The following is a 576,716-nucleotide window of genomic DNA, read 5'->3' as shown; positions in this document are numbered from 1 at the left end:
AGCTGAGCTGACACATCCCACTGTCAGCTCGCACTCCAGTTGTTTTTGGGCGGGAGCAGGAACCGAACAGCCAATCTTGAAACATTGGACGACCTGCTATACCATTGCCACCAGTGGTAAAGCCACTGATTTTTGATTGTTAAAAATCACAGTATGGTTGATTTATAAACTGCAAAGCAATCCATGAAATTGTTTTGTGCTGATGTTACATGTAGTTTTATGGATGAGGCTTCGTAAATATTGGATAACATCGGTTTTGACTATAGCATGAGTTATGTAGAGTTAAATTAAAGAACACAATGAGTGTAATTGACACAATGAATGAGAGTTCATCCCAGGGCTTTGAACCAGAATTTTTTGCGAATAGGTTCGTTCCAAACTGAATTTTTTTTTTGACGTTTCTGGTTTTACGTTCCAACGGTTTCATTTTCGTTCCTGGCAAAATACCAAAAGTCTCTGGTTTTCATTTTCGTTCCATGAATCAGTTCAAAGCCTTGGTTCATCCTTTTAGACTTGATCTAATCACTCAATTTTGCTAATGTGAGTGTGCATGTAATTTTTATTCTGAATGTTCAATCTAAATTATTTGTTTGCATGAAAACAAAAACTCAGGAAATTCTAGGTCAACTCACTGATCCTGAATCTCCTGCGAAATGTTCATAAATCAGTTTGGAGATTGGAATAGATATAAAGAAGGCAAAACAGATTTTCTTTTAAAAATGCTTCAAATCCACTGAAATATTAGTTCTTTAAGTCAAATCAAACCCAGACACCACTCATAGCTTTTAAGGGTACAGACCTGAATAATTACACCGAATGAGAATGCAAATGACTTCCAATATCAGTTCAGTCAAGAATACTAATTACAGGTTGTTCTCAAGATGCAACCGTACACCGTAGTGCCCATTTTTGCCGCAACCTACGCCAGGCAGCACCATAGCAACAATAACTTCTCCTTCCTCATCCTCCTCCTTTGCTCTACTGGTAAATTACATTATGGTAACACAGTATTTCACTTATGTGTTATTTTTATTTCCTGCTGTAAGTTTTAGGGAATAGTGCTTTATTATTTAGAGTAGTAATGGAATTTAAATGACCTCAAATGGCCAATATACAGTAGATTCATCCATCCATCTATTTTCTCCTGCTTCTACTGCTTTTTGGGGGTCACGTGTGTTCCAGCGGAGTACGGGTAAAAGGTGCAGGGTTGTTCCCAATGCATCCCCGGTGCACAAAGACAAAAAACCTTTTGTGTACACAACATACTCCTATTGGCAATTTTGAAATAATAAATCCACCTAACCTGCATGATTTTGGCGGTGGGAGGAGGCCAGATAGAACCCATGCAGACACGGGGAGAACATACAAACTACACACAGAAAGAAACCATTATCTTTTTGCTGTCACTTGACAGTGCTACCCACTGTCAAGTGCCATTCGCAATTAGCTTACTGTGAATTATTAGCAGGTGAAAATGCATCAAATTACAGTGTTCTTCTGAAGTGTGTCTTCATGTTTGGGTAAGTCGCAAGTATGTTTGCCCAGAAGCACCTCTATAGTGGTCACACCACTGGAGAACAGATCAGCGGCCTCAGCCTCAGACAGCAAGGGAATGACCATGACTTTTGGCTGTTCTTACGTTCACATGTTGTTCGGTCCTGACAGTCCTTCACAATACTCACACATCCTCAGTCTTATAGTTCAGTCATTATGGTCTGGAGCCATTAAATGAGTTACCAGCTATTCTCATCAGCCAATCATCTAACCAGTAGCACACAAACATGCCTTCTTTGCTGACCTATGATCTTGTTTATGTCTTTTTTAATGACTATTTCCTTTCCTCCACTCCTTTCCATGCTGCTGTTATGCAATCCCCCCATAGCTACTCAGTCTTCACAGATTCACAAATTTTTCATTTGTTAGCTTTGTCAGGGTCATCAATCACCAACACCATCACATATCCGGAATTCAAGGAGGGATCTAAGGATTGTGTTCTGCCGAAAGGTTAACAAGCACACTGAAGTCTTACTTGCTGCTTACAGCTCTTCAGTATGTGGGGATCTTTGATCCGTGCTTATTGGACATTTATTGCAGCCGTTGTACAGCAGAAGGATCGATATGCCTGCCTCTGCACACAGAGAGGTGCTTCGCATTGTTCCAAAGAAAATGGGCAGAATTACCATTAAAATTCATGATTACTTTTGAAACAACGGCCTATCCATCGAATAAAAAGCAATTGTCCTTTGGCTGGTTACAATCAGTTTTGCAGCTGAAATGAATATAGCCAACATGACATATTACAGCACATATTACAACTGACCTTTCAGTATTTAACTTAAGCCATTGTAGAGTGAGAAGTGTATAAATAAATCGACCTATTTTTATTGCAATAAATAGATTTTGTTAAAGTACAAACACAATACATTTAGGAGGCCCCAAGCAGAATCAACATCCTCACCATGTAATGAATCACAAAGGAGACACTACTACGACAATACTGAAAAAAAGATATTGTTCTTAAATTGCAATATAAAGTTATTGCACAGTAAATTGTTATATAGAGATCATATATGTGTAGCGAATTCCAAAAAGAGCCAGGCGCGAGAGTCAAGGTGTCAATTAATCAAAACCTTTAATCAGTTCGTAGTCCAAATTCCAAGCGGGGCTCAAAACCAGAAAATCAGAGAAAAGACGGTACAAAAGAGGCAGGCAAAATCGTAATGCAACAGACAGGCAAAAGGTCATACACGGGGCATCAAAAGACAAAAATCGTGGTCAACAGGCAAAGGTCAGAATCCAGAAAAAACGCAGACAAGGCAAGGCAAAACTTGTGGTCATACGGAAGCGGTCTAGGAACAACAATAACGATCAGGCATACAAGAATCTCTGCTCAAAAGGAAACTGTGTTACACTGCGACAGACCTGAACTGAAGTGAAGTGTCTTAAATAGATAGACCAGGGTGCTATGTTAGTTGCAGGTAGAACTAATGATCATCTAATTGACTGGGGGAAGAACTAAACACGGATTGGTTAACGAACAAACGAAACAATCAGGGGAAACAACCCAGGTGCAGTGAATCATGAATGTAGTGGTAACAGAAAACCAGAAAAGTACATGAACTGAAAACCAATAAACAAAAGTCAGAAACAAATGAATATGACAGAACAGAACACAGTAGAGGCAGATCATTACAATATGGTCATCATATTCTTGTTCCAAGGTTAGGGGGGACTTGTTACAAAAAGTGGGCTTCAAGGATGATCGAGGCCTAACTAATAGAGGAATTTTGTTCTCTTTTTTTTCTGTACTGGCTGCAGACATTAGAGAAATTCCCTGTTCCTTTAAAGAACTGAACAGCCCCAGCAGCATAGAGCAGGAAGAAGTTGATGTGAACAGTGAATGGAAATTAGCACTTGTCATCAAGTATTATAATAGGTGACCTTAGATTTATTTGCACAATAAATCTTGTTTCGTTAAACTTTTATTTGAATACCATTTGTGGTTTGAAATTCACCTGCTGAATAGAATATTACGTGCATTCAATAATTAATTGTAAATGTGTAAAAATAACTGAGACATTTGAATCAGCAAGTCTCTCATGCTATTACTATATTTTCTATCGAGTGCAGTTGAAACTGCACTCATAATATTAAAAGACATCCCCTCAATTCAAATTATAATAACAATGACACAAAAATAATCAGAACTTACATATGCGAGGCTCTTCCTGGAATGATTTGTCAGAGCTTTTAATGTAACATGCTATTTTATTTCAATAGAAAATGTGTTTCAGCCTTTGAGAATAGAGTAAATACCTGACGGCAGACAAATTAAATCCCACACAGCAAATGCATAAGACACAAAGTAAATTAAACACAACCAGATGTTTAAATCTGAACATTAAGTGAGGTAAAAACACAACATCAGTGACCCTTTTGCTGTCATTTTTGTCTCTTGACTGTTTGTTCTCTCCAGCTGGTTTTGTTTTCTGTATTCAGTTAGTCACAAATTTCATTAAACATTAGTAAATTACTCCTACGCTCAGATAAGTTGATCAATCTGCCAGTTTGTTTGTTTGTTTTTTTTTTGCTGATTTACCAGCGCTAATACTTTATACAATTTATTGATATACCTAAAATGTAAAAAAACAAAATTGGCTCCTTAATGTAATCACATAATAAATCGTTTGATATTCAAAATAACTACACTCACTCACACACACACACACACACACACACACACACACACACACACACACACACACACACACACACACACACACACACACACACACAAACACCAGACTAATCGGCTCCATTTAACATTATGCCTGTTTTTGGATTATTGAAGCTCCTTATTTTATATATAACAGCTTCCTTTCCAACACTGGTGGTTCACATAATAAGCTGTGATTTAACCATTTGCAACATGAATACGATTTCTTACCATGATGCTGCAGGATTTTGTTTCTTTGTGTCACTTCTGCTCCACAACATTATGATCCTCTGAAGAGCCTCATTTGTTGATTTCCTGACATCAAGCTTCACTGTGATTGGCTAAGATGGCTAAGGCACTATCAAATAATCACCCTCTGATCTAAAGTCCAATTCATAGAATCCTTGTGTTCTGTGCTGCTAAGGACTGGGAAAATAGTTAAAGGTCCCATATTGTGCTTTTTTAAATTCATGTCATTCAGCTGCCAATGAATTTTACAATCCCAATTGAGGAACTGTAAAACTAAACACTTCTCATATTTGCGAAAAGGTATTAGTTCAAGAATATACAGTGCGCCCTCGCACATTTGCGCATCAACACCCGCAACTTCACCTCATCGCAGATTTTTGGTTGGCAGTCATGTGATACCGTACCCACATTCTATTGGCTGACGGCTTCCGGAAGTGCTCTACATTCCCTGAGTCTCGGACTTCACAAAAGTGCCTTAAACAGTCGATAAGAGTGTGGGAAAAGTTAATACAGATAGAAGGTGGCTAAATATAAGTATGGGGAGGGTTCATAAACATTTAATTACCGTAAATAGTAAGTTTAATAATTCGTCACTACACCGCAGAATTCATTATTTGCATCTGGTTCCTGGAACGCATTAACTACGAGTAACGAGGGCGTACTCTATTCAAAATGCGCATCGATGAATGAGTAAAGTTAGAATAATAAGAACACACAATAAAACAGAAACCCTACTGTAGAAGATTTATATTACCTACTTTTTGACACTACTTTCTAATTTTCAGGAAATAATTGCTTCTTTAGGTTCAATTATCCGGCTACAAGTGATAACCAGTATAATCCACAAGCACCTGTAATCTCTTAAACATTCATTCATCTTCTTGAAGATGGAGACAATCTTCAATTGTCTCCTCTTCATCCGCTTATATCAAATCCAGATCACGGGTTTACATTGGAGCCTATCACAGCTGACATTGGGCGGGAGTCATGGTATACCATGGTTAAGTCGTCAGTTTATCGGAGGTGCTCTTATACACAACAACATACCTAATTTCATGTGTAAACAAATAGAAATGTAAATACAGCAGTTCTATAAAGAGAAAGCACAAGACTTTGTTTACAAATTCAAATGAAAATAGATGATTTTCTTTAGTAAACCACTCATCATTGTCTAAAGTAAAACCCAATCCACAAAGCCAAAGAATGAGGAGCAGTTTTTAAAAAAGAGTGTATTTGATTGAATTCTCTTTCTTTTTATATCATTTACTTGAGCAAGCACGTACAGTACACAACTGCGCATCAGTGCTTCGGAGACATCTCTCCTTGGAGCTGCAGCCCACTGTCATGTTTGATGACACATTTATTTTTCCACCTAAAATACTGAACACTAAATGGAAGAGGACACACACGACTGTAACACCACACATCACTACACTGATTCATTACAACCTGACGCAAACAGGCTCTGGCAAATTTGAGTGTTTTATGGAAACCCATAGAGAATGAACAGGTTAGTTACTGTACATCTTAATAAGGTCAGCACACACAGACAGGATGGGAAAGAAAAGAAATACAAGGGCAACACAATGACAATAAGGAGGGAGACATAATACCTGGTTCTGGTTTCCAAAATTTTGTTTTGTGCTCAGTCAGAACACTCAAGCAAGTAATATCAAGAAGTAACGTTTGTATAACATCCATCTGTTATTAATGCTGCTTTGCTTTAACATCTACCGTCTTTTGCTTCCTTTTCAAACAACAGGCTTTATGTGTGTGTGTGTGTGTGTGTGTGTGTGTGTGTGTGTGTGTGTGTGTGTGTGTGTGTGTGTGTGTGTGTGTGTGTGTGTGTGTTTCATGCTCTCCTCTTCTCACTTCATCTCTCTATATCAAGTCAATCCTGTCCTTTTCTCCTTTTATTCAGGCACAATTCTGGATGTTTTCTGTCTGCTGGCTGCCACTGCAACGTGCTGATGTTGGATGTTGAAGACGTGGCTGGAAAACTTAATTATAAACAGCTAAAAATATAGAAATTCATTCAATGACTTATTTATGGCAGTATATCGATTGAATGAGTGCATTAATAAATAACTACTGTATTTTAAGAAGTTTATCTTTCTATACCGATAGGTAATTACAAATTCTGTGTGAACGATTTCTAAGTGAGAAAATCAATGTGCAGTGAGGTGCACATATCTTCATTTGATGAGCTAAGTCTAGAAAAATATATTGATCTTCTAATCATTCCAACTGCCATAAAGAATCACTGAGGTCTTGGTGTCAGAGTCAAATTATATTGCTAGCGAGCTATTGTGATTTCTTTGTTCAGACACACTTATACACATAACCGTGTAATAGCCTTTTAGATCACATAGGTTTAGCACATGTAGTTTTTCATCATGAATTAGAAATAATGGAGGATTCATGAGTTCAATTTCAGGTGAATAGCAAAGAAAACTGTCTAGCTAAATAGTCTTTCCATTCTAAGTAGCTATCAGAGACATTCCTGTCTCAAGAAATGCAACTGTGAGTTGTGCACGTGTATAGAGTTTTCACTGTTTTACCAGACTCAAGAAGCAACAAGAATGAATTATATTTTAATGTTGTTGCACACAAAAATGCAATATGCGTTCTGTGGAGCATCCATGTTGTTTACTCATTGTGACTTATTACGAATAAAAAGACAGGAACACGACCTCTGAACCCAGGAGAAGGGTACCAACTAATTGGTATCTTCTACACATTCTATAGGTTCATTGTCATGAGTATTCATAAAATGTATTCGGGTGTTTCCCTAATATGAGGTCTGTTCCATTTAGATTACTGTCCTATTTGTGTTCTTATCACCACTGCCTCCTCTCACCTACTGCCTTGCCTGTTCCTTTCAATACCTGCTCTTTTCTGTTTTTCAAATATTTTCCTTCCCGTTATCTCCTGATCACAGTAATTCTGCAAACTCTCACTTATTTTCCTCCATGTAAACTGAGGCAAATGACTACCTGCAAGTCTGAATGCTGCTGCACATCTGGTTTGCTGAGTTTCAAGCTTGCTGTGACTAATTTAAGTAATTTTAATTCTGATTTATTTACTGTTTTAAGCTATACTGTACATGCTTTTTGTAGTGTAATTAGTCTAAGACATTTGCATAGTTATTGTATGGGTGGATCTCAGTTGAAAAAGAAACACTCCCCGGCTAGTAGGTCCAAACTGCTATTTTATTGCAGTACTCATGAGAATCACTGCAAACAGATTTGAGCCAGACGGAGCCCAAATACGACAAGCTCGCAGTTGGGGATAGAAAGCAGAAGCAAAATCCAGGACATGGACAAAACAGGTACTAGGAGACAATCAGGGTCAATTTCTGGAAGGCAAACACAAAAAACTGGAGAGTCATACTTAAGAAGCAATAAAGACTCCAGCAGAGACTGCATGGTGGAGAGCAGTAGGGTAGGAGGGTAGATGGATGACCAGAGGCAGCAGGTGAGTGGAGTAATTGGCAACCAGGTGAGGAGGGAAGAAAGCAGGCAGAAAGGTGCTGAGATGACATGAGTATTGCAAACTGTGACCAAAGAAACCTCTTACTGCTACGGATCAGACAGTCCTGAGTGGTTTTATGTTCCTTCACTTAGATATTTATATAAGTAACAGCTTGTTTTCTATCCTCTTGTTTCTTGCTTATCCTCTAATTTCTGACTTGGTGCCTCTCCACTGTGATTGTTTGCCCCACCCTGATTGATAGAGCTGTGTGTTGCTTATGACATTTGTTCGCATTTAGTCTTTGTTTCTCTGCCATTTTGTGTTGCTTCACTGATGAATCTTCTTTCTCTAGTATATTTGTGCACATTGTGCTGATAATAGCACAATGGACTATTATTGGACTTTACCTCTGCCTGTTGATTTTGGACCATTTTCTTTGGATTTGCGATTGTGACCAAAACTTTTGCACACCTGTTCTGAGTCTTTTTCAGCCTTGTTTTTGTGTCCTAATCTCTGAGCGGCTAAAGGCAGATGGGCAAGCTGTGTGAACCACTGCCTCATTCAACACAACTGCAGCCCTGCCGGTTGAACCAAACACTCTTTTTAGTACCAACAATTGATGGTGGTATTTACAAGCGGTATGTGGTCCAGGTTTGCTTCAGATGGTTGATTGGCACCTTTTATTTGTTCATTCTTTTTGGTTAGATGGTGCACTTTGAATCACATAATGGATTGGGTGGATATTAAATAAAAACCTGCATTGTCCAGGCTCCACTGGGGAGTCCCAAAAATGAAAGGGGGTAAGAAACCTGTACTGTCTTCTTTTTTTTTTTTTTGGCTAAATGCTCGGTAGCTTAATTAGAGACAGGGAAAATAATGGGTATAATCATAAAGGTGAAAAGACAGCAAAGGTAGGAAATTAAAGCAAATATAAGAAAAGAGAAGACAACAAAATTTTAAGCAGGACTACAGAATAATAAAGATCTTATGAACTTGGTGTGTATATTGGCTCCATATTAATCTTTCTCTTTAAAATGTGATATACTACCTCAGATCAAAGATACCTCCAAAATAGGTATTTACTCTATTTGCTCTCTAACCAGGCATTGTGGTGCACTGGTGTCGTGCCCGGAGTGTATTCCTCATGCGCCAAGTCCGCCGGGATAGGCTCCCCATGACCCACGACAGCAGAAGAAAAGAAGCGGTACTGAAGATTCATGTATGTATGTATGTATGTATATGCATGCTTTGTAATAATTAAAGTGACTATTTGGGGTTCTCTGTTGAAGCTGCTACCCCCGTGACCCAACTCCTGATGAACGGATGAAGATGGATGGATACATGGATGTTTTATACAAACACAGCACTGTGAGGTTTTTGACATAGAGATCTTTTTTTATTGAAGAGACTAAAAGCAGGTAAAATAACAGCTCCAGCGTAATGATGCATATAAATATTCATTAAGTGCTGAACATCTTTTGAAAGCTCATTAACAGTTAACAGAAAAGACACTCAAAACAAAGCTTTGAGACCATTCACTCCTTTGAAAAACTCAAGATTATTTACTGTATGATATGCATATCAAGATGTGCTGTAAAATCTGTGCATTCATCTTGTGCATTATTTTCTGTTACGCCCCCCTCCCAGCAAGAAGAAAACAATTTGCGCCCCACCCCTCTCTGCTGCAACTATGAATATCAACTGTCTATAAAATTGTTATAAGTGCACCTCTGCATAACATTGTATCCTTATTAACATTACAGTAAAAAAAATAAGAAAGAAAAAAGCAAGTTAGTTCAATTTATAACAAAGAATAATTTTATTAACATTATTTTTGTGTCTGTAACAGAAAAGTTTTAGGTGCATTAATTTGCCTGAAATAATAAAAAAAAACCTTGTTTAAACTGTAAACATTTTTGAGCAACTTATTGCACCATTTCTTACTGATCAATAATATAAAATAAAATCAATATATAATAAAAAATAATCAAATTCAGTTCAGTAACATTAACGAGGAGCACAATATATAAAACACTTACAAAACAAAAATTTGTAAAGCAATTTGTGCTGATTATTTTCTTTATTTTAATCAAAATGAGGAAGTCAGGATTAATGGCTACAATGAGCACTTTTAGGCAGTACACCTGTTCAAAGCGAGGTTTGAAACATTATACTGCACTGAACTCTCAGCTCCTTCAATTTTTCAGCTCCTCTGCTATTGTTTGGGGGGGTTTTTTGCACTGAGCAGTTTGGCACGCCACCTTATATGATGCTGACAAAAAACTCCAGTGGCTTATCAGCGCTGGAGTCAGGCCTTTGCTCCTCTACAAATGGAGGAAGCTCATCTACTCTTATTTACTGGACCAACCAGGCTAGTTTTCTGGGTCTCAAGTGCTTTGGAAAGATCGAAAGAAGTAAAGAAGTTATCAGTGGTGATATTTCCCCCCTCAACACAAGTTACCTGTGTTGAATGGGGAAAATTATCAGTGTTTGTGAGCCATAAGCAGAACAACTTGGCGTTGTAACAGCAGTGTCAGCTGGCTGGAAGAAAACTATTTAAAAAATGCTGCCATCATAGCATTTTGAAATGTTCATAATAGTTAATAATTTACATGGTTAAGGTCTAATGATGATATCAATCTATTTTGAAGCAGGAAACAATTGTTTTAATTTCACAGAGATACTTTTTTTTTTATTTCAAAGTTTGAGTATGGATGTGTAATTGCAGAGAAGCTACTATGTTGTATCAATTACAGGTACATAAATAAAAGACTCAATCATTATAATTTTAATTTAGTTTCCTGATATGTTTACTTATTCCACCAGTTTATTCTTGGATATTTTAATGAAAATCCAAATTATATACAAATAAAGTCTGAGCAGTCAAAATGACTGCCTATGAGAGTTCTATTAGTTACAGAATTCTGGGAGACCGTGTGTTAACGTGTCTTTCAATATAAAACCATGTGATGGTTACTTGTGCTTCTTTCTTGCAAATCAGCCCAGTGCCTTGAGAAAGTCTTCTTTCATAGTCCTCATGTGATCTCCATGAAACTCGTCTTTCTGCAGACCCCAGGGGATTGCAGGAATGCAGAACGATGGTTTCCCTACATGCCTGCTGAATATTTGGTCGGGAGGGTATGTGTGGGCAGGCTGCAAAAAGAACGTCTGTCTCCTGTTCATGGGCAGTTCATCTCCAGTTAGTCATTCAGAAAATCCATTTCACTTTTCTTCGGCTGTGGTGAAGTATGAAACTACATTGTACTCAGTGTAATAGGGTTAAGTGAGCACACCATTATCTAGCTCTGCATCTACATCTGCTCGAATAATCTGTACTGAATGAATGCCTTTTTTTTTTGTGTGCTTTTTTTGTTATTCTTTCATTTGTTTTTCCATCCATTTTCCATTTTCTTGAAGATGTGACGATTTTCTCATCTACAGCTACGTATCCACCTTGCAGGTTACGGGTCTGCTCGAGCTTATTCTAGCTTGCTTGTAAAGCCGGGACACACCATGGATATGCAAGCTCATCCCAGGGCCATATGAAAGACAAACAACCAATCAAACACACTCTCACATCTGATAATGATTTAGAGCAGGGGCATTCAATTAAAAGTCACGGAGGTCCGGTTAGAAAAATGTCCTCTCAGTAAAAGGTCCGAAACCCAAGTCCAGTTTGTGTCTTATAGCCGGCCACGTATATCCACATTATCATTTATTATCAATTTTTAATGCAGGATATGTTTAAGTGAGTGCACAGCTAGCTCTTTTACCTCACCATGAATAAAAGTAGAACCTGGCAAATAAGTTTTAAACCTTTATGTTAGATTGAATAGCACACAAACCTCAGGATTAAAAAATAAAGTGCAAAACGAGCTGAATAATCCTTTTTCTCATAAATTAAAGACATCCTAGCCTAAAGAACTGAAGGCCTAACACTTCAAATAAAAAAACATTAACATGTTCAGAAAGCATGAATAAAAACTGAAGAACAGAACATTTTTCATTAGAGAAAGGGGTATGTGGCCTGCCAGTAATTTACACAAGTAACCTTGTACACAAGGTGTACCTGTGCACACCTTGTGGTGGTCTCTGTAATATTGGTGAAAGAGACCACTGGACTTGATCAGCATCTCTTTTTTTGCTGCATGTACTGTATGTCCTCTCCCCTTGTGTGTGTTTCATAGTGGTGTTACACTCAGCAAAGAGCCCCTTATCTTTGTGAAGGAACCTGACACACACACACACACACACACACACACACACACACACACACACACACACACACACACACACACACACACACACACACACACAAACTACAGCTCATCAATGTCCACAGATATGCATGGTGCTCTCTGAATAGCTGCATCAAGATGTTAATATTTCTGATTTTCTGGTTGCTGTTGAAGCTGACATTGGGAGTTTTTCCCACACTTCTCATCTTTCTGTTTTCCCCCAAACAAAATGTAAACAACAGCTTTTAAGCACTGATTCAGAACTGTCCCATCACTAAAAGATGTTTTATGTTGCCCCAAACTTCACCATGCCTTTAGTGAACATTCGTTTGTATTTTTCTTGGTGATTTTGCCCTCATCTCGGACTTCAGGGGATAATTCTGCGCAAAAGATCTGTGCTTTGTTTCATAGTGGCGCTTCATGTTACCACTTTTAATTCATGCTACGTGTTCAGACCATATGAGGTAAAATGGTTTTGTACTGCCTGACGGAGGAATAAACATAAATTTTCGTCCACTCATTGTTAACCAGCGGTTTTCCTCATTAACCTCCCTTCGTTTGGAGCTATGCTGTCTCCCTTATTCTGTGCTCCGCTGTAGCGGTAAACTCACAGCGGTAGCGAGCTCTCTCACTTCCTGGTACGCTGACATTGCAGTGTAGACAAACAATCTGATTGGCTGAACTGAGTGGCGCTATTACCGTGTTAACTGGAGGAGCAGCGCCCACCGTCTGTAGCTGCGAACTGCAAGTAAAAGTGCGCCAAGGAAAACTACTCTCGTGAATTTATCATGGAGTGGTCACGGGTCCAGACAAAACCATCACGTGGTCCAGATCCGGACCGCGGTCCGCCATTTGGTGACCCCTGATTTAGAGTGACCAATGCACCTCAGGTTTTGGAGGTGTGAGAAAGACTAAGAACCCAGAGCCCTACTCAGACACAGGGAGAACATACTAACACCACTAAGAAAGGATTGGAACCCAGAACCTTCTTGCTGTGAGGTGACAGCGCTAACCACATTGCCACCCAATTTAATTAGTATATTTATTTAAATTTGTATGCGTGCATCAAAGTGAAAATAACTATGAATGAAGATTATCATTGCATTTGCATGCAGATAAGTTGTATAAATATATCATCATAGCATCATGAAACATGTTCCCATGCAGCATCATTGGTATTTGTCCAATTGTGTGAGAATGCACAATGACACACTGTGAACCTCACCAATATGCTACAACATTATGACCCTTGACAAATGTGATCTATTGGAATATGTTTGTTGGTCTCAGATGTTCAAACCCTCAGACAAAAGTGTCAGGCCAGCATTTCTGACAACACTTAAATAAGAGACAGAAGTAATAAAGGCACCAATGAAAGGGGGATTTTTACTCTTGCTTTTCTATTTTCAGTGAACTGTTATTGTGAAGCTGGTTGATGTAGTTAAGTAGACAAAGTTGATCTTCATGAATCAACATAGTTTAATATTCTTAGCAAAAGCACATTGCTGGTGGAGGTGCTGATGTAGGAAGGGGGAAAGCAAAGTCACTATAGCAGTATGACCAAAGAGTTCAAAGTCAGCTTTATTGTCGGTTCTGTTACATGTGTGCACATTCCAAGAACTGATATTGCATGTCTCTCGAGCCCTATCAACATAAAGTTAAAAACAAAAAACTTTACATAGAATCAAACATGAGAGAAAAACAAAATAAGAACAACACCCCTAATCTACAAAGTTCACAAAGGAGGCTATTGTTTTGGAACGTGAGTTTTGTACAAGAGAACAAATGGTTTTTGGAGTACCGTATACATCAATTGGTGTGGTGTCAGACAGTCCGTGTGCTGATTTGGTCCAGGGAGGGGATAGAGTTCAGCTTCCTGACAGCCTCGTGGAAGAAGCTGTTACACACTCGGCTGTTCCTGGTCTTCAGACTCTTTGGTCTTCTTCCTGATAGCAGCAGGCTGAGAGGGTTGTGGGTCGGGTGTGTGTGGTCACCCACAATGCTTAGTGCTTTGTGAGTAAGGTGGTGTTACGACCCAGCTAGAGGACTGGATAGATAACATAATACGGATTTCAAAAAGGGGGAACATAAAACATTTATTCAAAATTCTCGCAAACAAGTACAAAGGTTTAACTAAGGTTCTCAGCCAATAGGCGCATTTCAAAGATCAAACTTTCACTAACAAAATTACTTAAATTAAACAAGATTTAACCAAGGGTCTGATACAAATTCAACATATAAGCAAGGTCACAAGTTCGTAATTCGTCAGAGGTCAAAGGCGTGCTGCCACAGTCAGACAGGCGCTCTGACTAGCTGGCTTGCAGAGCCTTTTAAAGTGTCCCCGCCAGGTGACGTGGCAGGGCTTGGGCCAGGCAGGAGGACAGCACACCAATCAGGAGCTGGTCTGGTGACGAGGTGCAGTCAGGAGTCCCAGAACCACCACACCTGGCACTGACGGAGGGCGGAGCATCAGGGAGCAGAGCAGGGCAGGGCCAGCAGCTCAAAGGCAGGGCCGCAGAGGGACACACAATCACAAACGGATGAGCTACGGCCGTAACACTCCCCCCCTTAAAAATGGAACCCCACTGGGTTACATATCAAATTACCCATCTAAACTAAAAGCATACTTACTACAAAAATTGTTCAAATCTCCCCAAATACAAACACCATACTTACTGTCTGGACAGAGCATCAGCCAACACATTCTCAGACCCCTTTTTATGTTGTATGTTCAGGTTGTAGTCCTGAACGACCAGTGCCCACCGCATGAGACGCTGGTTGTGATTATACATGCGGGATAGAAAGGTGAGAGGGTTATGATCTGTAAAAACTGTAACTGGCAAAGGACTGGACCCGAGGTAAACTTCGAAGTGCTGGAGTGCCAACAACAAAGCTAAGGTTTCTTGCTCAATGGTGGAGTAGTTGACCTGGTACTTGTTGAATTTTCGTGAAAAGAATGCGATTGGGTGATCTACTCCATCCCCATCCTCCTGCAGCAGAACAGCACCGGCTCCCACCCCACTGGCATCAACCTCTAGTTTAAAGGGTCGAGAGAGGTCAGGCGCAGCGAGAACGGGAGAGTGGCACAGAAGTGATTTTATACTCTCAAAAGCAGTCTGACAATCTGGGGACCACACAAATTCTACTTTTGGGCTAAGGAGGTTGGTTAGTGGTCGCACCACGGTGGAAAAATTTCTACAGAAGCTGCGGTAGTAACCAGCCATGCCCAGAAAGCGGCGCAGGGCTCTCCTGGTGGATGGCACAATGAACTCTGAGATGGCACAAATCTTAGCCTCTACAGGTCGCACCTGTCCCTGGCCCACCTGTCTCCCCAAGTAGGTGACAGTGGCCTTACCGAATTCACACTTGGCCAAATTTATGGTGAGGGATGCGTTGGCGAGGCGTGCGAACACCTGTTCCAAGATCTGGATGTGCTCCTCCCACGTGGAGGTGTACACAATAAGATCGTCCAGATAAGCACTACAATGTGATAAACCGGCCAGCACGGAGTTAATGAGACGCTGAAAGGTGGCCGGTGCGTTACACATACCGAAGGCCATGACGGTGTATTCCAAGAAGTAGTCGGGGGTTACAAAAGCGGAAATCAAAGATGCACGCTTGGTTAGCGGCACCTGCCAGTAACCTTTGAGCAAATCTAACTTGCTCACGAACTTTGCTGAACCCACATTATCCACACAATCTTCCATCCTCGGTAACGGATAGGAGTCAGGTACAGTAACGGCGTTGACTTTTCGGTAGTCCGTAATAAAACGATGTGAACCGTCGGGCTTAGTGTCCAGAAGACACGGAGAACTCCAGGGACTGGAGCTGTGGATGGCTAAACCATTTTCTAATAAATACTCAGCCTCTCTTTTCATTATGGCGCGCTTAGAGGCGTTTACACGGTAATGGTGTTGTTTGATCGGCCGAGCATCACCCACGTCAATGTCATGTAGTGTGACAGCAGTCCGGGATGGAACGTCACCAAACAGACAAGAGTATCGGTTTGTTAACTCCGTTATGTCAACCTGTTGCTCAGGTGACAGGTGGGATAAGTGACCTGTCAATACCATTAACATTTCCGAGTTGGACAGACGGGGGCTTTGATGGGTGGAGGCGCGCACAGCTACGTCATTGGTCTGGTCGGGTGACTCCGCCATTATTAGTGCGCAGCTTCGGGGAGTCACAGGTGGCTGTGTAGGCTCGGACAGCTTCTCGGTATTTTCTGGACTCTCTCTGGAGTAATACCGCTTCAGCATATTTATGTGACATACACGGGTTTTGCGTTTTCTCTCGGGTGTACAAATGACATAGTCCGTCTCACTGGGGCACTCACGGACTTCATACGGGCCGCAAAACTTGGCCGAGAGCGCGGGTCCCGGGATAGGCAGTAACGCCAAAACTTTGTCACCGGGGTGAAACCGTCGTGGAACAGCAGAACGATCAAACCGACGTTTCATTTCATTTTGAGAGGAGGATAAAGAGTCTTTTGCAAACGACCGAGCATGGTGCAATCGCTCGCGAAATTTACTGACGTAATCTAACACGTTACTCTGAGGAGAAGCGGCGGATGACAGGAATGTCTCCTGAAGAAACTTCAACGGACCGCGGGGCGTGTGTCCAAAAACAAGATCAGCGGGGCTGAATCCGAGGGATTCTTGTACAGCTTCACGAGCCGCAAACACAACAAAGGGGACTCCTTCATCCCAACAGTTTGTAGTCTCCAAACAATATTTACGAAGCATCGACTTTAACGTCTGGTGCCAGCGTTCTAACGCGCCCTGAGATTCGGGATGGTACGGGCTGGAGACTACATGCTGCACCTTTAGAGTGGACAGCACCTGCTTGAACAGGTTGGATTTAAAGTTGGTGCCTTGGTCTGTCTGAATAACACGCGGAAGGCCGAATGTGGAAAAGAACCGTGTCAAGGCTTTGACTACGGATCTGGCTGTGATATTTCGCAGCGGGATGGCCTCGGGGAAACGAGTGGCGGCGCACATAACGGTCAGTAAAAACTGGTTTCCACCTTTTGTTCTGGGTAAAGGTCCGACACAATCTACTATTATTCGTTCGAATGGTTCTCCTATGGCGGGTATGGGGTGCAATGGAGCGGGAGGAATGGGTTGGTTTGGTTTTCCTGAAATTTGGCAGATGTGACAGGAGCGGCAGTATTTGGCGACATCAGATTTCAACCCAGGCCAAAAGAAATGTTTCATAATTTGTTGGTATGTTTTAGTCACACCCAAATGTCCCGACCACTGACTGTCATGTGCCACAGATAGCACATGTGAACGGTACACTGAAGGGACAACTATCTGAAATATATCACTCCATTCTGCATCAGAGAGGGAAGGGGACCATTTACGCATTACAATTTCACCATCGAGTAAATAAGCCACCTTTTTACCCTTTGCTTTGTCAGCACTCACCACACCTGAGAAGCATTTCTGTAGCGTCGGGTCCGCCCTTTGCGCAGCACACAGGCGGTCACGAGACACCGGAAGAGACGAGCTGTCAGGAGAGGTTGGAGCGGCCTTTACGCACGGAGGCTCCGGGGCGCATTCTGCCTCCGTCTCTGGCTCAGCCTCTCCTGAGAAGGCCGGCATCAGAAAACTGTCGGATAGAGACACATTATCACCTTTTCGAGCTTGTGCTCGAGTTAAAACACAAGATGGAAAGGCTTCAGAAGACGACCGAGGTTTATATGTCTGTGCGCACTGAGGGATATCCAACACTTCTAACGCGGGGGTAACTTTACCACCAGCTATATCGTTACCCATTAAAAATGATACACCTTTAATAGGCAGCGCAGGACAGATAGCAACTGGGAAGAATCCTGTTACTAGTTTTGACTGGACGTGGAGACGGTGCACAGGACGCGGAACATAACCCATCTCAATACCACGTAAAACAGCACTGAAACCACAAGCAGACGTCTCAGAAAACGGCAACACATTAGCCAGGATCACAGATTGTGAACACGCAGTGTCACGCAACATACGCACTGGGCACTGGTCATCGGGTTCACCTGATAGGGAGACTAAACAGTCTGATACAAACGGGTTAAAACAGGGATCAGGCGGCTCACCAGTGGAGTCCGTGCTGACGCGTGACTCGGCTCTAATTATTCCGACACCTTTTGGCTGTGATGAGCTCAAAGACTTGTTTTTCAGGGCTAAGCAGTTGGCGATGAGATGTCCAGACCTATGGCAGTAAAAACACTCCCTGTTCTCTTTCTTAGGGCTACCAGAGGGGAGAGAGTTTTGCCGAGCAGGAGGCGAACGAGGCTTTTCCTCGGCACCAGAGGAAAAAACTGTTTTGTGCGTTAAAACAAACTCATCCGCTAACACAGCAGCAGAGGACAAGCTGGACACCTTTTGTTCATTTATATACACCACAATGCGTTCTGGAAGACACTTTTTAAAATCCTCCATCAAAATGAGCTCTTTCAAAGAGTCAAAGTCGTTAGCCTTACAAGCAGTACACCATTTATCAAAAAGAGTATTTTTCTCCCTGGCAAACTCTACATGAGTCTGGGATGAGGCCTTTTTATGATTTCGGAGTTTCTGTCTATAGGCCTCAGGTACAAGTTCATAGGCGCGAAGGATAGCAGCTTTAACAGAGTCATAAATTAAACTATCCTCAACCGGAAGACCTGCGACAGCTTCCTGAGCTTTCCCCTGAATTTTGCATTGTAGCAAAAGGGCCCACACATCAGGTGGCCACTGTAAAGCTTTAGCTATACGCTCAAATGCACCAAAATAGGAGTCCACTTCAGTCTCTCGAAAGGTAGGAACCAAAACAATGTTCTTACCAATGTCAAAGGCCGCTGGCAGGGAAGTGGTGGAAGAGTGGGTTCTGGTATCAGAACCAGTAGACACACTGGGCTTCTGAGTCAACCTCAGAGCCTCAATCTCCAGCTCACGCAGCCGTACAGCTTTCTCCATCTCCATTCTCTGTACCTCCAGCTGATACTGCAGCTCAGCCTGTCTGGTTTCCGCCTTCACCTGGGCTTCCATTTTCAGGCGAGCGATGCGCACCTTCAAACGGGCTGCGTCCTTGGACCCGGAACTGCTGAGGGAAGGGGAACGGGAGCCCTCGTCTGAGGCTCCATCATCATCCCCACCCTTTGAAGAGTCACCCTTAAGTGGTAGGCTACCAGCCTCTCCACCCAGGGGGACCTCTTCAACCTTGGCTGACCCTGTTGGCATTGGAGCCTCAATCAGTCCCACTTCCACCAACTTACCTGTAACCAGAGCCTTGAGCTCCCTTTTCAAAATTGGTTTTGGCACCGAGAGACTGAAATGACTGGCTATATTTAATAAGTCATCTTTTCTACAGATATTTATTACCGTTAGCGAGGGGGAAGCTAAGAAAGTGTCTAAGTCAAACTGGGACATGACAGCTGCACAAAATCAACGATCTCAATTAACACACGAGTGAGAGGTCAATTACCCAACAGGTGCAAGAGGTCAATTACCCAACTAGTGTGAGAGGACAATAAACCAACTAGTGCGAGAGGTCCCGTGTTCAATTCCCGGACGAGCCCCCACTTATGTTACGACCCAGCTAGAGGACTGGATAGATAACATAATACGGATTTCAAAAAGGGGGAACATAAAACATTTATTCAAAATTCTCGCAAACAAGTACAAAGGTTTAACTAAGGTTCTCAGCCAATAGGCGCATTTCAAAGATCAAACTTTCACTAACAAAATTACTTAAATTAAACAAGATTTAACCAAGGGTCTGATACAAATTCAACATATAAGCAAGGTCACAAGTTCGTAATTCGTCAGAGGTCAAAGGCGTGCTGCCACAGTCAGACAGGCGCTCTGACTAGCTGGCTTGCAGAGCCTTTTAAAGTGTCCCCGCCAGGTGACGTGGCAGGGCTTGGGCCAGGCAGGAGGACAGCACACCAATCAGGAGCTGGTCTGGTGACGAGGTGCAGTCAGGAGTCCCAGAACCACCACACCTGGCACTGACGGAGGGCGGAGCATCAGGGAGCAGAGCAGGGCAGGGCCAGCAGCTCACAGGCAGGGCCGCAGAGGGACACACAATCACAAACGGATGAGCTACGGCCGTAACAGGTGGGTATAATCCACTTTTCTATAAAGTATATCTATAATACTTAGGTTTTAGCTCTGTTCTAGCAATGATGTGTGGATGTGCAATTGTAGCTACTAAGTGTGGTTCCTCCATTTTGTTGATGACTGAATCAGCATTTTTATAATATACCAGCAGTTCACCTTCCTGTATGGTGTTTCTTCTTACTCATGTACTGTTTGTGCTAATATTGTTGTAATTGCTACAGTTTTCATAATTGAAAAGTTGCTTTGTAATTTTCTTTGTTGTTCTTACTTCATTTTAATTTCTCATTTTACCAACTCATTTTACTTTTACTGTTACGACCGCGGGCAGCACGGTGGTGCAGTGGTTAGCGCTGCTGCCTCACAACACGGAGGACCTGGGTTTGAGTCCCGCTCTGTGCGGAGTTCGCATGCTCTCCCCGTGTCTGCGTGGGTTCTCTCCGGGTTCTCCGGCTTCCTCCCACCTCCAAAAGCATGCGCTTCAGGTTTATCCGGTCAAAATTGCCCGTAGGAATGAGTGTGTGTGTGCATGTGTTAGGGTTAGGGTTATGTCTTTGTGTGTGGCTCCATGGTGCACTGGCATCGTGCCTCACGCCCTATGCCGCTGAGATAGGCTCCGGCTCCCCGTGACCCGCTGCGGCGGATATAGCAGTGGTAATCTGAAGATGACTGACTGACTGTTACGACCACATTTTGTGTTTGTGTACATCTTTGTTTTCTGTTTCCCTGCCTACAGGTGATTTGGGTTTGAGTCACAGGAGGCAGGCTGGCAGCTGATGAGAAACACCTGTGTTGAGTCTGTCATCATCCTCCCTGTATCAAACGGGTCATTCCTCCCCTTCTCTGCCAGAGATCTCTGTTATGTTTGTGAACCTGGTCATCTTGCAGCTGCTTGCTCCTTTTCCTCGTTTGTGCATTTTTCATTTTGCTCTGTAACCTTTTGGTTTTTATTTGCTCATATGTGTTTTCAGCCTGTTGATTTTTTTCATTGTTTCCAAATCTGCTTTTTGGAACAGTAAAGCTTAACAAGTATTCTCATTTTGTTGCACACAGTGTCACTTTTCTTTTCTTTTTGCTGATGTTAGTCCATGTTTTGGAAACTTTTTCTGGAACTTATTTTGTTAGATCTCTGTTTGCTTTCAGTCTTTTCTTCCATGATAGGCATTTTTGTCTGGATTTCATCACACATTGTAGCACCCTTTTGATTCAATTTTGTAATATAAACTCCAGTTGCCTTTAGCTTTGGTGGCACATGATGGGCACCAGTAGAAGTCAGTCCTTGAGAGTTTAATGCTATGTGGTCATTTCAATACACTTGCAAAAGTACATGTTCAAGCGATCATTGCTTACCAATTTGTCATCATCACTGACGAAAATCTTGCTGCTACCCTCACAAACCCAGCTATCTAGAAGGAGTTTCTGCTTGTTAGCATTTTTTTTTCCAGAACTCGTAATGGCACAAACAAAACATCACTGGCATCAATTTGCAATGTTATGCACTAACTATACCCTCGGTTTGGAACAGGGATATCATTGGCCTGAGACCTACTACGAGATAACTCATCATCATCTTCATCCGCATTATCTGGAGTCAGGTCACAGGAGCAGCAGCTTCAACAGGGAACCCCAAACTTCCTTTTCCCCGGCCGCATCCACCAGCTCTGACTGGGGGATCCCAAGGCGTTCCCAGGCCAGTGTTGAGATATAATCCCTCCATTTAATCCTGGGTCTGCTCCAAAGTCTCCTCCCAGCTGGATGTGCCAGGAACACCTCCCTAGAGAAGTGCCCCGGAGGCATCCGCACCAGATGCCCAAACTGCCTCAGCTGACTCCTTTCCACGTGGAGGACCAGCGACTCTACTCCAACACCCTTGCGAATAGCAGTGTTTTTCACCATATTTCTAAGGGAGACACCAGCTATCCACCTGAGAAAACCCTTTTCCGCCACTTTATCTGCAATCTCGTTCTTTCGGTCATAACCTATCATGACCATAGGTGATGGTAAGAACGTAGATTGAATGGTAGATAAGGAGCTTTGCCTCTCGGTTAAGTTCCCTTGGCTTTACAACAGGACGGTAAAGTGACTGCAAAACCGCTCCTGCTGCACCAATTCTCTGTCGAATCTCACCTTCCATTGTTCCCTAACTCATGAACAAGACCCCAAGATACTTAAACTCCTTCACTTGTGGAAGGACCTCTTTCCCCACTCGGAGAAGGCAGTCCACCAGCTTCCTGCTAAGGACTATGGCCTCCTCAGATTTGGAGTTGCTGATTCTCATCCTCGCCCAACAGCTCGGCTGCAAACGGACAAGTGAGCGCTGCAGGTCACAGGTTGATGATGCAAACGACCACATCATCTGCAAAAAGCAGCAATGCAATCCTCAGCCCATTAAACTGTAAATCCTCCTCACCACGACTATGCCTCGATATCCTGTCCATGAAAATCACAAACAGGATTGGTGACAAAGCGCAGCCCTGTCGAAGGCCAACAGCCACTCGGAACAAGTGCCTCTCTTTCGGCACTGTCCCAGACTTCCACGCAATGTTAAAGAGGCGTGCTATTCGTGACAGCCCCTCAACGCCCAGAGCCTTCAGCATTTCAGGGTGAATCTCATCAACACCTGGGGCTATGCCACTGAGAAGTTGTTTACCTACCTCGGTGACTTCGCCCAGATTGACTTGAATCCCCCATCATCCTCCAGCTCTGCCTCTGCAACAGAGGACAGGTCAGTTGGATTCAGGAGTTCCTCAAAGTGTTCCTTCCACCGACCAACAACCTCCTCAGTCGAGGTCAACAGTGTCCCATCCTTGCCGTATACAGCTGCGATGGTTCCGTTTCCCCTCCTGAGGTGTCGGACAGTCCTCCAGAACAACTTTGGTGGCGTCCCAAAGTCCTTCTCCATGGCCTCTCCGAACTCCTCCCACACCCTCTGTTTTGCCTCCATCACAGCCGAGGCTGCAGTCCTTATGGCCTGTCAGTACCCTGCAACTGCTTCAGGAGTCCCCAGAGACAACATGCCCCTGAAGGCCTCCTTCTTCAGTCTGACGGCTTCCCCGACCACCGAGATCCTCCCCGGTGTTCGAGGAGTACCGCCCCTTCGGGCACCCAAGACCTTGGGACTACAGCTCTCAGATGCAGCTTCAGCAATGGAAGCTTTGAACATCGACCATTCAGGTTCAATGTCCCCAGCCTCCACAGGGATGTAAGAGAAGCTCCTTCGAAGGTGTGAATTGAAGGCCTCGCAGACAGAGTCCGCCTCCAGACGTTCCCAGTTCACCCGCAATACTCATCTGGGCTTACCAGGTCTATCCAAAGGTTTCCTCTGCCAACGGACCTAACTCACCACCAGCTGGTGATCAGTTGACAGCTCTGCCCCTCTCTTCACCTGAGTGTCCAAAACACACGGTTGAAGGTCGGATGATACAATCACAAGATCGATCATTGACCTCCGACCCAGGGTGCTCTGGTACCAGGTACACTTATGAGCATCCTTGTGTTGGAACATGGTGTTAGTTATGAACAATCCGTGACTGGCACAGAAGGCCAACAACATAACACCGCTCAGGTTTAGATCAGGGAGGCCATTCTTCCCAATCATGCCCTTCCAGGTGTCTCCATCATTGCCAACATGTGCATTGAAGTCCCCCAGGAGAACAATGGTGTCGCCTACAGGGATCCCGTCAAGGATCCCATTTAGGGGCCCAAAGAAGGCGCATACTCTGAGCTGCCATTCGGCGCATATGCACAAACAACAGTCAGTTTTCCCTCCCACAGCCTTAAGGGGTAGGGAGGCGGCCCTCTTGTCCACTTGGGTAAACTCCAACACGGCGGCGCACAGCCAGGGTCTTGTGAATATCCCCATACCCGCCCTGCGCCTCACGCCTGATGCAACTCCAGGGTAAAACAAGGTTCATTCCATACCCAGGATTTTGGATCCAGAACCGAGGCTATGCGTGAAAGTAAACCCCACCAGATCCAACTGGTAACGCTCCACCTCCAACACAAGCTTCGGCTCCTTCTCCGCCAGTGAGGTGACATTCCATGTCCCAAAAATAGCTATTGCCGTCTCACCCCTTAAACGTGAAAATATCTTTATAGTGTGACAAGACGCATCCCTCCAACTTTGCAGTCTGCCAGGGGGTAAGCATCATGCAGTTCTTGCAGCTCAATAAGTTCCACTTCCTTGCCTGGTGATGTTTTGAGATAGTATGCTCTATAGTGCTCAATATACCATCCATTGAGCTTCTTTACAACGAAGACCAACTTGTCTTGCAGTATCACCATTTGGACATGTGGTAACTGGGGAGTCTGGCTACCTCCCTTTGAGTCCGACAACGCCACCTCCTGAGACTGGGCAGGAGGACCCACAAAACTTTTCCAAGTGTGACGTGGCTGACACTATATCTGCCCCGCTGAGGGACAATTGTTAAGAGTCAGGTATATATAGCTGTATTCAAAATTTATTGCTGCCCCTCAGACATAGCATAAAAACAGTTAAAAACATTTCCCTTAAAACATTGTTATAAAAGGCTGGCGGATTCTCCTCGGTCTAGGAAGGCCGGTCCCGCAGATGCAAGACCCCTGCTACGGAGGCCCCTGGTGAGACAAAGGTAAAAACACAGGCCCAATACCAACACAAGCATGCAATAATAAAAACTCCACACTTAAAATCTAATAAAATATATAAAATATCACACTGTGTTAAAATTGTTAAAAGTACACACCGAGGTTGTGTCTCACCAGTACAATCCCCCTATAAGGTGCAGGCCTTGTACAAACGAGTATCCTACGTCAAAGACATAGTTAAAGAGGAGAACCACCAGCACCCCTTAAAAAACTATAAAATTCAGGAGGGCAACACAGAAAAAGAAATTAAAAGTACAAATTTTCCTATAAAACAGTGGCTGGCCCGGTCCCTTTAAGAAAAGAACAACCATGTTAGATGTCAGCCTCATTAAAACAATTCAACACAAGCAACTGTGAACGTAACTAAAAGGTGTGGGCCTACTTTTTGGTCTCCTCAGCTGTCCCACCGCATATTTGGACAGGAAAAATTGTGGTTCACGTTCTGTCAACCAAACAAACCAGCAATTTGACCAACATATCCCAATGCCTATACATAAAATATTCAATAAAAATGTGTATTTTTAGTCATTTACCCTTACAGCCTGGCAGCTCAGGTTTCAGTGAAGTAAATCATTGAGAGGTTTCATTGCTGAAATCTGTGTCCTCCAAGCAATGACAATTATCCTGGTAAAATGAAATGGATAGGCATTTAGAAGATAAAATGGCAGTGAGTAACATTCTACCATGAAGTACCTGCAGACAAGTGAGCGCAGCTCCCACAACCAGCGAACCGAAAACCTAAAGGAGAGTCATCCTCCCGTCAAACACTTATCACCTCCTAATTGGACCCAAAACATGTGACCTGGCCGTTGAGTGGATGTGATGCAGCTGTGTTGTCAGTCTGCCTGTGTAGGTTCCCACAGACAATTTCACAAAACTCTGGCAGTCCTCCCAGTGATCCGTGGATCAAAATCATCCCACTTCTATAGTTTAACCCATTATAAGCCACACTTTTGGTAAGGCACACTTTTCTATATTTAGACCTCTGTCTCAGAGCATCTAAGATTTCCTTGTTCAGAAGATTGATGTGAATGATGGAAACATTTGTAACTTCCACTGGATGTCTAGTAAAGCTACTTGCATGCAAATGATGTGCAACCTGGTACTGAGGTCTTTCTGAAAGTGAAAACAGGACATTTTTGAAGCACCTGATGTTCCTCGCAACTCTTAAAAAAGCTATGTTTTACTTCAAAATGCATCGTCCATAGGGCAACTAGTGGACCAAACTGACAGATCAAGTGTGGGTAATGTTCCAAAAAATGGTGTTTTGGTTTAAGTTCACAGTCTGGGAAAACCTCTTTGAATCTAATTCTGTGCTCTGAAATCTTAAAGTCAAGATATGCAGTGGAGTACTCAGTATGAATGGGAGAAACAACAAGGTAAACAATGTCCTTCAGGTCTGTTAAAATATGCCAAGCTGGCTCCTCAAAAGGAATTCTACGCCCAATCATCAAAGTCAAAAATCTGATTAGACTCCAGTTCTCATGAGCGTTTCCACCAACAGTTTTCTTGGATCCAAAACTGAGAGCCACAGGATGAGGTCAATTGGTTTTGTCAGTCCACTTAAAGTTGGAGGATGATATATTATTTCATTCAATGTACATAATGTGAAATACTTTTTTTATGAATACACTGAGGCAGAGTGCAAGTTCAAATGGAACAATTCCTTCAAAATGATTGTGAACAATGTCTGGAGGAAATGCAGTGGTAACTTAATATGAAATATGAGAGGTGCTTTGACAAAGTACAGTTTGATTTCACACCATAATAACTGGAAAGTTTGTTTTCCTCAAGAATTCCTAGATGATTTGCATAAATGTCTTGGTTCTCAAAGTAAATACTCCACTTCTGACTTCTTTAGAAAGAAACTCTGATCTTTCTGCAGTGCAGAATCTACATACATATGACCCTGTGAAATTTTCTAAAAATCCAGCAATACTATGTTCACCAAGATTGCCAGCAACGACACACTGAACTGTGCCTCTTACCATTCTGCCCAATTTTGTGACAAATATCCCACTCTGTTCCAAAATTACAAGTTCATCAATTACAGGTTTTAATACTTTCTCATACCCATAGCACTTCAAATCATTACTTTTGATTAAAGCAACCAAATAGATGGAGGACAAAGTAGAGTTAGAGGATTGTGGCAAATTACCCAGAATCTAATAATAACCACAATTTTTATGCTTCCTCCTGGATGTACCAAGGGGTTTGCATAGTTCAAATTTATCAATGTACATTATCAATGAAATGCTTTCCTGCTTTGACAATAGTTCATTTTCTTTGAAAGACACACCATCAAAGAAAGATTTGTATATGTGTGCTGTTCTCTGTGGCTCTTTATCTACATTATTCAAATTACCAGCCTGATCCAAGATTGTCCGGCAGTCAAGATCTTGTTGCAAAGACTTTAAAATTGAAATAAATTGAAACGACTTACGGTTTTCGTGGTCAAGTATATATTCAGCTGGTTCCATTACACAAAGTGTGTCTTATAATAAGTCTTTCGCCTCCAGGCACTGGAAAGTGGACCCTTGTCTTCTATTGCTTTTTTGACAGGGTTTCACTCACAAAGTGCACTGGCTAGCTTTTCAACAACTGACTGATCAAACTGACATCCATTATTTTCCAGTACTTGACTAATAGTCTTTTGAGCAATTGGCTGAGAAAGAGAGCCAATCAAAAAGTTTAACTCCTTCAAAAGCTCATCTACAGCAGCATTAGACACAAGAAAGATGTTTTCTAACTTAAGGAAGACCAAAGCAATTTTAAGTTCAATATCTTTTTCCAAGTCCTCACAATTCACACTGTCAAAAACCGAATATATATTTGCATCATAAACTAAACAGAAACATCATAAACTTCCCTTTCCCCGGCCACATCCACCAGCTCTGACTGGGGGATCCCAAGGCGTTCCCAGGCCAGTGTTGAGATATAATCCCTCCACCTGGTCCTGGTTCTGCCCCAAGGTCTCCTCCCACCTGGACGTGCCAGAAACACTTCCCTAGGGAGGCGCCCTGGAGGCATCCGCACCAAAGAGATGGTGTGGATGCCGAAACCAGATGCCCAAACCACCTCAACTGACTCCTTTCCACACGAAGGAGCAGCAGCTCTACTCTGAGCCCCTTGCGAACAGCAGTGTTTCTCACTCTATCTTTAAGGGAGATACCAGCTGTCCACCTGAGAAAGCCCATTTCTGCCACTTGTATCCGCAATCTTGTTCTTTCAGTCATGACCCAAAACAAGAAGTTGACCTTGCCAATGTCCTCCACAGGAATATAATGACCATATTAACCTTCCTCAGCAGACAGACACATTTCATTATATTGTCAGGAGATATCATCATGTTCTGTAGAGTCTGAAACTTAACATTATACCCCCAAGCAGAAATACACGTTTTTTTGTTCATTAATCCATGTTTCTGATATTGATGATGTTGATGGTTTTTAAACTGTTCAATGGAATCCTTGACATGTCCAAAATTGATGTAGAGGCTCCCACTATTGAAGAGATTCCATTGCAGTAATTACATGCGGGTCAGACAGGGCATAATCCACAAAGTGATCGGTCGTCGACTCCAAACTATCTTGCTCAGCAGTTCTCTGTACTAGATCTTTCTTGTTCTTCAGACTGTGCAGAGATGGCTAGTCTCTGCTGTTTTGAAATTACAGAGTTTGTAAACCTTTTAGCTGAAACTCTTATATCACACATCACACCTGACACTTCTTGCCACCCGTACCATCATGCCTGTACACGCTTCTTCACCTCTTTTCCACATTCTCCATTGCTCTGGACTGTTGACCCTAAGTACTTAAAATCCTCCACCTTCTTGATCTCTTCTGCCTGTAACCTCACTCTTCCACTTGGGTCCCTCTCAAATGTACTCTGTCTTACTTCCCAACTCTAGCATTACAATCTCCAAGAAGGATTAGCTTATCTTCTTTGGGGACTTTGGATAGAATTGTATCTAGTCAGCATAGAAGGCCTCCTTCACATCTGTGAAGGAGGCCACTGTGCATCAAGTGTTGGGGCGTAAGTGCTAGTAACAGTGGCCATCTGTCTATTTGCAAGCTTCAGGCTTACAGTCATTAGTGCGCTCGATGATGCCAACAGGAAGTTATTGGAGCTAGTTGAAGAGTTTATTTTTAATGGCAAAACCTACAAGTATATTTTAATACAAAAGTGTTTTAAACAGTCTATATTAGTGCAGGAAAAGGTAACACAGATACAAGATGGTTTAATATTAGTATGGTGAGGGTTCATAAACATTTAAATTACTGGAAATAATAAAATAGTTTGTCACTATATTGCAGAATTTCATTTTTCACGGGTGGTCCTGGAAGGTATTAATTGCGAGTGACAAGGGATTATTGTAAATCCTATTTTTCCTCCATCAGCTGCCCTTCATCATCCAAGCTGGTTTCAGCGAGAACTGTGATGTCAATTTGGAGTCTATTTAGTTCCCTGGAGATGATGGCTGTTCCTCTTGCTTGGTTGTCCATGAGGGTTCGCACATTCCAGGTTCCAAAATCAAATTCATGTTTCTGACCATATGGCGGTGACCCCTCTCGATGCAGTGGTCCAGACAAGGAAAAAAAAAGAGGCAGGCTATATTTAGGGTACCTTTTCTCACCCACTCCTCTACTGGGGAGAGCAGAGTGAATCCTTAAAAGAGCTGCTCAGTCACGGGTGCAGCTACCGAAAAGCTCTTTCTGCTTCATTCAAGAGCTTAGCGATCATCTTGCACCTGCCACCTGTGTGCCTGGTTGTGGCTAGGGACTGCCAGACTTCCTTTCTATGTGTGAAGTGGGATGAGTTCCCTGTGACACCTTTTAACGTGTGGAGACAGATGCGCCTGCAGCCAGCACACAATACTTGGCAGAGAGGGACCTGTATCCAACAGCATGGGGTCCACAACAACTGGAGGTAGCCCTCTGTTGCAGCCTTCATCGATTTCTCTGCCATTGTGGCATGTCTTGGTTACCATCTACCGCTTGGTCCGATGTTGAGGTCTTTGCCAATTGTGCATAGCTGGGACAGGGGTTGACAGGCAGCAGGACCCGCATGCGTGTGTCTGGGGCCCCCTACTACTCCGAGATCTCGTACAGCATTGCCTGGAAACACAAGGGATCAGTTAACGTGTGTGGCCACAAGGAAGCATATAGGAGTCTTGGCAATGGAGAGGCTATGTACTAGCAGAGGAGACTTACACACTTGCCTCTTGTTTTCTTGATGGAATTTGATGGCTTCTTGCTGGGGGACAAGGCATACACATGCCAACCACAGTTGCAGACTCCTTACCCTGTCTCTGAACCAGAGGCATGCTGATAGCAGTTTCCAGTGCTTAAGTCACCACATGATACACCTGAAAGGGCCTGAGATATAATCTTGGCATGTGCTGTTCTTCATAATATTACCACTATTAGAGGGGATCCAACAGTCTGCGCCACAAATTGACGACCCCAATGATGATCCCATCCACCTCCCTGCTATCCAGGATGGCAGAGCAATGCGCAACACCATCTGCTGGAATTATTTTACAGATTAGGTCACCATCAACACCAGCATTGCAGAAAATAAAAACACAAGTCACATTTCATTTGATTTTCTGTATTTCCTAGAAATACAAATGCATAGTTAGTTTTGTATCTTGTCAAAAGTTGACACGATTCACCTGTGGCCTTACATCCGCCTCTAACTGGTGCTGCAGTAATTCCATTTCCACTTCTTTTTTGTGTTTTGTTTTTCAGCAGGTAAAAGTAGCTGTGCATACATGAAGTCAATGAAAGATATACATACAAATGAATTCCACAGAATGAACCACTGGTGTTTACTGGGCATTTATGTAGTATATACAAATGGGAGGCAGACTGACAGCCAGTTCCTTCTTGGTGTGCCCCGAATGAGAAACTTGTAGGGGGGTGCCCTGCTCAAGGGCACCTTGGCAGCATTGAGGAGGTTAACTGACACCTCCTACTGCCAGCTCACACTCAAAATGTTTTGGCCCACCTGGGTCTTCAACCAGTAAGTTCCGCTCCCCAGTCAAGCACTGAGTGAACTGAGCTACTGACGCTCCGGCAATCTGTACTCCCTGCCAGAAAGATGTAGGTGGCATCTTGGCTGGTGCTACTGGGCCCGCATAATACCAACAATCATACAATTAAAAGCCACAAAAAAGAAAACAATTGAATATGCTTACTTGATCATGTACAAAGTACAGATGAAAAAGAAACAGTGCAACTCCAAACACAGAGATAGCAAACATTCAAATGTCTGCCTCACTGGATCTTCCAACACCACGCACTCACACTCACATCCACCGGAAATTGGAGGGGGATGGAGAGGAGAGGAGGGCAGCTCTGATTAAACCATCAGAGCCAGAGTTGTCCATGGTCAATAAGAAAACTGTTCAACAACACAGCTTGGTTTGTTCATTCCTTAACTACCAAAGGAGTAGTCAACATGCACTGTGAGAGAAGAGAAGAGAAGAGAAGAGAAGAGAAGAGAAGAGAAGAGAAGAGAAGAGAAGGGAAGAACTTTTTTAAAATAAAAACAGAGACAGTTGTCACTGGTACAGACTTCAATGGACATGTTGGTGCAAGAAACAGATGTGATAAGGAGGTGATGGGCAAGTTTGGTATACAGGAGAGGAATGCAGAAGGATAGATGGGGGTTGACTTTGAAAAAAGGATGAAAACGGCTATAGTGAATACTTTCTTCCAGAAGAGGCAGGAAAGTAGGGTGAACTATAAGAGTGGAGGTAGGAGCACACAGATAGACTTCATCTTGTGTACTGTAGACGGTTTGATCTGAAGGAGATCAGTGACTGCAAAGTAGTGGTAGGCGCGACTGTAGCCAAACAGCATAGGATGGTGGTGTGTAGGATGACTCTGGTGGTGAGGAAGATTAAGAGGGCAAAGACAGAGCAGAGGACGAAATGGTGGAAGCTGAAAAAGGAAGAATGTTGCATGACTTTTAGGAAGGAGTTAAGACAGGCTTTGGGTGGTCAGGAGGTGCTTTTTCAAGATGGCACTGCACTAGTGGCAACTGATTACAGCAGCTCTCCCACCACCGGTATTTGTTTTTCTTTTTTTTTAAATGTTCAATCTTCTTTTTACTTCTTTTCTCATTTATTTTTAAGTAAGAAGTGTGCCATGGAGACCAAACTTGCTGTACTCGCACTGGTCTTCAGGTTGTTTTTTACATTGGTCACGACCGTGTCTGTAGATCCTGTACGCAGCCGGGCCCCTATTGTTTACAGTAGGGATCAACTGTTGGTTCTCCATAGGAACGCGTTGCTGCCCCAGGAGAAACCCGACATCCCCCGGGAGCTGAGGAGGAGGAAGCGGGAGAAATGTGCCAGAGCTGCTCACCGGGCCAGGAGGAGGAAATTCAGACCCGTCCTCCCGTCCATCATCATAGGAAACGTACGTTCTCTCCTGAATAAGATGGATGAGCTGGCGGCGGTGACCCGGCATCAGAGGGACTTCCGTGAGTGCAGCATCATGGTGTTTACAGAGAAATGGCTGAGCGCGACGACTCCAGACACGGCCGTTCATCTGGATGGATTCCATCTGGTGTGGGCAGACTGGACGAGAGAGAGTGGGAAGGGGAAAGGAGGAGGGCTGGCAGTGTTTGTGAATGATAAGTGGTGTAACCCTTGGCACATCACTGTTAAGGAGCAGCACTGCTGTCGGGACATTGAAATGTTGGTGTGCGGCCATATTACCTGTTGCGGGAATTCTCAAACACCATTGTGGTAGCTACGTATGCCACCCCCTCTGCCGACGCGGGTGCAGCCTGCAACATCCTCCACTCTTTAATGAGCAGGCTGCAGACACAGCACCCACAGCCCCTATCCTCATCTCTGGGGACTTCAAACACACCTCTCCGTCCTCCACTCTGCCCACCTTCCCCCAGAATGTTACATGTTTCACCAGGCAGTAAAATACTGGACCTGTGTTATCCCAACACTAGGGAGGCATACATATCGTCACCCCCCCCCCCGGGAAGATCAGACCACAACCTGGTTCATCTCCTGCCCGTCCACAAGCCTTTTGTGGAAAGGCAACCAAGTGTGTTCCACACTGATAGGAGGTGGTCTGACAAGGCTGAAGACGCCTTGAAGGACTGTTTCCACAGAACTGAGTGGGATGTATTCTGTGATTCTCTTGGGGAGGACATTGACGGTCTCACAAACACTGTCACAGACTACTTTTTTTTTTGTCTTGTCTGCATGTATTCTCATAGTTTAACCCTATAAAAGGGGGTTAACAATTTATGAGATCAATGCTTATTTTAGTCTTGCAGCAAAATATTTTATACATTTTAATGTGTGCATGTGACCATCACCAGTCCTCTCTGGGAACTGAATTGTCAGTCTTTATTAGAATTTCCTAGTGTGAGCCAGACAGGTAAGTGCTGCACCTCTGTGCTTTAAGGGGGAAAGCAAAAGGAGACAGGGAGAGAGAACACAAACAAAGTAGTGGATAGACAGGCAGTGCTGTTGGAATGAAAACAATTTAGGCTGTTTTATCATATCTGAGAACTGATACCTTAATACTAATGTTATAAAACACCAGATTAGTGGAGATCCTGACAATATACTGTAGAATAGACCACCAGAGAAAACCAGTGTAGGAGGAAGATAGAGGGCATAAGACTGTGATGTCTGAAGAGAGACTCATCACATTCTGACGGGACCCAATGGTTCTCAATAATTGGACTCGACAGTAGCAGGCAAGCCCTGAGCCAACATGTATGTGTGATGGAAACCAACACCCAGATAGGCTACTAGAACCCAACAGGGCCATACTAGCTGAGTACCCCCAACTCCGTCAGCCAGGATCACCCAGAAGCCATCACCCGAAGAGCCAATGGGGGCACCGAGAACCATGTAGACCCAGAGACCCAGAGGAGGCTGTGGCCGCCACCCCCAGGGTGCATGGGGCAGGCCCAAGGGGCACAGGACAAGGAGAAATTCCAGGTGAGAAACCAGCTCCGGAGGATGAAGATGAGGAAGGCTGCAGGTCCAGATGGCATCAGCTCCAGGCTCCTGAAATCCTCCGCAGACCAGCTGTGTGGGATTGTTGTACACATGTTCAACATGAGCCAGAATGTGGGAAGGGTTCCACAGCTGTGGAAAATGTCCTGTTTACTTCCCGTACCAAAGACGCCGCACCCCAAGGACCTAAACAGCTAGAGGCCGGTGGCGCTAACATCCCACCTTATGAAGAGTGTCTGGTCCTTTGCTATCTCCGCCCCCTGGTGAGCCCATCACTAGATCCACTCCAGTTAGCTTACCAGCCTGCCATCGGGGTGGATGACGCTGTCATTTTCCTCCAACATTGAGCTCTGTCTCACCTGGAGAAGTCTGGGAGCACTGTGAGGATCATGTTTTTTGATTTCTGCAGTGCCTTCAACACAATACAACCGGCACTGCTAAGGGACAAACTGGAGATGACCGGGTTGGACCACCACCTCACGGACTGGATATTGGACTTCTTGACCAATCGCCTACAGTTCGTTAGGACCTGAGACTGTGTGTCGAACACGGTTGTCTGCAGCATGGGGGCACCACAGGGAACGATTCTAGCTCCGTTCCTACTCACCCTCTACACTGCAGACTTCTCCTACAACTCCCCCACTTGTCACCTGCAGAAGTTCTCTGACGACTCTGCAACCGTCGGCCTCATCACTGATGGGGACGACAGAGAGTATAGAGAACTGACCCGGGACTTTGTGGACTGGTGCCAGCAGAACCACTTCCAGATCAACGTGGGTAAAACCAAGGAACTGGTGGTGGATTTCCGCAGGAGAGGACTCTGCCCAGTTACACCGATGAAGATCCAGGGTAAGGACATCGAGGTGGTGTCCTCTTACAAGTACCTGGGTGTTCACCTCAACAATAACACTCACTGCCTTTATAAAAAGGGTCAGAGCAAACTCTATCTGCTCAGGAGGCTGAGGTCTTTTGGAGTGCGGGGGCCACTCCTGAAGACCTTGTATGACACGGTAGTAGTCTCAGCTATTTTTCATGGGGTGGTCTGCTGGGGGAGCAGCATCACAGCAGCCGACAGGAGAAGACTGGACAGGCTTAGGAAGGCAGGCTCTGTCCTAGGATGCTCCCTGGACCCAGTGGAGGTAGTGTTGGAGAGGAGGATGACAGCCAAGCTGTCCTCGATGATGAAGAACCACTCCTACCCCCTGCAGGGCACACTTATCACTGGAGAGCTCCTTCAGTAATAGGTTGCTTCACCCAAGATGACTGAAGGAACGCTGTCGCAGGTCCTTCCTGTCAGACTCTACAACCAGCAATCCTCCCTGTAGACCATTCAGCGAACACCACATTCAAGATGACCAATGTAATCTGCAGTTTTGTAGTTGTAGTTGTAGTTAAGTTGTTGATAATATGATATACCGTATGTTAATATGTTTACCATATATGAATATGTATATTTCATATGTTACATATGTTAATATTTATGTGCATTATTTAAGTATGTATGACCCCCCACACACACACACACTGCCACGATCGCACAAATTTCCCCACTGTAGGACAATAAAGGATTATTATCTTATCTTATCTTCCAGATGACTATACAACTACAGCTAAAACAATCAGGGAGACCGGTAAGAGAGTACTTGGTGTGTCATCTGGAAGAAAAGTAGATAAGGAGACTTGGTGATGGAATGAGGAGGTACAGGAGTGTATACAGAGAAAGAGGTTAGCTAAGAAGAAGTGGGACACTGAGAGGACTGAGGAGAGTAGACAGGAGTACAGACAGATGCAGCTTAAAGTGAAAGTAGAGGTAGCAAAGGCCAAACAAGGGGCTTATGATGACTTGTATGCTAGGTTGGACATTAAGGGGGGAGACTGATCTATACAGGTTGGAAAGACAGACATGGGAAGGACGTACATTAGGTTATGATGATTAAGGATAGGGATGGAAGTCTTTTGACAGGTGCCAGTAATGTGATGGAAAGATGGAAAGAGTACTTTGAAGAGTTGATGAACATGGAAAATGAGAGAGAACAAAGACTAGAAGTAAGATGTAAAAGACTAGAAGTGAGACCAGCGATGTTGTTTGGTCTAGAGACAGTGTCACTGAGGAAAAGACAGGAGACAGAGCTGGAGGTAGAAGAGATGCTGAGGCTCTCTTTGGGAGTGACCAGGGTGGATAGGATCAGGAATGAGTACATCAGAGCGACAGCACATGTTAGAGGTTTTGAGATAAAGTCAGAGAGGCCAGACTGAGATGGTTTGGACATGTCCAGAGGAGAGATAGTGAATATATTGGTAGAAGGATGCTGAGTTTTGAACTGCCAGGCAGGAGGGCTAGAGGAAGACCAAAGAGGAGGTTAATAATAGTTGTCTGAAAAGTGCTTGAATTCAAGTGATGTGTGTAATACTGGTCTGTTGTTTAAATCCATTTTTCCTACTGTATGTAATGGCTGTTAAAAGATGCATCTCCCCACCTATACATTTGAATAAGCTCACTTGAAAACCTCGCACTGTCACGCTTTTACTCCACCCACTACCTGCCCAACCAATCATGCACATCTGCCAGAAGGAATCACGTGAACAATATGACGCCTTTCGTTCACACAACAACGTAGATATCCGGGACCAAAACGCTAGCCAAAGTGAAGTTTTTTGTATGCGTTGACGTGTGGGCGCTGTAACCGAAACTTTTTCTTTCCAGGGGGAGTCTCCCTGCGACAAAAACCACTGTGACGTTAGAGTGTGTGATATGTACACACAGAATGGACAGAGTTAAAACTGGCTATTTTCTGACATAACAGCTCCACGTTGAAGACGCGTTGATAAACTTGCTTGACGGTTGGATATTTGTTTGTCTGTTTCTTCCTTTATGAGCCATAAAGTTTATATAGTGGACAAAAAAGTTGTTTATGAATAACAACCAATGATATGACCCAAGCATAGTCACTGGCTATACCTCAAAGTCACAAAACCACAATCATTGTCAACACCGCAACCCCAACCACACCGCACTCCCTTCACTGTACGTCTTTACTGTATTTTCTGCCTTAAAGCAGTTATAAGCAGCACAATGCCCCAGCTATTGATATGCAGTCCTAAACAATTTTGGCTATTATCAAGGAAATCAGTGGAAATGGCTAGATATCAGCTTTTAATCACAGTTCTTATATAATATAGGTATATGCATTAGTATGGCTGTTCTCTTTGTGAACTGTTTTTCTAATTTGATGTGGTTGACAGCACATTTATGTGTATGAAAATAGCATTATGTTGGCCGTAAAACAACTGCACAGTCGAACACCACTTAATATGTACTGTACAATGTCAAACAATCAAAATGAGGAGGTACCCCCATGAGATGATGGAGAACTCCAACCTGTTTGAACAATGTTTTTATCCTTCTCAGCTGCTCACATGTGTGAGTCTCCCTTGCAGCATTGCACCTAAATAAAAGAAAGTAATAGACTACCATCAATCCATTTCCCCCCTTAATTTTATCATAATCACAAAGCACTACATTTAAACTTAAAAGCATTGAAGCGAGCAGCAATCTTTTTCGCGACTACCTCCCTCTACTTTGCAACTGCAGTGCTTTTGCTCTTTCTTCTAAAAATGTATTCAAAAACACCACATGCCTGCATTAAAACTTCTACTTCAACCGTCGTGAAATATGTGCACCACGTCTTTCCTGTTGTCATGGCAATTCCTTGAAACACAGTTTCATTGATGGCTTTTTAGGGCTGTGTTGCACGCACTTGAGTGAACATACATTGAGTCTCCGGAAACTGACTTTCAAAGCTCAGAGTAGGTCAGCACAGAGTTAAGTCAGAGTTGTTAACCCTGCTTTGTGAAATGGACCTTTGGATCACATTTTGTGATTCCTTTAGTTAGCAGACCGTTTCTTCTTCCACCCATAGTTAATTTGCTTATTTTTACATTTTAGGCACATTTCAACCATGGCACTGTCTATGTAATTCCTCAATTATTTACCTACAATAGAGGTTGTACTCTCTCCATATCAGCACAATTAGTTGTTTTTTTTTCAGTAGTAACAGCATCTGTTACTGTCGTTTTTCTTGTTTATCAGCTTAGTCATCAACTCATCTTTCTTCAGAGGCATCATCTGCTCCCAACCAGCCATCAAGGGCTTTCAGAAATGTTGCCTGGCCATTATCAGATTGTTCACATTTAATGCATAGTCATGCCAGAAATATACATTCTATATACATAAAGCAGGCATACTGGTTTTCTCTTTGGTAAATTGACCAACCATTACGTCAAACAGAGGGTTGTTTTTTTAATCTCTTCAAACAGAAATCCTTCCCTTGGACAGAGAGCCACTCAGTCTTGACCTTGGGATGCAGCTTTTATATTGAACTGAGTCACTGAACGACTGCATTCTCTATGAAATTTCAGATTGAGCTCATGCTGGACATTTACTTTATGTCTAACATATTTGAATGTCTTTAAATACCCAGCAGTGCTTCAACAATCTGTTTCATGTACATTTTATGATCTTACATAAAATAGTTTTCTCATTTTATATAAATATGAAGCACTATGATTAACTTTTTGTTGTAGGAAAGGGCCACACAAACAGATTTTGAAAGGAAGTGAAATGCCTAAAAAAAGAGAGGGGTGTGGTAGGGGGGTCGTGATATTTGACAAATGTTGTTTAGCAATCAAAATTCCCTCAAATAATTAAGGATTTAATTTGCACAACCAAGAGAAAACAGTGATCCTGAGCATCCTTTCTTTCATTTCAAAATGACAATACCAGGCATATTTGAGCACGAGGTCTTGTATTCTAGAATAAAAATCTATTCCCAAATTTAAGCAGACCTTAAATTACAATATACAACTGAAATGTTAAGTTTATTTAGACATTTATTCTGACATTTATTTATTCTTACTTTAGGTAAACCTGTCCTGATAGAAGCAAGTTAAACTTTAAAACTTCTAACTGGAAGATATACTTTTATAATAAACAAGACATTATCATTAGTCTGATTCTATTAAAATGTGTATGCGGTACGGAACCACAAACTGTTCTGATAGATCTTGATCTGACTTTCTGATCAACATGTGTGGCTCAGTAGTGGTACTATTCACTAGCTAGTAAAACGTATAAATGAATAATAATTTGATGGATAATGTACTTGTTTACCACAGACATTTGAGGTTTATCAGGAAAATGTCAAACGTTTGCTGTTTCCACCTGTGAAATATGAGCATTTTGACCTTTCCCAATAATTTCAAAGTAAATATCTTCTTTGGACTGCCGATTGAGAGAAAATAAGATATTTTAAAACACAACAGTAGTGTAATAGAGCTCATGGTGTTTTTCACTATTCCTTGACATTTTAGAATTACTTAATTAACCCCAAAACTGACAGTTGTTTTCTGCAAGACCTGAGAACGTACATGTTCTGTTTGGACATGAAAACCCCCATTGTTCTTGTGTCTGTGATGCAGCCTTTCAGCTTACCAGGACTCAGCGCGGCAGAAAATTTGCCTTTTCCTCGATCATGCGTTAAACTGATAGTGAGTGAGGAATCTGAAAGGACACAAAGCCTTTTCTCACTCTTCCTTTTAAGTTGGGCAAGAATTCACATTGATAGCGCCTGTTTCCCGCCTTGAATGTGGACGGGTTATAACACCAGCTAATACTGTACTCAAATAATAGAAGCACCTGGCCCTTTCATATCAGTGTTCATGACTCATTAGGAGGGAAAATTCCCTGAATGACTTCGCGAATGGAACGACTGCATCTGCTGCTCGGAGAATGTGATGATTCGAGACAAAAGCTACAGAGGAATAGCAGAAATTACACTGGCAGCTGACTTTTTCCAGCTGACATCTTTGGCTCTCAGACAATGATTTACATCCAATTTGCCCCTCTCTTCCTGGGCTCATGTCTATCCCAACAGCTCTACACTTCAAAGGGGGAGATAAAGAGGGTCCAATGGTCATTCTTCAGGGGGAATTGGCTTAGTGAAGCTCTGTTTAAACTAGTAGGAATACACAAAGAAAAGCTGTTTTTGGTGTGCGGCAGAGTATGAAGGCCAGACCAGCTGTACAGCATGATGGCCATTCCTCTGCCCTCCAACGTCTAAGCTTTATAACACAGGCACGACATACAGCACACACCCCATAGTGGATTGTTGTGCTGGTTTAGACAGGTGTGTGCATTAGGCAGAAATAATCATTTCATTTTGAATTGAAATGACTTTGATGAATCGCCTTTTAACCAATAAATTTATTTATTTATTTATTCAGTTTATTTTCTTCTTTCCAGACATGTTATTACAACAGATTTTACTTTCGTCAGTGGTGAGACATCAACAACAACATCCGAAAAGAAAAAAAGGGTTGACGGGTAGAGGCCATTGGCATGTAAGGTTCCCGCCCCCAAAATCTCTCTCATTGCAGCACATTGTCAACCAATTCATACATTGCATGTCATAATCAATTTCAATTATTTTATTCTGGTACATTGTTGTTTTAATCCATCCATTTAGTCCAATAGGCGTGCATCTTTGCACACCTCTTTGTCAGTTCTTGAGAAGAGTCCAAATTTTGTTAATGTTCATTTTGTTATTCCTTTCAAGGGTTGTTCCTGGTCAAATTTATGATTTAAGCGCCGTTGTAATGTCTTGCTTTGTGTGGCTGAGTTGATGTTGCTTTCGGTGCCTTCCACACTCCTAATCACTGGCGTCAGCATCACGGTTTCTGGCCTTCACATCCAAACATTTTCCCCATTTCTCCAGCTTTTGGGTGATATCCTCCTTGAGCCGAGCCTTGGACTCCTCATGCCGGTCACTTATCCTGGCTATGGCATCAGTCAGCATGATAGCCATAGCCTCCTTATACACCGTGGCCGTTGCCTCTGCTGCTCGGTCGGAATCCTCTTGTGCTTTGGTCTGTTGTAATCCCATTTTTCTCAGCTTGCAGTGTAGCATGAAAACACCAAACCCTAGTGCTGTTATCCCGATTGTCATGGTGGTGAAGATGCACACATCCTCGACGTCTTCCACATCCAGTCGGGCCAGACACATAGTTTTGAAAGTATCCCAGCTGTCTAGCATGTAGCCAGCCAAAAAAGTCCCATCTGGACAGTGGCGCTCGCCATTTCCGACAGGTCTGGTGGAATCGCGTCTGTCGATCGCGTTAAGTGACCAGCTCGGCAGATTCATCTTGGTTAGCAGACTTTGTATGATGATATAAAATAAGGGGGAAGATCTGTGGCCGATTACGCACCATTGCATTAGAGGGCAATTGAAATCCTGCTTCCATCTTTGATGCCTCTTACCATGGTCTTTCCGACTGTATAAAAGATGAACTTGCGACGCGAGATCTTGATTCTCTTGTGGTACTGGCTATCTGGATAGATGGCCGCCTTCGGGAGCGTAGAAGTGAGAGACTGCGCTTCCCCGATTGACTCTGGGGCTGACACCAGCTTGCTTGACTGGTCCCTGGCTACTAATTTAGGGATTGGCATAAAGTACCTAGCCGAGCCCTTCCATGCCACCACCCTGGATGGTCGACTTCTCTGCCGGGTCACTCATCAAACTGTTCCTCTGTCCATGTGTGTGTCAGGTACTCATGGGGAGTCTCTCATCTTCCATCTCATTGACGCTCCCCAACAACCAGTAATCTTGGGGTATCCTTGGTTGAAGAAGCACAATCCTCATATAGACTGGGCATCTGGAACTGTGCTTCAATGGGGTGCTTATTGTCACAAGTTCTGTTTAAAGTCTGTTCGTCAAACCTCGATTCCTGTTGTTCAGGTGGACTGTCTGACTTAGCCGAGGTTCCAGAGAAGCACACGGAACCCCAGGGGGTGCTTGGTTCTACTTCCCCTAGGGGCAGACTGTATTTCTTTTCAGCTCCCTGGCCCGCATCTGTCTCTGCGCCCCAGCCCGGCCCTGCTTCTGCACCCGGACCCCGGCCCTTCTCTGTGCCCGAACCCCGGGCTTCTCTGCACCCGGACCCCACCCACTCTCTGCACCTGGACCCCGGCCCTTCTCTGCGCCCGGACCCTGCCTTCTCCTGAGTCGGTTACAGAGTCTCTCCTGGAACCCAGTCCTGGCTCTCCCCTGGTACTGTTTTGGGACGTCAGGGGACGTCCGTAGAGGGCGGGGTTCTGTCACGTCTCTGTACTATTTTATCCTGTTTTCCTGTCACCAACATGTTAAGTAATTTCGGATCCGGTCCAACCAGCAATCAGTTCATTCCCTGCACCTGCCTTCCCTTCGCTCACCTGCAAGCAATACCTAGCCACCACTCTTCGTATACCAGCTCAGCCCTCGGTTCTCTGCCAGACTGTTTTGTTCGTTCTGACCTCCCAGCCATCGAATCCTGTCGTACCTTTTGACCTTGTTTAGACCCTGCTAGTTTCTTGGACCCTTCCTGTCATAACCCCTCTTCGGATTTGTCTGCCCGGTTTGTCGGATTTCCTTTGTGTATGAACTGCTTGATTATTGGACTCTGCCTGTTTGCTTGCTGTCTGCCTGATTCGTCTGCTGTTTGGACTGATTCCTCGGGACCAGATTCCTGCCTTTCTTATTAATCCTGTTTTGAGACCTGACCCACCTGCTTCACTGTCGTGCTTTTGGGTTCTCACCACCAGTCTTGTTTGAGCCTAGACAAGGTTTCCAATTTAGCCTCTCATCAATGATCACTCCTAGCATTTGGAATTCAGCAACCTGCTCAATATTTACTTCATTTACCTTGATATTAATTTTGTGTTTGCAGCTTCTCCTCCCAAATAGCATATATGTAGTTTTTTGTTAGGTTCAAGGATAATTTGTTTATTTTCAAACCATAATTGCAGCTTGGCTACTTCCTAATTTACTGTTTGGGCTAATTTATTTGTAATTTCCTTTGCAAAGGATGGTTGTATTATCCGCGAAAAGTATCATTTTATGGACATTTGAAACCTTACATAAATCATTTATGTGAAGTATAAACAATTTTGGACCCAAAACACTGACCCCTGTGGTACCCCACACACAATGTAATGTTTTTGATGTCCTCCCACCCAGAGTGACATATTGTGACTTCTCATGTAAATCTTTATCCAATTTAGTACTGTACCCCTAAATCCAAATCATGCCAGTCTCTCAATTAGAATTTCATGATCAATTGTGGCAAAAGCTTTTTTGAGGTCAATAAAGATTCTTATGGAGTACATCTTTTGATCAACAGTATCAGTAATGAGTTCTATTATTTCTGTCAACGCTGACGCAGTCGAATGATCCTTCCTGAAGCCGTACTGACTATAGTCAAGGAGATTGTGCTTTGTTATGAATTTATCCAGTCTGTTATTGAACAACTTCTCTATGATTTTTGATAACAGGGGTAGTATTGAAGCAGGTCTATAGTTTGTAAATTCACAAGCATCACCATATTTATATGTTGGGACCACTTTTGCAATCTTCATTTTGTTAGGAAACACCCCGGTTTGAAATGACAAGTTACATATGTAAGAGGTTGCAGAATTCCATCCAGTATGTCCTTGATTAGCTTCATATCAAATCCATTCACATAAGAAGTTTTTGCTACGCATTGGCTGACCAGGTGTCTTATCTCTGTGTCCTTCACTGGCGCCAGAAACATTGATTTTTGGTTCCTTCCTCATATGTTGTCAAAATAATCCCAGTGCAAGTATGAGACAGGATTGTTTTCTGCCAGCTCAGGCCCGACACCCTTAAAGAATTCATTAAATTTATTAGCTACCTCATCCATGTCCTGTAATTTTGTATTTTTAATATTAAAATATTCTGGATATGATGATTGGGCCTTACTTAGTTTAACAACATTGTTGACTATGTCCCATAGTTTTCTGTTGTAATTCTTATTTTCTCCTAGCAGATTACAATAGTATGCTTCCTTACATGTTCTTATAACATTTATTTTTATATATTTTTTGTATTTAACTTCTGCTTGCTCTGTTCTTTGCTTAATAAACCTTTTATATAATGTATTCTTTTTTCAACAGGCATTTAGCAGTGACGTAGTCATCCACGGATTCTTCACTCATTTTTTTTAAAGATAAATTTTCTTCACTGGACAATGCAAATTGTACAATTTTTCAATTTCATCAATGAGATAGTCATATGCAGTATTAACATCCTCAGCAGTGTAGACATCAGATCAGTTTTGAGCTAATATATTATTTCTTAGTGCATTCATTCTTCCTTCAGTCTTGACTCTCTTGTAGAATGTTTGGACATGTTCCCGACACACAGTTTGTTTCCAGTCATAGCTGGTATATATTGGGAGGTGATCACTTATGCCATTGATCAGCAGACCGCTCATAGTCTCATTGAGCATAACACTGGTGAAAATATTATCAAAGTGGCATTTGTAGCGATTCTACTTGGTCGAGTGATTAATGGCTGTAAACCAAATGTGTACATAGTATTAATGAAGCTTTCAGTTTGTGCATTTTTGTTGGGGTTTAACATATCAATGTTGATATCACCACATAAAAACACGTTTGTAATTAATTTTCGAGAGTACATTTCCCACAAATTATAAATTATTATGAGTATATAACAAAAATTAAAGGAACACTTTTTTAATTGGGCCTGGCATGAAATCAACTAAACCTGTCTGATAATGTTCTGGTTGGTTAAGCGGCTGAGGGCATTGTTAATCACTGTCAGCTGTATTGGTGTTCATGGAATTAACAACAAGTGCACTACACTGGCAAAAATTAGAAAACACTCAAAACAGGACTGGTTTCACATGTGGAGGTCATCTCAGGTTTCTCCCTCTTGATCTTTTTTGGCTGGTTTTCCACTCGTGCTGGTTTTGGCTTGAGGTAATTATCTTTACTGGCAGCATGAGGCGATTCCTCAAGTTGCACAGGTTGTCCAACTTCTCCAAGATGGTACATCCACACGTGCCGCAGCAAGAAGGTTTAATGCGTCTCCCAGCACAATCTCCAGAACATGGAGGAGATTTCAGGAGACTGTTGGTTATTCTCGGAGAGTTGGACAGGGCCGTAGAAGGTCCTCAACCCATCAGCAAGACTGATACCTGCTCCTTTGTGTAAGGTGGAACAGGCTGAGCACTGCTCGTGCGTTACAGAATGACCTCCAAGAGGGCCACTGGTGTGAATGTCTCTACCCAAACAATCAGGAGCAGACTTCATGAAGGTGACCTGAAGGCCTGACGTCCTCTAGTGGGCCCTGTGCTCACTGCCCAGCACCGTGGAGCTCGACTGGCATTTGCTCAAGAACACCAGAATTGGCAAATCCACCACTGGAACCCTATACTTTTCACAGACGAGAGCAGGTTCACCCTGAGCACCTGTGATAGACGTGAAAGAGTCTGGAGAAGAAAAGGGTAACGTTATGCAGCCTGCAACGTCGTTCAACATGACAGGTTTGGTGGGGGGTCAGTGATGGTCTGGGGAGGCATATCCATGGAGGGACGCACAGACCTCTACTGCCTAGGAAAGGGTCCTCTGACTGCCACAAGCTATCGAGATGAAATCCTTGAACCCATTGTCAGGCCCTACGCTGGTGCAGTAGGTCCTGGTTTCCTCCTAATGCACGACAATGCCCGGCCTCATGTGGCAAGAGTATGCAGCCAGTACCTGGAGGATGAAGGAATTGAAACAATTGAATGGCCTTCACGATCCCCTGACTTAAACCCAATAGAACATCTGTGGGACATTATGCTTAAGTCCATTAGGCGCCGCCAGGTTGCTCCTCAGACTGTACAACAGGTCAGGGATGCCCTCACACAGATCTGGGAGGAAATGCCACAAGACACCATCCGTCGTCTCATTAGGAGCATGCCGCGATGTTGTCAAGCATGCATACAAGCTCATGGGGGCCACACAAGATACAGAAAAGCAGTTTGAGTTGCAGAAATTAAGTTTTTGAAAAATGGACTAGCCTGTCACATCTTCATTTCACTCTGATTTTAGGTTTCTATACAAATGAGCCCTCTAGGCTGAAAACCTTTATTTCCATTAAAAGACTTGGCATCCTTTTGTTCCTAAGACATTGCCCTGTCTTTATTTGTATAGATATCTAACTTCATATTGAGATCTGATGTATCTAATGTTTTTCCTTTAAGTCCTCATTTAATTTTTGTGAGCAGTTTATTATAATAAAATCACTGAAATTTGTCTGCACATGTTCAATATCATATCTTGTGTTGGTCAGAACCAGCTAAAGTACATTTTTCTGTTTCTGAAGATTGAAATATTTAAATATTCAAATTGATCAAGAATTTGCAAGGCAACATTAAAAACTTGCACATGATCACACATCAGGAGTCATTGTTGGAAAATGCAATATAATACTTAGTGGCAGACTGTAGTCTATAATCTTACCATGCTTCAAAGGTTGTTTTGGGTAAACTGTAATGTTTCATTTGGCTTAACTATTCTACTGTATGTGGTTTACTAACTACAAGACAAGTAAGCCATGTTCTATTGGAAAAAGGTGGCGAAGGTGCGTACCATACCACCGTACACTGTTGTCTAACTCTTTGTCTCCATTCACAGGACCCATCACCATTGCCAGACCCTGTCTAGAGCATTGAAGTTGGTTTGCCAAGTACAGTAAGCTGATTTGGCTTGCAAAACGGTTCAATGTTTCATGGAACAGCAGAATCTTCCCTTACTTTAGTTTGGGCTAAATGGTCGAATCTCTTTCAAGCATGGTCCAAAAGTCTGTTTTTACTTCATTAAATTTTGTAAACTGCTAAAAAAAAACCAAAAATGTCACTGCTATTGTCATTTAAGAGCCTTAAAAAGATGTTAAATGAGATGGTAAAATCAGGACTTTGGTTCCCCCATCATCACTGCTGGCTGTGGTAACTTCTGTTCATGACATTGACAGCATTGCCAGAGTACAGCAGCTCAATGAGATACAAGTATTATTATAATTAAAATGTTTGAGGAGATCCGATGCTGTCAGCTGGACTCACTTTTTTGATTTTTTTTGTTTGCTTTTTACAAATGCCTGTTCCGCAAGATTAATCCAGTTAGGTTAACAGAAAACACTGAAATACATTTGTCACTGAATTGAGAAGAAGCATTAAAAAGCAGCACCAGCTCCAAAGCTATGTTGGAAACAACTAGATTTGCATAAAAATTATAAATTAAATTCAAAATTTTGATACCCTAACCTTAAATATAAATAATAAAACATTTATATGCTGAAAATCAGTGATATTTTATTTGCCCTTGGCTATGAGATACAACCACAAAGACACTGTGCAAAGAAAGCAAAGATTAAGTTACACTTATGGAGAGTGAGCAAGCACAAATTACACAAAGAAAAATGTTGTACATAGTATATTGACAATTAAGTCCATGCTAAAAACAAACAAATCAATAAAATAAAGGCTCAATAACTAACGTAGGAACACAAACACCTCAATCTAAATGGAAATCAAAACATTTTCACTCAAAATTGATTTGTAATTTCATAACACTGTGTTTTGTGTAATATTTGCAAGTCTATTGATTCTTTCAGCAAAACTCCAGCCGAGACTTGGTTCTTTAAAGTTGGTTTAGGACCACTTGGTGCAACATGCTTCCAGATCCTTTAAAAACTACATACACTTGTGACAGTAGATGGTGATTCACTCAACAGGACAATTAATCTGATGCTTAAAATTAAATACTGTTCTGAGACCAATTCACAGTCAAAATAACCCAAACACTCCTTAATGGTTGAAAAATTAAAATGTATTTGTTCTGATTTAAAAGCATTAGAAGAAAGCATTTAATGAAATGTGGATCTACAAGAATGATGTGCCCTCTACATTATGCTGGGTTACAAAACAGATTGAAAAAGCAGTTGGAATTCAATTCATTTTCAAATCAGGCCAAGCAGACATTTTGTTGTGCAAGTGGTAAGATACATAAAAACTCAACACTCATAATTGTGTTTACTCATAGTTTTTCATTCTGAGTTTTCCAATGACAATGGCAACCAATTTCTGCTAATAAGGGCTCTTTTATTTCTAGTAAACACAGGCAAAAACTTTTCATTTTTAGCCAGTGTTGATGTAGTGAAATGACAAGTTTTGTTTCCAGATTTTTTGCTAGTCAGACAATTAACCTAATGTTAGCTTCTTCAACCCTTCATTGAAAAATATTCCAGGTAATTTGTAAGCATGCACTCACACATGTGGACACACGCTAAACCCACATCACCAGCAAAAAGGTTAGACCCCTCATCAGTGAAGATCCAAGCACACATCATGGACTGACGATCACTATTAGTCCTGATATAGAAAGTACCACAACTTAAGTGTGACATTCACACTGTAATAATTTTTCGGTTTGACTGCCAAACAGTCCTCCCATTTTCAATTGCATGTCTTTTTTTTGAAAAATGAGAGCTCAGAAAAAGGAATAACCAGTGCGTTGAGCAAAATGCACATCTGGGGTGTAGAGTTCTCCATATCCACAGGAGGTCAAAGTCACTACCATTAGCCAAAAGTCCACCCTGAATTCCATGGAAAGATACTATAGAACTGCATGCTATAGTTCTGAAAAATATTTGATTAATAAATCCAATCACCCTATACTAATGACTGAAGTTTGATTACAATAATTTTATGTTGACTGTGTTTGATAATATTCTACATTAACTGATGATAACATTTTTAAAAAAGTTTTTTGTTTTTTTTTACTGTGGAATCAATGGATCAAACATTAATCTAGTCAAGTAATTGCTGGTTACATATGATGGGACAATCACTGTTTGGGGGAGGAATTTAACATGTTCTGACTTTTGGCACTCCACAAGATAAAGCAATGAATATACAAAAAAATTTAAAACTTGATTGCCTTTTTTTTAAGTAGCTTCTTTTTCCCTCTTTCCCATTTTTTTTTTATTTAAATTTTGTATATTTTCTTTTCTGAAAGTGCAAGCAAGTAAGTACAAATAGAGCAAAAGCATGTATAGCATGGCCAAACTTTTTTTTTCAATACAGGATTTAAACCTTAAAGCACAAAGTCAAAAAATATACTACAAAATTGTTTTTAAAACAGGAATATAAGCAGATTGGTATTGCTGTAGCTTATTGGTTATTAGTAATATATTTTGAGATGCACGCAGACGGACAGTGAAGTGAAATTTTAAAAAAAATACACAAACAACAGCAATGGAGGATTCTGTCCTTTTCTCTATGTGTTATAAACAATATCTTCTTGTCCTTAGTCGTCACTCTTGTCTGACTGATCCTGCAGACAGAGAAAAAGAGAATTAGGAATGAGGAGATGAGGCTGTGTGATGAAGATTTATTGTCAGGAGAGATAAGAGGTGACACTGACTAGTACAAGCTGAATACAAGAACCAATGCAGTCACAGACTTCAACATACCGCGACACCCTGGATTCAAAATTTTACCCTGACCTACTTGCATAGGTCAAAGATCAAAGCTAGTGCTCTAACCTACTGTCACTGATCAAAGCACTGGCTTTGATCTATGGTCTTACTCACACTGGCCCTCTCCCTCGTCTTTCTATCTTATTTGGTTCCTGAGTGTACACAAGTTGAAATTTGACCATGACCTACTTTTCTCAAGGTCAAGGTCATCATCTCATTTTCATCCTCTTTGCCGCCCGAGTAAATTGCTTTTTGTTTGATCTATGTGCAATGGTTGTGAAGATATTTGGTGTAATAATCATTACTGTATATTGAATGAAAAAAAAATGGAGATCTCTAGAGGAATGGAGGTCTGAAGGTGAAGCCTGAGTCTTAGTCTCACACCCCGTCATGATTCAGATGGAAGACACAAAGGGCCCTTTGGAAAGTCAGAAGAATCAATTTGCTTTTTAGCCTGTGGTTACCTGGTGAATGGGGCAAATGTATTGACTTGAACCTACTGCCCGTGTTCATTTAATGAACACAGGTAGACTTTAACAAGACAAAATTTTTGTCACCTACAGAGAGTACTGTGAAAATTGGGAATGGGAATGTATGAGGTAGCTCATACTTCTCTGATATAGCCTTCTACCCCACAAATCTCTCACACCCCATACACTGGATGTAACCTCAGACCGTGATTTTTCCACCACCAAAATTTTTTGGGTGAATCTGGAATCTATACGGTCTCCAGTAGGGCTCCTGCGATATATGTGGTGGTTGTGATAATAATAATAATAATAACTAATAATGGATTAGACTCATATAGCGCTTTTCTGGACACTCAAAGTCACTTTTACATTGAATCCATTATTCATTCACTCCTCACTCATACTTTATGATGGTAAGCTACGGATGTAGTCACAGCTGCTCTGGGGCAGACTGACGGAGGTGTGGCTACCAATCTGTGCTTACGGCCCGGCCCCTCCGACCACCACCAGAACAATCACACACATTCACACACCAGCGAGTGCCTCACTGGAGGCAAAGAGGGTTGAGTGTCTTGCCTACGGACACAAAGACAAATGACTTGGCGGGAGCGGGAATCGAACCACCGATCTTGAACCATTGGACGACCTGCTCTACCACTGAGCCACTGCCGCTCATGTGATGTCACTAAAAATTTATTTGAGAAATCCACCTTTAATCACTTTTCCAGTATCTATCCTTTTAGCATTTTGTGGGCCTTGGCAATTGCCATGTTTTTTTTTAATTGCCTTTTGTTCAGTGTTTGTTTCTGGGGAATAATTTTACCATGAAGGCCATTTGGGGACAGAATTCTACAAACTGTCCCGTTGGACGTGGGGACTTGAGGTGACCAGGCCTGGTGGAGCTCTGCGGCAGTGGAAATCACAATGAGTTCCTCTTTGAAGAATTGACCTGAAACACTCTTTTTTCTCTGTTTAAAAGTTGTAATGATAAAATGTTATTACAGAAAAAGGGCATACTGTTCCTTAAGAACCCATAGCAATGGTGCGCAGGCAGAAAAACTGTCAATACGTACATTTTACATTTATTTTTCTTTCTGATCTATCTTAGGGTACATCATGAAGTATCAGTGCCAGAATGTTAGAGGCGTTTGATTAAAGAGGTTTGTTTGGTAATCCTCAAGCCTCTATGTTTTCTATTTGAATAAATGTAGCAAGGTTTGTTGCTCACAAACAAGGTGCTTGTTTACATCATAAAACTACATCAGCAGAGGTTTTGATTACCCATTAAGCTACTTATACGGGATGTGGTTAGGAAATTAGATCATGATGTCCTGTTTGTTCATGACAAGAGAAAAGCAAGAAACTAAAGATAATGCGTACGGCTTCATGGTGGAACAGTTAATAATCTTTTTTTTTTTTTTCTTGTCTGCAGGTCAACCTTTTATGAGATCAATGCTTATTTTAGTCTTGCAGCAAAATCTTTTATACATTTTAATGCGTGCATGATCATATTATTTAAAGTTAAACCCTTTTCCACTTACGCACAGCCAGCTGTTTCTGCGTCATACTGTTCTATGTGGAGCTTTTATTTACTCCATTGGTTGTCCATCTTTACTGTGATTAAAAAAAATCAACATCTCCATTTCTTATGAAGGTACTTTGTGACTTCCTCCAGATTTTACCCTCATACATCAATTTGTTTCCATATCTGTTTCCATATCTGTACTCGGAATGGGTGGGACTTAAACCGGAAGTGGAAATGGGTGGGGCTTAAATTGGTACATTATTTTCAGTCTGAAATTGATATGGATTGATCAGAAGTTGTTAATGTATATTTATTGTTTATTTTAAAACTATTCACATAACAGCCTCAATACGAGATTCAAACCAATCTTTTTGATCACAAAAGTAAGAGAAATATTTACAGAACAAGTTTTTTTGATCTCAGAACATGAATATTCTTAAGGGTATGAATGAATATTTACAGAACAGCCTCTGAATTGGGATTCAATGCTTTTGTCCACAATAGTGCATTAATGAATACAACGCATGCAGTAGGAAACAAAAACCAATGCAGTCACAGACTGCAAAACCGCCGACACCCCTGAATTCAAAATTTTACCCTGATTTACTTGCATTGGTCAAATTTAAGTAATTTTGGTTATTATCAAGAAAACCATGGAAAATGAAAAGTTCTTAGTTCTTGAATTAAACTCTCATGAGCTATTTTTGTTGTTGTCATTATAATTGTCCAAACAAATGTACCTTTAGTTGAGCAAGGCATTAAAATTAACAAGAAATTGAAGAAAACAAGTGGTGGTCTAATAATTTTTTCCATGACTGTATCTATACAGTATATAAATTATCAATTTGAACTGAAGTGAAAAAGTCTCAAACTGAGAGCAGAGATTCTTTGTCACATCCGTCTATGTCAGTGGCCCCAACCACCAGGTCGTGACCCGGGACATTAGGTACCGTAAGGCACAGAACGTTTGACTTTTTCTTATTTTATTGATTATCAGTCTAAAGATGTTTTATTTTGAAGAGTGACGTCTGTGCAGAATGACACACAGACAAATCCGTGCGTCTGTCCTGCTTAACAGGTCTCGGTCATGTGACAGGTTACCAGCCGTTACCCTAAATTAAGCATCCACAACTGCGCCAGTGTTCTGGATTAAAGTCGTGGCAGATTATCCTGAGATCGCCCAAAAAGTATCGAAAACCCTGCTTCCATTTCCAACCTGTCTTTGTGAAGCGGGATTTTCTGCAGTGAGCATAAAGAACACCAAACTGCAGAGTCAACCGGACGTCTGGAACATACTTCATATGTCCTTGTCTCCCGTTACCCCTAGATCAGCAGATCAGCGGTCCCCAACCACTAATTCTCATTATTGTAATTATTATTATTTGATTGACTTGTTCACCCTTTTATTGGAAACGATCAGTATTTCTCCAGCGTTGAATTCACTGATTGTAAGTCCCTATATTTCAAAATAAACCTCATTAGTGCAGTCACTTGAATCGAGTTTTTAATCTAATTATTTCTCACAATAATTTAGTTAACAGAGGTGTTGATTATCAATTTATGAAAAAAAGGGTGTTCATTGTATGCTGATGTCTGCATTTTACATAAAACCACTGCGGATGATTTATTATTAGACTACAGCTGTCCTGGCATCGATAATGATTATCGAGCAAATGAAGGCCGGTCCGTGAAAATATTGCCTGAGATGAAACCGGTCCGTGGCGCAAAAAAGGTTGGGGACCGCTGGTTATGAGGATTTTCGTTCAGCACGAGCACAAGAATTAAAGAGTTTTACTCAGATAGTGCTCGTACTCTTCAAAAATGCTCTATCCGTACTGGACACTCGTCTGAAACGAGTACCCTAATGATCATTCATTCATCTTCTAAACCCGCTTCATCTGCTGTCGCAGGTTGCAGGGTGCTGGATCCTATCCCTGCCAGCCGGGGGCGAGGGGTCGAAATTATCAATAACCTAAAAACAATTTTGGTTTGGAATTTTTAACTTTCCATTAGGCCCTTAAAAATCACGATGGGCTGTTTCTACAATCCTGATTTGTGATAAGAATGTAACTGGACAAAATGTTTAATGTAGAGTCAATTTTTAGGACCATTCAGTTGTAAATTAAATTATAATTAGCTTCAAGCCCACTTGCACTAATGTGACAGTCATCTGTTTCAGTAAATATGGTCTCCCAAAGTTAAAAAAAAAAAGAATGTTTAAGAGAAAAACTGGGTTTAAATTTACACGCTACAAATCTCATGTCATTAAACTGTAAGGTAAGTTCTCTACAAACAGAATTAAAATGAACATGAACTCTAAGTAACATCTGGGATGACCCAGAGCACAGATGCGTCAAGTTTTTTTTTTTTCACCTAGTAACTAATATCAAAACTTATTTTTGTCTCCAGCTGCTGAGCATCAGCTCCCTGTTCTTTACCGCGTTTCTCTATTTTTCTATACTTCTATAGGGTTGTCGGCACAGGAATGGGAGATGAAGGCGTGGGTAATTTAACTGGACTAAGCAGTCTCTACAGACATTATAACAAACAGGAAAAGACAGAATATCACTGACAGAGCAAGCTCAGAATAAGTAGGGAGATTTTGGGATCATTTTGCTGGACAGCACAAAACATTGTCCTGAATAAACAGCTGGTTTTGCCTTAATGTTTCATTTTAGAAGAAGGACCTACATTGTCGTCCTGGTCTTCATCACTGTCATCGTCACTGACTACCGGCTTGGCCTTTCCTCGGCTTTGTCTCTTCTTGCCTTTGTCATGGGTGCGCGCTTCCTTGCTCAGCTTGATCTTAACCCGTACTGACTTGGCTGAATAAAGCACAAGAAGAAAACAGGAGTGATTTAAGGTCCCACCAAGCCTTATATAAAGGCTTGGATGATGACAAGTAAAAATCACCTTCCAATGTACAACAAACATCAACTAGTGAAAAAAGTGCGGTACAAAGTTGGTCAGAAGACAGAAAGAAACAGCCCTCAACCTATATTGATCTGTGTTACTGATTTTACTCTAGAGCCTCACGTGTACTTTTATTATTTTTAGTCTAATCATTAGTGTGAATGCTCACAGTGACATTACTGTATATTGGTGTATGAAGGACAGCTGTACACCTGATTAGAGCTGACTGAGGCTACACAATCATTTACCAGTCTGCTCTTATGTCTATCCAACCGTATGAAGACAACAGCAGTGCATACTGCTCCTAGTGGAATGGTGGCAAGGTCAATTAAAAACCACAGCACTTAGTGACAAACTGAAATGAGATGACACAAGTGTAAGTGTGTGTGTGTTTGCATAAATGTTCTAGAAATGATGGTATGCCCCTCACCCTCTGTCTCCGACTCATCCTCATCATCTTCGTCCTCTTCACTGTCTTCTTCAGAGTCTTCATCCTTGACAATCTTCTGTCTTGCACTCTTAAATACAGACTGAAGGACGATGGAGTCCTCGTAAATCTGTATGGAGGAACAAGGAAGGATAAACAATTCTGTGAATGGCATGATTGATGTGTTTTACAGGGAATATGAGAAACAGGAGCCTGCTAAACATAAAAGTGGCTGCAGAGAGGGATGGGAAAGGATCTGGAGCATGAGACAACTAAAGTCACCTGAGCAGAGGAAAGGTATGATTTCAAATAAGACAACTGCATTGTATATTGAATTTTAACCAGACTATATTTTTATATCTACATGACTTGGTTATAACCAATGAAGAAAGCTTGATCAAAAACGTGATAACATAAAATTCACATATGTGTGCTGTAAATTGAAGAATGGCAAACCAAGGAAGAAATATCTTTATTATATGGCAGATTATACTGGCAGGGCCAAAGATTTCCAAAACATAAACTGAGAGCGTGAATTCATTGGACGAAAACATGATTCTCATAAGCATACAAATTTCTTTTAAATAAAAGCATTAGAAGAAAGTGATGTGCCATCAGTCATTGTGACAGACACAGGGAAGGAGAGAAAGGTCTCCCTACCTAGACGAGCAATGAAAAGTTTGAAGAAAAAATAGAGCATGTCAGCAATTTCAACACAAGAGAAGGGCAAAAGTACAAAGAATATGCCCAAATTCTGTAACCAAGTTAGAGCAGAAACTAAGAAAGCCAAGTGGCTGCTTGAAAATACAAAACAAAACCATTGCTCAGAAAGGTAAAGGCAATACACAATGTTTTTGGAGGTATGCAACATCTAAATCAAAAATTATCGATCTTTACATTTGACTTGCATTACATACACAGTTCTTCAGTCCATAATAAGAGATAACATCATCAGTCATAAGAAATCTGAAAAGTTTCAGGAGACTTCATGGGGACATGAGAGGTGTGAAGGATGCTTTATAAATATGATGATGAAGTAGATTCTCTTCTGGATACATCAGTTGATTCAGCTATAACATAGCTATAAGCTTGCCAAAAAGTTCACCAGACGACAAATTAGACAGCAATCTTTCAAGAACCAAGTTATAAATCTATGGAGCAGTCTGCCGGAGGAAGTGATGACAGCACCAACACTGAATACAATCAAAGTATCGGCTGAATAAATACTGGAAGGACCAACCGATGAAGTAAAACTGGCAAGCAGAAGAAAAACTTGGGCCATCATACAGCACATCGAAGTAGATCTGGGCAGTGAGGCTTCGGACCTGCACCCAGAATCCACTTAAGGTTGAGGTAAGGTGACACCATCACGTCTTTTTTTCTCCAATTGTGGCAAACCCCAGGATAATTTATATATATTAGGTTAGGTTCAATAAACAATCAATTAAACGTAGTGGACTGCTGAAGCATAAATGATTAGCATACTGTCAAACCTCAATATTTCTGTAATTGAAATAGATGCTGACAATCCTTAACTTGAGTGTGACAAACAAGATGTGAGGCTCCCCATTACAAACATACATAATCATCAGTTCAATGTGGAAAATATTCTGACCTGGGATCCCTCCAAGTTGAAGGTCTGGGCGTTATGGCAAAGAAGCATGACATCCTTTTCCAGGTCTCCAACACTCCTGTATTTATGGTTTCTCACACGATCCTGTTGACAAAAAAATATATATGTATGTCAGCATGGAGATAATAGCTAGACTGTTAAAAAATAATAAATTAAGTTATTACGCCTAGTGTATTATGAGCATTGTTAGCCAATTACTGGCCAATGTTGATGCAGATCTGGCTAGATTTTGGTTCACATCCTTAATCACTCCTACATTTCTAGATTAGGCCTATTTTGGATGTCCTGCCAATAAGATGAAGAATTATATCACAAAATATAAAGACCCAGGCACTGACAAGTCACACTGTCATACCGCTGTGCAACTGGAACTACCAAAAAAAAGGGGCCATAAGTACTTTTGTGTCAGCAGTACAGCCGTGCCCCTTCAATATTGTCTATTTATTGGTTAAATAGAAAAACAAAATTCCTCAATCATCATCATTTACTGGATCCTTACTGTTGACATACCTTGATTTTTTTGAAGTCCACTGGTTTTCTAATCAGCTCATAATATTCTGGGAGCTCCTTCCTGGATGGTAACTGGACGAACACTTCACTTAGCTGTCTTCCTGAACTGTGTCACAAAGAATGTTTTTATATTAAAAACTTAACAGTTTTAAAGCAGATAAGCACAAAAATAAAGTTTTGCCTCCAGTTTTTAGTGCTTTGTGTTGAAAATTAATATTGATACAATATTAAAATTCCGTTTATAGATGTGAACATTATTTTCATGTGAAGCTATAACATGAGAAAATATTCAAACTCCATGCTACAATAAGTGCTAAGGGCCAAAGTCAATACAATGATTATTTTTGAAAACACTTATCTTCTTTCTTGATGAAAAAGTCATTCCACCAACATCTTTTCTCCGTAGAATTGTGTCTTTTTAAGGAGGCCCTCTGAGCACTTCAATTTGGAAATATCTACACTTTTCAGAAAGGTGCAGAAATCTGTTCTGAGTTGGTCCATGAGAGCCTTGCGAAAGAGTACCTCTATTATCCTCCCAGTCCAAGAGACTGGACTGACAATCTCCTGGCCAACAAGCATCCAAATCTAACCTTTAGAAAAGCTGTGGCTCATTTACTGTCATGGCAACACGACGTGGAAGACGTGGAAGCTCTTTCTCCATCTTTCTTTTTCTTTCATTGTTAGCTTAATTGGGTCAAGAGAAAAAGCTTAGCTGGATATTGAATTTTGGGTGTGGGCGTTAAATTAACTGCCAAACTAATGTCATTCAAAACATCCATAGCTGCACACCAGCTATAGCGCAATGTGGACACAAGAATTGATAAAATCATGAAGGGTAAATTGACTATATGTGACTAAAGATGTGATTTCAGTTCCTTCATTCATAAATCTTGAAAATTTAAATACTGACTTTATATAGAAAGAAATACGAGACTTGCACAAATATATAAAATCTAGCCAGAATCTAAACACCATCCATCTTCCACTGCTTATCCGTATACGGGTCGCGGGGGCAGCAGCTTCAACCCCAAACTTCCCTTTCCCCGGCCACATCCACCAGCAACACTTCTTTTCTTAATTGTAATTTTGCAGTGGGCATCTTCAGATATCATCTCTCAAGGAGAACCCATAAAGTAGGGGTCTCAAATTCATGGCGTGCGGACCAATATTTTAGTGTTAGTATGACCCCTGCGTTTCCTCACACACACTGATTAGCTGAGTCGTTGCGTGAGTCATTGCGAAAGACATTGCACTGTGTGTTTTATATCTTTTTATCACTTATGGGCTACCTTAGCTTAGTCCCGTGTTTGCTGACAAGTTAACCAAATCTAGTCAGTGTCATGTTGTCACCTATAACCCATCATGTCTTTTTCAAATCCTACCGTAAAGAGAGAAGTTGGTGATGAGCACAGGCAATTTCGCAAAAAATGGGAAATGGAATGTTTTTTTCGGTGTAGAATGAATGCAAGATCAGACGTCACTACTCAACAAGAGTATGCAAAATACCAGGGAGATGGGAGAGAGGACTAGGTCACCACTCTTAAAACATTTTACTGAGGTAACAAGGTGAGAAAGCCACGCGGCCAAGTTAATCAAAAAGTGCATGTTAGATGCTACAAGTACAGGTAGTTCCCAACTTATATGAACAAATGTGCGCCGCCATATCCCACTACTGTACTGCAGTTCCCCTGCCGAGCAGTAATACTGCATTCGCACAACTCCAACACATTACTCCTCCTGCTGTTACATTCCGCCTCAAAGCGGTGATGTATTGTAATTGTCAGTGTTCATGTGTTCGTCCGTCCGTTAGTTAGTCCACCAAATATCTTCGTAATCGTTGCAGATAGAAAGATGAAACAAAAAGCACATTCCTTGGATGGCAAAGGTGACGAAAAGGAGATGATGACCTTGACCTTAAGAAAACTGGGTCAAGGTCAAATTTCAACTTTTGTACGCTCAGGAACCGGATAAGATAGAAAGACGAGGGAGAAGGACAGTGCGGGTAAAACCGTAGATCAAAGCTAGTACTTTGATTAATGACAGTAGGTCAGAGCACTAGCTTACCCCTATGCAAGAAGGTCAGGGTAAAATTTTGAATTCAGGGGTGTCGCGGGAAGTTGCAGTCTGTGACTGCCATGCTTTTATTTGTTGTTGCCCCTGTGAGCACCTGTGTTTCCGGCTTCGTACCTTGGATATTTTACTGTTTATCATGGATGACAAAGCAAAGGCAAGTGAGTTGTCAGCTCTCTGAAAGACAATGACTCCTCCCTCCTCCTATTCCGTCACGCTCAAGACAGACTATGTGCTAAATGCTATAACACCAACAGCTAACTCTGGCTGTCGGTGTTGGACAGCTTAAAAACTGGTCAAGTGTTCCTTGAACTTTCTCATCAGGAGCGAAATATTACCATAAACTGATCTGAATTCCAATCAACTGCATGAAGTACGAGTGACGCTTAACGGTAGATATACATACCTATTTTAATATGATTATATATTTTTATTCTTATAGAGAAACATGGTGTTCTGTGTTTTTAAAGGTTTTCTAGAGCTTTTAAAAGTCAAATATTTGTGGTGGACAAACGTTAAGTGCAGTGCAATGATGTAAACTTGATCACCATCTTAGAATTGAGAACAATTTAACCTATCTGTATTTTACTTTAGTATGTGTTGTTTTTTGCTGGCAGGTTGTCCCCCTGGAGGAGCTAAATATTTTCAGGTTGACGTCTGCCTGGATATATCAACTGATGCCAACGCCGAACGCAATGTCTTGCTATTTGATGTTAAATATTGGCCAAGTTAACTAGCAAACTTAATGGAAGTAAAACAGACTTATCAAGCACTAAGTGGCATGTCAGACTTGATTACCCTGAAGTGCATCAGTGCATCCTTCATATGAGTGTGGTGGAATACCACAGTGGCTTAAAGTTTCACTTCGCCTCTACAACACGGAAGATAAAATTAATTCAACAGAAGTAGAGATGTATAAGTCATGTTTCGGCACTATACAATATTTTATTTTGTTTATCTGTTGTTTTTATGTCCTGTTAATGTTTCTGGTAAGTTTTAGGGAATAGTACTTCTGTATGTAGAGTAGTAATGACATTAAATGACCTCAAATGACAATTACAGATTGAGATTTAATAAATATTGACTTATGAACAATTAAACTTACATACAACCCCTCTGAACCAATCATGTTCATATGTTGAGGACTATCTGTGTATTCTGTCTGGAAAATCAAGCTCAGAGGGCATTTCTGATCTGTCTGGTTACATACAATAAAACTCAGCATACTCAGTCAGTCTTGATGAGGGCACAGACATCACCAAAGATGCACAGCTTGAAGTATAGTCTTTGGCATCATGAAATTTGAAATACAGGTCCAAACTTAATAATGAGCATCTTCAAGCCATACTGAGGGTCTCAGCTGTTTCCTCCCTCAAGCCCAATGTGCCTCATCTGTGTAAGAGGAAGCAGTGTCAAATCTTTGGTATCAGCAGGTAGGTGAGAGGAGCCCATGTTCTGTAGAACTCTTCATGTTCTTAACAGTTATTCTGTTATTAATAAAAATGGACAAGATTGAATCTCAAGGTTTTTTTTAATACTTAAACCCAATTTTTTTGCGGAATACTTGATGTGGCCCCAGCCTGACCCAGACTCCACTTCCAGCCACCCCCAAGTAAGTTGAGTTTGAGACCCCTGCCATAATGCTTAATAAAGAGGTGGCCATGCTTTAGGTCAAGTTGATGTGACTCCCTTTAGCCGCAATGCCACCTCACAAATATGTCAGAGTTTAGGAAATGGGATTTTTTCCTGCTGGAAAAAAGTAAGGTCATACCTAGAAGAATGCTGTGTCTGAAAACCATGAGCAAATGTTGGCAGTGTGAAAAAAACAGTAATTTAATAGGATAAACATTTAGGATAAACAACAAATAATATTTAATTGAAATTAATAGTTTATCAAAACTAATTTTCCATTTTTTAAGATTGCTCATTTTCAATTTTTTTTGTTCGAACAATTTCTTTTTTTTGATGGAAAGAAAACGCCGGTCAGCTCAGCAATTCCTTGTGCGGTAGTGGAAACAAAAACATATATCATTTTTCAAATGAGATATTTCAATATTTTTTATTAGATTTGACCTGTTTTGTTGTATTCAATTGTTAACTCTTGAATTTGTCAGGAAAAGCAACCTCCCAAATATTACCTTTAAGTATAAAATACCACCCAAAAGTTAAACGTGAAGCAGCAGAGCAATTCAGCCTGATTTCAAGGCAGCAGACTACATATGGCTTAGATTTTGTACAATTATTCCACAGCTATGCCTCTACCTTCCAAACATGCTGTGAGTCTTGATCCACTGTAGAAACTGCACTCAAATGAAAAAAAGTAGATGGATATGTAGAAAATAGGCTTTAAGTCTTTGATGTCTCTCAACTCAGTGATATGGCAGCAGGGACTCTGGGACAGACAAAGCTTTCAACATAGGTAAAAGACACTGGTATAATTGGAAGAGTGATCATGCTTTGAATGAGAGGGGATGTCTTTCAGACAGTGGCAGTGAGTTGTTTTGCTCTTTGGAGATATCTACAAAGTTTCACCTTGATATGGACAGACTGCTGCCTCATTCCCATGAACGGTAAACTCGTAAAGGTGAGGGAAGCGCCAGATAGCTATGATTGAAATGTTTCGGGATGAAAAGCCAACCGACAAAGGACTTAATGTGTCTTCTGGAGAGGTGGGTTGTAGCTTACTGGAAAAGCTCTGGTATAGTACTCAGCATTCTTTAGTAACAGAAACACAAACGCACAATCTTTCATTCTCAGGTGAACATCACAGACCACATAACATTTTGCAGATGGGTAAGAAACAAGACATTACTTCAAGCCAGAAGGGTGTCTGTGTTTTAGAAAATCAAAACCCAGTCAATCCATAAGAGGTACAGTTATTTTCAAAATAATAGCAGTGTCTTTAAGAAGGTGAGTAAATGTCAAAATTCTGTACTTTAATGAACACAAATGCATTAGGGTCACTGCACATTCTACAGTATTTCAAAGCAAGAAATTTGGAGAAAGTAATTAAATTGTCTACTATTTCACAGAAAGTGAAGAAATGTAATGTTAAAAAAATAGCAGTGTCTAATCTGTCTTTGGAAACTAAAAAATTACAGTACAAACAAAGAAATTCTTGAAAAATCAACTTTGCTGAATATCCTAAACTAATATTTTGTTGCATAACCATGCTTTCTGATAACACCTTCACATCTGTGGTGCATGGAGTCGACTGACTTCTGGCACCGGTTAACAGGTATTGCAGCCCAGGACAGTTGTGCAATCTTCCACAATTCCTCTGAATTTCTTGGTTTTGCATCATGAACAGCATTCTCCATTAGCTGGATGCGGTTTGTCTGGAAACATGATTTTGTTCATTTGCGGGTGTGTTTAGGCTCATTGCATACAGGAACATGACTACTTCCAGTATTCTGATGGACTCAAATTGATCCATGATCCCTGGTATTCAATGAACAGGACCAACACTATAATATGAGAAACATCCCTATGTCATGATGCTAACACCATCATGTTTCACCGTCTTCAGTGTGTGCTGTGGATTGTTGAGATTGAGATTAAGTAGGTGACAGCACTCATCAATCACTACCAAAACCCAACAAATACAACTGAAATCCCTTTTAGTCTCATGTTTTCTGCAATTGACAATCGTTTTTTTTGCCTTTGGGCGTATATACCACTACTATTTGATTGGTAGCAAAGTTTAAGTGAACACATTGACAGAGAGTGAAAGCAGAGACGTGGAAGTTAGTCTTTAGTCTCAAAGTAGCGATCTGTAGCTGAAATGTACAATACATACTTAAACCTTGGGAAGATAGTTAAACCTTGCAGGACTAAGTCACACAGAAGCAGATGGTTTAAATTCTCCATCTCCATGATTTCATAAATAAATTAATCAATTAGATGAGAGTTCACTGTAAATCAATTTCATAAATGACACTGCAATAATGAGATTTTGATTAGGAAACATGGAGCAAACTGACTGATTGGTAGTCATTCCTGTTCTTTACTATAGTGGCACGTTGCTTAGTGAGTAAACATGAGGATGTAATGGACATTAGGGAAATTAAAATAAATTTCATGGCCCAAAGAACTTCCAATGGTCTGAAATGGAAATATACACAAGCCATGTAGTCAAGTGAGACATTTCACTACATCAGTATCAGCACATGCTACTGTATGTCTGAGCAGTCAGGAGAATAGAATAAAAGTCTCACAGTTCAGTGCACAATCAAGCCTGTGTTGCCATTATTGACAGCTTAACTGATAAAACCCAAATGAATTCTTCTCTAGGTTTTAGACACGAAAAAAAGAAAACCTTTTTCAAAAATCAACAACACAGGTCACAATACTGATGTTCTGTCCTCCCTCAATATAAACTCACAGAAGATCGCTAACAGGGAAAACAGGGAGAATAACTAAAGTATTGGAAAATTCTGCTAATAAAAAATAAACCTACAATTTTATAGAAAATATCTATGATTTATTGCTAGCTATTTGCAAAAACTTGACTTAAATTTGGATGGACTGTATAACAGCTGACTAACATTAGAACTCCCGTAAGGCAAAGCTAAACATATTAAATTGTACAATTAAGAATTTATCATTTTTTAAATTATATTTATCATTACTAAAATCACTGCAGTTCACTTCTGAATTACAAAACTTCTAAATGGACATGATCACACAAGAGCACTCATTTGAACTCTCACTGGAGATCGCGATGCTCAGTGTTCAGTATGCAGACAGACATTTGTTATCAGACTCTGTCGAAACGTGTTGGGGAGAAAAATTCGAACAGCAGAAAAGGCTCCACTTGAGTAGTATTTTTGTGAAACTGTGGACTGCGTATGCCTCAAGCAACCAACCAACAAGACTTAATGTTGAACCCTGCAATACTGCACTGGCATTACAACCAGCTCAAGGGTAGAGTATCTGCCATCATCATAATGTGCTTATCATGCGTTAAACGCTAAATGCTTTTTAGTTTACTTTGTTTTGACAATGGCCTGCAGAGTACCTTTATGGTACAGTCTTTTTTTTTTTTAATTTATTGGATTCTATTGGATTGATTGATCCACAAAAACAGCTTTTAAAACACTAAAATATTAGTGTTGCTACACATAAAACATTCATTTTTCTATTGATTGACCAATGGCATGCAAGACATAAATCCCCTTAAAATCTTACAGACTGAATGATGCAGTGGGTTAGATCGTACATAAATCAAAGCCCTACCCATCTCTGTAGTTGATGACTGTATCGATGATGGTGTTCATCTGCTTGGTGAGTTTTGGGGGGTTTGGGGAGAGTTTCTCCGCTGGTGGACGACCACGTCTTTTCTTGGCCTTGGAGCCCCCGTCATCTCTGCTCAAGGAGTCCTTGTCCAGACGTCTCTTACGTTTGCGCTTTTTCAGACGAATCTCTTCTTCCATTTCTTCCAGGTTTCCATCCTCAATAGCCTGGAGTTGAAACATCCATAGCAAAAATATTTGTCAAGTCTCAGTCAAAATATAATTTATTGTTGGCTATTTTGGGATTTTTAAATTAATTTAAATTCTTCCTAAACCATTTTTGTCATGAGGGAATCTCCAATATATATGACCTGGAGCGTACCATTATTATCATGAAATATGTAGAGATGTCACACATCTCTACATAAATGGAGCAGTTTGTGTTTTCCCTAAAGTGTCATTAAAAGCAGTAAATCAACCACTTTAACAGTATGCAGCGGTTAATTTGTCTGGTCACAGACTTGTCTGTGAATTGCAGTTGGAATGTGAAACATAACCTAGTCTCCAAGTTTATTTTTGTTCTTGTCTTGTTCCCTGAAACACCTGAGCCAGAGTCGATAAAATCAATCTTTTTCAGTCTATCAGGCCTGACATAGCTCTCCAGGGAGTGTGTCCCAGTGGATTTAGGATGGGTGACTAAATTCCACTTTCATCAAGCTTATCTTAACTTTGTCATTAATGTCAGTCACGGCTGAGGCCTGATCTACTTTTGACATATGACATTCCTGTTTAAATATTACTAAACCTTTTTTTTTTAAAGGACCTATCAGTTACTTACAGTATGTATGCATTCACTAGGACTAAAGACGCTTTAGGCTGAGAGCCACAGAGGAGGAAAGCTGGAAAGTATTTCGAAGCGCATTGTTGCGACTGAAGAAAATAAAATGAAAAATATCCATGTGTAAAAATCAGTAATTTGCCAGAAGACCACCCAGTTACCTCTTTTGTCAAATCCAAAAGAAAATGTTTAAAAATGAAGTCGAACTGCATCTTAAGGGCAGTTTTCTATAATTAATCACAGTAAGTTCAGTCAGTGTAATAAAACAGACTCCCTCCGTTTTGCAGTTATTGTTAATGAGTCATGTTTGCTTTTTCATCACTACTGTCAAAATCTAATATTTTATCTTCCGTTTACATGTGTGCCCAGATTTTACCCGTAGCCACTGCTTCTCAGTCAGGGCATCACTGTAGTCCACATCCCGGCGACAGCGCGATCCTCTTCCAAACATCTTCTCCTCTTCCTCTTCATAGGTGAGTCGTTCTACCTCTGCATCATCTTTGATGATCCAAGAAGGCAACTCATCTTCCTCCATTAGACGAGGTTTACGTTTTGGGTTCCTGGCGTGCTCCCGGCGTCGGTCCATGTCCATACGCTGCAGAGCAGAAAAGTAGGATATCATAATGTGTCAAACATTAGATGGGAAAATTTGAATTATATGATACTGATTTCATAATCCATATTGGATTATCCTGCTGATATCACCAAAACATTTTCAAGTAAGGGTATAAAAGGCGACCAAATCATTATACTTGAGTCACTGTAAATTCCAAACATCTCTGAATTAGTGTTACATCCTTCCATGTGCAGCACAAGATGATGAAGAAACGTGATTAGTAATGTCTGAAGGTCCTTGAATAAGTGAAGACGTTTAAAAAAAACAATGGTATTGTTATGAAGGACAGCCTACAGTAATTCCAGTGGTAAAATTAACAGCCAGCCAGCCATAAATAACATTTATTTAAATTTTCCAATCTGCAATTTCTGCCTCACTTAACATAAATGTGTGCTTCTCTTACCATGTACATTTCAAATTCATCTTCATTGCGGGCTATCATTTGGTTAAGGGTTTCATCATCAGGCACTTCATCTTCTTCCTGGAGTTACATTTGGGGGGGGGGAATACAAATCAAAAACTTTGAAGACAATATCAAGACTCATTTTAACTGTGCAGAAGAGAAAGCCCACTTTCTCAGTTCAAAGCAGATCAATCATATCCAGCATTGAGATTTCATCGTATGCCAACAGCATACCTGAAATTACATCATTTAACCATGTAACTTCATAGGTGAAGGATAACTACATTTAATGAGCTGTCATTAATATCATATATAAAACATGATCAAGCCTAAATAATACACCTCATTTCTGAGACCTTTTTCTGTACAAGAAGAGTGACTCCAAAGTATAAAGGGAAACAAGCTGTAAATGTAGACCTTACCTCATTCTGCTCCTCATGCTCTAAAATGGCCTGGAGGAAGACTCGGCGCTCGTGACTTGAAGACTTCTGATCAAACATGCCTGCCTGGATGACCTTCTGATCCACGTTGAGTTTATATTTGGCAGCTGCCAAGATTTTCTCCTCCACACTGTTGACGGTGCAGAGACGAAGCACGCGTACCTCATTCAGCTGACCAATGCGATGAGCCCGGTCCTGAGCTTGAAGATCCTGTAATCAGCAGTTGAAAGAGAAATATAAGATCATTTCATTGCCTAGAAGGAGAAATTAGTCAATGAAATTTAGAGCCAATTGCTGACTGATTATCTATTGATTCTTTTAACAATAACTGATAAGCCAAAACGGCACGGTGGTGCGGTGGATAGCGCTGTCGCCACACAGCAAGGCGGTTCAAGGTTCACTTCCCACTCTGTGCGGAGTTGGCATGTTCTCCCTGTGTCTGCATGGGATCTCTTCGGGTTTTCCGGCTTCCTCCCACCTCCAAAAATATGTGCTTCAGGTTAATTGGCCATTCCCAAATTGCCCGTAGGTGTGAATGTGTGTGTGCATATTTGTCTCTGTGTGGCTCTGCGGTGCACTGGTGTCGCGCCTGTAGTTTCCCCCACCCTACGCCCTCAGTGAGCTGGGATAGTCTCCAGCACTCCGTGACCCACCACAGCGGATGAAGCGGTTGACGATGACTGGATGAATGATGATAACACAAATCGCATTGACAGACACCTGCTGTTAATCTATGTTCTGCACTGACGTGTGAAGAAACACCAAATCAGCAGTTTCTGTTCCAAATATGTCATAAAAAACAGTAAATCAACCACTTTAACAGTATGCAGCGGTTAATTTGTCTGGTCATCTCCTGAAATATTACTGTTGGCACAATAATTTTTACTCTTCTGCACTTTGGACTGCATAGATGTAGGTTTATATGTGGAAATGTGGACACAAAAATAAAAACAGAAAACACGCAAAATGGGAAAATTACTGATTCAATAGACAATGCTATCTCTGACAGTTCATTATTTGCGAGTGGCTTAATAACCACTTACATATACTTGACAACATTCAACTGACGGCCAATTACCCGCTTGTCATGACAGGATGCTTTTGCTGCTACTTTTATTTCATTGATTTTCTGTATTCCAGCTTCCTTTGTTAACTTTGTTGAAACCTGGCTTGATTACAAACTCAAATTAAAATCTTAAAAAACTGTTGTGGCCTGTTTTTTTCTCTTGCTAAACTTTTGAGCCTCATAATAATAATACGTTTTACCTATGGCATTCTTTTAAAATACCCAAGATCACATTATAATACAAAAGAAAAAAAGTCCTAAATAATAAAAACATATAATATACAAATATTGTGAAATTGGTCGCAGGGAGTATGCATGTTTATGCAAGATTGTTTTCAATCTGGATACGAAGACTGTAAGTCACTGTAAAAGAGGTCAGGGGGAATTCCAGAGCTAAGGAGCAGAGCGAATAGAAGCTCCAGGCAGATGGGACGGTGAGGTAGACTGACGAACAGGAACTGGGAGTGCAGACAGGTGTGACAGGATGTTAAGGACGTATGGAGGGGCAAGGTGATGGATGACTTTGTAGATGAGCGGTTAATACAAGAAGCATTCTTACAGTTCATTAATATAAAATCTGCTGAGAGACAAACCTGGTGTGGGTTCCAGTCACTATCAAAGATGACAACGGTGTCAGCAGCCTGAAGATTTAGGCCGAGTCCACCAGCTCTGGTACTGAGCAGAAATATGAAGTACTGAGATCCTTCTTCATTGAATTTCTTCAGCAGTGCTGCTCGATCCTCAGCCTTAGTGGTTCCTGAAATGCCACAAATAAATGTCTTGAAAAATGAGTAAGACCGAAAGTCCATTGTCATCAGAAAACTACATCAGCGACCTGAGTAGTGCACCTCATCTCTAGCAGATGTTTCATGTGTCTAGAAAGACGATTCAGTGAGTCTCCCCAGTTCACTCAATTTGCAGAACATATTAAAAAATGACTCCCTTTTCACCTAAACTGAGGTGGTTATATTTCATTGGCATCTTTCTGCTGTTAAAAAGCCGCTTGAGATGATTTCATGAACCGCGATCAGAGGGTTGGGTATGTAGAAGAAAGGAACTCAGTGAAGTGATCTGGATGAATGTGTGGATTAATGATCCCTCTCCTGAGGACAAACACGACAGATTTTCATGATATTGGAATATTTACTTAGATTTCATTTTTATTGGACCATAGAAGAAGAAATAAATTCTGCTGAGTGCTTTTTCAGATTACAGTGGTCATACTATTGTCTAACATATCTTCTATGTTCCGCTACCAATTTTACAGCTGTAGGAACCTCTGACCCATCAGTTACACACACACACACACACACACACACACACACACACACACACACACACACACACACACACACACACACACACACACACACACACACACACACACACACACACACACACACACACACACACACACGTTAAAAAAAACCAGAGAAACTAATTGTGACATATTTGATCAGATTTATTTTAATAAAGGCTGATAATATCAAATAATTAATATTGCCTTACTGATCCTGGGACTTGGATGTTGGCTCTACTGATTATATAATCAATATGATCTTTAATGTGAGATACTGAGCGTGTGCTTTATGAATTGTATATGTGATGCAAATTTTCTTGACACCTCAGTGTTCCTGTAGTCTGGCATTAGAAATGAAATTAATGGCATGACATTAAGTTATCTTTTAATACACAAAATACATACAGTAGAGGGATAAAGGGATTTTAACAAAATGGGCTTATCTCAGATTATGATCATGTGTCTTGGAGCAGAGACTAGTTAAAACACAATGGATTTCTTTACATGACTCCTCTTCTTGGTGAACAAAACGCCCTGTGTGTTCATGCATTATGACAATGCGTTTACTTTTACACAGCACATGGACAATGCAGGAGACGTGACAAACCTGCATGGATAGATTTTACCCCCGCTAAATGCAAGCAATAAACTGCTAAAGGGTGTCCCCGTTTAGAAAATAAAGGACAAAGAAAATGGAAGTCTGAATCTATTAGACCTAAAGGTGCTACAGTATCCTATTTTCATTAAATTCACACTGCTTCCAGATGTCCAACTGCACTGTATTTGAAAAGTACTGCCCCAAACCGGTCTGTGGACCTTAATCTTGTAATTAAAATTGCTGAAATGAAACTCTCTTGCTTGTCTGGGCTGGCCATTAAATGTTAATGAGTTCCCGCTGTCAACAACTGCTACACACCCCCGTTGATGTGGTGCACATATGCCATGTGCACACGAGTGTGCGCAAATGTAATGTTCTGCAGCAACCCACACCAAGCAGCACGGCTCCATACGTGCATTTCCAACAATTATCTCCCTTGTCTCGACTTCACCCAATTCATAATCAACTGTGAAGAAGATAGAAATGTGCAGTTTGTGCATGCTTGCTATGAAGCTGATAATACACTGTACACGGACACCAGCGTGCACATACATACATACGCAGGCTACACATACATAGACCAAAATCAGAGCTAACTAGTTAGCCAAATACAAGCTGACTTCAACAACAACTGAGAAACTTTGGGTGTCTAGATCTGAGTCAGGTCATTGCCACATATGGTTATCGTACCCTGAACATGAACTTCACTCTGGGGATGAACATGCCCTTATCTGGGGGAGAGAGGGGTGCTCTTGGGTTAGGGAGGACCACTATGCATATGTAGAGAGCTGAAAAAAACATGTGTTTCGTAATACCCCTAAATAATCCATATATTCCACATATTGCTGGCCCAGATACCTGTCTGAGTTCTTAAATACTGGGTACCTGTAATTTCAAGTTCTATTGATACTTACAATTAGATAGATAGATAGATAGATAGATAGATAGATAGATAGATAGATAGATAGATAGATACTTTATTAATCCCGCATAATACCCAAATATTTCAGATTTATGAACTGCTTTTAACAAGATTTATTTATCTGGAACATTTAACACAGCAGTAGGCAACTTCATCTGCATATTTGTAATTCTACAGCCTTAAAGTATTGATATAAGATTCAATTAAAAGTGAGTTACAGCCAATTCACAACTTTCACTATTGCTCAACTATGTGCAATAAAGAAAGGACTGGCTTTTTATTACTTCAACACATATGTCTGTATTGAAGGGTGATACCAATGTGATACTAATCCTCAGAATCCCACATGGACATCGCCAATATTTGTATTTTCTGTGTTGTAGAGAAAGACACACATTAAATTGTACTACAAATGAGCAGAGGATGTAGCTTACCATCAAGACGCAAATAATTGAAGTTGCGGTAGCTGAAGTAATCTTCCATAATTGTCATGAGAGTAGTCATTTGGCAGAACAGCAGTACTCTGTGGTTGGTGGCCTGTAGCTTTGGAAGGATGCGATCTAGAAGCTCAAACTTGCCAGAAGCTCTGTACAGATCATGCCTAGATTACGTTTTTGAGACAAAACACAGAACGTCAGTCATCATTACCACATGAACATAGCCTTCAAAATCAAATTAACTGTTTTTATAAAGCAGTTTTCATGCTAAAACATGCACTACAAAGTGCTTTACAGAATTAAAAATAATAAACACAATTAAAGCAAGAAAAACAATTACAAAGAAAGCCTCTCCCTCCCACCATATAAGTCATACCCATCTGTGTGTAATGCAATTTTGCAGCTGTTAATAGCCTTAACTGCAAAACAATGGCCCAACATCATGCTGTGAAACCAAACACTGGAGACAGAATTGCCCAAAAACATCACAGGGTACTTGCAATTAAGTGATTTTTTTTATGTTAAAAAAAAAATCCTAAAAAAATCCCAGTAATAGTTTTTGACAAGTCATAACTTGTCCTGCTAATGCCAGATGGCTTTCCTTTCCTCCAATATCACAAATAGATCACAAAATAGATGTGAGCAGACACAATGACTTATTGCTAGGGTTTGGAAGCAACTATGACAACTTCTGTGGGTACCGACAGAAGTGGCGTTAAAACAAGTTAAAAATTCTTAAGTTTTATTCGTAATATTAGTATTAATATTATTATTATCATTAGTAGTAGTAGTAGTAGTAGATCGGCGGTTCGATTCCCACTCCCGCCCAGCCACCTCGGAATGTGAGCTGACATTGGGAGGTGTCAGTTTACATCCGGAGTACTGCCGAGGCACCCCTGAGCAAGGCTCCATTCCCCTTTACAAGTTACTCACTAGCGTGCACGACGGGGCTGCCCGCCACTCTACCTCATCTCCATTGCATGCTTACAGACGCTTGTGTGTGTGTGTGTGTTACAGGACCTGTACACACTAGTATATATGCATGTAATTGACTAACTAGAGTGTGTTACTACCATATTGGCCGGAATATAAGACGACCCTGATTATAAGACGAGCCCCTCTTTTTCATGACTCAAGTTTGAAAAAGACTTTTTGAACAATAAAAATTTTATTTTATACAGAAAATAATTATAGTACATCTCCGTACATTACACTCTGTGACACCATATTTCACAGCTGCTTGCAATTGTTTGAAGAGTGCCTCATTTATTACCATCATCTTGAAATTTGCCTCATAACTTCTCTTCAGCTGCCGGTTAACCTGGCCGATCTTCGACGCACTTTTCTCCAGATTGTCGCTACGTTTCTCCATTTTCTGTTTATCTCTTCTCTTATTTTCTTCTGTTTTCTTTCTTACTGCTATTTTTTATATTTCTTCTTCGAGCTACCGCTACTTTTATTTTTCTTCGTGACAGGGGTTCTCTTTTGCCTGGGGAGTTAAGTTCAGCATTCGCTTTAAAGATATCTGGCGCCATCTAGCATTGTGAATGGGTATAATGTCTAGACCCCAAAATGTAAGACGACCCCCACTTTTTCAGTCTTATTTCAATGCAAAAAACACCGTCTTATATTCGGGCCAATATGGTGCTTTCCCTTCGAGGTTTACTTAAGTATATAAAATAAAAACAAATTTAATATTATTTCTTCATAGAAGATGTAATATTCAACCTCAAATACTAACAATAACTGGTTAGAAGAAATGTAAATCATCCAAATATAGAACATTCCATGGGACAGAAGACCTATTTGGTACAACTTACCCACTGATAATGCCATTTGGATAGCCCAAGTGCTCAGCAAAAGATTCCTGTAACAGAAATACTCCTGTCTGAACAAAGCTGGAATCATCAAACATGTAACAATGCTATCTATGAACTAGTTGTACCTTAAAAATCTTCACTCAACATAAATTATAAAACAGAGACAACACCCAAGACATTACAAAAAATAATTTTTACAAATGAAAAAAACTGCGGGGTCATATGGAAATCAGTGACATACTTTTTCAGTGTCAGAAGTCAATAATTTTTTAACAGTTAAAAGCAGATATCTTGAGCTAAAAGGATTCACCTCAATGTGCTGGAACATGTATGGATGGTTGCAGATCTTCTTCAGCTGCATGATGGTGTTCATCAGTGTCTTTGCTCCACCTTTGCCCTAAAAACAATTATGTATAGAAGAAATTAAATTCAGGCAAACATTTATGGTCATTTTCACTGTGCACGTTATACAGCTCAGTTTATCAGACTGACACTTTAATATAACAAAGATCAAACCTTGCAGCAGTTTTGTGTATTTACCTTCTTATCTTTCTCTGAGCCATCAGTTAGAAGGATTCCTTTCTGCATGTGACGATACAGAACCTTCTGTATGGCAGACATGTCACATTTTATGACATACTCCACCTAAGTGATTGAAAGAAAGAGAATGCAGAAAGTACATCAGGGCAACAGTGTTTTCTTTCAAATGCAAGGCTGCTTGATCTGAAAATGTTTCAATTGTTGTCCCCTAATTATTTTTCATAATTTTTGGGGATTTGAAGTTTTTTCACAAGGCTGGAACAGATTTAAATGATTTTTGTTATTTTAAATGGGGAAATGTTGTTTTGAGTTATGAGCTCAGTCACAGGGATTGAACTTGCATCTTGAGGTACTATTGGATATAAAAAAAATAATCTACCGGTATATACTATACTTTAGTATGCATGCAAGTTATTACTGAACAAGTTATTTCAATAAATTTCTACAAATGATCTTATTTTTCAACCTGTTTTCCTGAAAAGTGTACTCTCCCAGTTGTCAACAGCTTGCAGCCATTGGAGACAAAGAAAACTAAACAGTTGTAGTTTTTGGTACCTTGCCTCTGCAAATGTAAGATCTTTTTTGAAAGCATCTAAAGTTCTAATCCTGGAGGGAAACATGACTAAAGTTCGGAACATTTGTAAAAATTGGTTTAGAATCATCTTGATGGTCCCGGGAAACAGATGGTCACGGATTTCTCATTCATTAAAGTAGGATGTCGAGCTCTGTATCAGCATGATCAGCTTACCATAAAAACACATATGTCCTGTTATACATAACCAAACAGTAAGAAAAGCAAGATACCAAAGTCCTTACTCTTTTGAAAAATATCAAAAGATTACTGGACACTTGTCAAGCAAAGAAAATTATAATACACACAATTACTGTAAAGTGAACACATTTCATTTCAATCTAACCTTTTCCGGTAGCTGTGACTCCACCTCTTTCTTCAGTCTGCGCAGCAGAAAGGGGCGGAGCACTTTATGCAAACGCCGAATAATCAGGATGGTCTCCTCCTCATTCAGGTCAACCTAAAGTAGTCAGTCAATAAACATGAAAACATATAAAACATAGCTGTATTCCCACAATAAAATACAAGTATAAATGGCAGCACAATGAAAGGCTGACCTGCTGACAAATTACAACACAGGATTCTCCTTCCTGACTCCTAATGCTTGAAAGATTTCAACGAGCCATCGTGTTTGTTTTGTTTTTGCTCCATTTATCATTAGCTGTGGTCAGTAATGAGTCTATGTATTACAATAAGTCCTTCTAAGCTTTTCAGTTTCATTTTATTTATATTCTTCACAAAAATACAACATTTCTCCCACTTTGTACGAGTTGAACTAAAAGACCAGAGGATTTGACTGTTCACAAATTTGTATAAATCTGTTCAATGAGCATTTGTCCTTGATCAAAATGATCCAATAAATCTGACAGATACATCATATACAGATGCTGATTGAACATCATTACTGCACAGGTGTACGTTGGGATGGCCTCAATAAAAAGGAACACAACACAAATGCCCAGGTGTCTCAAATTGTATAGTACATTATGTCCCCACCCATCTTCAACACAAAGCACCACCCTTGATCTAGTTGAGAGCTGTGGTTGATCAAGGAGCTGATTAAAGCATATCATTATTGCACAGGTGCGCATTGAACTGCTTACAATAAAATAGACACTTTTCTACAGTACTAAGTGAGTCCCAGCCTCATTGAATACACCGCTTCATGCCTTGTTTTAAAGCTAAATTACTATAGTTATCGCATGCCACATTAACAAAGCATTTAGATGGTTTGCCCTTTCAAGGTACCCCTATGTAATTAGTACCTGCTATACGCCAAAAACAGGACTTTTAGGTAAAAGCTACCATAGAAGATGTTGACTTTGAAGATTTTGACAATTAATGTTAACTTTAAAAAGCAATTTTTATCTTAAGTATTTTTTTATGACAACTATCATTTATCCATCCATTTTCTTATCACCGCTTTATCCTCGTCACGCACGAGGTGATGTGTACCTAAAAAGGTATAAAATTGAAAATTTGACCTTATCCTAGTTTTTTAAGGTCAAGTTAGTGATATATTTTTCATTTCCTTGCCTCCCTTTTGTTTAGTCTTTCTATTTTATCTGGTTCCTGAGATATGTGCAAAAAAATGTACAAAAGTTGACCTTTGACCTTGACCTACTTTTATCAAGGTCAATGTAATCCTCTCATTTTCATCCCCTTTGCGGCCCAAGTAATGTGCTTTTTGCTTAATCTTCCTATTTGTAAAGGTTGTGAAGATATTTGGTGGACGGACAGACAAACACACAAACACTGACAATCACAAAAGTTTACATCACTGCTTCGCAGGATGTAACTAATAGGCTCCATCTTCTGTCACATACCCTTTCTCCTGTCATGGCGAATGGAGCATTAAACCACTGCTCAAAGGTGCTACAACTCTTAAAGATAGTTGGCAGGAGGAAGTTGAGAAGGGCCCACAGTTCCGGCAGCTTGTTCTGTAGTGGTGTCCCAGTGAGGAGGAGGCGACGGGGAGCCACATAGTGCGTGTTCAACACCTGGGTCAGCTTACAGTGGTGGTTTTTCATTCGGTGACCCTCATCCACAATCATGTATTTCCAACGAATCTGTGTGTGGAAGTAAAGTTATCAGATCTTTTGGAACGGTGAAAACAAAAATAATTTGCCTGATTTTTTATTTTCAACCAAGGGTCAAGAGTGGCTGCACAGACGAGTATATTTTATTTTCTATGAAATGACCTCTGATTGCCCAAAGGTTACACAACACCACTGCATATAAATGATAACCTCCCTTCACTTCGTATGGCAATAATAACTGCTTGTGCATGGTATGTAAAAACAACAGTTTTCAGCTTTGAGAATCATTTCAGTCTTTTTTCACCAAATGTTGGCCTTCACTGCTCATGCCATGGATTGAAAAAGGTGTGTTCATGGAGGTCCTGGTCCATGTTTACAAAAAAAATGATATAGTTTCTGTAGAGTCTTCAACCATGCATTCACGCTATAATTTGTCTGTTTAAATTACTTTCAGGGGGATTCAAAGTTCCAAAAACATGACATTTCCACCTCTGGACAGCCACTTAATTGAAATTTCATTTAATTCTGTCCAGCAATTTTTGAGGATATGTAAGTTGACCGCACTCCAATACATACAAATTACAGGCATGGGTCACCCCCAAAATCCCTGCCTGGTCAGAGTGAAGAACAAAAACATGTGTCATATAGGTGAATTGTAAAAATGGGCAGAGGTGCAACAGGCAAATAAGTTTTAGAGAGTAATGCTTGTTCTCATTTACCTTTGCTAGTATTTGCTTGTCCTTGATGATGTATTCATAGGTGGTCAGTAAAACATTGAATTTCCCGCTGCGGAGTTGAGGCACAAATCCACGACGCAAAGCAGGGGTGCCCTTCCACAGCGAAGACAAATACTTTGTCATAAGCCAGTAAAAAAAAAAAAACAACATAATATCTTAGATATAAAGGCAAAACATTTTTGTTACCTTGTAAGCAATTTTGACCACAGAGGGTGCCCACTTGTCAAGTTCATAGACCCAATTTGACAAAGTTCTGAAAAAGAGTAAAACACAACTGTTGAATAATCACAACTTATGAATGTTACACGTACGGAATGGTCTGAGTATAGATCAATTCTAGACGCGTTCATAATTAAACTTGGCTAATATGTAATGAAAAGTTAATGATGTGACTTGAGGAATCATCATGGAGAGATGTTCTCCTGCTCTTCACACGTAACAGCTGAAGTACTCACTTAGTGTTTCTGCATTTGTTCCGCAGCTTGAATCAGCTGCTTGAATCACACTAATGTCCAAATGCACAAAATGTTTTAACATTGTAATCATGTCTGCATTGAGTGTAAACCTCCTAAATTCTCCTCATCCTCCGTGGTGGATTAGAAATAAAATCAATGAATAAAAAAATCAAACATTATTGCTTTATGTTTCTCTGGAGATGACCAGAATTGAAATGTGATGTGTGGTAAAAATCGACTGTCATTTGAGTAACAGCTAAATAGTTGCATTATAGAAGAAAATGACAGGACTCATTAGACTTAATAGCAAGGGAATTCACATTTTTTACAATAAAAATTAAACTAAAATGAAAACTCTCATATTTTGATTATAAGTCTTTTTTAAGCTAACAAAAGATTCGACATAATGGCATCAAATGGAATGCTGTCAGGACCATTTTAACAATTTAGACCAGCGGTTCTTAACATGGGTCTGAGTCGGTCTAAGGGGTTCGGCGGAGATGGGGTCAAAACAAAACACCCGACACGATGTCGGGTGTTTTCACCGAACATACACGAATCACTGTGTACATTTGACACATCGTGTCAATTTGTGATGACACGCCCCCCCTAGCCATCACTGGCTGCGGGTGATCACGCTACATCGATTAGCCTACCTGTGCTACAGGGGATTTTGCGCACTCAGTAGTTGATTTATGCCTGTCATGATGGTATGTCATCTGATTACTTCCTAAAATTTTTTAATTCATAGTAACTATGTTGAGCAAAAACAAAGTGGTCGGACGAATATGTGCAATGTGAATTTACATGTACTGTATAACGGAACGCGAAGTCAGTGTTCTACATGATTTTAATGTCAAGTTGAGCAACTCTAGTCTCACACTGGCAAAAATAAAGGAAAACTTCCTTAAGCTGCATGGAAAACAAAAAAAACAGACTTTGCTGTGAAAATGACATAAGAATAGCACTTGCCAAGGTGAAGCCACGCATATCTGAACTGGTGTCTCAATAACAACAGCAGAAGTCACACTGATTTGCAGGTAGGTAATTTCTGTGAGTTCATGCACTGTCTTGGTTTTGTGACATTAATGCACAATTCATTAAATACACCAGTAAAACATATACCGTATTTTCCGCAGTATAAGGCGCACCTAAAAGCCTAAAATTTTCTCATAAACACGTAGCGCGCCTTATAATCCGGTGCGTCTTATATATGGATAATTATTCATATTAATATTGGTTAAAAACATGATCGCTGAAAAAAGCCGGCAGTCTGGCCGCCAGTCATGCTGCAGAGGAGCACTTTCACAAGGCACTGGGGCTTACGTCCCCTAACAACGGTGGTCAAGGGGCGTCACCGAAGTCCCGGCTCTGACTGATCTGCTCTCAGACAGTAGAACAGACTGTAGGAGCCACAGTGATTACGTAGCAAAACATAAGGAACTTTCAACAATTCTATTAATAAAGTTTGAATGACTGTCTGATCTCAGTATTTCCTAACTATTTGGCATTGGAAACAACCCACTTTAAACTCAATTGGTCTTAAAAATGCCACTGTGCTGGAATCTAGTGACGGTCCATTCTATTAGTCTGTGGAAACACACGGAGAAACTGGCATAAAGGTGAATGAAAGACCCTCAAACCTGAACTTCCAGCCTTTTCTGAAATTTCAAGAGCAGAGTCACTGCTAGACAAAGGTGTGCTGCAATTGATTTACAAATGTAGTTGATCGCTCTGGGCGGGCGGCGGAGGGGCAAATTCAGGCTTGTGTATTCTGTCTGGCTAGGACATGCTGTGAGATTCACGGCGGTGAGACGTTAAAGTCAGTTCTAGGAGTAAAACAGGGTCATATTTGCCAGTAAATTAGCAGCCTGACATTAAAAACCAGTTAAAAAATTGTTTAGACACACAGCAGCAAATAACTGCACCTCACCTCCGACTGGACTACCGATCGATCGAAACAATATTTAATTAATAAACGAAGATGAACGTCGGAGCTTAAATATCTGCTTCGAACTTCAGATCAGGAAATAATCCACTCTGTTCACACTGACTGCACTCGTAATGAATTTAACCAGTTTTTAATATCAGGTTTTTTAATATGCGTGTTGACTTCTTTCTAAGATGGCAAAGTGATCAAGTGATCAGGTTTCCTTGATGAGGCTCAGAATGGCTTATTGACATAACAATAGGGGCCATTCAAAGGTACTAGGCAGCCATGAATGCAATCATTACTGCCTGAGCAGCGCAGCTCTATCTAGTGGATGGATTGCGCAACTACAGCCGCTGCAGTTTATCAAATAAATTTTATTTATTTTTTAATGTGTACGTCTTATAATCCGGTGCGCCTTATATATGAAATAAATTATAAAGCAAACAAATTATTGAGGGTGCGCATATAAAATACTGTACTTACGTCTTAAATTTGAAAAAAAAAATCTTTTTACTAAAGAAGGGTTCGGTGAGTGAGTATATGAAACCGACAGGGTTCGGTAACTCCAACAAGGTTAAGAACCACTGATTTAGACCCGACATAAATTTTGTGATTTGTGCAATTTCATCTGTGTTTGACGGCAGACATATAACTCAGTGCCATTCTAGAGACAGTTTGTGTTTGGTTTTAACAGTGAATCAATACTCCCTTGTATAATGATGTTCTCACACAGCTGAAGGCTGAAATACATTCTAAAGGATATCACTAAACTGCATTTTAAAGTATAAGAAGGATAAAAATACTGACGAAAGAGGAACGATGATGAGGAAGGGACCATTTATCCTCTTGTGCTCCATCAGGTAGGTTATAAGAGCAATAGTTTGTATGGTTTTGCCAAGTCCCATTTCATCAGCGAGGATGCCATTGAGATTGTTGTTGTACAGGGAAACCATCCACTCCAATCCCTGGATCTGCATAAAAGAGGAATAACAACATGCTGAGAAGAAACAATATTTTTGTTTGTGGTGCATTAGAGACAAGTATGAAGATATGCAGTGATATGGGCAGTCATGTTATTGTAAGTTATATGTTGCATTTGACTAAATCTGGTCATGTTTGAAAGGTTAGGCACAACAATCTTAATAAAATGGTACAAGACAAATAAATGGCTTTTATGCATAATGTGCAACCAAAATAACCATCACATATCCAGGTCTTCAAACTCGCTTTATGCTGGAGTCGTCCAATGGACAAAAACTTCAAGAAAACAGTGATGCAACTCAGATTTGTGTATGATTATTATAGATCCAATACCTATGTTCCCTTAATTGTTTGATATACCATCAGAAAATAATTGAAAAATCATGGTGGCTACTGCAAATCCATTTTGATCTTGCTGCTACTTTGACATTCATAAACCAAGAGATTCAGGCATGGTAGCAAAATATCAACTGAGTTACTAACTCTGTAGCTTGGCTGCCTGAGGAAACAAATACAGAATGGAAAAAACTAAAATGGGTAGCATGGGTATCGGCAGCATTACAGGACACTGTGAATTCCCACTTGCATCCTACTTATCACAACACAGCAAAAAAACTCGAGAACACGATGCACTAAAAATTATACTTATTGGTAGTTTCTGTAAATTCTTGTCAGCAGTGCTGGCTTGTGGAACAGAGAATTTATCTAATTTCCCAGGAGGCTGCCACCATATTTCTTTTAAATCATGGCAGACCATTAATCAGCTTCAAACTACATGTTTCATATCTCTTCCAATTTTTTACCCAATTTTTTTACAGCAGACTAGAAACAGAAGTGTCACACTAAAAGGTTTAATAACTTTGAGGAAGACTAACAAGGTTCATATACAGTACATACATATACAGTATGAAGTATGCACACCCAAACATGTCCTGATGGCACCTCTGTACACACCTGGGGGGTGTGCACAAACTCACACTGGTAAAATAAATTTTTTGATTCAATATTTCCTAGCAGGCAACAAAACATTGTTACTGTCTTAACAAAAAAACTGTCCTCACCGTAACCAGATACAACCACTTTTTTCTCAACTAAGTATTTCTGCTGCCTTCTGACAAGCATAATCTGTTTGAGCCACACAAATTTCCAAATGCACATAATGTTTAAACATCATAATCATGTCTGCATCGACTGTAAAGCCCCTGCGTTCTCATAATCTGTAGTGGAGAGGAAATAAAATCAATGAATAAACAAATTAAATGCTATTTATTTATTTCTTTGGCAATGACAAGATGTGATAAGAAATGTGATGTGTGGTAAATATCTGCTGTCACTCAGCCTGGTGAAGGAAGTATAGGCAGCTGCTATTTTTCCAGAAGCTACAGCTGACAGTTGGCTGTTTCTATAGATGGAACAGCAGAATCTCAATTGACAACAAATATTGATGGTGTATGCGACATTATTGAATTCTGTAGGTCTGCCAAATGACGGAAGGGTCTGTACAGGATCCTGAATGACAGATGGGTGGAAGTTCTATAGTTATGGTTCAATGTAAAACTGAATGGTAGATTTTCTCTTTGCTTATCTCCTAAGACTTAAGTTTCATCTTAATGTTGTTGGGCTTTAAATTGCATAAAATGAGGAGTGTGGACTACCAGATGATGATAGGCAATCTTCACGACTGTTATAGAAAGGAAGAACATCTTCAGACACCAACAAGACTTAACAAGTACTAAATCACTGCCTGTTGAAAGTGTGCCTGACCATTATGAACAGGATGGGCCCACACTGCACCAAATCCAGCAATGTACTGTATTTTCCAGACTATAAGCCGCTACTTTTTCTTAGGTTTTGAACTATGCGGCTCATACAAAGGTGCGACTAATCTGTAGTTTTTTTTCCGATAGGGTTGCTCTAACCGGAATTAGAATTAAAGTAGACGAAAGGTCAATGCAAAGAAGAATAGCCTACACTACTTTTTCTTTAACATATAGAACACGCACGACCTTTTCTTTAGCAGATAGAACACGCACAACAAATTACTAACTGGTAATTAATTTCAAATCCTCGCCCTTCAACATGGAAACTACATGAAGAAGTTCGTATGATGCAAGTTTTAAGTTGAAGGCCATCAAACTTGCTATACAGGAGGAAACCGCGCTGCTGCACACAAGCTTAGCGTCAATGAATGTATGCTGAGACCATGGAGGCGGCAGCGGGAAGAGCTCACGCACTGCCAAAAATCGCAAAAAGCTTTCAGAGGCCATAAAAGCAGGTGGCCTGAATATGAAAATGTCCTGGAGGACTGGGTGAACACACAGAGAGCAGGTGGCCGAGGTGTATCCACTGTACAGATCAGACTGAAAGCAAAAACAATCGCACGCGAAATGAATACTGAAGATTTCAAAGCTGGCCCATCATGGTTTTTCAGATTGAGGAGACGTAAAAACTTGTCCATCAGGGCACAGACCACTGTCTGTCAGCAACTCCCCCCTGACAATCAGGAAAAAATTGAAAACTTCCACAAATTCGTTGAAACAAAGATAGAAAGAAACTCCATCGGACCAGAGGACATCATAAATATAGATGAAGTCCCTTTTACGTTTGATCTGCCTCTGACCAGGACTGTTAACAAGACAGGTGCATCATCTGTGTTGTTGAAAATAACAGGCCACAAAAGGACGCACTTCAACTGAGTTCTGGCATGCACAGCCTCTGGACAAAAACTTCCACCAATGATAATTTTTAAACACATAACTATACCAAAAGAACAACTCCCGAAAGGCATAGTGGTCAAAGTTAACACCAAAGGGTTGATGATGGAAGGCCTAGTGAAGGAATGGTTAACGGAGTGCTACAGCAAGCGCCCGGGAGGATTTTTTCACCGGAAAAAAGTACTGCTTGTTTTGGATAGCATGAGGGATGACAAGGAGTGAGAAGTCTTTCACAAGAACTGGCCGCATGCGAAAAGCTTCCTTTTCTGTGTCTGTCAGTGGATCCTAACAACGTGGAGTGCTGTGAAAGAATCCACCATCACCAACAGGTTCTGAAAGGCTGGACTGCTACGCGAAGACAGCGGCGCACCTTCAGAGCCAACTTCACCGGAGGACGACAGTGACACGGAGAGCGAAACTGATGGAGACAGATGTGACGAAGCACTTTTAAGGCTGTTCAACTCCGACACTGAAGAAGAGGACTTCATGGGTTTCAGCGAAGATAATTGAAGTGACTTGTGATTTAAAACACAGGAGAAATTAAGGTAAATAAATGCTGGTTATTTTCTTCTGGTTCTGTTCCGTTTTAGTCAACAAAGTTGCTGCATGTTAAATGGCACTGTTCGGAAGGGATCTGTTCAGGAACATGTACATTTACAGTACAAAATCGTTCTGCACATTCAGTAAATATCTAATTTTTCAACATAGATATCTGCGGCTTAAAGTCCAGTGCGGCTTGTATATCTTTTTTTAATTTAAAAAAAAAAAATAAAGCAGGTGCAGCTCATATACAAGTGCGGTACATTATTAAGCCACCAACAACAACCTGGCCAGGTCTGAGGCGGATCAGATAAATGGCTCTTGAGATGTTCAAAAGACAGTCAGAGATTTTAATTTTCCACTTTGACAACTACAATTAAATTTATTATGAAAGTAGCAATAAGCAGCCAATCTGTGCCTGTGCAGTGGTACATCTTCAAAGATTACCTGCTGTTTCTTAAAGCCTAAATGATAGGAAAAAATCGTCATAATCAAACAATTTTGGATATGGCTTCTCAAAGACAAGAGCTCAATGTTCCGTGCTGTGTCTATTCATTTCACTATTTTAATTACATTGGGTGTGAAATATAATTCACATGGAAATTCTCCTTTTTTTAGCTAAATTCAGCTGCTGAGGACAAGTGATCATCCAATAATTGTGAAGCGATGACAAGTGCACAAAATGCTTTTCTGCACTGATGACTCATGTTAATGAAAACAAAACAACAGAAAACAAAACAACAGAAAACCAAAGCAACAAAAAGTAATATTTTTCAAAGATCTGGTTTTGTTTATTTACAGTAAAAACATACCAAAGTAGTGAAACATTGAATATGAAAGTCATTTAAAACTGAGCAATCATCAAAAAAAAAAGTTCTTTAGAAGACAGCAATCAAAAAATGGATAATGCTGTCAGAGCTTCAATAGCAAGAGACAATGTATAACGTGTGTGTGTGTGTGTGTGTGTGTGTGCGTGCGTCCGTGCCTGTGTGTGTGTGTACCTGGTAATGTTTGAGGGTGCCATTGATCAGCAGTGTTGACTGTTTCTCCACTCTCTCAATGACAGCATGGGCCACACCATAATAAGACTGGGAGCTGGTCTGTCCAGTCGGAACACTGTACTCATCATCCACATCCTGCTTTGCAGACCTGATTGTGTTGAAAAAATGAAAATGGAGTATATTTGAGAACCTCTAAGTCACACTGAGCTTTGCTTTCTAAAATGCAACTTAATCACGAGTGCAAGATTCTGTGTCTAGCACTTGGACCCATGCTGGAGTGCATCGAGTGCTCCTAAGTGCACTACTGTAAAAATCTGCATTCGGTACATAATAGCTCTTGTTTATGTTTTTCTACTGTTTTCTGTCATCTAGATTTTTGACATATTTTGACAGTTGAATTTAATTATCTTTACAAATAGCACTTGGTGAAAAAGTTTTTACATCCCACTTCAAAGCGGTGATGTATTGTGATTGTCAGTGTTCATCCAATTGTTCATCCGCCTGTCTGTTAGTTAGTCCACCAAGTATCTTTGCAACCCTTGCTGATAGAAAGATGAAACAAAAAGCACATTACTCGGGGAGCAAAAGAGATGAAAATAAAATGATGACCTTGAGAAAACTAAGTCAAGGTCAAATTTCAACTTTTGTACACTTAGGAACCGGATGAGATAGAAATATGAGGGAGAAGCATGTGTGAGTAAGACCGTAGATCAAAGCTAGTGTTTTGATCTATGACAGTAGGTCAGGGTAAAATTTTGAATTCAGGGGTGTCGCAAAAAGTCTCTTGACTGTCTTGGTTCTAGTTATCTTTGTTCCTAACTGATCCAAACTTAGATGAACAAGTGTCATTTCAAGGAAATCAGAAGAGAGTAATAGTAGGAAGTAATACAGTACTCGATGATGTGTTTGGAAGCCGCTTCACCCTTGACGTTTCCATTTGAATCGACTGTCTTCTCCTCTGTTTCTGCCTTAGCCACCTCCTCTTCCTCCTTAATAACAACATTAATAACATGCAAATGAGGTAATAGATAAAAAAAGAGAGCGAGACAACACATAAAACAATATCAATGATATAACAGAAGTAGCTGTGATTAGGATAAAACAAAGTCATCACAAATAGCAATGCTGAAGAGCGCACTCCTAGAGCCCCCTGGTGGATTTTGAACAGCACATTAAAGTGTTTCGTGTTATGACATCTGCATAATAAAGAAAAATACTAGAGGAATGCTGACCTTAGGTCAGAGGATATAATTTTATTTGCTGCGTTAGAGTTAGAGTTTGTTACTGACCTCCTCTTCAAATTCTGAACCACTCTCCTCGCTGTCTGAACGTGGGGCAACTTCATACCTGGTTTTAAAAAAAAAAGAGTAAGCATACTTTACTGATCCCTGCATGGAAATTGTTTTTTTCTAGACTGACAGACAGACAGGCAGACAGACAGACAGGGACAGGTCCAAACACACACAAGGACCTGTAGGCATGTAAATACAGAGGAGGATGAAAGAGTGACAGGTAGCTACATCTTCATCAATGAGCAACTTGTAGGGGGATGGCGTCTTGCTCAAGGGCATCTTGGCAGTGCTCAAGAGGTGAACTGGCACCTCTACAACTCTATTTCGCACTCCATTAATTTTTGGTCCACGTGGGTTTTGAACCAGCCACCCTCTGGTCCCCAGCCCAAGAACCAGTGGACCGAGCTACTGCCGCCCCAAATGACAGTAGCTGCCAAGATGCCCTTGAGCAAGACACCATCACCTTACAAGTTGCTCATTGATGAACATGTAGCTATCTGTCACTCTTCCATCCTCCTCTGTATTTGTATGCCTCCAGGTCCTTGAGTGTGTTTGGATTTGTAGGCATGCAGAAAGGGGAAACAAGGGGAATTAGTGTTAACTGTAGTTAATATATGTTTTATACTTTGCAGTTATTTATTGCCTGTACACAAGTAAAATGGACAAAATGTCATTGTGTGAAAAAAAGTTCTGACTGACACTCACACCTATGGACAATTTTGAGTGATCAATTCGTCTAAGCTGCATGTCTTTGGAGGTGGGAAGAAGCTTGAGAACCCATGCAGACACAGGGAGAACATGCAAACTCTGCACAGAAAGGAATCAAAACCAGAAACGTCTTGCTATGAGGCAACAGCGCTACCCACTGCCTCACCGTGCCACACACCATGATTAGATTATTGAGGCAATATATTATTTGTCAAAAAATGACTGGGTTATTATTTTAGGAAGGTGATGTATCTCATTAATTCCACTTGTATTTGTGGTGTCAAATATTTAGAGGGCCTGCAGTTTCATTTAGGTCGGGGAGAACTACAGATTAAGATTTTGACATCCAAATGCAAAACAGTAATACACACATACAAAACATGCAACTGTTTAATAAAATGTGTCACAACTTTCAGTAAGTTGAATCTTTATCCAACTACCCATCAGCAATTAAACACGCTGTTTACTGAAAGTACATTTGTTTTCCTTATGTCTTAAGATTATAGTGCTAGTCTGTTCGCTATTACAACCGGCAAATCATCCCACATGCTCCTGTGCCTCTCTCTCCTGGAGGTGATCATTTTATATGTAATTAGACAGTTTTGGTTCATGCATAAAAAAGGCATAATTAGAAGAAAGTGCCACCTGCAGACACTAACTTATAAAACATGCCAAAAAAAATAGTGACACTTTTACTTCAGAGGAATGTCAAAGGCTGGTAAGAGTCCCATGCAGTATTGTGCTTCCTTACCCAGGGTTCATTTCCAGCCAGGCCTCCAGCTGGCTGGATTTGGGAGCATCGGTCCCCTGTAAAACTTTCCCAGTCTCTGTCTGAATCACTTTGACTGGCAGCTCACTCATTTGGCTGCTCTCATCCATTGGCTGCAGATAAAGTGAGCACATAATTTGTAAAATTTACTCATCCGTGTTAATGTTTGCAGCTAATCTCAGCTGACTAATTACTATTTGCACCACTTGAGTGACATATACTGTGTTTTATTGGAGCCAAATTACATAGATGAGGGGAGTTCCAGATTCGGGTCATAATTTTCTTGCCAGTTGAGCTTCTAGCCTCAGTCTATGAGCATCACCCACACTTTAATACTACATTCTCATTTGACACACTGCAGTTTAACCTGAAAGTCTATGCCCAAAAGCAGACAACCCACTCTAATAAAAGATCAACAAGTGCAGAAACAGATTCATCATAACCTCATAGCAAACTGACATAAAAATCAGAAAAGTTCAAACATGCATCACAAGGACATAAGAAACTCTATGTGCTCCACTACTACCCCACTATTCAGGTAGAATTGGCAGCTTACTTCTCCATCTGGTCCGATAGCACTGGTTCCTTCTCCATCTCCATCCACCTTCTGCAAATCAGAGAAATAAACCCATTTCACTGACAAACCATTATTAATAGCAGAGCATATTAAAAGTGCAGCTAACACAAGGTTTGTGCATTTTCTACATAAATGTGGCTCTATAACGGTTAAGAGTACTTTTATTTCCATCCATCAACGCATTAGGACAAAGTCACTTGACCTTTGTGGTCTGAAGGGAGAGGTCTAACAGGATTACCACAGATCATATACCGGTACTTCACAGCAAAATGAAACAAACAAAATTTAGATAACCTTTCACACACCATTAATAAACATATTTAACAACATTGAAACCTTGTAAACAGCACTTTGAACAATGACATCAGTTTTGTTGATCTTTGACAATAACCACCTTGTCATTCTTGTGAACTCTTGAAGTGAACACGATATTGCACTGAGCAGTTTAGGTGACGAAATTGCCCTCGCGTTCATAAGAACTAGTCATAATAAATGTGTCTGCTCTGCCACAAGGATGTAGGTCTGCTACACAGAACATTCCATGAATAAGCACCACTTGTCCATTTCTCGTTTTACCTTCTTTTTTTTCTTCCTCCTCTTCTTCTCCTTGGCAGCTTGGGCAGCTTTGTGCTCATACACAAGGGTGGTCAGGTTAGCCACATATTCATCTGTCTGCTGCAGCAAATAAGCCAAGCGCTTGTCTTTCTTTTGGTCAATTAGTTTTCGATAGCCCTCTTCATCTTCCGCCTGAGTGGGGGATGATGACAGGAGGTTAATCAGAGGATGATCAGATTATTTTGAAGATCACAAAAAAAATAATCGTTATGTGCAATTTGATCTGTGTTAACCAAAGCCACGGTACACGTGTGGTCATCGCAGTTCTACTTTTCTAATGTATCAATCTAACAAACCAGATCAGTAATGCAAAGCTAGATAATTACATTGTCTCCACCAGACACCTGAACTCTGGACATCTATTGTAATCAGAGTCATGAAACTGGCCTTACACAGACAAGGAGTCCAGTCTGCTATATGAATTGACAAAAATGTATTTTGGAAGAGAATAAGTCTCAGCTGATTTTACCCAACATGTCAGAGCTAGGTGAGAAAATCTAGAGTTGTACATCATTATTTCACTGCTGAACAATACGAACTGTCCAAGGTTTTGCTTTACTTGTAATTCAATACATCACTGGAAGAAATATCATTACTAATGCTCACCATGAGTCTTCTCATCCTCTCTTTCTCAATTCTCTCAGTCTCCTTCTTCTGTTCCCTCTCAGTGTTTGTGTGCCAGTTGGCGACAGCTCTAGTCAGTTTCTGGATTTTACCAGAGATTGAGCGGTGATATTCTTTGAAGTCTTTTGCATGCTGAAGGATACTGTTGAGATATTCCTGAATAAAGAAAAAAACTTGTTTAAGTTTAAGTACAGGTACGATTTTGACATGATGGCACAGTTAGTATAAATAAAACAGTACTCTGTCACCAGGTTCAACTTTTTTTGTAGGTTGTGTCATCCACATTAGATGGACTTATTTTGACATAAAGGCACTTTTAATAATGCAAGCCTTCGGCTGTCTAACTTTGTTCAATTTTGTACCTACTGTAGATGTTCACTGTCAAAACAAAGACATAACATCTTTTTAAACATATAGTAATCCCTCGCTTATTCGCACCTCAAGATGCATGGCTTCACTATATATCACGGATTTTTAGTAGTCACATGATACCATACGCCTATTCTATTTGCTGAAAGCATGTGGAAGTGCACTGCCTTCCAAGACTCATGGAACGCAACGCACTACCATGAGACAAAAAAGTTCTTTAAACAGTCCATAGGTTGTGGGATAAGGTAATAAAGATATAAGTGGTTTAATATCAGTACGGGGGGGCTTCATAAACATATAAATCATCATAAATAATAAATTAAATGGTTCGTCATTAAATCACGGGAATTTCGTTTTCTGTGCGGGTGGTACAGAAACGCATTAACTGCAAGTAATGAGGGATTATCTACTTAATACTTCATTCTAATGCTTTCACAATGTGCAAAAAACGTTTGAGGGGCACTGAAGTTCACTAAAAACATTAATAATGGTTAATTTGTATTTTCTCTTAATATGTCATGACATTATCATTACAAAGACAGCAATTGTTTCAACAGCATTAATGGCAAATTTATAAAACCACCACAACAACACATGATGAAAAACAGTGGTGCCATTTAATGGCTGGGTGCTGAAACCACCCGGACCTCTCTGACATCAGCCCTGGGAGAGCAGTTTTCTCAATTTCATTTGAAACAGTCAAGCACAGATCACCTGGTGTTTCTGCCTGCGCTTCTTCTCTTGCTCAAGCTTTTGCTGCTTTTCCAGCTTCTCTGTCATGCGTGCCTCCCTCAGCGTCTGCCGCTTGCTTCGCCTGTAGGCCTTCGAGTTGAGGGCCGTCTCCAGTGTCGTGTCTCGCCTCATACAAGCCACCACATCCTGCCTCAGCTAGATGTATGCACAGGTGACACATCAAGTTTCTGCATACCGTATATTATATTAACAAACGAAACAAAACTTGATAGTTAGCTTAGATATTTAGACTAATGTGGGCTTTATGATTGTGATCATCCTTATAGTGTTTTTCAGGAACAGTTAACTGGAAAAAGACAACAATAAATCATCAAATGGCCGAACTAGTTACAGCAACTACTTTGTCTTGATATCCACTGAGTTTAAATTGGAGTTAAAATCAATTATTACACAAAAATATTTTAAAAATTTATAGTTTTACGTCCGTCTTAACCATTTGACATTTGAGAAAATTCATTTACAAGAGTAAGTAGTCAGAAATCAATACCTCTTGTAGTGGATTTATTCAGCATGACTGAATTACCAATGTAGCCTGACAGTGTGTTATTGATTTAACTCCCACATCGACAAGTCAATCCGGTGAATTAACAATCAGAACATGTACGTGAAACACAGCAACTACTGCATACCTGACGCTGGAAGTTGAGTAGACGCAGTGCCTTGAGCTCCACTGTGGCTTTAGTCCTCAGGTCAGGAGGAAGGGAGCCTGGTAGACTTTCCAGCTCCTGGATTCGATGAGCAATCCGAGCCTGCAATCTAAGGATTATCACGAAGATGGAAATTTAAAGTTTCCAACTGGGCAAAAACCGGTCTTCAGAAATTTAAAAAAAAACAAAACTAAAACACAACTACCCGAATCAAATAAAGATCCTTTAAAAAGGAAAGGATTGGTATGTAAGCAAACATTTGTATTCAATTACCCAAGAAAAAGAAGAATTACATTGTTCTGTGCTTAATTAATGAGGTAAATCTTTCTGACAAAGTGTAAATGATTATAAGTAGCAGTACAAGTTTAGTCAGAACAACTTTATTTGTTTATTATTTGTGCTATTATAAAACACAGCTTTGATCTACTACTTTATGCAAACTGAATGTAGCTGTAACTTTGTGAGTTGTTTTAATTATTGCAATTCAACCTCTGCTGTTTCTTTGTCATCTACAGTAATTTAGGAAAGCAAATCTGACATAATCTATACAGAGACACACAATTACAAACACTGTACTTTTTACTGTTCACAAATAGCTTACCTCATCCTAGATAAACCCAAAAGGGAACAGTGCTTAATAATTTAGAAGCAAGACTAAATCGATCATAAGCCTTCAACAGGTCTAACAAAATGACACAGCTTGCAGGCTACTCTGACAAACAATGGGTGAGTTGGAATTCTGCATGCACAGTGCCTTCACTAAACCATAGAAGGTTCTTTACATTAATAAATTTAAAAGCAAGACTTTTACACTGAGCCCCTCTCAGGATCAGACTGGATATTTCTACGACACATCAAAACACAAACAAAACACATCCTGCAAAAATCAAGTTTCAAACTTTAAAAGGTTAGTAAATTAATATTTGATGACTAACTGTAACTGACTGTAGGTTATGCTGGTTGTAAAAATAACACTTCTACATATGCAGTATGCTTTTTTGTAAAATAAGACCAGTGTTTAATGGTTATTGAAAATAAATACCTGTACTCTCTCTCTTGAAGAATGCCCACTGGGTCCAGACCCTGGGGCTTCTGAACTGGAGTGATGCGATTTTGCTTCTGTTGCATCTGGAGCATAGGGGAACCCTGCTGCCCCGGAGGCTGAGGCGTCACTGAGCCACCAGGTATGGGCCCAGCTGGCACAGAGGAGGCCAGAGGAGGTGCTGGGGACGGGCGTCCACTAGCAGCGGGGGTGAGGTGCTTCTGAGCATTGGCTTGATTTTCAACACCCTGACCTGGAGAGCAGTTACAACAGTTTTCAAGACATCACGTTGATACAGACATGATCCCAGCAATAAGAAGCCATTCCAAAATTATATACTGTACATATGTGATTTGTGTACATACAAATACCTGTCCAGTTCTAAAAAGACAGAAGAGATTCCAGCTACAGGTGAAAGAGTCGAAAACTTAAAACATTCATTAAAATAAGATTTACTGCATGCTTAGTTTTAATTTTGGTTATGAATCAAAAGCATCTGTGATTGCATGAACAGCACAGAACTATATCATATGGAATATTACTATATTATTTTCTCTCCGTCAGTGAATATTACCTCTCGTGTCACTTCAATAAGCAAAAACTATGAATAGAAGCTTTCCAATAAGAAAAATATTCTTTTATATAGCTACATCATATAACTTGCGATTGTTTGGAAGTCCTGAAAAAAAAATAGTTTTGCTGCTGCCTATGTGGGTTAGTACTGCTGTTCAAAACATTGAGCGGAAATGACTACTGGGATGCTCTCCAAAGAATAAAATATTTCAGATGTTAAAATCTTATGATGTTGATGACATCTTCCACCAAAGAAATAAGGAAACAAAAAATGTCTTGAAAATTACAGATTACACTTAATTCCACAACAGACAGTAGAGACAAGAATTGGATATCTTTTAAACCAGCAGGAGATTAAGACTCATTGTGCGTAGAACTCATCTCACTATGAGACTCATTAAACAATATTTTGGTTAGACCCACATGAAATTAGTCAGTCCTGTCACTAAATGTATCTCTGAGGTAGAATTTGTTCCTTGTTCATTGAAACCACCTGGCTTCTCATTTCTTTCTAGCTTTAAAACAGAATACCTGTTGGCCAGATGAGGAAACTGAAATGACCATAGACAAAGAAATTGTGTTTCTATGTCATTTTTTGCAGGACAAAACAACACGGTATCTTCAAAGCCAGCTCTGCACTCAATTTAAATGGACATCAGATTGCAGTACCTTTCTTGAGTAATTCAAAGTTCAAAAAAGCCACTTCCGTTACCTTTCAAAGCGACTCTGATGTCTGGCTGAACATCAAATACAGGCGATGTGGCCTGGTCGGTCTCAAATTCTCCCCTTCAAGTTACACACTGAATTCTGACATGTGAAATCAAAAGCTGCATGTTGCGTGAAAAATAATTGAAGTCATTATGTCTTTTGTTCATACATATTTACTATCACTATTGCTGACAGTGGCAAGGCCAGCCACAATGGACAGATTAGAGACAGTGCCGCTAAAAAGAAGACAGGAAGCTGAGCTGGAGGAAATTAAGATGTTGAGGTTCTCTCTAGGATTGACCAGGTTGGACTGGTTTAGAAATTAGTTCATCAGAGGAACAGGCAAGGTGAAATGTTTTAGAGACAAAGTTAGAGAGAGCAGATTTCAATGGTTTGTACTGAGAGGGGATCAAGAGTACCGTATTTTCCGCACTATAAGGCGCACCTAAAAGCCAATAATTTTCTCATAAACCTGTAGTGCGCCTTATAATCCGGTCATTTTATATATGGATTAATATTCATATTAATATTGGTTAAAAAAATGATCGTTGAAAAAAAGCCGGCAGTCTGGCCGCCAGTCATGCCGCACTCAGCCACCAGAGGAGCACCCTAACAAGGAACTGGGGCCTACGCCCCCTAACAACGGTAGTGAAGGGGCGTCACCGAAGTCCCGGCTCTGACTGAGCTTCTCTCAGACGGGAGAGCTGACTGTAGAACCACCGGTGATTATGTAGCAAAACATAAGGAACTTTCAACAATTCTATTAATAAAGTTTGACTGACTGACTGATCTCAGTATTTCCTAACTATTTGGCATCGGAAATAACCCACTTTAAACGTAATTGGTCTAAAAAATGCCATTGTGCTGTCATCTGGAATCTAGTGACGGTCCATTCTATTAGTCTGTGGAAACACACGGAGAAACTGGCATAAAGGTGAATGAGAGACCCTCATAGCTGAACTTCGGGCCTTTTCTGAAATTTCAAGAGCAGTCACTGCTAGACAAAGGTGCCAATGGGTGTGATGCAATTGATTTACAAATGTAGTTGATAGCTCTGGGCGGGCGGCGGAGGGGCGCATTCAGGCTTGTGTATTCTGTCTGCAGCGACGTGCTGTGAGATTCACGGCGGTGAGACACCGATGTTAAAGTCAGTTCTAGGAGTAAAACAGGGTCACATTTGCCAGTAAATTATCAGCCTGACATTAAAAACAGGTTAAAAAATTGTTTAGGACACACAGCAGCAAATAGCTACACCTCACCTCCGACTGGACTACCGATCGATTGAAACAATATTTAATTAATAAACGAAGACGAATGTCGGAGCTTAAATATCTGCTTCGAACTTCAGATCAGGAAATAATCCGCTCTGTTCGCACTGACTGCACTTGTAATGAATTTAACCAGTTTTAATGTTCATGCGTGTTGACTTCTTTCTAAGATGGCAAAGTGATCAAGTGATCAGGTTTCCTTGAAGAGGCTCGGACTGGCTTATTGATGTAACAATAGGGGCCATTCAAAGGTAGTCAGGAAGTCATGAATGCAATCATGACTGTCTGAGCAGCGTGGCTCTATCTAGTGGACGGATTGCGCAACTACAGCCGCTGCAGTTTATCAAATAATTTTTTTTTTTATTGTGTGCGCCTTATAATCTGGTGCGCCTTATATATGAAATAAATTATAAAACAAATTATTGAGTGTGAGCCTTATACTCCAATGCGCCTTATAGTGCGGAAAATACTGTATATTGATAAAAGGGTACTGAGGCATCTCTACCAAGTCTCCATCATGCATTACAACAAACGCATATAGTAATAAAGAGCAAAGCATTTATTTTCAAAAAATTCCCTAATTCATTAATTGATTCATCGTCAAATACCCGCTTCATCCGCTGTGGTGGGTTGCTGGAAACTATCCCAGCTGACTGGGGGCGTGAGGCAGGGTACACTCCATGCCAGTGCACCTCGGAGCCACACGTAAACAGACAACCACTCACGCACACACTCAAACCAACAGGCAATTTGGTATCATCAGTTCGCCTAACCAGCATGTTTGTGGAGGTGGGAGGAAGCCGGAGAACCCGGAGAGAAACCACGCAGACACGAGGAGAACCTGCAAACTGCACAGAGCGGGACTGGAACCGGGAACCGCCTTGCTGTGCGGCGACAGCGCTAACCACTACACCACCGTGCCACTTACTTTCAGAAAATGCAAAACATTTGTTTTTCTATTACCCAATCAGACTACTGCATGAAGAACATTCCTTGCTGGAACCGGATTCTACTTGACAGAGACTGAGAAAAACTCAGTATAAAGCCCTGAAACAAAGCATTAGTATCCTTTACCATATGCTTCATTGGTGTTTGGGACATAAAACATACGGGATCTAGATATTGTTACTGGATTACTTGTGAAGTTCTCACCATCTGACCAAGGCTTGGGTCCTGTGCTTTGAGTGTGTCCTTGCATGGCTGGGGTCGGGCAGGGACTTGACTGGGGTACACCCATAGGTGCCATTGGCATACCTGTTCAACAAAAAAGATTCATATTTTTAAAATTAATCTGATGATTTTCAATTTGTATGATATGCATTATGACTGAGCTAAGCATTCTTCATAATAAATCTTGTTTCAAATGGACATAACTTTGATTGCCCTGGTCCTCAAAATGTTAGAGTTTGCTGTTCACTTCTGTATGTAACTGCAAATGGGATCAATTTCAGGTTTTGGACTGTTTGTCAGACAATACAAGTATTTCGTCAATGTGAATTCTCCAAAACTTTTTGATATTTTTTAACCATTATAATTGAATATAATGTTTGAGTATTTGAAAATAATCAGTGATGAAACAGCTGTTAGTTGTAGACTAATGTATTTTGAATTGATACTCCTCAACAATCTGCAACAATTTTTAGTGTGTGCCAAAGGACTCATTTTTATCAGTGGACAAACCACTATCAGATCATGTGCCACAAAATGCCTCCATTAAAACGATGCAAATCCGTATCAAGTTCAGATAAGAATCATCTATGGATTTTAGTTGCATTAGACAACCACCGAAATAGTGATCACGTGCATAGTAAAAAAATAAAATACCAGCAGGTCTGTTGTAAGGACTTGCACTGGGTGCCTGTTGCTGCTGCTGTTGTTGTTGTTGTTGTTGTTGCTGCTGCTGCTGCTGCTGCTGTTGTTGCTGCTGCTGTTGTTGCTGCTGCATTGTGGGTAGGTTCCTCTTACCCTGGACAGCCAGTTGGAGGTTTTCAGGTAAGGGTTGCCCTCGGCCTAAGATCTTGTAGGCCAGGATCTGTGCTCTGAGTTGCTGCAGCTGGACCGGACTGAAAGCAGAAGGTCCCCGCCCCTGCTGGCCCATGTTGGACATAGCCCCCTGGGGATCCATGGGCATCATAGGGCCTGATTGTAAGGGAGGCATGTGGGGTGGTGTGGGTCCCCCACCACCTCCACCTCCTGACATGGGACTAGAGGCATGCTCATGTACACCCATGGGGGATGGATGGGGAGATATGTATCCTGCAGTAGAAAGGATAAAGCTTTAATTATTTGATATACTAAAGATCTCATTAGTTATCATTAATTACACAAAGAGTTGGAAACTACCTCGTGGGTCATAAAAAAATTAAAAGGAGACATGGACATTATCCGTGAAAACCAGAAACTGTACTTCTGTCAAACCAGGCAGCATAATTCTTTCAAAATTTCCTTTTTTTTGTGCTTTTTTTTCTTGTTAATGGCTGCACGACTTAACCTCTAAGGCTTTATAAAGAACATGAAAATAAGATGAAACAAGAACCAAGGCAGTCAGAGACTGCAACATCTAACGAAGGGTAGGTCAGGGTACCCTGAAAGTAGTACCTGACAAGTGCGTAGCTTTAACCTTTCAAGGTAGGTCAAAGATTTTTGTTTCGTCTTTCTATCTGCAATGGTTGCAAAAATATTTGGTGGACATATGAACGAATGGACAAACGAACAGATGAACACACCAACACTGACAATCACAATACATCACCGCTTTGAAGTGGGATGTAAATATATACTCAACATCTTGATTTTAGCTGTAGACAACAACTGAAGCATGAGAAAACACCGTTTAGAGCAACAATCCAACTCAAATCAAATTCCTCATCTTATGAGCTTTTTAATTTGAAAATAACCTTGGCTATGCTGGTCCATGGGACTCTGTGGAGGCCCCATACCACTATGCAAAGATCTCATTCCCACACTTTTCATATGGCCAAAGTGCATCGCATCTGCCATCGGCTTGTCATTCATTCCTTCAATGTTCTGAAAATTGGGGGAAAAAGATTCATGATTAAAATTACAGTACAGTATACAACAAAAATTGGAATGTTAAATGCAACTTGGAAACAAACTATATAACCATACATAATTACAAAAATGATATAGTTGAAGATGAAGACTCTGAGAATTTATTTTAAAATAAAAAGCACACATATATTTCCAGATTGATGTACTTGGTTAATCCCCAGTGGGGAATTTCTTTTACATCTGATATATATTTTAAACCCCCATACACACTGGCGTGCACACACATACTGTACACACAAAGGGCCTGCAGACATGAAATAACAGAGAGAGATGGTGAGTGACGGACAGTTGTGTGGCGGTGCCTTGGAAGTGGATTTTTGAGCTTGGTGTCTTGCTCAACGGCACTTTTGCAATGCTCAGGAGATGAACTGTCACCTCTCCTGCAACAAGTTCACATTCTAGACTTAAATCCACATTGGACTGAAACTGGACACTCTCCAAACCCTAAGCAAAAACCTTGTGGACTGAGCTAATGCTCAGTCAGAATCGCTAGATCAGTTCTGTATCCAAGGTCAAAACTGTCAAAAACCTTATTACAGAAAAATTACAAGTACAAATCTTTATTTAGTAGTGATATAAAACAACACTTTACAGACTCAAAAGATTGCAGCAGACTCACTGTACCTTGTGCATAGGATACATGCTGTCCTGGGAGAAATCACTTTGTCCTTGGCTCTGCATGTTGTGAGGTGCATTAGGTGTTCCAGGCCCAGGACTGGGTCCCATCATACTGTGAACTGAGCCTGGTGAAGGGTCAGGTCCAGGGCTCGGGCCCAGGATGGGCCCTGGGGATAGACCTGCTCCCGGAGAAGGGCCAGGATGGGACATACCACCAGAGGTGTCTGAGGGGGTGGACATCTACCGACTTTCAGGGAAGATGCCACGCAGCTTCAGAAAAGTAAGGCAAGAGAATTTGATTTACTTGCAAATAATTGTGGTTCAAATGCTAGGAACATTTTGCATTTTAATATTTCAATAGTTAAAACTCTCTCTTCTCATGTTTAATTAACTGAAAGGAGAATATTAAAATGTTAAATGCTTTACTGATTCACACAACCGTCTCAAGGAATTGATATAATTCATCTGTGACCGTGAAATAACTAAACACGATAAATATGATAAAGGGGCGTCCTTTATTCTATTTTAGCAGCAGTATTTTAATGAAGTTTCGTTTTAAGCACTATCGAAAAAAAATACCTGTTTTGAGTGGCATTGGGGTATTGAGGGCGCTGGAAATACAAATACAGTATATTAAAAATAGGCCATATTTGCCACCTTAAATGTTGAGATTTATTAATTACAAATAACTCATTCGCGTTGTCATTATCGTAAAAAGAAGGTGATCGTTGGCATTTGTTACAATTTACACAGCATGACAGTAGCGTTAGCTTCGTGACTACCACTTCGTGGAGCCAACTCTGATTGGATCATGGCTTCCCCAAAACTGGTGGCCATCACGGAAATGCAGACAAAATCAAACTTTAGAGGATAGTCAGGTTCGTGACATGACCTTGGAGATATTCTTACAGGCGAAAATAAACTTCAATATTAAATATAAATGTACATAATTTAAAGACCATCTATTACATTAAATGCTATCTGCATCGCTCGATCGTGGAGGTACTTAGCTAACAGCTAGGTGACGCTAGCTAGCTTAGCATATAGCCTGGTAGCTAGTCCGGGTGACGCTCGCTCTTCTGGTTAGACAACCTTCCATGTCAGAAAGTTTGGACAGGTAGCAGTAGAATACGTAGTTCGATGTCGGGGTTTATCAAAAAAAGAAACTGCGTTAATCAATTTACCTTTCGGCTGAATTGTTACTGCACACAAATAGGTGTAAATGTTATGTTTCTTCAAAATATGACTGCTGCCTGTAAGTTCACTCCCCCTCGATGTTGTTTTGCTGACACATTAAACTTTTTCTTGTGTTACCATTACTGATTTGTCACTATTACCGGAAATCCCGCCTACATCTACTATGATTAGCTTGACATGATGTCAATCATGTAACGTTACGCTCGGGCGTTTATTTTCGCCGTAACCATCGCACTAACTTTGTTGGAGTGGCCATTACTGAAAACAATACGAAAGTCGATTTAACTGTGTCTGCAAGAGTCGTTTTTGTTGCCTTAACACAGTGCTTCTCAGTTATTTTCTGTAACGACCCCTAGCGAGAAGAAAACAGTTCGCGCCACCCACTCTGTGCCGCGACTATTAATATCAACTGTCTATAAAATTGTTATAAGGACACCCCTGCATAACATTGTATCCTTATGAACATTAAAGAAAACAAAAAAAGAAAATTGATTCAATGTATAACAGAGAATAATTTCTTTACATTTTTTTAGTCTATAAGAGAAAAGTTTTAAGTGCATCAATTTGACTAAAATAAAAATAAAAAACTTTGTTTAAACAGCGTTTCTCACTGCTTGACAAACGCTGCCATAACAGCTTAACTCTAAGAGCAGGAGAGCTGTACATGTACTGAGTACAATTTGCTTTTCATGGCGCTGCAGTGTGAACAATACAAAATCTACGAATTGTAGGTGTTACTTAGTTTTGCTTTGTAGTTGTAATATTCTCAATTAAAAGCAAACTGTACTTCCACTTTTGTTTGGAAAACCCTGAATGGAAGCATTGGCTTCAACTTGAAAACAGGCAATAATAATGAATCACTTTTTTATTACAATTGGAACAGTTTTTCCTGGAAAAATGTAATAAAGAATGTGACTACTAAATTTATATTCATACCTTATGCTAAAGAAAAACATTAAGGTCAGAAATAAAATGCTAATATCAAATATAGATGTTTGTGTTTCTAAGCAAAATACACTGTGTGGTCAGCAAAATAGTTTGTCACTTCAAACCTCCCGAGGACAGTCCTTATATAGAACACAGGATGGCAGCAATGACCAGAAGATGCCTCCTAAGTCCTACTAAACTGTGTGTGTGAACATTGAAGCACCTGACAGAATTACTGCAGCATCTGAGCTCTGAATAGTCATGCCAAGGCCCATGTGAGTGAGGGTTGTCACTCATTTACATGCACTAACTTAGTCAATCTGATGATAACATCAAGTTTCAAAGGCAAGCCATGCAAATAATGCAAAGGTTTTGTCAAGCTAAATTTGCATCCTTATTTCAAATACTATGTTTTGTTTTCATTGTAAAAAAATAGAACTGTTGCATTTGTTTGTTCAAATGCCATTGAGTTTCTTTTTAGCAGAGTGTGTCAATTGGTTTTTATTTGTACAATCTTGTGTTTGTTATTATAAATATAAATATAAATATTAATATTGTTTCTATCTGTCTGTCTGTATGCCTGTGTGTCTGCTTATCTGTCTAATCTTGTGATGATATACTGCTGACCTTGTAAGACATTCAAAACCTTCCTGTCAGCCCATCATTTGAATACCTTATATGTCAACAAAGCCACATTTAAACTTTGATCTTAACTTCCCCTCCTTAACAATTCTGCCCTTTCTTATACTGTATGTCTGCATAAAGGCTGTGCACAGGGTTCCTGAATGTAAATTTTACCCAAATAAATAAACCTAATTAACTTTGTGGTTCAAACCACCCCCACCTTTAAATTCACCAGGCCAGGAAAAGACCCGGCCACAGCCATTTGGCAGTGAAAGGAGTAGTGGTTGTGGCTTCCATTCACCTTGAAACCCTCCGTAAAAAGCTCCGGTGAGTCAATGGCGTGACACTTTATTCAAAGTCTACAGGTAGTTAAAAGGCTGGGCAGAACAATTGAACATGCATCTACAAATGCAAAGAAGCTCTCTTGAATTCATCCATCTTACGTTGATGAAGACCTTTTATGCCTTATTTTTCTTATGAAATGCAAAAAGACATAAATTTGGCCTCTGGAAAAAATAACTCAAAATGTTATGTGCATATTTAAGAACATCATGAAGACTGATTATTCAGTTCACATCTAAATAAATATCTGTAAAGCTACAATAAATCATTTACTGTGAGCCTACGTTTACATTTTTTTTAGTATTTTTTTATAATATGAACATTGTTGAAAATTAGAGAATTTATTTGACATAGGTTCTAAATAATAAATAATAATAAGTAGTTACAAAGGCTGCCTGGACAGAAAGAAAGAGAGTCAAATAAAATGTTATGAAATATATAACATTAATATGCAGGAAATAGCAGATACAATAAATAATTTATAACATATAGTAATTATCTACACAGTAATTGCCTGTGCGATGAAAGCAAAAGCATTGTAATTAGTGAATGAAATAAGTAAGAGGATAGTACATAAATTAAATTCGAAGGAACATGATGTTGTCATCTTTTTCCAAATACTGTAACTTACTGTCTTCTCTGAAATTTAAGTAAGTCATCAATTGCTTTGAAACATAAAAATGAATGCTTTGAAATTATGTCACAAAAATATTTTTGAAATATTTTTTGAGTTGTCTTTATGAAAGAATAGAGAAAATATACTGCTACATCTCCAAAATGAAGACATTTCCCAAATGAAGACATCTTTGGCAGTGGTTCCTTGAGATAGTATCTAATAATAGCAAGCTTTTCTGCTTCCGGTTTTAAGTATTTGCTCATCATTATGCAATAAATCAAAAATGTGATTCACGATTTCTTCTGTATGATATTTCATTTAGAAAAACAGATATCTCATCTGCCTTTCCTTTGGATTTAGTGTTGCTGTCAGGTATCAGACACTTGTGTGTGTCCAAGAGTGTCCACACACCATTCACAAGCATGGGTAAACAAAGTCATTATAATTAGTTTTACATGAGTCACTTTTGGAATGAGCTGTTTGCTTTTACTGTGTGTTATCTGAGAGTTCCATTTGCATAACCAATGCTTACATTGTGGTGCACTTGTTTTATTTCTGAGGCAGATGCTGGATGTTGTGTTCAAACAGAGAAGACAGCCAACATTGAACAAATGAAAAAGATGACCTAATTGCTTTGAAATAGTTTTTGACACAATACTGCACACAAATTATGATTGTAATTTTTATTACTGTATTACTATTTTTATGGCTTTGAATTCTTTTCACTTCTCACTCTATTATTGAGCTCCTTCCCTTCATTATCTACATTTAAATGTTTACATTCTTTAGTCTGCTAGTTTTTCAATGTTCTTGCTCTCACTCTTGTCATACAAAAGACAGGTGCAAAAATAAAAATACATCCACACATCTCAAGCTGCGATCAGCATCAGCTAATCACTATCACTATAGTGGTCTATGTAGCAGCTGATGGTAACAATCAGTGGTTCTTTTTATTCATCTGACAGTTTAATTACACCATACTTTTTAAGGGTTACCATTACAGTTTTAGCATCAACACCGGTAATCATTTGTGGCATTTTGACTCTCCAGAGTAATACCAATTAAAAGTAAATCACCTCACCCCAATGAATTCAGACATTGGTGGTGATGGCTGATGAGTAGGCTGAGCCTTATGAGGCTGAGGAGACTGACAAAATTATGAGATTGGTGATTCTGTAAAGACTGGGCAGTGATGGGAGGTGGAGGGTGTGAGCTGAACAGCAGGATGAAGGAACTGAGGGAAGGACAGAGCAAGATAATCCTCATTCAGACAGATTGGTAAAATGTATTTATTATCTGCACACTTTCTAATTTGGACATGGTTGTTCCATCTCAATGAAGGATTCCCTAAACATCATCAGTTAACTAACTGGTCTCTCTGCTTTATCCCCTGGCCCTCTGAACCATGTTGGCTATTTCTCTCTTCAAGAGCTTAAAAGGGAAACTTCATCAGGATTTATGGGCAGGTGTACTCTGCCATCCTCCATCACTCCAGCCCTCAATAATTGCCTGCCAGTAATCATTTTGAGAGAGCTGCTTTTGAGATGTCTCCAGGGACTGGTGTCTGAACCAGAACAACTGCACTGAGATCTTTTTCCAAGATGGTGCTGGGGTCATGTAGGAGGCTGAGAAGAGAGGAAATACTGTCAGAGGAAGTTTCTTTGTAGTTGCCTTTGTTGCAGGTGTCCTGCCATTCATTGTTAAAGCACTCTCTTTAATATTACAACCTGCCTGACATCTGCTGGCTCAACCTGGACCAAAGCAGCAGCATGATGGGCAGCAATGACCATGCCTGATAGTATTTGATGAGAAATTACTTGCTAGCACCAGATGTTGTATATAAGAAAATGGTGAGTCAGCATTCTGCATGCACTGTTTAGTATTCTCACATAAAATCTTTTTCTTAGCTGCACAAATATTTTTATATAACTTTGCAAGGTTTATGTATAAAAAAGAACAAATTTTTAAGGCTTATTCTTCATTGTGATTAAACTAAACTTGACTGGAAATAACAAAATGAGAAGGGAAACACCTCAATGTGAGGCTAACATCAAAAACGTCACGATTTGATTCCATCGGGCACGAGTAATGGAGGAATGTTTAGCATCTGCAGAGATGATTTATGCTGGTTTTTTTTCTCAAGAGGACTGTCTTCATAGGTTCTGCATTTGCTGTACAATATTTCTGCATTCTTCTGAGACTTCCTGATAACTAACAAATATGATTTCCTACATGATTTTGGAAGAAAAAAATGTGTGGTAATTGATAGCAAAATAAAAAAATTTCCAGTTGAATTGTGCCATGAGTTGCTGTAAAAATCATAAGGGTTATGTGAAATCTCTACGTGAGCTATTATTCTATTCTGTTATTATACTGTACACTTCCTCATTGCTGATATTGGAAGTGGAATATTGGAATCTAAAGAGGTCAAAAACACTATATGATTAGTAGTTCAGGGACGTGAAAGGAGACCTGCATTGAACAGACAAGAAATCTTTACAGTACTTCTCAATCATCATTATGAGCAATAGTATTCAAAGCGACTACGGAATACGTAAATGCAAAAAATGGATCAGTAAAATAGACAACATATAGTGCCAGCTCTACAAATTTTCAGTCTCTGAACTTGTAAGAAACTGCATAATTTAAACCAACAACAAAAACAAGAGCAACTGTGTTTGTCCATTAATGTAACTTGGTTGTGTACTATTACTGTGGTTTAGACTTGAAACAGGGCAGAAGGGTTACTTTGGCTTTTTTTTTTTACCAGAATGTATTTCAAGCCCTTTCAACATGTAACACAGCTTTGGTAATGCCAGCATGTGTTTTGAACTTGTTACAGTGAAATGCTGCAGCTCTGGGGAGATGAAGTCAACCCTAAATACCTGCCCACCATCAGTGCATGGTGTCCATCTGTGAGCTGTTAAGACATAGCCACATCGACAGGAGTTGGAGAGTGGTGTTAAAATGTAATGAAGGGTCAGTATGTCTATCTGCCTTGGTAAAGGAATGTGTGAGTATCCAGTTAGAGAAGTTTATGAATTTGTTTTTCCTTGTTTCTGTGAACTGGTGAGGAAAGACCAGAGGTGATGTAATATGGAATGTGTGCCATGCTCTGACTAATTGCTTCTTCCCAACCATTAAGTTAAGCAGTTAATTATTTACCAGTAGACTTTTGCTACTCTGGAATAGTCCTTTTCCATCCTCAAGTCCATTAAAATGTCATTACCAAATGAAATTGAAATTAAAAATAATTAGTCTTCAAAAGGATAAATGAAAATAGCCAGCTGCTTTTGTTATATGAAAATATGGGTTCTTGTGAGATCAAAAAGTTTTCCCAGTCTTTGACCTGCATTGGTGTCAAAGTCAGGTGTCAGAAGCCAAAGATCACCATGGGTAAATCGGTCATATCTATGGATTCATCTTTCTCACCATCCTATCTCCCCTTGCATTACTACAACCATTATGTATTTTGCTTTTTATTTGAAGTTTGTAAGTAAGCAAAAGGAAGCTGTCATTAATGTACATTACTATCCACTAGCGAGTGTTGGGTGAAAGAAAAACAGTGTTGACAATTTACCAGAGAAAAACACAAGGCCAATACAGGAAAATAAGGTGCAACATGAAGACGCCTGAACAAATGCGTCAGAGGACGTTTTAGTCACATGATTCACAAATCTCATGAATAATTTGCTCAGGTTATTCGTTCACAAATATACAGTTTGTTTGCTTTAATGAAATTCCACATGTAAAAACCTTAAGTAACTCCAAATAAATAAGGTTTTTTTTGTACAGATGGTGCAAAAAAGATGTATCAGTTAAGTTTTAAAGAAGCTGTAGGTAAAATATTTCACTGTGGAAACAATCCTCAATTGCAGTCTCCCTATTTTCCAGCCTGTGTGCTAAGCTAAGCTAGCCAGCAGCAGGCTCCAGCTGAGTGTCGGGCCATCTCAGCCATCCGTCTTCTCATCCACGTCTTTGTAAGACAAACAAAAGAAAAAAAACGGTTTGTCATGATGGTGGTCAAAAAACAGAATAAAGAGGGTGGAACATTAAAGTTGAGGAGTAGCTTTGTAAGTTGAGCAGGTTACTGAGAATGTGTTTTACAACCTCATCCTAAATATTATTTGTTAAGATTTAGATTTTTTTTTAAATCTGGTTATGCTCTAGTTTGTGATCTTGACAGATCTCTATAGAAGACGTTTTAGAATTAGTTAAAATTTTGGTTTATCGTTAATTTTTTCTCACTTTTCCTACTTTAAAACCTTCAAAATTGATGTATTCTAAACTTGAATCTGTAATTGTGCAAATCTGATAATAAATGTTTTTGTTGTTCAGTTGCAGTTGCTTTGCTGCAATATAATACTTGATTGTATCAGCCTTTTGAAATAATTTTGTGCTGTCTTTATTTCATTTTATTAATTTTTGCACACTTAATTTTCCATTTATCTTATAGAGCAGACTGCCACTTGGATGATTCTTAAACTTACACACTTAGATTGTATTGTGAAAATGGAATTTTAACAGGTTATCACTTGCTGTAATGCAAGCCATTCTTATCAGCATTAAGTGTGTGAGAGGATGATGTATGTTTTGTCAACCCCATGCTATTTGACAGGTTTTCAGGCTCAACCCATGACTGAGGTAACGATAGATATGTTTTTGACAAACAGAATCAGGCACTGCCTTCAGATACATCAGCCTTCAGAGAGTCAGTGCCTACTTTAAGGGAACAATACCTGAGATAAGTATTTAGTTGTTGAATCAAAGCCTTTGGTATTTCACCTGGGACTGCAGATGAAAGCCCATTGACAGAGATGGCAGCAACCCTCTACTGCAATTAATATGCGATTCCTCCTCTCACAAAGAGCCTGTCAAAGTGCCCCACCCCTCTCTTATGAGGCCTTTCACAATACAAATCCCCCTGCCATTCTATTTGCTGCAGTTAAAGGCCTCCGCCATGCATTCAAAAGCCACTTTCTATCTTTCCCCTCAAGGCAGATGTGTATGTAACTTTTTCACCCTGTGCTGGAATCTTATGCTGACTTGCTGTCATTCACAAGCAGACTGACCTGTCATATTTGTTTTGTTATGGGATTAAGAAAGGACAGCTTTCACATGAGTCAGTTATGTTTAGTGATTGCTTCTATCCAAACACCTTCTGTCTTACCTGTCCAAGTGTGAATTGATGCATTTAGCTTCAACTGCCAGAAGGCAGAAGGTGGAGCGCTACTTTAAACGTTTACAGCATGTCATTGTGGAATATTATTGTTTGCATATCCTTACATTAGTTGAAAATTTGAGCATATGTATTTACTTTACAGTAATTGCTTTAGTATAAATTAAAGACTCAGCACACCCATACAAAGGGTTTCAGGATGGAGTTGCATTTTTCATGAAACTGGGATGTGTCATGGCAGGATACAACATCAAAGGCACCAAACTAATGAAATAATGCTTTACATAATATGCAAATATAGTGTACATGTGGAGGGATTTGACATGATAAAATAGAGGTTGTGCAGACCTTACTGCTGCGAAACACCATCAGATGAACTCAAAGCACAAAACAAAAAAGTAAAATCAGTGCTTTATTTATTTTCCAAAAACTCACCCTGTGATTTAATCAGTAGCTGACTGAGTAACGCTCTTTGCAGCACTCAGTGATTCTAGTGGGTCTATGCAAGTGCATGTTGTGAGTTGTATCTGTTTGTCGGCAAAGTACACAGTCTCTTAGCTGCAGTAGAATAGCAGCAGAATCTCTCACTCCATTGTATAAGCTAATTTATATGGTATTTAAAACATTTATTTTCCCATCAAAGGAAATTGGACCGTCTAAAATTAATCAGAATTCTCTAGAATAAACCTTCCAGAGGGATAATCTGCCATTCTAATTACTGAAATATGAATATGATTTAGAGAAAGTGAAAACAAGACACATTTTCTGATTTATTGCATAAAATTGAAAACTCAAATTAATTGGATGAAGAATATTTTTATGTGGTGACAAAATCTGTATCTTTATACAGATTTCCACTTCTTTCTAGGAGGTACCCACATTCCATCAGTCACAGAGAAACCCGTGAAGAGCCTCGGAAAAACCTTCGACTGCTCCCTAAAGGATGCCGCTTCCATCGGGGCAACCAATGAACAGCTGGAGAGATGGCTGACCGTGGGTATACCAGCATGGCATCCTGCCAAGGATTCTGTGGCCACTGCTAGTGTATGAGTTTCCTATCTCCACTGTGGAAGGGTTTGAGAGGAGGGTCAGCAGCCGCCTGCGATGTTGGCTGGGTCTGCCTAGAAGCCTAAGCAGCATCGCCCTTTATGGCAACAAGAACAAGCTGACGCTCCCCATCAACAGCCTTACTGAGGAGTTCATGGTTGCCAGAGCGAGGGAGGTTCTCCAGTACAGGGAATCCAAGGATCCAAAGGTTTCCCAAGCAGGAATTGAGGTGAGGACCAGCAGAAAGTGGAGGGCGAAGGAAGCCGTGGACCTGGCAGAGTCAGGTCTGTGCCACAAAGAACTTGTGGGAGTGGTGGCTATCGGCCGTGCAGGACTGGGAACCATTCCAACGACCCAGTACAACAAGCTCAAGGGCAACGAGAGGCGGAACCAGATCTAGCTCGAGGTGAGGGCCGGAATCGAAGAGCAGCGTGCAAGCCAGTGGGTGGGATTGAGGCAACAGGGCGCGTGGACCAGATGGGAGGAAGCCACGGACAGAAAGATCTCGTGGAACGAGCTGTGGAGGGCCGAACCACTCCACATTAAATTCCTCATTCAGTCGGTCTATGATGTTCTGCCCAGCCCATCAAACCTCTTCTGTTGGGGCAAGGTTGAAACTCCAGCATGTCCCTTGTGCCAAGGAAGAGGAACCCTGGAGCACATTCTCAGTAGCTATCCTAAAGCACTCGGTGATGGCCGCTATCGCTGGCACCATGACTGCGTGCTGAAGGCGGTTGCTGAGTCCATCCACACTGCCATCGACCAGAGCAAGCGCTTACAACCATCAAGGCGTGAAATCTCCTTTGTCAGAGCCGGAGAACAACCACCTCCCCAACCCAAAGCCCAATCTGGACTACTGGGAACAGCGAAGGACTGGGAGCTAAGGGTGGACCTGGGAAAACAGCTGAAATTTCCTGAAAACATCGTGGAGACCAGACTCAGGCCAGACATCGTCTCGGTCTCGGAGACATCCAAGCAGGTCATCATGATGGAGCTAACAGTGCCCTGGGAGTGGAGAATGGAAGAAGCGAGAGAGAGAAAGAGGGAGAAATATGCAGAGCTGGTGGAGGAGTGCCGCAATCGGGGGTGGCGTGCTCAATGCCTACCGATCGAGGTGAGGGGAAGAGGCTTTGCAGGGAAGTCACTCTGCAAGGCCTACAATCTCCGGGGTATCACAGGGGTACGTAAGAGGAGAGCCATCACTGCTGCATCTGAGGCTGCAGAGAGAGCCTCGCGATGGCTGTGGATCCAGAGGGATAAGCAGTGGTTGAGTGCTTCTTGGACACGGGCCGGGAACTCATCACCCCGGCCGGGTCGCCTGGGTGAGGGGGTCTGAAGTAGAAAGATCCGAAACCCCCGGTGAGCCCAGGTACTGTCACTGATGATGGGTCCAAGAAACAGCATCACTAGATGTATGTAAGACCTATAATTAAAAAAAAAGCTCATGGCTGTTTTGTGATAATGTATTTTTTCATTTTCACAGAAAGTGATTCCTGTTTGCCCAAAACACCATATCTCACAGCAGCCTGACTCTGTTGACATGAGTCCTGACTTTATCAGTAGTGATATACATTTGGTTGTCAGCACAGTCCTGAAAGCTCACATCATGAAGTTAGTATTAGCACTGATATTTTAACATCAACTGATTCAAGAAAGAATATTATTGGTGGGCTTTGCTATCTGAGCATTTCTGAAAAAGAGAACATAAATGAGCCCTCAACCTGCCTCAAGTAGTGAGGATAACCAACACACGTCAATAAACATCACAGTTCTTATATCTCTGCAACCTCAGTATGTCACATTTACAAGGTGGCACATATTGGCTGCTGTATATGCAGTTTTTTTAATGATACAAATGATGTGCAGCTACACCACAACCTCTTGAAGCACATCTATAAATGAACCATAAAGTAAGTCACACAACCCTGTTCAGATAAAACATCCTGAGATTACAGCACACTTACATCTCACCTGTTCTTGTCTTTTTCCTACACTACAGTTAGCTCCGATACCTACTAAGGATTATTTCCTAAAAGACACACCATGCTCACACTATCCATCCATCCATCCATCTATCTATATGATTACGTCAATAATGGTATAAAGTTATAATTTGAACTTCATATGTAATGATCTGGACTGTTAAATACTGTCCATCAAGGCATTGGACATGTTTTTATAACTATATATTGAGAGAGCCACGACATCAAACATTCAAAAATCCTTCAAAAGCAGAAACATCTGTTCAGTCTTATGGAAAAGTTATTTATGACGTTGTCATATGTAATACATTCAAAGCCTGTATTACCCTGCTATTCATCTCCTGACAGGTTTCTACTGAACTCAGTGTTACTCGTCTGAAAAGAAAAAGCTCACATATGAACTGAATGCCATCTTTGAGAGGTGTGCTGACATGAGTCAGTTTGATTCTATTTTTATTCTGACTCGAATAACATAAGTTACAGGAAGGAACATCTCTAAAAATCCATTTGAAAAGCCAAACATGCCTGAAATTGTCACAGTGATGCGTTTTCCAGAGGTTGAGCTGTACAGCTGGGATAAGTTTGTTCAGGCAAATTGCTGTGTGAGTCCATCAGTGAACTGTAGACAGGGTTGGCTCTGAGCCAGAGAATAGCAGGCCCACTGCAGTCATCAAAAGGAATTCACATCACAGTCAGAGCAGTGAGGAGGGAATAATTACGAGACCAGTAAAAACCTGTTGATGAAAGAACATGAAATGTGTGAACACTCTGAGTAAATGTGTCCTCCAGTGTGTGAAACAGACAAATGGCTTACCTGAATATATTTAACATATTCTTTAATGTTAGATCAATAATTTAATTTGTCTTTTTCCTTGTGGATAAAGAGATGAAGAACTCTCTCAGAACAAGTGTTTCAAGCTTAGGTTAGAAAATAATAAAATAATCAAATGGTAATTTGTCAAAATGTTCAGCATCTTAAAGAAAAATGGATGATGAATTTATTCAGTTGATAAGACCTTTGTATAGAATATATTAAATGTGGTGCTATAAATTTTTAGCAATCCATTAGTTGTTGGATTTGATGAAGGATTCTAAAAATTCAACAAGGTGATGCTGAATAAAAGAGATTCTGACATTGAAGCACTCAAAGAAGGTTTGCCACAAGCACAAACCTGAAAGTTCAAAATTTCTATTTCAAATTGGACGTAAAGCACAAATGTAGCCGCAAGAGGGCACAAGCCAGTGTCTTGTTGTGCCGGTTCCAAGCCCAGATAAATACAGAGGGCTGTGTCAGGAACGGCATCCGATGGAAAACTTTTGCCAAATCAAACATGCAAATCAAATCTATGACTTCTGGATTGGTCGAGGCCCGAGTTAACAAAGACCGCCATCGGTGCTGTTTACCTACAGGGTGCTGGTGGAAACTGGACTACTGTTAGTCAAAGAAGGAGAGGTGGAAAGTGTGTTCGTGGAAGACAGAGAAAGGTAACGCCAAGAGTATAGGACTGAGAGTAGGGACGTTGAATGTTGAAACTATGACAGGAAAAAGGAAAGAGTTGGTTGAAATGATGCAAAAGAGGAAGGTAGACATACTGTGTGTACAGGAGACCAAGTGGAAAGGTAGCAAGGTTAGAAGTTTAGGAGCAGGGTTCAAGTTGTTCTATCATGGTGTAGACAGGAAGAGAAATGGATTAGGAGTTATCTTGAAGGAGGAGTTTGTTAGGAATGTCCTGAAGGTAAAAAGGGTATCGGATACAGTGATGAGTCTGAGGCTAGAAATCGAAGGTATGACGTTAAAATCAGTGGGTATCCTCCACAGGTAGGATGTGAGCTGGAGGAGAAGGAGAAATTCTGGTTGGACTCTGATAAAGTCATGCAGAGCATACCTACAAGTGAGAGAGTTGTCAGTGGTGCAGACTTCAATGGACATGTTAGTGCAGGAAACAGAGGTGGTGAGAAGGTGATGGGCAGTTGTGGTATCCAGGAGACGAACGCAGAAGGACAGATGCTGGTTGACTTTGCGAAAAGACTGGAAGCAGCTATAGTGAGTACTTTCTTCCAGAAGAGGCAGGAACATTGGGTGACCTACAGGAGTGGATGTAGAAGCACAAAGGTAGACTAAATCTTGAGTAGACGGTGTCATCTGAGGGAGATCAGTGACTGCAAAGCAGTGGCAGGCGAGAGTGAAGCCAAACAGCATAGGTTAGACAGGAATCTCTACGGACTATGATGTAGCAGATGAAATTGTGATCTGTAGTGAGAGCAGGAAACAGGTGGAGGAGAACCTACAGAGGTGGAGCTTTGAAGAGTTTCAGCTAGAATGAAAAGAAAGGTGTACAAAACTGGTGAGACCAGCGATGTTGTTTGGTCTAGAGACAGTGTCACTGAGGAAAAGACAGGAGACAGAGCTGGCGGTAGCAGAGATGAAGATGCTGAGGTTCTCTCTGGGAGTGACCAGGATGGATAGGATCAGGAATGAGTACATCAGAGGGACAGCACATGTTAGAGGTTTTGGAGATAAAGTCAGAGAGGCCAGACTGAGATGGTTTGGACATGTCCAGAGGAGAGATAGTGAATATATTGGTAGAAGGATGCTGAGTTTTGAACTACCAGGCAGGAGGCCTAGAGGAAGACCAAAGAGGAGGTTTATGGATGTAGTGAAAGAGGACATGAAGGTAGTTGGTGTGAGAGAATAGAATGCAGAACACAGGGTTAGATGGAGGCAACTGATGGCGACCCCTGAAGGGAAAAGCCAAAAGGAGAAGAAGAAGATTTGGACGTAAAGCACAACAAAAATTACTTTTTTTAATTACCATTTTTCGTTTCGTGCCAACATAGCAGATCAAGCTACTTGGTTTGTGGGAGCAACAATGACATACAAAGTATCTCACAATTTACAACAACATAAAAAGGATTTCTTTTTATACAAAGTTATTACCATTTTTTCACAATCTGGTGAACTAATAACATCTGACTGGTTTTGGGTCATGTATTCAAAACACGATGAAATCTTTTTTTTTCTTTAGACACCAATATGTGAAAATTCCTTGACATCATGAGTGCAAGTTGCATTCAAGTGAATATTTCAAAACAAAATACGACCCTGTAACTTCAGTGAAGTAGGGCAGACTAGTTGCCACTGTATTTCTTCTCCTGTGTTCATACATTTGAACAATTCTTGTTGTTTTTTAGATGCTTTTGAAAGAAGACCTTTGCTTTTCTCTCTGTTTAATCCTAACTAAGAGGAAACAATATACAGTAGCTTTATGTGAGCAGGTGAACAATGTTTTCAGTTTTTCAAACTTGAACCAACTTTGAAAAGTTTTCATTTACTGCAGGAACATGAAATGTACTGACGACACTTTATCAAAGCACTGAAAATGTTCATCCTCTTCTTTGGTTTACATTTGCAGTCTGTGCAGCCGCTTTCATTTATCATTGGAATCAAAAGCCACTAATGTGTTAAATTTAGTTACATAACAGAAAGATTGTGTCAGATGAGGTCTAACATAGCATGTATGATAACCAAAGGAGTGGGAGCTTGATATTTTCATGTCTTTTTAATGAAAGCTTTAACCAGTAGACGATTAGAGCAGACATGCTGACAGCTTTGCTTTTGCATTTCTTCACTTTGCATCTAAAATATTCTGTTAGCAGTAACATGGCTTGACTTAACGGGCAACAGGTGGACCTCTTTAAGCGGTAGAAAAATAGCAAAAGCATAACAAGGCCCCTGTGGTTTCCTAAGTGTGCCCTCATTTACCATATATACCTGCATATATCAGGGTTATAATCATTAACAACCAGTTCAACAGGAGTTCAGTTTGCACCCCGAGCCTGTTGAAGCCTGTTCTGAATGGGATATTTTGGGGGTTTTTCGAAGCCACACGAGAGAGACTGACCAAATGTTATGGTTTTCTTGTTTCACAGAGCTCAATGGGAACTATTTCCTTTCACTGCGGAAAAAAATCAAACAGGATTGTGTTGCAAATAATGGCTCGGTGTTGAAAAGTTTGCTCAATTGCAGACGATTTAACGTGCAAAACACATTTTTGAGTTTTAATGGGGAAAAAAGCTACTCAATCTGACAAATACCCTTATCGGCGCCGTTCTACTACTTTGCCCCAAAATAACGATTAAGGTTTCGATCAAATATCAGCAGGATCTAAAGTGGCTCTGCGGTGTCATATTGTCCTCTGGACGCCTTCCGTCAATGAAGAAACATGATCACGCCACGCTAAGCGCCACTGGGGCAAAAAAGCACATGTGTACATGCAACTATTGAACACTTTTGGAAGGTAACCATTAGACATTTGAAAACATACGGCAACCTTTCCATGGAGAACTTCTCTTATATCCCTCTTTTGTGCTCTGGAGCAAGATGACTCTAAACCTCAAAGGGCCACAAACTCCAATCCACAAAAAAATGACACCACTTACAGAAAAAAAATCATACCTAAACAAACACTCTTAAAAGTTAAGTGCTCTCGGCTTCTGATGCCTTAGGAGTTCCCCCCCAACCCGCCCACTCGCAACAATTACCCCTTTTAGGATTGGCTAATCCTGAAATGTGGGCCTGTGACTAATGGTGGAATTTAGCAAGAAATCAGCTCCAGTTTCACCAGGCTTTATTGACTCTAATGCATGATGCAGATACCTTCAGCTATGATGAATGAGCATGGGTATACTGTCAGGTCCACCCCCCCTCCTCCTCCACGATCCTCCTCATCCCCCCCCCTCTTTGGTTGTTGCTTTTGTGTAGGTGATAATGAAAAGTGTCAGAGAAACATGTAACAGCTTTCACAAGCTTTCCCTAAAAATAAGCAGTCATCCCATTTTTAATGGGGAGAGGTACCTGCAGGGATGTTTTTATCTCCATTTTCATCATAATGTATGTTATTTTTGATAATGTGTAAGCCTGCTGGCTACAGCGGTATTGAACCCACCGCTGCATGAGAAAGGCATAACTATGTTTTTCTTAATGCTTTTATTTTGACATTGGCTCATATTGTGCTGAATAATTCAGAGATTGCTCAATCAACAACCTCTCACCTGCCGTCATGAAAAAAGGAAAAATGGAAGAAATGAATTAAATGGTTATATTTATCCAGTGATGTGTATAATAAAGTTATTTTCCATTTAACATCACCAATTTTAGGTTATTTTTACTCAAAATTGCTGAATTTTCACATTTACCGCTGGATTACTGAGAAGAGACCTGCGGTGAGGCCAGCCGAGCCTCACCATGGATTGCACAATCGCCCGGCTATCTGTGCTGGCATGCTATACAGTGAGATCGTAATGCTATCTCTCTGTGCATCGCTATTAAAATGTTCAAACACGCTTACTCTATTAACTGAATTTCCATAATTTAGCTAATGTATATAATGTACAGTGGTTTTTTTGTTAATAACTGTATGTGTGTAACGTCTTTCATGAGTTGAGCGGTCCTGAAACGGTTGGGAAGAGGCACGCCATTCTCCAGCCTCATGGTAGGGGGCGCTGGTGATCCCAGGGATTCGGCCGAGGATTCCTCTTCCTCAGCCGTAGAAGAAGTGACAGTAAACTACAACTTATAGTCAGCGTGTCAAGTTCAGCCATTCATTTGTTTTCCACTCGCCTTTCCTTACTATAAAAGTGGAGGATTACATATCTCAACTCAAAATTTTTTCAATGCTTTTGTTCAGAAGGAGCAAACTTCATTTATAGGTAAACATAACATTTAAAAAAAAACATGCAGGTAACAACATAGCTACTTTTTTTAATCACATGTGCTTTTATGTGTAAATAATTCTGCTATGAGACTAAAAATTACCCACTTACTGTTGCCTATTAAATGGTGAATAAGCTACACTGTAGGTGCATATGTTTGTAAAAATCTTCATCTGATTATGATGAAGTCTGTGCCTCACCAGCCTTGAAGCTCACCACACGGCACTGGTTTACGGTCAAATTTGCTCAATATAATATATCTAAATGAACCCAAGATAAGAATTTACTTGACCCCTACAAGCGTTTAGGTTTCTCCAATGATGTACATTTTATTGCTAGTTCTGTGATGGAGTTCTTTGATACAGGTCTTTTGCTTGAGAAAAAATCTCTTCAAGCTGACATCTATATTTTTGTTTTTTTTAATTGTTATTATTAATTTTAAAATACAAATTTTTTTCATTATCTAGATAATGACATACTTGTACCAAGAAGGTTGTCTTACTTGGTACATAACAACAGGTTTGTTTGTTTTTAAGTTATTGAGGCTTTGTGTTTCCTCCAAAAGAACTGAAATCTTACTCACACATAATTCCTAGAAAGCCTGGATACATATTTACATAACACACATGGACAGCGTTTGACTGCAACAGCCGCCTCTGCTTCTTGTTTGATGTCAAATAGGATTTTCTGATGAAAGAAATGGTAGCCTTTATAATAAAAAAAAAATCTGTTGTATAAATACAAGTTAAACCTGCAGTCTGTGGATTGTATTTTGTAACTAAACAAGTGTATATATAAGTTAAACAAAAGAAGTAGAAGAGAAAGTACACGAATTATTGAGACAACAATGATAAGGAACTGACCTTACTACAGATATTAGATATACTGCATGTTTGGAGTTCGTGGCAAATACTTGTGGACACTTAATAATAAACTGTGCATGCGGCCCTGTCAAAGAGTGTTCCTTTAATTTCCTACTGAATGTTTCCTTGTTTTGTCTCTTGCAGCCATCTTAGATGCAAAGTGGAGTGAGTGAGAGAGATTATATCTTGGCAGTTGCAGAAGCCAACCGGCTGTCTGTCTGTGACAAATAACAACAGTCAAGAGACAACAGCAATAAGTCATGCTGATGAGCCCAGAAGGCAAATGTGATCAGGTGTTATTCTTAGAGCAATGCAAATCAAGCCAAAACGATACATGTTGAAAGGTTGACACTTTGACGCTGTGTCTTTACTGTGATTGGGAGGTTGGGCGTCACACTAATAGTACCAACATTGCAAATCTATTGTTTTCACATGGAAATCCTCTTTAAGGTAAAAAGCAAACTTGAGTCTGGGAGGGGGTGTAGCTGCCAAACTGTGTGTAATATATATTGGATTAACCCCTTGTGAATCAAGTCTGTCAGCATGCCTCCTATTCTCCGAAACAGTTAAGAATCAGCAGTGCCGTTTATTGACACTGGATCCTCCTTTATTGGTGATGTTAAGTACCAATATGAAGTCAAAAGCACAGTAATGACCCCCTGGGGAAGGAAGCAGTTTGGTGAATGGGGGAGATCATAAACTCCTGAGTATGAAAGTGGTCCAGCAGCTGCAGCACTCCGTTGACAAATGCTCCTTGGGTGCTTCCTGACCTGCCGTCCTCCTTCATGGAAAACTGCCTTCAAAATGTATAGCAAGGAGATTCCTTTCCTGATATTTGGGGTTTATTTTATTAAAAGGCCAATGATAGCACCTTTTCTATGTCCATGGAGAACATAAGAAGCACATGTGATTTGGTCCACAAACATCTGGCCAAAATAGATCAATTTCACATTTTCATGCTTTGTGTTTTGCAAAGAAAACTGACAAAATCTGTCACTGATAAGAGACGCTCCCTTTGGAGAGATCCAGGCCAGTTGTTCCTTGTCATCATTTTTTGTGCTAAGCATTGTGTAACTGGCTGCTCAAAGGCATTTGCAGGGTATCAGTCTCCTCCACAAAAATCAAATATGTTTAAAATATGATGGAAATGACATTTTCCAGTGTCACACAATGTGTTATATACTGTATCAACATCAGTATACTGTACTTACTGATATATTACTATACCATCAGTTTTGATGAAAAGGAAGATACATATTTGCATCTATTTGATTTGAACACCTAGAAATGTGGCCTTCTTGTGTTAAAACACTAATGTGTTTAGGACAGCCTGTGTTTTCAATAATAATATATGGTGAGTTTGACTCATCTCATCCACTGATATTTATTACCATCCAGCCAGAATAATGTTTTCTCATCATAGCCTGTGTCTCATAAGTGTCGCTTTTTTCCCACGGGCTTGTTGGTCATTTATCCTGCAGGCAGGCCTTGGTAGTATATCAGATCTCATGTTGATGGACAGGCAATGGAGCATGGCCAAACAACATGGCGCAGGTGTTGTTGCTGTACATCTGAGATTTGGGGATCCATCTCGCTGAGGTCATGATCAAAGCTCAAACCTTGGCCAGGGCATTTTTTTCCACCTGCAAATCAACGAGCCAGTTTATTGTTCATGCTAAAATTGATAGGATGATGGCCTTTTGATAGTTTGCAAACTAGATATAGATCATGGTTATCCATCAAAATGTTAACACGCTTCTGCTCATGAAGGTGTGCAAAATAAAGTGTTGCATTTCCTAAAAATGGCTGGATCTCTGCTATCTCACCAATCAGAGCAGGGCCTTTTGTGCTACACCGTTATCAGCCTCAATCACAGCCAACAGGCCTTCTTGTTACCCCAATCATAACTATCTTGGTGATGGTTTATAGCGATTGTTTAGTTCATATAATCCAAATACCTGCATCCCTGTCGTAGATAGTACAGTAACACAGTATTTTCCCTAAAAGGAAAAAGGTGAAGACAAAGACGTCACCCGAAAACAATTCCTGCAGAGAAGGGAAAAAAAGAAGGAGAGTGATGTTTATTAATACAGAAATACATTTTTTTTTACCAGATTAATTTTAAATGTAGATCCACTAAACAATTTTTAAAAGATGAGACTGTATTTTGATGTTAGCACATCCAATTAAAAGCTGAGAATAGTTCCCATACTATCACACTTTTACTTAATTTGAAATTAGTGGGTTCATATTTTAAATATAATTTTTTAAACTGTTTTTGAAAATTATCTCTTTAGTCAGACTAAATAGCTTTGAGGATTAAGTGCCGTTTTTATTATTAAGCTTATGTGATTTTTCATGGTATTTTCAAATAGCATCCGAAATATTCTATGTCTCCAGCCTTATCGGTTATTGACAGTTCAAAGGGCATTTACTTCAAATAATTTGCCTTTATGATTAATACATTATCAATCTATTTAGAAGAAGAAGAAGTACACTTCATTAATCCTCGCAGGGAAATTACATAGTCACTCAGGTATATTTTTACATGTTCTTTGTGTTAGTTTTATGACAATCAGTTTTATGACAATCAGTGTATACACAGGCCCCGTGAAACACAGCACACAGGGGGGGCTGTAAGCATGCCGTTAGCAGTTAGTACACACATCAAACAACACACATAGGGAGGCAGAGTGACGGGCAGCGGCTTCAGGAACGCGCCCCAATTGAGCAGCATGTAGGGGGGACGGCGCCTTGCTCAAGGGCACCTCGGCAGCGGCTGGGAGGTGAGCAGACACCTCCCACTGTCAGCTCACACTCCCTCCGAGGATGTCCTGGCGGGAGCAGGATTTGATCCGCCGATGGTTGGGGCGATCTGTCTACAGGACATCTGCTCTACCGCTGAGCCACTGCCGCCCCATTTATCTATCTATCTATCTATCTATCTGTCTGTCTGTCTGTCTGTCTGTCTGTCTGTCTGTCTGTCTGTCTGTCTGTCTGTCTGTCTGTCTGTCTGTCTGTCTGTCTGTCTGTCTGTCTGTCTGTCTGTCTGTCTGTCTGTCTGTCTGTCTGTCTGTCTGTCTGTCTGTCTGTCTGTCCGTCCCTCTATCTATCTATCCATCCATCCATCCATCCATCCATCCATCCATCCATCCACCCATCCATCCATCCATCTATTTATCTATTCATCCATCCATCCATTTAATTATGTCTACACTGATTATGTCTGAAACCACAGACAGTTTTGCCGCAGCTTGAAATCTGTTATTATTTGATGAACTGTTACCAGATTAAACATATTTAATTTGTTCTGAAACATATGAAAGGAAAGATAACTTCTGCTTTTCACATCATGTAAAATTACTGTTTTAAAAAACACTTGTCTCAGACAAAACAGAGAGACCTTTTGGCTGTGAAATGAATATATGGTTGAATTTCACCATAGTTTATGTCCCGTTGTGCTGAATAAACAGATGAATTCCCTAAATAGGACAGATTACCTCATGCATGTAATGTATATCAATGTAAAATGTAATAAATTACATAAATAAATAAAAAATTGATCCTTCAGTAATCCCCATAGGGGAATTACTTTTCTTCCACTCCACTCTGGAGGTGAGCTGGCTCCTCTCACTGCCAGTTGACACTCCAAATGTTTTGAACCGGTGATCCTGTGGTCCCCAGCCCATACATATTAAAGTATCCTCATAGTTGTTCATGAATTACAACAGATTACATGTGACTATTGCCTATCTGCATATTCAAGATTTTTACAACTAACAACGTTTAAGATATTAAGTGGTCAGTTCTAGTTTTGTTTTGTTTTGTTGTTGTTTATGGTCTAGAAAGATTCTCATTAAGTTTTGAGTATAGGTATGGCTCTTTGGCCAAGGATAACAACGAAATGACAACAATAATAAAACTATCAAAGTGAAAATGCAGAGGAATTGACAAAGTGATCTCTCACCACTCAGTCTGATGACAGATTGAAACATATCTCTGAAACCTGCTGTACGCCGTATGATGAAGGTCAGATTATTTTGCCTCTTTATATAAAAAATCTTTTGTCAATAAGAAAAAATGCACCTATGAGGACACCAATATATCTGATACCCTCTGATCATTATGTCACTGCTTACTAATAAAGATTGCTGCTTAAAATGAGATTCATTTTCTGCAAAAACAACAGTACCATAAGAGAGTTAGAGACAAGGTGGCACACATTTTGAATGCATATCTTTTGAGAGGATGTGAGTCAAGGAGTCCGTGGACTTGGCCCCACTACCTGCTGTGTGATTGATAGTTTGGTATTTCTACATGTGAAAGACATACACTTTATTGATGTGTTTAGCCTTTTCGTAACTTCTCTGCTGATGGGAGACTCTGCCATGTGTACATTTGCTCACGTCTTGCCCTCCATATGGCCACCCAAGAAAAGCTTATTTTTTTAATCACTATAAAATATCAAATCCATCCTGCTTTGTGGAGGAAAAATAGGGAAATTAAAGTTTTTTTAAAGTGCTGGAAAAGTATTTTAAATAATATTGTATTATCTCCTTAAATTTAATATGCTGACTCACACTTAACACTCTCCACTTTGTTCTAGAATTATTGTACTTGTTAACTTATCAGCCAGCTGTTATAGCCAGTTTTTAAAGCAAAACTTTAAGGCTGTTGAGACATTTTATCCCTATGAAACGTATTAATATCAACAACTGTCTAAACTCAGAAGTGATGAAAATATACAAACTTCATAAACAATTAATACAAACAAATATCACAAACTTGTGAGAAAATGCAAAATACTGACAGACAATTGTGATACAGAACTTTTCAGCTTCAAATTCTCTCCTGTTTCCTTTCTCATTAGTTTCTTCCTGACTAATGCGGTGTTTCAAGTAAAATATCTGATTTTTCAATGAGATAACATGAAATCAGGGAAACTGAATTTTGATGCTATTTCCTTTACTGCGCAGATGTCATTAAAGTGAATTTGCAACTATAGTCCTCTTGATTCTATAAAATATAGTATTTTTTCAAAGCTTTATGTTCTTCTTACTCCTCTTTTTACAAAGTACATGATGTTAGTATTTTTAGCACTTTTTTTATTTTGTTTAATTTATTAAGTTAAAGTATCCCACATTTCAGAATGTGCGTGTGTGTGTGTGTGTGTGTGTGTGTGTGTGTGTGTGTGTGTGTGTGTGTGTGTGTGTGTGTGTGTGTGTGTGTGTGTGTGTGTGTGTGTGTGTGTGTGTGTGTGTGTGTGTGTGTGTGTTGTACTGGAAAAGGATAACTGACTAAGGGCAAAGGTCACGTAAAGGCTGGCTTGAATATGCCTGAAGTGTTTTTAGTGTTTGTTTTTTGCATAAATGATCACGGCAGATGAAGATAAGCCTCTGTGTTTCTGACACAATGATAAGAAACCATATACGTTATTTAATCATTGCTTTCAAGCTTTTAAGAGAAACTTCGAAGCAAACTGGTATTGTTTGGAATGTACCTCTTGCTGTTGTGCTGCTGCCTTTAAAAAAATATATAATTTACTTTGTTCATTCATAAACAAACTGCTGTCTTCACATGTTTCATGCAACTTGTTTATAAGACACCTTTCAAGATTATAAACATCACAGATTACTGCATAGAGCTCACATTAGTATAAATATAGGAAGAACCTAATACGTCAGAGATAAATTCAAATAATATATAATAAAAACAGATGGAAGAATACATAAACAGAAGTCTAGCCAACTACTTCTTATTTGAAAGAGACCACCAATTTAAAATGTTGGCAATACCCTGGATTACAACGTACTGATTAGATCAATGAAAGTTTAAAGTTTTGGATAAATCTTTTATGTGTTGATACAAAGGTTACATCTGTGCATTTTCATTTCTTAAAACTCACATCTAAAATGCAATAAATGTATTTTTGTGTACAGTGAAAGGCAACAGCTGGAGGAGGTTCTTTCAACTTGTGGATACAGCAGAAGGTAAAAATGTCCACATCCAATATGTCAGGGCTAAATTCCTCTTTCCCACAGCTGTAAATTCTTATTTCAGCAAAGCTACATGCTGACATGCTACTGTTTTTCTAGCATTTTAAATTACATGCAAATTACACATCATAATACTGTATATCCACATGATATAAATTGCAGGAAAAAATGTCTGCAGTTAAGAGGAACTAAACCATTTACTTCTATCTTCTGGAATCCATACATAGAAGAAAATCTTTGTCTAATACATGCCAATAATAATTAAGTTACTTGAGAAAATAACAAAATAGTATTCAACACTGCATTTAAAACCTATGGAAGTCCAAAAATATCAAAAGACACTTAAATTTCATAAATATAATACCATTTGACAATTAGATTATGTCATGCCCATGTGTGTTCTAGATTTTGCATTTCTAATCACAACTGCAAAATAAAGCTGTAAAAACAAATGTAGGAGAAATTACAATACTGTCTCTAAAATCTAAAGTGAAAGCCGTGAAATAACATAACAAAGAAATACATAACTAAACATTTTCAGATCTGTGTTTAGGTACAGCAGTAGAAGAAATGTAGTTCCATCCAACCAGCTGAAATCACACCAAACATGAATGTTTTGCTATTAGTCTTTCAAACACCAGCCCTCCTAACAATTGGTCGTAATTATCTCCACCAGAGAAGAAAAACATATGGGTATAATAAATCTGATATTTCCAGAACCTCCCACCACTGTGTGCTAACCTGGCTCTGTGGCCAGCTCTATTCTGTTTCACTGGTGTGAGAGGTTGAGCAGGAGCAAAGCAGGGCTCCCCCACATGAACCTATGAAGTGTTTCCTCTAGTTTAAAGAGGTCATTTTAAAGGCTAGTGCCTCATTCTCCAATGTGTCAATGTATATCTCCTTGCCCTATTGAACTACTCGACGTAGTGATGAGAAAAGATGAGTGGTAGAAGGGGAAGAAAACACCTGCCTCCCCCCTCTGTTGAACAAAGAGGTTATGTTCCAGTGAAAAGGCACCGTAAACCTGGACATGGGCATGGAAACCCCCAATTGAACTAATCCAGAGGTGTCCCGTCTGCTCTGAAGTCACTGCCAAAAAAACAAAACTCCACACCTCCTTCATATTCCTCACTCCCCTGCTGAGCTCAGGCCTGCTGGTGTCTCAACACATCATCTTCAGGGGTCAAAAAACAAAGTGCACAAAAAGTGAGGTGATTCAGTATGCTGCCAGATTTTCAGCCCTTGCATGTTTGCAGATAATATGAGATTCCTCTGGACAAGGTCTCCTCTTACCAAATTTAAATGACATGATGGGAGGCTGTCAAGTGCAAACCAGCAGGCGTCTCTGTTGGAGGAATAAAGATTGTAGCTTCTCGAATGGAAAGAAGAGCAACACTCTCCGGGGAACAATTTGTCTTGTACTGGAGCTCTTGTGAAGTGCTTTTTAGTATCAGGTGCATCATCTTGAGAACACATCTAACATTCCAGGCTGAATTAGTCTGAATTTCTCACATAAAAAAAAAAAGATAGCAGAGCCAGGTGGCTGACTGTTATGGGCACATGCTGAGTAGAACTAAAAGGTTTTGCATGTTTCTGTTGGAGGAATGTTTGGGCAGTTTTTAAAGCAAGCTCATTTTTTACTCACTGCCATAGATACATACTTTTAACTGGGGCTGTCAGCAGTGGTGCAATTTTTCAGAGACCTGCTTGCTGTCACAAGACAAATACTTCATCAAAGTAGCAACAGGAGAATGTTTTTACATACATTTTCAGGAAATGTTTGAGATAACATCTTTTTGGAGTTTGATATCTAACTCATAACATTTAAAGATAGAAAATGAGATAAAATTGGATATAGTGTTAATTATTCTGAATGTTAATTTTGGATTTGTTCATAAATTTCTTGCTCAAAAAAGAAAAGGCCTGATGGTGCACAAGTTTATTTTGACAAACTGGTCAGGGTGTCACTTTAGACACCTATTTGAAAGTTTTTCAATGAGGAACAAACATCATGTCTACTGTAGAATTTTTGTTGTTTATTTCACAAACCTAACATTAGTGGACTTTTACAAATCAACAGTGTGTGGATTCCTAAACCTGAAAAGTTTTGTACAGTACAATTTATGTTATTCACAACAAGTTAGAATAGAGCAGATCTACTGTCATACATTTGGAAATAATGACCACTGTTACACCTTTATTGTTATTATACAAACACAGCTGTGTGATGAATGAGTACTGACTGACATAACATAATGGTGATACTCATCCAGGCAGTAATCAAGTTTCCATCATGAATGTATTTGCTATTGAAATTAGCTGTATGTAAAAATACACTTAAGTTCTAGCCGAATGTGACACGATCGTAATGCCAGTGACTCCACACAGCAGTATGTGCGACCATCTAAACAGGTCTTTGTTTTATTTAAACTATATAGTTTGCATTCCATAATTAGCTTACCATGCTAAATACCTGTACCTTACTGTTTATATATATTTCACTAATGTATAAACACCTGAATACATATGGATAGTTCATAATATGATGGTAGTCTATTATGTAAGTAATAATTTAACATTTTAAAATTGATTCTCCAAAGCAGAATATCTGAAAATGACAAGTCAACAAATATTTACCCTCTAATCCTGGTCAGCCAGTCTAAACAGAGAACTTAAATGTACCAATAGTTATTTTAAAATACAAATGAGATTCCATCATTGCCCCCCCAAAAAAACAAAAAACACAACACTAAAAACAACACATAATGTAAATGTGAAAAGTATGTAAACAAACAATTACATTTAATTTAAAGCAAAGTAAAGATAAATGAAACTAATTCACTAATGATGGGTTGATAGGTGATTGCTGTTTCATCACTTAGCTCTCTGTCTGCTTTTTGTTTTCCATCTCTAGGATGATAATTGTCCACATGTTGTTCTCTAAGGTATTTCAGCATGACTTATGGCTGGATCCTGAGATGGAACTTCTCCGCTGAGCCCCCAGCCCCCCACACCCCACACCCTTCCTTGTGTCCATATGGTTTGACTTGGTTACAGCGTGAGTGTGGTAAGATACTTGTTAAAATGTGGTATGTGGCGGCTGCACTTGCTTGAATTCTCCATGAGCTGTCTGATGTTTTTTTTTTTCTTCACTCCACGGGGATACGATGCCTTCATCATGAAAGGTTTCACTACAGTAAGGCTGTAACGTGAAAAATGAGCCAGCTATGTGAAGGCCAGATATTTATATATGAATTGTTTAATGTGGGCACAAATTGTGTGAAAATTATAGTACTGTACTTTATTCGCTAGAATAGAAGTGACTGTGTACAGCCTTTCCACCTGTTTATAACAGAAAGAAAATGGGTAATAAGTGTCCAGACATGAAAATTATAAATGTAGAATGAAGCAGATGAACTTACTAAGCTAAGAGCATAGCTCAATTTCAGAAGCTCACTGAAATGCAGACAGGATGCTGGCTCACCAAGGACAAAATATGAAATTAATTTTTTTTTTTAAAAAGATATACCAATTATTTTTTTCTAATCTACTGTTTATACAAAAAAGTTTATATGTTTGAATTCTACTCATATTTCAATCATACTTTATGGGGTAGCCGTGGTTTAGGTGGTCAGAGCTTCACCCAGGTATCAGATGGTCAGTGTTTCAAGCCTCAGTTTTTGTGGTCTACATGTTGAGCTACGCTCGAGCAAGGTAGTTAACCATAAGGCCTGCCCACTGCTCCTTAGGGACGTGTCAAATGCATTGAACAAAGTTACTTGCTAATTATTGGCACAATTTATGTAAAATTTTGTTTTGTCTAATTACGTAAAGGTTGTAAAATCTGCAGCCTCATTTACAAATCCTGTTCAAGGTAAGACTGGTGCTCTTTCATTCCCCAAAGTAATTTTGATCCATGCTACATACATGCATTATGTAGCATGCTTTGTATTGTAAGTGAGGCCCACAACCTGATGTTTAAAAATACAGCATTCAGGGGCCACATCGTTCAAAACTTTTATGAAGCCTGAATGTCTGAATAAAGCCTGTGCTGTGTCCCAGTAGCACAAGGCCTGTCCCGTTTCTATGACTCCTTAAAATGCAGCCCATAGGGAGAGTATTCTCTGATGCCACGATCCATGAATTCACTCACCCTGCCAAGACTCAGAGTGCATCATAGATTTTTATCCCCCAAAAGAAAGTGCATCAACATTATGTAACCCCTTCAGCAGCTTGGTGCTGAAGGCTAAACTTCTGTTTTTAGTACTCCATCTTCCACTGTTACAACTGTTGTATTTACAAATTTTATTACGACTGTTAATATTATATTTTCTATTCCAATTTATATATTGTACAACAAAGAGAGGTCAAATGTCGATGAGAAATGACAAAACAGCAAGTGAGATTACAAATGAGATTACAGCAAAGGGCAGAGCTAAACCCATGGCTACCAATAGAGGACTGTAGCCTCAGTATCTGAAGCACACTCCACTAGCTGAACTTAACACATTGCATTGCTACAAGTACTTCTAACACAGCTTTTGTTATTAATATAAAGACAATATTAGGTGATGACTGTCCTCTTGCAGCTACATTACTTTAGCTGATGGCACGCATCATCAGCTAAAGTTGTAGATGTTCCCTGCATGTAGATGCATGCAGGGAGCATTGTGACGGAAGGCTAATCACAGGTCAACAACCTCTCATTTGTTGACCACAAATGGGGGATATGCTTTTGTAGACTAGGTCCTTTGAAAGAGATCACCTCTGATTGGGACAGAGTTTCTCTGTGATTGACCTATGGCTGTTTACGACTGGTCCACATCCCTCTGCTGCTGCAGGCATGGCTAGAGTTTAAACTGTTAGACATGACTACATATCTAATAGTTAGTGAGAGAACTAATCAGTTAACTTATTACATTTCATTTAGCTACAAGATTTATAGCAGTTAGCGCAAGGATATGTTGCTACCATGTGGATCTTATCTACAGTTTCATAGAGTTTTGATTGCAGATCCATCAGCATCCTTTCCCAGCAGGCTTTTTAGTACAAACGTTTGTGTCAGCAGCAACAGAAACCATCACCGGACTTGCCTTTGAAAAACACTACATCTGATTTATTAAATGAATCTACATGGACCTTTAATTTTTATTTATCTTTTGGTGTGTGGGGGGATGTTTGTCGCTCAAGATCAATAAGTTTTACTTGCATGAAAAATGATGAAAGATTTCCAGTAAGACAATGTTTTGAGACAAAGTCGGACAATGCCTAACTTATTTAAATTTTTAGTAACAGCCCAATGTACATAATCTTTACAAAAGAAGACTATTCCTGCACTGCTTTCATGGCTTCTCAGAAGGCTTTCTATATAGATCTTTGCAGAAAGAAATGCATACACATTTGAACCAGATCCACAAATGAGTCAATCTGACCTGTCATTTGCTCTGAGTTGAACATTACTCATTTCCGCAGGATTTTGGCACTAAACAACGTATTGGTCTGTAGAGACTAATTGTTTGGGCCCAACGGTCCTCCTCCTTCTCACTTAAAACATCATCTGGATCAGAATCAGCCTGAGACAACTTACTGGCTCTGCTCGCTCCGATTAATTCAGAGGAGCTGACACCCAGATCAAATCACATTTATGATCCATTTCCAGTGTTTTCTCTTTCCTTTCTTTCTTCCCCTTTCTTACTTACACATCAAGTTAAAATATCCTAACAAAGTCATACTGTAATGGTGATGTTTCTCATGACTCATATAAAGTGTCTCCGCAGTGAGAGAGAGGTAGGAACCGTGAAGGCCAATCCCGAGGAGAGTTTGTTAGAAACTGACACACTCATCAAGCTCATTCATCTTGTCAGATATAAGTGCAGCGGATGCCAAGAAGAAAACATTTTACACTCACTCATTTTCCTGAACACAGTCATATCAGATAACAGGTTTCATAAGAGTTTAAAGTAATTTTTTGTTCTCAACGTCTGGACCAATTAAAAACATGGTTAAGCTTTTGTTACCAGACTATCTACTACAGATCAAAGAGTAGTAGGTGATACCTCAGTAAAAAAAATGTGCCAAAACATGTCAACATGTCTAGATGACGAACAAAGTTACCTGCTATATATTAGCTGTAGATTCAGATAACAGAACAAAGGCAAGTTTATTAATTGAGAGGATCTTCTTCTTCCCCTTTTGGCTTTTCCCTTCAGGGGTCGCCATAGTAAGTCAGTTGCCTCCATCTAACCCTGTCTTCTGCATCCTCTTCTCTCACACCAACTACTTTCATGTCCTCTTTCACTACATCCATAAACTTCCTCTTTGGCCGTGCTCTGGGCCTCCTGCCTGGCATCTCAAAACTCAGCATCCTTCTACCAATATATTCACTATCTCTCCTCTGGACATGTCCAAACCATCTCAGTCTAGCCTCTCTGACTTTATCTCCAAAACCTCTAACATGTGCTGTCCCTCTGATGTACTCATTCCTGATCCTATCCTTCCTGGTCACTCCCAAAGAGAACCTCAGCATCTTCATCTCTGCTACCTCCAGCTCTGTCTCCTGTCTTTTCCTCAGTGACACTGTCTCTAGAACAAACAACATCGCTGGTCTCACCACAGTTTTGTACACCTTTCCTTTCATTTTAGCTGAAACTCTTCTATCACACATCACACCTGACATGTTCCTCCACCCATTCCATCCTGCCTGTACACGCTTCTTCACCTCTTTTCCACACTCTCCATTGCTCTGGGCTGTTGACCCTAAGTACTTACAATCTTCCACCTTCTTGATCTCCTCTCCATCACTCTTCTACTTGGGTCCCTCTCATTCACACACATGTACTCTGTCTTACTGCGGCTAACCTTCATTCCTCTCCTTTCCAGGACAAACCTCCACCTCTCTAGCTTCTCCTCCACCTGTTCCCTGCTCTCACTACAGATCACAATGTCATCTGCAAACATCGTTGTCCATGGAGATTCCTGTCTAACCTCGTCTGTCAACCTGTCCATCACCATAGCAAACAAGAAGGGGCTCAGAGCTGATCCTTGATGCAGTCCCACCTCCACCTTGAACTCCTCTGTCACACCTACAGAACACCTCACCACTGTCTTACAGTCCTCATGCATGTCCTGCACCGTTCTCACGTACTCACTCTCTCCAGACTTCCTCATACAATACCACAGTTCCTCTCTGGGCACCCTGTCATGAGCTTTCTCCAGATCTACAAAAACACAATGCAGCTCCCTCTGGCCTTCTCTGTACTTCTCTATCAACATCCTCAAAGCAAATACTGCATCTGTAGTACTCTTTTTGGCATAAAAACATACTGCTGCTCACAAATGCTCACTTCTGTCCTTAGTCTAGCATCAACCACTCTTTCCCATAACTTCATTGTATGGCTCATCAACTTTATTCCTCTGTAGTTGCCACAACTCTGCACATCAATTTATATTTTAATGAATTTATCCTGCATTGACACATTACAAAATAATGTTGTTTTTTTATATCTGGCCATTTTCATAGTTATTACTCATTGGTTACTTCAGTGTTTCCCTACCAACTGGTAACAGCACACTAAATCAACCTCATTCAAAGCCAACACTTTCACCCAATCCAAACTTTAAAAGAGAACAAAGACAAAACAATATCAAACAATAGAAAAATAGCAAGACGTGCAATGAAACACAGACCTCTGCCAAGAGTCACTTATGATTACATCTAATCAAATTCATAATCCAACAGGATATGGTCCATCAAAATGACTGGTCTTGGGATTCTATTGAAGTAAGTAAAAAACATTGATGGATCCACTTTATCTGGATGTTCTTCAGCATTTAAATTTTTGATTATTGCTCTTTTGTTTACCAAATGTTTATGTGTGATATAAGAAAAACTAACTATATAATCCCGACCATTGCTTTGTCCAAACCTACCAAACCATTTTCATTTTTTCCATTGCACATGTTTCACCCATCCTCCCAGTTTCATGGGAAACCATAAAAAAGGTCAAGCACTTTAAGAAGCACAAAAATATATCCTGACTCATACCTTCATGCACAAACCTCATCAATGTCTGTCTAGAAGATTGTGAAAATTACATGGAAGGTGTGAAGAAATATCTCAAAATTAAAAATGCTAAAGTGCTTGACCCACCTCTTTAATCTCTGAAATTTAAGGTGTTTGTCTTAGTTACATGTGTTGCTCTCCCAATGCAGTTCAACATTTTCTTTGCTTAAAGTCATTCAGCCAAACAACAAAGTTCAAGCTAAAATTTGATTTGAAAATAATTTTTTTTAAAAAGTAACCCGAAAATATCTTGCTGAAAATGGAAAATGGCCATGAAATGAAAAAATTACCTATTTATGTTTTTACATTTAAACTAATTAATTTCTTTCCAATCCAAATTAATAATTTACCATCATTTATAGATGTGTGATATGTATGTTTAAATTTAATAACAACAAATCAAAATAAGACCCAGGGTCATTGTTTTTCATCCCACAATGATAACACCTATGGCCCGCCTTACTTTGCCTTATGATTTATTGAATTGGAAACAAGATGTTTGTCACACGTTCAAAACTCTGTCAGCAGGGGCTACATAAGCAATCGTCATTCTGAGACAAACAGGGCAGACAAGTGTAATGGCATCACCATAGTAGATTCATAATTTTTTTTGGCATAGGTATGTGCTCTCCAAGTGACCTCTGGTTTTGTAACAATGTCCAACAATGACAGAAGCACTACATGAGTGCAAATGCTTCAGAAATACTAGAAGGTACTTTAAAAATGCATATTCCATCCAAGCAAGTAACTCATGTGGCCCTCACTGACATATCTGACTGCTTGAGAAACATCACTGTCATACAAAGCCCATCGGAGTCAGAGTCAGGTGTGTCATTACGTCACTGTCCATACCAGATCAAAACCATTGAGAATCAAATCATTTGTCATCTACATGGCTCATGTCAAAAAGAAAAACGTCTTTGAGAAGAGGTGAGAACATCCAAACAAACAACTTCCTGCAGTTCTTACTGGTGGAAATGATAATATGACAATTAACTGCTTGACACTTCTAAACACTTCATTATAAAAATTAGCAGTGCAGAGTGGCTAACTGAGAGCTGCAATGTTTGTTTCTTTAATATTTTGGGTAGGAAATTGATCATGAAACTAACCTTGCCCTGATCTGCTTTTATCTTTGCAGCTCATCGTATATCACCACCAGTCAAGAAAACATCAGCTTGTTTCAAATATTCCTGCGTAGTCTCAAAGTTAATTTCTAAAAGGAAGAATTCTAAAATACTGGGAACAGCCATGGAAATAAGCGGAATAATATCAATCCATGGGCATAAATAATTTAATTTTTTTTAAAAAGCGTAACGTGTGAAATACAGGATTGTCTACGTGTTTTCTGGCAGCACAGTCGGCCTTGGCCAGCCCATGATTTGGGATTCACAAAACTTTATAGAACTAAAAATGTAAAAGGGTGAGTTTTATGACGTAGTTGTAGCATGAGTATTTCCAGTGATATGTCAGTGGGTGATGACGGAAAAATTTCTAAATTAAGGAGCCAAAATCTTTCACACAATCCTTTTTAGAAAGGTCAGAAAAACTGGTCTAAATGCAACACAGGTGGTTCAGAGTCTTTCTCCATGGTGTGTGCTGGTCCTCTACCCTGTTGTCTCCTGGGGCTCGTTGTAGCAGTCCATCTTTTTCATGGATTAGCAAATCAATCCGCTGCTGTCATTTTGAGGATTCCATAGCAGAAGGACCGGGCAGTGTGAAACGACACCTTGAGTTGAGGGGAAAAAACACCATAGCTTGGTCTCTGATGTGTTTCACCTCCCTCACAGCAGTTGTTCAGACACTCAAACACACATACACATGCTGTCCCTCCTCCCATGACCACATCATGACCTCATTCCAGTCACCTGCTGCTGAGACCGTGGCTAACCTGCCCTCCTAACCGGAAAATCAGCCGCCTTTTTACAAATGCTCTCAGAAGCCACACAGGTCAAAATGCAACTTGGAAGGATACACACCTTAACGTTTTGAAAAGTTTCTGCACAAAAACAGTGGGCGTGAATTGTTTTGTCATGAAAAAGAAAGATGTTTTAATGAATGCAAGTCTGAGTAAAACACTTAACTTAGATTTGGGACTGAGTGAACTGTGGATTTCTTGAAGCTCAGGATTGAATGAAAACCAGCTTGCAAAGTTACATCCTGTACAAGGAACAAAGAACGAAACTGAACGAGCCCCACGGGATTCCTTGGCCACTCTTAACCATTTGGAACATTTATGCTGCTTTAAATTTCTTCTTTCTTTTTTTAAAGAAACATCTTCCCCTTGATATTTGGCCTGTCAAATGAATTTTGTTTGCCAGAACAATTCTGGTCTCTATTGTGTATACCTTTTAAGTACATATGGGGATTTTGTGGTTACAGGATTATGTTTCTAGATGCAATTTATTACAGACTCAAAGAGGATGCATGAAATAGGTCAGTCACTTCAGTGTAGGAATGACTTGTGTTCACGCTGTTAAAGCTTTTTAAGGGAGCAGAGTGTAAATGTTATGTGCTGATTAAATGTGTTGCACTGAAAAAGGAACAAGGAGTGGTGGTTTCAGCACGATGATGAAAATTTTAAATTCCTGCACACCTCTAAATTCCACAAACTCCAACTTTTAAATTATCTTTTGTAACTATAAGAGGAAATCCAAATTTCCATTGTGCTCTCGGTCTATATTAACTACTAATAGCAGTGCCGGGCAGCTTAGGCCATTGTGGCAATTCCCATGAAATCTCCCGATATTTCTTTCATTTGTTCTCCGTCCACAATTAGTTGTGGTCAGACTGATCAAAGGCAGCAGTCGGGCAGTTGCATGTGAACCGGCGTCCACTTGCAATGACATCCACAAACCAGAATGAAATATGAAATATCAAGTTTCTGCGGATATATGGACTTGTAAAAAAGAATCTGAGGAATAGGAGGGTTTTCACACTGGGTAATGTGAAACATTTGGTGCAGATTGTACGCCTCAGTAGAGGGAAGAGGAGAGCCAAAATCCGTCTGGCAGTAAAACCAGAAGCAGGCAGAAGTTAAAACAACTGCGGTTGCTCAGTGCTGTTGATTTAGACGTCATTAGGCTTCTAGGTGCAAAATATAACATGCTGCTTTTGTGTGCTTTACAAAAAAAACAGATTATTCACAATTTCAACCAACCAAAAAAAAAAAGAAAAAGAAAACAAAAAACAGAAAGAGAAATGCACAGAAACAAGACACATTTCTGGAATTTTGAAAACATATTAAAGATCTGTAAGACACAACACAGCACTTAAAATACTTCTGCTCTTGCAATGTGATATTTATTTTAAAAAATGATGACTACTGACTTAAATTTACCTCAATAACCATCAAATAAAGAAATGCAAATGTTAAATAAAGATAAACAATATCCATACTTTTGGACCTTTACAGGTGGTCTCTGCTGATAAGTATCATCATAAGTGTTGCCATGAGCTGAGGTGTGCGGACGTCCTGCTGACTGTTAAACATGATGGATCTACAGGCCCACAGAACAAAGCTTGCCTTGAACAAATAGTGTATCTGAACCAAATGGGCCACTTCATCATTCCATAGTCATTGGCAGTAAATGTGGTGTCAGGTTCCCATGTGTCTACCCACCTCATCTCACCATAAATACTGCACAAAAGCAGACAGGCCGTGCATGTGTGTGAGTATGTGTGTGCACAAGAACAAGTCGGTGCAGCAGTTATCAAAAATGTGTCCAAGCAGTCCTCAATACAGAAAGAGATTTGAGTCTGACTGTTTGGTTTCCTGAGACATGTGTTGCTTGGTTATTGACCTTTAGAGGCTCAATGGCCCATTGGAAAGCTGTGTAAGCAAATAAATAGCCACTGGGTCGCTGGGTGGGGAGCGGTGGAGGGGTCTTGGTAACAGAAGCTGAAGAAACAGAAGCTTTATCTGTTTAGCAGGCGTCCTCCTGTCCCTAATTTGTCAGGAGCGTCAGGATGAAAAGTGTCTTTGCTTGCTAAATTGCTGTCTATGTTTACTCCATCAGCAGGAGGGGAAGTACATGCTTTCTCTTTCTTGTACATCTAACAAGGGATCCATATGTCTCCAAATACCTGTGTTTTCTTTTGTCCATCTCAACAAGCTTTACCTCAGGTCGCCTTCAGCACAAAGCCTTTCTGCCAAAAAGCTTCCCTAACACATGCTTAACACAAAACGTGTGTGTGTGTGTGTGTGTGTGTGTGTGTGTGTGTGTGCGTGTGTGCGTGTGTGCGTGTGTGCGTGTGTGCGTGTGTGTTCATCTGCTCTTCTTCCATCCAGGCATTTATCATTTATGATGTAGTTCCTGTGCTGGCCACTAGTTAGGAAAATAATTTCTTCTTTTTTTATTTTACACAGTCAATACATTACTCCCATGAGAGATGGAATATTAGTATTTTTTTGGCACGGAGATGGATTTTGTAAAACATTTATACGCAATTTAGAAAAGTCAGAAGACATTTGCTGCATCCAGCTTCTATGCCCCATTCACTTTGTGGTCCTGTTAAAGTTATTTTGGAAGCCGGACTGACATAATGGATTGTCCATTCTTTTTTAACACGCTTATCTTTCCATTTTTGTCTTAATTATACAGGATAGATGAGAGAATATGAGAGGAAATAGGGAGAAAGAATGAAGGGTTGGTAAAGGATGGTAATCGAACCCACAGCCACCGTGGGGGCACTGAGGTCTCCGTCCATTGGGAACACACTTGCATTCCCCTTGTTATGTGCTTTTCATACAAGATTTTTGGTGTTCGTTCAATAAAATCAGTTTATAAAGGGTTCAGTACGGACCTTATGCATTTGAGGAGTCTTGCCTTTCTCTCCTTTTGAATTAGTTCTTAAACTTGAACTGAAAAATAGAAAATTCTAACAAAATTATAGTTTTTCAAATTATGGAAAGCATGTTTTATTTTCATAAAATATTCTGAATCTAGATTTAGTCATGTTTTTCTTTTGCTATCCACAGTAACTTCTTGTTTCTCAGAAGTAAAGGATATTCAGCATACTCAGTCCTTTAATGTGTACAGGTTATGAGAAACACCACGGTGGTTTCATGATAACACCAATATTGTGATCTTCTGATGATCATAAAATTCACCAAGTTGGCAGATATTTATCTATAACTGCAGTGGTAACATTATGACCACTATTTGCATATACTGTATACGATCAACCTCATCAAAGCCACCCAGGGATTCTGTATATGTTTTGGGTTAAAAGATCATACCTTATGCTTTATCCGCAATGCAAAGCAAAGATCTGTTTCTGACATTGATGGTCATAAAAGGTGTAATCATATTGAATTAATCAGTGACTGTTTTAAACTTAGAAAGCCTTCAAATGCCACTGGCTCATTAAAGTGTAAGATTATATTTCTGCAGAATCTGGTTCATGTTTTAATTTCACTTCCAGGCAGTTTTCTGATTTTCACCAATTGAATATTTTATTGAGGTTTTGTAATACAGAGAGCAGCTTTTTTAAATCAAAGGGCGCTTGAGGTTTTCATTATTCCATCTTTAGAATGGTTCCAGGAAGAAAAATTTCATAGTTGCCTTTGGAAACTGGACTCCAAAATCATTACTCATACATACATCCACTGAGTGGTTCCAGAGCTGTGAAAAGTTAAATCAAATAAAACGAGCAGAATGTGAAAAACAAGGTGTCACTGGACATCAAATAAATTTAGAGAGTACAGAAGAAAAAAATTAAAGGTAATCAATCAGGCTAGCTAGGTATCAATATGCATAAAAACACATCCACTCACAACATTGTCACGAGAATATTGTGTGTCTTTACATCCTCCATTAGACAGAGTCATATTCATGGGTGACTGATATACTATAATTCAAAAAGAAGCAGTCAGCAGAGGTTTGATTTCATTTCAAAATCAGTAAGGATTTGTTCAAAATCCAGGTCGTTTATTTTAGTTATATTTCAGAACATTTCCAGCTGTTATTTTTTTCTGTTTAATGAGCCCACATATCAAGAGCGACATATCTTGAGTCTGTCAGCCTCTGCTTCAAGATAAAGAAGCAGATAAAGCTTCAGAGAATAGCCAGGCCACACATTCTCATCAAAAGTAAATGATTTAAATGAAAACTTAAAATGAAAATAATTCACCTATCTTGAGTCATACTACTCTTAAAGATCATCTACACAACTAAGTTGTTCTTTCAACAAAGAAAAACCAACTCAAATGTATCTTTTACTTTTGATTCTTGATTTATCCTTTCAGACAAGGCACAAGAATCAATGCAATTTTTCATTTCTAGCAAATTCAACATTTTTTTTCACAGACACACTGATTGATCTGTGGGCAGAATCATTGCAACAAGCAAAACTACAAACAAAAACGCGTGCAGGTTATGTCTTTAATATGCTTGCATGTGAAACAGATGTTGTAGCACTGCTCTCAGTCAGAGTTCCTCCACGTCCAGCTGGTTGCTGCCGCCACAGGACACTTATCGACCCTGACACCGCATTTGAAAGAGGATGTACTCACACACACAAACACACATGCCCAAGTTATTGCTTTTCCCTCACAGCATTTAACGCCTCTGTTGCACCTGGGGTTACCAGACATGGCCTTCTCAGTTACACTTGACCAGATTAGGTCACTCCGCTCTGCCAAATGCTCTCAAACCACAGAGCTGTTTTATTTCCTCCTGCTCAGGATTAAGTTATATGAAGACTGTCAAGGACTCTCCGCTCTCAGATGTAGTAGAAGTCAGCAAGGTGTATTGAAGCATCCAGTCTTTCAAAGAAAACAAAGTAGAGCCCCTTAGGGATTTCTGAATATGAATCAAAGTCTCAGCTTTTCCTCAAAAAATATACGATATATGAAGTGTTATTCAGGAGCTGAATGAATTGTGATCAGCTCAGACAAGTCACGTCATGGTAAAAGTAAAAGACAAATCTGGCTCATGTTTTAATGATTGTTTCCTGATTATTTTTTAGTCATTATTATGTGCGTGTTATTTTAATATTTTCAGTATGGGCAGCACGGTGGCACAGTGGGTAGCGCTGTCACTGCACAGCAAGGCGGTACCAGGTTTGCGCCCCACTCTGTGCAGAGTTCGCATGTTTGAATCAGTCTTTTTTTTATTTTACGTGTGTGTTCTGCATCACACTCTAGCTGCTGGGATACTTTTGAATAATCAAAATCAAACTTGAAGGATTTGATTTAAGTCCTGGTCATAAACAGCCTGTATCTTATCCGCATATTCAGTTTCATGTGGAACTACGGCATATTACAGTAGATAAAGACACTCTAACATCCTTCTCTCTCATCTTCTTTTCACACCACAGGAATAATGGAATATAATGTGAGAGGATATCACTCTGTCCATCTGTCTGAAACTATTCATTTTCTGTACCGCAACTCAAACATTTTGCAGTATTTTTTCATGAAGCTTGATATACACATCCTACAGTGCTTGTGTCTGATATTTTTACATTTTTTTATTTCTTGCTTTCAGATTGTAGCAATAGCTACCTTTTTTCAAGATGAGGTTCTGTTTTGAAGGATATATCGAAAACTGTGTATTTTTTCATTATCAGAAATTATGAGAAATATGTGTTTTGATAAGTACAAATTATCATAATTTTTCTTCCTTTGTTTCCATGAAATATATGTGTATTTCTAAAGGACTACTTAATGTTAAGAGCTTCTTCTCATGTAAATACATAAATTCATGCTCACATGGAACACACCTACTACTTGGTCCAACTGTTATTATAGTATTTATTATTATTAGTAGTAGTAGTAGTAGTAGTACTAGTAGTAGTAGTAGTAGTAGTAGTAGTAGTAGTAGTATTACAGTATTATTGTTGTTGATAATAACACGTTTTTCTCATTTACTTTCTTTGAAACCCATCTTCTTCTCTCATCTCCTTCCCTCATGCAATCATCTGTCTTATCTGATTCGCCCTGGGTAAGCAAGGAATAGTTCAGAATTTCTTTCAACACTTCAATGATGAAGCCCGGTAGACTGTGGAGGGCAGTCTTTTGTTATCAAACTGACCATACTGTTACACCACACTCTTAGCTAAAACAATTTCAATTCCTCTCTTGAGACTTTATTTGAGAAAATAAAGGTTAAGAAACCTTCTCTCATGCAACCAGCTACACATACAATATATCATAGTGGCCTCGTTTAATATGACACATGATGTTTGAAATACATACACAACTTGGCAATTTTCCCCTTGCGACAAGAAATGCTTGTCTCATGGAAACAAGTTTGAAAGTAGCCAAGTTTATGGAAAGTCCCCACAATCCACCTCTGCTCCAGGTGACCATCCCTTTCTGTTTCACCCAAAAACACGAAAGTAGTTGGCCGCAAGGTGACCTGTAGCACTCTCGCGAGATGAATCATCCGGAGCTTCTCACTAATTTCACAGCTTTAGTCTTCCTTGGGGAGTGGTATGCTGAAATATTAACCAATCACAGCTAAACTTTTCCTCTCTGCAATCATTAGAGAAGGTGGATTCACACTAAAAATGTTCTGCGTGGGTCAGAAACATGAGAACCGCTTGCCTTTTTGTCTTCTAAGTGTTGAGTAACACAAACTTCTGGGAGAGTGCAAAGGTATTTGCGTGTGAAGTATTAGCATTAATATGTGTTTCCTGCTCCCATTAACACATGATAATATTATGCCGGATACAGTGACCTCATTTCTTTCCCCATTTTTCTTTTGCTTCTCGTGCAGTTCATGTCATGCGAAAGTTAAAATAAGGTTAAAATACTACCTCGTTTGTCAGAATTTCCTTTATTATTGTTGATGTGAGTGTTCTTTTCATTATAAGTAATACCAGCCTTACATTTCACTTTCAAATGTTGTCTTTAATAGTTGTTTCAAAGGTCAACAAAGCTGTTGTACAGCAGCTGCCCATGCTCCTGCTTTCTGCATCAAATTACAAGCGATGCAAGCTGATGTTTGCGGCTTGATTTCTCTTCTGTTTACTGAAAGCTCCTGCAGTTCCACAGCTGTCAGTTCATTTTCAAAGAGAATACTTTGAATGAGCAACGAGCTGCTATGGCCAGTGTACGATACATCTGCCATCAGAAAAACAAAAGCGAAAAGAGGATAGCCTTATATATGAGATGTGTGGCGTGTCAGATGTACGCTGCTCTACCTGTAGAATAAGCAAATCAGCAAATTTAAGAGTTGCTCTTTGTGCATCTTCCTCTTTAACCCAAGATTTACTAGTGCAGCCAAAATGTTAGAAGCCATCTTTTCACAGAATAAAGATGCCAGAGATCAAACGGCAACAAAAGTAATGAACAACAACAATGAGAAGGTTCTTCAAATGTGTAAATGCGGGTGGTGGAAGGTGACTTCATTCAAAGGGCTGCGGATCCACCATGGCAGATGAAGTGTGGGAGGACTCCCAACCAGCATGACCACACGACCACACTGCTTCGGCAGGTCAGACAGAAGAGACCCAAAGCCAGAGGAAAAACCACAGTGCAGTGGGACCCAGCAACGCTGAGACGGAAACCTCAGTTGAGGCAGGAGAGGAGATGGGGGCAGCTCCCAAAAGTGATGTTCATGCTGTCCCCCCGAGAGTCGCACACCCAGAGAGCCAGCGAAAACATCCAGAAAGACGCAGGAAGGTCAAGTGGCCAAAGGCGAAGGACAAAGAGCAATGGTGCAGGCTGGATGACCATCTAAAAGAAGTGCTTGAGCATTCATTGCGAGGAACAACTGAACGTAAGCTAACCTTGATGAGCAATATCATCTACAGAATAAGGAGTGCAGAGAGAGGTTTGGAGAATGCACGACCAAGCGAGCCTCAGTCAAGAAGCAGAAAGGCCGGAGGGAGAGATCCGTTGATGAGCTTGTAAGCAAAAGGCGCCAACTGTGAAAGTGGTGGCGGAAAGTAGCCTCTGATGAAAAAGAAGGCCTCATGGTGCTGTGGGAGGACCTCAAGCAGAGGCTTGCCTCACTGCGTCGGGCGGAGAGACTTAGGAAGCGCCGGAGCGGAAGGAGAAGGAATGGAAAGACTTCTTCATAGATCCTTTCCAGTTTGCGCGTCAGCTGCTGGACGAAGATCTCGGAGCAGATACAGCGCGCCAAGAGGGAGACGAGTGACCTACATGTGGTATGGCTCAACCTTGCAAATGCCTACGGCTCAGTACCACACAAGCTGGTCGAGTTTGCCTTGGAATTAATCAGGAATTCTTCTGGAATTCCAGACTGCGTCAGTAACATCATAGCCAAGTACTTCGACAACCTGCACAAGTGCTTCTCCGTAAATGGCTATACTGTATGTCTGGTTGGCAGCGGCTGGAAGTTGGAATCGCCATGGGCTGCTCGATATCATCGATTCTCTGTGTGGCAGCATTGAAGTATTGCATATCGGAGCGAGGCAAAGGGCCAGAGGCCTGTAATCACAGTCAGGAGGGAGACTCCCTGCTCTCAGAGGAAACATGGATGACGTGACAAGCATCCTTCAATCCGCTCTATATACAGCACTACTCGCGGTTCGACGAACTGACAGTCTGGGCTAGGATGAAGATCAAGCCTGCAAAGTGCAGGAGCCTTTCAATCAGAAAAGGGGTGAGGGATGACAGGACTATGTTCACGGCGGGAGGAGAGAACATACCACTCCTGGCAGAGCAGCCCATCCGAAGCCTCAGGAGGTAGAATACACCAGAGCTCTCGGACAAGCAGGTGGGGCGGACAGTTCAAAAACAGCTGAGAGAGTATCTTGCAAAGATCGACAACAGCCAACTTCCTGGGAAATTTAAACTGTGGTGTTACCACTTCACACTCTTCAAGCGTGTGATTTGGCCACTAAAAGTAGCGGAAACTCCATCTTCCCTAGTCAGCAAGATAGATGCCATTGCCAACAAGTACATCAAGAAGTGGTTGGGCCTCCCCCACTGCTTCTCAGACACAGGCATGTTCGGAAAGAACATCCTGCAGCTTCCTCTGAAGTCGATCAGCCTAGGATACAAGCAGGAGAAAACCTGCCTGGTCCTCAAACTGAGGGAATCCAGAGACAAAGTGGTGAAGGGCGCAGCGGTGACTGTACCGGGCGGAAGTGGAAAGCCCAGGAGGAAGTGGAGCAAGCCATCTCCAGGCTGCAACACAGGGAGGTCCTGGGGAGAGTCCAAGTCGGCCGAGCAGGGTTTGGCTGGGGGCAACCTGTCCAGTTCTGGTCCAAAGTCACAAGGAAGCAGAGGAAGACTATGGTGTGGATAAGGTCTCACAAGTGGAGAAGGTCAGCTAACTCATCAAGGCCGTGTCCCAGGGTAAACAGGGAGCATGGACTCGCTGGGAGGATACCATCAACTGAGTGATAACCTGGGAAGACATCTGGCAAACTCCATATCACGACTCAGCTTCCTTGTGAGGGCAGCCTATGACACCCTCCCATGCCCCCAAAACCTCGCTTGGTGGTTCGGAAGTGTGGGCAAGTGCTCCCTGTGCATCAAGGACAATGCAGGACTCCAACACATCCTGTCAGTGTGCAACATCGCGCTGACACAGGGCCGCTGCCGGTGGCGGCACAATCAGGTGCCGAGGAAGCTGGCAGAGCAGTTGGAGAGATGCAGAGTCGGCGCAAACAACTCTTCTGAGTCCCATCGGAAACATCGCCTTTTTCAAACCAGGAGAGGCAGGGCAGAAAGTGTGTGGAAGATCGGAATGCCTGCTTACCTCTGGAAAGAGATGGGAAATGCGCATCGACCTGGACAATCAGCTGGTCTTTCCAACCGAGGTCATACAGAAAACTCTAAGGCCGGACATTGTGATATGGTCCACAGCTGCGGAGAAAGTCCTAATCATTGAACTGACTGTGCCTCGGGAAGACGGGTCACCAGGAGCACACGAGTTCAAGCTGTGGAAGTATAGTGACCTGGCGTAGGAGTGCAGAGGTGGAGGCTGGTCCGCGACTATTCACCTGGTTGAGGTTGGATGCTATGGCTTTGTGGGGGGTTCTGCAATCCGGCTCCTCTGTGCTGCGGGAATGACTGGTCACAGCCTGAAGAGGGCCATCAAGGAACTGGCGGAAGAGGCAGAAAAAGCAAATTTCTGGATGTGGTTACGGAGGAGGGACAGCAGTTGGGGCTCAACACCCCACTGAGGTTATTTGCATGGAGTGGCGTGGGGAGACGTTCCCACAAAGCCACTGCCCCCCCACCAGGAGGTGTCGTGGCTAGGGGGCAAAACATCAGTGAACGGTGGCACCAGCTGACGACCCTGCAGCTGATCAAGATCAAAGTGCACTGGACGAGGTGCGACAAGCAGAAATGCCAAGTAGTTAACCTGTATCATCTAAATTATTGATATTACTGCTATTCGTTGCATCTTACTGATGTATACTACCTGTTATGCTAATTTTACATACTTTATATTCTGTTGAACTAATGCACAGCAACCTTGATAAACCTATTCTGAATTACTGTATTAGTAAAATGTGGACATAAGATAGTTTGTTTAATGTTCAACAAACATAAATGCCATTACCTCTAAATTTCAAAGTGTGAGAAATCTCTTTAAAATGGATTTTGGAAACACTAAGCATGTTTATCTGTCAGGTCTGGCAGGGCCTCAAAATGTCCCTCAGTTAAGATAACACCAAATTCTTAATGTTTTCTGAGAGGCTCAAAGGAGTTTTCTTTGAGGTCCAGAATTGACTGGCTAACATGATGGTTCGTATCATCACCAATTTCTCTCCTCCTCTGGCTACTGTGGCAAAAGCAGTGAAGGCTCCTTGTGTCATTTTTCACCAGAAAGATTATGGACTATCCATGATTTCACACATTCTATGTGTGTGTGTGTGTGTGTGTGTGTGTGTGTGTGTGTGTGTGTGTGTGTGTGTGTGTGTGTGTGTGTGTGTGTGTGGGTGTGTGTGTGTGTGTGTGTGTGTGTGTGTGTGTGTGTGTGTGTGTGTGTGTGTGTGTGTGCGTGTGTGCGTGTGTACAGGCCCTGAACACACAACACACACACAAGGGGGTCTGTACGTATACAGGGGAGGTAGAGTGGCGCACCTTCGTGGTGTGCCAAAATGAGCAACTTGTAAGGGGGACGGCGCCTTTATCAGGGTTGCGTTGGCAGTGCTCCAGAGGTAAACTGACACCTTCCACTGTCAGCTCACACTCAGGGTAAGTCTTCTTTTTTGGGCAGGAGAGAGAATCGAACCTCCGACCTTGGAACATTGGATGACCCGCTCTCCCGCGCGCTCTACCACTGAGTCACTGCCGCCCCAATGTGGTATTTATTTTTAATTAACATAAAAAAGAACTGAAATTGATTTGTTTTGTGACATGTCAAAAGAAAAGACATGTTGAAACATCTCAAAATCTGATTACCAGTCAACAGGTGAGTAGGTCACAAAATCATTATAAGATTCAGAGAATTGAAAGAAATTTGACCACAAGGGACAAAGCTGAAAATTTACATTGGATGGTCACTCATCGTTGCATCCAAAAATAACTTCAGACAATCTAGTACTGTATGTGAATAGAAAACTGTACATAAACCAGATCCAGTTCCAAAGTCATCATCTGTGAGAGTACGAGAGAGAATTAGTGCGCATGAATAAGGTAACCTGCACATTTGCAAAGGCACTATTAATGCAGAATGATGTATTCACATTTTAGAGCAACAAATGCTCCCAAAAATACAACATCTTTTTTGGTAAAGCCCTTACTTATATAACAAGAAAATACCAAACCACATTCTGCACAAATTACAACAGCATGGCTTCATAATGAAAAAAAAAATCTGGGTGTCCTCCCTCCCTGCAGTCCGAACTGTTTGAAAAATAAATTATGTAATAGAGCCCCTGAACTATTGGGCAGCTAAAATCTGACATCAGGCAATAACGAAAAAAACATTCAATTTCATAATGAGAGTTACTGGTCTCCTCAGTTCACAAATGTTGTTAAAAGAAGAAGTGAAGCAGCACAGAGGTGAGCTTTTTAGACAAATGTTTGTGGCATCAAATTTGAGATGTAGCAATAAAATTTTTAGGTCCCAACGTTTTAAATGTTGTCTCTGTTACGTTTTTTATTATTTTTACATGACATGTTAGCTCTTTGAAACTGAGTTGTATTAATTTGAGCTTTTTTCATATTATTGTGATTATATAAGGAGATTTGCAGAGCCAGGTCCCATCCGTGGCCACAAGAGGCATAGGGCTGACTGTGATGAACATTGATTATCCTCCTATTGGTGACATATTATTTACATGTACTGTACTGTATATCACCAATGTCATCATACGACAGCTGGAGCTACTCTGATTGATGATGCACGATATAGTCCCAGGGTAATAAACTAATCTGTAATAGTGATGGCAGTAATATGTTCACTTGTTTGAAGTAGTTTTTTGTCTAACCTCCATGTCCTTAACTGAGATTCCAGCTTCTGACGCGGAGCACATCTGTAAACCGGCAGACATACCAAAATCTTGCATGCCTCTTTGATTGTTACATTCAAGATATCATGTGTGCTACCATCTCTGCTGCTGCAAACCATTAGGCTCAGCAACTGGTGGCTTGTAAAAAAAAACTTCTGGAAATCCTGGAGGCAAGGCAAAGGATGAGATGAAGATTCCACATGGTTATCCAAAGAGATGATAAACAAAGGGAGAAGGTGATACAGTCTAAGTGATATATTGAGCACATGTGGAATACAAAGAGAAGATGAAAAAAGTACTTTAGAACGACGGAGGACAGAGGGGAGTCTCGCCTGATTTATTCATAGCTTCAGGGCTTGTGTATCTGAGAACAAGATTAGTTCAATAGATCACATCACCCTACATCCTTTATAGATTTTCATCCTTACCCATCCAGCCTCTCATGGCCTGATAACCCGATTGAATGCTTCACTGAATTACATTTTTAAGTAACTTCATTTTCCACTACTTTTAATTAACGAATGAACGTGTTCCATATTATGTACAATAATAAAATGCATTGCTAAAGATTTAACTAATTGCCCTTAAAATTTTAGAGGTGGTGACCTCTCACAAAAGTGGTAGTATCTGTCAATGTGAGACGGTGTTGCCAATTTGATTTTGATTCTTTTTTGGATGTTTAAGTCAGATCTCTAAAATTGCAACAGATAGTAGTAGTGGTAGTAGTAGTAGTATTAGTAGTAGTCGTAGTAGTAGTAGTAGTAGTGTTGTCATTTTAATAATCAATCGATTCATTAGTTCAGGAAAAAAATGTTTATGGGAAAAGTCCTTATGATGATGATAGCAGTGATGTAATAGAACTTTGTATCAGCTCTTTTACTGGGAACCATTGCATTATAATATTAAATTGCATTATTAAAACTAGCTTGCAGAGCAGTAATTGTAAAAGATCATATTTCCACATGAACAATGTAATTTATAATTTTTTTACATGCAGGTTGTTTCTTTTACTCAGGATCTGAGTACTTCTTCCTCACCCTGACCCAAAGAGCCAAGACAAGGGATCAAGGCCGCTTATCAAACTTTGAGCGGGACAGATGCGGAGGTCATTGTTAGTCGTCACAGTGAAGAAGACAAAAAGGAAAACCTCCAGCAGAGATTAATGCTCCTTTTTATATGTTCCAATCTAGATTCCAGATCCTGTTTTCTTCTTTTATGGCTTTGCAAGCATTCCTGCTCTTATTGTAACCCGCTTGCGCGGAAATAGCTGCGTCATACTTGCCAGGGCCAATGATTTGAGGGAGTTGTAGGAGCAGCTGGCCTCTGGCAGAAGGACCAGATCTGGGCAGGTCATCAGTGAGCCCACATCAAGGAGCCGGAGCACTTCAAATCCTCTGTGTTAACTTTTATGGCAAGTGTTTACGCAAGGTCATGCACATTGACTTACACCTTTCTTTTATGTAGGTTGAAGGGACACATGTGTCAGATTGAAATGTATCTTGTTTGGTAACCTCCAGCCCATTTTCCATGTGCTTTAATGATCATAGTTTTATTTTTATTATTGTAAAGATTGGAAGCTTTTGCTCTGTTTCTGACACTGTGGTCAGGACTGCTTTATTCTGCAGTGTTTCTAAATCAACCCAGAGACTGCATTATAATCTGGACCGCTGACATGCTCTTTCCATTGACGGATGTTTTCTGCTGATAATAACGGTCCAAACTCTGTGGCCGTCATCCTTCATCACTTCAGGCCTGATTTCCTTCTTCTATTAAAAAGCATTGTCATCTAAACATTCAATTTTGTTTGAAAAAGGAATCAGCTGACTTTAGGTCAGCTCTCACTTTTCGTTCTACTCTTAAAATCAGTGATTCAAAGAAACACTACCCATTTTTAGTCTTAATAAGGTAAGTAAAGCAGTACCTGCTTTATAACCTCTGCTGAAGGAGGTGGTGCACCAGCCTCTTCTGCAATGATATGTGGTCAGTCTGCTTCCCGGTCATCTAGCCTGAGAGTGATTCAGTGATTGTTTAATGTGTCTGGTCAGCCATGTTTACCCAGCAGCTTGTGAACGCAGCTTGAAGGAGCTGCAGAGTAACAGATCATCAGGAAGGTTTCTGGCTGAGAGAGGAAGAGTTGCTCTCATTTTCCAGTAGAGCTGAAAGCTGCTGAGACAACCAACTGCACCGCAGGGAAGCACACATACACAAACACAGGCTCAGAGGTGAGCGATACACAACACCACTGAAGCTGAGGATGGTGGGAAAAAGAAAACAACCGGGCCAAAGGGTTAATCCGGGACAGGGTTACTTAAATCTTACAGTTTCAATCAGTGTTCATGTGTTGCGTTGCTGCTAAAAACAGAAGTGCCATTTACCTTAAGATTATGGAAGGCTCTGCTGATTAAACAAGAGAAGAGACATCATTAGCATCATTTGATCATCTATGGTATGGTATCTATGGAGGGTCTTTAGAACTTTTTCTTAAAAAAGAAGCTGCTTCTTGTGGCTGAAAAAACAATATGATAGACATCATTTTTAACAATTTCATTTTCTTTCTGCTCCACTTTACAAAATATACTTGTGACTTTTTCGCAGTTGGTCCAAACTACATGTTTCATATCCCACAGTGAGACTGAAATTAATATTACAACAATGTCCTTCAACATACTGTACATGTCACAATCAGTATCGGTTAAAAAGTGCATATTGTACTACACACATCTGTAGCGTAAATTGGACTTACAAAACCCAGTTATCCTCACTAGAATTCGATGTGATGAACTTCAATTTTCAGGTATAGTTTCCCACATTAAGAATGACAGCTAAATTCATAAATTTACACAGGTGATCTAAGAAACTGCTGTTATAAAAATGTGTTGCACATGGATAGCCTTGAGGACTATCTGCTGCATCCTTGGTGAAATAACTCGCATTTTTCCATTCAAAAAGACATCCCAACAGAGAGAGAAGCTAATGGTATGCATAAAATGTTATCCTTTGTTTGAGTCGATTAAAATAATTTCCTTTAAAATGGTTCTCACACATATTTTGTCTTTTAAGGTGCCTGAATAACACAAAGCAGATGCATGAAGATCAAAACAGTGCTGATGACCAGCTCATCTCTTTTAAAGACCTGACATTTCTACGCACTCTCTGTGGCTTTCAGACTGAAACAGAACTTTCCAAATCCAGGTCTATCCAAAACTGGGCAGGGTCAAATTGCTGGACAGGTGCATTTTTGTGGTTCTACTGAAACAGTTCCTGCATCTCAACTCAATCTCAAGCTGTGCAACACCCACCAACTCCATGGACACCTGAAACTAAAAGAGAAGTATCGTCCTCAAATAAAGAATATCCATCTGGCCGGTGTTCTGACGGAGCTCAAGACTATAATGCAGAAGCCATTTAGAGTGACGGAGGATTACGTCAATTCCCCAATGCATAGTTAAATGGACTGATCCGCAGGGCTGGTGACCCTGACGGTGGTATTGAAGAGGAGGATATTGTCCTAGATAAGAGTCACCCATTGTACAGTACATTGAGGGGGCACAGGAGTTCATTCAGCAGGGGGATGATCCTTCCTAAATACAATACTAAGCATCACAGGAAATCTTTCCTGCTTGTGGCCATCAAACTGTACAAATCTGATTGTGATGCAGAGAGAAAGAGTAGGAATGGAAATGGACACTAAAAACTGTACATACCTGTCTATAAGTTTATATTCTCTTAATTATTCTCTTACTTATTCCTATTTTTTTTCTTTACTCTTAAAAATTTTTTGTATTTTAACATTCGCTGTGGTTCTTTCTGGAGCAGAGCCATTGTAACATTGCTGAAGAAGATTTGAACAAAATTCTTCTGGTTCCATATTCATTATTTTTGATGTAAAACAATAAAACAACTCTTACAAACATGCTGCAAAATAAAAGAAAGTAACCTAAGACTGCTCTATTTTCGCCTCAGAGTTTGATGGTAGTGAGATAATTAAGACAGAAAGAACAAGTAATGAGCAGAGAGGAGAGACAGGTCTGGTTACCATTTGCCCATATTGGTCAAATTTGTGTGTCAGGAACCCTGCTGGGCGCATCAGGATGTCACACTGGAAACTATGTGACTCTGACAGGAGGAGGTTGGAAGAGCAGCAGTGAATATCTCAGGGCTGTGGTTTTTATATCAAAGCTGCAGGAGAGCAAGTATTTTGATTTGACATTTCTGTTCATGGTTTCCAACAACAGCTACCAGGTGTGTATGTGAATTCTTTTTGGGAAAACCACAGCTAATAGTTACATGAAGGGGTTTCTCTGCCGCTGAAGTAAACAAGAAACTGGTGTGAATGTGTGTCAGTACAACATGTGAGAGCCTGAGTGAATCTGAGAGGAGGCAGCGCTGTAAAAGTGGAGATTCACTCACTTTACTTTCCATGGAAGTAAATGTTAACACAAGGAGTTGTGGCAGTAAGACCTTTCAGCTGGGTGGGTCATCCAGCTGAAAGAGTCCACCAGACATGGGCTGGTATATAGACAGGGAGGGGGAGTGGGGTGCTTTTCTTTACAAGAACCGGGCACTCCAGAGACCACCCTGCCGCTGTGCTATCAAGTCATCTCAGTAACACGCTTTACAGAGGTGAAGCTCATCATCTGCCTCGTTTAACTGCAAGGTCCCTGTGGGAAGAAGCACCGCAGAGAAAAGAAGAGCACCGATGAAGAAAGTAGCGAGGAAGATCATTGGTGCTTAAACCATAATAATACTGTGACATCAGTATGTGGAACTTTATTTGGTCATTTGTAATTCACTGATAACGTACAGCTTGCATTATGCTCGTTGTACAATACAGTCAATATTTTTGATAGAAACTTCCTTCAAGTGGTGCATATTTGATTTACGTCAGTGATTCTCAAGTAGTGGGCCGTGCTTTCAAGGGGGGGCCAATCCACATTAGTGGATTGAAGACACCTACCGTCACTTCTTATCACATGGAACATCATAATCAACTTAAGGAATGTGTGATTGCAGGAAGTGTGAAGTGTTTTTGTAGGTTGGTGCTTCCAGCATCAGTTGTCTCTGCTGATGTGTGTTTGTTTATGAATCATATCTGCATCTGTATGAGACCAATTCTCGGGTCTGTGTGAGACTGTTGTCAACTTCCTGTTAGAAGTGCGGTTGTGTTTTCTTTCAAGCAAGCGAAACAACTTTAAGCAATTTAATAAAATAAAATAAAACATATCTGGGTTGTTGTTTTTTTGTCAAACTGCAGTTTTTCTGCATGTGTCAATAAATGTCCACAAGATGGAAATGTTTTTGCTTTACTCAGTTTACAGTGGCACAAAAAGCCAATAGTGGAGTGGGTAGACTTCCGTTTGCATGAAGTCCCAATCATCTACTAGAGAGAAGGTTCACTGAACTGGGTGAACTATACTGTATATACAGCCACCTGATCCTAGAGCACATGAAAGAAATGCTTTTAATCCAAAATCTCTCTTTCATTTAGTATTTGCATTACAGTCTGTCACATTTTCTCATAAAGAACTAGTGAAGCAATCAACTGAGGTGATGGTCTATGGACAGCATTTTGTGAACTTTGTGAATCAGAACGAAAGCAACAAAGACCTGGATGAAGAGCGGTGGGGAGTCATCCATCCACATCAACGGCAACGCTCAAGATTCCTCCCCTTTTGTCACAAGTTCTCCAAGTGAAGCGTGACGAGACCAAAAATGCTTAATTATCCTCGTCAAATACACAAGTCCTTTTAGGATGGTTCAAACCGTTAGACACACTTCACTTTTCTCATCAGCTGGGTCCAATTGTTGGAAGCTATCACCTTTGTTGTTCTCCTCGGCCCAGTATTACCCTTCGTCTTTTCCAAGCAAATCACAACATATCCTGATGTAACGTAACAATTGCTCACACATTCACTGAAGCTACTGCTCAACCAGAATACTTAGCAGTAATGGTGTATGTGGATAGGCCAGATTTAAATGGAGCCATCAGCATGGCATGGCAAGAGTGGAAAGAAAGGATTTTTTATGATTTCCTTTGAAAAATTGATTCCAATTTATAAGGGTTCCTGCAAGGGTGTCATATACGGTCCCCCCTCTTAATACTAAATCTTTCAGGCAGAAGCTTTTAAAACTTCAAATGCAGCTAGATCTGCTTACACATGTCATGCTATAGCCTATATAGCCCCCTTTCCTGTTCAGGCCAGGCAGCTCAAACGTGTGTTTCATGGATGTGAGGGTTTTTTTCCGCCGAGAAAACAGAAGAGCAGCCCACAGTAAAACACCACACATGCTGTCTGGCTTTCCCATCAATCCTGTGGACAGGCAGGGCTCGACTCAGGTGGCTCCGAGTCCAGTATTCAGCAATGCAGTAATGCAGTAATCATTTAAAGACTAAAAAGGAAGACATATTAAGTACAGCACTTTTGTCACATTCTGGAGTGTTTTCATGATTATTTTATTTAAGTATGACAAAAAAAACTGCAATATATTGTTTTACATTCAAAAGAGATAACCAAGTAATATAGTCTAAAACAATGGGGGGGGGGGAACAAGTGCGTGGGGCAAAACTCTCCTTTCTGTACTCCGTCTCCTATTAATTGTCTCAGGACTCTTCAATTATCCTGTGACCCTTCAGAGGGGGCCAAGCTGAGTTTGGGGACTACTGGATTGAAATGCATGTCATGCAACTAGGTACACCACTGACTGTCTGCTCATACTTAAACAGATGCATAAGCATCATGGGCCAGAATCCATTTCTTGCCCTATCTTGCGTAGCATGTGCGACAGAAGATTTTGAGTGGCGGTTAAACACTAACAGACTAAAAGATCACGATTACCCATTCATCGCCCTAATGGTTCATGTACTATTTGTGCGAATATCCAATAATATGATCCTACCACGGTGGCACGGTGGTGCAGAGGGTAGTGCTGTCACCGCACAACAAGGTGGGTCTGGGTTCGAGTCCCATCCTGTGCGGAGATTGCATGTTCTCCCCATGTCTGCATGGGTTCTGAAAACGAGATTAACTTTACCTCTAAAGATTTTATTCATGCAACAATCCCACAATGCTGCAGTGGGTATAATTTATAGCCGTCTGAAAATACAGGACACAGCATGTGCTACTGTCGACTTAAATTAATGCCATTGCAGGTCATTCCTAATCCACATAAACCTTTGTGGTTCTACATTATAGGTCATCATTGAACTGGGGCAGATTTTACTGATGGTGTTCAGATCAGATTATTTCATTTTCATATAAAGTGCTCATACAGGAAACTTGCAGCTGTTGTTAGTGTGCAGTAGAAGCAGGACGTGGCTGAACTAAGCTCAGCTCACCTGTGATTCTGCTGAGGAAAGAAGGCAATGAGGTGGTTACAGATGTTACACAGGAGCAAAACAAGTGGAAATTAGAGCTCCAGCCTGCTGAGCTTCTCAAACTCAAACTATTCCGATGGAGACATGTTGCTGAGTTTTAATCAAACATAAAGTGTCATATAGCGTGGAAACAGGGAAAGTTAAGAAATGGAACAGGTGCATTTAAACAAAGATAGGAACTCAGGCTATGGACTAAGGAACTCGAGTAATTTGATTTAAAACCTTGAGTCCTGATTCCCAGTTTAAAATCCTTGTTTCATTATGGACCACTTAAAAAAACCACAAGAGCTCAAATGCTTAAATGTGGCAACAAGAGCTGACTCTGTCAATCAGACATCATACAACAAAATAAATCCCCTGCCTGACCCAAGAGGATTGACCACATTTTAGAACTTAACTGCTGGCTGGACCCCTTGAACTGCAAAAAAGGTCAACAGTTGCTTTGGAAATCTGTTTGAAATTTAGAAATTTAAACCCAGTCTATGATCGTGATAGAAGGAGAAACAATTATGATCTATTCACATTGAACACAAAACACATTTTTGTATGACAACTTTACATACAAAGTTAGTTTAAAGACATGAGTGGAAATTAATACACACTGGACAGACGTCATGAATCAGCAGAGTTGGAAATAGCCAAAAATACCTGTTTATCCCGTATTTGTCTATCTGAAAGAAAAAATCACATTAGTTGCACGATGATGCAAAACATCTACGTGGAGCTCAAAATACAGAGTTACACTTTATTTAAATGAGAGAGCTTTGATCCCAATCTGACATAAAATCTATCAAAAAATCCTTTAAATTGAGAGTGATGAAAACAATTGTTAACATCAGGACAAACGTGTTGAGGTTCTGGTAAAATTCTGGTTAAGAGTGATCCTTTGAGGTTTGATACTAGCAACAGCCTCATCGACATCTGAGACAGGAGATTCTGAAAATAATGGATACTGTACTTGCAATGATGATGAGTTATTAAGCAGATAAATAGGAGTAACTTCTAATGGCATCTTATAACAAACACCAAGAAAATTTTAATATTTTTTTAAATTTTGTATACTTTAGTAATCCCGAAGGGAAATCAAGAGCACACTGTAGTTTTGAACAAACACATGCATAAATGGTAGTATGTACAGGCCCCTGTAACACACACAAACACACACAAGGGGGCCTGTAAGCATGCAGGGGGAGGTAGAGTGGTGGTCAGCAACATGGTGTGCCCCAAATGAGCAAGTTGTAAAGGGGGACGGTGCCTTGCTCAATTGCGCCTCGGCAGTGCTCGGGAGGTGAGTTGACACCTCCCACTGTCAGCTCACACACCAGGCAGCTGGGCGGGAGAGGGAATCGATCCGCCGATCTTGGAACAGTGGACGGCCCGCTCTACCATTCTGCCACTTCACCACTGCACCACTCCCGCCCCTGATCTCTGCTACACTCCAGGAGTAAAAGCACAGAAAACGTCTGTTCACAAGGGGGCTGTGGAGACTTCGGCTGTCGATGCTTTCCTCTCAGGCCCAGAGGAAGTGGATATTTTTCCTGCGGTGGTTGGGTCATTCTTTGCACATATTACTTATGATGTAGGACAGGCAGAGCAGAGATCTACTCCACTACGGCACCAGATTTCTGAAAGAATCTATCTGAGAAATTTAGCACTTTGGGAAGTTGTTCCACATGCAAACCACAGGAGTCATTAATGTCACACATGTATTCTGTTACATTATTGAATACAATACACCCCCCTGAATTGGAGCAGTAATCACCCTGTAGGAGATGTTGCTCAGAGATTGATTTTTTTTCAGAGCGGAGGCGTAAATCTTACCTTCCATTATTGTAACGTGTGCAGCTTTTCCTCTGAAAACCAGAGCTGGGCTATGAGGCCAGCAGCTGAGTAGCACATGTTGAAGGACCCCCTGCTATCTTCCAAAGACCCTCTTGATAAATTATCTACAGGTGGAGCAAATGCACAAATGTGCACTATACAGTATATTACAGAGCGAACACAAACCTGATGTTTACCCTGACCTCTTTTCATGTTCACCTCTGGAGCATTTAGAACAAATGATGCCTGCTTCCTTCTTACATTGTTGCTGTTGTCTCTATACATCCCTTGCTCTTTTTCATAGAGGTGTTAAGTTGTCCCACAAGAGAAACTCATTTAGTATCTCCTGTGCAGGAGGAAAATTATTCTGGTCATACTTGGACATTTTCTTACAAGAGAGAATAATTTCGGTTCATAATAATGAGTTCTGCAGTGTAAATTCTATCAGAGGCAGTATCAAACCTCCTGCTAAACATCTTGCTGGACAGGAAACTGAAGCTCGTGTTTCATAGTTAATATTCTACACTGTGGTGACTATGTAATGCAGTTGCGAGCTGGTGTGCTGTGCTATGTGAGGTTGAATTCAGAAACAGGTTTGTGTTTTGCTTGACTTTAATGAATTATTTAATAGCACTTTCAGCTCAGAAGCACTTTAAAATAATTCAGGCAACTACTTAAATAGAAGAAAAATAAAAGCATGGCTATTAAGGTGTAACTGAATCCAATTACTTACTCTTTAAAAGTCTCAGAGACACAACATTTAAGTACTTCAGAACTTAAGTGCAAATGGTTCAAGTAGTTGTTGCATTATTTTTCAGCCATGAAACTTTTTCATTCATTCATCTTCCAAACCCTCTTCATCCACTATCGCGAGTGCTGGAGGGGCTGGAGCCTATCCCAGCTGACTGGGGGCATGAGGCAGGGGACACTCCAGGCACGACGCCAGTACACCGTGGAGCCACACATATACACGGACAAGCACGCACCCACACACTCACATCTACAGACAATTTGAGACATGTCTATTAACCTGAAGTGCATGTTTTTGGAGGTGGGAGGAAACTGGAGAACCTGGAGAGAACCCACGCAGACACGGGGAGAGCATGCGTATTTTTTAGGTAACATTATTTAACTTTTTATTTAACTTTTTTTTAAATACATTTTTGCAGCTGCTTGGTTATTTCTCATTGTGTTATTGATAATTTAGTATTTTCTTTCCTCTAATACTTTAAGTACAAAGATCATCATCATTTCTGTATGTCATTTTTGGTGAAAATCCTAATCTAATCTAAATCTAATCTAATCATGAGCATTTATGAAGATACAAATTTATCTTTCTTTCTCCACTAAAATAGAGTGTAAAATAATATTCAACCACCATTCAGAAGATTTATAACCATCTACTCTGCTTGCGTACGATACGGCTGTTCTTTGTCTTGTGACATATGTGATTTGTATTGTACAGCACTACAGTACCCTTAACATAATCCACACCCCATCCCTCTGAAACTGAAGGTACTGATAACTCTGCAATCACCCTGATCAAAGACGGCCTGTCTGACGTTCCCAAAGATAGACTTACAGGTGATGTATTGGATGAGTCAAGTGTCCAAAATCTACTTCAGAGGTGGTTTCCCTCTGTGTCACACAGGTTCCCCATAAAACACTTTCATGTTGCTCAGTATTTTAAAAAAAAGACAGAATAAAAAACAAAACAAAAAGGTTAAAAATTCAAAGGTGGACTCAAATATGAAGGTTTGGGTTTCATTTTTGACCAAGAGTCTGACCACCTGGCTGATAGCAATGTAAAGGATTTAGCAATTCATTCTCATAGCGAATGACCTTCTATGTAAAAGATAATACACTCTGTTTTACTATGCATAACAAAAACAATAATCGAATGATAACTTATGTGAAAAATTGTGTGATTTGTAGTATGATCTTCGGATCTTTCACCTTAAAGTTCTTGGTCTTCCGCAAATTTGCTCTACTATACCTAACTGGCTCTGAAGTACAATAACAGCTGTATTTCTTTAAGTTCTTATTTCCATGACTTGTCAAAGTTATCGCCAACCAGTGAGGCAGAGTATGTGTCTGGAAATTGTTAGCTTTAGCATTCACCAATAGCTTTGTAGCCACCAATGTGTAAAGAATACTCTAAGCTTCTTTCAGAGGATTCTTAATTTAGTAATTTCAGTAATAAAAAATCTGTTTAAGTTTATTGTGGATAAGAAGTCTGCTCGTTTGTTTGAAAAGAAAGACAGTTGGTTACTACTCTGTCCAAACGATTTGAAGGTTGACAGAATATATGCAAACATATTTCCTGTACTGTTAGAAAAATATTCATGGTTAAATTGTCCAAAATTACAACAGTGGCAGGCCGTGCATGTCACACCTCGGCCTTCAGTGATATTCTACTTAGTCAAAAATGCATAAATACATCCCATAATACTGTAAGCGGCTCCCACAGCTACCATCAATGTAGCGTTCAGGAGTCAGACGTTTATAACTTCTCTCAAATGGGAAAAAAACCATCAGCACTGAAGAGCCCTTTTATGACACTCGCACAGAAGAACCCCGCGGCCACACCTTTATAGACGTCACACAACTACGTCACAGAACAACTCACTGCCGCGCCATCATAACACTATGACACAACTTTGTCCAGACAACATTCATATTCCTCAAGAAAGGAAAAAATAAGAGCAGCAATGTCATCAGCTCACCAGTCACTAGATACATCCTCATATTTCACATACGCTCTGTGACACCTGATTCCGTTACACAGCACAACACAAATGCGAGCTGTGCGGCGTTACCCACGTCTGTTGTCTCATCTACTATGCACTTTAGTTGATGACCACCTCACTTTTGCAAACTTCCTGTTATAATGTACTAATTTTTATATTGTATTTCCCTTTGTTTCTTGGTGTTTAGTGTTTTTGAGTGTTTAGTGTTTTTGAAGTTTCATCTAATGAAAAATTGTAAAATGTTCTAAATGTTCTAAATGTTAAATGTGATTGAAGTTTTTTTGCAAATAATCTTCTTCTGAAGCACTTTAGTGCTTCATCTAATGTAAAATTGTAAAATGTTTGAATGTGATTAAAGTGTTTTTGCAAAAATCAAAATCAAACCATCACAGCGACAAAAAGCAATTTTTACATCCCGCTTCAAAGGAGTGATGTATAATTAATTGTAATTAATTGAAATTGTCAGTGTTTGTGTGTTCGTCCGTTCGTTTGTCCGTCCGTCCGTCCGTCCGTCCGGTAGTCTACCAAATATCTTTGCAACTGTTGCAGATAGAAGGCTGAAACAAAAAACACATTACTGGGGCAGCAAAAGGGATGGAAATGAGATGATGACCTTGACCTTGAGAAGACTAGGTCAAGGTCAAATTTTAACTTTTGTACGCTCAGGAACTGGATAAGATATAAAGACAAGGAAGAAGGCCAGTGTAAGAGCGTAGATCAAAGCTACTGCTAGCAGTGCATGCCATAATACGCATCATTGGATAAAAATAACCATTTAATTTATTTTTTCCATTTTTCATTTTTGTTCTTTCATGATGGCAAATGAGGCCGTGCCTCACCTGCCTCTCCTGACCGCACGTCACTGCAACTGTCAGGCATGTTTATCAACGCGTCTTTGGCATGGAGCTGTTATACGTCAGAAAATAGCCGGTTTCAACTCTGTTCATCCTGGGTGTACATGTAGACACGGCTCAAACACACTAACATCACGGCAGTTTTCGTCGCATGGAGACGCCCCCTCAGATAAAAAAAGTTTGGGTTACAGCGTCCACACGATAACGTATACCCGGCGTTTTCAAAAAACTTCACTGTGGCCAGCGATTTCGTCCCGGATATCTGCATTGTCGTGTGGAGGAAAAGCCTTACTGCACCAAAAAGCCTCGCTACCCAATGCCTTACGCCATCTACGCCATATTGCAGCATTCACATCTTCTAGCAGAAACTGACAAACAGAAGCTATCAGCTCTGGCTACCCAACTGAAGAGATACACCAAGGAGATAGAGGCCAGGAGAATAAACAAGACCTTCTTCACTCAACCAGCAAAGGAATACCCTCAGTGACAGGGAAATAACAGCAGCCGGTCAGACCCACCAAGAGCTGAGGAGGAGAAATACTGGAAGGGCATATGGGAAAGAGAAGCATCACACAACACCGATGCCCAATGGCTAGTGGACCTGAGGACTGACCACAGCAGCCTCCCAGAACAAGAACCAGTAACCATCTCAATGGCAGATATCCAAGAAAGAGTGTCAAAGAGTTGGTCAGCACCGGGCACCAATATGATCCATACATACTGGCTAAAGAAGCTGACAGTACTCCATGAGCGTCTAGCAGCACAGATGAACCAGCTGCTAAGGGATGGGACGCACCCAGAATGCTTGACTGAAGGCAGAACAGTCCTGATCATGAAAGACCCAGAGATGGAATCTACCCCATCCAATTACCCATCAATAACCTGTCTCTGTACAACATGGAAGCTCCTGTCAGGCGTTGTGGTGGCTAAGATGAGTAGGCACATGGATCAACATATGAGCAGGGCACAGAAAGGAGTTGGTAGTAACACATAGGGAGCCAAGCAGCAGCCACTGGTGGACAGAGCAGTCCACAGAGACTGTAAGAACAGGCAGACGAACCTGTGCACCGCTTGGATAGACTACCAGAAGGACTACGATTCAATGCCACACACCTGGATACTGAAATGTCTGGAACTGTATAAGATCAACAGGACACTAAGAGCCTTCATCAAGAACTCAATGGGAATGTGGAAATTAACCCTAGAAAGTAACTCCAAGCCAATTGCCCAAGTTAACATCAAGTGCGGCATATACCAAGGGGATGCGCTATCACCACTGCTGTTCTGCATAGGCCTGAACTCCCTCAGTCACATCATCACAAAGAGTGGTCACGGATACGGATTCCGAAGCGGGACAAGAATCAGCCATCTCCTCTACATGGATTTCATCAAGCTGTATGCCAGGAATGAGCAAGAAATTGACTCATAACATAGAGATGTCATTCAGATTAGACAAATGTGGCTGGATGGTATCGACAAGAGGCAAGATGATCAGAACTGAAGGGGTTTACCTACCAGGGGGCAGGAAAGGAGACAGCTATAAATACCTTAGAATCCCACAGGCTAGTGGCAACCATGAGGAGGCCGCAAGAAAGTCAGTCACAGCCAAATACCTCCAGAGAGTAAGGCAAGTCCTGATATATCAGCTGAATGGTAAGAACAAGGTCCGAGCCATCAACATGTATGCACTGCCAGTCATCAAATACCCTGTTGGGATCATAAGCTGGCCAAGGGAGGAGACAGAAGCCACAGATATCAAGACTAGAACGCTCCTCACCATGCATGGAGGGTTTCACCTCAAGTCCAGCACCCTGAGAATATACAGGGAGGGAGGCCGAGGACTAGTTAGCATCTGTGTGTGTGCACAGGCGCATGTGTGTGTGGTTTGTGATCAGGCTACGTAGTGGTGTGTGGTAATGACCTGCCTCTGAGCTAAACACTGAAAGTTCCTCACAAACACTTGAAATTAGCTAGCATTTGGCTAACTAGTAAGCAGTCAGGTGTGTGTGTGTGTGTGTGTGTGTGTGTGTGTGTGTGTGTGTGTGTGTGTGTGTGTGTGTGTGTGTGTGTGTGTGTGTGTGTGTGTGTGTGTGTGTGTGTGTGTGTGTGTGTGTGTGTCTGTCTGTCTGTCCGAGGCTATCCCCAGTATCACAGCGAACACATAACCTGTTGCACATTAATTACTTATTCAGAACAATTGTCTGTTTTATTGGTGAATTAAAGCAGCTTTAGCTCTTCTAAGTGATCGGAGAGTTGCATGTATACACACACACACACACACACACGCGCGAGAATACAAGAGAAAAACTTTGTCTTACCGGTAAAATCCCATGTTTAATTAGTTCACGTTAGCTTAGCTCCTGTGTTACGTAGCCGCAAGAGGACAAAAGCCAGTGTCTTATTGTGCCGGTCCCAAGCCCGGATAAATACAGAGGGTTGTGTCAGGAAAGGGCATCCGATGTAAAACTTTTGCCAAATCAAACATGCCTTCCAAACCTATGACTTCCATACCGGATCGGTCGAGGCGTTAACAACTATCTATTTTTGTAGATATGGAGAAAGCTTATGACAGGGTGCCCAGAGAGGAACTGTGGTATTGTATGAGGAAGTCTGGAGTGGCAGAGCAGTATGTTAGAGCGGTGCAGGACATGTATGAGGACTGTACGACAGGGGCGAGGTGTGCTGTAGGTGTGACAGAGGAGTTCAAGGTGGAGGTGGGACTGCATCAGGGATCAGCTCTGAGCCCCTTCTTGTTCGCTATGGTGATGGACAGACTGACAGACGAGGTTAGACAGGAATCTCCATGGACTATGATGTTTATAGATGACATTGTGATCTGCAGTGAGAGCAGGGAACAGGTGGAGGAGAAGCTAGAGAGGTGGAGGTTTGTCCTGGAAAGGAGAGGAATGAAGGTTAGCCGCAGTAAGACAGAGTACATGTGTGTGAATGAGAGGGACCCAAGTGGAAGAGTGAGGTTACAGGGAGAAGAGATCAAGAAGGTGGAGGATTTTAAGTACTTAAGGTCAACAGTCCAGAGCAATGGAGAGTGTGGAAAAGAGGTGAAGAAGCGTGTACAGGCAGGATGGAACGGGTGGAGAAAAGTGTCAAGTGTGATGTGTGATAAAAGAGTTTCAGCTAAAACGAAAGGAAAGGTGTACAAAACTGTGGTGAGACCAGCGATGTTGTTTGGTCTAGAGACAGTGTCACTGAGGAAAAGACAGGAGGCAGAGCTGGAGGTAGCAGAGATGAAGATGCTGAGGTTCTCTCTGGGAGTGACCAGGAAGGATAGGATCAGGAATGAGTACATCAGAGGGACAGCACATGTTAGAGGTTTTGGAGATAAAGTCAGAGAGGCCAGACTGAGATGGTTTGGACATGTCCAGAGGAGAGATAGTGAATATATTGGTAGAAGGATGCTGAGTTTTGAACTGCCAGGCAGGAGGCCTAGAGGAAGACCAAAGAGGAGGTTTATGGACATAGGGGAAGAGGACATGAAGGTAGTTGGTGTGAGAGAAGAGGATGCAGAAGACAGGGTTAGATGGAGGCAATTGATTCGCTGTGGCAACCCCTGAAGGGAAAAGCCGAAAGGAAAAGAAGAAGAAGCTTAGCTCCCATGTTATCCACGATCTGTCATTGTTTTTGTTCAGCAAAGACTGGGGAACATGAGGAAGCAGGTCCATGCTTAGTGCCGAAAAATCAAACGTTATATCATGACAAACAAGAATGCTAAACACGAGAAGAATTAGAGCGAAATACGTAGCAGCGAAGTTACTGAAAGTTAAAAAAGTTCCACACTATGGCGATCGATCAATCTGTAATGCAGGCGTGTTCGAGTGGCGCAAGTAAACAAACGCATGTGAACACGCGGGGAAGGGCAGTGTTGATTGGTCAGCTCAGAGGGGGGAGGGAGATAGGGAAGGCTCATAGGGGGGAGGGGTGGGAGAGGGAGCTAAGAGCTATGCCCCATTAAAACAGACCTTTAGAGATTGAAAATGGATTTATCAATATTCAATCAAAGATATTAAGGACTAGGGATCACTTAGGGGCAAGACATTTCAAATACAGTCGAGTTGGACATCTGGCAGGTGAATGACATGAATTAAAAAAAGCATAATATGGGACCTTTAAGCTTGATGGATCACAAGAAGCAAACTTTACCTACACCTATGGCAAATGACTAAATAAAAAAATTTTATCAAAGAAGAACGTATCAATGTTACGTGCTCTAAAAGCAGCGCGTCACAGCAAAAATGCCCATGTGCACCTTGTGTGACACAAAATCCATGAGCGACAGCTTTTCCAAACACGGGCACACAACAAATGCAAACCAGTTTCTTCACACTGTATTGTACAGGAAACAAAATGTGTTGATATGAAAACAGAGAGAATAGCACAGGCTGTGTTGACTAAACAGGACCAAAGTGTCACAGTGGCAACTGGTTTTGTCAGAGCGACTCCAAGGTTAAAGCCTCACCCTACAGATTCCCTCTGACATAAAATGTTATTAGTAACAGTCCGAGAATAAAAGAATGGGGAGAAGATAGTGAAAATCAGTTTATAATTACATATAAGCACGGAGAAAGTTACTTCTGCCACATTGGTGCTGGCCTCAGTTATGCTGAGTAAGTTCAGACAGTTCATCAAACTGTATTCCCAATAAGAACAACATTGGAATTTTCGGTTCCACAGGCTATGGCTAATCATTTTTAGTGAAAGACCTGTATGACTGGACTATGCTTGACAATTTGAAGAAAACAAATTCAGGTTGGACTTTACACAGGTGGGGAACACGATGCACTTCCCCCCTAAAGGTTTAATTATTTCGCTGATCAACAGTTTGGTAATTTGATGTAAATGAGTGAATTTGCCTGAGAAAGCCTCGGAAGAAGAACACTGCTGGCAAATACACATGGATGCAAAGGATTTAAGTTCAAATATGTTCAATAATCTGCTTTCTTAACACGTCTTTTGAAGAAGGGTCAGCCTGAAGGATGCATAGTATGTTTTATTCATCAAAACTTGGTTCCCTGGGAAAACAAGAAGAACTTTAATGTTGATCTGCTTCATAATTTGTTAACTAGAGGCTGGTCATCATTCTATGCCAGCAAATTGCCACATGCCTTTATCCCACTGTAATTCAATTCTTATTTAGAGACTTTGTTGATTAATTGATAGAATCTATATATCTACTACAAATCTTGGTAATAGATATGTCTTTTGTGATTGTTTATCCATCATCCTGTGGTGAAAACCTGAACCCAGCTGTTGCTGCTCTTGTTTGTGACCCACTGGCAATCTTATGATGCCTTGGTTGAGGCTTTCAGAGGGCAACAATTTCCCATTTTATTCTCAATTGCACTAAAATGATCAATCTTTATTAGCAAAGAAGAAAAAACATTTTTAAACTCATTGGTCTAAAAATTTTATAAATTCTAGCCAACGTGTTTCTGTTGAAAGCGCTGTAAAAATCTTTCATAGATTTGTACAAATAAATACAGAAATTATGTGTATCTATCCACTATAGACATACATGTGTATTTTAAGAAAAAAAATACATTCACTTTTAGGCATTTGAGCCAATGCAAAATGGTTCTTCGATTTACAGCTGTCCAGATGCAGTGCAGCTGCAGCACCAGACTTTCACAGGGGAGAAGACATTCCCTCAGGTTGGTCATCAAAAAAATCAAATGTCTAAAAGAAGAAAATAAGGCTTTAAAGAACAAGATTGTCTTTCTGGGATGCAGGCAAGTGGGAATAAGTGGTACAGAAGAGATGGGGAACAAAATAAGACAGAGAAGACGGATATAAAAAGACAAACTGTGAAAAAACAGACACTGAAGAAGATGAAGAGAATAAAGGACAAGCCAGGGATGAAAAGTGAAAAATGGGAGAAACCTGCTGCTCCGAACCCCCTCCAAACCTTACCCACATCCTTCCCTTGACCTATTTCCCCCTTCCCCTCTCCTTTTCTCATCCCTCCCCCTCTAACTCTATCCCTCCTTCTCCCAACTATTTCTTGACAGTCGAATCTGAACCTGATGGACTTCTGTTCAGGGATTTTTTTTAATCTCATCCAAAAGTCTTCATCTATTTATTCCACCTCCTGTCACTTACACACAGTTGTGTAAGTGTGTACAGGCCTGAACACACTATATAAATGCATGCTACAAATAACCCGTGTGTGATAGAGTGGATTATTAATTTCACTAAGGGGAACAGAACACTACATTAAAAAAAAAAAATCTTCCCAACTCTCCTCATAAAGTTTTACAGCCATTCTTACCTTGGGTCAAGTGTAACTGATAATTATGCTAATAACTCACACAATGCTCTATTATGCAAACCGACCATTTGTGCCTTCAACGACTTTACCGACCTTTAATAATGCATTTAACCCAGTTGTTAACGTGTGACCTTAACAACTGTCATTGTATTTAAATATCTGTACTCCCAGTCAGTTAGAGAATATTTTATACATAGAACAGTTGTTCAGTGCCTTGGTCAACATGCTCCCCGTTAACCTCTAGAGCCCTCAGGTCCCATCTAATACTTCAGCAAAAAGATAGAAAAAGACACCAGCCCTGAGCCATCCCTCCAGGCTCATGGATGTCTGATCGGATCTCAGTCAGTTAAAACTAAGCCTCTTTTTTCCAATCCCTAAACATAAGTTCAGTCCAGTCAATGAGAATGCCCTCCAACACCCCCATTTTCCTCCACTGTGTGTGTGTGTGTGTGTGTGTGTGTGTGTGTGTGTGTGTGTGTGTGTGTGTGTGTGTGTGTGTGTGTGTGTGTGTGTGTGTGTGTGTATTACTGTCACATTATTCTGTAATATTACTCTCAATTTGTCAACTTTTGTTCCTTTCTATTACAGTACAAATTTAACCTTAATGTGCATATTTAAAAATAATTGTCTCTTGACTTTTTTTACTCATCTGAACGCTGGATGTTCTGTTGGCCTGGGGGAAGGCTTGCAGTCTTTATAAGGGAGTGTACATTTGAATGCACTTTTATAGGTCTATGCAAATCAGAGCTTTTAAGTGTTAACCTTGGCAGTCGTAGTGTTTACTCTAGTAAGTGTAAGCCAGGTGCAGAGGCCATTTATCACTGTGTTCGCAAAACTGCAGCTGCAACATCTGCACAGACCTCTGCATGTGGTGGTACTCTAGAGGCAACAGCCACAACTGATTTTTTTTTTCTGGCCATAGTGTTTCTCTTGAGTTGCAGTGAATGAAATGTAATGATTCCACAAGGCAGCAAAAACAACAGCCCTGACAGAAATAACATTTGTAAAATGTGTGCACAGTCCAGTGTGACAGTACATTGGACAGGATAATGGTATTTTCTTTGAGTGACAATGAAACCCAGAATGTGTTTCCATAGTATTTACATGAATATTTAGACTGGCAAATTCCCTGCAAAAGCTCAGCAGGTGCAGAAGATCCTCATTTGTGTCTCAAAATTAAAACATATTTGAAAAATGAGAAAATCAAGTTAATCTTAAGAATATGTTAGAAGCAATAAGAACAGACTTGTGGTATTGAGGTGTACCACTATTTGTGCAATTGAAAACAAAATGAATTAAAAGACTATTGTCTTTGTCTCCTTATGCTCCTAGTGATACATCTCCGGCAACACCGGCTGCTTGAAGATTTACAACTATTTAAATAAACTTGCAAATGTGGCTATCATCTGGATTTCAAGTGGCTGAATTTGCCTTTCTCCTTGATCCTTACATGAATGTTTCAAAATTATTCCAGCAAAGACAGGACACACCATCAAGTAGCTTAAGCTTGCAAATTGACGTGAACACAATAACTCTTTACAAGGGCTACAGTAAACAAAGGGAATACAGAGGTTATTGATTCTTCCAGTTTGAGAAAGCAAAAATGAACAAGGATAATTCTGTTGAGACATGAGGAGAAGATTTACTGTTTACTTAAGGTCACAGTCCAACAGTTCAGTTGGGTCGTTGTCAGTTTGTGCTCTCAAAGCCTCTCTTTTCGCCACGTCAGCTGTAAAACGAGGTGATGCTGGAGGCTACTGAAACAACAAAAAGTACACAGGTGTAGAAATAAGAGTTCTCGGAGGCTACAGGGTACTCTGCAATGCAAAAAGGTTGGCCTGCAAATGTGAGTAAATTCAGGAGATTGTAAGCGTAGATTTAAAAGCAGAATGAAGTTGTTGATTTGGAGGTAGAAAGAGATTCATATTAAATTGTGCCTCTTGATATTTTTTTAACTTGAATAGAACTGCTGTTAAAATAAAGATAAATAATAAATAAATAAATACATAGATAAACATCACTACTGAACAAGAATATGCTACAATCCTGGCCTGAAGATGACAAATATCCAAAAACAATTCTAACAAATGAAATTTATGTGAAGCAAATTAGCATCAGCTAGCAAAATTTTAAAAATGTATTAATTTCTGATCAAAACAATGATTTAAAAAAAAAAATCATATTACGATGGTTAAATAATTGCAATCACAATCACACATTGGAGGCAAACAGCTTAAAATTCTGTTATAAAAATCAATTGCCATGTTGACAAAGATGGGTGTATTTTTTTTGTGATATTGTACTGTGTAACTATGGTGTTTCTGACTTGTGTATCTATCAGCCTTTAACGTCAGTTTAATGGAAAGTTTTAATAAAGTACACACTTTGCCATCAATCCCACCTGGCTGAGACTCCTCAGCAACTGTCTACATAACAAATTCACTAGGGATGAGCGAGTACGCCACAATCTGTATCTGTTCAACCATCTAAATTATCTGTATCCGTATCTGTACTTGGAATGGGTGGGGCTTAAACTTGAAGTGGGTGTGGTTTGACCAGAAATAGGTGGGGTTTAAATATGTACATTATTTTAAGTATGAAATTGATACGGATTAATCAGAAGTTGCAACATTTATTGTTTATTTTAAAACTATTAACAGAACAGACACAAAATTGAGATTCAAATCAATGTTTTTGATCACAAAAGTAAGAGAACTATTTACAGAACAAGTTTTTTGTGAACTCAGACCATAAATAATCCTAAGTGTATGAATTCATATTTACAGAACAGCTTCAGAAATGAGATTCAATGCTTTTGATCACAATAGTAAATGAACTGAATACAGACAAGTTTTTTATGAACTCAGAACATGAAGTGCATTAATGGATACAATACATGTAATGAGACATTATGAACTACAAAGTATGCATGAACAAGAATTGTCATACTCAACATAACTTTCAATTTTTTATTATTATTTATTTATTCATTTTTACCACCTACTGTTCTTGCCATTTTTTTCACACGAAATGAAACAGAGTTTATTAAGGTGTGTGTACTGGTGTTTGTGTGTGTGTCTGTTTGTGCATGTGTGTGACTGAGTTGATTGTGTGAGAGGGAGAAAGAGAGAGTGATACAGAGATCGTGTTTGTGTGTGTGTGTGTGTGTGTGTGTGTGTGTGCGTGCGTGCGTGCGTGCGTGCGTGCGTGCGTGCGTGTGTGTGTGTGTGTGTGTGTGTGTCAGCGTGTGCGTGCTTGCACTATGTAACAGTTAAAATATCTATACAGTATATAAATAATTAATTTGAACTGAAGTGAGAAAGTGTCAAACAAAGAGCAAGCATGTAAAAAAAAAAAAGACGGGACACAAGCAGTATTCAGCTCTGTCTGGTCAAATGCACAAAACAAAACAAGAAGCAAGTTCACGAAGTAACCATAATAGACCGAAATAGAGGCAAGCTGAAGAAAACCTAAGGAGAGCAACATGAGCTACAGTAGTGCCTCTGTAGGGAGGGATGGGCGCTGTGTGTGACCGGCCAATCACAGAGCGTGAAGACAGTCAGTTCTGAGGATTTTCCTTCAGCTATGACAACTCCCTGTAACCCGAGCAAAATGAAGCAGTCAAGAAAATGAATGAATGAATGAATGAATGAATGAATGCATGAATGAATGAATGAATGAATGAATGAATGAATGAATGAATGAATGAATGAATGAATGCACGAGCACGAGTATTGATGACTTTTACTCGTAGTATGTTCGTACCTGTCAAAAATGCGTTATCCGTACAGGATACTCGTCTGAAAAGAGTACCCGGCTCAACCCTACTAATCAAACTAACTCTAGTGAACATGCCTCATAACAGTAACATTCACACAACGGACCCTCTGTTCAGAACCAATCTTTCAGGTCTTAATAATGACGCCTACCAATAAAAGATTCAAACACCTCATTACAGTCATGATAGAACAGAACAATTGACATGACAGCAAATCTGTCAGGCAATGAGCAACACACGACTAATACAATGCACAACTTTAAAGAGGCAGCAGTGGCTCAGTGGTAGAGCAGGCGGTAGAGCAGGTCGTTCGATTCCCTCTCCTTATGCTACAGGGGCCTGTACAAACTAACATGTATGCATGCGTTTAAACTATCTACTAACTAGAGTGTGCTCTTAATTTCCCTTCAGGGATCAGGTCAGTATATACATTTTTTCTAAAAATGAAATTAAAATTTAATCTTCGTCAAATTCTGAGTGCGTACACATTTAGGGATTTTATAATAAAATGTGGAACTAATGTTTTAGATAAACTGTCCAAAAAAATTAAACCCAACATGACGGACAAGTCCAAAGAGTTACAGGAAATCAAAAGAAAAGCATGTCTGGTCCATGGAGGGAAAAGAAGCTGGGGATGTCAGGTGACCTGTCAAATAAAGGAGAAGTCATCACATAGCTTTAAGTCTTGAAAAATTGAAAAGATGCTCGATCTTAACAACAAAAACCAACAAATTTCAATCTGCTACTTTGTTCCTGGATGGTTCAGTATTATAATACTTAATAGTCATGCTGCTCCAGCATATCAACATATCTTTTTCAGGCCACTTTGGATGTAAAACATCCACTGAAATCCTGCTGTAGATCAGTCAGAGGACATTTTAACAGCTGCCTGCACACAGGAATGATACAATGACAGTTTGATTATTGAAAAAAAATTCTGATACAGCTCTCTGAGGCATTAATTTAAGTTTGTAACACTTGGTCTTTCAGAACTGCTCAACCATTTTACTGCACCAGCTACAGTGTGTCATGATGCACTTTTGTGTACCATAATGACCTTGATATTCATGAAACAAATCGGTTTCTTTTTTGTATGAGTCAGCCTATGAAAACCCCCTTTTCAGATTTCCCCTTTTCTTTTTTTTTCTGAAGTGCTTCAAGGAATGATCTGTCCAGAACACTTTCCCACATCTGAACTCAAAAAAATACCTTCCTTTTATTTAGCCATTGTACCTTCACATCGTCAAGTTAGCTAAAGCTTAACAGAAATCCACAGGATAATTTTTTGGCTCCACAGCTGAACTAAGACGTGTGCTGAAATGTATCACTCTAGTTGCTCTAAGTGTGCGTACGTGTTCATCTGTGTTTTCAGGCTATTCTCAGACCCCCTTTAGCCGTGTACCACCAGCCTTTTGCCCCTATCAGCCCCCAGGCCTGTCAGCCCTAACGACATGGTAATTAAGTGGGAGCTGCTTGTCAAAAAGCTGCAGCACTACACATTTCTTATTGGATTACAAGGTGCTGGGAAGGAATGCAGGAGCTGACCACCCCCCCCCCCACCCCTCCCACCCCTCCCGGCTGCTGGTAGAGGCCCAGAGAAACAACACAGATAAAAATGAATAAGGATCCTACCTTCACGCCCGCAGATTGTGGAGGCAAAATACAGCATGTGCCATTTATTTCTCAAGTCAAAATAACCCACCATGTAATTTTTCTGCCAATGTCTGTTTGACTTTGTAGTGCTTAATAGGTTCTTAGTGTGTAAAGGACGGCAACGTATCAGACGGACCGGGAGTGAGTGGCGTAACAACGGTGGAATGGATGGCTTGCTTCAACACCTGGAGCAGGGTGGAGAGGTGTGTGAGGTGATAAAGTAATAAACCAACCACACAGTCACTGGCAGGGCAAGCTAAACCTATATGGGCTTTATTTATGAGTTCATTTTCATTTTGTTTGATTGTTCAAAGACAGGTCTCTGCACACACATGTCAACAAGATTTAGAATCTGCAGCAATACTAGCGGCTCAGTTAGGTTGTAATTGGTGTGAGAGTTGTGTTTTCAGATAACTGCTAGTTTTAAATACACTAACCACCTCCCCAGTATGGTGTCAGTGCTGCAAAGAGGTCAGGCAGAGGCTATCACTGTTAGTATATAAAGGGAAACGCACCGGCTAATAGTTTTAGCTGGTGATTCTCGCAGCAAGAAGGTTCCAGGTTTAATACCTTTCTGAGCAGAGTTTGCATGCTCACCCCATGTGTGTCCCTATGATGAGCTGGCATCTTATTCGGGGTGTACCGTGTCTCTTGCTCCAGGAGACCCGTAAGCAGAGAAGTGCCTGAAAACGACTGCAATCATCTTGTCTAGAGGAAATAAAATAGATGGATGTCAGTCATCTTCAGATTACCACTGCTATATCCGCCGCAGCGGGTCACGGGGAGCCGGAGCCTACCTCGGCGACATAGGGCGTGAGGCGGGGGACACTCCGCCAGTGCACCAGTGCACTGCAGAGCCACACACAAAGACATACAACCATGCACACACACACTCATTCCTACGGGCAATTTGGAACGGCCGATCAACCTGGAGGTGGGAGGAAGCCGGAGAACCCAGAGAGAACCCAAGCAGACACGGGGAGAGCATGCGAACTCCGCACAGAGCTGGACTCGAACCCGTGTCCGTCGTGTTGTGAGGCGGCAGCGCTCACAACACTAACCACTGCGCCACCGTGCCGCCTGGATAGATAGATATCTTTAGGTTTAATGCTGGGATTGTTTTGTGCTGTTTGGTTTTTTTAATCATTCTCTGTTTGTATAACAATCAAAAAAAACCGCATTGGGTGTTGAATCTAGTATATGTCAAAAGGGTTATAAAAGAAATGCCAAAATGCTAAAATTGTGGTCCAGCCCTTTAAATGACCACTTCAGTCTGTGTCTGCAAAAATGTGTACCTGAAACAAGAGCCACGAAAGACCAATGTCACAGATCTGAATGCGTGTGCGTGCATGCGTGTGTGCGTGTGTGTGTGTGTGTGTGTGTGTGTGTGTGTGTGCGTGCGTGTGTGTGTGTGTGTGCGTGCGTGCGTGCGTGTGTTTAGGAGTGTCCTTTCACAAACTCGCTCTATAAAGGAAAGTCTAATGGCAAATGACACCTGTGTACAGAACAAAATGCTACTGTGTGAATTACAACTGTTGATAAGCGGGAGGATAGGGGAGGAGGGAAGGGGTGAGACAACAAGCCCAGTTCACTCTGCTGACATGTTAAATCTCACACTTTGGAAATGACTCTGTGAAGACTTCAGCAGATACTTATCAGTGGCGGTTAGTGCAGACAAACACTGTCTCCTTCTGCTCAGCCGCCAACTTCTGTCAGGCTGGCACTCACACACACGCACACACACACACACACACACACACACACACACATTGTTAAGTTGAGACAATTCCCTCTTTGTATTCTATTTTTAACCCAAAGTTGATTCTGTGGGGTTCCCTCTGCTTAATAAGGACAGAAACAGGAATATTACTTTACAACTTGTCAATATTTGGATTGCTGTAATGGAAAGTACATTTTACTACAATGTGTTTTCTTCCCTTGTATAAGTCCTATATTTACTGTGATTTTACTTACAATGAATGCAATCATGGATAGAGAACTCCATCCTTTTGGCAATAGCCAAACATTTTAAAATGTTAGGAAAGCCTTGAAGCTTCCAAAGCTAACACTTACAAAGGACAGTTATGTGCACTTAATATCTTGGCCTTTGATTCTTTAAATGTAGTCTACTGTTTTTTCTTTGCTTTCATCTATTATATTGTTATTTATATTTATATTTTTATTTTTATTTTTATTTTTATTTTTATTTTTATCCTGTTACTTTACTCACGGACGGTTCTGAACGCTTGTCCATTGGTGGACAGTGTGTTAATTATAATAATCAGCATCTCCAAAACTCACAAACTATCATGTATTATCTTTTTGTTTGTTTGTTTGTTTGTTTGTTTGTTTGTTTGTTTGTTTTTGAAAGGCAGCATAGTCCTGTACATATGAAGTCCTTCATCTTAACAGTTTGGTTTTATTCTTTTACCTTTTTTCATTGTAGTTACGAAAACAGATCTTGTGTTAAGTTCAGACATATTTCCTGTTTTCCTGTTTCCTGGGATAAACAGATTTAGTCTCATTTATACAAACAAATGGAAAATGTGTACCAACTTAAATAAATTGATTTCATCACTCAGTATGTCCTTTACGTTGACATTGATATGTCCACAAGAGGGCGGAGAAAAGTATATTCAATAGAAAAGTCAACGTAGATCTGAAGATTTACTTTAAAAGAAGAGGGCAGATACTTTCTGGAGCCATCGTAAAACCATTAAATAAATTACTTGAAGTGAACAGACATCCTTTTGCACTTTTTAATGCCTCACTTCAATTATGACAATGCTACCCCCCAACTCTTTCCCTGTGTGATCTAACCCTAACCTGTGAGCTTTAAGAAAACATTTACAAGCACAGACAAAATGAACGTATCGACAGAATAATCCGTAGTTTGACTCTTTAATTGCTCCTAAACTCTTTACGTTTTTGTCAGTCTTTGTGCTAAGCTACATTATCCACTACCTTAGCATTGATACACTGCATTGATTCCCAAAATGTTGAAACCTTTTAAATAAACATATTTTTTAACACTTCCGCTGAGTTTTCTTTTATTGAAACAAATTTTAAAAATGGAAACCACCAACTGACGGAAAATAATGTATATAATGTACGGGGGTTTTTTGGCAACAACTGCATGTGTGTAATGTCTTTTCTGAGTTGAGAAGTCCTGAAACCGCTGGGAAGAGGCATTATGTGACGCACGCAGTTCTCCTGCCTCATGGTAGGGGGCGCTGGTGACCCCCAGGGATTCAGCCGAGGATACCTCTTCCTCAGGCCACAGAAGAAGTGTCAACAAACTACAGCCATTCATTTGTTTTCCGCTCGCCTTGCCTGACTATATGATTTTTTTCGCTCCTTTTGTTCAGAAGGAGCAGCGCATCAACTTCATTTATAAGTAAACGTAACATAAACCAACATGTAGTACCAACATAACGTTTTTAAATCAAATGTGCTTATTTGTGTGTTACAGTTTGTAGGTGTAAATAATTCTGTTGTGACACTTAAAAATAACCCACTCATGGTTGATAATTGAATGGTGAATAAACTACACTGTAGGTTCATACGTTTGTAAATCTAATTATGATGGAATCAGTGCCTCACCAGCCATGAACCTCACCGCACGTCACTGGTAGTAAGAGCAGGAAAATATAGTCCTTTGAAGAATGAATAACAAAAGCAGATCAGTCAAAAGAAAGTACTCCAGATCTCTTGTCAGAGAGTGCTGTTGAGGCAGATTTATACAAGTGAAATCTAAATATCTGTGCCACCAGAAAGAAGATTTTTGTGACATATCGCTTTCCTCTTTTCATTATTGAACGTACCTGAGAAACCGGTGCTTGGGACTCTCTTTCATCATGAACACACACACACACACACACACACACACACACACACACACACATTGAGAGCCCATAACTAAAAATGCACGAGCAAAGAAACGTATCCTGAATGGATGAGATGATGCTGATCACAGATTTATGGGTCAATATCAAGTTTCAATCCCAAGAGAATTTCACAAAGTCTCCAAGAACTGTGTGACACACGTACTTTGCTGATGTTTTCACTCTGTCTGAATTAAAGAATGTATTTATTATTCTATCTGTAAAATATATATGTCAAATTGACAAATGTTTTCATGTTTAGAGATGTAGAAATTTGAATTTATTGTTGGAAAATTTTTAAAAGACTCTAAAATATGCTCCACGTTTGCGCAATTAGTTTCAAGAACTAGTCTGGCAAATTTATGTGGTTGATTTTTTGAAAAAAATCCTTGGTTGCTTGTGCAGGACTCAAAGAACGTGACAACTCATACAGTATACCTATAGTCCTATAGTTAGAGTGTTGTATATATATATATATATATATATATATATATATATATATATATATATATATATATATATAAGACCAACCAATACAGCAACAATATAATAAACATTAATTATTGTTGCTTTATTTGTTGATCTTCTTATATTCCTAGTGATCAACAGCAACATGTTACACAGAATTTGTTACTCTGAAAAATTCCACTTTTTTTATAAAATTTTATTTTCCTCTAAATTTGTCAAATCTTAATATGTCATAACAATATCATGTCCACAATGTTCAAATTTTACCTCTTTCCTGATAAACAGAAAAAAGTACTCAAATTATCAACAAAGTAATAAATATCTTTACAAGGCTCAAAGAATCTCCCCATCTATGAACTTGAATATGCTCACTTGAAAACCTCACACTGTCACGCTTTTAACTCCACCTACTAGCTGTCAATCAAGTGCCCAACCAATCATGGCGCATCTGCCAGAAGGAATCACGTGAACAAGAGCTCCTAAGAGCATTGTGGAATTAAATAAACAACTGTCACCACAAAAAATACTCTATTTTCTGTTTAATGTCCATTGACATATAATGCAAACACACTGTACTGTCGTGTGGGGAACCCCGATGCATTATTCACCATTACCGAACTCACGAAGAAGGCATCTACGCAGATGGCCGGACCGTAACGCCAAAGAGGCCTTCGTCTTCGTGTTTGTCCGTCCCATTCAGAGCCGCTACGGCTTCGTCGGACACAGTGGTTTGTTTTCTTGTGACGGCGAAGAAAAAAAAGAAAACAAACCAAGTCTGATATTATTGTTTTATCGTGGAATTCCCACGGGTTCCCGCTAGTACACTATAATAAACTATTTTACATTAGGTTTTTTTTTAGATATTTGTAAAAATCAATGTGAAACCTAGACTGTTGTATTAGAGGGTGCAAACTACTCTTGATCTGAACACAAATCTGTTCACGTGTGAAGGTGTCATTATTTGAGTATGAAATGAAATACAAGACTTGTTATGGAAGGAGTTCAGTCTTATAAAGTTTATTGACATGAAAAAAAACTGGGATAATGTTTAAATACTCTACACAATAAAGTTATTAAACATGCACACATGAAATATAATACACTGTACATAAATATTACATTGAAGGGAAAAAAATTATAAACATTTGAGTTTCTGATGCAGTGCTGGTGTCTGATTTAGATTTGGTTTGACCCCAAAACCGCAACTTGTGATGCTCTCTAACTGAAACAAACATGACATTTATAGTGCAAGAAAAGACACTTAATGGAGATTAAAGCAATGCTCGACTCATAGCTGCTGTGGGTCTCTTCAGGATGGCTTCCACAGAGAAAGATAAAGACTCACTGGGTGCTACCTTGGTGCCCAAAGGCTTAGACAGAAAGTCTTTAGCGTACCTGTCAGTGGTTTTAATGGCCTGAATGTCCTTGGCGGAGCCCTCCCTGAACTTGCGGGCAGCCTCTTCTAAGAGCTCTTTGCTGTATGGAGCCCTGAGCTCCTTCCCGGCCCCACCACTGTTTTTTTCAGCGAATGAGTTCTGGATGAGGGAGTGAAAGGAATTGAGTTTCATGGAAAGCTTAGCGCTGTCCTTGTTCAGCTTGTTCAAGACTTGGCAAGAGTTTTGGGAACGAGAGTTGCTGGAGAAGGACTGTCCGGCGCTTCTTTTAGGAGGGGAAAAGGCTGAACACTCTCTCTGACCCCCATGGGTGACACCGGGAGGTTTGGGATCAGGCCGCTGAGGGTCTGACAAGTCCTGTTGCGTAACAGCTCGAGATCCTTCGACTTGAGCGACGAGAGCGGCCGCAGCCTCCTGTTCTGGTTGCTGACTGTCGGTGGCCATCAGTTTGGGATCCCACGCAGCACCTGGTTTCATGTTCTGCACCGCCGTGGCGTTAAACAAGCACTGTTGGTAGAGGAGAGCGTCTCCCAGGTTGGCTGCACTGCGGGGCCACATCATGAAGCTGCCCCTTGATGGCTGCAGCGGGTAGTGGCAGTAGGTGGTGGCCACGCTGACATTGGAGGAGATGAGTTCGACTGAGTTGGGGGAGCCAGCGGGATACTGCATAGACAGATCCAAGCAGTTAGGACTGAGGAAGTTACACAGTTCTTTGGGTTGTGGCTGACCCTGAACTGAAGGGTAGGCTGTCTTGTAGTTGTACTCTGCAGCATGGTGGACCATGTTGTTCGGGAAGAGAAGCGATGCCGTGGATGTCTGGCCATTCTCCAGCAGCTCTCGTTCCTTGTATTCCCGCTCAAGCATTATCGTTTCCAGCTCCTTGTCTGCAAAGGCCCTCCTCTTCCTCATGCGATCGCTCAGCGGTGGGGGCAGGGACGGGTTGGCAGTCAGGAATGGATCAGACTGCATTGGTCGGTACCCTGTCATAAAAAGAATTCCGATTTTATTCAAATGTGTTTATGACCATCGGTATGATTTAAATCACACATTAAATAAATACCAATCAAGCTCAATAAATAAATAGTTGTCAGTTGTGACAAACCACAGACTATAATTTATAAATTTAAAAAAAGGCAAAAGAATGTGGAAATTAATTATATACAAATGTTACCAAGTCTTTTTCAGTGTTAAGTGAAAGACGAGGAGAAGCAGAAGAGAAAAATAAGTTTGATAAACAAACAGGGATACAGACCCATAATAATATCTAAAAGTAATAATAATAAAACATGTATCTTTGCTTCTTTGTTACCTTCGAGGATGCTTTTGGCCAGGACAGTGGACGGTCGGATGTGTCGCTGATATATTGTCCTCCTCTCTGCAGGAATTTGCTTTCCAGATATTCCCTTTTTATCCTGATGAATGAAAAAAAACGATGAAAAAATAAATATTTATTATAACTGTTCCTTGAACCTTAAAACAGGTTATGATATTAAAATCTGGTTTTGTCAGCAGTACTAATATGTCTCTCAGTAGATTAGAGCTACGTATTACTTGGTTTACTAGTTGAATATCAGATGAGTCCTTAATATTCAACATAAAGTTCAATACCGATAATGTTAATAACTTAAGTCACTTAAGTCATATTTTTCAACTACGTCTGATTGCATGACATCAACTGAAATATCTTTGTAAGGCAAGCCAAGAAACAAGTATACACAACAAAAGACACACCCTTAGTAAATACACATTTAAACACAAAGACATTCATCCAGTTCCATTTCTAAAATGCCACTGCTGACTCGGCTCATTAATTTACCGCAGACACTGTCAAATATTTGAATGTCACCGCAGTCAAATCGCAAACACATTATAGTCACATCAGAGTCTCTGAATAAGCATGATTCTATTTAGAGGAGTTAGGAGGATGTGATTATATAACTGTCTGCAAGGGAAGACAAGTGAACCAACAAGACAGACTGTGATTTAGACATTTCTTTTTGCATAATTCTTATTATGTTATTTCAGTTCAATGATCACGTTTTATTGGCTCAGACAAAGTTAGAAACCCTCACAGATCCTGAGACTTTAAGAAATGAAGATTGAAGCTCATGCTGATTCAGTCCTGTTAAAGCATTAATTGTCCTACATTGAAAACCTGCTACATGGAATTTTGAGCTAAAATTTTTAATTGAAAATTTGGTTTAAAAAAAAACCTGTACATTTTAAGGAACTTGTTCCTGATTCAGCTACTTCAATTTATTTGTACAGCAACAAAATTATGTCGTCAAATTTCAGGATCTGATGTTTAATTTGTGATTTTATTGTTAATCTAGCAAAACAGCCCTGAGTCAGTTCTGACAAAAGGTAAAACAGCGCTCAACGTGGGGTCTCTGCAATACACTCCACAAACGGAATTTTTACGCATCAGAGGAGCCAGCGTGTGCGCACACGTTCATCCAACGACCGAACGCGCTCCGGGCTCACCTCCGTGGCTTGCTGCCTCCTCAGGGCCACCTGCGCCGCCATCACCCGCTGTCTCTCCACCACGAGCAGGCAGTTGGCGCACTGGCAGTCCCTCCAGCGGCAGAAGCGCTTGTGTCCCTTCAGACAGGACACCACGCCGTGGTTGCGGCAGCGTGCGCACTTCGGGGTCCGGCTCAGCTTCCTCTGGTCCCCCGGACACAGACCGCTCGGACCGGGCTTGTCGTCGCCCTTGCTGACATCTCCGTCGTCCTCGGAGGCGGTGGGCCCGAGCGAAGCCGAGCCGGGCGGGCTGGAGGGCTCCGCCGGGTCGTCGCTCTCCGTCTCCAGGCCTTCCACATCGATCTCGAACTCGCAACCGGCGTTTTCTGCCATGTCTGTCCGCGTCCTCCGCCGGATGTCTGCACCTCCAGTCTGCGTCTGGTGACAAATAGAACATATTTAAACCTGAGAATAGGTGGCGAGGTGGCACTTAGATAAACCTGCAGTAGTAGATAAAGCATGTTTTCTTTTATTAATCATCTATAACGTATTTTAATAATGGTGTAATTATTTTATTTCTCCTTAGAAGTGGAATAGACACATTTCAGGTCTGGCTTTGAGGCAAACCAGATGTTTTTCCACATATAAAATATGACTAAAAGAAAGAAAATTAAGACACGGTGACCACACAGATTTCACAAGCGCCTACTTTTACTTCTCAGACTGTCAACATTCACAAATGTCGCTTAGAAATCAGGAAGTCTAACAAGTGAAACCCACCACGGCCCGGTTCTGTCGATAGATTTACATCAATACTTATTATTGATTATAGAGTCGATGCTGAACTGAGATTTTCAGTTCACGAGTCATTAAAAAATAGCTAAAATAATTTACAACCAATAATAAATCACGGAGTGTTAATGATCCAGGTCTCTAAGTGACCAATATTTAAGACTTGATCTCACCTCCACAAGTTGCTGCCAGCGATCTTTCCTGGGGTTTCAGAGACGAGGGGCGGAAGCGGTTCGAGTTGTGATGAAAACACACACACACAAACACACACAAACACACACAAACACCAGCCCAAAGAAAAAACTTTCAATTATCGATTAATTGATCAGTGGCTGTGCGTCGCCCTCTAAGCAGACGCAGCTTTCCTCTGAAGCGCACTCAAAGAGCGCCACTCCTATGAACCGCTCGAGTCGACTGTCTACCTTCTGATTGGCTGCTTTTAAGCACGCACCGACCAATAGGATTAAAGGAATCTGTCCCGACGAGCTGGGTTCTCCGTGTAACGTAAGAAGTAACGTGATTACTTTCTCTTTAACGCAAGTCCATTGTTCTGTAGCAATAAAACCCTTGAGAGAAACAGAATAAAAAATATGTATTACTGTCTTTCCCTGTGTGCTCTATATTGCGGTTGTATGTTGAGAATATTTTCCCTTGTGTACAAACTGAAATAACGTAAAACTTTTTCCCCCCAAATAATCTTACAACCTATTAATAAAATAGAAGTCACAAAAGAAATGCCAGTGAAAACCTACATTAGAATATCCTTGTAATACAAGCGTTTTTCCGTATCGAGTGTGGGATCTGTAGATGTTTACACAGATCAGGTTAAAACTGACAGAGCGGGTAAACAGGTGATAAATGTGTCCTGCAGGTTGTTACAGTCTGTTCTCCTGCCATGAGAAGGATAATCACAGTGTTTCCACAACAATCACACCTGTAAAATCACCCTGTCAGCATGTGGAGTCCTACAACAGACAATTAAAAACCAAAAACAAGACTATATAGATTAAAGAATTTAGCTTTAAAACTAAGTCTGTGTGTTCAATATTTTTAAAATCTGTTGTTGTTGTTGTTGGGCTTTTTTCAAATTGTTCACCCAGACTCAAACACCTCAAAACTGAAAGAAACTCTGGGCCTTTAAATTTAAAATAATCCAACAATCCTATCACACAAATTTAATTTGCGACCATAGAAGTCAATAAAAACCTAATAAAATTTGTTAGGATGAAAAATTTCTATTGAGATTTTTTTAAATCAAAAATGAAAGCCTTTTTTTTTAATTTAGGCACTCATGTCCAAATTATTAGATCAACACAAAACGTTAAAAGTCGGTGTAAATAAAGTTGATGTTTTTTCTCGTTATTATGAGTTTTCTTTTTTATTGTATTCTCTCTCTTTTCACCAGATACATGGGTGTGACAGATGACTCCTGAACTTAAAAGAGGAATGTCGACAACTTTCTATGTTTGGCTCTCTGTTTGCAGCCTGCTGACTGAAAACCTGACTGAGTCAGAAACAAGAAAGAAGGAGATATGGTCGCATTGACTCAGGCCTATTGACCTCCATGGGAACTGACAACAAGACAATACAGACCTCCACTTACTGCTGCGTGAAACTGGCCTGTTTACTTTAACCTTTTGTCCGTTTAACTACTCGTTATGTGAAATTAATGAACGAGGAGAAGTTAAAACAAAGATTTATTGTATGTTTCAGTCAAAATATTTACCTCTTTGTCCTGCGTAAATCCGGCTTGTCTTGGCGTTGGTTTCATACAGTATGTATAACAGTTATATTTTAAAAATTAAATATATAGATATTACTTTATAATTCGAAGACAGTCACTGGCGATGCCATACTTTCTCAACAATTATTTTTATTCATAAAAAAAAAATCATAAAACAACGAAAACACATTATACCCGCCTGCCCATCCTTGTGGGAATCCTCTCATCCTCTGCAGGTCACGGACGCTGCAGCCAGCAGCTGACTCTGAGTCAGAAGGGGGGCTCATCCTGGACAGGTTCCAGCGTGCCGAACGCCTGTCGATGCCCCACGTGTAGTTCTGAGATCAAGCTCCTCATGACAACGTGATGATCGGTGGATTCATTCAAGAGAGAGTGAAGGCCGACTTTAAATAAGGGTTTTATGAATTTGTTATTGTATTCCAGTGGTGTCCTTTTTTATGATGAATAAAAATAGAGGATGTATTAAAGATTAAATATCAACGTTTTAATACAATTATTTTTTTATGATGCGCTTCCATGAGCTTATTCTTCTTCTTCTTGTTCTTCTTGTTAACCCGGGCCTCGACCAATCCAGTGGGTTTGATTCGCATGTTTGATTTGACAAAAGTTTTACGCCCCTCCTGACACAACCCTCTGCTTGGGACCGGCACAATAAGACACTGCCTTGTGTCCTCTTGCGGCTATATTATGCGCTTCAACGAGCGATGACGCGTAATTCAAAGACCCCAGAGTCTCCAGGTAAGTTAAAATAAGACATTACTTTTGCGCATTCGTCTGCATGTCCATTACATGTCTATTACATGTCTATTACATGCCTTTTTTTTTTAAATCACCTACATCACATTTGGCTCCAGTTTGAGGAAACTGGTTTTTAGACTCTGCACGAACTTTTTGGCCTCCTAAAACTCATCCGTCTATATTTTCTGTTCCTTTTTCCGCAGATGAGAGGACCGCCTCTTAACGGCTCCTCCATGTGTGCGCGGTGAAGACGTCAGGCCTGCAGGTGCAGCTTTATTTGCCACTTCGTCTTAATTTATTGCGGAGGTTACGACTGGCCACCCTGGGCTGCCGTTTCCACGTCAGGAATGCTTTGAAGTGGAGAGACGGTTGGATTGTGGGACAGGAGGATCCACGCGGAACTGGACCCTCCAGGTGAAATGTGTTGTCTGTGTCGCGCTGTAACAGCAGTGTGAGGCCAGGGGCCTCAAGGGGTCCTTGAATGGGTTTCCAGGAGTCTTTGGGAATGTTCCAGGGAGGTGTCAGAGGGTTTTAGAGAACTTCGATTAGATTCAATGAGATTTATGTAAGTGTTGAAGAATTTCTGTGTAACCAGGAGTTCCAGGACCCTAAATCTGAATATTTCACAAAGAGTTTCTTCTTCTATGGATTCCAGAGCTTGTAAGAGGAGTTTTTAGGGGTTTTGCCGTGTGAATTTTTGTGTTGGTTCCAATTATCCATGAAGAGGTCCGTGAAGAATTCCTAAGATTTTAAAGGATCTCGTTATCCTTAAAAACATCCCAAGCACCATGACGAAAATATCAGTGGAAGCCTTTCCCTTGGACAGTGAAACGGGTCAAATATTCTAAATATTTTAGGTTGTTTTAACCTCAACCTTTAACTTGCTTGTTTTTGTTTAGACGGAATTTTTTTGCATCTTTATTTCTGAACAATATCTCTTTTAGTTTTATGCTTATTTAGGCTGTTTCCTATGGGAGTGACCCAGAACGCGACCTCTCACTGATGTTTTAATGTGCGCAACCTGGAGAGAGACGCAGACGCGTAATGGCACTTTCTCACACGCTGTCCACTTTACTTGGAGGCTGATTGAAACAACAGCATCTTGTTGGAAGTGTCCTGCTGTGCGGGCCGTAAAGTGTAACAGGAGCTGCGTATAGGCAGAAGAGCAGAGTGGGATCTCTGGGGATCCTGTTATGATAATTAGCTTCTGATGGACCGACAACACATGCTGCTGAACGCAAAACCAGGCGGAACGGCATTTGTCTCTGTCTGAAGGGCCCTGACACCTCGACCTCTCAGGGCTGATGTGCAACAAACAGGAGGCCGTGTCCGCTCCTCTGGACACTGATGGATTCACTGGTTTCCCTTCTGATCACTAACATCACTACAATACTTTGTTCCATGTAAAGTTTTGTGTTTAAGATGTTACCTATGTGAACGTATCCAAAGTATGCAAATAGCAAATAGCAAATTATATATATATATATATATATATATATATATATATATATATATATATATATATATATATATATATATATATGTATGTATGTATGTATATATATATATCAACTGCTTATAACCTTCTCAAATTAATCTGAACAGATCGCAAAATTTTACAAAATAATGACACCTTTATAATGTTCGCTTTGCCAAAGCAATTGTCCAAATATCACAGTTCTGAAAACATATTTTAAAATATATTTAAATAATTAAAAACAGGAGTCAGACTTTTATGCAGTATTTCTAAATCTGGATTCTAAGTCGGTTTTCATTGCGGGTGCCTTCTATACAGAGTTTTTACCTTTAGTCTCAATTCATTCTCAAGCTGCTCACATCATTTATTTCTTGTATATCCGTTCATGTCCAGGCGCTCAGGTCTGTCTGCTGCTCTCCTTGTTTGATCCATTTTCCTTTAGGCTTCCTTTAAACTTCAACCAATTAATCCTCAGATTTTGTCATCCTGTACTGTACACACATCATTGAAGAAGAATAAGATTGATGTTGATATTATTTAATCCGGTAGCAAATAAATATTGCTATCATGAAGATAATAGTTTTCTCTGCACGAGTATTTCTTTTTATAAGATTTCACCAGTTGCATTCACGCTACAATAAAGTATTGATGAGAAATAAATGATCATTGTCATACTGTAAAATCTTCTTATCTTGTCCACTGGGTGGCAGACTAGAGAGGGTCGGTGTTCCACTGCAGACACGTTTAGTTTTCAGGTGACTTATCGTTCACTTTTGCAAAAGTATAGGAAGCACTTGTTTTTGACTAGATGCTTCCTCCAATATCAGGAGGTTGCGTCATTTTGCGGTGTATTATTAATCAAATCTCTCATCTGGATCCAGTGGATGAGGAGGAAAACTAATTATATATCACGTCTTTTCCCAGCTGCTTCCTTTATCAGTATTCAAAGCGTCGTCTTTGTATTTCCTTTCATGTGTTACTGTTTCATCTTAGGTCATTGCCTTTAAATTGGGTGTATTTAAAATAAACAGTATGCTACTGGTAACATCGCAGCCATCATGTGTTTGTTATACTATTTATGCTCATCTTGGTGTGGCTACACTTCACCGCTAGATGGCGGCATTGGATTAAACGAAAGGAGCGCCTGGCTGGAGCAGGAATCACGACGAGAAGGACCAAAGAAAGATATTATGACCGGAAAACAAAAATAGTATCAGAGAAAATTATATTGAAGTAATTTTAATGTATTTGTACTTTGTCATTCAAAGCAGCTTTATACTTCTACATTTGCCGACAATAATGAATTTATATAAGATAAGATGTACTTTATTTATCCTAAACTGATGGATGGATGGATGGATGGATGGATGGATGGATGGATAGTTAGATAGATAGATAGATAGATAGATAGATAGATAGATAGATAGATAGATAGATAGATAGATAGATAGATAGATAGATAGATAGATAGATAGATAGATAGATAGATAGATAGATAGGTTGGTTAATTGATGACGGATCATTCTACTTATTTGGTGCTTCTGGCAAATTATGATTTAATGAAATTTTAAATCCATGGCTTTTGCGTGTATTAGAGAAACAACACATTTCCAATCAAATATATTTGCACCATGTTAGACTTGAATTTTTTGCATTATTTAGAAATTATCTGTAAAATGCAGTTTTATTTATTTGTTTGTTTTATTTTATTGTGTGTGTGTGCGTGCGTGCGTGCGTGCGTGCGTGCGTGCGTGCGTGCGTGCGTGTGTGTGTGTGTGTGTGTGTGTGTGTGTGTGTGTTTGGACAGCTTCAGGAAGGAGAGATATGTAGTTTTAAAAGCCAATAGGCTCCGGGAATTTGCAACAAGGACGGAGGAAAACCTGAAGTGATGACTGATAAAACTGATACCTTCCAGTGGTGGAGTGTTAACAATGGCATTTCAGTTCTCCTGACCATCAATTAGAATAATCCATGCAGATTGTGGTCTTTATGCACCGCAGGAATCAGGATACAAAAGTATTTTATGTTTATGTTGGTGTTAATCTTCATGCTGCTGATTTTCAGTTCAGTTTTCGTCTGATCACAACAGAGTCTTTTTATGCCCTCACTATGTGGTTACAATTCAGGATTTCAATCTCAACACAGCAGATATTCTCTGATAATCTTTAGCAAATCTTGGCCTAACACAGTGGTGCACTCTTCCTATACAGGATCAATCCAATGATGGGTAAATGTGGAACATTTAAATACACAAGAAAAATAAATTTTCTGCAAATTCAATACAACTCGTAATACAACTTAGATATTTTCACTTTCACTTTACTACATGTATACATCTTTTAATAGTGACACACTGAGGGAAAGCATTTCTTTGCACAGCAACTCTACACTAATAAAAAAAATATTGTCGCTCATAAAATCTTTAAGAAACAGACTTCCCATAGACTTCCTTCCTTGATGTCTGTCAAACCTTTAAAACGCATATAGACTCAATTATTTTATGTGGAATTCATGAAAATATAGTATGACCATTAAATGTGTCATGTACATTTGTTTTGGCTTCTCTACATACCAGTGATCTGTGAATATCTAATGCTTTGCGTTTTTATATTTTAAGAGAAGTCAGACTGTTTTCTATGACTCGATGTGTTAGGCTCTTCATGAGGAACATGCCATTCAAACTTTTACAGTACCGGCTATAATAAGAAAACCCCCCACTGTGTTAAACACAAGATGCTGATCTTATTTTGAAATACTAGACGATTAACGATCATCACAAAACACCGGCCACATTTAGTTTTATTATATGTAGTAAAACCGCTATAGTGACATGAAAGACAACCATCTGTACCTTGGAAATATTTATTTGGAATAATTCTGACATGCATTGATGATCCTTACATTGAAATTTCACAGTACTAAACATGCTGACGGGAAATAGATGACTGATCTTCAAAGCGATGCCAGTCCGTTACGTTCATCCGTTTTGGGCGCGTCCACGTGACACCTTGAGAGCATGACGTTCGCCTTGAGGATTGGGTGATTGCTCCACAAAATTCAATTCAGACAAAACATCACCCCTTTCGCCTCCCCTCCAATAAAAAATAAAAAATACACATATTAGACATCCTTTCATAATAATACATTTTTTGGTGTGTCCTGCTGCTTTATTCCACATTCAGCATTTATTTTAAGTTGAGGAGTTCATGATGCGGGAGTCTGCGGAGTCGGAGCGCTCCTCGTACTCCTCATCCGGGGAGTAGAGGCCGGGTTTGGGTCCCAGCGTGCAGCTCTCCTCCTGGATTGCGATGCGCGGCTCCTCGGATGACCTCGGGGGGAGGATGGGGGAGTTGCGGAAGACGGACGTACCGGAGCTGGCGGGAGCCGTGGGGGAGAAGGGTGACACGTACTGGGCCGCAGAACGGAGCTGGTACTGCTGCTGCAGAGCCATGGTATTCCACAGAGTCACGTCGTTGTGCACGAACGGGCTGGCCTGGCTGCGCGTCAGAGAGTTGCGCAGCATCAGCGGGTAACGCGTGTGCTGGGGGAAGGACGGGTGCTGCAGGGGGACACCCAGCGGGCTGGTGGACACCACGCCCGAAGTGGAGTCGGAAGTGAACCGGAGGGACTCGGGAACACGGAAAGCAGAGCCCACCGACCACTTGGCGGAGGAAGACACCGGGTGGTAGGAGCCCAGTGTGTGCTCAAACAGGTGTCCGTTTGACGGCAGCACCAGGGTGTCCGGGTGTGGCTCGGGGTGAGGGTGTGCGCTCCCGTCAGGGCTCCGACTGGACAAGAGTACCTCTATCGCCCCCACCAGGTCGCCCCCACATCCTCTGAGGATGAGCTCCAGGACGGGCGGCTTGTGAGAGGGGAAGATCTTCTTGAGGACGTCGATGGGCGGCCGGTTGGCCCTGAGGCTGAAGGGCAGGTTGATGGATCCCGTGACGCCCTCGATCAGGACGCTCTGCTCCGCGGGGCTGACGGGGTACTTCTGGGGACTCTCGGGTTTGGCCTCCTTCTCAGCGCTGCCGGATTTGGGGAGGCTGAAGCGACTCTCCTCTGGGTGGGAGGGGGCTTCCGTTGGCTCAGGGGTGTAGCAGGAGTTTGGTTTGGATCCCTCGGGGGAACTGACCGGGTCCTGCTCCTTCTCACTCGAGCTCCCCCCGTTTTCACCCGCTGACACCTCCTCTGGCCCGTCCTCCGTGGGGTCTGCAAGAAGAGGGAGCAGACAGTCATGAAACAAGAATGGGATCCACTTTCAATGAGGGCATGAACAATATAGATATGACACGAATCAGGCACTAATCTGAATTCAGAAACATCCTGAAGAGGAGGTGAACGCTTCATCCAACAAAAGCATCCTGTAGGGTCACTGCGCGTCTCCGGGGCAACGAGCCAGGACTTGATGGAGGAATCTACCGGGTGATGACGTTCGAACACACGCAGAAAGCAGACGGCATGTTGCTCGGTGACATTTCATCAGAAGATGACCCCCCCTAAAAAAAAGTATTGGGGTACAAACTCAGGCCGGTCCGCCCCTGAACTAGAGTTCTATCAGCTCTCAGGCGCGTCGAGCTGTGATGTTTCAGTCTGTCCGAAGAACACGGTGGAGTCAGGAGAAACAAACCGAAATGTTCTCCCCTTTTTTATTATTTAACTTTAATAAAAGATACATTCAATAAAAAAATATTTTTACCTTCAGCACACTCATTTTTGAAATTTCTTTTATATGTATCATCATGTCTGTAAATAAAATATGACTTAATAATTTTATTTGTTTATTAATCATCTTAATACTTTTAATAAAATAATAATAAAAGAGGGATTTTTCGTTGGAGAACGACATATTTAGAGGAAACTGTTTTTCACTCACTTTTGTGTAACTTATTTATTACGTGAAATGTAAAGAAATGTTGGCCTCTTAACAGGGTAATAACTGATTGGAAAAATTGGTGCTTTAAAATAAAATAGCCTGATTTCGCTTTTTAATGCACATGAATTTTCCTATTTTCATCAAAATAATCCTGATATCAATGTCCTTCGCAAGTTTCTGGGCAAACTATTAACAGCTCTTAAAACAGATTGGTCGTCTAATAATAAATTGATAGTATTCAAGCGGTAAAGGCAATCTAATAGTGAACGTTTTTGTAGTTTTTGATTTAAAACAGTCCATAATAACGTTCTAGTCATTATTTATCATAAATATGAACAAGTCAAGGTCAAGTCTCTTCATGATTCTACCTGGGCATGTTTGGGCTTCAGTCTGCACCGGCTCCGCGCTGCTCCATCTCAGCTCCAGCTCCTCCGTCCTGGGCGGTGCGCCCTGGTTCCCTTCGCCGGCTCCAGGTATGCCGATGCCGGGCAGCACTCTCAGTGACTCCGGGATGAGACTCTCCAGACTCTCGTTGGCTTGCTGCCTGCGGAGCGCCACCTGCGCCGCCATGACGCGCTGCCGCTCGATGATAAGGATGCATTTCTCGCAGGTGCAGTCCTTGAAGCGGCAGTACCGCTTGTGACCTTTAAGCCACGACAGCACGCCGTGATTTCTGCACCGCGCACATTTAGGGGTCCTTTGGAGCGGGGCCCGGGGCTGAGACACCGGAGCCCCCATGTATAGGTATGGAGATCCGTAGCCATTCATTCTGTCAGACGCAACTCGTTTTCCAGGACGCACAAGTGCATCTGCGAAGAGGCGTAGTGAGGTGGGGGTGTTGTTTTCCGAAAGATGGAGCTTGATGGTGCTGCTCTGCCACACGCATGACAGGATGAGGATAAGAGGTGTTGTATTGGAGGATCCACCTTTCACCGGCTGACAGCACAGATATGCATCGAGGTGATACGCACTCATGAAGACGAGTAACCAAACGCTGTCACTCGCGTCAAAGCGCCTGCACGCTGCAAAAAATGTCCATGTGAGGCTGGAAAAAAAAAAAAAAAGCAGCCGATGAGGATCAGATAACTCAGCAAGGTCCCCTGTGTGGTTCACATGTTTGTAGAGTTTCCTTTATTAATATGAAGGGAAATTATGTTCAAGACGAGGACACACGTCTAACACAATACAAAAGGGAATAAAAGATATTTTATAGTTTGCGATGGGAGACGTGCACGTTGCATATTTTTAATAAACTTGATCTTAAAGATGATATGAGGTGGAAAGATCATTCAAAATTTATCAATGAAAAGCTGAAATGGTCTCAGAAAAAGGACAAACGGCCTGCATCTGCATGAAAGAAACTACCTTTAAAGAATTAAAATTCAAGAACTATAATAGAATTAGATATTCATGAAGATAGCATTACAAATACCAAATACTTAATTGTTAAAAATTCAAATATCAAAACATCTCAGCTGTAATAGTTGATAGAGACTCTAGTTGAATTCATCCCTTTTAGCCCATTTGTCAAAAGTGGAGCAAAGTGGATAATGACTAAAAATTCCATCAGAGGTCAAAGTCAGCTGTCAGATTTATTAAATCTGATATCCCAGCTGTTAAGAAGAAACGTGGATGGGGGGCGTGGGGGGGCCGGTATATCGGCCCAGCGTGGAACTAATAACCATTCTTCATCAACATTCGCGACTATAAGAATTCTTTTAAACATGACGAATGAAATTCTGATTTTTTAATCTACCAGATGAAAACACAAACAAACGGTGACCGTGATCCCAGACGTGACAACAGGCCGATTATCACGCGTAACTTCATTTCTCTGAGTCCGGATGCGCGTCTCCCTCCCGGCCGCCTGCGGACCCACGGCCTCGGACAAAACGCTGCCACGCAGCAGCTCACACCCTTTGGCACAGCAGAACATAACTTAGATGATTAGGTCTCTACATGTATGAAAGCCCTTTGGGAACTATGTCGAGGATGTTGATATGTCCCTTCTGCTGGACTAATAGAGGGCATTGAAACATAACACCGGACAAAGCCGGGGCCTATTTCTGACCGTAAAAAAGGTTTATTCAAGCAAGTAATGGGATCCGAGCCTGCGCGGCTTACAGAGAATAAGAGTACGGTAAACCTGCACACATGAAGCCCGTCTCCAGGGCTATTAAGCTTTTAATTGGAAAATAGCAGAGGAAATTTCAAGGTGACTAGAGTGGCTTTGCAGTTTGTGCCAGCCGAGTAGATTTGTGGGAGTGGGAGGCTGCGGGTGAACGTCCTCACCACAACGCATAATAAATTTATTCATGTTGTTCGTTGATAAAGAGTAAAACACAAACCCGAATAAAAGTTTATACTGCAGGCTGCATGGTAATTGGCATAAGGTCTGATTTATTTGAGTTGATTTCATTCTGATGCACTACAGGTTGAAGACGCAGAGAGACTGTCCTGTAAACTATTCGTGCTGCGGGAAAATGCGCATCAAGTGCAAAACATTAAATGGATTTTAATTTAATATAAATGTCACCTTTATTAGTTAGACCTGTTAATGGTAACATACTGTATATTAGAAGATAAGTCCATAAGTGTCACATGAGTTTAACGTGAAGTTTATACGAAATAAACTAATCAGAAATATGACACCTAAAGAACACTCAGTAGCTGATACCAAAGATCAAAGGTTAATTTATAATTGACCTCTAATCCCCCGAATTCCACCTATTATCTTAACTGGTTTTATAAAATCAGTCAGTGATTGATAAAAAACAAAAATGCTGAAAAAAAGTAATGTTTTATTCAAGGATTGACGCCTTGGTGTGGATCCAAAAGTATTTCTTGGTACCCCAGTTAATAAAGTCCTAAATAAATAAACCAGTCAGGAAAGACTGCAGTAGTGGGGGAAAAAACTCTGTCTCACAGTTTTAAAGGAAGTAAGGAAAAAACATCCCTGATCTTCCTGAAGGTATCTCCATCAGGACATCACAGGTTCTTCTGCCTCATGTCCAACTGTGTCTATGTCCTAGTTTTTTGTCATCTTTGACCAGCTGTTGTTTCCATTCTTTATCCTTGTGCCCATTGCCCTTCCACCCTCGGTCTCCATTCCTGCAGCCTCACCATCGCCCATCTGTCCTCACCCTGGACCAGCTTTCTCTTCAGCTCCCACTGATAAATCTTCATAACTTCACCTCACATAAGTGTCTGTGACCTGCATTTGTCCCACCGCACACAACAAGGTTTTCTTCATGTTAATCAATTTAAAATGTCACTACAGTCTCACACACATAAACATCTTATTTCTTATAAATTAGTTACCTGGTTAAGTTCTATTTACCTAATTAGGAAAAGTCATTGAGCCCCATATAAACATGTATTGACTTTTATTGATGGTTTAATTGATCATTAAATATTCATAAATATGGTAATGGCTCTAAAATGGATCTCCCTTAGAGGATGTAATCAGCATCACGTGATGTCACAGCTCATTTCAGTAGGATGGGCGGTTCAGAGTAACTCACCACCTGGAGACCCTCATAATGGGTTGTGAAATCATTACAGAGAATAGTATTTATACTTTGGCCTTTTTACAAATGCGTTTTCCATTTTGTAAATTACTCTCTTTTTACTTCAACACCATGAGAATTTAAGATTCATATCATTATTGTTATATTATTATTATATTAGAATGAAGAATTAATTCGAATTTAAAAATGAATTGAGAATACTTAAAATCTAACAATATGAGAAGGTACAACGAAACAATAGAGTTGAAATGCTCAAAACTGAATGATGATCAGTTTCCACCAGATGGGACTGAGTGATGTGAAGTCTCAGGCCAGTAAAATGATATGAAACACCACATCCTAATTATTTAAAAATTAAAAAAAATAAATAAATAAAAATAAAATAAAATATATATATATATATACACATACACACACACATATATATACATGTATGTACGTATGCATGTATGTATATTTCTATAAATAAAAAATAATATATAAGTTAATTGTATTAATTTATGTATACATTTATATATTTATTTGTTCATTCTTTCTTACATTCATTCATTTACAAATCTTTAAGTCTATATAATTACATTTTGCAAACATCTGTGCAACTGCCACACGATGCCATGATATAAGAAACATACAAATACACTATACATTATATTTGGCAATGATCAAGGTCCCCAGGTGATGAATCTCCTCTTTCTCATGTCTTTTAGTGACATCTAAAACATCTCACCAGACATACTTGAGCTGAACCTTCTATTAATTGATGGTTAATAAATGCTAACATGCTATCATGTTAACTAAACTTTGAATTGTATCCATCATGCTAATATTTGCATGTAAGGCTAATATTAGCATGAACCTAAAAATGCATCTTTTCAATATTGATGTGACATGGATGTTTGCATATATTTTATGATGAATTTACCACTTTCTCAATAATTTCTGATGATAAGTTGTTTTTATTTAATTTAAAAGACAATTTCACACACAAATAATTCCAACCATGTACTCATTGTTTGTATTTCTTATGTTGTATATCAGGTCAGTTATAGCCTTACTTGATTATCATTAAACCAAATGTTAGTGAGTATGACTGAATTGCAGTTTTCTAGCGTCCCTCATGAGTGCTGGTAGATATGGACTGTGTCTTTTGAGGGATTAGAATAAATATTGCGATAAATAACTGGTATCTGCTCTGTGCTCTGATGAGCTAAAACCAAAGTATTTCTTTGGATCTTTGCCACATGATTTTCATGAACTTTAATGACAGCAAATTCTATTTATGATGTGTGAACTAGTTCAATTACTTTACATTTCAACAACTCGCTCCATATCTTAGATCTCATGTTTATGTCAGTGAAGGAAACTCCTTCAGCAGGGCCCCTTCAGAGGTGGAGGAGTGACTGACCTCTGCTGAGTGGGGTTATTATGAGGTCTTGATTGGGGGCGTTGATGCCACTCAGGGGTCCTGTCACAGAAACACTGATTTAAGCCTCTGTGGGGAGGCGGGACACTGAGCTCCTACTGAGGAATTATCCAGACATCTGAGTTCAAGAGACATGTTTAGAAAACACTGAACATCAGTCAGCAGCCATCAGTCTATAGGGAAAAGGCTCAGTCTGGGTTGTCAGGATACTGAAATAGTGGCATAGAAACTGATACAACTATTAAAGGTTTACCAAAGCATCATGCACACTATATAAAATTTTAAATATCAGCTTATATTTAAGATTCATAAAAGGATATGTTTTGCAGGTCTTTGTTTTTGTTTTGTTTTTATAAAATAACTGGCATTTTTATCAAATGATTGTTGCAGCAAGTACAATACTTATCAACACAAATTTATTTTTGAAATATAATTTTTGTGTAACTATGGATACAACTTGATATGTATGGAAAAAAATTTAGTGCTGAAATTTGAGAGTTCTAAAGACCTTTTTTAAAAACACATATACTGTAATGTAATTCCTTAGACATTTGATACTCCAAAGAATTACGTAGTGAAAAGAGACCAGAGAATCATAATTATTTATCCATGAGTTCCACTGGAACATGTAAATAAACATGTATTAGTATATTATATATAGTATATTTATTTCTTGGTTACCTATAAAAACAATTATTTGAAATATAATGACTCTGTCAACATGACCTGAACACATACAAGTGTTTGGGATTGATGGATTGGCAATTAGTTCAGTGTTCTTCTGTTTTATGCAAACTCTTGTATGCAAATTACAGGGATATCTAGTTAATTTATACACTTTAAGGCTTTATTATGTAATCACATCCATGTACCATCTAGGAAATGTGTTAAGGTTAATTATAATTACAATAAATTGTCTTTTTCTCCAGACATATTCCTGCTTGGAGCCCTCTAATTATGAACATGTGCCTCTGAGCCCCCCGTGGAGAGGAGATGTCCTCCTCAAGGCTGCACATATGTAAAGACAAGTGATGGGTAACGTCCTAAGATAAGTTGTGGATGCACAGCATCACAGCGGCCTGTTAAGTTTGTTCAGTCCGTCTAGTTCAGAATGTTTACTGGTGCATTTATGACCGGAACTTTGAATGTCCTTCACAGCAAACTGCCTGATACGTACTGGGTATTATCATCTCTGAGTTATACTCATCACTTCCATTTTTAGTTAGCACATTAAGCAAATCTAGAAGAACCACGCTCAAAATGCTCCGTTTCATTTCAGTGTTGTGCTATTTAATAATTATACATCTGTTTTCTATAGTTACTCTGGAGGGTTTTTTTTTTTACAACTGGAAGTCCTGAAACTTGTATTTTTTATAACAAGCAAAATGTCTCCAGTGCATGGTGTTGAGGTTATTTTGTCTTGTTTAAAAATCAGTTTACATGTTTGAAGTTAAATGTGTCTTTACTTTACTTTGTTTTATAATACTGACACTTCTTTCTGAAAAGTCTCTGACTTGTTCCTTCTGTGTTACATATAAAACATGTTGGAAGCATTTTAGCTAGACTTATAATTTAATAAATGAAAAACAATTCACTAAATTATTCATTACTTTTTTGAACATCACTCTACGATCAGCTCCATCTTTACCAGTGTGAATAGTTAACTTTTACAGCCACGCCAAAATCCAGGTCACATTGTGTAATAAATACTTATTCAAACCCAACTTATTCTCAGATTATCTTCAACACATCAGACTAAATGATGATGTTTTAGTGGGGTTTCATGACATCCACCTTTAGGAGCAACAGATATAACAGATTGGATATGACTGAAAATTTGAGGAGAAAACAAATACTCATAAAATATATTTTTTAATTTGATTCCAAAATGTCTAAGATTTTATATTTCATAGTTCTTGTTATATACTTTGTATATCTTGTTGCTATCTATCCTTGCAGACCTTTAGCAGGTCAAACATTATCTAGTAAACCTTATAGTTCATCTTTAGTCGTTACAGATCTTCATGGAATATTTACTCATGATTTACTGATTTACTTATGGATTTCCTGGATTTCCAAAATGTTTTTCTTTGCAGCCCTCTGCATAAAATGACGACTTCTGAAATGTGTTCTAGTTATAGAAAATTAAACTGAATCAGTGAAACTGCAAATATCTCGTGAATTATGCTGCAGATTCAGTCTTAACTAACAAAAAACATTGCTTGGTTACAGAAAGCTTTTTGAGATGCAAATTGTGCACACAATTTAATACAAATACGATACAAATTCAGTACTTTTTTGCAGCCTGAATATCATGTGCCAATAATGTATCTATGCAGATTTCCTTTTTAACTTCTTTTCACAGGTTTAAAAACTGTGGTTCCTTCACTCCACACGTTAGGATGGATCACTTCATCTCTTCCTGTTTGTTTGGTCAAGTACAGTTTCCTCTAAAAAGTCTTCTCTGCAACACAAACACTTGAGTTTCCTCTGGCGTTCTCCTCCTCCTCACTTTCCTGACTGTCACTCCACCAGGAGGTGTCACGGCGGAATCCGAGCAGCTTCTATCTATAATGGGAGGGGATGATTTATGGAGGCAGAGACAGCTCAAGGAAAACCAATCCTGTGACACTTTCCCCCCCTGCGCGGAACACAGGGCAGCAGCAGCTACAGAAGGACAAGGCAACGGCAGCCGCTGGCTCCTGACAACCATGATAAAATGGCCTTCCTTAACTAAACTCGTAAACCACGGAGCAATAAAACTCAATCTTCTGTAAAATCCAATTAAGTCATTATCTGACTGATTGTATCTTTAATTGAAAACAGAAGTGACAGTAAATTTCTGTGATATATCAGGATCAATCGATACTGCTGTACAATCTGGTCTCAAGAGGTGATTTATAATGTCAAAGTCTTATAGGTAACTCCACATTCTTCTCTCTAAAACCACTGGTGGATGAAATTAAGAGTAAGTGCGTTTCATAAAAAAACAAGGTGGTCACGTTATTGATTACAACAGATGGGGTAGAATCCAATGAATGTTCCCAGCGCGCAGCAGAAAGAAAATACAAGTAATTTTCTTTGTCTGTTTTATATTGTTGTTTCCCACACACCATCGCATTTACACTCCATCACTTAGAGCATTTTTATTTCACTAAAACTTGTAGCGACATAAACTCCAAGACTCCAAATTACTTTTGTTGCTGTCTTATTCAAACACAAACACTTTCAAAGCATGAAGTTGGAAATGAATCTCTATAAAACACATGAACAGTACAGAGAACAGCAGTGCATTAGTCAGCTTCTCAAAAGCATAAAGTTTCTTTTAATGAACACTGAAACATCACAACTCAAACTTGAGCAACAGGATTACATTCATGAACTGGAGTTAGTTTTAGGGTTTGACTGACTTAACCATGTTGTCGGGCTGACTCCATCCACTCTTTACTGCACAGTCAATGGGCCTTCACGAACTTTCAAACATAGTGCAGCTATGAAAACACAGAATGATGTGGCTCCCGCGGTCTACAAGTGTAATACAGGGTGCGTCATTGCACCGTCACATCAGATATACTGTATTTAGCCAAAGGCAGGATAGAGCATTCCATTTTTAGGCTGCTATGAAAATATTCTCTAAAATCAAAGTAGAAACGGAAAATACTTTTGATCTTAAAATTACTGAATTAGTCTCTGCTAATTAGAGTCAGGATCAAATTCTTCAATTAGTACACTGGATCAAAATCTAATTCTAATGTAGAACATGAATACTACACAAAACGGTGCATGTAGACTTACTGAACCGGGAGAAACAAAGCTACACATGTAATTGTATTTTGGAGAAAAACATTTTCTAAAAACTTTTTCCGAGTGAGTGCTACATACTGAGTTTGAATAAACAGTCAGAATAATTCTTGGCGAACACTGAATCTGTCTTCTGATTGTCAAAAGTTAGTTGAACACTGAACGAATCACTGCGTGTTCACGGCTGTGTCAAACAATTAATGCCTGATGCTGTCTGGAAACGACAACAGTTAAATTTGCTGCGACAGAGAGGATTTCATTCGAATTTTTCAACATGTTTGGGTCACAAAAACAAGTGTATAACTTCTGAATAATTTATCTAATCTTGGTAACTAATAACCAAGTTATTGTAATGTATATTTATTTTTTTTAGCATCGTTTTCACAAAGGATCTATGAAAGCACCTTACTTCCATGGACTGTTTGCAGGTTGGAATTTGTATAATTTTGGTTTGTCATTTAGGAAATTTCAATAGTTTTACCTGTCTTCAACAGAGGACCTCACAGCTTCAAGTCCAAATATAAATCAAAGAATAAAAATGACCTGTGTTGTTAATAAGATACGGAATATTCACTATAATGGACAGAAAGATAAACAGGAAACTGTAAAACTGCAAAAATGTAACACGTATTGCTGAACGCTTTTGTCTTTGGTTTATCCTTAGCTTTTTTTTTATTTGGTGGTGTCACCATCCATGATGGAGCTGACAGTGAAGCTTGGTGTCTCGCTGCTGACTTCACAATCAGCATGGACATGGGAGTTCACCGGGGAGCTGGTGGACCTGCAGGTCATGGACTCATGACCAGTGATGTTGCTGCTGGGTAAGAAGCCTGCAAACACAGCAGAGAGAGATCAGCTGACACACTTCTGATTCTTCTTAAAACAGAAAATCAAATATTCATGGATACAATAACCAATGACTGCACAGGTTTTGCAGCACTGAGCTCCATTCTCCAAAGGGTTACGTGATCTCCAACTTTTATAACATGCACGGCTTAGAGGAGAGTACAGACACTCATTTCCTCCATGATTTATTTTAAGGACTTAGGTGATTCTCTGACTTTTCAATTGAGATTATGGTTTTCAATAATATTTCTCTAAATCTATTAGGTAGTTTATCATAAAAAGACCAGATCATGATTATCATTGGATGAACTGTAATAGGGAGGAAGAGTTAGGGGGCAGTCCCCTGACATTAGTCATCAGAACAGCTTTCTGTAACATTGCCCCATCCTCAGTATTAAAGAAAGTTCCTGGATCTGCGTCATCTGCATCAGCACTGGTTGGTCAGAAAATCTGTGAATATTTTGAACGTACTCAGCTAAAAATTAAATTAGTTTGCAATACACTGAATACAAATTTTGAAGAATTAAGGAAGGAAATTTTGGAAATGTCACTGTTTAGATAAAAACAATTACTGTTGAATTTTGGTATTTTTGTCACTTAAATAGACTTGGTAAACATGATGCTTTACTCTCTACTTTAAAAATAACTGTGGCAACTACTAGAGTTATGTCACATTAACAGAAACAGCAGATTAGTTCAAATCACAGAGAATCAAACAGAATAATATTGAAATATTGTTCAGAATCTCATTCTTAGAAAGAAATTAACCCTGGTATTTGTATGGGACAGCAGGCTGGTCAGTGTTTGAGGAGATCCTTGTGTTCTGTCGTTTTTTAAGCGAAAAGAAATATACATTTGTTTATTCTTAGTTTGATTTGTGTTTTTCTTGAATGCTGTTAACATTTAAGCACTGAAAATAGAACATATAGGCTGTCTCACAAATAAATAAACATACTTTAAAAAAACGGTAAATATATGTAATACTGCTAAATACACTGGGTCAGGAAATACAGAGAATCAATGACTACATATGTAAAATACCTAATTTAACCTACCCATGTTGTTGTTTTTTAAATATTAAAGCTCATTAAAGCGCAGAAACTGTTATGTCTCTGTGTCCGTCAGATTTCTCAGCATGTAATCATTTTTCCGTGCCAGCCTATCTTTTGCATCCTAACGCCATCTTCAACATCCTACCACTAACACTAACTGCCCTCATATCTTCCCTCAATACATCCATCCACCTTCTCTTTGGTCTTCCTCTTTCCCAGTAGCTCCGTCCTCAACACCCTCTTACCAACATCCTCACCATCTCTCCTCTGGACGTGTCCAAACTATTGAAATCTGCTCTCTCTAACTTTGTGTCCAAAACATTAATACTTTTTCGCTCGCTAGCGCCACTATCTAGCACCCTAGCGCCACTCGCTAGCGCCGCTATTTCCGCTGGCGCTGCCATTTCCGCATGCCGACGGAATTCAGCTGAAGTGACCCGAACGCTCCCGATCATTAAATATGCACTCGGGTCATGACCTCCTCTCGTCCAAATTAAAAAACAAAGAGATTATTTTTTTACAAGCTAAACCTGCGAATTGGTGTACGACAAGGCGAGGACGATCGATTGAAAGAAAATGAGAATAGAGTGTTTTATAGTAGATTTTGCGTAAAAATTCTAATTGAACAACAAATGGTGAAAACTGAGAGGGGGTAGGAGTGGTGACAGACCGATCAGAAGGTAAATGAAAGATATGATCAATACTTTTTTGTAGTCTTAGACTTTTGATCTCTATGACCGGCAGGAATAACCAGCGATGCCTGTAAATGTGTATTCACCTCGCTTGCTATTTTATGTATAATAATAACTAAACAATAACTAAACTAACCTGTCTAAAGGAGTGCTGTCATTCATGACTCATCATTAATTAATAAAAAATAAAAACTGAGCAAAAAATACTGTTTAAGTTACAGTTTTGTATGTATGTATGTATGTATGTATGTATGTATGTATGTATGTATGTATGTATGTATGTATGTATGTATGTATGTGTGTATGTATGTATGTATGTATGTATGTATGTATGTATGTATGTATGTATGTATGTATGTATGTATGTATGTATGTATGTATGTATGTCTGATTATTATTCTTATTATTTTTATTATTATTATTATTATTATTATTATTATTATTATTATTATTATTGGGTAGCATTACAGTACCTCATAGGGTTGAACAGATCTGACACCGATAGACAGTTAAGTAGACCGTTTTAGAAAATAATCTTCCTGGGGCACAGTGAAAATAAATGAATTCAAACATCAGAATAAAATATACAATACATAATTCAAACAAACAAACAAACAAACAAACAAACAAACAAACAAACAAACAAACAAACTGTCAGTCTGCTCTTTGGCCTAGTTGCTGGTCGTCAAATTATGACTTGAAAAACCTCATCTGTTCATGATGAAAAATCTCTTAAATTTGGCTATCCTGATTTTTATTTCGATCCTCAAAAAATGCCAACTACAGTACACATATGACAGATTTTCCTCATTAAGACTCTTATATTTTTCCCTGAAAAATCAAAGGAAATGTGTAAATGAAACAAAGTTTTTCCTGCAGTAGTTGGTAAAAAAGGAAATCACATTTATGGTTAAAAAGCATACAATAAAAACAAATTATTGTGCACTGCGTAAACGAATCTTCATACATTAACAACCAAACCTCAAACCTTTCACCACCTCAGCTGCTGAGCTACAAATCTTTTTCCTTGGATACTCCTCAAAGTCATTAATATGATAAATTCCTATTGCTTCACGGATGCAGACGGAACAGCAACACACATAAAATAAAAAATGTCTCTGTACTGTCAGGCGAGTAAATAAGGAGAACAGAAATACCATAATGAGACAAAACAGCAGTCGTATCAGCAATGCACACTAAACAGAGCTTTGTGTTAAATGCTGGATTCACCCGATATAAATATGACTGTGCAATAAAATGATTTCTGGCGAAGCTCAGGATTGATAGCAAACCGCCGCAGTCAGCAGGTGCAGAAGAAAATCATTCGGTCTTTTACCATTATGATGAGAGCTGCGTGCATCCACTCATTTTCACCCGTCTACTGCACTGAAACAAATGTGAGGCCAGCAAACAGTGAGTATTACTGAGTATTACTATCTACAGCACATGTCCCTTAAACTGTTACTATCACTTATTAATTATTATGGACCATTTCCTAAACGATGACCATTATCAAACTGTAATACTCAACACTAATCTGTGAAGACTCGGTCATTCTTGACATAAGACTTTCTTCTTAGTACCAATACAGGGACTATTTGTTTTGGTATTGTGCTCGGACATTTTTGGATGATTGATTGGGAAATTGAGTAAAAGCAATTTGACAAAAATACAGATGAATGGTTTCCCAAATATGATCTATAAGTAATCTATATACTGTAAGTAATCCATTGATAGAAAGTGACATTCATCTGTTCCATCTTCTCATGTGGATGGATTTGTTCCAACAAAAAAAATCAGCTCAGAGACTGCTGATGGACATAGAGGTGCAGCAGATGTAGTAAATAGCAGGAAAGAGTGCAAATAAAAACACAAACTATTTTAGTTAAAAATGCTGGTTCAACCCAAATAATGATATAAAAAATGTGGAAAATTTAGGGAATTTGTTGAGTTGTTGAAAACATAAAATGTACAGCAAAAAAGTTAAGAATTTTCTGAACATCACCCATAAAGAAGTTTTTGTAGAAGATGGTTATGGAATATGGTCATCCAAATATCAGTGAGGTGCCAGAATATAGGAATGACAAAAAGGTTTTGTCAGATCCACAATGCGAAACACACAGATATCCTGCTTCATATCACCTAAGACAAAAAACACGGAATCTACACACTGGAGAAGCAGCATAAAAAGCAATATTGAAAATATTCTTTCATGTGCTGACTACATCAATACTGAAATTGTATATACTAGTATTTCTATACCAAACGTTTCCATATAATTATGATAAAAGGGTATTTTATCCAATTTACGTATATTTAACAAAAGAAGTCCAATTTCTCAAATTTTAATTGTCTGAACCCAAGAAACGATATACAACGTTTGTTTAAACAAAATGGGTTTTACTGCTGTCAAAAACAGGAAATACTACATCAAGGAACATAAAAACATGACAACCACAAAAATATATTTTAATTCTAAATTTAAATTAAAATAAATTGTGGTCAGCACCCACATGTTATCAAACCAATTTAAAAATATTGAATTTTAAAGAGAAGCACCTTATGGAGGAGCTACTCAAAGCAGCTTGAGCTTTGAGTAACAGTGATGGACATAACCGTTTACATGTTCAAATATTCATACATGATTATTCAGAACTGCCTTCTTATTGGAATATCATTAATATATTGTAAACAAGAGTCAATCTTCATTTTTCCCAGAATCCTCAGATCGGCCTCCCTAATACTGCCTCATCGCTCACCCTCCACCATTTCTCCTCTTTTTCAGCGGAGGTGGGAGGGGAAGAGATGAGTAATTTTTCTCCTCATTAACTTCCTGATTGGTTTTAGACTCCACTTTTTGCCCGTCTGCAGTTTGTCACCAATTCCAAACTGGCAGCCCAATCGTTAAAACTAATGTTTGTGTAGCTAAGTGCAGCCTGCTTTATCTTTAATACCTCAGCAATAACAGCAAGAGGGTGGGGGAGGGCGGCTGTGAATGAGACTGCTCACTGTTAATTCTCTGCCTGTTCATCAACAGCAAATCTATGATGTAATTAAAGGCTGAAAGCAACTGTTAGTTTCAATGTTAAATCACGACACAGCGCTGTACACATGTTCTCTGCTGCATCTCTGCTTTCCACTTTAATACAGATTAATGTTGCTGAAAGCCAAGCCATGTTCTCGATTAGCTGTCGGCACGGGTCATACAATTAATGAGCGTTTTCATTATTTTCTAATTGAATTCTGTTAATTTCATTATTTGCGTGATTGTTCTATTTTACAAAATCCGGAAACTATAAATTCTTCTTATAGTTGGTTTGTAAAATGTAAAAAATTGTCACATGTGAGAACGTGAGGTCACATAATGCTTAACATTATTGCATGAAAATAAAGAAATAAATTACTTACAATTTTTTTGAATACTTATTGATAGATTAATTAATCATTAATTAACCATTCACATAATTCTATCCTAACATATCTTGAGTTTACATCATATATGAGTCTGCTTCTGCATCACAACTTAATTTTAGTCTCGGCTGTCATTTCAGGTATTATTCTATCATTATTCAATCATTGAAACCATTTTGATATGAAAACATTCACATCAATATAAATGTGGCAAACAAACAGCTCTGAAGAGACTCAATCAAAACATCAAGTTTATGAGTTATGCTGATGTTTGTGACCTCAAATAGTTCCCCTCATGTCTGTTTGAAAATTCTTCTCATCATTGCGTTTCCTTTTCCCTCTGCTTTTTCATTTTAATTCGTCATATTTCTGTCCATTGCCATTGATATTGTTGAGGACCAAAAAGGAATTCTAAATTCCTGTTATCTTTACTCTGACCATGTAGCTTCTGACTGAACTGCTGCAAACAGGTTGTGATGGGGTTTGTGCTCAGCATCAGGCCAGACAGAGCGCAGGTGGGATAAGGAAGTGAGTGTTCATTATTACAGATGGATTGCTTCTTTTCTTTATCTGATGGACCTGAGGAAGCTAGACTGAAAGTATGGGGACAAAAGGTACTGTATATTGAGTATGAGGTTTATTTTGATAAAGTTTATCATTTATCAGAGCATTTACTTAAGAATCTCTCACACTGGCAGCAGAGACAGCTCGCTGTTACAACAATATTGGTGTAAATTTTTCAGTAGATATGATCAACATGTAGGCAAAGAGGAGCTTGTTTAACTGTCCAGCCGCTACAGAAAAACCTTATTATTTATACTTGTCACCTGATGAATGTAATGCTGTCTTGCATTTCACTCATGTTTTAGTGTCTACCATGTTGTCATAGATTTACACTAATACAAGGTAACAACCATTGGCACGTCATACAACAGCATTTTATTTTTATATACGTGACAACTATCAGTGTGGCCAATGTAAAGATAAGGTCCTGTGTAAGATAGAATCTATCTGAGGTTTGAACTGCTACAAAAAAGCAGTTTGTAACAAGCCAGAGACTTAACCCGCTGAAAGAGAGTTTATTCTCCTCAATGAACTTTTGCCCTTTTTCCAGCCTCTGTATAAGATTTCCAAACTACTAAACAGTCTTTGTCTGGATTAACAAAAGGAAGCTTTTTTAACCTCCCACTTGTCCTGTTAAGAGAGGGAGGGAGTGAATGAAGGTACAATCATTTCTCCTGCTGCCAAAGAGGGGAACAAAAGCCCAGATGTGAGAGGAGATGGTAATTCAGTCTGATCCAAAAGGGATAAGCTCTCACTGTGGGTTTCATACACACTCATCCACCATACACAAGGGTCATAGGGGTAGATAAAACTTACATAAACATAAACACACACACACACACACACACACACACACACACACACACACACACACACACTCACACACACACACACACACACACACACACACACACACACACACACACACACACACACACACACACACACACACTTCTGCATTAAACTATGAGGAGGGTGTTACTGATGTTTCTAGAGGGGCAGCTCTGTGAGAGAACTTCATTTTCAAATAACATAAAAGTCAGTCATCAGTTTTTTATTAATATAATAGATTATATTTATCATTAAGCTGGATTTTTTTGTATTCTTTGTATACTTCTATTTCAGTTTTCTATATTTTAAGTGACAAGATGTCTTGAACTATGTCATGTGACCAAGAGTGTATTAAGTACCGTCATTAGAATGACAGGAACAAAAAGTAAGGGATCCACCTCTTTATCTAGATACACTCCATAATTCAGTGGAGCTTTCTTTAGCATATGTCCCACTCTTCCATCACATTTCATGAAAAATTGCTGCATAATTTTACTCACAAACTATTAACCATCTAACCAGACAAATAAACAAACAAACAAACAAACAAACAAACAGATAATGGCAAAAGCCCCTGGGGTAATGATATATAACACGGAAATGCCCCATGTTCAAGGCTACTTTTGTACTTTTGTTTCACAATTATACTGTATCAACAAAAACCAGTGTTGGACAATAATGACAATGTGTTGTTAGATGGGAGAAAATCCCTGCAGCAACCAATCAGGAGGAAGTTGTCAAAGAATGGAATTGGTTACAAAAGCTCAATAACATGATTCAACACATACTGTCGCTCACAAAGGTATTGGCATTAACTTGGCTGAAAGTCATGATTGTAGTTAATACATATTAATGAATAATTTAACATTTTGGAAAGACACGACCACATTATTGGAAACTCAACGTACATGTAGTAGCCTTTTCAGCCTTTGAACCATGTCTGAATGTCTTCTTGAGCAGTCAGAATTAGCTTGAACAAAATCCAATTCACAACCCTCAAGTTACCACGAAAAATAAATAAATAACATCCAGGGACACCCAGGGGCCGTCAGCAGAGGTTATCATCAAGGGAACAAAAATCCAGTGAATGAAAGGTCGCCTGTCACATTACAAGGTTGACCTGGGATTAAATGGCTCCCATTAAAGTGATACGGGTTGTGTCTAAACGCAAACATCCCTGGCCAGTTTGAGTGTCCCATGGGTGTCCATGCGAGGGCAACCCTTCGATATGGGCGTCTGGCTTCTCATCATCAGGCAAACATCAGGACTTAATGGTCCAGAAAACTCAGTCAAAGAGCGGACAGGCAGGCAGGCAGGCTTTAAATGCTGAGCAGTGAACGGTGGAGGCTCACGCCACTCAGCCGATGTTCACAACACGGACCTTCACCCTCAGTTTCTAATCACTACTCACATCTCAATGCTTTGGTTAACTTTGGTTATGATGAAAGTGGTCAAAATCACATAAAAATATACCAATGTGAACTCAAACGCTGAAAGGATGAGTTATTAAAGGTGTGGGTTTTATCTGTTATGAACTGTGTATCTATGTCACAGCATTATAACAGCTATGCAAACTGTTACATTAAAACTACATACATTTGTATTCTGTTGCATAGTACTGATGATGTAATCTATCATGGAGATATTGCATTTACATATCGCCGAGCATTTACATATTTTTTCGCCATCAACATTTTTTCTTGTCCATTTTATACCACATAAAAGAAGAAGTGATTTTAAGGTATCGCTGCCATCCCAGCAGCCACACTGCTACGACTGAATTTCATTCTAAAATTTGACATTAGGTAGATGCCGTTCTAAACTGTATTTCTGGTAGCTTATGAATCCCTGAATCTTTGTAACCTTAAAAAGAAAAATGATAAACCAAACTGAGCTGTGTAAAGGTAACCCCAGAGAACTATTCTTATTGCAGTACACCCAACCCTGCAGGAAACTTCACACTTATTTGGCCTGTTAGAGCATTCAGGTTTCCTTAGAACCAAATGCATTGATGGCTCATCGAATTCTGTTGCTGCACCCAAAGCAAATACCACAAGTGTGTAGAACACTGACCATAGCTCCTGCATGAAGCCCGGTACTGAACCCGACACTACTGATGTCAAGCCAGGTCAAACACATTAATTGATTGCATTATAGCATTGGTATTATCATCTATAAGGGCTTCTTTCATATGGTAAAGAGTTAAATCAACCACCTATTTCAATTTTGCATTAACCACATGAAGAACTGTGGTGGTGGCGGTGTGTGTTTGTGTGTGTGTGTGTGTGTGTGTGGGGGGGGGGGGGTTAGAGTTAGGGGTTCATGTGTTGGGGGGGTGAACACTTAAATGTTGATTATTGCTTTAGCATGGAGCTAAAGGGCCAACACAGGCTGACATAAGGCATCAGTGTTGGGGTCAAAGGCTAATAAGCAGAGAGGGCCCTTTGCTCCTGTATTGTTAGCCAATCTGTCCCTGGCGGAGATGAGAGCTGGAGAGGCGTGACAACGCCCTCGTAACTATGCTAAAACTCCATTACAGCTACTTTGCCCCATCAACTCACAAAATGGCCTGTCACTCTATCATTTGGCTTTGTGACATGAACCATCGAAAAATTATGGATATGCAATAATGAGCTGAGGCAGCCGATCAATATATGCAGGACTTCTCTATCATTACATTTTAAACAACAGATTCATTGTAAGTCGACAGGGTAAGAAAAATGCCAAAGTAAAGGACACAGGAAGAGTGAAATATATTGCTATGGAAAGAAGGACCCCCTCCTGTGAGTGCTAAAGCTGCCATACGTGTTTATCCAAGTCATTCAGCTGTTTCAGGGCTGCCGAGGCAACATCATTTATCAACGCATGCTGGGGTACCGCTGCTACTGCATGGAACAACACAAGGAAAATGACTACAAGATCATGATCAGGTAGACGGGCCACCATAACTAAACAAGAAAACAACTACACTGTAAGCACATGTACAAATATGTATGAGTATGATATATTGTTTTAAGTAATTTGTATTATTACTATAATTACATGCAAACGAGTTTACCTGCATGTGTCATTTTTAGGAAGCGAGAATGACACGTTTATTTATGAATACAAATTACAATTTAGATTAAATGAATTATGAAAAGAAGACAGGAAGTACAGCTGGGGGTGGAGGAAATGAAGATGTTGAGGTTCTCTCTAGGAGTGATTAGGTTGGATAGTATCAGAAATGAGTTCATCAGAGGCACAGCCAAGGTGAGATGTTTTGGAGACAAAGTTAGAGAGAGCAGATTTCAATAGTTTGGACACGTCCAGAGGAGAGATGGTGAGGACATTAAATTAAAAATGTAATTACATTTAAGTAATTGATTTTTTAAAAATGTAATTAAGAAAGGGCGGCACGGTGGCGCAGTGGTTAGCGCTGCCGCCTCACAACACGGCGGACCTGGGTTCGAGTCCCGCTCTGTGCGGAGTTTGCATGTTCTCCCCGTGTCTGCGTGGGTTCTCTCCGGGTTCTCCGGCTTCCTCCCACCTCCAAAAGCATGCGCTTCAGGTTGATTGGCCGTTCCAAATTGCCCGTAGGAATGAGTGTGTGTGTGCATGGTTGTATGTCTTTATGTGTGGCTCCGCGGTGCACTGACGTTGTGCCCGGAGTGTCTCACGCCCTATGCCGCCAAGCTCCAGCTCCTCTTGACCCGCTGCGGCGGATACAGCGGTGGTAATCTGAAGATGACTGACTGACTGTAATTAAGAAAAAAAATTATATTAGGGTGGAAGTAGCTCAATCCACTAAGTCTAGTGCGGGGGATCGGAGGATTGCCGGTTCAAGACCCCTGTGTGCCTTTGAGCAAGGCACCATCCCGTTACAAGTTGACCATGGTGGACCCTATGTGAGAGGTGCCAGCCACTCTACTTCCCATTATCTACATGCCTATAGGCCCTGTGTGTGTGTGTGTGTGTGTGTACGAGCCTGTATGATATACTGTATATAGGTGTGTGAATATTTAGAATGGAAAAAAGTAATTTCCCTGCAGGGATCATTAAAGGATTGATTATTATCATAATCATGATATTTGTTAAAGAGTGTTGAGGATGGAGCTACCAGGAATGAGGAGATGGATAAGTGAAGGAGGACGGATGGGTGGATGTTAGAATCACCAGTAAGTCCAAATAGTAAGAAGTATAAATAAGCAGGAGTAGCCAGATTGTAATACGTGCTGCCAACTGCACCAGCAACACACACACACACACACACACACACACACACACACACACACACACACACACACACACACACACACACACACACAGCACTGTAGGAGTGAGCTTGGTGCTTCCTCTGCTCATTGGGTGAAACGCGGCAGGAGGTGAGATCTCTGGACATTGATTTATTAGATTTGTGTCTGTTGCTGCTGATAAAGCAACACGTCTTCTTTTGCTAAGGCCTACTGAAGTACCTTACGTTGAATGTGTGTCCTAAATCTTACAGCAATTACTACGCATCAGGCTAGTAAATGAAAAAAAAAAAGGAATGTTTCTAACTTCTCTACACTCTAACAGTACACATACCACACATGGTAAAATTCCTGCATAAAAAAAAAATCACCTAACTGACCAGTAAATATGCTCAGTTTGTCATTCAATTATCTTCCCTTATAAAATAAAGAAAGGTTAAGATTCTACTCCGAGAGGCATCTGTGTCAAGCATCAGGACTACACAGTAAAGAGATCTCAACATACCTTATTCAAAATGTTTAAGGACTTTAGAAAGAAATCAGCACTTCATTCCAAACATGTCGTAGAAGTAGACATAATGACACAGGACCTCCAACTAAAGCTGGACAGTGAGAGCTTGTGTTGGTCTGTGTTTATCTGAGAGAGAAAAATAGAGAGTGAGGGGACGAGGACATAAACTACACAGCCCTGGCCATTTAACGTCTCCACAGCCCCAGGCCTCTGTTAATGGTGGTGTTGTACAACACATTACGACTGTGCTTGTGCCCTCAACAGACAATTACACTGGTATTTAGCCCATCGAAAGGCCTGGAGGCAATTGTGGTACTTAGCAGCACAGCAGGGTGGGGAAGACAGTGTGACAGGCCAGACAGGACTCCATGGTAAGCAGTGGAGACACAAACTAGCCACGTGTTCACTGAGGCCCCCCAGAGCCCGACAATCCACTGCAGGCTTACAGGACTGTCTCTGCTGGCATTTATTACAGACTTAAGTCATAACCTTAAAAAAAATCTTGAAGGATTTGCTCACCTGTCAGAAAAATGGACTGAGTAAAAAATAAGAAGTTGAACTTTGCCTTTATTTATTATTTGAAAATCTTTTGTCATTTAGGAATATTAACAATAGAGGTAACAAGAAGATCAAACGGACTTTGAATGTATTTCAGTTTTAGAGCGGAAACACATTCCCTATGTTCAACTCTTCTACAGTATGTCCCGTCTAAGAGAACTGAGCAAAAGAAATATTGAAAACTTTTTCAAGTAGGGCAGACCTTAGGTGAATAAGTTGCAGGACACATAATTATTGTCCCAACAACATTTGAATCACCACATTTAAATGTGAAGCTGATCATAAGTGCAAGCTGAAATTCTTGAATTCCATTCATTGAAATCCAAACATGAAGAATGTCAATCAATTTTTAGCTCACTTAACAGAAGCCACCATTTGCTTGGGTACTTAGGACCTGTTGATGAATTATTAGCTTCACAGAATATTGGTTTTTCTCGGCTAGTGAAACACCACTGAGCTGAGTGATGTTCTCAGAACGTCAGTGACCAAGGAAATGAACTCTTCAAGCTACACAACATGAAACAGCACCTCCTCCGAAAAGGTCGCCTCCTTGGTGGGAAGTACCCATTTGTTTCAGGTTTAATAAATCCAAAAGAGTGAAAGGCCTCTTTGACACCTCCAGAGTGAGTGTGTAAACACGTACATGTGGTGAGTGTGTGTTTGAAGGGACTTCTTAAAGTATTTATGTGTGTGAGAGAGAGAGAGTGTGAGGGGGGGTGAACAAGTGAAAGTTTGAAGTAATATGACCTGAAAGGTGGTAAAGCTCTTTTTACACACGAAACAAAGAAACTTCCTGATGTCAATCTGCTTTTTTACTCCTTTTTTACAGGAGGTGGAGAACTTGAAACGACAGATTTTATACGCAGTAACTCACTCTGGTGTACTGTACAGTATAGATTGAGGCAAGAAAAATCAATAGAATATCATCTAGAAAGATAGTAATGGATTTCTAACTTAATGGGCTCATATAGGTCCATCGATCTGCAGGATTAACTTCTGCAATACCTCAACAATCTGATTTGCATTTAAATTACTGTCCGTTGTGTGCTGACACCGGTATAACAAAACAGACATACAATATGTACAGCACCCTACGACACAGCAGTGCTCCATTTTTAAGTTTTACTTTGGCTTTAAGACGGTTTTCAATGTAAGAAAGAAGCAAGTGAAAGGAAAGTTTCTGTCCTTATAGTGCAAACTTTGAACAGTTTATGAATTTTGCTAACGTCTAGACAAGGACAGAAATGAAAGAATATTTCACTGACAGACTGGGCTTGAAGCTGTCTCCTGCAGGACTGAAACAGCCATAACTCTTTTGGGGCAGCTCATCTAAACCTTCCTGGTTAGATCTTAGTGACAAAGTTGGGCAGCATGTGTGTGTGTGCGTGTGTGTATTGTGAGGTGAGTTGTGGGGAGGGCACTGAGGTGGGGTGGGAGTTTGATGGACTGCGATGTCACCTCCCGCTCTGCAATTTACGGCAGTGGGGCTGCTGACGAGCGAGGGGCAGTAAACAGGCCGGCCGGGGGCGTATTTCACAGGGAGCTGGCTTTTATGAAGAACACCAGGACGGCTCTACCCACAGCTCCGCCTGGCCCGCCGTGACGGATGGAGAAAGACGCATGACAAGCTTCATCATTGTTTGTAAATCTTAACTGTTCCCGCTCACTAACTCCAGAAGGCAATTTTGCAGAGACTGCGGGGTGGTGAATGGGGAGGGTGGAGAGTGGGGAGGAAGAGGAGGAGGAGAGAAGGGGAAAGGACAGTATGGCACTCCTGAAGGTTATTTGGATCTCTGTATTTGGCCAACTGATTAGCCCTATCCTGGGAAGGAAATAAATCTGATGGAGCGCAATTTGGCAGGAACGTAGAAAGGAGGGGCAAGGAGGCTCCGAGCTCGCAGCTATTTCCTCCTCATGGATCTAGAGTTATACAACATGTTAAAGTCAGAGTGAAACTATTGGAGGTTTAAAAGAAGATATGGTTCAATATTGAAGCAAATAAATTAACATTTCTAACCAGGATAATAGTCTATTTATTAGCTTTTCTGTCTTAATGCTAATGACCGGTTCACACTTTGAATCAATCTGCAAAACATTCAAAGTAGAAATTTCTAGTCATTTAAGAAAATAATTGGAACAACAGATAGATAGATAGATAGATAGATAGATAGATAGATAGATAGATAGATAGATAGATAGATAGATAGATAGATAGATAGATAGATAGATAGATAGAAAGATAGATAGATAGATAGATAGATAGATAGATAGATAGATAGATAGATAGATAGATAGATAGATAGATAGATAGATAGATAGATAGATAGATAGATAGATAGATAGATAGATAGATAGATAGATAGATAGATAGATAGATAGACAGTGTTATGAGACATCAAACACAACATGCAACACAAAAAACAAAATACTTCACAAGATTTTGTAGTTGGTAAATTAAAAAGGATAAGTGAAGACATTTTTATGCAAAAGGACTTTAAATTAAGTACCGATTCACAGCTGTTGGCTTAATATAAGTTTCACGTTATACATAGCTTACATCACTCAAAAGTAACAGTAAGAAATATGCATATAGACATGGACACATCTAAAAACAGTGTTCCGCGACAAGTACAAAAACTGCCTTGTTCCTCCTGAATCTGAGGTTCAACTATTGGTCCGATCTTCCTCTCTGGAATAGACTTTCATCAGGAGGCTGAGGAGTGTAATCCCCCTGCAGATTGGAGCACACCCTCTGATCCACCTTCTCTAGAAGGGGGACCACCACTCAGGTGATAGACGAGTCCAGGTCTGAGACCTCAGTCTCCAATTCCTCCATGGCAGGCATTGTAGAGGTATTGAGGGGATCCCCAAGGTACTCTTTCCACCGCCCGACAATATCCCCAATCCAGGTTAGCCGCTCCCTGCCTCCACTGTAAACAGTGATGGTGGGGCACCACTTTCCCCTCCCCCTGGTGGCCAGGCTCAGCCCAAAAGGACAATGTGGTCCAACCTCCAGTGGACTCTCCACCTGCCCAGGGAACCATAGGGGAAGAGTGCATTGTGGATTGGGTGGCAGTCGACAGCTGGGGGCTTGATGACCCATTCCACAGACAAAGAGAGTAATATATGTTTCATTCGTTCATTTATTCATTCATCTTCAGAACCGCTACATCCACTGTTGCGGGTCATGAGGAGCTGGAGCCTATCCCAGCTGACAGAGGGCGTGAGGCGCGGGAAAATCCGTGCGTGACGCCAGTGCACCGTGGAATACTTCAATCCTATTCATTCTTTAATACATGGACCATAAGTGTTTAAACGCAGTGCATCTGGTCCAAGTACTGAAGGTAACCTGTATATTAAACATAGTATTAAAGGAAATGGCATTGATGACTTAAATCAGCCGATAAACTAAGTAGGAATCATTTAATTTTAATCATTTACACAGTCTCTTGCATCCCAACTTTGTAGAGATAGCCTGCAGAATATGTGTCAGTAAGATAAGTTGGGCCATTGTTTTTTTTTAAATTGTTTCTTGGTCACTTTTCACTTTCATTATGTCTGTGGGGTTTTTCGCCCATTAAAAAAAGGAAAAGGAAAAATATGAATCAACATTTCATTAAAAAAGAAGGGAATGTCACTCCTAAATGAAAAAGAAAAAATTGCTTCTATTTGAGGTGTCAGTGAAAAACACAGATTTATGTGGTTTGTTTATCTGTTGGAGCCTGAGTCCACACCAAATGACGGACCACCCTCTGCGAGCGTTGTTATCTTGTAATGGAGCGTGGCTGCTCGCAGTTGGAGGCTGGCGGTGGACCCTCACAGGAAACGGACAGGTGAAAGTCATAAACAAACACAGGCTTGACAGAAGATGTGGGGACTGATGGGATTGTGATGCTGGTGGTGTCAGCACTGAAAAAAGGATGTTGATGCTGGACTAATGATGCTCTTCCCCCATGGTTTTTATAAATGAGTAAAAATATATAATACTGCTGTTGAAAATCAAAACAACTTCAAATTTTAAAGCAAAATGGCCATTTTGTTTTCGTAACAAACGTAATAGAGTGCTAAGTGGTCACTGATTATCTCATTGCCGTACTCCAAAGAAAAATACAGTAGTGAGACTTGAGTTTGTGCATCATGGTTAAATATAATGAAAATATAATCAGAGGCTTCTCTACTCCCCTTAAATAAAACATGTAATAACTGACACAATCACAAATGGTTCAACACAAACCAGGGTGATGCTAAACAGTGTTGAGTATGACTATCAAGGGAAATGTAAACTTTGAACAACTGTACATCAGAATCCTCAGCACACAAACAGTCCCAATAATTCTTTATCATTGCCAACCAGAAGACCCCCAAGAAATTACTTTGAAGAATGGCCAGTTTGACAGATAACAATCACACTGCCAAAAGGTTAATACAGAAAGCTTAAATACAGTAATAACATAGACTGAACTCTTGAAAATTGATGTTAGAATAAATAAATATGACATTAAAACAATGTCAATGCAGTAACCCAGAATACCTAATTATCCAAAAAGGCAGCAGATAAAGAGCAGGATAGTCACTGCAGGAAGTGAACTCACCTTAATACAGTGCTTCTCAATAATTTTCTGTTACGCCCCCCCTACCAAGAAGAAAACAATTCACGCCCCACCACTCTTTACCACCACTATAAATATCAACTGTCTATAAAATTGTTAAAAGTACACTTCTGCATAACATTGTATCCTTATTAACATTAAAGAAAACAGGGAAAAAAATATGGTTAAATTTATAACAAAGAATCATTTTATTTTTTGTCTATAACATGAAAGTTTAAAGTGCATCCATTTGCTTGGATTAATTAAAAAAAACCTTGTTTAAACTGTAAACATTGTTGACCAACTTAATGCACCATTTGTTACTGAAAAATAAAATAAAATCAATAAATAATTTTAAAAAATGAAATTCAGTTCAGTAACATTAACTGAAGAGCAAAATATAAAAAAAACATTTTAACCTAGAAAACAAAAATGAATACAAACATTTGTGCTGATTTTTTTCATTCTTTTTATCAAAATGAGTCAGGATGAATGGCGACAATGAGCTCATTTAGGCAGTGCTGCTGTTCAAAGCGAGGTTTGAGACATTACGTATACTGTACTGAACTCTCAGCTCCTGCTCAATGTTTCAGCTCCTCTGCTACGGTTTGGGGTTGTTTTTTTCACTGAGCAGTTTGGTACACCACCTTATATGATGCTAACAGAGGTCGCTGGTTTACTGAAGTAATCACAAAGCGGGATGATTGCTGGCAAATTCGGCATGTTTTTGCTGAAAAAACTTGGTTTATCAGCATGATTGGGGTGTAATGTCTTGAAGTTCCGCCTTCATTTATTAGGCTTCAAGCTGTCCGCTGCCAGCATTTCTGGACACATTAAACACACCGGTCTCTCCTCGTCTCCCACTGTAGTCACAGTGAAGCTCAGCACTACAGATGCTTCTTCATAGCTCCTCGAGCTAATACTCCCTGTGCACACCTGACAATGAGAGCGCTACTGCCAACTACTATAATGGATGTGCAATTACACTTTATTCTAGTATGGCAAAAAAAGAAAGCCTGTTCCCCAGGGTCACACTATTTGAGAAATGCTGCCTTAGCAGTACAGATAAAGAAAACAGTACTATGTACAGAGTTAAAACTGCTCAACAATCTAACACATGTTGACATGTTAAACATGTGTAAAGTTGTTCACTGTGCACCACTACTGGACTGAAGCTACAGACGGAAACGGGCTTCTACCTCAGGATATTAGTAGCTTCTGCACACGAGCCTCTAAAAACACCAACAGAATGCACCAAATAACTGTTGTTTCAGATTTATTTATCTTTCCAAGAGCACACTAAAACAACTCTCTCCCAGACTGCACGGTGCGGGATCTTCATTCTTATCTCACTCTCATTGTGCACTTAAATGCATTCTTGCAGTTCCACAAATACTTTACTGAACATATTAAGTCATACACACAATACCCATATTTATGGATACTGGGAAAGGCAGAAAATCCAGACCATCACCCGAGGCAGCCATGCTCAGCCGAGATTCCCATCTATGACTGGTGGCTTAGGGTGCCAGAAAGAGAAATCACATTCATTCATCTCTGAAGCAACCAAAAGAAAAAGCTGCACCACCCGGTCCTGAATTTTATTATTTTTTAGTTAATGGTAGGAGACTGTCACAAAGAGGTGTGTGTTTTTATTCCAAACTAGTTGAGGCTAATTTTATTGAACAGTGGGATTGAGCCCTTCAAACTCTTCAACTAGAAGAGTTTGAAGGGCTAAACTCTTCTTTGACTCATTAATGGATATTTTCACATTTTAATTGAGTTGGTTCTACATTCTAAATTATAAATCTGAAGTAAAGGGAAAAAAAGCAAAACAGTATGGAAAAATTAATTTTGGATGATCTCTTTCAAACATTTATCCAGTCACTCTTGATTGGAGCGCTGCACTCTACAGATTTCACTGGACCAAACTGTTCAAGAGATAAATCCTGGATAACATTTGTGTCTGAAGTTTATTTGTCACTTACAGGCTGCCACGGTCTCAGTGCAGTTGTTGTTGTTGTCCTCCAGGCTAAAGACGGGTTGCATACAGGCAGAGGTGCCAAGGCCCTGAGTCAAGTATGTGGCTGCTGGATAGCAGGAATGCATGTGGTACTGAGGGGGCATGTTGTGGCTCGGCAGGCGGCCATCACCGTGGGGCACCTGGGTCACACAGGACAGCGAAAAACAAAAAGATAGAACACATCTTATTCCTACACTTCTCAGGCCCAGAAAACCTTCAATATCATATTATTTAAGATGTAAAGTGGAAAAGGGCTTGGAGTTTACTTTAGTCAGTTTCTATTGTGATGGTCTTGTCTTCAAGAAAATGGATGGATGGACGTTTCCTGTTCCTGGGATTGATTTCTATAGTTTGTTTTTTTTATTTCTATTGCTTTACCTTGACCTTCACTTTTTATGTTTGCCTTTAGGTCTGTTTTTGAACTGCTAACAACTCAATCAAGTCAATGCTGTCAGTCAACTCATATGAGCTTACAAAATGTCAGGAAATATTGAGAAATGTCTTATCGTGATTTCCAAATAAAAAAGAATCTGAACAACATAACTAACATATCTCTGATGGCAGAGATGAGCATGACATCTTTTTATTTCTAAATCTGCAAGTGGAGCACACCTGGTGTATTTTTCTTTAAATAGTAAAATGTTTCAGATTCTTTTACTTTTAATGTTTAATATTTCAGTCTGTGTCTCTAGTATCATTTACGCCAATATCAATCAGTTTGCTTAACATACTGAATGAAGCCCTGTTGAAAGCAGCAGGACAGTACAAAGATGCCTTCTTGTTTTGTGGACCTGTCATCTGTTTACTATTATCATTATTATTATTATTGTTATTATCATTGAAGGTGAACGATCTCTGTTTCAGTTCCAACAGGCAAGCGAAAGGAGCAACAAATACTGAAGCAAGAACTTTAAAAGGTCTTTCCCTTCTAGTGTACTTTATTTAATTAATAATAATATATTAGTCTTGTCTTTATGTAATACGTGAGGATCTTAATCCCAACATCACTCAGTTTGCAGATGCATTTACATTTCACATTTTTTTAATCAAGTAAACGTTGACCCATTTGAAAAGGTCAAATATAATATAAGCAGCGTTATTCCAATATCCATTCAGCTGCTGTAGTTTTAACTGTAGAATCCACCTCAGCCATCAGATGTTTACAGGCAACAATTGAACAACTTAATCTGACAAGAGTAACCCAGAGACAAAATAATATATGACAAAGAATTAGTGGTGTTTAAATTCATGGATGCATGGCCACTTCTAAAAATGGACTGCAACAAGCAGCGGTGGCTTTCTCCAGCCTTCTGAAAACTTTAAAATGAGCTGTCTACTCAGCAGCAAGGCCGCCTCACGGAGGGTTTTCAATTTCACTTTTATGGAATTTGATTTCTGTCAGCCTGCAATATGTCATCCATGTTGTCCACACCATCAGTTCTCAGACAGCTTTATAAACTGTTATTTAAGCTACACTCAGCTCCAGTATTAGGGTGTGAAAAATACAGCAGAGATTGGACTGGAGTATTGGGAGTGTACTGAGCTCATGGTTTGCAGGAAACATACAGCAGCAAACAAACAATTAAACAAATAAATACATTTCTCAATGCTCACAGCAAAAAGTCGCCCTAACCCCTCTGCATATGTGATGCCACACAAATAGTTATCTCATCCACATACATGGTTAATGGTGGGGCAAATGCTCTTTCAATGATTGTTTCATTTAGCCAAGTGTTTCAATCCCCGTCCCAAACACTACATCCACCCCCCCCCCAAACAAAAGCACACACAAAACGCTTTAATTATGAATGTATGTCATTTGTAGGAGCAGTCACTTCATTTCAGCAGAGCTCCATCTTTTTTTTTTTGCATTTTGTTTTTGCTAATAAATGACATGATGTTCCTCATGTTTCTACAGAGGGTGTGCCTTACCGGCACACCCACGTACGTACATGCGGACACACACACACACACACACACACACACACACACACACACACACACACACACACACACACACACACACACACACACACACACACACACACACACACACACACACACACACACACACACACACACACACACACACACACACACACACAGACAGACATACCCTGCAGGATGACTAGACCAGCCAAAGTTACAAGTAGGATCATTTCTCTTTTGGATCCATTACAATTTTACAATTTTGAGCATCCAGTCAGGATGCTTCCTGCATAAAGTGGACTCAGCCCAGTAGACTCGATGGTTTATTTGGGTTGGGGATTTCCAGGAGGGGTTGGAAAACATTGCTGGGCAGACAAACCACCTTTTATAACCTGCTACTCTGAAAAGGATAAGCAGCAGAAACTGGATAAATGGATGGATTATTTTAGGAATTGAACATAAGACGTCAAAGGCTGAGGTCCTACTGCTGTTTGGTGTGTACAGTATATACTGTATTATACAGTCACAACAGAAACAAATAGTTTAGGTCACAGTGTCTGCAGAAATAGTTCCAATGTGTGTGTGTGTGCTCTCTCTTCTGTGCTCAAGCAGTGAAGATATTCACAGAAAATCAAAAGTTAAACATAGCATCATGTCAGTACGTGAGCTTTACAAAAATGTTATTTAAGTATTTTTGTGGTTGGGGACCGCTGATCAAGGGGTAACGGGAGACAATGACACCTGAAGTGTGTTCCTGACGTCCGGTCTACTCCGCAGTTTGGTTTTCTTTACGGTCACTGCAGAAAATCCCGCTTCACAAAGACAGAATGTTGGAAATGGAAGCAGGGTTTTCGATACTTTTTGGGAGATCTCAGGGTAATCCACCTTGACTTTAATCCAAAACACTGGTGCAGTTGTGGGCGCTTTATTTAGTAGCAAATGTAGCATTCCAGACCTATTTAACATTGTTTAAAATATGGTTGTGTCACAAAGCCACCTCGGTGTGAACTGACAGTGTTTGTTGGCATTCAACAACATTATATGACGTTAGATGCAATAGCAAACACAAAAGCTGGTTTGTCTCATTATCTCCCCAGTTTATCGGATATTTATGTTTATTTGTAATTCAAATAATAGATTTGTGTTGGTGCCATAAAATTAAATCTAAACAGATAGGCTGAAAAGCTGAAGATGCTACTACAGTTTCAAACTTGTTCCTATCCCATGGCTTTCTATTCAGACAGTTCCTTCTCAGCGCAGGCTAAAACAGACGGTATCCGGCATGAAATGTTTTGATATTCTAACGGTTGGTGGCTGTGGAGAACCGGATTACAGCAAAATCTGGAGGAAATGATGCATAATGCTTCCTTTCAACTCATTGGCTAACTTGCTGTCTTCTGGGGGGGCTTTTTTTTTACCTCCCTGAAAGGGCTCGTCTTCTTATCTGGCACCATCACCTGTCTGGAAGCTTTTCACGACCCTTATATTATCTTCATCCACCTGCATGACAGCCAAGCACCACTGAGTGCACAGGAGAAGAGAGGATGAGGTAGATGGCCTCAAGCAGATAAAACCACAGTTTCCTTGTGGGTTGTGATTTAACAGAAGTCAAAGTTGAAGACTTCTAGATAACTTTTTTGTGACAATCGCTGCTATTTAAATTGTGTCTTATTTTACTGCACATTATGCACATTTTGCGGTTAGCTGTTCGCTTGTGCAGAAAAATAAAAAGACATAGCTGACACCATGAGCTAACATTTTATACAATGACATTATCAATATTCTCCACTATCAGGCAGAGTACTGGAAACCAGAAACCACTGTTTTACAACAACTAAACATGTAAGGGAAGATGATTTCTATCAAAGTAATGACATTATTCTTTATTTGTAATTTAATGTAAATAATTGTACAAATAATCATTTTTAGTGACATTATGTAAAGTATGCATTCACCAGATGTTAAGCTTTAGAAACTTGCTTAGTGAAGAGACAGTCAATGAGAAAAGGTGTCACAGCCCAAACCTCTGCTCTCTGGGTAGGAAAGAAATGCCACAGCTATAAGGACTATACAGTACATATGGAAACACAAACAAAATTGAGTAACTGAATGAAAACCAATTGAGTTTGTGATGCTAAAATTGGAAAGTTGCCCGTTCCACTGTAGAGGTTTAGGACAGGTAAAGGAGAAAGAGGAGACTGAGAAGGAAAGCTTTTCTTTTTACAAATGGAGAAGTTATAGTCATTAAATAAAGAAGATGAACTACTTCTGTTATCTCTGAGGAACATTTCACCTCTTTTTGTGATTCTATCAACAAATTTATTGTTATGAACTGAGCAAATGTGTGTTTGTGCTTCATGCTATACAAAAAGAGGCCCCTGAATTTGAATAACCGTAGCACATAGTCCTCACAACCTTTCAGTGACAACTTCACTGAAAATATCATAAATCACGAAGGAGGATGGCTAAATTATGCTAAAGACTGCTAACTGATTAGCATTAATGTGCTCACTTTCTCCTTCGAGCACTGAGGCATAGCGGTTTGTTCCTCCGCCGACAGACAATACCATTAACCTTTGCAATTCAGGCTCTGCTGTGCGCTGGCAGGTTACCAGAGGCAGTGACCCCAAAACTAGATGTTGCTATTGGGGGAAGGTGGGGGGTAGAAAAGGTGAGAGCGGGGGTGGACAAATGTTCTTCATAAAAAAACAAACCACCTCATCTGAGATCACAGGAGAGTTATAGATCTAATTTGTTTCACGCACAAGCTCATCTCATTGGACACAATAGAGTTACATTTAAGCATAAATCAGGTTGAATATACACACGCATGAATGAAGGACCAAGTGTGTGGGTTTGTGTGTCGGTGGGTACTGTCTCCCCGATGTGTCCTCCTTTATAGTCTGGGCGTCAACATTAACGCTGACAATCTTATTCATCTCTAGGGAAAACAAAGAAATAAACGTTTGTATAAATCACACCCATATTCAAAGAGAATTAACTTCTGATGTCTGATCAGCAGCACAGCTTTGTGTTTTGCATCAGCTTTGTACCGCCTGAATTTTTTTTTCTCCTCATCAGTTTTTCAGTTAAAAAAAAAAAAAAAAAGTGCTGCATGTTTTTCATTATATTACTTTGCTCTTTAATTTTTAGATTTGTGTTTCTCGACTGTTGCATATGTTCTCTTCTTTAATATTTAGTAGGTTTTTGTGTTTTGTTATTTTAAAGGATAGTTCATCCCCAGAACTGCTGTTTACTCACAGGTCTATTCATCCCCTTATATTTTGTTTTAAATTTTGTTTTAAAATGGTTGGGAGATATTAGCTGTGGGAATGACTACTAACTAACTATAACTACTAAATAGAGACAAGAACAGTCAGAAAAACTCTTTTGAACATGCAATGTCCCTTTCTGGATAATTAGAAACCGGTACTTTGTGTCCATCCACACATCCTGAACTTTTATGTTGTATTCACAGACAACAGATATTTCTTCTTCAAACTTTCAAAAATTACTGTTACTACCATTTTTATAAAAAATGATTTCATAAAGTAATAATCTGGGTTGTGGAACTAGGTATGGATGGTTTTTACATTTTTGTTGCCATTTTTTCTTCATTTTTTTAATTTATTATCTTCTCCAAGTTTCTCTATCTTCATTAACAAGAATGAATGCTTCAAACCAATTTCTTTTCTTTTCTTTAAATTGTATATACTATATTGATCCCTGAAGGTAAATTATTAGTTGCACACTCTAGGTCACACTATTAGTTCTTAGTCATGCATATATATTGTATACATCCTCTAACACACACACTTAAGGGTGTGGGGGAGGTAGAGTGCTGGGCAGCTCCTTAATGGTGTGCCTTGAATAAGCAACTCGAAAAGGGGACGGCGCCTTGCTCAATGGCGCCTCGCTCAATGGCGCCTCGGCAGTACTCAGGAGGTGAGCTAACACCTCCCACTGTCAGCTCACACGCTGAAGTGGCTGGGCGGGAGCGGCAATCAAACTACCAATCTTGGAAACATTGGACGACCCGCTCTAACAACTGAGCCACTGCTGCAGGGAGTTCCATCCTTTTTAACAAAAATTTTGCAAAAGAAAATTAACTATTTAACTCTAAAATACAATAATCATTTGAAATGAACGAATCTTTAAACAACATTTGCTTCTACTATCGCTGTATTCCCACAGACCCATGCTGACTGACTTGTGAGGCACATCCCTGCGATGATACCATAGAAAGTAAGCCTGGTTCATGCTCAGGTGACCTGTAGCTAAGCAGTGTATCTCTTGTTTCTATGTCATGAAGTGGATTAGATGTGAACTCCTCCCCCTGAAGTACACGTCCAACCATCACCTCTACATGATCGATCAATAACTTTTAACACACAGGAGAGAAGCTGTCAGCTCATTCATTTTTACAGTTTTACATTATTCTTGTAACCGGTTCTTAGTTAACATTGTAAGGCGTATTTTAAGGACACGTAATTCAGACTTCTGGTTGGTAAGGGCAGGTGGGTTTGGGTTCAACGCCTCTTCAACCTTATCTGCTTGTGTCAAGATTCCAGGTTGCTGCTCATTCTCAATAATTATTTTCCCTTTGAAATTAATTATCATTTCTGTGATATATACCTAATGTCCAATGTCATATATTGATATCTATATATAATACAGTATATATATCATTTCCAAATAGCAATTTATATAATCTCATACTACACAGTATTTTTTATTTTGTTGCATCACAAATTTTACATTATAGTAACACTGTGACAAGCAGCACCGTCTTTAAACAATATCTATAACAACAGGGGACAGACGTTGTGTTATACTTCACCGAGGCCTTCTTAAGCAACTGTTTTATAAAATTCTCTGCCTGTTGTCACTGCTAGTGTGTTGGTTAAGATTACTTTGAAATGGCAACATCTTTCAGGAAAATGCCTCCACCTCACAAAGCTGGTATGAAGAAGGAATTTAGTGACTTCATTAAAGTTGCTTATCGGGAATGGAGAGAGAAACAGTCAGAGGTGAGGCGAGGAAAGCTGGTGTGTGGGCAGAAGACATTTAGAGGTGTGTGTGTGTGTGTGTGTGTGTGTGTGTGTGTGTGTGTGTGTGTGTGTGTGTGTGTGTGTGTGTGTGTGTGTGTGTGCGTGCGTGTGTGTGTGTGTGTATTTGTTTGTGTCTATCATGAAACAATGAACAAACGAGGATAAAAGCCGTTCCCCAGTCCGTTTGTCACAATGAAAAAGCACCGAATAAACACCAATAACCTTTTTTACTTCCTGTGTCAGAGTCATGTTCTCCATTTCCCTTTTTACATTCAGATGTTCTATTTTCTTATAGGCTAACTAATTTTTTTTTTTTTTCATAAAACCTCACTGCAGAAAGAGAAAAATAATATTAAAAGGTGTTAATAAGTGAAAAATATTCTTGATGAAGTGCTGTTTATACTTCTAAATATGACGTGAAATGACTTGTAGACATTTGCTATTCTTAAGAATATTCTTAGATACAGACAACCACGCGCAGGAATATATCCGACAACGGTAGTTCACCTTTCTGTCACAACCCACGCCAAGAAGCATAACATTACCACCCTATAGATTAAGATTTCATGTCATGTCAAAATAATTCAGTCAACATCAGACTAAGTGAACAGTTTGCTCTGGTTTTGTACTTCATACGGCTTTCCTGTCGATGTTTCATCTGCAGCTATTTTTCCTGATTTTATCCACATCTCCGCAAACTTCTGAGCAGGGAACGAACACACAACGTATTTATGTTAATTTGGACGTTTTCAAACTTCAAGACTGCGGACAATTCGGGTTAGGTTGACAGTTAGTGTCACCAATATAGACTACAGTAAAGGTTTCCTGTAAGAAAACTCTCACAACCTGCCTGTTATTTCACTTTTTTTTAATCGTGAAAAGCTTGTGAATTGTGATGTAGCATAAAAGCGAGGTAAAATAGTCTGAGGATTTGAGATCAGCAACCACATCAATGTATTGTTCTTGACTGTAGTGAAATACCTTTTGACTGCAAATAGGCTTCTAATAAGAAGAATACTGATTAACAGCTGAGCGGTTGTTAGTCACCTGGTATTGCTGGTAGTTGTAGAGGTTGCCGTAGTAAGCGGGATAGCGTGAAGACTGGTACAAGTTGTAATAGGAGGTTTCCAGCAGCAGGTCTGGTCCGTCAGGGAGACCCCAACCACCGGCCGACAGACTGGAGGACGGCACGGAGCGACTCCCTAGTCCAACACAGAGAGGAGACGACCAGTTTACTCAGAAACCAGGACGATGGTTTTTTTAAGTATGATGTTTCAGCATTTTTATTTTGTTACCAATTTTTAAAAGAGATTTTGGGACTTCATGAATGTATCAGTTTTATTTATTTATTTATTTTTTGTATGAATTAGGATTAACAAGTCTGTGTAAAATTTACTGTTTTATAATTAATTATGTACTCAGAGCAAAGCTAACACAGATTTATTAGTCTGAATTTGAACTGATGTGCTAGTAGAACTGAAAACCAATGAAAATAAAATTACGTAGTTCACATAATACACATAAGGATAACAGAACATTTATGAAGTGTTAAATCATTTAACAGAGAGAAATATACTGAGGTTTCTAAGTTACTCATATTCCCACAACAGCACAAATTGTGGTCCACAGCACCACCTGCTGGTGTCAGGGTGTCATTGATATCAAATCAGACCTGTCACAACACAATGCATACCGTAATACAGAAGTGTGGCTCGCCTTTTAGGATGTTACAATCATTATTACCAAATGTTCTTTCCTTATCAACAAGGCCACATTCTTTCCAGGCAGCTCCTAAGCACTTGGTCTGACATAGTGTTGATATTGTGTAAAACTGAAGCCAAAAGATAACGACATACGTTATCCCTGTTCGAATTCTCGTCGTCAGTGGATCATGGCGTGCTCACCTCCTTTTTCCCCCTCAGTCTATCCTCTCTGTTGCCAAGCCAGATGCCCATGTTCATTGCCGCAAAAACAATAAGATGATTCAGGGTATTACAAGAGCAGCCTTGACCAGTCACTCCTAAAATGTAGTATCAGCCAGGGAACATCACTATTTGTGTTTGCCTCCACATCATAGACGAGAAAAGGAATTTAAAATACTCTTTCTTTCTGCTGTCACCAAATCAATTTAATCCTCTCATATTTTCCAAAGAACATGTCTCGTATTGATGGCCTACAAAATAAATAACAAAAATTACTAATTTATTGTGAAAAACTGTTGTTTGTTAAAATATATGTTTTATATTTCTATTTGCATCATTTTCTAGATATAACACATCCACCGTAAATAACATGTGATAAAGGCGTCATATAAATTATACCCAAAACCATCTTGCTTGGAGGCGAAAGCGCTACACACTGCACAACTGTGCCGCCCATTGACCGTAACAGATTGGGTAATCATGAAACAGTAATTAAGAAACTAAAAAAATGATGTTCAAAATCAAATTTTTTCTCAAACTGTGAGCTGAGGGATATCTGGTCACTCTGTGGGTGGAGTTCAAGTTGTATGTGTGTTTCAAAGCAAAGCTTAGAAGTAACAATTTCATCTGGTGTCAGAAAATCGGTGATATTTGAAATGCTGGAGGCTTTAAGATCAAATTTGTATCTCATGTTTCCTGCCATTTCTCCCCTTCTGTGCAGCACTGCTATCATTGTGCTGACAGATTTGCTGAATTTCATTGAGAAAACTGTAACATATGCAAACAAAATCATGTATACAACCACATAATGTTGTTTTTCTTCAACAATATTATGTTTGTGAAAATACTGGCATAAATCTGCTCACTCAACCGACACCAGCTGTTAAATGTTCCATAAGAGTTTTCCATGTTTTCCATGTTGCTGTTCTGATCTGTTGTTATTCGTATTCCGCAGCAGCAAAGCCTTTGTACTGTAACATAGCATATAATAACTATGGACAATTTGGAGTGATCAGTTCACCTAAGCTGCATGTTTTTGGAGGTGGGAGGAAGCTGGAGAACCCAGAGATAGCCTACGCAGACACGGGGAGAACATGCAAACTCCATAAATAAAGGAATCGGACCTTCGGATCGAACCTTCTTACTGTGAGGCAACATGTGCCGCCCTGTAATATTCATTCTCTATCAAATATTGTTACAAAAACACTACCAAGCTATTACATAGTGTAATAATAATAGTAAAACTGTAGGAAAGGATGCAATAATTTGTCAGGCACACAGCTAAAGAAATTATATTTCTCAAGTTATACTATGTCAAATGATACGTCTAGTGCTACTTTAGAAGAGCTTTAACGTAAAACTCCTTGAATCATTTCACAAGCTGCTGCTGACAAACTTCAGTAGTAGCTGGGACAACACTGACCCAAACAGCTGCCTGCACCAAGATCAGTTTTGGAAATTGCATTGAGATAACTTTCTTGAGATGTTGGTGTTTTTACGAAACCACTGAATTGTTATTACTCAAATTGATTTAGCCTTGACAGAAATTCAACTCTGCAAGTGTGTAATTATCTGATAGAATGACACATATTAGAGGGTTGAGGCAAGACATTAAAATCAACAAAAAGGCCGTTGATATCTCACCAGAAACAGCAAGAGAAGGATTGAAGTTAGGAGTCACGGATCGTCCCTCTGAGGAGAACAAGCACTCTGCTCCACCTTCATCCTTCACCATCACTTCAGGAAAGGGGACAGCTGGACTACAAATTCCAAGCTCCTCTTCCTGAGCCTGTTGCCGTCTCAGGGCAACCTGGAAGACAGGAAAGCAAATAAAACAAAAGATTATTTATTGACTTTGTAGAACAGACTTCATGATACAACTAAATAACTTAATGATAATGATCAGGGGTCTTTAGTCCAGTCTGGTTCTTGTCTTCAACCCTTAGAAACATGACAGAGTGAACATATTAAAATGTTGTAGTGGTTCAGGATAAAGTAATGGAATCTTGATTTTTTTTTTTTCTTCTGCGTTTCTTGAACAATCTTTGAACATGTATTTTGTTACTGACAATTAAATTACCTGATGGATTAGAATGAAACCAGATTGAAGGATAGGAAAAATCAACATTTGGAGCTAGATCCAGAATCAGTCACTGATATTGTATTTCTTGAATAACTTTTAACAATTTTTATACGAATCTGGTTAATGAGGAAAACCATGGAGGAATATTATGAGGGTAAAACTATCCCTCAGCTGTTGCTTCCAGATGTGACCACATACACATTACTGACATAAAACATAATCAGATTGTGTTTCTGCTGTTTCAACCAATATATAGCTGCAAGTGAAAATCATTCATTATAGATGTGAAAAAAGAAATACAGGTGACAACTTGCATGACCCCAATTTGCAGCTTTGCCAACAGACTACATTAAAATACAAGCTCTAATTCACTGCCACAAGCCAATGTATGGCTTATGAACAGTTGTAATAACGCTAGTTGTGAATAGACAGGCACATAAGGTCCAAAGATGAAACATTTACACAAAAGATTTGATCGATCATTGTTTGGATCATTTTTTCACCCCAAAAAATAAGCACATGTACTTTGAGCTGACTTTTTCTTGTTTTGTTTTCAGTCGTCAAGGAAAGTATTAAATGTTCCAAATACAACTAAACAAAGTAAATGAAGGCAGAACTTCTCTGAGGTGACACCAGTAAAGCTTCAGGCCTCAGACTCAGGTTTAAACCTGGTATAAACTAACCTAACTAAACCGAACAAGCTAATCGGGACTAACATCACTTCGGGTTTGGTTTTTTTTTTTTGTTTTTGTTTGTTTGTTTGTTTGTTTTTTTCAAAAATGAAACTTCAGTAAAAGCAAAAAAAGTAAACACATCCCCTGGATCTGTAAACACCGACACATCCTTCAAACGATCCAGGATTTATCGACACAATCGGACCGACTGTTGTGCTCCTTCAGGCCGCGGACGGAAGCCCCTGACGGCCGCTCGCTGCCCGCGGAGCTCCATCCTCACCTGGGCCGCCATGACGCGCTGTCTCTCGGTGATCAGCTTACACTTCATGCACTGACAGTCCCTCCACCTGCAGAAGCGCTTGTGTCCCTTCAGGTTGGACGCGTAGCCGTGGTTCCTGCAGCGGGAACACTTGGGCGTCCGGGGGTGCTTCTGGTCCATGGAGGGGGATGGAGATGGAGCTCCGGCCGGCTCCGACTCCAGCCTGGTCTGCTTGTCCTTACTCAAAGCCATTGGAAGTGACGCAGCGCAAACAACGTGGCGCTAACTGCGAGCTAACAGTTCCCAGAGCGGATTGGGTTTGTGTGGTTCAGGGCCGGAGCTGTAAGGTCACCGTCCCACCCCGCCCTCCGTGGCCCGTGGGAGACAGGAGGGAGGGCGCGGGAGGGGGACGCGGTGGCATCACCCACCAGAAGGGAGATCAGAAGCAGAACATCACCAGAACATTTAATAAAAGACTTTGAAATTAAGAGTTAACAACTTACTGGTTTTCATAAAAGTAGGAGTCTTGGGGAGGATATTGATTAAAGGCCTACTCTATGAACATTCAAGTCAATTTGATCCCAGTTCCAGCTATGAAAGAGACTCTTGATATATAAGTCATGTTTTGTTGATCCTTCTAAATCTCATTGGATGAAATTTTATAAATTCAAAAGGATTGTTTTTTATCCTCTTAATATATCCAGTTACAAACTCTGAACGTAAAGCCTGTTTATAGTTACATCCATGACAACGTTTTAGTGAAAATAAATAATAACTAGTCTAACTGAAATTAAAAATATTGATTACTTCTCCAAATGAACTATCACTGTAGATGTGTACGTAGACATGATGTATCTGTTGTCCTGACATTATAATAGCCACCATGATATTAACTCTGGGCGTGTAGCTATACTGTAATATCTGAGGAGCTTCCTACTAAAATATATTTACTGTAGCTCTTTTTTCAATCACGGCTGATGTGCTACTTGGTGAATTACTCTCGTATTAATTTATCAGGCATGACAGAACTGAAACTGAATTAACCTCCACTCTGGCCATTCAAACAGGCCAGTGGCTTTAAAACGAGAGAGCGAAGTGAGGTGAAACACAACAGGCACACAATTAAAATCCCTAATGCAGTCGAATGGAGAGGGGATTATAAGACACCAATTCAATAAACAGGATTTTACACTGCAGAGGCATCCATTCGTGATGGATCACTCTGACACTTGACTGGCAGTGTTGGTAACACAAGGTTACAACGCTGTTTGTATAAAACACAGATGACAGATTATAATACCATAATGAAGTCTCTGACTGAATAGATTTGTTTGTTTTAGGAGAGCTGCTCCCTAGAACAAACAATAATAACTGCCTTTTCATCATTACATATAAAGATTTTAAAATGTTCTCTGCGCTGCTACTGACAATGGATGATATGATAGAAGTATTGACCTAATGACTTGACTGCGATTGACTGTGTGTGTCTCTTCATGCACAACCAGGTATTACTTACTATAACTTAGGAATCATCAGATGGAATCAATTTTTTTTTTGATAGAAAGCTTATGTTTTGCTCCTTAACAATCCTAACTTCACTAATGCCCCGTGCCATCAGGGGGTACAAAGACTCTCTCAGGAGGAGCGGGGGGGATGTGGCGAGGTCAACACGGGGTTGAATGGATTTAATTTAATTTAATTTTATACTGTTTATATTTTTTTTAATTTTATACTGTTTATATTTTAATTTTATACTGCTTATATTTTAATTCAATACTGTTATATTTTTTTAATTCTATACTGTTTATTTTTCAATTTTATAGTGTTTATATTTTAGTTATAGTTTAGTATAAGTCCTATTAGTGCTGCATCTGTCTGTTAGTGTAGTGTATGTCTTGCGGTATGTCCTGTGATGTCAGTATTTCTTTTTCTCCTGGTGTTTATTCACTATTTATTCGTTATGTAATGCAGTGGATATATACAATATACAATTTCCTCCGGGATTAATAAAGTATCTATCTATCTATCTATCTATCTATCTATCTATCTATCTATCTATCTATCTATCTATCTATCTATCTATCTATCTATCTATCTATCTATCTATCTATCTATCTATCTATCTGTCTGTCTGTCTGTCTGTCTGTCTGTCTGTCTATCTATCTATCTATCTATCTATCTATCTATCTATCTATCTATCTATCTATCTATCTATCTATCTATCTATCTAATGTTCAGTTTTCCACCAGCTTCTAGCTGCAATCACTTTCTGCCTTTGTCCATCCTCCTTCATTTCTGTTGATACTGACAATAACACACAAACAACATTGAATTACATTTAATCTGATAATGAATGAACAACACTGAAGCTAACCCCAACCACCCATTGGCTTCCACCAATTATTATTATTAATATTATTATTATTATTACTGTATTATTATTATTATTATTATTATTATGTTGTTGTTGTTATCTTTTAGCGTTCAGTAGCCCACCGATCATACATTATTTTAAACACCGTAATTGTGAACTTTATCCTTATAAAACATTTGTTTTGGGGCAATCTGGACACTCAAAGTGCTCAAAGCGTCCTAACCAAACGCGGGAGAAAACTTTTCGAGGGGTCCTGAATGCAGCATTGCCTGGCAACAACGCAACGAAACACTAACTAAACTCGGAAAAAAAACACAAAAAAAATCTCAGCGTAAGTGAAGTCATACTAATTGGTTTCAATGCCAAAAAAGAAGGCGAAAGAGAGAGGAGACCATCGGAATGAAGAGAAGACAACATGGAAAACTGATTCGACGGATTCAAATAAATCTGCCTCTGACGATAAAGAGAAGAATTTATATCTGACTCAAATACGGTATTTGAACGAGCGTTTGGAGGGGTAAGGCTGGCAAAGAAACAGGTTCAAGCTATTCAAAGGCGAAATGTTGTAACACTGTGTGTATTCGTGCCGGTAAATGTTTTATAGCTAGTATAGTTTGTCTTTTCCAAACTTTAAAAGAATGTCTTCGATCGCTGTTACGTCATTTCCGTTGCACTTCCGTAATGTCGGTAGCGCGTGACTTATTAGCTGACGTCATCATCACTTTGGAATTAGTTTCTGTGCGAAAGTGAACGCAGAGCAGACTTTATGTAAAAATAAATGGAACAAAATTAATTAATTGTTGATCACCCGAAAAGAATCATAATTGTTTTCGCCATGAAAAAGTAGAATTGTTAAGTGCATTATGTCTTTCTTTACGTTTTTGAATACTAAGCCTTTGAGAAAAAAATATTCTTTAAATATTAATTAAAGTTGGAGGCTTGAGTATTATCAGTGTCACTAAGTGATAAATTGGAGATGCACATTCTTCTGCATCAGTATATACTACCACAATAATTTCATGTTTTTCTCCGGATCCTCTTCCTCCTCCAGATTTCAGTCAAAATGTGATCAACTGGAGAGTCAGAAGAAGGACTTAAATACTCAGTGTACCACACTGGAATCAGAGAAGAAAGACATCGTTGACTATTTGAAACGCTCCTTGCTGGAAAAGGAAGATGAGGTGGATGAGTTGGCTGAGCGTCTGGAGAGTCAGCGCCAGGCCTCTGACAGGGACAGAGAGGCCATCCAGCTGCAGCACAGCTGTCTGAGACAAGAGCTCCAAGATCAGATCAAAGAACTCACCACAAATCATGTGGCACTGGGTGAGCCGGAGCATCTCTGTTGGCTTCAGTGAAACTTCAGTCCAACTGCTAGTGAAGCTTCTTGAAGGTTCAATGACATACTTTAGATAAAAAATTAAAAATGACTTCCTCCATTTCTCCAAAAAAAAACAGAGGCGTGACTGATGAAAAATCCCTTCAGTGCAGTTTACAAGAAAGTTGTTAGAGAATCAAAGTAATGATCAAAATAGGTTTTATACCTCAGTGATTGGGACCGTGGTGATTAAACCTGTTTCCTCTCTCCTCCCTTCAGTGACGAGGTTTGCTGATCTGGAGGAGTTTCAGAAACAAAAGGATCAAATGATGTCCCATATGGAGTCTCTGGAAAAGAAGTTGGCCAGTCACATGGAGGAACATAAAGACAAAATACACAGCCTAGAGATGAAAGCATTGATGGAAAAGAAGAGGTTGAGTAAACCAATGGTTTACGTGAAGAAATAAACTAGTTAGATGTATATGTCTTCACAGGCCTTCATGATCAGCTCTTAAGTATCATTAAATAAACTATGGCTGAATGTTTTTCTCTCTTACCCATTTCTCTCCGGTTCCCTGTCCAAAGTCTGGAGAAGGAAATGGAGAGCCACTCGATGGCCTTAGCAGCAGAGGTGGAGCACCTAGTGGAACAGAAGGTCCCGGAAAAGACAAGGCTGGCCCTTCAGGAGAACACGGAGGTCAAGGCTCAGCTGAGTCAGCTGTCAGAACAGGCTCGGGTTCTCATGCTGGAGAACTCTGCCCTGCGGGATCGTAAGAGTCAGCTCAGCGTGGACGTGGACATCCTGGAGCAGTTGCTTAGCGAGACGTCACGCCAGAGCTGCATCCGTAAGAAGGTAGAGGTCCTTCAGATTGCCACAAGCAAACAGGTTTCTATCAAAACATCGCTTGGCTTATTCCAGGAAAAAATGTAACGAATTACAATATAATTGTTAGATCTTTTCAACTAATGCAGGGGTGTCAAACTCATTTTCACCGAGGGCCACATCTGCATAATGGTTGTCCTCAAAGGGTCGGATGCAACTAATAAATGTAACCAAATACAGTATAATATAAAATAATTATAACTATTCCTTCATGTTAAATAACCTTGAATTTATTACTTATTCAAGTTACAAACATTACAGAAAAATAATGTTTTCTTGTTGCTCTGTTATAAATCCTTTTGTCAGGTTATGAAACCAACAGAAATCCATCAATCAAGGACCAAATTATCCAAGTAAATAAATAAAAAATAACATCAAACACAAGTTAGGACATTAACTTTCTTCAAAATATTTTTTACAAAGTTGAAACGGGCTTAATTACTGCATTGTGGGAAATGCAGTTTTTGGTCAATGCACACTTTGACATTTTATGCTCTTGCGGGCCACATTTGGCCCAAGGGCCTTGAGTTTGACAAGTGTGAGCTAATGCATCAAAATTGTGTTTCTATAGTCTTTCAGTCTTCAACTTTAAAATTATTTTGGAGCAACAAAAAAACTTCACATTTCTATCTTGTTGCTAAACGATTAAAAAAGTGAGTTACTGTAAATGAATTGTAACCATGTGTGACCATGTTAGAATTGATGTCCTTGAGGATTCTGATCTGGCTAAATCCGACTATACTGCTATAGATGAACAAATAATACATGGGTGTGTTCTTGCAACCTGGTTTTACAGTATATACACTATTCTAAAATATACTATATCTCCTTAGTGAGAATAGTTGGACTGCTGAGGTTTTTCTTCTTCTTTCATTCATCCATCTTCTACCACTTATCCGGAGTCGGATCGCGGGGGCAGCAGCTTCAACAGGGAGCCCCAAACTTCTCTTTCCCCGACCACATCCACCAGCTCTGACTGGGGGATCCCAAGGCGTTCCCAGGCCAGTATTGAGATATAATGCCTCCACCTGGTTCTGGGTCTGCCCCGAGGAATCCTCCCAGCTGGACGTGCCAGGAGCAGCTCCCTAGGGAGGCGACCGGAGGGATCCGCACCAGATGCCCAAACCAACTCAGCTGACTCCTTTCGAATTCTCCTTTAAAATTCTGTGTCTTATATTTGAATCTTAAAAACAACTAATTCACAAATCATTATTTCAGGTTTGATATCTTCTTTCTTTCAGGCGGTGGAGCAGCTTAAAGAAAAGTGTCAGCATTTAGAGACAGAACTTAAAGACTGTAAGTTAGAACTGGAGCAACTTCAGATGGAGCGTTCGGAAGTTCTGGCTGAGATGGAGGCGCTCAGGTAAAAGCTCACACAATTTCATCCCCGTTCACTTTAGTGTCAGTATTAGGGGAAAATGCTTAACAGATATTTTAGTAGGTTTATGGAAAATGATCATCAAAAATTTGAATGCTGATACATAAAGTTTAACTACTCAGTATTAATGACATTAGCTGACTGATGAAGGTCAATATAAGAAGCTAATCAGACACACTAAAGTAAAATAACAATTGGACTGAATGCCCATTAGTAAATAGATCTGTCAAAGCAAGAAAGAGAAGGTTGAGCTATCAGTAATGATGGTCAGTAGAGAACTGACACTTGTTCTGGAGCATCTGATGCTGGAGTGACTCCTGATGCGCAGCCGCTACACTGTGTTGTGTCTTCAGGCGGGACCGGGACTCTCTGTCTGAGCAGAGCAGTAAAAGCAGAACCAAAGTGAGTCAGCTGGAGGAGGGTCTACAGGAGGAGAGGATGAGGATGAAGAGGATGAAGATCATCGTGCGGGAAGCAGCCTCCACTCTGAAACATGCCCTGACGGTAAAACAGAAGCATGCTCCAGGCCTGCAAACATGTTGGCATTTCTTACGTCAAAGCAAATTGGTGAAAAGTGCAAACAGGTTTTTAGTTTTTACACCAGTGTTTCTGTGACAGAGGTTCACTAAAGGGTCTGACCTTCAGGAAAATCAGAAGAGGAGGTGTAAAAGTCTATACCAGGATATAACATGCAATTTGAAATATATGTGCATTTATTTAACCAAGCTGTAATTCAACAATTAAACATATTTATAATTTGATCAAATTTTTTGACAATTATTGGTTAACTGTAATGTAAACGTGTAAAGATTAAATATCTTTATTATCAAGTTGATTATCCCAGTTGAGTCTTTAAGTTTATGAATAATGTAGCTGACAATTTAAGGGGTCGACACACCCCAGTCATCATCATCAAACTAGCTGTAATGACAATGAATGAATGAGGAATACAGTACTAACAAAGAGTATTTGTACTGCTAAAGTAATTCACTGTTTGAATAGATGGAGTGCATAAGGATATTAAACTTGAACAACTGATCTTTGTTATTCTTATAAAAATGCATCATGGTGATGGTTGAAGAGAATCTTGTTGGTTAAAACTGCTGTGTCATGATAAACACACTGTAAGGGTTACACCACTGTTAATTTAAACCCTAGGAAACGTTTCACTGTCCAACCCTTATTATGACTGTGTTACATGTAGAAGGTGTCTGTTGAGCAGGAATGGGAAGAAGACTCTGTCCTCCAGTGGAAGGAGCTGATGCAGAAGCTGCTGTTGGTCCTGGACCCCCCCGAACCCTCCAACTCAGAGTCAGAGAATGACCAGCTGCATGAGGTGCAGACCTGTGAGCCTGCAGCCAATAGGTAATAAAAGTTTTGGCCCTCAAGGGTCACTTAGCACTCCTTCTTCTGTCACCATCCTCATGTATCTTCACAGATCAGAAAGTGTAAATCCATCTCAAAGAATAAACACAGAGTCGACCCACCACGAGGCAGGGGATGTGGGTCTGGTACCCCGACCCACACCGAAACACAAACACATATCCAGGATGGGAACAGCATCCAGCAGCTCCAACATGACTCTGCATAGGTTTGTTCTAGTTCACCTTATTGTTCAGCAGGGGGCAGTGTCGTCTATGGAAAACCACTACATGTACTTTGTTTGACTTGAATAAAAAGCTAAATCTGTCTTAATGTTCGGGGGGTTGTCAATTAATCTGTAAGTAATCCAGTTTATGTTGGAAACATTATCTATCATCCAATATTTCTGTCCTCCAGGAAGCCCTGTGGTCAGAAAGCAGCCGCCTCCCTCAACTCCACTGATTCAGCTGTCAAATTTCTGACCTCCAAAATCTCTTTTGCAAAATTTAAACAATAAATTACAAATTTGTTATTCATACTAGGGAAATACTTACTTTCAAAGTATGAAAGTATTATCAGTTCAAATAAATCAAGTCAAACTAGTCGTTGTAGAGAATGGATTTCTTCTACTGAACTTTAAAGAACATTAATAGTAGTGAGCCAGTCTCCAGTGTTATTCAAGCATGCAGTATTGACACATTTGTAAAGCTTGTAAATTCATGCAACCATATGGATGAACCCCGCCCAAGTCTCTGCATAATAGTTGGAAGCAAGGCCAAGATTCTACAGCTACATAGGAGCAGAGATGTTCAACTTTAACCAGTTGACTGCCATCATGTGTTGAGTCTGCTGACAGAGGTAACCAGCTGTCCTTGCACACATGGGAACGTTACCAACACTTCTATAACAGGCTCAGGCTTCTCTTTAATGTGATGCCGTTTAAGCTTTAATGTCCATTAACGACAAGGCACAGATCTAAGTACTTTAATTGATGTTTATTGTAATATGGCAAAGTCTCAGGCACTTCAATTCTCATTTGAGGATGAAAGTCAGTACCTTGAGGAATACTAGAGGAAGACAGATTGTATTACATGAGAGACCAAAAGAAACTGGACACAAAGAAAGAATAACTACACTATAATGACTGCTGTCTGTACACTGAAATACATATATCTGCATTAAAACTATACTCTGATAAATATATAACTTCACGGGTTGCTAAGTAGTAATAGGAAATATTCAAAATACTGTGATTCTTCTTTTTAAATAGATACAAAGGATTTGTATAAAAGTACAATTTCTCCAGTCTAGATTACGTCTATTCTTGGTTGCATTCATCCATGAGTGGTGCATATACTGTAGAGCTGGCCTTACATGGGAGACCAAGATGTTGAGTTGCGCAATATATACAGGAAACATGTCCTCTAACATGTGGTGGGATAATTCTCTGTCTAAACAGGTGCACTCACAAGAAAAGAAAGAAAAAATTTTAAAATGTTTGGGTGCTCTTAAATGATCAACATTGAGCCTTGAAACTAAAAACCTAAAAACAAAAGTTTTCAACAAAAAAAACAAAAGAAAAAAATATAGGAAAAGGAAATGAGGAATAAGAAACTTCACTTTGTTGGATCATTTGTTGGTCTGATGATTATCTGAGAAATTACAGGAAAAATGAGAATGTGACAGGACTTGAGGCACCAACTGGTTACATTCATATTGAAAGGGCACTTTGGGCTCAACCTGGAAGATCTTCTTGTGCATATAAATAAAAAGCGTTTCCAAGAATCTAATTGGTTAGATAGTTGGTATTTGGGATGAAGTCCGTCCTCCGCATGCGGATAAGGCGTCGTTCACTGTGAACCAATAGCAGCGCAGGGTTTGTGAAGAGAGGAGGGGCCTAATCAAACATGCCCTTCCGAGTGGGGCTTGGAGACGTCTTCCTGCCGAGTCGAGGCGTCCCCTGCGGTGTAAACATAAACACGTATGTAAAGGCTTCATGTCACATGTTAGTAGATGTTTAAATGGAGGGAGTGATAAGAACGTACCGGTGACTGTGCTTTGGAGAAGTTGACGTGTGCATAAAGCAACACTGCGATGTCCTTGTGTCCTGCTTCCAGAGAGATGGACAAGGCATTGCTCTCATCCTGATGGGAAACAAAGAAGAGACAGCAATGACAGAGACGGAAAGGAGAGAGGAAAAAAAAAGTCCCTGTATTTTTGTTATATTCATGACTGGCAGAAACCAACTTCAATTCAATTGTGAATAATAGATTCTGAACTTTGCAAATCCTCAAATCACTATGCTTTTTGCTTTCACAGTTAAAAACATCAAAAGATTAATTTAGTGACTGTAGCATGTGACCAGTTACTCTGTTGACAGTGCTCATCAGGGATTAGTGACGCTCTGTTAGTTCCTCAAGTGATAAGGGAAATAGTGACATCCTTCAGGAAAACTGCTGAAAACCTGCAGTCAAAATCTGAAAGTTTATGTGTAATCCCAAAGATTTACTTTAATCTAGAAAGAAATGTTTACTGTGTCTGTTATAATATTATTACATCAGTAGCTGGTTGAGATGGAGATCACCTCGTAAGATTTAGTAATAGACTGCTTCCAACGTTCATTTTCATTACAGATTCATCTGCAGATGATCAGTCGCATTCATTGATTGTTCATTCATTTGTTCTCTGAGCCGTTTCTTCCGCTTTTACAGAAGGGGGGGGGGGGGGGTTGATGGCGCCTATCCCAGCAGACTTACAAGTGATAGGTGTGGAGATGCTCTGGGTACACCACCAGTGCATCACAAAGCAACAAGAAAGACTCAACCTATTGTGCTCAACCTAATTGTAGTGGAGTAAAAGGTATAATAATTCACTATGAAACTAAGTTTAAGTATAAAGTAGTGGTGTGTACTTAAATTCACGCTTAGCAATCTGCCTTCCACTCTCTCCATTACTCACACTGTCACTCAGGGTAGCGTCACAGCCGGGCTGAGCCAGCAGCAGTTTGACGATCTCCACGTGTCCGTGTTCACTGGCGCACATCAGCGCCGTGGAGCCCTCATCGTCCTGGATGTTGACGTCGGCGCCGTGAGCCAGCAGAGCCTGAACCATATCCATCCTGCCATGACTGACCGCCAGCATCAGCCCCGTCTGGCCGGCCTGAAACAGACAACAACACAGAAAGGGGACATGTTTTAGCATCTTCACTGCTTGTTTGGGCTTGAGACAAGACATTTGGGCTTGGCCATTAAATAATCAGTCCAAACATTTACATTTATAATAAAATGGCAAAATACAACCCTTCTCATTTTTACCTACCTAATAAACACTTCACAGGAAAATGAAATTGAGTTCTTCTTCCTGATAACATTTTTTGCAGACTTTTACAAATGAGTCTCGTATATAAACAACCTTTATGACATTTGTGCGTCCATTACGACCAGTAGTGAAATGCTTGATGTCCACCTTCTTAGTGTGAACGTATGAGCCAGTCCATCTGTGACCACAAACTTAATTTCACCAGTTGAATCCTAAACCACGTGCGGCGCCCGGCCGCTGCCTCCTGACCTCCAGTCACTGACCTGGCTGGCTCGAGCGTTGACGTCACCCTTGCTGAAGAGCTCCTCCACAATATGCATGTCCTTGGGTGTCTCTACTGCGGCCAGTGCTGCCAGCATAATGGGTGTGTATCCTGCCTTATTCTGCTGGTTCACATTACACACATCTGAAACACACACACGCATTGAAAACATGGTTAAAGCTCACACATATAGTTTAAAAGAATAGTACTTCAGCGTGGGTGGTCTCTGTGGGAATCCAACTCTTCTATTCCACCACTGTGTGTGATTGACTTGTCACCATCGTTGCCTGTCAGTCAACGGCAGACTAATGTACAACGACTTGTCACTTCTGTTCTTCGACAAAAGATTTGGGACCACAATTAATTGTCTGAACCATAAAGATCCGATCCTTAACAATTTCTGCAAGCAGCCTTTTCAGTCCTGACACCTTTCAAAAAGGCCAGACTTCAGAGCCTGGATGAGGCCGAGGAGGGTACGAGGGTGGCTGCACGGCCGCCGAGGGGAGGAGAGGTCCAAGGAACTCGACGGTGTGACAACAAAGGCCACAATGGAAGCGGGGGGGTGGATGTGGTGTCAGAGAGCACAAGGTCACAAAAGGCTGAGAAGACAAACGGCTTTCAGAGCTACGAGTGGCCAGGACCTCATCACGGGCTGCTGAGCTGGGCAGGCAGTGGTGGAGGAATCATTTAGAAGTTACCAAAACAGTCCTATGGTTGTGTGCCGCACTCCATCTTCAGATCATCACTACTCACTCACAACACTAATAGAAAGGCCAGGTCTTATGCTTGTATTTGATTCACTGTGGTTTAAACTTCACTTTGAGCGATTTAGCTTCATGCTAACGTGGTGACTCACCTGCGTCCAGCAACTTTTTCACCACTTGAAAGTTGGAGTGTGAAACGCTGTAGTGCAATGCCGTGTTGCCGTTGCCGTCGGCCATGTTAACGATATGGCGCAGCACCGCCGTGGAGACGACCACAAATGAGTCCAGGTAGTCGCCCACCATGGCCGCCAGCGCAGTCTTCTGGCTGGACACCCGAAACCACTCATTCTGCACCGTGTTTAGACAGGCTCTCTGAAAAGAGGGGAGGGGGGGGGCTCATTAGGGATAATACATTATTTAATGGGAGCTCTGCGTTGGATATTGTTAAAAGTTATTGCCCCACCATAAAACTGAGTCGATTACAGTGCTGAGCACCAAGTAAAAACGCCTCACCATGTCTTTACTGCCGACAGCCTTCGGGTCGCCAAGGTGATTTTTGAGAACGTTGCACGCAGCCAACATCTTCTCGCTTAGCTCATATCTGTGGTGAAATCAAAAGTTATTGTCCCAACTTACACATAGTTTACATCCCATGAGCTTGTCTTTACTTGATAAATTCAAAATAATTCTGAGATTAGTGAGAAATGTTTCAAATATCCACTGAACTGAAAATTACAATTACGTTTAATTGATTCAATAAATTACCATTTAAAAGCATCATTATTCAGTGACTTATGAGTTACACTCATAACTGCTTGTAGAATTAAAATAAATGCTTTATGATCAGTAAAGCAATGGATTACATATCTACCTTCTACGGAATTTGAGCCAATTTGAGTATAATACATAAAAACTAAAATGATTTTAAAAAGACACATCTCAATGTGACTCTTTATTGTACCTCTCTCTCATCTCCTCCTTCTCTGAACTTTCCTCTCCGTCCTTCTTATCCACATCCTCAGCTCCCTCTGGCTGGAACTGCTTACTGGTGTGCAAGCTCTCCACATTTTTACAGACCTCTTTATCTCCATATTCCTTCTCATCCTCTTCCTCTTCCTCTGAACCAGAGGAGCTGCTCTCCTCTGAACTGGAATCATCACTTGACGTAGTCTCATACCTACGGGAAAAAGTGGGGCAACAAAAGCACAGAAACTTCAAATCAACAATCTTCCTGATCATCCTGATCATTCTATGGATGTTAACAAGGCCCGGTTTTAGAGTAAAGAACATCAACATAGCAGCTTGGAAATGAAAGTAACAGTAATGACTAACCTCACTAACTGAAAAACAATACGTAGTAAAGTCACCCTGCTAAAAACATCCAACAGGAACCCAATAATGCAAGTAATACACACTGCATCAAGTTTCACAGTACTGTTTACATTCAAGTTGACTGGGAATGCTTCTGAATATCCTCTCAGACTCACCCTCCATTCACACCGACAAACTGCAGGTTCTTCTTGGTGCCGTTAGCGTCAGGTCGGCCATCTTTCTTCTTCATGATGGATTTCAGGGTACTCTGGCTGCAAGGCTGCCCTGAAGGGGAAAGAAAACAGTAATATCAAGAAAAGCCAACATTATAGTAAAAGTGATACTTCTCTGGAATACATTAACAAAAAATAAGACAAATAAGATAATAGTTTTTACAACTTCTATAATGGCTTGAATGATGACAGCTGCCTGTTAGCAAACAACAGGTAAAATGTCTGACAAGTGTTATTGCTTATTCCAGATTGAGTTGAGGGTTATTTTTGTATTTTGTCTTTTAAATTTTTTATAAATCTAAAACACCAATTAACTAACATGTGGCATCAGAATTAATAACAGCACATTGTGAAAATATTCCACAAGATAACTGAATTCACAAACTAATTATGAAATGTATTATCAGCACAAAAAGTGGTAAAATATTGAACGTTAACCTCAGTTTAACTATTTTAAATACTGTTGTTTCGTTTTATCATATTCATCATCTTGTGTTTGTTGTGTGCCATTCTTGAAAACTTAAAAAGCTAGATCTTCCGGGGTACAAAAAAACCCAAAGATTTCATCTTGATGCAATGTACTTCAGGTAATAGAGGTTTTTAGAACATCCCGTTAGCTCTAGAAGTACCTGATTTTAAAAATAGCCACACCTTCAACCTTCAGTTAATCAGAAAAATTTAACAAACACCCAGAGCGGATTTGATGGTTCCCACTGCAATGGAAGGAGATGGAAAAAGTGTAACCTGAATAGAAAATAAGTGCTTTAGGCAAATTCAGTGGAGAAAAACATAAAACATTTACAAGGATCACAACTATAATGAAGCATAAAATAGAAACATTCAAGAAAAACAGAAGTAATGCACTTGATTACATAACAGCACAGCTGATGATGGCTGAATGATCCACTACAGCTCTCTGACACGATCAAGAGCTTCTGACAGGCAGGAAAGTAACCATCAAGAGTCCATCTCGTGTTCTTTTAAAAAACATCCGTCAGCGAGATGCTGGAATTTCCCCCAAACCTTGAAGTATCTCAGTCATTTTAAATACAGGCCTTCAAAACAGGAACACCATCCATTAGCCAGAACACTCAGCACATCTGCCAAGACTTGCCCCGGTGGTGAGGCCTCCTTCGCTCCTCTGGGTGACAGCTGGGGTAAGTGCCTGTTCATGTGTCTACATGCATATAGTTGCACGTATACACTTTAGCAAGGACAATCAAAACCAACTGAGTCCCTCGGCAGCAAGAAGAATCCATCCAGATGTTTGTGATCATTGTCATATACGAAGCATGTGTTAAACCAGAAAGGACAATTGACTCAATTAGCAGCCATGATTTAGTCCTCTGAGATTTAACTATAAAAATCTGCTTCTTCAAAACCACCTGAAACATTATCACTTCACCACTAGAAAAAACTAGTGGTGAATACCACTTTGTATTCACTAGTGGTGAATACAAAGAGGCTGTATTGGTTGACCCTGTAGACTCGCACACTGCATTTAAAAGTGAATTTGAGGAACTTCTTGATAGGCAGCAGGAAAACAATCCTAAATCCTGGTTAGAGCCAAAAAAATTCCCATGAAGCACCTACTGTCCCGATCTGATTCCAATTAGTGTATTTCACTGCTGGTGAGATGCCAATAAGCAAAAATCACCCAAGTCAAGAGAGGTAGGTACAGTACAAGTATGCTGTGACATCAGCCCACACCACGTGTTGGTTTAAGGCAGGTGCTACCTACCATGCAGCGCTGTAGACATCTGCAGGTCCATGCGGCTCTTCTGCTCAGCTGCACTGATCTGCTGCTGCGCAGGCGTGCTGGCAGGCTGATCTGCAGGAGGTCGGCCGGGAGTCTTGTCAGTCAGGGGCCGCTCTGTCCAAACAGACAGTGAATGGCTGCTCAGTGGCTGACGGCCCTCTATGAAAAGAGAGGTAGACTCAAGTCAGGGTTCAGTGCACAGATAGGAAAGGGCAGCTCAAACATTATGCAATGAGAGTGTAACGCCATTAAAAGATGCCATGTGGGGGCTTCCGTCCAGAACAGTGTCACGTAAAAACGGTATAATGAGCAGGGCCCTATTTCAGGCATCTATACATACAGGAATACGTATTGTTGTTTTCATTTTCTCAGCTTGTTCTCGTGGTGCAACATGAACATGAAATTTCAGCTGTGGCACATGTCTGATTTGTGTAAATTTGTTTTTCCTCTTTCCTTTCTCACTGACTTGTTAAAAGAAGGTTACTGGTGGTGGTGAGCATGTTTCCATGGATAGTCTGGTAGAATCAGGTAGAATCTAAATCAGTGATGACAGTTTTGGGTTTCATAGAATGTTGCAAACCACATGCCAACATTTTTTACACATATTGCTACAGTAAATTAGACTCTTTTTGAACATACTAAATCATTTGTTTTGACTGTTGTTCATTAAATCATCAATATTTCAGAAATGTGTGAAAGATGTGTCTGGCAAATTCACAAGAAAACTCCAAAAGGCCTTGAAAGCAACAGGGAATTTATGAGGAAATATTAGACTTGCATCAACACTACAACTTAAAGCAGAGAAATCAGCAAATACTCAATAGAGAAAGATCAACAGATTTTAATACACCTTTTTTGCTTTGGTGTGTGGTGTCAAAAAAAAAAAATCATATTTGAAACTACTGAACTCTGCCAAGGTCATAACAGGAATTTTTCATTGCTCCCACTCAGGTTTTTGTGTTCTGTGCTGTTATTATATAGATATTAGTTACGGGAGCAGGATTCTGATTAATGATTCTACATTCCAAAAGAGGCCAGCAATTGCCCACAAACAAACTCGCAAACAACTCAGACAATTACTCTGCCTTCATGTGCCAGCCAGCATGAATGTGAGTTATGCAACTCAGAAGGAGCCATGAATCAGCATCAACACTGAGGTGTTAGTGAAGGCAGGGTGACCCACAGAAACAACAAGCGGCTGATTGGTACAACGGCACTGCTTCCCAAAAAGAAATGAGCTCATTGTTGGTTCATGTCCAAAGCCCCGCTGCATTTTTAACTTTGGCCTGTCCGATCCTATCAGGATTCTTTTCAAACAGTGTGTGAATGCTCCAGTCACAAGCCCCGACTCCAGACTGCATCTTCTGTAGAATGGTTGAGACTGTGCCAGCTTTCGGCCTTTAAATACATCTGATATTGTCACCTCATTATCTCTATGTCAATGCTTCAACAGTTGTACTGTCCTCGAAACAGTCCTGTAAAACTTCAAGTCATTCATTTGACCTTATATAAGATTAGTCAATGCCATTTCTAACAAACATACTTACCTGGTCACAATAATTTATTATTAAGAAATAAAGGAAAATTACAAAGTCCCTAAATCCCTCAAAACCAAGCACACAAAACTTTAAAAACATTGACGATTAAAAACATCGACGATACTGTATATTTTATTTTATTTTATTTGTATAAGTCTTTTTAAAGTGACTATCGTACTGTATGTATGTTCAATACTCTCATAATACTAACAAATACTAGTTTGTTTCTCATAATAGAAATTTTCTGAATTCCATTTTAGAAATGTAATTAATTTCCTTCCTTTCTTTGATTTGCGTTTCATTGTTATGTCCATGTCTGTCTAAATAGTCTAGTTTAGGAGAATGCAGCACATTCTTTTCATTGGCTTCAAACCATGTCCTTTATCAACAGATGGCGGTAATGTGCCAAGAAGTGTAGCATTATACAAACAAGTGTAGAATTGGCATGTTTTAGACAATATACATCCAGATGTGCAAATCCCAAAGCATTTGATTTGTTTTTGTCATGTTATAGCTGTTCAATTACAATACGTAGCAGACAAGAAACTATTTTAATCTACTGAACAAAATACCAAGGAAGAGAAATAAATCCTGTACGATCTCTTGAATGCACCCTAGAGCAATAAATACTTGACTGTCTGCTTGGCAGCGATTCAGATTAAGCAACATAAGGTTTGTGTGTGTCAGACTGTATGCAATTTTACTCTGTGCATTAAACTATGTTTTTATTGTTTGGCAATGAATGTTTCTGAAACATTTGGAATCCATATGGACACATGAACATCCTCAGTGCTGGATGTGGTACCGCACTCACCTTTGTTTAAGTTCACAGAGTCCGACTGCAGTTTGAGGATGTCCTCAGCACTTCCGTACTTCATGACTGTGTTGATGGACGAGAGCGTGCTGACCAGCTGATTGTTGATGGATCCAAACTGAGACTGGGGTTGACCAAAAGCATCTGCAAGCTCGCTGTAGTTTTCTGCCAGCAACATTTGCTGCTCCTGTAGGAGTTTTTGCACCCGCTCAATGTAATTGTCAAGTCCGACACCACTTTGGGCCTTAGCTTGCAGTGGCACTGCTGGTTCTTTGCCACTGCTTGTAGATGCTTCGGTTTGCTGGGAGGAGCCACAAGCTATATTCCTAGTTTTTAATCCAACCAAGAAGTTCTCGTGGATATTAACTGGTCCCACCCCACATTCTTTGGTTTTAGTAGAGCCTGATTTTCCAAGGAAAGACTCCCCATCTGTGGTGGTTCCAACAGCTATCGAACGCATCTTTCCTGTGGAGAGAATATCTTTAACAAGTCCTTCCCCAGCAGCGACAGTCCTCATTTCAGTCACAGTTGTGTTGGTGTACTTGTCACTGGTGATCAAGTCCATATCAGTGAAAGAGTCAGTTAGAACAGTAGTTTTAGTGTTGGTGGATTTGTTGTCAACTTCTATTTCAGTATTTGTCTGTTGAGTTGTGGACTCAGAAACAGCCATTACACTGGAGTCCACTGTGACGACAACGTCTGGGTTAGTTCCCTGTGACACCAGTGTCTTGATAGGACTGACGATTACATCCACTGAACAATCCCCGCAGCCAACTGATCGGGACTCTTTGCTTAGCTCAGTCATGGGCTTGCAGAATACCAAAGTGCCTACGGATTCCTCAGTGTTAACGCCAACCTCGCAAACATTCAATTCCATGCCTACCTTCTGGTGGCATGTTTCCACCCATCTACCGACACACTTGTCATTTACTTCCACACGCTCGTGTACAATCCAATGGTCCATTGGGATTTCTGGGCCTACGGAAACACTGTGTACGTTGGGTTGACAGGACACTCCAACTGTGTGGCTTTGTGGCGTTTTGGCTACATTAGCATGGCTGAATTCCAAATGATTGCCTACTCCTTGGCTGTGTGTCTGCACTTTGGCCTCTACAGAGACACTGTACATTTCAGGCCTGGCCAATAAACCTTTGTCTGCTTTTTTCTTATTTGACCCACCGGCCACTTGGAGCTCCAGTTTTAGCTTTCCCATTTCCATTTCATAAGTTGTTTCTTTCAGCTGCACCTCCAAGCGGTAGATCTTTTCCTTTAGTGCTTCAATGGTCTGGTGCTGGAGCTCAATCTCTTTCTCAGCTTCACTGGTCATGCCCAGCATGGCTTCAGTCACACCAACGGCAGTGCTGGACATTTCCTGACGTTCCGTTGACACCCCCACATCTTGGAAACAGCAGTCATTTCGCCACTTTTGAATGGCAGGAAGGTTGTTCATGTTTTCATCAGTCACTACACCAATAGACTTATGGTGGGCCTGATTGTCCATGTGTTTCCGAGGTTGAGTTTCAGCTATATTATTTTCCTGGGTCGTTTTCTCAAGAGCTTGAACTTCTGCAGCGAGACGTCGGAACTCCTCCAGGCGCTCAGCACTTTGCTTCTGGGCTTCAGGTTCCATGATATGCAGCTCTGTTACTTTTTGAATGGGTCCTGGGTTTTCCATTTGGTCAGCACTGCCTACGCTATAAGACCGCTTGCGGAAGCCAAAAGCACCTTGATTTTTTGACTGAGCAGCCAATTGTCTTTTTTCTTCCTGAAGAACAGCAATCTTAACCTGTAAAATGGGAATAGTTTTTACTTGCTCCTCCAGCTCTTTCAGCCTCTTCAGGGCAACAACCATCTGCTCCCGAATTTGTTGAAGATGTAAGGGACTGACATTTGTCACAGGTGTGGCCATGCCAGAACTCATGGGGCTGTGGCGGATGGAACTGCCAACTGACGGTGGGTAGTAAGTGTTATACTCTCCATTGGGGAGGTGACCGTTGATTAGCAAAGGCTGATGGGTGCTGGGGGAAATCTGACTTGGCGCCACAGAGCCCGAGTAAGACGACGAGCTACTCGAGCCGATACCGCCAAAGCTGGCGAGGCGACGGTGAGGCATCCCGGGCTCGCTGTGCGGCTGCATGAGCAGTCGCTCCTGTTCGAGGCGGAGGCGTGTTTCCATGAGGGTTCTCTCTACTTGGGGGTTATGACGCGGGGCAAACCTGGGCGATGGAGGAGGCAGAAGCGGTTTATGCTCAGTGATGTTCAAACACGATTGCTGTTGGGGAACGTCATAGGTTGCCCTAGAGAGGGTGGGGGTCAGTGGCGAAGCAATCTGGAGCCTGGAGTTGAAGACTGGTGACCGCTTCTCGTCGCTGTTGGAGGAGGAAAGGGAGTCTGTGGAGGTCCATTCAACTCGAGTGTTGCCCCTGCCAGTGCTTCCCCGAGGCACTGACAAGGGTTTGGCCCCTTTGGGCTTCCTCTGGATACTCAGCTTCTTAATGGTGTTGCCTCTTTCAATGTCGTTGACATATTTGAGGAAGTCAAGGTCTAGCTGATAACCATACGGTGTTTCAACATAGTACGGGTCTGCAGAATCCTTCTCGTCCTCTGTACTGGGGCATCGCTGTCCTTTTTCTAAATAAAGACCAAAAGAACAATTAGTTTTTACGGAAAAAAAAAAGATCTACGTTATTATCTTTTGCTGCATTTGTCTCCAAAGTTGACATCATCATTAAAACACAACAAGTCAAGAAAAACCTTTGCTGACTATTTTGAAGCCAATGAAAGTGCCGTCGTGTCTGTTAACACACTTCTTCAGTCTCCGACAAGCACCCTAATTCCCCAGAACAAGTAAAAACATGTCTCAGGTTTCTCACGTCTCTGCTGGAAAAGTGTGAGTACTAATCATTTTGGCAAGGGGTGGTTTAAGCTCTCGCAGAGCTCAACGAAAGCAAAATTGCATCACATATTTGGCAGTGAAAACTGATGTGCTTATTCTCTAACTAAGATTGATGATATTTGTAAAAATTGAAATGTAGATTTCAACTTGAAACAGATCAATATGCAGCTGTTTACAGAGCTTGGATTAGAGGAGAACCAAAGGGACAGGAAGACAGATAAAGACAACATCAATATTTCCAAGTCCAAAATCCATCTCTAACGTCAATGTCAGTTTTATAAATGCAAACGAACAATAAATGATTAACTCTGACATTTAAAAAAATTAAGGATGAATTTCCAAACTCTCGCATCCAGCCGAAAATGAGTCAATAGAGCCAGCAGCTTTCCAGACTATTAGCAGACTCCACTGCAGTCACACTGTGTTGGCTAAATACAGAGTCTTGTTCTTGGTATGCCTGGAACTCTTGCCGACTAAAACAAACAGGCTTGAAATAAACAGCCCTGATCTTCTTTTCCAGTCCACCCAGCTCAAGCAATTTCTGTCAGTCCTTTCCCTTCGGCCATCGAAAAAAAGAGTTGAGCAAGGCTCAGCCAGCTGCTATAACCTCACTACCTTGTTGTTCACTCACCTCAGCGCAGCAGCAGTCTGTCCATTTTTACTTTCTCTGTCTCACTCCTTCTCTCTCCACTGGCTGTTTCAGAGGACAGGATACTACTGTGCTCAGCTCAGGCTGTTGGAGCTGCAGAACTGCTGTTTCTCCTCATTATGCACTCTTTTTCAATTCTCTCTCCATAGGAGAGAAAAAAGTTTCACTATTGGTGTAAACTAAGTGCTGCCATGTTCGGGCCCACTATTGGACAGCTGCCTCCTCCAATCCTGTGAGGCTCTGAGCTGAGCTCTAAGCTTGTGAGCTTCCCTAACCAAATAAGAATTCTGTTATTTGGCGAAGGGGAGGTGAACTCCTGACAATAACAGCCTGTTGTCAAAACCAATAGCTTGAATACCATGTATGTCAACTTTTAAACTGCAGTTCATAATATGATCTTTGTGAACTTTGCACAATACACTTTCAACAGGTATATTCAAGTCAGTGCAACTTTTAACAGATAAGGATTGGGGACATTTAATGAGTATTAAACTGAATTATGATGTACTAGGAGGTATCCTTTCAATTAATTTACAGAAAATGTGTTTTATTGTGGTAAATATAATTATCTAGATAAACTTTACATCTTGAGCATGAGATTCCAAACAGGGTTATAACTACATTTTTTTTTTGAATTTTATAGTGTTTTTGTTTCCAGACTGAATTTAGTTATTATTATGCAAAGTGACAGATAAAAACCTAAGGATACCTCATTTCTTGTAATTGAAATAAAACTGAGTCAGAAAATGCAGTAGATCCCGCACCTTTTAAAAACCAGGACCAGTTAAAGGATTGGCATCTTAAGAAAATAATTTAAAAATGTATTGATTGATTAAACATCACTGGTTTCTGTTTGAGAACTGTAGTTGTTATACTGTATGAAATAACAATCAGCAGAAAGTTAATCACTTACATTGATGATCCTGCCATTGTTAAGGATATTTTCCTCAGTAAAAGTTCCAGATAGACTCTGGTTCCTGAGTCTCCATGAGTTTTGTGCTTTTTTTGTAAACGACTTCCGTTTTAGAGCATTGGGTCGACAAAAATCAAACTTGGTTAATTTCTATCAGTTTAGCAAACACAACACTGGTGCATTTGGGGGGTGTAACATTAAATGTTCTTGTAGCATTTAGTTAGTACAGTCTTTAGACAAAGACCAGGTTGTGTTTTCTCCTGCACCGCCCAGAAATAAACGCGCTCCAAGTTTCTCTGGTATAAATAATCTCGGTGAAGCAGTACAGTCACAGCCTTGTGCTGTCTGGTTTTGATGACTCTCCCTGGCACGAGTTGCTGAATACTGACCATGTCTCACTCACACAGGGAAGCAACAGGCAGTCCTCTGGTACCACAGAGACCTCTAGCAGCTGAACGATGACCTCATCAACACGGGACGACTGAAGGGGGTCACGCTCCAGTGACAGAGAGCCAACAGTGACAGAGAGGAGACCAGGAGTCTGCTCCAGTTAGCAGCTGTTACATTGTCAGACCGACAGGGATGACACAACATTTAGACAGCCTGCAGTGTGTGGCAGCACGCTGCGCTTTCCTTTAGCACCAGCTCTTCAGTTACTAAAACCATGTCCGTATTTGTTGTTGAATATGAGATCTTCTACAATCATCCCTGCGCCTAGAACTCTTTGCAGAGTTCTGCGCCTACAACTCTTTCTTTTTGATGAGGTGATACCCTGAAAAATCTTACAGCAAAATGAGCTCCACCAATATGACGACACACTCTTAGTATTTTGTGATCTCCACCTTCGGACATCCATCTTTAGTTACACCATTATGCTCAGTGAAATGCGCTAATTAAGGGTAAAAATGTAGCTGATCATTCCAACATCCCTTCATGAGTGTTCTAGCATAATCTTTAACAGCATGACCAAGTACTGCTTAGTATGATCTGAATTTAATCAGGATTTTATAGAACTTGCATCTACAGTATGTGTTCTAATGTGTCGGTCCAACGTTTGTCCATTGTCTCCCCCCCCCCATGTTCTGCACTGTTGAGAAAATTAAATTGTACATAAAGTTTTAAAAAACAAAAAATTAAAAGAACCAATGATGAGATGCGTATCTACAGGGCCCCACCAATGCATGTGTAAAAAATCACAAAATTCTATCTTGGCCCCAGGACACCTGTGAGTGTAAAAAGAGAAAAAAATTCTATGACGGAAAAATTTGAACATATACCCCGCAGAATTCACAAAATCAAACCAAGTGATGAGTTTGTACAGCAGTATGACTTCATGATTAAAAACGTGTCCAAAAGAAATTTAGTTTAACAGAACCTCAACATTATTTGAGATGTTGTTAATAACTGAACCAAGTTTTAAGACATTCCACATGATTCTCCACTGAAGCGTAGTGATCAAACATCATCCATAGATTAATTCTTAAAAAAAAAAAAAAAAATTTCAGTTGCACAGAAAGAAAATGCAGCTGTTAAAAATTCTAGCTAGCATTTTTCCAGGAGCTGATCACACGTCTTTCACAGATGACTTCCAGGTCAGAAGCTACAACAGAAACCATGTGTTCACTGAACACATTTAAAATTAAGTAAAAAGCATTGATATCCCCAAAAAAACCCAAAACAAAACCCACAGTGTAATTATTGCTTCACTCTGTAGCCAAATTCTCCAAAATATACATGTGATACCAGAGGGGTACACATGTTTTAGTCATTTCCAGTTTAACAGACATGTGCTTTGCATAAAACCTTTTTTAAATACAGCCAGGTTTTGGGGCTTTTCTGTAGGTTTCATATGAAATGCTGCACCAACTGAGATCTTTCGTGCTCGAGTCTGATCTCTCCCCCTGCATTTGCCCTTAAAATACTGCACTGCGAGCCTGAGCCTTCATTTTAACCTGTGAGGAAAAATAAAGCATGGTTTGGCTTGTTTTGAACTGGCACAGGCAAGTTTAAATTTAGAGCGGACAAACGCCTTTTCATTCAGCCATAGTATGTGGCTTAGAGAGTAGATTAATTGGGCTCCACATCAAAACATATTAACCAGTTTTTAATGTGGCTCATGCATTTTTAACCTTGACTTTCTTCATGTTGACAAGTTCAGCATATTCGGGAGGGCTCTGCCATCACCATCAGTAAATGAGGGATTAGCTGAGACAACTAGATAACTATATACTGTATGTTTGCACAATGAGACAAAAACTTGTTACTGCATAGTTGTGTTGCTTAACAAGTTTAACAATACAGTGTACTATTCAAACTGTGAAATACACTGAGTGAGACCAAACATGATGCAAGTGTCTGGGCGGAGGGGACTCTAGAGGTCTAACACAAGCACACACAGTTTTTATACAGTCTGGTATTTCCTGGCCCTGACTGAACTCTATACGCTTAATTACTCATAAGCCAAGTCGCCAACGTTTGATCAGCTGCTCACAGTGGAGCTGCTCAACACCAGGAACAGTTAGATCAATGTCTTCACATTAAAAACAGGAAACAAAACAATGAAGACAGAGACAATGAAGCACATTAAATCTGTGCATTCGTGCCTTTTAAAAACTGAACCAAGGCAGGGGCAAACAGAGCAGAGCTGAACTGTTATCTATTAGCCGTTTTGAAAACTCGCAGTGTCGTGCCAGACTCCACTGCCAAATTCAACAAGTCAACTCTCTACATGATGCAGACTAAAGGAAATGTTTGGGCTTCCTCTGCAAACATTGAACCTACTTGAAAAACTCTCAGTCTTTTCTCATAGATGGTTAAGCTAAACAAAAAAGTTAAAAACACAGTGATAGTACGTGCTGGTTTGTTCCAGTTGAGGAGTAAAAAAAAACAGCTTTGGGCTTACAGAGCCAACAATTTCAGAAGAATTACTCTGCTTGCAGTAAATTTTCATTATTTCTGGAAATATCCTGAACAGACTGAACAACTGTTTAACCTCTATAACATGTTTAACCAGATCAACAGCCCACTATCCTGCAGGGAATCAGAAATTAGAGGTAAAACAAACATGATGCCATGACAATAATTTGTCGTATGCATCCTTCATATTTTATATGACCCAGTATTTTTTAAATCGATAATATGGCTTGTCATGATTCCCTAGCATCTCTAACTCTTTATGTGTATTCATTGTTGATGGTGGAATAATACACTATTCAGCTGTAGTTGCTGCACAAGCAGGCAGCTTTCAAATAACAATGAATGGATTAATGTACAACAAGACAGAGTCTACATTTATCCAGTAAACACTGTTGTCTCAACCCATTAAGAGAACCAAGCACCAGGGCCAGTGAATGAGACGCTTACTGAAGACACAGTCCAATGCCCCATTATTATAGGCTCATAGCTCTTACATAAACATACAAACACAATAGGAAAGTGTCCACTGGGCCACAGAGAGAAAACAGCACCACAGATTATTTGACTTGGCCGCTGTGTCTGAAACAAATCCACTGTGAATAAGCTGCAGGTGGCTGGACCCATTAGACCCATTCTAACTGATGCTCTCGAGTTTCTGTCATAGGCTGGACACAATCCAGTCGGACCAAAGCCTCTCTAAGCGATGACTCAGCCTCTGAAGGCCTTTTGTTTTTCCTGTTGTCTTTTGTTAGTTTTGATAAATCAAGACTTACTTTTTCAAGGACATGTGTTATTTATGTTGATTTGACAGCAAGAATTACATTTGTAATCTTGCAACATCATTATGAAGAATCTAATGATCAGTGAGTCAATTAAAAACATTGTTCATCTATACTATATGGATAAAAACTTTAAATGTGTTTCACATTTATACATGTAGAATATGGTTGCATAAATATAAAAAAGGTTTTGAAAACTGCATTCATCAAATGTTTTTAGAACATTATTTAAGAATATAGTGTGGGTCCTGCAGCGGACTGTAGAGAATGACGTTCAATTTGAAATGAGATCAGTTGAGGTTTGGTTTAAAATATCTTCACTTTGTTCCTCAATGCAACAAAGTGAACATTTGGCAAGTTTTCCACGAGTCTTTCTGCACTCTAAAAGCCAATATTCTTGCTTGTGTTGAGATTCAGACTTTATTCTGTATGTTGCAATGTAAATTAACAAATACATATCTGGAACAGTCCTTGTTTTCAATAGTATCAACATAATGGTTCCACTGCATGTTCCTTTACAGCTGGCAATTTCTTCCAAAAATATACTGTTATTACCAGTGATGGTTGATATATACATGCATTCATGTAATAAAAGATCAATGTCAGTCTTTTTTGTTTTACAATTAAGAAATGAAATTATTGTATTTTCATACATTTGCCATGACTGATGAGTATTAAACAATCTTTCATTAGTTGCCTTATTCCAATGTTATCTGAAAATCCACACGGACTTGTTTTGACAGTGGCTCGACTTATTTCTATCTTTTTACAGATGCTACCTTACAAAGATTTAGGACATCTATTCACTACAATGCAGTGACCTACTGAGATGTACTCAAAATGCCTGCATAAAAAATGCTGGAGGATGATATTTGGGGGGGTGATGGACCCACACCAAACGAAAAAGATTCCTCTGTGTCCATATCACACTTGAATTCGATATGTCAGACAAGGGAAGGACACAATGACTTGGTATTGGTTTCTGATTGGTCAACTGTAATTCTGAATTTGTCTGTGCTGCTGTCTGTACTCATGTAATATTTTGTTATTCTAACATGCCAAAGCTGGGATTTAGTTCAGTACATCAGTGTGTTACAGTTGGCTTACATTCTGTGCCCTCAAGTCAATGGTGACAGGGCGTAACATTAAAGATAACTTTACTTTAGTAATTTGAGTGTTATATCATGAAACATCAGTACAACCATCTATAAATCGGAAGCCGTAAAATGTGCCTTCGGCCCTGGCACAGTTTTTCGGATATTATCTCAGATGTCTTCCAGAGCAATACAAAACACTGTTCAGAATCAAGACTAAAGAAAACTTCTATAAAAGTCCTCTGGTCAAATAATGTGAAAATTGGTGACATTTCAAATAACAGTTTATTTCCTTTATAACATGAAGCCATCTCATTGACCAACTATCAAATCACCACTGCAATGGAGTGACTACTTCCAATTTTTGAACACTGGTCCTCGTTCAAGAGCACTAAGATTTCCAGTGCTCTTGAAACATGTTGAAATTCTTTCTTTACTGCAGTCAACTGGCCTGTAGATCACCAACACTCCTGAGAATCTGACCAAGTTTTAGCCTTGAAAGTGAACCTCTTATATTTGCTAACTACAAAAAGTATCAAATCTCAGAGTGGATGAACGGTGGTGTCTGACGCTTCGGATGAACACCAGTGTCCTAAAAGCATCTGTCCAGAATGCCATGCATTCCAGGAGGGATTTGGAAGTAAGACGCTTCACTCTCTCCAGTTAGTCCGGCCAGGAATGTGAGCCATCTGCAGGTGTGGGTTCAGAGCTACGCCTGAGCTGACAGTGTTTATTTCACGCTGAAGTGAGGAAATCTTCTCTACATGCATGTTGGGTAAAAGTACACAAACCTCAGTGTGTTATAATTTACAGAGGAATAAGTCAAGTTCTACAATAAGTGACGACATTTGTCTATTATAAGCTAATTTTTAACAGATATTCAACCAGGACAGGCAATCACTTTTGAGGTTTACAGTAGTACATCATTTTCTGAGCTCCATTCCAAAATATGTGGCATGCAATAACTATTCTAGAATTACAATTAAATACATTTCTCTTTAACTTGAAATGTTTTTTCAAATGTTATAAAATTCTATTTTGAAAAAAGGTGAGAGAAGATTAAATTTATCATGCGATACATTTGTATTTTCCATATCTGGAAAATGACATTAAGGAGAGTTTTTCAATTACTGAAGTAATGATCTAGGACCAAAGCTAGAAATGTTTTCACATTTTATGCCCCTATCATTATGTGAATAACTTCTTGTAAATCATTCTAGTAATGAGAGATTTTGTTTGGTGGAAGATGTGATGCAGGAGTCGATGGGCAAAATACACAGGCCTGGAAAAAGCCTGACACTGGATACGTAGTCTGCATTTAGTTCAATTCTGTCCTTGTCCAGCTACAGTTATTCTAGTAATGGTAAGAACATTGTTCACGAGGCAGCTGGGAATCAACAGGACTGACAATGTGTTCTGCAAGAAACTAACTTTAGTCATGCTGATATGACCAAAGAAGGTAACATGCAACAAGAAAAGGAAGCTTAGTCGACAGGAATAATGAAATAAATGCGTTGGTTACCTGGGCCGTTGCCATTCACGTGCATGGTTTGAGCCATGGTGGCCGCTGTGTGCTCTCAGTCCCACAACCAGACCTACTGAGATCATGCAACTGCCATGCATCAAGTCCAGATTACCATGCAACCTGCAAACTGGGACAAAAAACAAAATGCAATCAATTACTCACCTATGAAGTTAGTTGTGAAGAGTCACATGCAAAGGTTATTTATATCAAAGGGCTTATCACCTCGATATGAAAAACTAAAAGTAATAAATATTAACACCAGAGGAATTTGCTTTAAATCAGTCATGCTGATTTACTACTTAAAGTTATTACGCTGTGCATCCTTGGAAGGATTCTGTTTACAAAAAGGGAAACAACAAAACAACTTTTCAGTTGTTTAGAGTGGTACGACATGATTTTATTTTCCATTTCACAAAGGACTTTCTTTGTGAAATTTGAAGCCCACTTAATGTGACCGACCACACTGACCTCTGCGTTTTCACAGGTGTGTTTGTTACTGACATTTATGAACATAAGAGGTCTTGTGTGCTCTGGCCTGGTCATCATCAATGGATAGATTATGAGCCGGAACAAAAGAGCCATTCTCCTCTTAAAAAACCCGCCAACATGAGCAGAAAGTTGACTTCATGAGCTGCACAACAGACCAACAAGCATCTGAAGGAGCAAAGATGCAGGTTAGTTTGGCTGAGGCATGATACAGGTCATTTTTAGACACTATGACCCCAGATTCTATTTATCAGTTGGACTACTGACCTCAGATTCTCTGTTGATTACTCAATCCAAAAATGGAATTTAGGCCCCCTAGTGGTCTTTAAGGGTGGCTTTGAGTCAGCGCACTCTGCACGTGCATGTTCTCAGGACATTGTGGTTAATTTTATTACTGCTTATAACTATTTTAGAATTAACAAATGTCTGAAATCCATCTTTAAACCTGTTTCAGGAGGATATCAGCACAAAGAAGCTGAAAATAAACCTTCAGGTCAGAGCATTGTTAGAGGGAGATGAGATTTCATCGGCCATTACGGTGTGAGAGATACAGTAAATATGGAGCTAGAACTAACCCACACTATAGCAAACACAGTAAGTGACATCAAGTTTTTAAACAAAACCTGCAAATGTATGGCAGCCAGTGCTTGTAAATTTGCATTGCATTTAATGGTGCGAAAGGCACCTGACTGCATCAATCGCAACCTTTCGCAGGGAACATTTGAAAGGTTACTCTGCAGTTGAGCTTTCACTCATCTGCATCACATGTAATTCCTTGTTTGTAGTAAGCGTCCAAATAAAGCAGCGCAGCCATGTCAACAAGCTCATGTGTCTAAACCTTGAACGTTCATCATCTTGGGACTGATTATAGATCCCATGAAGCTAGGAAGCAACTGGACCACACTAGAACTGTCGAGCATCAAAACAGAAACTGATCAGATGTGTTGTTCAAAAATTTTAAGTCACTCCGCATCTAAGCTACTCTGTCACACCAAAATGAGTCGATTATTGAGCATCCTTATGATTTACCAATATAATTTAATACAAGACTAGACAGCATTCATCCTGTCACAATTTAATGCATCAGAATACATGTAAGACTAAGCTGGAAGCTAATGTTAGGAGAGATTGATATTCCTCATCAGTAAAAGCACTAAAACCTTAAGTTGACATTTGAGACAAAAATACTCTTGTATTTTAGGACAGTCAGGCAATGGGGTTGTATTTGTGTGTTTTGGGTGCATTATGAATCCCACCATTCAGGCTGTTGAGGCTCATTTTCTAAATATCCTGACCAGTCTCACTGAGGAAGTGGTATTCATTTCGCTGGCAGTAAACTCTCTGAAGGAGGGCTGCTGCACATCTCAGTGTGTTCTAAAGGTCTAGCGATGCAAATTGACTTATCAACCATCCGGCTTGCAGGAAAGAAGCATTTTGATAGAGAATGGCATGCAGGTGGGTGAATATATAAGTGAGGAAAACGGTTTATTATATCTGACCACAACTGAGGTCAGGGAAATCACTGCCGATCATGTCTTCGAGGTTTTAACAGGCCAAAAAACACAGACAAAGCAAGCTCTTCACCAACTTCATGCAAATTCATTATGAACAACAAAATGAAAGACTGACCAAACATCTTCCAAATGCTTGGTTCCATTAGCTGCAAGAATGCAAACCTGACGAAAGGGGAAAGAAATCTTCAACCTTGAAGAAAGCCAACAAACACACTGTTAAAAGTTCAGTCTGAAAAGTTGAAAGATGAAGGCTGCAAGACCGAATTCTGGTAGAGAAAGAATTTAATTCAAGGGTCGGCAACAATACTGGATTACCAAATTAAGAGATACTGAGAACCAAGGAAAAGTGCGCCCTCATTCCTCGCTGTTAATGCATTCCAGGAACCACACGCGAATTCCGCGATAGAGCGACGACCTTATTATTTACGGTAATTGAAACGTTTATGAACCCACCCAATACTGATATGAAACCTCCTTCTATCTGTATTACCTTTTCCCACACTGATAGACTGTTTAAAGCACTGTTGTGTCTCACGTAAGTCCAAAACTCACAGAACGGAGTGTACTTCCGGATGCCGTCAGCCAATAGAATGCGTGTACGGTATCACGTGACTGCCTATCAAAAATCTTCAATGAGGTGAAGTCGTGAGCGTTGATGTGCGAAGGCGCACTGTATGTGCACTAAACACTATACAGAATAACCAGTAAAAAGAAAAAAAGCCTCTAAAAATTCTTTGTGACTTACGAGTACTCACAATTTACATGAGTATCCCTGTGACCATGTTTTTCTGTTTTGTTGTCAGATTAAATGGAATAGTAAAATCAGATGTTATTGTTGTCCACTGTAAAGAGTAATGCTGCAGAGTGTACATTCACCCCTCCAGCAGGCAGACAACTGTCTAGTCACAGATACAAAGTGATGAGCTGCTGCATCTTCAGCACTGATCTAGTATCCTAATGATCTGTTCATGCAGCTTACCTGTAACTCCCATACCAACTTCCTCCCACAGCACGCAGGTAGCACACACTGGGTTCACAAACCCCCGACAACGAGCCTATACCCAGAAGCACGCTGGGCGAAGGGTAAGTTTCACGGCTAAGATTAGACGGCTTCCTAAAATGACGGCCAAACGATCTGTGTCCTATAAGAGGAAACAGGACTTTAGGCTGTTTTGGGAAGACCGACCCCTGTGCTGGGCCTCCAGGTTAAGCCCGTGGCCAGTAATATTGCAAACTACCTCTCGTCAATTTTCAGCCTCAGCCGACCTTTAACTCATGCCTGGAAATCAGCTAATGAGGCAGATAATTAACGCAATGGAAAGACTTTTCATGAACGTTTACTTATTAACCAACATAGCAGTGTTGCTACTTCACTAATCAGCAGCTGGAGGTGAAGACAGAATCCCCAAATAAACTTTTATACATTATCAGAGGAGATGTGTGCCTTAAATGTGTCAGGAGATAAAGCTAATGGAATAACTGGAAAAACACTGTTTCACTGAACAAGATTTTGGAAACACACTGATCCTTTCTACTAGTTGCTAAAAATCACAGATGTTCTCTGTTACAGCTTGTCTGAACGGTTTCTGCTTTATCCTGATTTAAATAATTAAAAATATACTTCATTTCTGGTGCTTGGTTTAATGATGTTTTAGATCATTTTATTACTCAGACTGTAGTGAACAAATTATTAATGGATGGATCCAAAATAATGATGATATATAGTGGACTCTTGGGTCTCAACATCTTGTTGGCTGATTGAAAGCCACCTCCCAAAAACTTCATTTTATGTATTTGTATTCACTCGTCAACCACTAAATGCAGGAAATCATCATTCCTATCGACAATCTGGAACCAGCACCTTTCCAAATGTCATCCAAATCCAACTCAAAGCAATGTTATATAATGCACTAGAGCTCATCGGGTGTTTCCCACCTCATATAACAAACTGACCCATGGGCCGGAACCAGCCCATGCCCTGGGGATTGCAGTCCAAAGTTAAGTTACATTATGGTGCGACAGTGTTTTCTGTCATTCATGTGTTGTTTTTATGTCTTGTAATTGTTTCTAGGGAATAGTATTTCCATATTTATAGTAGTAATGACATTTAAAATGACCTCAAATGGCGATTATAGATTGAAATTTAATAACAGCATACAAACAGTTCATCTTCGGAACAATCTCTCTGAACTGATTGCATTTGTAGGTTGAGGACTACTTGTATATATGTTTACTAACTTAAGTTGAAATGTTCGGATAAAATACTGAAACAACACCCAAGACCTTAAACAGATATGTTCAATATCAACAAAGAAAAACTCACCATGATTTTCATTACTGAACAGACTAGAGAAAGTAGTCCAATCTGACCTGAACAGAGCCACAGGTGTGATATGAGCGACAAAATGAAATCACAGAAAACACACCAACAACATTAGCTGACAAAAACCAGAACTACTTGTTTTGTCCCTCCTCAACTGCTTAGCATAAATATGAAACTAGGAGCTTGTGTGTGTTTCAGAGGAGAGGTGGGACTGGATTTACAGGTGCTTGTCAACCGATTTACAATGACTCAGCTCAGTGTCGTCTGTGAGGGAGGTGTCTTCTGCTGGAAAGACAAGCTGCCCAGATGATTTATCGTGAGACAAGAGCGTCAATAGACAAAACAAAAGAAAAAATGCAAACATCAGAACAACTAATCCATTTTATATGTCACCACAGTCAGTAAATTTTTTTCCATTGGCTTTAATGTTACTAGATCTTCTTGGTCATGAGCAGTGACGAAGTAGAATAAATGTGGTTGGAAATTTTCTAATTTTTTTGATTCCCTAATTTGAGAATATTTTAATAATGTGCAGTTCATCAGGATTTCTTACATTTTAAAACAGATGACATGAACTGTGGTTAAAAAACGTATTACTGAAGTAAAGCATATACAGTACCTCGTTATGAATCAGAAGAACAGAAAGGTAAAATCAAATAATTCAGTAATAATTCTAAAATTAGTTAACACATACTAATACAGATCCTTAACGTACAAACACAATTGGTTCCAAGATTTTTCATAAGTTTAATTGTTTGTAGGTTGTTATCTGTAATATGGTAGAAAGAGGAACTTCAGTACAGTCAGATATAGCGCCACACGTTTGTTCCTATCTCCGAATGTTCGTAAATTGAAACGTTTGTAGGTTGAGAACTACCTGTATTTAGAAAAAAGTATCAATCATCAAATACCAAGTTTAGTTTCAGTCAGAACAGAAACACTGAACTAAAAATCCAGGTGAGCTTGAGGGTTTCCTTCCTGTTTTTGAAATACAATACAAATTTACAATGCATTTTTAAATAAATGGGCAAAATAAAAATAATCCAATATTGAGATCAGCAACAGTTCTGTCAAAACATACTTGCATGGCTAAACACACGTAATATCTGTCATGTGGTGTGCCTAGACCCATTTGTTTGGCATTTAAAGTGACCAACATGGATCTTGACAGGATGTGGTGTGACAGTTTTCCACTGTGGAAGCCCATGTTTTGTAATGTGTTTTCACTGTTAACAGCATGAAATGTTACAAGAGGACTGTCATGGTTGCAAGCCTGCTGAGCTGAATATTCAACAGGCTTGTTTTTCCTCTAATAAAAGCTGGGGCTACAGATTTAATGAATGGAAAAAGCCTACAGAGAAACAGGGATATTTTAATCAGAGCATCGTGAAGGTCTCAACAGTTTGAGAAAACAAAGCCTTTTATATTTCTGTGGTAACAGACTTTAAGCAGTCCTCTTCAGAGGCACAATACATGTTCATAAATACTGTATACTTCAATGTTGGTAGGAGAGAAGTGCTAATGCCCAAGAATGTGACTGCATATTTTCAGAAAAAGTGGCTGTTAGTGGTCTCTGCTGCATCTGGCCTTGGTTAGGAAATCCTCTGAAGCTTTGCGAGAAGCTGCTGTGCCATCCAAGGAGAAGACGACGCCTCAATGTGAATGTTCACTCCTGTTTTCCGGATTATTTGTGCCCTTGACCCCAGTTTGCTGTTGCAAGTTGCTTTTCTCACAAGGCCCCATGTTAGCCTGCTGAACAGGACAACCCACTTTAGAGTCTTTTAATGACCTCGGTATAGAAGGAAGAACTTGAGACAAAAAAAGTCAGCCATAATACATTTCATCTTAACTTCCACACCTGTCACAGGATCAGAGAGATATTTATTTACAGGTATTTTCAGCTGGCTATATAAACTCGTCCCATCTTCAAGTGCTTGTGAAAGCTTTTCAAGAAAATCTTAAGTTTAATATACTAATACTTCCTTGAGACCAAAAAAACTCACTAATCTAACATATTCAGTTTATAGCTGTATCTTCAATTCACATCTTCAATTTACATCTTTAAAAAGACAGTATTTGCAAACCAAAACAATCAAAGGCAAAAAGTCATCTTTTCAAAGAAGCAATTCCAAATGCAGCCAAAATATGTGGCTCTTTTCTGAAGTCATGGATGGATCCTTTGCTGCCAAACCAATCCCCAAAAGCCATTGCGTACTGGTGGTATTTACATGTTTTCCCAAATAAGGAAGCTAGCACAATGGACACCCTTCAGCAACTGAGGAAAGGTGACACATTTAATTTCTTATAATAGGACGGACAAAATTTAATATATAAATAAAACCCTGGACAAACACACAAAGGAGTTTTACAAAAGGGAGATCAGTACCTCTCAAGACAAATTTAACTACCTACTAAACTAACAGCTCTCCAAATGTTTAATGACTAGAAATCTGTAACAGAAAGATTGCTGTTCACTCTGTTAAGTTAAATCTGGTACAGTCACTTTCAATGCACTGGTGCTCTTCCTTGTGCACAAGGATAAACATAGCATCAGAGAATGACCAACGTTGTTACATAAACACTGTCATTATGGCCATTCCTCTGTCTGGACATTTCTACCTCATATCTTTCTTCATCCACAAGAAGCTAAAATAAATCCTTGGTTTTTACTTATTTCCAAGATATGAACAAAATTTAGTAGCTGAACTTCAAAATGAGCTTAAAACAAGTAGTTTTATAAGAACAGCAAAAGCCTGGACCACTGTGACAAATACCCATTTTCTTAGTGCCTTCACAAGAAAAATTAAGTTACAGTAATGAGAGCTGTATATAAAGGCTTCGGATGCTGTCGGAACTAGGAGATGGATCCTGTCAGAACTAAGAGTGTATCCAACAGATAAGAGTAGGCTCCAAAGTAAAAACTTTATGCATTTTGGTAGAGGGTAATTTTCTCAATTTTTTCCCCACTGCACTGGATCCTTGACCAAAGTTCACGGTTAACACTACATGACAGTATAATCTCCAATACAATACATATGTGTGAATGTTCCTTGATTGTTGATATGTGGTTGTTTCTTACAGCAAGGAAATGATTTGTCTCAGAAAATGATACTCAAAGATGACTGGCTACTGATTTGTCAGTGACAATTACTTCTGAATAATTAATGTTATGCCGTACATGTTCAGCATCGCCCTCAACTTTTACCTGTGGACAACAAAATTTTAACGCATTCTATGATTTTAGTCGCACACATGTATTTTCTTCAGTCCCTTTTCATATGAAAGCTTATTGAGGACAGAAACACCATGAATCAGAATTGGTTATGAATCACATGGAGAAATCTATAAAGAGGGTACTCTAATCTTACATCTTCCAAAAAAACACAAACCAAAATCATGGTTGTTATTCCCATTCACAATAGTCAGGGCATTTGATTTAATTTCTCTGTGTTCTAGGAATATCATTTATCCAATTCAAATATTTGCTTTGACAGATTCTCTCTGTAGTTTGATCTCGTCATAAGAATTTAGTGAAAGTTTAAATAAAACCACAAATTCATATGAATTCGGAGAATTTCTTTATGTAATCAATGATGTTTGAAAACCTGAAACCATAAGTTCACACAGAAAGGGATTTTAACAGGCCCTTTATTTAGTGTCAAGATTCCTGAGCATCTTGGCACACCCTCTTTGAAGAGATGGTTCTGATTACCCTGATACATGATTGACTCTGTTGGATGTTAGCCTCGGAAGGCTAGGGGAATAAAATTCTGGCAGACTTACTACAGCACTGCTCTCCAGCTATGATTTATTGTTCAGATATATTTTTATTACAATAGGACAAGGCATCTTTCAGTTCTTTTAATGTACCGTTTCTGGAATGTTACAAGTAATGTTTTTGCCAAGTGTCAGGTTTTTTTATGTGTCAAATGGTCAGATTAGAGTCAGTCTGCAGTGTTTTGAGGTACTTAAACAATTTACGATGAAAACAATGAGTGCAATTTATCTGCATTATGAAGTATTTTTTGGGAGAAAAAAGTCTCATATTTTTTACCCCTTCTACACATAAGCATAGTTACAGTGTTGAGGTTACAGATTGGCCTATGTTTTGAAAATAGGCAATAATCAACCCCTTTGAACCATTAAGGTTTGTTTTCAAGTTTAAAGATTAGTTTCCTAAAATACTTGATTTTAACTTCACCTTGAGACAAAAAAGGTGAAGTTGACTGTATGACCACAGTCAAACTGTGGTCATACTCAGCTCACTGCAGCATGGAGCTGCCTGGAGAAATTTAGACCATTACTCGGTTCAACTCTTTCTGCCACTTTTTACTAAAACTGAATATTTCTTCTGTTGACAACAGCGCCCTCAAGAGGAAAATTACATTAAAATCCAGACAACGTGGATTTTTCAGAGGTTTCAAACTGAATTCCCCATGCTTAGTGACTGAAAAATCTAAAATTGTCAGCAAAACAATCCTCCCCTCAAAAAAATAACAGATTACGACATTTTGTGAATAAAATGTCAAAAAACTCAAAACTTTATGGTCAAGGCAGCTTTGAAGCATCCTGCCTTACCGACACAATTGAGTTCTGAGCTGGTATCCAGACAGCAGAACAAAACAACAAAGAAATCCACACATTATCTCGTCATTTCATCTTTTTAGATTTCATCTCCATCATTTACACTCGGAATCACCTCTTCGGTCTGGTTTGAACCAGTTTAAACACATTTCCAGACTCTGCTCAGACACCCTCTCTTCATCCTCTGGCCACATGTCCTTCTCTAGCCCCTCCCCCCATCCTCCTCTGTCCAGCCCCTACCGAGATCGAGGACCAAGGACCGCTGGGGCCACGTATTTGTGTAGCTCTTGAGCGGAGTCACTCTGGCGGAGGAGGGGAGCCATGGGCTGGTGAACTCCTCTCACTGCTCCTCGCCTCACATGGGGGGGACCTTCTCAATGGCATACAATGCGAACGATGCAAAAATATCTGTTATGATGAGCAGAATTACAATATCGGTAAATCACACCTCTAATATATGACCTCAATAATATGCATTAATTTATCCATTTTCAACAACGTAGCAAACACTGAACATTATAAACACTTAAATTTAAGATGGCTTTAAACCAAGGCTGTCAAACTTGTTACAAGTCCAGATAAAGTTTGGGGCTCCAGTGAGAGACAGTCACTCCCACAGCTTTCACTCCTGTTGTCAGCTTTGTCAAAGAGGCTTTGTGGGAGAAATTCCCACCTTAAGTGCTCCCATGTTTGCCTTTATGCCAAGTGAGCCCACTCTGCTGACCTTTTGGAGACGGACCAATGAGATCTACCACTGGGTCCTGTGCTGCCCTTCTCCTCTGACAGCAGCAGACAATAAACAACAAGCTAATTAAACTGATGACAGCAGGATGGAAATGAGGTTCTTTCACAAACTTTACCACCAGACACCTGAGTCTAAAGCTCCAAAAGGTGTAGGAGGTTCTTCAGATCTGGCACAAAAGTCCACTTGAGTACAGGTGGTGTCAACAAATTCAGCAGTTTTCTACCTTTTCCTGAAACAAATTATTCTTATTACCAAGGCTTTCAAAAATCCAAAGTCACCCTCTAGTATCTTATAGTGGTGATATGTATAATTTGTACATTTGTAAACTTATCAGCCAAAATGATCAAAAATAATGTTCATGTATAGAAATTCTAAGATCCTGATCATCAATAGAATGCAATCAAAGTGTCCATCTTTGGTGAGTTTCAAGCAAACCCATATGTGGCTTATTGTGTACTGGTAACAACCTGACCAGACATACAAACAAATCAATCACATAACCTCCTTGATTGAGGTGTAAACTAATCTTTTGTCCATGGTATAAAACAATTGAGATATTTTTTAAAATGAGCTGTCATCCAGAATCAATCTTCACTCATTGAGAAATTGTTTTTTTGTTTTGTTTTTTTAATCTGTGGGGGCTTTAGTCACAGATGGGCCATGTTCCAGGTCCTGGAAACAAAAGACACGATGTCAACAGGAGAGACAACCTGCCAGCCTCAGAGCCTTCCAACAAAAAGATAAGTATGGAAGAACCTCAACATTTTGCATTGATTGTTTAATCTGAATCATTAAACGGCTTGGCTTCTGAAAGCAGGCGATAACTGATCAAAATCTAATGATCACTGACACATGACCAGAGGGCAGCAACTGACTGTGTGGCCAACAGCTGTCTGAGGAACTTGCATGTATCTTTTAACCATGACTTTAAAACCTATTATAAAAACAACAACAACAGGGGCATATCAAGATACTAAAAACATGGTTCAAAAATTCAAGATTATATCATTTGAATTTCATTTATTTTCCTCCTGTTGCTCTTTTTAAAGAAAAACTTTAAAGCTAACCAGTCCAAACAAACATGAGTAGAAGCTAAATATGGCTTCACGGCTATCACTTAGAAACATTAAGCTCAATTGTGATTTGGATCATGTTTTCATAATATTTGTTGACAGTTTTAAACCAAAGTCAAGACAGCAAAATGTCATTTTATTGTGTTAGTGTTTAGTTTGTGTATTGTGTTTGTTAACCGCAAAATAGCTGGTTTTCATTGGCTGTGTAGTGTACTGTAGATTACTCCACTCATAAAATAACGGTAGGCTGAGATTAAAGAACTCAAAAATACAAATCAGGTCAAATGTAGTGGTGGTGTACTGTGAAAACAGCCAATTCCCATACTTCATATTTATCAAAAAACAATTGTTGACTAGTTTACCTGAGTCTTATTATCCTTCCTTGATTATGTATGACTTCATTTAATACGGTTGCATATATATTGAGGTGTAAAAAGGAAAAACGCTCAGTATAAATGTGATGTAAAATATATTCATGTCCATCTGTTGAGCACTAGCCCCCAGCTGGCCATGATGCCGGCTAGCTTTTATCATGTTGTCGGTGTGCACTCAGCTGGCCTTGCTGTTTATCATCGTTGTACTGCTTACTCTGGTGACATCAGTGGCAAGGCCTGATTAACTGGCTTCAATGTCGTTTGTCATCATAGATATTTAGCATGCTTATCTGGGGGAGTTGCTGTTATCCCTGCTAAGTCTCTGAGAAGCCTTGTCATGATAAAGGACCAACTGCAACTGCAGTGATTACGCGGTTGCAACATTCAGCACAGATGAAGGTCACACTATCAAGAGACTGTGCAAAAAAAAAATTAGCAAAAAATTAACAGTGAAAAGCCAAAAGACCTCAATAAAGCTCTAAAATCCTCCATTTCCTCCTCTTTAAATCACAGTTGTCCCTCTCCAAAGCCTTTCTTTGGCACGAACCACTTGTGTTTTTCCAGAGGCCAACTCCCAAAAGAGATGAACTCAATGATGTTCTTGCATGAAAGAGGAAAAACGACAACAGAGAAAGGAAGGGAAGGAGGGAGGCAGAGAGTGAAGACTAATCGCATTAGTTTGGAAGCTAAATGGTTTGTTCCACTTGAAAAGGGGGAGATAAAAGGTGTGCATCGGGAAGGAAGGGGGAGTCTTTTTTTTTTTTTTTTTAACTTTAAGAGGGGTATGACAGTAGAGTTGGGGCACAAACTTCCTCCAAAAGGAAACTTCTCTTGGGTAGCAGCCATAGGTCTCCCCATTGAAAGCACTCCCAAGCTGTCCACGTACCCTTTTAGTCCCGTTTTTGAAAGTCTAATTTATTCCCACGGGGGAAGCAACAAGGAAATATCAGAACAAAGAGAAAGGAGCAGACAGCTATTGCATGACCACCAGGAGATAAATTAAACAAGCCCGAGAAACTCCCATTGTGAGCCAGTGAAGCAAAAATCCAATGCAAACAACAAATATTACATCAGCCAATTCACACATGGGTAGCATTCTAGCCTGTTTAAGAGAGCAAAAACCAAAGAGTTTCATATTAATGAAAAAAAAATTTGTTTGAAAAACAAAAGAGCTTTAATCTTTGGTAAGTTTCCATCATCTGCACATACAAAAAGGTACACATGGAAAAACACTATCAAACACAAAAGTCATAAACAGTCAGTGGTATGTCCTTCCACATAGAGTCTGACAGACACTTGAGCCGTTTCCATTATTCAAGAATGACAACAAGAGACTGTCTTCATACAGTAAAGTTCAACGACTCCAGGAAGTTTTTAAAGCAGCAAATGGCCATTGGGTTCAGAGTGAGCCACTCCAGGTGGACAAAGTGAGAAAGACTGCAAAATTACAAATGACAGCAAAACCAGAAATAGATTGAACAAATAACTGGCAAAAGAAATTTTGGACATATTACACGTCTTGCTACTGATAATCAATGTTTCCTGCAATGTTTTATATTTGCTTTTACTGGAGGTGGGATTTTATATCAGAAAAACAAACCATGGTAACACGCAGTATGAGGCCATGTCCACACGTAGCAAGATCTTTTCGAAAACGCACATTTTTTCACCCCTCATAGAAAAAAATTTGCATCCACACGACAGCGTTTTTCAAAAAATCTCTGTCCACATATAACCACATTGATCAACACGTTTATAAGTAGAACAACTCCAAAAACGACGAGAGAACCGGGACGTGTGGAAATTCACGCCGTTCCCCCTGGAGCACGACCTCCATCACAAAGTTCTCCCACCAGGGGGCAGCACGTCCCGGTCCGACCAAGAACTGGTGTTGATGTCTTGAGCGAGGAACATGAATGAATGAATGACAAAATATATAAACTTTATGACTCAAAGAAAAAAACAAATATCCCACCGTCAAGCATGTTTATCAACGTGTATTCGACGTGGAGCTGTTATACGTCAGAAAATAGCCGGTTTTAGCTCCGTACTTTCTGTTGTATACTAAGAGACGGCTCACACGCATGACGCCACAGCAGTTTTCGTCGCAAGGACACGTCCCCCAGATAGAAAAAGTTTCAGATACACCGTCCACACGATAACACAGACCTGGCGTTTTCAAAAAGTTGCATTCTCGTCCCGGATATCTGCGTTGTCGTGTGGACGGAAGGCGTAACCGCAACAAAAAAATTGCATTTTCCTGAGAGATGGAGATTCCTCCTATGTGGTTTCCACATGGGACACATTACAAAGTAGATTATTAATGAAAAAGTAGAAATCAATCATCACTATAATCAATTAACTTGTGTATTTTTTTTATTACAAACATTTAATCATTATTACTCACCATCTGTTTTCACTTTCCTTTACTTTGTTTTGTATGATTCTATAGTATTTAAGTTTTGGATTAGTAAGAAGAAATATTAACCTGGACACTGACAAATCTAGAAATCAGACAATTGTAAAAAAACAAAAACAAAACAGAATACCATTTAAAATAATATTTTGGGTACAGCCATAGACTTCACCTTTTTCAGTGGTCGTTTACCTTGTGTTGTAAGTAAAAGTTACAGTAAGAAGAGTAATGGACATTTGATAGCATAAAAATGGAATAGCTTCTGGATCTCTCCAGCATGTTTAGGCAGGCCCCGTCCACATGATGCCAGAACTTTTTGAAAACACAACTTTTTTGTTGCGTTTATGCCTTCCGTCCACACGACAACGCAGATATCCAGAACGAAAATGCAACTTTTTGAAAATGCTGGCCCCTTCGCCTGCGACGAAAACCTCTGTGACGTCATATTTATGGGCTCGTGTGTTGTGACAACAAAACACGGAGGATTCCTATTGGATAAAATTTGACTCAATACTGCCACCACATGGTTTGGCATGCTTGTAGCCGTCTTCAAAAACGCACTGCTGCGTTTACGTGTGGACGGAGATTTTTTTGAAAATGCTGTCATGTGGACGCGAATCGTTTTTGACGCGTTTTGTTGCGTTTTGTTGCGTTTTCAAAAAAAATCTGTCATCGTGTGGACGGGGCCGCAGTCTCCTTCCTTTGAAAAAAATAGAAGTGATGATTTCCAGCCATCACTGAAAAGAGGAAGCTGTCTTAACTGTGGGACAAACTAATAACTTCCGTGTCATCCTCTTTATTATCTAGGCTTCGGCCTGCAGTAACAGGGTCATAGGCTACAAAAACAGCATCACGCCCTCGTAAGTAGAATGCAACACATTGTATTGTGTTGGCAGTGAAGGGGTGAGGGGGTGAGGAGAGGGGGAGTCTTCCCAGCAGGAGTCATCCTGGTCAACAATAGCACTAACATTCCACTGGGAACACTGTGGTATTATGGCGCCCTCTGTTTTGATGGGAGTAGGGATCCTCCTGCTGAACAAAGGGATTAACTCCCAAAGTTTTCTGGGAATATTTAATCTCACCTTTGGGTATGATTCAGAGGAAGGGTAAAAAAAAAGAAAAGCAATTCTGTCGGTACCGTCAAAATTATTTAACATGACTTTTGTTGCTCATAAACTGTCATGTTGGGGGGTTTTTTTGACTGAGAAAGTTTATTCCAAGCTGAACTAAATTCTAAACAGGGACCAACACTCTCAGAGCACCAGATTCCCCCAACAGCTGAATGTTCTGTTTCAAAGTAAGAACATGGCAACAAAAACTAAGTATTTAAAACTTCTCAGCTGTCACAAATGCATTGTCTACAGCAGCAAAAGCAAGTACTGGTAGTTACTATGACATTTTGTGAAATTAAGTCACTGCCTGCCATTGACGACTATAGACATCAATGACATTTTTCAATGGGGAGGGTGGGGGGACAGTCTGGCTGAACTTGTCAGTGGAAATTAGGCTTCTAATCATGTACTTTAGCGTAATGACAACTGATCCAGTTACAGAACAGAGGAAGGTGTATCAAAGGAAGACGGCAAAGTGGCTACAGCTTATGATGCAACAACATGCCAGAGCCCACATGCAAGAACACGGTGTCACTCTGAGTGGAGCATCTTGCGATCAGAACAGAAAGAAAACACTGATAAGTGTTGAAGGAGATCAATTTCTGCAAAGCGCTGGAAGTGAATTAGTTAAATATTGTAAAACAAAAAAGATTTGTCTTAGTAGCCTTGCCATCAGAAGGTGCCTGCAATAACATAATACTGAAAAAATTAAAAGAAAACTACAAATGTCAAGAGTTTTATATACAGTATGTACAGATACACAATCCATGAGACAAACTACTTGGAGCAGGTGGAAAAGTGTTTGCCCCCTCGGCATTCACACTGAATTTACAATTCAGTGTGAATGCCAACATCACTAACAATCTCTACTGAAGAGACAGCTTGTGTCCAGAAGGCACAGTCTATCAGTAAATATTGACTGAAGTGGCAACCCATGTTCAATAATAATTTCAGGTCAGCTTGGGGGCAGGAATCATTTGCTTTTTCAGATGAAGACATTTGAAGGCAGATGTCACTGAATATGCAAAACAGCTTTATGGGAAATGAGGGGTGTGGTTGTATCAATAAATTCAGTATCTACTGAAATTTGTGAGGATAAAACACAGACGTAGCTACATTTTTAGTTAAAGCCTCTCTAGTTGTCGTAGGCCTCATCAAAAATGTGACTTTATGACAAGGGCTACAGATTCAATAAAGTGATTGCCGGATTTTGATGCTGGGATATTTTCTCACATTACACTAGACACATTGTTGAGTTGAGGAAAGACTTGAAAGTGTCCTGCAACACATACCAAACCCAATGTTAGCATAAACCTTTACTTCTTATTCAGCAGTGAAGATGAAATAATGTAAAGACATTCAACCAAGTCTGTAATTGGATATTTGTGTACATACAAAAGAATCATTCACTCCACTAGTTCTACAAAGATACAGTGATGACATCAGAGGGTGACCCATGACTCTCATGACTGGAATTAGAATTAACAAAGTGTCAATGATAATGATACATGATTCATTTATATATATATGAACTTAAAGGTTGTGTTATGAATGACTACACCTCACATCAGACATGGAAAAAGGCATCCAAGTTTAAAAAAGAAAAAACCATACAAACTCATGTTACGGATTTTTGCAAACATTTTTTAAAAGCTGTCTCTACAGTTCTTGTGATAATTTGTATTGGGAGGCAGAACATGCATTGGTCTCTACAGGCCTCAGAAGGGGAACACGGGATAGTTCAGAGAACCTGTGGACACTGTTGCCATAGTGATCTGCCCTTCACTTAGTGGAAACTGAAATCTGAGATGTCGCAGCGTTACTGTCGAGCTGACTTTTCCACATAAGATTGAAGAGGACCACAGCGTGGACACAGTGGATATCAATCCCTTTACTGACAGTTTCAAACACCAAAATAATCTAAATCAAACCTCGCCATAAAACAGAAGAGCGTTCTAAATTCACTAATCATGTATGTATGTATTGACTTTGGAAAGTATAGCAATACAGTGATGCTCACGCATCAAAGCTCGCGACTTCACCTCATCACGGATTTTTGGTAGGCAATCGCGTGATACCGTGATAGCCTTCTGTTGGCTGACGGCATCTGGAAGTGCGCTTGATTCAGTGAGTCTTGGCCTTACGTGAGACACAAAAGTGCTTAAAACACTCAATAAGAGTGTGGGAAAAGGTAATACAGATAGAAGGCGGTGTAACATCCGTATGGGGAGGGTTCATAAACTTTTAAATTACTGTAAATAATAAGAAATAGTTCGCAGCTCTATCGTACTATTCATTAATCGCGTGTGGTTCCTGGAACGCATTAACCGCAAAGAACAAGGGCGCACTGTAAATACGAAAAAACGGACTCCTGCTAAAATTAAAGCTTGATAAATAAATCCTGCAAATATTCAAGCGTTTGCCATGTGGTGCACTGACAGCAGGCTTTCATGTGCAAAGCAGTTCTAACTGCAACAGATAAGATCACCAGGGAGTCCATTTCCACTATAAACAAAGCACCACTGACACCAGAGGAAATAGTTTACTGGTGCAGTTAAACAGTTTACTTAGCAACACCCATCCTTCGTCAGGAAAACGTTAAAACGCCAAACCAATGTGCCATGTACACATTTTACAAAAGACCGACTGAAAAAGTTTTCCTCTTCTTTCTGAATGAAGACCACATCAAACTCTGTTTTCTCCACCTGATATTTCGATCTTTATTTTCTTACATGACCAGTTTATATCGGATATGTACTTTAAACTATTGGTCCCCCAACCCTTATTGTGCCATGCACCAGTTTAACGTAAGAAAATATTTTCATGGGCCGGCCTTTAAGCCGCAGCGGATAAATAAAATAAAATGACATGACCAGCATTTAAACTATTTGTTTTCCGAATGTAATAAACACAAATCCAATGTGTGTGGAACTTTATAAGCTGTTAAAAAACATTGTTCAAAATCAGAAGCATGAAACATAATATGTTTTCTTTCTGTGCGGTCTGATACCAACTGACCCATGGGCCAGTTGGCAGCCCCAATTGTTGGGATCACTCCTTTAAAGTATTGACTGTCAAACTGGGATATGCAAATTTATCAAGCTGTATGTGCAACATAAATTTTTTCTATTTTTATAATTTTGGCAATTACATGCAGGTAGGTGCTCATCAAATGAGGGGTGCACAGATGCAAAAACCATGACTCTAACTTTGAATTTCTCAATTCGATTTGTTTTGTCTTTCTATTATATTTGTCTTTCTATTCTTAGAGAATGATCAGACATTTTATGATGGAAGTATTCTTCAACTCCTGTACTCTCACTGTCTTTTGTCTCTGTATCAACAGCCGACGGTAGAATAACAGACCTCATTAAGATAAATCAGTGCCAAGGTGAGGTGTTATGTGCTCAAGTTTAATTCACCTTGTTCATATCTGGCAGCAAAATGCTCTGCTGCATTTTGCTGCAGTCCTTCTCAAACTGCAATGTGTGTTTCTTGAGTGGGTAACGAAAGATTTTGAAAAGAAACATTAACATTAATGATAACATAACATTTTGTTTATGCAGAAATACACTTTAAACTCGACAATAAAACTAACATGAAAATCTGTTCAATTATGTTTGGATATGTGAAAAACAAATGCCCAAACACCTCAAGTGGCTCTTTTCAGCAAAATATATCAGCAGCTCTTCTCCAGGTTCCTCACTCCATTACCAAGTCAAAGCCCAACCACCCTACATTCCAGCTCTGGCACCTGGCGGGGTTTCCCAAGGCCAATTGGTCCCAGAGGAGGGGCCACACCGAGAGTGACTGGAGGGCTTCAATGATTAGTCGTGAAAGAAGTTGTTACACTTTGCCTGTGTGAGGGAGGGGCTTAAGATGTCGTCACAAGGCTTCCCTAGTTCTTCATAAAATGCGCCAGCTCGTATCAACCAGTGTCCTTGTTATAAAGGCCATCACAGATCAGATTCTACACAGCTATAGAAAGTAGGTGGAGTTCCATCTAATCTAGCTCGGAGTGTCCGGAACTCACTGGGAATGTGCAGAGCAGCAGCTGCAGACACAACAGACACCCCTCACCCCCAAAACCCTTAACCAGACCCTGGAGCCAGTTCTCACCATGTCACACATGAAGTGTGAAGCTATCGCCCATTCTGTAACCTCCATGCACTAATGATACTGATCAACACTTAGAACAACCTAGTTTGATGCGATTCTGCTTAGCTGGACAGAAAGGGTCACATGATGGATGAACAAAAAATACCAGGCACATGCTAACAGTGGTTAAACTTATAAATTCCCAAATGAAGTCACCTATCACAGCATGTTGTACAATGTACTCAGTATATTCCTACTGTGTATTCTCAAAATGTGCATTCATGTTTTACATGAAAAGTTCAAGACTTAAAAGCTGCCTTCAGCGGTGAACTCCAAATACAGCAAAAATGTGTAGCCACAAGCAGGAAATATCAATTCATATATTAAAAAAAACTGAACAGAAAATGCAACAGTAGTCTCACCAACAGTAACCTTGTGTTTTTGAACTCACCGTCCTTCAGTCTCAAAAGTCTCAAAGTTATTTTGTGATTGCATTTTCATAAGCTGCAGGTGATACAGCTTCCAATGCAACCAGAGAGAAACGTCCCAGAGAGAAATGAAGGATTAGCACGGAGACGTCAACCAGCGCTGTCTCACGCAGCTGATCGAGGGCCAATCACAACACGGCCGCTCAGACAACAAGCACACACACATTGTAACCTGACAATAGCAGCCAGTGAGGGAGACGGTAATATGAGCAGCCTGGTGTGTAGCAGGCCGACGCTCCGGGGTTCTCTCAGCTGCAAAGAGAGGGACCCCTGACTGGACACTAAAATCATATAAAGGATAATGGAAGTATGGAAAAATTAAGCTTTTGGATAAAAAAAAAAAAGGTAAAAAATTAATGTAAAACTAAAGACTGGAAAAGCAGCATGTCACCTTCAACGCTGTGCTGGTTGATGCACAACCACCTGAAATAATTCCACTTTAAGAAATGAGAGCATTATTAACTCATGATAATGATAGCATCTGCAAAGTTTTGAACTAGAAATAACTAACATAACTAACATCCTGAACGTCTGAAGTGACGCATCAAGTCTTGCTCAACTTGTGGGATACACTATTAAATGGCATCGATGAGCTGACCACTCACTCATGCTCTTATTTAATAGACCTTGAAGCCTGTTGAGGCAATTATGATTTGTAATATGAGCGAGTAAGATCGAGAAGGTGTGTGACATGATGTGTTGTAGAGTGAGTTCAGGCAAGTTGTTTGTTTAACCTTCACATAAGCAGAAATGTAAATATGATCAATGGTGGCTTAAGCCACGTGACACGCTGTGAAGGACAGTCGTACCTTGACTTCCTGCAAGTTTGTGTGGGTTTTTAGGCTGGTACCATCACGCCTGTACAGAGAACATATCGTACTTCATCAAGTGACAACTCCCCCCTCCCTTGTGAGTAGCGTGTTGTTTGTACAAGAACCAGCAGTTTTCATGCCACAGAAGATAAAGATTTCCTGTACTGCTGCTGATGTGACTGACACTGTTAGGCATCAGAATATTTACAATGTTTACAGTCGGTTAGCCCTCTGGCAAGACTTAATTTCTGTCTAAATTGAATCCGACTGCCTACATTCTTGAAAAACACTTCATTTTGATAGGAAAAGTCTGTACATGCCTGCATAGCTGAGGGATTATCACAGTATCAATTGAGCCTTTAATGCATCTGCTCTATTCTGTTTAATGTATACAAAAAATACGTGACTGCTCACCATTCAGACGACTTGTTTTTCATTCACAGGTATTTTTGCAGAGACAACAAGCTGTGGGCGTCTTTTCTACCGAGACTTCCGACTTCGGCAGCCACAGAAAGTTTGTAAATTAAATTTGGTAGAGCTCTAATTTTTGTACAACGCCAGATACACTACGATTGTTCAGTGCAAGAAGACTTCTGAGGAAAGATGGGAGCATTATGGTGGTTTTAGGATGATTCTGTGTATGTGCATAACGGTGTGACATTTGATCCAAGACTGCACAGTTTAACATTTTAGCATCACAATCTTCCCATGATCAACAATTACCATGCTTGACATTCAGTTCAGTTACCAGGGCTCAAAATTAACTTTTTTTCTTGGTAGCACTGATGCTCCCAAATTTAGAAGTTAGAAGCACCAGCAAAGACTTTAGGAGCACCTACCCCAAAGCAAGGCAGTGACGGAGCGATAGAGACCACTCCATCCATCTCCGTTCCGCACCTCTCTCCTTCGCCCAGGAGAGCAGCCGCAGCTGCGCTCTCATTGTTTACTGGCAGGACCACGGTCTCACAAAAAAAGGCGCACCAGATTTTTTTCCCCTAGTCGCATTGGTGCTCCCAAATATATTTAATAGTCGCACTGATAAAAATTTGGGTGCATATGCGACCAAAGTGGTCGCAATTTCGAGCCCTGCATACTAAAACTTCAGCACCAAGGCCCTCAGTTTCCAAAGTTGCAATTTGTATTTCTGCAAGATTTCCATTTTGCCATCAGTTCTGTGACAAAACTTTCATGTCTGATAAAGTACAAAAAAACAAAGAGGAGAGTTCCCACTGTTGAACCAAAAATTACATGTGAGCATTTGATTAGTCTTGGCTCAAGCCTTAGAGACCTTGTACAGGTAAGCGCTCTATATCTGTTATTTAAATAACAAAATGAGCTTAAAATTACATGAACAGGTGGAACCAGTATTTACCATTGACAAGCTCAACTCTCAACTCCTGAAATAAAAAACTGATCTCAAACACTAATCACAAACCTGAATTATTCAGAAACCTAAACTTGTCATTTTTTAAAAAAGATTTGCATTTAAATTGACAGTTTCACTGACTAACTAAGTACCGTTTTAAGAAAGTAGTGCCGTTACTGGTTATTTGTAACATTTAAAAACTTCATATTGTGGCACTGACTGGTGGCACTGGTGAACCTAAAATCTGCACTCGGATAAACCAGTACACAATACATTCTCAGAATGATCACTATTGTCAGTTCACACGGATATTAGTAAGTTTTATTTTTACTTAAATCCTAGACTCAAAAATAACTAAAAACCTTTATATAAATTTTGCATTTGACCCTCACTTGACTAGGATACCTGAATAATATAAAAGATATAAAACATCAGGAAAGCCACGTCCATGCATCACCTCAGCGAGGCTGACGCATACCACGCAAGTTGCCCACCTATAATTTCTACCATTCCACTAAAGCTGCTGGAACTGCTGCTCTCAATAGTAAGGAAAAGTGAAAGTCATCTCCATTTTCCTTGAAAGGCTCACCAGTGAAATATAATTGTGTGTTTTGGGGTTTCCTCCTCCACCGCACTCAGCCACTCCTCCACAGTGGTCAAATATCAAAACAATAATTTACAGCAAAGTCTCTTGAACTAGAGAGTTTTAACTGTGGAGCACATTTTCAATTTGTGATTAGTTTAATTCACTGGAACGCTGGGAAAGATCACAAAATACTGAAGCAGTCACTGAATAAACCAGTCCAACTCACTCGCATTTTACCGTTAGCTGTGTCAAAATGTTATATGACTGTGGAATTATTGACATGTTTTCAACATTTATGAAATTTATGTCCACTAAAGCATCTATGAACTTACAAAAATAATCATTAAAGATCATGTATGGGAAAAAAAAAAGCTCAAGACAAATTTGAGGAAATTCTGAGGACAGACCAGAAAAAAATATGATCTTGAATTCACGACTTATTTAAAGTATAATTCAAAAATTGCTAATTAACAATGACGACCATCTCTAGTTGAAAGAGCACATGATGACAGAGAAGGCATGAATTTAAAAAAAAAATAGAGAGATTAACATGCCAGGAAACAAAACATCTTTGTGAAACACACTTAGAGGTTTAGCAGGGGTTAATCCCAGCTAGACTGGGAACTAGCTTCGGTCATTCATGTTCACTGTCACCATTATCTTCCCCACACAAATCTCCACAAGTTGAAGCATGTAGGGCTGAATCAGGCACCATCCTCCACAAGGTTAAGAAAAGACTCCACTCTACAGACAGTCGTTCCGGGTCACAAGGAGGCAACATCTACTTCAGAACATTGCAAGATTTTGTTAGACCATTTGTGTCGTTGTTTTGCTGTAAAGCCTTTGTTGTGGTATGCGACGAGAGGATCTCGTGTGCGTTTCCAAGAATTTCAATCAACTCAGTTCCTCACCTTCGGGGTTTTCTATAAATTGCATCCATTGTCTGTCTGAATAGACAGACACTAAAACATTCCAGGCTGACTGCTAATCTGTGCGATATCATCACCAGCAACTTATGGCTCATATATATCATTAACTACTACTATATATCCTTTAAGTGAATGAGAAGCTTTTAGACAGCTGACATTTAGATTTATGTTTTCAGAAAAATGAGCCAAGCTAAAGTTAGTGGGAGTTTGGCAGAAAGTCCCTGGGACGTCCTGTTTCTGCTGGAGATAGATTTCTTATCAATATCAATGTTATTTAAAAATTTCAGCTCAATTAACTGATAATGAATGGCTATGACTTAATATGCTTTTTTAGGAAAATTGGAGGGGGGTTTACTACATTAAAATATGCCAAGATGTACTCGCTTTTTCAGATTGTACATGCTCATTCCCATGAAAGCTACTCGGATGTTGACCAGTCTAATCTGATGTGTCACAAAATGAATTTAGCTTTCATCACATCTGTACAGTTGTCAGTAAGGGTTCCTTTTTTGTAGTTGAGCTTTGTGCCGTGTCAGTGGCTCTACTATTCAAAGTGGGTTTGATCTCATAATAACAGGGCAGTCACTTGGACTCATGTAGGTCTTCATCCCACACTTTAAGGCATGAACAGCTGTAACAACTCCCTTCACCTTCTCAGCTAAGGAATCCAGAAAGAAAGGTGGTTTCTCCAGAATAACGCTTTCATAGGAAATAGTTAAAGAACTCAGATTTTCAAGCCAAAAGAGCATCCCTTTCAGCCTTAAAATATGCAGGAAAATCATAAATGACACAGTAGCATGCACAGATGTTCAACCCAAACTAAAATTACACCAATTCTGAATAAAATTACAGAGGAAACACCATGGCAAGGATTCCGCAAAAACTGCACAGCCACAAGCTGGGGCAGACTTGATGTGCAACCCTCTCAGATGGAGCATTTGAGTGGAAGTAATTTTCTCTAAACAAACAGGAGGGATGGGAGTCATAATCACAGAGGGGTGATGGCTGGGGGTGACACATCTGAGCGGGAGGAGACCCAGCTTTGATCATGTGGAAAGAAGGGTCGTCTCACTAAGGTGTTAATTGAGAGACCTCTGCCATATGTGCCACAAAGGCTGTGTGCAGCTTGGTGATGTGGACCCAGAGTGCCGCTAAGCCTGATGTACCAGCTGACACCAGGCTGTACTCCCACTGATCTGCTTAAGCATGAGGGGGGAAACCATAGAGAGGCTGTGGAATGCTGCACATGAAGCTGGAGGATATGAACAATGTAAAGATTTAACGGTCATATTGTTGTAAGACAAAGCTCAATCGTGTCAGGAAATCAACAAAAGACACGTGAAACGCCCTCAGCCTTAAACCTGTATGTAGCATGCACGCTATTGAACAGACATTAGGTAAAGTTTTTCAAATATTCTGTTTGTGTGACGACTGACATTTACTTACATCCTCAGGTCAGGAGTTGGGGCATCTACAACCACTACTTCTTAAATTAGCTTTTGATTGATTAGGATAGCTACACTGTGTTAGGAATGCTTGCGCAAAAAAAAAAGCATGAATCTTGACAGTGCTGACATGCAATCAACTGCACACACAAAAAACTTGTTGATAAGAGTGTGGGAAAAGGTAATACAGCTAGATGCTTTAATATCAGTAAGGGGAGAGACATAAATGTTTAAATTACAGTAAAAAATAGTTTGTCGCCATATCGCGACAAAGTAGTTCAAATATTGGTCATTAGTTTCCCTAATTACTGCCAATCAGTCCTGAACCAAACATGTTTGTCCCTACTTCCCCACAGTGAACAGACAGGTCAGCACCAGTTCACCAGAGCTGCAGCAGGTCGGTGCTTCAATGTCTGAAGGAATTCTTTGTTTGGTCTCCTGGATGTCAGCACCACCAGTGATCCTATCTTATTATACCCAGGTGTAGAAAAATTGATTCAGGGTTATGCACAAAATACCAAACTGGAAGCCAAAGAATTTCATTAAACTGCCATCACAGAGCTCATATTCCTCTCTGTGACACTTCAATTCAATATTGTATTTTTTTTCTAGAGAAAAAGTGGACAAGCTTCAGAGCCCAGGCGCAGCTGAGGAGCCCTCTGTCCGCCTGCACAATAGGGGCCACCTTACATGTCCAGAGCTGCTTCTGCTCTGATCCTAGAATGCTTGAGCTCCTCAGAACTTTTGCTTGGCTTTAAATGGCCTCTGGCATTAAGGGAATGGGTAGCACCATGCCAAAACCCAAAAACATAGTAAGCCTTACACCTGCTGATCAGGTTGGACACTGGATATCAGTTTGCTGAACAGTGCAACATTTAAAAAACGTTTTCAGAGTCCAATGAAGGATAACTTTCTTTAACACCAAAACGCTGAATGAATGCATGTCAGGGTGAAGAAGAACTTAAAGGAAAACTGATTCAAGCTGTTAATGCATGACTAGTATGGATCATCTAGTGATGAAGGATTACTGAATCACATGACACAGAGAGCTGGGCCTGGAAACCGTTTTAAGAGGACTATTCTGACAAAAAGGAGACTAATCAGTTACCGAGTGCAATCCTTAATAAATAACACACTTGATCCTGGGCTCAAGTGACCCACGCACCACTTCCAGGCTCTCGGAGCTCAAAGTTCAACCGCAGACAGCAGCCCTTGAGTCGCTTCCAGCACTTCCATGATATCCGAATGGCGCAAACAAGATTCATGTAGTCCGGGAAAAGGCTCCAGATTATCGCTACAAGCAGGTACAACAAACACCATATGACTTTAAACATAATCCCTGCTGAGCAGCAGCGCTTCACGGGATTGTCTGGTCTGGGCTCCGCATGACCACCTGACGCACAACACGCGCGAGACGAACTCAACTCATCCAATTAAAACGACGGACGAAGGCTCGCGCGTGCTTATTTCAGCACAAACGTCATAAAAACGTGAAACACATCAAGCTTTACATTAACGCAGCTCTAACTCACTGGGAGCGCAGAGTTTGACTTACCCGACGCCAAGTGTCTCCCGGTCGGACTGAACGCGCCTCCTCCGCGCGCCTCTCTCGGCTGTTCGTCCTGGAGTCGACGGTTCGGAGGGAAATCGTCCAGCGGAGGTCGGAACTTTCCGTCCAACTCAAGGAGGGTCTACTTTGTCCCCGTGGAGGATGACGCGTCCCGTCTCCGCCAGCAGCCTCTTTGTACTGGTCGCTCCGGCCCGTCGTTAACCCGCGCTCATGCGCAGTGAGGCTGCCCGCACGAGCCCCCTCTGCGCTGCGCCGCGCCGCTCTGAAGGTGTGTCTCCGCCGCAGGTGTGCCTCAGTCCGTGGGAGGTAGACCTCGCGGTACTGAAGTAACCACCATGCTCATAGTTTAGTGTTACTTATGAAAGGTTGCACCGGTCATGAGGATAACCTGAAAAAGTAGTGAGTTAGTTAACGTGGTTTGCAGCTGATTTATGTCTTATTTAACTGGTTCAGCGGTAAGACGAGAGACTGAACACCTGTGCGGATTGATATGAAGGTTCACTCATTCTCCTCATTCCACCCACGTTACCCGTAACGAGCCTCATGAGAGCTTCTGGGGCAAATATTCTTTAAATTGTCCGAAATGAATCAACCAGTTAAATATATTAACGTGTATGGTGGCCACGTGGTGATATTCTATTCACTTGATTTGAGAATTGTGATTAAAATTTATATTGACTCACAAACGCTCAATTCCAGGGACAGACCAGATTGAGCAGCCAACACCACCACCTTGTGGCGGAATGGCGACATGACATGACATTCATCTGAGGAAACGGTCTAATAACGCGATTGTGAGGGTAAAAACTTCCATACCAGAAGAGTGGGAAAGACGTCTGCATTTCAGCATTTCTTCTTTGGAACACTATTTTCTTCAACTACATTGTATTTTAGCAGCAAGTGTTTTCACTCTGCCTGTTCTGGTAAATAGCTGGGCTGCAGCATCTTAATCAGTGGGCACTTTTTGGGCCCAAAGGTGCCATTTTTGTTGTTTTTATGTGTTTCTCTGCCAATAAATCAGTCATTTGAGAATACTAAATATATTAAATTTTGCCAGTAATTTTATTTCATCTTTATTTTCTAAACTCCTTAATGTCTGTCATGGAAGTGTATAGTATGGCATATTTTCACTGTCTACACACAATACCTGATAGGGTATATATATATATATATATATATACACACACACACAATATATATATTGCTATATACTATAATTCTGACATAATGATCTTCATTGACCCCAAAATCACCCCATAACCAAGACACAGACCCACTGTCTGTGTTTACACACCTGCAAAAACATTCATTCAATAGTTGGAATATCTTTATCAGAAGTATTAATCTGTGCACTAACCTGGAAATATTCCATATTTTGTGTTTTTTGCATTGGAAGAAAAATATATGTTACATATAAACATACAGATAAATAATAATAATAATAAAAAATGTATATATACTTTATATATAATAACCTTCATATCTATGGATAGGTCTGACCTAAAGGAAAAGATCTGATGCATTGAAAGAGAAAAAAAATTCTGCATTAGATTTTTTTTACACTTTTATGAGACAGCCCTTTTGTGACCCGATTAGGTAATGTGTGTAGTCATTTTAACTAATTGGTCCCTGAGGGTTAAAATTAGGGATATGAACCCCAACAGGACAAGGCGAAACGGAAAAAAGAAAGAGTTTCAAGAAGGTGAGATCTCCGTATTTTTAAGGACACCACAGAATTGTGCTGTAGAGTCATCAAGTTAGGCAGAAATAAAAGCATCAGAATTGAATCGGAATTTTGAATATAATATAATTCCAAGACTTCAGATTTAATCCAAAGTGTAAGGCAGCAATTGTGTCCGTAGCTGCAGGATCATTTCAGAAATTTCCCCTTGGAGATCAATAGAGCATTCTGATCATTTAGAAGAGTTTTTTGACTGAAACACATGAAGGATTATGTAATGACCCTATAGCACATATTTCTTTCAGAGGCAGTAGGTTAAACCTGTTTTGCAATCTGATTTCCAGAGGTTGAACGAGCTAATTAATAGCTGGAGTAGGTCTGGTATGATCCACATCAGACGCAGGGCAAGACAACCATAATTTGCTCTACATTTGATGTAATCTCATATAAATCCATTCTCAATCCCTTGTACAGTAGCCACTGCAGTCACGTAATGTAGCATCAAACAACTGAAGGATTCTTTTAAACACCTTTTAAAACTGTGTAATTCTGCTGGACAGATGCCCACGGCTTGTGCATCTCGGGTTTCCAACCAACATCAGCAAAAGAATGTAAACATGGTGGCAAGCAGAAGGAAACATTTCTTCACTGTAGGAGAAAAGGAAGTGATTTTTAACTGAGACCATCGTAACAAAAATCAAAATTCAGAGTCATGTGGGCACCTGGGTTATTGAACATTAAGAGCTCTGTGACAGCCAGTCGGTGACATTTACACCTCTACTACCCAGGAGGGCAGTAGAGGAACACATGCTTATACAAAAAGCTCTGTGTCCATAAAAAAAGGGGATTCAAACTAGTAAAATTGCAAGTGTTACCTGGGGTCAAGCATATGTAATCTGAAACAAAAACAAGACAAAGTTTAGAACATTTCACTGAAATCTGAGTTTTGGATTGTTTCTGCTGACAACAAACAAAAAAAACGTGACATCATTGAATAAACACATGAAAACAACTTTAAAAAGAAAAAAAAAACTATTCTGGGACAACAGTTTCATCTCTCCAAGAAAATATTCTGAATAAAGTAAGAGGTGAATTTTGAAATTGTTGGGCTTATCAGTTTCGAACATGCTGAAAAGTAGACGGCCGTTTTGCGCAACCACAGGAATGCAGAGCGCCTATTCTCTCAGTCACATCCCTCAGTTGGTGTCGTTATCATTTCATCACACCTCAGTTCTGTTAGTGAAAGGCTCGCATTGTCCCCGTCCAGGCCACTCCTTTGCAGCGGCTCTGGATTGGCCCCTGCGCCCTCACTCCTCCGCTCAGTTCCGCGTTGTAGCGCATTTAAATCCTGCAGCATTTCCTCAAACTTCTACTCTCAGGCGCCAGTGGACCATCTGCTAACCATGTCGGAACGAGGAGGCTTCGACACCAACGTGGTCACCGTGACCCGCTTCGTCATGGAGGAGGGCAGGAAGGCGAAAGGCACCGGGGAGCTGACCACGCTGCTGAACTCCCTGTGCACGGCGGTGAAGGCGATCTCCTGCGCTGTGCGTAAAGCTGGAATCGCGCATCTGTGAGTTTAGCCCGAGCATGACAGGGGATCGCGTTTGGAGCAGTGGTGGGATGTGATCTAAAGCCGATTTAGTGCCTCAATACATAAAAACACTAGTTTCACTCCCATCCATCCACGTTGGCAGGAGCCGAACAGGAGATTCCGGATCTTTCTGGCCAATCAGGAAACGCATACCTAAAATCGCCGCGCCCACTTGGATGTGAAAACCTTTGTGTTCTCTGTGTGGTACAGTTGTGTTTCTAGGATCGATCACATAACACGTGTAGTACACAGCCGTGCGTTCTACCCGAGTAGTTCTACTCTCTCCCTTTGTTTTCCTTCCCACTCCGTGTGTTTTAAAGGTTTGCATGTGTGCACACTAGATGTTATGAGCTTCTGTCAAAAGAAAAGTTGAAGTCTGTATCACAAAATAGTTCTGTCCCAGTCTCTAATAAATATTTTTATAAATATAGTAATGATTGTGAACACTCACTAAGGGTTCATTTGCAGTTCTGATTCCCTCTCGAAGCAGGAATCTTTGGGTAAGTGGATTACATCGGTGACTGAGTTGGGGTTTTTAACTAATCATCCATTTATTCATTATTTTCATGAACACATTTCAAAATGAAACTTTTAGGTTTGATTAATTAACCATTTAGCAGTTTAAGATGCTGAAGATGACAGAATGAAAACCAGTGATCTAATTTTTCTTACAAAACTTTCATTTTTTTCTCTCCATCTGTAAACACCAGCGATCTTGTTTTCTGTACCAAATGAGTGCTGTGAACCTGTTTCCATGCAGTTTTGAGTTTCATCCTAACGTTTCCTGTTTCTGTCCTCTGGTTAGTTACGGCATCGCTGGCAGCACCAATGTGACGGGTGACCAGGTGAAGAAGCTGGACATTCTCTCCAATGATCTGGTCATCAATATGATCAAGTCATCGTTCACCTCCTGTGTCTTGGTGTCCGAAGAGAATGAAAAGGCCATCATTATAGAGCCCGAAAGGAGAGTAAGTGGTGTGATGGACTGGATTTTAGACAAAAGAAAGACTTGGGTTTAGTCCTGACTAAATAACTCTTGGCATTTAGGCTGATCCCGAAATCAGTCAAGGTGGTTAACTGTTCTTTGTGGAGTTTTCAAACTACTGCTGTTCTGTTAGTGCACTTTTTTTTCTTTTGAGTACTACTAAGCGTAAACCTATTTATTTTTAATTTTGACAAGATAATATATTTGTCTTCCTTTGCTCACAGGGCAAATACATTGTGTGTTTTGACCCTTTGGATGGCTCCTCCAACATTGACTGCCTTGTCTCCATTGGCACCATCTTTGCCATCTACAAAAAGGTATTAAAACAGGTTAACATCCCCTTTACATAGAAGCTTTGTCCTTGATTCACAAGTTATGACTTGACTATAAATATTCAAGTTGGGTTTTATATTTGCACCAGTCTGAAAATTTAAGTTTAAACCAGTCATCGATTTAAACTTATGTCATAACTCAGTTTCACAGATTGAACCCCTGGAACTATGCCTCCAAACTTAAAAATCAAGAAGAATTACATATCAGCTTTTCTGCACTTTGTATTTTTTTCCTCAGGCCACAGATGATGAACCCTGCGAGAAGGACGCCCTACAGCCTGGCAGGAACCTTGTGGCGGCAGGCTACGCCCTCTACGGAAGCGCCACCATGATGGTGATTTCCACCGGCCAGGGAGTCAACTGCTTCATGCTCGACCCAGTGAGTGATCGCTTTAAAGCCTTCATGTGTCGCTCTGAAAAAAGGTTTTCAAATTGAGTTTGTATAAATCGTGGGCATTGTCTCCTCTTTGCTCAGTCGATCGGTGAATTCATCCTGGTTGATCGAGATGTGAAAATCAAGAAGCGAGGCAAGATTTACAGCTTGAATGAAGGTTACGCCATGCACTTTGAACCTGCTGTCACAGAGTACCTGCAAAAGAAGAAGTTCCCTACGGTAACAGTGAAGTCCAGATACATGTGGAGAGAACAATACAGCAGTGTTGTTGAATATTAATGTTTAATATAGAATGGTAAATGAAATGGACTATGTTCAAATCTACTGCTTCTCTGCAGCAGAAGGAGTCTTTATTAAAAAACACAGAACACAAATCAACATGCATTCAAATTTAAAACTTCCAGTTTTTTTTTTACATTTTCAAATGTAGCCTATGTCCACTCAAGTTTAAATGTCCCACTAATGCACCATTTAAATTATTTCAGGATGGCTCTGAGCCCTACAATGCCCGATACATCGGCTCCATGGTGGCAGATGTCCACCGAACGCTGATGTATGGAGGCATCTTTTTATACCCAGGAAATGCGAAGAGCCCCAAAGGAAAGGTAAGGTGCCCCCGATGACACAATTAAACGATGACTTCGTAAAGTCAAGTTGAGTCTGTGTAAAAAGTGCCCATGAATAAACACGTCACTTAATGCAGCAGTGATATGATAATATTATTACTTTTCACTTACTTTTGATCCTTTGAGTCATTTTCAGGGGAAACTTTCATAGAAAACAGCAATGAAGTGTCTTCATTGTGTCTTCATTCCTCACATCCTTCCAGTATTTGCAAGACTAAGCCAACGATGATGTCACATTTTAAAGAAATAGAATATAGCTGGTGTGTCACAACAAAGGAAAGCAGAGTGTTTTTATAATAATCATTCTCTTCCTAAGTGGTTTCCTGTGGTTAACTCTGCTGGCAGCTTGCAGTGAGTCAGTAACATAATAAGTGAAAGCTTGTTTAAGGTGATTTCCAATAATTCTGTCTGGAGCTGATGCAAACGGGGAGGAAAAATCCTGGTGCTGAAATAATATACAGTAATGCTAAGGAAAAATATCATATTTAAAAGCTCAAGATTAAAAAGCTGCGATTCATTTTAATGACGAGTAAATGAAATATTTCAATGAAGTACTCAAGGCAACAAAAAAATAAGACAACTTTCAAAGTCGAGTATTAAAATGATTATTCAAGTTGTTTACAAGTTTAGTGGTAAATGTTTATGGTCAGGTTGTTCTTATTTTGATTGATACTGCAGTTGACCTTCCTAACTTGTCTTAAAAGTATGTCTAAGACTGCTGACATAGATTTTACTTTCTGTAATCCTTTGTCTTAGTCCTCGCCCTGCATGTGCAAAGGTTTATTCATTCATTCATTTTGAAGTACCGCCGCTGTATCCGCCGCAGCCGGTCACTGAGAGCTGGAGCCTATCCCAGCTGTCATAGGGCGTGAGACGGGGGACACTCTGGGCACGACGCCAGTGCGCCACGGAGCCACATACAAAGACATACAAACACGCACGCACGCACATACTCCTACGGGCAATTTGGGACCGGCCAATCAACCTGAAGCGCATGCTTTTGGAGGTGGGAGGAAGCCGGAGAACCCGGAGAGAACCCACGCAGACACGGGGAGAACATGCGAACTCCGCACAGAGAGGGACTCGAACCTAGACCTGCCGTGTTGTGAGGCGACAGCGCTAACCACTGCGCCACCCTGCCGCCCTGCAAAGGTTTATTTGTCAGTAAATCTGAGGTTCCAGGAGTCTGACTCTAACATATATAATATGTATCTCTCAAATGTACACATAATTACAACAAGAAAAACTTGTTTGAGTGTTCACCTGAAAAAGTCTGAATCAGTTCTGAGACTGTTAGTCTGTGTTCAGTCAGCTCAGAGCGACAGCCCTGTAAGGCAGTTATCTACTACTAGAATGTCATTAGGACATTTTTCTATTGCTTTCTTATTTATCCATGTTGACGTTCCTGAGTCCTTCCTTTTACCTGGATCCCCATCAGAGCTTAATGGGTTCATCCATGCTACAAACCCCGCTACATTTTACCAGATAGGTTTTGTGTAATCGCTTAGATGCTAGTGAGTCAAAGCTTGACCTTCAGACTAAAATCTAAACTTCTCTTCTTTAAAGCTGCGACTGCTGTACGAAGGCAACCCCATGGCCTTCATCATAGAACAGGCTGGCGGCATGGCCTCCACTGGCCTGCAGACCATCCTGGACATCCAGCCTACCAGCATCCATGAGCGTTCCCCCGTGGCTATGGGCTCCTCTGACGACGTGCGCGAGTATGTAGCCATCTACCAAAAACATGCCAGGAAGTGAGGCAGCATCCACTCACTCTCACAACCTCCAAAGTGTCCACCTTTACAGGACGGAAGAAGTGGGCCTCGTTTGGAGCTTGGGTGTACATTTGTTTTTGATAATGTGTCGTAGATTGGTTTATTAAGCTCAGTTATGTCAGAGGTGTGTCTCTGTTAAAATGCACAAACAAAATAACCAAAGTTGGATCTACATGGTTGAAACACTGATGTTGAGTGGGTCGTAAACTCAATATAATACACACATTCCACTTAAAAACCAACGTACCTGAAAACCAAAGATTAATTCATTTGAATGTAAGAAACCTGAAAACCTTACCTCCAGATGTGCCTTAACTACAATGAACACACACTGTAGACATGTGAAGGACCAAATACAAAGCTCTGTGCAAAGAAGCCCAATGCCTTAATGTGAATGTCTGTTGAGAATAATGAAGTTATAATAAAAAACAAGTACAAATGACGTTTGCCATTTTCCTCCTTTAGATATGAGTTAGAAATGTTTTGTCGATGCGTCACTTGTGAATTCTTGGAGGACGGATTGTGTGACTGACCTGCTTTAGCGTGAAAAGGTTAGAGATACAATTTCTGATATTTTTTCCTAAAAGCATACAACCTCTCCATGTGTGGAGAGGATAAGCAATGCTTGGACTTCAGGAGCTGAATGAGTCGAAGATATACTGTAGACATTTAAGAGATACTAAGTGGAGCTGACCTTTCAGCTAAAGGTCAGTGGGAGCTCTCAGAGCACGATTGACATTTAAAGCTCTCTTGATCAGCTGTTGTCTTCTACCCTCTTGCTATTAAATTCACATCGCATTCTTTGGCCAAACTTTCCTGTACTTGGAAAGATAAACTATTGATTCAAAACTTTTAACAAAACCATTGAGTGTTTTTTTGTGTGTGTTATTATTAGAGACTAAGGGGAAGGAAAAGATTCTTGTACATTCTTGCTCATACATAACTTAAAATTACTTCTGTTCTAAACAGTTTTTGCAGGATTACTCCTAAACCAAGATAACACAAACATATTTACAAAGAAAGAAGTTCCCCTTTTGTCTGAGCAGCAACTGTTGTCACATTCATGTGCAAATAGATGTGGTTAAAAACCTGAGGATTTACCCAAGAGCTCTCCTTACCCAATTTTGAGAAACTGGTATCAAGTCTTTTGACTAAACAGAACTTGTTCTGGACAGGATTTAACTGGGCCAGTCTCTGCTGTTGACACCTGACACCCCTCCCACACACACACACACACACACACACACACACACACACACACACACACACACACACACACACACACAGAAAGCTCATAAATAGATCCCCTGGCTTCATGGCTTTGGCAATGAAAGACACTTCCCTGGGTGACTGTCCACCATCCACCTGACCTGCTGCCCACCAGGAGCAAACCACCAGAAGCCATCATGTCAGACCAGTCGGCGTTCGACACAGACGTATGGACCCTAACCCGGTTCGTCATGGAGACTGGCCGCCAGGCTAAGGGGGCGACCGGGGAGCTGACGCAGCTCATTAACGCCATGCTGACTGCCGTCAAAGCCATTTCCTCTGCTGTGCGCAAAGCAGGTCTGGTCCACCTGTAAGTACTGACGTACCGCCTGTTGTTAACCTGTGATCCACATATGGTGTATCTCAGACTAAACACAAACTACAGCAACACACTTGGCCTTTCATTAAAAAGAAAGAGTTGTTGATCTTTGTTAGACTTCTATTGTTTATATCCATCCACAGAGGTCAAAGGTCACAGTCACCCATGGAACATAGTGTTCAGGAATTCACTGCCTTCCGCATTTACTTGTGAAACATGTTGCTTTGCTCCTGTTGTTGATTTATTGGTCTGCTCTGATTCGAGGGTGTGTCCTTTGGCATACGTTAAGGATTCAGAAGCAGTGCAGTTTCGACATTCAGCCACAAAAACAAAGGTTTAACAGAGCCAGCAGTGCTGATATGACTGATACTTTTGTGCTTCTGCACTATGAGCATGATGTTTCTTTTGGTTTTCTTTTTTTGGTTGCATTTCTACTCTAATCTCACTGTGATAAAGGATTGTACGGGTATTCAGCGCCATGTATAACGTGACAAAAAATGTGATTTCACAACATTTTTGATTTGCTGAAAAATGATGCAATATCCAGTTCTTTGTTAAGACGGCTGACCCAAGAGACAAGGCAGTCAGGCAGAGCGTTAAAAGATCACACTTCATGGCAACAACAGCCAAAACAAGAACGTACCGTCAGCTGAAACATTAGTGGACCCAACTTCAGTCTGTCTGAGATTCATTCCAAGCTTCTGTGGAGGTGAATAGAGTGAATAAAATAGCCACTTCCCCCACTTCTTCTGATAGTCCTGCAGTAACAAAAAAAATGCTAAAAAGCAATAAAAGCATTACCGTAAATAAATAAGTGTAACCCCCTATATTATAGTTGCATGGATTTTATAAAGTGTTTATTTAAATAGTATTTAATTCAACATTATTATTATATTGGCTCTGATTATTTGTTGAAATAATATCACAAAAGCAGAGGAAGCAGTTTGGAAAATGAATGAATGAATGAATGAATCAATCAATCAATGAATCAATGAATGACTGAATGAATGAATGCCCAGTAATGGATGACAGACACATTGGTAATGTTAAATGTGGTGACTGTTGCTTATAAGTTCTGTAACCGAGCGCAGATCAATCAAATCAAATCAATCCTTTGAAACTAAATGGTGATGACAGACATTCATCAGCTGACCAAACGTGTGTTCTACCCTCTATCTTCACTGCTGACTGATGGGTTGATCCACGCAGGCAGGGCCTCTCGGGCTCAGTGAACGTCACAGGGGACGATGTGAAGAAGCTGGACATGCTGTCTAATGACCTGGTCATCAACATGCTGCAGGCCTCCTACAGCACCTGCTGCATGGTGTCTGAGGAAAACAAGGAGCTCGTCGTCACCCCTAAAGAAAAGAGGGTCAGTGATGAAGAAGGTCGTCTGTTGAGAAGACTTATTACTAAACCCATTGTGTAGGTTGACTGATCAGCATGTTAAAGCTTTTGTCCACTAAGGTTTGGAGGGTGACGTGACTTCTCTGATACCACTCAAGCTGCTCTGGATTATTTATATGATTATGAACATAACACAGAACTTCATAAATGTAATTCTGTGGAACTTCTTTCTGAGTGGAAATTAAGTGATCCTTGTCTCATATACATTTTGTTCTACCATACTGTTTTAAATACTATTGTATGATGAATGTAACTTTGGGCTGCTTGTAAAAGAGATGATATGTAAATGATTTAGAGCTAGCTAACATGTTCCTTGTAGATCTACGGCCACAGATGACAACTGGATGTTTATAGAGATAAGGATTGTCAGTCTAGAGGCCTTTTTTTGTCCCATTATTGACTCTGTGAAGACCAATGTAGTAGGTTATTTGTCATTTTAGTCTCTTTTTGTATATGGAAGAAATACAATGAAACACGAGGATATAATAAGTTACTGTATCGGTAAATTACTTTAAGTCCTACATCACGATTTGTGACCTCACTAACACCTTGGCTGGATTTGATTTTATTGCAGGGAAAGTATGTGGTCTGCTTTGACCCTCTGGATGGATCCAGTAACATTGACTGCTTGGCTTCTATCGGGACCATCTTTGCCATCTACAAAAGGGTGAGGCTGATCTCCTCAAAGATACACAAATCATTCAGGTACTGAAAACAATACACTTTTACCAAAAGGTCTCAATGTTCATAAGGCAACAGGTCAAACATGTATACCACTTACATTTGTTGTGATTCTGAGTTCATGTCTTGTAGTATGTTGTAAATAATTACATTTTTCTGCTGCTGCATTAAATAAAAATGCAGTAAAGTACAGAGACACAAAAATCAGAGACACAAAAATCAAATCAAACAAAGAATAGTTTACTCTTTTGAACCACAGCAACAATTGTGACATAAGTACACACATAACATCTGTCAGAAATAGTTCCAGGCTACACATCTGAATGATTATGAGAAGCCTGAAAATGTAATGATTAGTCTCAGACACAGGAGGGCGCTGTTGAACAGCTGCTATAGTCTTCTGCTTGAACTGTTTCCTGCAGGGGGAATAATTTAATCACATCCACATCCACTGTTTCATTGGCTAAACAAGAAGAGACAAACAACAACAACTACTGCATCTAAAAAAAATGTTACAGTGAAATAATCTTTATTTACGGGTCATACATCGTAAACATATTACAATACTGCATGCTTGGGTCTGTTTTTGTTTATCTAGATATAAAAAGAAATTTCACAACCGATTGTTGTTTATAGTAAATTTTTGGAAATTTCACTAATTTGTGTGATTCTATACGTCAACCCATGGAAGCAATTAGACTGAAGTTGTTGATTTAACCCTGTAGTTGGAAACAGTCTTTAAGACAGACAGACAGACAGACAGACAGGTAAATAGATGAACGGACGGACAGACAGACAGATAGTCTGGGGAATTGCTTGCATTAATGTTTTCATTGTGTTTTTGTTTGTTGTTTTCCTCCTGTTTGGATGCTTCAGGTAGGAGAAGAGGAGCCCACAGAGAAAGATGCTCTGCAGCCAGGAAATACCATCGTGTGTGCGGGCTACGCTCTGTATGGCAGCGCCACCCTCGTGGCCCTCAGCACTGGTGCGGGCCTCAACTTCTTCACACTGGACCCTGTGAGTTCTTCACTTGGAGATGTGTGTGTGTGTGTGTGTGTGTGTGTGTGTGTGTGTGTGTGTGTGTGTGTGTGTGTGTGTGTGTGTGTGTGTGTGCGTGGTCTTTGTCACTTGGAGATGTGGTTGGTTACACCACTTGAGCAGTTTTATCCTTTTTTAGGCCATCGGTGAGTTTATTCTGACTGAGAGGAACGTGAGGATCAAGCAGAAGGGGAAGATCTACAGCATGAATGAGGGCTACGCCAAGTACTTCCACCCCTCCATCAACGAGTACCTCAAGCACAAGAAGTACCCCGAGGTGAGAGAAAGACTCACTGGATAGAAAAACTAGTCTGCACACACAAACACACACATCCTCCTTTCTATTGATGTTCATCAATTCTATTCTGTGGTTTTCAATCGAATACTTTTAGTCGAAACTTTAAAATGGAATAATTGCCGATCAAGCAACCACACTGGGCTCATTGATGAGTCAGACTGCAGCGTCTTTAACACGTCATGTGAATCCTGAGCAAGCGTTTCACTGGAAGAACAACTTCACACACGAGGACTCTAGGTCAGCAGCCCAACAACTGTTTTTCAACTATCAGCAGATTGGAGACTTTAAAAAAAAGAAATTGTGAACTGTAAAAATAAGACAAACAAATGCTGAACCTGAAGCAGACAGGTTCTTATAGCATCTGAGAAATCAACCCTTTTATCAACTCTGGGGAAAAAAATACAATAACACACCTCATTCACATTTAAAGTACAGTAATAGTGATATAAAATGACTCTCTCTGATTGGCTGATGTACATTTGTGCACAGTGCACGAGGTGACAGGGCCACATCATGAATAAAACCTTTTTATGATTATGTTAGAAAAATGATTACAGGAAACTAAAGATGCTTCATGCTACCTTTGAACAACAGGCAACAAAATAGCAACCGTCCTGAACCAGCATGTGACTGACAGTCACTGGAGCGTGACGCTACAGTCAGACAGGATGGAGGGTAGCAGCTCGGTCAGCTGAGCTGCCGAATGGTGACAACTGCTGCAGGAAACCTGCTGTTCCTCAGGAAAGTACTGTCTCTGATCTGGAGGTTCTGATGGTCACAGTATGCAAGCTCAGCACATCTTTTAGTAGCACGAGTTCATCAGCATCCTCTTCATCACTGAAGGCTGTGCTGAGATATCAGCGCAGCAAGAATCATAACTGTCAATGAAAGTTTTCAAACCACATATTGCTTTTTTTATTCTTTCACTCAGTCGGGACGTGTTTAATCTTTTCAATTTTAATCTTTTTTAATTTTAATCATCTTTCACGTCCCTGAGGACAGATGTAACAGATGACACAGTCTACACTCGTCGTTAGCATGGGGAGCATTTTTACATATTTTGTTCACGTCTTTTGCCAAGTGCACTATTTGAAGAAGTAATGAAATATTCAGTTTTTTGTTTTTCCACGCCAGAAATCTGGAGCAAACTCTTCAAATTGGACTCCAGATTTATCTGTTGGTGTCATGACTTAACTGCATTTACTGAGTAGTCTTGCACAGAACTGTTCACTCTTGTCTTTTTTTTTCTATTCAATGTTGGGTTTTTTTGTCCTATTTTTTAATATATTTATATTATTTCATTGTTTTGTGGAGAAGAGCTACACACATTATGTGTAAATATTATCAGATAGAGTTGTGTAACATACTGTGATACAAACACTAACATAGTGACTAAGAATTGTGTATTACAGAACAAGAAGGACATGACGTGTTTGTGTAACATTTTTCATTGTGTATTTACCAGTCCACAACCCTTTGTGTTCATCCCCTGCTGAGACCTGGTGGTCTACTAAACTCTGTTTTAGTGTTTTAGAGCCATTTTCAGTTTTCAGATGTACATGTTTTTGTTTACGGTTGATCTACAGCATTTGCACCATTAAATTGATATCACAAGGCACATCCATGACTGAACACAAATTAAAGGAACACACTTGGCCTTTCATTTATTAAAAAAATAGAATAGTTGATCTTTATAAGACTTTCATTGTTCAGAAACATTCAGATATTTGTAGTGTTCATTGTGTCACAGGGTAAATGATTGTCTATAGATTGAATTCTCAACCGTTTAGTTAACACGGAGATTCTTAAATAGTGGGTTGAAGAGGGGTGGGGGTCAGGGGGCACGTTAACTTGGGAAACACGTAGGACAAGATCTACCAGTTCAATTCTTCATTGAAACGCTGTGTAATTAGTGTAATTACACATCTGCTCCAGTAGGCGGCGCTCCCATGTCTACATGAAGTGTGCCACGACCACCACACTGCTGTTCGCCATCATGTGACAGCAAAAGCGTCTGTCATGTCAGGCTGGGACGCTGAAGGAAAACAAGGAGTTGTAACGTCTCAGCGTTGTCATTAATTCTCGTGTCTCCTTTGGAAAACATAACGATGAAAAGTCTAAAACTTATCAGCTGTTGAGACAAACTTTCATAGTTGAATTCTAGAGAATCAGGAGAACATATATTACAAATACTGTTTTCATCCACCTACAAGTCTCCACCAGCGACATGACATTCATGTTTAATATTAACACACTAAAAAACAGTCCTACAAACTCCTCAGAAATGATCCTACCACACCAGACTACTTCTTCTACACATTATTGTTTTCTTTCCTTGGTGTAAAGTTTTGCGTTCCGCCAGAAGGGTTTAGTGAGAGTGTGCGTTCGTGAAGCGTTGCGTAACGCTGGTGGGCCTGTTGGTGGGAAGTACTCTCCTTCCTGACAAACAGATGTGACTCAGCAGACACATGACTCTGCATCATAATGTGCCTGAACAAGAAACACCCAGTAAGGCTGATTTGTTCATCGGTGCTCTGAACAATGAAGTGTGTGAGAATTGAAATGAAGGTAGTGAAGCCAAAATAGACTCTCCACAAACAATATTCAATTAAACCCAAACAAGTAGCCTTGAAGTAGCCTTGTTTTAAATGTGTGCTCACAGTGAATCAGCGGACTTTAACCTGTCGGGTGTTTGCTGTTCAGATTTCCCTCAAATGCAGGTCAGAGTGACTCTGAGCCAAACAGAGTTGTTCTCTGTGTCTCTATGTGTGCAAGCGTTTTTCCTTCCTTACCAAGGTCACATTCCATGTCATGCATCTTTTTTCACTTTAGCATTAAAATTGATCAGAGAGCATCAGCCCAGCTCCATACGCTGCTCTTTTACAGGACGGACACATTGTTCTGTTCAGCCACGTCTTAAAATGTAATTTTATTTCTTAATGCTCTCACACTTAACCTGCTAAATATCCGATTGCATATATAAACTGATCCAGAGCTTCATAGACTCGTGTGAGTTTGCACGCAAACAAACAGTTCTGGTGTATTTTTCCTGCTGGCTGTGCAGTCATGGAAATTATAGCGTCAAATGAAGCGAAAGTTATTTGAGCATTTCAAGCGTCTGACAAATTAATGTGACATCTGCGTTTAGACACGAGTCCATTATCTGTGTAGTGAACTTGAGAGAAATAAACACCTAACTTTGTTGACCTGCAGCTGATTGCATCTGCAGGAGAAAGTGCCCTCAGATAATCAGTGTTTAGGACACAGAACAAACGATCAATTGTCAGACTGACACACAAACTTAAAGATTACAGCGTGCTTGGATCGGATCAGTTGCCTCTCAGGTTTATGAAGTCTGTTACTGGCGTCATGTATTTCAACTGTGAATACCTTTAATCCTTGAAATCCATATACAGGAGTAAACAACATCCGTTTTTTCTCCACAGAGGAGGAAAAGGCCGACGATCAAACCTACAAACGGACGTACTGGACAAACCAGACTCCTGCTGCAGTCTCTTCTTTTCCTTTCGGCTTTTCCCTTCAGGGGTCGCCACAGCGAATCAATTTCCTCCATCTAGCCCTGTCCTTTGAATCCTCTTCACTCACACCAACTACCTTCATGTCTTCCCTCATTACATCCATAAACCTCCTCTTTGGTCTTCCTCTAGGCCTCCTGCCTGGCAGTTCAAAACTCAGCATCCTTCTACCAATATATTCACTATCTCTCCTCTGGACATGTCCAAACCATCTCAGTCTGGCCTCTCTGACTTTATCTCCAAAACCTCTAACATGTGCTGTCCCTCTGATGTACTCATTCCTGATCCTATCTTTCCTGGTCACTCCCAAAGAGAACCTCAGCATCTTCATCTCTGCTACCTCCAGCTCTTTCTCCTGTCTTTTCTTCAGTGACACTGTCTCTAGACCAAACAACATCGCTGGTCTCACCACAGTTTTGTACACCTTTCCTTTCATTTTAGCTGATACTCTTCTATCACACATCACACCTGACACTTTCCTCCACCCGTTCCATCCTGCCTGTACACGCTTCTTCACCTCTTTTCCACACTCTCCATTGCTCTGGACTGTTGACCCTAAGTACTTAAAATCCTCCACCTTCTTGATCTCTTCTCCCTGTAGCCTCACTCTTCCACTTGGGTCCCTCTCATTCACACACATGTACTCTGTCTTACTGCGGCTAACCTTCATTCCTCTCCTTTCCAGGACAAACCTCCACCTCTCTAGCTTCTCCTCCACCTGTTCCCTGCTCTCACCGCAGATCACAATGTCATCTGCAAACATCATAGTCCATGGTGATTCCTGTCTAACCTCGTCTGTCAGCCTGTCCATCACCATAGCGAACAAGAAGGGGCTCAGAGCTGATCCCTGATGCAGTCCCACCTCCACCTTGAACTCCTCTGTCACACTTACAGCACACCTCACCACTGTCTTACAGTCCTCATACATGTCCTGCACTGCTCTAACATACTTCTCTGCCACTCCAGACTTCCTCATACAATACCACAGTTCCTCTCTGGGCACCCTGTCATAAGCTTTCTCTAGATCTACAAAAACACAATGCAGCTCCCTCTGGCCTTCTCTGTACTTCTCTATCAACATCCTCAGAGCAAATACTGCATCTGTGGTACTCTTTTTTGGCATGAAACCATACTGCTGCTCACAAATGCTCACTTCTGCCCTTAGTCTAGCTTCCACTACTCTCTCCCATAACTTCATTGTATGGCTCATCAGCTTTATTCCTCTGTAGTTACCACAACTCTGCACATCTCCCTTGTTCTTAAAAATGGGCACCAGCACACTTCTCCTCCATTCCTCAGGCATCTTCTCACTATCTAAGATCCTGTTGAACAACCCAGTCAGAAACTCTACTGCCACCTCTCCTAGACACTTCCATACCTCTACAGGTATATCATCAGGACCAACTGCCTTTCCACTCTTCATCCTCTTCAATGCCCTCCTCACTTCATCCTGACTAATCTTTGCTACATCCTAGTCCACAACAGTCACGTCTTCTAGTCTTTGTTCTCTCTCATTTTCCACGTTCATCAACTCTTCAAAGTACTCTTTCCATCTTCCTATCACACTACTGGCACCTGTCAATAGACTTCCATCCCTATCCTTAATCACCCTAACCTGCTGCACGTCCTTCCCATCTCTGTCTCTCTGTCTTGCCAACCGGTATAGATCAGTCTCTCCCTCCTTACTGTCCAACCTAGCATACAAGTCATCATAAGCTTCTTGTTTGGCCTTTGCTACCTCTACCTTCACCTTACGCTGCATCTCCCTGTACTCCTGTCTACTCTCCTCAGTCCTCTCTGTGTCCCACTTCTTCTTAGCTAACCTCTTTCTCTGTATGCACTCCTGTACCTCCTCATTCCACCACCAAGTCTCCTTATCTACTTTCCTTCCAGATGACACACCAAGTACTCTCCTACCTGTCTCCCTGATCACATTAGCTGTAGTTGTCCAGTCATCTGGAAGCACCTCCTGACCACCCAGAGCCTGTCTTAACTCCTTCCTAAAAGTCATGCAACACTCTTCCTTTTTCAGCTTCCACCATTTCGTCTTCTGCTCTGCCTTTGCCCTCTTGATCTTCCTCACCACCAGAGTCATCCTACACACCACCATCCTATGCTGTTTGGCTACACTCTCACCTACCACTACTTTACAGTCACTGATCTCCTTCAGGTTACACCGTCTACACAAGATGTAGTCTACCTGTGTGCTCCTACCGCCACTCTTATAGGTCACTCTATGTTCCTGCCTCTTCTGGAAGAAAGTATTCACTACAGCCATTTCCATCCTTTTTGCAAAGTCAACCACCATCTGTCCTTCTGCGTTCCTCTCCTGGATACCAAACCTGCCCATCACATCCTCATCACCTCTGTTTCCTGCACCAACATGTCCATTGAAGTCTGCTCCAATGACAACTCTCTCACTTCTAGGCAAGCTCTGCATCACTTCATCAAAGTCCGACCAGAATTTCTCCTTCTCCTCCAGCTCACATCCTACCTGTGGAGCATACCCACTAACAACATTGAACATCACACCTTCTATTTCTAGCTTCAGACTCATCACTCTATCCGACACTCTTTTTACCTCCAGGACATTCCTAACAAACTCCTCCTTCAAGATAACTCCTACTCCATTTCTCTTCCTATCTATACCATGATAGAACAACTTGAACCCTGCTCCTAAACTTCTAGCCTTGCTACCTTTCCACCTGGTCTCCTGTACACACAGTATGTCTACCTTCCTCCTCTGCATCATGTCAACCAACTCTCTACCTTTTCCTGTCATAGTTCCAACATTCAACGTCCCTACTCTTAGTCCTATACTCTTGGTGTTCCTCTTCTCTTTCTTCGAGCGAACGCACTTTCCTCCTCTCCTTCTTCGACCAACAGTAATCCAATTTCCACCGGCGCCCTGTAGGTCAACAGCGCCGATGGCGGTCGTTGTTAACCCGGGCCTCGACCGATCCGGTATGGAAGTCATAGGTTTGATTCGCATCTTTGATTTGGCAAAAGTCTTACGCCGGATGCCCTTCCTGACGCAACCCTCTGTATTTATCCGGGCTTGGGACCGGCACAATAAGACACTGGCTTGTGTCCTCTTGCGGCTACATTAGACTCCTGCTGCAGTCATTTGTTTATTTAAAATCTACCTGTTTGTCCTACAGGATGGCAGCTCCCCCTACGGCGCTCGATATGTAGGCTCCATGGTGTCTGATGTTCACCGCACCATCGCCTACGGAGGGATCTTCATGTACCCGGCAAATGAGAAGAGCCCCAAAGGAAAGGTGCAAACCCTCAACTATTACTGTCACCATCCAACTACAGTCTTCTACAATCTACTATATAAGTATAGTAGATACTGATAAGTATCTATATAGTAGATAAGTATAGTCATCTACTGATATCGATCCTGGTCACAATTACCTTTTAGTTTGATTTGACATTTACTAGACACACACAGGCAGAATAATCTATTTACTGTATTGTACTCTGTTCAAAGGGCCCCCAGGTCAAAACATCTAGAACAATATGAATAAACATCATTGATGAATTAGATCTGAATTAACTGGTTGTGAATTCAGGTGAAAGGCGTAGATCAGAACAGATTAGATTTGGAAAGTCCTTAAAGCAGTAACATGAAACCCAGTGTCTCGTTTAAGCGGCTGTTCTAACTTCTATTTATGGCCTCTTACAGAAAACCACAACACATTCAGCCCAGTTTAAATACAGATATCAGTGAGCGCTCACCAGGGAAAGAAGAAAAGAAACTTTATGAACTGGACAAGCAGGAAAAACGCTTTCTATAGTCTATAAATGTTTCACTGTCTTCTCTATAGGCGACATAATGGATTGAAATGTAATGGAAAAATTAAGTGTTGGTAGAATGGGATCATTAAAAATCAGGTTTTTCTTCCTAGATATACTAGATTAATTAACTACATATCCAGATTATATTACAGTATTTTCCATTGTTCATTTTTGATTTTATATTTCTTATACTTTACATAAAACTAACTTTTGTTCTTTGTAAAATCTTCTCGCTCCAGCTGCGACTACTGTATGAGTGCAACCCCATCGCTTTCCTCATCGAGCAGGCGGGAGGCCTCGCCACCACCGGCACCCAGAGGATCCTGGACGTCCAGCCTGAGGCCCTCCACCAGCGGGTGCCCTTCGTGGTCGGGTCCCCCGATGATGTCAACGAGTACCTGTCCTTTGTGAAGAAGCACTCGTAAAGCTGTAACAGTCAGATCTACGTCAGGATTCTCTCATTGCTGCTGTTTACAGTCATACAGCAGCAAGAAGTGTGTGGACCTGTTGGAATTTCATGGTTTTCCACATTAATTATTATCTTCATCTAAGTCAAGGATAATGACAAATATAATGCGCTTAAAATAATAATACGAGAGAAATTTCTGATCTTTCATGTCCTTGTTGACAAGTGTTGGTAACATCCTTCTAAATTAATTTATTATCAATACATTAAAAATAAAGAGTCATCAATCATATATTCTGAAGACCATATTGACGCAGGTAAGAGCTGCATTGCTATTCTCATTTTGAAACTTTTGTGTCAGATAATGAAGGAAGGTTATTTTTTCACTTTGCTCCCCTGCACACAATCCATCTTCTGCAGTCGTGACACAAAAGCTCCTACAGATTCCATCTTTTGTTGTCTGGTAATGAAGCGGAGGTGTATCAGCTGATGCTTAAACAGCTGATCAAGAACACAATAAAAGTTAATGAAGTTTAAATGATCCTGACAGTCACTCTCAAGTGTGGTGTCGCCTGTGAGCCTCTCTGGATGAAACCTGTTTTCGGGCATCATACTGGTGTTGAGTTATTTCTATTCATATCTTGCTCTGTGATGCTGAAGGTCACCACCAGTTCTTTTCTCTTACTGGACAAATGAGTTGTAGACAAGTAGTTCCAATAACAAGTCCACAGTCTTTTTTGTGTACGTGTTTCATCTGTATTTTTGTAACATCTGGTTGGGTGTAAATACTGATCGATAAATGCATCAAATTTAGTGACATAAAAAAAGTACGCAAAATACATCTTGCTCCTTTTAAAAATTTCACAGAAAATATGACCCGACAGGGAAGCTATACCTTACCTTCTGAGAGTGAAGTTTTATGAACATGAACCCTCTCTTCAGTGGTGTTTACTGTTTAGGTTACACAACTCATTCCTCCAGCTCAGCACACTGACCTGGAGTGACGTGAGGAAAGTATGCTACACAAACAGACACACACACCTTTACCCTGTACAGATCAACCACTGAAACAGAAGAGATCTGGGTCATGTCTCGTGTCAGAGCTAGGTATATAACTATCAGCTTCTATCACCCGCATTCACAAATGTTATTACCTATAGTTTAAAATATGAAAGGATAGTCAGCAATATGGACCAAAAAAAATTAATTTTTGGTCCATATTATCCCGAAACACCCAGGTTACATCACTGATGATGTGTCCAAGTTGCACCAAAAGTGTGTACTATAACAGATTCCTGTCAGTGTTTTACTATCATGTGTGATGCTATTTCATTAATGTCGCTGTTGCATAAATCAGTTAGATCTTACTGCTAGTGTTATTTACATTTTTTGATCTGCAGCTTGATCTACTATTCTGAAATATCCTTGTTTGTCGTGCTGCCAATTTATGAAATTTCTAAAACATCAACATTTCATGGGATTTTTTTAGTCATTACTTCAGCCCAATAAACAGAAGAAAATTTTAACATGGAAAGTAATTTTATCACAAATATTTTATCAGAGCAAAAGTAAACATGACTATTTTTGAATCTCAACATTCACTGACAGAAATCAATGGTTTTAGCAGTTTATGGCCTTCAGCTTTAATGATTCTGACTGCATTCCCAACAATAATCACCACTGTTGGTCAATAATCCACTCAGACGGCCGTACCAGACGCCGTGGCGTACAGCTGGAACTACGATCAAATCACACCGATGACTTTTTGCTCCACGTTACACCCGTTTGAATCTCATGTTCTGTCGACCCACAATCAGATTGGAGACTAAATTAACTTTTGGCAGCTTCAGTCAAAAATGCAGCAGGTCCAGAATTTATTTTATTTATTGATAGGAACTGAAATTGCTGTGAAATATTGATCCCTATATATTGTTAATGAGGCATAAAAAAACAAAAAAAACCCCATAAATCTTAAATCACGTTTTGGTCATCGAACATTTGTTCATTTACAGTAAATGAGATCAATAATAACTGATTACTGAGATATTTGGTTTTCACCACTTTATAAATTGAGAAATCCAGATAAAAACAGTTTTAAGAAGTAAGCAAAAATGTTCCAAACACCAAACTAGTGTTTCACAACTTTAATTGATCACAGTTAAAAGTACAAAATAAAGATCATTTACAAGTAAGTGTTGAAATACCACTTACCAAGTAGAATACACATATTTACACTGAATAAAACACTAAAGTAAAATCATTTAATTGAGGTGGCATAAAAACAGTCACAGAATGCTGTCATCTCCCTAAAAACATACAGTGTTTCTCTCAGTATAACATGGCAGATCTTTCTCTCTCTCTCTCTCTCTCTCTCTCTCTCTCTCTCTCTCACATTAAGCCAAACCATTTCAGTATAAAGGCTCAACAAAGAGGAGCAGTGCAGACACTAGACGAGAGGATAACTGGCTGCCGTCGCAATTCCACAATGGTTCTTTCTATCTTTGGCCATGAGGATGTAGCCTTTGTTTCCCCACCCTTTGCTCCAACTGCAAGAGGACATAAAGAGTGAAGAAATGAGTTAGATCGGTCTGATCGGCGTCCTTTTGTCGAACCATTATATGAGAAGCAAACTGGAAAAAAATCAATACAATCTTGAAAATTGGAGTATCCCAGAAACACTCCTGAATGCAGCCTTATATTAGATAGCAAGTTTAATCAAGCTCTAGAACCACTGATGAGCTCCTTCCGCAGCATTCCATCTCGTTTTCAGGTCAAACCAAGTTTCCCACTGACCTGTTCTTCACGATCCAGTATTTCTTGCCATCAACATCTTCTCCCATGAAGCCGTAGCCCACCACCAGCACGCCGTGGTCCAGCTCCACACTGCTGCATTGCTTCTCATAGTAGATTCCTAAAAACCCCCAACAAAATAATCCCAATAGGTTACATTTATACTCTCGAAAAGCAAAACAAACAAACAAAAAAACCCCGACACAGCTGCCCATGACTGCCGCAAAGTTTGCTCTGACCTGACTGATAGAACTGGAAAGACTCGTGACCGGCATCGATGGCGACTGAAACAGGTCCAACGGACGCCACGGCCTTCATCAGGGCATGCTCACTGCCGCTGGGGATGTCCACAAATCCCGTGTCGTTAGCAGAGTTGAAAGCAGGGTCGTATGTACATGGCTTGTTGTCCTTTGAGGGAGAAGGTCAGCAGGGTGAAACAACAGCAGGTTCCAAGACAAACTAAATATGACTTAGGAACTGTGTTAAAATGTTATTTATCATGTGAAAGTTCTTCAAAGCTGAGGTTATTATAAAACCATTTAAAGAAGTCACACTCATCTACGTTTTGATGCTGCTACTATAAATGCAGTTGTGAATAAAATGCACTTAAGAATATCAGAACACAACCCTGGTTGAACCCTTTTACGTTTAATGAGATACGTACTGTTGCCGTGTAAGGGTAGGACTTCTCAGAGTCCAAACCTTGGTTATCCTCAACATACTGGAAGGCCTGGTCCATCAGACCGCCGTTGCAGCCCTCGTTGCCCTCAGGTTTGGAACAGTCGATCAGGTTCTGCTCGCTCAGGGACACCAGCTGGCCGGTCTTCCTGAAGTGCTGACCCTCCAAAGATCCGGTGGTACTGAAGGCCCAGCAGGAGCCACACTGACCCTGAGCAACAGAGGAGTTGGAAGCTTGTTTTAAGACCACGAAAGTAAATATCCATTGTTTCAGGTTCATTTTGTTAAAACACAACCCTACTCAGAAACAAAGGAGTTCATTCCAATGCTAATTTATACAATCCCCCCACTGTTTTATCATTTATACTTCATAGTCTTCATTTGACAGTGATTGCTTTGCTTCCACTATCTCCTAGACGGACTTGTTGTTGTTGTGCTGTAATTGTGTCGTTACTGCCCTATGACTTGAGAAAGTAGACCACTAGAAACTATAGTTGGCCTCAGTAACCTGAGCTACAGTAAAGTTTGCGTCACCTAAGCCCGGTCATACTGGTTTACAGGTCTGCTATGCTAAGACATAGCAGAGATCAGGCTGTGTATTCAGGGAGAAGGACGAGTGTGTGTGTGCAGCGCGTTGATAACACAAACAGGCAAAGCGGCCCTCTTATCTTTCCGTTTCAGCACAATTTACTTGGGTGGCTGAAATATCCCCACTACTCTGGAAAAAAATAATCTAGAGCTTTTCATATTTGCAAAAAAGGGAACTAGAATGTCAAAACATTTTTTTGTCAACTCAAATTTGCCTGGATTTAAGCACAACTACCAGCTCTTCAAGGAATTAAAAAGCACGGCTGTCATAGTTCTGACATTTGTCGCACAAACTCATGTTACCTGGTCCTTCACGTCGGTGACGTAGCCCTCAGTCCGCCAGTCCACAGAGCGCGGTGCCTCAAAGAAGTGTGGTTCCAAGAACAGGGATCCTTTGGACTTCTTCTCTGGCTGGTATTTGTAGCCGTTGACGATCTGCCTGAACTCCTCGTGAGTCTGTGGAAAGACAAAGCTGAGCGGTTAGATGGAGTCCAACATGTGGATTAAGGCTCATTAGTGCAAAAAACTTAAGTGTATACAGACAATATACAAGCAGTTCCCCTGAATTCCCAGCGTGGCTTCTGCTTTTTACTCAGTAGGTACACAATATCTTCAAAACCTCGTCTGACAGCATTATTTCTGTTGTGAAAATGTTTGACTCTACGAATGTAACAACAATAATGTAAAGGATGTATTAAAGCATGTGGGCATTGACCTAATTTTTAAAAAAAAATGAACTAATGTGTTTTCATCCAAATCGGCCTTTAGACTGCTTTCAGAGACTTGTGTGTCTGTAACTGTATATTTTATGACCAAATAAAACGAGATTCCATCATCCATCCCACACGAAGACGACTTTCCTGATCATTTTTACATAACATCGGTGAAACTGCTACGTCTCCAACCATTGTTCTTTCTTCTCTACTATTATGCATGTGAGTGTGGCGAAAATGGTCTAACCATGTCTCCAAAGTGGTTCATGGCCAAGGTGTAGGAGTGTTTTCCCAGGGAGTGCTCCAGGTTGTGCAGCTCGATCTTCTTCAGGTTCTTCTCCCACACCATTCTCCTCCAGCCTTCCTCCCTCTACAAGAAGAGGAAAATATTCAGATGTTGTTGCTTCTTCTTTTTAAAACCCATTTTGCTGAAAAGAAAAAGGTAATAAAAAACCCCACATCACCTCATGATATTCCTTGGAATGCCAGCTCTTCCATAGATCCCAGTGCTCGTCCAGGTCCGAGTCACGGACGGGGGTGGAGAGGGCAGCAGCCAGGCACAGGGCGAGCACGACCAGGGGCAACATAGCGACTCCTTGTTGGCAGAAAAACAGGACAAGAGTCAGGACTCCATTTCCAGGGAAGCAGGAGAATCATTGATGGAGGCCGAAGCGCCTCATCAAAAACAATCTGGAGCAAACCCAGTCCGCCCCCCTGACCCACTAAAGCCGCACATTCCCGACACAGCAGTCAGTTCCCGTCTGACGAGCACCGAACGGAAGCATTCAGGCGAAACAAGACCCGAAGATCTCGATAACTGTATAATAATACCACAAAAACTACACGACAAACGCGCATCAGACGCAGACCCCGGCCACTAGCCAAGCCTGGTTCCTGTTTTGTTCCTAGTCACGGGATCGGCTCCGGCAAACAGCAGCCGATCCACACAGGACAGGCAAAACATGGAAGCAGCTTCGAGAGAATTCATCCTGACTCCAGGGAGGCGATCTGTCGTCATTTAAAACCGAGGTGGAAAAGGAAAGAATGGCAGACTGGAGCCGCTGAAGTGGAGGCGACGACAAAGGAATGAAACAAGATGGCTAGAGCTGGAAGATCCCAAAGAGAACACAGGAGCTGGGTCTCTGCGACGCACTAGCTGTCCGATTAAGCTAATTTAAAAACAGACTAGAACGTTGTTCGAGATGGAAAAAAAAACCCCAAATAATTCCAAAGAAACACAATTAGCATTATTAGTATTATACTACACATTTATGTGTCAATTTCTAACAGTTTAAAACATGAAAACAAATAAGGAAAATACTCTTTGTACTCACTTTGTCTTGCTTATTCGCGTCGAAGCAGAAGCACAACTCGTCAGCGGTGGGCAAAGTTTATAAAGGTTGAACGGGCAGGAACTGGAACGTCCCGTCCCTGTTTCTGATTGGTCCAGTTCATGGATTTTCGATGAATCTCCTCCCTGTTTTGTGACGTCATGTCTGCAAGCACGTGAGTGTTTTCGTCTGGAGAGGCGTCTGAAAGGATGAGTCGGCAGTTTTTGATTGTGTCAATCAGCTGAAACAATGGAAAATGGAATGTTGGACTTCGCCTCTTTTCTTGTTCTTCTTTAAAAGTCATCAGAAAGCAATGATTTAATTAATCTGATATAGAGCGGATTTAATGAAAAGTCAGGTGAAGATATCTCTCATATTGATCAAGTAGCTTCTCATATATTTTTTACTGAAAAACATTTATGAAACCGAATCCTGCACTCATTTCAAGTAATTTTCTTCGTGATCTTGATTGACTTGATTTAAAATGTTGCTCAGCAGGATAAAAGACATCAAGTGATTAAATAAACTCTGAAATAATTTTAGTGGGAACAGGTCTGAATAGTTACATAAATGTTTAAAACAAATGATAAAGGAAAAGAAAACCTCCAAATTCTTTAACTGCAGTGAATTTTGAGCAGAATTTGATTACGGACATTAAACTGACTGTGATCCTCTTGGCCTACTGTTGTAATTTTAGTTATCTAATGCCATATATACAAAATCAATTTTTACCACAATCATTTTACCTGATTTTCCCAGCTTCAGCTATCCTCATAGTGATATAGACATGTAATTGACCAAGGTTTATAATTGTCTTTTCACAAATCGTCACATGCATGACAAACTAATACAGAATCACTTCTAGACACACAGGTAGGCATAAAAAATATGCAGCAGTGTGCAAGAAATACATCGATTCTAAATAACCAGGTTATGACAGTGGATGTAAAAATGTGTATTAATTTGAGTAACCTGCTAAATGGCTTGGATACACAGAGCGCAAAGTTACAGAATAAAACGAGGCAGTCAGAGACTGCAACATCCTGCGACACATTTTACCCTGACCTACTTTCAATATGGTCTCAGCAATGAATTTTATATTGTATTGTCAAGTATGATATTGACCTAGTTTTCCAAAGGGGAAGATCATCATCACATTTTCGTGTCACTGGATTCCTGAAAATATTGCCTATTGTTTTGTTATTATACCTCATCAAGTTTCAGGGATGTGTACCTAAATAGGTACAAAAGAGAAAATTTGACCTTGACCTAGGTTTTCAAGGTCAAATTTGGGATTTTAATTTTAATTTTCATCCCCGTGCCTCCCTGAATAAAAGGCCTTTTGTTTCACTTTCTATCTTATCCTGCTCCTGAGATGTGTGCAATTTTTTTTACAAAAGTTTAAATTTGACCTTGACCTAGTTTTCTCAAGGTCACAGTCATCATTTAATTTTCATCTCCGAGTAATGTGCTTTTTCTTTTATCTTTCTATCTGCAACAGTTGTGAAGGTATTTGGTTGACGAACGGATGGACGAACACACAAACAATATAAATACATCCTACTATACTCTCTACTCTCTATCACCGCTTCGCGGGACGTAGAAACAAGCTTCGAACATACTGCAGGTCAACATATTTCAGTGTTTCATGTGGCTGCAAGAGCCTGAGATGGACATGACTGCTGAACAGGCTAACAGACACCAGTGCAGGGGCTACAAGGGGTTACAGGGTGAAACCCCATGAACAAAACCCATTGGATGAAAATACTCAAAACAATATTAATAGGTATTTTCTTTTTACATCCCATTTCAAAGTGGTGAAGTATTGTAAATATCAGTGTTTGTGTGTTGGTCCGTTGGTCTGTTCGTCCGCCCGTCCGCCCACCAAATATCTTCGCAACCGTTGCAGATAGAAAGATGAAACAAAAAGCACATTACTCAGGCAGCAGACAACTAGCTTTGACCTTTGACCTATGCAAGTAGGTCAGGGTCAAATTTTGAATTCAGGGGTGTCGTGGGATGTTACAGTCTCTGACTGCATTGGTTCTTGTTGCTAATTGCTTTTGTACATACAGTCACTGTACTGCAGTATTCCTATGTTAAAATCAATGGAAGCAGCGGACATTAGTTACACAGTCGACATCTTTTTTAATCTCCAGTTGCGCAAAATACCAAAGTGCACATGTACATTTCAACCAGCTGCAGGACATTCATCACTCAAAAAACCTGTGAAATGTTACTTAAGATACAATCAGTTTGTTTGTCCACATCCATCAGTCCCATTAGACCACTCTGTCTGCTTCTTGTTCGCAATGCAGTCAATAAATAGAATACTTTTAACAATTTCTGTGTTATCTTATCTTAAGATAGAGACACATCTATACTATTTGTGTTGAGTGGATTGATTGATATACTGTACTATATATGAGAGGACTGTGGAAATGTTGTCACAAATATGAAGAAAATGCGTCCTATGTTTCATCAGTCTCTAGAAGATATAAACTAACACACGATGGCCGGTGTATATGATATTACCAAAGTGGTGGGAGGATAGGAGTACTGTATGAGTCAAGAATTCCAGGAAGTGTTGGCACCAAGTCTGACCTAATCAGGGTCAATACTCATGTGATTGATAAGACTGTGGAGCTGAACGGACGGAGTTGTTTATACACTCTGAATGACCCCATTTGTGTGTTGACATCTTAATTCTGCTCATATCTGCTATTCATAGTCTTATATCAGAGCACATGTAACAATACTTTTAGTGCAGTTCTGATGCGCCTTAGAGCATTTTATATTTTAGGCTCTAATTCTATACCTCATATTAACTTTATTTGAGAGGGAACTGCTATTTCTCTACATCTCTAATATGGTAGTCTTAGTTAGACGGTCTTTTCAGATTTGAAATTCAGGTTTTACACAAAAAGCATTCTGAATTTGAGGGTAGTAACATATTTTAAAAAAAACTGCAACAGGGGCAGGGAAAGAAAGTGAAAATTGTGAAACGCTCACCAGTTCCGCCATTTGTCAGCAAAAATGGGTGTCAGAAATCACAGCTTGTTGCTGCCTTTACAAGTGCAAACTAAGATTCTGCAACGCCTAAGACAAAGACCTACTGTATAGCAACAAGATCCAGAAATACTGCTTCGGGATAGAACCTGTCTGAGATGGACTGAGGCAAAGTAAAAGAAAGTGCTGTGTTCTGAAAGGTCCGTACTCTGAAGAGTTTTTGGAAGTCCTAGATGGAGTGATGTCTTGATAGAGGAAAAGCACCATTCACATTTCATCCCTAAAAAATGTAAGAATTTAATGGCATTAGATCTTCATTGTGAAAGAGTGCAGTTCTGGTCTCTGTCTGACACTAAAAATATGTCACAACTGTTACACAAAATATGCTGTACATTTGCAGAAATTGGAGAGCAGACTGCATCCTCAGCAGCTCGTGACTGGGTTGAGTTGCTCAAGTAAGATCAGCTCAAGACAGTGGTTCACTGAGCTCTGCCATCATGACACACCCAGTTTAGTACAGAAACATTTATATTTTTAAAACTTCACCTTTAAATAACATCACAGTGAATGGCTGCTCCTGAAGGAAATAATGTCAGCTGTGATAGAAATATTTACATCCCACTTCAAAGCGGTGATGTATTGTAATTGGCAGTGTTTGTGTGTTTGTTCGTCCGTCTGTATGTCCACCAAATATCTTCGTAACCACTGCAGATAGAAAGATGAAACAAAAAGCACATTACTCGGGCGGCAAAGGAAATGAAAATGAGATGATGACCTTGACATTGAGAAAAGTAGGTCAAGGTTTGCTGTAACATCAGATGTCGCTTAAAACTATAATTTGGTTTCTATAAATTGACAAAAGACCTGAATAACTTTAGGAACATCTGGTGTCACAAAAATGTCCTATGCACTTTAGTTGATGACCACCTCACTTTTGCAAACTTCCTGTTATAATGTACTAATTTTTATATTGTATTTCCCTTTGTTTCTTGGTGTTTAGGGTTTTTGAGTGTTTCACGTTTTTGAAGTTTCATCTAATAAAAAATTGTAAAATGTTCTAAATGTTCTAAATGTTAAATGTGATTGAAGTTTTTTTTGCAAAAAATCTTCTTCTGAAGCACTTTAGTGCTTCATCTAATGTAAAATTGCAAAATGTTTGAATGTGATTAAAGTGTTTTTGCAAAAAAAAAAAAAAGTTTTAACTTTTGTACACTCAGGAACTGGATAAGAAAGACAAGGGAGAAGGCCAGTGTAAGACCATAGATCAAAGCTAGTGCTTTGAACTACGACAGTAGGTCAGAGCACTAGCTTTGATCTTTGACCTATGCAAGTAGGTCACGGCAAAATTTTGAATTCAGGGGTGTTGCAGACCTGCAGCTAAATCATGCCTTTTTATTGAGAACCAGGCTGCTTCCAGTCTCTGTACTAAACTAACTCATAACTAACAAGAATAACAACATGATTCCAGGCACTGGGGGCAGGTTAGTGGTGTCCAGTTGATCTTCAGAATGGGACATTACTCAGCCAACACATCAGAAAACAATCTCATGGGGAGTCAAAGGTTACACATGTTGATGAACACACCTCCTGATCTGTGTGGCTATCACCCCACGTGCTGTTTTGTCACTTAAAGCCTTGAGTGTTTATCAGCATGTATTTAATGCAGAAGTTATTCAACTGGTTACAACACTAGAAGTCCTGCGAGGCAGTTGTTCTCCTTACGTGTTAGAATAAAACAATTATCCAGCTACTCTTCTATAATTACAACTAGAGGGGTAAAAACTTAAAGATTGACATAGTGGTCTCTCCAGAAAATAACCATCAACGCTATTTTTCTTTGAAACTTTGCCATCTCCCTGTTGTTATATTGTGAAATGCTTTACTAAGGTGCAATTATATACGAATAACGACATTAATTGTATTGTGCTTCTTTAATTTATGTTCGTCGACCTAGAAGTCTGAATATTCTGATGAGTTCAATGCTTCTATTGAAACTGTTCAAAATACTGTAACCTTCCCTTAACCACTGTAAGCAAGACAACTTGAACATGAAGTATTTTTTACCAGCATAAAAATAGCTTTCTCAGGAACATTTGTGTTGACATGTTTTATTGTCATTGTCTGTGTTTTATTTTCAATTTGATGTCTTTAAGATAAATTGTGAATTTACGTAGTGGGAAAAAACATACTGTTGCTCTTCAATTTGAGGTACCTGAGAGGAAACTGTTGAACTGCAGATCACTTTGAAGGTGAAGATTCCAGGCATACGAAGCAGTTAAACCACAGAAAACAACCTAATCTTAGTCTTAGTTTTTTATCTCGTTTTGCAAAGTAAGTCTGACAAATTCAGATTGACATGATCAAAACATCACAGCTTCAGCACCCTTTATGTCCCCCTTTCTTGTGCAAATGTACTGTATTTGAATGAGAGTTGACGTCATCAGCGGTGGACAGGTTGAGACGAACCCCGAGCGCCCCAGGCAGGTGACCTTTCATGGGACTGTGTGGGTGGGGAGTCGACACACCTTTGGCACCACAATGATCCCAGAGGCCTGTGATTAACCCTGTTTCCCAAAAACACTTCGTGAAAAAATAATAATCGTAAAGGTAAATGCTTTACTCTATATGCTGTTCCAGAGTTACCCTGAAGTTGATTCTCTTCAATAATTACTGAACTTTCTGGAAGTGTAATGGAAGGATAAAACTTAATGTTATCTGAAAGATATTCCCTCAGTTGATGTTTTAGTGGTGGTAGAACATCCTGTCAATTTGGTACAGATGTGGGGACTGTGAAAGTGTTAATTCACATCATTAAATGGTCATCAGTCCATTTGATGACCTCCTGAAGGTGTTGTCACTCATGTGGCGACCGCACAGATCACAATTATATAAAATTATACATAAAAGTGCTGGTTTGCAGTGAGCCTTTTTTAGGAAGCATAATGGTAGGGCAATATAATATTGATATAATAATGTGTTAAGTAGAATGGTGTTTAACATTCATTCATTAACATGCAGTCTTTGTACCACACAACTACTTCACTGCAAAACGTGTTTTTCCTGTCTTTGATTCCAGACAGGATTTCTGTATCCATGAGGTCTACTTTATTGACAATTCTCTAATTTGATCAATTCAACCCCCTTCATTCATTCTCATAGAGCTCAACTGCATGTTGAAATGAACAGACGTCATACTGTATATACTAGGGATCCTTGGCTATTGGCTGCACGTCAGTGAAGAGTTATCCAAGATGATTGTTTTAACACCTCACTCCACTGTGACATATGTACGACTATTAATTTCAGTAAACCACAAACAAAATGTTTCTAGCCCTCATGTTAGCTTTGGATGTTTGTTTGTCTTTAATGAACTGAGTAAAAGTGAGTCGTTCAGTCTTGTCTTCATGGATGAACGTTACCCTCTGCATGTTTTGTATTGTAGGGCAGTGGTTCTCAACAATTTTACCATTACCACAGATGAGTCCCTTGTTTTATTTTGATAAAACTTATATTGTTTTAGTCTACACTATTAGGCTTTATTATTCCATACTCTGGTGTTGTTTAGTTGTTTATTCTAAATTGATTATCTGCAAGCACTTTACTTTTAAAGCATCTTAAACATATCAAATTATGTGTTTTCAATGAGGACAGAGACAAAGGTGTAAGGTAAAGAATTTATTATAAAATGTATTACACTATAAAGTGTCAAAAGTACTATGAACATGGCATTCCAAGACATGCTAACGTAATGTAACTTAAATAGTGACCAAAGGTTTGTGCAATGTGGATATAACGGAGTCTTTGAAAGGAAGATTTCACTCAGGTAATGCTGAGTACGTCTTTCCTTATCAAACAAACATATCAGATAACACCTTTAAATCCACTTCATTTGGTCTGACTTACAGTCGGAACCATCTGTAAAAAAACCCCCAAAACAACAAAAAAAAAAGACACAAAATAGAGACATATTTAATAAGTGATTCCCAGTTTTTACCAAGAAATGGACTCTTCCTTCTTTTCCTTAAACATAATATTCACTTCCCTTTCTGAAGCACCACTTCTCAGCTTGTCTTCTGTACAAGGCGATAGAGGAATGAAGACACTGGCAATAATAATAATAATAATAATAATAATAATATAAAACCGTAACAAAACCTTCAGTAGAAAAGAAATATGTTTCCCACCAGTTTAGTACATTTCATCATATCTTTGATTTGTTTTTACTCGTAACCATATATTATGAATTATATGAAATATGGACTTTGTTTTGTCAGAATAACTAATATGTAATAATAGGGGGGGGGAGCTTAACATGGACAGATAAAAATAAGATGAAATCAAAGAAACAGAACACAATTATTTACATCACAGCTCGATGTTTGCTGTGTCAATGGGTAAATTCCGAGACAAAATAGAACAAGAAGAAACACTTTTGAAATAGTCTCAAAGCTTTTCTTTTCTGAACAGATGGTAACACTGTGGAAGGAAATCAGAAAATACTGCACTCTGCCACAGCTCAACATTTTTAATCAAACTGTGTTTGAAAAAGGCCCTTTACATCCACAAATTCTAACTTTTGAAGGGCTTCTGTCAACACCAACACCAGTGCACTGATAGGACATTTTCCTGGTTTACAAACAAAGTTGTGAAAATGCTTCTGTAAAAACATTTGTCAGCAGGTTTTTTTTTTTTTTAACTGAACGAATTGATATCTTCATCATTATGATATAAAACTGAGTGAAAGCACACGTTTTCGACTAACACTGACAGGAGCTCAAATTTAGCTTGACAAAATCCTGACGCTGTGGACAGTAACCGTTGTCAGCGCTCATAGCTAATTCAGAAAACATGCTGAAGCATTAAAAAGGTGGAGCATCGGGTGCGTATCAGACAGCTTTTTGTGTAAATAATTACCCTTTAGCTTAGTTAAAGATCAAAACCTTTTCTATTTTTCCATTTTTTATTTTTTTTAATATTTTCAGTCCCTAAAGCTCAGTTAAATGAGCTCAACCCTGCCTGCCATGATGGTCTTCAACATGAAATACTTGTTTAACCTTCGACAGTACATGAATGTTGGTAATGGAAGGATCAACATTCAAGAAGACACTGTGATATGGAGCAAGAACTGTTTTTCACATATAAATTGCTAAAGGTCCTTTTGGGTGATTATAAATGATAGAATTTTGAGCAAAAAGATTTATTTAACACTTTATTTAACAGGTCCCGTATTTGGCCAAAATTTCCAAGGAAAATAACAGATGTGTTACTGTGAACAAGACAATCTTGTAATAAGGTAAAAATAAAAGAAGGGAGTCGAAGTGTGATCAGTTTACCAAACATTTAAACCTCGGACATTTTTCGGTAGAAAACTTCACGTTTCAGCAAGAAGTCAGCATACAGACTAGAAAACACGACTTTTTCAGCATGTGAAGATTTTGCGGCATTTAATTTTGACTAAGGTGCATTTTCTCATTTTGCAGTCGTATAAAAATCCTTTTACATGTATACTGTGAGAGACACTTTACGACACGAAGATTATTGTCATAGCTGAAAGAGTTAAATCAACTTATTGTGGATGAGCTGTGGGTCATGCCGTTGCCCCACAGCTCACACCTCTGGGTTCAAATGCATTGAAGGCTGAAGGACCTCTCATGTTCTCCCTGCATCTGAGTGGATGGATGCTCATCTTCCTCCCACCACCAAAAACAACAGAGGTGAATTAGTGATTCTAAACGAACCACAGGCATTAGTGTGATTTGTGATCAACAATTACAGAAAATGAAAGAATGAAAATTATTTTAAAAAATATTATTCTGGGGTTGATTATACATGCAAAAATACAGAAGAAGACTGCTCTGACTCTAATCCTTTTTAGTTCTTCCAATCACTGTTTTAGCTTTTGTTTCAAGAAAATTCCTCAGAAATTCTCAAATTTAGAGAGAAAACAGAATTCAAATAACAGATTTGTGACACTGTCTCTATTTACGTGATAGTAAATATGCTGTGTCATATTTCACAGCTCTTGGAAAGTTCTCTGAAATTAGGAATTTCAGATTTCTGCCGAAAGATTAATGACAAAACAAAGTGCATAGATCAACAAGTAAATGAATGGAATTTGATTTGTTTGTCTCCTGTAGAGCATCACATCAACTTAAACAAGAGAAGGTCGAACATGTCCTTCACCTATGTTGTATAAAACAACACAGCATATTTGCTGTCTCTCATTTCAGCTTTAAGTTACGACTTTCCAAACCTAGTAGGTGTTTTTCTGTCACACTGTTTTAATTGGCCGTCACGTGTCTAAAAGGTAGTCTTCTATTCAATAGACTAGATTGAATTAATTTGTTGGTAGCGTCAACAAGGCACAGTTCTTCAACTGGGAAATGAACTATTTTTGTAATAATAAGACTATTGTGCTCTTTGGGGATGTGTAAAGCCACAAAGGCACTCTGAAAACACTGAGCATCAAACCCAAATGTCACCAACAGAGAAGCGGGGGGTGGGCGGGTGAGGTGGGCTAAGATTGCAGCCTCTGACACCGATATATTTAAGTACTTCAATTTTCACTTGAGGATTGATTGAAAAAGGTGCAACTGCATCCAGTGAATCATGTAGAGGTGATAGCTTTGAAAGACAATTTCTTCTGTACACTCTTTTATTGGTTGGATGAGCAAGATGTGCAGTGAAGGAGGAGGGATACTAAAAGCAGCACAACAAGATTAAGAATGGAATAAAACCATTGGGTTCCACTTTGGAGCTCAGGAAAATCAGCTCTTACACGATTATCATGGTGAAAGAAAATGTGTAAAGTGTTTAGAGCACAAGCACAATGTCCGGTTCACACACACACACACACACACACACACAAACTTCATGGAGAGATTAAGGAACAAGCAGGCGGACTCTGTTAACGATTGCACTTCATGTTTGTTCACGCAGAATTCTGTAGATGTCCTGTTTCACGGTAAATGTCACATCCAAGATGTTTGGCGAGGACAGAAAACTGGTGCTGCTCAGTTCAACGGGATATGACTGAACTGATGGAGTTGTATGACGTGCCGCCGTTGCAGGTGGGTGGATAGCAGTTGGTGGCCCCGCCCACCACCTCCATACTGACCCTGAAAACAGGTGACACTTTGAGCAGGAAGTCTGCCGCGTCTCGGCGGCCGAGCTCCCTCAGTTTGGCCATCAGCACCCCGACTGTGCTGTCAGGTCGCCCGCTCCACTCCTGCAGCAGGGCTGCTGTGGGGCTGGGCTGCAGCACGGCCTGCTGGGAGTTGGGCCCCGAGTCCTGCTCAGGGGTGCCGTTTGGTGTCCCGGTGCTGTGTTTGGCCACCAAATCAGTGAGGCCGAGGTTCATGGCCAGCAGGCACCAGTCTTTCCCAAGAGCGTCAGGAGGGTCCAGCATGCGGCAGAGTTTCCTGCGGGCCAACAGGGGGACGTCCGATATGTGGATGTCCATCCCCAGAGTCCCCTGCTGGTAAACCTCCGCACAGCCAAAAGACAGAATGCTGCTGAAGCTCTCCCGGTAACCCCCCATGGTGTTAGTGAGAGAGGTTTCCCGTTGGATTTGGGCCCGGAAAAAATCTTTGGGTTGGTAGATCATGATGGGGGCGTGGTGTTCCAACAGCTGCTGAGGACTCAGGTAGTATTTGGCGGTGAGCAGTCCAGGGAGTGTGGAGGCCAGCAGGTTGTCTGTGATACTACAGATGGTATCCAACAAGGCGTAGCACTTGGCCCGCTCCGAGTCGTGCCCACGCACCTGGATTTCCAATCCCTGGCCGTGGTTGACCAGCAGGATCATGGCCTCCACTCCTGCCTGGCTCACTTTGGCTCCGTTGGTCCACAAGTGGATATCGCCATCATAGTCGTCCCCACCCTCCTCTTCTGGCTTCTGTTGGTGACTCCAACGACACAAGTTCACTTGCAGTTTGTGAAATAGGCCACAGGGGAAAGGGGTAAGGTGCTCGGCAGGGACAAGTCGGACCCCGCCGTAGATCTGCGACTCCTCCTCCTCTTCGGTCCACGAGCTGTGGAGCCCGTTTGTCTTGATGAGAGCAGGAACGTCCACCATGGAGAGGTTGGTGGAATCACGGGCGCAGACATCCATGGCATCCAGGATCTGTAACAGCTCATCCACGTCACTTTCAGGAGCCAGAGCCTGCACCTCCTCCAGCCTGTAGCGCCCTCTGTAGTGGTGGATGGCCTTCGGTGTCTCCACAGAAAGCAGCCGACTGAGAACATTGCTGCAGAGCCAACGAGGCTCCAGCAGGACAACATCCTGCACCGTTTCACTTTGCATGATGTTGATCTGTGAAGATAAGAAATGAGATGAGAAAGACAATTATAGAGATAACAGCAACACAGACATGAACACAGCCGAGTCATCGGGCCTCGCTAGGTAAGTGTGGAAGGAAAAAAGAAGATGAGATGCTGGAAAATATTCAGAAAAATATTCAAAGAAAAGGGGATGAGATCATTCTATCAAAGATTATGAAAAAGACAATCCCAAAAACAATAAATTCTGGAAACCTCTGAGCATAACTTGAGACAAAAGCAAGATCATACATGAAGAGATTCTGGTTCTTGGAATTCTGAGCTATTGTCTGAGTGATTGTCTTATAGAGACATTCCTGTGCCAGAGCCATTCTGAGTAATTGCTAACAAACACAGATTTGACTCGATTAGTTCATGAGTAAAGAGTACAACCTGGTGGTTATCTGTTGAATGGAGAGTCAGTTGATCACAGTATCAGGGATGAAAAACATGGTTTTAGCAGTGGAGGATTCCTTTATTCATTGCTGATATTTTTACAGAGGAATTATGTTATTCTGTTCCGTTTTATAAACTTAATAATTGTGTTGTCCTAACCTCTGACAAAGAATGGAGTTGCTTTCATTCTCATTAGTTTGTCTACATTTCTTTAGGATTACAGAAAACCTATCGGACACATTCTAATGAAACTGAATGAAAGGGTTGTATCATGAACCAATGAACAACCTTCTGAATATGAAATAAACACATTATCTGCTTCACTTTCAAAGACAAGAATTCATTTGTGAAGTAGCCCACGTTCACTTCCTTGGAGGTGGATAATCAAGCTAGAGAGTGAATGAATAGAGGGAGTCGCCATCGTGGCATCAAAGCAGTCAATCAGTAGCATTCACAGTTGTTTTCTGATATTCTGATTATTGGACTTTGTGTGAATCATGGGTGTTAAACACACACATTCAAGCACCAGCAGCTACTTATGCAACAAACATCAAAGATGTCAGCTTTGTGACTTAGAAACAGATACTGACTTCTCCCATGCTGTGCAGCTGGAGGACCAGGGCACGGAGGTGATCCTGGCTGACCAGGGGGTTGATGTGCTCCTGAACATCGCTGACAAACTGCTGCCATGACGTCAGCTGATTGGGTCCGCTCAGCTTCCTCCAAGATGGCAGGGTGGCGAGCAAACGCTCTGAAAGCAGCGTCATGGGACTACACTTCTGTAGGGATGAAGAGGGAGGAGCAGGAGGGAGAAGTAATGAGCGGCATCACTGCATTTTAGAATTAACTGACAGGTTTAGGTAAGATTAGATTAAATATATTTTTATTAAAATGACAAGCTGTGTAATAACACAGATCAGGCAGAAGCGTATCTAACGGGTGTGTATCTGTGGAGCTCACAGAGATGATGATGTTGCGGAGTTCCTGCAGGTGACTCCTCAGCAGCTTGATGTCTCTGGAGTTTGAGGCTCCAGCATCCATCACAAACAATTTATCACTGATCTGCAGGTCAAGCCCAAACCTGTCAGAAAAGAACATCATTACTGCTTTAAAAATATTAAGTCATTGTGACTGGTGAGATGGCAATTGTGCTCGAGATTGGATCATCCACTACCGAGAGCAAGCAGACTCACTCTTCAGTTCACATTCATCAAATTAACGGTTCAAATGACACATTTATCATTATTGTTTTGGTCACCACGGCTGTCACTGGTGTTGTAGTGTTTACAAACATTTCAAATGACATAAGAGGCCTGTACCATAAAGCTGGATTACTGTTTATCGAGATAACTTCAGGCTTAACCCTGGCTTTTCGGTACCATAAAGGTAGCTGAGTTTCTATCGGGCTACGTTATCGCGGTAACCTATGCTGAACACCAAACCTGCTCCGGAGTAGGATAAGTTCAGGATAAGAGCTCAGCAGGTATAACAGCCCCGCCTACTGACCAATCAGAGCTCTGCGGGTATAACAGCCCCGCCTACTGACCAATCAGTTCTCTTGGAAAATGGGCTGTCCGTTTTATGAGAAACCGGTGAATCTTGGTGCACAGCTTGTGCGAAGAGTGCTCAGGCGCGAGAGAATATTTAGAGATCGCTGTAATCCGTTCGAATTGCCTGAACTGTACAAAAGGTAGAGGTTTTGGGGAGAGGGGTTACATTACATCTGTCAGCTGCTGGAGCCTTACATCAGTAATGTAACGCACCGCAACCCCGCGCTGACAGTCCCGCAGACAGTGTGCATTGCACTGAGGTTTTTTGCCATAGTCAATATATTTCTTAGTGACGTTTGTAATTATTATGATGTCCTTAAATCCCTCGTTGGATGGATTACAAGCAATCCACAGATAAAATGCCATTAATCAATTATTTGTTGAAGTAAATCATGGATTGATTCATTCATTCATAGGTACTTTTATGTATTCTGTTGGCGATGCCGAAAACCTCGGGAAGAACACAGTATGTAGAGCTATTCATAAAGTCGCGGGGGCTACAATCACATGCCATAACGAAAAATGTCGTACACACATACGTTTATGGAACACACAAATGTTACTGTAGTCAGACACCCAAGTGCAGTCATAGTGGGGAATATTATAATGGCACGAACTTCTGCATTGACACAGTCAGCAATATTTTTCCAGCGATCGTTGCGCCGTTTGGCAGCTGCAACTGTGTTGCGTTTTGCCTGGATTATTGATTTGTATTGCTCGTATTTATTAATTATTATTGTTTGCTCCTCCGTTGTGAAATATGTGGCTCGGGCCGGTTTGTTGCATGTTTGTGATTGGTCGCATGCAGCAACCTCCGCCCTTTTTATGTGAGCGCGCACAGATCTAGACTGGACAAGCCTGAATTGAATTAGTGAGTTGATAGCCGGCTTTATGGTACCGAAAATCCGGAGGGCGGATGTCTCGGTAAGTGAAGCCAGATAAGTAGGAGGAAGCCCGGCTAGGTTCATCAAGCCTTATGGTACAGGCCTCTGGTCTTCTTTCTGATTTAAGACCGATTCATCAGCTGGATAATAAAAAAAATAAAAAAAAGACAACCCAACACCATCAAAACAAAAGAATCTCTTTATACATTTTGTGTGTTGTGCTTTGGTTCCCAACCTGTTCCTGACTTCCTTGAGCAGGACTTTCTCCTTGTCGTAGGAGAACTCTCCAGAAACCGCTCTGGGGATGTCAGCGAGGTCAGCGTGTGTTGCTACCAGGACGACTCTTAGAGGCTGTTGGATCCGACCACCGAAAGCTGGAAAAAGTGAGAAAGACCCTTTGAACGAGTGTATTCACATCTATAAATGTGAAAATCTTGTATGTGTGTGTGTATGTATGTGTGTGTATTCTATATAAAAAGAAGTTCAATTTCTTTTGGGACATCACCGATTTATCTCTGACACGCCATCTGTTGCATTCAAATCAAATTAAAGGCACCAGTCCATACCAGAATATTAAGGCTTTACTTAAGTGACTTAGACAAACTTGTTTCAAATTTTAGGAGTAGATTACAAGAAATCTTAAAATGTCCAATGATTCATTAACGCAGTTGTGGTAAAAACACATCTAACCAGTCACATTGTGTCCTCACCAATGTTGTCCTGTGGGAGGGTGAGCGCTTTGAGCAGGTTGAGCCAGTAGGTGATGTGTCCTAGCTGGGTCTCGTACGGCTCCTCCAGGCTGAACAGAACCAGGTGGATCGCTGTGGCGTCGTTGGCTGCAAAGTAGTCGTAGGTACAGTAGTAGACCGGGTTCCCCGAAAACTCCCACACGCTGAAGTCACCCACACCTATGGAGAAGGAAAAAGTCAATGTCAGCAGTATGTTAATACTGTTGTTAGCAAAACGGTCATCATGGTAATTAAAGGTTGTTTTATTTTAATGAATTAAGTTTAAATTTAGTAATGAATTTTCCCCCCTTGAAACTCATTACGATAATTGATAAGAAGGTTAAATCTAGCAGTACGTCTTCTCACCGTGGATGTTGGCATGCTGGATGTCAATGGCCTTTGTGGCCTGTTCATCAGCTGTGGACAGAGCACTGTGGACTGGGGAGAAAACCTCCAGAACTCCTTTGGTCAGACTTGGTTCGAACATCATGCTGCGGCTCCTCACACTCACGTTCTCACAGCCCGGGTACAAGTTGGAGATGCTCACGGACACTTAAAGCAGAGGACACGACATGTGAAGGGGAAAACTACTGCCAGTGTTGACAAGGTCAGGTTTGGTCAACATCAGGTTATACAATGCTGGACTCGAGCATTTGACAACAGAGAAGAGATTTGATACACATGTACTGTATACAATGTGCCTTCCTGTGAGAATAAATGACACTTCAAGTCTTTTTCTCAAGGGTTTTGTTGTTGTTAAAATGGGAACAGTTTGTGTCTCATTACTTAAATTATCTTTTGGAGGAATTCCAACTCTTCTCAGGGAGCGGTGGCAAATTATAAAAAAAAGATAAACGAGCACCCATAAATTCCTCTCGCCAAGATATTCCTTGTTATTAAAAGGGTTTTCTAAAAGCCAGAAGCACATTGTTTTTTTTCAATTTAAAGAATAATGACGAGAGCACTGCTATAAAACATGAAATGGGCACTTAACCTGAGAGCCTGAGAATAAAATAGCAGACTCCAATGTTTATGGTTTCTTCTTTCCACCATTATGCTCAGAGGTTTCCAGATACGCGTTCATGTCCAATCACCCAGTAGTTGCACACATGTTAACACATGGGGGCGCTATTTTATTATAAATGAATCCACTCTGTGGTCCTAAAGCATGGGTTTCTGACATATTGTTGGACCAAAGCTACCATTCGCTATGGTCTTTCCTCCCGACCATCTTTATTATGTAGTGTGTTTTTTAATGTCAAAATAAGACAAAGTTCAAATAAACTAATCACAAGTTTTACTTTTTTTTACCAATAGTAAGTAGTCTTAGAAGGTAAAAAGTTTCGAGCCTACGGAACAGCTGGCAGTCTGATGTTGAAATCCATCTGCAAAACAACGTTTCCTCAGCCAGCTGTCAGCCTGAACTACTCACAGGTCTTCTTAAGGGCCAAACAGACAGAACAGATCACATGAGCTGAGTTCAGGCTTGTGTGGTGTGGACGCTCACAGTGGTCAAACTTGACAGATGTTGATGGAACAGTGTGTTTGATGAAGATTAAACTGTGATCAATTAATCAGCTGCTAATTGTTTTAACAGTGATAACACCAGGAAGAAGTCAGCCCCTCATAACATCACAGGAAAAAACAAAAAGTCTTCCGAAACAAAAGTGCTCCTTTTTATTTTTTAGGGATTCGTGTCAGTTAACATAATCAAGAAGAGCAAACAGCTTCTGTTGGGTTGGGCTTCATGCTAAGTTCCTCGTGCGACTTTGTCAACACCTTGTCTCTTGACTTCAAGCTGTATTCACAACTGTTTTTGTTCTCTGCTGTTTTACTGATGCCTGAAATGAAGATAAGTCTGTTTAAATAACCGAAGTAGGAAGAGCCTGAAAAGCCAGAAAGAAATGTAGCGCAGAACACTTTCAGCTATCAAACCGAGTTTGAATATTGAGTTAAAATATTGACATTGAAGAAGGTTAAATATACATTTACTGACAGACTGACTGTAAAGAAGAACAAAATGTCTGCTTGTCTAAAAACCAGACAAATGGCTATGATGACATTTTTTCTGTTTCTCTGTGTATTCATGACATGCATCCCTGCAGATACAACACAGTCAAAGATTCTTAATGAATCAGAAGAATAAGACAAAGCTCGTTTTACCTTTGACAGACTGCAGATTTACAGATAGTAAAAACAATAAAGGATGGGATTGGTAACACTAGACAGCTCATGTAGCTGACCATTATCTCACTCAGCTGCCTGAGAGGTAATGGGTCTAGGTGCTGTGTGTGTGTGTGTGTGTGTGTGAGGGCAGATAGAGTGCAAATACAGAGAGATTGAGGACACAGTGTGTGCTCGGTTATATTTTTTACACTTCACTGAACATGCCACAGAGTCTTACCACACAGGGTTGTCATCAAGAGCAGGACTGACCTCCAAGTGTTACACAAGAAAGGAGCAGGAAAAAAGACTTGATTCCAGAATTCGGGTTACGTTCAGGGTTACTGGAGTTGTGGTCAAAGGTCCCTTTTATGCTATCATGTCTTTCACTCTATATTTTTTGATGCTCTGTGGAAGCTCACTGAAGTCTGACATTTTTGACATTAAATTTATCTTTATAGTTTATTCTCACTGTCCTCTTAATCTAATACCTGTGTGCATCAGGCTTTTGAAAGTAATGTTACATTAGAATACAAGTCCAGTTAAAAATCATCCGATGTCTTATTTTTGCAGTTTAATGTAATATTTTTCATTTTTACCATTGAGCCTTGGAAGAAAGCAAAACCTAAAATAATGATATGAAAGACTGAAACCATTGTTTCCAAACTTCTAAGATGTTAAAACTACCCCAAAATGTAGTATGTCAGGATGAACATGACGAATGAAACGAATACTTAATATGTACTCAATAGATTATCATATAAACTGGTCTGTTCTGGAAGAATAAATCATTATGATTCTAGACAGTGAATGTCTGATCTTTAAAGGTTCGTCTCGATTTCATCGTTTGTCACCTACCAGACGGTTTGGAGTTGATGGGGGAGTTGGGGTGGCGGGCTGTGTTGGTCATGCGAGTTCTTCTCCTCCTGAAGAAGCTGCGCAGGATGCCACATTTCAAAGACTCTAGCAGGGTGCTCTTCCCAGCTCCGGAGTGTCCAAAGAGCTTCAGCTTGATCCTGGGCTGGACCGTCTGAGTGGGCCGCAGCTGCTGGATGTAGCTCATCTTTTGGTTGTCCTGATCAAAAAAACATGCTGATGTTCAGCACAAATGTCATAGTTGTGCAACATCTTAGCTCTCAATGTTAGCATGCTAACATGTACAGTATTGCCCCAAATATAAGACGACCCTGATTATAAGATGACCCCCTCTTTTTCAAGACTGAAGTTTGAAAAAAGACTTTTTGAACACCAAATTAAATTTTTATACAGAAAATAATTACAATACTCTTGCCTGACAGAGTATTGTAATTATATAAATATATATATATATATATATATATTTTTTTTTAAAGTCCCTCTCACCCTTGTGGGGTGGTATTTGTGTGTCATCCTCAAGCTCGGGTCCTCTACCAGAGGCCTGGGAGTCTGAGGGTTCTGTGCAGTATCTTAGCTGTTCCTAGGACTGCGCTCTTCTGGACTGAGGCTTCAGATGTTATTCCAGGAATCTGCTGGAGCCACTCTTCCAGTTTGAGGGTCACTGCCCCAAGTGCTCCTACTACCACGGGGACCATATTAACCTTGACCTTCCACATCTGTTCCAGCTGTTCTTTCAACCCTTGATACCTCTCAATCTTTTCGTGTTCCTTCTTCCTGATGTTGGCGTCAGCTGGAATCGCCACATCTATCACCACTGCTCTCTTCTGCTCTTTGTCCATCACCACAATGTCCGGTTTGTTAGCTAGCAGCTGTTTGTCAGTCTGGAAGCTGTAGTCCCACAGGATCTTAGCGTTGTCGTTCTCAACCACCTTCGGTGGTATGTCCCATTGGGATTTGGGTACTTCTAGTCCATACTGGTGTACAGATGTTCCTGTACACTATCACAGCCACTTGGTTGTGCCTTTTCATGTATGCTGAGCTGGCGATAATCTTACACCCTGCTAACACATGCTGGACTGACTCTGGGGCTTCTTTACATAGCCTGCACCTTGGGTCAGATCTACTGTGGCCTCTATTGCTCTTGTACTTAGGGCCTGTTCTTGTGCTGCCATGATCAGTGCCTCTGTGCTGTCTGTCAGTCCAGCTTTATTCAGCCATTGGTAGGTCTTCTTGATATCAGCCACTTCCTCTATCCGACGGTGGTACATGCCGTGTAGGGACTTGTCCCTCCATGTTGTCTCCTCTTCCTCCTCAGGTTTCTGCTGTCTAAGGCATTCACTGAGCAGTTCATCTGTTGGGGCCATCTTCCTGATGTACTCTTGGATTTTTGATGTCTCATCCTGGACAGTGGCCCTGATGCTCACTAGTCCTTGGCCTCCCTCTTTCAGCTTAGTATACAGCCTTAGGATGCTGGACTTGGGGTGAAACCCTCCATGCATGGTGAGGAGCTTTCTCGTCTTAATATCTGTGGCTTCTATCTCCTCCTTTGGCCAGCGGGGTATCTGATGACAGGCAGTGCATACATGTTGATGGCTCGGACCTTGTTCTTGCCATTCAGCTGACTTCTCAGGACTTGCCTTACTCTCTGGAGGTATTTGGATGTGGATGACTTCCTTGCGGCCTCCTCATGGTTGCCATTAGCCTGTGGGATTCCAAGGTATTTGTAGCTGTCCTTGATGTCTTCTATCCTGCCCCCTGGTAGGTAAACCCCTTCAGATCTGATCCTCTTGCCTCTTCTTGATACCATTCGGCCACATTTGTCTAATCCGAATGACATCCCTATGTCGTCGCTGTAGATCCTGGTGGTGTGGATCAATGAGTCAATTTCTCGCTCATTCCTGGCATACAGCTTGATGTCATCCATGTAGAGGAGATGGCTGATTGTTGTCCCACTTCGGAATCGGTATCCGTAGCCACTCTTTGTGATGATGTGACTGAGGGGGTTCAGGCCTATGCAGAACAGCAGTGAGCATAGTGCAGCCCCTTGGTATATGCCGCATTTGATGTTAACTTGGACAATTGGCTTGGAGTTAGTCTCCAGGGTTGTCTTCCGCTTTCCCATTGAAAGTGGAAGACAATCTTGACGAAGGCTCTTAGTGTCCTGTTGATCTTATACAGTTCCAGACATTCCAGTATCCACGTGCGTGGCATTGAATCGTAGGCGTTCTGGTAATCTATCCAGGCGGTGCACAAGTTGGTCTGCCTATTCTTACAGTCTGTGTACTGCTCTGTCCACCAGTAGATAGTGCTTGGCTCCCCTGGTGTTACTACCAACTCCTTTCTGTGCCCCGCTCATATATTGATACTGCATTTGTGTAAGTTGACTGGATAGTGTTTGTCCCGACCGGTATTCGAACCCACAAGCTCCTGCATTCAAGTCATTTGACTTAACCACTGTACTGTGTGTGTGTGTGTGTGTGTGTGTGTGTGTATACAGGCCCTTCTTTTTCTCTTTCAGATGGATGTGCCTATTGGCCAACATTGTTATCCTTGGAGCTGCTAGCATGGCTAAAAAACATAATTATGGATCTGCTTTATATTTCCATCCCGCTTCAAAGCAGTGATGTATTGTAATTGTCAGTGTTCCTGTGTTCGTCGATTCATTCGTCCATCCGTTAGTCCACCAAATAACTTCGCAACCGTTGCAGACAAAAAGATGAAACAAAAAGCACATTACTCGGGCGGCAAAGGGGATGAAAATGAGATGGTGACCTTGAGAAAACTAGATCAAATTTCAACTTTTGTACACTCAGGAACCGGATAACATAGAAAGATGAGGGAGAAGGCCAGTGTGAGTAAGACCATCTACCTATTCACTAGGAACGAATTTGCACACCTTAAAACTCTCATTAGTCAATGCACTAGTCAGGTACTACTTTCAGGGTACCTTGACCTACCCTGAAAGTAGGTCAAGGTAAGTTGCAGGATGTTGTAGTCTCTGATTGCCTTGGTTCTAATTTCATTCTGCATTTATGAAGTACAGAGAGAAACAGTACGGTGACACAGGTTTTTAAAACTCCAATTAGAAAACTGTTAGTACTTTTACTGAAATAAAAAGGACCAAAAGATGTGTTTGAATGGCTCTTTCTTTTAAGGATCCACCCATTAAGAGACTAACAAAGACATAAAACAACATTTAAAATCCTTTCCCATGATGGCTGGCCCCTATGCACCCTCCTATGATCCTACAATTCAACAGATAACATTTTTAACGTGTGAGACGCTTTGTAAAATCATCAAATACACGAGTTATGCATCAGAAGTGGCCTAAAATACTGGAGTAGTTGTGTGGGATCTGTAAGCACTCCCTACTCCCACCAAGGTTATGTTAATGCATTCCATGAATCAAGTCTCGAATTTCAATGTGATTCACATTTGAGCTGAATGCATGAATTTCTCCTTTAGAAATAAGCTCAATATGGACTCTTTTAAAGTTTGTATTCAGGACTTTTACTCAGGAAGTCGGTCTTTCTTTCAGAACTGTCATCTTTGTGCTCGAAGATCTTATTTTAGCCCAGCATATGCACAGGATGACTGTTTTCACAGTTACCTCTGAAATGTTTTCACACGCTGCACTGAATCTCAGCAGGTTTGCTGGAAACAGTGATTGAAGGAAAAGCTGGTCACATTTAGCTTTACTTAAAAGAAATGTTCCTGGAGTCAAACTTGGACTAAACCCATACACATCTTCAGAAAACCAGTTTGAAAAAGCTAAATGTAACTGGCAGCTGATGGGTATCCTGTCCTGTGGAATTTTTTTTAACCCCAGTCAGTCCATTCAGAAATATTTTAAATCATTTTGGGTAATAATGAAAAATATAAATCCTAAAAGGAACATTTCTACTAAACTTGTTTAAGTTGTGAAATGTAATTATCATGTAATCTCCGGCAGCATTTGAGTTTGAATTGATTCTGACAAAAAAATCAACATAATTAATATGTTTGTATTCGTATACGTAACAGACGCCACACGTCTAAAAATGCTTAAAGGTTGGGGTGGGATGCTAAACTCTCAACACCTTCCTGAAGCAGCCCTCTTCTCCACACCTCTACACTGAAATAGAGCGCAAAGTGTGAAGAGTGCGAAACCCGGTTGTACATCACACCAAGGTCTTTTCTTTCTCTTTCATTGCATTTTAATTAGTGATGTGCTGAGAAATAGATGGTTTCACCCCTCACATATGTGGAGTGTGCAATTTCTTACCTTTTTAAGCTTTCCCAACAAAGAATAAATGGGTTCATGTTGATCAGCATAAGCCAAATCCTCTGCAGTCTTCCCATCCTGAAAAATAAATAAATATATCTACTGTATGAATACATAATAGAAATAGTAGCTAATCCCTTCCATTTAATTTAATATGCTTTTTTTGGATGATTTTTGGTAAGTCTCACAGTGAGAATTAAGGACAGTTTTCAGACTGATTGTGTTGCTGTTGAACAGTTTAGAGCAGTGGTACTTAACATGAGTTCGATCGAACCCTAGGGGTTCGGTGAGTCGGTCCCAGGGGTTCGGCGGAGACGGAAGACATAACACCCGACACATCGCATATGTTTCGCCGAACATACACGAATCACTGTGTATGTTTGACACATCGTGTCAATTCATGATGACACGCCTCCCTTAGCAATCACTGGCTGCAGGTGATCACGTGACATTACATCGATTAGCCTTTGCGAACTCAGTAGTCGATTTATGCATGTCATGATGGTACGTCATCTGATTGTTTTCTTAATATTTTGATTCATAGTAACTACGTTGAGCAAAAAAAAATGGTCGGACGAATATGTGCAACGTGAATTTACATGTACTGTATAACGGAACTTGATGGGAGTCAGTGTTCCACATGATTTGCAATGTCAAGTTGAACAACTCTAGTCTCGCACTGGCAAAAATAAAGGAACACTTCCTTAAGCTGCATGAAGCCACGCGTATCTTAATTGGTCTCTCAATAACAACAGCAAAAGTCACACTGATTTGCAGGTAGGTCATTTCATGTAAGTTGATGCACTGTCTTGGTTTTGTTCTTTGAAAAAGTTGACATTAATGCACAATTCATTAAATACACCAGAAAAACAAATAATTATGTCTTAAATTTGAAAAAAAAATTATTATTTTTTTACTGGAGAAGTGTTCGGTGAGTGAGCATATGAAACCAGCAGGGTTAAGAACCACTGGTTTAGCGCCTTTGCCACCTAAATACTTTCTCTGTGAGGTCTAATGGCAGTACTTGATGTAAACTCTCATTTACAAGTGGCATTACTGCACTAACATATAATAGTCTCACAATGATTTTTTCTGATCCCCAGTAATAGCATATTAATAAGCCATGCACGTATCTATCAGAGTTCATTTTACCTCAAGAAAGTAGTGCATCCCTGGGATGCGCTTCAAGAAAAATTTGTGCATCCCAACATGACGTTTATGCATCCCAAAACTTATAACAGAATACATGGTAGAAGCATACACAAGGATTGAGTTTTGCCAATAGTACAATATAAAAACTAAACAAACTGTTAATTTCGTTTTTATTAATAACATAACTTTAAATAAAGAAAAAGTAAAATATATATATTTTATCAAAATGTTAAAGTCTGATAGTCATTTAAATAAACTTCTTTTAGAAATAAAGAAAAATGTAATACAATTTTTTTTCTACTTTTGCTTTTCACTCAATAGTTTCTTTGGCTTTAATTCATATACAGCCTTCTCCTGTGGACACTGCACCAAGCTGACAGAACCTTCTCCACACAAATGTCAGTAATATCTGTCTCATTTTTTCATTAACTTTTGATTGTTTTTAATGCAAGAAAGCAATCATTGTCACTTGCTTTTTCTCCAACTTTTGCATCTTTTTAGGAGGCATGGTGATAACCAATCAACCTTCATTTGTATAGCGCTTAATCACATTAGCAGACATTTCAAAGCGCTTTAACAGACAGAGAATCCCAACAGGTCGCCTATGATTGCTTTTGCGGGTCTCGCTAACTCCTCGCTCTCTCACTGCGGCGTGTAAAACGAGCAGACGTTGTGTTGTTGTTTAGTCGATATTAATAAGGCAGAATCACGCAGGTGAGTCTCGTGATGGGAAACTCGCGCGTGAATAAAGATTTCCGGGTTTGAAATTTAAGTGGAGAAATGGAAAAATTGTGAATTTCTGTTTAATGGAAGTGCATTTAAATCTTGCGTCCCTGTCAAAAAATGTGCGTCAAAGAGGCATGACAAATGCAAACGAGAACACTGATCTAATATCGATCGTAAGTTTTTTATTCTCTTCACTGTTACTTCAATTTTCTGTCTACATATGAAAATGTGTTGTTGGTGTGTCTGTTAGATTAACCACAAACGAGTTTATCTGTTATTTAGGTATCAACTGTCAGCTGATGGCAGCAGATTAGCATCTGCACACGCACGCACACGCACAGACACACACACACACAACTTCCCTGCAGCCAGCTCTTGAACTGTCCTTTTTCATTACGCTCTTATTTTCCACTGAACAGAGTGACACAGAAACATCACAGTCCCGACAAGTTTCCTTTCTCTTTCACCAACACCACCATCTGTCACCGTCCGACTCCGGTTGCTGCTCCACATGGAAAAACTGCATCGGCAGCCTGAAACGCCTACACAAAGCTCTGACTTCTACACTACATTACAGCACAGGATGCTCAACTGGGTCTGTTATCAAAAGATACTGATTAGTCATTGTTTAAAGCACGAATATGAGATGTGTCCATCTGAAGAACCTTTTCTTGACTTTAGCATCGTTTTTGACAAGGCTACAAAATATCAAAACACTGACTTGATGATAGATCATCTAATATCCAATATTTTAAGTTCTGCTGCTGGAACGGTTTGGCCTAGTTGACCGTTTTGATGAAGATGATGAATTAGGACATTCAACATAAACTGAAAATCTGATTCAAACTCACAAGCCTATAAATCAGTGGCATGAAGCAGACCCTGCTGCTGAATAATGCGTGACCACCGACATGCTGAAACAGAACCAATGTTAGAAACTGAGTCCTGTTCAGACGTCCTCCTCCCTCAGCTGCTCCACAAAAAACACTGACAGCAGGTGACTGGACAATGAATTATACATCTCAGTTCCTTCTTTCCAGATTAAACATGCATGGCAGATCAGCTGTCATACAATATTAACAGTTAGAGAATGCAGAGAGAAAAAACAAACCATGTTCTAACATTTTCAAAGTGTCTAGATGTTTTTAATATGTGATTAACAGAATTAAATCAGATCTAACTGGAATTTAATAACAAGAACAAATGAAACATTGCTAAAATATTTATCTTTACATTGTTAACATCCAAGAGTTTAAGTTTTTCGAAAAATACAGATTCCGATTAGGCTTAATTGTACTTTCAGAATTATTACCTTCTCTCGGTAACTATGCAACCTCATACTTTGTACCTGTATGATAAGGAAAACGTTTCAACACATTTCATTATTTAATAATTAATTCACAGCATAACACCTGAACACCTACGAAACTGGAATTAAAAATATTTAATTCTAATGTTCAAAAAATATAATGAATAAATGTTTATTTCCTTTGACTTAAATGAAATAACTTGAAAAAGTATGTACGTAAAATCACCTAACTCATATCCAAATGAAAAGTCTCTTTGGCTTGTTATTAATAATATTGATGAACTTCTGAAGATATTGTAGAACTGTTTAATAAAACACACTTGAAATTCCCATGACATGATCTACTAATAACGTCTTATACTGGAAGCTGTATTTGCTCCCTTGCCATACAGTACCTGGGTGAAATGTCTTATTTTCATGTTAATTTTTTTTTATGGGATTTTTTTCCAAGTTGATGTATTTTACATTTCATTCATCAATATTTTCCGCCCTGTTTTAATTAGGCCGCAGGTTAATAGACTATTATAATATTATTCCAAATGGAAAGTCAAAAGTTTCCATAATTATTCAATCTTCATAGTACAACTACAAAAGAATCAGTATATAAAATTATTGCAACCTATCCAAAATCATTCTATAATACGCTTATTTGCAAATGCCTGAAAATTTATACAAGTATAGTATGTAAATTATGTAATGACTAAAAAAGTTTTTGGTAAAACAAGTGAAATGAAATGAAAAAGATTGAATTAATTAAAGATTGAATTGAATTAATTTTAATGAAAATAAGGAGAATTAAACCTTAAACCTCCTGCATTGCCCCAGATTAACTTTTGTCATAAAGCACTATTCCGCGCATTAAGCTCCGGTGCATGTGAAGTTAATGGAAACATTATGAGTGACTTACACTGGTGAAGACATCAATGTTAGCTCCAGCCAGGCAGAGGTGACGGACGACCTCAAGGCTTCCGTTGTGAGCAGCCAGGTGGAGGGGTGTTCTGCCATACTGGGTGAGGAGAAGCACATATGAGGAGCAAGTTTTCAGTCAACAACAGGTAAAAATGTGTCAGTGAAGGTTAATATGAAGTACAGCATGTATGGTTTATCTTTTCTTTTCAACTGCATTTGAACAATCCTACAAAATGAAACTTAGTTGCTGTCATTTTCAATGATCGTATATAGCCCTGTGCTGTGTTTTCACCACACTGTTTAAACATGCCAAAGCGACTAAATCCACACTACTTCTCACAAGATGCTGTATATGCTTCCTGATGCAACTAACCCCATCCATCCAGGCATAGGATCAGTATAAAGAGCTTAGGCTGTCTTTTGCATGCCCGAAGGCTTGATTAGAAAATATCATTATCCACCACAAGCTTGTTGAAAGTAAAAAAAAACCCAAAACGTCTGTAACAACTCAAAAATGCACGGTAGTTTTCATCCTGCTCTGTGCTACTCTATGAAGAAGAGGAGATATTTTACGTTCTACCACTCTCATTTTTCTCTCTGGTTCTACTGTTGACAGAGAAGACAAGTGCATGCATAAACAGCTACGTGTGGATTCATGATTTAGACAAGCTTTAAAAACACAAGCAGGAACATTTAATAAGGAATAAATCAAAACCTGTCTGTCGATGATGTCTGCTCCTTTAATGCATCACTTTCCTGAACAACTATGAGACAAAACTGAAAAACCTGAGAGTTGCAAACAGCATCTGGGAAAAACTATCTGATAGCAGAATACATTAAAATAGACAGTATCAAAATAGAATGTGAAATCACCAAGGCAGAAACATGCGTGGGATGTCATGCCTGGCAGAGAGGCAATGCACAATGGGTTCACATATAAACCAGGTACGAGAGTCCTTGACAAAACTGTTTTCCTATAGTTATAAGAAAAAGAACATTTTCCAACCAAAAAGTGCTCTCAGTAAATTGTCACTGATGTTACAAGAGCTCTGAATTTGCTTTTACTAACATAATGTGAGTAGAGCTGAGAAAAAGTATTTGCCCCTTTTTCGATTTTTTCTTTGTATTTTGCGTGTTTATCAAAGTTTAATGTTTCAAATTCTGATTTTAGACAACCACAACCTGAGTAAATATGAAAACAAACAATACAATCACCTCAACCTTTGATCTGTCCATAACTTTTCTTAAAGGGAAAATTAAAGGGAAAATTATTGTTCCCGAAAAAAGGCCATTTGCTGTTCCTCTGAGAATCCTTCCAAAAATATAATCAATTTTTCCATCTCCAATCACTGTCCCTGATAAAGGATTTATGGGATTCTGCTGATAGATATTGAGAAGAAATGGCTGCCTTCAGGGTTCTTGCAATGATGGCATAGTGGGGAAAAAAATTACTAATTCACCCCATTAACTTTGACTGGTTACATCTTTTGGACAGCGCTCAATCTTCAACCAGTTTCAAAGTGATTTCTCAAGTAGGTCAAGAGTTACTGAGAAAAGTTACTTTCAATGTTCAACAAGGTGGAAATAAAGGAAAATTCCCTGATTTATCTTGAGCTAAACTTTAATGGATTATTTCCTGTTGAATACTGAAGTACCAACTTCCATGGAAAATCAGTGGTTTTTATGTAACCCTACAAAAGGACAGCCACATCCTTGCAGGGATACAAATATTTACAAGTGCTTGTCATGAGAAAAAAATAAAGGGTCAGTTCACCAGATTTAAAAGATGGTATACTATTCTGGATCCAGAAGCATTTTAAGATCCAATAAAAATCTGGTTTCTGCTGTCCATGTGACAAAGTGTCCCAAATTGCCCAATTATTTACCTCTGAAAATTTTATTTTGAAAATTGTCTTTGAAATTAATGTGATGTCAAGTGATCTCACTTATCTTTATTGGTATGTAATTGTACTTGAGTTACTTTACCCCATCAAATTTTGTGAATTGACCCCTTAAGCAAAATCTCGTATTTTGAGCCAGATTTCTGCTGGATCTTAAACAACATGAGGTGAGTTTAGAAACAGTTAATCACCTTGTTTGGAAGGTCAAGGCTAGCTTTGGCACTACAGATCGCCATGACGATTGCCAGATTTCCATCTTTACAAGCAATGTGCAGTGGTGTGTTGCCGTGGCGATCCTGCTGGTCCAGATGACAATGGTGTCTCAGGAGGCAGCGAACCACATCAACCTGACACCTCCGCACAGCCAGGTGGAGGGCTGTGTGTCCATCCTAGAGAAAAACACAATATAAAATCTTTGATCTCTCCTGATCAATTTTTTTAATGCTATTTTAACACATTTTTCAGATTAAGACAACTTTTTTAAAAAGAAAAATGTATTTCAGAAATGTAAATGTTATTCTGCCAGAACTGAATCATAATAATGAAGTGGCTAATTCATCAGTAGTTTATCCTCTGTAGAGTTAATATACAATAGTAACTCGAAACACAAGCTGCTTAAAATATGAGTTATTTGACATACGAGCCATCGCGCTGTCCATATTTTTGATTGACATACAGTCACGGAATGGGTTAAACTCATCCCTTGAGGCTACTGTAGTTGTCTATTCATGACATCAGAGGTGCATTAACAAAATGTAAATGAGTGCAGACAGGAGGAATTTGGACAATCTCGAAAGGGGATCTGGAAAAAAACCCAAAAAGCTAAAAGGATCCCTGAATTAGAAACAAAACATCACTGTAATGTTTCAACACGTCTGTAGTTAATTTAGTCAACTCATCTTTCTTTCCATGGCAGACATTGAAAGCAGAAGAGTGTCATTGTGTCTACATTACTAGTAAATCACTATATGTACTATATGCTTAACTTGAAATTCAGACAAAGGTTAAGCTGGCCTCCCAAAATAAATCTGTAATCTATTTAAAGATTGTTACAGAGCAGAAGCATTCGAGGTTCAGCACCTTGTCAGCTGCTTCCAGATCAGCCCTATGTTCAACCAAGGATTCCACAATGTCTACAAAGCCCCTGGCAGATGCTGTCAGCAGCGGGCTCTCTCCCTCGCGGTTCTTTGCATTCACATGGCATCCTGCCTGGCAGAGTGCTTGGGCTACTGCTGAATAACCATGCCAGGAAGCGCAATGCAGTGGGGTCTCCTGCTCCTGCAGATTGAAGCATCGAACATACCAAAATATTGAAAATAGTTTTACATGGTTGATAATGTGGTGCATGTGTGCACATGCTTACCCTGTCAGCCAGGTCAGGGTTGGCCTGGATGCTGCACAGATAGCTCACCACATCTACATTGCCATAGCGTGCTGCCACGTGAAGAGCAGTCTCTCCAGACTGGGGGAGACAAAAAAGAATAAAAATGATATAACAAAATTTAAGAGTGTTAATATTTAGTGGAAAACCTTTAAAATAAACACCAAACACCAAGCATTGACATCCGAGAATATGTGTTGTGCAGTGTTGTGTGAACTACAGAGGGATAAAATTTATGAGTCACACAAGGAAGTTGTGGGAACAAGTAGTAGAAATAACGAAAATGGAGGACATTATATATTTGGGGTCAACAGTCTAGAGCCACAGTGAGTGTGGTAAATAAGTGAAGAAAGGATCCAAGCAGACTGGAACGGGTGGAGGAAAGTGTCAGGTGTCTGATGTGACAGAAGAGTCTCTGCTAGAATGAAGGGCAAAGTTTAGAAGACAGTGGTGAGGCCAGCCATGATGGACGGATTAGAGACTGAGCCGCTGAAAAGAAGACAGAAAGTCAAGCTGGAGGTGGCAGAAATGAAGATGTTGTGGTAGGATCAGAAATGAGTTCATCAGAGTAACAACCAAGGTGAGATGTTTTGGAGACAAAGTTAGAGAGAGGAAATTTCAATGGTTTGGACATGTCCAGAGGAGAGATGGTGAGTATTTTGGTAAAAGGATGTTGAGGATGGAACTACCAGATAAAAGGAAGACCAGAGAAGGTGGATGGATGTAGTGAGGGAAGGCATGAGGGTTGGTTTTAGAGAGGAGGATGCAGAAGATGGGCTGTCAAAGAAAAGGATGACACTCTGGTGACCACTAACAGGATAAGCCAAAAGGAAAATAAGAAGAAAAAGAAGAAAAGAAGAAGGAGCCACTTTATTAAAAAAGTAATGAAAACATTTTCTTGCTTCCTTTTCTCATAGTACAGTTATTTGATTTCACACAGACACTATTTTGTAATTTCAACCTCATTGAGTAATAAATACAGATTAAAGATGAATGATTCTTGGGCAGGAACTGCATAATAATCAAGAATGTGCTTTGAGTGCTGATTAGCACTGGTCTGGTGAAGGAAGACTCCGCTCTGCGTTCGTTTTCACAGCTAGAAAATGCTTTGGGGGTTTTTGTCTGCCAGAATGAGCTCTGTGATCATGGCTATCCCAGCATCAACCACAAATGTAACCCATCTTCCTTAGCAAGACATGTTACTATGGCAACAGCAATTAAGCCGATAAAATGCCATGGTAGGTGGTTTTCTCCACAGGTGCTCACAGTGGAAAGTGTGAACATGTGTATATGTGTGTGTATCTGGGCATTTTGGAAAATCAAAGTAAATTCTCAAAAGATTTTGATGGTTACAAATCTGTGAGGAATTGCTGAGAGAAAATGTGGTGGTGCATAACAGCAGGTATGTGTGTAGTTTTGTACTGTGTGTGTTTTTCCTACGTGTAATACACGCTGGTGGGAGAAAAGAGGCACTCGAGTCACCTTATCTTGAACATTCAGAGGGCATTTCTTTTCATGGAGGAATTTCAGGGTTTCCACATGGCCATGTCTTGCTCCGTAGTAGATAGCGTTGGCGCCACTCTGAAGGTTCAAAATAGAAGAAAAATTCAGGATTTATCTCTGAACTTACTCTAAAATCACTCACTCTGGCACCACAAGCAGAACCACATGATATCAACACATCCTTCTAAATAATGGACAGCAGATTTCTGACAAAAAAGTGGGAAACTATTTAGTGGATCTTGCTTTCCCAGAGGCAATATTCATATATTAATTCCCATTGCTGAGTTTTCAATGTATTTTAGGTTTGTTGGCAAACTATAATATTTATAAATATGTTTGCAAAAATCGAATAAAAACAAGAGCTTACAGAATAAACAGAATAAACAGCTCAATGCACAAAATACGAAGAAGCTCAATGTAACACAAATTACAATCACTGTTAGAATGACAGTGATTACACACAATACTTGGTCTTTACCTTATCATTGGCCTGGATCTCTGCACCTTTTCTCATCAGCACCTCAATGATCTGAATATTGCCACATCCAGCAGCAATCAGAAGTGGAGGAGTGCCATGCTGAAATGAATAAACATCTAAATTTAATTTTCTTTGACCATGACGAGTTGTGTATCTCTGGAAGAGCAATTAACTTCAATCTGTCAGCTAATATTTACACTGAATGAATATAGAGAAGTCTGCTGATTTTCACACACAGCTTATTAAATCATATTCAGGCGTTAAGGAAAAACATAAATTAGTTTGCCGTATCTCTGAATTTAGTCAATGACATCTTTTCGGTGACTTTTTTGACACTTTGTAAATGTCTATGGAGCTCTCTGTTCTCTAACTACTATGCCAATCTCTTCTCCTTCTCCATGTACTATCATTCTTGCTCTATTCTTTCCCTTGCTTCACAGTTCACTGAGTTTAATAGCATCACATTCTCCCGTCACCCATCAGCTGTCAACAAACAGCATCTATCCTCCGCTGAAACAAGGAGAGTGAAGATGAGGGAGTTGTTAAATCTGGATAAGTGCCTGAAACACTAGCTTGTTAAATGAGAAACTATTTGGATTGTCTCTGCACTCCCTTCATTCCATGAACCGTATATTTAACTTGGTTATAGTTCATTATTTCTATAAATAAAAACAACAAGTGAAAACTACCACAAGAGAACTTGTTCGTACTTATCAACTCTAAAATTCCTAAACCTAAACCCCTAAAAAATTTTTCTGTATTCATGTCTACTTTCTCTGTCCATGTCTTTTCTTTATATTGAATGTTGGTGGAAAGTGGAAATACTGTAAATGTATTTATAATTTTTTTCTTGTTGGATTTTCAGAAGCTAAATGCATGCTTCATAATGTCCAAAAGGTTCTTTGGCTTCAGTAGAAAGCTCTCCCTGTTTGTCTCTTTTCATCCAGTGTTTGAATCAAATCTCAGGGAAATACGCTCTGACAAAACTTGCTCAGGTCGAAATTTGGGATTTAGAGATCATTTTTTGAGTGACATGGACAACTATGAAAGTAAATGACCAGCAACTTAGATCTCTACACTTTCCAATAGCTCGCCCAACATAGTAAATGAGACCACCTAACCTAACCCGTCTTCATGTCTGGGTGCCTGGCAAAAACTAAATAGTTTTTACAGACATGAGTGTGGTTGTGTTGGATTTGTTGAAATAGGAAACATTTCACACCTTTAAAAAAAAAGAAATTGTAGTTTACTGTATGTCGGTGTTGTATACCTTGTTGGGCTGGTTTACGTCATAACTGTTCAACGAGCAGAGCAGATGCTGCAGACCAGGTACGTTGTCGTCATTTATGGCGTGAATGATGGCCTTCATTACAAAGGAGTCCTCCTCATCCTAGATGGGTGGGAAAGACAGTTACTCCTCTGCTGTTCACAGAATGACCTAGTCCTGTGAACGTTAATCTTGTGAATTCTTTCTATCACATGCCTCCTAAGTCTCTCTTTCATCTTTTTGTCACGCATGAATGCTCACAGAAACAAACAGACTTCTCTTTGGTATCTTCAGCTTAGGTTCAACATGCTTTAAGTTGTTGCGACATGACAACCTTGAGGCAGTCAGCATAGAAGTCAGTTGTGGCGTCACACTTACATACATTATAACCCCTCTGCTGATGGAGCCATGACTCAAACATGTCAGAGGGCTGCAAACAATACAACAAAGTTATTTTGGGATTTTTCCTTTCTTCGTGTCATTGGTCATGTGTATTGTTTCTACAAATGGGCATCTAGGAAAACGAATCTTCCCAAACATATGAGACAAGTTGCTTCAGATAACCATCTGCACATTATTTGGAATACAGTACCTAGAAAATAAAGAAGGGCGGCACAGTGGTGTAGTGGGTAGCGCAGTTGCTGCACAGCAAGGCGGTTCCGGGTATGAAACCGCTCTGTGCGGAGTTTGCATGTTCTTCCCATGTCTGCATGGGGTCTCCCTGGGTTCTCCAGCTTCCCTCCACGAAAAATATGCACTTCAGGTTAACTTGCGGGTGCCAAATTGACCGTAGGTGTGAGTGGATGCGGGCGTGTTTGTCTGCGTCTCTGTGTGGCTCCGCGGCACAGGAGTGCGCCCGGAGTATCCCCTGCCTGAGATAGGCTCCAGCTCCCCGCAACAGTGGATGAAGTGGTTAAGAAAATGGATGGATGGACGGATAGAAAATAAAGATGCGATAGTATTTGAATGAGTTATGTAATACTCCTCTATCCCTCAGAAGGGAAATTTTGAGATGATGCACAAGTGGGTTAACTGAAATGCTTCTTACTTTGATAATCTTACACTCTAAAAATGAATACGTTTGAATACATTATTGAAAATATTTATTTTACTCAGCATTTGACTCACCCAAGGAGTTGGGAGCACAAGGGGACAAGTATCTTGCTTAAACATACAGCGGCGTGCAAACTAGGAGGACTGGGGCTCGATTTACCAATTTTCCAATAAATGGACGACAGCTCTTGATACCAAAGCTACAGCCACCCCCTTGGGCCGTCTTAAGCCACAGTTTTCTCTGTCTTTACTGATGAGTTTCCTTTCTCTATGTTTGTGGACTGCAGAGCCCTGGGCTTCAACTACCAACCTTCGTAAAAGCAGAAAACTTCATCCTGGTTCACATACATCCCAAAAATTACAATAATTAAAAGGAAAAATATTCAGCTGACAAATCAGTAATGCAAATAGCAATTATTTACAGCCTTAGCACTGCTGCATAATTTCGAGTCCTTTGACGTGCTTCCACCCACTGACACAAAGCTTCGAACAAAAACAACTTCTTACTTTATAATTTACAAATCAGTGGTTGCATCTAAATAGAGATTATGTAAATCACTTAACCCTGGATCGGAGGAGCCAATTAACTTAGGAACTTTTAGAAGCATCTGGTAGCATATCCAAAGTCTGGTCTGTGGGCCAATGATAGCCCAAAGTCAGATTTTATATGGACCATGCGCAATATTTAAAATTGAGTTACCTGTATATTTCACATTCAATGATGGACCAATCACAGCCCATGCTGTGTGATGCTGGTACTCTCGCCCGGGAGGGGTTTCCTGTTCTGCAGGCGTTCGCAGCCAACACTTAACTGTTCAAATTTCATTTACTCTCACCCTTCAACTGGAATGATGACAATGTAGCTGCAGCTTCATTGTATAGCTGGAAATTAAGATACTTTTTCACTGAAAGCTGAAATAACTCTGCCTGATTTGCCATGAGAGTGTCTCCTTAATACTAATACTGTTAGTACTTGTACATGTTCACACACACAGTATAAGAAGCTTTCATGTTGAAAAATTGAAGGAACTCAAATAGAATACAGAGATGTAATCTATCACAACAATATGAGGTGGCTCCACAGGAGAACCACACTGCAGTGATTGTTCTCTTTTAATGTGGAAATTGGACAGTTTTGTCTGTAAAGGGACAAACAATGCAAAAACTGTCAAACACCGAAGGAATGGCAGTTTTTTTTTAGTTGACATAACAAAGAATCTGACGGCCCTGAATGTTACAAAGAAAAGATGGATTAGTAAACCAACTAGTTGCACACATCAGAGCCTTTGGAGCTAACATTTTGAGACAATATGGGTGTACAAACAAAGCGGCACGCAGCAGACATCACGTCCCTCGCTGGAGAGTTCAACAACTGCTGTTGGTATTTTGCCAAAATCAAAAAGAATGTTGGTATTCTCCACTCCCTTCACCATGGCTCCTGATGAGACTCCACCTCCCCTGATGGAGCTGATGGAGCTTCAGTGCGAGAGCGAGTGATGCAGTGAAACCTGCTGCTCTTTCCTGTCTTTTTACCAGCAGCTGGATGAGGACATGTTTCCAGATATGCGCACATTTGCAAAGAAAAAGTCAAGCTTGTTTGGGTCCACATATTTGCGTGAGCAGACATTCTCTGTTATGAGCTTCAACAAGACCGTTTGCAATCAGGACTAAGTGACTCCCACCTACCTGACATTTTAGAATGCCTACTCATGGCTCTCAAACCAGACCTGTCAGATGTACTCAGATCCAGAGCTTCATGCTTCACAGGAGTGTCATTGACTAATTGGTTTTGTTACCAGAGCAACAGATCACGTTTGATATTTTACAGTTTCTGTATGTTCATAATGGAATTTTAATATAACTTTTGCACTCTGATGTGTTCATTTGAATTCTTATATTTGGTACCTTCAATGTTTGCTGCATACAAATAAAAATTTTAAGTAACTGAATATTTGTGTGCGTCTTTGTTTTCAAAAATGTCATCGAGGACAGTTGGCTCTTGGACACATCCACATTATCAAATCCAGCCCTCCTTACAAAAAGTTTGGACACTCCTGCTATAGTAGTTAACTTCTGCTGCAGTGCTTGTTGTGGACTACAGGGGGTGCAGCGTCCTTGATGTCTTTTGACCACTGGGCTCACTTGTGACACGAGGAATTGTTTATACAACACTTTACAGAGGAATAAACCCAGCCTCAGCCTGCTAGCAACACTGTTAATAATTAAACCTTTCATTGACGCAGCAGCATTTGTATGTTAGTGGCTCGTAAGTGTTAACACCAACAACAATCTTTTTAATACAATATTATTTTCAATGACCATTCCAAGCAACAACTGTTACCTTCTCTGGAGGCACATTTGTGCAAGATCTAATGATTTTATGGTTGCACGTGCTATAATTTCAACAATGCTACGTGCTTGACCTTTGGCACTAAGGGACAATAAGGAACAGATCAATTGCATGTTGGTGAGAGATTGCAGAATCCTAAATACCACAGCAGTAATGGAGAGATCTGGGCTCCATTAAGAAAAGGCATTTAAATATAAGCCCTGCGAAACTCGTCTTTGATCAGTCGCAATTATCTGCCTTGATGATGGAAATACAGAGATACAAAGTTATCTTGTACACAGTGCTAGTCAGGTGGTACTAGCTCGAGAAGGAAACCACATCCAAATGTCTTGTTGGCAGTGCATAGCTGTACATTACACTTTAGTGTAGTGTAAATGCTTGTTTACAATTTATAAAATTAGGCTCAAGATCATGATTTTCAAACCAGTTATCTTTTTTGCACTTTTTCCAGACTAATGTCTGTCAATCAATCCCCAAAAATACATCACGCATGCAGATATAAGGACTTACCAACGTGTCATCACTGCGTGCCACACTTATGTTACTTCTGGACAGGAAGGAGCGGGACAAGCGGTTGCATAAGGAAATAAGTCGGACGGATTGCTGGAAAAACAAAGGATGGAACGTCATGAATGAGAGGAACTAGAACAAGACAATAACGAGTCATTTAAGGAGATGTGACCCGGCAGGTAGATATAAAGCAATTTTCTGCTCCGTTTAGCATTAGGTTCAATCTTATCCATCCTACAATAGTTTGTGTTCTGCTCTACAGAGGCAATAAGCATGATAAGGTATAAAGTACATCCAACTACTTGCACCTCTTCACACACTACTTTTATATTTAAATTCAGAGAATCTAAAATGTACAGCTGACAGAATTATCTTAAAGCATGTGTAATGGATAATGCTATATGCCTTTTTCCTGGCTTGTTTGATGTGGAGCAGTACAATGGATCTCTCTGTTTAGTGACTAATTTTAAAGCTAAAATGAAGCAGCAATTAACTCAAATTAAACTCATACATAAGCCTGGAATGTTGATGTGCCAGATTGTCAGTCTAGTCAGAGACATGTAATAGCAACAGCACCAACACCACAGACAAACAATTCCAGCCATTCTTTCAGGATTTAAGAAGGTTACAGTGAACCCTGATGAACCAAAACAGACAAGGAGATGGGCCCTTAAACAGCACTGGCAGTAATATGTCAGGTATGATGAGTCTACAACTAGTGTGGTAACATCACAGAAGAATGCCTGGTGATTGGGCATTGACAATTGACAAGAGACTGAGTAAAAAATTACTTACCTTCCATTTCTTTCGAGCAGCAAACTTCTTGAACTTTTCCATGTTGACAGCCGACTCTTTTCGACTAAGTGCTTGTTGAGTGTCTTTTGGCTGATTTCACAAACAAATAATATATTAATAAACAAATATTCTGAGTCTAATCTTAGCATAAACTAATGTGACAGAAAATCAGTTGAACATATCATTCAGCTAATAAACCCAAAACCTTTCAAAAGTATCTGCTACTGATGCAAAATATACAGTATGTGACATATTCAAACTTTTACAAGATTAGAATTGATTAAGAGATCCTATCAGTTAGCTAGCAAGAGTCCCACCTTGATCCAGGGGTGCTGCAGGCTTTCTTGAATTGTTAATCTCTTTCTGTGGACGGAAAAAAATGTAAGCATTTAAAGATATTATGCAGGTACAGAGCTGCGAATTAAGCACTTTATGGTACAACAAATCATTTCAATACAAAGATCAAAATACATTTATTAGAGGAATTCATCAAAAAATATAGTTTAAATGAATATAAATTATAAAAAGTCCCTTTATTGTATGTGATGGATAGCATCAAAAAAAAAAAAAAAAGTGGTTGTCAGAGACACCAGAAGCACTGGCGTTTGTATTACATCTCCCAAAATCAATAAGATATTGAACCAATTGTTTCCCAACTTCATTTGGATTGATAATATAATTAGGATAAAATGAGATTGTTGAATACATCATCTTGAGACAAAAAATGTTTGGATTCAGCCTGTTGACAGAAACATGGCTTCAAATGTTAAAACAACATTTGAAGGCATTTCATATATGTTGTTTTTAGCTCATTCTCATGTATTCTACATTGAGCTTTGTCCATGGAAAATTTTGTCATTTACTTTCATAAATTCTTCAACTTGCAAACGTTTAATAAAACAAATGAAATAATACCAACTGATGTTCAATAAAAATCTGTATTTGGTGGAACCTATTGGGTTGAGAGCAAAGATGACGCTCCCTATAATCTCTCACTGTTACATCTCATATAACAACTGTTTAACAGTAAAAATAGCTCATTGTTCTGAAGAAGAAAAAAGTATTTTCAATGTAAAGATAAGGGAAACTGATGTGGCGATCACTTCCACCTTTTCACATTTGTTCACGACCACAACCCTGTTTTCACCTGTTGTTTTATGGTTATCATGTTTAAGTTTAAATGACACTCACAAATCTTAACTCCAGTGACTCAGGTAACCACGTACTGGGGCCAGAAAATAAAGAGCATTATGTGCATTGGCTGGTGCACTTTGGCATCAAAATGAACATTATTAGACAGTAATGTATCTTCTTCAAGGAAGTCCTCATTAATCCTCCTCCGAGCTGAGTAGATCAATTCCCGCTCACTGTGTAGATCAATTAAAAGCCGATCTATTTGGATAAACTTGGTCAAGGATTTCTAAAAGCGCCATTAATTCCCGTTTGTAAAGTCAGTCTCCTCTTTCGCTCAATGCCCATTTAAAGCTTCCTGTGCCTTTTCTTGGTTTATCCTGTCTAAATGAAACACAGCCTTTTTATTCCCCCATTAGGCCTCTACCTCCAACTCCATTGTTCTGAAGTAACAGCAGAAAATAGTTCTGCTGGCAAGAAATGTTTTACAGCGTAAACAACTGCAAAGCAATTGAGAGATGATCGGTTTTAAGGACTCCATCACCTCTAGTGGCATGGAGTTTTATTATAACATACACAGTGGGCATGTCCTCAACCTCAATGTTTAATTTTTTTTATTTAAACAGTATTATTAACAGTTTATTCAGTATTCTGGAGTGTGCTACGTTTTGTCAGTCTCGGACTTTCGTGAGACACAAAAGTGCTTTAAACAGTCTATCGGAGCATGGGAAAAGGTAATACAGATAGAAAGTGGTTAAATATCAGTATGGGGAGGGTCATAAATGTTTAAATTATCATAAATAATAAGATAGTTCATTGGAATTCATTATTCCCGTGTGGTTCCTGGAACGCATTAACCGCGAGTAACGAGGGCACACTGTGTAAATGCTGTCACAAGCCACAATAAACAGGAACCAAAGAGAACATACACATTTACATGCTATTTCTTTTTAAAACACGGAAGACATTTCAACAGACCTCAGTCAAGCCGACTTGAGCGCGACTCAAGTCGAGATTCAAACCCTAAAACGTGTCACCAAAGAGAGGGATCTATTAGCTGTAACGGTTTCTACATCTTTTGTGGAGCAACTTGGTGGCATCTGAACGAGGACTTGCTGCGGTGACAGACCCTTAAATTGATCATACGCTACTCTGAGGAATATTTTTCTCAGAGGATGCAAGTTTCTAAAAAATGTGGTCCACATACATCCAACCGTCCATTCTATTATCAACCCTTTTTATCCGCTGTCGCAGGTCATGGGGAGCTGAAGCCTATCCCAGCTGACTGAGGGCATAAGGCGGGGGAAACTCCAGGCGCGTGCACCGCGGAGCCACACGGACACAGAACACTCAAGCAACACACTCATACCTACGGTCAATTTGGGATGGCCAATTAACCTGAAGTGCATGTTTATGGAGGTGGGAGGAAGCCAGAGAACCCGGAGAGAAGCGGGATGCGAACCCGGAACTGCTTTGTTGTGCGGCGAAAGCGCTACCCACTGCACCACCGTGCCCCCCGTCCTCATACATACAGTATGAAGTCATATTTAAATTATCTTTTACAACCTTCACTGCAATATTGAGGAAGGTTTTAGCCCTACTTCTCCCTTTTGCTCACCTTTTTTAATTCTCTTTTGGAAAATGTCAATTTTATTTTAATCCACTTTGTGCTGTACTGTTAAAATATCAATGTTAACGAACATAATTAGGTTCAAAATCTCTGCTTTTAAGTCCTTTTCTCAAAGAACAATAAGAAAGATCACACATACTTGGGGTCTTTCACAAGCAGCCTTGCTATGAAGTCTTTGGCCAGCATGCTGGTGTTGCTAAAGAACTCCTCATCCAATGTGTAGTCCACAGCAGACACATTGGCCAGCGTCTCCTGCTTGTTGTCGCCCAGGAAAGGAGACGCACCACTCAGACTGTAAGGAGAGATCCAAGGCAATGACAACGTCAATCGATCACCTCAAAACACCCCTTTAAAATTCAATATTCCAAAAACTTCACTCAAATATTTAGATGATATAATTTTCAGTTTGAACTCTCGAATAATTTTAATTTTTAATTTAATTTAAATTAAAAATTAAAATTAAAAATTAAAATTCTCGAATAACTACACATTTAAATTTTTATCAACAGTCAAAAGCTTTGGGACCTCAAATCTAATCTACTCCAACAAAAGTAATGCTTTCTTACCATCTGACCTGTCCCTGCATACAACATAATTACAGGACAACGGAAACACACTGGATATCAATTCTCACTCTAACTCATCTTCTGCCGAACAGCTTTGGCCCTCAAGACCAAAAGTGAGACATTAGTAGTTGTTTATGTGGGGAATGACAATTATAGTGCCATGTAGCAACTAATGTTAGCTCATTAGTCAAACCATGCTATCAGATTGAAGTATTTAGTGTGCTACTCAATCACTATCACAGGCAAGCCAGCTGGATGTCCCTCAGATTCATTAAATATGCAAGGGGTTTGAGTTGCACACAGGGATTTTAATGTGCTTTCACAACTCTTACTTGAATTTTTAAATAGGTGTAGCAAGGGAAAAATGTCTGCACCAACTCAGGAAGAAGGGTTGTATTTTTGGACACAAAAGGTGTAGACAACATGTAAGGGCAGAGTGGTCATGTGTTTATTCAACCTCCTGGGCTGAAAATAGAGGTCATTGTTGAGTTCAAAAAGTAGTATTTGCTTGATCACCTAAATCTGGGTCCAAAGGTGAGGCGGTCTCCACAAACCTAAAGACTAAAATGTCTGGGGGTTTCTGGAGAGACGCAATTCATCTTTTAGTAGTCATATTTGTGTCACCAGACTGGACCTCTCAGTCAAGCTTGTAGCTGCAGCGCCTTTTGGACAATTTTGCATGCAAATGTTAGACAAATAATATGGCTTGCAAAGTGGTTATTTATGCTATCAAAGAGTTGAGATAGATGCTGGACAAATGGGAAGCAGTTGGACAGACTCCAGAGCTTATGGAGTTGCTGCGTGAAGAGCAGATGGTTGATTTTTGCTACAGTTGCAGCAGCAAGCTGCAAAGTTTCAACAAAATAATTTCAACAAATAAAAAAGAATATACCAGTAAATTTGAAGTAAAATTTGTGTAAGTAAGAAATACGAAAGGAAAAGATCCTACAACCAAGGGGTATGGGTGCGGGTTGGACTTTATTGCAAAAAGCACTGAAGAGTAATTTTGATTTGATGAAAATCCGAAATAATATTCTTTTACTCTTTCTTTGAAGTTCATTTGATGCTCTTTCTGGTGTATAATTGTGGTGACCCATGGAAATTAACAAAACAATTATTTTAAAACAAGCAAGCAAATAAATACAGATTAGCATGCAATCCAAAACGTTGCCCATTTTCATGTTAATAGGAAATATGTTTAGGACAGACAACTCAAAACAGTGACAGAGGTGGTCCCAAGACCTTCACATACAGAGTGATGTATCAGGGGCTCAATTCACTGTCCAGTAGTTAAAACAAATAACATTCCCTTCTCCACTGAAGCTTCTCCTGCTCATCGACTTTATAATTAACAGGCATAGACATGGAGATAGAGGTCAAGCTCCAGTTGAGTGGAAATGTGTAAGTTTCTTAACTGTATAATGAGCAGCTGCTTAGTAAAGATAATTAAACCAATTCTTCAACTCCAGAATGAAATGAAAGACTCAGTACGCCCAAGTAGTACACTGAATCTACCTCTTTAGAATAACCACTGTATGACAAAAATTAACAGAGCAGGAAATCATAGCTACATTTCAACACATTTACTTGATCATTTCAGGTTTTCTTTCAAAAAATCTAAATAAGTGAGTGGAGTTTCCAAAATGAAGGTTTTGTATCATTCAGCGATGTGAATAGCAATTTATTTTTTATCTTGTGAGGCCGGGCTGTGACAACAGCGTGGGCGAACAGCATGAACAAAGATTGTGTGTGTGTGTGTCTGTGTCTAGGATGTACGTGTTCCAAATTGTGAACAACAAAATTAATCATTTTAATAGCACCACTGCTCTTCTAAAATTAATTCTACAATGTTTGCAGCCTGGTATCCTCTCATAGTGACATAACATTTGTTTGGACAATTACCTTTACTGTTATTATGCTGTTTTTGTGAGCGCTTTGTACATGTTTGTGTGGGCAAACGCTAATTTTCCATTTTGCCCAAAAACTATGTAGTATGAATTATGAAAACAATTAGGGGCTGCATGTTTAATTGACAATTTAGGAACAAAACCTGGAATCACGAAATCGGACAACAGAGCCATTGCCATTTTAAACAGATATTTAAATAATCAGTTATTATGCATCAAATTTATCCTTAGATTTATTTTACCCGACCTTTGAACAACACTTTACCTCAAGCAGTAATCACAGAGCTTCTGAAAAGAATCACATGACAAAGTAAAACCCTGCCCACCCAAAGATGCTTGCTTTCAGATAAACCTTCAGCACAGGACTGGACTGTGTAAAATAACAACGGTCTAAATGAACATTAATGGCATTGGGCAGCAGCAGCACAGTTTGTAGGGGACTAGCCTTGAGGAATGGAGGATGGGCAGGTCAAGACCAGCAAAAACCTCAGACAGGAGTGTGGACTGGTACTTGAATCGGTGAAAATTCACCTTTTGGGCATCAAACCCCTGACTGATCCCAGGTTCATTCGTCCGCCACTCTCTATTGCATGTCTATAGTCGATTACATGTGAGTTCAGGCCTTTACGTGTTAAACTGTGTGCTCAAGTTTGAAAATAATTTTGCGATTATGGAGAAAGATACAAAGAATTGCCCTTCTTTTACACAAGTGGCATATTAGGCCGTTTCCTATTGATTTGGATGCACCTTGGTTGTTGTCTTGGAACAGTGCTTGCATGCTGTAGTATTTGCAATTCACTACTGGATGTAGTTAAAGATAGCATTTTAAAGTCAGCGCAACTTATTTTTGAGGTTTTCTGGCTGAATGTTGAGGTTGAATAATAGCTATATTGAAATACATTGAAAATGCAGTTGTGATATACTTGACGCTCGTTGATGTAGGCTGTTACATTATTCATGACCATCACTTTACACATCAGCTGGTTTAACAAAAGTCAGACACTGTGAGGGCTATAATTAAGTGAGAACGTATAGGTGGAGGACGCTGTTGTACACACCCTGTGTGGGTAAACAGTTCTGTGACAGATTTTTAAAAATCATCATTGCTGGCATTTCAAATACTTACAGAATGTAGGTTATCACACCGACACTCCTGAGGAGAGTGGAACAAACATAGGAGAACTTTAAAGATCAGACAAATTATTTCACCTTTATAAACGTTTGCCAGTGGTTCACAAGGTACGACACAAATTTCTTTAACAGCAGATGCTCTTCAGAAATGAGAGGAAATGCAAAGAGCATATGCGCATAACATTAATTACAAAGCAAATAAAGAGTTTTTGTTTACTCACCACATGTCTGCCTCCAGGCCTAAAGGCTCATAGTTGACTACTTCTGGAGCTGTAAGGTAAATGTACAAAATAAAAGATTATTATTCAGGTCAACAAGCAACTGACACACACAAGCATACATGTAGTAGACTAAACGTGCCGTTTCTTTCTCCTGCTGAATCATGTTCTTATGGTGTGCTATCACGTTGGGTTACAAGATGTTTCTACCTGTTGGAGATTTTAGGTTTTTTCAAAGCCATTGTTTTATTTTCATTAATGTTTAATTATTACTTCTCATCTTTTTTATTGCCAGATATGTGAATTCTTAATATAGAATCACTGTCATCAAAATTTATGTAAACAGATTTAATTTTTAGCTACAATTCCGTGTGATGGAGGATAACTCTATAACTGACCCCCATGACGGAAATTTGAAGAATTTGAAGAAGATGAAGAAATTTGTTTTCCTACTCATAATATTGATTATTTTCTGTTTTCTCGTTGGTGGATACTCATGTTCCAAATACTGAAAGTGGAGTACGGTAGTTATAATTTGAGGGAAATTACAATGATGTCATGGTGTTGAGTTAGTTCTGTGACACAACTTCACAATAATGAGCTATTTTACATAGATATAAGACACATTTCTTTTTTAAACTATTGAATTGTAATACGACACACCATAAAAAATGGCTTGGTAGTAATTCTCAGGGGGTCCTTGTCACAAGGTGCCCATTATATTAATTGCATGTGTAGGAGGAGAGAAATATCTCCATACCTTTACTACCCCAGCAGTGTTTCTATATTTGCCAGCTTGTCATTTTCCCCTAAGGTTACCACAGCCAACTTCTGCTAATCCTTGCTTGAGTTTGCCTCAGTAGTTGAGAGGTGAACTGCAATGTGTGGATACCACACATGACTCGCCATCTATTTTACTATGCTTGGATAAAGCACCAACAAAGCTGTTAGCTCAAGGAATCACATTGCACCGCTCTGACTCTGATTGGCTACTTCGCCAGTTACTTGCCTTGGTGAAGTTCTGTTGGTTAGGTATAGTCATGAGGACTAATGGTTGGTTATGGTCGGGGTTGGACTACATTTTTAATCATTCATTTTTGAGACTCATGATGGGTTTCAAAAGTAACAGTCATACACTGCAATTGTCCATAAATAGGTGTGTTTTTGGATTTATTTGATTGTTTCTCCACCACAGAATGGGAACAGCCTCTGGTTTTGACTTAAGTAATACTAGCAATGGGAAAGAGGAAACTGGGAGTTCCGCAGCTCACTGGTCTAACAATATGCAAACAGGGAAAAAACATGAATCATTTGTGTGTGTTTGCCCAAGCGCACGTGCGCAAAATTCTGTGGAGCAGATTCTACTCTCTGTAACATAAAGCTGTGCAGAAAATGAGAATGAAGAAGGATAAAGAATTAGCGGTAGATTTTACTATAACACAAAGAGATACTGACCTACAAATTCTGGAGTTCCAAAAATGTTTTTAAAATCATTGCCAAAGTCTATCTTGTGGGCCAGGCCAAAGTCAATGATCTTGATGCGCGGGTGAGGCACTGAGCGGTTCAGCAGCATGATGTTCTCTGGCTAAAAAGAAAACAAAAGAGAAAGTTAAAAGGGTGAAACAAAGATATGATTTACTGAAACAGGAAGAGGTTATAATTTAGATATTATCACATTGAACAAAATCAGACCCTTTGGTTAACCTTTTATTACGTCTAGTGTGCATCCTAATTTCAAAGAGGTGCATTTAAGATGCTTGAGAAAAAGGATGAAGGGCTAAAAAATTCTTCCAGATAATCAGTGGAGGACAAAACTATGCAAACAAAGGCAGCAATAAGTGGAATCACACACAAAGCCAGGAAGAGGCTGGAAGGATGGAGGCTCATCAGCATTGGAAATTCCATGTAAGGCACAAGACACCTTTCACAGACGTGGAAGAAAGGAAAGGATGGAAAAGATGCAGTTCAAGCAAACTAAAAAACAGAGACCGGACATTACTTAGAGTGCAATGCCTTGCTCTGATGACATCTTTCCTTCTCCATTTAGCCTGACTAAGAACTGAGTTTGAGATTTCAATCTGGGAAGGAGCAGAAGCAGACTGACTGTGGGAAGCAGTGGTGACAGGAGGTGGGGTGAAAATACAATCAAACACCTGCACAGTTCACTGGCCTTATTTTCTGTTCTGTAAAGATTACATTTTTTAAGTCAATGAAGAAATGAAGAAGCACATTATATATATAGTATGAACAAGTGCAGCTATAATTGGTTTAGAGATGTAAGAGTCTGGCTGGCTTTCCTGTGAGCCTGATATGCCAAAACATGTTTCTTCACAGATCTGTTTAGTATAATTACAGCATTAATAAGTTATATTACAATAGAAATTGACAACTAGGTATTTTTAAGGAGTTGTGTCTTTCCAACTGACTTCCACTAAAGAATTTTAGATGTTTTTATCTTCAAGTCACAAACAAATTGCTCCTAAAATGACTAACAATGAGTTAGACTACCACCATTTCTCTGTCTCGCCCAACAAACTAAGCTCCAGAGCATAATGAGCGCATTGATTTACAGCATTACTGTCTCTGAAGAATTGAACTGACACTAAAAATAAAAGTTTGCTGGAAACTGCCCTGATTAGTCAGTCATTTCATACAAAACTCTGCAATGGCACTTTAGAGAAGTAAGAGCAAAGTATTGGATGTTTTAACTTATGAACTAATGTCTACTATTACTACTGTTATGGTACAGTCATAGCTGCAGATATTCCCATAAAACGTGAAAAGACTGAACTCAAACCTTTGGAGGTAATTATTGTGGCAATTATTAATCTGAGCCGCTGTGACAGACAGAGAATAGGAGCTGCTAATGTAGAAAGCAGAAGGTTCAGTGGTTGGAAAGAGCTCCAGTATTGATTGGCAGTGGCTGCTGGGCACACGGGTTATTATTTCTTCCAAACCTGGAAGCTTAATGTCCTGAACTCTGATGTATGAGATGATTGTAAATGTAGGAGTCAGTCTGAGCCGTCTGTTTAGAAGATGCCATGCGTGGAGCCGAGTGGACGACTGATCAATAGAATTAACTGAGATTTAAATAAAGAACTATCATAGCACAGCAATAAAGAATGATGTGAAGTATGCAAAGCTACTGAGCATTAAAAATCTTCAAGAACCTCACATGTATTGCTTTTCAGCATATCTTCACAGGTGTATTTTGAGCATAACCCGACTGCCATTCTGGGAAATGTCAACTGTGGCTTCAACTGTTAGATTTTCTCTCCGAAAGCACAAGAAAAAAACTGAATGTAGCATCCACACTGACATTTCAGCATCTGTGCAATAAGTCTATCACCAATCCTTGTCCACATCACTTAATCTGATGATAATCTTATCAATTAATTGTGTTCACCATGGTGACTTAATTCTCCAAACCCTCAAACCATACCCTCAATGCAAAAAGGACAGTATTCAAAATAGTAATTAACATTAGGTATGATAGTTGCTTTGGATAGTTTGTCACTGAAATTAAGAAGAGTTCCAAAAGAGGCCAGCCGTTGCAGAAACATTATTTTCATGCAATACTTCAAATTTAATTGTCCTGATCTGCCATTTGGGATAATGAATGTGAACTACTCCAGGGGGTTGAATAACAGGAATAATTACTGTGTCCTCTAATAAGAGGAAAACACTCAGGTCTTTTTTTTTCTGTCCTTCACATGTTCAAGAGTGGTCTTTACAAAGGCAATAATCAACTGTGTTGTTAAAACATAACATGACCATGAACAAGTCGCTGCCATTATCCTGTCTTCTTTTCATGAAAATCTTACTCAACTATCTGACGAGTACATCTCTTTGTTTGTAGAATTACAGCATTCTATTGTGGCTCTCATGTAGAGGACATTACACACACTAATCACTTGATAAGTTTAACTCACACAGCTAAAACAAAGGCTCCACAAAGACAAATGAGTTTAGTATCCTGACACTTGTGTTCTAACAAAAAATAAAACACAAGAAATGAAATACTGTATAATACACTGTATGCCAATTTCAGAGTAAGACAATGTAATTCAAATTGTTACCTTGGGAAACCACTGAACCGAATTAAGAGTCTTTTTTCCATTTTTACTTACAATTTCAAAGCATACATTATGATAGGTAACAAAATAAAATACCATATTGGCCCGAATGTAAGACAATGTTTTTTGCATTGAAATAAGACTGAAAAAGTGGGGGACGTCTTACATTCGGGGTCTAGACATTATACCCCTTCACAACGCTAGGTGGCGCCATATATCTTTAAAGCAAATGCTGAACTTAACTCCGCAGGCCAAAGCGAACCCCTGTCACGAAGAATAAAAATAAAGAATAGCGGTAAGAAAGAAAAGAGAAGAAAATACGATACAACAGAAAATGGAGAAACGCAGCGACAATCTGGAGAAAAGTGGGTCGGAGATCGGCCAGGTTAACCGGCAGCTGAGGAGAAGTTATGATGCAAACTTCAAGTTGACGGTGATAAATGAAGCAGTCTTCAAACATCTGCAATGTGATCGAATATATTGTTGTAATCATTTGTTTCAGATGTACTGTAATTATTTTCCGTATAAAAATTAAATTTGGTGTCCAAAAAGTCTTTTTTTCTAACTTGAGTCTTGAAAAAGAGGGGGTCTTCTTATAATCAGGTTCGTCTTATATTCGGGCCAATACGGTACATTATATTTAATATAGATAAATTAATTCCATTACTTTAGTTTCAGAGCCCTTTTTATTGACCATACTTCTCCCTGTCGCAGTTTCGAAATCGGCCTCGAAATGGGACCTCTCCCACTCATCAAATTGTTAACAACTGCAAGCTATTGATCACAATCTACAATAGATAGAAGCACTAGTTGGTTGTGGTCTAAGGCAGTAACAAACTTGGGGATGAACTTTCCTCTCTAGCAAAAATGGAAACTGCGGTACCTTTCCATAACCATGGTATCAAACCTACATCTTACAGAAGTGGCATAATTTTCTTTTTAACATCTTGTTTTTCACATGCTGCTTGGCTTTTGCAACAGTCCCCTTAAATATACATTTTACCCTCAAATGAGCACATCTACTGTCAACATCAGCGTATACTCGCCGTGGGAGGGTTTTATAACCCACTTCCATTACAGGGTAATTGGATGGAGATAGCACTTGTTGTGACAAACCGTCAATGAGGACAAGCAAGTAGCGTGGAAGAGGGTTTGGAGAGGGGACAGGAGCTAGCTCTGTCAGACAGACGTGCTAAAAACAAGAGCACACAGGATACTATTCATCATACCTTTTCTACTTTTCTACATTTACACAGCATAGCGACTTCATAATCTTCTGGTTGTAGGACATGATCAGCTCTATTTAGATTTTGTATATTTTGCATATTTTCCAAGATATTCTGCATTTTTCACTGAAAATTTCGCCATTCATTCTTATGAGACAGTTCCTCAAAATTTCCTAACCTTCACCCGCATTCAGTGACTCATCAATCCTTCATTCATTCAGCATGGTCACTCAAAGATTCAGAAGTTCACACTCTTTGTAACTTTCCAAAAATCAACTTATTCTCTGTGATTTATAATTTACAACAGTTCTTCTCAACAATTGACGAGAATTAACTTTTCAAGTGACACTTCTTCTGCCTCCACCCCCTCCCCTCTCTCTCCCCCTCGACTAACCAAAGTACAGATTATCATTACACGATAACTTTCTCCACAAATTGTGTCAGCCATAAAATATTTACTTTACAATGTTGCAAACCCAAAGTGGCATCATCATTCGTCCAAAAGTTATATCAAAATCATAAACATTCATATTTACAACGATTTAAAACAAAGAACAGCAGTGAATCCTCACAGGAAGTGAGGCAACATCTACAGTAATTTTCTGTTATTTCAAATTAAATAGTAACACTTCTCTAAACTGACTGTAATGGACATAAAAAATCTACATAGCATGACCAAGACATTTAACTGGGATACAGTTTACGTCTATAGTGTGATATGTTCCGAATAAAAGTCGACAAAATGAGCAATAACACGAAAAGTTCTTGTTTGACAGACAGAAATAAAAAGATCAGGACATAACGGGTGATGTGTTGCTGCACTACCTTAAGGTCAAAGTGAGCAATTTGTTTTGAGTGCAGGTAGAAAACTCCATCCAGGATTTGCTTGAGGAACTGAGTGGCTTCTTCCTCACTCAGAGACTCTTTTTCTGCAAGGAAGTCAAAAAGTTCTCCGCCGGCGACACTGGACAAAGACAAGGAGGGAGGTAAGGAGAGAATTAAAACGTGAGATCTGTGGAATCACAACCAGGTACAAATCCCTGCTTAGCAGGGCTGAGCTGATGTAATCTAATCATGCCAGTGCATTAGAGCATGACCAATTTACAGACAGTACATTGTAGCCAGACCAGTTTAAGTTCACAGAACTCCTCACTTAACAACAAATATGAGAAGCTGGGAATATAAAGGGTGTGAGCAAAGGTTGACTGAAATTATAGTATCCTAACTTAAAGAAAAAAATAGAAAGAGGATGATAATTAAAAGACATTACTGTATTTTCTGCACTATAAGGCGCACTGGATTATAAGGCGCACCTTTAATGAATCGGTTATTTTATAATTTATTTCATTTATAAGGCACACCGCACTATAAGGCGCACATAATTAAAAAAAATTAAAATAGATTTTAAAAACTAGTGGCCACTAGATTCATGACTGTGAGCACCTTCAATCAGCTGTGAGCGGCCCCTATTGTTATGTCAATGAGGCCATTCTGAGGCCCCGTCCACACGATGACGGATTTTTTTTGAAAACGCAACTTTTTAAAAACGCATCGAAAATGATTCGCGTTCACACGACAGTGTTTTCAAAGAAATCTCCGTTCACACATAAACGCATCAGTGCGTTTTCGAAGACGGCAATAAGCATGCCAAACCATGTGGTGGCAGTATTGAGTCAAATGTTATCCAATAGGAATCCTCCATGTTTTGTTGTCACAACACACGGGCCCATAAATATGACATCACAGAGGTTTTCATCGCAGGCAAGACGTCAGCCTTTTTTAAAAAGTTGCGGATACACCGCAACTTGAGCCTCATCAAGGAAACCTGATCACTTGATCACTGTGTCATCTTAGACCCCGTCCACATGATGCCGGAACTTTTTGAAAACGAAAATTTTTTGTTGCGTTTACGCCTTCCGTCGACACGACAATGCAGAAATCCGGAACTAAAACACAACTTTTTGAAAACGCTGGACTAGATGGATTTTTTTTTTTAAATGCTGGGTCTGCGTTGTCGTATGGACGGTGTATCCGCAACTTTTTAAAAATGCTGACGTCTTGCCTGCGACAAAAACCGCTGTGACGTCATATTTATGGGCCCGTGTGTACAAACATGATGCATGTACGAACCTTGTTGATGGCAGCATTCTTGCAGGCATTTTGTGACAACAAAACACGGAGGATTCCTATTGGATAAAATTTGACTCAATACTGCCACCACATGGTTTGGCATGCTTATAGCCATCATCGAAAACGCACTGATGCGTTTACGTGTGGACGGAGATTTTTTTGAAAACGGTCATGTGGACGCGAATTGTTTTCGATGCGTTTTCAAAAAGTTGCGTTTTCAAAAAAATCCTTCATCGTGTGGACGGGGCCTTAGAAAGAAGTCACGTATATTAAAAAGCCTGACATTAAAAACTGGTTAAATTCATTACGAGTGGACCACTCAGTCCGAACAGGGCAGATTATTTCCTGATCTGAAGTTCGAAGCAGATATTTAAGCTCCAGCGTTCGTCTCCATTTATTAATTAAAAATTGTTTCAATCGATTGGTAGTCCAGTCGGAGGTGGGGTGCAGCTATTTGCTGCTGCACTGTGCGTCCTAAACAATTTTAACTAGTGTCAGGCAAATACGATGCTGTTTTCCTCCTAGAACTGACTTTAATGTCGGTGTCTCACCGCCGTGAATCTCATAGCACGTCGCTGCCAGACAGAATACACAAGCCTGAAATACCCCCCCCCCCCCCACACACACACAAACACAAAATAACGTGTTGTTTCAGGTATCAACTACATTTGCAAATCAATTGCAGCACACCAGGCATCTTGGTCTAGCAGTGACTCTGCTCTTGAAATTTCAGACCAGGCTGGAAATTCAGCTTTGAGGGTCTTTCATTCGCCTTTATGCCAGTTTCTCCGTGTGTCCGTAAACTAATAGAATGGACCATCAGCAGGTCAGTGAGTTGGCACTTTGGCAACGCCCCTTGACTACCGTTGTTAGGGGCGTAGTACGGCAGAGTACTTTCTGAGGGTGCCCCTGGTGGAGTAGTGCGGCATGACTGCCAGCTTTTTTTCAGCGATCTCGTTTTTAACCAATACTAATATTAATATTAATTAATATGTAAGGCGCATCGGATTATAAGGCTCACTACGGGATTATGAGAAGATTATATGCTTTTAGGCGTGCCTTATAGTGCGGAAAATACTGTAATAGGAAGGCAGCAGTCCATAGAGAAGAAGAGATAAATTTGATTACAGTCTAAAAGACATTCATCAAATTAAAAGTAAAACCATTCATCGCTAACAAAATTATGACACAAAGATAAATGTCATTTGGATCGGTGATACAGGTTAAATTTGAGCAAAACAAATGAGATAAAAAGGCAATAAACTCATTTCTACTCATTTTTTTTGGTAAATTGACGCTAGATATCTATCATTAGTATTAGTGACCTGTTCAAATTCTTCTTATCTAGACAATGGTAGTCGGGTCCATTTCGAATCAAAATAATATCATTTAGTAAAAGATGGCATCATTCATCACATCAAAGCGAACAGAGGGGGGTTGATCAGTCAAACTCAACGAATTACACATAGAAATATAGTTGTTATGTAGAACGTTATAGATTAATCACTGCAAAATGGAATATTAATTAATTATGTAATTGTTGATATGGATTACTTAATTCCCCATACATGAAAGGCCATTAAACCATTACTACTATTTTATTACACTATAATTTTAGCACTTTAAAATATAACTTTCAGAAATTTATCTGCAGGAAGGAAATCTCTCTGCCACACACACACACACACACACACACACACACACACACACACACACACACAGACACACACACACGTCCCATCAGAGAGACCAACTGCACAGCTGGGACCTCCACATCCTCCTCCCATCGAACACCCACTCCACAGCATATCTGTGATGTTTATTCCATCATCTGCTTCAGTGGTTAACAGGGTGTAAATACAGAGTAACAAATGTGTGAGAAGGTTTCTACCCACACATACAGTTTGTGTGTTTTTTTGTAAGAGTAGGTCAGTGTTTGAGACCAAAGGATAGTCACTGCTGTATTTACTCAGAATTCTTCAGGACGAGAAGAGGATATAGGAACAAAGGTTCACAACATGAAGTCTTATATTTTTGGCATCTATATTCAAGCTCTTCCACCTGCCTGGGGCTGGAAAAAATAAAACACAACACTGTGTCACCAAACCAGCCATAGATAATATTTGTAATGTACATAAAACCTGGAACAGTGCTCTGGTATTGTATTTCACAATAACATACAACAGAACTGATATGATTAACATTTAAAAGGCTGCAAATAAAACAGGAAAAGTGTTATTGCCAAACTTTATCACTGAGTCAGCCTCCCATACGTCCCTGCTCTGCCAGTCTACTGTCACAAAATAAAAACAAGTTATTTTTCACACATATTCTCTGAGCCTGGAGTAATTTTCCACTACTCCTTCCTGATGGACCCGTTTCATAAGGGAGACTAACATGCAAAACATGATAGACAAGTTCATGTCAGTCAACTGTCAGTGTGTTCGTTAGCGGTGAGTCCAGTCAAGTGTAATACATGTACTGTATTGTAAATCTAACTGAGAAACCACAAAAATGCAGACACGTTTTAGCCTTAAAGGAGTCAATTTGACCTTAGCGTCTGTAGTTCAACTCAAAGGGACGTTTAAATAACTTGCTTTAATGTGCTTTCACACTGGAAAGGTTTGGGTTTGTCCAGAACGCTGTCCAGGTCATCATAAATAGGAAAACTGTCCTTCCCATTGTTTTCCCTTAAGGGACTACCTCTATCCATGTGTTACCAAGGATCATTTTTAAAACAATTCATTACTTTATCTTCTTTTGTTGACCACCTCCTTTTGTGAGACCAAAAATCGGACTTTGAAACCTGAAATTTTGAAAAGTGTGGACTAACGGAGGCAGAAGTGACAACAGCCTCTAAAGATCTCAACGTTACCGAGTGAGTCAGTCAATATAACTAGAATAGATTACAGCCAACAAAACAAATCCCCAAATGCTATACTCCTAGTGTCCCAGTCAGAAAGAAAAATACTGCATATTTAAGTGATTAAAATAGTTTGCAACAGAATTTTCTTTTAATCAACCAACTGAACTATGAGTTCACACACACTGTGCTTAGAGATTTTCTCAGTGTCATCTTGATTGTTTTAAAGTAAACACAGATGATCTTGTTTGAACAGTGTTTTATGTAACCTGGTAAAACTTGTCCAACTGGCCCACAATGAAAAAAGTGTCCCTGAGTCACACAAACCAGCCAGTGACTTTAAAATCACATCAACCTGAACACTGGTTTGTGGGATAAAATGTGATGCAACCTGATTACTATTTTAGAACCAAGGGTTTTATTTTTTTATTCTGAAGGGGTGAGGAACTGATTACTAAGTTCAGTTTACATGTCGTAGTTTACATGTAGAGAGCTTCCCAAAGACTGAGTAAAAGTGTTGATGTTAGGAAAGGGAATCTAGATCCCAATAGACAGGAAGGAAGGAAGGAAGGAAGGAAGAAAGAGTGTGGCAAAAGACACTCTTGATTTGAGTCACTCAAGAAATTAGATTTTTTTTTTGGAATGTTACCACTTCTAAAGATACAAAAGACCAAGATGTTTGGCCTTCGGCTTTTATTTTTCGTGAAATACTGAATCACTGTATCACCCATTTCATTTTTTAATAAATGTGATTTCCCTGATGGTCATTTTAAAAGTGTTTTATATTATAACATATTGAAAACAAAACAAAAAAGTCCCATCATCCTCAACTGATGTTAAAGTGTCTTTATATGAGCAGATAATATTTTTGATCCTTAATAGGAGACTATCTTGTATCAGGCAGTTGATAGCAGTTTTCATTGTTGAAACTTTTGCTCATTCTTTCTCAAATCCTTCAGTGCAAGTCGTGCGTGCCTTCCCTCAGTAAGATTTGAAAAAAGAAAACTACCATTGCATAATACAGAAATATGAGTCTGTCTATTTGTGATTAGTGTAAAAGAATAAAGTAGGACACTCACAGCTCCAGGATCAGGATGACCTCCGCCTTGTTTTCAAACACCTCATGGAGTGTAATGATGTTGGGATGCTGGATCTCCTTCAAGATGTTCACCTCACGTTCAATGTCATCCCGCGTCACTCCTCGACGACTCGACTTGCTGCGTCGCTTCTTTATAAACTTGGCGGCGTATTCCAAACCCGTACTTCTGTGGCGACATCTTCTGACCACAGCAAACTGACCACTAGGGAAGGAAAAACAAGAAGAGATTATCAAGCATTTATGATATAACATGAATAAACAGGGTAAACTATAGCCACTAAAATGTTATTTCATCTGTTTAATCAATAACAGAAGAGATGCTTTCAGGCAAATTTTACCTGACTGTTCCTTGTTTCCAGTATTAATGAACTCAGTTTTCCTACATATGCAACTACCATGGAAATCTGACAGCAATGTTTGAGAGGTCAATGACTGCTGGGGATGAGCGCACCACGCAAACTGAAAATATCACTAACAGACAATAGAGTTGTGTAACAATACAGCAGTGAACTGATCAATTAGCTGCTGGGATACTGAGGATCAAGTATTTGATGCTGATTTGTAGTGTTTCATGGACTTAATCCTAAATCCAGTTCATTAGAACTAAATGATAATCCAACTTCAACGGAATCCATCTTTTACAAGCAGACTAAATAAGGAGTAAGCCACGTGAGAATGAATCACTCGCACGCCTGTCTTCACTCTCGGTAATACCTCATCATCAGTTTGACAACAATGTGTAAATTACAGCCCAGCAGTTCAGCTTTCACACTGTTAGCAACACACTGATAAGAATCACAGCTCAGCACAACATCAACGTAGCTGACAAACACTCAAGCAGAAATACTGCACCACACCCTGCTCAACTTGACTTACTTTAAAAGACAGCAAAGACCTCTAATTATTAACTGTAAATAAGATATTTAAATCACGTCAGGATTAGAAGTGGTATGCTATGAACTACAAAACCAAATCTGGGTACAAAATAATCATATGTAAAACGTCTATATAAATTTTTTATACGTCTATGTAAATATTTTATATCTTGTGTGACCGATCCTGGAGGATTTGTAGGCAAAACAGGAAGTCTGTTATCTGGCCAACACAGAGGATGACCACTAAACTGGGGAGTGTAACTGTGTGACGTGCAACTAGCAGTTAACTCCTAGTCTTCAGGGCATTTTTAAGTTCCAGGAAGCCTAATGGGCTCTCCAGCTCTACCTCTGTCATTAGGTCGGGTACACCCCGGGATCCCGGTCCTGTGACTTGGTGAGCAAACAGAGGACTGGCACCAGTCTGAAGTAACCTCTTTTATTCTGGGATGCTGATATATTATACAACATACTTCAAAGTCCATATTTCAGAATGCCGGTAAACAATTTGAACGCACAAACTTCAACGATGTCGAGTGAGATTGCGTGACGCCTTGGGTTAGGTCCAGTTTTTATTCTGTCACCAAATTGGTGACAAAGTAAACGTTGAAAAGTTCCCATCTGGAATGTATGCAGTTTAAGCAACACAAATTTTAATTTTGATTTCATTGAGAAACATTTTGCGCACCTCTCACCATTCTCACCTGCTCTTGCCTTAAACAGTATATTTTAACACTAACAGGCTACCACAGACAGATCGAGTCGATAGCTGAAATGTTCTCGTAAACACCTACTGTCTGGGTATTTGTCATTTTGGCATGGAATATTACTCAGCATTTGTTAGGAAAATTCCTCCATCATGTTGCTATGCAGCATTGCTATCAAATGCTACTATCTGACTGTATCACACTCACTCCACTGTCACTCGAACAAACACCATTAAACAAACAAAAACAACAAACATCAGGAAGCAAGGGCACTTTGCTGAGGGTTGTTGAGGCCTCAGCCAATTGTGAGAGACTTGATGTTCCAAATGCCCACACAGGGAGGAAGAGGATGAGGGAAGGAGGCTGTGAAAATAAAAAAAACAAGCCAGAGAATAACACATTCCATCCCATTTTTATATTTTCACAGACAATGAGATTTATGACAAAGAAGAGAACATCTGGAAAAAGATTCCTCTGCGTTGCCAAAAACAGACCACTATAAAGACAGAGTCCTACCATGTGACATCATTAAAAAGGAGATAGGGACAAAGAGAGGAATACATTTCATTACAACAATAGGCTCTCTCTGGTAGATATGCAGTTTGATGGAGGCCAACAAGGGTTGATTCAAGCCAAATATTTTTAAAATACATTTACCATACACCCACATTGTCAATGTGTGGTAAATGCACACAAAAACATGCAAAAAGAAATATCTCCAGGGTACTGATCTGATTCTTATAGATGATTATCTTTTTTGTAAAAGAACTGTTGAGGAGGCGGCAGTGGTTCAGTCATAGAGCGGGTCGTCCTATGATCCACACTACTCTACCTACCAACACAGCTGTAATCATTTATGTCTCAGGAAGTTTAAAGTTGGATTTACACAGCTAAATAGATGAGAATGCATAGGTCTAATGATCAATAGTTAATCTATAAGTTCAAGTTTTTTTTGCTAAAATACAATATATTGAATTTCAGTTACTTGCTTACAAACCCTCAGGTGAACAAATATATTTAGTTTGATGCGAGTCATAATTTTAGTACTTAAAACTACAAAAGACAAACTATATGCTATCTTATCAACTGATAGAATGACGTTAACACACCTCCAGTAACCAATTTTTGTACTGTCAGGAAAGACAAAAAATTTTTCTATGAGGCCATGACATTCAACTTGAAAATAAAATGAGAAAGAAAAACATAACTGACTTCGAGTTCATGATTAAATACCATCTGTGTAATTTAATAGATATCCTGTGACCACTGGATATGTTTTCATTACACTGACTTCTTCAGTCAGGACAGCGCTTTAATCTTTCCAATGTGGTTTATATTAATGGATTTTTTTCATGAATCCCCTGTACCATAAATTCCTTTGCTTAATTTATTTATTAATTATAATTATTAGTAGTATAATAAAACATAAACTAAGTTTATAAAATCTATATCCAGGCAAACATTTATGAATTCATTATGAAACATGTTGATGTCCAGTTCTACATCAATAGAAATAACTTCTTTCATCAAGAATTTTGTGAATTGGCATGTATATTTCAAAGTTTTCCTTTTTACTTTATGTGTAATTAAATTCTGAGGACATGAATGTTTTCAACTGAATTCAAAGAAGAAAAACACATTCCCTAAATACCAGGGATGAGCGAGTAAACCACTATCTGTATCTGTTCAACCATCTAAATTATCTGTATCCATATCTGTACTTGGAATGGGCGGGACTTAAACCGGAAGTTGGTGTGGCTTAAAACGTATATTATTTTAAGTCTGGAATTCATATGGATTGATCAGAAGTTGCTATATTTATTGTTTATTTTAAAGGTATTTACAGAGCAGCCTGAAAATTAGATTCAAATCAATGTTTTTGATCACAAAAGCAAACACAAGTATTTACAGAACAAGTTTTTTTTATGAAATCAGAACATGAAGTGCATTATTGAATACAAAACATGCAATAGGAAATTATGAACTACAAAGTATGCATGAACAAGAATTGTCATACTCAACAACTTTCAAATTTTTTTCTCTTAAATTTTTTTTATTTTTTATGATCGAACTTATTTTTCCATTTCTTTTTACCACCTAATGTCTTACCCATTTTTTCCACACAAAGTTAAATAAGTTTTATTAATGTGTGTTTGTGCATGTGTGTGTGACTGAATGCCTGTGTGAGAGGGACAATGAGAGATAGAGACAGAGCATGTGTGCATGTGTGCGCACGCTATGTAGCAGTTAAAATATCTATACAGTACATAAATTATTAATTTGATCTGAAGTGATAAAGTGTCAAACTAAGAGCAAGCAGGTAAAAAAGACTGGACTGGAGTGGAGGCAGTAACCGATGCCACACGAGCAGTTCTCAGCTCTGTCTGGTCAAATGCACCGCGTACGTGCAACTAAACAAAACAAGAAACAAGTTCACCAAGTAACCTTGAATAGACCGAAAGAGAGGCAAGCTGAAGAAAACCTAAGGAAAGCAACTTGAGCTACAGTGAAGCCACGCACAGAGAGATCTGTCAATGTCTGTGTGTGTGCGCGAGAGTGGGACAGCGCCAGGACAGTAGCAGGGCGGGCTCGGTGTGTGACTGGCGAATCACAGAGCGTGAAGACAGTCAGTTCTGAAGGTTTTCCTTCAGCTATGCCAGCTGGGATAGGCTCCAGCTCTCCATGACCCGCGCAAGCCCGTGCGAGCGGATAAAGTGGTCAGGAAAATGAATGAAAGAGTACGAGTATGGACGAGATTTATTCGTAGCATGCTCATACTCGTCAAAAATACATTACAGGATACTCGTCTGAAATGAGTACCTGGCTCAACCCTATTAAATGTATGTTGTTATAAAACATTTCTAAAATTAAAAGATTTAAATGAAATCATCCGCTGGGTAGTGTGTTGAGCATGTTCTGACAGACTCCGTGGTGTAACGTAACACTGGAGGACTGCTTCATGATGGGGAAGTTGTGGAGGAGTCACAACTCTAAAGGTTAGGAAACACACACCAGAATTAACCTCAGACGTGTCCTTACATAACAGGCAAAGCTAGAGCAAAATAAACCAGGGTGGAGTGAAAAGAACGCAATGTAAAAACATTTTGTGCTCTACTTTTCCCTCCACAACCAATGAGAAATTGTTTTGGAACAAATCACTTCTGGTCTTACATTCCAAGCAGTCGACTGATCTCAGGAGAAACTCAATTAAATTTAAGATGTCCCAGACAAAACCCAGCTTGAATATGGAAAATGGCCACAATGTTTGGTCAAAAACATGCGTCTAAAAAAAAATTATCACTATACAGTCAACCCTCGGTTTTCGAACATAATCCGTTCCAGAAGGCTGTTCGAAAAGAGAGTTGTTTGAAATCCGAAACTATTTTTCCCATTTTAATTAATGTAAATAATTTTAATCCGTTCCAAGTCTAAAAAACAACTTTTTCTAAGTTTTTTTTTACTGTTTTACACCATAAACTGCACTGTATACTGTTTACCATAAATAAAAAGGGGTAGAAATAGACACTGTGTTTTATTTTAATAAAAGATATCCTGTCGAACTTTGAACACGAATGCGCTACAGTTGAAGCATCCTGGGCAGTTCGCTCGGCTCCCAAGTGATTCGCGTTCAGGTACGCTCGGCTTCTTCGGTTTGGTCGAGATCCGAATTTTGGTCGAGTTCAGAGACGTAAAATTCTCGGATTTTCTGGTCGAAAACCGATTTGGTCGAGAACAGAAGCGTTCGAAAACCGAGGTTTGACTGTATTTATAACAGCAAATCATTTGATACAATTAGATGTGGACTGAATCAGCATTAATATGCATTTACCATAGCTAAAAAGCAAACAACTATGAGTAGAAACAAAATGAAAAAAAAATACAACAGGGAAAAAAAACCCCTAACATGTCAATATTGATGGCATGTTGCCTTTCGGAATAAAACTATATCTATATACTTAGTTCCATAGCTTTCATACTGTATTCACATTATAGAAGGAAGAGTGAGCACAGCCTTTATTAACAACACTAGCTGCTCATACATACAAAGAAGTGGAAAATGGCAGCGGTTCAACTGAGTTTCTTGCCTTGGTGAGGTAATGGTGGGAAGCCAAACCCCAACATTCAGTTTACAATTAAATTCCCTTTCCCTGGTGGGAAGTGGAGTTTCTCTCACTTAAGTCTAAAAAAGAGTAAGCTTAAAAAAATGGTAATATGGTTCATTCTCCTGTACGATCGACTTTTCATATAAGAACACATGCTATGTGGGAACTCCCTATCATCCTCCAGAGACATGGAGGGAAGAACACTGACTTGCATGAATACTGCTGAATAAGTGTAGAGATAGGGCAGAAATAATGAGCAGGCAGAGAAAAAAAAATCCTTCCTGGGAATCACTGACATACTGAATCAGGGAGGCCACTTCAAGAGCCCTCCCCCCAACCTTGTGCAGAGCAAAAACACCAAACAGTCTGCAAGATCAAATTGCTCTGTTCCTATTGTTGTGTTTAAAACAGACAAGGACTTCCACTTCAGGTCTACTTGCTTCTATAAAGTAAGAGTAGGGGGAGGGGGGATGAAGCGGGTTGAGAAAGGAACGGGTTGTTTGTGTCTCTCGAAGCTGGATGGGTGTGTAACATCTTGGAGAGCCTTGCATTACCTAACACTCCTGGAAAGACACCACAGGCTTTAACAGATTTACATTTGGTTCTTTTTACTCTTCATACAAATGATCTGACACAGAGTTCATCATCTCATATCTCAGGTTTACTATATACATGCCTGCCCGTTGACTGTATACATGGAAGCACAGTTGCATATAGTACAAAGTAACAGCTTCTGCTTCTTAAAAACAGACCTGCTCTCAGGTGATTTACAAACAAGCAGCCTCCCAGGACCCAAGTCAACCGCATCGGTGCAGCAGGAGCAAACAAGGGGAGATTTGATTTTCAGATGAAATCTTTTTTAGTGATGCTTTTAAGGTCTGTCTGGAACACAGACCAGGCTAACACAGCAGGAACCCCAAAAGCACCTCACATAGCAGAAGTTACATCAAGTACTCGATTACATTTTGGATGATGGCAGCACATAAATTAGTTGACTATAGAGCGTTAACAGAAAAGGCATCTGTGAACCATTGAAGCTTTGTCTCTCTTAATGCCAAGCTGCAATAATGATTTTGGATTATTGGTCAAACAGAACAAGATGCTTTTCTTTGACATAAAACAAGCAACTCCCGACTTGACCTGGTACAATAGGGTGTGTGAGCAGGCTGCACTGTCATAGACAGCTGCAAAGCACACTGTAACAACACACAGTCTCTGGCCACTAGATAAGAGAGCCGCCAAATCACTGCCAGCTCATCCGATGGCTGGCTGATATTAGTTGGAGGTTCCTGTCAAAATGAGGCAGAACCAGAATAAACAGCGAGCAGCAGTAATGAGGGGCAGAAAGACAAAAATAAGTGAAGTAGGAGTGGGCAGAGTGGACTTATTTGATGCTGACAAGGACACAACACACAAAATGTAAGAACACAAAGTGTGTTCTATATGTATAGTATGTATAGTATGTAGTGGATGAAAGAGTTGAGTTTCCAATATGACATCTTTATGGTTTATTGCTGAAATGCCACTGGGATTTAAAAACTTCCAGAGGCAGATCCTTATTGGACCATAGTAAACACTGGTGGATCGTTACAAATTAAAAAGATGACGAAAAAGAAAGCACACTGGAGGGACAGATGTTCCATTTGCTGGATGTGATTGAAATTCTAACATTTTAATATGAGGCGTTTGTTGACATCTAATTCACATGAAAACACATTTACCTAAACTATGCATCTGTTACACTGAAATAATTGCTGCAGACTAAATAAGACTAAGCTTATCATTCAAGAGCCTCATGATCCAAACATTCCTGTTTCAAGACTATTATGTTAATTATATTTGTTTATAGGGTATTTTTAAAAACTGTAAACAGATGATTGCTGAAATTTAGCTGAGCAAAATGACTCATCACTGTTGAGAGTTGCTGGACCCCCAGCACAGCAGAGAAAAGCTATTATAGAATGGCCAGTACTGTAACACTAAACAGACAATAATAATAAAGAAAAAAAACACAGTGGAGTCGTAAAGCATTCCATGTGGTTTATTTGAATCAATTCTGCTCCAATAACATGTGGCTGAGTAAGATATTTGTCCTCAAGAAAAGAACAACTCCAAAATGAAATTTTATTGACAGAGATGTTACAACATGGCGACGTCATGGGCAAGAAAAATACAAATTTTAAAAAAGCAGAGATTCACAAAAAAATAAATAATTGTGCTACACTAGCAGTAAGAGCTTCACAGACCTAAATGATTAGATCAATGACATCTGAGCTTCCCATACACACAATATCAAGCATATGAGCAAAAAGATCAAACGCTATCACCTGTTCAAGCACATTGAGTGAAACACTGAGGGGAACTGTTTGCTCAGGGCCATAAAGCACTGAATGGCAATCAATACTGTACTTTTACAGAAGTTAATCATGTCCTTTGACAGTCAAGTATTGAAGCCTTTGCTGGTTGAACCAGATAACTCTAATAATGACACTTCAAGTAGCCTGATAGAAGGTAATTATGCCTCTTGAGCAACTGAATCAAATCTGACACTTAGCATAATATTGATTTCCATCCATCCATCCATTTTCCTACACCGCTTTATCCGCCGTCACAGGTTGCAGGGAACTGGTTCCTATCCAAGCTGGCTTAGGGCATGAGGCATGAGGGACACAGTGCGCCGAGGAGCCACACAGAAACAGACAACCACACCCACACACACTACAGGCAATTCTGGAACGACCAATTAACCTGAAGCACATGTTTTTGGAGGTGGGAGGAAGCCGGAGAACCCGGAGAGAACCCACACAGACACAGGGAGAGCATGCAAACTCCACATAGACAGGGACGCGAACCCGGAACCGCCTAGCTGTGCGGCGACAGCACTACCCACTGCGCCACAGTGCCGCCCCAAATATTGATCTCCTCTATTCAAAATTCCTATGACAACCAAACAAAGGCTGGCAAGCTGACCAACGCAAATGTGAAAAATGTCCATTCCTCATTTTTTTGGAATACATACTTTTACCTCAGCATTCATTGCTGTGAGGTTGACACAAAGTTATGCAATGAAAGCAGCTTCCTCAGTGGTAATAAGGTGATAAGAGCTCAGTCTGATGCTCAAGTCATCAACACAGGATGCTTGGAACAAGCTGGCCCACAGCAGCTGAAGATGACAAGAACAACTACCACACACACACACACACACACACACACACACACACACACCACACACACACACACACACACACACACACACACACACACACACACACACACACACACACACACACACACACACACACACACACACACACACACACACACACACACACACACACACACACACACACAATTTAGGATGTCAGAAGCAGGATCCAAGCTGTTGAATAATCTGACATGGAAGTCATTCCTGAGTAAAAGGAAAAGTATGACACCCATATAATCTTTAGCCTTAATCCCACCATAATCCATCTACTGTACACATCACAGGCTGGGGCGGTCTACACTCATATATGTACCTCATCTAACCCTTGGCATGTCCCTGACAATGTTGAGGGATAAAATAAAAAAACTACTAGGACATTTTCTATGTTAATACTGTAAATACTGTGCTATTCATGTTGTCCCAGTCAGATAATGATAAACTGTACCATGGTTTCAAGGAGAAGCTATATATTTCCTATTTGACTGATGTCACAAACTTTTTAACTACATACTTCTTGTATTATTATCGCAATTTAAAATAATGTATTTCTGATAAATGATGTTAAATATAGAAAATTTTTTTTACAGTATCACATTTTGAAACAGAAAGGCAGATCTTTTCAAAACATTTACCAATATAACTTTTTTTTTTTCGGGACCAGTAATTGCAACCAACCACCACTGAAGAATTACCAGTTACAAGATAAACTTTGATATCAAATATCAAAGTTTCGTATATAAAAAAACAAAAAAAATTTGTCCTCCAAACCAAGCAGCCCAGCGGTCCTTGTCCTTTACTGCCCTGTACTACACTGTGTATCATCTCACTTCTGTGAGCCGGCAATTGATTGGCTCCCAGTACTACTACTGTGAAATTGGAGAGTGTGCTGAAAAGATAAAAAGTGTAAAGTACAATAGTAAGAAGGCTAGTAGTGTTCCAGGTATGCATTCACAAAAGCCTCTCTGACAAATCTGATACTGATGCACATGGACTGATGGAGAACAACACAAAAGTGGGAACACAACAAGTGTGATCTCACCTACAGTTTCTCTCCCTTTTGTGTGAACTAAAGAGGAAGCCGGCTTTGTTCCTTTTTTTCCATTTTGGTTTATGCTGTCCAGAGACAAGCAGAACAAACAAGACATGTGATAAAATCACGACAATGAAGCACACATTACCATTTTTATCAAGTCAGAAATATATGGATATAACCTGATGAACATGGTTTTTAAAGTGACAAATTAAATTTATGAGCAGGAATATTTTTTTAATGTCTGCACATCCAGCATTCTCTGCATTATGTCGTAACTAGTTTGGAAAATCGTGCACTGAAAAGGATTTCATGTCATTAAATACAGGTCAGGTAGATAATGCGGCCTACTAATGTGAGTGACGGTGTAATCTGGTTTCAGTCCTGATCCATGTCAGCTTAATGACAAAGCAGCTTTTATGCAGCACAATGATTGGCTGATGGGATCAGTCACACAAGTCAGTCAGTGCAGCAGGACAGAAACTGTAAATGTTATGAATATGCATCCACTTTTAACTGGAAGGCATCGCTACAGGTAACGACTTCACCATAGTAGGACCTGTTAAAAAAAACCCTCACCTATTACATCATCCAAGAAGATCTTCAGAATCTCATCAGTTGTTTGTCCCCCCAGGACCCACATTCCCACATAACTTAATTTAGATCAGAACTGTTTTATTTGTCCTTCTTCAAATCTAATCAGAACAAGGCAGTCACAGACTGCAACATCCAGCACCCCTGAATACAAAATTTTACCCTGACCTTCTTTCATAGATCAAAGCATTTATTTTGATCTATGGTCTTACTCACACTGGCCTTCTCACTCGTCCTTCTATCTTACCTGGTTCCTGAGTGTACAAAAGTTTAAGTTTGACCTTGACCTAGTTTTCTCAAGGTCAAGGTCATCATCTCATTTTCATCCCCTTTGCCGCCTGAGTAATGTGCTTTTTGTTTCATCTTTCTATCAGCAACGGTTGCGAAGTTATTTGGTGGACTAACTAATGGACAAACAAACAAACGAACAAACGGACAAACACTGACAATTTCAATACATCACCGCTTTGAAGAGGGATGTAATAATAACAAACAAACAAACCTCCTCCAACTGTTGGTGGTGGATGTAACATTGGGCGAACAAGTAAACCAATGAATGTTAATTCACAAACTAAAATAATTGTACTCTTTCACTAAACAGGCAGAAACCAGCCATATCATTACTTGTTAATTACTACGTTGCTTTTTCCACTTTCCAGAGAAGAAAACTGTTTCTAAACTTATGTTGAAGAAGCAACACAATCCATTCAAAGTTAATGGAAACACAGCAGCTGCCAGCTGTTAAGGATTTGGCAATGAACCCAAGGTTTACACAGGCCTGCCAAGAGTTTAGAAAACGATCCAAAGAAAAAAGCATTCTAATAAACCTGAGATGTGCTGTGTAATGGTCTATCTGCCTTTTACAATTCAAGATTAATATTTCATGGGAATAAATTTATCTCTGCCAAATTGCTTGGCACTCAAGAGAGAACATTTTCACAAGGGTTGTGCGATATCCGGTTAATTTTTTGTTTTCATTCAAATTCCTATGCAACTCGATCCATCACAATTTAACAACTGCAAAAACAATTTTCCACAATTAAAAACCAGCAAGAATTCAGATAGTTTCTTCTCCTGTAAAGATATGGATGTAAATTAACAGTCGTCATTTTGTGCGAGTTGCCTGATCACTATAATTACAGTTCTGCTTCTCCAGTTCATTAAATTGTCTTTGGCTCACACGGGATGAATAAAGAACATGGGCACATCATCCATTGTCAGTGCCCACATTAACCACATCAGTCTCACGTCCAATACATTTCACATTAATACAGAGTTTATGTGCTAGGGGAAATGGTAAGTGTAGATGACATAGCAGATAAAAAACAGAACTGAAACTGCAAACTGCTTAGAAATGATAGAAATTATTAATCAGTACTCTGACACCTCCCATTGTAATCCAAAAGGAGACAATTGGGTTTTGTTTAACATGTTGAGACAAAATTAGGACTGTAATTAATTAATTAGTTCAAAAACATTGATAAACTTTGATTCTCATAAAAACAGTTGACTATCTCTCTATTGTATACTGAGATGATGATGCATTTTATCATAGTTTACATGCTAAATAATTAATGCATTCACAAATGCAACTTATGGATCAATAAAGTAAATATTGGTGTATTGTTTTGCTCTTACAACTATTGATCCAAAAGTGACCCGCTACAAAATAAGGTGCATGAAATGAAAGCTGTCCTCTAACACATTTTAAAAGATTATGTTCCAACTAACATGTTATTTTAAGCACTGAGGGCAGGTGTTCCCCACGGATATGTGTGGGTTGTGTTTTTTGGGGATCGCGGGGGGGCGGGGTATCTGCCATGTGGTGCATGCAGGTGCACAGGAATGCATTATGGGTGATGAGTACCACCATGTTAAAGCCAAAAGTACTACATTTAGTTGCTCTTTCTCTCCCTCTATCATAGAGAATGATTAAATAAATAGTAATGGCTGCAATCTTTTGGTTCAACTCCTCTAATAATCTTTTCCTTCTCTGATCAGCAGCTTCAGTGGTTCACACAGTGTGAAAAAAATACTCACATGTTCCCATCATTATACAATTGTACAAGTGAAAATGAACTCAGAATCCCTCACAAACAGAGGGAAGTCCATCTATAAGATAGCTACACAATTATGTAGGGACTCCCACCCGTCTAAGGGAAAACAGTGACAGAGATGACTGGATAACTCTGACCACATCATGCCACGTTTCATTCATTTCCAGTGAAAGAGAAATTCTATAGTAAGTCTACTTTCAAGTCAAAACAAACTACGATTGGTGTGCTGTTCACTGAAGGGCATTGCCTGTACATACGGACAGCTGCCACTGGCTCTGGGCTCTCTGCCGTCCAGTATGATTCAGTGTGAAAAGTCCCTGATGAGGCCAAGCTTTTCATTAGCATGGAGCAAAATGTGGGAGGCCGGATCGTAGTGGTCTCTTCCCACTCAGCAGTAGTGTGGGCAACAATCTGTACCAGCAGAAAACATTATGCAACCATCATGACAATGTGTACAGAGGAAGGGTAACCACAGCAACAAGAGTCAGTATGAGCAGAGGAACCAGCACTGGTTGGAGGAAGGAAGAGAGTGGTAGATAATCCTGTCTGGCAGTAAATATAGTGTGTGAGGGTGTTTGTGTACAGATATGGATTTTGACAGGATACCCAGACTGCGTTTTTTTCTCTAGTCCAAAGCCTATGCATGTTGATAATAATAATAATACCATGGTGACACACATTAGTAGTTGCTGTTTAGCTATCTGTGTTTGCACTATCCTTAGAGACCCCTGTTCCTGTTTAACAACCACATATTTACATAGTATAAAAAAGAACATGGGTTGATTGGATCACTTAAACAACACCACAGAAACAAAGCAAACATATGGTCCTTTGGGAACAGACACCTCACTCGCAAAATAAAACAAAACAAAAAACTGCTGTGTTTGCACGAAATATGTGGCCATTAATCAACTGATTAAAAATGTGTTGGTTAATTGTTTTGATTTGCGGTTGAGAACAGCTGCCAATAATTCATTCACTGCAGTCTGCTCGGAGAGAATAATAATTTATTAACTTTGCATGTTTACTATTAAAAACAAAATGTGTATGGGATCAATCAATTGATTATGAGACATAACAACACAACCTCAAGTTTGATGCCATTTTCTTACACACTTAAATGATGTCATACATGAAAATATATAGATCCAGTACATGTGGTTGAAGAATAGGACCTCAGTCTATTTGAGTGACTGTTATTTCATCCTTCCTCAAACTGCAGATTTATATAAATTTGAAACTGAACTGACTTTCCGTTCAAGTACAACTGGTTATCAACTAATTTTAAATGGACTTTTACACTTTTTCCCAACCAGGACAGGATGAGGGTTACTGCATCATTAACCCTCATGCTGGTAAAACTAAATAATAACAACCATCTGACGACAGAAGTTACTATTGGTGAGTTTTAATGTCTAACTCACTGATTTCAAATGCAGATGCTTTGTCCAGACTCCCTACATGACTTGGACCTCCAGTCACCTGACACCTCTTTACAGGTGTTTCAACAGCTTAGGACCTTTCAATCAAATGAGAACTGAGTAGACAGGAATGATATTCACAGCACTGAGAAACAATAAGCGACAGCATTGACAGACAGACTGCTGGCAGAAAACTAAATAAGAGGCTGCCAGCGTTCGCCCTCGTCTCGTCGTCACAGTGACATGTTCGACATGTCACAGGAATGTCATTTTACCCCCCACTCTTCAAGGTTTTAAGGCAGCCCAAAACAATGGATATATTGTGCTTCAGGAACAAGAGGGGAAAGGTTTCCTTTACCATCTTCAGAGATATTATGATCTACAGCCATCATGGTTCCCAAACATTTTCACTTCCAAAAGATCCTGAACAAATTCCTCAAGCCCAAAGCCCTCAATCTTAAATATGATCAACAAGAGCCACTAAAAACCACTTTTTATAACAGTTGTCCCTCAAGAATCAAATAGTCAGAGAGATCATTGAAAAATGTTGATAAATACATTAAATGTAAAAGAAAAACCTGAATGAGCTGATGAACTGCTCGCTTTAACTGAATTACATTTCTGCACAATAATAACAAGAGTAGGTCATGCGCTCTGTACTTGAGGAAAATAAACAAATAAATAATGAATTAATAAAGGTTTTCTCAACAGTCACCAAGCAGTCAATCTAAATCATTATTGAAGTGTGTGTAAATATTCTTTCAGGACTGAGTTGAATTGTTTCAGACAGCATGAGACACACATCAGCACCAATTTCATAGAATGCTGACACTGAAGTCACAGAGTAAAATCATTTAGTCATCTTTTCCCCCCCCAATCTGGACAGGATCATTCTATATTATATGTAAAACATAAAAACTAGCTCCCAAATGATCCATATGTTTCTCTATAAATAACAACATTAACGCTTACCATGCTGTGCATGAAGTAGTAAAAAATCTCTTTTAAAAGCAGACTAAACATAAACAATGATGTCTAAATGTGACAAGGCTGAAGGGTTCGGACTGTCTCCACCTAAACAAGCATGTTTGTGAGACTACACTCTATACAATATGACTGCGAGCTAAATGCAACATCAGCATTCTATCAAGGGTCCACTGACAATGCTATAATGTTTACGGTATTTGTCATTTTTGCGTTTTGCCAAGTAGTGTTAAACAAATTACTGCTGAGGTTTGGCAGGGATTTATACCTTTACCCAATGATGGGTTTGCAGGGATATCGCTGTATCATACAGTATATCAAGGCAATCTATTTGTTGGGATAATCCTCTTAACAGTGTTGATTTATGTCAGGAAGAAAAGTGTCAATATCAAATCGTACAGATTTTATCTCTGGGGGTCATTCATATTAAACACTAACAATTTAGTGACAGATCCATCCTACAAATGTTGACATAAATGCTAGTGTCACTAAATATCTAAATCTGATCAAATCATTTGATCAAAAGTACATGAGCCTGACAGAACAATTTGAAGAGACCATCTTCTGATACTTCAAAAAATATGAGTTGTGATCTAACATTAAACAGTTTGTATTCTCAAAACTGCACATTGCAACAAAAAAAACCAAAACCAAAATTCAATAATTCAAAGTTTCCATTGAAGATGGTATTCCATCAAATTAATTTGGTATTTGTCAGACCTCAGAACAGGGAAATACTAGCACACATAGTTGTTTTGACAGGATGTCTAAGAAAGAGAGGAACTAGCTTGATATCAGTCTTTGCATACAAATTGAGAAAAGTGTAAGACCGTTGTTCTGACAACCGAGGAAATGGTGGAAGGAGGTGAGAAGGGGGCCTGCTGGTGCTTCAGCTGGTCCATCTATCGTCTCCTCTTTTATTTTGTGCTTGCTCTTTAAAGCAGGGCCCCTGAACGTCTGGTGAAACTGACATTCAGCAGGTTTCGACGTGGTTAACTCTCATGACTCAGCAAGCACAAACACTGACTTTAAAAGTCTTTCCAAAGACACCATGTGGAAAAGAGGTCCTGCTGTGGTGCAACAATTTATACAATGATAGAAAAGATGACATGAAAATACTAAATGACTGCACTTTAAGTCTTTTGGAAATGATCGGGAGATTGACCGAGTTGAGTTTCTTTGCTTCAAGTCTGACCTTGCTAACATTAATTAGAACTCAACAAATTTTTGAAAGCTGCTGCCCTTTCCTTTGTTGGCGTTTAAAGCAGAGGTTTGTTAACAGACAGTATAAAAGACCGAAGCAAAGCACCTTCAAGGAGACCAAACACAGCAGAATGCGTGAGTGTGAATATTCCCAAGGCAACGCAGCATGACAACAACGATCCACCCAGAAACAAGAAACAGAAATGTTTGGAATGAAACTGGCTCAGGTTGAACAAGATCAAGAAAAAAACAACACTTGAACAAATTCTTGCCAGTAATAGAATGGTTAATCTGAGACCTAAGAATATAAGTATTCTTTAGATTTATCAATCAATCAATCAAGTTTTATTTATATAGCGCTTAATCATGACAGCAGACATTTCAAAGCGCTTTAACAGACAGAGAAACCCAACTGAACCCTTCAGAGCAAGCAGAAGCGACAGTGGCGGGGAAAAACTCCCTCAATGAGGAAGAAACTCCGGGCAGGACCCAGACTCTTTTGGGCGGCCATCCGCCTCGACCGGTTGGGTGGAAAAGAAATCAAAGGAAGATAAGAACAGCATCAGAGAGAGAGAGAGACAGAGTGACAGATAGGCCAGATAGAGACAGTATCAATATGGTTTAGGTTGCTAAAGTCAAGGCACAATTACAGCTGTGTGGATGACTGTATGGCGGCACGGAGGAAGAAAGGAAGCAGGACCCCAGCCGATGGATAGTTGAGGGGTGGTACTGGTGGGCTTGGAGGATAAGGTCCACAGCACATGGAGATATGGGGGTGATACTGGTGGGCTCGGAGGTGCAGGTCCACAGAGGAAGGTCCACGGCGGCTGGGCGGTTGAGGGGTGGAACAGTAAGATGATACCAAGGAAGAGAGGCAGCAGGACCCCAGTCGATGGTTAAGTGAGTGGTGATGCTGTTGTTTGGGAGGTGTAGGTCCACAGCAGATGGTCCACAGCGGATGGGTGGATGAGGGGTGGAACAGTATGGTGGCGTGGAGGAAAAAGGAAGCCGGACCCCAGCTGATAATTAGGTTAGGGGTGGTACTGGTGGGATGGGAAGAGCAGGTCCATAGCAGATGGGCGGATGAGGATTTACACAAGACAATAATAAAAAGTCTTCATGGCAATACTGTACAATTATAAGTATTCCTTGGAGTGACATTCGATCACTTCATTCAAGACCTCCTGCAGTTTCAGGACCCAAAGTTGTGCAAGACTGTTAAAAACTGACTCTGAGCTACAAATGTATGATTTATTTCACTATTTTTCACCTGAAATGCCATAATGCAAATGTAAAAACAAGGTGAAAAAACTATATCATCATAAAGGGAAAACTGATCAAATGTAGGCAGAAACATACTGTGTTCTATTATAGTTAGCACATCACAAGCTTTTTGATTTAAATATTAGACATAAACTTCTGGCTACTTAGATCTGATGGGACAACCCAAGGAAAAGATGGAAAACCTATTGTAACTCTTCCAAGGCCTGGTTTAAAATGGTCAGACGACAAATGGCATCTGTCATTAAATCTGCATAAATTCTGAAAACATAGAAAAAACATAGTTAAGAATATAAATTTGTGTCTAGAGGACTCAATTTAATCCATTTGAATCTTATTCAACAAATAATAATAATAATCATAACCAGGACTTTAATTCACATGTACATACTGTATACAGTATGTGTTAATTACACACACAGGGGTTACAGGTTACAGGCCCCTGAACACAGCACACACTAGGGGCCTGTATTAATGGTATTAGTATAGAGAGGACATACAGGGGTACAAAGGAGGCGGAGTGATGGGTCGCACACGAGGGTCGCGCCCCAATGAGCATCTTGTAGGTGGGACGGGGCCTTGCTCAAGGGTGCCTCGGCAGTGGCTGGGAGGTGAGCCGACACCTCCCACTGTCAGCTCACACTCCGAAGGATGTTCTGGCGGGAGCGGGATTCAAACCCCCAATGGCTGGGCAATCCTGTCTTCAAGACAATTGCTCTACCGCTGAGCCACTGCCGCCCCAACCGGTGCTATCTTTGGTAGTTAATAAATAAACACTAAGCCTATCTGTGCTATATGGGGTTTTGCGCACCCAGTAGTCGATTTATGCCTGTCATGATGGTACGTCATCTGATTGCTTTCTTAATATTTTGATTCATAGTAACTATGTTGAGCAAAAAAAGAAAGTGGTCGGACGAATATGTGCAACGTGAATTTACATGTAAAGTGGTACCTCTACTTACAAATGTCCCTACTTACGAAATGTTCTACTTACAAAACGCCTCAACAGGAAAATATTGCCTCTAGTTACGAAAGAAATATCAAGTGAAAATTAGTGAAAATGACGTAAGAGTGGCACTTGCCAAGGTGAAGCCACGCATGTCTGAAATGGTCTCTCAATAACAACAGCAGAAGTCACACTGATTTGCAGGTCGGTCATTTAATGTGAGTTCATGCACCGTCTTAGTTTTGTTCTTTGAAAAAGGTAACATTAATGCACAATTCATTAAATACACCAGTAAAACATATACTTAAGTCTTAAATTTGAAAAAAAAAAATTACTAAAAAAGGGTTCGGTGAGTGAGCATATGAAACCGGCAGGGTTCAGTATCTCCAACAAGGTTAAGAACCTGTGGTGTAGAGGCAGCAAAAGCTTTGAACACAAAACCTATGATAAAGAAACTGTGTCACAACTGTAGAAAATGCAGAAAATGTGTTTGTGTCTCTTCCTTGTTTTGTACAACCGGCGTTTTTAGAAAACGTCTCAGCAACAAAGTATGACAAACTTTGACAACTTGTCTTCAGCATCCCCTGACAAACCACATGGATTTTTTTCTCATACAGGTACGCAGACGGTCACACAGACATGCACATGAATGAATGTTAAGCTGTGAGCTATTAATCAACCACAGGATATAGCAAAGCACTCATTGCACTTGTTTATAATTAATCTGTTCAAAGTTGAGGATTAATCCTGCAATATCTCTGAAACAGCTTCATGCTTCAAGGTAAATGTAGTCCAAAATCAAGATGTGCAATCTCCCAGAAAAATGGAGGACAACTGAACATTAGCAAGCAAGGATGGCGGATACTAGAAACCATATTGACAATAAAGCACATAAAAGCGTTATATAAACTTAAAACTTAAATAAACGTACATCTTTTGACCGTATTTCACACCGTTTACATTTCTCACTGCCGCGGTGCACTGGCGTCATGCCCGGAGTGTCCCCCGCCTCACGCCCTATGCCACTGGGATAGGCTCCAGCTCCCCGTGACCCGCTGCGGCGGATGTAGCGGTGGTAATATGAAAATGACTGACTGACTGACATTTCTCACTGTTGTCTTGGGAATATGTATTCTAAGCTCAGCTTGTGGGACTCCATAAATGTAAAAGAGGTATAGTTTGCTGATGTTAAGTCACCAGATTCATCATCATCACTCAAACAGAGATGATCTTGTGACCGAGTACAAACGTAATACAAAGGAGGATGAAAGACACATGAAGGGAAAGCAGACTTTCCCTGGTGATTACAGCCCCTCAGTTCATACGCTTGACTGCCTGCAGATCTCTCCTAATCGACCACAAAGGGTTCGCTAGCACCCCCCACCACCACCAAAATGTACACACATGCACTTGCACAGCATAACACCCATGTTATTCACCCGCTAACACAGTTGGCAAGGATCCAACTATCATTCACTGACTGCAGAGATTAATTGAAAATAACTCATTACACTCTGTGAGGAAATTCTAAATGAGTCAGATTTGAATTTGACTCACGGGATTATCGTAATTTGAAGATGTCTGACTGCAGCGATCACAAGGTTTAAGATATCCACACAAAGGTTTGCCTTCAATACAAAGACAGCAAGAAGGGAAGCTTCCATCCTAAAGGATGTAATCCAGCAAATCACGCTTCACACATCCTTAATAGTCATTAAATATAATATGTCTAAACTCTTCATTCCTGCTTTATCCTGTTGTTGTTATAAGATAGACAGATATACTTAATTTTTCCCAAACCTTAAAGTTTTGCTTGAATACCCAGTAAATCTAATATCAGTCTAATAATATAAAATTATCTCTGCACATGCGCGAGCAGGCTGCAGTTTCCTTTGCTCAGAGCGAGTTTGTTATGCATAATTTTGCATTTTTTTCTATGTTTCTGCGTTATTTTTTTAACATAAATTTAGATAATGTATAGTAATATGCTAGTTATACAATTTCCTCCAGGATTAATAAAGTATCTATCTAATATATAAGAAAACCATATTAATAAATAATAGAAAAGCAGAATGATTTAAAATCCGCCACTCCCCGGGGTCAGAGGGGGGCTGAGCAGCAGATCTCATCAAGGCCGTGAACGCTACGGAGACGTCCTCTCCACCCAATAACCCTGGGTAGGGGGTAAATATAGGTCAGCGGCTGGGTCACAGTCTGCATGGAGTGAATGCATGGAATGAGCTGGTGTGTTTGGAAAAAACACCTGAAAGTTTGCTTGAATACCCAGTATAGTTATTTAATATTACATAACAGTTCTTGATCCAATTCTCAATTTTATCTCCCTTTAAAATAGTCGTCATCGTAGCCGTCTTACAGATGATCCTGTTTTTCCCAAATACCCTCCCAGTTTCATCCTGTTATGTTGTTTTGCATAGAAACCCCCCCCCCTCTTCCCCCATGAATAAACACACACATACACCACAGACACAAAAGGTGGGCCAGGGAGCGATCATGTTAATACAGACTAATGATAGAGACTCAATGCAGCAAAAAACAAGCAAAGTGTGAAACTGCCCTGTGAAAGACCAGATGAAGGCACGTGTAACACACCTCCCAAAGTCAGCTTAAGTCCCAGTTTATGTTCTTCTCTTGAACCAGACATAAACTGGTTGATTCACAGGGTCTACAAACAAGTTGCAAAAACTGAAACGGAAGGGAAAAAATGAACTCAACTCACACAACATCAACAATTATTTACCGCAGGATATTTCCTCATGTAGAGTTACAAACTGTACTTCCTGATTTTAAAGAGAACTAACCCAGCTAAACCTAAGTAACTGCAGAGTATCATTTGTTTTACTGATATTGAAGCTTGATACTGTCCCCGTATGATCACATATCCACCAGCAAGTGTCATGTCACACTGGTGTGATGGCGGTTTCTCTTCCGTTAACAACTATGTAAAAAAACAAAGAAGATTTGTCGAAATTACACGAGAGTTGTGTGGTTTCATTAGAATTTCTTCAATATGGATTTTTAGGTTAAAGATTGTCTTTCAAATTACGGTTTAAAAATATTTGAAAAAACTCATTCCAATTGCTGGAGACAAACATCTGAGACAGTCCAGACAGCAGGATTCACTCTAAAATGAGGATTACACATGTCCTCTGGATTAATTCACTGAAGTCTGCAGCTGCATTGCATATTCCAGTCTCCTCCTTGATACACTGCTTACACAGTCACTGTGGCTACAGGCTAATGAAGGTTTGACTTGACTGCTTGACTTCATCAGCCTTTGGGTTTGTCATGCATGTTTACTAGAGCAAGCAGTGTCGGATTAAGTGCCTGTATGGTTGACTTTCCATTCTGCCGTACAAAATGGGCCTCATTCCAATTTCATCCAGAGTCTGCGCTGATGAACAGTCAAAAGCCTCTCTGTCTTTAAGAGTGCAAGGCATGTTAGTCTGGGTCATGCCACTCTAATCTATCTGAAGAATAAACGGACTCATACATTTTCAATGTGCGCCAACTCTTACTGACCCAAAGTTCGTTTAAGTTAAACCAGAAGAAATTCCTAAAATACTGTACATATTTTTTAACCCAGCAAAATATTTTTTGTCATATTCCTTCCCTAAACATCTTTTCCACAAAGCTGTTGTCTTCAGTTACCAAAATTGCCATTAATTAGTCACTTTCACTTAACAAATATATGAAACAAGGAATTTAGTGTTGAAACAATAACAATAATAATAATGCAGTCAACAGAGTCTCATTGCAGAGGAAATAAACAAGAGGTGGTTTGACATAAGTCTCTTCTTCTAGCTACAGCCTAGGTCAATACCTTTTAAGATAATGCAGAAGATGTTTCCCTCAAGTTATTACTTCATAGTCAGAAGATATCAGTTGTTTTAAACGCAGGTAGGCACTATTGACTGTATTTGCATCTTTTACTTTTGTGCATTACCAGGATGTAATGAGTTTGGATGATTTCTTTTTTCAAGCTCTCTAAAACGCATTACCAAATATTCTGTCTCATAAATTAACAATATTCTTCTGACGACAGACTTGTGTAATGCTCTTTGAGCTTTTCTTCATCACAGCATATTCAAAATACTTCCCTTGATGACTTTACTGCAGATATATGACATTTAAACAAGGACAAAAATGTCAAAGAACAAAGATAGACATTTTTCTTTATTTAAAATCCTGACTCTCCTTATCAGACCTTATTAGACAATACGTTGGAGTGATGAATAACTCACACTGGCCTTCTCTTTACCTACAGCCAGGAATCCAATCCCATTACACAAAGCTCCCCGATCGTCTCTATTACCAAAGCAGCGGAGAGTAACGGCGAGAGCGACTTCAGCTCTCCCTCCATCAGTCTGGAAGGTGAGCTCTAAAAAGCAAAGTAGTGACACTAGACAGGCTCTTGAGAGCAGAAAACAACTGGTTGATTATTATGCACAAAGAGTGCATGTCCAAATTTGAAAACCTGGGAAGATCAGTTCCCACATTTTGACCGTCATCTGAGGAGGCATCAGCAATCTGCTGTGGGGGAAACTGGTGTTATTCCTACCTATACTATTACATAACAGTTCTTGATCCAAGCAGCAGTGACGTTCTATGTCACTAACAGGACAGGATATCAAAGATATCACTACCTCTTCATCTTCTCTCAAGCAACCCTCCAGACAAATAAGAGCCCAGTCTTGCCAAATCACTTTGTCTCTATTTAATCTCTTAATCCCTATTGTCATGCATTCACCTTTGACCAAACGAAACACTCTCCCTGTGAAGTTGCCGTCAGCGCTCCTCTAATAAATCTCCAGGAAGAGGTAGTGATAGTAACAGATGCCAACCTCTTCATCACTGACAACAATGCGTTATGGACTGAATTAATCACTGCCTATCACACACTCAGTGGGGGATGCATGTGCATCTCCTGCAGACCTGAGACATGCAGTCTTGCTTGAGTAAGAGTATCAGTCAGTATTTTTATGGTCTACTACCATCTGTATGTAGACATAAATGTAGGATTTCAATATGAACACTTCAAATATACTATGCCAAAATATAAACACCACGTGAATCTTAAGTCTTTTCCCACCGCCATTCTCACAATTCACCATGAAAGAGAGAAGTTGCTCGCATTACATCTCGATCACACTCACCTCCCCAGCTCGTTTCCAATATCATAAAATCCCTCAACATTTTCCTGGTTGAAAACAGTCATGTTGTCCAGGCACTTTCTCCCTTTGCCCCCGGCCACAGGCATCTCCTCCGAAGCGGCACACCGACTCCTCACAGCGGCACCATCCCGAGTTACCAGCAGCCTCCGGTGTGGGCAGGGTTGCTGTCAACAATCCTCTTCCATGTTAGAGCTTCCTCATCATGTGAGAACCATTAACAGGAGAGAAAATGAAGCCATTAGACGTGGATCGTCAAACTGAATGCAGTTGTTGTGGGAAAGGTGGGCGTGAAGCCAACAAAAGGAGCCGAACTGAATGAAGCTGCACCGACCGGACGACGTCACGACCGCTTTCCTCCCGTTCCCTGTCTTTATTATTACACACGGCACGTGTTTGGCTCATTGACTATTACGAACGTCATTTTATAAGATAGCAGCAGCAACTACATCGCCAACGACTGGCTTAATAAGCAAACAATCGTTTGGTTTGGTGGCTTGGTGTAGCCATGGGAAACACGCTAGCCTACTCCTCCTCCTCCAGTCCGGAGCGGTCATTCGGCTAGCCTGTCCTCCTCAAATCAGACCTGAAGGGAACCGGACAGGTGTTTAAAACAGCATAACTCTATGCCAAGAAGTTACAACATTCATAATCTAATTCAAAAGTCAAGAACATTTAGCATTACCTGAATGAAAACCATTAGACTGCCCATTATTCCTCTGCAGCATGAAACATTCTGAGTCGTAACATTAATGTTAGCTACAATGTAAGCGTGAGTCGCGTTGGCTTTTCCTGAAACCTAAGAAGCGATGAGGAGCAGTCCGTAAAGTAGCTTACTGTCTGCAGGTGAGAGTCCCTCTACCAGGCGCAGCCCAGAATTCATGTGCTACGTGTGAGCTTGTTACTCTGGTTTGGCTCACGGAAGATAGGACGCTGCTCTGAACGGGAGGAATCAACGTTAACAATATAAGGCAGACTGGTCCTGGTGATGTGTTCAAGGATATGGGACATTTAGCCACGGTGCGCGGTTTCACGCATACTGAACTACACCAAACACCAAACAACCGCAAATGAAAATTGAAGAGTGCAACGCGCATGTGTCTTTCATATGAATGTATGTTTATATGCATTTTATTGTAAAATTTAGTTTATGTTTCGGAAGAAATTGCAGGTGCTCAATTCGATTTAAAAAGAGTAGTGAAATTTCCACATTTGTACGCACCTTAAAGGTATCATTCGTGTGTCCGTCTATGAGCGCTGCTCGCCCGCTAGAAGGCAGTAAAGCTTTCCCTTTCAAGCACTGGACAGAGGAGAACTTCATTTTTGATTTTTGCAAAAACACTTTAATCACATTCAAACATTTTACAATTTTACATTAGATGAAATCACTAAAGTGCTTCAGAAGAAGAAGATTTTTTGCAAAAAAACTTCAATCACATTCAGAACATTTTACAATTTTTCATTAGATGAAACTTCAAAAACACTAAACACTCAAAAACCCTAAACACCAATAAACAAAAGGAAATACAATATAAAACTTAGTGCATTATAATAGGAAGTTTGCAAACGTGAGGTGGTCATCAACTAAAGTGCATAGGACATTTTTGTGACACCAGATGTTCCTAAAGTTATTCAGGTCTTTTTGTCATTTTATAGAAACCAAATTATTGTTTTAAGCGACATCTGATGTTATAGCAAAAAACAGTAGCTGCTTCTTGAACAGTATTGTTTTCAATTCTCCTCTTCCTGGTCACATAAATTGCGAGTTTTGCCTCTCCAGAGATAAAATTTAAGAGCTGCCACTTCCTTTGATTGTACCCAGCACCGTAGATTAATTTCCTGATACTAAAATTTTCACTGAACAAATTAAAAACATTCGTTAGAAGAGTGAAGAGCACTGCAAGTCTCCCACACTCACTGAAAGCATGAAAGACTGTTTCACGAAGGGGACAGAAGGGACACTGGCTGGACACCGCAGGGGTGAAAACAGAGACAAAAGCATTGGAACCGACGGCACCATGTAAAATCCTCCACTGGAGGTCGGCTGTTTTTTTCTTGAGGGGAGGTTTGTGCAGAAGTCTCCACCGTGGGTCAGGTCCATTTCCCGTCATCCTGTTGGCCCAGGTAGTGGGTGCTCTGTCACACAGGCTTCTCTTGATGATTACCTTTACACATTGTTTGTACAGTATTTTTTTGTTGGCCATGTGCAGGCTGATTTGTCGTTCATCTCCGAGGAGAGGACCCTCCAGTTCTCCAAACAGGGGACTGATGTGGACCTCAGGGAAAGGATCTTTGCTGTCCGGCACAATCCCTGTAATATAGTCCAGGAGGAGGCTTCTCTCCTTCCCGGAGAGTCTTTGCCTCCACAGTTGTAGCACCCTCTGAGCCACCCTGGTGGACTGGATGTTCAGCAGGGAGCTCACAGCCTGGGCATCCACCAACACAGGCCCGGCGTTGTCCACCAGCTGCTGGAGGGTCATAGTCCCGGTTCTGCAAAGCGCTGCAGACATCCCAGGTGTGGCTCCACTGCAGACATCCAACCTCGCTCCATGTACTAGTGGTTCCTTCAGTAACCAGAGCAGAGAGTCAGAGCTTTTTCCTGGGCTGCTTTTAAAAAGGGCCCATGACTTAAAAAACCATGATAAAACGGAGGCAAACCGTTTAACTTTAGAAGCTTAGAGTCCATTAAAAACAGTGCAGCATCCAGGTCCAAGTGGCTCACACGTTTGAATATGCAGCTGGCCACCTCTCTCCACGTCAGATCCGCTGGTCCGGTCAGAAACCGCTGGATGAACTGTAATCTGAACGTGGCTGTTCTACTAGCCAGGTGGATGAGGCCCTGTCCCCCCTCCTCTCTTGATAAAAACAACACTCCTTGAGGCACCCAATGCAGCCCATCCCAGAAAAAGTCAACATGTTTGGTCTGGATTTGGGCTAGAAACCCTGATGGAGGGTCCATACAGGCCAAGCAGTGCCACAGCTGCGAGGCCACCAGATTATTTATCACTACAACTCGACCTCTGTACGACATTCTGGGGAGCAACCATTTCCATTTTTTAAGTTTCCCTTTTTTCAACGACGCCCTCCCAGTTCTTCCTGGTTGTTGTCTCATTTCCCAGGTACACACCGAGATATTTGAGACCATCAGTCTCAAATCTTGAGGAAGAACCGGGAGGTTGCCATGCCACTCACCAACAGCAAGGGCTTCACTTTTGTTCCAGTTTACTTTTGCAGCAGTTAAAACATTGAATGAGTTTGTCAAACCCACCAAAACATCAACATCCCTTTGGTTTTCGATAAGAACAACAACATCATCAGCATAGGCAGATAAAAGAATGCTCTCTCCAACACCAGGTAAAATCAAACCATCGATGCTTTTGCGGATTTTACAGAGGAGGGGTTCCAGAGAGAGTGCATAGAGCATCCCAGACAGAGCACAGCCCTGCCGGATGCCCCGATGCACCCTGAAGGGGCACACAATAGGTTTGATCCCGGTGGATGACCTGCTCCATAGCTTCCCTCACCCTGGTAGCCAAAGCCTTGGACAGAATCTTGTAATTGGTGCAGAGCAGTGACACAGGGCGCCAGTTCTTGATGTCCTGCAGATTGCCTTGAACTTGGACATTTGTTCTGACATTAGAATGTCGTTGCAAACTTTTCTTTTAAAAAGATTACATCCACAATGCAAATCTGTCAAAATTCACCACAGGTTTTCCAGCTTTAAGGTAATTTTATCAGGCAAAAGCAATCGACTTGGATGTTTTATTTATTATTGGTAATAAATTAAAAAAGAAAGAAAGAATGGCCTCATAAAATGTGGATGACCACAACATCAGTGTTACTTCTGCCCTTTATCTTGTAACTACTGTGAATAAATGCTGATTCTTAGGATGGGTTACATCTCTTTAATTCAAGTTAAAACATTTTTATAAAAAACTTACTAGTATGGTTTTAAAAAATCACAGACTCATATGTGTATGAGTGTTCATTTAAGGACACACATACACAACACTAAAAAATAGGCTGTATTAAATATGACTACTGTATATTCATGTTTTAACTTAAAATCATATTCAAGTTAAACTGGGTATCATATTTTCACATTTTAGATTACAGATAATGAACATTGAATGAATATTTAAATGTGCCATTTTCATCCATTTATTTCAGCTCTATTTATTTATCAGGCCAGTTTTGTTTTGTTATGTTTTTCTGAGTTTTTTTTCTTTTCACAACAGTAGGTGAGATTGTATCCCTGCATTTACTGGGGAAGAGAAAAATGAAGATCTGGTCAATTTACTGAAACACAAACTTAACAAATTAGAGCTGGAGCCTCCTGCTGTGACCTTCAGTTTCAGAATGAGAGTGGCTTTGATTTGTATTGTGCAGACCCATTCAATGGGAAGTGTAAAACAGTGTGACCATGCCTGAACTGGCCTGCTTTCCATCAAATGCATGCTTTACACATATGGGATCTATAGCAGAGGCTAGCACTACAAATGTGGTTACTGGTCTGAGCAATGATTTAATTACTGTATGGTTGAGCTTGTTAAGACTACAGGGTGTTAGAAAGTACAGTGTGATGATCAGTGGTGGAGGAAGTATTCAGCTCCTAAGTTTACAGTTATAGTTGGTCAATGTACATTATTTCATATTCAGTTTGTTATATTTACAATATTTTGTATTATCTGTATTATCTACTGAAATGCTGTGGTAGAGCACTAGAAAGCAAAGAATTAAAAATGATCGATTGGTTCAATTCACAGCTGAGAAATTCAATTATTTACTGTAAATTCCACCTCTGAAGAAGATGAATAACATCTACATGCCCACAAAATTCTGCTTCTGCACCCTCTTCTGTGACACGTCACGTCTTCCCTTAATCTTCCCTCATGTCTTCCCTTACATCTCCCGTCTTGTTTTTTCCTCACTACATCAATCCACCTTCTCTTTGGTGTTCCTCTTGCTCTCTTGCCTGGCAGCTCCATCCTCAACACCCTTTTACCAATAACATGACAAACCCAACATGTTTGGCATTTGTGCTTATTTAACTGATGAATGACTCACCAACATTGAAGCAGCATCACAGCATGGAACAATTTTAAGTAAGGGCATCTTTCATTGAAATGACATAAATGTTTTAGTTCCAGCAGTGGTGCCGGTTCTGAGGGGACTGTGATGATTTAAAAAAAAACAGGGTTTTTTAAATCTGAATAATATGTCCATCTACTTTGGTGAAGAAGCGCAGCCACAAATTTTATACTCAATAAAGTAAAGCTGCAATACCAACGCCTGCCAGCTGAAGAAGAGGCAAATTAAATCGTACCTTCCATTACATATTGCTCACCCTGAAGAGAGAATTTTTATTCTAGAAGAATTCAGGATGAGCGACACAAGGACGATGCCCATGTAATTGATTCTAAGAAGTTGTACAGATCATTATCAGTTCAGTGAATTAAATTTAACAATTCTAGTTTATTGTCTGAGTTTATTTTACATGTTGTTTTAGGTTGTTGGACTCTTATCCTACTATGTACAGAATGATCCAATCACAATGTGAAGCCACAACTCTGCACCATAGTTCTCATTTTCATTCACACATCATAAACATGGCATAAGAGCCAAACCTTTGCAGGATGATCAATGCAGTATCTTGGCCTAAATGTTTTTGTACTAAATAATAGATTATTCCTTTAGTGTGTGAATGATAAATGGGACGTGCACTGATTCAAAATAAATGCTCATTGTCAAAAACTGAAATTTCCTCATTAGGTCAAAAATTATTAATGTTGTGTGGCGTAGCGGAGATGTTGCTGCAAAGGATTATTCCACCATCTGTTGGTGATGAGCTGTACACACATTAAACATCTCTAGTCACACTGTAGGACTGATAGACCCAAAGATTACACTATTCAATAGCAACCCTAAATACTAAGGCCCTCTTTATATCACATTATATCCAGCTACTAAATGACTCATGTCCAAGTTAATAGGAAATCATCATTTTAGAATTGCGGAGATTGGCTTGATAATAATTTTATGATAAATTTGTCTAACAATAAACTTTGCCTATTACAGTATTCACATTAAGGATGGTGTTGGCTATTCATCTATTATTTACTATCACTGTATTATTATTTATATAATTATTTATGTCTATTTAAGATATCACAAAATCTTAAAAAGATAGACAGCAGGATTTCATTGTATCTCCTCATGGAATCAGAGTAACTCTATCTACAGTTTTATATATAGCCATACAAGAACAATAATTTTTTAAAAACTCAGCCATGAGGTGTTTAGACATTTGAATTTCATTACTATTTTTCATTAAGGCCATTGTTGTGAAGACATTTAGCTAATATTTAATTTTTTAAAAATCTAATTTAAAAATAAATGATCAATAATAAGCACACTCGATTGTCAAACACAGGTAAACAACATTTACATTGAATCTGAATAAATTCAGGGCGACACGGTGGCAGTGCCGCTGTCGCTGCACAGCAAGGCGGTTGCAGGTTTGAGTCCCACTGTGTGGAGTTTGCATGTTCTCCCCCTGTCTATGTGGGTTCTCTCCGGGTTCTCACCTCCAAAAACATGCACTTCAGGTTAATTGGTCGGTCCCAAATTGCCCGTAGGAGTGAGTGTTAGTGTCCATGTTTGTTTGTCTCTGTGTGGCTCTGCGGTACACTGGCGTCGCGCCCAGAGTTTTCCCCCTCCTCACGCACAAAACAACTGGGATAGGCTCCAGCTCACCATGACCCAGGTAAGCTGGTCTATCTTTGCGAGATGTCGTAAAGATAGAGCTTTTTTTTTTCTCCATGATTTTTTTTTTCTCCATGTCACCTTAGGTGCTCCGTAAAAAACAAATAAATAATGAAGTTTAAAAAAAAAGAAAAATTGCACTTATGCAAAGTTGATCTTGAATATGTTTTTTATTGCAGTAAAAAAAAAAAAAAGTACAAAATTTTACAAAATATTAATCAGGAAGAACAGTGACAAAAAAGGACAAATGCCAGATTTCTTATCTGGGAAACTGTTGTAAAAAAGAAACGCCAATGTTTTTAAAGCTTCAGTCTTCAGAGTTACAGTGCATAAAATTATATCAATATATTGATAAATATCTAAAGGTTTCATTACATATACAACTTATTTGGACAGTACCACTTAAATACGTGAAATAGACTTATATAGTCTTATTACTTTTATTCTGCAATGAGAGTATAAACAAATCTGTTAAATGTGATTAAGGGTTTAATTTTTCTTTAAATGCAACCTGTGATTTGACGCATGACTTAATATCCTTTTGCCAATTATGAGACATTTCAACACTGAAAGCACAGCTGTGACCCGTGTTTGACTATCCCAGCACCTTTTCTTCTATTTGCTGTCACCATCTACAACATGATGTTTGTGTAAGCAGTATTAGCACACAGGCCCCAGCTCCAAGACAATGGAAACATCTAACACAAAACCAGACCTCCCTTAAAACTGTGAAAAAAAGACGAAACCAAAAAATATTTTGAGCTTAATGAACAATTCAGCAATTTTTAAAATATGCACCTAAAATGTATTCTGCACATTTACACTGCTTATTCCATCAAAACGCTTAACGGTTAATACATACTGTCAGTGGTGCAAATCATCTTCAGTTCACTGACCTCCAGGCTCTCTCTGCTGAGCTATAAAATTTCTTCAACTATAAAAGACAATCCTATGAAAAAACTCTTTGGTTCATCACCAGCGCCGGGTACATTCGAATGAGCCACATTGTGGATGCTCAGATATAGGCTTGAGATACAAAAAGCATCCATCAGCAGTATGCATGGATGCCATGGAAACGAAAATATAGGAATGAAAAATATTGAATTTTCTCTGACTTTTCAAACACCGGATAATAACGTTTTGGTCAGGTCTGACTGCAGGTTGTAATATAATAAAAACTGAATGATGAATCAGCTGCTCAAGCATTTATAGACATACATAAATGTCTGGGGGGAGTACTAAGCTTATTTTATTCACTTAAGGTCCAAAGCTGCACTTTAGAAGACACAGAATCCTATTATAATGAACGTTTTTTTCTGAATTGTTTACAAGTAATAATTACGTAATGGCTTTATAAAATTATTAAGCGGACAAGACAGACACAGCCCACGAGAAAGAACAACATTTGGTTTTCCAGGTTGTTTCTGCCATCAATTCAAATACATGCAGGTCAAGTCGACACTTAAAACAGATTAGTGAATGCCAGGGTTGAATAACGAATAATGAAATAATTTAGATTGCGTATTATTTTATGTCAAATATTTTGTAACCAGTTAAGGTATATATTATTTCCCACTGCCCAGCAGAAATGAAGATTATATTTCAGATGTCACTTTCAGTAGAGAGTAAATCAAATGCCGGACCTGCTGCACAGAATGCTCTTCTCCCTCTGAGAATCCTTCTTCATTTTCCCCAAAATATGTTGAAGTCTGCGACCTGCCACAGCCAATGAAACGGTTGATGATGAATGAATGCTGAAGTCATATGGAGTTAATTCATCATACAGGGATTGTGAACACAGAAGACAAACTGTTGAATGTTCAACGAGAGTAGGATGGACCATGAATGTAGAATGACATATACATATATATTGTATTTCTTGCCTTACTTTGCCTTTGTTATATAAACCATTCATTAGTTTGAAGAACATTATGAAAGGAGAGCTTTCGTAAGACCGATCACATTGAGTGAATCTCCTTCAGGAGAAAAATATTGAGACAGGCTTTTTGAGCAGAGAGGCTCACAGAAAGAAAGCTCAACTGCGAGAAACATCCTCTATGATGGACTAACATAACCCAGCTGTTGAGCAATAACTGAAACAACTCTGTGAGATGTCTGTCTCACCACTACCACAAAACAAAGATAACATCGGGAGGGAGAAGAAGATCTTCAGCAAGAAGGGCCTTTTGAAATTATCACTCAATTCCTCACTCTGGCTTTAATTTGTTATTCAAACATGCAGCTCTGGTCACAAAATTCGTATCTTAGCCATTTACCAAGAGCCCAGATCTCAGAGGAGAGCAAGAGATTACGGGCGTGGCTGTTTCAGTAAGCGGTGAGGGGCCTTATCTCTGTGTGTTTAATCAGAGTAGATGTCCAGATGATGATGGCAGTGAGAAATTGTCCTCAGTTTACACGTATAATGCTCAGAGGAGGCGAGAGCTGGTCGTAATTCCCTATCATACGTGGAGAAGGGGAAAAAAAATCACTGATCTGACAGGAGCAACACATTCATGAACATTCATTATTCCCAAATATTATGTGTTGCAGCCAAAGTGCTCCCCGCTTATATAGCTTCCGAGATTGGAAAGTGGAATGGCTGAAAATAACATTTTAATTACACATTTCAAATATTGTCATGCTGGTTATATCCTCTGTGCAAAGCTCTGCTGTGCATCTGGACTCCCGGATTAAAGAAAACCAGGGTGGTCTGTAAACACAATGACACTTTGTCTCGACTTAAATCGACTGACAAGGTAACTGTTTATGTAGTCTGAAATGTATAATTTATCTGCCTCTCATCTGCTCCTCTTCTGCATGGGGAATGAAAACAACACAAAAACTCACAATATAAAAATGTTGGCGTATTTTCACTTAAAAAGTACATCTCAAACTTAAGTCATGTACTTTTCAAACATCTTGACAAAGTAGAGACACATAGTGAAAAGTCCTTGACAGCCCTTTGGAAGCAATTCAAGCTCAAGATCATTCAAATGGGAGCTCTAAACACCTCTTACTGCCAATAACATACAGTTATCCAGCTGGCAGCACTGACTCACTATCAGGGGACAGGATCACTTATAGTCCTGTACATCTGGAGTGAGGTCACCTCCACATCAGGGGCCTTGATGTTCTGGGGACGTCCTGTGGGGCTGTATCCAGCTGATCGTCCCATGGGACTGAAACCCGAGGTGGTGCGGCCCATGTGAGTGAGAGCTGTAGATCGCGATACAGCGGGACGCCGCAGGAACCGTCCCGATGTCACCAGGTCCCCATAGCCTTGGGCGTGGGAGAAGGCGTAGCCCGAACGGCGAGAGCTGGTGCGGCGGATGCGGGCGCGTTGAGTTGGAGGGGGAGGTGTTGCCTTGGCCTGTCTCACCTTGAACATCACCTGAAAGTTTAGACACATAGTAGCAAGGTTACTTCATATAGACAAGGTAAATACTTTGGGCACAGAGCACCAGCTTTTGTTGTTACATACAAGTCAAATGAGCCATTCCTGGTTACAGCCTACTGGTTGATAAGGCTGATCATGAAAAGGTGAAGTGTAGACTATGTGTGCGTACCTTGTCATTGATGGTGGGGCAGAGCTGCATCAACAGGAAGCGGTAGGTAACCACAGGAAGGACACACAGAATGGAGGTGAGGAGGATCGTCAGCCAGACGTTTGGCTGCTGCAGAGAGTTTCGACCTATTCCTGGACAAAGACACAAATAAACACATTCATCGTTTCCTATACATACTGTATGTATGTGTTTGTGTGTGTGTGTGTGTGCTCGTGTGTGCGTGTGTGCAAGCGTGTGTGTCAGAAAATATATAGAATTATTTATCTGAAATAATCCTTGTTATCTAATGAATAAAACTGTAGATTATATGAAAAAAAATATAAAAACTAACTTTTGAAACTTTTACATTTATTTCTTAACCCCTCAAAGACAACACTGGTACGAGGAGGGGCAAAAGTATGAGTATTTATCCAGTGTTTAGTATTTTCTTTGAATCAGATTGGAATTGGTTGGAAGGTAACAGAAGTGTGTAAATGTATGATACCAGTTCAGCATATGTGGCAAGTCCGTAAGTTTACGACACTCACCTACAAAAGGGAAGGCAGACGGCAACGCGAGAAACAACCCGTTACTGTACATAGTGAACGTAACAGCAAAGTAAATGGCCAGACTTCCCAACACAAAGAAAGTGTTCACCGCTGTCCAGTAAGACATCTCCAGTCCCAACTACAGAAGAACAAACAAACCATGCCATAAATAACAAAAACATATTTAAAAAAATCATCCAAATGGACGACATTCCTCATACCTGGATGCTGACAGCAAACAGGAGACATGTTTGGGTCAGAAGGGCAAAGGATTGGTAGTCGGCTACGTCTTTGCCATCGTCTCTAACGGTGTTGTACATGGCCGCGTAGGGGATGAAGAAGAGCACTAGGGAGCTGTAGCAGCTGTGGAGGGCACACTTAAAGAAGGACCTCTTGCTGAAATACAGATTGAGCTGACCAGGGATGTAGAGCTGAGGATGCTCGAAACTCCACACGTCGTTCACGTCCTGATCAGCAGGGGGAGACAAAGACATCAGTTAGTGTGAGCGTGGCCACGTTTATGCTCTTAGGACCAGTTCTGATTCAATGCCTTTGGTGGAACATAATGAAGGACATTAACTCAAGCAAAAAACAAACATTGGGATTTGACTTTTTTTCTTTTTCAGGATTTTTTTTCTCGATATTTTTGGACAATCGCTTGGAGAAACCAACATTCTTTGGGTCATTTCTGACAAGTTTCTGATCATTACAATGCCAGTAATCATTGATTTAACAGTGAAAATAAGATGAATCCAACATTAAAATAGTTCTTATTGATTGAATTCCTTGACTAAATATTTAAAAATGAGTTCTAACTCAAAAAATAAAAATACAATTCTAGTTTCATGTTAGTGCAAAGATAGCAATACAGTATTTAATGAGATTATAATAGTAAAGCAATCCGTTGAAAATTTTCTTCATAATGTATTTTTACTTAAGAAACACTTTAAATGTGGAATAAGAGGGAGAATATCCCCCCAACAATGATTTCAGACTTAAGACATCACATATTGTTTATAATCAAACTTTCAGACCCATGCAGACATTCACACATCAGTAGTTACCTGGTCAAACAGACTCATTCCCAGTACAGGTAGTGCTGTGTACATCAGGTTGTAGAGTGTTATGAACCACTCATCATACACTGTCTGGAAAGCAAAGTCAAAAGACAAAACTGAATTTCAGAAATTCAAGGTCCTGAACACAACAAACAACACAAATGGTTTTGGAGACATTAATGAAGAGATATAAAATGCCCACTACTCATGTTAATAGCATTTCATTTGTCATGTTTAATTAGTTTCAAAAATAATACAGCGATGCTCTCTCTCTTTTGAATGTTCTGATTTTTTTGGGGGGCAGCAGTCGCTCAGTCCACTAAGTCTTGGGCTGGGGACTGGAGGGTGGCCGGTTCAAGGCTCATATGAACCAAAAAGTTCGGAGTGTGAACTGTGGTGGAGAGGGGCCAATTCACCTCCTGAGCACTGCCGGGATGCCCTTGAGCAAGGCACTGTCCCCTTACAAGTTGCTCACTGGGTGCAACACAAAGGTGTTGCCTGCTGCTCTACCTCTCATTATCTGCATGCCTACAGGCCCCTTGTGTGTGTGTGTGTGTGTGTGTGTGTGTGTGTGTGTGTGTGTGTGTGTGTGTGTGTGTGTGTGTGTGTGTGTGTGTGTTTGTCACAGGCCTATAATCACATATTCTTATATGCTTGTGATTAACAGATGACAACTAGAGTGGATAAATAAATTGCCCTATGGGGGAGTAATAAAGTTGATTCTTCCTCTTGATGATTGGTGCTGATTGTGCGTATTGTTTGAGTAAGAGGTGACACATCCAGGATAAATACAAATATTAAACCATTGCTGCATTTTAACATGATGTGCATAATGAATACCAAATTACCAAACATATCCGGCAGTACAAATATTCTCCTGAACCATTAGCTATGGTTTAGGAGCTGTTCCGTCACACAACACTTCCTGTGAGTGTACTCTGCATTTGCATGAGAAGGACATGTCATGCTTTCTGAGCTTTACTGCTCTGGCAATACTCTATTCCTGAGAAGTGAATATGAATTATCTGCAAATCGATGAATGCATCATGTTTGCATCAGTGAGAAGTGATTTTAATTTTACCACCAGAGGGTGGCCTGTTCAGCGTTGGCTAATGTGGATTCTGTTGTCCTTATCTCATGTTTTCTGATCCAGAATAAACAAGGCAGTCAGAGAATGCAACATCCTGTGGCATCATCACATTTTTGTGCCTCTGGCTTTCTGAAAATGTTCCTTTTTGTTTTGTGATTATATCTCATCAGGTTTCAGAGATGTGAACCTCAAAAGGTATGAAAGTGAAATTTTGACTTTGACCTAGTTTTTCAAATTCAAGGTTGTGATCTAATTTTCATCTCCTTGCCTCCCTGAATATAACGCCTTTTGTTTCGTCTTTCTATCTTATCTGGTTCCTGAGATATGTGGGGTGGGGGGGACTATACAAAAGTTTAATTTTGACCTTGACCTAGTTTTCTTGAAGTCAAGATCATCTCATTTTCATTCCCTTTGCCGACCGAGTAATTTGAGAACATCACCGCTTCGCGGGATGTAACCAACATCAATAGAAAAACAATGTTTATCTGTTTATCGCTGAAAGCTTCAAGTGGATTTATGATTAGAATGTGACATAAGTCAATATTTCAGGTACAGTATGTAGTTATTTTTCAGGCATCAAATAATATATCATCCAATTACCGTCCCTTTAGAGACATTGGTCTGAGCATTGCTGTAGCTGACCTTTGTCAAACTATTTTTAGATACTTTTTCCTCCATATTACTCACTTTGGTCCATTTCATACCATTCTATGTCTTTAATTGCTTCTTATTATCTGAGTGTAGATTTTTTTCCTTTTTTCCTTCTGAGCAAAGTACAGCATCTTCAATTTATTTACTCGCATTTTGATTCTTAGGCCACATGTTCCTGAAGGTACAAACAAGCTAATCCACATGTGTCAAACTCAAGGCTCGGGGGCCAAATGTGGCCCGCCACATAATTTTATGAGGCCCGCGAGAGCATAAAAGTAAAGATAAATAGGAAACGTGTGTCAAAAACTACATTTCCCACAATGCAGTAGTTAAGTCCATTTGAACATTGACAAAAACATTTTGAACAAAGTTAACGTTTTAACTTGTGTTTGGTTTTATTTTTCTTTATTCAATTTGATAGTTTGACAGATTAAACTTTAATGTCTGAAACTTGAATAAGTTATAAATTATTTAACATTAAGGAGTAGTTACATTTATTTTACATTAGATTGAGTTAGATTTATTTACATTTATAAGTTACATCTGGCCCTTTGAGAAAAGCCATTATGCTGATGTGGCACTCGGTGAAAATGAGTTTGACACCCCTGAGCTAAGCAATCAGAGCACACATGAAGATGATAAGCCGGATAAAGCAAATTAAATCAAATGACCTACAAAGTCAATCAAATTAAAAGACTACCATTCAAATATTCAATTTAATCCCCACTTTAATCCCCTCCTCACCTTGTCTCACTTCATGCTCTCACCTGTGCAGAGAAGCCGCAGAAGAACGCGTACCAGAAGTGAACAAAGGTGAAGGTGAAATTCTTGTAGAAGAAATAGCGTAGGAACTTGCACATACGCAAGTAGGACCAGCGGCCGTGCACCAGCAAAAGGCGCTGCAGGAAGCGGAACTGGGCGAAGGAGTAATCACTGGAAAGCACAGCTTGCATGCCCTCCTGACCTGAGATGCCCACACCGATATGAGCAGCTGGGGAAGAAGAGAGGAAGATGAGAGAAATGTTTTAATTTAATGGATCCAAGGCAGATCGAACCAAAGGACGAATGTGTTTGCTTTTTGTGAAGCACACTTTCGTCACTTTCTGTTAGCTGGTGGTGAATTCCAATTTTATTTTAACCACTACGGGGCAGAAAAACACAAAAACATAATGAGAGATCACTTGATATCTGCTAGCCACATCATTATCATATTGTGTCATTGTAGTAGGTAACCTGTATGCAGCATTCTCAACAAATGTTAGCAGCATTTCATAACTCATTTATAGAAAAAAAAAGATGTATTAATGTTGATAAGCACCTTTAGCTTTTGTGCAATTCCTCTATTACGAATTTTTCTTGTATTTAATTTCTTGATATACGAATACAGATTTGTAAAGTGACCGAAAACAAATTCGTCCTGCACAAAAAGCTGTTCTTGGCATTGCGGATACCTCTGATCATGCTGACATCATTGGCTCCATCTCCTATGGCCAGTGTGACTGCCTGCTTGTACTTCTTGACCAGCTCCACTACCTGGGCCTTCTGCAGCGGAGTGACCCTGCAGCAGATCACTGCCTTACACATGCACGCCGTCTTCAGGAGCTCCAGCTCAGTGCTGTGATCGAGGGCGTATGCCTGAAGGAGCGCGGAGTAAATATGAAAACGATCACAGAGATGAATCAATCAGCTGAGAGTATTAAAACTTTACTGTAGAGGGTCAGCAACTGTAGATAATAATAATAATAATATTAGACCTTTATTGTCCCACAGTGGGGAAATTTGTGAATGATGTGCCCACAGTGAGAATAACAAAAACAGGGAGTAAACAAGATGATAAACTATGGCACATATAAGGATTTGATAAAGGATGGCTTTCTATTGTACATTTGATGAAAGTTCATCATGACAGATTAATGAATTAACACTGCACTTGACATACCAAGCTGTGTCCATTGATAACCAGGCCGTACTCTCCGTCTGCCACCTCGTCAGCGACCGTTTTCACTCTTTGACTGAGAGTCCTTTCTGGTAGAAACACTGACTCTTCCACCACATCCGGTTTCATTTTCATCCGTGCATTTCTGCACCACAAAAAAATAAAAATCTGATGGGTGCATGGGAAAGTTTTATCAGCCTGTGAAAACGACCAATGCTCAGTTAAATTTAAAATATTTTTAAAAAAGCATTCTCTGACCTCAGTTCCTGCCTGACATCTTCAGATGAATTACCGGAGATGACGAAGACTTCTTTCATCTCCTCCCGCAATAAGTTGCATGAGTAACCAATGTTTTCTGCAGTTTCTGCAACATCAATATTAAAAATAAGGAGAGCCGCCATGACTATCGTGTCTAAATACAGTATAACATTCATTTTAATATGAGGACATTGATTTAGCAATTATTCTGGACGAAATTTGGGTCCAGATATCACAAAAAAGTTCACAACAATTGGCAAATTAAAATTTTTTAAAAACAAGTGTATACAAGCACCTATGGTATACGTGAAATGCATGCCATCAGATAGAAGTACCATCACTCTACCAGAATTTTCATCGTAAATAAAGATACCGTACTAGTTTATATACAAAATCTACACTCACTTTTTCAATATTGTGAACTTTTTCTTTTTTAATTCACTATATAACAAACAAATTAAATATACCATGTTTTAAATGACAGCTTCTCATCGTGGGGTGAAGTTGTGTACCTTGTTTGTCGCCTGTCAAAACCCAGATTTTGATGTCCGCTTTGGACAGCTGCTCAATAGTCTGAGGGACACCATCTTGTAACTTGTCTTCTATGGCTGTTGCTCCAAGCAGCTGAACACAAACACACATTCATGCAAAATTATCAGGCTGTGCATCTGATTAAAAAAAAAAACTCAAATGAAAGAAGATCCAGTCATTTTTTTTAGTTTGAGCTTCAGTGTGAGTTTCCTTGTTCTCCTACCAACAGATCTTTCTCTATCTCCTCATACAGCTGGTCCAACTTGCTCTCCCTCTCCTCCAGCTCTGTGCTGGCCTGATGGTGGCGCTGTTTCCATTGGCTGAAATACTCCTCATCCAAATCCTTATAGGCCAGCACCAGGGTCCGTAAGCCTTCCCCTGCAAACTCCTGCAAAACAGCATGCACATACTTCAATGGGTGAGCCCTGCGCATGTAAATATACACATATAAATAAATGAATATACAGATGCATCGCAGGACAACCAACACACACATTATCTGATTAAGAATTTAAAGATAAAAAACAGAAGCAAAACTCATGTCTACACAATAAACTCTAAGATGAGAGAAGCACACCAGACCAAGCCATTTCTGCAGCCTTGAAAACAACATGCAGTGTACAGGAAATAACAGAAATAAAAAGTGAAGAAATAAGTAGGAGAGTAAAAAATGTGAGGTTGCTGCTAAAGCATCTCACAACTGATATAAAGTAGAATTAGATTAGATGTCCTCTATGTTACACTGGATAACGGATAACGGATGAAGATTAATGTCTCAACAGATGGAACTGACTTTGGGTTGAATGTTCCAGACTGCAAAGTTTTGTCAGACAGAAGATCATCTGATTTTCTTTCTTTTTTGTGTTATTTTCCTCTGTTTAATAGAAATAATGCTGTCAACACTATATAGTATAGAGGACATATCAAATAAACAACACATTTTTTTCTTTTGATTTCTTTTCTGGTTAGCGAGAGGCTTCAGGGTGATTCCACAATGACTTTATTAGCATAAACACAGACACAGAGAAAACAATACTGACGTTAAGGTGTTCTGTAGTGACGTCCATCATTTTGCTGCAGGACTGATGCAGCCTCTCGTAGACGATTGTGTCTGCACCCTTACAGTACAGAGACAGTTTTCCTTCTGGACTCCGAACTGTCCACACAATCACGTACAAAAATGAGCAGAAATCATAAAACAAAATTAAATTATGATCCTAAATGCAAAAAAAGTAGAAATGTGATAATCTGGCAGAAACAAACAAAACAAAATACGCATAATCTGTGCTGACAGTTGCACTCTACTTTCAGTGCACGACGCACCTATGACGGACATCCTTTTGCGGATGTTGTTGAAATCCAGTATGGCTAGGAGTTCATAGCTGCACTGCTGGCCCATCTCCACGATGGAAATGCTGTCTGGTGTTCGTGAGCGAAAGACAAATCCAAAATTTCTGGCAGCTGTAACCAAAGCACCCTCGTCTGGAGACTGAGCCTGGTAGAAGATCTCACCTGAGAGACAATTTCATTTGCCAGAAATGGTCATTTAATTTGGCAGAAGATGAAGAAGAATGTACAGTATGCAGTTAGACTGAGTGTAAAGCAGCAGTAGCTCTTCATCTTCTAGTTACTTTGGTGAAAATACTGTACATTAAAGTCTGACACATTGGTCAACTGGCGTGTTCTCCTTGTGTTTTGACTATAAAAAGAAGTTGTGCTTCAGTAACTCAAACAGAAACACCTCATCACTTTCACACCTTCTTTCTTCTCTTCTACCATAACAGTGTGGCAAAGGGCCAGCAGTCTGAAGAAGGCGTGGACCTCTGGGTTTTCCAGCTTCACGGCCTCCACCAGGGCGTGGTCATGGAACACAAAGCGAGGGTCAGCCAGTGTGTTGAAAGAGAAGTCCACCGTCTCTGTGTGCTGATGAAGATGAAGGGCGATGAGGATGATGCCTCTTTAAACTGCTCTTACTAAGTACAGTAATAAGACTTGATGAGGTCGAACTCACCTCAGTGATGTCTAGTCTTTGACCAGTGTAGTCATAAATGTCTCCTGAAAAGAGGAAAAAGAAAGCAGATTTAAGTCATGAGTGCTGATTCCACTAAAGGTAAACCCATTAACTGGTCTGGACCATTAACTGGGGTCAATACTGCTACTGACAGAAATCAACTCTGATGGTTGTGCATCCTCAACTGTGATCAATGACAACAGTTCAAACAACAGTTTGATCAAGTTCAGTTTTATGAATTAGCTGTTTTAATTTGAATGTTCAGTTGCATTTTATACATTAATAAGTTAAAGTTTAATGGTCTTTGACCCAGTTTAACAATTTTCCAGTTCAAAATAAAGCCAACATCTTTGCAGATGTTGGGGCATTGCGGTGATGCTGGCACATTAATCACTTAGCAGATTTTTTTGTTACAATCTATTGTTATTTAAAAATGGTAGAGTTAAAATCCTCAATCAGATGACCACTAGAGTGAAGTTAGGGGTCTTGAATCTCACCATAACATTTTCCGTTGATGGAGCACTTGTTGAAGGTCATGATGTTCTGGGTGAGAGTTCCTGTTTTGTCACTGAAGACGTATTTGATTTGGCCGAGCTCCTCATTCAGCGTGGTAGTACGAGCCTCAGCGGGGGTGTTGTTCCGTGTGTAGAACATTTTGCTGTCCCAGTCAATATAGAAGCTGTTTCCCAACCGGATGATCTCCACACTGCCAAAAGATGCAGATACAGGAAGAACTAGATACATGCTTAATATTTCTTGATTTACACAACTGGATGCATGTTGTTGTTGAAACAACAAGCAAAACTAGTTTTGTGACAGAAATTTTTTTTTAAAAATTACACATACTTTACCTAACATAGAGAGAGATGGGCACCAAAGTGTTAAGGATGATAACGTAGGACCAAAATGTGAGAAAGGCAGACAAGGCAGCATCATTTCCGTTTTGTCTTGGCAGGAAGGCTGTGAGGTTTGAGCCTTCATTCAGCTCCCAGACGTAGTTTCCTATAGCCAGGATGGTACACATGAAGGCCAAGAAGCCAAAAATCTGCATGGAAAGTTTTCAGAATTTAGAAGTCAGACCACAGTCAGAGAATCAAAAAGGAAAACTAACGTCAAACCCAAGAAAATTGTGTAATATTTACAGATTTTTTTTCATATAATCTGTCATATTGTTTAATCATGTTTGTGGTCAGTCAGATTGAGGCTTTAAACAAGTAGCATGACATCCTTAAAATGCAAGGACTAAATCCTCTACATTACATGTTGTGATACAGCAGCAGATTCAAAGATTTCAGTAGGTTGACATTTCTCTGCTTGCAACAGCAGACACATTTTATTTCCATAAGAATCATGATTGTAAAGCAAAAATAATAACATGAAATGAAGATCTGCAGCAAAATGAATCCACACCTACAAAATAATGAGCAAACCTGCCATAATGAGAGACAAGCAAATGGTTTGAGGACTCACACAAAGGACTAAAACATTCATTAGACGATCTATGCTGGTCCTCTTGAATGTGCTTTTTCCACAGTTTTGCATCAGCTTCGTCTCAGGGCCTGCAGACACAAGTTAGACTCGTATGAGCTCTTATCCAAACAGTTGTATTATATTCAGGTAAAACTCAGACTTATAAACATGTTTATTCAATGTTTTTAAATAGCTCCCCTACCTCCAAACAGCACCAGTCCAAAGCACCACTCAGTGTTCCTCAGCGTGCAGCCACGCAGCAGGATCTTCTCGTTGTCCAGCGGGTACTTCTGATCAGCATAGGTTAACGTTCCCTTGAAGCGATCCAGGCGATTGTTGGGGGGTTCACAGCGAACCTCACCTGGAGTAAGAGGTGACAAAACAGTTTTGTGCTCCGAATGACAAATTCATCTATATACCTGTAATTAATGTGTGTTTTGCTGTATAGTTTTAGTAGTAGTAACAGTAGTAGTATTAGTAGAGGAAGCAGTAGTATTAGTAGTAGCAGTAGTCATCGTATCTTACCGTTGAAGTCTGCCAGTCTTTCAATATCATCACCCAGGTCTCCTGTCACAGTCAGGGCTTGTCTCACCTTCAGGTTAGTCTCTCTTATGAAGACAGGAGGACAAATAGAGGAAGAGGAGAAGAGAAGGTGAGCACTAGGATGAGGGAAAGACCCACTGCAAAAAGGAGACAGTGAATTACATGTGCAAAACAGATAATGGACTATTTGTACGTTAACTGCTGACAGCTCAATACAGACTAACCCATCCAGTTCTGCTGTCTCTATGTAAACCAGGTTGAGAGGTTCACTGCTGGAGAGCAACAGAAGGTCAGCCTGAAATCAGACATTAACACAGAATGAGACAATCTGAGCTCTTATTCATTCATTCATTATTGCTGTTGGAACTACACACCCTATTAAAGTATCCATAAAAAAAAAAAAATTATATATATATATATATATATATATATATATATATATATATATATCACAAGCTATATATATATATATATATATATATATATATATATATATATATATATATATATATATATATCACAAGCTATATATATATATATATATATATATGTATGCATCATATATACAGCTATGCATCTGAGATCAGTAACTGAGGCAAATGTAATGTTATAGGCAATCAAAATATTACACCAGTTTACATTTACATACATTTAGCTGACAATTTTTTCAATTACCATGGGCATTGGGAAGAGTATAAAAGTATTTTATACTTAAACATGATGATGGTTTAAAGCAAACAAAAGAAAATTAACTGGGAGAAAGACAATTCAAAGAAAATTTATGGAAATAATGAAATGATGATGACAGCAAATAAAATTGAAAAATATTTTATTTGCAGTTATTCACTTACAGTAACAAACTGGTTGTTTTCCAATTTGATGATGTCTCCCACTTGGACGTCCATCCATTTCTCATTCCGCAGTCTGGGAACAAGAAACAGGTAAGTGGTAAGTAAACATTGGGTTCATTTGTGTGTGTGTGCATCTGACATGCAGATGTCAGAGAAAAAGGTTTTGTTTTCCACTTTCATCTATGGCTGTCAAATAATAAACATCACATATAAGTACTGAACACCAAAGACATCCTGATTTTAGTCACTGTCATTTACTTTATCTTTCTTCCTTCTTCTTCTTCTCCTTTCGGCTTTTCCCTTCAGGGGTCGCCACAGCGAATCAGTTGCCTCCATCTAACCCTGTCTTCTGCGTCCTCTTCTCTCACACCAACTACCTTCATGTCCTCTTTCACTACATCCATAAACCTCCTCTTTGGTCTTCCTCTTGGCCTCTTGCCTGGCAGTTCAAAACTCAGCATCCTTCTACCAATATATTCACTATCTCTCCTCTGGACATGTCCAAACCATCTCAGTCTGGCCTCTCTGACTTTATCTCCAAAACCTCTAACATGTGCTGTCCCTCTGATGTACTCATTCCTGATCCTATCCTTCCTGGACACTCCCAAAGAGAACCTCAGCATCTTCATCTCTGCTACCTCCAGCTCTGTCTCCTGTCTTTTCCTCAGTGACACCGTCTCTAGACCAAACAACATCGCTGGTCTCACCACAGTTTTGTACATCCTCCTTTTATTTTAGCTGAAACCTTTCTATCACACCTGACACTTTTCTCCATCCTGCCTGTACACGCTTCTTCACATCTTTTCCACACTCTCCATTGCTCTGGACTGTTGAACCCCGAGTACTTAAAATCCTCCACCTTCTTGATCTCTTCTCCCTGTAATCTTTATCTTTCTTCCAGTTTCCTGAATTTATTTTCTCCCTGCTAGAGAGTTTTTACAACTTGGCTGTCCAAAACTATTCAAGTCAATCCACTGGACATTAAGAAAGTCCTTGGACGTTTCGTCTCTCATCCAAGAGACTTCTTCAGTTCTGAAAGTGGCCGGGTATGTCCCAGTTTATTAACCCTGTGGGGTGTGGTCAGTGCTTTTCACATTCCAACAACCATTGTTGAAACCCATCTGGCTCTTCAATGATTGTTGGTGGGGGTGTCAAAGGGGTCAAAGTGAAATGTGAGTTTCACCTTTGTATGCTAATGAAGGTCATTAGCCTGAGACACATCACCCGTTCAGAGATGGCTTCTCCACTTTGACGTGGAAGGCCTCTTTCACTCCTCTCTCAAACCATTTATCTTCCCTGTCCAAGATCTGAACATCAGTGTCCTGAAATGAGTGTCCCTCTTCCTTGAGGTGAAGGAAGACTACTGAGTTCTGTCTTGATGAATTGGCTCTTCTGTGTTGATCCATGCGTCTGTGTAGTGGTTGTTTGCGTTCCCCTATGTAGACATCTGAGCATTCCTCGCTGCCCTTAACTGCATACACCAGATTGCAGAAAAAATATCAAAGCTAATGTAACATAAACACATAATAACATTTTCAATATTTGCATGAAAGATTTTATTTAGTACTTTTAAACCTGCATTTCAAGATTTCAATATAAAGATAAACATCTGTTACAAACAAGCTATTTCTAGAAATAGTTACACAATCTTACTTGAGGAATAACTAGATAAATCTCCCTCTATGCTGCAATATTTACTGCACATCTTTAGCAATGCATTTGGTGCTAATCGCCGGTGTCAGAGCTAAAACAGGAAGTTTCAGCTTTTCCTATTAGTGCTAATGATAACGCAATTATTGTACACATCAGTTTGAGACACACCACATCAGTTTGAGCACTGGCCACACACACAGGTTGACCCTCAATCCACCCTACAAACCAAAGTTGAAGCAATGGTCCTCCCACAGCATAAAATCTGATTCTATTAATGGTGATGTATTCATTCACCTTGTTGGTTTTCATTGAAATCTCTGAGCAAAAGAAGAAACTCTGTGTTTGTATTCCAGATCCAGCACATGTCAAATCTTTCATTTTTAAGGAAAAGCATTGGCGCCAACCATTGAGCATGAAGCTCCAGTCTGGCAAAGGAAACAAGAGCACAGACAGGAACCAACTGACTCAGCCTAGATGCAAATATTTATATCCAGTTTAACTTTCATAATCGTAAATGATAGTTTGTGACTGAAGAGGAAATAAAATTGGAAAAGTCCTATTTTTACACACATTTTCATGAAAGTTACAGCTGGTTACAACCTCATATGTAATTAAAGTCTCATTTTAACCTCTCCCATCCTCTTAAAACCTCTTAACTTCTTAAAGGACTATAACTGCTAAATTGGATTATATAAAAAAAACAGTAAAAATAATGTTACATGAGTTTTTAGATTTTACTTGTTTATTACTTTTATGAAAGTTTCATTTAAATGACACCTCAAAAAGAATTTTGTATCTCCATTGAATAATGTATCTATAAACTACTAGACCTTCACTAATGAAGATGTTCCAAGTTAAAATTATTATTTAAAAAATGGTGTGGTCTTATTGATGAAATAATATCCAAGTGTGAGCTTGTGATAGCTCCTGTATATCTTTAATAGAAATTCATCTACTTCTGTTGACATGTGAGATATAAAACTCTTACTGGTACAACCAGAGGAAGCAGCTGCAGAGTGTTAGACTCCTGTTGCTTCCTGTTGATCTGATGTCTGCTATTTCAAATATGAGAAGTATGTTTGGATTGGGATACTGAGATTTGACAGACATACTGTATGGGATTTATTCCACCACCTCTATCATTTAGGTTGTGTACACCCAATAAGGTTCCCTGAGGGACACCTGCCTGTAATGAAACGGAGGGAGACAATAATTCTACACAAAAAAACAGGATGTACTGTATGAGCAGTATGTATTAAGAACAATACACTTATTAACTTACTTTCTATCAATGAGGACTTGAACTTTTCTGTTGTTGACATGATTGTCACTCCTGTGGCGATTCTAGAAAGAGGACAAAAACCCCCAGCACTGAGTCACAATAGCGCACAATGAACTAAATATGACCACAGATACATTTCAAAAGAATTCCAGTGAATGTTATTTGTCACCAACTACCATGTTGTGACATCGTCCATGCATACTGGAGTAAACCCTCTAACCACCATCGTTTCGTTGTGTCTCATATCTGTGAGACAGAGCTCCCACAGACAAAGTCTTCTGAATACATTTAATGTTAGTTATGACGAGTTACAATCACCTTGGCTACTACAAAATTTTCAATACAATCTAAATTATGAGTGAAAGACTCTTAAACCAGAACAAAAGCCTTTTGCGTTTTCAGTCAACATGACATTTCTGCCAGATGAGCAGATCATGTAAATAATGTCTGACAGGTTCATGTATGTCTGCAGACTGTCACACTATGACTCCTCTTAGATGTACAGCAGAAATGCAGTTCAACATTTGGACTATATTTGGAGTACATCAAACAAAATCCAGAATTCACAAACACGACTGATAAATAAATTAAAGGTATTGCATATTAAAAGGATATTTACTATTAATGGAATGGAGATTGTGAATGTGTTGAGGACTTTATGATGTACATTCTCAAGGGAAGATAGGACTGATAATGAATCATTGCTATAAAAATGACAATAGCAAACCAGTTTCCTATACTCTTTTTCTACTTTCTACTTTATTCATCCCATTTGGAAAGTTCCCTGAGGCAAATTCCTCCTCAGCTTTTCATTCATTCTAGAGCAGAAGTCCGAAGTATTTATATTGACTAAATTCATACATCACAGCAGTAAATGGTAACAGTTATTTCAGTGTTTGTTTTGCAAGGTTGTCCACCTGGCCACAAACAGTCAGTCCTGAGTTGTTGCGTAGCTGCTGAGATCCAATCGAGCTCAAACACAGAGACACTATGACAGGACAACAGATGGGAACCAGCAGCAGGAACTGTTCAGTATGACTAGCAAAACAGAACAAAAAGACTTTTGTTCTCCCACAGTTTATGTTTAACTCATGACTAATTTTCTTTTAGGGGTTTGGCATTAACTTACAGGCTGCCACACAAACACATACAAACGTACTGTATGTTTGGCTGACCTTGACGGCTGAAATTAAAAATCATTTTCCTTTCTTTGTTTTCAAGGTACATGTCCTTCTGCTTCCATTCTAGTAACAGTTTGACCATTAACAAATAAAAAGGGGCCCTTCCTGATTAGTTCTGATTTGCATGCCAGCCTGAGCTGAGGGGACTTTGGTTTCCCGATCAGCTTTAACTGCCATATGAATCACTGAAATTCAGTAAGGAGAACTACCTCACAAAACAATCTGATGAAACAATCCATTGAGCAATCCTTTAACAGAAAATCTCTCAGAGTTAAAAAGTATAGACACAGATTTTCAAACTGGAGGGAGTGAGAAATGTGTTCCTGCTGAAAGAGTTCATGACAGTGGTGTGGTTTTGAGTAAATGAACACAATTGGCAACATGAGATGATATGAAATTACATAATAACAAGACTTTGTGAAAGGGAAATAACTATTTTTTTTCATACATATCACTCTAACTAACTACCAGAGAAAATCCAGAGCAGATAATAAAACACTTAATCAGTCAGGATCACTTAAGGCAGTAAAGTCTGCAGTGAAATTTCGAAATATAGAAAACACCTTTAAATGTGTATTTTGATGTACGCCTAGACGTTGATAAAGATATGAAAGTCATCATTCATAAAGTAATGAATTACAGGATAATGTATTAAAAAGACTTTACGATATCATCAGTGGCATCCTTGGCAGCAGTGACTGACAGCACGAGAACCAGAGGAACAACCGTGGTGAACCAGGACAGAGAGGAGATCTGAGGGATCACCTAGAAAGAGCACACGCATCAAGACACTAAGAGCGAGGATATGAAGTGACACACAGAAATGACAAAATGGGTGCAAACACTCGAGGACAAAGAAGACATGAAGACAGGAGGGATAAACATGACTGAGTAGAACATCACCACACAACCAGACATTAATATAATTCAGATTAAGCCATGTAGCAAAAAAGAACTCATTTGTTTCTCGTATGGTTCAAACAAGTAAGTTAAAAGTAAATTAACATAAAACAAATATAAATAAATGTAGGAAATATACAGTGGATATCAATTATTTAAAACAGTTATTGTCTGATTCATCCTTGCTGTGAGAAGAACAGCCACTGCAGACCACCAATGTATTGCAACACAAATGTTTTGCACACGATGAGGCAACTTCCTGTTTTACATATTCAACATCCTTAATCTCATTTCGATTCATCCACTTCCTGTTAAGTTAATGCACACCTTCATTGTGACAGGCAAGCTCTTTACTGCCAGTTGTAAATGACTCTCACAATGCAGTCTTCTGCAGACTGACATTTTGATGTGGTTCCAGATATCGTGTCACTATGAGTTAAAAATGGCTTGCGTGGTTTTCACGGTAAATTGAGTCACACACAGATTTCTGATACTAATATATCTGATGATTAATTGGTTTTATGGTGTTTTTTTTATGCTGTAGCTATAAGCTTTATATGTTCTAATGTGGTCAAGTTTTGCCTATTATCATACTCTAGGAGCTAGGACAGTTTTCAATGTTGGTTCATAGAAATGTGAACAAAACAGTGTAGTGTGAGTTTGTTCTTTCAGAGGTCCACAGGCTACCCTCTGTTACCAGATTTGTGACAATGGAATTGGTGGAACGATGAGTTCTCTGGGAACTTTTTGGGTTATTAGCTCTAATGTACAAATTTTATCATACTGCAGAGCACATTGACTGTCTCCACGTTCAAATTTACACTGACATGAGGCTGGATGCAAAAATAAATGATTATGCTTAATAATTCTAATTTCTATCAACTTTGCATTTCATTAACTTTAGAGCTAGATGACAGCCTTGTCTGTTTGTGCCTGCATGCTGTGTATGCGCATTTGTTCTCCTCACCTGGAGCACCAGCAGAAACAGGAAGTAGGCGTTAGCAATTCTCTGGAACTGCTCAAACAAGTTAAGAGGTAGGAAGGTAAAGAAGTTGTACTTGGAGGTCTTGATGGCATTTGTCTGAAAGAAAGTACAGGGGAGTCAATAAGTGAGAGAAAAATATAACTGAATGTTACGTCAGTATGGGATTGGTATTGAAATAAACAATGAGGGTTGACTTTATCAACATAGACAAGTATATACAAAATTGAAGAGGACAAAAAACTGTAAGATCCTTGATTAATATTTGAGATAAAAAAGGCTTTATTTCAATGCACAAGCTAACAGCTACTAAAGCATTAAGCTGGAAAATGAACATGACAAAAAAGTCAAAGCTGGTAGCTTGTTTGGAGTAGCAGATCCTGTCCATCTAAAGTGGTTCAGACTGAAACATTCACAGACGAGTTAATGTTTAAGGGTTTAATCAGGCTCCGGTCAGCTACATTTACAGACTTCCTTCCTCACTTTCTAACTCTCTCCAGGAAGTTTTAGGAACAGGAAAACAAATAAAATGAACAATAAGCATGAATTAAATGTTTTTATAGGGTTTTAAAGTTGTTGGAAACATTTGAGATAATGCAAATGCATAAATGTCTTTCTCTGGAATCACTAAAACAAACTCATCAAACAAATAAAGACCAACAACCCACCAGACAGGTCAAGGTTGTCACTTTAAATGAGAACTGGCTGTCATACACTTTGTTGTTAAAGAAAGATTAAATAATTAAATAAAAACATTTATATGCATAAAACCTTGATGTGTCATGGGAAATAAGTGTATGTACCCAAGATGATAAGACTGGTCTACTGCGTGAAAGGATGAACAAATATTTACTTCTATTTGAGGTCCTTTGGATATTCATAGGGGTACAATGTCGTGACAGGATGTGAAAATAAACAGACAGAAAGACTTTAGATGTGGTGGGGAAAAAAGTCAGAAATTATAGACCTCAAGAAATGTTCTTCAGTTAGAACAATAGCATTGCTGCAGAGGCCTTCCTCTTGATGTTTATGGTATTCCTATGAGCTGACAACCAGGTCATGTTAGTGTGCTAGTTTGTCAAAGCAGTAGCTAAATTATTCAAATCCAATACAAGATGAAATCCGTTCGACTAAGGTCAAGTGCAGGTAATGTTCACCTTCTGTGAACTTTATTGTAACAATTAATAATTTGCTTATGGTAATATTGTTGTCACTCCAGGACTACAAAACTCTGTAACAGACTACATTATTCTTATTTATCCACTGAAACAAAATGTAAAACATGCACTTGTCAGATATTAGTTTGTTAGTTAGCTAGTGAGTTAGTTTTGATTAATGATTAATAATTAGTAATCCGATTAGATTTTTCTTGTTAAAATGTCTCATGCGCACAGTGGCGCAGTGGGTAGCGCTGTCGCTGCACAGCAAGGCGGTTGCCAGTTCGATTCCCACTCTATGCGGAGTTTGCATGTTCTCCCTGTGTCTGCGTGGGTTCTCTCTGGGTTCTCCAGGTTCCTCCCGACTCTGAAAACATGCACTTCAGGTGGGTTGGTAAGTTCCAAAGTGAAGCGCACGTGAGTGGTTGTTCGTCTTTCGTGTGGTTCTGCGATGCATTGGCAATGTGTCTGGAGCGTCTCCCTGGGTAATGTCCATACATCTGCTGGGATAGGCTCCAGCAACCACTCTCACGTGACCCGTGAGAGTGGAAGAAGCGGATTGGGAACATAAATGACTGAAAAGTCTCGCGCACTCCCGTTTCTCAATAGGTTTGTTGTTTCTCCGCTTTTAACTTCTGTATTTTAATAGATTATGATCAATTGTTGTGTTATCATGATAGTAATGTGCTTTCTGCTAATATGCTTTAAACCAGTCCATTGTTACCAGGATGCACTCTTTAATGCCTGCTTATGATAGTTTATACAGTACATAGTTACTTAACAAGTTACTTCAGTCACTGAAGAGACTGGAAAGTTTCACTTCGGTCATTTTGGAGGATACAATGTTTTGTTTATATTTTGTTTATATAAAAGAAAATAGTTTCTTATATTTAGTTTCACTGACTCAGGAAGTAAAACACACTAACATGATTTTTGTTTCTGTTTCACACAAATACCCGGGTGGGAGTGTATCTGAATTTATTTCCTCTGAGTATGTACTGAAGCCCCCCTTTAGGTTGCTCATGTTACAGCTTGTGAAGAGTCTTTGTGAGTTTGCAAATGTTTGACGTAAAGAGACTTATCTGGCGGGAGACGTTTGTTGTGTGCCAGGTGGATCTTATCAGGACGCTGAAAGCTTTGGCCACATAGACTGTGACTCCCAGCATTCCTTGGTCACTGGATTTCTTACTAACGTCAACAGACCAAAGATTTAATTCTACCTGGAAATGTTTTTACACAATTTTTTATATTTTCTGCTAGTTTTACTCCAGTTTCTTTGAGGAATATTTTTATCCATTAACAGAACTGAAGGATAAATTTGAACATTGTTCATTAACTTGTCCATTTTAAAAGTCATATTTGTTTAACATTACAGTATACCAGTTGACATGGATGAGGTTTACTCACCAACAGCCCGCACATATCACTACTTACTGCATATTTAAAGATGAGGTTGTACTCCCGGTCGTTGGCTCGGAGTTTCCTTTCCAGCTCTGATTGGAAAAGTCAGAGAAATTATTCTAGTTTTTTTTATATGATTTAAGAAAATGTTATCGCCAGCAGATCACAGTTCAAAGAAGAAACAAACCCTGAACACACAGTTTTCCATCAAGGGAAATAAATAATACTACACAGTACACACCGTATAGTAATCACAGTAATGTGTATACAGTGGTTTTATAATAGGACATTTCATACAGACAGACAATAGAACATAACAATAAGTTTGATACTGGATGTAGAGTACACTGCAGATTCAAAAAGGTCCTGCCAGCCTCAAAAAGCAGACATTTCATTTAGCAAATCTTCTTCTCCTTTCGGCTTTTCCCTTCAGGGGGTTCCACAGCGAATCAGTTGCCTCCATCTAATCCTGTCTTCTGCATCCTCTTCTCTCACACCAACTACCTTCATGTCCTCCTTTACTACATCCATAAACCTCCTCCTTGGTCTTCCTCTAGGCCTCCTGCCTGGCAGTTCAAAACTCAGCATCCTTCTACCAATATATTCACTATCTCTCCTCTGGACATGTCCAAACCATCTCAGTCTGGCCTCTCTGACTTTATCTCCAAAACCTCTAACATGTGCTGTCCATCTGATGTACTCATTTCTGATCCTATCCATCCTGGTCACTCCCAGAGAGAACCTCAGCATCTTCATCTCTGCTACCTCCAGCTCTGTCTCCTGTATTTTCCTCATTGACACTGTCTCTAGACCAAACAACATCACTGGTCTCACCACAGTTTTGTACACCTTTCCTTTCATTTTAGCTGAAAGTCTTCTATCACACATCACACCTGACACTTTCCTCCACCCGTTCCATCCTGCCTGTACACACTTCTTCACCTCTTTTCCACACTCTCTATCGCTCTGGACTGTTGACCCTAAGTACTTAAAATCCTCCACCTTCTTGATCTCTTCTCCCTGTAGCCTCACTCTTCCACTTGGGTCCCTCTCATTCACACACATGTACTCTGTCTTACTGCGGCTAACCCTCATTCCTCTCCTTACCAGGACAAACCTCCACCTCTCTAGCTTCTCCTCCACCTGTTCCCTGCTCTCACTACAGATCACAATGTCATCTGCACACATCATAATCCATGGGGATTCCTGTCTAACCTCGTCTGTCAGCCTGTCCATCACCAGCGAACAAGAAGGGGCTCAGAGCTGATCCCTGATGCAGTCCCACCTCCACCTTGAACTCCTCTGTCACACCTACAGCACACCTCACCACTGTCTTACAGTCCTCATGCATGTCCTGCACCGCTCTCACGTACTCACTCTCTCCAGACTTCCTCATACAATACCACAGTTCCTCTCTGGGCACCCTGTCATAAGCTTTCTCTAGATCTACAAAAACACAATGCAGCTCCGTTCGGCCTTCTCTATACTTCTCTGTCAGCATCCTCAAAGCAGGGCGGCAGTGGTAAAGCGGGCGGTAGAGCGGGTCGTCCCATGATTTAAGATCGGTGGTTCGATTCCCGCTCCCGCCCAAAAAAAATACCCAGAGGTGAGCTGACAGTGGGAGGTGTCAGCTCACCTCCGGAGCACTGCCGATGGTGCTCTGGAGCACCCTTGAGCAAGGTGCCGTCCCGTTTACAAATTGCCCATTTGAGGCGCACCAAGAAAGAGCTGCCTGCCACTCTACCTCCCTTGCATGTCTACAGGCCCCCTTGTGTGTGGTGTGTGTATTACAGGGGCCTGTACACACTAATATGCATGCATGTGATTTGATTTGATTGACTAACAAAAACTAGGGTGTGCGTTCTTAATTTCTCCTCAGGGATTATAACAGTGTATTAAATTAAATCTGTAGTACTCTTTTTTGGCATGAAACCATACTGCTGCTCACAAATGCTCACTTCTGCCCTAACCTGCTGCACATCCTTCCCATTTCTGTCTCTCTGCCTTGCCAACCTGTATAGATCAGTCTTTGCTACCTCTACTTTCACCTTACACTGCATCTCCCTGTACTCCTGCCTACTCTCTTAGTGTCCCACTTGTTCTTAGCTAACCTCTTTCTCTGTATAGATAGATAGATAGATAGATAGATAGATAGATAGATAGATAGATAGATAGATAGATAGATAGATAGATAGATAGATAGATAGATAGATAGATAGATAGATAGATAGATAGATAGATAGATAGATAGATAGATAGATAGATAGATAGATAGATCCTTTAATAATCCCAGAGGAAATTGCACTCCTCATTCCACCACCACATCTCCTTATCTACTTTCCTTCCAGATGACACACCAAGTACTCTCCTACTTGTCTCCCTGATCACATTAGCTGTAGTTGTCCAGACATCTGGAAGCACCTCCTGACCACCCAGAGCCTGTCTTAACTCCTTCCTAAAAGTCATGCAACACTCTTCCTTTTTCAGCTTCCAGCATTTCGCCCTCTGCTCTGCCTTTGCCCTCTTCATCTTGCTCACCACCAGAGTCATCCTACACACCACCATCCTATGCTGTTTGGCTACACTCTCACCTAACACTACTTTGCAGTCACTGATCTCCTTCAGATTACACCATCTACACAAGATGTAGTCTACCTGTGTGCTCCTACCACCCCTCTTATAGGTCACCTTATGTTCCTGCCTCTTCTGGAAGAAAGTATTCACTATAGCCGTTTTCATCCTCTGTGCAAAGTCAACTACCATCTGTCCTTCTGCATTTGTCTCCTGGATACCAAACCTGCCCATCGCCTCCTCACCACCTCTGTTTCCTGCACCAACATGTCCATTGAAGACAACTCTCTCCCTTCTAGGTATGCTCTGCATCACCCAATCAAAGTCCAACCAGAATTTCTCCTTCTCCTCCAGATCACATCCTACCTGTGGAGCATACCCACTAACAACATTGAACATCACACCTTCGATTTCTAGCTTCAGACTCATCACTCTATCTGACACTCTTATTACCTCCAGGACATTCCTAACAAATTCCTCCTTCAAGATAACTCCTACTCCATTTCTCTTTCTATCTATGCTATGATAGATCAACTTGGATCCTGCTCCTAAACTTCTAACCTTGCTACCTTTCCACCTGGTCTCCTGGACACACAGTATGTCTACCTTCCTCCTCTGCATCATGCCAACCAACTCTCTACCTTTCCTGTCATAGTTCCAACATTCAATGTCCCCACTCTCAGTTCTATACTTTTGGCATTCCTCTTCTCTCTCTTCCTACGAACACACTTTCCTCCTCTCCTTCTTTGACCAACAGTAGTCCAATTTCCACTGGCACCCTGTAGGTCAACAGCACCGATGGCGGTCGTTGTTAACCTGAGTCTCGACTGATCCGGAATGGAAGTCATAGATTTGATTCGCATGTTTGATTTGACAAAAGTTTTATGTCGGATGCCCTTCCTGACACAATCCTCTGTATTTATCCGGGCTTGGAACTGGCACAATAAGACACTGGCTTGTGCCCTCTTGCAGCTAGATTATTTAATTTAATTTCATCATTTCATTTCCCAAATATTTTATATTTTTTGCTCATCTCAATCTTTGTTTTGTTGTTTTGTTACATAATAAGTCAAAAACCTCGTGAGAGACAGTCAGATGCAGAGTGGATTGTCAGTGTGTCACAGCTTAAGTCAACTAATAGAACCAATCATGTTATATGGTCGTCCCAGTAACTGTGTTCACGGCTTTCCCACAAATCACACGATCTACTTCTGCAATCAGAGTTCCTGAGTTGTACAAATATTCAGTCTTACTGTCAAGGAAGCTGAATTTCCCCTGTTACACCACAAACAAACAGTCCCATGATCTCTTGACCTTCATAATTCAACCCCTTGAATTGATGTAGATATTATCAAATTATATATGACATTAGCAGCACAAATCCAACAATGGCAAAGAACGGCCCACCCCCCCCCCCAAATGAAAAATCATCAAAATTTGTTGATAATTTTTTGCTTTCAAACCAGTATTTAGTGATTTCCATACCCTTGTGTTAAGTTGTAAAACTACAGATACTGCAAATCCAGTGGCAAGAATCTCACCTCTCTCTTTTTTCTTGATGAAGTCCAAGCCAAAGAACGACATCTTTTCTTCCACCCTCTGCTATCTATCCATCATACGGGTCTGTGGAGAAGGAGAGAAAGCAGTAGGTTAGTGACTAAAGTACAGATAAATGTGAATCAACTTATTATTATCATCAGTACCAGGAAATAAACCAACACCCCCACACACACCCAGAATTAAACATCAGCTTCATCCTAGAAACAGTGTAAACACCATGTTATTAACGTGACAATAACGGATGCTCACCAGCTAACATCTTTCATAATGTTCTTTATGAGGTAATTGCACAGGTAGAGAGAGAGAGAGAAAGAGAGATGGTGAGAGAGAGAGAGAGAGAGAGAGAGAGAGAGAGAGAGAGAGAGATTTGACTTTTAACATCATGTTTATTCATGAAAGTCAAATTACAAAATAATCACGTTGACACTAAATCCAAAAGAGATTCACATAAGAGGATTTTCAATAATACTGAGCATTTTCTGAACAAAGAAACATATAACCTTTAAACATTTATGAAACAAAAAAAACCCAGACAAAATTAAGAAAAAAAACCAAGAGAGAAAGAGAAAGGAACCTTTACTTTACTTCCCATTTCAATATAAATATTTTTACTTCTGGTCTGCATCAGCCACGGCCCCTTTTTTAATGGTTTCCCATGTAGGGTATGGTGAGTCAGAGGGAGGCTCTGTTCTCAACCCAGACGTCCATTTGTTCAATTATCTGCTCCCTCTGACAATAAGCACTCAAAATCAAGGGCCTGTGATCTGTCTCCATCAAAATTTTGGTGGTGTAACTGGAAAGTAAGTCACTGTTGTGTTAGTGACGTCTCTCCTACCGAACTGACACACCGACACTGTCACTTACAGAAGTCAGCTGGAGCCGTTACGACAGCTCTGATCAGCAGCCTCCCCAGAGGTTAAAGCTAAAACATTAACTAACTGGTAATAGGAGCTCCCACGCTGATAAGCTGGTGTTATGTAAAACATTAACATGAAGTTAAGTTTATCATTAAGTGAAAAACAACAAAATGTAACAATATAATTATCTGATAAATCTAATCAAAATCCTCAAAAGAAAATACCAGTCACAGTGAAAATCCCCTGTAGACATCACCAATAAAATTTTATCTTCTATTTAGAAGCACGAATGAATTTTAAGTCTTTAAGCATCCAAAAAGAAGAACAATGTTGTAGTAAAATAAGTTTTTAATTTAACTCACATATATGTGATTTGTGGTGAGGGCTCACAAGAAGGCATGACATTGTATATAACAGAAACTTTGGCTACCGCTTTTTTAAGTTGTGGCGTCGGCGGGAAAATTCCATTGCAGCACGTATTGAAAATGATGCAATGAAACCTCTGAAAGTAGCAATCCTGACCGTCTCAATGGTCACTGTGACTTCAGTGTCAGTAGGGATGATGGCGGTGCTGCCTCGGTTCTCTATGGGCCTGTAGGCGTGGTTGTGAGTGTGAACGGTTGTTCTCTCCAATGTTGCCCCTATGATCAACTTCTGATTGTGTTACTTGTGTATATGTTTTGTGTAGACATGTGATTCCAAAGCTGAACAAATAAGGGATATGTATGAAAACCACAACCTTTATGGAAAAACTGTTAAAAAAAAAAGATGATTGTAACTGTGGAGAAAAGTGTGTTTGTGTGTCGTCTGTTCATGACGAGGGTTCCCAGACAGGAAGCAGTGCTTTTTTTAAGTCCCACCCCTCACTGTTTGTTGCCAAAGTGACATCAGCAGTGGAGCTATAAATATCAGCCACATGTGTTTGTTGAGGAATGTGTGTTTTAACAGGGATCCCAAGGCTCTGGATAACATGGACCCTGGCCGTGACACAAGAACGAGACAGTGTGTGTTTTGTCTTGGTCATTGTAAGTGTCTGAGTGTATATACAGTCTACCGATCTACACCTGGTGTGTTTTTAGTGTTTTCTTATGTTAAGCTTGTAAACATTTTAACACAACCACCCACTTCTTAGCCACTCTGACACCATAAAAACTCCCTAAAGCAAACAGTTTATTCATTCATTCTAAAGCTTCACTAAATTAACCCCTCTGCCCCTCCAGGTTTATTCTACAGCCAAAAATGTGAAAAGGTGACATTTAAACTCACTACACTCATCATGAAGGCTTCAACTGGTTTACTGGTTTGACTGGGGAGTCGTTCCAAAGTTTCACGCCCTTGGCAGAGGCAGACATCTGACTTACATGGCTTTACTGCAGCGCTGACACACAGTCATGGATATTCAGGGGAGACTAACATATGTCTCAATGGCTGAGTACTTGCTTTTACCGTAATACAATTATTGTTAGTAAAGTTATTTTTACCTTAGAATATAAACTAATGATAATGCAGTTCAGTCACTTTTCCTTTTGACTGTCAGCTTGATGCATCTTTAAATAATCTCAGTGATATATGATTCCATATATCACAACATTATACAGTAGTTTATTCCAGTTGATTAATCAAAATATTATAAAACCTGAGCTGCTCTGCAAAGGTCCAAAATGCTGTTGTAAAAGCATAAGGAAGAATCAAAGGGGGACAATGAAGATGAGGATGAAGATCTATACGTTGTTATCTGCACGTTTCACATTATTTTTACTTGTTGGTACTTTACTTATTCTCAGGAGTAAATTACAAGATATATCACATGGGAGGTGCTGATTGTAGTACCATCACAGCGCTCATTTACTTTTGTATCACAAATAATCTTCCTTCTTAAACTGGCTCACAATAAAATTTTCAGTGAAGTTTTAAACCAATTTACCAAATGTTTTAGTGGAGATAGTGTCTATACTGTAATCATGATATGTTTCTGCAAAAACCTGAAACAAGTTCTTGACTGAATCAACCCCAAAAATATATACAGCTTTGTTCAGTTTAAAAACCCACAGGGTGACAAGTCACATTCAAATCTGATGTGGAAAAAAAATTAGGGGAAGTTTAAACAGGACATGTCGTGGTTGAAGCATGATTACAAAGAAAACCAAAACCACACACACACACATACGCACGCACGCACGCACACACACACACACGCACGCACGCACGCACGCACACACACACACACACACGCACACACACACACACACACACACAAAGGGAGAAAGAGGATAGTTGCCAACAAACAGTGAAGAATGATAATAGAGCTCTGTTCAAAGGAGGAACCAGAGATCAGTAATCAGACAAGGTCTTCATTCATTCCTCTGACCTCTGACCTCTGACACCTGTCACCAGTGACTGTGACACTGGGATAATGTTTCCTACCTTTATTTGGCTGGATCGGCAAAGGTGATCCCAGTGTTTGCTGGCTGCACTTAAAAAAGTACATTTAGGTGTGTGTGTGTGTGTGTGTGTGTGTGTGTGTGTGTGTGTGTGTGTGTGTGTGTGTGTGTGTGTGTGTGTGTGTGTGTGTGTGTGTGTGTGTGTGTGTGTGTGTGTGTGTGTGTAACCAGATGTCTATGCCTGTTGTTTTAACAGGTTTTAAAAACTGTTTCTTTACATCTCGATAAGCTGCTGACATTCTAGTTCATCTTTTACATAATGTTAAGTGGTAATAAAATGTAATTCCATGACATGGCAGAAACATAAATCTCTATATAAAGCATTTTCTATGGTTTAAATAAAGATTCAATGTAAGAAAAAACTTTGTGATAAAGCAAAACAAAAAGGTCCAGACAAATCATTATACATGAAACTACATTATCCCAAAAAATCCTGTCCAATTTTCTCATGCAGTAACGTAGTTCAGGAGTTCTGAAATACACCCCTCAACATCGCTCCCCACCAGTCCAGCCAGTGGCTCCTGGCTTCAGGGTCCCAACTTTGAGGTAACAGGTTTCCCCCAGGACTGGCCTTTTCATCACAACGCCTGATTTAATCTGAACAAATTCAACTTGATCCAGGTATTGACATGAAACAGTTCCAGTCCTCACAAATATTCACTGCATGTTGTGTTTGACTTGAACAAGATCAAAAATGCTTTAAACAGCCGAGAAAGGACAGAAAATGTTGTATAACCCTTTCCATTTATCTGCACATCGTACAATAATGTACAGTAAAAGATATAAAAGATAAGCCAGTGAGCACAGCTGCTGCGTTTTCAGAGGCCTCAGCCTGTTTTCTGTCTCTGTGTGTTTTGTCTAATAGCAAACAGTGCTCTGGATAAATGAGGACTGTTTTCAAGGAGGACGAGAGAAAGGTACTTCCAAGACAAGAGGAGTCAGCGGAGCATAATTTTCAAAGATTGTTACAGTAGAGAGACTCCTCATGGCTGTGTGACGTTTTGGGCTCTCAGACTGAAGAGCTTAATCAACTATTACCTACAAAATGATTGCAGAAGAGTTGTTATGCAGACAGTCTCTGTCTCTCTGGCCCTTCAGAGTGCTTGTCTCAACTCATCGTGGCCTGTTTAATTAACTTTGTAGTATGAGGCATCACTGTGTGAATGTTTTGCATATTTTTGTAGTTACTTTCGAGTTTCTTTGAGGATATACTGAATCTGTTTGTAGATTATTGGGACAGCCCTACACTGAACAGAATTCCAACAGATTCCGTTTGCATTCAGTAGCCCATCCATGATTACGGGAACTATTGACCATTGGCCAGAACATGAAGTTCTAACTGTACTGTCCAGGAAACCTTACAGATATATTCTTTAAAGATCTACCAAGCACTTATTTGAATGTGTGCTCTTTTTCCCTGTCCTCTGGCATTTAAAACCCACAAGTTTTCTGGTGTGTCTCCATCAACAGGTACTTGTCCTATCAGACTGCTTGCCAATAATAGCTGGGAGCCCACACCATACTTTAAGCAATTAAGCCACCCACAGAAGAATGAAGACCGCACCCGTCTGCAACTGTCTTGATTAGAAACCAGTCAGTCAAGTCAATCAAAAACCAAAAAAACATTATTTGTCTTTTGCTGGAGCAGTAAACAGTCTGTCTTTGGATTCCTGACTGTTGTAGAAAAAAGAAAGACATTTTCTGGCTTTACTTTGACCTCAAAGACATACATTGTTTTATTAAATCATAAAAATAACAATGAAAACAATCATAATGTCATAGGTTTAGAGACACCTTCGAAACTTTTCGAACAGATGGCTGGACAAACGCACGGACAGAAAGAAAGACAGACAGGCAGATAGATAAATAGATAGACAGATAAATGCCTGAAAAGTAACATCTGTTTTTTCCCCACAGATGCAGATCTGTTACATTAACTCAACAATATCAGGAAGCTGCTCTGATAGTGAGCTCTTACTGATTGTCCCTGACACAGCCATGGAAAACAGAGCTTGCCATTACAAAGGGAGCTCATCACTAAAGATTTATATTTCTAATCAACCTGTGCAAAACACGACAGCCAGAGTCGAAATAGCAACAAAATTAAAAGAAATAATTCTTGCTCTTTAGAGGCAGTTATGTCTTTCCAGATATTAAAATTAAACTGGTTTGTTATTTTGAATAGAGACAGTCTCTATTCAAAATAACAAACCAGTTATTTTACACCAGTTTTACACCTGTAGAGTCTCAGACTCTACAGGTGTAAACCTATAGCCTGTTGACATCCTTTGCCACTGATGCTAAACATTAAAAAAACAAGAATAGAGAAATGAGTGAAGGGAACAATACTGTACGCCGCCCCAAGCACTACACTAAAGCCCCCGGACAATTAACCTCTGAATAATTCACTTGACCTCTCGGGACACGCAGCCACTCCTCCTCTCATCTTACCTGGAACAACCCTGACATTTTGATTGACCTTTTAAGCCAAACAATCTACTCCCTGCATCATAAAGAAATAGCAGTTCTGGCTGACACAGAGACACATCGATCCAACAATACACAGCCCTCAAACTGAATTGTGACCCACATTCAATTTGGGCCAAACTAGAAGTTCTTGACTGAGATCAAATTTAAAGATGGACCCTACATGACCTTTGAACAGAGTCCTTCAGCCATCAGTTCAGATGAGATAGCTGAGATCCAGTCACATCCAACTTCTCACAGTATTTCAGATCACTCAACACTTTCTCTCTATCTATATTTGTCTTTATTTAATATATACGAAACTACTGATTGATGGCTCATTCTCTAAAAATTTCGCCAATCAGGTTTATGTCTTTTTATGTTGCGTTTTCATTACATCGCGCTTCAAAGCGGTGATGTACTGTATTGTAATTGTCAGCAATTGTGTGTTCGTCCGTCCGTTAGTCCACCAAATATCTTCGCAACCGTTGCAGATAGAAAGATGAAACAAAAAGCACATTACTCGGGCGGCAAAGGGGATGCGAATGAGATGATGACTTTGACCTTGAGAAAACTAGGTCAAGGTCAAATTTTAACTTTTATACACTCAGGAACTGGATAAGATAGAAAGACGAGGGAGAAGGCCAGTGTAAGATCGTAGATCAAAGCTACTGCTTTGACCTACGCAATTAGTTCAGGGTAAAATTTTGAATTCAGGGATGTCGCGGTACATTGCAGCTATGACTTCATTGGTTCTTGTTGATTTGTGTTTCTTAGTCACGTTAACAACGTGCTAACACCACTGGCTCTGTGGGCTGATAATGATGGTCGGTGTGTTGGTCCACCAATTTCACTCAGAGTGAAAAGTGTTCGATTAACATGAAACTCAGCTTCAATCCTAGACGTGGAGTCGCTTCTCATTCAACTTTCGATGATCACCATGACTGGATCGCCACAGGATGACTGAGAGGAGCACCGTTATATTGAGCATTCATTCTATCAGTTTGAAATCGTTTGTACTGCTTATCAAAGTCAATTAGTTCACTGTGTGTGTGTGTGTGTGTGTACTATCAGAACAGTCTGTTGTAATATGACTGGTTTTATCTACAGCACAGATTTTTTAATGCCTTGTGAATTGTTCATTCACTCAAGAGGAAAAGTGTAGTTCGTACTGATAAAACGTGTGAAGACTTCAAGGTTTGCTGCCGTCATTGCCTTTACGACTCACAGATAAGGGAGGCACCCTTTCCTTTGCAATGGACATTTGAAAAATTACGGTTTTGACTGATGAGACTTACCAGTGCAGAAATATTTTAATTTAATTCAACTTGTGGAAAAAGTTTTCCTTTCTCACTTGTTTAAAAGTCATTTATCTAACACAAAATAAGTGAACAGGATCAATATATGTAGTTTACATTTAAGCTCCTTCCTGAACATCATGACCTTAAGAAAAAGCTGGTATTTGCCTCACAACCCCTGAAAGTTTTGATAGCTTTATTTTGAACAGTTGTCACATAAACGCATAATAATAATAATAATAATATTATTATATTGCATAATAATCATAAATTATATTATATATTACATATGTCATTTAATAATAATAATAATAATAATAATAATAATTGCTGTCTCACATTTTGATGATTATATGAAAGCACAAATTAAATGTGAAGGTAGCTTTTTCAGGGTTTGATGCTTCAGCCTTTATTCTTCTGACATTCAGTTCACAACGCAGAGTTAACCGCATCTGAACCGGATATGAGGTACCTCACTCTGTTCGGTTGTATGATGATGAATAAGTGAACCGGACAACTAAAGCACTCAGTCACGTTTTCCATAATCACTAACTTTTATCAGGATGAGCCTCCGTCTTCATGGAACTCCAGTAGAATGGAACCATCCTTACAAATCAGATGGTTTTTGCAAGTGGGTACTGTTGAACACCCAGGTAAAAAGTTCCCTGTGACACGCTTCGGATAAGTTTCAGAGCAGCTGCGTTAAACCCAGTATGACTTTTACAGAAGTACCGAAGCAGCGTGGACTTTACCTCTTTTCTGAATTCTCCTTCCCTGTTGTCAGTCTTTCGTTCTCTCCGTTACTTTGTTAGCTGAGGACTCCCTGGAGGGCAGCAGAAACAACGACAGAGAGAGAGGAGACAGCGCTGCTCATTCACGCCAGCTTCCTGTTCTGTGTGTCTATCTCCTACCTCCATCTCTTCTTTTTCTACCCCCCCCCCCAAAAAAAAACAAAAACAAACCCCACAATCTTGGCAAGTAATCTCTCTCTCCGCTTCACTTTAAACCCTCCAAGGTCAGTGGAACGAGCGGATGAACGTCTTCTTACCTTGAAGCGTCTGGGTTTCGTGCGGTGCGCCGAGTTGCGCGTCACGAAGACCTGAGATTAACGTTTCCCTCCTGGTTTCTGACCACCGCCTCTCCTCCAACCTCCTCGCCTCTCCTCCCCTCGCTCCGGTCCCCTCCTCTATTTTCTGCGCCCTCCTCTCTCCACTCCCCTCTATGATCACAGGGTTTGTCTTGTGTAGTTACACTGTAGTTCAAACCTTGAATTCATGCATCAGCTGCCTCCCAGTGATGCTGTTTTTACAATGCAATTGTCTGGATTTCTATTTTCTTTTTTTTCTTTTTTCCTGAAAACATCTCAGAAAGACTACAGGTTTGACTTTTAAATGTAAATGTAATCAATTGTATTAATCCTGTTGGAAATTATTAGTTAATTCTAGCATACACTGACAGTCACACACACACACACACACACACACACACACACACACACACACACACACACACACACACACACACACACACACACACAAACACGCACGCACACACACACACACGCAAGAGGGATGAAAGAGAAAGGGAGGTAGAGCAGTGGGCCCCAAACGAGCAGCTCATAAAGCGGACGGTGACTTGCTCAAGGGCGCCTCGGCAGTGCTCGGGAGGTGAACTGGCACCTCCCACTGCCAGTTCACACTCTGAAAATTTTGTCTGACACGGGTATTGAACCTGTAGATTTCAGGTTTGTGTAGCTGGAACAGTGTAAGTTTTACCACGTTTGAGACTCATGATATGTTTGGCTCTTCACGTTTATATTATTGTTCCTGTTCCTGACACAAAAGAGCTCTGATTTAAAATTAGCATCGATGCAAGTCAACCACAACATTAAAGAATGAACTTATGGGAGCATGATGATGTGCAGTGTTATGTTTGTGATAGTCAAAACCAGTCAGTTTAGCTAACAACTAATTTAAGGTATTTGCGAGTTTGCAAGTGATCATTAATGTTGGTACAGGCTGACAAAAAGCTAACTTCCTATCTTTTTAAATCTAATTTAACATTTGCTAAACCAATGCATTTTATCTTCCATCCATCCATCTTCACTGCTTATCCGGAGTCGGGTCGTGGGGCAGAAGTTTCAACAGGGAGACCCAAACTTCCCTTTCCCCGGCCACATCCACCAGCTCTGACTGGGAGATCCTAAGGCGTTCCCAGGCCAAGGCTGAGATATAATCCCTCCACCTTGTCCTGGGTCTGCCCCAAGGTCTCCTCCCAGCTGGATGTGCCAGGAACACCTCCCTATGGAGGTGCCCTGGAGGCATCCACACCACCTCAGCTGACTCCTTTGAACGCAAAGGAGCAGCGACTCTACTCTGAGCTCCTCTTGAATGACAGTGGTTCTCACCCTATATCTAAGGGAGATACCAGCTATCCGCCTGAGAAAGCCCATTTCTGCCACTTGTATCCGCGATCTCGTTCTTTCCGTCATGACCCATTGCTCATAACCATAGGTGAGTAGGAACTAAGATTGAATGGTAGATGGAGAGCTTTGCCTCTTGACTTAGCTCCCTCTTTGTGGCAATAGTGCAGTAAAGAGACTGCAATACCGCTCCTGCTCCCCCAATTCTTCATCCAATCTCATGCTCCATTGTTCTCTCACTCATGAACAAGACCTCATGTTACTTAAACTCCTTCACTTGTGGAAGGACCTCATTCCCCACTTGGAGAAGAGAATCCACCGGCATCCTGCTAAGGACCATGGCCTCTGATTTGGAGGTGCTGATCCTCATCACACTCGGCTGCAAACCTGACCAGTGAGCCCTGCAGGTCACAGGCCGATGACGCAAATATGACCACATCATCTGCAAAAAGCAGTGATGCAATCCTCAGCCCACCAAACTATAAACCCTCCTCACCCAAAACTAGGCCTTGATATCCTGTCCATGAAAATCACGAACTCCCAAACCCCCTCTAGGATCTCTGTGAGAGTAAAGAGCTGGTTTGTTGTTCCACGGCCAGGACGGAAGTCACATTATTCCTCCTCAATCAGAGGTTTGACAATCAGGCGGACCCTCCTTTCCAACACCTCGGAGTAAACTTTCCCAGGGAGGCTGAGGAGTGTAATGACCCTGTAATTGGCACACACCCTCTGGTCCCCCTTTTCGCTACTCTTTCGGCACTGTCCCAGACTTCTACACAATGTTAAATAGGCGTGTCAGCCATGACAGGCCCTCAGCACCCAGAGCCTTTAGCATTTCCAGGGGAATCTCCTCAACACCTGGGGCTTTGCCACCGTGAAGTTGTTTAACTACCTCAGTGACTTCGCCCAGAGAGATTGATTTGAATCCCCCATCATCCTCCTGTTCTGCCTCTGCAACAGAGGACGGGTCAGTTGGGGTAGTTGGATTCAGGAGTTCCTCAAAGTGTTCCTTCCACCAACAGACAACCTCCTCAGTCGAGGTCAACAGGGTTCCATCCTTGCTGTATAGCTTGGAAGGTCCCCCACTTTCCCCTCCTGAGGTGTCCAACAGTCCTCTAGAATAACTTTGGTGCTGTCTGAAAGTCCTTCTCCGTGGCCTCTCCGAACTCCTCCCACACCCGCTGTTTTGCCTCCATCACAACCGAGGCTGCAGTCCGTCTGGCCTATCAATACCCCTGCAACTGCCTTAGGAGTCCCCAGAGATAACAACCCCCTGAAAGCCTCCTTCTTCAGTCGGATGGCTTCCCTGACCACCGGGGTCCACCATGGTGTTCGAGGGTTACCGCCCCTTGAGGCACCCAAGACCTTGAGACCACAGCTCTCAGCTGCAGCTTCAGCTGAGAGCTGTGGTCTCAAGGTCTTTGAACATTGACCATTCAGATTCAATGTTCCCAGCCTCCACAGGGATTCACGAGAAGCTCCTTCGGAAGTGTGAATTGAAGGACTTGCGGATGGAGTCCTCCTCCAGACATTCCCAGTTCACCCGCACTACTCGTTTAGGCTTACCAGGTCTATCCAAAGGTGTCCCCTGCCAACGGACCCAACTCACCACCAGGTGGTGATCAGTTGACAGCTCTGCCCCTCTCTTCATCCAAGTGTTCAAAACCCACAGTCGAAGGTCAGAAGATACGATCACAAGATCGATCATTGACCTCCGACCCAGGGTGCTCTGGTACCAGGTATAATTATGAGCATCCTTGTGTTCGAACATGGTGTTAGTTATGAACAATCTGTGACTAGCACAGAAGTCCAACAACATAACAACCCTCAGGTTTAGATCAGGGATGCCATTCCTCCCAATCACGCCCCTCCAGGTGTCTCCATCATTGCTGACGTGTGCATTGAAGTCCCCCAAAAAAAACAATGAGTCCCCTACAGGCATCCCGTGAAGGACCTCATTCGGGGACTTCTGAATGAGCTGCTATTTGGTGCATAAGCTCAATCAACAGCCTTAAGGCATAGGGAGGCGACCCTCTCGTCCACCGGGGTAAACTCCAACACAGCGGTGCTTGTGAGTATCCCCAAACCTCACGCCTGACGCAACTCGAGAGTGAAACAACGTCCAACCCCTATCCAGAAGTTTGGTTCCAGAAACAAGGCTGTGCGTGGAGGAAAGCCCCACCAGATCCAACTGGTAGCTTTCCACCTCCAACACAAGCTCCGGCTCCTTTCCCGCCAATGAGGTGACATTCACGTCTCCCAAGCCAGCTTCTGCTGCCTGGGTCTGATCCGTCATGACCTCCTGTCGTCACTGCCACCCATGTGGCAGCGCAACCAACCCCATTGATATGCCCGGTGGGTGGGGGGTTCACAGGGTGGGAAAAAAATACGTTGAATTTTTCGGGCTGAGCCCAACCGGGCTCTGTGGCAGACCTGACTATGAGGGGCTAGCTGACGGGCCCTCTGTCCAGGCCTGGCTCCAAACATGGGCCCCAGGCTCCCTACGGGCAAATTCACATTTTTCCCTTTTACGATTTTTCATGGGGTCGTCTGAACCATTCTTTGGCCCTTCACCTGAGACGTGTTTGCCTTGCGTGACCCTATCAGGAGTACCAGACTTCTGACAACATAGCTCCCAGGATCCTTGGGGCACACAAACCACTCCACCACGATAAGGTGATGGTTCCATCTTGTTCATTTAATTTCTTTTTGTCATGATAGAATTAGGTTACTTTGGGGTAACATTAACACACCCTACTCACTTGCAGTAAATGTTTTTCCATAGATAAACTTTCTTTTTTTCCAAGGTGAGACCACAGACAAAATTTTGTTAGTTTGGTTACCTGGTGACTGCACAGTTTTGTATTCACAAAACATCTGTTTTGCCTAAAGAACCTACTCTCTGACTTCACAGCTCTGAATGACAACCATGTCTTATGCATGGCATGTGCACAGTAAATCCCCTGTCTATGCATTTTATGACCCAACATCAAACACTTTTAAATAGCCCTAAACTGGAACCCCATAGAACTCTGGATAAATCCTGACAGTGTGAGACAGGATTAACTCAGGGGGAGAACACATCACCCCTGCTTGGTAGGCCTGCAGCAAGTGATGTCACATTGGAAGAGGTTTTGTGATGTTTCAAAATTTCTTCATTGGACTACAAATTATCATAGCATATTTCATGTGTAAGTAAATAGGTAACTGGGAAGATGGCATGCTTTGCTTGAATGCACTCAATAATCTTCATATGCACATCTGGGAATTAATACAGAATGCAAAAAACAACAACCTGCCTGTGTAGCATTGCCAAGCATTATCCTTTGGGTCTGATATTTTTATGTAACACTGGTTCCCCTTGTTTCAAGTTTAGTGGATTGATTGTGTGCATAGAAATAAGCTAAGGTCTGCAACGCCCTATTTTCAAATTACATGATTCGAGAATGTTCGTCACAAATCTCAAAAGAACACTTAAAATTCACAAGTATGTACAAAATACTGAAAGACGTAAAACACATATATCTGTCCCCGTTGTGTTTCCTCTCCCATCCAACCGGTCAAGGCAGATGGAAGCCCTTCAGAGTCTGGGTACTGCCCGGAGTTTCTTCCTCAATGAGGCAGTTTTTCCCCACTGCTGGTGCTTATTCTCGCTCTGGAGGGTCCTGTTGGGTTTTTCTGTCTGTTAAAATGCTTTGAAATGTCTGCTCATGTGATTAAATGGTATACAAATCCAGGTTTGCGTCCCGCTCTGTGCAGATTTTGCATGTTCTCCCGGTGTCTGCGTGAGTTCTTTCTGGGTTTGTGGCTTCCTCCCACCTCCAAAAACATTTGCTTCAGGTTAATTGGCCGTCTTCAAAGTGTCAATAGGTATGAGTGGATGTGTGTGTGTTTGTCTGTCTCTGTGTGGCTCTGCGGTGCACTGGTGTCGCGCCCAGAGTTTCCCCTATCTCACACCCAAAGCCAGCTGGGATAGACTCCAGCTCCCCGTGACCCGCTGGGGCAGACAGAGTGGAAGAAGATGAATCAATGACTGAACGATTGATTGATTATAATAAAGATTGAAAATTCACAGAAATTTGGCCTGGCCAAAGTATGAATTGATCATGCAAGAGATGATATTGTTTGAATCTGAGGTACTTACAAACTGACAGAATTGTTAATATATATCACAGTGAAGAAGAGAAAACAAACAAATAAAGGGAGAAAGTATAAACCATGAAAGTTTTACATTAAGGTGATGTCAAAGCCTAACAAAAAACACCAATTGTCTTTAGATTATTTGGCAGAGCAGTGTATAACTGAACTATGATATCTTATTTGTTTTTTTTGTTTTTAATTTTATTAACTGTATAAATCCCGAAAGTAAATTACAACTCTACTGTACAAACATGCCTGTGGGCATGCAAGTGATGGGGGAGGAAGAGTGGCAGGCAGCTCCTTCATGGTGCGCTTCCAATGAGCAACTTGTAAAGGGGGACGGCGCCTTGCTCAAGGACACCTCGGCACACACTCCAGGTGTTCTGTATAATAAGTTTAAATGAAAAGTATTCATAGATAGATAGATAGGTGGATGGATGGATGGATGGATGGATGGATGGATGGATGGATTCCATTCTGTTTCAATCCACAGATTGAACAACAAAGGTATACATAGAATTACCAAACAATATCATAAACGAATGACAACGTATGTAAGACGATGTTTTCACTTTTGCGACCCAGAAATCGTAACCCAGATGCCATCCTCCGTATTTCCAACAGATGTCACGCTTGTCCCGTGGACGAGGCGCTGCTGGGGGCTGAGAGGAGGATGATGCTGTGTGGAGGAAAATCAGCGCTGCGACCTGGCTGGGAAGAGCTGGGTTTATTTGGATGTTAAGGAAAAAATGGCTACCAGAAGGAACCAGAGGAAGCAGTGACCACTTTGGGAGTAAAACATGGTTTATGACATATGGATGCACTTGGAGTGCCCAACGTAACTGACTTATCGGGGGTTATCGTCAGCGTCGTAGCCGAAGGAATTCACCGCTTTCTGGTAAGTGGATGGCGGATCGCTGCGGTCTCTGGAGCGGCTAGCTAGCGCTGAGCTACCCGCTTAGCATGCGACTTAGCTAGCGAAGGTAGGAACATATCAGCTCCTCTTATCGACATTTTGCACCCACAGCAATAATAAAATATATATATTAACATGTCAACAGTAACGTACAGAAAGACAAGACGCATACAGTCTTATTAATGAAAGACAAAACAGCTCCTTTATTTTCAGTGTGTTTTTTGAAGGCCGTGTAGCTTGACAGTTGGTTCTGATGCGGTGCTAGTGAGATCAGCTGCCCGGGATCGGACCGCAGCTCCCCGGGAGCATTTCGGTTATGCCTCACAAGTTTTCCACAGTGTTGTGTTTTCAATCGGCGTGTTTACACCTTCTCCCCGTGATTCATTATCGTCTCGGAACAACCTAGGAGGACGCTGGTGGGTGTGAGTTGGGCTATCCTTACAGTTGGTGGCATTTCTTGCTGGATTTCCTCGTCTTTATGCCGGTAATGTGATGCTAATGCAGGGGCAGGTTTGATGTAATGTCTTCTCTCAGGAACACTCAAGGTCTGCTGGGAGGAAAGTCGAAATGACTGGCGTGTTTTGTTGGATTATTTTGGCTTAATCTGCTCTGTCACTCTGCTCTTCTGTTTCTATTTACTCATGCTCCTCTGGTATGTAACTTTAAATCATATGTGTGTGCCACCTTGAAAGTGCATTGTTCCTGATTACATGGCTGACTGCCCGGTTGCTTGTGTAGCAGCTAAAGTGTCCTCTGGACTAACTAACATGATTACTGTAAATGTGTGTCATGCTTTTGCAACGATTACTGAGTCCCCTGGCAGGGTGGATAGTGAGGTACCAGCCTGATCACATGATAGAAATGTGGGTTTTTTTAATCTGATGTTTTTGTTCCTCAGTAATAGCAACAAAGGGAAAGGTGCTGTGCACATTTTTATTTTAGTTGGCTATAGTAGTAAGACAATTGAAAATGCAAGTTTATTAGATAAAAATGTGTTCACTGTATACAAATTTACTTTGACATATTTGATGTTTTTTTTATGTTTCTGTCATTTGTACAGATTGAGCATTGTGTAAACTTCTCCTTTGAAATAAGATCACATCCAGTGCCAACACTGTCTCAAAGATGCAGTTCAAATTACATTTGACCAGTGATGATTTGTTCAGAGAATGTTAGCAGACTTCACCAGTATTTTACACCTCAGTATATGTAGAATAACTGAGACATTTGTATGTGTAGTATTGCGGTTCATTCAATTGATCCTGAAATGCTGTACAACTACAACAGCTGTAGGCAACATCTCAATCATTTCCAGTGACATACTTTTCTTAACAATGAAAACTGTCATTGGTACTTCAGACGTAATTAATGTAATAGATGTCACATGCAGCCTTATAGCTTCACCTGCCTACAGCACCATCATACCCTCTGTAAATGTTACAAGTATACAGAGATTGTTAGCATTTGACTCATGCAGACAGTCATTAAAATGATACAAAGAATTATTTTTTTCCTTCCAGTGAGACCTTAAAAAATCTTACTGTAGAAAATGACTGAATTGTGTGTCATAAGCTACTATGAGCAACAGCGATGTGAGAGCTGTTTTGTTTGGTTATAAGAAAATATTTTCAATTAGCTATTGTAGGTAATTACAATAGTATTACAATTAAGGCCATGAGCATGTGAAAAGACAATGACTGAAAATGTGTATACAGTAAAGTATAAGGTGGAATGTAATAGCTATTATAGAACAAAAATTACCGTTTTCTACAACTTGACATAGTATTACGGAATTGTAAGTTCATGATGATGTTCATTCATAATGAATGACACCTTCATATATTGAATAATTATTTAATATGAATCTGTCTGATTTAATGGCTGTAAGCTGGCTATTAGTGTTAGCAATCTGAAGATTTTAATATATGAAAACATGTCAGTATTTGCATTTGACTCAATTCATAGTATAACTTTTAGTGTTTCTGCAGAGAATAAGACAAGCATTATTTCATTGTCACTTACTTGGTTGTAACAAGGTGCTACTTGACTGTTGGCTCAAGGTTGTTTGAGGAGGAGGTTGAGGGCGATGGAGACCATCAGACATCACCATACACACAGATATGTAGTCACAAGTGTGAAGTCGTACTAGTTGTGAGTCCTCCAGGTGTAGCATGGTGCTGACCCATCATTTTCTAGTGTGAAAGAAATTCTAATTTTGAACCGTCTGTGGTTGGTGGCGGTGCATGGCCTAGTACAGTACTCATCCAGTGTGAGAAGAAGAAACCGCCAAGAAAAGTGAATCTCAACTTGAGCTTGAGTGAAATTTATTTAGGAACCGACAAACAGAGTCAAAATAAACATTTCTAAATGATGTCAAACTAAACGTTTATTTGTCCATTTCAAATAGAAACAAGAACCAATGCAGTCAGGGACTGCAACATCCCGCGACACCCCTGAATTCAAAATATTACCCCTACCTACTTCCATAGGTCAAAGATTAAAGCTAGTGCGCTAATTTACTTTCATAGATCAAAGCAGTAGCTTGACCTACAGTCTTACCATGGCCTTCTCCCTCATCTTCCTGAGTTTTCTCAAGGTCATCGTCTCTTTTTCATCTCCTTTGCTGCCCAAGTAATGTGTTTTTTGTTTTGTCTTTCTATCTGCAACGGTTGCGAAGATATTTGTTGGACTTACGGACGGATGGACGGATGAACGGACTAGAGTAACGGACGAACACACAAACGCTGACAATTAAAATACATCACAGCTATGAAGCGGGATGTAATTAGACTCACCAGTGGTAACGCAACATTATCTGAGAAATAACATCCACCAAAATACCAATTTAGCAGCAATGGTTGTGCTCTGTTGTTGATCATATTTGAACTTATTTGCTAATTATTTTAATGTGTAATCAGATGTAATTAGTGTAATAACTGTATGACTGGTTGATGTAATTGTTGATTTGTGGGCTGCATCTGCTTCTGCAAACTGAACTTCTTTTGAACTTCTTTTACAAACAAGAGATTCTGATTTTAGGTATTTTATGTTTTTTTGTTTCAAAAATTGAAGGTGATATACAAAATAATTGTCTATAATGAATTCAACAATACAGGTGAAGAAATAAGTTAATTGATGAGAACTGTTGTGCAGGACTAAATGAGCACATAGAGAACATAATCTTGAGTTCTGGTGATAACTGGTTTTTCGATCCCTCCTTTGAATAAATGCATCTCACCACTCATAACACTTTCAATACACAAATAAAATTGAATTGAACAAAAATATGTTCAGAATAAAAAAAATTGAAGGCTTTATTATATTCAAACAACTGTGATTGTTTTTAAATCTGTTGTTTTTGTTATTTACATAATTTTTCTACCCCAAAGGAGATGAAATAATTTACAATTAGTCATAGTCAACTTTATTGTCAAATGTACCATATATGCACGACATACAGCTCAGATGAAATTACAGTCCGCTCAGACCCACAGGCAGTAAAAAAAACACGAAAGAACTCCCTCATTGAGGAAGAAACTCCGGGCAGGACCCAGACCCTGGAGGGCGGTCATCTGCCTTGACCGGTTGGGTGGGAAAGAAACTATACTGGAGATAGAGACAGGGCAAGGCAAACAGAGAGAGAGGCAGAGAGAGAGAGGCAGATAGGCCAGATAGAATTTACAGTCCAAATTGTGCTGTAGCTGCTGAAGTGGAGGCGGGGTTTCCAGACCTTTGGATTTCCTGTCTTCCATTTGTTCCCCACCTGTGGTATGATTCTATAAATTTAATGTACATTGTTGAGTCCTTATACTGTTATGACTGACTGAATGTTATGAAACAATTGGTTTAGACATAGTTAAAGCTGTGTCAACCCTTATAAAGTTTTAAGGGTTTGGCAAGGGTTAGTATATTTGAAATGATTCTTTGTAATAATTACTCAATAATAAATGTATTTCTAATTTAGAAAAAAAATATTCATCGTCAGAGATTGTGTATGCGATTTTAATTGACTACAAATACAAAAGTAACTTTCTTGTAGATACCACAAGTGCATTTTGAAGAGAGTGCCTGAGGCCAGCTTAAAAAAAGACATTAATATGAATATATTGATAAAATAGCATCAGACCAAAGCTTTATTCAGCATAGAGAGCGAGATTAATATCTGAGATTACGTTCAGTCTCGAGATCAGAGCAGCTTTGTGAATAATGTGAGTTGTGTAGCACTTGTTATTAATTTGATCTAGCTAGATATTAAAAGTTGGTGAATACAGCAGCTCAACCCCTACATCCTTCTCAGTAAAGCAAGTAATCTCGCTTAAGTCATGTAGAAAGCATTGTAAAGAAAGCGACAATATGTGTGTTTTTGTGTGTGTGTGTGTGTGTGTGTGTGTGTGTGTGTGTGTGTGTGTGTGTGTGTTTGTGTGTGGGTTTGTTTCTTGCTGAAGATGCCCTGCCATATTTACTCCAGTTTCAGTTCGCCAGTAGGAGTCTTCTTGAGACGAGACAATGTACAATCAAAAAGCCAGGAGCATAATTCTTAATTAACCCACAGGGAAATGGCATGCACGTCACAAGCGCCACCAGAGCACCACTGTCAGTGTCACAACACATACTGTTGTAAGCACAAATGCTTTGCGTATGTGTAATGAAGATCTATGACAAACGTACACAAATAGTTACATACTTGCAGTTTTGTTGTTCTCATTTCTTTTGCACTCGATGTTGGATTACAGAGTTGATTTGTTCTGGGAAAAGAATAAACCTGTAATAGTTATATGTTATCTAAACATTTTCCTTTTTTTTTTTCAATTTCCCATATCATGAATGGAAACAGACACTGTTGTGTCATTACCAGCTGCCACATTATAAGTTCTCTCAATAGTGTAATGTCAGATTGTCAAACCATTGGATTTTGTCCAAAATATGCAGTCCACCTGGAGTGTACATGTCTCTTGTTCACTCTCCTATTACTAGATGATCAATACTACTACCACCACACAACTAGATGCAGTTCCAAAGTCAAAAGGTTTCTGAGCGAAAATGAAGCTTTTAATCATCACTTATGACACAATCGAAATGCTTGGCAGTATCTCCAGAAACCCTGTTTATTTCAGTTTTCTCTTTTGTTATTAATTGATGTTGTTACTATTTTGTGGTGGTTAGTTTTTATGCATCAGCCGTTCGATTGTAGATTGGCAGCTCTTGTGGTGTATGATGTGAGGTCGGCCATGATACCAGTAACACAGTGGTCATTTTGAATAGCTGTGTCTGTCTTTCTGCTCTCCTCTTTCTGCTCTCCTCTGTCTTCACACAAACAGCAGCAACATGGTGCCTTCCTGCAGGTTTGCTCTGAGGTGTGGGCGCATTTATTTGCGCTGTAACCACTATTAAACTTTCAGAAAATAATTTTGTATCTCATATTTGCTGCGCTCCCTCTCTTCATCCACTGTCTAGCTGGCTCAACCAGCACTACTCTGTTGAGCAGGGAATGAGTCGCCATCCCATAACCCAGTCCGAAATGAAAGGCAAAATGAGTTTGTGAATCCATCTTGTGCTTTTGGATATCCTCCAAATTTAATGGGGTCTTCTTTGGCCCACCCCATTCTGGTTTTTCTGTAATCGTGGTGGGAAACATGCTCAGATGAATACGTAACATCCTTTGCAGAGGTAATATGTGCGGTTTTAGGCAGAAAAGAGCTAAAATCCATCGTCAATCCATACTACACAGCAAGTTTAGTGAGTCAAACTCCTGAAAAGCACTCAGGCTCAAATAACACAATTCATCTCTTTTAACTACAGATAAGCTTCTGGAGGGTTGTTTTCCCCTTGGAGTGTATAGTCATCCATACTGCTGGTGTTGAATAGGAGACTCTATAGCAGACTTCATTCAATGAGGTAGACGATGTGCATCCATGCTGGTCTAATTTCCATATGGCCCAGTGTACCACTACAGGAAACTCACCTCTCAGTGAACTAGAGTTTCAATTACTCTGACAGTTTTTATTCCGTGGAATATTTACAATGTTTTGCTCTTTAAATACAGCAAAATGGCCCTTACAGCTCCCTAGAGCACAATGTGACATCTTAAGATGTCTTGTTTTTTCCAAGTAGCACAAGGATGCTCAAAAATAATCAAGAAGCAAATTTTCTAATTTAAAAATATTCAAACTTATTGAATTAATGATTGTTTCACCCTTGGTATGTAATATGTCCACAATATTGATTGAAAGCAAATTAGCTTATATAGAAATTACGATATAAGTTTCACTAAAAAATACATCTGACATCATTATGCCAGTTTTCTAATGTGAAAATGTGATGTGAAGAGACAACTCCTGAGACAGCTTGTTCCATTCCTTTATGTGTCTGACATTATAATAATGCAAAGTTAATGTGGACCCACTGAGCCTGCACATTGTGATCCCTAAATTCTTATCATATTAATTTTTAATGGTGCCCGCTCACTACTATGGGTAATGCAAGCTCCCCCTTTTTCTGATCTAAATGGTTTGTTCCTCTTGCCATGACGGCCATAGTTGCTCCACACATTAGCCACCACTCCTCTTCCTCCAAAGCATTGTGCACCCCACCCGGTGTCAGGGGGGATCAGCTGTGCCAGTCCCAGCAGGCCACACACACACGCACACACGCACGTACAAGGACACACGCACACACACACACGCACGCACGTGCGCGCGCACACACACACACACACGCACACACACACAATGCACACAATACACTGGCTGGTGAGCAAAGCCCCTGGTACTGCCAATGAAGACAAGCCATGCCTCCAAGCTCAGCCTCTCCTCTTTTCACTCTGCCGTGAGAGGAAGGCATGACAGCACTGTCGTCGCATCCTTATGAGAGAAATAACACCTTGTCGGGGAATATTTTTCTTTTCTTTTCTGCCGCTGACGAGCTGAGATGCTGGCAGAGCGCAGAGAGAACAGCAGGTAGGGATAAATTAAAAAAAGGGATGCTGAGCTTGTTTCCGCGGTGACCATGAATTTGTTTACTGTAACTGGAGAGCTTGACCTTGGTGGATAGTGTAATCTCTTTAAGTGATTATTTTTGATGTAAATTATTTCTTGTAGGTGTCAGTCTCATTCTGCATATAAAATTTGTATTGAAGTACTTTAGTGGATGTTTCCATTCAGCGCGACAGAGTGCAGTAGTCTTCAGTTACCATCTCTACCACTGTTGAGCAGTGTAGGATGCAACAGTCAGAGCTTCTGTATGTGTAATAAAATCCCTTGAGCCATGTCTTTTGAGCCATGATGTGCTGAATAAAATAAAAGAATACAGTTCCTTCTATTGTCATATCCCCTGTTTATCTGCGTAGCAGATAAATAGAGATAGATACTGATTATTTGATTGGATTTCTTTTGTGTAATACTTGAGTCTATTTTGTCAAAGAAAATATTTTAATATAGCTGTGATAATGTAAGGATGGTACAGTCCTCTTCCAGATTTGTCTGTTTGGAATGGGTCATTTTGTTGCTTTTGGTGTTAATGATGGCAGAGTCTAGTTTCTAGTGTCTAGTTCCTGTTCACAATTTTGAATCTCAGTTCAAAACCCGATTTGGGTGTACAAAGAGTGTAACCTACTATGATATCTTAAAGGTGATTTAAATAATGGCTGAGCAAACATCACATCAACATCAAATATGCCACTAATTCACAGCAAGAAAACCAAACAAATCAAAAACACATGTTTTGGCTGACTACACGCAGGGTTAACAATACTGCATTCAAGATCCCAACAGACTCTTGATTCACATTTAAGGAATTTTGCATTATCAGCTCTGCAAACAATTGCCCTTATCTATTTGTTAAGTTGTTCAGTTGTCCGTGTTGATGTTGCAAAATTTAAAGAGTAGTGTACTAATATCAATTATCGGAGACTTTTATGTAAATCCCAAGATTTCTTCACTGATATATCAGAATTGCCAACACCACTTCCAATAGTGAATGATTTCAGAATTTTTTTTAATCTCAATAGAAAATTTCAAGGAATTTTTGAAATTGGAGTTTGTGTTTTCCTAATTTTGCAATGTGTCATAAAAACACAAACAAAGGAATGCTTTAGTTTCAGAATAGATGTGTGTTCCTATCGTCTCCAGCAATATCAGTGATATGAAATAATCATACCTTCAATAATAATTTTATAATTAATACTCATTCTTTCCCACATCCATTTTTTCCAGATTTTTCCAAAATTTCTTGCCCCTCCAGCAACTCACTTGCTCAGGTCTTTGTTTTTGTTGTTTATTTTCATATGTTGTTGGTCATTTTGGAATAGGATACCTTCTCATAATGAAGCAAACTTATTAATGAAATTATGCTGGCAAGGCACCAAAACCTTTTGAATGAGTCATACTCATCTTTGAGAATTTTATGTCGCCTAGTCTCATTAACTGATGCACTGAAACTGTCATTATATTAAATGTTGTTTATTCCTCAAAAATCCTTAGAGAACTGATCACATGTAGAATATGCCATCATGTGTCACTAGAAACCTGTGTTGATGGCACTGCCCTGTTTACTAAAGTTAAGTAGATGTCCAGTGAGAATGCCGTCATCTCCGGTCCTGTCTGGACTTGTTTATGACATAATTTCCTGTTCTTCTAGCTTGTCTTATGCTCATATAGGTCATGTTATCAGCTGGTGATCAAAGACCTGCTGCTCTTGTTAGAAGCTACTCCATTTTAAAGTTGTCACTCTTTATGCCAGATGCCTCCACCCCCTTCTAATTACTGATCTCTTTAAAATGTCTTAGGGTGTCAGACATTTTTCTTTTTTTCTAGTGACTTGTTGGCCAACAAAGAGAATTATCTAAAGGGTTATTATGTGTCTCAATGGCTTGCAGAGGAGATACTTTACCATGGGTGATGACTACATTAGTTTTTCTCTTTGTTTTTCTTTTCTTTCTTTCTTTTTTTTTTTACCCAAATTTGCATTTCTTCTTACAAATTTGTTTCTATCTCAAAGCTTTTGTCAACCCAGTTTTCTCTTCTCTGTGGAGTTCTCCAGCTTTCACCCCCTGCATAAACTGTCAAGTAGAAGATATTTCTGTGATTACATCACTTTATCCAGAGAAACAACCACACAAAGCTTTGAAGAGGTGGGCTTTTCCAGGGCACGGTCTGCCCTCATCTCCCAGGAGTTAGCGCTAACGCTGTGAGATGTTCATTGAAGCTGGCATCTGCCTAAAGAGAATGCTCTGGAAATGACTGGCCAAGAAACCCAACACAGTTCCCCACTGCATGGGAGTTAAAATTCCACTGATGCCATTGATTCCTTTCCTTTGGTCCAGTCAAGACATGGTTTAGGCTGTTTAATGGCTGCCATAACAGGAATGGTGGGGAATGCACAAAATTCCGTGTCTACTCTAAAAGGTTAGGGTTAGGGTTATCATTGACTTTAAATCAGTGATCATGATGTTGTGCTCTGGGTATCAAATCTGCCCTACTTGCAATTGGATTAATTGTAGGAAGAAGGAAAGGTCCATTAAGACCTAAAGTTATTTTGATAGAGGGATGTATGGATGAAGTAGAATTTTGAAAATCATGATTGACTATCAAAAGTTATTCTCAACAGGTGATGGGATGGAAATTGATATTTGAATGTTATATTTTTAAAATCGTTTAATTTTAATAACTCTTCACTTGAAATACAGCTGTACTGCCAGAGTGTGACAATGATAGATAGATAGATAGATAGATAGATAGATAGATAGATAGATAGATAGATAGATAGATAGATAGATAGATAGATACATACATACATACATACATACATACATACATACATACATACATACATACTTTATTCATTCCGGAGGAAATTGTATAATAATAATACAACTACAAACTGTTTCCAGCCACTATTAACAACAAAATGTGTATTTTTACAACCAGTTCTTGGTTGCCAGGGATAAATGTCTTATCACAAGACTGACAAAACTATGTTTGATTATTTGACAGAAAGACACTGGCAGAAGATCTGTCCAGACTTTGACCAAGGCTTGGTTGGCAGACCAAGTGAGGTTGATGATAGAGGTGCAGGACAAACGACTCCAGTCATCTCATAGAAAACATGTGATTTCTATCAGCTTCCATCAATGCAAAAGTATTTGAACTTGAATGACTTTGTTGAGTTTGCAGTGTCATCTAGAAAAAATATTTGTATGGGGGTTATTAATCAAGTCCACATTGTAGCCTATTGCAAAAAGAACCTTTGACAACCTCTCAAGCTGGGTTCTGTGTTGTTGTGACACTCACTGCTTACCAAATAGGTGGAGTGAGCTGTAATCCTGCTTTTAACTGTGGATCACTGCCTCTCCTTTTGTTGATTTTCCAGCTCAGCCTTATGCTGATTCGAATGACATGTGTTTGCCCCAGTTTGTGGTCACAGCCTTGCTGTGCTCCAATTCAAATGTTCAGCAGTCCTGTCTGCTGCAGTTGATCTCTGTTGCACAGTGCCCAGTACATCATATTGGGAAGGATAGATGGCTGGGTTCATCTCGAATACAGTGTAAGAAATTATTTAAGTCAGTGATCATTATATATTAAGCTTTGCCCAGTTTACCAGACACCCTCTTAAAGTCATGTTCCTGAAGAAGCTCCCACTAGTTTCCATCCTTTGTGTGTGCTTGACCACAGAGGAACCACTTCTGCTTTTGGATTGTAAATCTCTGACAGAAAGCTACATTTTCTCCTTGATCGGCAGATTTTCAACAGTGTAGTCTGTGCCTCAGTGCAGTTTCCACTTTAGCCAACAGCTAAGGACTGACTTTTCTGCTGATATTGCTTCGGCCAGTACATCCTGATCACTGCATAACCCCCGTGCTGGTGTATTGGCTTGGCCAAGTGTCCAGAGGGTCTGTGGCTTTTTCTCAAACTTTCCATTATTACCATTGCTTCCGTCTTGTAATCTGCCTATTTTTTCAGTTGAGGATTTGTTGTTTTATTTATGGAAGAGAATTTTGATCATTTGAGATGGATTACAATGTTGTGAAAGAGAAGTGGTGAACAAAAACAGTATTTGTCAACCCACGAAGAGGAAGCATGTCAGCAGTGCAGTGAGTTGATCAGGCTACTGCAGTGCAGAGAGTAGCTCTGCTCATCCTTACAATCTGAACAAGATATACCAAAGTGGATGTGGTGAAATTCATAATTTGAGCCATATTTACACCGAATAGTTTTCGGCACCTGAAAGAACTGTCCTTACCATAACAAATTCACTGTTGACTGTCACAGTCTGTAGTGGAATTTGTTTATCACATAGTGGTTACAGCTCTCTTTTGTAACATGTGATGGATGAGGTTAACTCGGTCACCTAGACCAATGAATGCTTGCCAGCATACAGTCAGTTATAACCATTCTCAACAACTGCCTTTGGTATATCTTTTCAGTCACACTCATAGTGCAGAGTAGTTTTTCAGGCTGAAAAATTTGATTGAATTTTAGTTTAAATTCAGTTTAAGCAGTTTTCCACAGTGTAATCTAGCAGACCTTGCCCTGTAACATCCTACGGTTGAAAAGATTTACCGTAATTTTCTGCAAAATAAATGGAGTGAAGGTCCAGCAGAAGTGTTCTCAGTGAATATAAAAAAATCTTATTTTTGAATCCTTGAAAAGCTGTGCCTTTTAATATAATGAAAATGTACTGTATCTTTGACCTTCAGTAGCTTTCATTATAGTACTGGATTTACATTTTCACATGTAAATCCAGCAAAGAAAAAAAAATCTGTTTAGACACATGTGAATTAAATTTCATATTAGAAAGTAAAAGACAGAACTATATTTACAAAAATATATATTTTCAACCAAACTATCAGCGTCTGCAGCAGGCAGTGGTAGGATTTTGTTGTTTTGGAAGGATTTATACTGTAACGTTGGTCTAATGCTTTATCTTAGGTAGACAGAGCTGGTGGTTAGTAGACACTGCATTGTGAGGAGATCACTGCCAGCACAGGCTGAATTGTAAATGTCAAACCCTCAACCTTTCAGGTCTTGACTCACTTCTTTTGTCTCACACCATGTGCCTAAAACGAGTGTGAGATTCATCAAACATAATACTGTACCTGTTTATGTTTATTTTCTGAGGAAATGTTTTGAGAATATGATTCTAAAGTAAATATATCTGAACTAATGTAAATAAAAAATTCAATAATTCTTTTTTTTAAATATATCTATGTTAAACAGCAACTCTTTGATTACAGAAAATACCTTTAGACCTCAAGAAGTGTAAACTCATTACAGAAGATGACCAACACTTGGTACAAACAGCATTTTTCTGCGGAACCAAATAATTTATAGATTTGATTGATTTAATCTTTATTAATGCTACGCAGAATGAAAGGTTGGTTGCATGAAGATGAAGACTTGTTTAGACATACATTTTTAAAAATGAAAGATCCCTAATTTAATAACAATATAATTAACTTTTAATAATGTAATTACTGATAAAAATTCCATAGTAACTGGTTGCAGGAATAAAAATCTAAAGTTAAGCGCAAATTGCAACATTGACAAATAAGTTAATGATGAATTGTATAATTGATTAATATACTGAATACCTAAACTGACTAACTATATGAAGAATGGTATATCAGAAGATGTCTATGGAGGATTGTCAGTCATCCAGATGGAGGTAGATCTCTGTATTGAATAAAGTCATCTAGATTTGTTTACATGGAACGAAGCAAAAGTATACCGGTGAAAGTTAATTGAATTTTATTTGATTTCTTTTTTAGTTTTAGTACACACAGACCACATCACCGCTATGTGGGCAGAATGAGTCTTCAGTTTTAAGTAATGTTGTTAGCGGCACAGACACCAATTTTCTTATTTTCTTGAAATCAAAATAAAACATGCCCCTGCCATTACATGTCTTTTCACTTATTTTTGACAAGCCTTGAAGAAATGAAAAGCAAGAAGTTAAGGTAGAGGTGACTCATTCAGATGCCAGTCATGGCAAAGCAGTCCTTGAATAATATACTACTGAATAAAGGGCAGAGGCCCTAGAGAAAGACCAAAGAAGAGGTTTATGGATGTAGTGAAAGAGGACATGAAGGTAGTTGGTGTGAGGGAAGAGGATGCAGAAGACAGGGTTAGATGGAGGCAACTGATTCGCTTTGGCGACCCCTGAAGGGAAAAGCCGAAAGGAAAAGGAGAAGAATAAAGGACAGACCTCTTGGAACTCGAATAATATGTCCAGCCATCAGTAATATCATGGAACAGCATACTCCATATTATAATGTATGTATGAATTCATTGTTTAGTCTGGTAATGGTGAAACATCAAAAAGTCATCAAATCTGTGACTTGTGTCCATATTGGAGAATGATTTTATTCAGCAAATATTGTGTGTTTACAAAATATACAAAAATATATAAAGGCCATTGAATGGAACCTAAATCTGTATGTATCTTCTTGTTGTGAGTGAGAATATCACTGCAATCTTAAGTTTGTGCAACTTAGACACAAGAAGAGAATATTGTTCATTCATTTAATAAAGAGATAACACATAGAGCTAACAGCAAAGAGAAGCAGCCCCAAGCAATATCTAATTTTTTTTTACATGAAGTCAAGTGAACAAAATGCTTTAAAGTGCTACTATTTCCATAGCATGAGTCTTTGTGACATGACAGTAATACAATCTATTATGTACATACCAATGACAGGTAAAGGAGTTTGACAAGTGTAAATGAGCCTGTCTAGATGGGCGTCTTGCCTTGGGGGTGGCTGGATTCAATCCAAATATGTTTAGACTTAACATAAGTGGCTGAGGGAAGGTAGATACTTCACAAGTGCGTTTCAACCAGGACTTAAAAGTGGACGTGAAGAAGCAGTTGCAGAACATGTCTTTGGTGTCAAGAAATTCACTGTAAAAACGTGACGCAGAGTAATGCTTTTTGAAAGAAGACACTTCTTTGGTCATTCTTCATTTTAGAGCCTTTCCAGTGATCTGTCTGACACGAAAGGAGGACACCGAAACTTTGACATACCTCCTAAGGGAAAATATTTGTGATCCATATTGTATGCTGAGGTACAGTGTAAGCAATTTGTCAAAAACTTAAGACCCAAATTGTTGCCTTTAGCTCTTCAAAGTAAGCCGTGAATTAAAGCCCTGTATAAACCTTGGTGGATTTACTGTATGTACCATACAGTACTTTGGTTCCATGGGCCTCAAGTTCATTGACATGAATAAACTATGGATTACACAGAGGGTAGGCCTGTTTCTGCATACGAGCTGACCGTCAGTGATTACTGGATATAAAATCTATTTTTTCTAATCTTTAATTTATTCAGGTCAGTATTTGGTTTATTACCTGATTAGATTTAGCAGTAGCTGTGGATAAAAGTGGTTTCATTAAAGTTTTCCCCCTCCTTTAGCATTATTTTGATAACGTTCTATCAATAATGCATAAACTAATCAATGAATTTTCATTCCACTGTGTGGAAGAGTTTGGCGTGCCAAAGAAGGCACCATTAGCAGAACCAGATAACTGTGCTGATCCATTCATTTCTTTTGGAAGTACCGTTGGGCCAGCATTTTGTTGTTACAAATGTCTTGTTGGAATTTGTACTAGATATAATTTAGTTAAAAGGGACTGTTTAGCCTTGGCAGAGGTTTGTGTGCCACTGACTGCCCTTGGAGACACATCAGTGTGATATTAACATGAAAGAAACATGTCACAAACGTCTGAGGCTATTTGTCTGAATTAACAAAACATGATTATTTCCATCTCTGTTTCTAATGTAAAGCAGTCCTAGAGGCTCATGACTCGTGTATATAAAATACACTGTCACTAAATACTATGATGTGAAAATCAGTGAGAATTGGTTTCTCACCCACCATTAAAGTGCCCTTGAGCAACAGACACTATCAGTGAGGCTGCTGGAAAGAAAAGTTGAATTTGAGATTGATGAGCATCTCTGTTACAAAGTCTCCAAAGCAGTGACTCTGTGACTCTGAAACACACACACACACACACACACACACACACACACACACACACACACACACACACACACACACACACACACACACACACACACACACACACACACACACACACACACACACACACATAATTGAATCAAAGTGTGACATTTCTTAAATTCCTTCTCTTCCATCTGCAGGACCGCCTTTGGTCTGACAAAGCCGTGCAAGATGAACATGGTGAAGAGGATCATGGGGCGGCCGCGGCAGGAGGAGTGCAGCCCCCAGGACAACGCACTGGGCCTGATGCACCTGCGGCGCCTCTTCTCTGAACTGTGCCACCCTCCTCGTCATATGACCCAGAAGGAGCAGGAGGAAAAGCTCTACATGATGCTTCCGGTGTTCAACAGAGTAAGTCAGGCCAGGTGTGATAGGAGCACTGGAGGCGATCGGAACACAGAAACACTGCTAAAGTATTTAGCAGTTCTGAAAATGTCAATTCTATAAGAGCCATAAAATGACAATTTGGTTAAAGGAACTATTGATTACAGATTTAATTCTGTGTTTTTGTACATATATGTTAAAGAAAATGCTTTCCTTCTTCTACTAGTATAACTATTGTACCCTAACAACAACTTAACTATGAATGGATAGTATGACCTCATTTAATTCCACACAGGAACTATTTTGAACCATGATCTTGTGCTAACCACACCTTTCCATACACACCTGATGCAACACCACCCAGATTGTGTTTCAATAGTCCGCAGTTAAAAGTGGTTGGAATGAACCTGTTGACTTGAGCAGGTATGTTAACAATTGGAGTTCAGCTCAGGAGACTCTGAGCTACATCTGATGACATGTGGGCAGACTGGGATCAACAGGATCACTAATAACTTTGATAAACTCAATACTGTCAAATACGCATCTGGTAGACATATATGGAAGTAGAATAGGCTATAAGATAGTGATCTCATGCACTGTGTCAATGTTCAGTTTATTTGGAACTGATTGTAGACCTTTTTGATATTAAACTAAATTTTTTGTAGAAAAAATAGTATTCTGGTTCAGGATCTTAGTCAGGTGTCACTACCCAGCCATACTGTATGTAACCCTGTATTTACTCTGAATATAAAAGCAGTTCAGTTGTGGTTTCAAAATGGTAAATCAGACTCAAGCACCTTAAAAAAATCCAAATCTTACAAGTATTGATTGTTCATGTCAGGTGGTGAGAAAATCATGCAATTATTTTTAAGAGTTCAGTGACGCGTCTTCAAACAGATGGGTGTGGACAGTTAAAACCACAAACCTGAATGAAGAGCTGTACTTGAATGTATTACTTTTTGTTTAATATGTATCCCTGCGCAAATATTAAGACATATCCAAATGTGAAAATTGACAAACTTTAATTGTTCCAGCATTAAATGTTTAAATAGCAAGAGGGCGTAATCATACGAAGGGCTTTGATGACGATAGACTGAATGTAAGGTCACACAAGGAAGTATGAATATGTGAAGATTTATCTATTAAAAATTAAAGGAATGCATAACGTGAAATGATTGCTCTATTTATGTTCTTGATCTATATATGCCATTTTGTTGTGGTAACTGCTCCTGGAAGCAACCCTGTTGAGTGTTCTCATCAGGCTGAAGTGCATCGCTAAGGGTCTCTTGACTTGTCAGCGAATTATCCAGCATGATTCACTCACAAGTGGCATAATTCATGTCGGAATACAAAAGTAGACTCCATGGACAGCAGGACGCCAAGCTCCAGGGTTTCTTTAACTCCAGACCTGCAGTGCAAATAAGTACACGATGACTTGTTGTTGTGCAAAGTATAGTTTATCTGCTCCCTCCTCCTCTAAGGGTTTGTTCTGCAGCATGTTCTATGACTGTAAAGGTAGGAAATGCCAGCACAAAGTGAGAGAGAATAAGCCAATTGAACTCCATCTGGATGATGGCTTGTTGTCCCTGCATTGATGCGTGTCACTGTGAGGACTTCGAGGCTTAAAAAGCTATTAAACCAGACAATGCTTGAATAGCTTATAAAAAATTGACTTTCTGTTATCTGTGCAGGTTAATCCTTGTCATAAAGGCAATAGTCTTTGCAGTAGGCTGTATTTTAGCAGCCATTTTGTCACCATGTCTTAAATACTTTTTGTAGTTATTTTTTTTAAAATTCTAACAAGTGTGTGTCTTCCTCAGGTGTTTGGGAATGCACCACCCAGCAGCATGATGGAGAAGTTCCCTGACTTGCTGCAGTTCACCACCCAGGTCTCACGACTCATGGTGACCGAGATCAGACGAAGAGCTTCGAACAAATCCACAGGTGAACTTTTTTACACATTGATCTGTTGAGATGAAACAAGAACTAATTTTAAACATCACTGATAATTATGTTCCATAACTGGTTTGGTTCTTCTGAAATATGATCGACAAGCCTAACTAACCTGCCCTTCTGCATGTTTGTTGGAGTTTTCTAACTTTCCATTGCTTTTTTTTCTCAGTTGATCTTACAGTTTAATCAATAATGCAGTGTGTGTTGAATCTGCCATGAAAGGTTAGTTGTGCCTACAGGTCAGCCAGCATTGTCTCGTCAATGCTTGATGGTTACGACAGCTTGGACTGTGTTTTTCCCACAGGAAAGATGTTTACCAGACTGACAGGCAGTGCACACACACGCACACACACACACACACACACACACACACACACACACACACACACACACACACACACACACACACACACACACACACACACACACACACACACACACACACACACACACTGCGTAAGAACTCAGCTTCCTGTTTATTATTTCTCCATCTTTGTCATGCCTCTCTCGCCTCTGTCTGGACATGTAATGTGTGGTTTCCAAGAAGAGAACAGCTATGAAGAATGAAATACAGTTTTCTAATTTTCCATATAATATATAAAATAAGATAAATCTTTTTTTTAACAGCATGTGATGTTGAAATGGTTTGTGATTCCCCTGCATGTGTGGACTGTAGAAAAACATGGTGATTCTACGAAGACTATTTAGTCATTGTTGTTTCAGCAGACCATTTACCTGCCACAACAAGCAGGCATATAAACTACATATGAAACATATAAACTACACTCTCCATCTAGTTAACGCTGTGTGTATGCGTGTGTACGATCAAATTTCCAGAGGCAGCAAGTCGAGCTATAGTCCAGTTCCTGGAGGTGAACCAGAGTGAGGAGACAAGTCGAGGATGGATGCTTCTGACAACCATCAACCTATTGGCTTCTTCTGGACAGGTTGGCATCACAGTATTATATTCATCGTTTTTACATCCCACGAAGGTGATGTATTGCAATTGTCAGTGTTTGTGTGTTCGTCCGTCCATCCATCCGTCCGTTAGTTTACCAAATCTCTTTGCAGTCGTTGTAGATAGAAAGATGAAACAAAAAGCACATTACTCGGGCGGCAAAGGGGATGAAAATGAGATTATGCCCTTGACTTAGAGAAATGTAGGTCAAGGTCAAATTTAACTTTTGTGCACCGCGGAACCGGATAAGATAGAAAGACGGTGGAGAAGGCTAGTGTGAGTAAGACCGATGAAAGTAGGTCAGGGTAAAATTTTGAATTCAGGGGTGTCGCGGGACCTTGCAGTCTCTGACTGCCTTGGTTCTAGTTTTCTTTTTGGTCGATACACCAGGTATGTGAACACAGGTTCAAGGTGGAATCTCACTGAAGGAAGCTTGAACAAAGACTGATCTGTCTCTCTTTTGTACTGCCCCCTCGCCCCCTCCTGTGATGCTACAACAGAAAAATTAGACTGTAAGAGCTGAGGATAAGAAATCCTCCCTGGACCCATGAATCATATTTTCTTTTGTTGAATCTACTCCACTGCATTGGACGAAGGGACCGATAACACTCCTGACATAGATGGCAATTTTCTGCTGATCATCTAATTTCAACTGCTATTAATTGAATCCAGTCATATATCTGCTTGAAGATAACACGATCGTGGTCTTTAGCCTTTTATCTGAAGTACTTTGCGGGTTACGAGGGAGCCTATCCCAGCCGACTAATTTTTCATTTTTGTCATAAAAAATTAACTCAAGGGGTGGTGCAGTGGGTAGCCCTGTCACCGTACAGCAGGGTGGTTCCTGGTTCCTGTCCTGCTCTGTGTGGAGTTTGCATGTTCTCCCGGTGTCCGCGTGGGTTCTCTCTGGGTTCTGAGGCTTCCTCCCACCTCCAAAAACATGTGCTTCAGCCATTCCAAATTGCCCGTAATATATAAGTGTGTGCGTGTTTGCCTGCGTCTCTATGTGGTTCTGCGGTGCACTGGTGCAGCATCCGGAGTTTCCCCTGCCTCATGCCCTTAATCAGCTGGGATAGGCTCCAGCTCCCCGCAACCTGCAACAGCAGATGAAGCGGTAAGAAGATAAATGAATGAATGTAAAATTAACTCAATTTCAAAACATATTTTCAGCGAACAGAACGTCTAATAACTTGAGCGTGTTTGTAAATAGATTGGTGTTCAAACCAATTGGAATGCTCGTAGCATCTCACGGCAAGCACACCAGAACAAATTAAATAAGAAGGCAGTGCAGAAGTTGGCAGAACTGCAAAGAAGAGGAAGTCGTCGAACTAAAAGTACCAAATTGTGAACTGTAAAATATGGTGAAATTGGTGAAAATATGACTGTATGTAATTCATAACAGTTCTTGAACTGGAGAGAGAAGTCTTCTCCTAAAAAGCCTTCCTATAACAATTGTAAAGTAACTGTGACTTATTGTAATTCTGTGTATTTTGTTTTTCCTACCAATAATTTCAGACATAGGCCCCCTGAAGCAGAGAGCTGTTATTTCACAGCTCACAGTTCTTCATGTTACACGATTATTGCTATTGTCATGGTTTTAAAATGTCATGTGATGAAATCAAGCCGGAAAGTGGATCGGTCACATCTGGTCACCGTCCTTTGGACTCCACACAACTCTAAATTTAAAACATATTCTGTTTCAATGTGTTCAATCCTGGATTCAAGATTGTATTTATTAACCCATGAATGAAGAAAGGGGGGCTTGAAGGAATGGCTCCATCCAGCAGGTTTAATTTCCTGTGCATAACTCCAAAAGATGTTTCATGTTTTTCCATGAAATTTTGGAGAGACAACAACCAAGTAGTGAAGTGGTGCTTTTATGATTTTGCCATTCTGTGATTATAATTTGTCTCTTTCTGGGACTTAACTCTAAAACTGTTCAGTAGGTTTTCACAACACCTTATGTACATATCCTCTAAATACTAGAAAGGATTATTATTATTTATTTATGGTAAATTTACCCTTTTCTCATATCATGGAATTGCAATTATCTGGAAAAACTTAAATATCTTCTCTAAAACTTTCTTCAAAGAAAAATGAGAATGAGTTGGTCCTCAAGATTTCATTCTCATTTTTCTGTGTCTGAACTAATGCAGTTTGATTAGCGGTCATCTTTTGAACTTCCAGCTCTATATTTCTCTGGAGGTCATGAGGAGGGCATTGTTCCTGCTTTGCTGCGCATAAGAAATTCTTTGTTTTTGTTGTCAAGACACACACTTCCTCTCTCCCTTATTAAAACACATAGATCCACTGAGTTTCCTTTTTTCACAAAACACACAGACTCAAAACAAACCATTGTCCATTTCTCCATTTCCTTGTATCTGAGATGATTGCAGTCGTCTTGTCTGCAGCTGCTTATCTACCTTCTCTAAGCTAGCTACAGGCGGGGTCTTCTCCTTTCGGTTTTTCCCTATCTTCTGCATCCTCTTTTCTCATACCAACTACCTTCATGTCCTCTTTCACTACATCCATAAACCTCCTCCTTGGTCTTCCTCCAGGCCTCCTACCTGGCAGTTCAAAACTCAGCATCCTTCTACCAATATATTCACTATCTCTCCTCTGGACATGTCCAAACCATCTCAGTCTGGCCTCTCTGACTTTATCTCCAAAACCTCTAACATTTGTTGTCCCTCTGATGTACTCATTCCTGATCCTATCCTTCCTGGTCACTCCCAGAGAGAACCTCAGCATCTTCATCTCTGCTACCTCCAGCTCTGTCTCCTGTCTTTTCCTCAGTGACACTGTCTCTAGACCAAACAACATCGCTGGTCTCACCACAGTTTTGTACACCTTTCCTTTCATTTTAGCTGAAACTCTTCTGTCACACATCACACCTGACACTTTTCTCCACCCGTTCCATCCTGCCTGTACACGCTTCTTCACCTCTTTTCCACACTCTCCATTGCTCTGGACTGTTGACCCTGAGTACTTAAAACCTTCCACCTGCTTGATCTCTTCTCCCTGTAACCTCACTCTTCCACTTGGGTCCCTCTCATTCACACACATGTACTCTGTCTTACTGCGGCTAACCCTCATTCCTCTCCTTTCCAGGACAAACCTCCACCTCTTTAGCTTCTCCTCCACCTGTTCCCTGCTCTCACTGCAGATCACAATGTCATCTGCAAACATCATAGTCCATGGTGATTCCTGTCTAACCTCGTCTGTCAGCCTGTCCATCACCATGGCGAACAAGAAGGGGCTCAGAGCTGATCCCTGATGCAGTCCCACCTCCACCTTGAACTCCTCTGTCTCACCTACAGCACACCTCACCACTGTCTTACAGTCCTCATGCATGTCCTGCACCGCTCTAACATACTTCTCTGCCACTCCAAACTTCCTCATACAATACCACAGTTCCTCTCTGGACACCCTGTCATAAGCTCTCTCCAGATCTACAAAAACACAATACAACTGACCCTGCCCTTCTCTGTACTTCTCTATCAACATCCTCAAAGCAAATACTGAATCTGTAGTCATTTTTTTTGCATGAAACCATACTGCTGCTCACAAATGCTCACTTCTGCCCTTCGTCTAGCTTCCACTACTCTTTCCCATAACTTCATTGTATGGCTCATCAGCTTTATTCCTCTGTAGTTGCCACAACTCTGCACATCTCCCTTATTCTTAAAATTGAGCACCAGCACACTTCTCCTCCATTCCTCAGGTATTTTCTCACTATCTAAGATCCTGTTGAACAACCCAGTCTACTGCCACCTCTCCTAGATACTTCCAAACTTCTAAAGGTATATCATCCGGACTGACTGCCTTTCCACTCTTCATCCTCTTCAATGCCCTCCTCACTTCATCCTGACTGATCTTTGCTACTTTCTGGTCCACAACAGTCACCTCTTCTAGTCTTTCTTCTCTCTCATTTCCTTGTTCATCAACTGTTCAAAGCACTCTTCCCATCTTCTTATCACACTACTGGCACCTGTCAATACACTTCCATCCCTATCCTTAATCACCCTAACCTGCTGCACGTCCTTTCCATCTCTGGCTCTCTGTCTTGCCAACCTGTATAGATCAGTCTCTCCCTCCTTACTGTCCAACCTAGCATACAAGTCATCATAAGCCCCCTGTTTGGCCTTTATTACCTCTACCTTCACCTCATGCTGCATCTCCCTGTACTCCTATCTACTCTCCTCAGGTGGGGTACATCCCGGATAAGATGCCAACTCATAGAGAAGCCACATGAAAGACAAACAAACACACACACGCTCACATTCACTGTTTTGTGATAAGTTTATTCTCGCACTGCTGTGTACACGCTAATCTTAAAGAAATTGCTGGAAATTGCATCTGAATGCTTGAGAGAAAGATAAGTAATTGTGTGGTTTGTTGTAACACTGGCTTGTTTCTGCTGCACAGCAGAAACAAGCCAAGCAATGTTGTCTGCAATACCAACACAGAAAAGTTGTTGTACATGGACATCAGAGTACCACTGCTTACTGCTCAGTGAATAAACACACATTCAGCTTGCACACACGTGCGACAAGATTATTTTATTGCTCAAGGGTTTTACTTTAATTCAGACTTGTCTGAAGTGGCTTGTCTGGCGTACTCAGTCAACACTGAACACATCAGAATTAAACCGCTCACACATCACTGAGATGATGTTTATTCTCTGACAGGGTCTGTTTCAGCTTTATTGTCACATCAAGCAAGACAAGTGACCTGTAGACTATTTTGTGGAAGGAGAGCCAGACTGTTACATTTCCGTATTTAAGCAACCAGGGAAGTGTGTTTGTTTTGTATGGATGAGAACTTAAGACTAAAGCAAATGAAGTAGAGCTTCCTATAAACTACGCCCACAGATTCATGCACTAAAGTGTATTCACAAACAATATCAGTCAAAAGTGAACTGCAGTCTTTTTTTGCATGGTGTTTATAGAAAGTTGTTGGCAGTTATAAAATTAGGTAGCCTTCACAAGTTTCACTGTTAGACTTTACAACTTCACAGCTTCATTTTAGAAGCTCTGTCATCCCACTCACTGACATTAAAACAAACATGAGAACATAGCTTACAATCTTACAAAAACATGCATTTTATAGCGCTACGTTTGTTATTCCTACAGGCAGAGCTCATTTCTTGTTTTTTAAGTAGAGTAAACATTGCTGTTTGTATTTTCACTGCTTGTTTTTTTTTTTTAAAACTCTGACACTACCACAGTTTCAGGTGCTATTAATGGTAAAAGGACTTTTTGTTTTGCTAATGGCACTGCTATTTTTTTCTAGCATATTTTTATAACGTTTAATCACATAAACATTCACAACTGTAATGTGCCAACAGCATTTGAACATTTGATTATTATACTTTGTTTTACAGCGAACCAGCAAGAATATAAAGTTAAATTTTGAGGAAGAAAGATGACCCTCTGTGTTGTCTTGCTGGAAATACACACCATACCAGTGCAGCAGTCTCATTTACATTAGTATGGGCTTGCTGATTGCTTCGCATAAAGTAAACACATTCTATGATATTAAGCAGCAGTTTTCATGATAGGAAACCTTTCATATTGAGGTAAGACTTTCATTATACTGCAACTTAAAGCAAACACACTCATTTGTCAGCAAGAGGAGTAATCTGCCAAGGAGCAGTGCGGCTCAATGTCCTCCTGTCTGGGTGGGAGAGGTGGAGTGAGGGACTGGGTTTAATGGATCTGAATTCCTTTCCTCTTGTACCTCAGAAAGTGAAACAAAGGACTCTTTTGGCTGTTGGCCTCCCAATAAGCTGATGTCACCCCATCCTCTTTAATGCCATCTTCTCAGCTCCTCCTCGCCTCCTCTGTCCTCCTCTGTTAGTGAAACAGCTATACGGTATATGTGTTTGTAGCCCTGTCTCATGCTTCACGCACTGCATTCCCAGTGTGCTTGTCTCTGTCTTTGAAACACACACGGATGAGTTTCACGCACAAACACACACACATTCATTTGATGAAATAGCTTTGTTTCTCTGGTTTGCTTTCTGATTGACAGTTTCCACTAACCTTGACCTTAAATATGCAGCAGGGCGGCACATCACAGCCTGAACACACACACATAGTCACACACGCACATTGAGCTGTATGGTTGACATGAATACAAACATGCACAGCTCCATCCCTCTCCTCCTGATGCTTCATGGTTAGTCTGGCTGTTTTATAAATGACCAGTTTTGTGGACCAGACGCGAGACAAGACAAAGATGAAGCAGCGTAGACAGCAAGATGTAAACTTTAAATTATAATAAGTTAATGTTAAAAAAAAGGTCAGGAAAATGACTCAAAATTTTTGAAGTTATGATTACATTTGATATTTATAATAAATATAATAAAATTACAAGTAGTTATTACCTGTAACAACTTCAAATAAAGTATCTATCTTTATTGAAAATATTCAGCCTCTACCATCAGATGGTCACAAGTTATGGTGTAACACATGTAGTTAACACCATACTGTACATCTGAATGGAAAGCTGCCCGCTGTCTGGGCAGTTTAGAAAAAGAAGCTCATAAAATAATCTTGCATTATTTGAAACACAGGTATATGTTTGAGGTAGTGGTGATATTTATTTGAAGCCCAGTCATAAAACTGCGTCAGTATTTACTACAAACTCCTCTAGAACTGCAGCCGCTGTCAGTGTTTGGTACATTTTTCCCTCCTCCACTAATCCTTCCCTGCATTGATCAGCTGTGTGTGTGCCTGTTCATGCATGTGCGTGTGTGCACTTGTGTGTGTATCAGTGTGTGTGTGTGTGTGTGTGTGTAGGAGGTGATGTCTGATTATCTGAATCATGTGCTTCAGTGAACCCAGATTCCATCTTATTCTCCAGCCATCTTGCTTTCCTTGTCAAATGGACGCATAAAAAAACCGGCTGCCTTTTATTGTCACAGACACACAGCCAAAGAACACATATGTATGTATACATACTGTTTATGTTTTTTATCAAACTGACATTAAAAATACAAATTCATTTTCATCTTTCTGAGTCTGGTTAGGGTTAGTGATTAATTATTTCATTTTTAGTTGAATCACTTCTTCAGACCTTCCGGAAGATGGTTGGGAATGTATTCTTAAGTCTCAATTCACTGTTGGCCCCTGAGATCTTCTTTCATTTTGGTCATTCTAAACTGTCTGTGATGTGACTTTCACATTTATAAACCTAAAATACTTTTGTACCCCTTCCTCTTTCATAACCCAACCCTAATCCAGAAAACGGTGGACTGCATGACGACCATGTCTGTACCCTCCACGCTGGTCAAATGCCTCTACCTCTTCTTCGACCTGCCTCACATGACCGAGGCACCAATAGGCCCGACGCCACAACCGCCACCACCACCCACGCAGGAGAAGACCCCAGGCCAGGGTCACACCCAGCAGGAGCTGCCCCTGGCTGACCGCAGGGCGCTGCTACAGAAAGTCTTCGTCCAGGTAACACACACCGCTGTTCTGCCTCTGCTAATAAATAAAACACACTTATATACATAAGAATTTCAACTTTTTTTAACATTACACAATTTAAGATTGAACTTTGTTGAAAATTACTAAATCCGAAATGTTGGTGAAGATCTACATTTGCATAATACCGGTAAGACAATTAAGTCAACTGCAGTTTACTGCACTAATTGTTAGAGATATTGCTTTAAAATATTTTATATAACTATAGTATTACTTTGATTTTATTTTAATCTAGCGGTACTCAAGGATGCTGAGTTTTGAACTGCCAGGCAGGAGGCCTAGAGGAAGACCAAAGAGGAGGTTTATGGATGTAGTGAAAGAGGACATGAAGGTAGTTGGTGTGAGAGAAGAGGATGCAGAAGACAGGGTTAGATGGAGGCAACTGATTCGCTGTGGCGACCCCTGAAGGGAAAAGTTGAAAGGAAAAGAAGATGACTCAACATTAATCAGATGTGTTATTTCTAAGGGTTTTATTATTAGGAAGGAATCACTGGATTACTGGACATCATATATTATCCAGACCGATGGAAAAACAGTTTGCTGAGCAAATGTGTTCATCTTTCCAGTCAATGGCAAAAAACTCTCGTCCCTAAAATTGGGATTCAAACATTTGTGTTTTGAGTCCCACATTAGTAGAAAGTTAAGTAAATTTTAGAAACATATTCTTATTCATTGTGCGTAAATACACATTTACTTCTGGAACAGATTTGGTCATTTGCTAATTCAGCATAGACTTGTCTTGTACAGATTGATGGCCACTGGGTAAGACGTTCATTGTTGTTGCTTAAAATGTTAAATCCAGATGAACACTGATAAATTAGGGCTGCTTGTCCATTTGTGAAATGAAAGAGAGCTGTTACTGTACGCCTGTAAATAAAGGTAGACTGTAGCCACTCTCTTCCATCTCCATGATAACACGGATTCTCTTTCCAGTAGCAGCTTTATCTGCTCGTTTTCACACCGATGTTGTTTCCTGAATTCTGTATTCTGTCCTCTCCTGTCTGGCAGATTCTTGTAAAACTTTGCACCTTTGTGTCCCCGGCGGAGGAGCTGGCCCAGAAGGATGACCTCCAGCTGCTGTTCAGTGCCATCACCTCCTGGTGTCCCCCCCACAATCTGCCTTGGAGGAGGAGCGCAGGGGAGGTGCTCACCACCATCTCTCGGCATGGCCTCAGTGTCAACGTGGTTAAATACATACATGGTATGTACATATGTTCACAACGTCTGGGCCATTGTTCACATGTGTTTCTGTTTGATATGTAATTTAAGTTAGTTCCAATACTAAAATCATTGTCTGTGTGTAGTTGCAATCCTCCCAAGGATAGCTTGATGACCCAGTTAAATTCCAAACTTTCGCAGTTTCTCAATTGTATTCACAATTTTGTTTATTCACATGAAAAAGAGTTTAAAAAATCCCAAAACAAAATCAGGATCATCCACATGGAAGAGCTTCAAACAGGAATCTACAGAGCCAGCAGGGAGACGCTTGAGAGTTAAATATTTATCTTGCAATCTAAAAAAAAAACAAACACATTATGATAATACCAGAAAAGCACACAGATAAATAAAGATCATTTACATATGATATTTTGGCAAATAGATCTTATTTTAGTTGTTAAGATATGTGCAGTATGTCCCTGTGCAGTATGCCTCCATTATCACTGCACTTGTGAAAATACACACATACTGTAGATCCTTGTATAGGGAAACACCTAGATTTCAAAACTGTCCATTACCTTTGAGTTTCTAAAACCTTTTTTTTTTAAACCAAAACTCAAGACAGTATCTACAAATTGTTTTCCAGTATTGCATAGTAAATCTAAACACAAGTAGTTAACAAGACACATTGAAACCAGGCATAGGAATCATAACACATTTTTTTCATTGAAGCTGCATGTCTTAAAACATTCTCCTTTCACTATCAAGTATGAAAAATTGCTCATCCCCCTGAAAGTATTTCATTTTGTAACAGAAATTTGTCCTTCCTCCCTGTTAACCTTTTTTATCCTGGACCTGTCTTTCTACAGAGAAGGAATGCTTGGGCACATGCGTTCAGAACATGCAGCAGTCTGATGATCTCTCACCACTGGAGATTGTGGAAATGTTTGCCGGCCTTTCCTGCTTTCTCAAAGACTCCAGCGACGTATCGCAGACGCTGTTGGATGATTTCAGAATGTGCCAAGGTTACGCCTTCCTCTGCGACCTCATGCTCAGGTATGACTTTGGTCGTCTTTCCGACAGCTAGAAGCTCCTTGTTTCTTAAATGTGTCAAATGAACATTTGAACAAGCTTGTCTATGTGTACACAGGCTGGAACAGGCCAAGGAGGATGAATCAAAAGATGCACTGAAGGACCTTGTCAACCTCGTCACCTGTCTGACAACATATGGGGTGACGGAGCTGAAACCTGCCGGTCTGACCACAGGAGCCCCCTTCCTGTTGCCTGGTTTTGTTCTTCCCCAACCTTCTGGAAAAGGTTTGTTCATGATAGCTGCTGAAGCATGTTAGTCCTTTTACTTTATCAGCTGCCATCATCATTGTTAGAGCTACGATCTTTACTGACAAACCCGTCAAGCTTTTTCATTGGGGACTAGGTAGGAATAATATTAAAATAATTTATTACACAATTAATAATTCTCCCAGACATAATATTTATTTTATTACATTTGAACAACATTTTAAAGAAGAAACATACATATATTCTGTATTTTAGATTGCAGTAACAAACTGAAACTAATAATGAACTGCTACTACTCACAAATATCATGCAAAGTCCAATCCTGCAAAAAGAAAAGTTCTACACATTAACTAATGTTGCTTTTATTCAAGTACGTATTTAAAACAAACGTTTGAAGAAAATATCTACTTCCTTTCTACTCCCAAGTAATTAGCCTGGCTCGTGCACCCCCCCCCCCCCGAGGCTCTGCCCTTTATTCCAAAAAGGAAGTTGCGGTAGGTTAGGGTTGACATTGTGGCAGGCCCCACAAATTTATGTATGGAAGCCTGAGCACCAGCGCTCTATTGTTAGCCTCATTACACTTAAATGGACCTGACCTTTGTACAGGGTGTCATGATTCTTTATTAGGATGAACAACACCATTAGCTTATATTGATTGTCACATACGGGTTTGTGCTTTAAACAGTCTCTATCATTTGTCACAGGCATCAACAAAGGTACTCCACACTCCAATTACAGTACATAAAAGAGAAGCAATGAAAGTAAATGATTGTGATATATAACTAAGATGTGTGTCTTTGTTGGTTTGGGCTGAGAATCTCAGTTTAAGACGAGGAAATGTTCTCTCCGTCACTCATCCATGATGCATCTCAATGATTTCTGATGTCAGGTTTGCCCAAAGCCTTGAAACAAGATTGAGGAATTATGTGAAGAAAGATCTTCATGTATACCCCAGCTGCTGTATATCCCTGTCAGAGCTTAATCCCTGAAATGACTTTAATGCTTGGCTGGTCCCAGTTAACTGAACCTGTTGACAGACACCATGGCAACTCTGCCGCCTGTCACACTGCTGGAGCTGAATGTCTGAAGCCTCCTGCATAAAAATGAGCTCTTAGGAGTCCAGAGATGCTGGAGTGATTCAGAGAATTGAATCGGGCCACTTGTTTACTTGTTTACAGACTGCTTGGATAGAATCTGTCCCCCTCAACCTTCTCCCTTCCATCTTCCTTCCCTTGCAATTTGTTATTCAAGCAACAGATGAAGTTTTTTATGGTAGCCAGACCTACCCTTCATTCTGTTTCAGAATGCCCTCCTTCTGCAGCTAGACTGAATGCACTCCAACTGTATGATAAGACAAGGAGTGTCTGTGATCTTTTTGACTCATGTGACACAATACTATGGACATTGTAATCCTCCCACGTAAAATCTCAGGTTTGTTTCCAATTTTGTTTCATGTCCTAAACTACATTCATTGAAAGAAATAATATGGAGACAAAATATGAGGTAAAGAAATCAAACAAGCCAGAACAAATTAGACATGAATTTTAAATTAAAGATGCTTCATTTAATCCTTTAGTCAGTTTTTAAAAATTTATACATATATATGTGTGTGTGTGTGTGTGTGTGTGTGTGTGTGTGTGTGTGTGTGTGTGTGTGTGTGTGTGTGTGTGTGTGTGTGTGTGTGTGTGTGTGTGTGTGTGTGTGTGTGTGTGTGTGTGTGTGTGTGTGTGTGTGTGTGTGTAAAAATAACTTAATTTTTCTTTGGTTGTATTTAATTCTGGTTCAGCTAATGTCTAACAGAACTTTATTTCGTGTGAATGTTTACCTGGAGGCTGAAAAGTTTCCATGTGACTGGTTTCAGTACTTCTTTCAATGCCGCTGTAGAGTGTTGTTCCCTAACTTGTTACCTCCCCCTCATATTGGATTTTTTTGACTTCAGTCTGTTGCTATCGCAGTTGAGCTGTGCAACCCTCTTTTATAACACACAAGCAAAGGGAGGCACTTGGGTTTGTGTTTATCCTGCTAATGATGGTGCCAGCTGTGTGAGAAGTCATTACCAGAAGCCATCATATTGTGAGAGCCCACTTACACACCCAATTAGGCCGCCACATGCATTTAACGTCGATGTGCTTTGATGTGTATGTTGACACGTGTTGGTGTGGCTCTTCTTGAACATATACTTTTTAAGTGAACTACCTAAGTTTGACTAGTAGCTTACTTTGTGTCCATTTTTTATGGTTATGTTTATGATAGAGTGCATCTTTCATCCTTTTTCTCTCTTTTTTCAACAAAACATAATTATACTATGCAAATAAAAACAACAAAAACTTGTTAATTTTGTCTTATATACCCCCCAAAAATTCTATTTAGTGTGTTGACACCAAATTCTGATTCTTCTCCCATGATGTACAGTACTTTGACACAATGCAGAGCTTCTAAAACCAGAAAACAGATTTAATTGTAGGACAAGCTCCACAAATGTCACCAGTGTCTGTGGCCTGATAAAGTCACACGTGAGAAAGACAAACTTTGAGAATAACATAAGGAATACTTTGCAGTCTTTCAAAAAGATGAAAACATGGAACGAGTTAATTCCTGAAATTGTCATTGAGAAAGAAGAACTTTCATGTGAACCAAATATTATTTTCTACTGTGGTCATCATGAAATGAAACCTCCGTTCCAAAAATATTTTATTAACCACTGAAGGCCTAAAATCCCATTTACCATTCAAGACCGTTGACTTTGTATAATTATTAACAGTGTGGCTTGCTCTAATTGATAGGGTTTTTTTCACTAATGACTTCCTAGGCCTTGTCCATAGTTCAAAGACATATCTTCACGTTCACCTTGAGCACTATTTCATTATTCGGAGCATCCTGTATTTTTTCTTGTTGCTTATAAGACCATGATTTAATTCGAACTGACCGTAACCCAATAATTCACTAAAAAGTGGAGATCCATATATTCATATGGGTTAATCAAAGATTTGTCGCCTCCCCAAAGAGAATTTTTTCTTTTCTGCGACTGTTCCTTCTACCTTAAATTACTTTAACATTACGAGTAGGGATTTTTCTACCATTTTTAATAATTATACAAAAACACCTGAACAACTTTCCATTAGACTTTTTCACAGTGGTGTGCTTGCGCCAAACAAGCTAAGCAGACATGTGATGATCATTTTTTCACTTACGTGTAGATTTTAGTCTGTGTGACATGTGATATTATTTAGCAAAATAATTCCCAATAATTCTCTTTATTAACTGTTCTGTACTGACTTGTTGCCTGCTGAGGTTTCCCTATTAAAGCTAGGTTTTGGGTTTCCTTACAGTGACTCTGAATTAAACGTTGTGAAAACCTGTGAACAAATTGATAATTTTCTCCAAACCAGCAGTGCTTTTACATGAGATTATTTTTTACTCCTCCTGCAGTCGCTGCTCTTTAGATTTCATCCACCTTCAAAGCAATTTGGTCTCTTCTCATATAACATCAGGAGGGATCTCAGATATCTGCTTTCAGGTTGGGCCGAGAGCTTTCTAGTCCAATAAATCTTATTTAAAATTGCTGGATCGAAGCCAGAAAAGTCATATTTAGATCTGAGCCTGCAAAATGTAATGTGATGCAAATGTGTTGTCAGTTCCCATCAGTCAGTTTTGTTGATGTTTGCGCTCTCATTGTGTTTTGATACTTTTGTACTGAATAATTTGTGTCACTAAAAATACAACCAGTGCAAAGCGGATGAATTTTTCCACCACTTAAGTTTTCGTTTAGCTGCTGTTGTTTTTGATGTGGGAATAATGTTTGTTATTTAGCATGTTTGTTTAATCACCTCTTTAATTTACAGAAAAGTGCTTTATAATTTAGTACTATTATGACTATTATTATCATTTTATTGTCTTTACTGATAAGCAAGTGGAGCACATACTGATGTGGTATGAATGCTATCACTATTTGGATGTTTGTGTGAATGAATGAATGCTGGCTTGAGTCCATTAACCATAGACCACCATACACTGCACTGTAAATACACACTGCTACTTGTACATAATTAGCATTTTTTTAAAAGTTCAGGTATTAAGTACTAGGTATTTTCTTGGGGACAGTTAGGTGGCTGGTTCAAGACCAGTTCAAGATCAGTGCGGACCAACAAGTATAAAGTGTGAACTGGTAGTTAGGGAGGTGCTAGTTCACCTACTGAACACTGTCGTTTTGCCCTTGAGCAAGGCATCAGCCCCCTATGAGTTTCTCATTGGGTTCTATGTGGTTGACCGCCACTGTACCATCATTTTCTTTTTGTACTTTGTGTGTGTGTGTGAGATATAGAAGAATGGAAAAAAATATTTTTTCCTACAGATTCACTATAATATTATTTATTAATTTATTTATTCACATAATTACTAACCCGTTTTCCTTTTCCCATCTTATCTCCAGGTCACGCAGTGCGTAATATCCAGGCATTTTCTGTGCTTCAGAATGCCTTCCTGAGGGCTAAAACCAGCCGTCTGGCTTGCATGTTACTGGACGCTATCGGAAACATTTATGCAGCGGAATCGGCCAACTATTTCATACTGGAGTCACAACACACCCTGTCACAATTTGCGGATCGAGTGGCCAAGCTCCCTGAAGCTCAGGCTAAATACTTTGAGCTGCTAGAGTTTGTCGTCTTCAGCCTCAACTACGTACCGTGCAAGGAGCTGTTCAGCGTCAGCGTGCTGCTCAAGTCAAGCACGTCACACGCCTGCAGCATCACGGCCGTCCGGACGCTGCTGAAACTGGCCAGGCATGACCCAGTATTCAGTGATGTTTTGCGGGAGGTCGGCCTGCTAGAGGTGCTGGTCAACCTGCTACACAAGTATGCTGCCTTGCTCAAAGAGCCAACCACACAGCAGCAGCAACACAATAATGACCAAGGTGAGTTGAAGTGGGATGCATATGATCCTTACAAACACGCTTAAGAGTCAAATTGACTGTTGACTGAGACAACAGAACAAAAGCCCAAGTCAGTGGCACCATACTGTGTGAGGTCCAAGCCTTCAGAAACACTAAATGCTGTTTAACTCATTTAGGTACAGGCTAAATGGATCTAACCAACCACAGACTTGACTTGAAATCCACTGAGCTGGATCAAGAGCAGATTAGAAACCCATTAGATCCAAAAATGCACATTTTTTCAAACACAAATGGTCAGAAAATTAAATTCCGTTTCCTTTTGATTGTGTTATTGCCTTCTGATAGAAGATTTCCATGTCCTATTTTTTTCTTGTTTACCCTATCCTATCATTGTGTTTACTTATTGTAGTCATGCTGTCATCTGATGCTAACCTCTGTTCCCTTTCTTTGTTTCCCCTTCGTCTTTAGCTGACTGTAAGAACAACACAGTAGCAGAGGAGCAGAAACAGTTGGCTTGGCTGGTAATGGAGACACTGACTGTGCTCCTGCAGGGCTCCAACAACACTAATGCAGGTAAACCGACTCATTTTAGGTATATGCAGATTGTGCTACATTTAGAATATGTCGAACTTTCGGTTAAGTATGAATTGTTGGTACATTGAGGTACAATTTTATCAACTGGGCCCAAATTGTCGAGGCTTTGGATCTAGTAATTTGTTTCTGCCTAAAAAACGGGCAAAGATCTTATTGTAGTTCCCTTAAGCAAACTAAAAGCATCGTCAACCAAACTCAAGAGCTGCTGACCTTTGACCTTGCTGTTGAGGTAGAGAGGAAAGGATCAATAAAGCATCATATTGCATCTCCTGAAGGCTCCCTCTCCTCCCACATCACTCAGTCTCTTATTGGCCCTTCATGAGTGCGTGGAGTGTGTGTGTGTGTGTGTGTGTGTGTGTGTGTGTGTGTGTGTGTGTGTGTGTGTGTGTGTGTGTGTGTGTGTGTGTGTGTGTGTGTGTGTGTGTGTGTGTGTGTGTGTGTGTGTGTGTGTGTGTGTGTGTGTGTGTGTGTGTGTGTGTGTGTGTGTGTGTGTGTGAGATGAGTCATAAAGGTAACCTACAAGCTGCACAAAGACTGCTCGCAGCTGTCTTTGACCTTGATGGTGACTAGTTGCTTCCTTCAGAATGAGAGGATGACGTGCAGCCCTCCACTCCGACACACTGATTACAATTACAATTTACGCCGCAGGCTCTCAGCTTTAGTCTTATCTACAGTAAAGAGACTTAAAATGACTGCAAGAACAGGAACAAAAAAATTCCAAAAGCTCTCGGTCAGAATCACATTTCTCCATCAGCAACAGACAGAAATTTTACAACAAAACCGGTGTGTTATCATTATACATAATAATATTATAAAAATAGAATAATAACTAAAAGGGGTTGGTCAGTCAAAAAGTAGGGTTTGTGAGGTAGTAAATGGTAGTGGCATTAGCAGATCTTTACAGAAGTATAAGTCAGTGTGAGAGAGGTGAAAGTAATGATGTCTGACTATGAAGAGTTCAGTACAAGAATCAGCAGGGACTCCAAACAAAACAATAAGTTGTGTTGTGGTTTTGAAATAATCACTCCAAACTTTCTGCAAACCAGAGCAATAAAAAAAAAAAAAAACAGATGGAAAATGGCTTCTGTCTTATTAGTTAATGTTAGGTAGTCAGTCCAGTTGAGAATGATCTGAGCCCCAGCCATGATCCTGAGTGTGTCCATACAACACACTCAGGATCATGGGGAACCTGAGTGTGTTGTATGGACTTCTTTGTGAAACCAGTTCCTAACCCTTGCTTCATGTGGTTATGGGTTTTGTGATTGTATGTGATGATCAAAACACTTCATAGACCTTAGAAATAAAGGATTTGTGGTGGAGTAGGGAGAAGATCAACCCAAGGTTGCTTAACAAATGTTATGAAGGGATTATACAATGTCTAACTGAAAGATCTAAACAGGAGGCAGGTAAATTAAAATCAGCTTGAACATTTGAAATAAAACCAACTATAAAGGTTTTTTGTGGCATTTATATTACCTATCAGAGATGAAAGTCAGACGTGCTAATTTGAAAAATTTCTTTAAAAAACTGCATTACCGGTAAAATAAAATGCTTCAGAAGAATGATGAAACAAAGATACACTTTGAGCTTTGGTCTGAAAGAATATAATACCTTTGACCTTTGTGTCTGAAATAAGCATCAACTTACTTGTCCACAAAAAGCTTAATGTCATTCTCTCCTTAATTTTAGGAATATACATATATTCTTAATAGACTATAATTCTTCCCTTTGTTTCTCAGCTTTGTTCAGGGAGTTCGGTGGCGCTCGTTGTGTTCACAACATTGTGAAGTATCGCCAGTGTCGGGAACACGCTCTACTCATCATCCAGCAGCTCGTGCTCTCGCCCAGTGGAGATGACGACATGGGAACGCTGCTGGGACTCATGCACTCTGCACCGTCCAGTGAACTACAGCTGAAGACCGACATACTGCGGGTAACGACACAGAAACGGTCCCTGATGTGCACATTCAAAAGTCATTCAGAAACTGTGACTCCACTTTAACCTGCTTCATATATGTGCTTGATATATCAATTAATTGAGTACTTTATATATATTACTCTATATTTTGTTTTACTATTATTTAACAACCTTTTTTTACATCGTAGTGCAGGGAGGACTTCAGATTTATATCAGCTCAAACATTATGCAGACTGAAGTCTGTAAAAATCGATGAGCATTTAAAGCCCTGCTTGCAGTAATTTCTTCAAACCAGCGGCGCTAAGTGTGAGATGCACATAAAGGGACATATACACAGATTCACACACACATGCACACAGGATGTGAGACTCGGTTTTGAGGCATTATTGCATTTTTAAATTCCACTCTGTCAGAAGAGGTAATTCTCAGGCCTTTTGAAAGCTTTAGTGGGATTAGTTTATCATCTTTTTTTGCTGCCGTTAAACTAATCAGGGATTTAATTACCGTTCTCACAAAATAAAGAATATAAAAATGTATATGAAATATTTTCCTCTCACTCATCATCAGATTTTGTGGAACGTGGACAGGAACACACTGTAGACACGCAAACATATCTCAGAATTAAGCTGATTAGCCTTGTGAAAGAGCATAATTAACCCTTTTAGTCTATGGGGAGGGCACAGCCAAACCCTGAAATGCTTCATCTGATCCGCAGCCATGAGGATGTTTTACCAGCCACTTCACAGCTGCTACATATGAAACACAAAACCTAGATTTTTGAAGCACACAGTTTTAACACTTTGGAACATAGGAAGAGGATGTCTTGAACGTCCTGTGATTGAGAAAAAAAAGAAAGAAACAAAAACACACTCTGCTGAGTGTGTCAGTATTTTAATGCAGCAGGAAACAGCTGTCTCAGCGGTGCAGTATGCCACTGTTTTTGTTTTTCATTTATTCCCTCCTCCTCCTTTGGGATACATCATCACATCTGAGCTGTTAGTAGTTTAAGTAAATCTTAAGATAATGTTCAGTAATTTGCTGTGTTCTGGATTTAGAGAGAAAGGCACTGTCTTTGGAAGAAAACATACAGTATTGAGATTCAAGTCCAATTGATAGATGCGGTGGCCTCATTTTGGCAAAAAAGAGATTATTTCATATTTTTAATAAATGAACATTAAGGAAAAAATAATTTTCACAGTTTCTAAACTTTAAACTTCAACACTGCAAAAATGGTAATGATTTTCCAGATGATATCACTATAGGTACTGTTAGTTCATACAGTGCATCTTCATTTACTATATATGTTTTTTTATTTGAATCTTAGAAAGTTTGACCACTTTTAGGTTACTAATTAAAAACGTTTTTAGTTCCCCAAGGTGATATCCAATGATACAGGTTCTCGTTGCAGTTTAGGTTGTTGTTTAAATTTAATCATAAAATTCAGAAAAATGTAGGAGAAAAATATTCACTGAGTGCAGTGAGTCAAGAAAACCCTGAGGGGCTCATAAATGTCTTGCTGCAAAAGAGGAAGTTGACGAACAGAGACTTGACTGAGTGAGGTGACAAAAATGTAATGATGTGAGAAATCAACAAGGTAGAGAGAGATTTAGTGTCAAAATGAAAAATAAGTGATTGAAATAAAGTCAGTGAAAATAACACCAGTTGTAGCTCAGAGAAAGCAGAAAGAAAACCGTACATATCATATCTGTTGAACGTGTGGTTTTTTTTTTGTGCTCACAAAGAGCTTATTACATCTTGCTTCAAAGCGGTGATGTATTGTTATTGACAGTGTTTGTGTGTTCGTTCGTCCGTCCGTTAGTATGTCCACCAAATATCTTCGCAACTGTTGCAGATAGAAAGATGAAACAAAATGCACATTACTTCTAGTTCGTTTTTGGAAATAAATAATTTCATATCTAGGGTTAAGTCATCATCTCCTCCTCAGGCATTACTTGCGGTGTTGCGGGAGAGTCATCGCACCCGTACGGTGTTTCGCAAGGTGGGCGGCTTTGTCTACATCACTTCTCTGCTGGTGGCCATGGAACGCTCCCTGTGTCAACCACCACGACACGGCTGGGACCGGGTCAACCAGAATCAAGTCTTTGAGCTTCTGCACACCGTCTTCTGCACGCTCACTGCCGCCATGCGCTACGAACCCGCCAACTCACACTTCTTCCGCACTGAAATCCAGTACGAGAAACTGGCTGACGCTGTAAGGTACAGTCATTTTGCACAGAGCTAGCTAGCACCAGCTGAGGCTTTCTCCAGAGTTTTATTCATGACAACGCTTGTGTGTTGTAGTATTTATTTAAATGTCTTCTTTTGTGTACCTGCTCTTAAAGAGGGAAAATTAAATCATGAGTCATTATCACATAGGGTGTGAGTGTTCATTGTCTTACTCACAATAACAAGCACAAAGCATTTACTTCACGTTATGTTCAATATGTTCACATCACTTGACTGAAAGTCCACTAGATTTATTCTGGGGCCACATTGTGGGGCCTCCATCAGCAGGTGGATTGTGCTTTTTAAAAAAAATCAAACCATTGTTGGTCACTTTTATTTCCAGTGACTCAGGCAGACTTTGAGCACTGTTTTAAAACCCACACTGTAAGCCTCAGAATGTTTTTCTGATTTCTGTCTCTTATGATATTAGAGAACACACAGTTAATAGAACCTTCTCTTCTACTAGCATCTCATATCATGTCCATGTGGGACAACACATGATTGATAAAGCAAAACTGATCTCTTCTCTCTTTGCCACTGGTGGCAAGATGGTCTATGCATGTGATCTTTCTGACGAAATTATTGTTTGAGCTCATTTAATAAAACTAACAAAGACCATTAAGTCATTGTGTATTTTTCATTTTTTTATTGCCCCTAAAGTAACAAATAATGTTATTCACATAATTCTTTGTAATTTTTTTTTTAAACATTTTCATGACAATAAACTACATCTACTGGTGAGGGCCATGAAAAATGACTGATAGCTCCATAAAATGATGTGATTTGGTGTTCTTATATAAAAGGAACCTTCGTCGCCTTAACCACCTCTACTCGCTTCCCACCAGGCTGCTGGGCTGCTTCTCAGACACTAAGAAGCTGGCTCCCACCGTCGTGTTCCCCTCCAATGCCCAGCCTTTCCAGAGGCTGCTTGAGGAAGAAGTTGCCCCAGGGGGTTGCGCAGGAGACAGCGTCTGCCCCACACTCAAACACTGCAGCAAACTCTTCATTTACCTTTACAAGATGGCCACAGACTCCTTTGACAGGTCAGTGGATTTATGCATTTTGACTGCTTGGTTTTAATTATAGCTTTTACAGATCAAAATTAAGTAAATTAAACCAAATATCATGTAAATTTCACATTTTGTGTCTACTTCACCTATAGTAGGAGTTCAGTTTCGTGTCACACAATGGCCAACATTTACTGGTGTTTTATTTTATTTGGAGCTTGTCAGTAAAGTACAATTTTCACTAATAATCAATTCAAAACACTCAAACAGAACTTGGATGATGTCTTATCATTGTTGGCAGACGGACTGGTAAAATGTGAAAGAATGAAATGTACTTGTTATCATGCTGTCAACAAGTTTTTTTTGTTTACACTCTGTGGTTTAATATATTTAATGATAAATAAGTGTGTTTGTCTCAAAATAAAAAAATGGTCAGGATCTTGCAGTCGAGTTCGGCAGCGACGCGTTCAGTCAGAACATTTATTTGTTACCTCAAGAGCCTCACATATACCTGTAATCTCTACAATCCTTTTAAAGAGCCCTAAAACATTTTCATTGGAGAATGCTCATAATTGTAACACAGTGCACCAAACATTGCAGATCAATACAGTAAATTTTTTTGTACAAGTGGACAAGGTGTTTGTAGTGTGTGTGTTGAAGCCAGGCTACAGCTTTGTTTTTGTCAGTACTACTGTACAGTCCCAGCTTCTACCCTGTCAGCATCTTCACCTGAGACTCTCACGGGGAAACGGATTCAGCTCAGAACTCAGAGGTTCAGTGAAGCCTGGCTGGTCGTGTTGTAAATAACAATAATAACAAGTGAAAACAGCACTAAGGGTTAGTATTTTTAAATTAATTCTCGTAATGTGACATTAGAGAGGCCAAGACAAGCTGGAACTAACTAGAAATACTGTTTACTGCAGCTGGTCTTAGTTCATCGATTTGACTTTTCACTGTGGCATTTAAGAAGCAGACAACCACATCATCAATTACAATCTTCTTTCCCTTTTACTTTTTCTTGTGCTTGTTTGCATCTTCTGGAGTTTCCTCCTGAAAGCAGTTTCTGTGTGTGGGACCCATCCGTGGGTCTGTAGATGTAGCTGGCGTCATGCATGTGCTCCAGCTCCAGCTCCGATCCCGTTTCCCCTCTCAGCTGTCCACTAACAGCTTTTTTACTTCTCTCTCTTTTCCTTTTTCCACCTCTAACCTCTGGTGCTGTCTGGCTGTTCATCTTCGGCTCGGTCCATCTGCACGGCTGCTTATGTGTGTATATGTGTGTGTGTGTGTGTGTGTGTGTGTGTGTGCGTGTCTGCGTGTGTATGCTGGTGAAATACCTGCTTATATGTGTTTTTGCACTTCTTTGATGTGTGTGGAACGTGGTCTTGTGTGTGTTCGTGTGTGTGCTTGCTGCAGTCGTGCGGAGCAGGTGCCTCCCTGCCTGACTCACGAGACCTCCCTGCCCTCGCCGTGGGGCACGCCAGCACTCGCCAGGAAGAGGTAGCTACAGAGCTCTGTCACTTTCCTCACCTTCATCCCTTCATTTCAGTTTTCCTCACCTTCATTTAACAGTATCTGTGTATACTAGTGTCACTATGATGAGGAATTCTTCTAACTGTAATTCAGCAAACACAACCTTAAACTTGTCTGTAATTCTTTGAAGAACGTCGACAAATAAACGTTGTTCATTGTAAAACGCCTGATTATTCTAGATGATTTTGCTAATTTGGACATTTTTTAGGCACATTTGAACATTTTCATTTTCTTCTGCTACAATAGAGTAGCAGAGTTTATGGTCTATAGTGTCATCAGTTGTTTTTTTTCCCATTAGCAGAGGTATTAATGTCCTCGAGTCTATTTTAATCAGATATTTTATAGACAAATAAATCATTGATTAATTATTGATTAATCAATGAAACAGTTTTAGAAATTTACAATGTAAATCATTTGTTGCAGCCTGAATTTGACAATGTAAACAATTTTAATCAAAATTTCTAAATAAAAATACAAATTCATGAACATAAAGTTATAATACATTATTTGATCAACTTTCAGAACTAGGTTTTATGGGTTTTCCAGGAAAATTAATTCACAAATTGTAAACTCTTGTACGACAAGCATTGCCCCTCTCGTTCTTTGTATCTCGATTGGGATTTGATATTGGATTAAAAGCTTTCTTGTGGGTGGATGTCATGAATAACCTGATGAAAAAATGAAACCTCTTACGACAGTTCCTTCCCCTATAAAATCAGGTGTTGACAGTCAGAGCAGAACGGTTAGAACCACATAAAAGCACTAAATAAAGAAGAGTGTGACAAACGCAAGAAACGTGACTTCAGTCACCCTTTCTGAAGAATACTCCTCTTTTGATCCACATACAGATTTTTAAAGGTTTTGTTTACAGTTTGTGGACATCTGTACATCAACAATTGCTGCCAGTGTAAACTATTATGGGAATCCTTATCACCTCTGCAGTCCTGCTCCTCCTTCCTTTCCTCCTGAGATGGAGGTTTTGACTGTGAAGAGGGTTTATGTGGATTATGAAACCATAGTGTGTGAGGATACAGAGATGTACTATATGTTGCTCCGTATTTGTTTGGTTTCATTCAAATGAAAACATAAATTGTGATTTAATGTTGCTTCAAATTATACTACTTTAAGACATTTTCAGCAGTTTGTGTACAAATACTATTATTCGTGTTGTGAGGCTTTAAGCTGCATATTTCAATTGCTGACACTTTGTCCATCCACAGTGAAACACAAGTCACCTGGTCTTCATGTTTAATCTTCCACTCCTTAGAATAAAATTTAAAAAAATGTGTGTTAGTATTGGCTTTGCTTCAAGGGTTGTCCCAAATTAATACTAAATAGAAATTAAACTGGATACGTTTTGGGTATGTATGGTGAAAAAGTTGTAATACATTGTGAAAGATGGTACCTGAGCCTTTAGAACGCCCCGCAAAACAGCAATTTATTTCTTCAGGTTTTCAGTATACAGTGGTTTAGTTTCCCTGTTACTATAGGTATTTTCAAGCATAAAGTACTAGTAAAAAAATGTTAAAAATTGAGTGACCGCCAGACACTTCGAACATGAAGATCCTATTTATGTTTCCTTCCTGGCATTTAACCCATCAGCACATTATGCTTACTCTAGCATTTTCTATCTCGGCATCTCTCCAGAGGGAGGTTTTGCTACTTTCAAATTTGCATAGCAGTAACAGGCCTTTTTTGTCTAATTGCCTGACTTCAGGCTTCAGCAGATCTCCTGTTCACTGTTTTTTCAGCCGGTTACTGTTTGCTGCAGGTGAACGGGTAACCGGCTGAAACTTCTCTAAAGTATGAGGATGGCTGCTGTGTTGAGTAAAATTAAAGTATTGAATACCAACGAACATTTATTCAATGTAATTATTTCTGCCCTCATTGTAAGAATGTTCCTTCAGGAAGACACTTTTTGTAGGTTTAAATATTTAGCAGCCTTTCCATAATTTTTTGATCCAGTTGCATGTGGCTGGCGGCAGGTCTCATTATGCTGCTTTGGTTTGAAACAAGAATAAACGTTGCTTTCTTCTTGTCCCAAACAGCAAATTTTCATAATCTTATTAAACAGCTGTTATTAGAAGGTTTCTTTGTAGTAAAACAAAAGGAAAAACTCAAAAATAATGATATTTCCATCTCTCCAAAATGAAAATACGTTTTCTGCGTCTAAAATTGGTGAGTGTTTTATGCCGTTCCATCGTCATTAAATGTTGTAATGCAGGTTGTATCCGGGTTGACTGGACTTAAACTACATGTGGCTTTCTGTTCCTTGTGCTCCCAGACATGGCTACTACAGTTCCTCAGGCTCCTCTGCCTCAATCAAAGCTCTGGCAGACCTGAAACTCCACTTAACCAACCCCTCCCACCCCACTTACTCATCGTCTTCATCTGACATGGTGGTCATCCATCCGGGGGCTGTCCTGGCCATGCTGGACCTTCTGCCCTCTGTCTCATCTGACAGTCAGCCAGAGGTGAGGAAACACATAAAGGAAGTGTGACTTCCTGTTAAAGGAGTTGAAGGGGTGACAAGCAAGGCAGGAAGGTTTCATTATGATGTCAGTGTGTTCTCTACATGTCAGAGTGAACCAGACTAGCACTGGGTTTGTGAGCTGTAGTACAATACAGGGAGTGCTGTTGTTTTTGCAGATCAAGTAAATTAAATCAATAAAAAATGTTGGAGTCTTCTCCTGTGTATCCTCTAGCACGCCCTCGACCTGCAGCTGGCAGTGGCCAACATCCTCCAGCTCCTGGTGAACAGCGAGAGAAACCAGCAGGTTCTGTGTGAAGCTTGTCTCCACCAGCGGCTGTTGCAGCGCTGTAGTCAGGCCTTGGGCGATGAAGACCATCCGCTGCACCCTCCACTACAGAGGATGTTTGAGAGGCTGGCTTCTCAGGCGCTGCAGCCGATGGCGCTTAGGTAATGTGCTCAACCAATAGTTTTACTTGTCTTATGATCAGGTTAACATTGATAAAGAAACAACACAAACCATTCCCAACTACAGTAAAACTTCTTTAACATTTAGCCCCCAAAATAAATGTTACTCCAAGTTACCTTACCTTGAACTTTGTGAGACTACATTTCCTATGTTTTGTTGACGAGATCAAGATTCTGTCACGTGTACAGTTACCAATTTAAGACATCTTAGTCCATTTGTATAAAATTGATTTAGAAAGGTTTACAGTATATTTTCTGAGAATTTATATAATTATAGTTAATTTCCTATACGTTTATGTACTTTTAGCTTGGAAAATGATTGAGAAATGATTTTTTAATCATTTTTGTTTTTTCAAAATATGATTTTGTGAGTATGTCTTTTTTTATTGCACCTTATAGACGTGACTGGAAATTGCGGGAAAGAGAAATGTGAGATGGCTCCTGGGCAGATGTGAGCTCTGTAATTGCCAAACTGCCTCTTGTTAGGATTTAAACTCCCCAACTTTTCATTTTATCACTTTAACATAACATCAAGGTGAGGATATTCCCTCCTGTGGCTAAAAATTGCATTTGGGAAGTGTAATCTGCTTTGACAGTTTCAGTATGCGAAGTAGGGCTATGTATACAGACAAAACAGATTTTCCGCTCGGCTAGTTAAGTGAAATGAGAGCTTGGGGTTGAGGAATGGGAACGAAAGTTACTTGACATGCACACGGTTGCTTCTTTTTATATGTAAATGTGGCCTCTTCCTGGCTGATATTCTCTCTGCTTGTAATTATGCAGGAGGTAAACGAAACTGTAGCTGTCAATCTGTTTCACCCTCTCCTGTCCTGTCCTCCCTCCCTGTCTGTTCCCTTCACTCATCAATCATTCTTTATTCTACTCCTCTTCTGTTTTTTCTTTTCTCATTTTGTCTCAGTTATGCTAACATCAGCCCCAGCTAAGCATCTCTGTTTCTTTGTTGTTCAGAAGTTCTCTGGTTTCAGAAATTGGCATCTCTCACCCAGTATTTGACAGCAGATAGAAACCATTACTGGGGCCTTTATTAGTTTAGATGTATGACATTGAGATTCACTGCAGTCCCATAGTGCTTTCATACAAGTTGTTTTTCTGCTGCTGTTCAGAGGTTTCATGCAATGTAACATTGGTTTGATTAATAAAATTAAACAGATGGAGTTTGAGTTATAGAATTTGTATTTACTGTAACAGTATCAACAACTTTATTTCAGTAAACTAAGGGTTTTTCCAAACCAAATATTTTCATTAGATATTGTGGTTTTATATTTAAATTAGAACTGTACTTTCATATTATTAAAGTACGACCTGGTCCCAGTTTTCAAGTTCAATGGTAATCATCATAAAATGGAACTATAATATTGTACCATCATTTCATTCATCCTGTGTGTTGGTTTTCTTTGCTGGTGTATTTCTATTCTTGACATGGTCACTGTCTTCCTCTTCAGGGAGTTCTTACGTCTGGGAAACCCTCTGAACTGTGGCGCCTGGGACAAGAAGCTGCTGAAGCAGTACCGGGTCCATAAGCCCAGCTCTCTTGGCTACGACTCTGAAATGAGAAGTAAGACAACAACTCTATTCCTGATGTTGACCACATGTTAGTCACTCGGCGGGGGCCTGAGATAAAATGTTTTTCCTGCTGTTGTATATCAGGTCTTTTAAAACCAAACGTTTGCCAGGAACAAAGATGTACCTTCAGTTTATTTCTCGAAACATTTTTATATGATGCTTAATATGCCCCAACTTTAATGTTATTTGAATTTGCAGAGATGCCTCTTTATTTGTATACCTGGATTTTTGTGTAGAGTGACTGATAATCAAAGAATATATTCCAGAGTGTTAAAGTTAGGGCTTATGTATTATTTGCAAGTTATGCCCATCAGTCATCATAACTTCCTCTACTCCTTTTTTGCTCTCATTCCCTGCTTTCTCACTCTGACGAATCTTCAACACTCTGTGACTGCAGAGGATGAGCTTTTCGTTTTCATTTATTTGCTGGTGATAATAACCAACACTTACCCGGTGATAGAAAGTGAGGTGACTAAAGATTTTTTGGTTGGTTTCAGATGATTGATTAAGTCAGTGAACAACCTGCATATAGTATGTACAACCCAGATGTTATAATCAGTACGGCATGTTTCTCATATAGTTGCTGAATTGACTTGCTGCAGATAAGTGTATAGATTTTAGTTTAGTTTTAGTAGTTTAGATTTTGAAGCAAAACAGCAATTAGCAGGAAATCTAAGACATTCATGTGTAAAATCTCCTTTTCAACAAAGATTGTGAATCTTATGCAAGTAGTTTGTTTTTCATTAACATCTTTTAACGTTTATAATTTGTGGGCTCCCTCAGCATGTCTTAATTGCTTATTGTGTCTCCTATGTGAGGATGGATATTAAGTCCCCACTAATTACTGTTCTCGATAAGCAGCCACTACTTGAACATGCTGTGCCATTTTTTTTTGTCTGAGAGGATAATGGAGCATGGATTATTAGCTGTTTGATTATTCCTGCAATGGCTGCATTGATTCTGTATTTCTTAAACGTATGTGTTGACTTTTGAATTGTAAAAACAGAAGCTCTCTATTTCTCAAAAAGAAAATAGATCTAGGTGTTCCATAGCCGCTGCTTCTGGAGCAATGAACATCTAGATTTGATTCAGTGCCGTGCGCTCTGAGAGTTTGACAGAAATAAACGTTAATACAAAGTTAGTTTTTGAAAAAATATCTATTAACCGATGTCTCCACCATGCTGATGTCACAGACAGTATGACCATGTCCATGGAGGGCTTTGGACCTGACAGCGTCTTCACCACCCCTGCAGAGGACAACGGCCAGTATCGCATCAGCCGCAGCCTGGTTCGCTCTGCAGAGGGCAGCACCGTGCCTCTCACCCGAGTCAAGTGCCTGGTGTCCATGACAACGCCTCACGACATACGTCTTCATGGGTCGGCCATCACGCCGGCATTTGTGGAGTTTGATACGTCGCTGGAAGGCTTTGGGTTAGTCCTCGTCAACATTAAATACTAAGAATGGTTTTGAGGAATAATTGTTATATTTTGTTTATTTTTTTATTTTTTTGGTCTTGATTTTATCAAGGGGGGACATGGGTCTTAGGCGTTTTAAACATACATACATCCATCCATCCATCCATCCATCCATCCATCCATCTTTTAGAGAACATCTCATGCACAAATATTCTAATTACTGTAGTACAGAGAATTTACATAACAGCTTGTGTAACATCACACCAGATAGAATTGTTTGAATCTGAATTTATTACTAATTTTTAACTATATTGTCATTTCATTGTTTTTATCGGAATACAGTAATGTGGAAAGAATAGCACCATGACGTACGTACAGATATATCGCTGATATTATGACCGAGATGTTAGCCATCATGTTCTTATTTGCACGTCCTACAGAACAAAATTCATACTCACTTTCCTCTACATTCTTTGTTTTTTTGCTCATCTAACTCCAGACAACTTTCACCCTAAGTAGCTGATAAATGTTCCATTTTGTTCGCCGGTTTATCTGTACCTCCACCATTTGGTATGGACCAGGTAATCTGGGTTTATCGAAGCTCCTGAGCACAAAAGGACTGCCTGCTGCTGCTACTGCTGGAAACAATGTTAATGAAAGTGCTGAGACTGAACCAGATAAATGTGCTTTAAAAATTAATCATTGAGCTGAAAGCCAGAATCCTTTGTAAACCAGTGGAACACTGCTGTGTTAAGATAATTACAGTGCCTTGCGAAAGTATTGGCCTCCCAAAAGAACTTTTTGACATTTTGCCACATTTCAGGCTTCAAACTTAAAGATAACAAATTGAAAATATTTTTCATGAATCAACAACATGTGAGACACAATCGTGAAGTGGAACCAAATTTATTCAAAATTTTATATTGTGTTTATATAAAAAACTGAAAAGTAGGATGTGCAGAAGTATTGGCCCCCTGTTCTCTCCAGAAGTTCCCTGATGACTTCTGAATGATCCAGTGTTGACCTAAATGACAACAATGACAAACAGAGTTCACCTGTGTGTCATTTGATCTCACATTTGCACATCCTACTTTACAGTTTTTTATTCGTAAACACAATATAAAATGTTGAATAAATGTGTTTCCACTTCACAATTGTGTCCCACATGTTGTTGATTCTTGAAAAATATTTTCAGTTTGTTATCTTTAAGTTTGAAGCCTGAAATGTGGCAAAATGTCAAAAAGTGTTTTGAGGGGCCAATACTTTCGCGAGGCACTGTATATGAATTTCTCACTTAAAGCAATAAAAAATTTCATCTTTTGTTGCATTTAGTTTTTTCATTCATTGTTAAAGCAGGAAATATTTATGTCCTTCAGAACTCTGGGAGTGGATCCATTTTTACAGCCTTCTTTCAAAGATGCTTTTGCAGTCTCATGATGTCAGTCTCATGGAAACCAATTTCTGTAAATATTTCTCATCGCGGATCAATTCTCCACACCAGTGACACACATCTCCAGATGAAGAATGTTATTTTCCCCCATAATTAAACAGATTGTGTGTTTCTTTTCTTTCTTTTTTTTTTTAACCTTTCAGCAGCCCCTGGAACTGTCTCAGCAGGAGACCATTATTCGCCTCCTGCCGTGCATACAAATAGGCTTATTTTCCGCTTTTTCTGTCACATAACACCCGTTGCTGTGCTTTGAGAGTTGTGCTGCTGTCAAAGGCTCCTGAGCTTCAGCTTTGTGTTATATGTTAGCAGCATAGTGAAAACTGGGGTCAGTGAAAATGGCAGCATTTGGAGTGTGACCTTGGCCAGTCACCCATACATTTCCAGCAACACACCTGGTACATGACACATGCACACATGTTAAACTGACACACAGTAAACAACTGGAGACGTGAGGAAGCTATGTTATTTTCTTCATTAATATTCATAAGGATACAGATTTAAGAAAAAGGGTGTTGTCTTACAAAAGGTCATTCAGATTCTCTCTAAGTGTAGCAGCAAAGTACTGAAGTTCCAGTCATGTGATTACCTGACCAGACGTGAATGCTAGAAGGACTAGCTTCAATTTGAGTACGTTTATATACGTAGACAAAAAACAACAAAGAAGAGATTTATGTGTAAATTTGAAACTTCAGCATAAGAAGCAAGAAAAATTTTCATTTGTCCAAGTATTTCCATTGCCACACACTAAAATTTAATCAGCTATTTCCTTCCATCAATTTTTATAGAAATCCCTCCTGTAGTTTTTATGTACTTGTGCTGACAGACAAACAAGCAGATGAGTTAAAACACAACCTCCTTGGTCAAGGTAAAAACTGCCGTGAAGAACCCTGCATATGACAGCCAATTTACCACGGCATGAAAAATCAATCTAAACTGTATTTATTCCCTTTTAACCATATCTTATTTAAGTGCTAATTCTTTGGAATGGGCTTCAACTTTCAGCACAAATAGAATTTGTTTGTAAAACAGCATTTTATTAGTGTTGTGTGATATTTTAAAAGGCTTGTCATGGTGTCCCAAGTACCTCCATCATCTCCTCTACCTTAACAGAGAGTAGTACACAAGCTGCACAGTAAAGCTCCTCAGAGACAGAATCCTGTAAACTCTATAGACTTATTTGTTGTTGCTATGAGTTAAAAAAAAATTAAAATTAAATCTTCAGCAATCATCAAAACAATTTGCCTTTGACATCCTACTTTTAAAAACCAGCATCGACACACACGGTGATCATGATCCCTCATAATTTGTTGACTTTTCTGCCACCCTTTTAGTCCCGTATGTCTCGCTGCAGCCGCCGCCTCAGAATGAAACATGGAGCTTCTCCTGAACACAAAGCAAAGCAGCAGCATGCAGTCAAAGAGGCACTGGCCCACTTTCTCCTCAGCAGCAAGAACAGAACAACACACACACCTACACACACCTACACACACCTACACACACCTACACACACACACACACACACACACACACACACACACACACACACACACACACACACACACACACACACACACACACACACACACACACACACACAAAGCCCCTCCTTTCTTTCCCATCTGTCATCATGAAATATTGATGCTCCTGTGGCTAATAGAAATCTCATCTATGTGCACATCTACTCGCTCCGTCATGCACAACATGCTTACACACACACTCAGTGGGTGGATGGATGGAAGAAAGACCCCATATGATTAATTAATAATTATAAAATGTCTTTCTGACCAGAAAAAAAAGGAAAATTAGCATTTGGCAAGCTGTTGAAGTCCCTGGAGGGTTTTTGGTTTTATGTGTGTGTGTGTTTGTAACCTAATCAAGTAGATGAAGAATGAGCTAAAAAGACTTGTGTCATCATTGTGAGGCAGCAGGGTGCCGTTCTTGTTAGTAAAATAGATTGTTAAGCAAAGTGTGTGTCTTCCAGAAATGTCCTTGATCAAGTCATTGAATTCCTGCCAGCTCCGGGGTCGCTGTCTCGTAACTAACCCTGACCTCTCACCCTCCTCTGCAGGTGGAAAAACAAAAAGAGAAAGCCATGTAAAATAAAATAAAAAGAAAGAAGAAAAAATGAAGTTCTTTTATGATCTAATCAAGTAGCCTGTCTTCATGTATGAGAAACAGAAAATGAAAAATGAATGATTTTGAATCAACTTGGATACTAAAATGTTCTTTTTCTATTATATCACATTAAAATACTAAAATAAAAAGGTTATATCAAGAATTTCCATAGCCTGGTATTTCTAATTTACTACTTTTAATGTGACTCTAATCCATGGCTATTACATAGCTGCTACCTAGCTAATAGTTTATTTGGTTGATATAGACTGTGGCAGGAGTACATCCTGTATCCAAACAGACATGTTTTGTACTTCCTTTTACAAATGTTTCAACATTCATACATCATTCATGTGTCATTTGTCTCTTTACAGATGCCTGTTTTTGCCAAGCCTCGCACCTCACAACGCCCCCACCAACAACACCAACTCCTCAGGTGTCAGCGATGGAGCAGTGCTGAGCGGAATGGGCACAGGTAAACACAGTTTGTATCCTCTGAGAGGATTTTTACCTAACATGTGTCGTGTTGGATAGTGTGGTAATAAGTAATGGTGTACTGAGTGACTCACTGGCGAGTTTTCTATTTAACCACCTAGCAGAAGACATACTTGTATCGTCTCACAAGTGTCTACAAATGTAACCTGATTTGTGAACAGTTTATATTCTTTCATTTTGTTTTATATTATTTTATATTGTAGAATGTTGTTGTTGTGACTCCTTGGCACTGTTCCCCCAAGGTCAGTTATTTTATGACGGTTGTAATCGACCAAAATTCATGATTCATGTTTCATTCAAATTTCAAATTCAAATTTCCAGCTATTATCCTGACGTTCAGTATGTTAAGAATAGTTTTAGTCTTACTGAAATCCCATTTTATCCAGACATGAGTGTCTTTATGTCTTTATTGTTAGTCGGCCCTGATTGAAGATATATTTTGAATGTTTGGTAAGCCTTGTGAGTTGATGTTTAGCAGAAACTGAGTGTTTATGTACACCTCGTATCACTGACACTTTTCATTTGGCTCAGCTGTTAAAGAGGAGAACATTGCATAACTGTGGTTTGGGATTTAACCACCAATTTTATTGTCAGTTTTTACGAGTTAGTTTGGCAGACGGCAAACTGAAAAGTTTATATTTTTTATTTTTCCTTGGCCCTATGGTATCATATTTTTTCCATGTACTGTATAATTGGAGTAGAAATCTTTCTTTTGTTTAAGGATTGAAATTGAAAGATAAAGTTCTACTGCATATCCCCCAGTCTGAACCAATACAAACATGTAAACACAGACACAAACATATCTTTGGACATTTATTTGAATTTCCCCCCCATTTTTCAAACCACACATGCCACCACACCACTCACATCACAACGTTTGCTTGATACATCTACAGTATGGTGTTGTTTGTGTGCGCCATGTTTCTCCTCACATCTTTTGGTTTTCCCCACATTGATGCATTTCCCTAATGTTAGTTTGTCCCGACTTCTTTTGCTGCAGCTTTTTAGAACCCGTAAGGATTTCTTGATCTAACCCACAAAGAACACATTAAAAAAAAAAATGCTTTCAGTTTTCATCATTTGTGCATGCGGGGGAGAAAACCCTCAACACCTGAAACCCAAACAAGCACTGACTAATGTGTGTTTCACCTCCTCCGTGGTGCACAGATTCATATCTGCAACCTCAGTCCTCAGGCTGTTGGTTTATTGGTCGCTGGTTATTTTGTCTGTTAAAAACAAACCTGATTGTTTTAAAATGAAACATAAAAAAATACCAGCAGAGATTCTACAGAGGACGGGTCACAGACCTGGAGACAGAGATCAATCCAATATACATTGACGTTATGGATGATTTTCATACTTAGAGTCTAATTTAGCATTAATGAAACTCTCCTTTCCTTTCCTTTCCTTTCCTTTCCTTTCCTTTCCTTTCCTTTCCTTTCCTTTCCTTTCCTTTCCTTTCCTTTCCTTTCCTTTCCTTTCCTTTCCTTTCCTCTCCTCTCCTCTCCTCTCCTCTCCTCTCCTCTCCTCTCCTCTCCTCTCCTCTCCTCTCATCTCACCCACCCCCAACTCCCACTGATACAGGACTATCTTCCCTCCATCTGTCTACCTATTCTTCTACTTCCTCTGTCTTCCTCCACCCCCATGCTATTTCTATAACTAAGTCCTCCTCCCTCTTGCCTGCCTGTCACTCACATTTTCATTTTCTGTCCTTTTCATCTCTCACCTCAGTCTTCGACCTTTCTTCTTCCTTCCTCTCATCAGTGTTTATTGTTCTCTCTCTATTTTCTATTTATCTCACCTCCTTTCTTGCTTCTTTTTACTCAATTCCCTTCCCGCTCCTTCTTTTCTTGCCTCCCTCTGTGGTACCACTCCTGTCTAACCCATATCTTTAGATGTCAGGAAGAAGCTCGTTCATCAAAATATCCCCATTCAGCTCATGAAGTCATAGAACCTCTGTTGTATCAGCCAACTACTAATATAGAATAGAGATGGATGTGTTGCCTCAAACCAGTTTTCATCACAGTTTGTGCAGCAGTTCCACCACAGCTTTTAATGCAACATTAATGGATTTCTTTAGCAATGCAAGACCCATGAGTGTATAGTCAGCTACACAAATAAGAAGTAATGTGATGGGACCAATAGCTTGCATTTAGCTTGTAGCGGGGTCTCTTATCCAGTATAGTCTGATGCAAAAAGTAATCCTTGTTCTCCTGGCTCAGAGCTGATGCTGGTAGGCAGACAGGGAATTATACTGCTCTGGCCAATTTGAATTCAGTCCGGTCTGATAATCTATGAGAGTCAATGAATCTTGACTGCTGCAGGAAACTGTGACTAAGAGACAATGTGGCTGAGTTATACTTTCAGGTTTTGAGCCCAATATACTGTAATTTTACTTACATTAATTGGGCTCTGTAGTTCCAGCTCTTTTTGATAGTAGCCTGGTTATTTCTGACCTAAAGAATGACTTAAGATCTTGTTGTCTCACAGAAAAGCTGCACATGTGTAAATAAAGGAATCCTGTAGTCTGTCTAGAAATTATCATGTTTATGTTACTCAGCAAAAAAGTGAAAAATGTCTTATTAGGAAAAGAGAAATGTGCCTACTGGTGATCCTGAAAGCAAATATGTAGAGAGAAAGACGCGTGTTTCTCTCAATGTATCAGTATTCATACGTTGTGGTGGGATGAGCTTCACTTGTGGCATTTTTGTTGTTGTTTTGGTGATCTCAGTGCAAAATCTGTGAGTGGATATCATTGTGATCCAAATGCCAGACTTCACTTATCTCCAAACAATTTGAACTTTTAAAGAAAATCAGATGTATTGTTGTCCTACATAGATCTAATAGTTTGTAAATGATTATATTATATGATGATATCTTATATGGACCTCTTCTCTCTGAACCTCTTTCACCTCCAGGAGAGCGCCTGTTTCCTCCTCCATCAGGCCTGAGCTACTCCACCTGGTTCTGCGTGGAGCGCTTCAGCGCCGCTCCTCACGCCCACCCGGTGAGGCTGCTGACCATCGTCCGACGGGCCACGTCCTCTGAGCAGCACTATGTCTGCCTGGCTGTGGTGCTGTCTGCCAAAGATCGTTCCCTTACTGTCTCCACCAAAGAGGAACTTCTGCAGACTTACTGTACGTACCGTCAGAATTTAACAAACGGTTTCATTTATTATTACTGGTGACGGCTGTGTAGCACTAAATTAATCACATAAATTGGTGAAGTAGAATTGGTTAATGATTTAAATATGTTTAAGTCATTATTCAGAATGATATGTTTTAGAGACTTAACGTTTGCTGACACCCTCTGATTCATCTTTATCCCTCTAATAAAGCAGCGGACGAGTCCAGTGAAGAAGCCTCCTTCTATGAGATCCTCCCTTGCTGTGCCCGTTTCCGCTGCGGCGACCTCATCGCTGAGGGTCAATGGCACCACCTGGTGCTGGTTATGAGCAAAGGCATGCTGAAGAACAGCATGGCCACGCTGTACATCGATGGCCAACTCATCAGCACTGTTAAGGTAAAGTTGTGCTCTAATGATGGAGATGCACGTTTTCTGTGGAAGACTCTTCCTTTACAGTTTTATGGACTGAGTTTTCAGGGGATAGAATGACAAATATAATCCAACCTCTGTGCAGGAGATTCTATAACATATTACTGTTATGCTTTTAGGTACCCACTGGTATCTACTAGTTTCATCTGTAATGACAACTGATTGATTTTTCAAGTAATCAGATTATAATCAACTTGTTACAATATCAAAAACGCTAATCACAGACCAAAAAACATCTTGATATTTATTAATGCTTCATCTTAAGATTCCACACATTTTATTTACTTCAAACATAAAGGCAAGGTTTTTTTTTTTTGGTTAATAATCCAAATTATTTATTCAGAATTTTCATTAAGTCCTACTGATTTCTCTGTCCAGGATGTTTAGCTGCTGTTTTAATCCAATAGGACAGGGGTGTCAAACTCATTTTCACAGAGAGCCACATCAACATAACTGCTGTCCTCAAAGGGCCAGATGGAACTAATAAATGTAAATAAATGTAACTTAATATAATGTAACGTAAATATAACTATTTCTTAATGTTAAATAACTCTGATTTTATTGCTTAATCAAGTTGCAAACATTACAGTTTCACAGAAAAATTTGCTTATTGTTCTATTATAACATAAATCCTTTTAATTTGTCAGGTTATGAAATCCACAGAACTCCATCAATCAAGGATCAAATTTTCCAATGAATAAAAAAAATAACATCATACAAAAATTAGAAAATTAACTTTGTTCAAAACGTTTTTGTCAAGAGTTAAATGGGCTTATTTACAGTATTTTCCGCACCTTAAGGCGTACTGGATTATGAGGCGCACCTTCAACGGATGACCTGTTCATATTTTTTTTTTCATATATAAGGAACACTTGGATTATAAAGCGCATCGTCGGTTTTTATGAAAATTAAAGGCTTTTTGGTGCTGCATTGTGGGAAATATTGTTTTTGGTCAAAGCTCACTTTTGATCTATTTATTTTTAGAAACTCTGACCTTTTGTGCTCTCGCAGGCCACATAAAATGATGTGGCGGGCCACATTTCGCCCCTTGGCCTTAAGTCTGACACGTTTTAAGTCAAGCTTTGAACGATATTCTCGCAGTATTGCAGTCAGCATACAGTAGTGTGGCTTGTGGTTTAGTGACTTCAAATTCTCCTGAGATTAGAGATCAGAGCAGAGAAATGGCTCGGCAGACCACAAGTCCCGGTTTCCTCTCAGTGCCGCTGAGAGCATTTCCTGCTGAGGTTGTCACTGAGAAAACAACAAGTTGCTCACACGTGCCTGTTGTGTCTCTGCGTACATTTACTATTGAGCTTGTGGTTTAAATGTCCCTGATGAATGAGATTGTGTAAGGCACACATCTTGTCTCTTAAGAATAAAAATGTCTAATATGCTCATGGGTGCTCTTGAAATCCATCTATCTAGTATCCAAAGGAATAAGGGCAGCTGTAAAAAATGCTGATGAAGCCTGACTTTAGATTTATAATTCTCAAAAATAGGTGTGTTTGCTCAAGTTTCACATGAAATCATCTTTGTTTTTCTGCTTATTACAAACTGTTTTTGTGGCTTCATTTACATTTTAATCCTCTGTACATCTTTAAGTGTTCGTTAACCTCTGCTGTCTATCATTAATGCCTGTCACCAAGGACTTTTTTTTATGGAATGATTGTTTAATCATTGTTCAGCTAATTCATTTATTATTGCATATGTATATAATAGTGTTGTTAGTGTTATAAAGATGTTTTAATCTTTTTTTCCATCCAACAAAATTTTGCTTTTTGTAGTCATTTAAAACATTTCCCCCCTCACAAATCAACTGATTATTTCATCAACCAAATTAGTCACTTCTGTGAAAATACAACATAATTATTATTATGTGGATACTTGGATGTGCTGAATATACGGTGATTTGTCCCATTTCTGTTATTGAATACAAATTAGAATAAAGCCTGTATTTATCCTTCTAGAGATCACTCCTCTCTGTTCCCTTTTCCAGCTTCACTACATCCACAGTACACCGGGTGGCTCTGGCTCCACCAACCCTCCTGTCGTGAGCACCGTGTATGGATATGTGGGTACACCACCTGCTCAGCGCCAGCTCTCCAGTCTGGTGTGGCGTCTGGGTCCCAGCCACTTCCTGGAGGAGGTCCTGCCTGCCACCAGCGTTGCAACCATTTATGAACTGGGCCCCAACTATGTTGGCAGTTTCCAGGCCGTCTACCTCCCATGTGAGTTTTTACCTTGATTTCAAATTTCAAGTCTGGGCTAACAGAAATGTTAGCCTCCTTTTGTTGTCTCACAAAAAAACTTTATTTAAGTAGTTCTAATCTTTTAGTTTCTTTCTTGTGTTCTCTGTTTTCTTTGCCTATCTGTTAGAACATTGTATTCTGTTGACACAACTTTCAACTTTATTCCTTTTTCTTCACTTTACCTTCACTTTGTCCCAGGTAAAGACTCAAAGACAGAGGTGGCACCTGCCTCCCCAGTGACTCTGGTACCGGAGGAAAAGGTATCCTTCAGCCTCTACGCACTCTCGGTCTCCACTCTCACTGTGGCTAAGATCAGGAAAGTCTACAACAAGCTGGACAGCAAAGCCATCGCCAAACAGGTCAGATGTACTTCTGCTTGATAGACTTAACCTTTGGTTTCCAAGACTGAAGATGTAGTTTCCATTTACAAGATATCCTGTAATGCTGATTGTGAAATGTTCAGAACCATGTAAGAGAATCACCATTGGGTATTAAAGGGTCTCTCTCCAAAGACTCGGTTGTTGATAAGTAAGGATGGTTTGAGCTTCATAACTATTGTTGTGTTCTAATTTTTCTTTTTGGCAGCATCCCAGCTTTTTTGCAATTGCAATTGGAAGTTTAACCTTTATCAAAGTTATAATAGTTCTTTATGTCTCCACCAAAGGTTGCATGGAAGGTTGCCCTTCTTCATTTGTCTGGCCATCTGTGAAATTGTATATGATCTGTGGTCATCCTAAAAAAAAACACTGGACACAATGCATTGAACCTGAGTACAGACTTTGTAGGGATGCTAGATTGTTTGTGTCAGTTTGCTCATATTTACCTTTTACAAAGGTCATGGTCTGGCCATATTAGGACAAAGTGAGCTCATAGTGGGGAGCATCTGTGCGCAATTTTCTCAGGACCTGTTTTATATATACTGTATATATGTATAATATATATATATATATATATATATATATATATATATATATATATATATATATGTGTGTGTGTGTGTGTGTGTGTGTGTGTGTGTGTGTATATATGTATATATGTAAATATATATATATATGGTGTGTGTGTGTGTGTGTGTGTGTGTGTGTGTGTGTGTGTGTGTGTGTGTGTGTGTGTGTGTGTGTGTGTGTGTGTGTGTGTGTGTGTATATATATATATATATATATATATATATAAAAATTTCTTCATTTTTTTCCCATCGTATCTTGCAGGGAGACTTAGTCTGTGCTGAGTGAATTGCTCTGATGAGCTCACTGACTGCCAGTATGTCTGGCAGATTCTCCTTCAAGTAGAGTGCAGACCAAATTATGTTTACAGGGCAGAAGGATGCAGGGTAGATAAGCACATGTGTGAAAACGTGAAAATGTTCATCCAGTCCTTTAACATAGATGTGCGTTTACACATGTATCTTTGCATTTACAGTAACAAACACGTCATGTTGTACAGGCTTGAGTGTGTGTACTTCTAATTATCTCTCTCCTTCATCCTTATCTCAATCCCCACCTGTCTCGTTGTTTCCCTGCCTGCTATGCTATTAAACCTCAACCCATAGTGCCTTAGAGGAATCAAATGGTGAAGACGTGCTGAGGCAGCGTCTCTGTTACAGCAGGGACCTGCTATAGAGAACAGCAGGAGAGAATAGAGTATGGTACTAGAAGCGAAAAATTTCATAGATATTTTGTTATAGAAAAAGACTACCTTTATTCTTTCTTGCTAAATGAAACTAGTGAATGCAACATTTTAGTCACTGTATTCAAAATATAATTAGAGCTCTTGTTTAATTGGTCCAATGTTGTAAATGGTGGAATGATTCGTTTTTAGTGCAGCTTTGAGCAACACATTCTTATTCCACACATGATAAATGTCAAATGAGAAAGTCATCCAAAATGCTCAGAGACTAAAGAATGTATTTTATTTTATTGTTATTTAAAAAAAACAACAACTTTGTCTCTGTCTGCGTCTTTAGCTCGCTGTGTCTTCTCATGAAAATGCCACCCCAGTCAAGCTGATTCACAACGCCGCCGGCCATCTCAATGGACCAGCGCGTACCATCGGAGCTGGAGTCATTGGATATTTAGGTAAAAAAAAGTCTGAAATCATGCATAATGTCTGCTGGAAACCTTTTATTTTGCAGTAGTTGCTGAGGTCCTTGTGGGATTTACTTGTTCTGATACTCCGCTGTGCTGCGCTACAGAAGAGGAAAATTTATAGTTGTCAACTTAGAGAAATATTTTTTACTGGAGAAGAATTGTTGATGATTCTGAACTTTCTCTATGCAGTCGTTTTTTCCACACATTAAAATGTAGGTTTGGATTTTTATCTTCCCTTAATAATAAAAACTTAAATTTAAAAACTGCATGTACTGTGGGAAAAGTAGATACACTGTATATGTGTATGTGTTTCTGTACCATGTGTGTTAGAGGTTTTTGTAATTTGAAATTCTTCCAATGAAAAACACAACTTTCCTTCTTTTGATGCTTTCAGGTGTCCGTGCCTTCGTGGCCAAACCAGTAGCCACAAACCTGCAGTATGTGGGTGGAGCGGCGGCCATCTTGGGCCTGGTTGCAATGGCATCAGATGTGGAGGGGTTGTATGCAGCCGTCAAAGCTTTGGTGTGTGTCGTAAAAAGCAACCCGTTGGCCAGTAAGGAGATGGAGCGAATCAAAGGATACCAGGTTAGATCAAGTTTATTCATTTGTGAATGTTGATAAAATGTTACGTTTCATTAATCGGATGATACTCAACAATTGTTTTTGAAGTGAACAGTCAACAACAAATCTTATTCTTTTTACAGTTTTTTTTGTATGCCTGAATTATTTAAGTCACTCCCATTGCCAGTCACCAGAGCATTTATATTCGGAGTACAGCCTTGCTGTTATAATTTTGCTGTTTCTCTTTTATCAGAATGCTTATTTTCTTTTGATGTCATTGAGAAAATTGTCATGCTGCCATAACTGATCTTAAAACTTTCTGCTGTTTTTTTTTTTTTCTTGAGGAGAATCTCACCACACATTCATTTGGTTGATCTTTAACCAGAAGATTATGTCTTGATTTAATTGAATTTGATTGATTGATTTGATTGAAAATGAGGCGTTCAAAATGCTTCGAAACATGACGGTTAAAGTGCTTCTGCTGCTGTCTGTCCTGTGCAGCTGCTGGCCATGCTGTTGAAGAAGAAACGCTCGCTGCTCAACAGTCACATCCTCCACCTCACCTTCTCTCTGGTGGGGACTGTTGACAGCGGCCATGAGACCTCCATCATTCCCAACTCCACTGCCTTCCAAGATCTGCTCTGTGACTTTGAGGTGAGGGGTTGGCGATGCAGATGGACCCACTGCCTCCATTAGTTCATGAATTAAAGTAATAATGATTTCAGTTTTACAGCCTTATTGTAGTCCAGAAAATAGTAAATGTAGTCAGGAATGCCAGCTTTGCTGATGACCTATGAGTCTGATGGGACAGGGAGAGTCACAGATGTGTTTTGGGAAATGCTGTGACTAATATGAGACAAAGAATCTTAACTAGGTTGTTGGTACATTTGATAAATTTGGGCAAAGTGTGTCAAGAGTTCACCGCTGATTGTTGACTGTTGAACGTAACTTCTGTCTCCTTTTGCTCTTCAGGTCTGGCTCCACGCTCCCTATGAGCTCCACCTGTCTCTGTTTGAACATTTCATTGAACTTCTGACAGAATCCAGGCAAGTTTCTGAAGTTTTTTCTTTATTTTGGAGGGGGAGTGGATTCTGTGCCTCGCTCAATGCATTTCAGTAAGAATCGTTTATCCAGCGAGAGGTTACAAGAACGTTTTTAATGGTTTCTGAGATATACGCAAAAACTTTTTTCCTTTAAAACTAAGTAGAATTTATTTAATAAAATATATCTTGAGTAAAATGTCGGGAAATGTCTGCATGGTTCTGATGTTTTGTTCATTGAAAATATATCGAGCAGTTTTTGTGTTCTAATCCAGAAATTGAATCTGAAGTGGTGACACCCTCATCTCAATTACGTTCAAACTGTTCAGACCAAGTTGGACAAATGTTTTTTAAAAATTGAATTTTCTGAACTTGGAGAGACAGGTCATGAGTGCATGAATGTTTTCAAGAAGTAACTAAAAGCCTACAGGCTTATTTTTGAAATGTGTCATGTTTTTGAAGTTTAAGACATTTTATTTAAACAAAAAAAATAAATAAATAAATAAATATATATATACAGTATATATATATACAGTATATATATATATATATATATATATATATATATATATATATATATATATATATATATATTCATACATGTGTGTGTACATGTGTATATGTGTGTGTGTGTATATATCACTTGCAATCATATAAGTTTATTGAAGTTTTGTTAAAATGTATTAAATGTTTTAAGATGATGATTACACATGGATTACATGCTGGGGGGTTAAAGTGGTTAAATTGTGTGTCAGTTTGAATACAGGAAGTGAACTGGCAGCATTTCTTACTTTTTGGTGTCATCTGTGCCCTTCGCTCTCTCTGAAACAGTGAAGCTGCAAAGAATGCCAAACTGCTGAGGGAGTTCCAGCTGATTCCCAGACTGCTGCTAACCCTGAGGGACACCTCGCTGTCCCAGCCGACTGTAGCTGCTATCAGCAATGTGCTCAGTCTGCTGCTGCAGGGCTTCCCCAACCCTTATGATTTACTGCGGTAAACACACGTTCAGATACACTCGTCTACAACTGAGACTGGAACTGACAAGAATAGAGATAAAAGTTTTCTTTCTTCAACTTGCAGGTTTGGCCAGTTCATCTCTTCTACACTTCCCACATTTGCAGTGTGTGAAAAGTTTGTTGTCATGGAAATCAATAATGAGGAGAAGATTGACGGAGGTAATAATCATTTAATTAAAGTAACGTTACCGTGTATGTTTCCGAATACGTCACATGCTTCACACCTGTCTTCACATGTGTGAAAATGGGTGATTGGTTGCTATTTCGTCAGATGATTTGATTGTTTCCTTGTGAAAACTTTCTTGTGTCTCCAGGCAATGATGATGATTTTGGTGGTCTCCTGTCGGCCAGCCTCATTCTGCTGAGAAACCGCCTGCTAGACAACCTTCTTCGACTTCTCTTTACCACCAAAGAGAAGTGTTCCGTAAACGCACAGTAAGACAAAAGTCTTCCTTTTTCTCATCTGTTCATCATGAAAATTCCAAATCTAAATTCCCTTTTTTAAGTATTTTTAAATATCATGTACATTACTTACATTTTGGATTTTTTTTTTCTGTTAAGACAAAGCTGCTCTGTTGTTGTAGAGAGTAGAGTAGGACTTTATTGATAAAGTAGGACTTTATTTATTTGTATTTTCTAGTCTGACAGACAATTATCCAAAATGCATTTATAACACTTTTATTGGTAATACAATTTCTGGACAATCGGGTGACCCATTTGCTTTCGGTGTCCTCCTGCAGGGCGTGTGAGGAGCTGGTTCGGACTTTGGGTTTTGATTGGCTGTTAATGTTCATGGAGGAACATCTTCACTCAACCACAGTCACAGCAGCTCTGTGGATCCTGGTAGTGTTGCTTTCCAACCAGTCCATCCTAAACCGTTTCAAAGAGGGCCTGTGTGGAGGTGGCTGGCTAGACCACACCGACTCCGTCCTGACCAATAAGATTGGCACAGTGCTAGGTGAGTGCATAGGACTGTGGTGGCTTTAAAATTGTCAATGACAAGTAAAGCTAGTAACAAAACCTGCAACACACTATTAACTTCCAAATTCCTCACGGTTAGAGTCAGATGCATGCAGTAATTATGTGCAGAGTATATACTGTAATGTGCAAATATGGCTCAGCAGACACCTCTTTTCACTCTGGCAACGTTTTCCGCCGGAGTTGGCCTTCAATCAGTAAACAGAAAGCCGCGCAGTTTGTGCGCCGTACAGCCAAGGGTTCGTCTTTTCATTTTTTGCCTCCCTGCTTTCCCTGCTGCTGCAACCAAAGGCCCACCCTGAGCTCAAAGGTTTTCAACCTTGTCAGTTGTCTTTTTCCCTCAAAATGATAATTTTAATTTTACTCAGACAGGAATTCTTGTGCTCTGATCACAGTATTGAAGAAAATGGCTGGTAAAAAAAAAAATTGTGTATTCGTAAATTTAAAGATAATATAACACTTTTTTTTTGTTTTATCCAGGTTGAGAACCGTTGATCTTGCTTTTGAAATCCGTGCTGAGTAGTGACATGGCCTACCACTGCTGTAGCATTATCAGAATGTGTGCTCTCAGGTGGAAGCCCCTTAGTTTTATTTATATTTGGAGTTTATCATCCAGCTCCACCAAATCCTTATTTCTTTTGTTAGTCTTCGGTTATCATTTGAAATTATGTCTGATTGTCTCAGTAAGACGATTACCATCTTGGGTTATTCCTATCACTACTTCCTTTATAGACCCCATTAAGTCCCAAACCATTTACAACAGCTAAATTTGGAGATGCAAATCGTGCCTTAGTCAGAGGATGTGTGGAGATGCCACCTGTCTATCTTTATTGCTCTTCCCTTAAAGCTTCAACTGTCTTCTTTAGGCTTCAACGTGGGCCGCAGCGCCGGCGGTCGCTCCACGCTACGAGAGATCAACCGGGACGCTTGCCACTTTCCAGGGTTCCCTGTGTTACAGACGCTGCTACCCAAACACACCAACGTGCCAGAGCTCTACTTTCTGCTCATGGCGCTGTTCCTGCAGCAGCCCATAACTGAGCTGCCAGACTGCCTGCAGGTACATGTTAGTATGCAAAACATTTTTTCTTCCTCTTCTAATAATGAGATTTGTTTTCTTGGTCTGAACCTGAAAGCTCAGATATGTGTATATGAAATCAATAGAGTTTAAACTTATAAGTTTATAATTACTCATTTAGACTTTGGTTCCTCCCCAAAGTAAACTGCCAAATTCAGTTTTGTACTTTTATTGAAATGTGTATCTGTTAAGATATCCTCTAAATGACGGTTTACAGTACACAATTCTGACAACTTAATAGCCTCTTAACTTTGACTTTATTGAGTGGAATGATTTGCATCTTCTTTTACTATACACAATTTATTATCAATGCCAAACCGCTTAGTCAAGATAAAAAACTCATATCAGTTATTTGCTTGTTTAATCCTCCTAGTATATAGTAATTTGGAGCATGTATGTTACCCTAGTTTGTGTCTGTTTGCCTTCTCAGTTTGACTTGGACTCCATCTGGACATTCATCTTTGGCATGCCAGCCTCCAGTGCTACAGTAGTGGGCTCCATCCACAGCGTGTACACTGAGGCCGCCTTCTTGCTGCTGGCCATGCTGCGCAGCATGCTCAACCTGGTGAGAACATCTGTACTGGGACAGAAACTTGGGTCCATTTTAAATCTCCTTTTGTAACTTGTCTAAGATCATTAACTAACTGGCCGCCATTGAGGTCTATAGTTATTAAATAATTATGTTTTTCAACGGGGATTGCTGGCGGACAGTTTGGTGGAACTTGAAAATTATAATCATGGAATTGAGCGTAATCCAGATACTGAACAGAGAATGGTGAATCAGGGGAATACGGAGAAGTTGATGCAACGAAGTTTACTTGTGTCAGAGCGCATCAGATAGCAAACACAGTGTCACTCTGAGCGAAGCATCTTGCAAACAAAAAGAAAACACTGATAAATGTCCTGAACGTCAGAGAAAGTCCGCCGATCAATTGCTGCAAAGTGCTGTTAACAGGGTAAAAGAGAAGTATGACAATCTAATTTGGTGTAAAATGAGGTTAGCTACATATATGTAAAACAAATGAAATAGAGCATAAAAAAATGGACATTTAGAGCACAATCGAGGTGTCGCACAATGTCAAACCCAAATAAATGTTGTTCTTCTGAGTCTATTTCTCCTACACCCGGGATAGGCTTCTTGACACGGAAGTGTTTTCTGGTGTCTTTCCAGCCGTGGCAGTCAGAAGAGGAAGGATCCTGGCTGAGGGAGTACCCGGTCACCCTCATGCAGTTCTTTCGGTATCTTTACCACAACGTCCCTGACATGTCACCAATGTGGCACAGTCCTGAGTTCCTTTGTGCCCTAGCAGCAGCTGTCTTCCCTTTCAATATGAGGCCCTACTCTGAGATGGTAAGGCTCTACATTTTCCACTAAAATTGCTCTAAACCTAAATTAAGATATAGTAAAAGTGAAGAAGAGGTTGGAAATCTGTGACCTTTAATTTTTGTCTCCAATTAAATACAGAAAAATCTAAACCATTTAATCTTGAATATTCATAAGATCCCCACCTGAGGCTAAGGGAATGGTTCAGAATTGGGTTTAAAATGAAAAAAAGTCTTGTTACTTCAGCAAGTAACCACATACAACAATTTAATGTCTAACAATCTACAGCAGATACATGGTTATGTCTCCTATGGGACAATAAACCGTACCTTAATACATTTTTAGAGTTTTCCTGGAAGTCCTTGACATTCTAATCACTGTAAACTACTGCGGGTTCAAAAGCAAATAGCAAGACGCTGCAGTTTTTTGCAGAAAAAAAATAAAGTTTTGAGGCAGCTAATCTAATTAGATACTTGCTCCTGTAGAGTGCCAAGCCATTAAATGAAGGTATATGTCAGTAAAAATTGTCAGAGAAAAGAACATGGGTAAGCCCAAAGTACTGTCCAGTTATAAATGAAGAAAACATCAAAACTATTGATTATAAATCTATATAAATGGTCTCATTCCATTTGTCCCAGGTCAGTGATTTGGATGACGAGGCAGGTTCCCCCATTGAGGAGTTCAAGGCCTTTGCCGGAGACTCAGGAATGAACCGCAGTCAGTCTGAATACTGCAACGTTGGCTCCAAAACGTCACTAACCAACCACCCAGCCAAGAAGTATGTGTTTGACTTCATGAGGGTTCTGATCATGGACAACCTCTGCATGACCCCAGCCAGTAAGCAGACACCCATCATTGACATGCTCCTGGAGGTGAGTACACAGAATGAGAAAGTAATGTATCACCGTAATGAAGAAACTAAATGTTTTCTTCTGTTTTGATTTAAAAATGCTATTATTGTTTTGTTAATTGGGACTGTATGTCAGTCAGTACTGTAATAATGTTCTAAACGTGGGTTTGCGTGTGTTTTCTGGTGCTAGGCCTCTCCGGAGCGCTCCACTAGAACTCAGCAGAAAGAGTTTCAGTCCAGTATTCTGGATGGTGTCATGGAGCATCTTCTGGCTGCTGATGTCCTTCTAGGTTAGAACACAACACTCACCCCCTCAGTCATGTTTGTTTAATTCCTCTGTAATCTTTGTTTTTTTTTCTCATATTCTACAATTTAGCCTTTTGACATTGTAAATGCTTCTCACTTATCCTTCAACTTACCTTAACTTTTAATATGGTTTTTTTTTTAAAAAAAAAAAGGTTATCACGAAGAAAACGGCTGAAAGGAGTATTTATAAGACAGCTTGGACAACTTTTGAGAAGGCTTATGTCATGTTAAATATAAGATAATGTCTGAAAAGACATTATCCATTGCAGCTGATTGAAATAAACCACATGTCTCTTACTGCTCCTCTCCTTTCAGGGGAAGACGCCTCTCTGCCTCTCAGCAGTGGTGGCAATTATCAGATTCTGGTCAACAATGTCTTCTACTTCACCCAGCGGGTGGTGGACAAGCTGTGGCAGGGCATGTTCAGCAAGGACTCCAAGCTGGTAGTGGACTTCATTGTTCAGCTGATTGGACAGGTAGAGACCAAACACTGCACTGCAGAAACTCTTGACGGTCCATACATGACAGATCTATCCTGTGATGAATACAAATTTGTTCATGAAGAAATTCTTTCACTGACAAAGACTACGACACTATCACATTGCACTCTATTTATGCCGTAAAAGAATGTTCAGACGCACTGGGGTTAATCAAAGAGAAACTTAACATGCGTGTTGCTGAGGATTTGCAGTTTAAACTTCTGACTTCTCATTAATGAACTCAAGATCCTGAATGGATGAGGAGACAGGTACGAAAGAGGCCACTTGTGACCTCATTTATCTGTGGTGCTGAGTGTGGACACGAGTGAAAGAACGGCTGAAATTTTAATCTATGTAGGGCAACTAAAACTGCATCTCATCTTGGTTGGTTATGAGTTACTTTTTCAACCATTGATGTAGATTCCAACTTGGTGTAATTCAATAAAGGGCTGCACTTTTAGGTAGATTAAATTAACATTTGTTTGACCGTGGAGATTTTTTCATCCTGTAGTTTCAGAACCTTGCTAGAGGCAAAGGACTCATGGCATTAAACCTGACTTCATTTACAACAGAGCTGGTGTGGGGCTGTGTATTATAATCAAATCATTGCTAATTTATCAAGAAGCTGGTGCTTCTTGTAAACAGCATGCCTTATCAGTCTGGACACTTCTCCAGAGCCGCCGCTGGCAGACACATGGTATCTGGATGAACAAAGAAAGCAGTCCTTCTGAGAGTTTCTCCAGTTAATGGAGTGGAGAGCCCAGGGCATAATTTACTCATCTCAGCCGACAAAGGTGCATAAATTAGATAAGGTATTTAATTTGTTTGGTGCCTGGGTAGACTGACAGCTAAGTATACATTTACTATATGCAAGATTTAAGTGTAAACAGATCAACCCCCCCACCCCAGGTATTATTCTTGCACCACTGCCACAGAGGAACACATGGATTGCTTTTAGTTTTCTACCTACGACATGTGGCAAAAGCGTTTATCTGCTCATTTAATCTATAATGGAGACATGAAAGGGGCTAAAAAAGATGTCAGGCTGTCAGCCCAGTCGCTTCGCCTGTCTGTTCTCATTTTCCTGGGAGAATTGGTGCCTGGTGCCGGTCATATTAGATAGCACATAGGTTAGTGGGAACCAATCTAAATGCAGATGTGTCATTATTGTATTACCATTTCAGTGTGCAGTCAACATTTTCCTCATAAGGATGTCCAGAGTATGTTTTGTGTTCTTCTTTCTGGAATAATAAAAAAGAATGCAAAAATGATAAAAGGATTCCTCCAGAAAATAATCATTTGTGTTGTGGCGCCTTGGTGAATTGGTTCAAAGTGTGATCGGGGGCACTTAGACTGTCCCAGTAAAGACGTGTGTGGACTTGTATTCCATATTTCATGCAGTGCTTTTACTGCTGTGCAAGTGAGGAGATTAGGAGATTATCCACTGAAATGAATTTCAAGCCTTAATGTGCCTTGGAAATATCCCACTGATTAGTGATTTAAACGGCTGTGGACTTCATGCGGAGACATTCAGGAGGAATTAGAATGTGTTTATTTTTCATTTCATTCTGTTGACTTGATGCATAAGGACTCAGTCGCAGATAAACTACTTGAACTTAGTTATTAAAAAGACAGGCTGCATCTTTCAGGATTTACTTAATTTGTCCTTGATGCTGTTTTTCAATGATTTGATCTATTTGTCCTGTACTTGCAGCAGCCAGCACAGCCAAGTTAGTGTAACATCAAGAATAACAGAACTCCACTTGTTTCTATTCCCTCTGTAGCCAGAGTGTAATATAAAAGTAAAAGGACCTTTACCTTAACACCTCTTTTCAAGAATTATTTCAGATTGCTAGATTATCATCAAAATGTCTTGAAATAAGCCTGTTGTATTTTTGTAATTATGTTCCTTAGCTGTTCTTTGTCAAAATAACAAAGCATCATTCACACTCTTGACTACTTAATCCACTCTACCCTAGGTTACTGAAACAAATCTGCTTTCTGCTGAAATATTTCCCCAGCAACTTTTTTTGCGTTTCCAGTGCAAAGAAGTTTAAAAGCAAAACACGTCAAGTCCCTTTGTTCAAGTGCATATGGAATGTTTTTCTTGTTTTAGCATTTTTCTAACCTACTGTATCTGCTTGTTCACTTCCATCTTCTCCTCAAGTCAAAGAGGAGGTCCCAGGGTCTTTCGCTCGATACGATCTACCATTGCCTCAACCGGACTGTGCTCTACCAGCTCTGTCGGCCCCATAAGACGGTGGCTCAGCAGGTTGCCCTACTGGACGCCCTGCGTGTCCTGACTGTCAACCGGAACCTAGTGCTCGGCCCGGGCAACCACGACCAAGACTTTGTGGCTTGTCTGGCTCACTGCTTTATCTGCCTGCACAGTGGAAGGTAAGGTGGCATAAGGAGTGTCTTAGGAAGGATCTCTAGTGGGTCATTCTGTCTCTGAAAAGGTTATTACTTTTTAAGAAAAGATTTTTACAACATATTTGGACTAGTCTGAAGAAATCCAAATTGTCAGAGAAAGAAAGTGTTTTAAATGTTGTAAAGCTGTTAAGTATGTGACATCACAGCAGCTTAATGTGTGCTTCATTGGTATCTTGCAGCAGTGAAAACATTTAAAAATAGCATGTATTTATGTGTAAGGCAGTTGTTTGGCTTCACAACACGTTGCAACAAGTGAGCAACAAGGCCATTTAAATCTTTGGTCTGGTTGCATGAAGCATTCCTATTCCAAACACACTCATCAGATGGTTGATGTGTACTGTGGGCTGCGTGGAAGGTGAGAGGAAGAACGTGTGAACATGTTTCTGACGAAGACATGAATCATAGACTTATTTTGTCTTAGAGTAACAGAAAACCCAAAAGACATTTTCCTTTTTTTTCTAGCATTGCTAAAATTATTTAGTAAAACTGGTTTAGAGCTAGGCCAAGTTATTTTGTCTGAATGTGAGTCACATTCAAACTAGTTGTCAACACAGTATAGCAGGACACACGTATTTCTTTCTGTTGGCGTCCTGGCAGAAGTTTTGATAACTATGGAGCAAGTTGGGAGACACTAAATTTCCTACCATGTTTTGAATAGACGATGCTCTCATTTGAGACACTTTATAAATAAGTAGATGAGATTTTCCTGCTGCAGACTCTTTCTGTGACACCCCTCAAAGGCAAACCGGCTGAGCTGCAGGCCGCACCCCCTCTACCTGGTTACATCAGGTCTGGGTGTGTCTCCCAGCTGGAAGGATGGAGATTGAGTGCAACAGGTGGAGGTGAACGAACAGTCAGGGGAGCTGGAGACACACAGAAGACAGTGATAGTTAGTGATGGGCAGATGAAGCCCCGTGAAGCACTGGAGCTTTTCAGCCCAATCGATTCGCTGCGGTTCGAAGCTTCATGAGGCTTCATTCGCTCTAGTACGACATGTACTGGATGCTAAAATATCAGTTGGCATGAGTTTGAAATGTGTCGCATTTTGCAGAAAGCCTGTGAATAAAACTGTCAGTAAAATAAGGAAGTATGACAAACAGATATTTTAGTGAGCCTAACGACTTTCAAATAAAATAAAGAAAAGAAAAAGTGGATTCCTGGTCATTGAGTGAAATCCAGTCCAATCTTCTGAAACAAATACCCCTTAAAGTGTGGGAAACTGCAGTTTAAACTCTCACAAGAGTGAGAAGCACTTGACACACTTGTGTTTGTCTTTGCAGTAGTGTGGACGGCTTTGGCCTGGAGGCTGAGGCCAGGATGACGACCTGGCATGTCATGATTCCCACAGAGAATGAGGCTGATGCGTCTCACAGCCATGATGTCAGTGAGGGTAAGACCATTAAACTGTGTATGTGTGTGTGTGTGTGTGTGTGTGTGTGAGTGTCTGTGCTTGATTGTTTTTGAATATGCGTGTATCAACTGGTTAAAATGTCATTTTGAACCTTTTTTTAAATTTAGACATGTTGGATGGACAGTTTTTAATGGAGGATTTTTAATAAATTTCAAACATGTCTGTTCACTTTCCTCACTCATTCAAAATGGTGGAGGGGGTTTAACAGTATCTTCTCTCTTGTTTTGGAGCACTGGTCCCGTTGACGTGTTATTCAGATTGTTGTGAACATGTCAACAGAGACACTGACCTCTTAATGAACAACTACTTGTTTTCCCTCTGTAGGACGGCAGCTGCTGCTGAAGGCAGTCAACCGGGTTTGGACGGAGCTGATGCACAGCAAGCGTCAGATGCTGGAGGACATATTCAAAGTGTCTCTGCCCTGTAACGACAGGGGCCATGTGGACATAGTCACGGCCCGGCCAGCCCTGGAGGAGCCGGCCCTGAAGAGTTGGCAGAACCATCTGGGTGAGGATCTCACTCATCTCCTCTTTAAAATTTACAGGAATAAATCAACTTCATCTCCATCAGTGGATTTGTGCTGAATTGGGAATCACCAGCATTCCAAATAAAAAAAATACACGAAGAGAAAAGAAGTGGTTAAAAAAAACCCCAAGTACTAGAATTACTTCCTGTTTTACTTTTATTTGTTCATTGCAATGAAAACAGGACATTTTCATCAATGCATTTTTTAAAACCATTTTTCCTTTTTTTTTTCTTTTGTCCCCACCGTGAATATTAAAGAAGAGGAAAATATAGGAATCAGTTACATTCATTCCGTCCCACTATAACAAAATACTGAAGTGGTGCATTTTTCTGTCAGCTTTTTTTTGTTTCTATGTTTAGTTCAGACATTCTATTTATTGTTTTATTTTTATCCGAAAGCTGCCACTTTTTCCCTATGTATGCAGTACATAATGAGTTTTATTTAGGTAGAGCTACTTTAATATGTACTTTGTAATGGTGTGTCTTGAGTACTTAATATTATGTAATTTTCTTTGCTGGCACTTATCAGCTGCCATCTTTCACACAAATGTCACTTTCCAAATGACTATTTGTCATTGATTCAGAGTTGAGCCAAAGGCATTTGTGTTTAGGCTTTATGACATGAGATAATTGTTTTGTCAGCATTTCAACAGTATTATTTTATTTGAAGATAAGGACTGTTCATATATAAAAACAAATAAACAAACAGATGCGAGTTGTTATTTACCTTTCTCTGCTCTGTCTAACATTTAGTCTTCGAGAAGAAGTGTATCAGTCGTGGTGAGGCAGTAGCACCGGCGACTCAGTCCAAACTGTCCAGAGTCAGTAGCGGCTTTGGCCTGTCCAAGCTGACAGGCGTCCGCCGCAACAAGAAGGAGAACAGCATGAATAAGAACAGCCTGTCTGCACAGGTGCATAAAACATCCACCAACTGCACAGCTGCAATGGATTATGGGACCTTAGGTCATGTGTTTCATACAGCCTGGTGTTTTTGATCAACAGGAAACTTTCCAATGGATGTTCACTCACATCGCTGTTGTTCGAGACCTGGTGGCCATGCAGTACAAAGAATATCAAGAGGTACCACACCAGCGCCACTATCAGACACAAATGATTTGCTGACATGTAATAATAGCTCAGACACACTGGATAAAACAACAGCAGGGCAACTGACTGAGTGTTATCTAACAGTCCAGATGGCATATTCCTGCAAGACAGTAAACCAAACAAAGCACAGGTTGATTTTCACAGAATGCTGTAGCGCCTATGATGTGTAATTTATAGCAACAGTGCTAATGTGACTCACGACTCACTCTTGATCCGTTCTTCTATCTCTAAGCGGCAGCAGAATGCATTCAAGTACGTGACTGAAGAGTGGGCGTCCATTGAGTACGAGCTGCTCCGTGAACGGGGTCTCTGGGGGCCTCCCATTGGTTCCCACCTGGACAAGTTTGTGCTGGAGATGACTGAGGGGCCCTGCCGGATGAGGAAGAAGATGGTCCGCAATGACATGTTCTATATCCACTACCCATACATCCCAGAGATTGAGCCAAACACCAACCCATTACAGGTAGCCATCTTATACTGTATGTGATCACATTCAGAATGTTTTGCTGTAGTTGTAGTAGATTTTCACCACAGGGATTATAATTGCCAAATATTTGTTGAGTTGTAAACATAAAACTTGTAAAATGTTTTCAGAAATGTTCAGATCTCAAGTGATTTGTAATATCATTCAGGCTAACTGTTTCATTTGGTTATGTGTCATGACTTCAGGGAGGGGAGTCTGACAGCGAGTAGATGTTACCATTGAAGCTTTGAAACCTTTCTTCATTCATAAAGACTTTGGATTATCATCCACAGCGGTGATAACATGACCCCATGCTACTTCACTGCATCATCAATGTACAGAATCTCATAATATGGAAATAGTTTCCTCCGTTCACCATGACTAGCTCGCCTGAAAAAGAGCTCATGGGTGTTCTGTGAGGATGGGACTCCAGCAACTGTTGTCTCACTGGTGCTGCCAAAACATTTAGCTTCGGTTACTCAACACTTAGTCCTTTCTATTTGTTTGTCCATGGGTGCATCTCTTCATTCAATTATTCATTTGGATGGGAAGAGAAAGAAACTTTGTCTTTATGTCAGATGTTTAACAAATAAGGAATCCCATTTTAATGTTTGTTGAAATAATGTCTTAATTTCTTCAAGTAAATGCAGCTATTAGAGAGAGTTTTAAACATAATGCTCTGGTAGTGCCCCCGTAGCCATGGAATAATCAAATAATTAAAAAAATTTAATTCATAGAATTCATATAAGAGTATTCAAAACTCTTCCGGGGAGAAAATTGTCCAGTTAACGCCTCAGTTCTACAAGCTTTGTGATAATATATCATTCATGCTCCAGGAATATAATATCTGGACAGTCGTTTGCTTGTGTGTTTCGAGTAAATATCATTAGTAGTAATTTGCTACTAATTTGTAGTAATTTTGTAGTAATTTGTCCAAACATCTGACTGACTTTAAATCTACTGCATCAATGCTACCATATTATAATCAACGCCCTTCTAATAAAAAATAGCATTGAATGACATTTTGTTGTTTTGTTTTTCAGGAACTCCATTTACATCTAAAATTCATTTTTTATTATTTGGATTTTCTCAGTGGTCCTTCCCAGATCATTGTAACCTTTTTGTCTATTTTTTCCCCACTGGCACAAATAAGAAGGATAAACCAGCAGGATGGATAAACTATTCTTCCAGAAAATAAATACCTAAGCCACAGTACATTAATATAAATTACAGAAGTTCCCTGTCGTGCATTTATTTGCATAACTCTAATGCACACTCAAACCGATCTTGAGTATTACTTTTGAGTTAAATCTAATGTGTCTTTCCAAAAGCCAAAAGGTATTTTCCTCATATGGTTTAATTGTTCTGTAAAACCACTGTACAAACTGATTTTTTTTTTTTTACAAAGTCCTCATCTTCCATTTGTGTCTCTTGTCCTCAACAGAAGCCTCTCCGTTACCGGCGTGCCATCAGCTACGACAGTAAGGAGTACTACATGCGTCTGCTGTCTGGAAACCCTGGGATGTACCAACACTCTGTGGAGCACACCACAGAGGGAGAGACGACGCAACATGAGCCTGAGCATGGAGAGGACACCATTGCAAGGGTCAAAGGTGAGCAAACACAATATGGTGTCTAACTTCTCTGTAGGAAAACACAACCTGTTTATTTTCTTTAGACTCTTCTTCGCGGTAGGTTTACCTGAAAGCTCTCTGTAACTGTTCTCTCTCTCTGTCCCTACAGGCCTGGTAAAGGCTCCTCTGAAGAGGTCTCGGTCTACAGCAGACGGAGCAGATGAGGACAGTCAGGAGCAGCTTCAGGACCAGCTGCTAGAGTCAGGAGGGCCTGAGGAGGAGCAGCGGACCGACAACACATCCCTGCTGCGCCTCCTGGAGGAAGGAGAGAAGGTCAGCTCACATCCAGTTTCATAGTCGCGAGAGGTTAAGATCAGACTCCTTGAACTTGATGAACAATACGGTAATATTACTGATTTTAATTGTTCAGGTTACCCATATATATATATGTATATATATTATTGACCATAATGGTATATTTTAGCTGATTAGTTATTTTAACTGTTATTTTCTATCCATTTGAGAAAACAGAAGCTCCTGGCATCTCATGCCAGTCACACACTGATTGGTCATGTGTCTCTTTGTAAACGCAGAGGTTTTGTCGATAAGCTATTAAGTAGATTGAGTTTTTCATTACGCAAATGGTGGTAATCATTTTGTCACACTCATGTCTTATACCATAGCCTCTCATTCTCTCACCAGATTCAGCACATGTATCGCTGTGCCAGGGTGCAGGGTCTGGACACCAGCGAGGGTCTGCTGCTGTTTGGGAAAGAGCACTTTTACGTCATCGATGGCTACACCATGACTGTGTCCAGGGAGATCAGGGACATCGACACGCTGCCCCCTAAGTAGGTTCAGGCATCTCTGTCACTTAGCATTAATGTGTGGACGCCAATCACAGTCACAGCTACATGCCAGGACTGCATGATTAGTCCTGAATATGTGATGACCCAGCTTCGTTCACTGAATAAGAGATGACATCATTCCCGTGGACGCTGCAGTGGGAGGTTTTGCTGCTGGAATGATGTAATGCTGCTGTCGGAGCATGCGTTGCCTCAGCACAGACATTACATATTTATATTTTTAGGCTTTGTCTGTTCCTTTGAGACATAATGTGAAAAGAACAAACAGATGTGTCTTTGATTTGAATGTATTCCCTTCACATGTTTTCTTGTTTACTTTCTAATCGACCCCCAGAGGACTGTACGAACATACCCATTGGTCAGTTAATTAAGTCATCTAACTGACTGTCATTTGTTAAAATAAAAACAACTTAATGATAGCTATTATCTAAATTCACTAGGTACTGTACAGTATTCCCGCTTCAAAGCGGTGATGTATTGTAATTGTCAGTTTCGTGTGTGAGTCCACAAAATATCTTCGCAACCGTTGCAGATAGAAAGATGAAACAAAAAGCGCATTACTCGACCGGCAAAGGGGATGAAAATGAGATGATGACCTTGAGGAATGTAGGTCAAGGTCAAATTTCAACTTTTGCACACTCAGGAACCGGATAAGATAAAAAGATGAGAGTATGAGTATGAGTAAGACCATAGATCAAAGCTAGTGCTTTGATCAATCACAGTAGGTCAGGGCACTAGCTTTGATATTTGACCTATGATAGTAGGTCAGGGTAAAATTTTGAATTCAGGAGTTTCGCGGGATGTTGTAGTTTGTGACTGCCTTGTTTGAAAATTTGAACTTTCATAACTTCCCAGTTTTTTGGTTAATTTTTTGACCTATAATTCATACACATTTTAGTTTGATCACAGTTATACACTGTTTGTGGTATTTAGCATATTCAATTGATAATGAATGAGATTATATATAATTAGCAGCAAATTACTTAATTAATGAAGTAATATGTTAATTACTTGTCAGTTATTTATAATTGTGACTAAAGATTAGTCTCCTGCGTTTTTGAAAAAGGAATAAATAAAACAGCATCGAGACATGGGCTCGGTTTCCCACCATGCTTTGCGCCTAATACCACACTTTTAATCAGGTCGTATTTTTCCTGACATTTGTTTGATTGTTTCTGATCTGTGCTCTGAAGTTGAGCTGCTGTCTGTGCGAGCATAGCATAGATTGGCTGTAGTTACACTCATTTGGTATTGACATTTATTTTTGTTTTCTCTCCTATAGATGAGTCTTGATAAAATGTGAAAAGAAATTAGATTCGGTTAGATTTTCCTGTTTTTGGAAGTTTTGAATGTGTGTAAAGTGAACTTAAGCATCTGCGGATGCTGGAACTTTGTGGACTGAAGTTGATAATTGTCTGTTGTTGGGTTCAGTTTGCATGAGGCCATCATCCCCAGAGGAGCCAGACAAGGACAGAGTCAACTGAAGAGAACCTGCAGCATCTTCGCCTATGAAGACATTAAGGAGGTGCACAAGAGACGCTACCTGCTGCAGGTCCGTCTGCACACAGTACAACATACAAACAGAAAGAGGAAGTCAGTTAAAATACATCGTAGTTCATAGCTTTTAAACAACCTCTTTGTGTATTCTCATTTTATCTTTTAGCCGATGGCAGTGGAAGTCTTCTCAGCAGATGGGAGAAACTACTTGTTAGCCTTCCAGAAAGGAGTCCGCAACAAAGTTTACCAAAGGTACTGAATACATGTAGGATAGCAGGTCCTAAAACGTCATACAGTGTGTTGCGGTGGCGCAGTGAGTATCAATGTCACCGCACAGCCACAAGGTTCCGGGTAAATGTCCTTTCTGTGTGGAGCAAGCCCACGTCTGCGTTGGGTCCCTCGGCTTCCTCCCACCTCTAAAAAGACATGCTGCTCAATTGCTGCTTTAATATTGTAGTTTAAAAACAGTTAAACATTTGTGTCATCTGTTCAGCCTTATAAAAGTATGACAGAGCATTATTCACTCAGGGGGCCCTGTTTTTGTGGTTATTATGAAATCCTTGGGTTATTATATATTTAGAATTTAGGGTATTTTATGAAAAGTGTTAGGTAGTAAAGGGTCAGTGAAGTGATTACTGTAAGGCTGATGTAGTCCTCTCTCTCGTGTTAAACTGATTTGTATGTCATGAAAAGACAGTCAAAAAAAAGCTGTCTGTGTATTTTCAGGTTCTTAGCAGTGGTGCCTTCACTGGCCGACAGCTCCGAGTCTGTGTCAGGCCAGAGGCCCAACACCAGTGTGGAACAAGGGTAAGATTTCCAATATGCTATTATTCCTTTCACTGCTGCATGCTAAAACAATCAACTGAAAATTAGTCTGTTTTAACTAAACATCATCTCTGACCTGCTGGTTGTCAGATCTGGACTCCTGAGCACGCTGGTTGGAGAAAAGTCTGTGACTCAAAGATGGGAGGTAAGGACCTGACTTCATGATTCTAACCAAGATCAAGGATAAGTAAAGTGAAGACGTGATAGATGGTAATCTACTGTCAGCCTCACTGATGCGCTTACTGTCTGTTTTCCAGCGAGGGGAGATCAGTAATTTCCAGTACCTGATGCATCTGAACACTTTGGCAGGACGATCTTACAATGACCTGATGCAATATCCTGTCTTCCCATGGATCCTGGCTGACTTTGACTCAGAGGTGATTATACCTCTGAGGGTTTGAGATGCATTTATTTACAATAAAAATAAATGATCCCTTTTGTTAATATTGTTTTTGCAATGGTGGTGATGTTTGTGTTGGACTTTTTTGAACAGGAACTGGACCTGAACAACCCCAAGACGTTCCGGAACCTCGCCAAGCCAATGGGAGCGCAGACTGATGACAGACTGACCCAGTATAAGAAGAGGTACAAGGACTGGGAAGACCCTAATGGTAAGATCTGTTGAATCTGCAAACTGCTTTAGAACTGGATAGAATAAGAGGATATCTTTTCAGACAAGTTTCTGATTTGAATTGGACTGAACATTTCATTAACCATTACAACAGGAATATTTTAACAACATTAAAAAAAATGGAAACAAAATACATATGTTGGATTGTTGACCAAAATTACTTATTGTTTGTCTGAGTCACTAGTCACAGGACTGCATGTACAGTACATGTCGGAGTTGTGATTTCATTCACCAGTATAAGCAAATGTGTTTGTGTCACACTAGGGGAAACACCAGCTTACCACTACGGTACCCACTACTCATCAGCCATGATCGTAGCCTCTTATCTGGTCCGGATGGAGCCTTTCACACAGATTTTTCTCAGACTCCAGGTTTGAACTTTGCTTTCATATCTGTGAAGAAGATTTTGAACTAGTTTCCAATCTAGTGGGACATTCTACCTTACTGACTGTCCTACAGGATTTTATGATACTGCAGCACATTGCAGCACAAGCTCAATTCATCCACTTGTTGAAAAGTGTTTTTGCTATTGATATGAATATATTTATTTCATATTTTATGATCGATGTTATTTTGAGTACTACTCTAAAGGACAAATTAAAAATATACAGTAACAGTCCTTGTGTTTTCAGTTTTATGTTATCACATTTTTTAACCACATACTGTTCCATTTTTTAATGTATCTTAATTTATTTTAGATTCTTGTCCTTTTAAAACCTAACAAACATAATTGTTTTCCAAAAGTTTACTTACATGCCCAGATGATAAGTTGTCACAAAGTTTCCTGTATGTTTGCAGGGGGGTCACTTTGACCTAGCTGACAGGATGTTCCACAGTGTGCGTGAAGCCTGGCTCTCTGCCTCCAAGCACAACATGGCTGATGTCAAGGAACTCATCCCCGAGTTCTTCTATCTGCCTGAGTTTCTACTCAACTCCAACAACTTTGACCTGGGTTAGTATGAAGATGCCTGAAACTAAAACAACCAATTAAAGTCAATTTGACTGTGACAACTAAATATTAAAGCTCTGTTTTGCTGTTGGATATTCCAGGTGCCAAACAAAATGGAACCAAGTTGGGTGACGTCATCCTTCCGCCTTGGGCCAAGGGTGACCCGCGAGAGTTCATCAGAGTTCACCGAGAGGTTAGAGACGAATCCGCTGGTGACGACATCAGACTGTCAGTGAGTCCATTAACCTCCAGCTTGTCTTCCTACCTGACTCCAGGCATTGGAGTGCGATTATGTTTCAGCTCACCTCCATGAATGGATCGACCTAATATTTGGCTACAAGCAGCAAGGTCCACCAGCCGTGGAGGCTGTCAACGTCTTCCACCACCTGTTCTACGAGGGTCAGGTCGATATCTACAATATCAATGACCCACTGAAGGAGACGGCCACCATCGGCTTCATCAACAACTTTGGACAAATCCCAAAACAGGTCAGAGACGTCTGATATCTGGGCCACTGCTGCAATACTACTGTAGCGTAGCAGAGACAGGGATGTCTGTTTCTGTTTCCTCCAGCAATTACCACTATAGGGCATATTAATGTATCTGCCAGAGGAGTACAAGACATGCTAATTGTGGCTAATTGCCATCAGATATCAGATCAGATAAAGAATAATGGATTCATTATTGTAATGCTGCTTCATGATGGCCTGATTCTGCACCAGTAGGGTTTGAAAATGTCAAATCAATTTTAAGCATATTCTACATTTCCTCCTGATGAGATACGTTTCGGCACAAACCACAGTAAGAACCCGTTCGCTACCGATAGCTGACTGTTGATGTGTGTGTGCTTGTGTTTCAGCTGTTTAAGAAACCCCATCCTCCTAAACGAGTACGTGGTAAGGCCAATGGTGACGTAGCGAGTGTCCCTCCAAGCTCAAACAGTGACAAGATTTTCTTCCATCATCTGGATAATCTCAGGCCCTCTCTAGCACCTGTCAAAGGTACACATATCTCGGGATTTAATCTGAAGTAACTCAATATATTTCATCTAGCAGCACTCTGTTGGGTTTTGCAGCACTCACACACTTCATTGTTCTTTGTCTGTCTAGAGCTGAAGGAACCCGTGGGACAGATCGTGTGCACTGACAAAGGCATACTTGCTGTGGAACAAAACAAAGTTCTGGTTCCCCCAACCTGGAGCAAGACTTTCGCCTGGGGCTATACTGACCTGAGTTGTCGCCTGGCTAACTATGAATCTGACAAGGTCAATAACATCTCACTATCATTATTACCAGCAACAGTTTATCAGAGATGTTACCCCATCAGGTGCTATTCTTTACTCTCCATGCTGTTTCTTGTGGCAGTTTAGTCTAATTTCCTGTGGTTGTATGATCAATGCTTTCACTGGGACTCTCTTAGATTGGCAAAAAAAAACAAAAAACCTCTAGGAGAATGTTTTGATTTTAACAGATATGTGGGTGTTAAAAAAAAAAAACTGAAGTCAATGCTGCCCCCTGCTGGTACCTGACTGGTAGTCAGTGGAACACCAATTTTACAAATGCAGCCGCCGTAAAATGTCTGATGTGTTGTTGTTTCTTAAACATGTGTCTTAAGCAGTAGTATACACAGAATAGCAAATATAGAATTAAATATGGCAGCTGCGCGCCCGGAGTTTGCCCTCCTCACGCCTTAAGACAGCTGAGATAGGCTCCAGCTCCCTGTGACCCGCTATGGCGGATAAAGAGGTTCGGAAGATGAATGAATGAATGAATTGTAACACTAAACTTAGTTGTCTGACTGTAGCAGAAAAATACTTTTTGTTCCGCTTTCGACTGAGAACAAATGTCTCATCTTCAGAGATTCTCCACAACACAAGTCTGAAAAAAAACACCAGTCCTCCATCTGCATTTTGCTACCCAAATATTTAGTCTTGATATTGAATCTGGTTTCAGGCGTTGGTGGTGTACGAATGTCTGTCAGAGTGGGGACAAATCGTCTGTGCCATATGTCCAAACCCAAAGCTGGTTATCACCGGTGGCACCAGCACCGCCATCTGTGTGTGGGAGACCGGAACCTCCAAAGAGAGGGCCAAGTCACTGACGCTCAAACAGGTAAAAACACGCTAAAAACTGTTTTAGTTCACTTTTATAAAATAACAAGCTGGTGATATCAGCAGTTACTGATTAGGTCGTTTGACATTTAGAGTGAGTGAGCCCTTAAGGGTTGAAATCGCTCCACACTAATGTGTCTAATGACTGAAAACTGATGAGTCCTTCTTACCCCTGCTGTTTCATCACAGGCATTACTGGGACACACAGATGCTGTAACGTGTCTGACGGCCTCGTCGGCGTACCACATCGTCGTCAGCGGCTCGCGGGATCGCACCTGCATCATCTGGGACCTCAACAAACTTTCCTTTGTCACGCAACTCAGGGGACACCGGGCGCCCGTCTCGGCGCTCTGCATCAATGAACTGACGGTGAGCGGGAGCCTAAGCTCAGTAAACACGAGCAGGAGGACATGATTTATGATTGCAGGGATAAACGGCTGTTTTGTGTTTGTGCAGGGCGACATCGTGTCGTGTGCAGGCACATATATACACGTGTGGAGCATTAACGGCAGCCCCATTGCGAGTGCCAACACCTTCACGGGGCGCAGCCAACAGATCCTGTGCTGCTGCGTGTCGGAAATGAACGAATGGGACACGCAGAACGTCATAGTCACTGGACACTCGGACGGCGTTGTCAGGGTAACTGTACTGATCTGTATCTCGTAAAATATCATCAAATTTGAATTTCTGTATTAAATACCACTCATGAGCTCTGATGCAGACAAAAGAATTGAGTGTTGACCCCATTCCTGCCACTTTAAATAAGTTTACATTCAGAGTGGAGGAGCTATAACTTTTTTTTTCTCCTATAATGACTTAAGTGTGATTTGACTGAAGTGAACTGTTTTATGGTTACTCAAACCGTTCTCTAAACATGTCTTGTAGTTTTGGAGGATGGAGTTCCTCCAAGTCCCAGAAACCCCTGCTCCGGAGCCCGTAGAGGCAGACGTGCCCGACTGCTGTGGCGAGGAGAAGATCGGTGAGTCTTAACAGGAAACATGATGAAGTCACATCTGTGATGCTATCACGTCTGATAACTCAGATCTCTTTAACGGCACCTGTGCGGACGTGAACTAACAAAATTCACGAACACACATTGTGGTAAAGCAGAACGCGTGCTATCAGATGTAGATTCCTTGGCGGCACACCTTGCCTTTGTCGGTTTGCATTTTATTTTTATTATTGACATTTACTCAGTCATTTCTGGGAAAGTGTTGCCGTGTGGTGAAGTGACTAATTTGTGTCTCACAGAGGGTGGGGAGAGTCATAACGGTGATGACGACAGCAGCGACTCAGATGGAGACGAGCCTAGTCTGAGCCAGGAGCCCAAAGCGCCGCGCAACCCCTCGACGGGTGGGGGCAGCCAACCAGGCAGCACCGTCCACAGACCCAGAGGTACGAAACACACAGCAGCTCTTATTCACTAGTATCTGATCCCGGTTTACTGGCTGGATTGTAATCAGGGAAGGAAGGATCAAGTTTTCTTAAAGAATGCGCGTAACTTTAAAATAATGACACCATAGAGAAACACTGATTCCTCTATTACAACATGTTTTATTTAACGAAAGACTTAAAGGTATAAACCTCAGTCTGTGTCCATGTTCACATTCTGGACTTTAAAATCCCTTCCAGGTCCTTCAGCTCGAACGGGGGCCTCGTGGTCGATGGACAGCAGCTCTGATGACTCTCACCGTTGGTCAGACACACTCAGCATCGACGAGAAGGACGGTTTCGTTTTCGTCAACTACTCTGAGGGCCAAACTAAGGTTCCTCATCCTCATCCGTCTCACCCGGCCCAGAGCTCCGTGCCGCAGCCTCTCCAGCCTGCTGTCATGGATACGAGGACTTACAACCAGCTCAGGACAGGTGAGCCGGATCAATACTGCAAAGTGTTTTCACATTTCTCAGAATGACTGTTCTAACAAGGTTTTCAGATGTTTTCACCATTTCATCAGCGGCTTATTCTTTGTTCAGAGCTAAAAATAAAAAAATAAAAAATTCTATCCTTTGATGAAGAGAGTGTATTTGTGGTATTGTTAAAACATGACTTGCTTGAGAGTTTTTGTGCGTGACCACAGGCCACAGATGGGAGCGCCAGCTGGTCTTCCGGAGCAAACTCACCATGCACACGGCATTTGATCGCAAGGACAACGCACACCCGGCTGAGATCACATCGCTCTCCATCTCCAAGTAAGAGAGCCGAGCATCTGCCACCAAATGTCACTTTGTTGCCCAACCCGTCAGCAAACTATAAATAACAATGAGCAAAAACGTATTATTCCAATACCATCTGTGGAGATATATTTAAAATGAAAGACCTCCCTGTTGAGTTATTCAGTAGTCCTCATTCTCATTTTATCACCTTTTTTCCCAGGGACCACAGTAAGATCCTGGTGGGCGACGGGCGCGGTCGAGTCTTCAGCTGGTCGGTCAGCGATCAGCCAGGCCGTTCAGCAGCCGACCACTGGGTGAAGGACGAGGTGGTCGATAGTTGTTCCGGCTGCACGGTCCGCTTCTCCCTCACCGAGCGACGCCACCACTGCAGGAACTGCGGACAGCTCTTCTGCCAAAAGTAAATCTTTACAGCAGCAGTACTGCTGACGCTCCAGCGGGGGCTACTTTACTCCACTCCCCCCCTTCAGCACTGCTGTTTCTTTCTCAAAAAGGAAACCGTAGCTGCATGTTTCTGAGATTATAACGTCTCAACAGGAGGTGGCACACCATTTGATTTTGTCCAAAGGATTACACTGTAGTGATAATGAACAGTTAATTATAAATACTGTTAGATCAAATCCAGGTATAAATAAACTTATAAACATGTCTGGGTAGGTTCTCAGTTATCCAGGTCATGGTTATCCAAAGCTGTTTAAGTCAATCCACTGGATGTTAAGAAAGTTCTTGAAGACGTTCCGTCTCTCATCCAAGAGACGTCTTCAGTTCAGAACTGAAGCGCTTTTAAACAATCTGTAAGAGTGTGGGAAAAGGCAATACAGATATAAGGTGGTTTAATGTCAGTATGGGGAGGGTTCATAAAAATTTCAATGACTGTAAATTATAAAATAATTAGTTTATCTCCATATCACGAAATCTTGTTATATGCGGGTGGTCCTGGAACCCATTAACCGCGAGTAACGAGGGATTACTGTAATCCAAAAATACCTCTTAAGATCACGTCATTTAGTCAGATGACAAAACACACATTTAGGTCAACAATTATGAGTGGAACACATTAAGGATTTGTTCTGTTAAATATTCACAATTTTACAATAAATATGAGCTCTTAGGTTTTGTAAAAAAAAAAGTATAGTATTTTTAGTCAGTCTAGTTTATTGATTTAGTATAATACAGATATTTCAACAGGTATATGGTGTTACCTGTCTATTTATGGTATTATGATCTGCAAACATTTGAAAAAATACTCATTTACCTTCACAAAACTCCACGTATGAATGAACCATTATGAGATGTTGTACCTTTCTTTTTTTCTATGAATCGTATTTTGTCCTCTGTAAAGTGATTGATTGTAAGTACAGTAGATGATATAAGTGATTCTAAGCTGACTGGGTTGTCAGATGAGCCGTTTCCAATTCCCATGCCTCACCTTGTTTTCCAGGTGCAGTCGCTTCCAGTCAGAGATCAAACGGCTGAAGATCTCGTCACCGGTGCGAGTTTGTCAGAACTGTTACTACAACCTCCAACACGAGCGAAGTGTTGAAGATAGCAGCAAAAATTGATTTCCCTCTTCACCCCCTCATTGAGAACTAGAAACACCACCTCGCCAGGACTCCGACCTGAGGAGCACATCATCCCCTTTTCTGCCTTGCACCCTCTACACCTCCCTTGAAACCTCCATCATCCTCCCATCCTCTAGTAACCACATATACTGAAACACTGACTACAGCAGCAGGAAATGTCGCTGGGAAAGGCAGGACTAAACAAGGATAACGGATCAAAATAAGAGAACTCAATCTCCACTTTTACCACCTGCACTCACAACACCTGGAGGAAAAAGAAGCAGAAAACCCAAACCGTCACCCCCAGACAGAACTAACTTGTTCATATTGTAAATACTTAACAATGGCCTTTTTAAGTCAAAGAGGAACAAAAACAGAACAAAAACAAGGTCAAAGAAAAAAACGAAACAGTGAATTGCCTGTAACATTGCATTGTGACTAACCACTCTTGGCTTTTGTGTGTAGTCTGCATCACGATTCACAGCGAGTCCTGAGAAGCAACACGAAGGGGATGAAGGGAAACGAATGTCAATGATTAATGTCTGGCCTGATTTTAATAGTGGGTCTAGTTATATAAAAGGTCTTCTTTTTATTTCTTCAACATTTTGATACAGAAACATTAGCGGCACGCAGCTTCACCCCCTTCAGAGAGAGATTTATTATCGATGTCACGTTTCCTAATTGTTTGAAAAATTATTTCAGTCGATCAAAAATGATTATTATTATTATTATTATTATCTTTTCAGTCAGATTTAGAGAATTTAATGTTGCTGCTGTCTTTAAACTGGACCCATCATCACTTTAGATTTCCTTTCGTTTTTATTTTTTTAATTTTTTTTACAACCATAGCTCCAAATATTATTAGTTTTTTAAATTTTCTGTGAATTTATTTTCTGGTTTAGAGAGAACCTGTCATATGTTCATTGTCTGTGAAAAGAATGAAGTGGACAAAAACAACAACAATAACGCACATGTAAGATTGTGACGTTTTCCATCATAGACCTTTTTAGTTACTGTACAGTGACTTTTTAATTGCACACATAAAGGGACTCTTCCTGTGTATAGCGGTTTTTATTTTCATGTTGGTTTTATTTGATTTATCTGAGACTTTCAGTCTGACTGTGGCATTATTATAGCAGAGCAAGAAATGTTGCACTCTGCACACTTTATCCTCAGTCCTTGTGGAATATGTGAAACTTCAGGAGCAGCAGCCCAGCACCTTTCTTAGGTTTATTCAGTACACAAAACAATTATTGGACTTAATGGAAAATACAAGAACAAATTCATGTCATGGTTTGTTAGTCAATGATGTGCTCTGTTTTCACTGTTTTGCATGCACAATTTATTACTCAAAGCAGTGTTTTGTTTGTTCAAAAATTAATTAAATCCATCCAAGATTTCACCAAGTTTAGGATAAATAACTGGAATCACTTGAGTTTCTCTTAGATTAGTTGTCCAATTTCGTCGGCTAAAGATGTATTTAATTGCAATTTTTTAGACCATGATTTGTTATTTCTTATTAAAATGTGAGTTGCAAAAAGTCAGAGATATAAAACAGATGTCTGTGGATAAACTGGAGTTTAATAAGTGGCAAAAAGATGACTTCTCTTATATTTATTAATATGGAGTTTCCTCATTGTTAACCTTTTTGTTGTGAATTTTCCTGATTATAATTTCAGCACTTCCATTAATTTATACTGTAATGCAAGAAAATATTACTCATGGGCCAAGTTTAAAAAAAAAGACAAATACAGGCCAGTTGTGAAGGAAACTTCAGAAGTCTTGTAATCTTGATGTAGTTAAAAAAACATAAGCAGCGCTCATCTTTTTGGATGTATCATCGGGGTAAAGACAAAGCACATGCCGATGGATTTCCTCTTGCCACAATATTAGGGAACAGTTTAGGACGATATTAGTTGTCCTAAACTGTAAAAACAGACATTACATTTCATGTGATTTTAGCATATTTCAAATTACCCTGTGAGTTTTTGGTTGTTTTTACGAATGCCTTTTTACAAAGTTTAATGTAACGACACGTCGGTCAAAAAGTTAGAAGTTTAAAGTACGATGTCTTCCCAGAAAACAGCCCCAGATGAAACATTTTGGCCCCGGTTGAACTCCATGCAGACGCTCATGTTGACACTTTGATCTCCGACAGCTTTCCCAAGTTTTTCTTGTTATTTAATGTCACTCCGTACTTCATGAATATTCTGCAGTGCTCTGCAGGACGGCTGCTGCTGCTGGGTTTCAAAGCTGGATATACTGAGTATTTCTGTGCATGTTTTCTTTTTCCTCGTTCCTTTCTTCATACGTCTGATCATGTTGTTGTTGTTTTTTTAGTGGTCCTGTAGGCTACAATTGTGCATTATAGTGCCGCTATCTTTCTTTTCCAAAGAGATTGATCTTTTAGTTCCCCTACAGTGTTCACAGAATCTCAATGGGAAAAAAAATAGAATTTTCACAAAGTACTTTAATATCCATCTCCACATCTCCCTGATGTCATGATAAAAATATGCACTGTCATTGTTTGGTATCATTCTGCATTTATGTACTGTAATTTAGCAATCGCACCATCTTGCTGAAAAGGCCGTTCCATCAATCAAGACTTTCTTTGCACCCTCATGTACAAAACACATAACAGGTTTTTACTGAATGAGGTTTTATGTTGTCATTTTAACAGAAAGGTGCATTGCACAATAGATAAATGAACTGTACAAAGTATTTATGCAATTATGACTGATTTCAGATTTTTTTTGGTAATGATTATTGCGATTTCAGCAAGTTTTGTTACTTTACGCACGTCTATTAACACAGCTGACTTTCTGTGTCAGTGCCCTGTATATGTTCTTAGTCTCTTGTTTTTTAATTTTTATTTTAAATTCTTTTTTGGGTTTTCTTTGGAGGCATTGTCTGTGAAGTTGTCACAACCGCCGTGTTTGTGTACAGAAACAAAGATGGTGGGTGGACTTTTGTATTCTTTATGGAAAAAAAAGACTGAGATAAGAAAAAGAAAGTCAAAAGAGACATCCTAGACTATTTTGGTGGTCTTGTATTAGACTGCATTACTACAGTATCTGGTGTGCAATCTGTGATAGCTGAATGTTCTTGTATATTTGTGTTCACTCCATCCTACAAGACAAAAAAATAGAGTAACACACACACACACACACACACACACACACACACACACACACACAAGTAAATAATGCAATAGATCTGGTACATATTCTTTTTAATTTCATTTCAATAAATAATTGCTGTTTACCACCAAAACAATTGATTCTTGTATATTTGTTGTGTTTTAAGGGTTCAGTTCATTACATAGTTTTGCAAGTTGTTAAGTTAAGGTGACTAAATGACTCAGAAATATCTCATTGCTTAATAAAGGTTGTCAAAATAATAGACTACTAGTGTAGTACTGAATTCTTTAAAGCAATGAGGTTTCTATTTTATAATTTAAAAACTAACAAGTTAAAATCAGTAGTTTTTTTAAATTTTATTTTAGGGTATGTTTGTACTATAAATCCTGAGAGGTAATTTGTAATTTAATTTATTGGCTAAAACCAAACACAAAGAGGAAGACCACATGGACGAACTGTGCATGATTTATTCATTCATTCATCTTTCGCATATTTAAAGTGATAGAATTAGTCTTGTACTGTACTTTCGGCGTTCGTATGAAAGCAACGCAATAATTGCGCAAACCTTTTTATGGAACGAGTGACACCGTACACCTCTGAGATTAGAACCTGTGATGATGAGGTTCATTTGCATATAACGAAGTCAGACGGAGGTCCTGACTGGTTGCTGTGTGCTGCAGCGTGAACCAGTTAATGGGTTGACCAGAGAGGCTCTGCTATCCCACAGCTGAGGGAGGTTAGACCAGAAGCGGACTGAGACAGGAAGTGTTGACGTTGACCCTCCAAAATAAACTTTTGGTAACGTGAAGGAATAAGAAGAGTCGTTTATTTCAGCATCACAATCTAATAAAGGATTCTGATGCTAAACCTCTAGTATACAAATATAAAATAAGCTTCTAGTGCAGATTTAGTTCCACATAACCACATATCTCTGGCTTCTCATCATAACCTGAAGTTTATTTTATTTTACCTGCTCATTTAAAGCAATGACCTGAGATTTTAATTTATGTTTAAGAAACACTTACTACAACACAACTGTCACACAAAACTAGGAATGCAATTAAAAAAAAACCCTCCCCAACAAGTTCTGTATACAATTGTAGTTGTCTTTTCATGGACTCATAGAACAATAAATACATCCTCTGCAGACAGATGACTTGATGATTATTTTTGAATATTATATTATTTGATTATTTCACTGTTGCATCAATATTGAAGCTGAATTTTACTGACGTAAATTGTAACATAATTTTAAATCCCAAAATGTGCACATTCAGAAAAGCATATTCAATCCAAAATTTGGCCATTTTGTTACTAAATGGCCATCTTGTGAATTTGCTCCAACACATTGATAAAATCCATTCTTATTTTGTTGCTTATATACTGCATATATCATTATTCTCAGTCGACAAATTGTAGACTTGCATGGCTGCTTAGAGGCTACAGATGTGACCATATTTTGGAAATCCAACATCACAAATTATAAAACAAATGCAAACAGAACCGAGATGGAGCCTATTCCAGCTGGGTGGGACGCGCAGAGCCACACAAAGACACAGACCAACATACATGCACTCACTCATGTCTACGGTCAGTTTGGGAAAGGCCAATGTTTTCAGGGGTGGGAGGAAGCCGGAGAACCCGGACAGAAACCACGCATGGGGAGAACATGCAAACTCCACACAGAGCGGAACTCGAACCTGCAACCGCCTTGCTGTGCGGCGACAGCGCTACCCACTGAGCCACCGTGCCGCCCTGAGTGGACTTCCAATTGTTTATCTGGACTCCACTGGCATTAGCACTAAAATCTGTACTGGACACTAATAGCACTATAGCACCAACTCATAACAGGTGAAACAGGAAAATGTAGAGGCCACAGTCAGCTGCTGTTCCCTCCAGGGCTGCTTATTCAGAACCAAACTATTTGCATGCAGCAGACTTATTGATAATCATTCTAACAGTAACATCAGCAGATGTGGTTTGGAAACACCACTTGAGCCGAGAGCATTTTTGTTTTCACAAAGGATTCAAACTATGTCAGACATTTGCAAGGGGCAAAGTCTCAGTAATCAATACCATACACCTCAGTCACTCCTGTCTATGTGACGACACTTGAACTTTACTTTGAAGGGTAGTACCGGAAGCTGTGTCTCCTTTCGCTCTCCTGTCGGTCGGTGAGCAGCAGCGGGGACAGGGACTGCGGTGATAAACAAACACACGCAGCAGACTCCACTGAGTCTTGTTGAGGTCTGTTGCAGCACTTTGTCATCACTGACCGACTTTCAGAAAAGCTGACCTTCACGAACCGGACTCTCAAAACAATTGGGATTATAAATCCAGGACTTTATCTGAATAAATAGCAGGATTTTGTCACCTCGTCCCTCCCTTCCTTCCTCCCTCCCTCCTTCACCCCGCAGTCGGCTTATGTGACACACGGACGTCCCGGCAGCGAAACGAGCGGAACATGATGGAGCTGAGGAGACGAGACCGGGGCGGGGGAGACCCTGACAGCACCGACAACACCAGCGACAAGGTGAGCTGCCCCCCAGCCAGGACAGGAGACCGCTTCCACCCAAACGTCGCTTTCGAAACTAGTTGTTCGGGTTGTTGTCAGGCGCTGGCTGGTTAGCGCTAGCAGGGAGCTGCTAGCTAGCTGAGTGGGGGGGGGGGGGCTGTAATCCCGCTGCGAATCAACACTGGGGGGGGGGGGTGTCAACACTTCCGCCGGGGTGAGGGTCTGCTCTCCATGTGGGCTGGAGACACTCATGTTTCAGAGGGAATCTCTTGTGTTGCCTGAATGTTTCGTGTGGAAGTTGTTTGTGTTGGTGAGTATGAGCAGGGGCGTGTTTAGAGCAGAGAGCCCTGCAGGGCTCGAAGCCCCCCCGGCATTGAAACTACATGTGTTCTAATCTCTGCTGCTGGGGATGACCTGCAATCAACTGCTGCTGCCTGACAAAACTCAACACGTGTGGAGTTTATAGTGTGAAAGGCTTGTTTGTATGGTGTTTATATCAAGGCACGCATATGAAAACAAACAAAACAAAAACAACACATCAAGTTATTTAATGGTAACAGATGTTTCATCAAAGTTTATATAAAAGTTACAAAAGTAGTCTTTAGCAGACATAAACAAGAACCAATGCAGTCACAGACTGCAACATCCCTTGACACCCCTGAATTCAAAATTTTACCCTGACCTATTTGCATAGGTCAAAGATCAAACCTATCGCTCTGACCTACTTTCATAGATCAAAAGCGTAGCTTTGATCCACGGTCTTACTCATACTGGCCCTCTCCCTCGTCTTTCTATCTCATCCAGTTCCTGAGTGTACAAAATTTGGCCTTGACCTAGGTTTCTCAAGGTCAAGGTCATCATCTCATTTTCATCCCCTTTGCCGCCCGAGTAATGTGCTTTTTGTTTCATCTTTCTATCTACAACTTTTGCGAAGATATTTGGTGGACTAACAGATGGATGGACTAATGGACGGACGAACACACAAACGCTGACAATTCCAATATTATATTTATTACATCCCTTTGAAGTGGGATGTAATAAAGTTTCAGATCAATGAATTAAGGCCAGATATTGCTGCTGTGTACTTTGATGCATAGCCTACAACAAAGCTAACATTAAACTTGTTAAACACTGTTTCTGTGATATTCTCATGTAAAGCATCAAGATAAGAACTTAGCTGCTCCTTTATTCAACCCGTGTTTGAGTCAAAACAAAAAACTGACCATCCTCTTCAAATTTCAATTATCTGTAAAGTTTTTGTGTTTGCCAGAACTTCATGAAGGTTAGTTGTTGGTTTTAGTCTGTTTTATTTGCTCCTTTACCATCATCGTTATCTTTGCTCTCACCATGCCATTTTTTTGAAATGTGCATGTCTAAAACCCTTAATAACGTTTTTCCTTGTCACGTGTGGTTTTCTATTTGACTATTCTTGTTTTTGAGAAACCTTTTATTTGAGTATTATGAAAGTGATCGACTTCACTTTATAGTTCCACTAAGATGTCCAACCAGTAAGTCCTGTAAGTCAACTCTTTTACCCTGCTTCCCTCTCATTCATGTGTGTGTTCATATGACTGAGCTCTTCTTCCAGAAGTGAGACAAATGAGTGCTAGCCTGTGATGTATGGGCATGTAAATGTTCACGTCTAATTCTCAAACAGTATTTAGTTTTAATAATGCTGATTTAACGTCATATGTATGGACAAACTTGGCCACGTGAAGCAACGTTTGTGAAGTCTAGAGAAACCGTGTCTGATATTAACTGGAGCCAAAAGTGAAATCTACGCGGCTATGAAAATGTGCTGAAATTTCTGAACAGAAAGTGAATGAGTGAAAAGAAGAAGCTGATCTCTCAAGCCTGAAGTCGACCAACTGATTACTGAAAATAAGTCATGGCGTGGTGGCGACATGGCAACATCTCTTTCACAACCAGAACTTGTTTGACTGCTTGAGGCTGGATACAATCCTCCTGGAGATCCTTTTTGAAAATTTCAAACTTCTTCTGCAAACATCTCCTAAAACACAAATTTGTTTTTTGTGATGTCTTTTCAGCTGGGAGGTCATGCATTCAATGCTAATCCTCCAAATGTCTGGCCTGATATGATCTTGTGAGGACATTTCTTTTACGACCAATTCTTCCTCTCTTGTGTGTGTTGCTAAGAGCTGTGACACAGACGATGTCCTCACACGAGTGTTTCCTCTCGATGTGCGCCAGAGGCTGGATTCGGTCTCTAATGTCAGCTGATTCATTGATTGCTGAAGCTCACCAAACAGCCCAGTCAATAGCAGCATTGACCGGGGGTGTGCGTCCCATGCTCGCACTTAAGGTTTATTCTCGTGTCTTTCACTATGTGTCTTTCTTTCCATCCAGAAGTGCATCCGGCATTCCATTTACTACACTTTACTATCACGTATCTCTATAGGTCTTTATGCTTCCCTGTAATATAATCAGTGAGTATACTTATATCCTCATTGTGTTCACGAGGAAATGAATGACGACCTATGACCTCATTTATTTTCTGCATTCTTATCTCAGTCTTCTCTCTAAATATCTGTGTGTAGTTGTTAGCTACTTAGTTCCACTTTGTACAACTGCAACTATTGTAGCTGTCCATTAGTATTAGGACGCATCAGAACCCTTGAGACTCCACTGAGCTGACTGTGTCATGCCTGTTTAGAAGCACTCCATTGACCAAGTTATTAATGTCCCCTTTTTCTTGTTGTTTGAAAAGAGTACAATCCAGATAGATATTGTCCCCCGCCTCGCGCCCTATGCCAGGTGAGATAGGCTCCAGAAAATGAATGAACAATCCAGATAGAATGATTAATAATCAAATAGAATATGCCATAAGTTAACTGTTGATTGATCAATAGATCATTTGTAAAAAAAAATATGTTACACAGTATATATACAGTAGAGTGTATATATAAAATACAGTAATGAAATTGTAACGGAAGCTTTTGAGAAATAATCATTAAATTAAAACTCATACACAATTTGCAGTGATCACTGTAAAAAGAACTTGGGATCAACTTTATTTCTCTCACGCTTAAAATTTCATTGCTAGATGAGTATCCTTGGCAAGTCCGCCATCATTAGTGTGCTATTTTTATATTTTAGTGATTCATCTGCTAGTGTGAGTACTAGCGCTGACTGTGTTTCATTCTTTTGGTGAAATTTGAGCTAGGAGATGTGCTAAAATTAGTCTGTTTCACTATTATGAATCAGTACTCCAGCAACAACCCAGAGGTTGTTTTTATTTAATTCAAATTAGTCCTATTTTCAGAATTAGCAGAATTTCTATTTTAATAATTTTCGTAGAAAACTGTGTTGACCAGTCAGGCTGCGCGGCAGCTGTGATCTCAAAAAGTATTGTGCAATGCAATAAAATGCTTAACTACACGCTCCTATCAATATGTCAATAATATTGGGGCAGCACCTGAAATGAGGAGTGCAATAGTGTGAATTTAGTTACCTAGAGTACGTTTCTTCCAGATTGGACCATCTAAGATTTAAACCCAGGAAAACAAAGGATTGTGTCAGATACAGTCTGGAACGCTGCATAATCTGACAGAGAAGATGTAGTTTGTAGTTTTTTCCTTTGTAGATGTAGTTTTATCTGTCACCTAACAGCCTTGTTGTTAAGTTAAATGAAGTAATGATGTCCGTCATGTTTTTATGACAGATTAGTTGCATCATGGGGAAGCTTCTTGTGCAACACACTCAGTCAAGCGCCACTGGACTTCAGATAACGTTGTTCAGCGAACTCGTCCTTCTGGAGACGCTGCTGCTTAAAACGGATTGACTCATTCTATGGAAACACGTCAGCCACACAGCGTGTGTGTTTGTTCCCGGCTGCTGTTGACTGTGTTCACTACCTGTTCTAAATCTGACATCTCATTAGGGTCCCAACTTGTTCGACTTCACCTCAACTGAAGTTTACAATTGGTGAGCAGTTATCCTCCCATGGCCTCCTCTATGGAAGCACATGAAGAGAACGAGATTCAAACAGATATGGTGATGATACAGTGAACTCTCTTAGTAACTGATTATTTAGTTGTGTCTCCCCTTGAACCTTAGAGTCGGCTGATCTGGTGTACAAAAACAACAATTTAATTTACAAACCAGACCCTCAATCTGAATCTTAATCTTTTTTGAACTTCACTCTAGAAAGGTCAGTTTGAAACGAAATAGCCTTTCATTTTCCCAGGTTTCATCATCAAAATAATAGGAAAGGAAATAGTTCTCATAAAATCTTCAGATTGACCACTCCTACCTCTACTAGTCACCCTTCAAACAATCTGCTGTTCTCCTGCCTCAGTTTAGGAGGTCTGGATCTCCTGAAAGTGTCCATCTAGACATTATAATACACAAGTGACTGGGGATGATAGATTGTTAAAGGTTTTTTACACATTAAGCACATTAAGAGCATTTCATTGGAAGCCTGGATTGGAATTAAACCAAAAAAAAATGTAATTGTGTAGATGAGTATTGACTCTACAGACAGAGATGCTTCCTCTCTGCTGTAAACACACAGTGAAGAAAAAAGTGAAAGAATAATGATCATCATTATAAATACCTCGATACAGCCAGAAAAGGTTCCTCGTGTATTTAATGTGCCACGTTTTTAAAAAAAAGGGAGACAACAAATAATTTAGTTATTTAACATGAAATAATCCTTATCAACAAGAATGATCTTAGATTTTTTCTGACTACCTCTGAGTGACCTAATTTATTTCATTTTATGTGTGACGACTCAACAAAATGTTTTTTTTTCTACCTTATTTCAAACTTGAGGAAACAAACTGAATATCTGTGAAGCGCAGAACTCCAAACTGAAAACCTTTATCATTTCCTGTTGTTTTGAGCGTATTGATGGTGTGCAGACTGTCGGAGGAGAAAACTTTGCTGGCCTTCAGTACAGAGCTGACAATGTTGAAACCAGTATTGTTCTAAATATGACCTTGTGATGGACGATTTATATTGAAAAGGAACAAAACTTCTTCATTGCTCTAAACGTTGTATGCACAGCCCTGACTTCGTATATTGTGTGTGGAGTCAGTCTTTGCAATAATTTTTCAGCATACATACATATCCAGCAAAGTTTTTAATTCCTGAGCTGATGGGCTTCACACCATTGCCCTCTCTTCTTGTCCCCTGCATACTGGTGCTGTTAGGAGCTGGTCGTGTGTCTATATGTTGGTTGACCTTGGCCGGTTGTCTGCCTGCCCACTGGCCGTCTCCTCGGCCTCCAGCAGCATCAGCAGTGTGGATAGCGGTAGCAGCAGGCGTGGACACAGTCTGCTGGCCACAGCCTCATTCTGCACGGCTCTGCAGTCAGTACAGCAGACGAGCTTTCACTGCTCCAAACTCTGGCCCTGCGTTTAGTTAGTAATCATTTTTCTGTTGTCCAGTTTGTTGAAATGTAGTAGGATTGAACAGATTTTAAGTATAAATAGATGCTGCTCTGAACTTCGAGGTTTCTTGAAATTTTAATGTATTGAATTCACATACGTCTAAAACTGGAGACTGAATGTCTTTTAGTTCTGTCTGTGCTTTCTGATACCGGTAACAAAACTAATTTAATAATAATAATAATAATAGATTTGATTCATATAGCACTTTAGCGACTCAAAGCGCTTCACAGGATTCATTATTCATTCACTTCTCATTCCCACTTGGCGATGGGATGTTTAGCTACACCTGCCCTGAGGCAGACTGATGGAAACGTTGGCAGCCAATCCGCACCAGCGGCCTCTTCGACCACCACTGAAACATTCACACGCATTCAACACACCCAACGAGTCCCTCAAGGGAGGCAAGGAGGGTAAAGTGTCTCGCTCAAGGACACAATGACAGATGAGCTGGGGGGTCATTGGACAACCTGCTCTACCACCTGAGCTCCTGCCATCCCAGATTGCTGTTTTATTTAATAACTCATGCGGACACCAATTATATTTTCTGTTTTTTCCTCAGTAGTGGCTGAGAAGGTGATGACCAAAAGCCACAAAACCCTGCAATACCTGGTCTTGTCCTGTCCAAGCTTGTCATTATGTTGGCTTTCTACCAAGGAAGACAATAATAAAAACCAGCATGCCGTTAAACTGGCACGCTAAAATGAAAAAAGTTGAAATACCGATGGTTGAGATGTAGACCTTGAGCAGAAATAATTTCATTTATGAAGCAGACTCCTGCTGAAATCAGCAGCACTACTTCAGGTCATCATCCGTGCTGACTGGTTTAATGTTCACATGTAGGTCGTCCTCTCCCCAGGGTCTGATAGCACTGCTGCTGTCTGCTGCTCCGAGCCTCACCATTACCTACATGTTTGTTGTCCTTAGGTGAGAATGCCGCTGTTTTCGTCCACAAAAGCAGCTCCTCACTGGTTTTTCTTGGTGTGGATAAATCCCATCTGTTCATTGCTTGGTGTCCAGTAACAGAACAATCCCCACTTTTTTAGATTAACTTTTTGATGATGGTCACGGTTTATTTGTGGGAAGTGAAATTTGCGGCCTGTGCTGATGATTTGAGCCAAGAAAGTCTCCAAAGTCCTTCAGCTTCTTGACCAGATTGTCATCATATTTTGACATTTTATGGTATTTTTCAAGTTTTTTGTTGTTTGAAATAAGTTGGAAGTTTGAGATATTTGGAAATATTCTGTTGAAGGTACTTCAGAGAAAATGAATGTTTAATCTGTACGGAATATGATGAAAACAACTAAAAGATTCAGGATCATACATTACTGGTGGATATGTGTTATTAAATTTGCTTCACGTTTGTGTTGTTAGGACTGTCAAGAGTCTGTAGAGGTCAGTATCAGTTCTAAACGAGAATCCCGACTTCAGTCCAAAATTGTTTTTCTTTGTTATTCATGCAGTCATAATTGATTTTTATAATTCACTGCAAAAATGGAAGAATCAGACAGGAAAAGGGAAATTGTCAGCTCAGTTGTCATTGATTTGGGCTGTTTGATTAAAGCATACTTATTGTTTGCTGTTCAACTCCTCAGAGAACTTAGTCAGCCGGAAAACGAGTGAGTTTCAAGACTCAAAGCAGATTACTTCTAATACTACTTTTCCTTCAGTTCAGCTAAAATGTTCATGATACAGAAAAGCCATTGAATAAAACTAAAGTACTCATCGTTTTACCTGAACCCAGAGCTCAGATGGTGTCAGTAGTTATAGCGTTACCTAATGAGTGCACAAGTTGTATCTGAAAAAACTGCTGCAACTTTTCAGAAAGGCAAATTAGTGATTACTGTAATCTTTTCTAGGTATTTGTTTGTTGATAGAAAAAAACCTTGCAAATTTTTATTAGCAGTAACCATGTGATGATAGATTGTTCATTGTTAATTAATCAATTCAATAAATAATTTATGATTTGTTTGAATATAATGCCAACATTAATGTATTCTGGTCACTGAATTGTTTTGCTTGAAGAGCAAAACAATCAATACTATCAATACCATGATAGTAAACTATCAGTTTACTATCATATCATTATCAGAAATGAATAATCAATGTTATTTCAACCAATCACTAATCATTTCAGTTCCACATAGAGATTGTCCATTGTATGACTTTCATTTTGCCGACTTTAAGATTGTTTAAGAGTGTGCCCTTAATAAATAAGTTATTGACGGTGAGGATGAGGATAGAGACAATAGAAGGGTAGAGCTACAAAATAGTCATGCTGACTCCATCTGTGGACAATCTGTATAAAATCAGTGGATTCTCTAACAATTTTTGTACTTGATCTGTGAGCACCCTTTTTCTTGTTTTTCTCCTGACCTGACAGGTTTCAGGTGCTCAGGTCCAGGACTTGTTTGACCTCAATGTACAGCTTGAGTTGCAACCACACTGATTTGCAGGATAATAAAGGCTTAACTATTTACACTCTGGTTTTGAATGGTTTGTTAAGTAAACAAAACATTGTGTTTGACAGCTTAATTACAAGCTTGACTACATTCGCATTATATTACTGAGTCCATAAAGCTGTGGTTCTGCATGTAAAACCTCAGGTGATGACACTTTTGTCTTTCCTCACTGGACAGGAAGAGTCAGTGTAATGTAACCTTTTCAATGAAACCAGATTGACAACATGCTGTTGGTCAACGGTCATTGGCTGATTGAACGTTTTTCTTGTCTGCCAGTCACTTTATCAGCTAACAAGCTAGTGCGAATGCCTTGATACCATAAAACGGTCATGTGACACAGAAACCTTTGGTTTGAAGTAAAATTCTATTCAAATGGAAGGAATTTCGTGTTTCTTTTGGGCAGTGCTGTTTACTTTATAGATAACTGAACTGAATCTGGTTTGAAAAAGTACTGATTATAGCGGTGTGTGTGTGTGTGTGTGTGTGTGTGTGTGTGTGTGTGTGTGTGTGTGTGTGTGTGTGTCCTTGTTTGTTTCGGCATCAATGAAAACAGAAATCAGATATTCTCTAAATGTTCCTTTTACGCTAACACATTTACAGTATTTATAATGACTTTTATTCTGTGCACACAAAGTCATTGTTACAATGTGTGTATTTTTCGCAGAATAATAGTCAAGATAACTGTGAATACAGTTGGTTATTGTTTGGATTTAAGATTCTGATTCTGCTTTTTGGTTCTGATTCTATGACAAATACAGCAGAGAACTGTATTTACAAAAACTATTAATATACAAACCGTTCTGTATGAGTATATTTATTATTTCTGACTCATTAATATACTTATTGTGACTTTCTACTTATAGAAACTTTACTTTATTCATCTATGAATAAATGTGTTTGGGTATTTGCATCTGACAGAGTTTAGATTAGTTTGTTCAATTATAACTTCTACTTCTTGCCGTTGAGAGGATGAGTGTTTAGTTGTCATCTTATTGGTATCAACAGACACGAGGTGCTGCTGACTGTTGACTCGGGGTTATATAAAAACTAGTATGAGGCAGGTGATGGAGAAACATGTCAAACATGATCACTGATTTGTACTCCGTGAAGGTGTTTAGCCATGTGCATGCTCTTTTGTACAAAGTAGATTTTGCATACATGTTGGACTGTTTTGATCCAGTTATTTTCAAAGTGAAATAAAGCCACACTTTAGGACGCTGCTCGTCTTGGTCCGTCATGGAAGCTGAAGGCACCGATCTAATCTGTGAGGCAGATTCTACGGAAGCTTTATTCCACCACCACAGAAACTGAAACTTGATAAGCAGAATCGAGATTAAAATTTCTTAAAGGTTCTGATGGAAACAAAAGTTTTCAATTTGATAAAAGTTCTCAATGCCCAATTCTGTGAACCCATACCTTATTACACAAGATCAGTTTGGTCATCAAGGTTTGACCAAAATTCCTGCATCTTCTGCAGGGACACAACCAGCTGTGCAAATTTCAACAATTGTTTCCGGTCATCAGAGCTCCATGACCATTAAAAGTGATTCTGGGAGGCTATGGCACTGACTACCTCCTGAAGGTCATTACACTTGTCTACAGTGACTCACTGCGTGGAGAAGTGTGTTTCCCTTTTTCAGTCAGTATCTGTAAGTTACCCTGCCAGAAAGGACCCTGGAGCGTTCCACTGTTTCATTCTTAAGCCTTCAATGGTTCTCATTAAAACCTGAGTAGAAATCTACAATTACATCTCCTCTCTCGTGAACTCTCAACCGACTCAAGTGACCCCCGGTGTATGAACCCCAGCCTTTACTTTCAGCGCTTTACTCGCTAATTGCAATGTCTGGTCAGGGTCAGGGGCCTTATTTCTAAATGAAAGGGTCTCTATGTAACTTCGAAGCCCCCCTCTTGCCATATTTAGAAGCATTTGTGTGTAAGTAGCCATTAAAGGAAAAAATGTCTATCTCTCAAGCGAAAAAAAAAAAGTGAAACTTAATCTCACACCATTGGTGCATAAGCTGTGCAGGAATTTCACATGATTTTAGAAATAGCAACTTTGATGCAGAAAAAGCGTCTCCTCTCATTTCATTGTTACTTGGTAGAGCGTTACTGATGTTAACTCAAGAACACAAGTGTTTGACTTTACTTCTAGCATTTCACTGGTCTTACTTATTAATGTTGTTAAGAGTTCCTGAGATCAGGTCTGCAGAAATGCTGCTAAATCTGAAAATACATGTTTGCCGACTGCTGGCAGCACATTTTGACCTCAGTTATGCAAGCATGTTCAGTTTCAGGGGCAGATATATTTTTTTTGTACGCATCTCTTTTGACTACTATATCTTATGGTTTTTTTTTACTTTATCAGTTTGCTGCTTGAGAACATCTTTGACTCGTACTTGATCTCCTGGTTTAGCTGTACTGGACTGATGAAACCTTTCACACACTGATCCATAAAAGCGATTTAAAATGCAAACATATTGAGTACCTTTGCGCCAGAGCAGGAATTATTGGTGTACATTGTTCATAGACATGAATGCTAGTGTGACTGTTTTTGTTTTATGTGAGCCTGTGATGAACTGCTGACCCCCCCCCCCCCAGTTATGGGCAGGAACGAATGAATATGTTTTACCACTTATGCTGATTTTAACACTGGTAGTCACTGGACCTGTTTTCAGAGATTTGCATTTTCAGTCCCCAAAATGCTTCTCCTGTAGTAAAGCTGTGGTATGTCAGGTAGGCAGTGGATCGAAAGCAACAGGTTTCTCTTGTTCTTCAGGTTTCACTCCGGCTCTCTTTAGTGTTCTTTCTTTTTAACATTCACTTCTTTCCCTTCATTGGTTTTATATCTTTTTATTTTGCCGTCCATCTCTTTTTTAATGTTTGATTTTTTTTTATCATTCCTCCATTTCTCAGTTTTTGTTTTTTCCTGTGCATAATTTTTCTCCTGTTGTTTCTTCCACTCTGGTCCTGTCATTCTCTTCCTTGTGTTTTTTTTTTTATTGTCCTCCTGCTCATCACTGGTCTTTGTGACCTCCTGCTCTTTCTCTCCAATCCATGTATTTGAAAAAATTTAAAGCAGTCAGCTGCCTGCAGTTAGTAGGCATTTAAAAGAACCATGAATATATTTTGCCATGTTTAATGTACGTAGTTGGTTTGTATCTGGGAAATATTTTGAATATAAGCTGTTATAATTGTAACTTTTTTTTTACGGTAGTTAGATCTGGTTCAAGAGTTGAGCCTCTAAATCTCATTTTGTGCACTTCATGTGTCAGTATGCAAGTGGTGAATAAAATCAATTTAAAATCTGCAGTATTACTGAAAAGTGCTCCATGAGAGATGTGGAGACTTAAATAATTTGTTAGAGCTTTGATTTTGATACCTGTGAGTCCTCATCTCATAGCTCTTGTTGAATTACAGACACTAGTTGTACACACATGCAGTTGTACACACACTTACAGACTGTCTTGAATCTCAGCCAGGTTTGGAGCAAAAGCTTCAATTCTGTGGTTTTCTCCTCCTCCCGGCGACAGGCCAAACCCTAATTAAACTGCCTTCTGTCCAGTCTTATGCCTCAATGTTGTCATTTGCATTTTAAAAGCACTCATCGTAAATATCCTTTTACTTTGCAGGGTAGTGCTGCCTGCAGTTCTCTTCTCTGGACGCTTCTCTGCTGTCTTCCTTTGTTAACTGTCACTATTATAACAGGTCAGTATTTGAACGTCTTTGTTTGTGTTGGCAGGAAGCCGATGGTGATGACAGGCTGGGCCTGCAAGGGGACACAGAGGGAGAATGCGATGGTGAAAAGTCAGACACTCCAGATGTTCCTCTTTCCACTGCAGACACTGACAACACTCCTGAATGCCTGAACAAAGCCTTGGAAGGCCTGCCGCCCAGGTACACACTGCGGCTGACACTCACAAGAGATGGATGGGGACACATAAAGTTTGCTCCTGAGGTGGGCCGAGAGGTTGTGTAGGAAGAGGATTGTAGCCCATCAAGCCAGTCTATGGCCATGGCTTATGCTTATGCTCCATTTAGTGCCTCTGTATAGAAGTTTTGGGTTTTTTTTATTTTAGTAAGATTGTAGCAAGCCATTAAAAACTAATTAACAGTGGCCCACTTGAAATTTCTGTGTGCAGCAGTTACTGTGATATCCAACTAAAACAAGTGGCTGTTTCAGCTTCACCATCCCCCAAACTAGAAAAGCTGTTACAGGCGTAATGAAGCTGACTAAATTCATCTTTGTTAACATTCCCATTACTTTATGCTTACTAACATGTGTTTGGTCCGAATTATACATACATTCATCTTCTTACTGCTTCATCTGCTGCAGCGGGTCGCAGGGAGCTGGAGCCTATCCCAGCTGACTAAGGGTGTGAGGTGGGGGTGAAGGTGTGGAAGGTGTGTGGCCTCCCAAGTATTGCAGGATTTATACGTTATTTGTTGGGATAAATGATGGAGGAAATATGATAGTTCTACTTTTTACAAACTAATTATTTGATCTTTGCCATCAACTTATTTAAACGAGTGTCTCTTATAGAGAACAGTCTACATGTAGAGACTTATATGCTATGGTTAGAAGGAAAAACTGTTGTCTGAGTACATCTGTAAGTAAATTCTTTAAATTCTTTCCATTATCATAATTACTTTTGTACTGTTCTTAAATTCTTGTGTGGGGAAATGCCTCAATTTACACCTGTCGTGTGTGTCTAGGGCTGAGTCAGTATTGATTTCTACACTGATCAGCCATGATATTAATGTTAATATTAATAATAACATCATCATGGGCTAGTTTTCTCTCCCCAGAGTCAGTGAGCCCTGATATCCCCGACCGCGTTGCTGGCTCACCAGACTCCTTTTTGAACCCACTGTTGGTGGATCCTAAACACTGTAGAGCAGGAGCATCAAACCAGACCTGCAGATGCTCTGACCCAGTCACTAACACACCATGTCCCGCTGCACACATAACACACAATATGCATTCTGTAGCTTTCACCAGCAATGAAAAGGAACACGTTTATATTGAGATTATGATTACTGTTATGAGTTCAATGGTGTCTCAAGACTACTATTATTCTCAAATCCTTCTGTCAGTCCCTACTGGTTCCAGCCAGCGGTCAGCAGTGTGGCAAATTAAACAAGGCCCTGTCTGATGTCCAGATGAGAGGTGGAGAATTGTCCACTGATTGACATCCAGGTCACGGGACTTAAAAGCTCACAAGGAAGGAAGCACTAATCCCTGCAGGTCTGAGCACCATAAGAGCCGGTCTGCTGCTGAGATACTGTTGGATAAACAGACTTCAGTAAGAGGGAGAGATGGGGGGGGGTGCAAAGAGAAGAAAATAAATAAATTATGGGATCAAAAACTTCTGTTTTCCTTTTTTTAAGTGAACCGTCATCCCTAAAACAAAAGAGGCATAACATATAACCCTTCTTCAGTCGTCCATCTGGATTGAAAAGGAATCAGTGAAGGGACCTTTATGCCTCACATATTTTATTTTTACCTTCTTCTAAACATTAACATTAGTTTAGCTGGTATGTTAGCTGATATTGGTATGGATTGGTAATCGTTTGCTAATGTGTTCTGATTGATCAGGTTAGGACTTACAAATGATCGTGACAGGCTTCCTTTTCATTCCACTGAATCACCTAGAATCTTTGCAATAAAGACCGTAGTGCCTTAGTTTTGAGAGTAAAACCGGAGCTTGTGATACGTATGTTTATGAAAATGTTGCCACATAAATGTCTGTTTTAGTCTGTGTACTTATGAAAATGGATGTACTGTATCTGCTGCAAACAGCGTCAACGCCCACTCGCATATTTCTGAAAGTTTTTTATGTTGGTGTCGACATTCGCAAGAGGGCAGTGAAGAATCAAATGTTTCAACACAAACATGGTGGGATTACGACAATGTTTCTAATTTAAAGGTGGAGATGAGGAAACAATCTCGGGGGTCAGTGCGATTTTTTTGTTCATGTGCACATGTGATGTGCTTAGCTTCAGTTTTATGCTAAACTGCCCCAAATATTTCTGGGGCAGTTGCTCCATTTTGTCTGCATCTCCACTGCCATCTCAGAGGTATAATAAAACACACCTCCATCACACCATTATTACGATTATACAGAATATCAGGATTGAGTGAAGCCATACCAATCCTGCCCTGTAAACGGGACTAGAGAGAATGTGTCCATAGTGCTGATCGGAGACAGCAGCGGGTTTTTTCATGATGCATCTGTTTTCCACCCTGACTCCTGTGCAACACCCCTTTGTTTTGCTTCCAAACAGCAGGCAGTGCAGCAGTTCACCTCACAGCAACATCACTGCACCATGTGCTGTGAAAAACATTCCAGAGGACTAGGCCTCAGTTCAGTAATACTGATAAAAAGATTTGTGTTTAGATCTTTGTGATCATTTTCATTGAAACTCTAATGAAGTGATATTTAATAAATGACAGTCCTTTCATTTTGATGTATTAATTCTAAGTTTCTTATTGCCGCAGATGGAAGAACTACTGGATACGAGGGGTTCTCTCCGTAGCGATGATTTCAGGCTTTTTTCTTATCATCTATATGGGACCTGTCACTCTTATGTTAGTGGTAAGTGATGATGATGGACACTAAATATGAGTCAATGCATCTAGATTAAATAGTGATTTGTGGTTTACTTCTCATGCCTCAGCTTTTTTTTTTAATCCCATTTCTGCTTTTCATCTGACTTAGGTCATGACTGTCCAAATCAAGTGTTTCCAAGAAATCATCACAATTGGCTACAGAGTTTACCGATCTTATGAACTGCCCTGGTTCAGGACACTAAGCTGGTAAGAGAACAGATTTCACAGTGAAGAAGAGATATAGTGTATAAACAGAGTATTGAATATTTGAAATGCATTTCTATTCAGTTTAAACAGGGACCTTTACAGATCTACCTGGAAAACAACGGTGCTGTTTGATAATGGATTATATTTAATTTGGTTGAAAATTGATCACTCTGTGATTACAGTTTTCTGCTTTGATATTTTGCATGATTCTGAATCCACTGGGTTGAATCCATTTTCTCCACAATTTATTATCTGTGTCAATAAAGATTTAAAACTCAAATAATTTGTCCATCATGATACAATCTGTCATTTTAATGTTCCCTTCAGATTTTTCTCTTACACAACTCTTTGTGAATTGACATTTGAAAGTTGAATATAGATTTTATTTAAAAACAAAAAGAAGAGAAAACATAGAAGTTTGGTGAACTGTGTACAGGTATAAAAGAAATTCTAAATCTCCCACCCCTGCTTTCTCATCTGGGCTAAGGTTACCCTGTAGGTTACCCGTCCACTGTGTTTTAAATCTTTATATTTTTCTAATAATTTCTTTTGCAGCTTCACTTCGCATTTTATCTCAGCTTTTCTACTAGTGAGCAAATCAGCTTTGCCTCCAGGTCGTCGCTTTGACCACACATCACCACCGCACTGGTTGAGTTGGGTTCTGGGTCACCTTTGCATTCACACCCACAATATGTGACAGCAGCTCTGCTCAGCCTGGAGCAAAGATCACTGCCATGCTGGAAGCAAATGAAGGCTTAGAGGGTCATTGAAACGTTCCCGTTTCACCAAGGCCTTCCGACATAACAACTTCATAACAGCTTCATGTGAACTCACACAAGGACATACTGCTGGTCTGGGTACAGCAGGGAAGAAACACCACTAGAACTTTCAAGCCAGTGCTGCAAACAACACAAACATGAACACAAAAATGGTCCTACACCCAGTGTATACGTTACATAACAATATGACTGCACGCTTAGAAAAAGAATATGATGGTTGATTCCTTCTAATTTTTCCTCAGGTACTTCCTGATTTGTGTCAACTATTTCTTCTATGGTGAAACTCTTGCTGATTATTTTGGTGCTCTGGTTCAGAGGGAGGAGCCTCTGCAGTTCCTGACTCGCTATCATCGCTTCATCTCTTTTGCTTTGTACCTCGCAGGTGGGTCTCATTTTCTAGTGAGCGTGACTGCTGTAACTGAAAGCACACATGTCCTTTGACCCCTCTGCTCCCACTCACGTTTTCCTCAGAAGTGGACTAGATTTCAGCTGACAGTGTGAGTGGAGAGTAGAGCTGAGCTGGAGTTCATTAAAATAGACTAAAAAAGAAAACAAGAAACAAGGCAGTCAGGGACTGCAACATCCCGCGAAGGGTAGGTCAGGGTACCCTGAAAGTAGTACATGACAAGTGCATAGCTTTGACCTCTCAGGGTAGGTCGAAGCTATGCACTAGCTTTGACCATAGATCAAAGCTAGTGCATAGGTAGATCAAAGCACTAGCTTTGATCTATGGTCTTACACTGGCCCTCTCCCTCGTCTTTCTGTCTAACCCGGTTCCTGAGTGTACAGAAGTTGAAGTTTGACCATGACCTAGTTTTCTCAAGGTCAAGATCATCATCTCATTTTCATCCCCTTTGCTGCCCGAGTAATGAGCTTTTTGTTTAATCTTTCTATCTGCAATTGCAAAGATATTTGACGGACAAACGGACGAACGAACACTGACAATTCCAATACATCACCGCTTTGAGGCAGGACGGAACAACTTGAGACTTCAATCCATACATGTACTGATAAAAGCATTTACAATGACATGAGCTCTGTAGCAAAACGGCAGCCTGGCTATAAAGCCACAGACACTGAGCTGTGGCTTTTCAGATCTGTGTTTTCCTTCAGTTGTTTGGTATTAACATATAATGTTGAGAAGATTACGTACTGCTTTTGTCACTGTGATTGATGACTATAGTTCTTTAGTTATCTATCCAAATGAGAAGTGATCATAATCTATCAACAGTGTTCTTATTTTTTATAGCAGCTAACCTCTCTGGTTCATATTCTTCTGAGTGAAGAAAACATTTATTATTCAGCATTGCTGACTAGTTGACTTTCAGTCAACCCTCTCTGGCGTCAGGCTGCGGCCTGCTCACTTCAAATTAACATCTGACTCGAACACAGTTAAAAATCTGATTGGCAAAAGGACAAAACCACCAGATCTTTGCACAAAAGAACTTTCAGTTGTCAGCATGTTTCATACACCTCCCTAAACACCTAAAGTTATGTTCTTTTATTTTGTGTGCATTTTTTATCCTCCACCACAAATACACTCATAATGGCTTCTGTCCAGTTTGTGAATCTTCCAGAGCGTACTTCAAAAACTGTTTCATATTTTGTCATAAACTTTCTACACACCAAATGTAGAAATACAAGGATTAAAGTGATGCCTTTTGTTATTGTTTTCCTGTTTCTTTAGTTAGCATTTTATGGACACTCTCTTCGGATTTTCCTTTATCTGAACTAGAAAGCTATTTCATATGTTTAAAAAAATGTGCATGGTGTCAACATGTTCTATGAATTATAAAGTTTTGGTTAATATTTGGAGAAATGAACTTTTTTATTTAGATAGAATAGCAATTCATGGGGTCAAATTAGATAACTGTTAAGTCTCTCTTGTATGAAATGCATTCTGAGTATTAGATGCTTGTTTAATTAATATGCCTTCAACTTTTCAACTTGGATGAGACCCTGACAGCATGTTGTCTACTTTTTCACAGGTTTCTGCATGTTTGTGCTGAGTTTAGTGAAGAAACATTACCGCCTGCAGTTTTATATGGTGTGTATCAACCCAGTAACCCTCCTCCTCTTCTACACACCACTAACCTTGCCCATCCTGTTCCAATGCTTGTTCCTTTACTTCTATGTTGTTCAATGATTTCAAATCTCATTTTGTGCTCTGATGTTGCTGTGTTCTTATTTGGACACATATTTTCTCAGACCTTGCCACCACAGTGGGTAAATGCTTCACATTTATTATATTATTACTCACAGAAAGTTCACATTAATCTAAAAATTACTGCAGTGACTCCAGTTTTATTTGATTTTGTGCTTTGGTTTAGCTTTTTCTACCCACTGTGGCGACTGTACCAACTCTATCCAAAACAAACCACTGAACAAAACTAGCTTGATTATCATTTGAAAATGTCCCCACTGTGAGAATAATAAAAGGATTATCTTATCTTTATTCTGCATCATTTACTAATTAGTGTTTTAGATTGCTTTTACTTTTTGTTAGTACCGGTATATAGACAGATTTATTGAATGCACTTCAAGGTGAGTGCACCCTAGTACTAGTTAACCACATTATCATTAACCCAAAAGTTCAAAAGTAATATCTGGTTAACGTACGTACACTAATATTAACTGACAAAGGAGCCATTTTCCACTTGAATGCTCAGTTTTTTCCATTTCTATTTCTTTAGTATGATGTTTTTTTTTTTTTTAGCTAGGTTACATTTTTTATCATTTTGCATTTGTGTGCTCAAAAATCTAGAAACTTGTCCCAAAAAAAAACTTTGTCAAAGCTTCTCCACATCCTGCCTGCTCTTCTCACCTTCATACACAGTACTGTATGTTCTTATGTTTTGGAAATGCGTATCATCTCAACTGCGGTGTGGCTTTCTCATTCATTTGCATCATCTATCTGTTAGTTTTTAACACGAGCCTTCGGCGCAGGTGTGGCTACATTCCTGTACAGTGACACTGTGGTGTTTGTGTTTGCCATTCCAGTTTGCTTGGACCCATGTGACCCTGTTGATTGTGGTAACTCAATCCCACCTTGTCATTCAGAACCTGTTTGAAGGAATGATCTGGTAAGCAGGATGCAGACTGACCAGAGGAATCCTGCTTTGTAGTCACTGACCATCACATGTGTCATCACAAGGGTTCTCGCTGTCCCGGTGGTCTCCACATTGGGTTTTACAGTTAGCATAGAGCAACAGGAAACAACATCATTTAACAATTAATTCAAATAAGAAACCCCTTGTATATAAATAAAGCGCATTGTCTTTGAATCGAACAATCTCTAAAGATTAATTCAACCGGATTCGTAATAATTACTTAATACTTAATAATTATATTTCACAGTATTTATAGTATGTTGACACTCTAGATTACACATAGATTCTCCCTCCCAGTCACAGATTTTGGCACATGGATGGTGTAAGTTCCTCCACCATATCCTAACTTTGTGGAAATTTCTTCTCAGGTTTATTGTCCCGATCTCCATCGTCATCTGTAACGACATCATGGCTTATCTTTTTGGATTTTTCTTTGGGAGGACTCCGCTAATCAAGGTAATCCATTTTGTAGCAATGAAACGAACTAGTTAAGGTGGTTAAGTGCCTGATCAGTTTGCTTCCCAGACACCTCCTTTTAGAGGTCTACTGTGTCTGTCCAACAGAGAGGAGATTTCAGATTCCCATGCTTACTTTGTACAGTATCAGTATTTGAAGATCTCCCCCAGGATGTAACTGGAGCGATATCTGGGCAACTGTTGTAAGACTCTGAGCCAGCTGGCTGTCAGAAAAACATGTGGACAGATTGAGCTTGAGTGTTTCCTTACGCTCTGCTATACGAGATCATCTAGTGCAGTAGTCCCCAGCCCCCGGCCGCAGACCGGTACCGGTCCGTGGGTCATTTGGTACCGGGCCGCACAGAAAGAAAAAATATTTTACATTACTTCTGTTTTATTTACTTCGGAGTGTGAAAGATGTTTTATTTTGAAAAGTGACATCTGTGCGGAATGACACACAGACCAAGGCATGCGTCTGTCCCCCTTGACAGGTTTTGGTCACGTGAAAGGTTACCCCTAAATTAAGAGCCCACAACCGCGCCAGTGTATTGGATTAAAATCTAGGCAAATAATCCTGCAATCGTAAACCCTGCTTCCATTTCCAACTTCCTGTCTTTGTGAAGCGGGATTTTCTGCAGTGACCGTAAAGAACATCAAACTGCGAGTCGAACAGGTGTCCTAAACACACTTCAGATGTCCTTCTCTCCCGTTACCCCTAGATCAGCGGTCCCCAACCACTAATTCTCATTATTGCAATTATTATTATTTGATTGACTTGTTCACCCTTTCATTGGGAATGATCAGTATTTCTCCTACATTGAATGCACTGATTGTAAGTTGTTATATTTCAAAACAAACCTCATCAGTGCAGTCACTTCAATGGAGTTTTTAATATAATATGTATAATATAATTATTTCTCACATTTCGTTTACAGAGATGTTGATTATCAATGTATGAAAAAAAGGTTGTTTGATGTCTGCATTTTACATAAAACCACTGTGGATGATTTATTATTAGACTACAGCCGTCCTGACGTCATTAACGATTATCGAGCAAATGAAGGCCAGTCCGTGAAAATGTTGTCTTAGATGAAACCGGTCCGTGGCGCAAAAAAGGTTGGGGACCGCTGATCTAGTGCATTCAACTCTGTGTAGACTTTCAGTGTTTCAGTTCAGCAAACTTCTAAACTCACTGAGATACAGGGATGTAACTACACCTCTTACAAAGGGAATGATTAGGGTGTCTTCTTCGTCTCCTTTCTTAAATGAACTGAACCCTGACCAGAACATACAGCAGTTGTCCAGCAATTGATAGACCCAGACTACAAAATTGAGAACAAAACAACACATCACCAGTAGGTAAAGTAGATGACATTCTGCTTCTAACACCATTGTTAGAAAAAAAATTTAACCTGGGGGAACACAAAATGCCATGAAATACAAAGTTTTAAATTAACCCAGTCCAAAAAACCCAAAACAAAACACTAAACTCACCTGTTACAGATTCAAATGTGGGAATGCTAATGTTCCGTTTTCTTAAATATGTAAAATAATTCAGGTCACTTGGCAGGAGCCGGAGAACATGTCCTGTTGCTATGGAGATCTTAGTTGTACTGGTTCAGGTTTTTGAAAAGTTTGAGCAGAACTTTATTTGTATATGGCAAGCCTTACAGTGTCCTCTTTGTCGTAAAAATGTAATATTCTGCTTTTTTTTAAACCTGATGTCTTCGAGTGGAAAGACTTTATTACAGTTACGGTGTTCAGGCATAGTTGGTGCTGTGGATGAGTTCTTTTTGATGTCAATGAGCTTCTGTTTCTGTCTCCAACCCCCCTGCAGCTCTCCCCCAAGAAGACCTGGGAGGGCTTTATCGGAGGTTTCTTCTCCACTGTGGTCTTTGGCTTCTTTGTGAGTAACTTCACACTTCATCTGCATTTACCACTCATTCATGTATCAGGCTGTTTCCTTTCACACAAATTTACACAAGGCAAACAAAATTCTATTATGTTAAGTGACTCTTGGTGAGAGATGCATCACATCTGGACACGTACATTAGAGTGGACCGTGACTTATATTCCAAATTTTAATAAAGATAAGAAACAGCCTTTGTCTAATTTTAAGTTCCAAGTTCCAAATTGAGACCAGTTCCAAAACTCAGATGCAATTGGAATGTTAAAGGAAAGAAATCAAAATTTCAGTTCTGCTTTTCCATTCCTAAATAAATTTCATTCATCTTGAGGTTCAGTTTCCTTTGTGGCTGCATGGAGCTTCTGTGGTTTCCATCTCTCAGGTTGGATGGGCACCGTCATGGACTGCAGGAAGTGGTGCTTCAAAGTCCAACTTTATTTGTCCAGAAAAGTCTGGTTTCGCACGCCTGTACCAACTTCACACAACTTAACACGAGTGAACACAAGAGAACCGTGTTTGACCTGTTGCACTAGTCTGTTTCACAAGCCTCACCCCCTCATCACAATTAGACAAGTGAAGATTAAACAACATATTTTTGGATCTGGTTTTGATCCGAAAACCCAACCCAACTTATTTACGTTCCATCTGGTGGAATTTTTCAAAATGGTATTTGCACCAAACCAGTTCAATTACTCCGACTCAAGAAGAATTGGAGGCTGATTTTGTCTTTGTGTTTCTCTTACCCGTAGCTGGCCTACCTCCTGTCTCAGTTCCAGTACTTTGTGTGTCCGGTTGAGTTCAACAGCGAGATCAACAGGTTTACCGTTGAATGTGAGCCTTCTGAAATCTTTGTGATGCAGACGTACACCCTTCCTGCTGTGGTACAAAACATACTGAGCTGGGTAAGATTTTGACCTTGTCACTGATTTACATTTAAAATCTTTTGTATTTGAGATCCAAAGAAGCAAATGCCATACCTTTGTTGAAAGTTATTTACTCTCACAACCTCTGTTCAACACATTGAAATGTCGATGTTACGACAAATACCTGCATATTATTCTTGCTTTAGTACAGTTTAGGTGAAGTCTTCTAAAAATGGGTAAAGAGGAGCTCTGATCTAATCACATTTCAACATGTGTTCCATTTTTCTTTGTCTGTCTTGCAGAAAACAGTGAACCTGTATCCCTTCCAGATCCACAGCATCTTCCTTTCATCCTTTGCGTCTCTCATTGGGCCTTTTGGCGGTTTCTTTGCCAGCGGCTTCAAGCGAGCTTTCAAAATCAAAGTAGGGGACATCTCAGTTTCTCCCTCATTTTGTCTTTCGTCCAAACAGTTTACTTGCTGTTAGTTTGATTTTCCTTATTCTGGGTCATTGTCTTGTTTTTTTCTCATTTTAATATGTCATTCTGTGTTTGTTTTTCCACCGAGTGAAATTTTAACTTAAATCTTTTTTATTGGTGAGATTTCTGTACTTGTAACTTTTAATTGAGACACGTGTGCATCTCTGCAATCCGGACATGAAGTTTCGACCACGACATGTTTACAGGCAGTTTAGGGAGATGTTTGAATGCAATTGAAACCATTTGAAGCACTTCAACTAAAGTGAAGAGCAAAGAGTTCACTCGGTGTATAAGCTGCTATGTCAAGTCAGTTCTCAACACCTGAGAAGCGTAATGGTTCTGTGGTCATTGCTTCTGTACTTTGCTGACTGCTTTTGCAGTACATTTCTTCCTAGTGTGTGGTCGACTGGTGGTCCATATCACATGACGGCATTGAAACACCAGAGCAGCAACAAACAAGGACACATAAGTGTTATGTAACATATTAGATGAGTGAAAACAATAAGTAGACAAAATGAAAGGCCATGCACGGAAATCTTTTGACTGTTACCTGACTTCTGATGTTCCGATGCCATCCTCTCTTCTCTACTGCAGGACTTTGCCAACACCATCCCTGGCCATGGTGGCATCATGGACCGATTCGACTGTCAGTATCTGATGGCCACCTTCACACACGTCTACATAGCCAGCTTCATTAGGTGAGAGGTGGAATGGAGGCTCAAAGGGAGAAGTATTTGTTTGTTTGTTTGTTTGTTTGTATATCAGTTCTCTAAGCGTTGGATGTTTGTGAAAAAAAAAGAGATTTAGGAAGACACTAATATGTAAAGAAAAAAAAAAGGTGAATCCTTTTGGCTCCATCAGTGTTCTCAGCTTCTCAAAAAAAAAGGCAACATTATGAATATTTCTGCAGTAAACAGTTCATTTTCAGGTTTTTGTCTTCAAAAAAGTAGCCTGACTGGCTTGGATAACACTGTTTGCATGAAAGAGCGTCTGGAGAATGCGTAAAACACCTTCCAGCAATAAAGATTATTCATTAACTGGTTTTGACCGGTTTTGTTCTGATGACATAGAAATGTAATGTAAAAGTAATGTTTGAGTTTGGGCCATTCAGGAATATTTGTGGAAACATAAAAACAACTAATTTCCAAATAAAGAAAAACGTTCTTTCAAATTCTTTTAATTATAGATCAGTTGACAGTAAAAAATCTTTTATTGTACTCATCAGTAAGAAACAGATGCACAAGCACATTGTCCCATTGGCTGTGGTGCTGACTTCTATCATGTCACCTTTGCCTGCATGTTCCTTGACATGATTTAAGGTTCTGTTTCTTCTGTTCATATCAGGAGATGCTCTGTTGGTGTGAACAGAGAAAACATTTCCAGTGTGGTTTATGTCTGATTATTGTGTTGCAGGGGACCGAACCCAAGCAAGGTGCTGCAGCAGCTGATGATGCTTCAGCCGGAGCAGCAGCTCAGCATTTTTCACACTCTGCACTCCCATCTGAGAAAGAGAGACATACTGCCCCCTGCTGCTGACCAGTGAATGACTAGAGTGTGTGTGTGACAGTACAGAAATTTTATGTAAGCATGCACACACACACAAAAACGCACACTCTCTTAAATATGTGGGTATGATGTGAGAACGTAGACCTCTTGCAGAGCTTCCATCATCATCATCCTGGTGCTTCATTCATCCATATGGAGTAACCCAATACAAAAAACACTCAAAACAACCCCCCCAAAAAAAGAAATCTTTTGCTATCCATGTGGACCAGCGCATACACAACATGACTTCCAAGAAACTGGCGGTCTCCATCCTGCAACCGCGTTCCCTGAAGACAGAATGTCTTATCAAACAAACGGACCTTAAAGCACACGGCTCTCTCATCGCAGTTTGATGGAGGACGAGCAGTTTGTTTGGGGGTAGCACATATTGCACTGAAGTGCTGAAAAGTGGATTTATGAAGCTTTAACCAGCATAAACTTGAACCCAACGTGATCAACATTGGACCTGAGGTGCAGCAAACCGACTGTGGACAGTGTTTCTGGGTTTAGGATGTGGGTGAAGCAATGATGCAGCAGAGTTGTCAAACATAATCTACGCACTGTTTTATAGACGTTCCTAACCTCATCACTAAACTTGTAGCATGTACACAAGTCCTGTTGGGGCTTCTGCTAAACTAAGCCATGTTTATTCTCTTCTTTCACAGTGTGAACTTGTAGCTTGAAGTTGTCTGTCAATATTTAAATAACTCACACAATTCAATTCAGCAAAAATAGATTGTAGGCATGTTAATGCAAAAACTAAAGCATCAGCAGTCAAGTTTGTGTATTGTATATAAATTATATTAGAAATATTTAGCTGAACAAATACTAAATACTGTAGCTACCTGTAGCTACCTACGGGGTAAAAGAAAAATACTTTAAAGCTTTTAGAAAAAAAGATCTCCTTTATAGCCTTTCGCATGAACCAATTAGAGTTTTAACAGAGAGGTAGTTGTGGTGAGAGCTTTCTGCTTTAGAGGATGTCTTTTCATGAGACGGTAAAAAAAATTGACTTAGTTTGACATTAGAAAAAAAAAACTACATGTGTATCATTCCATTAGAGAATTAGATTAAACGATCAATACCAGTCTTGCATGGTGCCAGATGCCAGGAGGTGAAGAGCATAAAAAACAAAAATAAGAAAAACAGCAAATCTGAGTCTCACTGAAGCCAAGCTGTAAACCTTTTTACCTATATTTTAAAGATTTTATTTGCATACAATGCATTTTGGCTGTCACGAAAAACAAAAATTCACATTGCATGAGTCTTTGATGATCCATTAAACATGGATGCTACATACTACGTTGGAATGTAAATGCCTGCTATTCTAAATTTATGACCTGGTATCCCCGTTGTCCTTGATAAGGGGTACCAGAATCCCACCAGAATCATATTGTAAAGTTTCGGTGGAGTCAAAATTTAAGTACTGTAATCTGAATTTTTAAAAAACATGATTGAAAAGCAGCAGCTAGACATTTCTGACTCTTACAACTACCTGGGAGATACATGTTTCCCTCCTTTTTAAAATATGGACTCTGCTTTTTGGTGCGGTGGCTCTGCAAGGCTGTAGCACTAAAGTTTTAACTTTGACTAGAACTGGTGACTAATTTGAGTAAGGATCTATGAAGAATGACAGTCAAGCTGTTTCCCCTTCGTTCCAGCTGTTATGCTGAGCTCGGCTAATCACCTTCCAGCTCTGGAGTCCATACGAAACACAAGACTCTGATTTGGATCTTCTCATTGATTTATGGGACAGAAAGCTAACTAAAGCATTTCCAAAATTGTCAATGTCTGTTTTGTAATGAAATCCAGTGCTTCCTTTAATGTTATCCATCAATATCATTTTTAGCACTAAACAGAGGGGGTGAGGTGAGGAGATCAGAGCACTCCAAAGGTTCCTACAGCCAAGAACTTCATGTAAAACTGTAAAATATTGCAAATGATGGACTAATGTTAAATGATTCATCTTTGAATGTAGTTTGTGATAGAAGGTGCTGCCAGTCATAGTGAATGATTGGACTACATTTATAGCCTCTACACACTGTAGAGTATATCTGCATACAGTATAAATATTACTGTACTAACTTATGGTGGCTAATAGAAAATCCTAATACTCTGGATTGTGGTTTTGTTAGAAATATTTTTATTTTATGCAAGTTGCTGTTGGTTCCCTAGAATAAGGGTCAGATAATTTAATCTACATGAAAAGCGACGCATGTAAATGTAATCTAATGCTCATCAGCATCGCAAATCAATCGATGTATTGGGACATCTTACGAGGCTGTAATCACTACTTTTGCAGCCGTTAGATTCTCTGATTGAATACAGATCCTTTCAGACAGAAATATTTAACAAAGCACTGATTAACTTTTCTGTTATCGGAGAAGCTCCAGAAACTGGATCCAAACAGTCGTCTCCTCCCTCCTCTGAAAGTCTCTCTTTGTACTGAAAGACGAGAAAATGGAAAGACAGTTTGGAAACGGGCTGGAGTGTTTACGCTTTGCAACCATGGCCTGTGCAATGTGTGTTCTTTTCACGTTCATCAGTTTTCGGATGATGAGGATGTTCTAATTTATTTGTCCAGTTTGTTACGTTTTCTCCATGGAAGTGCATTTTAACATTTTCCCCATTTGAGGTGAATGGGGGTGGGGGTGCTGAGTTTATTTCTGGGACCAGCTTTATTGCACTGTAAACCATAAATCTAACACTCAACCTTCCCTCTGCTGAAAAACATACTACTGCTTTAAGCCTTTTCTGTATGTATCTACCCTAAGTACTGAACAACATGAAGCAAAGCATGCAGACGTGTGCACAGTGACCTGACCAAAAACCAACACAAACAGCTGCTGGTCAAACTATTTAAGCTTACTTTATTTTTCTGGAGTCTAGAGTGTGACACTGGAACGGTTCCAAATCCAAACGGTCCGTCTGTCAGTCCTCAGGCTGATCGGTTTGTTACCAGACACACAGCAACAACCAAAGGAAAAGATCCAAATAGATGACATTGAACTTTCATTGGCAAAAGAAAATCTTAACGTGTTGGAGTATTATATGTGAACTGAATTACTTTATGCATTGTTGATTAAATACACTATTTCACTGACTCCCCCAACCTGACAGGTGTAGTTCAGTTTAGATCAAAGCTGTTTTGTGGACTCAGAGCTATTTTTCTTGATGTTATGAAGGTTAAACACGTGCGGTACATGATCGTAAAGATACGATAGAAAAAGCTACTGGTAGATTTAGTTGCCCAAATGTCAGGTAATGAAACACGGCAGTGTGGTTTTCTTATCTTTTTAATTTATCATTTTGTGTATATCTTGTGTGATTTGCTTTGAGCAAAATTGTTTTCTAATGGAATATAGCTTTTGGAGTGGTTATGATTGAAATTATATTGAGTAAGAATACTATTAATAAAGGGGCAATACAAAGTAATATATAAGCCGCATATTGATATACCTTGTAAGGGATATTGTAAAGACGTTTACTGTATGGAGGTGAATAAAGGCTTGTTTTCTTTAAGCCGTCTTATGTCGAATTTGTTACATCCCTCTTCAAAGCGGCGATGTATTGTAATTGTCAGTGTTGTTTTGTTCATCCGTCCGTCCGTTCGTCCATCAAATATCTTCACAACCGTTGCAGAAAGAAAGATGAAACAAATAGCACATTACTAGTTTCATGTGCTGTTGATGAAGACGAGACAGAATTCTCTTTCACACTGAAGGTTCAGGTTTATTCACGAAACAAAGCTTGACAGTTTGGGATTTGATAGTAAAGAAAAATTGATTTTGTTCATTGTCAAAGACCAAATACACTTTTTTTCACTTGTGTGATTACAAACACATAACAGTGAGCAGGACATCAAACACCACGTTGAAGGAATGACAGAAGAAATGTTATCCACCCCACCCCACAGTGTTCATTATATGGATCCATGTATGTGAGAATTGAAGGAGTAACAGCAAACAAATAGACATTTATCATCCTTGAAACCATAGAAATGGCAGTGCTCCCATCCTCATCAGTCAACAGATGGAAACAAAAACGATCCTTGGATTAAAACAATCTGTCCTCTAATCCTAAAACTAAAAACATGAGAAACAAAAATGAATGATAGGTGTTCCGTTAATCACAGTCAAACTGTTCAAATACACACATTCCCTTCTTCACCTGACAATAAAGTGCATCTCAGAGTTTCCTTTGAGTCAGTATCAAACAGAATTAAACATCAGTAAGACAAAAATGGATTCTGCCTCTCAGGACTCCATCTGGACAAGTGAACACTTAAACTTCTCCATGAGGACAAAATAAACCTTTTAATTTAATCTATCATGCTGTGGCGCTAATAGAAAAAAGTGACATCACTTACTGTAATTGAAAATCTGAAATAATAAAGTAAAAACAAAAACAGACATGAACGATCTGGTTTTTTCTAGGTCACATAGTTTTACAGGTGATCTCCATTTACTGTATTCTCACAAATAAAACTAAATTTGTTAAAAATTAGTCACTATTGCGACACATCTGGAAAAGTGATATTATATTCCAATAGGAACCACACATAAATATCTGGAGCAAATAGTGCAAGTTTGAATTTTATAGTCAGGAGGTTTAAAGATGTGTAAAGTGCTTGCTAAAAGGACGGACACAACATTTACTGTATATCAGGCAAAAGGAGGTAAATATGTGAAAATAAATCCTCTCCTTAGATATAAAGTATGCACCCCTCATTCTGAAATTCTGCAACGCTACGTTCATACAGAAGGCGAAACAAACTGTCATAAGACACAAAGTTGGCACAAAGATACGAGTAGATGCAAATTTCATTATTAGCAACGGGCTAATGATGAAACATTTGTTTGTATTCAGAAATTTAAAGCATAGGTTTTGAGTCCTTGAAGATGATTCTTGATTATTAGCCAATCAAAACTAGCATCATATTTTAAGTAATCACCAACTATCAAAATAATCAAAAATTAAATGGCTAGATTTGAGCCACTGTTGCTGCTTCTTCATTGATCCAGTAAGCGTTATCTAATCCTCTATCTCTTCTGGACTTTGCTGTTAACATGTGAAGTCACACATCATCTCATTGAACGGCTTCTATTCAAGATTTGAGTCAGCTGAAAAGAGCAGATCATCTTTTCCATGTGGTTTCCACATGGTTACCGATCCAAACCTGTCAGTAACTACAGACCAGTAATGCCTCAGTGCTCCTTAGGATAAGTTTCAGTGAGCAGTCCTCCTAAAGCGAGCTAAGTATCTAAAGCGCTGAAGGGCACTCCTGCATCATCTTCTTCTTCTTCTACAAGAGCGCGTGGGTCAGGCCTATGAGGACAGAAAATTAGCCGTAGCAAAGCTAACCCGACACGCACCAACAGCCTCAACACGAGAAAAGCAAAAGGCACTGTGATCTCCATCAGGTGGAAGATCGGGGCACTAAATTTACTCAAAATTAGGGTAACAATAAATGTGCCAAGAGCTATACAGGGGTACAGAGATAGCTTAGCCAACATAAAAATGTGCTCACATCCACCATAACGTACGTAAGGGTGCAGGGTTTCTTGTTCATTATAAAGAGCGACCACCCAGATAGCGAGCTGAAAGATACCCGCAAAGAAGATGATCACACAGCTAATCTGAATGGCTTCCAGTTCGTTGTGAGAGTTGGGCGGGAATTCATGCGTCAGCTCATAGGCTAAAGGCAAACCGCCAACAAACGCCAGTGAGAAGGTGTTCAGGAGGCCCATAAAGCGCGTTGCCTTGGTGACATGAAGGAAGAGCGAGTGGTGCACAAACCAGAGAAGGCCGACAGTGACAAAGGAACCGAAGTAGGCGAGATACTCTGGGCCGTAGACCTGCAAAGCCGCGATCAGGCTACCGCCAAACTTCTTGTGGACAGTAGTTGGATCTGGGCTGTTATCCTCACTTAAAAGCAGAAACCAGAGAGGATAACCATTAAAATATGTTTCAGCATCTTCATAGAACAACACACTGGTTGTGTTAAACGTTATAACACTTAGATGCAGTTTTGTGTTTTCATCCAGTTAATATATTCTGTACAAGTAATAATTATTTGTTGAAACAAACCATATGTCCAGGATGAGAAGCGTGGCTACGATGGCGTAAACTCCGTCACTGAAAGCCTCCACTCTGTCCTTACTGAGGGGCTCGTTGGGCAGGTAGGTATAAAACATCACTGAGTCCGGACTCTCTGCCACCGGACCTGAAACGACCCACCTTCAGTTTGTATTTTTCAAAGTGTCATTCTGACATGACTCTTCATCAACGACTGGAGACATCTGACCAGAGGTGAGCATGCATTTGACACCATTCCTCTTCCCGTCTGATCGCGGCTGATCTTACCGATGGCTTTGCTGCGACACCACTTCAAACACTGGGAGATGTATGGCAGGAAGATAACAATCGCCAGCAGCACATAAGACTTAAAAACAAAAAGAACATATCAGAACACAGTCGGTATTTACAGCATCAACAGTTCATCGATCGATAAGAACACTTTCTCAGCTTCTCAGACTTGTTCCATTCCAAATTGATTTTCTTTGTGTTTTTCTATTTCTTGTTTCTTCTCCAGGATAGGAGTGATGTGGATATGTCACAATACTTCTGGCTACAAGTTCTTCTCTGTATTAATATATAATAATCAATAGTTGTACCCCTTAAATGTTATTATCACAACAGTTTCTTAACATCTAATCATCGACTGAATTTTGAGTGCAGCACGTGTTACGCTGCTGAAGACACACCACCCACCAGCTGGAAGAAGATGAAAGAGAAGATGCTGGCGAAGAAGCAAATGAGAGGAACCCGCATGATGACTTTCAGGATGTGATGCTTGTAGAACGTTTGGTTCTCAGCGACCTGGATCTGCTCGTTCAGCAGGAAGGGATGGCCGAAGGCGTACAACACGATAACCGACTAGAAAGACAAGACACGAGCTGTAGCATCATGAAGCACTCGATTACACAGGATGGAAATACGACATAAAGGGTAGATAAATTTAAGTCACTTCACCTGAATGATGCCTATCACCATCACACAACCACAGAAGAGCAAAATCCCAAGGATGTTCTCAGGAAAGTTTGCCATTAAAGAGAACTGCAAGATAAGACAGGCTGCACATTAGAGTTAGAATGACATCATCCACCTAAATGTGTATTTGTACAAACTGGGGGATAGATTCCAGTCCTGCTTAGCTGTGGCAGTGACTCAGACTCACTGTGTAAGGTAGAAAGGTTATCAGCATCATGCAGGCCTGAAATGGAAAGGATAACTTCACAATGGCAGCAACAGAAAAACAGTCAGTCTTATCTCTTAACAAGGCATGGGAAGGTTAATACTGTATCACTGACACCAGATACCAGCACACCCTAATTTAATTTAATTACACTCACATTAATGTGGATTTATGTGGTGGTTAAAGAAATCCAACCACAAGTCTTTCTATAGCCATTGTAATGCTAGCTGAAAATGGACTTTAGACTCAATGAACAAGGTCGATGAAACAAGCAGATCACAGATAATAATGGGCACAAATTGTGTATTAGAAATTTAATAAAACAAACAAACAAAAATATTTATAATCTAACTGTCTAGAATAACAGATGCTTTAAAAGAATAAAAAAAATTGTCAGGGAAATACTCCAACACATTATTACTGGAACGCAGATCTCTGTTAATGTGATCTCTGTTCTTTACTTACGAGGTTCAGCAGCGCCAGGCAGTCATCGATTCGGACAATGACTTGAAACAACCTGTGAAACACAATGAATAAGGGCGTGGATCATAACTAACCTTATGTTCTGTTACAGGACTGTGGTACTATTACTAATGAACCACCCACCTGATATGAGCGGCCCAGGCAACAGTTACAATCAGGAATGTCATTAAGTAAACAGCTATTTTTGTTGTAAGCAGAAGCTGAACACTTTCTCTCAACTCCTGCAAGACAGATAGACAATGTTTTCATTTGAACTTATATTTCTTTATTACAACTCAATACTTTATTGAGTTGTAATAATGTAATACTTCATTACAATAACCTTATTCTATATTTTGTGCAAAACTTTATTTCTATACCTTTAAAAAAAGAGTAAATAATAACACATGCTGCTAAACCTTTATTACTATTTTCAAACATTACCTCATCATCTTGCATCTTTGTGTGGGCGACAGGTAAAATCTGTGAACAAAAACTGCATTAATAGGCAGGAACGTTCAGATAATGTGTTCTGTCGCTGCTCTATTGTGTGTTATTAATGTCTGCTACCTGCAGAATGTACATCAAGGACAACAAAAGAGACTTCTTTGTCCTAATATTTCTGATTAGGTGTGAAATAATTGTACTTGTACTAACATGTACTTGGGGAGCAATTCTGTATTTATTTATGAACTTTTCTGATATTAAGTTGTAAAAAACAAACAAACTGCAGAGATGTCGTCATTTCTTGGTGAGTTATAGAAGTTAGTACTGTGGCTGTGCAGCCAGTCCTGTATGTCTACTCTACACTCTTGGTAGTTTAATTTATTTGGTAATAGTAATCCGATTATCATGTCGATCCTGTGGGTAAAATCTACAGCTGTCGGGTGTTAAACTCAACTCTTGGCTGCAGAGTTATGAAGCATATTGACAAAACTCCCCACTCGTGTAATGTTACGATAGAAAACTCGTCTGGTTACCATGACGGTGGCGATGATGGAGATGAGGGCATCGCTGTAGGCCAGCAGTCTGTGGGAGGACTGGGTTCCGCTGTGGGCCTCCGTGCCGGACGGAGTGACGCTCCCCAGCAGCGAGGAGGAGGAGGCCGTGCGGCTCCTCTTGTCCTTCTTCTCCATCTCCTCCTCCGTGTGCTGCTCTATGATGTCGTCGTCGTCGTTTCGCCCCATTGTGGAGGAGCTGAAGGAGCGCAGAGCATGACGCGGGGACCGCGGAACTAGCTGAGCAGGATGTTTGCAAACATGCCAAACGTGCCAAGATGGCCGAGTGAGTGGACGCTTTCTGCCGAGCTCTGCTAAGTAAGTTAAGTAAACGGTTAAAAACGAAGCTTTTTTGACGCCAATCACCTTCTCCGTCCCTCCAACATTACTCAGCTACTTTTAAGACAGTGGTGACTTCATGTCGGCCCGGAGTGAAAGAAAAAGACCCCCGGACAACGTCAAGCAGAGGCTGACGGTAGCATACCACACTGTATCTAAGGCTGGCAACGTCTTAATTGACAACTGCCACGACTACGTCAACCCCCCCGTCACTCTCCCAGTCTCAGACGACGGTATGGATGAGTTTCCACCTCTTCCCATCACCCCCAGCAAATCTCCAGCTCCGAAAAAGGCGACGCTTTCTCCCAACACCCAGGGGCTAGCTGGCCAAAACGATGTAATTGCCACCCTCTCTGCGCTGATCAACGCCAGAAGCGACAACATTGAGAGCATGGTAAGTGCTAATGCACTTAAAATTGAGGGTCTTAAAAAGACTATTGATTTTGTCTGCGAGGAAGTAAAGGCTGTTAAAGGGAAAGTGAGTACACTCGAGAAAAAAGCGGTAACTGAGGAGAAAAGAGTGGACATGTGTCAGCAGCGGATCTCAGAGCTGGAGAGAAACACTCGGAGATGGAACCTGAGACTCTACGGGGTTGCAGAAGATGAGAAAGAGGAACCACGCAAGAAAGTCATTGAAATATGTCAAGCTATCCTTCCAGAGCAAAAGAACAGGATGTCTGACACTGTTGACACTGTGCACCGCCTTGGCCCTAAACGTCAGAATGGAAACAGACCCAGAGGCATCATCATTCAGTTCACCTCGCGACTCAGCAGAGATGCCATTTGGAGAGCTGCTAAATCTTCTCCCTACCTGATGAGCAACAGCCTAAAATTCGCGGAGGATCTCTCCAAAGACGACAGAGAGCGCAGGAGTAAGCTGTGGCCTGACATAAAGAAAGCCCGTGAGGATGGTAAGACGGCCTACTTCATCGGAGGTCGTGGCTTCATTAATGGATCAGAACTTTCTCTCCCTAGTTAAGGAGCAACTTCTCTGCCCTTCTGATGCCTTCATAGACTTATTCCTGGTTCAGGCAGCTACTGAAGACTGTTATAAATAAAGCCAGCTGCTTCCTTTCCAAGTCTTCGTTTACCGTTATAATTCATGTTAATAATGCAGATTTCGGTCCCCTTTTGATACACTCTAAGTGGTCAGAGACTTTATTATTTCCTTATTTGTTCTTGTTTAACACTTAACTTTGTCGCTTTCTTTTGTTTCTCTTAATGCCAGGGGTCTAAGACAGACCTGTAAACGCAAAGCACTTTTTTTGTTTGCCAAGCATCTTAATACTGACTTTTGTTACTTTCAAGAGAGCCACTCAACGACTGCAGAGCACAGTTTCTGGAAATCACAATGGGGTAATGATATCTGGTTTTCTCACGGCACAGAGCACTCTGCTGGAGTCAGCACTCTTAAAAACTCTTTCAGTGGATCTGTACTACACTCAGACAGCGATTCTTTAGGTCACTATGTTTGCCTTGTGCTTAAGTACCTTGATGTTACCTTAATTACTGTTAACATATATGGATATAACACCAAACCTGAGAACGACAAACTTCTTCATTCCATAGAGAGGCGACTTGACTTTTTGTTATCGAGATTCCCAAATTCTATCCTTTTAATTGGCGGTGATTTCAATATTGCCTTGGATAATGCTGTTGATAGATGGCCCCCTAGACAGCCCTCCCCCCTTAATTTGAATCTTAAGGCATTCATGCAGAAATTTGATGTTATAGATGTATGGAGAGAGAAATTTCCAGACGAAAGAACCTTTTCATGGAGCAACAGGTCAGGCTCAAGACAATCACGTATTGATTTCTGGTTATTATCCAGCTTTGTTGAAAAAGAGAAGATCACAGTTAAATTCCTTGCTACACCCTTAACTGATCATAGAGCAATTCATATTAATATCCAACTTTCTACTACAGACAATGTACCACTCAGATCTTCATACTGGAAATTAAACTACTCTTTGTTAGAGCATGATGCAGTTAAATCTGAAATCTGTAAATTGATTTCACATTTCTGGAACAAGGCTGATAGAGAAAAATTGTACAACACCAATTGGGAACTGTTCAAATTTGAAGCAGGTAAATTCTTAAGAAGATATGGGTCGTCAATTTCTAAATCTAAAAGAGCAGAGGAAGAAGAAATTATAACAAAAATCACCTCATTCTTTCAAAGACCCCCTGATGAAATCACTGAAGAGGATAGACTTAATTAAGACCTGCAAAAAAAATTAGATGACATTTATCGTCGCAAGGCAGAAGGTGCATTTATTAGGTCCAGGAAGAGATGGTTAGAAGAAGGGGAACAAAATTCAGCGTATTTTTTTAGGCTTGAAAAACTGCGTGCTAAAACCAACTCCATCCATCAATTAAATATAAATGGCGTCATAACTGACGATGCTAAACTAATCTCAAACTATTGCTGTAATTTTTATAGCAACCTTTATAGCTCACAATACAACCAAGAGCATGCCTCTTTATTCTTAGACTCAATTAAAGACTTACGCATCCTCAGTACTGTGGATAAGGACTTTTGTGACACCTTTTTTACTGTAGAAGAAGTCTCTGATGCCATTGCTGCTCTTAAGAAGAACAAATCACCAGGAAGTGATGGTTTAACCGCAGAATTTTACAAAGCCTTTTCAACACATTTAGCCCCTTTTCTTCTACAGGTTTTCTTAGAAAGCATAGGAAAAAATGCCCTTCCTCCTAGTCTCACTCAAGGTCTTATAACCTTAATTCCAAAATCTAAAAAAGATGTGCTGTCTCTCGATAATTGGAGACCCATATGTTTACTCAACAATGACTACAAAATTGTGGCCCTTATTCTCGCCAAAAGAATTAAAGAGGTCTTAGATACAATAATAGATGAGACTCAGTCGGGTTTTATGAGAAATAGACATATATCTAACAATATTAGACTCGTCCTAGACATCCTTGACTATTCTGAGTTGATTTCTGATGAAAGTTTTGTCCTCTTCCTTGATTTCTATAAGGCCTTCGATACGATTGAACACCAATTCATCTTTCGCTGCTTAAAGATGTTGGGTTTTGGTGATTTTTTTTGCACGGCTATTAAGACTCTGTATGCCAACGGCAACAGTTCAATCAAAATGAAAAATGGCACGACTCCAAGGTTTAACTTGAAACGAGGCATCCGCCAGGGATGCCCCATCTCCCCCTACCTCTTCTTACTCTGTACTCAGATTCTCACGAACCATATCACTAACAGTGTAGTGCAAGGAATCTCTATAGCTGACAAAACTGTTATTATCAGCCAACTGGCTGATGACACTACTCTCTTCCTAAAAAATGCTAACCAAGTCCCCGTTGCTCTTCATGTAATTAATGACTTCTCTAAGGCCTCTGGCCTATGCCTTAATCTGAATAAATGTGAGCTATTAGCTGTTAAAAATAGTAACGCAAATTCCATTTGTAATATTCCTGTCAAAGAGGAAGTCACTTATTTAGGGCTCTTGATCTCTAAAAACCAGAATTCGAGATGTATTTTGAACTTTGACCCGATCATTCAAAAAACCAAAGTTAAACTAAATCAGTGGTTGCAGAGGGACCTGTCCCTTAAAGGCAGAGTCCTTCTCACTAAAGCTGAAGGTATTTCTCGGCTCACCTATGCAGCTCTCCCCATACATCTGGATAATAAAACTATCAGAAATATTGACCGTTTACTTTTTGATTTTATTTGGAAAAATCGTACACATTATATCAAGAAAGGAGTTGTTATGAACGACTATGAACATGGGGGGCTTAACTTCCTAGATTTTGCTACTCTTAATAATACATTTAAAATAAATTGGGCTCGACACTTTCTCAAAAATCCTGTCTCAATTTGGAACTTCATTCCTCAGTACATCTTCTCTCGCTTTGGTGGTTTACACTTTATTCTCAGTTGTAATTATAATGTAGACAAACTTCCTGTAAAATTGTCAGCTTTTCACAGGCAAGTTCTTCTATCGTGGTCTCTAATCTATAAACATAACTTCTCTCCTCACAGGTACTTAATATGGAATAATAGAGATATTCTTTTCAAGAATAAATCACTTTTTATGGACAGATGGGTTCAGAACAAAATTCTTCTGGTAAGTCAGCTGTTTAATGGAGAGGGACTTTTGCTTACTTATAGGGAATTTTTATCCAAGTATGAATTTCCTGTTACTCCCAGGGAATTCGCCATAGTGTTTGACGCTATCCCATCAGGTACTTTAATGCTTTTCAGAAATCCTCCCAACCCACCCCCATCAATCTCCGTACCTAATCCAATTGATTCTCACATAGGGAAAATTTGTTTCTCGACCTTTCCCCGTAATAACAACAGACATATACGTGCTCTATTCCAGAAAGATGTTGTTTGTGTTTCTTATGTTGTTTCTTACTGGAATCGTTTTGTGAATAACATTGATTGGAACAAGGTCTGGATGATTCCACACAAATATCTCATCTACAATAAGGTGAAGGAAGTTTCCTTCAGAATTATTCACAAATACTATCCTGCAAATCACTACATGGTTAAATTCAAAAGGGACATAAATACAGACTGTTCTTTCTGTGTGGACTACCCAGAGACTGTGCTACATCTATTTTGGCATTGCCCTTATACGAAAAAACTTTGGAAGGATGTCAGTAGATTCATTATAGACTATGTTTCCAAGGACTTTACCCTATCTTGGGAAAATGTTGTTTTTTGTTTTTATAAGTGCTCTAAGAAAGAGGAAAAGGCTTATTTTCTTATAAATCTGTTAATAATTTTGGCTAAATTTTTTATTCATAAATGTAAATTCAGCAAAAAAAACCCTAATTTTACTTATTTTCTTAAAGATGTTGAACAATATATACAGCTTATTGACGGCTCTGACAACAAAAAAGCTGTGAAGACCTTAAACATATGTTCCGCTTTAGGTGTTTTTGTGTAATGTAAGGACATGTGGTCATACCCCCTGGCAACTCTTTTATATGTTCTCTGTTTGTATTGTATACTGTTCTTGTATGCTGTACTGAATTTTCTTCAATAAATTTATTTAAAAAAAAAAAAAAAAAAAAAAAAAAAAAAAAAAAAAAAAAAAAAGGATGTTTGCAAACAGCCGACGATCAGCTGATGGTGGGCGGGGAAACAGGAAGCGACTTCCGGGATGTTTTCCTGTTGCCAACAAAGATCCATGTTCAAGACATGAAAGTCACTCTGTAGTTAAAAACGAAACCGAAACGGTTTCAAGGAATTGCCCTTATTTCGAATGTTTGAAACTATAAGTCGGCCTAATCACGGAAATCCGCTTTTAAATAACTTATTCTCTAGTGAAATACTTTTGCTGATGCATCGACGTAAAAACAGGGTTTCCCCTCGCCTTTCATGCGCAGTGAATTTTTTCTCATTTCTAATTTATTATTATAATGAATGATTGTTATTTTTCATAGTTTATTTACGATTTATATTTCTAATATTTATATGTAATCTTATATTTGGATAATTTTCCAAATTGGATTTTTTTCCTATTTAATCATCCTGTCTCTCAGCTTTAAAAAAAAAATCCTGAATCTGTTTTTGTTATATAACTATAACTCATTGACATTGACTTACTTTTCCAGTGTTTTTTTTTTTCGGTGTGTCAGACTGTCTTTCAGTGATCTCAGCTGTGAAAATGTATGGGCGAGCTACTGCACACAGTTTATATCTGTATCCCTAACACTGAACCCTTTCAGTTTTTTGTTGATAAGACACTGTGTCTCTGATGGGGGCACTGGCGTCGCGCCCGGAGTGTCCCCCGCCTCACCCGGAGTGTCCCCCGCCCTAAGACAGCTGGGATAGGCTCCAGCTACCCGCGACCCGCTGCGGCGGATAAAGCGGTTCGGAAGATGAATGAATGAATGAATGAAGCCACTGTGAGTCACCATTTGGCCTCTAGGGGGAGACATTTTACTGTTTATGGAACACAAGCAGAAAGGAGACGCTGCTCTGCGGAACCCTAACCTGTTGACCTGGAGCTGTATGCATGTTACAAACGACCTCCTCCTCCTGTTTGCCCTGCTCTGCTGCAGCTTCGATTACAGTGCATTCAATAAAATCAGAAGGGGAACACCCCAGTCCTGGTGATTTGTGACATAATGTCTAATTTGGTGATATCTACATACATACTGCACATCCCTACATGGTAAAGCAAATTTGTCCTGAAGCTCTGAAAAGAATTTGAATATATTTCCATTGAAAAATGTATCCACTGTAATGAGCGCACTCTCGGTCTCTATTATCAAACATGGATGGGAGAAACTCTATACCTCATTCTGTGGCCATGGCAACGGCCCATGACGGAGCTGTAGCTCCCTTTAGCTGCTTTTGGGCTGAATTCCAGACCTTCAGTGTGTTTCTGTTCCCTGTATTATTTATTTATTTTGATTTGAGATGCTAGATTAAGAAACGGGAGAATAGAATAGATAGCAGCACACCAGTTAAGGAACACACACACACATACACACACACACACACGCATACACGCACGCACACACGCACGCACACAAACATTTTATGCATCATTATTATCAGAACAAATAGAATTTTCACAGATATAGACAAAACCTTGGACGTGAAATGACCTTAAATGACACTTGGATGCCCCCCTGCAGTGTGGGAGGATTTTATTAGTTTCAAATTACCTCCTGGATTGCAAACCAGCTCTCTTGATGCTTTTTTGATTATTCCCTGTGTTGCAATGACAAGAAAAATAATCCCGGATGTGCCCCTCTACACGGATTTACGCCAAAATTTACTGAGTTCCTGTGCTGTGTTAAGAAAATGGCGACTCTATTCGTCTTCCAAAAGGTCTTTCAGTGAGATGCACACATGATGGAGGATGCTGAGGATGTCATATTTATCTCTTACTGATGTAAATCGATTTTTTTCCTTTTAATTCGTAACAATAATCAGTGATAAGGCGATATGAAAGGATCAGCACACAGTTATAACCTGTATGTTATTTTCCAGAGGAGCAGCCCAGGTGGAAGCTCATCTGTCAAGCAGCCATCACTGTGATATCACAGCCCTCATTTGTCATTTCCCCTCCTCTTCTTCCTCCTTCTCCTAACCCCTTTCCCTCCTCTCCTCTCCACCTCCTGCCACTCCTCCTGTTCAAACCCATTATTGAGACGTCACCAAATCTGGGTTATTAGAATCAGACTGCTACCCCTCCCACAGCACTCTCCTTTCTCTGACATGAGCGCTGATACCTTAATCAGTTTTAACAGGAGAGCTGACTGCCATCCCAACCCCTGCTGTCTGGATTTGGAGATCATCACCTCGACTTAATAAACTCTGTCAGATGTTACGGACCTGCTGATGATGAACACCACAGTTCATTACACACCAATAACACAAGAGTAAGAGGCACAATTGTCTCGTCTACAGCCGCATATCCACCTTGTGGGTCACGGGTCATTCAAAGGCAGGATATACCCCATATGAGGCGCCAGCTCATCATTGGGCCAGGAGAGAACCCACACAGACACGGGAAGAACATAAAAACTCCACAAAGTACAAAATCATACCTGAAGGCTGCCCTGGCTAAATATATACAGTACATTCCTGATTTTCTGTGGAAGTACCAGTACTCATTTCTTACTCCACAATCTCAGTCTCCAGGTCTTTTATAGATCTGCCAGTGTGCCGTCGCGGTTAGGACAGGGTGTTCCGATATGCCCCTCCTCTCCACAGTCAAAACATTTCACCTGAGAAGAGGTGGTAAACATTTTGTAGTTCAAGTTGTCTACCCAAACAAAAAAGTTTGTAATCAAATTTTCCTGTCTTAATAATAAAGCGATAATTCGATTCCTCAGTGAAAAACAAGGTGTTTCAACAGCGGTGATTGGTATCCTGACAGGATGTTTTTAATGGATGACAGACTTTTCCATGCAAGGACAGCTCTTTAATCAAGAATTCATCACTGATGACAGAGTGATCTTTGACGCCACCAGAGTGATCTTTGATGCCACAGTCCATTAACAGATACCCCCGTTCCTCTAGTAATTTCACCTGGTCCTACCTCTCCACAAATAATACCACCCCTTTCATCCGAGCAGCAGGCTTTATGGTCCTGTGTCCGATGATCTCCCCCTCCGCCAGTACCCTACAACTAGCCAATACCTGGCCAGGAAAACCACAAAAAAACAAAAAAATAAACTAAAACTAACAAGAAACTACACTAAACACTCAATACAAACACAACTTACACTATATCAAAGAATATCAACATAAAAAGGAAAGTTAAGAAAGAAAAAACACATTTATCCATAATCAGCAGTTTCAGTCTCACCTCTTCCACAAGAAGAAGAAAGCTTGACATGGTTAACATCTTTGACCTTTGAGAAGTGAGACGTGGATTATTCTAGTCTCTGTTATTGCAGTAAGACACTCGAGATATCTTTACTCTTATTTGCACAGAAGTAACCAAGTAAAATACAGGAGAAGAATATTAGATTATTAAAAGATGTTCTGTGGTGCCGCCAAACACTACTTCTCACCCTTTAGAAGTCCTGGGAAGAAGTTAAATGCTAGTTTTCAGTGGTTGCAGCTCTGCTGCGAGGTGGTAAGAGGTGACACATACTAATACAGACGCATTACTCAAAATCCTGTCACCATTAGAGGCATCTTCACAAATTTCCCCACTGTGGGACAATAAAGGTTTATTATTATTATTATTATTATTATTATTATTATTATTATTATTATTAATGACTGAAGTGGTGATGAACTGAACTGTCACATTCATGTTTGAGGTCGCACTTAAATACTTTCTTAGAAACACTTCAGAGAAAAGGAACTCCTGGTGTCTGTAAAAAAAATAATGCTTTAAATCACCCTAACAGCATGACATCAATCCCATAGAGTTAAATGAAGTGGAGCAGAGGCTGTGATCTTCAGCGTGCTTGTTTTCATTCAGGGAGGTTAAAATAGAGGAAAAATTCAATAGTTCTGAGAAGTTGCTCACCATGGTACGGCTTAGATACAGACATTAGCACTAGAAACAGAAAAGTAGACCCTCATGCTGCAAATGAAAATAGGCAGGAACATCCATGTTGACAAGAATCAAGGTCAACCTGGTTCATCTGTTGCCACCAAGCAGTGAACATCACCCAACAACCCACTGAAGTGACCGATCAAGTTCATGTGAATGTTCCTCAAAATCCAACTTGTGTAGGTTGTGAATGGGAAGTACGTTGCGTTTGTGGTTGAATATCAGAGGTTTTATCTCTGCTTCATGATCATCAGTAGTTTAATCATTCACTTACTAGTGATCACCAACATCCTATGATTTCCCAACAGATTCCTGATTGACTCAATTCTACTCTGTAGTTTTTTGCGATAACTCAATTCCTTTGATAACTCTGATTAAAATAATTAATTGAACATAATGTATATCAAATTTAGAATAAATGAGAGCCTGTGCTTCCTTTGCTCATTGACTGCTACTGATCCTTTAGGAAATTATTTCCTCATTAGTTTCAGAGAGGGTTTAATGAGAGTGAAACAAGCTCAAAAATAACCATTTATCCTCACTAAGTCAAGGCAGGGCTGGGCAGAGAAATGAAGAAGGCCGTTGTCTCACGTTGCTACAAGTCACCTCCTCTTGAATGGCTGCTGTGTCTCACCTGTGTAAATTCCCACAATGTATTTCTATTGTTCTGGATGTGTGCGAGCACCCAGCAGTGATCTTTCACCTTTCAGTCCTTGTTTTATCACTTTCTAATACGACTAATAGAACTAATAGAACACGCCTTTTGTTATATCATCAGAACAGTCCAAAGGATGAGATTTACTTTGAACAGTTTCATTATACATTTTAGGACAAAATGTGATCCATATACTAAAATCCTCAACCAATTGTTAAATGATATATTATATTGTATGATATTGTATTTGATGGAATCAGCTAACCAGGATGCTGCATGACATTTTAAGTTCAGATAATTCTTCAGAATACAGACATGTACTTCTGTCAGATCATTTTGAGACTCCTCCGTCAGTCCCTGTAGAAAAGGCTTGGCTTGTCGCTACCTCTCTAACCTTCTCCCTGATGACGATTAAAGCTGAGCGTTCATTACTGTTGGGCGTCAAACAGGGCGGTAACGTAAAATGTAAATTAAAATATTGTAAAAATAAACTTACAGCCACCACATCTGATGCCAGAACTACTGACTAAATGAAAAAGTCCTTAGCAGTTATGTACCGTCTGCTGAGTTTACAGTCCGTGCTGCACCAGCCCAATGCTGCAGATATTATTGATGTGTCTATTTGTGAAATGGGAACAGATCGGCAGTGGAGGTCAATTCTATTACACCTTTGTTGTGTTGTGTCAACATGCCTCAGCCTGAGGCCAACACTCTCTTGACGGGTTGTTTGAAGGTGGAATGAGAAAGGATTGCTCCTTTGATGCTTCCTGGGTTTTAGAGATGGAGCTCATGGCTTTGACCTGCATCTGGCTTTATGCAATAGTTGATACGGCTCGTTTCTTAGGTTAGACTTCAGTGGCTCTTCAACTTGTGATGCTCTGTGTCATCTCCATACCACTTAACATGAACGTGAATCGTGTGATCTCACATGGGAGCAGCCAATGTACTCACAGTCTTCTTTTCGGTTCTTATGTTCCGAATAAAGTTAGCAAATTTAAACAAGTTTTGCACATTTAAACAAATTTACATTTAAAATCTCAGCTCACACAAATGAGAAAAATCACACACATTCATACACCAGTGAGTCCCTCACTGAAGACAAGGAGGGTAAAGTTTCTTGCCCAAGGAGACAATGACAAATGACTAGGGGGGGGGGGGGGGCAGGAATTGAACCGCCAATCCTACGATCACATGTTTAACATGTTTGGTCATCTGAGCCCACACACATCTATCGTCAACTCCTCTGGGGGACAGGGAGGAGGTACTGAACCTTGGATTTAAACTGTCTTACCCAGAAGTCATTACTGTAACCCAGTCTGACCAGGTGTGGCTTTACCTCTGGTGAAAAGGTGAATTAAATGTGATGCCAACCTTTCGTGTCCCTTTGGCTTCTTTGTCTGAATAAAACAACCAGAGCTGATTCAAACAATAAAATGTTAGTTCATGATGAGACTAATTAGTGATCGGTGGAGCTCAGATGAAATTATTTGTTTTGTGATGTATCAATGAAAGAGAGAGACCAAGATTGTAATATGTCTATAAATAATATACTATCAATAAGGGATAGATTATCTGTGTATGTGTGTATGCATTTATAAAATTATTTTTCCCTCTCTTAGTTGGTGTTTTCTCCTCTTGGTTGAAGATCAAGTAGAATTGTTATCGTATGATGTCTGTAAGCTCTTCCACTAGATGGACTGTGATTCACTCATACTTCCTGCTGTTAACTTCCAGGGCTTACTGGCTGTTTATGTGATTGGAGCTAAAGCTCTGTTTGGCCTAGATAGTCAATACTTATGTAGATGCATCCGGTGCAGGGGTCCCTCTTCATGCATTCATTGACAGACGTAGGGAATAAGAAAAATATTTGATATAAGACGGTATGGTTAAGTTATAAAGATGCCATCCATAGACTTTTATTGCAAATTTTATGCATGGTATACAGTTCAATATTTGTAGTGAGCTGCCTCACCTGAAATAAGGAGGTTAATGAGCAGCACATTACATTTGGTGATTTATTCATTTGGGAGCACAGCACAGTAAATATATGGAATGATTGAAAATGATCAAAATTAAATAGCATGCGGAATGATATGGAATAATATGTTACAATACTGGCTGAATGGAGGGAACATCCATCCATCACATGTATGTCCTTGTATGATATCAGTTTTCTGCTGACCAGAAACAAAACATGAATTTAAAAATAATTTGCCAGGCAGAAGGAGAAATCCTCATATCAAGTCAGATTTATTTATAAAATGAACAAAAAATAATGAAGTTTAGTCAGAACAACATGACTGGTCTTGGTGGTGGAACTGCTCCACATTGTCACCAATGTCATCACAGCTTAATCTCAGATTATTGTGAGTCAAAAGAGTTCTGACCCACACAATCCACATGCAAGGTCAAATCATTTGTATTTTTTGTATTTATCATGAGCATAAAGCCATCAGAGGTGATCCAATGTCATTCACCACCGTCGCTTCTCTCACCCGCACAGACTGAGCTTAATAGTCCATCAAGTTGATGAAATAATTGTGTCTATAGACTGTGAAATTTTATCAACGTGTGTGTGTGTGTGTGTGTGTGTGTGTGTCCCGTCATCAGCTCACATCTATCATTCCTGATTCATAGGTTAATACAGTTGTGATATGAAGAGATTAAACCTTCAATTGTGACACTGTGTGATGTCATGTGAATGAGTTAGGTGTTAATGCGTCTGTTTTTTAAACAGAGCTGATTCAAACAATAAAATGTTAGTTAATTTTTTTTTTTTTCCTTATTAATTGTTAATTACATCCAACTCGAAAGCGGTGAAGTGTTGTCATTGTCAGCGTTTGTGTGTTCGTCCATTAGTCCATATGTCCGTCTGTCTGTTAGTCCACCAAATATCTTCGCAACCATTGCAGATAGACAGCTGAAACAAAAAGCACATTACTCGGGCAGCAAAGGGGATGAAAATGAGATGATGACCTTGACCTTGAAAAAACTAGGTCAAAGTAAAATTTTAACTTTGATACAATCAGGAACTGTGTATGATAGAAAGACGAGGGAGAAGGCCAGTGTGAGTAAGACTATAGATCAAAGCTACTGCTTTGATCTATGAAAGTAGGTCAGGGTAAAAAAATTTGAATTTTGAATTCAGGGATGTTGCGGGATGTTGCATTGGTTCTTGTTGTATTTGTATTTGTACTGTATAGGAAAAAATATTTTACTATATTGAGTCAGTCAGTCAGTAAGGCTCTGGGGGGGTGGGGTCCCATCCGTGTACTTTGAGCCAAGCAGGTGAGCCAGTTTTTTCCGGTGCTGGCGGTCTTGTGCCAGCTGTTCTGCCTCGAGGTCGTTTCCAGCCTGCAGCTTTCGGGTCAAACTGGTGGGTGGCTCTTATTGGGTGATCAGGAGGAAGGCGGAGGACAAGGCCAAACCAGCAGGTGCAACGTTGCTTAGCCTGGTAAGATGCTCTCAGCTGGCAAGTGCGGCCTCTAAGCACTTTATTGGAAACCCGCTGGGGCCACCTGATGTTTTTGATGGTTCTGAAAGCCCTGCTATCAAAGCCATCTAAACTGGCAGCCTGAGTCTTGTTTAAGGGCCAAGTTTGTGAGCCATAGAGCAGGATGGAGAGGACGGCAGAGTTGTTAATTTGGATCTTCGTCTTATGTGAGATGGTCTGGTGCCGCCAGAGAGGCTTCCAGAGGGACTGTAAAGTTGATGCTGCCAGAGCTCTTCTGTGGAGAATCTCTGGTTTTAAGTTCCCATTGTGTGTCACTATGGCTCTACAATGTCATTACCGTACTGCAAAGGAGGCGGATCCGGTTCGTCACTTACATGCATGAACGTGGTTTTGGTCCAGCTCACTTGGAGGCCCAGCTTCTCTGCCTCTTCTCTGTATCTGCCCAGGGTGTCTCTCAACTGGCTGTGCGATGTGCTGAGCAGGATTGTGTCGTCAGCATACTCCAGGTCAGTCAGGTCAGGTCAGTAGTTACCGAGGGACACCCCAGGGACTCGCTCACAGATCCTGTGGTCAATGATACAGTTAAAAAGATCGGCCACGAAGCCATGGCGAATACCACCGGAGATGAGAAACCACTCAGAGTCTCTGCCGTTGATAAGGACACAGCTCTGTGTGTTGCTGTAGAGCAACTTGAGCGGGGCAACAATCTTAGGTGTTGCTCCAAGGGTCTGTAGGATACTCCAGAGCGAAGCATGGCAGATGGTGTCAAAAGGCAGCCTTCAAATCAATGAACCCGATGTATAGCTGGCAATCTTCGTGGAATTCATGGGTCCCCTCTATGAGCAGGCGAACGGCAGAGATGTGGTCTGTAGTGAAGTGGTTAGGCATGACGCCAGCCTGCTGGGTACAGCGGCGACTTCTGATGGCTGGGAGAGCACGGGTGACCAAGATCCTGGTGAAGAGCTTGCCGTGGATGTAGAGAAGTGTGATGCCTCTATGACTGCTGCAGACTAGCCTGTCACCCTTATGTTTCCAGAAGGGTAGGATGTGTCCTCAGGTCAAGTCACTGGAAAGCCTCTCTGTCTTTCACACATGGTTGAAGGTGTGGGTGAGCCACTCAACAATGCTATCACTGCCAGATTGAAGCATCTCAGCCGTTACTGCGTAGAATCTGGGATTTTTTCAGAGCGGTTCTGACTTCCTTGGGTGTGATGGGATCTATAGAGCAGGAATCGCTAGGGACTGTGGTGTTGGGAACAGCCGGGGTGGAGCTGTGCTGCAAAAGGAGGCTGACGTGCTCTTTCCAGCACTCGAGGCATTTTGCTTCAGTTGTTATGATGTTGCCACCAAAGAGTCTTTCACCAGGACTGTCTTGATGCATGGGCCATTTCGGAGGTGGCGCAGCAGAGTGAAGACACGGCTCATGTTGTTGGTATTGGCCGCAGACTCTAGGTGTTCAGCTTATACTGAAGGGACAGCTGAAATTTTTTTTTGCACTTTGTGAAATTAAGTTTATACAAATTTCTTCTAAAATTTAATAAGAAAATAAGCTCCAGCCTTTGCTACTAGAGATAGTGGTGAGGTGAGGATGCCCTGCAGAAAGTTTGTAATTTTAATTACGGTATTGATGACCTTTGATAAATCTGTAAATGATTATCTATATTTCCCTAAAATGCATCAAGAGAAGACTGAAAATATACATACAAGGTTTTGAGCTCCTTTATTTCCACATTTATTTCTTATATCAGATTTGTAGATATTCAAAGCCATCTTCATAATGACATCAAATATTTCCTCTTTTGACAACAGCAATGGTGCAAATGGGCACACTGGCCTCAAAGGGCTTGTTGTAGGAAGAACAACTGCATGTTTCTGTGTTGTTACCTCAGTTTCTACTGTCAACTTTTCAAAATGGAATGTCCACTTCAATGCAGGTTGGATGCATCTTTTTACCTGAGTGTAGTGTAGGGAGCATTCTAACATCAGCAGGATCCAGTAGTCACAGAACTACTATATGTGCATGTTCATTATCTATTTTCACATGTATAAGCCATTTCAAAGACGAATGTCAAACCTTGAAATGAGCAAGAACGACATGGTGACGTTATTCACTGTTGCTTCACAACAGTCAGGTTGTTCCCTCATCCCTTTTCTGTTCCATCCATCCATTTTCTTATAGATAAAATGATCATAATAGTCTCGCCTACAGCCGCTGATCTGCCTTGGGTCTGCTGGAGTCCATCCCATCTGGCCACAGGTGAATGGCAGGGTACACCCCGGATGTGACACCAGCTCATTGTGGGGCCACATGAAAGACAAACCACCGCTCACATACACACTGACACCTACGGTAAAATTAGACTGATCAATTCACCCAAATTGCATGTTTTTGGAGACAGGAGACAGGTGGAGAACTTGGACAGACACGGGAAGAACATTCAAGCTCCACACAGAAAGGAATCGAACCTAGAACGTTCTTGTTGTGAGGCAACAAGGCAACCCACCGTGCCATGGTGCCACCCTCTTTTCAAATTCTCTCTCTCCTTATTTCTTCTTCTCTTCTATCCCAGAATTGGGTCACCATTCTATTTACTTCACTGCCAAAATTTCTCTCATGGAGTAGCTTGTAATCGCTCTTTAATCTTGACCCCACTGGAGTAGCTTGTTGAGAATCATCTGTGGACAAGTGAGGTTGTATTTCTGAGCATGTGCACTACACGAGGACTACATCTTTCAAGATAGACTCCATTAATGGAAGGAAAATCCCCTCCAATATTCCTTGTGTTCAAATCTGATGGATACAATGTGATTATCTGGGGGACGATGGGCAGCCGGTCAAAAGGCTGCAAAAAAGGGAGCAACAGTAGGGTAAGACAGGATCAGCAGGCAGGATGTTATCTTTAAAGAAGAGTTTTAGCAGAGTGACCGTCTGCCTACATTTGATATCTGAACATGTTTTGATTTGTGAGGCGACATCCAGGAACTCATTCAACAATGAACAGTGGTAGAAAAATGGAAACCATAGAACTAAATGATGTTCAGTCAGACAGCACGCTCTTGTATATCAGTCATCAGAAATGAGCCATGGGAGTTTTCTTTTGTAATCAAGTTGAAATGAAGTTTGCCGTGATCTTACCTGAGACAGCAAGTCCTGTGATGTCACTGCAGTCAGTTACAAAGTCAAAGGGGAAAAGGTGTGCAGGGCATCCTGATTATTGGTAATGGAATGGTACAACAACAACTGAAACACTCACTATGTATTATAAAATTTTAAATATAAAGATTTTCAACACAATAAAATGCCTCTTCTTTGTAGCTTCCATGAATTATAACTTAGAAGCTCATGAACACACTGAAGAATTACTTCTAAATTTGACTGTCAGAAGAGTTTCACAGTAAAGAGCCCATCAGGAATACGTCTACAGAGGCTGTGATTAAAGATGTTGCCGTCTGAATTATCAGAAGAATACTGAGACAACACTGAGAGATAGTGCTTAATTAGCAGATTGTTATCAGAGTAGACCTAACAGAAGGAATGACACAGAGACAACAGAAGGAAAGGACACAGAATAATGTTTAAAACCATAGTTCTGAAAGGAAAGTGTTGCTTTTGAAGACATCAAAATATGTTACACAAGGAGGGAAGGCTACCTTTAACTATGGTCATCTGCTTGTGGTTTGGAAATTAAGTCAGCTGATAATCATGTGTCTGTTATCAGATTTTTTTCATATTAATAGGCAAAAGTTGATGGTCACATAACTAATAACTCAGGTTTTGCTGTAGTTATTTTAACTTATTTTGAAAATGTCTGTGTGTGTGCGTGTGTGCATGTGTAGGAAATGCATTTTTGGAAATGCATTAATGTACATGTAAGTTGGAAAACCACAACCATGAGATGTGTTTTTACAAAAGTTATTTTGTGGAACTTTCTTCAGACACAAGCTCAAATTTTATTATCATTAGGAATTTTCCAGGAGTCACTCAGAAGTCACTACTTCTGGCCGTGAAATGGATTTGGTTTGTTCTGTGTTTAACGGACTTGTGTTGATACATCTACTGGTCTACTATTCACAATCTCTTACATGTTTCTAACAAGAAATGGTGCATTAAAATCTCTCAGAAATAAATGTGACCTATAGCCATGAGAGTGTGTGTGAAAAATCACTGATGTGTCATGCCTCATCTGTCTGCATGGTCAAAAGTGATTGACCTTATCATTTAAAAGCTCCTCCAGGGGACAACAAGAGGAAGGAACAAGACGGGGCCATGATAGGAAGTAATTATGTAGAAGACAGCTCACTATATCTCTGTTTACCCATTCCAATTGGATTCTGTCGCTTCCTTTCCTCTGTCTCTCATGCACTGTCCTTTGCCTGTGTGTGTGTGTGTGTGTGTGTGTGTGTGTGTGTGTGTGTGTGTGTGTGTGTGTGTGTGTGTGTGTGTGTGTGTGTGTGTGTGTGTGTGTGTTTGTGATTGATAGTGGATGGGAAGTTGAAGGTAATGGAGCTTGAAAACAAATGAGGTGTAACAAATTGGTATGGATGGAAAAGAAAAATGTGTGAGCTTTAGCTACTTATTGGTCATATAAGTGGTTATTTTCCCCAAATAGGAAACAATCTGTTACATCCTCTAATTGCTTCACTATACCATCTTATTTAAAACTTAAAAAGAAGAATAAGAGTGAGAGAGGACTCCATGGTTATGATATGGTAAGAACAGATAATTATAATAATAATAATTTATAATAATAATAATTAGCTAATAATAATAATAATAATAATAATAATAATAATAATAATAATAATAATAATAATAATAATAATAATAATAATAATAACAACAACAAATAATAATCATTATTATTGTAATAACACTCATCATCATCATCATCATCTCTAAGCTTGGTGCACAAGCTTATTTCTCTCTGCTTCATCTTCTCTGTGGTTCTGTAAAAATAAACCTACTGTATTTTTGCTTCAGATAGAAAGCAGCTACTTCTCCAGCCTACTTCATTTCATCTTCCCATGCAGGAAAATGAGACTTTCCTTTCTTTGATCCTTGTTTGGCATTCTCCAACTCAGATTTGACCCAGAGGCAAAGACCAAAACTGTGTCTTTCATCCATGTTTAGACTCCGAGAACACAAATCTAAATCTGGAAACATAAAGATTGACACTCACAACTTTGGACAATAAAACACAACACACAAAGAAGCATATTGTGTCTGGGTGCATTCAAACTACCATAAAATGGTATGTGTTCCATTAAGATTCTGCTGTTTATTCCACTGCTATAAAGTCAAACGTTTATATTACACAAGTACCGACATTATTAAGACATTCAGCTTCAAGACATGCAGATCGGACCGTGGATATTTGATGTAAATGTCACATCACCTGCACCCCAACTCTAGATCTGATGCATCTGATTCTATTTTTCTGTACAAGATTCTTTTCATCCCAATTTAGAGTGAGAGTGAATATTTGTCAGTCTATCCGTGTCCCAGGTACCGAAGGCTTGTCCAGGGTGTACCCCCACCTACCATGTGATGTCCGCTGGGATACGCCGCAGCATTAACAGTGACTCAGATATGGATAAGCGGCTGAACATAAATGGTTTCTCATCATCTTGTCTTCAAAAAGATGAATGAATGAATTCTGTTTTTCTCAATTTAATCATTTAATGAAATATGATCACATTGATTCACAGAAACTAAAGATTTCATGAAAAGTAAATTCCTGGTCAATGTTTCAGTTGTATAACCATACCATGCATTCAGATAGGATGTTTATCTTTAAAAAAAAAAAACCCAGCAACATCTCTTCCTCTTCGGTGACAAACAGGATGGAGAGGAAGATCCATCTGGTTTCAGTCGATGCATGGAATGAATCAAAATTCAAAGTCTTACCTAAAAAAATTGTGTTTATCTCACTTCTATGTGGAAACCATCTGGGGACCAAATTTTTTATCCAGACTCAAGCTCCACTCCATGAAAATTTAATGGAAAGGGAAAAGATGTGCATTTATTTGTGTGTTAGAGAGTTTGTCAGCTCAGCTGTGTGTTTGATGTTGGGAGTGATTTCACCTCCCACTAACAACATCTGAGGGCTTGTTCAGCCTCCCTTTCTTCCTGCTCTTCTGTCAGATATCAAAAGATGTCACATTGAACATGACAAACAATGAGAATCAAATACAACAATGTCTGGAGAGTGGCTTAGTTTCATTTTTAAAATGAATTATTGTTTTCAAACAGAAAAATACGTATTTTTTAAATCTTCTGCACATAAAATGATCTAAAATACTTTTAAAAACAAAGTGTAGTCCAAATGCTGTGATAAGTGTGAGGTCATTTATGTTACTGGAGCGGGT

General features: G+C 40.0%; 14 protein-coding genes and 1 pseudogene across 29 annotated transcripts; 6 read left to right on the top strand and 9 right to left on the bottom strand.

The window, feature by feature from the left end:
- Positions 1 to 47,090: 47,090 nt before the first annotated feature.
- smarca2 (SWI/SNF related, matrix associated, actin dependent regulator of chromatin, subfamily a, member 2) lies at positions 47,091 to 98,931 on the bottom strand. 3 transcript variants are annotated; one of them, XM_068309928.1, is made up of 35 exons: positions 98,830 to 98,931; positions 98,225 to 98,256; positions 97,652 to 97,915; positions 96,853 to 96,982; positions 95,780 to 96,211; positions 95,108 to 95,209; positions 91,407 to 91,659; positions 90,347 to 90,473; positions 89,679 to 89,852; positions 88,578 to 88,751; positions 87,933 to 88,103; positions 87,336 to 87,386; positions 86,762 to 86,892; positions 85,300 to 85,357; positions 84,905 to 84,999; positions 84,011 to 84,158; positions 79,582 to 79,745; positions 76,573 to 76,639; positions 76,369 to 76,479; positions 75,437 to 75,679; positions 73,957 to 74,070; positions 73,040 to 73,144; positions 72,810 to 72,896; positions 72,500 to 72,546; positions 70,677 to 70,843; positions 68,016 to 68,179; positions 66,339 to 66,566; positions 65,917 to 65,994; positions 65,274 to 65,492; positions 64,064 to 64,287; positions 56,756 to 56,861; positions 56,228 to 56,329; positions 54,616 to 54,742; positions 53,964 to 54,097; positions 47,091 to 49,132 (listed from the first exon to the last, which is right to left on the bottom strand). In XM_068309928.1, the coding sequence occupies exons 3-35, from the start codon at positions 97,883 to 97,885 to the stop codon at positions 49,106 to 49,108; spliced, it is 4,794 nt and encodes a 1,597-aa protein (XP_068166029.1). In that variant the 5' UTR covers positions 97,886 to 97,915; positions 98,225 to 98,256; positions 98,830 to 98,931; the 3' UTR covers positions 47,091 to 49,105. The 3 variants fall into 3 exon arrangements, with proteins under 3 accessions (XP_068166029.1, XP_068166028.1, XP_068166030.1); XM_068309927.1 differs by lacking the exon at positions 98,225 to 98,256; XM_068309929.1 differs by lacking the exons at positions 47,091 to 49,132; positions 53,964 to 54,097; positions 54,616 to 54,742; ... (1 more) ...; positions 56,756 to 56,861; positions 98,225 to 98,256 and adding an exon at positions 59,875 to 62,163.
- Positions 98,932 to 104,659: 5,728 nt separating this feature from the next.
- Positions 104,660 to 111,681, top strand: LOC137592162 (uncharacterized; annotated as a pseudogene).
- A 62,811-nt stretch (positions 111,682 to 174,492) lies between these two features.
- dmrt2a (doublesex and mab-3 related transcription factor 2a) lies at positions 174,493 to 178,486 on the bottom strand. Its single transcript, XM_068311312.1, has 4 exons — positions 178,272 to 178,486; positions 177,328 to 177,744; positions 176,153 to 176,255; positions 174,493 to 175,823 (listed from the first exon to the last, which is right to left on the bottom strand). Exons 2-4 carry the CDS (start codon positions 177,697 to 177,699, stop codon positions 174,721 to 174,723), a joined length of 1,578 nt encoding a protein of 525 aa, XP_068167413.1. The 5' UTR covers positions 177,700 to 177,744; positions 178,272 to 178,486; the 3' UTR covers positions 174,493 to 174,720.
- A 6,461-nt stretch (positions 178,487 to 184,947) lies between these two features.
- Positions 184,948 to 187,920, bottom strand: dmrt3a (doublesex and mab-3 related transcription factor 3a). The gene is made up of 2 exons (XM_068311523.1): positions 187,302 to 187,920; positions 184,948 to 186,269 (listed from the first exon to the last, which is right to left on the bottom strand). The coding sequence occupies exons 1-2, from the start codon at positions 187,906 to 187,908 to the stop codon at positions 185,248 to 185,250; spliced, it is 1,629 nt and encodes a 542-aa protein (XP_068167624.1). The 5' UTR covers positions 187,909 to 187,920; the 3' UTR covers positions 184,948 to 185,247.
- An 8,439-nt stretch (positions 187,921 to 196,359) lies between these two features.
- On the bottom strand, positions 196,360 to 226,947 carry LOC137592984 (doublesex- and mab-3-related transcription factor 1Y-like). Its single transcript, XM_068311524.1, has 5 exons — positions 226,936 to 226,947; positions 225,543 to 225,708; positions 223,024 to 223,178; positions 214,962 to 215,136; positions 196,360 to 196,517 (listed from the first exon to the last, which is right to left on the bottom strand). Exons 1-5 carry the CDS (start codon positions 226,945 to 226,947, stop codon positions 196,360 to 196,362), a joined length of 666 nt encoding a protein of 221 aa, XP_068167625.1.
- Positions 226,948 to 229,609: 2,662 nt separating this feature from the next.
- LOC137592202 (cilia- and flagella-associated protein 157-like) lies at positions 229,610 to 235,052 on the top strand. Of its 3 annotated transcripts, none has more exons than XM_068310181.1 (9): positions 229,610 to 229,805; positions 230,340 to 230,611; positions 230,883 to 231,036; positions 231,189 to 231,456; positions 232,728 to 232,849; positions 233,218 to 233,368; positions 234,087 to 234,229; positions 234,303 to 234,455; positions 234,644 to 235,052. In XM_068310181.1, the coding sequence occupies exons 1-9, from the start codon at positions 229,648 to 229,650 to the stop codon at positions 234,741 to 234,743; spliced, it is 1,521 nt and encodes a 506-aa protein (XP_068166282.1). In that variant the 5' UTR covers positions 229,610 to 229,647; the 3' UTR covers positions 234,744 to 235,052. The 3 variants fall into 3 exon arrangements, with proteins under 3 accessions (XP_068166282.1, XP_068166283.1, XP_068166281.1); XM_068310182.1 differs by having other exon boundaries at positions 234,069 to 234,200; XM_068310180.1 differs by having other exon boundaries at positions 234,069 to 234,229.
- A 150-nt stretch (positions 235,053 to 235,202) lies between these two features.
- Positions 235,203 to 281,075, bottom strand: kank1a (KN motif and ankyrin repeat domains 1a). 3 transcript variants are annotated; one of them, XM_068310177.1, is made up of 12 exons: positions 280,844 to 281,075; positions 254,935 to 255,064; positions 244,166 to 246,796; positions 241,796 to 241,972; positions 239,998 to 240,106; positions 239,472 to 239,687; positions 239,024 to 239,111; positions 238,663 to 238,882; positions 237,808 to 237,950; positions 237,185 to 237,385; positions 236,272 to 236,370; positions 235,203 to 236,186 (listed from the first exon to the last, which is right to left on the bottom strand). In XM_068310177.1, the coding sequence occupies exons 2-12, from the start codon at positions 254,969 to 254,971 to the stop codon at positions 236,124 to 236,126; spliced, it is 3,984 nt and encodes a 1,327-aa protein (XP_068166278.1). In that variant the 5' UTR covers positions 254,972 to 255,064; positions 280,844 to 281,075; the 3' UTR covers positions 235,203 to 236,123. The 3 variants fall into 3 exon arrangements, with proteins under 3 accessions (XP_068166278.1, XP_068166279.1, XP_068166280.1); XM_068310178.1 differs by lacking the exon at positions 280,844 to 281,075 and adding an exon at positions 259,261 to 259,306; XM_068310179.1 differs by lacking the exon at positions 254,935 to 255,064 and having other exon boundaries at positions 280,844 to 280,977.
- Positions 281,076 to 283,820: 2,745 nt separating this feature from the next.
- fbp1a (fructose-1,6-bisphosphatase 1a) lies at positions 283,821 to 288,712 on the top strand. The gene is made up of 7 exons (XM_068311559.1): positions 283,821 to 284,112; positions 284,939 to 285,101; positions 285,343 to 285,435; positions 285,689 to 285,829; positions 285,926 to 286,063; positions 286,330 to 286,449; positions 288,037 to 288,712. Exons 1-7 carry the CDS (start codon positions 283,943 to 283,945, stop codon positions 288,226 to 288,228), a joined length of 1,017 nt encoding a protein of 338 aa, XP_068167660.1. The 5' UTR covers positions 283,821 to 283,942; the 3' UTR covers positions 288,229 to 288,712.
- An 868-nt stretch (positions 288,713 to 289,580) lies between these two features.
- fbp2 (fructose-1,6-bisphosphatase 2) lies at positions 289,581 to 301,544 on the top strand. Its single transcript, XM_068310003.1, has 7 exons — positions 289,581 to 289,824; positions 291,043 to 291,205; positions 291,815 to 291,907; positions 292,798 to 292,938; positions 293,099 to 293,236; positions 299,955 to 300,074; positions 300,837 to 301,544. The coding sequence occupies exons 1-7, from the start codon at positions 289,652 to 289,654 to the stop codon at positions 301,020 to 301,022; spliced, it is 1,014 nt and encodes a 337-aa protein (XP_068166104.1). The 5' UTR covers positions 289,581 to 289,651; the 3' UTR covers positions 301,023 to 301,544.
- Positions 301,545 to 303,132: 1,588 nt separating this feature from the next.
- On the bottom strand, positions 303,133 to 307,243 carry ctsla (cathepsin La). The gene is made up of 8 exons (XM_068310004.1): positions 307,107 to 307,243; positions 306,237 to 306,367; positions 306,020 to 306,142; positions 305,363 to 305,515; positions 304,458 to 304,682; positions 304,033 to 304,201; positions 303,797 to 303,914; positions 303,133 to 303,549 (listed from the first exon to the last, which is right to left on the bottom strand). The coding sequence occupies exons 2-8, from the start codon at positions 306,357 to 306,359 to the stop codon at positions 303,450 to 303,452; spliced, it is 1,011 nt and encodes a 336-aa protein (XP_068166105.1). The 5' UTR covers positions 306,360 to 306,367; positions 307,107 to 307,243; the 3' UTR covers positions 303,133 to 303,449.
- Positions 307,244 to 313,774: 6,531 nt separating this feature from the next.
- dapk1 (death-associated protein kinase 1) lies at positions 313,775 to 387,129 on the bottom strand. Of its 4 annotated transcripts, none has more exons than XM_068310545.1 (26): positions 387,030 to 387,129; positions 386,178 to 386,387; positions 362,581 to 362,802; positions 357,334 to 357,472; positions 352,662 to 352,791; positions 351,210 to 351,258; positions 350,984 to 351,010; positions 347,524 to 347,676; positions 344,941 to 344,986; positions 344,624 to 344,713; positions 343,829 to 343,921; positions 339,919 to 340,038; positions 338,649 to 338,747; positions 338,150 to 338,248; positions 336,650 to 336,748; positions 336,367 to 336,564; positions 335,478 to 335,675; positions 333,384 to 333,482; positions 329,290 to 329,367; positions 325,008 to 325,224; positions 322,353 to 322,538; positions 321,969 to 322,166; positions 321,494 to 321,632; positions 319,785 to 319,905; positions 319,415 to 319,603; positions 313,775 to 318,423 (listed from the first exon to the last, which is right to left on the bottom strand). In XM_068310545.1, exons 2-26 carry the CDS (start codon positions 386,279 to 386,281, stop codon positions 317,131 to 317,133), a joined length of 4,386 nt encoding a protein of 1,461 aa, XP_068166646.1. In that variant the 5' UTR covers positions 386,282 to 386,387; positions 387,030 to 387,129; the 3' UTR covers positions 313,775 to 317,130. The 4 variants fall into 4 exon arrangements, with proteins under 4 accessions (XP_068166646.1, XP_068166648.1, XP_068166649.1 ...); XM_068310547.1 differs by having other exon boundaries at positions 386,178 to 386,391; positions 387,030 to 387,093; XM_068310548.1 differs by lacking the exon at positions 387,030 to 387,129 and adding an exon at positions 386,878 to 387,008.
- A 5,985-nt stretch (positions 387,130 to 393,114) lies between these two features.
- On the bottom strand, positions 393,115 to 428,369 carry LOC137591875 (phospholipid-transporting ATPase ID-like). 7 transcript variants are annotated; one of them, XM_068309850.1, is made up of 28 exons: positions 428,247 to 428,369; positions 420,118 to 420,199; positions 416,039 to 416,097; positions 413,433 to 413,546; positions 412,232 to 412,330; positions 410,385 to 410,446; positions 407,450 to 407,522; positions 406,823 to 406,893; positions 406,581 to 406,663; positions 406,258 to 406,416; positions 406,056 to 406,144; positions 405,437 to 405,630; positions 405,083 to 405,291; positions 404,586 to 404,629; positions 404,332 to 404,497; positions 403,898 to 404,086; positions 403,615 to 403,730; positions 402,798 to 402,962; positions 402,556 to 402,667; positions 402,044 to 402,149; positions 401,789 to 401,930; positions 401,301 to 401,484; positions 400,617 to 400,840; positions 398,115 to 398,198; positions 397,272 to 397,517; positions 397,051 to 397,189; positions 396,524 to 396,654; positions 393,115 to 396,348 (listed from the first exon to the last, which is right to left on the bottom strand). In XM_068309850.1, the coding sequence occupies exons 2-28, from the start codon at positions 420,158 to 420,160 to the stop codon at positions 396,019 to 396,021; spliced, it is 3,633 nt and encodes a 1,210-aa protein (XP_068165951.1). In that variant the 5' UTR covers positions 420,161 to 420,199; positions 428,247 to 428,369; the 3' UTR covers positions 393,115 to 396,018. The 7 variants fall into 7 exon arrangements, with proteins under 7 accessions (XP_068165951.1, XP_068165948.1, XP_068165947.1 ...); XM_068309847.1 differs by adding an exon at positions 427,951 to 428,021 and having other exon boundaries at positions 406,581 to 406,893; positions 428,247 to 428,325; XM_068309846.1 differs by having other exon boundaries at positions 406,581 to 406,893.
- Positions 428,370 to 434,509: 6,140 nt separating this feature from the next.
- On the top strand, positions 434,510 to 522,040 carry wdfy3 (WD repeat and FYVE domain containing 3). The gene is made up of 67 exons (XM_068310442.1): positions 434,510 to 434,658; positions 449,831 to 450,041; positions 451,835 to 451,958; positions 452,805 to 452,914; positions 460,176 to 460,394; positions 461,430 to 461,622; positions 462,449 to 462,635; positions 462,730 to 462,896; positions 467,308 to 467,787; positions 468,235 to 468,339; positions 470,100 to 470,293; positions 472,224 to 472,495; positions 473,350 to 473,547; positions 474,925 to 475,008; positions 477,326 to 477,515; positions 477,747 to 477,961; positions 479,443 to 479,555; positions 480,757 to 480,994; positions 484,916 to 485,016; positions 487,955 to 488,173; positions 488,374 to 488,558; positions 490,588 to 490,819; positions 491,039 to 491,199; positions 492,804 to 492,915; positions 493,322 to 493,512; positions 493,990 to 494,142; positions 494,461 to 494,534; positions 495,360 to 495,521; positions 495,609 to 495,703; positions 495,859 to 495,979; positions 496,285 to 496,502; positions 497,389 to 497,585; positions 498,028 to 498,162; positions 498,769 to 498,948; positions 499,560 to 499,793; positions 499,962 to 500,061; positions 500,393 to 500,553; positions 502,724 to 502,953; positions 504,270 to 504,379; positions 504,725 to 504,907; positions 505,679 to 505,836; positions 505,928 to 506,005; positions 506,265 to 506,495; positions 507,940 to 508,108; positions 508,239 to 508,402; positions 508,772 to 508,920; positions 510,367 to 510,487; positions 510,599 to 510,684; positions 511,159 to 511,239; positions 511,348 to 511,402; positions 511,515 to 511,634; positions 511,751 to 511,868; positions 512,153 to 512,259; positions 512,687 to 512,840; positions 512,939 to 513,030; positions 513,113 to 513,325; positions 513,697 to 513,838; positions 513,947 to 514,101; positions 514,790 to 514,948; positions 515,137 to 515,316; positions 515,404 to 515,586; positions 515,833 to 515,926; positions 516,199 to 516,342; positions 516,580 to 516,813; positions 517,026 to 517,137; positions 517,322 to 517,519; positions 518,561 to 522,040. The coding sequence occupies exons 2-67, from the start codon at positions 449,862 to 449,864 to the stop codon at positions 518,679 to 518,681; spliced, it is 10,641 nt and encodes a 3,546-aa protein (XP_068166543.1). The 5' UTR covers positions 434,510 to 434,658; positions 449,831 to 449,861; the 3' UTR covers positions 518,682 to 522,040.
- A 1,971-nt stretch (positions 522,041 to 524,011) lies between these two features.
- cds1 (CDP-diacylglycerol synthase (phosphatidate cytidylyltransferase) 1) lies at positions 524,012 to 551,669 on the top strand. Its single transcript, XM_068311634.1, has 13 exons — positions 524,012 to 524,354; positions 535,949 to 536,103; positions 538,709 to 538,805; positions 538,929 to 539,026; positions 540,048 to 540,187; positions 541,794 to 541,852; positions 542,806 to 542,888; positions 543,284 to 543,371; positions 545,208 to 545,276; positions 546,026 to 546,178; positions 546,442 to 546,561; positions 547,211 to 547,314; positions 548,030 to 551,669. Exons 1-13 carry the CDS (start codon positions 524,286 to 524,288, stop codon positions 548,157 to 548,159), a joined length of 1,365 nt encoding a protein of 454 aa, XP_068167735.1. The 5' UTR covers positions 524,012 to 524,285; the 3' UTR covers positions 548,160 to 551,669.
- Positions 551,670 to 551,878: 209 nt separating this feature from the next.
- Positions 551,879 to 557,078, bottom strand: tmem175 (transmembrane protein 175). Its single transcript, XM_068310752.1, has 10 exons — positions 556,862 to 557,078; positions 556,326 to 556,364; positions 556,026 to 556,123; positions 555,885 to 555,936; positions 555,402 to 555,437; positions 555,197 to 555,280; positions 554,936 to 555,100; positions 554,528 to 554,606; positions 554,252 to 554,387; positions 551,879 to 554,089 (listed from the first exon to the last, which is right to left on the bottom strand). Exons 1-10 carry the CDS (start codon positions 557,066 to 557,068, stop codon positions 553,417 to 553,419), a joined length of 1,569 nt encoding a protein of 522 aa, XP_068166853.1. The 5' UTR covers positions 557,069 to 557,078; the 3' UTR covers positions 551,879 to 553,416.
- Between the last annotated feature and the right edge of the window lie 19,638 nt (positions 557,079 to 576,716).

Source organism: Antennarius striatus, chromosome 3, assembly GCF_040054535.1.
Source record: "Antennarius striatus isolate MH-2024 chromosome 3, ASM4005453v1, whole genome shotgun sequence".
Taxonomy (NCBI): Eukaryota; Metazoa; Chordata; class Actinopteri; order Lophiiformes; family Antennariidae; genus Antennarius; species Antennarius striatus.
This window is presented reverse-complemented; position numbering and strand designations above follow the sequence as displayed.

Coding starts and splice junctions, on each gene's coding strand:
- tmem175 (XM_068310752.1), bottom strand. CDS start 557,068: ATGGGGCGAAACGACGACGACGACATCATAGAGCAGCACACGGAGGAG. Junction 555,937..556,025: donor GCCTGGGCCGCTCATATCAG/GTGGGTGGTTCA, acceptor TGTGTTTCACAG/GTTGTTTCAAGTCATTGTCC. Junction 555,281..555,401: donor TAACCTTTCTACCTTACACA/GTGAGTCTGAGT, acceptor CTTATCTTGCAG/TTCTCTTTAATGGCAAACTT.
- cds1 (XM_068311634.1), top strand. CDS start 524,286: ATGATGGAGCTGAGGAGACGAGACCGGGGCGGGGGAGACCCTGACAGC. Junction 524,355..535,948: donor CCGACAACACCAGCGACAAG/GTGAGCTGCCCC, acceptor TTGTGTTGGCAG/GAAGCCGATGGTGATGACAG. Junction 541,853..542,805: donor ACCGCCTGCAGTTTTATATG/GTGTGTATCAAC, acceptor TTGCCATTCCAG/TTTGCTTGGACCCATGTGAC.
- fbp2 (XM_068310003.1), top strand. CDS start 289,652: ATGTCAGACCAGTCGGCGTTCGACACAGACGTATGGACCCTAACCCGG. Junction 291,908..292,797: donor TCTTTGCCATCTACAAAAGG/GTGAGGCTGATC, acceptor TGGATGCTTCAG/GTAGGAGAAGAGGAGCCCAC. Junction 300,075..300,836: donor AGAAGAGCCCCAAAGGAAAG/GTGCAAACCCTC, acceptor TTCTCGCTCCAG/CTGCGACTACTGTATGAGTG.
- dmrt3a (XM_068311523.1), bottom strand. CDS start 187,908: ATGAGTGCGTATCACCTCGATGCATATCTGTGCTGTCAGCCGGTGAAA. Junction 186,270..187,301: donor TGAAGCCCAAACATGCCCAG/GTAGAATCATGA, acceptor CTCTTCTTGCAG/ACCCCACGGAGGACGGGCCA.
- smarca2 (XM_068309928.1), bottom strand. CDS start 97,885: ATGTCCACCCCCTCAGACACCTCTGGTGGTATGTCCCATCCTGGCCCT. Junction 95,210..95,779: donor TCCTTACAACAGACCTGCTG/GTATTTTATTTT, acceptor TTTGTTGAACAG/GTATGCCAATGGCACCTATG. Junction 72,897..73,039: donor GCTCAGAGAAAGATAAGAAG/GTAAATACACAA, acceptor AATTGTTTTTAG/GGCAAAGGTGGAGCAAAGAC.
- wdfy3 (XM_068310442.1), top strand. CDS start 449,862: ATGAACATGGTGAAGAGGATCATGGGGCGGCCGCGGCAGGAGGAGTGC. Junction 450,042..451,834: donor TGCTTCCGGTGTTCAACAGA/GTAAGTCAGGCC, acceptor TGTCTTCCTCAG/GTGTTTGGGAATGCACCACC. Junction 508,109..508,238: donor CACCATTGCAAGGGTCAAAG/GTGAGCAAACAC, acceptor CTGTCCCTACAG/GCCTGGTAAAGGCTCCTCTG.
- LOC137591875 (XM_068309846.1), bottom strand. CDS start 420,160: ATGTCGTTCTTTGGCTTGGACTTCATCAAGAAAAAAGAGAGAG. Junction 412,331..413,432: donor TGTTTCTGCTGGTGCTCCAG/GTGAGGAGAACA, acceptor TGCTCTTTCTAG/GTGATCCCTCAGATCTCCTC. Junction 396,349..396,523: donor GCCCCACCATCAATGACAAG/GTACGCACACAT, acceptor CTAAACTTTCAG/GTGATGTTCAAGGTGAGACA.
- ctsla (XM_068310004.1), bottom strand. CDS start 306,359: ATGTTGCCCCTGGTCGTGCTCGCCCTGTGCCTGGCTGCTGCCCTCTCC. Junction 306,143..306,236: donor ATTCCAAGGAATATCATGAG/GTGATGTGGGGT, acceptor CTCTTCTTGTAG/AGGGAGGAAGGCTGGAGGAG. Junction 304,202..304,457: donor CCTACCCTTACACGGCAACA/GTACGTATCTCA, acceptor TCTCCCTCAAAG/GACAACAAGCCATGTACATA.
- kank1a (XM_068310177.1), bottom strand. CDS start 254,971: ATGGCTCAAACCATGCACGTGAATGGCAACGGCCCAG. Junction 238,883..239,023: donor CTGTCGGCAGTAAAGACATG/GTGAGGCGTTTT, acceptor CCCTCTTTTCAG/AGAGCCTGTCTAAACACGGT. Junction 236,187..236,271: donor TCTCCAAAGCACAGTCACCG/GTACGTTCTTAT, acceptor TTTACACCGCAG/GGGACGCCTCGACTCGGCAG.
- dmrt2a (XM_068311312.1), bottom strand. CDS start 177,699: ATGGCAGAAAACGCCGGTTGCGAGTTCGAGATCGATGTGGAAGGCCTG. Junction 176,256..177,327: donor GGAGGCAGCAAGCCACGGAG/GTGAGCCCGGAG, acceptor TTCATTCATCAG/GATAAAAAGGGAATATCTGG. Junction 175,824..176,152: donor GGCCAAAAGCATCCTCGAAG/GTAACAAAGAAG, acceptor TTTTTATGACAG/GGTACCGACCAATGCAGTCT.
- LOC137592984 (XM_068311524.1), bottom strand. Junction 223,179..225,542: donor TCCTTCTCTTGCTGTTTCTG/GTGAGATATCAA, acceptor GTGTTGGACTAG/GGAGTCGCTCCGTGCCGTCC. Junction 196,518..214,961: donor CACTGAGACCGTGGCAGCCT/GTAAGTGACAAA, acceptor CTGTGTTTGCAG/GCTTCTTACCCAGCAGCAAC.
- fbp1a (XM_068311559.1), top strand. CDS start 283,943: ATGTCGGAACGAGGAGGCTTCGACACCAACGTGGTCACCGTGACCCGC. Junction 284,113..284,938: donor AAAGCTGGAATCGCGCATCT/GTGAGTTTAGCC, acceptor TCCTCTGGTTAG/TTACGGCATCGCTGGCAGCA. Junction 286,064..286,329: donor AAAAGAAGAAGTTCCCTACG/GTAACAGTGAAG, acceptor AAATTATTTCAG/GATGGCTCTGAGCCCTACAA.
- LOC137592202 (XM_068310180.1), top strand. CDS start 229,648: ATGCCAAAAAAGAAGGCGAAAGAGAGAGGAGACCATCGGAATGAAGAG. Junction 231,457..232,727: donor AGAGCTGCATCCGTAAGAAG/GTAGAGGTCCTT, acceptor TCTTTCTTTCAG/GCGGTGGAGCAGCTTAAAGA. Junction 234,230..234,302: donor TGTGAGCCTGCAGCCAATAG/GTAATAAAAGTT, acceptor GTATCTTCACAG/ATCAGAAAGTGTAAATCCAT.
- dapk1 (XM_068310545.1), bottom strand. CDS start 386,281: ATGCCTGTGGCCGGGGGCAAAGGGAGAAAGTGCCTGGACAACATGACT. Junction 338,748..339,918: donor ACGTAAACCAGCCCAACAAG/GTATACAACACC, acceptor TATTCATTTCAG/CATGGCACTCCTCCACTTCT. Junction 336,749..338,149: donor CTCTGAATGTTCAAGATAAG/GTGACTCGAGTG, acceptor TGTCTCCCCCAG/TCTGGAGAGACTGCTCTTCA.